Source organism: Heterodontus francisci, chromosome 5, assembly GCF_036365525.1.
Source record: "Heterodontus francisci isolate sHetFra1 chromosome 5, sHetFra1.hap1, whole genome shotgun sequence".
NCBI classification, from domain to species: Eukaryota; Metazoa; Chordata; class Chondrichthyes; order Heterodontiformes; family Heterodontidae; genus Heterodontus; species Heterodontus francisci.
Window position 1 is genome coordinate 47,050,355 of NC_090375.1, and position 576,716 is coordinate 47,627,070.

At 44.8% G+C, this 576,716-nt stretch overlaps 1 protein-coding gene, 1 long non-coding RNA gene and 1 pseudogene across 10 annotated transcripts; 1 reads left to right on the forward strand and 2 right to left on the reverse strand.

The window, feature by feature from the left end:
• The first annotated feature begins 94,506 nt into the window (after window positions 1-94,506).
• Window positions 94,507-454,316, forward strand: LOC137369819 (zinc finger protein ZFAT-like). Of its 8 annotated transcripts, none has more exons than XM_068031379.1 (16): window positions 94,507-94,860; window positions 236,137-236,307; window positions 257,202-257,465; window positions 265,366-265,530; window positions 272,276-272,429; window positions 289,816-291,194; window positions 320,831-321,063; window positions 331,906-331,993; window positions 336,247-336,396; window positions 342,109-342,282; window positions 370,543-370,631; window positions 373,203-373,341; window positions 394,245-394,366; window positions 424,546-424,675; window positions 426,551-426,678; window positions 453,210-454,316. In XM_068031379.1, exons 2-16 carry the CDS (start codon window positions 236,154-236,156, stop codon window positions 453,453-453,455), a joined length of 3,615 nt encoding a protein of 1,204 aa, XP_067887480.1. In that variant the 5' UTR covers window positions 94,507-94,860; window positions 236,137-236,153; the 3' UTR covers window positions 453,456-454,316. The 8 variants fall into 8 exon arrangements, with proteins under 8 accessions (XP_067887480.1, XP_067887482.1, XP_067887481.1 ...); XM_068031377.1 differs by lacking the exon at window positions 94,507-94,860 and adding an exon at window positions 218,028-218,243; XM_068031375.1 differs by lacking the exon at window positions 94,507-94,860 and adding an exon at window positions 218,818-219,267 and having other exon boundaries at window positions 424,549-424,675.
• LOC137369820 (uncharacterized) lies at window positions 195,942-222,568 on the reverse strand. 2 transcript variants are annotated; one of them, XR_010975022.1, is made up of 5 exons: window positions 222,458-222,568; window positions 219,006-219,220; window positions 217,396-217,528; window positions 214,369-214,409; window positions 195,942-201,131 (listed from the first exon to the last, which is right to left on the reverse strand). It is a non-coding gene; the product is annotated as an uncharacterized lncRNA (long non-coding RNA). The 2 variants fall into 2 exon arrangements; XR_010975021.1 differs by lacking the exon at window positions 214,369-214,409.
• LOC137369534 (V-type proton ATPase subunit e 1 pseudogene) lies at window positions 365,199-365,427 on the reverse strand (annotated as a pseudogene).
• Window positions 454,317-576,716: the final 122,400 nt, after the last annotated feature.

Consider the following 576,716-nt stretch of genomic DNA (forward strand, 5'->3'; position numbering starts at 1 on the left):
AGGATAAGAATAGAGCTTTTTGGGCATAGAGCCAGCAAAAACTCCGGAGATCAACCATCGTGGAAGCGGAAGACCCTGCTTGAGCGATGCGGCGACGACGTAGAAGAGCGAGAGAGAACGGAACGCCTGAGCGTTAACTCTCCCTTTTTCGGGTAATATCCTTAAGTTTTCTGTGACTAGGTCAGGGAAAGGTCAGAAGAACCTAGTGGGTGTGCTTATGAATTCTAGCTAGTTTTGTTATTAGCTGTATAACTCAGTTGGAGTTGTATGCTTTTGTCTAACTAAGTGTATAAGCCTTATTCTTACATTGTACAACAACGTGAATAAAGTAAATTGATAGTTAAAGAAAGGACTGAGTTCCTCCTCTTTGTACTAAGCCATTAACTGTAGCTGTGGATTAAGCTGGAGGGTGGCTCTCTTGAAATCCGATATCCCAAACACCCAGCCTGAGCCTGAATTAAGAGGACTTCAGTCCCACGTGATGGCCAGGATCAAGTGGGTATAGGGAATAAAGGGGACAAGGGGGAGCTGACTCCGCACCACGGTTTACACACCTCACCTCTTGAGTTCAGCTCTTTTGTTCATGTTTGAATTCCCCAGAGTCACTTTCTGTAGGATCAATACTCACTTTGTTAAAACTTTTCATTTTTAAATATCTATAGAAACTCTTACTATCTGTCTTTATATTTCTCGCCAGCTTTCTCTCGTACTCTAATTTTTCCTCTTTATTAATCTTTTAGTCATTCTTTGCTGCTTTTTATATTCTGTTTAATCTTCTGACCTGCCGCGCATCTTTGTGCAATTATATGCTTTTGCTTTAAGTTTGATACTTTCTTTAACTTTTTTGGTTAACCACGGATGGTGGGTCCTCCCCTTGGAATTTTTCTTTCTCGTTGGAATGTATCTATTCTGTGTATACTGAAATATTGCCTTAAATGCATTTCTATTGCCACTGCATCTCTATTGACCTATGCCTTAACATACTTTACCAGTTTACTTTTGCTAGCTCTGTTTTCACACCCTCATAATTGACCTTATTTAAGTTTAAAATATTAGTCTTAGACCCACTCTTCTCTCCCTCAAACTGAATGTAAAATTCAATCATATTATGATTGCTGTTGCCTAGGGATGCCTCTACAATGAGGTCATTAATTAATCCTATCTCGTTGCACAATAGCAGGTCGAGTATAGCCTGTTCTCTGGTTGGCTCCAGAACGTGCTGTTCTAAGAAATTATCCCAAAAACATTCTATGAGCTGCTCATCTAGGCTACCTTTGCCCATCTGATTTTTCCAAATATATATGTAGATTAAAATGCCTCATGATTATCGCCGTATCTTTCTGACAAGTACCAATTATTTATTTCTTTATACCCCGTCCTACCATGTGCTTACTTTTAGGGGGCTAGTACACCACTCCCACAAGTGATTTCTTGCCTTTATCATTTCTCATCTCGACCCAAAGCGCTTCTACATCCTGATTTCCTGAACTTAGGTGACTTGTGTAATACTTCCTCCAGTCCGAAAAACATCCGTTAACCTCTGCTCTCTGTTTCCTGTTCCTCAGCCAACTTGGTATCCATGCTGCTCTTTCTTTTGGGCCTCCTTATCTCGAGAGACAATGGATACGCGCCTGGAGGTGGTCAGTGGTTTGTGAAGCAGCGCCTGGAGTGGCTATAAAGGCCAATTCTGGAGTGACAGGCTCTTCCACAGGTGCTGCAGAGAAATTTGTTTGTTGGGGCTGTTGCACAGTTGGCTCTCCCCTTGCGCCTCTGTCTTTTTTCCTGCCAACTACTAAGTCTCTTCGACTCGCCACAATTTAGCCCTGTCTTTATGGCTGCCCGCCAGCTCTGGCGAATGCTGGCAACTGACTCCCACGACTTGTGATCAATGTCACACGATTTCATGTCGCGTTTGCAGACGTCTTTATAACGGAGACATGGACGGCCGGTGGGTCTGATACCAGTGGCGAGCTCGCTGTACAATGTGTCTTTGGGGATCCTGCCATCTTCCATGCGGCTCACATGGCCAAGCCATCTCAAGCGCCGCTGACTCAGTAGTGTGTATAAGCTGGGGGTGTTGGCCGCTTCAAGGACTTCTGTGTTGGAGATATAGTCCTGCCACCTGATGCCAAGTATTCTCCGAAGGCAGCGAAGATGGAATGAATTGAGACGTCGCTCTTGGCTGGCATACGTTGTCCAGGCCTCGCTGCCGTAGAGCAAGGTACTGAGGACACAGGCCTGATAAACTCGGACTTTTGTGTTCCGTGTCAGTGCGCCATTTTCCCACACTCTCTTGGCCAGTCTGGACATAGCAGTGGAAGCCTTACCCATGCGCTTGTTGATTTCTGCATCTAGAGACAGGTTACTGGTGATAGTTGAGCCTAGGTAGGTGAACTCTTGAACCACTTCCAGAGCGTGGTCGCCAATATTGATGGATGGAGCATTTCTGACATCCTGCCCCATGATGTTCGTTTTCTTGAGGCTGATGGTTAGGCCAAATTCATTGCAGGCAGACGCAAACCTGTCGATGAGACTCTGCAGGCATTCTTCAGTGTGAGATGTTAAAGCAGCATCGTCAGCAAAGAGGAGTTCTCTGATGAGGACTTTCCGTACTTTGGACTTCGCTCTTAGACGGGCAAGGTTGAACAACCTGCCCCCTGATCTTGTGTGGAGGAAAATTCCTTCTTCAGAGGATTTGAACGCATGTGAAAGCAGCAGGGAGAAGAAAATCCCAAAAAGTGTGGGTGCGAGAACACAGCCCTGTTTCACACCACTCAGGATAGGAAAGGGCTCTGATGAGGAGCCACCATGTTGAATTGTGCCTTTCATATTGTCATGGAATGAGGTGATGATACTTAGTAGCTTTGGTGGACATCCGATCTTTTCTAGTAGTCTGAAGAGACCACGTCTGCTGACGAGGTCAAAGGCTTTGGTGAGATTAATGAAAGCAATGTAGAGGGGCATCTGTTGTTCACGGCATTTCTCCTGTATCTGACGAAGGGAGAACAGCATGTCAATAGTCGATCTCTCTGCACGAAAGCCACACTGTGCCTCAGGGTAGACGCGCTCGGCCAGCTTCTGGAGCCTGTTCAGAGCGACTCGAGCAAAGACTTTCCCCACTATGCTGAGCAGGGAGATTCCACGGTAGTTGTTGCAGTCACCGCGGTCACCTTTGTTTTTATAGAGGGTGATGATGTTGGCATCGCGCATGTCCTGGGGTACTGCTCCCTCGTCCCAGCACAGGCATAGCAGTTCATGTAGTGCTGAGAGTATAGCAGGCTTGGCACTCTTGATTATTTCAGGGGTAATGCTGTCCTTCCCAGGGGCTTTTCCGCTGGCTAGGGAATCAATGGCATCACTGAGTTCCGATTTGGTTGGCTGTATGTCCAGCTCATCCATGACTGGTAGAGGCTGGGCTGCATTGAGGGCAGTCTCAGTGACAGCATTCTCCCTGGAGTACAGTTCTAGGTAGTGCTCAACCCAGCGGTCCATCTGTTTGCGTTGGTCAGTGATTATGTCCCCCGATTTAGATTTGAGGGGGGTGATCTTCTTGATGGTTGGCCCAAGAGCTCTCTTCATGCCATCATACATTCCTCTGATGTTTCCGGTGTCTGAGGCCAGCTGAATATGACTGCATCGGTGTTGCCAGTAGTCGTTTGCGCAACGCCTAGCTGTTCTTTGTGCAGTACTTCTGGCTGCTTTAAGTGCTGCGGATGTTAAATCGCTGGGAGCTTTCTTGTAGTTCAAAAGTGCAATGCGCTTAGCGGCTATGACAGGTTCCAGCTCTTCATTATGAGATTGAAACCAGTCTGCATTTCTCTTCGCACTTTTGCCGTCGGTGGTCAAAGCTGACTCATAGATGGCGTCTCTGATGTGGGCCCACTTGGTCTCAGCATCCCCTGTGGGAGTGTTTTGAAGGGCTGTTACAAGTGAATTTAGAAATTTTTGTAACAGCTGTGGGTGAGAAATTCTGCTCGTGTTGATGCGCGGGTGGCCCTTCTGCTTGGAATGATGCAACTTCTTTGGTCTGAGTCTAACCTTGCTGCACACCAGGGAGTGGTCGGTGTCGCAGTCCGCACTGTGGAAGCTGCGTGTGATTTGAACACTGTTTAAGGCGGCTCGCCTTGTGACAATGAGGTCTAGCTGGTGCCAACGACGTGATCTTGGGTGCCTCCATGAAACCTGGTGACAGGGTTTAGTGTGAAAGAACGAGTTGGTGATGCAGAGGTTATGATAGGTACACAACTCAAGCAGTCTCTGCCCGTTCTCATTCATCCTTCCAACGCCATAGCGCCCAAGGCAGGAGGGCCATGAGTCATGGTCGGCCCCAACCCTGGCATTAAAGTCCCCCAGCAGGAATAGGTGTTCGGTGTTGGGGATGCTGCTAATGATGTTATGGAGTTGTTCATAGAACTGGTCTTTAGCTTCAGGTGCGGAGCAGAGTGTTGGAGCATAGATGCTGAGTAAGTGTACTGGACCAGAGGTGGTGAGCAGTCGGATGGACAGTATGCGTTCCGAGCCATTTGAGGGAGGCTCTATCATGCTGAGCAAGGAGTTTCTGATGGCGAAGCCCACTCCATGCTGTCTTGGTTCTTCAGGATCCCTGCCCTGCCAGAAGAAGGTGTAGTCTTGCTCTGCTAGAGAGCCACTCGCGGGGAGGCGAGTCTCCTGAAGTGCTGCAATGTCCACATTGAATCTACTGAGCTCGTTGTTAATGATGGCGGTCTTCCGAGAATCGTTGATTTGTGTAAGGTCTTCCGACAGGCCAGGACACATAGTTCTGACGTTCCAGCTTGCAAAGCGAAGGGCTGGTACCTTCTTTCCTTTTTTCATGTTGTTTGGTGCGGTGTATCAGTCCACCTTTCGGGCAATGACCCTGAGCTCCAAGCACCCATTGAAGCAGGCAGACTGTGGCGGGACAGAACCTTATTGACCGGGGGCTGCCCGGTTTGAGGCGGGCGGTAGCTGTCCAGTGAGGTGCAATGACCTCTCCCACCGACAAAGGCAACCCGTGGCGCCCAGTTTCTACGCCAATTTATCTGGACTTATAACCCGTAACTGCTGCCTTCCATGTTGTTTTAGTCGCTGTGAGGCAACTATGGAGTGACCTCTCCATGGCGCATGCCTGGGCAAATTTATGGGGGTTGAGAGTTGCCCAGTCGTCAAAACCCCCCTCTCGGCCTTTCTGGTGGGGTCCAAAGGAGTGCAGGACACGACGTTTGGCACCAGTATGGCTGCAGGAACTGCCGGAAACATGCCAAAGGTGACACATGACCGCCTACGGGGTTCCGCTCCGGATTTTCTGTTAGGGTTTACTCCCTTAGCCTTGGTCTCTCCCGAGACGCCCACAAGGCAGTGGGGTTGTTGGGGCCCCTACACAGGTGTAGGATGGTGCCGGTGGGAGGAGGGGATGCAAGGGGGAGGGGTAGAGGGAGGGGGTGGGGGGGGGTGCAGGGGAAGGGGGTGCGGGGTGAAGATGGTGTGAGGTGGGGGCGGGCTGGGACGGGGTTGTGAGGGGGTGAGCTGAGAGGGTGGAGCAGGGAAGGGGACGGGGGTGGGGGGGGGGGGTGGAAGGGGTGGAATCTGGTGCAGGTAATAAGCCATTTCCTCAGTGCCCACCATCGACGTCCGGAAAGCTCATCCACGTCCTTCGGGAGGTGAAGCATCATTTGGCAGACTTAGAGGTGATTACATTTGCTAAGGGTTTTTTTTTTTTGCAGTGGTTTAAATAAAGGCATGCAGCATTGCTGACAGTGCGCTGCAGATGCTCTCCGAGCCATCTCCCGCGGGCGCTTTGAAGTTGCGGCCGGGGGGGCCGTTCGTGGATGTTTTGGGTGTTCGGGGCACCTTTTAACAGGACTTCTCTCGGGTCCCGCAGCTCCTTCTGCACCTCAATGGACTTACCGCATGCCGTGGCTGCAGACACTCTGGACTGTGAAGACAGCAGGATCGGAGATTAAAGTATCGGCAGCTGTGCTCGTCAGTTTCATCCGGATCAATTTCATTGAGAAAACAAAGAGCAGGTGTGGCTGGGGGAGGGCAGTGGGCCCAGGTAACATACACTAAACTAACTGTTAACTTTTAGATAGGGCTAAAATGAACTGAATTAAAGAGCCAGGGGAATTTAAACAGTTTAAGAGGGCAGATTGGGGGAGAAAACGTTAGGGATGGGAGCAGATGGCCATGGATAGAGTTGAACAGCAAGGGAGCTTCCGAGGGAGCTTCCAGCCCAGGAGCCATCAGTAGCCATGCTGCTACTGTCCACTTTATTCCATAAGCTTAAAATTTGCTGACAAGCCTGTTATGTGGCACTTCATCAAACGCCTTTTGGAGGTCCATGTACACGACATCAACCACATTACCCTGATCAACCCTGTTACCTCATCAAAAAACTCAATCAAGTTAGTTAAATGCAATTTGTCCTTAATAAATCTATGCTGGTTTTCCTTAATTAACCCATATTTGTCTAAGTTACTTAATTTTATCCTGAATTATCGTTTCTAAATGCCATGCCACCACCAAGCTTAAACTGACTGGCCAGTAGTTGCTGGGCTGACACTTACACCCTTTTTTGAACAAGGATGTAACATTTGCAATTATCCAGTCCTCTGGCACGACCCTGTATCTAAGGAGGATTGGAAGATTATGGCCAATGCCTCCACAATTTCCACTCTAACATCCCTCAGTATCTTGGTTGCATCTCATTCGGTCCTGTTGACTTATCAACTTTAAGTACAGTCAGCCTATCTATACTTCCTCTTTATCAATTTTTAGTGTCTCAACTAATCACCAAGTATATATTTTCCAAGATTGCTAATTGTGCTCTTAACCCTTTCCTGTCCCACTTACTAAAGCTTAGCTTCACCTTCTCAGTCCCATGAAACTGATATCATCAACCTGTCCTTCGTCTTCAGTTCAGTTTCCACATTATTTTTATTTATTTTAGAGATACAGCACTGAAACAGGCCCTTCGGCCCACCGAGTCTGTGCCGACCAAGAACCACCCATTTATACTAACCCTACAGTATTCCCTACCACCTACCTAGGGGCAATTTACAATGGCCAATTTACCTATCACCTGCAAGTCTTTGGCGGTGGGAGGAAACCAAAGCACCCGGCGAAAACCCACGCGGTCACAGGGAGAACTTGCAAACTCCACACAGGCAGTACCCAGAATCGAACCTGGGTCCCTGGAGCTGTGAGGCTGTGAGGCCCAGGTTATTTAAAACCTACTCTCAAACACTCATTCTCTCTGATGACAGCCCTGTCTCCAACCTTCCTTTTCCTTCTAAACTTCTGAACAATATTGATGGCTCACAACAATGCCCCACTTCTCACCACTGTCTTCTCTAAATCCTCAAGCTTACCAACCACTCACCACACTAAAAGGGCAATGGTTGAAGTCACATACGACTGTATCCATTCTACATTGTCTCTTCTCATTCTATTCACCTTCTCCACTGCCTTTGATGCTATTGATCACTCCATCCTGCTCAAATGTCCATCCTACACAGTCCACTGCTCTCACTTGGTTCCATTTCTACCTGCTGCACCATAAACATTACAGAACTGATTTTCCACATTAGAATTTCCCACTGACGCCTATTTCTGTGGCTTTCCAATGAAGAAAATTGGGAAGAGGCTTGTAACACCAAGAAACTAATTTCTAACATCACGGAGTGGGGCAGTAGAGAGATTCAAATCATGTCTTAATGACAGGAAATTGACATTTTAACATTACTCATATAACTTGCGCCCTGTTACATCCAGAATGTGTGGCTGGTTCATTTGTTCTCAGAATGTGGAAAATTCTGGCAAGTTCAATCAAGCATTTACTGTCTGTGGGGAGGCAGTGGCATAGTGGCATTGTCACTAGACGAATAACCCAGAGACCCAGGGTATTTCTCTCGAATCCCATGACAGCAGAAGGTGGAATTTGAATTCAATTAATAAATCTGGAATTAAAAGCTAGTCTAATGATGGCCATGAAACCATTGTCAATTGTTGTAAAAACCCATCCGGTTCACTAATGTCCTTCAGGGAAGAAAACCTGCTGTCCTTACCTCATCTGGCCGACATGTGACCCCAGACCCACAGCAATGTGGTTGACTCTTAGATGGCCTAGCATGCCACTCAGTTGTAGCTAACCACTACAAAGTTAATAATGAATGAAACCAGATGGACCAGCCAGCATTGACCTAGACACCGGAAACGACAATGGCAAACGCGGCCCTGTCAACCCTGCAAATTCCTCCTTACTAACATCTGGGGGCTTGTGCCAATGTTGGGAGAGCTGTCTCACTGACTAGTCGAGCAACAGCCTGACATAGTCATACTCACAGAATCATACCTTACAGACAATATCCCAGACACTGCCATCACCATCCCCGGGTATGACCTGTCCCACCGGAAGGACAGACCCAGAAGAGGTGGCAGCACAGTGGTATACAGTCAGGAGGGAGTTGCCCTGGGACTCCTCAACATTAATGCCAGACCCCATGATGGCATCAGGTCAAACATGGGCAAGGAAACCTCCTGCTGATTACCACCTACCGCCCTCCCTCAGCTGATGAATCAGTGCTCCACCATGTTGAACACCACTTGGAGGAAGCACTGAGGGTGGCAAGGGCGCAGAATGTACACTGGGTGGGGAACTTCAAAGAACAAAGAACAGTACAGCACAGGAACAGGCCGTTCGGCTCTCCAAGCCTGCGCCGATCTTGATGCCTGTCTAAACTAAAACATTCTGCACTTCCGGGGACCGTATCCCTCTATTCCCATCCTATTCATGTATTTGTCAAGATGCCTCTTAAACTTCGCTATAACGGTACCTGCTTCCACCACCTCCCCCGGCAGCAAGTTCCAGGCACTCACCACCCTCTGTGTAAAGAACTTGCCTCGCACATCCCCTCTAAACTTTGCCCCTCTCACCTTAAACCTATGACCCCTAGTAACTGACTCTTCCACCATGGGAAAAAGCTTCTGACGATAGCAGTTCCGATGAAGGGTCACTGACCCGAAACGTTAACTCTGCTTCTCTTTTCACAGATGCTGCCAGACCTGCTGAGTGGTTCCAGCATTTCTTGTTTATATTTCAGATTTCCAGCATCCGCAGTATTTTGCTTTTACTTCTGACTATCCACTCTGTCCATGCCGCTCATAACTTTGTAAACCTCTATCATGTCACCCCTCCACCTCCGTCGTTCCAGTGAAAACAATCCGAGTTTATCCAACCTCTCCTCATAGCTAATGCCCTCCAGACCAGGCAACATCCTGGTAAACCTCTTCTGTACCCTCTCCAAAGCCTCCACGTCCTTCTGGTAGTGTGGCGACCAGAATTGCACGCAATATTCTAAGTGTGGCCCAACTAAAGTTCTGTATAGCTGCAACATGACTTGCCAATTTTTATACTCTGTGCCCTGACCGATGAAGGCAAGCATGCCGTATGCCTTCTTGACTAACTTATCCACCTGCGTTGCCACTTTCAGTGACCTGTGGACCTGTACGCCCAGATCTCTCTGCCTGTCAATGCTCCTAAGGGTTCTGCCATTTACTGTATATTTCCCACCTGTATTAGACCTTCCAAAATGCATTACTTCACATTTGTCCGGATTAAACTCCATCTGCCATTTCTCCGCCCAAGTCTCCAACCGATCTATATCCTGCTGTATCCTCTGACAATCCTCACCACTATCCGCAACTCCACCAACCTTTGTGTCGTCCGCAAACTTACTAATCAGACCAGCTCCATTTTCCTCCAAATCATTTATATATACTACAAAGAGCAAAGGTCCCAGCACTGATCCCTGCGGAACACTACGAGTCACATCCCTTCATTCAGAAAAGCACCCTTCCACTGCTACCCTCTGTCTTCTATGACAGAGCCAGTTCTGTATAACTTCTTGCCAGCTCACCTCTGATCCTGTGTGACTTCACCTTTTGTACCAGTCTGCCGTGAGGGACCTTGTCAAAGGCTTTACTGAAGTCCATATAGATAACATCCACTACCCTTCCTTCATCAATCATCTTCGTCACTTCCTCAAAAAACTCAATCAAATTAGTGAGGCACGACCTCCCCTTCACAAAACCATGCTGCCTCTCGCTAATAAGTTTGTTTGTTTCCAAATGGGAGTAAATCCTGTCCCGAAGAATCCTCTCTAATAATTTCCCTACCACTGATGTAAGGCTCACCGGCCTATAATTTCCTGGATTATCCTTGCTACCCTTCTTAAACAAAGGAACAACATTGGCTATTTTCCAGTCCTCTGGGACCTCACCTGTAGCCAATGAGGATGCAAAGATTTCTGTCAAGGCTCCAGCAATTTCTTCCCTTGCCTCCCTTAGTATTCTGGGGTAGATCCCATCAGGCCCTGGGGACTTATCTACCTTAATGCTTTGCAAGACACTCAACACCTCCTCCTTTTTGATAATGAGATGACTGAGACTATCTACACTCCCTTCCCTTGGCTCATCATCCACCAAGTCCTTCTCTTTGATGAATACTGATGCAAAGTACTCATTTAGTACCTCGCCCATTTCCTCTGGCTCCACACATAGATTCCCTTCTCTGTCCTTGAGTGGGCCAACCCTTTCCCTAGTTACCCTCATGCTCTTTATATATGTATAAAAAGCCTTGGGATTATCCTTAATCCTGTCTGCCAATGACTTTTCATGACCCCTTTTAGCCCTCCTGACTCCTTGCTTAAGTTCCTTCCTACTGTCTTTATATTGCTCAAGGGATTCGTCTGTTCCTAGCCTTCCAGCCCTTACGAATGCTTCCTTTTTCTTTTTGTCTAGGCTCACAATATCCCGCATTATCCAAGGTTCCCGAAACTTGCCAAACGTATCCTTCTTCCTCACAGGAACATGCTGGTCCTGGATTCTAATCAACTGACATTTGAAAGACTCCCACATGTCAGATGTTGATTTACCCTCAAACAGCCGCCCCCAATCTAAATTCTTCAGTTCCTGCCTAATATTGTTATAATTAACCTTCCCCCAATTTAGCACCTTCACCCGAGGACTACTCTTATCCTTTATCCACAAGTACCTTAAAACTTACAGAATTATGGTCACTGCTCCCGAAATGCTCCCCCACTGAAACTTCGACCACCTGGCCGGGCTCATTCCCCAATACCTGGTCCAGTACGGCCCCATCCCTAGTTGGACTATCTACATATTGTCTCAAGAAGCCCTCCTGGATGCTACTTACAAATACTGCCCCATCTAAGCCCCTAGCACTAAGTGAGTCCCAGTCAATATTGGGGAAGTTAACGTCACCCACCAGTACAACCCTGTTACCTTTACATCTTTCCAAAATCTGTCTACATATCTGCTCCTCTACCTCCCGCTGGCTGTTGGGCGGCCTGTAGAAAACCCCCAACATCGTGACTGCACCCTTCCTATTCCTGAGCTCCACCCATATTGCCTTGTTGCACGACCCCTCCGAGGTGTCCTCCCGCAGTACAGCTGTGATATTCTCCTGAACAAGTAATGCAACTCCCCCACACTTTTTACATCCCCCTCTATCCCGCCTGAAGCTTCTAAATCCTGGAACATTTAGCTGCCAATCCTGTCCTTCCCTCAACCAAGTCTCTGTAATAGCAACAACATCATAGTTCCAAGTACTAATCCAAGCTCCAAGTTCATCTGCCTTACCTGTTATACTTCTCGCATTGAAACAAATGTACTTCAGACCACCAGTCCCGCTGTGCTCTGCAACATCTCCCTGCCTGCTCTTCCTCTTAGTCTTACTGGCCTTATTTACTAGTTCCCCCTCATTTATTTCACTTGCTGTCCTACTGCTCTGGTTCCCACCCTCCTGCCACACTAGTTAAAACCCTCCCGAGTGACACTGGCAAACCTCGCAGCCAGGATATTTGTGCCCCTCCAGTTTAGATGCAACTTCAATGTCCATCACCAAGAATGGCTCGGTAGCACCACTACCGACTGAGCTGGCTGAGTCCTAAAGGACATAGCTACAAGACTGGTTATGGGGCAGGTGGTGAGGGAACCAACAAGACGGAAAAATATCCTTGACCTTGTCCTCACCAATCTGCCTGCCGCAGATGCATCTGTCCATGACAGTATTAGTAGGAGTGACCACCGCACAGTCCTTTGGAGACAAAGATCCACCTTCACATTGAAGCCACCCTCCACCCTGTTGTGTGGCACTACCACCGTGCTAAATGGGATAGATTTCGAACAGATCTAGCAATGCAAAGCTGGGCAACCATGAGGCGTTGTGGGCCTTCAGCAGCAGCAGAATTGTACTCAACCACAATCTGTAACCTCATGGCCCAGCACATTCCCCACTCTACTGTTACATCAAGCCAGGAGACCAACCATGGTTCAATGAAGAGTGCAGGGGGGCATGCCAGGAGCAGCACCAGGCATATCTCAAAATGAGGTGTCAACCTGATGAAGCTACAACACAGGACTACTTGCATGACAAACTGTGTAAGCAGCATGCGATAGACAGAGCTAAGTGATCCCACAACCAACGGATCAGTTCTAAGCTCTGCAGTCCTGCCACATCCAGCTGTGAATGGTGGTGGACAATTAAACAACTAACTGGAGGAAGTGGCTCCACAAATATCCCCATCCTCAATGATAGGGGAGCCCATCATATCAGTGCGAAAGATAAGGCTGAAGCATTTGCAACAATCTGCATCCAGAATTGCTGAGTTGATGATCCATCTCAGTCTCCTCCTGAAGTCCCCAGCATCATAGATGCCAGACTTCAGCCAATTCGATTCACTCCACATCATATCAAGAAACGACTGAAGGCATTGGATACTGCAAAGGCTATGGGCCCTGACACTATTCCGGCATTAGTACTGAAGACCTGTGCTCCAGAACTTGCCAAGCCCCTAGCCAAGCTGTTCCAGTACAGCTACAACACTGGCATCTCAACGGAAAATTGCCCAGGTATGTCCTGTACACAAAAAGAAGGACAATTCCAACCCGGCCAATTACTGCCCCATCAGTCTACTCCCAATCATCACTAAAGTGATGGAAGGTGTCATCAACAGTGCTATCGAGCGGCACTTGCTTAGCAAGAACCTGCTCAACACCACTCAATTTGGGTTCCACCAGAGCCACTCAGCTCCTGACCTTATTATAACCTTGGTTCAAACATGGACAAAAGAGCTGAACTCAAGAGGTGAGGTGAGAGTGACGCCCTTGACATCAAGGCAGCATTTGACTGAGTATGGCATCAAGGAGCCCTAGCAAATCTGAGGTCAATGGGAATCAGGGGGAAAACCCTCCGCTGGCTGGAGTCATACCTAGCGCAAAGGAAAGTAGTTGTGGTTGTTGGAGGTCAATCATCTCAGCTCCAGGACATCACTGCAGGAGTTCTGCAGAGTAGTGTCCCAGGCCCAACCATCTTCAACTGCTTCATCAATGACCTTCCTTTAATCATAAGGTCAAAAGTGGGGATGTTCACTGCTGATTGCACAATTTTCAGCACCATTCGCGTCTCTTCAGAAATTGAAGCAGTTCATGTAGAGATGCAGCAAGACCTAGACACCATCTAGGCTTGGGCTGCTAAATGGCAAGTTACTTTCGTGCCACACAAGTGCCAGGCAATGACCAGCTCCAACAAGAGAAAATCTAACCATCTCCCCTTGACATTCAATGGAATATGATCGCTGAATCACCCACTATCAACATCTTAGGGGTTACCATTGACCAGAAACTGAATTGGAGTCGCCATATAAATACAGTGGCAGGTCAGAGGCTAGGAATCCCGTGGCGAGTGACTCACCTCCTGTCTCCCCAAAGCCTGTCCACCATCTACAAGGCACACGTCAGGAGTGTGATGCAATACCCTACACTTGCCTGGATGGGTGCAGCTCCAACAACACTGAAGAAGCTCGATACCATCCAGGACAAAGCAGCCCACTTGATTGACCCCCATTCACAAACATTCACTCCCTCCACCACCGATGCACAGTGGCAACATTGTGTACCATCTACAAGATGCACTGCAGCAATGCACCAATGCTCCTTTGACAGCACCTTCCAAAATCTTGGCCTCTACCAAGTAGAAGGACAAGGGCAGCAAATGCATGGGAACACCACCACCTACAAGTTCCCCTCCAAGTCATACACCATCCTGGCTTGAAACTATATCACCGTTCCTTTTCTGTCACTGGGTCAAAATCCTGGATCTCCCTTCCGAATAGCACTGTGGGTGTACCTACCTCACATGGACTGCAGTGGTTCAAGAAGGCAGCTTACCACCACCTTCTCAAGGGCAATTAATGATAGGCAATAAATGCTGGCCTAGCCAGCAATGCCCACATCCCATGAATGAATTTAAAAAAACTTCTTTTCTAGCCCTGTGAAAGTGGGGTTTGATCTCGGAATTGTTGTCCGCACTTTACAGAGAAGATATGCCTTTGCAGGTACCAATTATCTAGATTGGCTGTGACTGTGTTATGTGACTAACTTCAAGAAGACCTGGAAAAGAACAACAGGGCAGAGACGGCGCTGCCCATAGTGAAGGAAGTGGCATCCATCTCAAATTTTTCCACCTCCGGTTCTGTCCGAGAGGCAGTGAGGACGTCAGTAGCATGCACTGACTGATGCATTGTTTCCACAAGAATTTTCAGCACTTCCTGCATGGGCAAGAAGGAACAATAAAAGAGAACCCAAGGTTTTATCTCAACTGACAAGTTTCCTCAAATTCCAGGAAAACATTGATGGGCTAAATATATCGGCTGCATTTACTGACAACACAACCACTAGGTGGCGCAGTACTTGCACATGCGCAAATGCAGGCTCTTCAACTGGAACGTCAGTGTCTGTGACGTTCAGGCAGCTGCCAGGATTAAAGATGGCACTGCTCAATTTATCACAGGAAATGCTTATGGCTAGATCGTTCTCGCAAACTAACCTTACATTAAGTAGGATGGAAGCCCAGTAATATGCAACTATGTAGTTATAGGATACTAACTGTAACCCTTAGATCCATTTACTATTCCAGTAATCCTATTAAATACAAAAGGAATTTTATGATTGAATTTCCATTGGCACATAGTGAATTGTCACCCTGATTGAAAATCGGGCACAGTTTAAAATGTGCTGCCAATTCGTTATTGTGATTCATTTATATGACTGACCAGGACTGATTTCACCCGAACGCAGCTACTAGCTCCCATCCCACTGGCCGCTCTCCCCCCTCAGCTACTCGTTTTCTGCCCTCCTTCCTACTGGCTGCTTCCCCACAACCCCCCACACCCCCTCAGCCGCTCACTCCAGACCTCGCTTCTCCCCCTCACTCCCCTGGCCGATTGCTCCCCACTCGCGCCACCCTGCTCTCTGGTCGGTCGGTCACTCCCCGCTGCACCCCGCTCCCACGCCCCCCCGCCCAGCCGTTAGCTCTGGACCGCGCCACTGCTCTCCTCTCGGCCACTCGCTGCCATGTTTGATCAGTCACCACGTGCTGCCTGAAGAAGCAAGGCGGGCTGAAAGGAGTGACGTAGGAGGTGGCGGCTGAGAGGAGGGAAGCAGCGTGACCTGGAGCTGGTGGCTGGAGGGGGAGGGGGGGGTGAGGAAGCGAGGAACAATCGGCCAGGGCAGTGGGGGTGGGGGGGAGCAGCGAGGTCTGGAGCGAGCGGCTGCGGGGAAGAAGCGTCGAGGCCTGGAGCAAGTTGCCAAGGGGGGAGAGCTCCAGCCTCAAAGTCTCCCATTCAGCCGCTTCCTCCAGTCGAGTGGGGGGCTGGATACCCGATGACGCTTTATCGCGCGTGCGCAAAAATGGACCTGGCGCGGATACGCGATGACCTTGGCACTGCACGATGATGGCATCCCACGCATGTGACACTAAGTCCTGGCAAACATGTAGCTGCGCATGTGCGCATTTTGGCACATCCTGATGATGTCAGCAGGCCGGTGCATTGTCAGGAATCACTTTGATATATATCACTGTACCTGCCTCGGTGAATAGCAGTGCTCCATACATGATCAACACCCAGCTTACGTGTGACCATCAGCACATTCATGCAGGTGAATGCCCTTTCCTGGTGTCAGTTATGATGGCCTTTAAGGCAGTCGACTGTTCTCTTATTGTTTGCTTACACCAGCACTGCTTATAATGCCTTAATGAGTTGGCAGGAGCAACCTGATCAAAGTTTCAAGGATTATCTTGGTTTGCTGCATTCTGCACAACTCATTTCTAATAAGAGCACTGGAATGAATGGGTGGAGGAACTCATTCTGAAGTTTGAAGAAGCTGAGATTGCTACAAGGCAAGCACCTTATGCCTCTGGCATCACTCGGCATGATAATGGAAACCTTTTCCTAATATCGTCCTAAGTGCTTTGTACTTAGCAGCTTTCTTACATCGTTCCCTGTTCATCAATCAATAAATACCATCTCTAGGTGGTGGACAGACATCTTCTTACATTCACACATTGGGTTTTACCCTCCCAAAACAGATGGGCTGGGGAAGGGTGAGATGTAAAATTTTAAACCTCTCAAACCCAATCCCAAACCCACCGACTTCCAGTTTTAATGGAGCAGGAACAAGGGGCAAGCAGCTAACATGCTCCTAGGAGGTGAGTTGGTCATTTAAATATTAATGAAGCTGGGAGCCTCAGATTTAATTCCCCTTCTAGGTTTATCCTTGGTTAGTCAGGTTTCCAAGGCCTCAGGAATCCTAGTAGCTGAAGGGAGGCAAGAAGGTACGTGTCCTTACAGCACCACTTGTGAGCAGGAGGAACTGATTGTGCTTTTCTTGGCATCCCAAGCTTGACAACTTCCATTGAATTGGCCGTCCTCCTCCACCACTTCAGACCCACCCACCCACCCCCCATCCAAAGAAAACCCCCGCAAATCGGGGATCAGATAATGTAAGGACAGGGATTGGAACCCCCATTCCCCCTCCCCCGCCAGAATTGGACCCCCCCCGTAAAGGTTGGAGATCTGATACCATCCATTGCCCCCGACCCCCATCCCAACACTCCCACTAGATATTGCAGATTCCTTACCTGCAGCATGCTTGGGACTACGCCAAGCTTGTCAATCGGGCTGACTTCACAGAGGGGATCCTGTCGGAAAAAAAAGAGATGCACGCTGTGGAGTCAAAACTCCACAGCATGCAAGGATACCTGTCCCCACCACTCAGAAAGCCCACCCCTGCCAATATCAGGGCTATTGGTTCCAAGACAACACAAATCAAAATGGACAAGGAGGCAGCCAACATATTTAATTCACTAACATTGATTATTGTCAGTAGCTGCCACCATGGTACTTTGCCCTTTTAGTAGTCACCTACCACCTACTCTAACTTAATCTATCCTAAACCTTCAAGACTCGAAGGCACTATTACGATATATTATTAACTCCAGGCATGGAACAAGTAGCCATCAGGCAAAACCCTTGCCCATTTATGCCAACAGGAGGCCTAGTCCAATTTCAGGGCTGGGTCTCAATAGGATGCTGGCAATGAGTTTTTTAACAGTAATTTCTGAAGTGATTTGTATAAATATTTCTGGCCTCCATTAACAATTTACAGATATTGATACCATCCAAACTGAACAAGTTTCCACCACTAAAGTTGTTAAGTCTTAATAATCAAAAGCAGATATTTTTCTCTTCTGAAGGTAACATTCAGTATCCTCATGGAAAAATCTATATGCTGATACAAAAGAGCAAAACCAAGTTCATTAAGCCCCACACTGTGTAGAAAAAGACTAATAAGATCCATCTCTGCCTTTTTAGTTCATTAAAGTGCCCCAAATGGGCATTCTGTTGCTTCTCTGGGCTGGCACAATAGTAGGCGGCTCAGAAGCTGACCTTGCCAGAAGGCAGGTAGATTAGTGAAGGGGTCCGATCATGGGCTGGACAGTGGGGGAGGTTAGGTGGCAGCATTCCACAGTATTCCTGTAAGGTATTCTCCTGTTCTTCCTGATCCCCAAAAAACAGGGAGGTAAATTCACCACAGCAATTTTAAATCTGCAACTGCCTCATTTCTGCCAAGCAGGCCAAGTTAAAAAGTGCCTGGTTATCTCCTTTGGCCTTTTATATACGAACATACGAATTAGGAGCAGAAGTAGGCCATTCGGCCCCTCGAGCCTGCTCCCCCATTCAATAAGCTCATGGCTGACCTATTTGTGTCTCGAATTCTACACTCCCATCTACCCCCAATAACTTTTGATTCCCTTTTCTAACAAGAATCTATCTACTTCCACCTTAAAAATATTCAATGGCCCTGCCTACACCACCTTCTGAGGCATTGAGGTCTAAAGTCGCACAACCCTCTGAGAGAAAACGTTTCTCCTCATCCCTGTCCTAAAAGAGAAACCCCTTATTTTTAAAACAGTGCCCCCTAGTTCTGGACTCACCCACAAGAGGAAGCATCCTCTCCACATCCACCTTGGCCATCGTTCTCCGTTTAAGTAATACTCTGCTTTTTTATTCTTCCTGCCAAAGTGAACAACTTCACATTTTCCCACATTATATTCCATCTGCCAGATTTTTGCCCACTCACTCAGCTTATCTATATCGGTCTGCAACTTCCTTATGTCCTCTGCACATCATACTTTCCTACCTATCTTTGTGTCATCTGCAAATTTAGCTACCATGCCATCACTCCCCTCATCTAAGTCATTGATATAAATTGTAAAAGGTTGAGGCCCCAGTACAGACCTCCGCGGGATTCCACTGGTCACATCCTGCCAATCAGAAAAGGGCCCTTTATGCATAACCTCTGTTTTCTGCCAGCCAGCCAATCATTTATCCATGATAATATGTTACCCATCAACACCATGAGCTCCTACTTTGCCCAATAACCTTTTATGTGGCACCTTGTCAAATGCCTTCTGGAAATCCAAGTACAGTACGTCAATGGGCTCCCCTTTATCCACAGCACATGTTAGTCCTGCAAGGAACTCCAATAAATTGGTTAAACATGATTTCCCTTTCACAAAACCATGCTGACTATTCCCGATTACCTTGAGTTTTTCTAAGTGCCAAGCTATAGCCTCCTTAATGATCAATTCTAGCACATTCCCCACGACAGATGTCAAGCTAACTGGCCTATAGTTACCTGTTTTCTGTCTCCCATTTCCCCCGCCCCCATCCCTTTCTAGAATCTAGCGAATTTTGAAAAATTAACACCAACGCATCCATTACCTCATTAACCATCTGTTTTAAGACCCTAGGATGAAGCCCATCAGGACCCGGGGACTTGTCAGCCCGCAGTTCCATCAGTTTGCTCAGTACGGTTTCCCTGGTGAATGTAATTTCACCAAGTTCCTCTCTTCCTTCCACCTCCTGATTTACAGCTATTACTGGAATGTTTTTTGTATCCTCTATAGTGAAGACAGAAGCAAATATTTGTTCATTTCATCCACTATTTCCTTATTATTTACTATTAACTCCCCATTCTCACTCTCCAGAGGCCCAACACTCACTTTACTTACTCTTTTCCTTTTTCTTCCTTCCAATAACTTTTAGGCTTTAAAACACAAGATTAGTGCCACCCAATCAGTACTTCTTGAGCTATTTCTATCTCTCTCCTAATATTGTTAAATGTAGGGATGTCATGCCTTTATCCTTCATCTTGATTTTTCAACTGATAAATTTGCTAAGCTAGCTTTTAAAGAATTTGATCTTCACCATCATAGAGTCATAGAGTCATAGAATTATACAGCACAGAAACAGGCCCTTACACCCATCGTGTCCGTGCTATAAAGAAAACCTTTAACGAGATTTATAATGCCAATATTCACTGAGGATTGAGTTTTCGAGCAATAATTACAAAGAAAGCGCATTGTGTCACCTTTAGTTGCTGCTTTCGGTCTGTACAATATATTTGCCGTTTAACATGTCATCAACAGTCTATGGTTCAAGCAGAGGTGCCTTGCTAAATAAAAGCTTCAAATTTAAACCAGCTGGCATTTGGAGTGATATATTCAAGACAAATCACTGACATATTCCTGTCACATCAGAGTTTAAAGACATGCAGATCCTGTACTTTGAAGCATGGCTGTTTGATCCAGTTGTACTGACACTCTTAGTCCACCCACAGAGTTATGAATTGTCTTGTATTTAAGCTTGACAGGGCTTATTTATCTTGTATTCTGCTCTGCCAGCATCTCTTTGCTAAGTGTTGTGCATAGCATTGTCAAGGTGACTTCCTCTTTGATACTTCCTCCCATGCTGTGGTAATGCACCTGGTCTCCCACTGGTGACATGGGCAAGATTGGGAATTTGCTGTATGGAAAACCCACGGCCACCAGCCTGCATCCAACACCTCAGCGGAACTTCCCTTTCTTACATTAGATGATTTCTGTGTCAGAATTATCTCTTATCCCAGTGGATGATATTCATTCTTTGAGACAGTGACAGCAAGTGTGACATAGCCAGGAAAAAGAGCGAGAAAAAGAGCAATGTAGACAGCAGGAGGAAAAGGAACAATGCAGTTTCTTGGCCAGTGATGAGAAACAATGCCAGCATGAGGCCGACAAGGAGAAAAAGCATTTTTGAACTGCAAAAGAAGTATGCATTGGCATGAGTCCACTAAGTGAGGTCACAGAACACAGAGCACACTATTTTGTTAAATCGAATCTAATTCAAAATTTTAGAGAAGGAAATGATTATTGTGAAGTCTTATATAGCCATTTGAATTGTTAGCAAGTCATTACAAATGAATTGCCCAACCAAGCAGGGCTCAGACATCTAAAGGTAGCAAAATCAGATGTTTTAATATTCTGAAGTAAGCCACAAAGAGAACCTCTGCTGGTCTGATAGAAATCCCGCAACACAAACTGGGAGAAAGTGTGTTATCACAATCACAGAATCACAGAATCGTTACAGTGCGGAAGCAGGCCATTCGGCCCATCATGCACTGGCTCTCAGAATGAGCAATTCCCTCAGTTCCATTCCCCTGCCTTCTCCCCATAACCCTGTACGTTATTGCTTTTTATAAAACTGTCTAATTCCCTTTCGAATGCTTCAATTGAACCTGCCTCCATCACATTCTCAGGCAACGCATTCCAGACCTTAACCACTCACTGCATGGAAAAGTTTTTCCTCATATCACTTTTGCTTCTCTTACCAAATACTTTAAATCTGTGCCCTCTCGTTCTCAATCCTTTCATGACTGGGAACAGTTTCTCTCCATCTACTCTGCCCAGGCCCCTCATGATTTTGAATACCTCTATCAAATCACATCTCATTCTGCTCTTCTCCAAGGAAAACAGTCCTAACTTCTCCATTCTATCCTCATAAACTGAAGTTCCTCATCCCTGGAACCATTCTCGTGAATCTTTTCTGTACTTTCTCCAATGCCCTTATGTCTTTCCTAAAGTGCGGCACCCAGAACCGGACGCAATACTCCAACTGAGGCCGAACTAGTGTCTTATACAAGTCCAACATAACTTCCTTGCTCTTGTACTCTATGCCCCTATTAATAAACCCAAGTACACTGTAAGCTTTATAAATCGCTCTCTCAACCTGTCCTGCCACATTCAATGACTTATGCACATATACACCGAGGTCTCTCTGCTCCTGCATCCATTTTAGAACTTATTTAGAATTTACACTTTATTCTATATTGACTCTCCATGTTCTTCTTACCAAAATGAATCACTTCACATTTCTCTGCATTGAACTTCATCTGCCACCTGTCTGCCCATTCCATTAAAACTTGGTTACGCCTTTTGAAGTTCTACACTATCCTCCTCACAGTTCACAATGCTTCTGTATTCATCTGCAAAGTTTCATCAAGTTTCGTATCATCTGCAAACTTTGAAATTATGCCCTGTACACCAAGTCTAGGTCATTAATATATATCAGGAAAAGCAAGGGTCCCAACTGATTCCTGGGGAACTCCACCACAAACCTTCCTCCAGCCCAAAAAAACATCCATTAACCACTACTCTTTGTTTCCTGTCACTCAGCCAATTTCATATCCCTGTTGCTACCATCCCTTTTATTCCATGAGTTACAGATTTTCTCACAAGTCTATTGTGTGGTACTGTATCAAATTTCTCTTGAAAGTCCATGTACACCAAATCAACAGCATTGCCCTCATCAACCCTCTCTGTTACCTCCTCAAAAAACTCCAGCAAGTTAGTTAAACATGATTTTCCCTTAAGAAATCCATGTTGGCTTTCCTTAATTAACTCACATTTGTCCATGTGACTATTGATTAAATGTGACTAAACATAAGAGATCAAATTACATTGTGACCACTGATGTGGATAGGCTGACTTCTTAACTTGACCCAGTACAGTTTATGAGATGTATGCAAAATGGTTGCAAGACACTGACAGCTCTTTTTTAATAATGCATGACAGCCTTTTGTAGAACTAACTCATTCTCAACTCATTCCATCTTCGCTTCCTCCGGAAAATCCTTGGCATCAGGTGGCAGGACCATATCTCCAACGCAGAAGGCCTCGAGGCGGCCAACATCCCCAGCATATACACCCTACTGAGCCAGCGGCACTTGAGATGGCTTGGCCATGTGAGCCGCATGGAAGATGGCAGGATCCCCAAGGACACATTGCACAACGAGCTCGTCACTAGTGTCAGACCCACCGGCCATCCATGTCTCCGCTTTAAGGACGTCTACAAATGCGACATGAAGTCCTGTGACATTGACCACATGTTGTGGGAGCCAGTTGCCAGCTATCGCCAGAGCTGGCGGGCAGCCATAAAGGCGGGGCTAAAGAGTGGCGAGTGGAAGAGACTTAGCAGTTGGCAGGTAAAAAGACAGAAGCGCAAGGAGAAAACCAACTGTGTAACAGCCCCGACAACCAATTTTATCTGCAGCACCTGTGGAAGAGTCTGTCACTCTAGAAATGACCTTTATATCCAGGTGCTGCTTCACAAACCACTGACCACCTCTAGGCGCTTATCAATTGTCTCCCGAGATAAGAACAAAGAACAAAGAACAAAGAAAATTACAGCACAGGAACAGGCACTTCGGCCCTCCAAGCCTGCGCCGATCCAGATCCTCTATCTAAACATGTCGCCTATTTTCTAAGGGTCTGTATCTCTTTGCTTCCTGCCCATTCATGTATCTGTCTAGATACATCTTAAAGGACACTATCGTGCCCGCGTCTACCACCTCCGCTGGCAACGCGTTCCAGGCACCCACCACCCTCTGCGTAAAGAACTTTCCACGCATATCCCCCCTAAACTTTTCCCCTCTCACATTGAACTCGTGACCCCCAGTAATTGAATCCCCCACTCTGGGAAAAAGCTTCTTGCTATCCAACCTGTCTATACCTCTCATGATTTTGTACACCTCAATCAGGTCCCCCCTCAACCTCCGTCTTTCTAATGAAAATAATCCTAATCTACTCAACCTCTCTTCATAGCTAGCGCCCTCCATACCAGGCAACAACCTGGTGAACCTCCTCTGCACCCTCTCCAAAGCATCTACATCCTTTTGGTAATGTGGCGACCAGAACTGCATGCAGTATTCCAAATGTGGCCGAACCAAAGTCTTATACAACTGTAACATGACCTGCCAACTCTTGTACTCAATACCCCGTCCGATGAAGGAAAGCATGCCGTATGCCTTCTTGACCACTCTATTGACCTGCGTTGCCACCTTCAGGGAACAATGGACCTGAACACCCAAATCTCTCTGTACATCAATTTTCCCCAGGACTTTTCCATTTACTGTATAGTTCACTCTTGAATTGGATCTTCCAAAATGCATCACCTTGCATTTGCCCGGATTGAACTCCATCTGCCATTTCTCTGCCCAACTCTCCAATCTATCTATATTCTGCTGTATTCTCTGACAGTCCCCTTCACTATCTGCTACTCCACCAATCTTAGTGTCGTCTGCAAACTTGCTAATCAGACCACCTATACTTTCCTCCAAATCATTTATGTATATCACAAACAACAGTGGTCCCAGCACGGATCCCTGTGGAACACCACTGGTCACACGTCTCCATTTTGAGAAACTCCCTTCCACTGCTACTCTCTGTCTCCTGTTGCCCAGCCAGTTCTTTATCCATCTAGCTAGTACACCCTGGACCCCATGCGCCTTCACTTTCTCCATCAGCCTACCATGGGGAACCTTATCGAACGCCTTACTGAAGACCATGTATATGACATCTACAGCCCTTCCCTCATCAATCAACTTTGTCACTTCCTCAAAGAATTCTATTAAGTTGATAAGATATGACCTTCCCTGCACAAAACCATGTTGCCTATCACTGATAAGCCTATTTTCTTCCTAATGGGAATAGATCCTATCCCTCAGTATCTTCTCCAGCAGCTTCCCTACCACTGACGTCAGGCTCACCGGTCTATAATTACCTGGATTATCCCTGCTACCCTTCTTAAACAAGGGGACAACATTAGCAATTCTCCAGTCCTCCGGGACCTCACCCGTGTTTAAGGATGTTGCAAAGATATCTGTTAAGGCCCCAGCTATTTCCTCTCTCACTTCCCACAGTGACCTGGGATAGATCCCATCCAGACCTGGGGACTTGTCCACCTTAATGTCTTTTAGAATACCTAACACTTCCTCCCTCCTTATGCCGACTTAACCGAGAGTAATCAAACATCTGTCCCTAACCTCAACATCCGTCATGTCCCTCTCCTCGGTGAATACCGATGCAAAGTACTCGTTTAGAATCTCACCCATTTTCTCTGACTCCACACATAACTTTCCTCCTTTGTCCTTGAGTGGGCCAATCCTTTCTCTAGTTACCCTCTTGCTCCTTATATATGAATAAAAGGCTTTGGGATTTTCCTTAACCCTGTTTGCTAAAGATATTTCATGACCCCTTTTAGCCCTCTTAATTCCTCGTTTCAGATTGCGCCTACAATCCCGATATTCTTTCAAAGCTTCGTCTTTCTTCAGCCGCCTAGACCTTATGTATGCTTCCTTTTTCCTCTGAGCTAGTCTCACAATTTCACCTGTCATCCATGGTTCCCTAATCTTGCCATTTCTACCCCTCATTTTCACAGGAACATGTCTCTCCTGCACGCTAATCAACCTCTCTTTAAAAGCCTCCCACATATCAAATGTGGATTTACCTTCAAACAGCTGCTCCCAATCTACATTCCCCAGCTCCTGCCGAATTTTGGTACAGTTGGCCTTCCCCCAATTTAGCACTCTTCCTTTTGGAACACTCTCGTCTTTGTCCATGAGTATTCTAAAACTTACGGAATTGTGATCACTATTCCCAAAGTAGTCCCCTACTGAAACTTCAACCACCTGGCCGGGCTCATTCCCCAACACCAGGTCCAGTATGGCCCCTTCCCGACTTGGACTATTTACATACTACTCTAGAAAACCCTCCTGGATGCTCCTTACAAATTCTGCTCCATCTAGACCTCTAACACTAAGTGAATCCCAGTTAATATTGGGAAAATTAAAATTTCCTATCACCACCACCCTGTTGCTCCGACATCTTTCCATAATCTGTTTACATATTTGTACCTCTATCTCACGCTCGCTGTTGGGAGGCCTGTAGTACAACCCCAACATTGTTACCGCACCCTTCCTATTTCTGAGTTCTGCCCATATTGCCTCACTGCTCGAGTCCTCCATAGTGCCCTCCTTCAGCACAGCTGTGATATCCTCTTTGACCAGTAATGCAACTCCTCCACCCCTTTTACCTCCCTCTCTATCCCGCCTGAAGCATCGGTATCCTGAGATTCTTCTTTTGGGCCTCCTTATCTCGAGAGACAATGGATACGCGCCTGGAGGTGGTCAGTGGTTTGTGAAGCAGCGCCTGGAGTGGCTATAAAGGCCAATTCTGGAGTGACAGGCTCTTCCACAGGTGCTGCAGAGAAATGTGTTTGTCGGGGCTGTTGCACAGTTGGCTCTCCCCTTGCGCCTCTGTCTTTTTTCCTGCCAACTACTAAGTCTCTTCGACTCGCCACAATTTAGCCCTGTCTTTATGGCTGCCCGCCAGCTCTGGCGAATGCTGGCAACTGACTCCCACGACTTGTGATCAATGTCACACGATTTCATGTCGCGTTTGCAGACGTCTTTATAGCGGAGACATGGACGGCCGGTGGGTCTGATACCAGTGGCGAGCTCGCTGTACAATATGTCTTTGGGGATCCTGCCATCTTCCATGCGGCTCACATGGCCAAGCCATCTCAAGCGCCGCTGACTCAGTAGTGTGTATAAGCTGGGGGTGTTGGCCGCTTCAAGGACTTCTGTGTTGGAGATATAGTCCTGCCACCTGATGCCAAGTATTCTCCGAAGGCAGCGAAGATGGAATGAATTGAGACGTCGCAGTTGCCAATCGTGCCCTTCCCTCAACCAAATCTCAGTAATAGCAATAACATCATAATCCCAGGTACTAATCCAAGCCCTAAGTTCATCTGCCTTACCTACTACACTTCTTGCATTAAAACAAATGCACCTCAGAACACCAGTCCCTTTGCTTTCATCATCTGCTCCCTGCCTACTCTTCCCCCTAGTCACGCTGACTTCATTATCTAGTTCCTTCCAGGCTTTAGTTACTACCTCCTTACTGTCCACTGACCTCCTCATTTGGTTCCCATCCCCCTGCCACATTAGTTTAAACCCTCCCCAACAGCGTTAGCAAAAGCACCCCCAAGGACATTGGTTCCAGTCCGGCCCAGGTGTAGACCGTCCAATTTGTAATAGTCCCACCTCCCCCAGAACCGGTCCCAATGTCCCAAAAATCTGAACCCCTCCCTCCTGCACCATCTCTCAAGCCACGCATTCATCCTGACTATTCTTTCATTTCTACTCTGACTAGCACGTGGCACTGGTAGCAATCCTGAGATTACTACCTCTGAGGTCCTACTTTTTAACTTGGCTCCTAACTCCCTAAATTCTGCTTGTAGGACCTCATCCCGCTTTTTACCTATATCATTGGTGCCTATGTGCACAACGACAACTGGCTGTTCACCCTCCCCCTTCAGAATGTTCTGCAGCCCATCTGAGATATCCCTGACCCGTGCACCTGGGAGGCAACATACCATTCGGGAGTCTCGTTTTCGACCACAGAACCGCCTATCTACTCCCCTTACAATCGAATCCCCTATGACTATAGCCCTTCCACTCTTTTACCCTCCCTTCTGAACAGCAGAGCCAGCCATGGTGCCATGAACATGCCTGCTGCTGCCTTCCCCTGGTGAGCCATCTCCCTCAACAGTATCCAAAACGGTATATCTGTTTTGGAGGGAGATAACCGCAGGGGACACCTGCGCTGCCTTCCTGCTCTTTCTCTGCCTTTTGGTAACCCATTTCCTTTCTTCCTCAGCAATCCTAATCTGTGGTGTGACCAATTCGCTAAACGTGCTATCCACGACCTCCTCAGCATCGCGGATGCACCAAAGTGAGTCCATCCGCAGCTCCAGAGCCGTCATGCGGTCTAACAAGAGCTGCAGCTGGACACACTTCCAGCACGTGAAGGAGTCAGGGACATCAGCCGTGTCCCTAAGCTCCCACATTGAGCAAGAGGAGCATAACACGGGTCTGAGATCTCCTGCCATTTTTAATCTTAAGCTTAACTTAGTCTTGACATAGATAAATGAAAAAGGAACGAAAAGTTTTTACCAATCACACGAGAGAAAAAAAAAGAAATAGGAAAAGCCTTACCTTATCTACATACCACCGAGTCCTTTTTTTTTGGTTAGAGGAGGAGGGCGGGTGGGAGACACTACAGGTGTAGTGTCTCGGGTTCAGCCACTGCCCAAATATATAGGACTCACTTACCCAGCTGCCACCTCACTCTCCCTGTCGCCGCTGCAAAAAGAAAAGAAATAAGGAGGCCAAAGAACCACTATGTAAAGGGCAAAGTTGCTGGCATTCAGAGATTGTGGTTGACCACACAGATACCCATGGCTGGAGTTTGGTTTGACTATTTCAGTGACAGGGGTGTCTATTTGTCCACGCAGTTCAATGTTTTAATGGAAATAACCTGGATACCAGCAGTGTCCTCAAGGTACAGCTCAAGGAAGAAGGGCAACGCAGAGATCACGTCAATGCAGAGAATGGGGTGATGCAAAGATCGGGGCGATGCAGAGATCGGGACGGAGCATATTAGTCCTGCACAGGCAGCTGCAGCAGTTAGCGATTGAGTTTGCACAAGGCCACTGTCAACTGAGGAAACTCAGAGGGTCAGGGGAGGTGATTCAGGCGGAGGATTTGGCGGGTCAATACAAATGCTGCAGAAGCGTTGCATCATAGCTTCAAGTTGAGCACCAAATGATGATGACTCTCCTCCTTCTGTCACCTATCTGCCAATGCCATTAGCCTGTGTATGTCCTTCTCCAGTCTTCACAATCTTCATCACAATTTGCCATATCAGGATTGAGAGGATTAAACTATCAGGAAGCAGTGCTGGGCTCTTTTCCCGGGATATGAGGCTAAGAGGTGAACTGACAGATCTCTTCAAACTTATAAAGTTGCTCAATTGGGATGATTGTGGAGAAACTATTTCCACATGCGAGCAAGTCTGGAACAAAGAAGTATAGCCACTAACAGATTATAAAAAGGATTTATTTAGGGAATTTCTTTACACAGAGAATGGTGAGAATGTGGAACATGCTGCCACATGGACTTGTTGAAGTAAGTAATGTTGATCCATTTAAGGGGAGAAGGAATAGAGGGATATTGGGGAGGGGGAGGTAAATAATGGTATTTAGAGTGGGAAGAAGCTTGTGCTGAATATGTCCAGCATAGACCAATTTGGCAAAATGGCCTGTTTCTGTCCTGTAGATTCTATGTAATGTAATATAGAGGATGTACCATCAGCCCCAAAACAGGTCCCTTTAAAAATAAACACTCACCACACTTTCCGGCGCTGTTTTCCCCTCTTTCGGATTTCTAGGAGTAATTTTAACTCCCAAAAATGGATGGGAAGATAAAATTTAAAAAATTTGAAACCTGAACACAACCCACCTCAGTCCTGCCGATTTCCAGCTTCAATAGACGCAGATCAGGAGGGCAGATTTCCAATCCATTCTTAGGAGGAGGATCGGTCATTGAAAGTTTTAAGCATGCCTCCATTTTAACAAGTTTTCTATTTTTAACATGTCAGCCAGATTTCCCGGGCTTCAGGTAATATGACAAATAAAAGGTGAGAAGGGCTGGATCCATAAGGTAAATGACTTTACAGGACTATTTGTGGGTCAGGGAGAAGACATTTCCTCCAGGCCCAACAAGCTACTTTTGTAAACCTTTCTACAATCTGTCCCATGCCCCTCCTCCATGATCTCCCCAGAGAACCTCCCCTCAATCACCAACCACCCCATGACCACTACCTCCCCTCACCATGAGACCTACCTGCTCCTCCGCTGCATGCTTCTGCTGCAGGCTTTCATGCCCGACAGGCAGCTACGCTGTCACAAATGTAGTGTGTACAAATCCTTTCTCATTTGTAAGTAAAAAAGCATCTGTGAAAACTGAATATTTCTTGCAGTACTTCCATGGATTAGTATCAACCCCCTCAATTGCCATTGTCCTCTTGCCTTGCTTTCATATTGGCGAGTTTCAGAATCTTGAGAAACCTGTGGATGTGACATAAATTTAGGTTTGTTGAAATATTTTTCCGATTGAGTAATTAGCAGATCAAGCAACTGACCTCTCCTGAGGGGATTGTATATGTTGTGTTTCTCCTTCTTTAACCCAAACACACCAACTACACGAGGAGGATTGGTAACTAAAATAAGTGGGTTCTTTATTTGAAGATATGAAACTATGTACAACAACAACTGGGAGGTTCACTGGTCTCTCTGACTGCTCCTAACTTCTGCCCGATGATTACATGAGTATATACATCATATCCTGTTTGGTGATAGACAGCAGTTTTAGACACGCCTCATAAAGGTATATGACAAAAGTATGCAACCTGTCGACGCAGTCCAGTTCAATGCAGAAGTCAGCCAGTTGGAGCTGGCTTCCCTACCTGCATTTTTGTTGCTTTTAACCCCGACCTGTACCCAAACCCATGCGCTTCTCCAAGTTAAATCTTCCCCCCTCTTCCCCTCTATCTTGCCTTCACTCTCTCCTTATTCTTACTTTTCTGTCAATCAGAGGGGATCAAGATTCATTTCAGTACACAAAGATAATAACTATAAATAAGCAGCATAATACTGAAACCATAAAAAGAATTACACTCCCACACACTACTTTCTTTTAATTAAAGGGTGTTATCTGATTGTTGTGTCTCTACATGCAGGCACTTTCTTTGTTTGGAATCAGGAAATGAAAAGCCTTCTTACATTCTGAGCCCCTCTTTATTTGAAGGATTCACTTCTAACTGAAGCAGTTCTGCAATATGATCCTGTCAAATCACTGGGATAATTGTGGTCGTCACTGACATCGACTGAGTTGCACCGATTAAGCATCAAGCTTGGGACTTTCACAATGTGTATAGGATGCTTAAAACTTTTGAAATAAAGGAGACATTACAGAAGTGTTAAACTGAAATGTCTGTAATTTTACTAAGTTTATAAAACAAGAAATACATCATTAATACATTACACCATCACGCTACCAATTTTGTTCTTGCATTAAAATTTATCTTGGAGAAATAAAATCAGTAAAAATGTATAAAACATATCACAGTAGCTCAAGTTATTGTTGTAGATGTAACAATTACTGCAGTGCCAGTTGAGGTGGATTGAGAAGAATAGCAAGAAAGTTTCCCAAAAACCAAATCAACATTCTTAACAAATACAAAAGCAAATTAAATACCGTGGATGCTGGAAATCTGAAACAAAAGCAGAAAATGCTGGAAGTACTATAGGTCAGGCAGCATCTGTGGAGGGAAAAGCAGGGTTAACTTTTCAGGTCAATGACTGACCTGCTGAGTATTTCCAGCATTTTCTACTCTTAACAAATACTTCCTCAACTACATGGCTATTTTGAGTGGAATGGTGTACAGATGGCAGTTACATGATGGTGAAGAGTGGGCTATGAAACAAAACCTGGAGAACAGAGTGAACTGGATGAGTTGATCAATTTGTTCCCATTCCTACATCCATATGACATTGCTGTTCTTAGCTTTTAAACATGCCAAGGCTTGTTCACAATTGATAAGACTGTATCCTCGCATCACTTTACAAACCCATAGCTCTTCCTCTCTTCATGGAAGCCAGTTTCCACATCAGAACTTCCCATCTTGGAATGTTTGCATTGTTTGCCAACTAACTAGAAAACTCTGAAGGCAACAAGATTGGTATATGGCAGTGGTTGAGATCATAGTTCAAATTCTAATGTCTGTCTTGCTGATGAACTATTCAGAATTAATGCCTCCACATAATTAGGCACGGAAGTAATTGGAATTCTGTCTCAAAACACAAACTTTGGTTGCCCAGCGTCATATTTTTGGAAACTGTCATGCAGACCCCCACCTGCCAAGAATGAGGCATATTAATTTTGCCACATGGACATTAAATTTCAAATTGTTGCTGGGAAGAAGAGAAGGCCTGTTATAAGGGTTGCCAAACCTTGGCTGGAAAATATATATTTGCATATTAACAGACAGTGCTTGAAAAGGACAAAGGACAATTCCCTGACATACAATACACAAAGCCAAGACAGAGTCAGACCAGTTAGTCACATGACTAACCTGCTTGGCAACCTGGGAGTTTCTGAATTTAGAGTTTCAACTGAGAACCTGCAGAAAGCAGAATGTTCCTGGACTAAGAAGAACACACCTGGCTGGCTTGCCATAGCCTCTCCTGCCTATGTGCCTTCTCCCATCTCTTTCTCACCAGCTTCTGAATCCACTGAAGACACACGAACCCCACGAGAGAAAAGTCTCCAACAGCAAACAAGGTTTAAGAAGAATACTGGGCCCCAACGAAAAGCAAGATCTACCTACAATCAAGGACCCGACAGTGAGCTCGAAGACCTGCAACAAAAAACCTCCTCAGATATTGCCTCAAACTTTTCCATGCTATTTCTTCTGTTTTCTTTATAACTCTATCCGCATGTGTGTATCGTGTGTGCATGCTAGCTTGGGCGCAACGTGTATCCGTAGTCATTAACCGAATTAGAGTTTAAGTTTAATAAAATTTCACTTTTCTTCTTTAAACCTGAGAAAATCTGTTGTGTTGGTTTCTTTGCCTTATAATTGGAAAGTGGTGAATAAGGATTCACCAAGGGGGAGCTAAAAGCACGGTGTGTTTAAAATTAAACCCTGTTACAGTAAGACCAGGTGAAGGCTGAAAGGGAACCCTAGTACTCTTTCCCACCTGGTCGTAACAACACTCAAAATCTAGACTGACTAGAAAAAATGAGTCCGTTGGCATCCGCGATCTGCATTTTTTGTCAGTTTCATTACAACAACAATTATGTTTATATAGTTCCTTTAATGTAGTAAAAACCCCCAAGGTGCTTCACAGGAGCATTATAAAACATAAGATGCCACCGAGCCACATAAGGAGATATTAGGGCAGGTGACCAAAAGCTTAGTCAAAAAGATCATTTTTAAGGAGGAAAGTGAGGCAAAGAGGCAGAGCTGTGTAGGGGGGGGGGGGACTGCAGAGCTTAGGGCCTAGCCAACTGAAGGCACACCATCAATGGTGAAGAAATTAAAATCAGGGATGTTCAAAAGGCTAGAATTAGGTGAGGGCAGGTATCTTGGAGGATTGTGAGGCTGGAGGAGATTACAGAAATATGGAGGGGCCATGGAAGGATTTGAAAACCAAACAAAGATGAGAATTTTAAAATCAAGAAGTTGCTTGACCGGGGGCCAATGCAGGTCAGCCAGCACAGGAGTAATAGGTGAACAGACTTGGTGTAAGTTAGGGCACAGGCAGCAGAGTTTTGGATGACCTCAAATTTATGCAGGGGGTGGGTAGAATATGGGAAACTAGTTAGGAGTGCAGTGGAATAGTCTAGAAATAACAAAGGCTTGAATGAGGGTTTCAGCATGAAATGAGCTGAGGCAGGAGCAAAGTCAGGTGCTGTTACAGAGGTTGAAATAGGCAGTCTTAGTGATGACACAAATATGTGTCAGAAGCTCATCTCGGTGTCAAATATGACAGCAAGGTTGCGGATAGTCTGGTTTAGTTTCAGATAGTTGCCAGGGAGAGGGATGGAGTCGGTACTTCAGGAACGGCATTTGGAGTGGGAACCGAAGACAATGGCTTCAGCCTCCCCAATATTTAATCAGAGGAAATTTCGATTCATCCAGTACTAAATTCCGGATAAACAGATAATTTAGCAACTGTGGAGGAGTCGAGAGAGGTGGTGATAAGGTACAGCTGGATGTCATCATCATACATGTGAAAACTAACATGTTCTTTGGGATGATATCGCCAAGAGGCAGTTTGTAGATGAGAAATAGGACGGGGCCAAGGATAGATCCTTGGGGGAAACCAGAGGTAACAGTGTGGAAGCAGGAAGCGAACCCATTGCAAATGATACTCTGGCTAAGATTAGATAGATAAAAATGGAACCAGGCGAGTGTGGTCCCACCCAGCTGGACAACAGTAGAAAAGTGTTAGAGGAGGTCAACCGTGTCATAGGTTGTAGACAGGTCGAGAAGTTTGAGGAGGGATAGTTTAACTTTGTCACAGTAACAAAGGATGTCATTTGTGACTTTGATATGAGCCATTTCGGTAATGTGGCAGGGGAAGAAACCTGATTGGAGGGATTCAGACATGGAGTTCCAGGAAAGATGGCATGGATTTTGGAGGCGACAACATGTTCAAGGACTTTGGAGAGAAAGGGGAGATTGGAGATGGGGGTGACAGCTGCAAGAATGGTGGGGGTCAAATTTTTTTTGAGAGGGGTGATGACAGCAGATTTAAAGGAGAGAGGGGCAACACCTGAAGAGAGAGAACTGTTTACAATATCGGCAAATGTGGGGACTAGGAGGGGAAGTTGGATGGTCAGCAATTTAGTGGGGATCAGGTTCTAGTCTCCCCAACAAGAGAAAACATCTTCCTGGTATTCACCTATTAAGTCGCCTCTGGATTTGATATCTTTCAATAAGATCATCCCTCATTCTTCTAAACTCCAATGGGCAAAGGCCCAACTGTTCAACCTTTCTTCATGAGATAAGTCCTTCATCCCAGGAATGAGTTGAGTGAATCTTCTCTGAACTGCCTCTAATGCAATTATATCCTTTTTCAAATAAGAAGACCAAAACTGTACACAGTACTCCAGATGTGGTCTCGCCAAGGCCCCTTACAGCTGCAGTAAAACTTCCCAACTTTTATACCTGGAGGATATATATAGTGCTATCTATCTCTCCCAATACCCTGTGCACCATGGTACTCCTCTCGGGTATTTCCTCCTGGTTCCCACACCACTGTCAATTTAGTTTATTTATACCTGGACCTACGTGGAGGGAGTCAGGAGAGGCAGTAGACCTGCGAGGAACATACTACTGGGGAGCAGATAAAGCGAGAGCCAGGCTTGGGGACTTCACCTACCTGGAGGGAGTCGGAAGAGGCGACGGACCTGCAAGGAACATACAACCTCTATTCATTTATGGGATGTGGGCGTTGCTGGCTAGGCCAGCATTTATTGCCCATCCCTAATTGCCCTTGAGAAGCTGGTGGTGAGCTGCCTTCTTGAACTACTGCAGTCCACGTGGGGCAGGTGCACCCACAGTGCTGTTAAGGAGTTCCAGGATTTTGACCCAATGACAATGAAGGAATGGCGATATAGTTCCAAGTCAGGATGGTGTGTGGCTTGTAGGGGAACTTGCAGGTTGTGGTGTTCCCATGTATTTGCTGCTGTTGTCTTTCTAGGTGGTAGAGGTCACGTGTTTGGAAGGTGCTGTCTAAGGAGCCTTGCTGCATTGCCTTGCCCCCACTATAACACTTACCTTTTAAATGTGACCATCCCCCCACCCCCCAGACTGTCCAAAGTTTGAACTTCAACCCATCCCCTACACCCATTATGTGTATTTGACCCCGTTCCCCTCACCACTGCACTGAAAATCTTATCTCCTCCCCCCTCCCCACTCGCATCATGCCGCCTTTCCCTGGTCAGGACATGGAAGGTGTGGGAGTGCCGGTTGCCGCGCCGAAGATCACGGCGGGCCCTCAAGATTGCAGCTGAGTGTATTGTAATTTATTCATTCACTTGATTAACATATTTTAAGTAGTTTCCTGTTACCCAGCAGTGGTGGTGGGGCAGGGGGGTGGTGGCAGGGAGGTACACCACGGAGCCTGGAGCCTCGCCAGCACCGCCCACATCCCATAAATGAATTAAAAAAGGGCAATTAGATATCGTAATTGTTATTGGGGGTGGCAAACAGGCATAAGAAATATATTCATTTCATTTCATTTTGGGGGGATATTTCTTTAAAAATGTAAATATGCCGGCAGGGCTGGCTGCCCTTTAAAAATAGCGTCAGTGCCTGCGCACAGGCAGCTGATGGCATTACCGGGGACGGACAGCCTTCCTCCTCCTCGAGATTGGGAGTTGTGGAGGCGGGCCGCCCTGGCTATTTAATGAGCAACCGGGCTTGAGATCATGGAGGCTCTTTGGTGTACGGCCCATTTTGAGCTAGCCACCAAGATCAGTGGTGGGCTCTTAAAATATAGCCCTAGATGTTTTTCAGGCAGGAGGAATGTTTATAGTGGAGTTCCCCAGGGGTCAGTGTTGGGACCCTTGCTCTTCCTGATATATATTAATGACCTAGACCCTGGTGTACAGGGCATAATATCAAATTGGTGGATGATATGAAACTTGAAACAATTGTGAAGTGTGAATAGTGTGGAACTTCAAAATGACCTAGACAAGTTGGTGGAATGGGCGGACAACTGGTAGATGAAGTTCAATGCAGAGAACTGTGAAGTGATTCATTTTGGTAGGAAGAACATAGAGGGATAATATAACATAAAGAATACAACTCTAAAGGGGGTGCAGGAGCAGCGGGACCTTGGCGTATATATGCATGTCATTGATGGTGGCAGGACAGGTTGAGAGTGCAGTTAATAAAACATATAGTATCCTAGGCTTTATTAATAGGGGCATGGAGTACAAGAGCAAGGAGGTTATGTTGAACTTGTATAAGATGCTAGTTCACCCTCAGCTGCAGTACTGCATTCAGTTCCAGACGCCACACTTCAGGAAAGATGTGAGGGGATTGGAGAGAGTACAGAAAAGATTCACGAGAATGGTTCCAGGGATGAGGAACTTCAGTTATGAAGATAAATTGGAGAAGTTGGAACTGTTTTCCTTGGAGAAGGCTGACAGGAGATCTGATAGAGGGGTCTGGACAGAGTGGATAGGGAAAAACCGTTCCCATTCGTGAAAGCATCGAGAACAAAAGGGTACAGATGTAAAATGATTAGCAAAAGAAGCAAAAGCATGAGGAAAATCTTTATCATGCAGCGAGTGGTTAGGATCTAGAATGCACTATCTGAGAGGGTGGTGGAGGCTGGTTCAATCGAGGCATTCAAATGGGAATTAGACCGTTATCTGAAAAGCAAGAATGTTCAGGGTTATGGGGAGAAGGCAGGGCAATGGCATTAGGTGAATTGTTCATTCAGACAGCCGGTGCAGATACGATTAGCCAAATGGTCTCCTTCTGCGCTGTAACAATTCTGTGATTCTGAGATAGTCCATTCCATGTAATAAATACCAACATTCCATTTACGTTCCTAATCACTTGTTGTATCTGCATACTAACTTTTTGTGATTCAAGACACCCATATAAATGCCCAACCAAGATCCTCCCCAATTAAGAACTCAACCATGTCCATGAGGGAATTAAAATTTAAAATAAAGTTGGTAGTGCAGCAATGCCACTTCCTACATTCCTTCACTTCCTCCTCTCTTATGAATGGTCATATGTTTGTCAACAAGTGGAATGATAAAAATGCGAGCATTAATAGGCATTGTGTATTCATGGCTGTGATTGTGCTCTTCAGGATGGATTTTCGACTGCGTATCCGATTCCACACCAAGACTGACCCACCTGGTTCACTAATGTCCTTTAGGGAAGGAAATCTGCTATCCTTACCTGGTCTGGCCTACATGTGACTCCAGACGCACAACAATGTGGCTGACTCTTAAATGTCCTCTGCAATGGCCCAGCAAGCCACTCAGTTGGACCTAACCGCGATGAAGTCAATAAAACAGAATGAAACTGGACGGACCACCCGGCATCGACCTAGGCACGGGGAATGACAACGGCAAAGACAGCCCTGTTGACCCTGCAAAGTCCTCCTTACTAACATCTGGGGGCTTGTGCCAAAGTTGAGAGAGCTGTCCCACAGACTAGTCAAGCAACAGCCTGACATAGTCATACTCACAGAATCATACCTTAAAGACAATGTCCCAGACACTGCCATCACCATTCCTCGGGTATGTCCTGTCCCACCGGAAGGACAGACCCAGCACAGGTGGCAGCACAATGGTATACAGTCGGGAAGGAGTTGCCCTGGGAGTCCTCAACATTGATTCCAGACCTCATGAAGTCTCATGGCATCAAGTCAAACATGGGCAAGGAAACCTCCTGCTGATTACTACCAACTGCCCTCCCTCAGCTGATGACTCAGTACTCCTCCATGTTGATCACCACTTGGAGGAAGCACTGAGAGTGGCAAGGGCACAGAATGTACTCTGGATGGGATACTTCAATGTCCATCACCAAGAGTGGCTCAGTAGCACCACGACTGACCGAGCAGGCAGAGTCCTAAAGGACGTAGCTGCTAGACCAGGTATGCGACAGGTGGTGAAGGAACCAACAAGAGGGGAAAACATCCTTGACCTCGTCCTCACCAATCTGCCTACCGCAGATGCATCTGTCTATGACAGTATTGGTCGGAGTGACCACCGCACAGTCCTTGTGGAGATGAAGTCCCGCCTTCACATTGAGGATATCCTCCATCGTGTTGTGTGGCACTACCACCGTGCAAAATGGGATAGATTTCGAACAGATCTAGCAAGGTAAAACTGGGCATCCATGAGGCGATTTGGGCCATCAACAGGAGCAGAATTGTTTTCAACTACAAGCTGTAACCTCATGGCCCATATTCCCCACTCTACCGTTACATTCAAGCCAGGAGACCAAACCTGGTTCAATAAAATGTGCAGGAGGACATGCCAGGAACAACACCAAGCATACTTCAAAATGAGGTGTCAACCCGGTGAAGCTGCAACACAGGACTACTTGCGTGCCAAACTGCGTTAGCAGCTTATGACAGAGCTAAGCGATCCCATAACCAATAGATCAGATCTAAGTTCTGCAGTCCTGCAACATCCAGCCGTGAATTGTGGTGGACAATTAAACAACTAACTGGAGGATATGGCTCCACAAATATCCCCATCCTCAATGATGGGGGAGCCAAGCACATCAGTGCAAAAGATAAGGCTGAAGCATTTGCAACAATCTTCAGCTAGAAGTGCTGAGTTGATGATCCGGCTCGACCTCCTCCTGTAGTCTCCAGCATCACAGATGCCAGACTTCAGCCAATTCGATTCACTCCACATTATATCAAGAAATGACTGAAGGCACTGGATACTGCAATGGCTATGGGCCCTGACAATATGCAGGCAATAGTACTGAAGACCTGTGCTCCAGAACCTGCTGGGCCCCTAGCCAAGCTTTCCAATACAGCTACAACACTGCACCTACCCTGCAATGTGGAAAATTGCCCAGGTATGTCCTGTACACAAAAAGCAGGACAAGTCTAACCTGGCGAATTACCGCCCCATCAATCTACTCCCAATCATCAGTAAAGTGATGGAAGGTGTCATCGACAGTGCTATCAAGCGGCATTTGCTTAGCAATAACCTGCTCAGTGACGCTCAGTTTAGGTTCTGCCAGGGCCACACAGCTCCCGACCTCATTACAGCCTTGGTTCAAACATGGACAAAAGAACTGAACTCATGAGATGAGGTGAGAGTGACTGCCCTTGACATCAAAGCAACATTTGACTGAGTATGGCATCAAGTAGCCCTAGATAAACTGAAGTCAATGGGAATCAGGAGGAAAACTCTCCGCTAGTTAGAGACAAACCTAGTACAAAGGAAGATGGTTGTGCTTGTTGGAGGTCAATCATCTCAGCTCCATGACATCACTGCAGGAGTTCCTCAAGGTAGTGTCCTAGGCCTAACCATCTTCAGCTGCTTCATCAATGACCTTCCTTCATCATAAGGTCAGAAGTGGGGATGTTCGCTGATGTCTGCACAATGTTCAGCACCATTTGTGACTCCTCAGATACTGATGCAGCAAAACCTGGAGAATATCCAGGCTTGGGCTGATAGGTGGCAAGTAACATTCGCACCACACAAGTGCCAGGCAATGACCATCTCCAACAAGAGAGAATCTAGCCATCTCCCCTTGACATTCAATGGCATTACAATCGCTGAATCCCCCACTTTCAACATTCTGGGGGTTACCATTGACCAGAAACGGAACTGGATTAGCCACATAAATACTGTAGCTACAAGAGCAAGTCAGAGGCTAGGAATCCTGCGGCGAGTAACTCACCTCCTGACTCCCCAAAGCCTGTCCACCATCTACAAGGCACAAGTGTACAGGACTGTGATGGAATACCCTCCACTTTCCTGGATGGATGCAGCTCCAACAACACTCAAGAAGCTCGACACCATCCAGGACAAAGCAGACTGCTTTTTTGGCATCCCCATCCACAAACATTCACTCCGTCTACCACCGAAGCACAGTGGCAGCAGTGTGTACCATCTACAAGATGCACTGCAGCAATGCACAAAGGCTCCTTAGACAACACGTTCCAAACCTGTGACCTCTACCAACTAGAAGGACAAGGGCAGCAAATGCATGGGAACACCACCACCTGCAAGTTCCCCTCCAAGCCACACACCATCCTGACTTGGAACTATATCGCAGTTCCTTCACTGTCGCTGGGTCAAAATCCTGGAACTCCCTTCCTAACAGCACTTGGTGTACACAGGTGTACCTACCTCACTGAACTGCAGTGGTTCAAGAAGGCAGCTCACCACCACCTTCTCAAGGGCAATTAGGGATGGGCAATAAACACTGACCTTGCCAGTGACGCCCACATCCCATGAATGAATGAAATGCTAGCCTATTATTGATCCATGGAGGGCTCCGAGTGGGAATTCACAAATGGCCTGTCACTGGGCCTAAGAGAAATGTTTGTGGTGCTCAGAGATGACAGGAGCTGGAAACATATGGCCCTTGCAGAGGCTGAGGCCTATACAATGCCAGTTATTTGGGGAAAATGGAGGGAGAGGAGGTAACTACAAGACCTCTTCTTCCACTGAGATATTGGACCTTTTGCCACCACCCATATTGCGCCCAAGAAGAAATCACAAGGGATGGAAAGAGGAAAATCTGCTGGGACTCGAGCCTTATCCCACACCCCACCGCACCCCCCACCCCCTCCCCCACCTCACCAACTGTCAGCAGTCATGTGTGGCAGCAGTAACTAGTGATCACCATGGCGAAGGCAGGGGATTGAAAACCTTGGTTGAGGCAGAGAGGTGATGGTACCATCCAATTATGCTTTTTTCTTCCTGCACCATCCTGACCCATTTTGGACAGGATCGCAGAAGAGAATCCCAACCCCTCCCAGACAAGGAGAGATTCTGACCCATTTGTGCTCCCCAAAAGAGTGGAATTTCCTGCTGTCATTTATAATGTACTTTAACATTTGAAAAATGCTCACTTGGATGAGGTGCTGGAGGCAACTGATATTCTTGGAACAGTACTCAATTAGGATTCAGCACTTTAACTGGCAGTGGGGATGAAAATTAAAAGAGCACACACAATATAAAAAATTTAAAAGCATAAAAAAGCATTTATTTAACATTTTTAACATCCTCAGGCAGTCCCAAAGCAATTCACAACCAAGAAAGCACTTTTTCAGTTTAATCACTGTTATTTTACAGATTCGCATGTTTGTGCAAGGCAAGATCCCACACTGTTTTGTTGGTGAGATGAATGTTGATGCTGACGACTCCCTGCTCTTAGAATAATGACAAGGGATCTTTTACATTTACCTGAACAGGCAGAAGGGACCTCAGTTTAATCACCTCATGCAGAAAAAAGCAGGTAATTAAAGGATAATTCTCAGCCACATGGGAGGAGCAATTGCAAGTAACATAGTTGACTGTTTACAATGCATTTTTGTGCAATATATGAACTGCAGAACTTTTCTATGCCTTAAAGCTACTCTGCCAACAATTGCCATCCAGCATGCCCAGAGGACAAACTCTAGCTATTAAATTAGAGCATACAGTAGTGACAGCAGAAAAATCTCATGATACTAAATTAAAATCTTAATTATAAAGGAATCTCAATGACAAATTCAAGGGCCAGATTTCATACCAGAAATGAACTGGAAAGTTTTTTTCCTTAAAGCAAATGTGAGGAAATAAAATCCTGCTGTGGTTGGCATCCTGCCATCTACGAAAGATGATGAACATGCAGCAAACAAATCATTTAGATGGGGTGTTTTCTCTTGGTGCACCTTTGCTGATGGCTGTGAAGGTCATTCCTTGAGAGGTAGGTTCTGCCACAAGTGCTGCACATGAAGCTGCCAAGTGACACTGCAAGTAGTTGTTTTCAGCGTTGGTGCCTGGTGCCAAGCTGCTGTTGCTACTGGTCATCATGGTAGTGCATGCCAGTCCACAGGATATGTCGCCATTTCCATCTTTTGCCAGCAAGTGACACCCAAGTGGGATAGTCGATATTTAGGGCCTTCATGTCGCACTTGCAAGAATCCTTGAAGCGGAGCTTTTGACGCCCCACTGGTCATCTGGCCCGTTACTTCACCACACAGAAGTTCCTTGGGTAAGCGACTGTCTTCCATCATGTGGTCATGTCCAATCCACCGAAGCCACTTCTGTTTGATTAATGCCAACACACTTGGAAGCTCTGTCTTTGCAAGGATTTCCACATTTGTGATTTGTGTCCTAAGGGACAGGCTGTAGTAACCAGGATGGGGAAGGAAGCACCAGATTGGGCGGAAGAGGTGTGCCAAGCACACCGGAAGTGCGATGATACAAGAATTATGGACTAACTCTAAAGAGTTATGAAAAATGAACTTTGTCTATAAAAAAAATGAAAATTCACTTTGTGACAAATGATCCAAAATGACCACCAAAGAAAAAAAGGGGAGTGGCCTTTTGCATATTTAAACTGTCTGACAAAGACAAAGGACAAATCTTCAAAGCTAAAAGATGTTAATGGAACCATCCTCAACTATCCTAAAACATTCTAGAATGTCTTCTTTTAAAACAAAGGAGGTGTGAAGTCGCCACGTCCTGGGGCATTTTGCGACCACCATAGAGAGAAACCAGAGTGTCTCCTAACAGGAGGTGAGAGACAACAGCTTTTCCTTCGAAAAAGATACAGTGAGAGAGAGACAGAGAGACTCACCCAGGAGAGAAGCAATATCTAACAGCTTGCATCCCAGCCAGAAAGCACCTGCCCTGCTCCAGACTCCGACATCTGCAGTATACAGCAATGAGATCTAGAACAAGCCCACCATCTTCAATTGGAACCTTCAATCAAGAGAGAAATCTACAATCATATCACACCTGCATTCATCTAGAACTTGATTTTCAAGAGAATTCAACAGGTTTATCGTAACCTCCGCCCCCCCCCCAACTAAAAAAACACCTTTCTTTTCCCCTTCTCTATCTGTTTCTTGTGTATGTGTGAGTGCGCGCGTAAGTGAATGCGTGAGTGGATGCAGTTACGACAATTTCAGGATAAGGCATTTTGGTCAATAAACAATTGATTTTTCTGTTTTTTAAAACCTACAAGAAAACCTGTCGCTGTCTGGTTATTTAAAAAATGAAACACCAAGGGGCTAAACGCTAATACAAATACACTTGCTGCAATCAGGTGGGGAGCTGAACAGTGGGAACCACCCACGTCACACCACGTGTTCAAAACAGATGGTGGAGAGAGAGAGGCCATTGCAAGAGGATGAGCGGGAAGTAGAGCGAGAGTTCAGGGCATAGAGGGGATAAGAGAATCCATCGCAGGAGGAAGGGAAGCAAGAGATCAGGGCCAGGGCAGAAGAGAGGCCATTGCGGGCGGGGGAAGGCCAGAGAACGGGGCTGGAGCGGGAAAGGTCGTTGATTGAGTCGGGGGAGTGAGTGGTCACAGTCAGCCAAGGGTAGGTCAAAGACTTCCATAAAGGACCAGCGGGAGCACTCCTACTCCTTCTGCTCCACAGGGAGTGTTCTTATGCCAGCTGCTCCCACCTTCCTTTTACTGACAGATTTCCCAAAGCAATTGCACTGTAGGAGCCTCATTTAAATATGTTAACAAAGTATCTCTTATCTCGACAATATTTCATTTCCCAGATTTCTGCTCTCACCTCTTCCCCTCCCTCCCAGAACAACAATAGGATTCCCCCAGTCACCTTCCACCCCACAAGACTCCACATTCAATGAATCATCGTAGACATTTCCACCACCTCCAGCCTGCCATCACCTCCAAACATATCTCCACCCCCCACAACCGCCCCAGCAAATAAAAAGACCGTTCTCTCCGTGACACCCTGGTCCACACTTCAACCACACCCAGCACCCCTTCTCCTCTTTATACAGCAGCTTTCCATGCAAACGCAGGAGATGCAAAACCTTCCCTTTTACCTCCTCCCTTCTCACAGTCCAAGGCCTCAACACTCCTTCCAGGTGAAACAGCGATTTACTTATTCTTCTTCCAATTTAGTATACTTTACTCACTGCTCACGGATGCAGTCTCCTTGGCATTAGGAAGACCAATGCAGAGTGGGTGACCGCTTTGTGGAACACTTTTGTTCAGTCTGTAAGCATGACCCCCAGCTTCCAATCACCTATTATTATAATCACCTCGACCCACTGTGACCTCTCCGTCCTTGGTCTCCTACAGTGTTCCAATGAAGCTCAACGTAAGCTCAAGAAACAGCCCCTCATCTTCCGATTAGGCACTTTACAGCCTTCTGGACTCATCTATGAGTTCAAAAATTTCAGACTATAAACTCTGCTCCCATTTTTTTTCAGGCAGCAGCTGTTGGTCATCATTCTGTTATTTCCCATTTACAGCTCCTCTCGAGCCATTGTTTGATTCTTTATTTACCCCATTACCAGCTCATTTTGCCTTGCACCATTATCCCTTTTGTCATTTATTCTCTCCTGTCTTCCATCCTATCACAGATCTTACCATTTGTTCTTCTCCATCACCTCTTTACTTGCTTATTAACTGTTAAATCTCGAACTAGAATCATAGAATCATAGAATGATTACAGACATAGTCATACTCATGGAATCATACTTTACAGACAATGTCCCTGACACCAAGAGCACCATCTCTGGGTATGTCCTGTTCAACCGGCAGGACAGACCCACCAGAGGTGGCGGCGGAACAGTGGTATACAGTCAGGAGGGAGTTGCCCTGGGAGTCCTCAACATTGACTCTGGATCCCATGATGTCTCATGGCAGCAGGTCAAACATGGGTAAGGAAACCTCCTGCTGATTACCACCTATGCCACTCCCCCTCGGAAGATGAATCAGTGCTTACCAATGTTGAGCACCAATTGGAAGAAGCACTAGGGGTAGCAAGGGCACAGAATGTACTCTGGGTGCGATACTTCAATGTCAATCACCAAGAGTGATTCGGTAGCACCATTACTGACCAAGCTGGCCGAGTCTAAGGACACAGCTGCTAGACTGGGTCTGCGACAGGTAGTAAGGGAACCAATAAGCAGGAAAACCAACTTGACCTCGTCCTCATCAATCTACCTGTTGCAGATGCATCTGTCCATGACAATAATGGTAGGAGTGACCATCGCACAGTCCTTGTGGAGATGAAGTCCCATCTTCACATTGAGGTTACCCACCATCGTGTTGTGTGGCATTACCACCGTACTAAATAGGATAGATTTCGAACAGATCTAGCAACTCAAAACTGGGCATCCATAAGGCGCCGTGGGCCATCAGCAGAAGCAGAATTGTATTCAACCACAATCTGTAACCTCATGGCCCGGCATTTCCTCCACTCTATCATTACCATCAAGCCGGGCGACCAACCCTGGTTCAATGAAGAGTGCAAGAGAGCATGCCAGAAGCAGCACCAGGCATACCTAAAAATGAGGCGTCAGACTGATGAAGCTACAACACAGGACTACTTGCATTCCAAACAGCGGAAGCAGCGTACAATAAACAGAGCTAAGCGATCCCACAACCAATGAATCAGATCTAAGTTCTTCAGTCCTGCCACATCCAGAAGTGAATGGTGGTGGACAATTAAACAATTAACAAGAGGAGAAGGCTCCACAAACATCCCCATCCTCAACGATGGGGGAGCCCAGCACATCAGTGCAAAAGACAAGGCTGAAGCATTTGCAATAATCTTCAGCCAGAAGTGCCGAGTAGATGATCCATCTTCGCCTCCTCCTGAGGTCCCTAGCATCACAGATGCCAGTCTTCAGCCAAGCCGATTCACTCCACGTGATATCAAGAAACAGCTGATGGCACTGGATACTTCAAAGTCTATGGACTCTGACAATATTCTGGCAATAGTACTGAAGACTTGTACTCTAGAACTAGCCGCACCCTTAGCCAAGCTGTTCCAGTACAGCTACAACACTGACATTTACCTGACAATGTGGAAAATTGCCCAAGTGTGTCTTGTACACTAAAAGCAGGACAAATCCAACCCAGCCAATTACTGCCCTATCAGCCTACTCTCTATCATCATTAAAGTGATGGAAGGGATCATCGACAGTGCTATCAAGCAGCACTTGCTCAGCAATAACCTGCTCACTGACACTCAGTTTGGGTTCCACCAGGGTCACTCAGCCTTGGTTCAAGCATGGACATTTGACCGAATATGGCATCAAGGAGCCCCAGCAAAACTGGAATCAATGGGAATCGGGGGGAAACTCTCCACTGGTTGGAGTCATACTTAGCACAAAGGAAGATGGTTGTGATTGTTGGAGGTCAATCATCTCAGTCCCAGGGCATCATTGTAGGAGTTCCTCAGGGTAGTGTCCTAGGCTCAACCATCTTCAGCTGCTTCATCAATGACCTTCCCGCCATCATAAAGTCAGAAGTGGTTTCGGTGACTGCAGCTTTGATAGTAACAGAGGTGCAAGAGCGAGCTTACAGCTGCGAAGTCAATTTCAGTGTAAGTTTAAAAGTGAATTCCCTTTTGTTTTCGGAGGACCAGGGGACTGCTGGGTAAGTAAAAACTATATATTTGGGTGGTTTAAAATCTCTTTCTTTTAGTTTCGGTGACTGCAGCTTTGATAGTAACGGAGGTGCGGGAGCGGGCTTACAGCTGCGAAGTCAATGTCAGTGTAAGTTTAAAAGTGAATTCCCTTTTGTTTTCGGAGGACCAGGGGACTGCTGGGTAAGTAGAAACTATATATTTGGGTGGTTTAAAATCTCTTTCTTTTAGTTTCGGTGACTGCAGCTTTGATAGTAACGGAGGTGTGGGAGCGGGCTTACAGCTGGGAAGTCAATTTCAGTGTAAGTTTAAAAGTGAATTCCCTTTTGTTTTCGGAGGACCAGGGGACTGCTGGGTAAGTAGAAACTATATATTTGGGTGGTGGCTGTACCCGAGACACTACATGTGTAGTGTCTCCCACCCACCCTCCTCCTCTAACCAAAAAAAAGGACTCTGGTGTGTTGATAAGGTAAGCTTTTTATTTAAGAAGTTCTGTCCGTTGGATTGCTAACCTAACAAGTTTTGACTTTTTGTTTTTGGTTTTTCAGTAGATTTGTTGGGAATTTAGAATAGTGGGAATGGAGGTTAAGGCAGTTGTATGTTCCTCCTGCAGAATGTGGGAGGTAAGGGTCGACAAGAGTGTCCCTGCTGACTGCATCTGCGGGAAGTGCACCCAACTCCAGCTCCTCGAGAACCGCGTAAGGGAACTGGAGCTGGAGCTGGATGAACTTCGGATCATTCGGGAGGCGGAGGAGGTTATTGAGAGGAGTTACGGGGAGGTAGTCACACCTCAGGTAAAAGAAGTAGGTAGATGGGTTACCGTCAGGGGAAGGAGAGGGAACCAGCAGGCAGTGCAGGGATCCCCTGTGGCCGTTTCCCTCAACAACAGGTATACCGTTTTGGATACTGTTGCGGGGGACGACTTACCAGGGGTAAGCAATGGGGTACAGGTATCTGGCACAGAGTCTGTCCCTGTTGCTCAGAAGGGAAGGGGGAAGAGGTGCAGAACATTAGTCATTGGGGACTCCATAGTTAGGGGAACAGATAGGAGGTTCTGTGGGAACGAGAGAGACTCACGGTTGGTATGTTGCCTCCCAGGTGCCAGGGTTCATGATGTCTCGGATCGTGTTTTTGCGATCCTTAAGGGGGAGGGGGAGCAGCCCCAAGTCGTGGTCCACATAGGCACCAACGACATAGGTAGGAAGAGAGATGGGGATTTAAGACAGAAATTCAGGGAGCTAGAGTGGAAGCTTAGAGCGAGAACAAACAGAGTTGTTATCTCTGGGTTGTTGCCCGTGCCACGTGATAGCGAAGCGAGGAATAGGGAGAGAGAGGAGTTGAACACGTGGCTGCAGGGATGGTGCAGGAGGGAGGGTTTTGGTTTCCTGGATAATTGGGGCTCTTTCTGGGGTAGGTGGGACCTCTACAAACAGGATGGTCTTCACCTGAACCAGAGGGGTACCAATATCCTGGGGGGGAGATTTGCTAGTGCTCTTCGGGGGGGTTTAAACTAATTCAGCAGGGGAATGGGAACCTAAATTGTAGTGCCAGTGTACAGGATGTTGAGAGTAGTGAGGTCAGGGATATGGTTACAAGGACGCAAGAGGGCACTGGCAAGCAAGAACCTGGTTTAAAGTGTGTCTACTTCAACGCCAGGAGCATCCGGAATAAGGTGGGTGAGCTTGCAGCATGGGTTGGTACCTGGGATCTCGATGTAGTGGCCATTTCGGAGACATGGGTAGAGCAGGGGCAGGAATGGATGTTGCAGGTTCCGGGATTTAGATGTTTCAGTAAGAACAGAGAAGATGGTAAAAGAGGGGGGGGTGTGGCATTGTTAATCAAGGAGAGTATTACAGCGACAGAAAGGACGTTTGAGGACTCGTCTACTGAGGTAGTATGGGCCGAGGTTAGAAACAGGAGAGGTGAGGTTACCCTGTTGGGAGTCTTTTATAGACCTCCAAATAGTTCCAGAGATGTAGAGGAAAGGATAGCGAAGATGATTCTCGACAGGGGCGAGAGTAACAGGGTAGTTGTTATGGGGGACTTTAACTTTCCAAATAGCGACTGCAAATACTATAGTTCGAGTAATTTAGATGGGTCAGTTTTTGTCCAGTGTGTGCAGGAGGGTTTTCTGACACAGTATGTAGACAGGCCAACTAGGGGCGATGCCACATTGGATTTGGTACTGGGAAATGAACCCGGCCAGGTGTTAGATTTAGATGTAGGTGAGCACTTTGGTGATAGTGATCACAATTCGGTTAGGTTTACCTTAGCGATGGGCAGGGACAGGTATATACCGCAGGGCAAAAATTATAGCTGGGGGAAAGGAAATTATGATGCGATTAGGCAAGATTTAGGATGCGTAGGATGGGGAAGGAAACTGCAGGGGATGGGAACAATCGAAATGTGGAGCTTATTCAAGGAGCAGCTACTGCGTGTCCTTGATAAGTATGTACCTGTCAGGCAGGGAGGAAGTTGTCGAGCGAGGGAGCCGTGGTTTACTAAAGAAGTTGAAGAGCTTGTCAAGAGGAAGAAGAAGGCTTATGTTAGGATGAGACGTGAAGGCTCAGTTAGGGCGCTTGAGAGCTACAAGCTAGCCAGGAAGGATCTAAAGGGAGAGCTAAGAAGAGCAAGGAGAGGACACGAGAAGTCATTGGCGGATAGGATCAGGGAAAACCCTAAGGCTTTCTATAGGTATATCAGGAATAAAAGAATGACTGGAGTTAGATTAGGGCCAATCAAGGATAGTAGTGGGAAGTTGTGTGTGGAATCAGAGGAGATAGGGGAAGTGTTAAATGAATATTTTGCGTCAGTATTTACAGTAGAGAAAGAAAATGTTGTTGAGGAGAATACTTAGATTCAGGCTACTAGGCTAGATGGGATTGAGGTTCACAAGGAGGAGGTGTTAGCAATTTTGGAAAGTGTGAAAATAGATAAGTCCCCTGGGCCAGATGGGATTTACCCTAGGATTCTCTGGGAAGCTAGGGAGGAGATTGCAGAGCCTTTGTCCTTGATCTTTATGTCATCATTGTCGACAGGAATAGTGCCGGAAGACTGGAGGATAGCAAATGTTGTCCCCTTGTTCAAGAAGGGGAGTAGAGACAGCCCTGGTAATTATAGACCTGTGAGCCTTACTTCGGTTGTGGGTAAAATGTTGGAAAAGGTTATAAGAGACAGGATTTATAATCATCTTGAAAAGAATAAGTTCATTAGCGATAGTCAGCACGGTTTTGTGACGGGTAGGTCGTGCCTCACAAACCTTATTGAGTTTTTCGAGAAGGTGACCAAACAGGTGGATGAGGGTAAAGCAGTGGATGTGGTGTATATGGATTTCAGTAAGGCGTTTGATAAGGTTCCCCACGGTAGGCTATTGCAGAAAATACGGAAGTATGGGGTTGAAGGTGATTTAGAGCTTTGGATCAGAAATTGGCTAGCTGAAAGAAGACAGAGGGTGGTGGTTGATGGCAAATGTTCATCCTGGAGTTTAGTTACTAGTGGTGTACCGCAAGGATCTGTTTTGGGGCCACTGCTGTTTGTCATTTTTATAAATGACCTGGAAGAGGGTGTAGAAGGGTGGGTTAGTAAATTTGCAGATGACACGAAGGTCGGTGGAGTTGTGGATAGTGCCGAAGGATGTTGTAGGGTACAGAGGGACATAGATAGGCTGCAGAGCTGGGCTGAGAGATGGCAAATAGAGTTTAATGCGGAAAAGTGCGAGGTGATTCACTTTGGAAGGAGTAACAGGAATGCAGAGTACTGGGCTAATGGGAAGATTCTTGGTAGTGTAGATGAACAGAGAGATCTTGGTGTCCAGGTGCATAAATCCCTGAAAGTTGCTACCCAGGTTAATAGGGCTGTTAAGAAGGCATATGGTGTGTTAGCTTTTATTAGTAGGGGGATCGAGTTTCGGAGCCACAAGGTCATGCTGCAGCTGTACAGAACTCTGGTGCGGCCGCACCTGGAGTATTGCGTGCAGTTCTGGTCACCGCATTATAGGAAGGATGTGGAAGCTATGGAAAGGGTGCAGAGGAGATTTACTAGGATGTTGCCTGGTATGGAGGGAAGGTCTTATGAGGAACGGCTGAGGGACTTGAGGTTGTTTTCGTTGGAGAGAAGGAGGAGGAGAGGTGACTTAATAGAGACATATAAGATAATCAGAGGGTTAGATAGGGTGGATAGTGAGCGTCTTTTTCCTCGGATGGTGATGGCAAACACGAGGGGACATAGCTTCAAGTTGAGGGGTGATAGATATAGGACAGATGTGCTATATACTCAGAGAGTAGTAAGGGCGTGGAACGTCCTGCCTGCAGCAGTAGTAGATTCGCCAACTTTAAGGGCATTTAAGTGGTCATTGGATAGACATATGGATGAAAATGGAATAGTGTAGGTCAGATGGTTTCACAGGTCGGCGCAACATCGAGGGCCGAAGGGCCTGTACTGCACTGTAATGTTCTAATGGGGATGTTCACTGATGATTGCACAATGTTCAGCATCATTCGCAACTCCTCAGATAATGAAGCAGCCTGTGTACAGATGCAACAAGACCTGGACAACATCCAGGCTTGGGCTGATAAGTGGCAAGTAACATTCGCGCCACACAAGTGCCAGGCAATGACCATCTCAAACAAGAGAGAATCTAACCATATTCCCTTGACATGCAATGCCATTGCCATCACTGAATCCCCCACTATCAAGATACCATTGATCAGAAACTGAATTGGACCAGCCACATAAATACTGTGGCTACAAGAGCAGGTCAGAGGCTGGGAATTCTGCAGCAAGTAACTCACTTCCTGATTCCCCAATCCCTGTCCACCATCTACAAGGCACAAGTCAAGAGTGTGATGGAAAACTCCCCACTTGCCTGGATGGGTGCAGCTCCAACAACGCTCAAGAAGCTTGACACCATCCAGGACAAAGCAGCCCGCTTGATTGGCACCCCATCCACCAAATTCAACATTCACTCCCTTCAACACTGATGCACAGTGACAGTAATGTGTACCATCTACAAGATGCACTGCAGCAACTTACCAAGGCTCCTTCAACAGCACCTGCCAAGCCCTGACCTCTACCATCTAGAAAGACAAAGGCAACAAATGCATGGGAACACTACCTGCAAGTTCCCCTCCAAGCCACACACCATCCTGACTTGGAACTAGATGACTGTTCCTTCATAGTTGCTGGGTCAAAATCCTGGAACTCCCTTCCTAACAGCACTGTGGGCATACCTACACCCTTAGGACTGCAGCAGTTCAAGAAGGCAGCTCACCACCACCTTCTCAAGGGCAATTAGGAATGAGCAATAAATGCTTGCCTAGCCAGCAATGCCCACATCCCACAAGTGAATAAAAAAAGCACAGGAGGAAGCCATTCGGCCCTTTGTGTACATGCCAGCTCTCTAGCAAAGCAACTCCCCAGCCCTTTCCTGTAGCCCAAATTTTTTTCTCTTCAGATAATTTAATATACAAAATTATGGGGGGCATAGATAGGGTTGATAGGGAGAAACTTTTTCCCTTAGTGGAAGTGTCAATAACCAGGGGGCGTAGATTTAATGTAAGGGGCAGGAGGTTTACAGGGGATTTGAGGAAAAGTTTTTTCACCCAGAGGGTGGTTGGAATCTGGAATACACTGCCTGAAGGGGTGGTAAAGGCAGGAACCCTCACAACATTTAAGAAGTATTTAGATGAGCACTTGAAACGCCATAGCATACAAGGCTACGGGCCAAGTGCTGGAAAATGGGATTAGGATAGATAGACTGGATGGCCGCCTCGGACACGATGGGCTGAAGGGCCTGTTTCTGTGCTGCATAACTCTATCACTCTATAATTATACAATGCCTTTCTGAGTGCCAGCTGTGGCTCAGTTGATAGTACTCTTATCTTTACGTTATAAGGTTTTGGGTTCAAGGCACAAAAATCTCCAGTGCAGGATTGAGGAGGTGCTGTTTTTGGATGAGATGTTGAACCGAGGCAACATCTATGTGCTTGGGTGATGTAAAAGATCACATGACACCATTTTGAAAAAGAACAAGGGGGCTATCCCCTGTGTCCTGGCCAATATTTATTCTTCAATCAACATCACACTAAACAGATTATCTGGTCATTATCACATTGCAGTTTGTGGGACACTGCTATCCAGCAATATCTGTTTTTATTTGAGATACCCAGAATCCACAGTATTTTGCTTTCAGTAATAGTAAATCAATGTTTATGAAGTGCTTAGAATATCCTGAGCACAGAGTTAAAGGCTATCTTTTACAAATTAAATTTTTGGTTTCTCAAATTCCCCTAACATCCATGAAATTAATTCAATTATCCTCTGAGTAAACAATTTATTTTCGAAAATCCACTTTTCACAAACTTAAATGTATACTCTCTTGTCCTAATAAACTTATGTATTCCAATATATGCCTTCCTGGTTGTCAGGGCCATCCAGTAGTTTGCTCAAGCAGCTGTTTATGATGTGTGTGCCTAGATAATGAATGTCGACATTCTATTCAATCATTGGTGGGTGAAGGGTGGGGAAATGGGGCGATGCGGGGAAATCACACCCAAGCCCAAACCTCTCCTTACTTGAAACATAATTTCAGCAAGTGTCACGGGATGCCAATCATGAAAACTAAAACCCCCTCCACCCCCACCAAAATCCAGAGGTGCTGAAGCTCATTGTAATACTCATTGCAGCAGCTTATTCGGGAGCAGAGAGTGCGAGCGAGTGAGCAGCTGGGAAGGTCAGTTTCACCTTAAACTTAATTTCCTTTTGTTTTTGGCGGACCAAGGGACTGCTGGGTAAGTAAAACCCTATATATTTGGGCCGTTTAAAGTAACTTGCCTTTCATTGCAGCAGCTTATTCGGGAGCAGAGAGTGCGAGCGAGTGAGCAGCTGGGAAGGTCAGTTTCACCTTAAACTTAATTTCCTTTTGTTTTTGGCGGACCAAGGGACTGCTGGGTAAGTAAAACCCTATATATTTGGGCCGTTTAAAATAACTTGCCTTTCATTGCAGCAGCTTATTCGGGAGCAGAGAGTGCGAGCGAGTGAGCAGCTGGGAAGGTCAGTCTCAGCTTAAACTTAATTTCCTTTTGTTTTCGGCGGACCAAGGGGCTGCTGGGTAAGTAAAACCCTATATATTTGGGCCATTTCTGAACCCGAGACACTACACGGGTAGTGTCTCCCACCCGCCCTCCTCCTCTAACCAAAAAAAAAAGGACTCGGTGGTGTGTAGATAAGGTAAGGCTTTTTCTACTTTGTTTTTTATCGTGTGATTGGTAAAAACTTTTCGTTCCTTTTTGATTTATCTAAGTTCCACACTAAGTTAAGCTTAAGATTAAAAATGGCAGGAGATCTCAGACCCGTGTTATGCTCCTCTTGCTCAATGTGGGAGTCAGGGACACGGCTGATGTCCCTGACTCCTTCACGTGCAGGAAGTGTGTCCAGCTGCAGCTCTTGTTAGACCGCATGACGGCTCTGGAGCTGCGGATGGACTCACTTTGGAGCATCCGCGATGCTGAGGAGGTCGTGGATAGCACGTTTAGCGAATTGGTCACACCGCAGATTAGGATTGCTGAGGGAGAAAGGGAATGGGTGACCAAAAAGCAGAGAAAGAGCAGGAAGGCAGCGCAGGTGTCCCCTGCGGTCATCTCCCTCCACAACAGATATACCGTTTTGGATACTGTTGAGGGAGATGGCTCACCAGGGGAAGGCAGCAGTAGCCAGGTTCATGGCACCGTGGCTGGCTCTGCTGTTCAGAAGGGCGGGAAAAAGAGTGGAAGGGCTATAGTCATAGGGGATTCGATTGTAAGGGGAGTAGATAGGCGGTTCTGTGGTCGAAAACGAGACTCCCGAATGGTATGCTGCCTCCCAGGTGCACGGATCAGGGATGTCTCAGATCGGCTGCAGGACATTCTGAAGGGGGAGGGTGAACAGCCAGTTGTCGTTGTGCACATAGGCACCAATGATATAGGTAAAAAAACGGGATGAGGTCCTACAAGCAGAATTTAGGGAGTTAGGAGCCAAGTTAAAAAGTAGGACCTCAGAGGTAGTAATCTCAGGATTGCTACCAGTGCCACGTGATAGTCAGAGTAGATATGAAAGAATAGTCAGGATGAATGCGTGGCTTGAGAGATGGTGCAGGAGGGAGGGGTTCAGATTTTTGGGACATTGGAACCGGTTCTGGGGGAGGTGGGACTATTACAAATTGGATGGTCTACACCTGGGCCGACTGGAACCAATGTCCTTGGGGGTGCTTTTGCTAACGCTGTTGGGGAGGGTTTAAACTAATGTGGCAGGGGGATGGAACCAAATGAGGTCAGTGGACAGTAAGGAGGTAGTAACTAAAGCCTGTAAGGAACTAGATAATGAAGTCAGCGTGACTAAGGGAAAGAGTAGGCAGGGAGCAGATGATGAAAGCAAAGGGACTGGTGGTCTGAGGTGCATTTGTTTTAATGCAAGAAGTGTAGTAGGTAAGGCAGATGAACTTAGGGCTTGGATTAGTACCTGGGAGTATGATGTTATTGCTATTACTGAGACTTGGTTGAGGGATGGGCATGATTGGCAACTAAATATCCCAGGATACCGATGCTTCAGGCGGGATAGAGAGGGAGGTAAAAGGGGTGGAGGAGTTGCATTACTGGTCAAAGAGGATATCACAGCTGTGCTGAAGGAAGGCACTATAGAGGACTCGAGCTGTGAGGCAATATGGGCAGAACTCAGAAATAGGAAGGGTGTGGTAACAATGTTGGGGCTGTACGACAGGCCTCCCAACAGCTAGCGTGAGATAGAGGTACAAATATGTAAACAGATTATGGAAAGATGTAGGAGCAACAGGGTGGTGGTGATAGGAGATTTTAATTTTCCCAACATTGACTGGGATTCACTTAGTGTTGGATGTCTAGATGGAGCAGAATTTGTAAGGAGCATCCAGGAGGGTTTTCTAGAGCAGTATGTAAATAGTCCAACTCGGGAAGGGGCCATACTGGACCTGGTGTTGGGGAATGAGCCCGGCCAGGTGGTTGAAGTTTCAGTAGGGGACTACTTTGGGAATAATGATCACAATTCCGTAAGTTTTAGAATACTCATGGACAAAGACGAGAGTGGTCCTAAAGGAAGAGTGCTAAATTGGGGGAAGGCCAACTATACCAAAATTCGGCAGGAGCTGGGGAATGTAGATTGGGAGCAGCTGTTTGAAGGTAAATCCACATGTGATATGTGGGAGGCTTTTAAAGAGAGGTTGATTAGCGTGCAGGAGAGACATGTTCCTGTGAAAATGAGGGATAGAAATGGCAAGATTAGGGAACCATGGATGACAGGTGAAATTGTGAGACTAGCTAAGAGGAAAAAGGAAGCACACATAAGGTCTAGGCGGCTGAAGAAAGACGAAGCTTTGAAAGAATATCGGGATTGTAAGCGCAATCTGAAATGAGGAATTAAGAGGGCTAAAAGGGGTCATGAAATATCTTTAGCAAACAGGGTTAAGGAAAATCTCAAAGCCTTTTATTCATATATAAGGAGCAAGAGGGTAACTAGAGAAAGGATTGGCCCACTCAAGGACAAAGGAGGAAAGTTATGCGTGGAGTCAGAGAAAATGGGTGAGATTCTAAACGAGTACTTTGCATTGGTATTCACCGAGGAGAGGGACATGACGGATGTTGAGGTTAGGGACAGATGTTTGATTACTCTCGGTCAAGACGGCATAAGGAGGGAGGAAGTGTTGGGTATTCTAAAAGGCATTAAGGTGGACAAGACCCCAGGTCCGGATGGGATCTATCCCAGGTTACTGTGGGAAGCGAGAGAGGAAATAGCTGGGGCCTTAACAGATATGTTTGCAACATCCTTAAACACGGGTGAGGTCCCGGAGGACTGGAGAATTGCTAATGTTGTCCCCTTGTTTAAGAAGGATAGCAGGGATAATCCAGGTAATTATAGACCGGTGAGCCTGACATCAGTGGTCGGGAAGCTGCTGGAGAAGATACTGAGGGATAGGATCTATTCCCATTAGGAATAAAATGGGCTTATCAGTGATAGGCAACATGGTTTTGTGCAGGGAAGGTCATGTCTTACCAACTTAATAGAATTCTTTGAGGAAGTGACAACGTTGATTGATGAGGGAAGGGCTGTAGATGTCATATACATGGACTTCAGTAAGGCGTTTGATAAGGTTCCCCATGGTAGGCTGATGGAGAAAGTGAAGGCGCATGGGGTCCAAGGTGTACTAGCTAGATGGATAAAGAACTGGCTGGGCAACAGGAGACAGAGAGTAGCAGTGGAAGGGAGTTTCTCAAAATGGAGACGTGTAACCAGTGGTGTTCCACAGGGATCCACTGTTGTTTGTGATATACATAAATGATTTGGAGGAAAGTATAGGTGGTCTGATTAGCAAGTTTGCAGACGACACTAAGATTTGTGGAGTAGCAGATAGTGAAGGGGACTGTCAGAGAATACAGCAGAATATAGATAGATTGGAGAGTTGGGCAGAGAAATGGCAGATGGAGTTCAATCAGGGCAAATGCAAGGTGATGCATTTTGGAACATCCAATTCAAGAGTGAACTATACAGTAAATGGAAAAGTCCTGGGGAAAATTGATGTACAGAGAGATTTGGGTGTTCAGTTCCATTGTTCCCTGAAGGTGGCAACGCAGGTCAATAGAGTGGTCAAGAAGGCATACGGTATGCTTTCCTTCATCGGACGGGGTATTGAGTACAAGAGTTGGCAGGTCATGTTACAGTTGTATAGGACTTTGGTTCGGCCACATTTGGAATACTGCGTGCAGTTCTGGTCGCCACATTACCAAAAGGATGTGGATGCTTTGGAGAGGGTGCAGAGGATGTTCACCAGGATGTTGCCTGGTATGGAGGGTGCTAGCTATGAAGAGAGGTTGAGTGGATTAGGATTATTTTCATTAGAAAGACGGAGGTTGAGGGGGGACCTGATTGAGGTGTACAAAATCATGAGAGGTATAGACAGGTTGGATAGCAAGAAGCTTTTTCCCAGAGTGGGGGATTCAATTACTAGGGGACACGATTTCAAAGTGAAAGGGGAAAAGTTTAGGGGGGATATGCGTGGAAAGTTCTTTACGCAGAGGGTGGTGGGTGCCTGGAACGCGTTGCCAGTGGAGGTGGTAGACGCGGGCACGATAGCGTCTTTTAAGATGTATCTAGACAGATACATGAATGGGCAGGAAGTAAAGAGATACAGACCCTTAGAAAATAGGCGACAGGTTTAGATAGAGGATTTGGATCGGCGTAAGCTTGGAGGGCCGAAGGGCCTGTTCCTGTGCTGTAATTTTCTTTGTTCTTTGTTCATACATGTGGTATGAAGTCTAGTGGATCAGGATCAAGTACTGAAGATGTGAGGATCTATATATATGTTGGAAGTTTTGTTTTATACAGCGAGTTACAAATTAATTCAACCATGCAAGGTCAGGAATAGACATTATTTTTCTGTTTACAAATTTGGTAAAAACAAACAAAAAAATTGATATGTACTGTCATGCACACAAGGAGTGCGATGATTCAAATTATGGCCAAAATCTGAAGAGTTATAAAAGCCTCCTTTGTCGTTTAAAAAAAAAACCTTTCTTTTAAAAAGTGACCAATGCTCCAAAATGGCGACTGAAGAAAAAGGGGGTTGGCCTTTGGATATTCAAACTGTCTGATAGGGACAAAGGAAAATCTTCAAAGCTAAGAGGTGTTAATTGCACCCATCCTACACCCATCCTAAAACAATCCAGAATTGAATGTCTTCTTCTGAAACAGAAAAATGTGAAGCAGGCCATTGTGTGGTCACCATGGGAGAGAGACCAAAGTTTCTCTTACCCGGAGGCAAGAACTAACCCAGCTTTACCTTAAAAAGAAGCCTAGAACGGGATACAAAAGAGATGAAAAGCAGCATCCAGAAGCTTGTTTTCAGCAAACCAGAAGGCATGCGCCCTGTTGCAGAATTCTGCATCAACACTATACAGCAGTGAACTGGAAGTAATCCATTGAATTCAGCTGAACTTTCAACCGAGAGAGAAATCACCTCAGGCTTGCAACCAACGAGAACTCGATTTCAAAGAGAATTTAACAGGTTTACTGTGACCTCCTCTGAAACTTGCCCCCCACTTATGATCGCTTACTCCTTTTATCCTCTCTACCTGTCTTTTCTTGTGTTTTGTATGTGTGTGCGCGCACGCACGAGCGAATGAGTGAGTGGATGCAATTGCGACAATTTCGGGAAAAGGTGTATTGATCAAAAAACAAAATTGATTTTCTGTTTTAAACCTACAAGAAAACATGCTGCTGTCTGTTTATTTGACAAATAAAACACCAAGGGGCTAAACACTAATAACAAAACATATTTGCTGCAGTCAGGCGGAAGTTGAACAGTGGGAACCACCCAAACCTCACCATGTGGCCGTAACAGTACACTGCTAGAGCAGAACTTAGCCATGCACATCAGGAACGTCCGGGTTTGTTCCTGAGTGAGGTGATCTCAACTAAAATATCAGTGTGAAAGCTTGCTTCAGTATCATTAGGTTAGGTTGGGCAGGCCAGAGTTCCTGCTCCCAATTGTTATCCAACTACCTTTGTTAGAATTGTGTGTAGCTTGGCAACAAGTAAAGAGCTTGACTGTAATAAAAATAGAAAATGCTGGAAATACTCAGCAGGTCTGGCAGCATCTGTGGAGAGAGAGACAGAGTTAATGGGCTGAATTTTATCAGCCCTCTAGGTACAGGCAGGGAAGCGGCAGGACCCATTAAATAGCAAAGGAAAGCAGGGAATGGAGTGCGCAACACCATTCAATTGCGTCGGGGCCACTTAAGGGCCTCTTCCTGTCCCACCGGCATTTAACCGGCAGCGGGTGGCTCAGCCACCACATGGGGAGGCCGTCAAGTAACACCAAACGGCCTCCTTGTGGGCTTGGTGGTGGGGGAGGGCCCTCCAGCTTGGGCTTGAGAGACCCCAGCGGCAAAGGCCACCCCGTACCAACACCCACTCCCCTGCCCTCGAAATTCACCTCCCTGACCTGACTGGCCCTGACGAACCTGCACCCCACTTACCTCCAGTCAGGGTCTCCAGCACTGCTCCTGGTCCCAGGCCCCTGCAGTACCAACAGTGGTCAGCACTCCCGATAGTGCTGCTGGTACTGCTGAGCTGCCAGCCCTCTGATTGGCCGGCAGTTCTTGGAGTGGAATCTTGTTCCCCTCCACCGCGCCCTCCCCGCCCTGCCTTCCAACCTTTCACCCGGAATCATAGGAACAGGAGTAGGCCATTCAGCCCCACGAGCCTATCCCGCCATTCAATGAGATCATGGCTGATCCGCGGCCTAACTCCATACACCTTTGCTTAACAAAAATCTATCTATCTCAGATTTAAAATTAACAACTGTTCTAGCTTCAACTGCTGTTTGTGGGAGAGAGTTCCAAACTTCTACCACCCTTTTTTTTTTTAGATTTAGAGATACAGCACTGAAACAGGCCCTTCGGCCCACCGAATCTGTGCCGACCATTAACCACCCATTTTATACTAATCCTACAGTAATCTCATATTCCTACCACATCCGTCTCTACATTCCCCTACCTATACTAGGGGCAATTTATAATGGCCAATTTACCTATCAGCCTGCAAGTCTTTTTGGCTGTGGGAGGGAACCGGAGCACCCGGAGGAAACCCACGCAGACACAGGGAGAACTTGCAAACTCCACACAGGCAGTACCCAGAATTGAACCCGGGTCGCTGGAGCTGTGAGGCTGTGGTGCTAAACACTACGCCACTGTGCCGCCCTTTGCGTGAAGAAGTGCTTCCTAACATCTCTCCTGAATGGTCTGGTCCTAATTTTGACACTATGCCCCCTCGTTTTAGAATCTCCAACCAGTGGAAATAGTTTATCTTTATCTAGCCTGTCTTTTTCTGTTAATATCATGAAGATTTCGATCACCCCTTAACCTTAGTTAACAATCTCTTATGTGGGACTTTATCAAATGCCTTCTGGAAGTCCGTATAAATAACATCAGGTGTGATTAGTATAGACAGGCATTATGGTCGGCATGGATGCGGTGGGCCGAAGGGCCTGTTTCTATGCTGTACGACTCTATGACTCTATAACATCCATAGACATTCCCCTTTCACTACCTTAGTCACCTCTTCAAAAAATTCAATGAGATTTGTCAGGCATGACCTTCCCGTTGTGAATCCATGCTGGCTGTCCCTGATTAACTGAAATTTTTCTAGGTGTTCAGTCACCCTATCCTTTATTATAGACTCCAGCAACTTGCCCACCACAGATGTCAGGCTAACTGGTCTGTAATTTCCTTGGTTCCCCCTTTCACCCTTCTTAAAAAGTGGAGTGACATGTGCAACTTTCCAATCAGAGGGACCACTCCTAAATCTAGGGAACTCTGAAAGACTATAGTTAGGGCAGCTACAATGTGCTCCTCTACTTCCTACAACACCCTCAGATGGAAGCGGTCAGGTCATGGGGATTTCTCACTGTTTAGTTGCATTAATTTCCTTGTTACTGATGTTTTACTTACGTTAATTGCATTAAGTCCCTGTTCCCTATAGGCTTTTAATTTTTTCAGGACTTCCGGCAAGTTATCCTCCTTTTCAACTGTAAATACTGAGGCAAAGTAATTGTTCAACATGTCTGCCATTTCCCCATTATCAATGACCATATCTCCATTTTCAGCTTTTAGTGGGCCTACATTGCTCTTGACCACCCGCTTTCCCTTTATGTAACGATAAAATTTCTTCTTATTGATTTTGATGTCCCTTGCAAGTTTCCTTTCATAATCTCTTTTAGTAGCTCTTATAAGCTGCTTTGTGACCCTTTGCTGGTCTTTGTATCGATCCCATTCAGCCTGATCTGTGCTGCGTTTTGCATTTTTGTAAGCCCTTTCTTTTTGTTTTATGCTATCCCTAATCTCTTTAGTTCTCCATGGCTGTTTTTTCTGTGAAGTAGAGCTTTTTCCTCTCAGGGGTATATACTCGTTCTGTATTTCATTAAATGTTTCTTTAAATATTCTCCACTGTTCTTCAGTCGTTTGACCCATTAACAGATCTACCCAGTTTACCGTGGACAGTCTCATCCCGGTAAAGTCAACCTTACCCAAGTCTAAAATTCTAGGAACTGATTCGTGCTTTTCACTTTCAAATGCTACCTTGAATTCGATCATGTTGTGATCACTATTTGATAAATGTTCACGCACAGTTAGGCTACTCATTAAATTTGGCTCATTAGTCATAACTAAATCTAATATTGCCTGTCCCCTTGTTACATCTAGGACATATTGCTGTAGGAAACTATCCCGGACACATTCCAGAAATTCACAACCTTTCTGACAGGTGCTAGTCTGCCTCTCCCAATCTATGTGTAAGTTAAACTCCCCCATTAATACTACTCTGCCTTTGTTACACACTTGCCTAAATTGTGCATTTCTACAATCTAATACCTCAGAACTGCGAACAGGGGTTCTATGCACAACACCTATTACAGTTTTAGATCCTTTTCTGTTCCTCAATTCTACCCATAAGGTCTCCACTGGAAGCTTTCCCCTCATTATATCCTCCCTCACCAATGAGGTGATATCATTTCTAATCAGTAAGGCTACTCCACCCCCTCTGCCATTTTCCCTGTCCCTCCTGTAAACTTTATAACCAGGTATATTTATAAAGAACAAAGAACAGTACAGCACAGGAACAGGCCATGTTCCTTGATGCCTGTCTAAACTAAAACCTTCTGCACTTCCGGGGACCGTATCCCTCTATTCCCATCCGATTCATGTATTTGTCAAGATGCCTCTTAAACTTCGCTATCGTACCTGCTTCCACCACCTCCCCCGGCAGCAAGTTCCAGGCACTCACCACCCTCTGTGTCAAGAACGTGCCTTGCTCATCCCCTCTAAACTTTGCTCCTCGCACCTTAAACCTATGTCCCCTAGTAACTGACTCTTCCACCCTGGGAAAAAGCTTCTGACTATCCACTCTGTCCATGCCACTCATAACTTTGTAAACCTCTATCATGTCGCCCCTCCACCTCCGTCGTTCCAGTGAAAACAATCCGAGTTTATCCAACCTCTCCTCATAGCTAATGCCCTCCAGACCAGGCAACATCCTGGTAAACCTCCTCTGTACTCTCTCCAAAGCCTCCACGTCCTTCTGGTAGTGTGGCGACCAGAATTGCACGCAATATTCTAAGTGTGGCCTAACTAAGGTTCTGTACAGCTGCAGCATGACTTGCCAATTTTTATACTCTATGCCCCGACCAATGGAGGCAAGCATGCCGTATGCCTTCTTGACCAACTTATCCACCTGCGTTGCCACTTTCAGTGACCTGTGGACCTGTACGCCCAGATCTCTCTGCCTGTCAATACTCCTAAGGGTTCTGCCATTTACTGTATACTTCCCACCTGTATTAGATCTTCCAAAATGCATTACCTCACATTTGTCCGGATTAAACTCCATCTGCCATTTCTCTGCCCAAGTCTCCAACCGATCTATATCCTGCTGTATCCTCTGACAATCCTCATCACTGTCCGCAACTCCACCAACCTCTGTGTTGTCCGCAAACTTACTAATCAGACCAGCTACATTTTCCTCCAAATCATTGAAATAATACAAACAGCAAAGGTCCCAGCACTGATCCCTGCGGAACACCACCAGTCACAGCCCTCCATTCAGAAAAGCACCCTTCCACTGCTACGCTCGGTCTTCTTTGACCGAGCCAGTTCTGTATCCATCTTTCCAGCTCACCTCTGATCCCGTGTGACTTCACCTTTTGTACAATTCTGCCATGAGGGACCTTGTCAAAGGCTTTACTGAAGTCCATATAGATAACATCCACTGCCCTTCCTTCATCAATCATCTTCGTCACTTCCTCAAAAAACTCAATCAAGTTAGTGAGACACGACCTCCTCTTCAAAAAACCATGCTGTCTCTCGCTAATAAGTTCATTTGTTTCCAAATGGGAGTAAATCCTGTCGCGAAGAATCCTCTCTAATAATTTCCCTTCCACTGACGTAAGGCTCACCGGCATGATCCAGACTATCTACACTCCCTTCCCTGGACTCATCATCCACCAAGTCCTTCTCCTTGGTGAATACTGATGCAAAGTACTCATTTAGTACCTCGCTCATTTCCTCTGGCTCCACACATAGATTCCCTCCTCTGTCCGTGAGTGGGCCAACCCTTTCCCTGGTTACCCTCTTGCTCTTTATATACGTATAAAAAGCCTTGGGATTTTCCTTAATCCTGTTTGCCAATTACTTTTCATGACCCCTTTTAGCCCTCCTGACTCCTTGCTTAAGTTCCTTCCTACTTTCTTTATTTTCCTCAAGGGCTTCGTCTGTTCCCAGCCTTCTAGCCCTTACGAATGCTTCCTTTTTCTTTTTGTCTAGGCTCACAATATCCCGTGTTATCTAAGGTTTCCGAAACTTGCCAAACTTATCCTTCTTCCTCACAGGAACATGCCGGTCCTGGATTCTAATCAACTGACGTTTGAAAGACTCCCACATGTCAGATGTTGATTTACCCTCAAATAGCCGTCCCCAATCTCAATTCTTCAGTTCCTGCCTAATATTGTTATAATTAGCCTTCCCCCAATTTAGTACCTTCACCCGAGGACTACTCTTATCCTTTTCCACAAGTACCTTAAAACTTACAGAATTATGGTCACTGTTCCCGAAATGCTCCCCTACTGAGACTTCGACCACTTGGCCGGGCTCATTCCCCAATACCAGGTCCAGTATGGCCCCATCCCCAGTTGGACTATCTACGTATTGTTTCAAGAAGCTCTCCTGGATGCTCCTTACAAATTCTGCCCCATCCAAGCCCCTAGCACTAAGTGAATCCCAGTCAATATAGGGGAAGTTAAAATCACCCACCACTACAACCCTGTTACCTTTACATCTTTCCAAAATCTGTCTACATATCTGCTCCTCTACCTCCCGCTGGCTGTTGGGCGGCCTGTAGTAAACCCCCAACATCGTGACTGCACCCTTCCTATTCCTGAGCTCCACCCATATTGCCTCGCTGCATGACCCCTCCGAGGTGTTCTCCCGCAGTACAGCTGTGATATTCTCCTTAACCAATAATGCAACTCCCCCACCCCTTTTACATCCCCCTCTATCCTGACTGAAGCTTCTAAATCCCGGAACATTTAGCTGCCAATCCTGTCCTTCCCTCAGTCTCTGTAATAGCAACAACATCATAGTTCCAAGTACTAATCCAAGCTCTAAGTTCATCTGCCTTACCTGTTATACTTCTCGCATTGAAACAAATGCACTTCAGACCACCAGTCCCGCTGTGCTCAGCAACATCTCCCTGCCTGCTCTTCCTCTTAGTCTTACTGGCCTTATTTACTAGTTCCCCCTCAGTTATTTCACCTGCTGTCCTACTGCTCTGGTTCCCACCCCCCTGCCACACTAGTTTAAACCCTCCCGAGTGACACTAGCAAACCTTGCAACCAGGATATTTGTGCCCCTCCAGTTTAGATGCAACCCGTCCTTCTTGTACAGGTCCCACCTGTCCCTGAAGAGATCCCAATGATCCAGATATCTGAAACCCTCCCTTCTACACCAGCTGTTTAGCCACGTGTTTAGCTGCACTATCTTCCTATTTCTAGCCTCACTGGCACGTGGCACAGGGAGTAATCCTGAGATTACAACCCTGGAGGTCCTGTCTTTAACTTTCTCCGTAACTCCCTAAACTCTCCCTGCAGGACCTCGTCACTCTTCCTGCCTATGTCGTTGGTACCGATGTGTACCACAACCTCTGGCTGTTCACCCTCCCCCTTCAGAATGCCTCCTGTCCGTTCAGAGACATCCTTGACCCTGGCACCAGGGAGGCAACATACCATCCTGGAGTCTCTTTCACGTCCACAGAAGCACCTATCTGTGCCCCTGACTATAGAGTCCCCTATAACTATTGCTCTTCTGAGCTTTGTCCCTCCCTGCTGAATAACAGTGCCAACCGTGGTGCCACTGCTCTGGCTGCTGCTGTTGTTTTCCCCTGATAGGCCATCCCCCCCAACAGTATCCAAAACAGTATACTTGTTAGAGAGGGGAATAGCCACAGGGGATTCCTGCACTGACTGCCTGCCCCTTCTTGCAATCACCCATCTGTCTGCCTGCACCTTGGGTGTAACCACTTCTCTAAAACTCCTGTCTATGACGCTCTCTGCCACCTGCATGCTCCTAAGTGCATCCAATTGCTGCTCCAACCGATCCATGCAGTCTGTGAGGAGCTGCAACTGGGTACACTTCCTGCAGATGTAGACGTCCGGAACTCCCACATCTCACAGGTGAAGCACTTTACCCCTCTAACTGTCATTTCTAGCACTAATTAATAAATTAATTTAAAATAAATAAATACTTATTAAATCCTTACTAAATTATATTACAATTAACTATATGGTCCCTAGTGCTAGATTTCTACTATAAATATTAAATGCTAACTAAATACAGTAATCTCCTCCCTCTAGTTTAGTTACTCTTCTTATTAATTAATTACTTAATTTGGGTTTTAATCAATTTTTATCAATGTTTTATTTTAAAATTCAGTCCAGATTCCCTACCAGCCAATCAGGTCACAGCTTTCCTGTGACGTCACTGTTTTAGTTTTTTTAGCATATTTAAGTTTTTTATACTTACCGGTCCGGAACTCCGCCCTCCGAGTCTTCTCCCTGAATGTAGGCTGCGAATCCCCGAGGTAAGGTTTTTATACTCACCGGTCCGGAACTCCGCCCTCCGAGTCTTCTCCCTGGATGGAGGCCGCGAATCCCCGAGGTAAGGTTTTTATACTCACCGGTCCGGAACTCCGCCCTCCGAGTCTTCTCCCTGGGTGGAAGCCGCGGATCCCCGAGGTAAGTTTTTTATACTTACCAGTCCGGAACTCCGCCCTCCGAGTCTTCTCCCTGGACGGAGGTCGCGAATCCCCGAGGTAAGTTTTTTATACTTACAGGTCCGGAACACCGCCCTCCGAGTGTTCTCCCTGGATGGAGGCCGCGAATCCCCGAGGTAAGGTTTTTATACTAAACGGTCCGGAACTCCGCCCTCCAAGTCTTCTCCAGGGATGTAGCAGTTCCCAGTCCCAACCATCCTGCAGCCACGTCTTCGCAATGGCCACCACATCATAATCTTCCATTTGAATTTGCGCCTGCAGCTCATCTAGTTTATTCCTTACACTCCATGCCTTTGTATATAAAACTCTTATTTGGGCTATACCCCGTAACCTGTCCCTCAGCACTGATGCTTTATTCGCCTGTTTATTTTCTCTCTCTTCTGGTTTAACCAGTGTACTTCTTGCAGTTTGGTAACAATCAGCCTCACCACTAACCTGCACTCCTACCTTCTCCTTCAACTTCCTGTTTTTCCATGCAACTGAACCCTCCCCCCCACTATTTAGTTTAAAGCTATATCTATAGCCCTAGTTATGCGATTCGCCAGAACTCTGGTCCCAGCATGATTCAGGTGGAGTCCATCCCATTGGAACAGCTCCCTCCTTCCCCAGTACTGGTGCCAATGTCCCACAAATTTGTACCCATTTCTCCCACACTAATCTTTGAGCCATGCATTTACCTCTTTAATCTTATTGATCCTTTGCCAATTTGCTCGTGGCTCAGGTAGTAATCCGGAGATTATTACCTTTTTGGTTCTGCTTTCTAATTTGGCCCCGAGCTGCTCATATTCCCTCAACAGAACCTCTAACCTCGTTCTACCTATATCGTTGGTACCTATGTGGACCATGACAATTGGATCTTTCCCCTCCCACTCCAAGTTCCTCTGCAGCCCAGATGAGATATCCTGAACCCTAGCACCAGGTAGGCAACAGAGCCTTCGGGACTCTCGATCCTGGCCACAGAGAACAGTGTCTATGCCCTTAACTATACTATCCCCAATTACAACTACATTTCTCTTTTCTCCCCCCAGTTGAATGGCTCCCTGTGCCACAGTGCTGTGGTCAGTTTGCTGATCCTCCCTACTGTCCCTGCTCTCATCCACACAGGGAGCAAGAATCTCGAACCTGTTGGACAAGGACAATGGCTGAGGCTCCTACAGCACTACCTCCTGGATCCCTCTAACTGCCTCACTCATAGTCACACCCTCCTTCCCTGACCACTGGCCGAATTCAAGGTAGTTAATCTAAGGGGTGTGACTGCCTCCTGAAACACAGCATCCAGGTAATTCTCCCCCTCCCTGACGTGCCGCAGTGTCCGAAGCTCTGACTCCAGTTCATCAACTCTGAGCCGGAGTTCCTCGAGCAGCCAACACTTGCTACAGATGTGTTCACCAGGAACCACAATGGGGTCCACCAGCTCTCACATCATACAGGTACAACACATCACCTGGCCATTTTTGTTATTTATGTTTCCGACTGGTCTTTAGTTTTTTTTAAACCGCTTTAGTCTTTAGTTTATATACTTAAAAATTAATCAAGTCTTACTCTATGTTGATTCAATTAAATTAAGTTAAAAACTTACCTGAATACTGACCCCAGCTGCTCTCTGTTTCCCTGTTCTCACTGTTCAATGTGACGTCACTCTGATGTCACTTTTCGATTTTTTTTTCTGGCTCCTCGGGCTCCGCTCCTCTCTGACTTTCTCCCACACAACCCTCTGGTTCTGCCGCTCCTCGGGCTCCGCTCCTCTCTGCCTCTCTCCCACACAAACCTCCGGTCCTGCCGCTCCTTGGGCTCCGTTCCTCTCTGCCTCTCTCCCACACAAACCTCCGGTCCTGCCGCTCCTTGGGGTCCGCTCCTCTCTGCCTCTCTCCCTCACAAACCTCCAGTCCTGCCGCTCCTCGGGCTCCGCTCCTCCCTGCCTCTCTCCCACACAAACCTCCGGTCCTGCCGCTCCTCGGGCTCCGCTCCTCTCTGCCTCTCTCCCACACAAACCTCCGGTCCTGCCGCTCCTCGGGCTCCGCTCCTCTCTGCCTCTCTCCCACACAAACCTCCGGTCCTGCCGCTCCTCGGGCTCCGCTCCTCTCTGCCTCTCTCCCACACAAACCTCCGGTCCTGCCGCTCCTCGGGCTCCGCTCCTCTCTGCCTCTCTCCCACACAAACCTCCGGTCCTGCTGCTCCTCGGGCTCCGCTCCTCTCTGCCTCTCTCCCACACAAACCTCCGGTCCTGCTGCTCCTCGGGCTCCGATTCTCTCTGCCTCTCTCCCACACAAACCTCCGGTCCTGCTGCTCCTCGGGCTCCGATTCTCTCTATGTCTCTCCCACACAAACCTCCGGTCCTGCTGCTCCTCGGGCTCTACTCCTCTCTGTCTCTCTGTTACTGAGCTAAAATCCAGCCTAACTTTTCAAGTCAATGACCTTTCATCAGAACTTCCTTTTGTATTGGGTTAGTTATGAAGTCTTCAGCCATCAAATAACCTGCCAGTACTCACTTCCGGGTTGCTCCATCAAACATGATTACTTAGCTGAGGTACTCTCATCCCAGCAAGGAGTCAATACTTCAGGAAAGTAGGAAAAGAATGAAAATTAGCATTGAAATGGATGAGACAATTTTTATCTGCTCTGAAATAATAATTATTTATTAAACCGATATTTAATCAAAACATAATAGACCACAAAACTACCCACATATTTCATACATATGCCAACTTCTACCACAATAAAATAAAATGGCAAACGTCCTGCACTAATTAGACTGCATACATGAGATAACTCAGCAAATAAAAAAGAAATACTGAAAATGCTGAAATACTGAAATAAAAACAGAAAATACACAGTAAGCCAGTCAGTATTTGTGAAAAGACAGGTCAGAATGTTTTGGTTAACATTCATCAGACTTATAACTCCACACTTCGATGCAACATAATTAGGGCAAATGATCTGGGGCAGTACAACATCCCATTAAAAGCCCCATAAATGTCTACAGTTAGCACAAGAAATGCAATTCACTGCCTGAGATCAGCAATTTTTCAATGTTAGCTCCCAGAAGCTATGAATTCATTTCTGAATGAATTCGTGCAATAACAAACCACATATCTAAATATAAATCACATTGAAAACCAGAATAAACTGCAGAATATGTGATGATATATTTGTTTTGTTCTCACTTTCACAATAAAACGTATAATTAGAATACTTGACATTAATGGGGGATGATGTTCTGTTTAGAAAACGAGTCGAGCAAGCCATGACATACAGAGAACCATACCTGCCATTTAATTATCCTCTTTTACTGAACAACAGATTTCATTCTTCATTGAGAAGCCCAGGTGAAGCTCCATAGTGCAGGACACCACCAAGTTTGAGAAGAGTAGGAAAGAATAGAAATAGTGCTTAATTGACAGAAATCAAGAGTTTTAAAATCCAACAAACGGAAGAAAGGGAAGACCAAAGGAGGTAAAGAGTCCTCCAGTCCTGTGGAAGAATGATTTAGAGTAAGCAAGGATGCAACAAATCTGGACTTCAATGTAAGATTCTGGGAAGTGGGGAGAATGTGCAAGAATGCATTTTTGGAGTTGAAGAGAAACAGGAGATAAGAGCTTAAAGAAGCAATGATTTAAGTCATAAAGATAAATTAGAGATGAGAAACTGGTCACATGATGCAAAGAGGACTAGCCTAGAGGTGAAAGAAGATGACAAGCTTTTGCTTTTAGGAGTCTGAGAGAGAAATGCTATACTGTTCTGAATCATCTAGTTATTCAAAACAAAGTATATTGTGGAGACTGTAGCAGACTCATTCTCACAAGATATGTCATTGCCCTTCGAAACAAGCTGTTTCAGAAGAAGCAAGGCTCCTACAAAATTGACATGACCTGGATTTTCTACTAACGGACTCTTTTTCCTCCAAACTTCCTAGTTAAGTACATGATGTTGATCCTAATACTCCCCCACCTCTCTGCCGGTGGGGAGATAAGATGGCCAGGAGTGGGGGATGGAGTTCATATTACTTTTATAAAGGATTCCCACCCCTTCACCCACCACCATTTTTACTTGCCTAAATTCAGTCAAGATTATTAGGAATGAGTGGGGGGAGGGGGGGTGTTGGGGGGGCAGCTAAGTTCTCGTTTTGCTCCCTTCTCCAAACTTCTACATACAAGGAAGGAAATTAGGAGGGCGAAAAGGGGCCATGAGATTTCCCTGGCAGATAAGATAAAGGAGAATCCTAAAAGATTCTATAAGTATATTAAGAGTAAAAGGGTAGCTAGGGAGAGAGTAGGTCCCCTAAAGGATCAGTGTGGCAATCTATGTGTGGAGCCACGGGAAATGGGCGAGGTCTTAAATGAATACTTCTTGTCTGTATTTACCGTGGAGAAGGTCATGGAAGCTAGCGAGTTCAAGGGAGAGAACAGCGATATCCTGGAGTATATCAACATTACAAAGGAGGAGGTGTTGGAGGTTTTGAAGTGCATCAAGGTGGATAAATCCCCAGGGCCTGACCAGGTGTATCCTAGGTTGCTATGGGAAGCAAGGAGGAGATTGCTGGGGCCCTGGCAGAAATTTTTGTATCATCGTTAGCCACAGGTGAAGACTGGAGGATAGCTAATGTTCTGCCTTTATTTAAGAAGGGCAGCAGGGATAAGCCAGGGAACTACAGGCCAGTGAGCTTTACATCAGTGGTGGGAAAGTTATTGGAAGGGATTCTGAGAGACAGGATTTATATGCATTTGGAAAGGTAAGGTCTGATTAGGGATAGTCAGCCTGGCTTTGTGCGTGGGAAATCATGTCTCACGAATTTGATTGAGTTTTTTGAGGAGGTGACCAAGAGGATTGATGAGGGCAGGGCAGTGGACCTTGTCTACATGGACTTTCGCAAGGCCTTTGACAAGGTTCCGCATGGTAGGCTGGTCCGGAAGGTTCGAACACATGGGATCTAGGGTGAGCTAGCCATTTGGATACAAAATTGTCTTGGTGATAGGAGGCAGAGGGTGGTAGTGGAGGGTTGTTTTTCAGATTGGAGGCCGGTGGCCAGTGGTGTGCCGCAGGGATCGATGCTGGGCCCTCTGTTGTTTGTCATATATATTAATGACTTGGATGTGAATGTAGGGGGCATGATTGGTAAGTTTGTAGATGACACCAAAATTGGTGGTATAGTGGACAGTGAAGAAGGTTGTCTAAGGTTGCAACAGGATATAGATCAACTGGGAAAGTGGACAAGGGATTGGCAAATAGAATTTAACGCAGACAAGTGCTAAGTGATGCATTTTGGGAAGTTAAGCCAGGGCAGGACATATACAGTGAATGGCAGGGCCCTGGGAGTGTTGTTGAGCAGAGAGACCTTGGGGTGCAAATACATAGTTCCCTGAAAGTGGCAACACAGGTAGACAGGGTGGTGAAGAAGGCGTATGGCATGCTTGCCTTCATCGGCCGAGGCATTGAGTGCAAGAGTTGGGACGTCATGTTACAGTTGTACATAACGTTGGTTAGGCCGCATTTGGAGGACTGTGTGCAGTTCTGGTCACCGCACTACAGGAAAGATGTGATTAAGCTAGAGAGCGTGCAGAACAGATTCACAAGCATGTTTCCTGGTTTGGAGGGCTTGAGTTATATCGAGAGATTGGATTGGCTGGGTCTGTTTTCCCTGTAGCAAAGGAGGCTGAGAGGGGACATGATAGAGGTATATAAAATTATGAGAGGCATAGATAGGGTAGATAGCCAGAGTCTGTTTCCCATGGTAGGGGTGACTAAAACTAGAGGGCATAGATTTAAGGTGAGAGGGAGGAGGTTTGAAGGGGATCAAAGGGGTAAATTTTTCACACAAAGAATAGTGGGTATCTGGAATGAGCTGCCAGAGGAAGTGGTGGAAGCAGGAACAGCAGCAACATTTAAGAGGCATCTGGACAGGTACTTGAATGAGAAAGGCATAGAGAGATATGGAATTAATGCAGGCAGGTGGGATTAGTATAGATAGGCATTATGGTCGGCATGGACGGGGTGGGCCGAAGGGCCTGTTTCTATGCTGTACGACTCTATGACTCTATAAGTCAAACTACCGATGGCAGTAGATATCATTTGAAACTTCAACTACTGTCACATTTATTTAGCTCGAAGAACAAGGGGCGGCACAGTGGCGCATTGGTTAGCACCACAGCCTCACAGCTCCAGGGACTCGGGTTTGATTCTGGGTACTGCCTGTGCGGAGTTTGCAAGTTCTCCCTGTGACCACGTGGGTTTTCGCCGGGTGCTCCGGTTTCCTCCCACAGCCAAAAACCTGCAGGTTGATAGGTAAATTGGCCTTAGTATAGGTAGGTGGTGGGGAATATGGGATTACTGTAGGGTTAGTATAAATGGGTGGTTGTTGGTCGGCACAGATTCAGTGGGCCGAAGGGCCTGTTTCAGTGCTGTATCTCTAAATAAATAAACATAAAAAATAGGAGCAGGAGTAGACCATATGGCCCCTTGAGCCTGCTCTGCCATTTAATACAATCATGGCTGATGTTCTGCCTCAAATTCATTTTCTTGCCTGTTCCCTATCGTCTAAGGGTCTGAAAGGTTTAATCTTGAGAGATGTAAAGAATACTTCCCACCATGATGATGTGAGAGAGAGACTTGAGAACAGATACAGCGTGGCTTTTGAAGGAGTCACACAGGCTAGATCTTGAGAAGAGGCTCAGAGAAGCTGCACAGAATGGAAGCATGGTTGCCTACATATCAATTCCATCGATCAGCAGAGTTAAAGTGCCGAAGGTCAAGGAATCGCGTTAAAGGCCTTTGATGGGCTTCAAGTAATTTTCTGAAGTCATCGTGCAAGAGAAAAAAAGTGGGGGAAACCTAATCCTTCACTCGGGCTGAACGCGAGGGCGAAGAGCGACAAACCTCTGAAAAGCGTGCAAACCGCCAAAAAGTGTGGGAAACCCCAAAACAAAGCAGGGACACTCCATTAACACAGCCAAGCCTGAAAAAGAAAAACAAATAAACTGAAGTTATCCAAGAAAGGGGAAAACCCTAGAATAGTCGATTAAAACAGCAGGTAACTCTCAAACAGCTGTGTCAACTCCATTAAAGCAAGCTGAATAACCAAAGAAAGTGAAGTTCTGAAGCACCCTAAAACAGCCTATTAAAAACAGCAGGGGACACTCAAGAGCACCTGTGACACTCCATTAAGCAAGCTAGCCCGAAAAAAAGAGTTTCTTTAAGGGAACATTCTAAAAAAGTCTGTAAAATAAAGCAGCATGGATCAAAAATTGGGAATGTCAGAGAGTTTCAAAAGTCACGAGGGAGCTAATCAGATTCAAATCTGGGTATTACGGAGAAAAAGTCTTCTCAGATACAGAATTGCATCTAAGTCTGAAGCAGAGCAAGTGAAAACTGTTATGTAGGACCCCACCTGCCAAGAATGAGGCATACATTATTTCACCACATGAACATTAAAACTTAACATTGCTCCTGGGAAGAAAAGAGGGCCTATCACAAGGAATTGCAGGCCCCTCACCGGAAAGACCTTTTTTGCATACCAGCAGACAGTGTTGGAACAAAGGAACCAGTCCCTGCTTCCCCAATACACAGAAGATCTGGTCAGACCAGTTTAGTCACATTTGAATTTGAACTTGCAACAGAGTTTTAAAACTCAGAAAGCTGTTTGCTCATGGACTGAAAAGACCTCTCTCCTGTCTGCCCTCATCTCACTCTCACCAGCTTCAGAAACCATTGAAGATATATGAACCCCAGACAGAAAAGTCTCCTACAGTGAACAAGGTTTAAGAAGAATACTGGGCCCCAACGAAAAGCAAGATTACCTACAATCAATGACGAGCTCGAAGCACACTAAAATCCCCTCTTCAGAGATTGCCTCAAACTTCTTCACTTTATTTTTCTTCTGCTCTTTTCTGTCTCCATTTGCATCTACTTATTGCATATGCATGCTAGTGTGCAGCACGGTGTGTATCCGTAGGTGTTAACCGAATTAGAGTTTAAGTCTGAATAAATTTCACTTTTCTTCTTTAAACCTAAGAAGGTCTGTTTGTGCTCATTTCTTTGCCTTATAATTGGAAAGCAGTGAACAAGGATTTACCAAGGGGGAGCTCAAAACACGGAGTGTTTAAAAATTAACTCCTGTTACAATAAGACCAGGTGAAGGCTGAAAGCGATCCCTGGACACCTTTCTCACATGGTCGCAACAGAAATTTGAGTGCCAGTGGAATTTTACCCACGGACAAACGAGAAAAATTGCAAGTGGGAAGCCAAATTGTTCCCAATCAAAAAAGAGCAAGATTAATGCAGGTTTTCTTGGGGTGGTGTGTAATTGAATACTAACATGTCTGCAACTGAAGCGAGTGGTTCTCTAAGCCAGGGTGAAGTAACTTGGGATAAATTAAAAGCACTGTCTATGGAGGAGCTGAGAAAAATGGCTGAGCAGTGTGGGATCACTGTACATGGCAAGGCCAGGAAGTTTGAACTCCTAAGGCTCGTGGCCAACCATTTTCCCTTGAATCTGAAGAAGCAGAAGCAGTGTTAGCAGTAGATACAGAGAGGGTACTGCTAGCAAAGTTACAATTGGAACAAAGGAAACTTGAGTAAGAAGACAGGGAAAGAGAGAGAGAGAGACATGAGAGGGAGAAAGAGAGAGCCTTCCAGAAGGAATGGGAAGAAATAGAGAGAGAGGAGCGAGAGAAAGAAAGACAGGAGAAGGAAAGAGTGAGGGAGGGGAGAGAGGGAAAGAATATTCCAGAAAGAATGCGAAGAGAGTTGAAGCGGCTTGAGTTAACTCGGGTGCGACAGTGAAAACATGGCCAATATGGAGGGGCAGAATTCAGAGTTGGGTACAAAATTGCAAAAACACGCTCAATTAATTCCAGAAGTCAATGAAGAAGATGTGGAAGCGTTATTTGTGTCTTTTGAGAAACTGGCAAGGCAGTAAAAATGGCCAGCTGAGACCTGGTCTCTCTTATTGCAAAGCAAACTAACCGGAAAAGCTCATGAGATTTATTCCTTGCTGCCAGATGCGAAATCATCAAATTATGAACTGACCAAAAATGCTATCCTCGGGCTATATATAAAAATGCTATATTAATTAGTACCTGAAGCCTACCACCAAAAGTTTAGAACCCTCAAAAAGCAAGCTAAGCAAACTTATCTGGAGTTTGAAAGAAGTAAGGAGCTGGCTTTTGACCAGTGGCTGAGGGCTCTTAAAATACATCTCAGCTATAAGACTCTCAGAGAAGTAATTCTGTTAGCGGAATTTAAAAACGTTCTCCCACTCTCAATAAAGACCCATGTAGAGGAGCAGCAGGTTCAAGGAGCCCGCCACATGGTCGTTCTGGCCGATGAGTTAGTTTTAATTTATAAGTCGGTTTTCCAGAGGAGAACCTTTCCTAATCACCCCACAATTCCAAAAAGGACAAAGGCTGGGAAGGTGATCTCCGCCCAGGCAGTCCTGGGAGAGAAACCTCGGACCTCTTCAAGCGTGCCGAAGTTTTGAAAAAAAAAGAAAAATAAGCCAACGGTGACGTCACAGGAAAACTGCAAGGTGATTGATTGGTGAGTTAGGGAATAACTCTAAATAACTGGGCAAGTAACAAAAGTAAAGGGAAAGGTCTTTTTTTAGTAGGTAGTTTATTTTAGGGAATCAAGGCCCCTAGTGTAAATAACCTAATTGTTGGGTAATTTAAGGGGATAGATTAAGGGTAAGTCATGGCAGGGCAGCTCGGCAGTTTGGAGTGCTCTTCAACTTCACTAATATCAACTGGGTCCTCATCAGGGAACTCCTCTTTGCTGACGATGCTGCTTTAACATCTCACACTGAAGAGTGCCTGCAGCGTCTCATCGACAGGTTTGCGGCTGCCTGCAATGACTTTGGCCTAACCATCAGCCTCAAGAAAACGAACATCATGGGGCAGGACGTCAGAAATGCTCCATCCATCAATATTGGCGACCACGCTCTGGAAGTGGTTCAAGAGTTCACCTACCTAGGCTCAACTATCACCAGTAACCTGTCTCTCAATGCAGAAATCAACAAGCGCATGGGAAAGGCTTCCACTGCTATGTCCAGACTGACCAAGAGAGTGTGGAAAAATGGTGCACTGACACGGAACACAAAAGTCCAAGTGTATCAAGCCTGTGTCCTCAGTACCTTGCTCTACGGCAGCGAGGCCCGGACAAAGTATGTCAGCCAAGAGCGACGTCTCAATTCATTCCATCTTCGCTGCCTCCGGAGAATACTTGGCATCAGGTGGCAGGACCGTATCTCCAACACAGAAGTCCTCGAGGCGGCCAACATCTCCAGCTTATACATACTACTGAGTCAGCGGCACTTGAGATGGCTTGGCCATGTGAGCCGCATGGAAGATGGCAGGATCCCCAAGGACACATTGTACAGCGAGCTCGCCACTGGTATCAGACCCACCGGCCGTCCATGTCTCCGCTTTAAAGACGTCTGCAAACGTGACATGAAGTCCTGTGACATTGATCACAATTCGTGGGAGTCAGTTGCCAGCGTTCGCCAGAGCTGGCGGGCAGCCATAAAGGCGGGGCTAAAGTGTGGCAATTCGAAGAGACTTAGTAGTTGGCAGTAAAAAAGACAGAGGGGAGAGCCAACTGTATAACAGCCCCGACAAACAAATTTTTCTGCAGCACCTGTGGAAGAGCCTGTCACTCTAGAATTGGCCTTTATAGCCACTCCAGGCGCTGCTACACACACCACTGACAACCTCCAGGCGCGTATCCATTGTCTCTCGAGATAAGGAGGCCAAAGAAGAAAATATCAACTGGGATAGTGTTAGTGCAAAAGGCTTAAAGGGGGCGGAATTCTTAAAATGCATGCAGGAGAGCTTTTTGAGCCAGTACATAGAAAGTCCTGCAAGAGAAGGGACAGTACTGGACCTAATCCTAGGGAATGACGCCGGACAAGTGGTAGAAGTGTCAATGGAGGAGCGTTTCGGGGATAGTGGCCATAACTCTGTAAGATTTAAGGTAGTTATGGAAAAGGATAAAGACAGACCGGAAATAAAGGTACTGAATTGGGGGAAGGCCGATTTCAGTATGATAAAACAGGATCTGGCCAAAGTGGACTGGGAGCAGCTACTTTTAGGAAAGTTTACATCAGGCTAGTGGGAGTTATTCAAAGAGGAAATAGTGAGAGTTCAGAGCCAACATGTACCCGTTAAGGTGAAGGGTAGGACCAACAAGTCCAGGGAAATCTGGATGTCAAGGGATATAGAGGATTGCATCAGGAAAAAAAAGGAGGCTTATGGCAGATTCAGAACGCTGAAAACAGCGGAGGCCCTAGAGGAGTAAAGAAAGTGTTGGGGAGGGGTACTTAAAAAGTAATTAGGAGAGCGAAGAGGGGACATGAAAAAACACTGGCGGGCAAGATAAAGGAAAGTCCTAAGGCATTTTACAAGTATATTAAGGGCAAGAGGATAAGCAGGGAAAGAGTAGGGCCCATTAGGGACCAAAGTGGCAATCCGTGTGTGGAGCTGGAGGACATAGGTGAGGTTTTAAATAATTACTTTTCATCTGTGTTCACTGTGGAGAAGGACGATGTAGGTGTAGAGATCAGGGAGGGGGGATTGTGATATACTTGAACATATTAGTATTGAAAGGGAGGAAGTGTTAGCTGTTTTAGCGGGCTTCAAAGTGGATAAATCCCCAGGCCCAGATGAGATGTATCCCAGGCTGTTATGTGAGGCAAGGGAGAAGATAACAGGGGCTCTGACACAAATTTTCAAATCCTCTCTGTCCACAGGAGAGGTACCAGAGGACTGAAGGACAGCGAATGTGGTACCGTTATTCAAGAAGGGTAGCAAGGATAAACCAGGTAATTACAGGCCAGTGAGTCTAACATCAATGGTTGGGAAACTGTTGGAAAAAACTCTGAGGGACAGGATTAATCTCCCTTTGGAGAGGCAGGGATTAATCAGGGATTAATGGCTTTGCCAGGGGGATATTGTGTCTAACTAACTTGATTGAATTTTTTGAGGAGACGACTAGATGTGTAGATGAGGGTAAAGCAGTTGATGTAGTCTACATAGACTTCAATAAGGCTTTTGATAAAGTCTCGCATGGGAAATTGGTTAAGAAGGTAAGAGCCCATGGGATCCAGGGCATTTGGCAAATTGGATCCAAAATTGACTTAGTGGCAGGAGGCAGAGGGTGATGGTCGAGGGTTGTTTCTGCGAGTGGAATCCTGTGACCAGTGGTGTACCGCAGGGATCGGTGCTGGGACCCTTGCTATTTGTAGTGTACCTTAATGATTTAGACGTGACTATAGGAGGTATGATCAGTAAGTTCACAGATGACACGAAAATTGGTGCTGTTGTAAATAGTGAGGAGGAAAGCCTTAGATTACAGGATGATTTAGATGGGCTGGTAAGATGGACGGAGCAGTGGCAAATGGAATTCAATCCTGAAAAGTGTGAGGTGATGCATTTTGGACTAACAAGGCAAGGGAATATACTCTGGATGATAGGACCATAGGTAGTACAGAAGGTCAGAGGGACCTTGGTGTACTTGTCCATAGATCACTGAAGGCAGCAGCACAGGTAGATAAGGTGGTTAGGAAGGCATATGGGATACTTGCCTCTATTAACCGAGGCATAGAATATAAGAGCAGGCAGGTTATGATGGAGCTGTATAAAACGCTAGTTAGGCCACAGCTTGAATACTGTGTACAGTACTGGGCACCACACCATAGGAAGAATGTGATTGCACTGGAGAGGGTACGAGGAGGTTCACCAGGATGTTGCCTGGGCTGCAGCGTTTCAGCTATGAAGAGAGACTGAAAAGGCTAGGGTTGTTTTCCTGAAAACAGAGAAGGTTGAGGGGGGACATGATTGAGGTATACAAAATTATGAGGGGCATTGATAGATTAGATAGGAAGAAACTTTTTCCCTTAGCAGAGGGGTCAATAACCAGGGGGCATAGATTTAAGGTAAGGGGCAGGAGGGTTTAGAGGGGATTTGAGACAAAAAAAATTTCACCCAGAAGGTGGTTGGAATCTGGATTGCATTGCCTGAAGAGGTGGTAGAGGCAGGAACCATCACAACATTTAAGAAGTATTTAGATGAGCACTTGAAACGCCATCGCATACAAGGCTACGGGCCAAGTGCTGGTAAATGGGATTAGAATAGGTAGGTGCTTGATGGCTGGCACAGACACAGGGCCGAAGGGTCTGTTTCTGTGCTGTATGACTATGAGAAAGAAAAGCAGGAGACACAGGAGGCCCTCCTCCAGCCAAAAACGAAGGTGCTGTGAGCAAGAGGGAGACCCAGAGATCTGTGTACTTCCATTGTAATAAAGCAGGGCATTTAAAAAGCAGACTGCTAGAAACTAAAGGGGAAACTTGCAGGGTTAATCAGGGCACACCCACTCAGCGAAGACGGGGGCCTGATGCAAAGCACGGCAGAACAAGCTGTGGCTTTAACTGCAGTAAGAGTGCAACGCAGGAAGCTTACTACAGCCAGTGGAGGAAATGTTAATAGGATTCCTGAAGATTCTCAGGGTTTTGGGTTTGAAGGGAAAGTAACCTCATACCCCTCGAGTGGGGCAAGTAAGGCCATTGTGATTCCCAGGGAGACAGGGGCCACTAGATCCCTTTTACTGGGAGAAGGCCTGCTCTTTCACCCAGAGAGTGCAGTGAACACCAAAATGGTGGTGAATGGTATTGGAGGGCAGTGTATGCCTGTACCTGCACACCAAGCGCACCTGGAGTGTCACCTAGTTTCGGGACTGGTGACCGTAGGGATTGTCCCTAGTTTACCTGCACCTAGGTAATGATCTGGCAGGGTTGAAGGTGGTACCCTGCTTGCCAGTAGCAAAAGAAAGACCACAGGAGGTCAGAGAGACAGGGCAATGGTCCCTGCAGAGTCCCTGAATGTGTAGTGGATCAGGCCATGATCAAACCAGCTCCCCCAGAGGAGACTGCACTGGCACTGCAGGCTGCCCTCCTATACCATTCACCACCATTTTGGTGTTCACTGCACTCTCTGGGTGAAAGAGCAGGCCTTCTCCCAGTAAAAGACCATGAGGTCTGCCTGTCTAAGACTTTCTTTGGAAAGTTAGGAGACCCAGGGAATGAATTAAATGGACTTTCCCTAGCTGAGGCTCATCGAGTCGACCCAGTATTGCGACAGTTAGCACAGGCAGCCTAGTCTGAAAGTGAAGCAGATGGAGTCCCTGACTGCTACTATTTAAAGAATGAGGTACTGATGAGGAAATGGAGTTCTCCTCACAGACCTGAGGACAAGGAGTGGACAGCAGTTCACCAGTTAGTGGTGCCACAGAAGTACCGGCGACAAATATTAAGAAGGGCCCACGAGACTACAGTGGCTGTATATGCCGGTATACAAAAAAACAAATCCCACATAAGACAACAGTTTGACTGGCCAAAACTCCACAAAGATGTGGTGGAGTACTGCAGGAGTTGCCACATGTGCCAGGTTGAGGGGAAACCCCAACCTACAGTGAAACCTACACCCCTAAGTCCTGTACCGGTGTTAGGAGGACCCTCCAGCTGAGGGCTGGTAAACTGTAAGGGACCCCCGCCGAGAACAAAAGGGGATAGGCAGGTACACAGTGGCAAAAGTTTAGAAAGAGAAGGGGAAAAAGTGACCAAGAGCGCAGGTTAAAGGAAGTCCGGGAAGAATCCCAGATGAAAACCCCTACTGTCCGGTCAATCAACCCCGGAAAATTTGAAAAGTTAGACCCCTCATCCTCCTACGTAAATGCAGACTCTACAAGCATTTACAAGAACCTGCAGAGACTAAGAGAGTCCTCAAGGGGGCACAGAAACCATGAGGGTGATGCCTCACCTAGTCGAAGTGTCACAGGAGAGTGCAGTCAAGTTTGCACAAATACCTGCAAGTAGGAGTGTCCCAGAGAACAAAGGGGAGATTAACAAAGTATCCTCCCCCACAGTCAGAGGAAAAGGGATCCACCCATCCGCTGAAGACAAAAGTCTTTGCATGACTCAGAGTTCAGGATAGACCCGCCCATTACTAAAAAAAATGATCTCAACAGGAACAAAAACCTAGGCAGTCATGGCAAACTGAAGTAAAGCTTCCCCAAAGAAGCATTGGGATGGCAAAAAAGTGGAAATTAAAGCAACACTGGCACCAGGAAAGGACAATTGTAATAAGCTTTAAGATTGGTGAATGAATGGAAATGAATGAGAGAAATGTATGGTTTTTCTTTCTGTACCTTATATTTCTCTCAAACCTTGTAATGAAATGTGCCTTTTTTTTCAAATCGCATATCATTCCCCTGGGTGTGGAGGAGTAATGCAGGCCCCCACCTGCCAAGAATGAGGCACACATTTTTCATCACATGAACATTCAAACTTAAAATTGTTGCTGGGAAGAAGAGGGCCTATCACAAGGAATTGCAGGCCCCTCGCCGGAAAGACCTTTTTTGCATACTAGCAGACAGTGTTGGAACAAAGGAACCTGCTTCCCCAATACACAGAAGACCTGGTCAGACCAGTTTAGTCACATGACTAACTGGCTGTTGGAGTTTTTTGAATTTGAACTTGCCACAGAGTTTTAAAACTCAGAAAGCTGTTTGCTCCTGGACTGAAAAGACCTCTCTTCTGTCTGCCCTCATCTCACTCTCACCAGCTTCAGAAACCATTGAAGATATATCAACCCCAGACAGAAAAGTCTCCTACAGTGAACAAGGTTTAAGAAGAATACTGGGCCCCAACGAAAAGCAAGATTACCTACAATCAATTACTACAGCGAGCTCGAAGCACACTAAAAACTCCTCTTCAGAGATTGCCTCAAACTTTTTCACTTTATTTTTCTTCTGCTCTTTTCTGTCTCCATTTGCATGTATGTATCACGTATGCATGCTAGCGTGGGGCGCAGTGTGTATCCGTAGGCGTGAACTGAATTAGAGTTTAAGTTTAAGTTTTAATAAATTTCATTTTTCTGCTTTAAACCTAGGAAGGCCTGTTTGTGCTTATTTCTTTGCCTTATATTTGGAAAGCGGTGAACAAGGATTCACCAAGGGGGAGCTCAAAACACAATGTGTTTAAAAATTAACTCCTGTTACAATAAGACCAGGTGAAGGCTGAAAGCGACCCCTCGACACCTTTTTCACCTGGTCATAACAATGCACTGTTATATTCCACTGGGGCTATAGCAGATGATGTGATTGCCAGAGAAGGTTTTAGGAGGCATTTGCCAAATTCAGCGAAGTGTTAAAAGCTTTTGATTCTTATTTCAACTTGCAGAGTAATAAGATTTTAGAAAGAGCAAGATTCAGCAAAAGGGTCCAGAAACCGGGCAAAACAGTTAAGATCTTTACAGGCTTGCAGAGTATGGAGACCTTAAAGATGAATTGATAAGAGATCATATTGTTGTGGGCAATTGCCGATGAATCCATACAAAACATAGAAAATAGGAGCAGGAATAGGTCATTCAGCCCTTCGGGCCTGCTCCGCCATTCTAAAAAGAGCATGGCTTCGTCTAATTCAGTACCCTGTTCCCACTTTTTCCCTATATCCCTTGATCCCTTTGGCATTAAGAAATATATCTATCTCCTTCTTGAATATATTTAATGATCTGGCCTCCACTGCCTTCTGCAGTAGAGAATTCCACAGGTTCACCACCCTCTGAGTGAAGAAATTTCTCCTCAGCTCAGTTCTAAATGGCATACCCCGTATCCTGAGACTGTGACCCCTGATTCTGGACTCCCCAGCCATCGGAACATCCTTCCTGCATCTAGACTGTCTAGTCCTGTAGAATGTTATAGGTTTCTATGAGAGCCCCTCTCATTCTTCTAAACTCTTGTGAATATAGGCCAAGTCGACCAATCTCTCCTCATACGTCAATCATGCCATCCCAGGAATTAGCTTAGTAAATCTTCTTTGCACTCCTCCATGGCAAGAACATCCTCCCTCAGATAAAGAGACCAAAACTGCACACAATACTCCAGATGTGGTCTCACCAAGGCCCTGTATAACTACAGTAAGACATCCTTTCTCCTGTACTCAAAATATCAGATCTCTTACAGTGTCATGAAGACCCCCACCTGCCAAGAATAAGGCATATTAATTGTGTCATAGAAACATTAATTTTAAACTGTTGCAGGAGTGCAGAAATTACTTGTTTAAAAAGAGATCACCAGAAACTTGGCTGGAGGACATTTGCATACTAAAAGACAGAAGACTTGGTCACTGATTCAATTAACAGAGATTGGGCTTGGCAATGGTGATCCACATCTTGTCAGGGTAAGAGAGAGCACTACACCACCACCACCCACCACCCCCCCGCACCCCCCCCCTAACCTCACCGAGAGCTTTGGAATCCACAAAAGACGCAGGAGAGTTTGTTGAAAAAACTTAGTCGCATGACTAACCTGCTGGCCAACTTGGAGGTTTGAATTGTGTTCACAGAACAGTTTGAATTCAGACTGCAGTTTGTAACTGAACCTGGAACAAGACAGCCTCTCTCCTGGCTGGCTCTCTCTCACTTTCTCACAGGCCTCTGGACCCACTGAAGACACGTAAACCTCAAGAGGGAAAAGACTCCTACATCGAAACAAGTTAAAGTGTGCACTGAGCCCCAACAAACAGCAAGACTTACCGGCAACCAAAGACTCCACATCGAACTCAAAAGACTGTAATTACAACCCAGATGTTGCCTCAAACCTTTCCCCTTTATTCTCTCTACCTTTTCTGTCTCTATCTGAGTGTGTGTTCATCACGTATGCATGCTCGCGTGGTCGCGTCGCATACTCGTATTCGTTAACCGAATTCGAGTTTAAGATTAATAAACTTCCACCTTTCTTGTTTAAATCTAAGAAACCTGTCTGATTTGATTTCTTTGCCTTGCAATTGGAAAGCAGTGAACAAGGATTCACTGAGGGGGAGCTAAAATCACGGTGTTTTAAAATTAAAACCTGTTACTGTTAGACCATGCAAAGGCTGAGAGGGAACCCCTAGACCCCCATCTCACCTGGTCGTAACAATAGTGTAAAGAAGACCTCAAAGCTATTCAGCCAGTGAGGCAAGCTGAGGTCCGAAAGAACAACAGAGCAATCTTGCGAGGTGAAGAAAGACCTTGGTTCAGGACACCTCCTACAACACGAACAATGTCCTGACAACAGAGCAGTATGCTTTTACTGCAGAAAAATAGGGCATTTCAGTAAAATATGCCAAAATAAAATCTCAACTACCTCAAGTTCTAAACGAAAAGCATTTTAGAAGACTGGTTAATGAGGTTAAACAACCTTCTGCAATACAGCAATGGAAACATTTTCTTGGCGAGATCAATTATCCGAATCAGGCACTTTGGTCTGCAGACACATATGTCAGTGGACATAGCACTAATTTCAAACTCGATACCAGAGCCAGTGTAACAGTCTTATTAGATAAAGAGTCATGGCTTTCCATACATTTTCTGCAACCAACAGAAACTCAGTTACATGGCCCAGGAGGGGTTGAACTTGAAGTAAAGAGGAAGTTACAGGCAACATTTCAGCACAAGGGAAAGCAGATATTAGAAACACTTCATGTTCTAAGAAATCAGGAGTTCTCACTCTTAAGTAGAAGAGCTTGTATTGACCTTTATCTTATAAAGAGAGTAGAACAAGTTAAACAAGAAAAATCCAGAAGTCATTTTCAAGAGGACTTTCTGAAATTGTTCACAGGTCTAGGGAGACTGAACCGGGACAGAGGGAGAGCACCACCCCCCCCCACCCCCCCCAACTCCCACCCTGATCTGAGCACTGCAGAGAGTCTGGACTCCACCAGAGAGGTTCCCCCCAGTGGAGAGAGAATCCGCAAAACACAGCACAACCCGCCACACCACTCAAAGACTACCAGAGCGAGAAAGGGAAATGTATCAAGTTCCTGCAGGAATTCTACACGGAGAGAGAACTCGGGAAGAAGCAAGTCCAACAAATTCGTCGGGCGCAGAGGCAAGATGATGAATACATCCAGGTCTGCCAAAATTGTGAGCAAGGTTGGCCACAAAAGAGTCCCAAGGGTAAGAGGATGGAAATCTTCTTCGAACACAGAAGACACTTTATCATAGTGGATAATTTGCTGATATATGACATGAGATTGGTGATTCCAGAGTTACTCAGAGTAGAGATCTTGGAGAAAATACACCAAGTCATATGGGCATAACTAAATGTAGCGCATGGGCTCAGGCATCCGTGTGGTGGCCAAGAATCTCAAAGGATATCGAAAAACTGATTTTGAATTGTGCCGTTTGTGCAGTTCACAGACAGGATCAGAGAGAACCTCTAATTTCAATGCAAATCCCAACCATGCCGTGGGAACGGTTGGCAATGGATTTATTCTTCTTTGATGGAAGATCCTATCTAATTATATCCGATTGCGTCTCAAGATGGATCAAGGTTAGATGGATGTACACAACAACAACAAGCAGTTTTACTAGAAGTTTTCGCAATACATCGTATGCCTAATCAGATAGAATCGGATAATGGATCACAATTTTCAAATGATTACTGTGCGGAAAAATGTGGATTTGTTCATCCAACAAGTTCTCCTAAGTATCCACAATCAAATGGAGAAGCTGAGCAAGCAGTCAGAACCAGTAAAGCTATGTTGAAGAAAAATCAAGATTTTCAATTAGCACTTATGACATGTAGAACTACTCCATTATTATGCAGATTAGCACCAGATGATGCAAACTCTTAATGGGAAGAAAATTTCTAACGCAACTTCCAATTCTACCTAAGAAATTACTTCCAGGGTTACAAAGCAAGGATTATCAGAGAGTACAAGACAAAGAAAAATCGTATTGACACAAAAAGACCCATAATTATACCATACCAGAAACCTACCGAAGTTGTCAGAAGGGCAAATGGTATGGGTATGAGACCAAAACAGAAGAGTAATTCTCCAGAAAGAGGAGAATCACCAGCGATCTTATTTACTAAGAACTCAAGAAGGTACGATACAGAGAAATAGAAGGAATCTTAGCCCTTTACAGCAAAGACATTAATCGGCCATACATTTAGACAAATCAGGCGTTGAACCAGAAATTCAGAAAGCAGCGAATACTGCAAACCTCAATGATGGCCGTCCAAGTCAAGACACGAGAGAAAGACTACCAATTTTCCACATCTGACAACAACAATATCAGGGAGAGTTGTGAATCCTCCTGACAGATTGAGGGGAAATGGGGTAGTATCTAAATAAAAAAGTGAATGTATGTAAATATATATTTGGATAAAGACTTGGGGAGAGATGTAGTATAAGGGTCTGAAAGGGTAGAGTGTAAAGAATAACTCCCACCATGATCATGTGAGAGAGACCCGAGAACAGATACAGTGTGGCTTTTGGAGGAGTCGAACAGGCTGGTGTGGAGTTGTAAATAGTTGTAATGAAATAAAGATTAATGTTTAGTTACTACAGACTAAAACTCGCTCTGGCTAGACTAAATAAGGTGGCAGCGTACAGAACTAATATATAAAACTCCCATATCCTTTGATTCCCTGAGTGACCAAAATTAGAGTCATAGAGTGATACAGCACTGAAACAGGCCCTTCGGCCCACCGGGTCTCCTACCACCTACCTACACTAGGGGCAATTTACAATGGCCAATTTACCGATCAACCTGCAAGTCTTTGGCTGTGGGAGGAAACCAGAGCACCCGGTGGAAACCCACACGGTCACAGGGAGAACTTACAAACTCCGCACAGGCAGTATCCAGAACCAAACCTGGGTCACTGGAGCTGTGAGGCTGCGGTGCTAACCACTGCGCCACCCCTCGGCCTGAAATATACTCAATGATGGAGCATGCACAACTCTCTGGAGTAGAGAATTGCAAAGATTCACAAACCTTTGAGTGAAGAAGTTTCTCCTCATCTCAGTCCTAAATGATCGACCCCTTATCCTGAGACTGTGCCCACATGTCTAGATTCCCCAACCAGGGGAAACAGCTTCTCAGTGTCTACCCCGTTAAGCCCCTTCAGAATCTTAAATGTTTCATTGAGATCACCTCTCATTCTTCTGAACTCCAGAGAGTATAGGCCCAATTTACTCAGCCTCTCATCATAGGACAACTCTCATTCCAGGAACCAAACTAGTGAACTTTTGTTGTACTGCCTCCAATGCAATACATCCTTTCTTAAATATGGAGACCAAAACTGCACACATACTCCAGGTGTAGTCTCACCAAAGCCCTGTACAATTGTAACAAGACTTCCTTATTCTTCTACTCCAATCCACTTGCAATAAAGGCCAAGATGCAATTTGCCTTCCTGGTTGCTTGCTGTACTTGCATGCTAAGTTTAGTTTAATTTAGAGATACAGCACTGAAACAGGCCCTTCGGCCCACCGAGTCTGTGCCGAACATCAACCACCCATTTATACTAATCCTACACTAATCCCATTTTCCTACCACATCCCCACCTGTCCCTATATTTCCCTACCACCTACCTATACTAGGGGCAATTTATAATGGCCAATTAATCTATCAACCTGCAAGTCTTGGCATGTGGGAGGAAACCGGAGCACCCGGAGGAAACCCACGCAGACACAGGGAGAACTTGCAAACTCCACACAGGCAGTATCCAGAATTGAACCCGGGTCGCTGGAGCTGTGAGGCTGCGGTGCTAACCACTGCACCACTGTGTAACTTGCTGTGTTCCTTGTACGAGTACACCCAAGTATTTCTGAACATCAACATTTAGAAGTTTCATGCCTTTTAAAAATATTCTTCTTTTCTGTTCTTATTACCAAAGTGAATAACCTCACACTTCCCCATATTATACTCCATCCGCCACCTTATAGCCCATTCATCTGTCTATATCTCTTTGCAGCCTCTTTGTGTTCTCCTCACAGCTTGCATTCCGACCTAGCTATGTATCATCAGCAAACTTAGATCCATTACTCCCAGTCTGTCTCAGTCATTAATATAGATTGCAAATAGCTGAGGCCCCAGCACTGATCCTTGCAGCATTCCACTAGTTCCAGCCTCCCAACTTGAAACTGCCCTGCTGTCTGCTTCCTGTCCGTTAACAAATCCTCTATCCATGTTCATATATTCCCCCTGACTCCATATGCCCTTATCTTGTGTATTAGCCTTTTGTGTGGCATCTTATCGAATGTCTTTTGGAAATTCAAGTATAATACATCTACTGTTTCCCCCTTATCTAGTTGCATCCTCAAAAATCTCGAATAAATTTGTCAAACACAATTTCCTTTTCTAGACGACTGTCTCAAGGTTAAAAAGGATAACTGCACTACAATTGCTTCCATTTGTATCATTTGCCTTACTGATTGTGGTTCATTTTCAATAGATCACAAATTTAGCCCAGGAGACACGAGAGGAACAGGGGCCTAATTTAAATGACAGTGTCACGTTCCCATTTTAACAACAGACCCAACCAAGGCCCACATGGTCTTCAGCCTGCTAGCAGAAGCTGGCTGCAACAAGGATCCAGGCCACTGAATGCCAAGGAACATGTTTCTTTTTAGTCTTTAAATGTTCTTTGAAGACCAGAAGGAGCAGGAGTGCTCCACCTAGCCGCACAAAAATGCCTTGGGTCAAGCATTGTGAGTTCTGCTTGGGTGTATTCATGGAAGGTTTTATCACATGATCTTCTACCTTGAACCACCCTATCCCTAAACTCTCATCATTGGTCCATCCACCAGTCATACTGCCTTTCTACAACAATTGGAAAAGGAACAGATTCTTTCTTATCCAATTGAATTCATCTTGACTTAGTGACACAGCCTTCTTTTCCCAACTTTTATATTTTTAGAACTAATACATTTCATTGTTCAAAGAAAATAAAAAAATTGTTTAACATCCCTATCATTTGTCTCCTACTGCTGTGTCCTGGAGATTAATCTGAAATTCCTGGAGCCTCCAGGACAATCCTGGAGGGTTAACAACCCTACTTGGGCGTCTTTCTGCCCTGGGCTTTCCCCTCCCTTGCCGTGCTACCCCATATCTGTACTTATCTTGGAAGGGACCATTTCCAATGGGCCCTAACAACAGCCTGACAACCAATTTCACACATCAATGGTGATATCATTTCCATTGGCTTTGGGCAAGAGTCAGATTCAAGATGCAAATGATGCTCAGGGGTTGTAGCCAGGAATATTAAAGCTCCCAATGCACGCTTTGTTTGAGCCTGGTCTCTATTGCTCATTATATCATAACCCCATGTGGTTACTTTTACCTGCAACTCACCAGCCTTATTTACAGTGCTCTGTGCATTTATGCAAATGCACTCCAAACCTGCCTTAGTCTGTTTTACATTTCTCCCAAAATTATCCCTAAATTCATCTCTCTACCTCTTCTTCCTCCTTTAAGACACTTCTTAAAATCTATAGTGGCAGTAATAGAGACCTGCTCAAACAAAGAGAGCATTGGGAACTTAATATTTCTAGCTACAACTCCTGAGCCTCATTTGATCAAGCTTTTGTCATCTGCCCCAATATCTCCTTGGTGTCAAATTTTGCTTTATAACACTCCTTTGAAGCACTTTGAGATGTTTTATTACGTTAAAGGCAGTCGATAAATACATGTTCTCTGTTTCCAAACTACTCTGTATTCAAAGGTTATTGTCCCCCCAAATGCTCTTTGCACTTTGTCTTTCCACTCTTCATCTTGCTTTATCCTGGTGATCCTTGCCCGACCAAATTAGTTTAAACCCTATTTAATACTCCAACATAAGAATTATTTTGTGTTAAACAAAATCTGGTGATCTTAAATTTAAAAAGTTGGTTTTCAATCTGGATATCTCCACCAAATCCATTAATAACCTTGTTCCACAGATCAATATCCCAAGTTGCCTTCAATGAATTAGCATGTCCTCCTCCCTATTGTCCCTATTGTCGTCATTGCCATCTGGACCTCACTGACTCACAGCTTGAACAACTTTCATTGCACAACCATTGAAGGTTGCAGGGCAGGTGGAAAAAGCGGTTAATAAAACATACAGGATCCTTGACTTTATAAATAGGTTACAAAAGCAATGGAAGTTACAATAAATCTGTATAAAATCCTAGTTTGGCCTCAAAGGGAGTATTGTTTCCAGTTCTGGGCACCACACTTTAGGAAGGATGTTAAGGCATTAGAGAGGGTGCAGAAAAGATTTTAGATTAGAGATACAGCACTGAAACAGGCCCTTCGGCCCACCGAGTCTGTGCCGACCATCAACCACCCATTTATACTAATCCTACACTAATCCCATATTCCTACCAAACATCCCCACCTGTCCCTGTATTTCCCTACCACCTACCTATACTAGTGACAATTTATAATGGCCAATTTACCTACCAACCTGCAAGTCTTTTGGCTTGTGGCAGGAAACCGGAGCACCCGGAGAAAACCCACGCAGACACAGGGAGAACTTGCAAACTCCACACAGGCAGTACCCAGAATCGAACCCGGGTCCCTGGAGCTGTGAGGCTGCGGTGCTAACCACTGTGTCACTGTGCTGCCCCATTTCTGAGAATGGTTCCAAGCATAAGGGTTACGTGGATAAGTTGGAGAATTTGGGGCTGTTCTCCTTGGAGAAGAGAAGATTAAGAGGAGATTTGATAGAGATGTTCAAAATCATGAGGGATCTGGACAGAGTACATGGGATAAAGAGTTCACATTGGGGGAAGGATTGAGAACCAGAGGATACTGATTTAAGTTTTGATTGGCAAAAGAAGCAGCGACGACATAAGGAAAATCATTTTTATGCAGTGAGTGGTTAGTGCCTGAGAGGGTGGTGGGGGCAGCAACTCACCAAGGCACCTTCCAAATCTGCAACTTGTACCACCTAGAAGGACAAGGGCAGCAGATGCATGGGAACACCACCACCTGCAAGCTCCCCTCCAAGCCACACACCATCCTGACTTGGAACTATATCACAGTTCTTTCAATGTCACTGGGTCAAAATCCTGGAACTCCCTTCCCAACAGCTTTGCTGGTGTATCTACACCCCAGGACTGCAGCAGTTCAAGAAGGCAGCTCACCAGCACCTTCTCAAGGACAATTAGGGATGGGCAATAAATGCTGGCCGAGCCAGCGATGCCCACATCCCACAACTGAGTAAAAAAAAAGAGATTCAATCAAGGTCTTCAAAAGAGAATTGGATAATTATCTGAAGAGAAAAGAATTGCAGGGCTATGGAGAAAATGCGGGGGAGTGGAACTAGGGCAGCTGCTTTTGCAGAGAGCAGGCACTGACACAATGGGCCAAATGGCCTCCTTCTGTGTTGTAACCATTCTATGATTCTATGAAAGGTTACTAACAGTACATTCGACAGACTCTACAAACGGCTGTGGAACAACCACAGCCTCAGAACACAGACCAAACTCAAAGTGTACAAAGCCGTAGTCCTCACCGCCCTTCTGTATGGTGCCGGGACATGGGTCCTATACTGCTGTCATGTATGCCTTCCAGACTGAGCTAAGGAACAAAAAAGGGGCAATCACACAGCTGGGAGTGTACTATAGCCCCCCAAAAAGAGGGAGATAAAAGAGCAGATATGTAGGCAAATCGCTGAGAAGTACAAGAATAATTGGGCAGTAATAGTAGGGGATTTTAACTAGCCCAATATTAACTGGAATAGTTTTAGTGTGAAAGGAATTGGGGGAGCAGAATTCTTGAAATGCATTCAGAAGAACCTTTTTGCCCAGTATGTAGCAAGTCCAACGAGAGAGGACGCAGTTTTAGATTTAGTTTTAGGAAATGAAGATGGGCAGGTGGAAGGAGTGGCAGTGGGAGAGCATTTTGGTGGTCGTGATCATAATTCAGTCAGTTTTAACATAATTATGGAAAAGGACAGAGATAGAACAGGAGTTAGAGTTCTCAATTGGGGCAAGGCCAATTTTACTAAACTGAGGAGTGATTTAGTGAAAGTGGACTGGAAACAGCTACTTGAAGGTAAATCAATGTCAGAGACATTCAAAGGGGAGATTCAAGGGGTTCAGAGTAAACATGTTCCCACAAACAAAAAGGGTGAGATGGCCAAATCTAGACCCATGGATGTCAAGGAGCTTACAGGGTAAGATAAGGCAGAAGAGGAAAGCTTATGTACGACACCGAGAACTCAATACTACAGAAAGCCGAGAGGAGTATAGAAAGTGGAGGGATGAAATCAAAAGCAAATTAGAAAGCAAAGAGAGGGCATGAAAGAATATTGGCAAGCAAAATCAAGGTGAACCCAGAAATGTTTTATCAATACATTAAGAGTAAGAGGACAACTAAGGAGAGAGTAGGGGCCATAAAAGACCAAAAAGGTAATCTCTGTATATGGATGGAAGATGTTGGTATGGTTCTTAATGAATACTTTGCGTCTGTCTTCACAGAAGAGGGGGATGATGCAGATATTGTAGTTAAGGAGGAGGAGTGTGAAGTATTGGATGTGATAAATATAGGGAGAGAGTAAGTATTAATGGGATTAGCATCCTTGAATGTTGATAAATCACCAGGGCCAGATGAAATGTACCCAGGCTGTTAAAAAAAGCAAGAGAGGAAATAACAGAAAGTCTGACCATTATTTTCCAGCCCTCACTGGATACAGGTGTGGTGCTAGAGGATTGGAGAACTGCTAACATTGCACCTCTGTTTAAAAAGGGAACGAGGGATAGACCGAATAATTACAGGCCGGTCAGTCTTACCTCAGTAGTGGGGAAATTATTGGAATCTATTCTGAGAGACAGGATAAACTGTCACTTAGAAAGGCGCAGGTTAATCAAGGATAGTGAGCATGGATTTGTTAAGGGAAGATCTTGTTTGACCAACTTGATTGAATTTTTTGAAGAAGTAACAAGGAATATAGATGAGGGTAGTGCAGTTGATGTGGTCTACATGGATATTAGCAAGGCTTTTGACGAGGTCCCACGTGGCAGACTGGTGAAAAAAATAAAATCCAATGGGATCCCGGGAAATGCAGCAAGGTAGATACAAAAGTGGCTCAGCTTTTTGCGACTGGAGGGCTGTTTCCAGTGGCATTCCGCAGAGCTCAGTACTGGGCCCCCTGCTTTTTGTGGTATATAGTAATGATTTAGACGGAAATGTAGGGGGCATGATCAAGCAGTTTGCAGACGACACAAAGATTGGCTGTGTAGTAGATAGCGAGGAGGATAGCTGTGGGCTGCAAGAAGGTATTTACGATCTTGTCAGATGGGCAGAAAAGTGGCAAATGGAATTCAACCCGGAGAAATGTGAGGTGATGCCTTTGGGGAGGTCAAACAAGACAAAGGAATACATGATTAATGTGAAAATACTGAGAAGTGTAGAGGGAGTGAGGGAGCTTGGAGTGAATATCCACAGTTCCCTTAAGGTAGCAGGACAGGTCATAAAGGTGGTAAGAAGCCCTATGGAATCCTTTTCTTTATTAGCTGAGGTATAGAATATAAGAGCAGGGAGGTTATGCTGGAACAGTATAAATCATTGGTTAGGCCACAACTTGAGTACAGTTCTGGTCACCTCTTTACAGAAAGGATGTAATTGCACTAGAGAGGGTACATTGGAGATTTATGAGTATGTTGCCAGGACTGGAAAAATGCAGCTATGAGGAAAGATTGGATAGTCTGGGGCTGTTCTCCTTGAAACATAGAAGGCTGAGGGGAAATCTGATTGAAATATACAAAATTTTGAGGGGCCTGGATAGAGTGGAGGTGAAGGGCCTATTCATCTTAGCAGAGAGGTTAGTGACTAGTGACCATAGATTTAAAGTGATTGGTAGAATGATTAGAGGGGAGATGAGGAAAGTTTTTCCACCCAGAGGGTGGTGGGGGTCTTGAAATCACTGCCTGAAAGGGTAGTTGAGGCAGAAACCCTCAACTCATTCAAAAGGAGTCTGGATATGCACCTCAAGTGCTGTAATCTGCACGGCTACGGACCAAATGCTGGAAGGTGAGATTAGAGTAGGTGGATTGTTTTTCGGCTGGCACAGACACGATGGGCCAAATGGCCTCATTCTGTGCCTTAAACGTTCTATGATTCTGGAGGGCTTCCATCAGCGCTGCGTCCACAGCATCCTGAAGATCCGTTGGCAGGACAGCATTACAAACACTGAAGTCCTGGAAACATCCAACATCACCAGCATTGAGGCCATCCTCCTGCAAAGCCCAGCAGCGATTACACCTTCACTTGCACCCGCTGTGAGAGAATCTGCCGGTCATGTATAGGCCTGACTAGCCACCAGCGGGCCTGCAACCAATGAGTACAACCTTCCCAAAATCTTCATCTGTGAAGAAATGCCAAGAGAAAGACATTGATCCATCAATCCAGATATGGACCCACCCTCTTCTACCTTGATTGATGACGCTAGAGCAAGGCGTGAGTTTATTGGGTACGTCTGATGTCGATCATAAAGGTAGGCGGAACGTTTACGTCATCGGAATGCAACTGTCCAGCCAGTCAATCAAGGCTGAGAATCCGCCCCTCTTCCACACCGATTGGTGGAGAGTGAGAGCTGCTTTGCAGTCTGATTGGGCAAGAACCATATCAATCTTAAAAGCGGCGGTAATGCCACGCGGACCAAGAAAGTGATGTTCCTTCCGAATGGTTCACGGAGGTGCCAGTCTGGGAATGGGCGGGGCGTTGTGGGAGTGACGGTTTGGGCCTAGGTGATATTTTTGTTGTGAGGGGAAACAGTAGTTTGGAGAGAGAAAAAAAACACTGGAGGGAAAAGGTCAAACGAAAGACGGAGGCGAATCGGAGACAGATTGACGGGGTCGGACAACCGGGAGCGTAAAAAATAATTACAGCATTTTATTTTGTACTTAAAAAGGACACTGTTTGTTTGGTGTCGGAGCCGGTGTGCGTCTGAGAGAGGAAGGTAGTGAGCGGTTGTTTTACGCCGGGCCGGGCGGCAGCTTCAGGGAGAGGCCGCTTCTTTTGCAGGGCCCTTCGTTAGGGACCGAGTGTTTTTCGATGAGCCCTGTGGCGGTGGCGATCGCTTTGACTGACAACATTTGGGAGGTGGGATAGGGTGAAAACCTTCGCATATCTTTTGATGTTTATTAATAATTTTATGTGTTTAATTCCAACTGGATTTTAAATTAAAAGCAAAATGCTGCGGATGCTGGAAATCTGAAATAAAAACAAGAAATGCTGGAACCACTCAGCAGGTCTGGCAGCATCTGTGAAAAGAGAAGCAGAGTTAACGTTTCGGGTCAGTGACCCTTCTTCGGAACCCCGGATTTTAAATTATCCGCGCTTGAATAAACAATTAAGTTTATTTGTAAATATTTTAACACCAGTTTAATTTTTTAATTCGGATTATTCAGTCTTGTGGGGTTGTTGTCCACATTTGGTGCATCTCTTTTATGTTATGGATAAATATCAGTATTAGATTTTGTTTTTGGTATGTTTCCAGCATTTTTTGCTCCCCTGAAGTATTAAAATTTCATTGATTCAAGGGATTGTTTTTCCTTTGCGACTGCCATTAATTTGTGACCTTATTTAGCTGAGTTATGGGCGGCACAGTGGCGCAGTGGTTAGCACTGCAGCCTCACAGCTCCAGCGACCCGGGTTCAATTCCGGGTACTGCCTGTGTGGAGTTTGCAAGTTCTCCCTGTGTCTGCGTGGGTTTCCTCCGGGTGCTCCGGTTTCCTCCCACATGCCAAAGACTTGCAGGTTGATAGGTAAATTGGCCATTAGAAATTGCCCCTAGTATAGGTAGGTGGTAGGGAAAATATAGGGACAGGTGGGGATGTGGTAGGAATATGGGATTTGTGTAGGATTGCTATAAATGGGTGGTTGATGGGCACAGACTCGGTGGGCCGAAGGGCCTGTTTCAGTGCTGTATCTCTTAAAAAAAAAAGTGTCAACTGCTTGGCATTTGCAGAGATTTCGTGTGAAGTATCCTAACCCCCCCCCCCCCCAATACTTTTTAATGTATTCTGCTTTTTATCTCCTTTTTGCCCCTTCCTAATAAGGCATAGGTCAGACTGCATTTTGATTTTGGATGTCTGATTGTTCATCATTTCTGTAAATGTTGAATCTGTCTTGAGTTCCATATAATGACTTTGTCGTGTCTTGCATGGGATGATTTGAGTTTGTGTGCATATTTTTATAAAACCAAAATGATTACCCATGGCACCACTCTTGGGTGGTCTTGGGTCTAGAATGTGATTTAACTAGGTGCTGTCCCTTTAAGACTATTATTCAGCTGCTGTGTGTGGGACAGTGGTCCAAATCTTGAGGTCTGTTAGAGTCCATAGGGAGATTCTTAAGATAGCTGGTTGATTTTCTTGGGTAGGCCAGGTTGCCTGGGTATCAGAAGAACAACAGTAAGTGGTTGGCATTCTTTCCCTTTTAGACTTTAGTTATGATTTTGTTTTTTATTTGCATCTATTACTAGATGCAATACATGTATGAGTCCTGCAGCATTGCTGCTGGTAATTTGGATAATTCACTGTTTTATGAGGACAAGAATGTTTTGCTGCTGTGGTGGATCTATGTCTTTGAGGCAACAAAGTCTAATTGTTAAGTAAACAAGCTCAGGTCAATTGTTCAATCATCTTGTCTGAGAACTTTGGGGACTGGGAAGTACTCGTAATATTTAGGCTTCAGATTTGTAAGAGAGCATTAGATCACTAGAAATCTGATCTGCTTTTCCTATGTTTGGAGAAATGATGCCTTCTGGTGGGAAAGAGAATTGTCTTTGGTACAAAAAGAATTAAAATCTAAATCACAATACATAATATACACTCAGCAGTTCAAATTAAGTTTGTGAGTTGATGTATGTGTTCCCATATTCAGTATATTTTGTCATGGTAAGTCCCAACTATAGCCATGGAACTCCGAGAAGATTAAAGTGTTGTATATTGAATTCTTCACACTTCAGAAACAGTTTTTTTTTAGCTTTTACTAAAGTACCTCAATCCCTGATATTCTAGGTGTCAGCCTTGGCTCAACAATAGTGCATTCAACTGAGTTAGAAGGTTGTGGGTTCAGTCTCACTAGCGATTTAAATCCATAATCTGGGCTGACACCAGTATAGTAGTGAGTGTACTGCACTGTCAAAGATGTCATTTTTCGGATGAGACATTAAACTGAAGTTCTGTCTTGTTTCTTGGATGATCATAAGAAATCCCATCCTACCATTCAGAAATGATCAGGGGAATTATTCTGGTATCCTGGCCAACATCACTAAAAATTGTTTAGTTGGTAATGTACCTCATTGTGCTTGTGGGACTTTGCTGTGTGCAAATTGACTTCATGTTTCCCTGTATGATCACAGTGACTACTCGTCAACAGTAATGCATTGACTGAAATGCTTTGAGATGGCCTAAGATTGTGAAAGGTGTTAAGCACAAATTCTTCCTTCCTCGCTCCCTCCATTTGAAAAATGTGTATTTTTCTATCTTGCCAGTTGCCGGCTCAACCTTCAGGGAAACCTTGGAAAAATATTGTTAATGCTAAACCATCATTGTTAATGATGATGGTTGACCTTGATGTGTAATAAATCTGCCACTTTTTTAAGGAAGGGAATTTATATCCAGCCTCTGCTTTTCAATGTGTGCTATGGTTGGATTTTCCTGTGGGTGGTACCTTGACTGCATTTTTTTTCTCCACTGTTTTGTTTTCAACTTACTGTATTAATGTGTATTTTTCAGGTAGACGTTTGTAACTCATCCAGTGGCCAGTTAGGTAAAGAGCCGTGCTAAGTTTATGCGAGGATGTCTTTGTAATCTGAAGTAATGGAAGTTGTTTCCTTTTGTTTATAGCCAGGAGTCTCCTGGTTCCCAATAGCAGAGAATGCAGTTCTTTTTACCGAGGCAGTCCTGGAGGTAATGGCAAGGTGGATTGACATTTGGTGCTGTCTGGGGAACCTGCCTCAGAAAATAGCAGTTATGCACCCTAGATTATTTACCCATATCCTGAAATGGCACTTGAACCCTTAACCTTCTGACTCTGAAGAATGCTACCATATGCCAAGCTAACAATAGAAAGAAATCAAAAAAGACTCAAATACGCTGTCTCTTCAGTTACTCCAATGGTCACACTGGACATCGTTAGCATTTTATTTACAATTGCCATGAATTGGCAGGAGTGAGCACTGCAACTGGTTTTGCAGGCACTCATTGCTGATGTTATTCTAGCGATGCAACACGTTAGAATTTGTAGACCAGCAAGGACATGCCCAAATACACCAAATTAATTTCTCCCCCATGAGGAATGTTTCACAGAGCAGTGCAAGCCTCCTGCTCGCCAGCAAATACCCATAATAAAAGATGAATCAGGTGTAAGGTCGCTATCCTGTTCAGTCCCAAAGTAAGTGTGGTACCGCTGCACAGGAACAGTATTTCATCCGCCATGTGTCTAGATTTCTGGAAAACTTTTGGTAAAGTTCCACATGAAAAGGTGCTACCTGAATTCAAAGCAGTAGACATGCCTGATAATACTTGCAGGTGTATACAAGTTAACTGAAAGTAAGGAAGCAGAGGATGCTCTTTCCCTCATGAAATTGAAGTCAAGTTATTGACCTGGTTACATGGTCGAAGACCGAGAATAGGGATAATGGATTTGTGTTGATGTCTCAATTATTCGCTATATTAATGACTTAGACAATGCAATCGATAGCCATATATCCAAGCTGACGATGACAAAGGTTGGTGACAAAACTGTGGCAGATAGACGTCAACGCAGTTAGTGTGAGGCCATCAATTTTGGGCAATAAAGGGGTAGATCCGAGTACAGAAACAAAATACTGTGGATGCTGGGAATCTGGAACAAAAACAGAAAATGCTGGAAATACTCAGGTCAGGCAGCATCTGTAGAGAGAAAAACAGTTAATGTTTCAGGTCTGTGGCCTTTCATCAGAGATGATAGATTGGAGTATTTTTTTTTAAATGGTAGAAAGCTAGGAACAGCGGAAGTCCAAATACACGTCACTAAAATGTAGTGTAATGGCAACATACTGCAGATGCTGGAAATCTGAAATAAAAACAAGTACTGGAAATACTCAGACCTGCTGACCTGTTTTTATTATACTAGAATGTAGTGGTCAGGTACTAAAACTAATCATAAAGGCTAACATTCCATCAGTCTTTTCTGTTGAGAGGGCTTAGAACATAAAGGGGAGGCAGTTTTCCCACAGTCATAGGGGAGGCGGTGGCGTAGTGGTATTGTCACTGGACTAGTAACCCAGAGACCCAGGGTATTGCTCTGGGGACATAGGTTAGAATCCCGCTACAGCAGAAGGTGGATTTTGAATTCAATTAATAAAAAATTTGGAATTAAAAATTTAGAAACCATTGTCGATTGTTGTAAAAACCCATCTAGTTTGCTAATGTCCTTTAGGGAAGAAAATCTGTCCTTACCTGGTATGGCCTACATGTGACTGCAGACCTACAGCAATGTGGTTGACTCTTGTATGCCCTCTGAAATGGCCTAGCAAGCCACTCAGTTGTATCTAACCGCTACAAAGTCAATAAAAAGGAATGAAACCGGATGGACCACCCGGCATCGACCTAGGCACCAGAAATGACCGGCAAACCCAGCCCTGTCGACCCTGCAAAGTCCTCCTTACTAATATCTGGGGGCTTGTGCCAGAGTTGGGAGAGCTGTCCCACAGACTAGTCAAGCAACAGCGCACTCTGTTCCTCATCTATATAATCTGTATAATAAAATTTAGAAACAAAATTGGGCAGATTTGCAGATGCTAAACTGTGTGTGGGGGAGGACAATTGAAACTACCAAGGCAAAAATGAAGTGCAGAAGAACTTGACAGTATTTACAAGTGAACAGAACGATAGAAGATGAGCCTTCAGGGGAACATTGGGAAATCTAGTGTATGTTGATGTTAAATCCAAGGTATTACACATAGACTGAATGAAAGATGAATTAATGAATGGGATTGAACGAACTGGGGAAGAGATTATTTGGGATCTGGGAAATGACAGACCCAATACTCAGTATGTCCAGAGGTTACAAAAAGGTAAAAGGAAAGATTTGCTTTTATTTGGTGCTTTTCCTGACCACCGATATCTCAAAGCACTTTACAGCCAATGAAATCCTTTTGAAGTGCCACTGTTGTAATGTAGGAAATGCAGCAGCCGTTTTGCACACATCAAACTTCCATAAACAGCAATGTGATAATGACGAGATAATCTGTTTTTGTGATGTTGATTGAGAGATAAATTTGGCCAAGACACTGGGATAACTCTTTCCCTCTTTTTTTTTCCAAAATAGTGCTATGGGATCGTTTACGTCCACTTGAGAGGCGATTGCCCGATGAGCGAACTGACCATGGCACTGTGGTACAGGAAGCTATTCAAGTGGGGGGAGTAAATAGAAATGTAGTGGTAATAGGGGGCAGTATTGTTAGGGGCATAGATCCAGTACTCTGTAGCAATGAGCGTGAGTCCAGAAGGTTGTGTTGCCTGCCCAGTTGTTGTGGTCCATGTGGGTACCAATGCCATAGATAGAACAAGGAGAGAGGTTTTGCGTGGGGATTATGAGCAGCTAGGGGCTAAATTAGAAAGCAGCACCACAAAGGAGGTAATCTCTAGATTACTGCTTGAGCTGCGAACAAATTGGCATAGGATAAATAAGATTAGAGAGTTAGATCCGTGGCTCGAAAACTGATGTGGGGAAAAACGGGTTTCAATTCATGGGGCACTGTCACCAGTACGAGGGAAAGTGGGAGCTGTACCGTTGGGACGGTCTTCACTTGAACTGTGCTGGGACCCGTGCTCTGGTGTGTTGTTTAACTAGGGCAGTAGAGAGGGCTTTAAATTAAATTGGGGGAAGGAGGGGTTCCAATGATGGCAGATGTGGTAAATTAAAGGGAAAGGACAAGGCAGTAGTACAAGGGAGCAAAATGGATAATGATGACCAGTGTGCAACAGGAAGGGACAGTGTGTATATACTTAAGCATGCACGAGCAGATAAGACCAGAATTTGGAAAAGTGGTGAAAAGGCAAAATTAGAGGCTCTGTATCTGAATGCACGAAGCATTCATGACAAAACTGATGAATTGACAGCTCAGATAGAAATGAATAGGTATGACCTGATAACCATTACAGAGCTGTGGCTGCAAGGTGACCTGAATATTCAAGAGTACTTGACATTTTGGAAGGACAGGAAGCTAGGAAAAGGTGATGGGGTTGCTCTGTTAATTAAGGATGACGTTAGTATAGTAGTGAGCGATGACCTTAGTTCTAAAGGTCAAGATGTGGAATCATTTTGAATAGAATTAAGAAACAACAAAGGTAAGCAGTCACTCAGAGTAGTTTATAGGTCCCCGAACAGTAACTACACTGTAGGGCGGAGTATGCAGGAATAAATAATGGGGGTTTGTAAGAAAGGTACTGCAATAATCATGGGTGATTTTAATCTACATATAGGCTGGACGAAGCAGATTGGCAAAGGTAGCTTGGAAGATGAGTTCATAGTGATTTCAGAATAGTTTCTTAGAGCAGCGCATTCTAGAATCAACCAGAGAGAAGGCTATTCTAGACCTGATAATGTGCAATGAGACAGGATTTATTAATGACCTCAAAGTGAAGGAGCCTCTAGGTAGCAGTGATCAGATAACGTTAAATTTCGCACTCCGTTTGAGGGTGAGAAGAGTCAGTCCAAGACTAAGTGTTTTAAATTTAAATAAAGGCAATTAGAAAGCTATGATGATAGAGCTGGCTAAAGTGAAGTGGGAAATTAGTTTAAAGGATAGGACAGTAGAGATGCAGTGGCAGACATTTAAGGAGATATTTCATCGCACTCAGCAAAGATACATTCCAGTGAGAAAGGAGTCTAGGAGAGGGATGCACCATCCATGGCTAAGTAACGAAGTTAAAGGGAGTATGAAACTGAAAGAAAACAATGTACAATTCTGTGAAGATTAGTGGTAGGTCAGAAGATTGGACAGAATTTTAAAAACCAAAGAATGACTTTGTTAAAAAAAAAAGGGGAGAAAATTTGAGTATGTCCCTTCTCAAGGGCAATTAGGGATGCTCGCCTAGCAAGCGACGCCCACATCATGAAAGAATGAAAAAGGAGAGAAAACAAGCCAGAAATATAAAAAGAGTAAGAGTTTCTACAAGTATTTAAAAAGGCAAAGAGTAACGAAAGTGAGTGTTGGTCCCCTAGAGGGTGAGACTGGGGAATTCATAATTGAAAATAAGGAAATAGTGGAAACGTTGAACAGAGATTTTATGTCCGTCTTCAGTGTAGAAGACACAAATAACATGCCAGAAATACTTGTAAGTCATGAGGTAAAAGGGAGGGTGGAACTTAAAACAATTACAGTCACTAGGGAAAGTGTACTGAGAAAACTATTGGAACTAAAGGTTGACAAGTCCCCAGGACCTGAATGGCCTGCATCCGAGGGTCTTAAAATAAGTGGCTGCTGAGTTAGTAGTTGCATTAGTTGTAATTTTTCAAAATTCCTTAGATTCTGGAAAGGTCCCATCAGATTGGAAAAAAGTGAATGTAACTCCTCTATTCAAAAAAAAAGTATGGAGACAAAGCAGGAAACTACAGGCCAGTTAGTCTAACATCCGTCATAGGGAAAATGCTAGAATCCCATATTAAGGATGATATAGCAGGGCACTTAGAAAATCTTAAAACATGACGATTCTGCCTAATTGCATTGTGAAGGGAAATAGTGTTTGACTAATTTGTTAGAGTTCTTGGAGGAAGTAATGAGCAACATGGATAAAGGGGAACCTGTAGATCTGGTGTACTTGGATTTCCAAAAGGCATTTGATAACGTGCGCATCAAAGATTACTACACAAAATAAGAGCTCATGGTGTACAGGGTAACATATTGGCATAGATAGAGGATTGGTTAGCTAACAGGAAGGAGAGAGTAGCGATAAATGGGTCATTTTTGGGTTGCCAAGCTGTAATTAGTGGAGCGCCCAGGAATCAGTGCTGGGGCCTCAACTATTTTCATCCAATATATAGGTTGTCAGGACAGAATGCATGGTTACTAACTTTGCTGATGACACAAAGACAAGTAGTAGAGTAAGTTGTGAAAAGGACGAGAGTTTGCAAAGGGATATGGATAGGTTATGTGAGTGAGCACCAATTTGGCAGATGGAATATAATGTGGGAAAATGTGGTCTTGTCCACTTTGGGAGGAAGAATAGAAAAACAGTATATTTAAATGGCAAGAGATTTCAGAACTCTGCAGTACAAAGGGATGTTGGTGTTCTGGTACATGAATCACAAAAAGATAGTATGCAGTTACAGCAAGTGATTAAGAAGGCAAATGGTATGTTTATTGCAAGGGGAATAGAGTATAAAAGTAGGCAAGTTTTGCTACAGTTGTACAGGGTGTTGGTGAGACCAGATCTGGAGTACTGTGTAGAGCTTCGGTCTGCTTACTTAAGAAAGGATAACGTTGCATTAGAAGCAGTTCAGAGTAGGTTCACTCGACTGATTCTTGGGATGAAGGGGTTATCTTATGATTGGAATTCTTTGAGGAAGTATTTAGCAACGTGGATAAAGGAGAACCTGTAGAGTTGGTGTGCTTGAATTTCCAAAAGGAAATATTCAATGAATAGCCTGACACTGGGAAGTTCCGAGGAACAAAGGGACCTTGGCGTGTTTGTCCATCGATCTCTAAAGGCAGAAGGGCAGGTTAATAGGGTGGTGAAAAAGGCATATGGGACACTTGCCTTTATCAATCGAGGCATAGATTACAAAAGCAGGGAGGTCATGTTGGAGTTGTATAGAACTTTGGTAAGGCCACAGCTGGACTACTGTGTGCAATTCTGGTCGCCACATTATAGGAAGGATGTGATTGCACTGGAGGGGGTGCAGAGGCGATTCACCAGGATGGTGCCTGGGGTAGAACATTTAAGCTATGAAGAGGTTGTATAGGCTTGGGTTGTTTTCGCTGGAGCAGAGAAGACTGAGGGGTGACCTGATCGAGGTGTACAAGATTATGAGGGGCATGGACAGGGTGGATAAGGAGCAGCTGTTCCCCTTAGTTGAAGGGTCAGTTACTAGGGGACATGTTTAAGGTGAGGGGCAGGAGGTTTAAGGGGGATTTGAGGAAGAACTTTTTTACCCAGAGGGTGGGGACAGTCTGGAATGCACTGCCTGGGAGGGTGGTAGAGGCGGGTTGCCTCACATCCTTTAAAAAGTACCTGGATGAGCACTTGGCACGTCATAACATTCAAGGCATTGGGCCAAGTGTTGGCAAATGGGATTAGGTAGACAGGTCAGGTGTCTTTAATGCATCGGTGCAGACTCGATGGGCCGAAGGGCCTCTTCCCTGTATTATTCTGTGAAAAGGCATTTGATAAGGTGCCACAACAAAGGTTGGGCCTGTATCCATTCGAGTTTAGAAGAATGAGAGGTGATCTTATAGACATATACAATCCTGAGGGGACTTGACAGGGTGGATGCTGAGGATGTTTCCCCTTGTGGGAGAGACTAGAACTTGGGGACACAGTTTAAAAATAACGGGCTTCCCATTTGAGACAGAGATGAGGAGAAATTTTTTTCGGGTTGTTAGTCTGTGGAATTCTCTTCCCTAGGGATCACTGGAGGCTGGGTCATTGAATATTTTTAAGGCTAAGTTGATAAATTCTTGATTGACAAGGGAGTCAAAGGGTATAGGGGTAGATGGAAAGTAGAATTGAGGCTGCAATCAGATCAGCAGTGATCTTATTGAATGGCTGAGCAGGCTCAAGGGGGCCAAATGGTCTACTCCTAATTCGTATGATTGGGCAGATGGGGCATGGTTTAATATCTCATCTGAAAAACAGCACTTCTGATAGTACTGCATTGGAGTGTCAGGCTTGATTTTTGTGCTCAAGCCCTGGAGTGGGACTTGAACCCAGAACCTTGTGACTCAGAAACTAGAGTGTTACCAACTGAGCCACGCTTGACACTCAACAACAAAACAATGTCAATAAAACTTCAAAGAATTCTGAATTATACAGTATTGCCAATTATACTAGGCTTTAGAAGTTCCTTGGGGTCGTGTCCTAGGTCCAACCATCTTCAGCTGCTTCATCAATGACCTTCCTTCCATCATAAGGTCAGAAGTTAGGATGTTTGTTGATTGTACAATGTTCGGTACCATTCGCAACTCCTCAGTTACTGAAGCAGTCAGTGTCCACATGCAGCAAGACCTGGACAACATCCGGCTTGGACTGATAAGCGATAAATAACATTGGCGCCACACACGTGCAAGGAAATTACCATCTCCAACAAGAGAGAATCTAGCCATCTCCCCTTAACATTCAATGGCATTACCATCATGAATCTCTCACTATCAATATCCTGGGGGTTACCATTGATCAGAAACTTAACTGGACCAGCCATATCAATACTGTGGCTGCAAGAGCAGGTCAGAGGCTAGGAATTCTGTGGCGAGTAACTCACCACCTGACTCCCCAAAGCCTGTCCGCTATCTACAAGGCACAAGCGAAGAGTATGATGGAATATTCTCCACTTGCCTGGATGGGTGCAGCTCCAACAACACTTGAAGCTCAACACCATCCAGGATAAAGTAACCATCTTGATCGGCACCCCATCCACTACCTTAAGCATTCACTCCCTTCATCACCAACGCACAGTAGCAGCTGTGTGTACTATATACAAGATGCATTGGAGCAACTCACCAAGGCTCCTTTGACAGCACCTTCTAAACCCACGACCTCTACCACCTAGAAGGACAAGGGCAGCAGATGCATGGGAACACCACCACCTGCAAGTTCCCCTCCAATCCTGAGAAGTGTGAGGTGATGCACTTTGGGATGACTAACAAGGCAAGAGAATATACAATGTATGGTAGGACCCTAGGGAGTACAGGGTCAGAGGGATCTTGGGGTGCTTGTCCATAGATCACTGAAGGCAGCAGCACAGGTGGATAAGGTGGTTAGGAAGGCATACGGGATACTTGCCTTTATTAGCCGAGGCATAGAATATGAGCAGGGAAGTTATGATGGAGCTGTATAAAATGCTGGTTCGGCCGCAGCTGGAGTACTGTGTACAGTTCTGGGCTGCTCCAGACCATGAATGGCTAAATCAGTGGCATAATTACCAATATATTCTAGGTTATTATTGCTGACATTGTTGTACCTGAGATGTTGAGAATCGCGAGGGTAAGAAAGCTAGCATAAAGGCACTTGACCTGAATCCTCGTAGCATTCGTAACAAGGTTGATGAGTTAATGGCACAAATCATCGCGAATAAATATGATTTGGTAGCCGTTACAGAGACATGGTTACAGGTTGGTCACGACTGTGAGTTAAATATCCAGGGGTACCAGACTATTCGGAAGGACAGACAGGAAGGTGAGGGAGGTGGTGTAGCTCTGATATTCAAGGATGACATCAGGGCGCTGCTGAGAGATGATATAGGTTCTATGGAGAATGAGGTTGAATCCATTTGGGTGGAAATTAGAAACTCTAAGAAGAAAAAGTCATTGATAGGCGTAGTCTATAGGCCACCAAATAATAACATCACATTGGGACGGGCAATAAACAAAGAAATAACTAATGCCTGTAAAAATGGTACGGCAATTATCATGGGGGATTTTAATCTACATGTAGATTGGTCGAACCAGCTCAGTCAGGGTAGCCTTGAGGAGGAATTCGTTGAGTGTATCCGTGATAGTTTTCTTGAACAGTATGTAATGGAACCGACGAGGGAGCAAGCTATCCTAGATCTAGTACTGTGTAATGAGACAGGAATAATTAATGACCTCATGGTTAGGGATCCTCTTGGAAGGAGTGATCACAGTATGGTTGAATTTAGAATACAGATGGAGAATGTGAAGATAAAATCCAATACCAGGGTCCTGTGCTTGAACAAGGGGGACAACAATAGAATGAGGGAGGACTTGGCTAAAGTGGACTGGAAACAAAGATTTTACGGTGGGACAGTTGACGAGCAGTGGAGGACTTTCAAAGCAATTTTTCAAAGTGCTCAGCAAAAGTATATTCCAGTGAAAAGGAAGGACTGGAAGAAAAGGGGTAATCTGCCATGGGTGTCTAAGGAAATAAGGGAGGCTATCAAATTGAAAAAGAAGGCATACAAAGTGGCCAAAAGCAGCATGAAACTAGAAGATTGGGAAAACTTTAAAGGTCAGCAGAAAGCTACAAAAAGAGCCATAAAGAAAAGTAAGATGGAACATGAGAAAAAGCTAGCACTGAATATAAAGACAGATAGCAAAAGTTTCTATAAATATATAAAACGAAAGAGTGGCGAAAGTAAACGTTGGTCCTTTAGAGGATGAGAAGGGGAAATTAGTTATGGGATATGATGAAATGGCCGAGGCATTGAACAGGTATTTTGTATCTGTCTTCTCAGTGGAGGACATTAATAACATGCCAGTAATTGACAAAGAGACGAACGTAGGTGAGGACCTGGGAACAATCATTATTACGGAAGAGGTAGTGTTGGGCAAGCTAATGGAGCTAAGGATTGATAAGTCTTCTGGCCCTGATGGAATGCATCCCAGGGTTCTAAAAGAGATGGCGGGAGAAATAGCAGGTGCACTGATAATTTTCCAAAATTCGCTGGACTCTGGGGTAGTCCCAGCAGATTGGAAAACTGCAGATGTGACGCCACTGTTTAAAAAGGGAGGTAGACAAAAGATGGGGAATTATAGACCGATTATCTTAACCTCTGTAGTGGGGAAGATGCTTGAGTCTATCATCAAGGAAGAAATAGCCGGGCATCTCGATAGAAATTGTCCCGTTGGGCAGACGCAGCATGGGTTCATGAAGGGCAGGTCATGCTTGACAAATCTTTTGGAATTCTATGATGACGTTACGAGCAAGGTGGACAATGGGGACCCAGTGGATGTGGTGTACCTAGATTTCCAAAAGGCCTTCGACAAGGTGCCGCACAAGAGGCTGCTGCATAAGATAAGGATGCAAGGCGTCAGGGGTAAAGTATTAGCATGGATAGAGGATTGGTTGATGAACAGGAAGCAGAGAGTGGGGATAAATGAGTGCTATTCTGGTTGGCAGTCACTAGTGGTGCCTCAGGGATCGGTGTTGGGACTGCAATTATTTACAATTTATATAGATGATTTGGAGTTGGGGACCAAGTGTAGGGTGTCAAAGTTTGCAGATGACACTAAGATGAGTGGCAGAGCAAAGTGTGCAGATGACTGTGTAACTTTGCAGAGGAACATAGATACATTGAGTGAGTGGGCAAAGGTCTGGCAGATGGAATACAATGTTAGTAAATGTGAAGTCATTCATTTCGGTAGGAGTAACAGGAAAAAGGATTATTACTTGAATGGTAAAAAGTTGCAGCATGCTACTATGCAGAGGGACCTGGGTGTCCTTTTGCATGAATCGCAGAAGGTTGGTCTGCAGGTACAGCAAGTAATTAGGAAGGCAAATGGAATTTTGTCCTTCATTGCTAAAGGGATTGAGTTTAAAAGCAGAGAGGTTATGTTGCAGCTGTATAAGGTACTGGTGAGGCCGCACCTGGAGTACTGTGTGCAGTTTTGGTCTCCTTACTTGAGAAAGGATATACTGGCACTGGAGAGGGTGCAGAGGAGGTTCACTAGGTTGATTCCGGAGTTGAGGGGGTTTGCTTATGAGGAGAGACTGAGTAGATTGGGATTATATTCATTGGAGTTCAGAAGAATGAGGGGGGATCTTATAGAAACATATAAAATCATGAAGGGAATAGATAAGATACAAGTAGAGAGGATGTTTCCACTGGCAGGTGAAGCTAGGACAAGAGGGATAAGCCTCAAGATTAGAGGGAGCAGATTTAGGACTGAATTAAGAAGAAACTTCTTCACCCAGAGGGTTGTTAATCTATGGAATTCCTTGCCCAGTGAAGTAGTTGATGCTTCTTCAGTAAACATCTTTAAAGCTAAGGCAGATATCTTTTTGAACAATAAAGGAATTAAGGGATACTGTGGGAGCGCGGGTAAGTGGATCTGAGACCACGAAAAGATCAGCCATGATCTTATTGAATGGCGGAGCAGGCTCGAGGGGCCGGATGGCCTACTCCTGCTCCTAGTTCTTATGATCTTATGTATCTTTTACTCTGTAAACCATGTCCTTTCTATGCACTTGACTTGGTATAGATGTAAGATGTGTAGATCTGTAATCTAAAAATAGAACTTCTAAATTGGAAGAGGGCTAACTTCAATGGGATAAAAGAGGGATCTAGCCAGGGGGAAATGGAACCAAAAATTGACAGGAAAAACTATAACAGAACAATGGGTGATCTTTAAGGAGGAGATGTTTCAAGTACAGGCTAAGTACATTCCAACAAGGGCAAAAGGTTAAGGAACCAAAGCCAGGGCTCCTTATATAACGAGGGAGATAGAGAATATGATGAAACAAATAAAAGGTATGATACATGTCAGTTGAATTCTTCAAGCGAGAACCAGAGCAAATACAGTGAGCTGAGAAGAAGTGAAGAGGACAATAAGGCTGGCAAAGAGAGAATATGACAGTAGAGTTGGTTGGTATCCTTCCATCTACAAAAGATGCTGGACACACAGCAAACAATCCATTTAGGTGGGGTGTCTTGGTGCACCTTCGCTGATAGCTGTGAAGGCTAATCTTTGGGAGGCAGGTTCTGCCACAAGTGTTGTACGTGAAGCTGCCAAGTCATGCTGTGAGTTGTTATTTTTGACGTTGGTACCTGTTTTGCCAAGCTGCTGTAGCAACTGGTTGTCATGGTAGTGCACACCAGTTCACACGATGTGTCTCCATTTCCCTCTTTCACCAGCTAATGATTCCTAGGTGTGATAATTGACATTTAGGGCCTTCATGTCACGCTTGCAAGCATCCTTGAAGCGGAGGTTTGGGCGCCCCACTGGTTGTCTGGCCCTGGCTACCTCACTGTACAGAAGATGTAACAGTCTTCCATCCTGCAGACATGTTCAATCCACCAAAGCCACCTCTGTTTGATTAGTACCAACACACTTGGGAACGCTGCCTTTGAAAATAGAATGACAGTTAACATAAAAGGGAACCCAAAAATCTCCTACCGACATGTGAATAGTCAGTGGGTTATAAGAGGTGGGTGAGGCCAATTAGGGGGGAAAAAGGGTGATGTATGCGTAGAGATGCAGGGCAAGGCTAGATTACTTAATGAGTACTTTGTATTGGTGTTCACTAAGGAAGAGGATGTGGACAAAATATCGGTAGAAGTGGAGGTAATTGACAGGGTGAAAATTGTTAGGCAGGATGTACCTGAAAGGCTGGCTGTGCTTTGAATGGATAAGTCGCCTGGTCTGGATGGCTTGCATCCGAGGTTGCTAAAGCAAGTGGGAGTGGAAATAGCAGAAGGGCTTGTCGTGATCTTCCAATCTTCCCTAGATATGCAGGAGGTGCCAGAGGATTGGAGTGTGGCAAATGTGACACCTTTGTTCAAGAAGGATGTAAGGTAGTAACCACAGGCAGTCAGTTTAACATCAGTGGTGGGTAAGGTTTTGGAAACAATCGGGGTGGGGGGGAAATCAACAGGCACTTGGAGAGGTTTGAGTTAAGTAGGGAGAGCCAGCTCAAATTTGTAAAAGACAGATCGTGCTTCACTGATTTCATTGATTTTGTTTTGATGAAGTAACAGAGAAGTTTGATGAAGGGAAAGCAATGGTGGTTCATATGGATTTTAAGTGTTTGACAAAGTACCACATAAAAGACTGGTTAACAAAATTGAGGTTCATGGGATAGGAGAGTCAGTGTCAGTTTGGATAAAAAAATTGGCTTAAGGACAGAAAGCAGCGAGTTGTGGTCAATGGTTGTTTTTCAGACTGGAGGATGGTAGACAGTGATATTGCCCACAGTTCAGTGCCAGGACCACTGCTTTTCTGGATGTACATAAATGACTTGGATATTGAAATAGTGAAATTTCAAAATCTGCTGATACCAAACTTGGAGGTGTGGCACAGTGAGGGACTAGATGGGCTAGCAGAATGGACAGACGAGTGGCAGATGGAATTTAATACAGAGGAATGAGAGGTAATGCATTTTGGCAAAAGGGATAGGGAGAGGTAGTATAGACTAAATGGCACAGTTCTAAAGAGTGTACATGGACAGAGGGACTAGTAATCCAGAGCCCAGGCTCTGGGGACATGGGATCGAATCCCACCATGGCAGATGCTGAAATTTGAATTTAATTCAATTAATTGAATGAAAAAAAGCTAGTCTAATAAAACCATTGTCGATTGTTGTAAAAACCCATCTGGTTCACTAATGTCCTTTTTTTCTTTCTTTTGGGCCTCCTTATCTCGAGAGACAATTGATACGCGCCTGGAGGTGGTCAGTGGTTTGTGAAGCAGCGCCTGGAGTGGCTATAAAGGCCAATTCTGGAGTGACAGGCTCTTCCACAGGTGCTGCAGAGAAATTTGTTTGTTGGGGCTGTTGCACAGTTGGCTCTCCCCTTGCGCCTCTGTCTTTTTTCCTGCCAACTACTAAGTCTCTTCGACTCGCCACAATTTAGCCCTGTCTTTATGGCTGCCCGCCAGCTCTGGCGAATGCTGGCAACTGACTCCCATGACTTGTGATCAATGTCACACGATTTCATGTCGCGTTTGCAGACGTCTTTATAGCGGAGACATGGACGGCCGGTGGGTCTGATACCAGTGGCGAGCTCACTGTACAATGTGTCTTTGGGGATCCTGCCATCTTCCATGCGGCTCACATGGCCAAGCCATCTCAAGCGCCGCTGACTCAGTAGTGTGTATAAGCTGGGGGTGTTGGCTGCTTCAAGGACTTTTGTGTTGGAGATATAGTCCTGCCATCTGATGCCAAGTATTCTCCGAAGGCAGCGAAGGTGGAATGACTTGAGACGTCGCTCTTGGCTGGCATACGTTGTCCAGGCCTCGCTGCCGTAGAGCAAGGTACTGAGGACACAGGCCTGATACACTCGGACTTTTGTGTTCCGTGTTAATGCGCCATTTTCCCACACTCTCCTGGCCAGTCTGGACATAGCAGTGGAAGCCTTACCCATGCGCTTGTTGATTTCTGCATCTAGAGACAGGTTACTGGTGATAGTTGAGCCTAGGTAGGTGAACTCTTGAACCACTTCCAGAGCGTGGTCGCCAATATTGATGGATGGAGCATTTCTGACGTCCTGCCCCATGATGTTCGTTTTCTTGAGGCTGATGGTTAGGCCAAATTCATTGCAGGCAGCCGCAAACCTGTCGATGAGACTCTGCAGGCACTCTTCAGTGTGAGATGTTAAAGCAGCATCGTCAGCAAAGAGGAGTTCTCTGATGAGGGCTTTCCGTACTTTGGACTTCGCTCTTAGACGGGCAAGGTTGAACAACCTGCCCCCTGATCTTGTGTGGAGGAAAATTCCTTCTTCAGAGGATTTGAACGCATGTGAAAGCAGCAGGGAGAAGAAAATCCCAAAAAGTGTGGGTGCGAGAACACAGCCCTGTTTCACGCCACTCAGGATAGGAAAGGGCTCTGATGAGGAGCCACCATGTTGAATTGTGCCTTTCATATTGTCATGGAATGAGGTGATGATACTTAGTAGCTTTGGTGGACATCCGATCTTTTCTAGTAGTCTGAAGAGACCACGTCTGCTGATGAGGTCAAAGGCTTTGGTGAGATCAATGAAAGCAATGTAGAGGGGCATCTGTTGTTCACGGCATTTCTCCTGTATCTGACGAAGGGAGAACAGCATGTCAACAGTCGATCTCTCTGCACGAAAGCCACACTGTGCCTCAGGGTAGACGCGCTCGGCCAGCTTCTGGAGCCTGTTCAGAGCGACTCGAGCAAAGACTTTCCCCACTATGTTGAGCAGGGAGATTCCACAGTAGTTGTTGCAGTCACCGCGGTCACCTTTGTTTTTATAGAGGGTGATGATGTTGGCATCGCGCATGTCCTGGGGTACTGCTCCCTCGTCCCAGCACAGGCATAGCAGTTCATGTAGTGCTGAGAGTATAGCAGGCTTGGCACTCTTGATTATTTCAGGGGTAATGCTGTCCTTCCCAGGGGCTTTTCCGCTGGCTCGGGAATCAATGGCATCACTGAGTTCCGATTTGGTTGGCTGTATGTCCAGCTCATCCATGACTGGTAGAGGCTGGGCTGCATTGAGGGCAGTCTCAGTGACAGCATTCTCCCTGGAGTACAGTTCTAGGTAGTGCTCAACCCAGCGGTCCATCTGTTTGCGTTGGTCAGTGATTATGTCCCCCGATTTAGATTTGAGGGGGGCGATCTTCTTGATGATTGGCCCAAGAGCTCTCTTCATGCCATCATACATTCCTCTGATGTTTCCGGTGTCTGAGGCCAGCTGAATATGACTGCATAGATGTTGCCAGTAGTCGTTTGCGCAACGCCTAACTGTTCTTTGTGCAGTACTTCTGGCTGCTTTAAGTGCTGCAGATATTAAATCGCTGGGGGCTTTCTTGTAGTTCAACAGTGCAATGCGCTTAGCGGCTATGACAGGTTCCAGCTCTTCATTATGAGATTGAAACCAGTCTGCATTTCTCTTCGCACTTTTGCTGTAGGTGGTCAAAGCTGACTCATAGATGGCGTCTCTGATGTGGGCCCACTTGGTCTCAGCATCCCCTGTGGGAGTGTTTTGAAGGGCTGTTACAAGTGAATTTAGAAATTTTTGTAACAGCTGTGGGTGAGAAATTTTGCTCGTGTTGATGCGCGGGTGGCACTTCTACTTGGAATGATGCAACTTCTTTGGTCTGAGTCTAACCTTGCTGCACACCAGGGAGTGGTCGGTGTCGCAGTCCGCACTGTGGAAGCTGCGTGTGATTTGAACACTGTTTAAGGCGGCTCGCCTTGTGACAATGAGGTCTAGCTGGTGCCAACGACGTGTTCTTGGGTGCCTCCATGAAACCTGGTGACAGGGTTTAGTGTGAAAGAACGAGTTGGTGATGCAGAGGTTATGATAGGTACACAACTCAAGCAGTCTCTGCCCGTTCTCATTCATCCTTCCAACGCCATAGCGCCCAAGGCAGGAGGGCCATGAGTCATGGTCAGCCCCAACTCTGGCATTAAAGTCCCCCAGCAGGAATAGGTGTTCGGTGTTGGGGATGCTGCTAATGATATGGAGTTGTTCATAGAACTGGTCTTTAGCTTCAGGTGGGTAGCAGAGTGTTGGAGCATAGATGCTGAGTAGGTGTACTGGACCAGAGGTGGTGAGCAGTCGGATGGACAGTATGTGTTCCGAGCCATTTGAGGGAGGCTCTATCATGCTGAGCAAGGAGTTTCTGATGGCGAAGCCCACTCCATGCTGTCTTGGTTCTTCAGGATCCCTGCCCTGCCAGAAGAAGGTGTAGTCTTGCTCTGCTAGAGAGCCACTCGCGGGGAGGCGAGTCTCCTGAAGTGCTGCAATGTCCACATTGAATCTACTGAGCTCGTTGTTAATGATGGCGGTCTTCCGAGAATCGTTGATTTGTGTAAGGTCTTCCGACAGGCCAGGACACATAGTTCTGACGTTCCAGCTTGCAAAGCGAAGGGCTGGTACCTTCTTTCCTTTTTTCATGTTGTTTGGTGCGGTGTATCAGTCCACCTTTCGGGCAATGACCCTGAGTTCCAAGCACCCATTGAAGCAGGCAGACTGTGGCGGGACAGAACCTTATTGACCGGGGGCTGCCCGGTTTGAGGCGGGCGGCAGCTGTCCAGTGAGGTGCAATGACCTCTCCCACCGACAAAGGCAACCCATGGCGCCCAGTTTCTACGCCAATTTATCTGGACTTATAACCCGTAACTGCTGCCTTCCGTGTTGTTTTAGTCGCTGTGAGGCAACTATGGAGTGACCTCTCCATGGCGCATGCCTGGGCAAATTTATGGAGGTTGAGAGTTGCCCAGTCGTCAAAACCCCCCCTCTCGGCCTTTCTGGTGGGGTCCAAAGGAGTGCAGGACACGACGTTTGGCACCAGTATGGCTGCAGGAACTGCCGGAAACATGCCAAAGGTGACACATGACCGCCTACGGGGTTCCGCTCCGGATTTTCTGTTCGGGTTTACTCCCTTAGCCTTGGTCTCTCCCGAGACGCCCACAAGGCAGTGGGGTTGTTGGGGCCCCTACACAGGTGTAGGATGGTGCCGGTGGGAGGAGGGGATGCAAGGGGGAGGGGTAGTGGGGGGGGGGGTGCAGGGGGTGCGGGGTGAAGATGGTGCGAGGGGGGGTGGCGGGCTGGGACGGGGTTGTGAGGGGGTGAGCTGAGAGGGTGGAGCAGGGAAGGGGACGGGGGTGGGGGGGGTGGAAGGGGGGTAAAGGGGGGGGAGAAGCTGGTGCAGGTAATAAGCCATTTCCTCAGTGCCCACCATCGACGTCCGGAAAGCTCATCCACGTCCTTCGGGAGGTGAAGCATCATTTGGCAGACTTAGAGGTGATTACATTTGCTAAGGGTTTTTTTTTTTGCAGTGGTTTAAATAAAGGCATGCAGCATTGCCGACAGTGCGCTGCAGATGCTCTCCGAGCCATCTCCCGCGGGCGCTTTGAAGTTGCGGCTGGGGGGGCCGTTCGTGGATTTTTTGGGTGCTCGGGGCACCTTTTCTCAGGACTTCTCTCGGGTCCCGCAGCTCCTTCTTCACCTCAATGGACTTACCGCATGCCGTGGCTGCAGACACTCTGGACTGTGAAGACAGCAGGATCGGAGATTGAAGTATTGGCAGCTGTGCTAGTCAGTTTCATCCGGATCAATTTCATTGAGAAAACAAAGAGCAGGTGTGGCTGGGGGAGGGCAGTGGGCCCAGGTAACATACACTAAACTAACTGTTAGCCTTTAGATAGGGCTAAAATGAACTGATTTAAAGAGCCAGGGGAATTTAAACAGTTTAAGAGGGCAGATTGGGGGAGAAAACGTTAGGGATGGGAGCAGATGGCCATGGATAGAGTTGAACAGCAAGGGAGCTTCCAGCCCAGGAGCCATCTTGAACCATCCAGCTAATGTCCTTTAGGGAAGGAAATCTGCCATCTTTACCTGGTCTGGCCTACGTGTGACTCCAGACCCACAGCAATGTGGTTGACTCTTAAATGCCTTCTGAAATGACCTAGTAAGCCACTCAGTTCAAGGGCAATTAGGGATGGGCAATAAACGTTGGCCTAGCCAGTGATGCCCACATCCCACAAACAAAAAAAAACCTGGGGGTTCATGTGCATAAATTTTTGAAGGTGGCAGGACATATTGAGAGAGTAGTTAGCAAAGCATATGGGATCTTGGGCTTCATTAAATAGTGGTATTGAGCATAAAAGCACAAAAGATATGCTGAATCTTTATAAAGCTATGGTTAGGCTACAACTAGAGTATTGCATGCATTCTAAAGTATTACATCCAGTTCTGGTCACCATACTTTAGGAAGGATGTGAGGATTCTTGAAAGGATGCAGAGAAGATTTACCATAAGGGTTCCAGGGATTTTAGCTACATGATTAGGTTGGAGAAGCTGGGATTGTTCTTCCTGGATCAAAGGAGATTAAGGGGAGATTTGATAGAGGTGTACAAGATTATGACAGGCTTAGATAAGGTAGACTATGAAAAGCTGTTCCCATTAGCTGATGATACAAGAAAGAGGGGATACACGTTTAAGGTTTTGGGTGTTTTACACAGCGATTGGTAATCTAGAATTCCCTGCCTATGATGATGATGGAAGTGGAGACGGTGAATGATTTCAAAAGGAAATTGGATGGGCACTTGAGGGAAATAACCTTGCAGGCCTACAGGGATAGAGAGAGATACTGGGACTGATTGGACTGCTCCACAGAGAGCTAGCATGGACTCAATGGGCTGAGTAGCCTCCTGTGCTATAATGACATTGACTCTGCTTTTTTTTTTTTAAAAAGCACTGAATTTACTGCCTTGGCTATACTGCATGATTGAGTGAAGCCTAAACTTAAAATTTAAAGACGAATCCATCTAACACATACCTCCACAAGTCCCAATGCCAGCTACAGGTTTCAAATGGGAAATGAGGGTCATAGAGAGATACAGCACTGAAACAGGCCCTTCGGCCCATCAAGTCTGCACCGATGCATGAAAGACACCTGACCTGTCTACCTAATCCCATTTGCCAGCACTTGGCCCATAGCCTTGAAATGTTATGGTGTGCCAAGTGCTCATCCAGGTACTTTTTAAAGGATGTGAGGCAACCCGCCTCTACCACCCTCCCAGGCAGTGCATTCCAGACTGTCACCACCCTCTGGGTAAAAAAGTTCTTCCTCAAATCCCCCTTAAACCTCCTGCCCCTCACCTTAAACATGTCCCCTAGTAACTGACCCTTCAACTAAGGGGAACAGCTGCTCCTTATCCACCCTGTCCATGCCCCTCATAATCTTGTACACCTCGATCAGGTCACCCCTCAGTCTTCTCTGCTCCAGCGAAAACAACCCAAGCCTATCCAACCTCTCTTCATAGCTTAAATGTTCCATCCCAGGCACCATCCTAGTGAATCGCCTCTGCACCCCCTCCAGTGCAATCACATCCTTCCTACAATGTGGCAACCAGAATTGCACACAGTACTCCAGCTGTGGCCTTACCAAAGTTCTATACAACTCCAACATGACCTTCCTGCTTTTGTAATCTATGCCTCGATTGATAAAGGCAAGTGTCCCATATGCCTTTTTCACCACCCTATTAACCTGCCCTTCTGCCTTCAGAGATCTATGGACAAACACGCCAAGGTCCATTTGTTCCTCGGAACTTCCCAGTGTCAGGCCATTCACTGAATACTTCTGTGTCACATTACTCCTTCCAAGGTCTATCATCTCTCACTTTTCAGGGTTAAATCTCATCTGCCAATTTTCTGCCCATTTGACCATCCCGTCTATATCTTCCTGGAACCCAAGACACTCCACCTCACTGTTAACCACTCAGCCAATCTTTGTGTCATCCGCAAACTTACTGATCCTACCCCCCACATAGTCATCTATGTCGTTTATATAAATGACAAACAATAGGGGAACCAGCACAGATTCCTGTGGTACGCCACTGGACACTGGCTTCCAGTCACTAAAACATCCGTCTGTCATCACTCTCTGTCTCCTACAGCTAAGCCAATTTTGAATCCAGCTTATCAAGTTACCCTGTATCCCATGTGCATTTGCTTTCTTGATAAGTCTCCCATGTGGGACCTTGTCAAAGACTTTGCTGAAATCCATGTAAACTACATCAACTGCACTACCCTCATCTATGCACCTGGTCACATGCTCAAAAAATGCAATCAAATTTGTTAGGCATGACCTCCCTCTGACAAAGCTATGCTGACTATTCCTAATCAAATTTTGCCTCTCCAGGTAGAGATAGATTCTCTCCTTCAGAATTTTCTCCAACAGTTTCCCTACCACTGACGTGAGACTCACTGGTCGATAGTTCCCTGGCTTATCTCTACAACCTTTCTTAAATAGTGGGACCACATTTGCTGTTCTCCAGTCCTCTGGCACCACTCCCATGGCCAGAGAGGAATTAAAAATTTGGGTCAGAGCCCCTGCAATCTCCACCCTCTCCTCCCACAGCATCCTGGGACACAAGTCATCCGGACCTGGAGATTTGTCCACTTTTAAGCCTGCCAAAACCTCCAATATCTTGTCACTCCCTATGACAATTTGCTCAAGAACCTCACAGTCTTTCTCTCGGAGTTCCATATCTACATCCTCATTCTCTTGGGTGAAGACAGATGTGAAATATTTGTTCAACACCCTACCAATGTCCTCTGGCTCCACCCACAGATTTCCCCTTTGGTCCCTAATGGGTCCTACTCTTCCCCTGGTTATCTTCTTCCCATTGATATACTTATAGAATATCTTGGGATTTTCCCTACTTTTACCAGCCAGAACTTTCTCATATCCCCTCTTTGCTCTAATTGCTTGCTTAAGCTCCATCCTACACTTTCTGTACTCCACTAATGCTTCAGTTGATTTGCTCTCCTTGTATTTGCTAAAAAGCCTCTTTTCCTACTCATCATACCCTGAATGTTTCTGGTCATCTATGGTTTTCTGGGCTTGTTGCTCCTACCTATTACCCTGGAGAGAACATGTTGGGCCTGTACCCGCCCCATTTCCTTTTTGAATGCCCCCCACTACTCTTCTGTAGATTTCCCAACAAGTACCTCTTTCCAGTCTACCTTGGCCAGATCCTGCCTTATTTTACTAAAATTCACTCTCCCCCAATCCAAAACCTTTTTTTGCAACTTGTCTATTTCTTTCTCCATAACTAGCTTAAATTGTACCATGTTGTGGTCGCTATCACCAAAATGCACCCCCACCAACACTTCAACCACCTGTCCGGCTTCATTCCCCAGAATTAGGTCCAGCACTGCACCCTCCCTTGTTGGATCCTCTACATATTGAGCTAAAAAATTCTCCTGTATACATTTTAAGAACTCCACTCCATCTAAGCCCTTGACACAATGACTATCCCAATTAATGTTGGGAAAGTTGAAATCACTTAATAGAATTACCGTATTATTTTTACACACCTCTGTGAATTGTGCACATATTTGCTCCTCAATTTCCCACTGACTATCTGGGGGTCTATAATCAACACCTAGCAATGTGGCTGTCCCTTTTTTATTCCTAAACTCTGCCCATAAAGCTTCATTTGATGCCCCCTCCAAGATATCATCTCTTCTTACTGCAGTAACTGACTCCTTAACTAATATTGCAATGCCCCCTCCTCCTTTACTCCCTCCTCTGTCTCGCCTGAAGATTCTATATTCCGGGATATTGAGCTGCCAATCCTGCCCCTCTCGCAACCATGATGGCTACTATATCACAATTCCACGTGTCAATCCTTGCCCTTAACTCATCCGTTTTACCTGAAATACTCCTGGCATTAAAGTAGAGGCTATCCATCCTGGTCTTACTCTCTTGAAAATTACTTCCGTTGTTTTCCCTCTGACTTGTTTGCTTTCCTGTGTTTAGCTGTGTCCCTATTCTGCTAGGAGTCTGCGTCCCCTCCCCCTGCCAAATTAGTTTAAACTCCTCCCAACAGCACTAGGAAACCTGCCAGCAAGGATGTTAGTCCCCCTCTGGTTCAGATGTGGACCGTTCTGCTTGTACAGGTCCCACCTTCCCCAGAAACGGTCCCAGTGGTCCAGGAATCTAAAACCCTCCTTCCTGTACCAACTCTTAAGCCACGCATTCATCTGTGCTATTCTCCTATTTCTATACTTGCTAGCACGTGGCACTGGGAGTAATCCAGAGAATACAACCCGAGAGGTCCTGCTTTTTAGTCTGCTGCCTAACTCCCTGAATTCTTGATGCAAGACCTCATCCCTCTTTCTACCTATGTCATTGGTACCAACATGTACCATAATCTCTGCCTCATCACCCTCCCCCTTCAGGATGCCCTGCAGCTATTCAGTGACATCCCGGACCCTGGGACCAGGGAGGCAACACACCATCCTGGAGTCACGTTGACAGCCACAGTAGCGCCTATCTGTTCCCCTGACTATAGAATCCCCTATTACTATTTCTCTTCCTCTCTTTCCCCCTTCCTGTGCAGACAGGCTACTTGTGGTACCAGAAGCTTGGCTCTGTCCGAACTCCCTTGAGGAACCAGCCTCATCATCCTCCAAAATGGAATACAGATTTGCAAGCGGGACCCCAGGGGACTCCTGAACTACCTGCCTGATTCTCTTGGACTGCCTGGTGGTCACCCATTCCTTTCCTTCAAGTCCCTTCAGCTGCGGTGTGACCACCTCTCTACACATGCTATCCACGATGCTCTCAGACTCACGGATGCTCCACAGTGTTTCCAGCCGCCGTTCCAGCTCTGAAACCAGAGCTTCCAGGAGCTGCCGCTGGACACATTTCCTGCACATGTGCTGGTCCCGGGGACTGGAAATGTTCCCGGATTCCCACATGCAGCAAGAGGATCAAACCACGGCTTTTAGCACTCCTGCTGTGACTAAACCCTTTTAAATTTAAAACTTTAGAAGAGTATTATAATAAAAAAATAAATCACCTAAATCTTGCTAAAACAATGACTTACAATTCAATCCAGTTTGAAAAATACCCACCAGGACTTACCAGTCAGCTATGCTCTGTGGAAACTCTCTGCTCCCCTCACACTCTTTGAGGACAGATAGGAAATGAAAGGAGCTCCTCGCTCCCTCCTCTCCAAACTCCCTCAGTCACAAAACTCCCACTTTAGCACTCTAATACAACCCAAGTCAGTACTCCAGTGCAAACAAAGTCAGCACTGTAAGATGGCCCACTTTTATACTGTCTGACTCTAGCCCCTGAAAACTGGTTTAAGCCAATTATCTCATTAACAAGGTGCAGCTGCAAGCAGAGCCTGAGTGAACTCTGTTTAAAGCTGGTCTAAAACTCACCACCTCCAACCCAAACAGCAACTGTTAAGTTAATTTGCTACTTAAAAGAAAGTCTAGACTTTAGATACAACTAAACCTTGATTACCCTCAGTCACAAAACTCACACTTCAGCACTCTAATGCAACCCAAGTCAGCACTCCAGTGCAAACTCTCTCTCTCTCTCTTCCCCTCCCCTCCTCCCGCCCCCCCCCCCCCCCCCCGTCTCAAATTTTCTTCTCTCACCATCCCTCCTCTGTCCCACTGGTGCACAGCACTCCACCCAAAAATGTGACCTGCAACTCAAAAAGAACCTATCTGCAGCCCTGGTATGAATATTCCCAACCAGTACTCCCACTTTCCAATGACAAAGGAGAAGTCTTTGGCCTCCTTATCTCGAGAGACAATGGATAAGCGCCTGGAGGTGGTCAGTGGTTTGTGAAGCAGCGCCTGGAGTGGCTATAAAGGCCAATTCTAGAGTGACAGGCTCTTCCACAGGTGCTGCAGAGAAATTTGTTTGTCGGGGCTGTTACACAGTTGGCTCTCCCCTTGCTCCTCTGTCTTTTTTCCTGCCAACTACTAAGTCTCTCCGACTCGCCACACTTTAGCCCCGTCTTTATGGCTGCCCGCCAGCTCTGGCGAACGCTGGTAACTGACTCCCACGACTTGTGATCAATGTCACAGGATTTCATGTCGCGTTTGCAGACGTCTTTAAAGCGGAGACATGGACGGCCGGTGGGTCTGATACCAGTGGCGAGCTCTCTGTACAATGTGTCTTTGGGAGAAAGCAGTGGTTATTCTCAAAGTTCCATTTATAAAGCACTTCACAACCAATGAAGTGTCGTCATTGTTGTAAGATAGGGAAATGCGGCAGCCTGTTTGCACACAGTAAGATCCTTGCAACAGCAATGAAGTAAAAGATTAGATGATCTGTTTTGGTGGTGTTGGTTGAGGGATAAATGTTGACAAGGAAAGGGAACTCCCCTACTCTTTGGAATAGTGTCCATGTGTGAGGCCAGATCGAGCCTCCATTTAGGGTCTCATCTGAAAGATAAATATCTCCTGCAGTCAGCACTTCTTAGTGTCGGGCTAATCTAGTCCTTAAATCTCTGGAGTGAAGATAGAACCCATGACTTTTGGACTTGGAGGTAAGAGTGATACTACTGAGCCAAGGTTGACAACCTTGGCAATGCAATGCATGCAGAATAATTTTGTGAATGGGAACTTTTAAACAAAGGAGGTAGTACATCTTAAAAGTGCCACTTTTTTGAGTGAACAGATGTCAGATTTAAATCAGCTGTAAGCAATTTTTTTTCCATAAGTTGCACTTAGAATTTTGATTGTTTCTCTGCTTGTAGTATTGTTCCTCAGTGTCAAGCATATAGTACAACATTGTGGAGCAGTAAATGGAATCCAGTTGGTAGAATATGAAAGCAGTTCAAATTGGTATTATCCACTGTAAGTTCAACCTCCAGTGGGAAAACTGGTTAAATATGAATGACCTATATCACGCAATCTAACTTTGAGGACATGACCGCTCTCAACTCCAGGGTTAGAAAAGTAACTTACGTCAGTCTTAGTGCACTTCTACACTTTTTCACCCCATTCTTTTATGTGTGTTTGCATGCAGGTTCACAAAATGCCTGAGTTTGCTCTCATTCCAGAAACACAATCCAATGGAGTTCATAGACTAGTGATGTAATCCACCACATCATCCGAACATTTTTTTAAAACTTAAAACCATTATCTGTTGTAAGAGGTGACCTAGGCTTCAGTAATAACTCTTGTTACTGCAATATGGCTGTATCCTTGTGTTTTTAATAAATGCAAGTTAATAATGAATTATTTATTGAAGCTTGGGTAGTAAGATTCTAAAGTTCATTTAATGAGTGGGGCCAACTGCAGTTAGCATGTTAGAAGAATGGGGTAAACTAGCTGAGTAAATTTAAGGCAACAGGTAGCATTTGTTTTACTATATTTGTCGTATAATGTTTTATCATGTTAATGTTTTCATGACTTGCATGGCATCCTAACTGAAGGGAGAAAATATTTTCTGCTTTCCCCATCATGGTTCAAGTCAAATCCATAAATTATTTTAAAAGGGCATTAGATCTTTGTTTTGAAGAGAGGAGTACATCGAACATAGAAAAGTGTGTAATTAAGCGCTGTGGCTGATATGGGGAAAAACAAACCAGCACAGGCTTGATGGGCTGAGTGTCCTGTGTGTGCTGGAGCATTCTATAATTCTTTGTGAGCTTGGCTAGAAGCATGTTCTCTGCTTGTTGGATCAGTCATGCTGTGGTCTGTTGTTACATATGCTAGTCACTATTCAATTAGCGCTCAGAGCTATTGATGTACTAATGAGGGTCCAAAGAGCCGTCTCTCTGGATTCCTGTTGTCTGTGTGTCCTTGGATTAATCTCTGTGAAATTCAACAAAATGTACATGTTCAGTAGGTATATGAACTGACTCTGCAGTAAGCACTATTTTGGCAAGACCAAACAAATACAAATCTAGCTTATTCACAGTTGTGAATGATTTTAATGTTTTCTAGGAATGGAGCATTAGAAATTGACTTCTATTTTTACTTGTAGGAACCCACTTCTTCGTCTACACTTTGTGGGGAATTCAGAAAATTGCCAGTATGTGGTTTACGAGCGCAACTTGCCAAAAAGTGGTAGCATCTGGGTTTTTCTACATATAATTGAATTCAAGTTTTATTTTATTGATGGGTTCGCACTCTAACTCTGTTGTACGCGTACAGCAGTAATTCACAGGAGAAAGGCAGTTATAATTCTTCTTCTGAGATGGGCCAACTGGCCTCCTTCTGTGTTGTAATGACTCTGACTAATCTGGGTAGGTTGGGGTTTACCTTTGAATTTTCTGTCTGCATAACTGGACAACCGGAGGATGCCTCTGTGCTGGTGCCACTTCACTGCAATTCCATTTATGTTGTCTTGAGTCAAAACCGAAGTAGTGAACTTTTCAGAGTGATTGGACTTCAGCTGTACAAAAGCCTCTTAACTGAGGGTAATGGAGAGATTGATGCCTGTTTGCTTACACAAAGCATCATGGCACTCCTGACCTCCCAAGGTGCTCATGAGCCCTCTCAGGTCCAGTGCCATGGAAACAGTACTAACATTCTGGTATATCCATGTTCTTATTGTATTACGAGGAGGCACTTGTCTGTTGAGAATCCTGTCACCCAGAAATGAGTCCACGCGGTTGCAGAGCCAGGGCTGAGTTTTTAGTCGGTTCTCACAGTACTAAGTGCCTCTCCGTGCTTTTTTATTAAATATAAGGTACATCAGAGTAAGTATTATGGATAATAAGTTCTCTATTTTGGATAAGTTGTTGTACTAAACAATACAATGAGGACTGGAGGAGAAGCAAGTAGGCTAATGAAAACCTTTAATTGTCGACTTTTTATTGACCTGTTATCATTTTGAAATGAGTAATATTAAAGGATAAGCTTAACTAGTCCTAGTATTTATGCTAATGTATACTGCTCAAAATAGCTATTTATATTGCATTTTTGGTTCGGGATGGATTTAGTCATTCTAATGTAGTGCTAATGTGACATTGTTAAAATGGCCAGTGGCTTTTAAAACACAGCATGCCCCTTAGTGATAAATGAAGGTCAGCATTGTTTCCTAATATCTTATAATCTCATTTAACCCATGTCTTGCCCCAGTATGATGCATATATATGAGCTATAAATATCTCTCGCCCCTCTTCTTCCCCCCCCCCCCCCCCCCACCAAACTATGGCAATAGGTTGATCCTATCCAGTGATTAGAAGGCATTTTGTTCATTTTGTTTTTCATGAATCCAGATCAAAGTTAGTGCAGATTGTTTCATGTCATGGGAGGTTTTGCTCCCAATACAAGCATTCGCTTACTTGTATCACTAGTTTACATATTGCTTATTTGGTGTTCACTTTCAGCATATCTGTGCATCCTATTGATGCACTTCTCATGAATAATCATCTTATTACATACAAGCTGCTGAATTATTGTGTACTAATGTATATAATGTCCTTATTTGAATCAAAGTGGCTCCATAATTCAAATGTACTGTTTTATTGAGTTTTCTGCCCTCCCCTCTTTATAGTGCTGTACTCCAACTGGTATGCTGGTCAGCTGTAGTGTTACATAAACCTGAGGTTCCTTTTGACTACATGCCTATTGATAGCTTAAATTTCTTTTAGTGCACGAACCTTGAATCAGATTTTAAACTGGTTTAGCTAATTATTTTAAAGAAAAATATACAAGGGAAGTAATTAACACAATCTAACGGTTTGGGTAACCTTCACCCGTTAAACTCACTGGATTTAGGATGTCACCTGAATGCCTTGATCGAGTTGCACCTTTTGTAACTTGCACTGAAGTATGTTATGCTGTATTTAATAAGCAGTAGTTACATACTTAAATCAGATAAATTGGTTGACTGACACAGTAGATGTTTTTATGTTCAGTAGGGTATTGGTCTTGAAATTCTCAAAAGTCAGCTGTCAAGTTCTTTGCAAATTTTTAGTTTGTTTTAGAAGGAACATCAAGCTAGAATACTCATGATTTCAAAGTACTACCACCGCCCCAATCCAATGGTTTGATGTTTTATTTTTAAAGTTAGGAAAAACACCTAAGATCATGTCAGATTTTCAGCTCATGAAGTCACTCCATTTCAGCTGTTCCCTCTACAGCCACTCTGGTGAAGATGAAAGGCCTGAAGCATAACTCCGTTCCTCTCTCCACAGATGCTGCCTGACCTGAGTATTTCCAGCATTTTCTGTTTTTATTTCAGATTTCCAGCATCTGCAGTATTTTGCTTTTGCACTCTGCTGGTGATCCTGATTTTAACCTGGGTCCCAACATGGACTGAACTGGGAGCCAGCACAAAGCCACCTGATCCAGGTAAATATGTTGGGTGCCCAACATACTTGAAGAACTGAGTGCACTTAGGATCTGTAGCATTATTTCTGAAAGCTTTTGACAACATGTTATGCAATAGGTTACTTTTATACGCGAGTGTCCTTGGCTGCATTCTGATAGGCAGAAGACGTTTCTGAATATTAATGAATGCCTATTAAGAGAACATGTGACTTTTTTTTTTTTACACATATGACAACTGAATCTTGCATGATTGACCAATAGTTTGTTTTTCTGAGGTAGACCAGCTTTAGTTTGCTTCAGCCCAGTCGAAATTTGAGACCTCCATTGCAATCATCAGTAACATTTGAGGGCATCAGTCTCCACACAGATGTATCACTGGAACAGCCTAGAGGTAAAGAGACTTCAGAAATAGTCTGCATTGGTGTAAGTAAGCACTTCCTCCCCCCACCCCTCCAAACCTTTTGGAGTTTCAAGACCCATGCACCCCACCACTTTCTAAGAAACTGTAATTCTGCAAAGTGAGGATTTTATTTTCTGAACTATCATAACATACTGTTGAAGACAGAAAGCAACATTAATAGCACGGTACCAATATGATGGTATTGAATAAACTTGAAGATAAAAGACCACCCAAAAACTCATTTCTTTCATTAGAAAGAGCCTTTTGGCTGGATTTTGAGAGCCTGTCGCCAATCTCGACGGCGAGGCTGCAAGCCAAAGAGCTGTCAATATCTTGTGCGTGGTGGCTCATTTAAATAGCCGGGGTGGTGCCCAGCCCCTCCTTTTCCCCCGCCCCCCAATCCCGTGGAGAGGGCAGGCTGTCTGTCCCCGGCAATGACGTCAGCTGCCTATGCACAGGTGCTGGCGCCATTTTAAAGTGCAGCCAGCCCTGCCAGTCAATTTGCATTGATACACCCCCCCCCACATTTATTAAATAAATTTCTAGCACCCCTTTCTCACCCCCCCCCCCCCCCAGTAACAGTTACTTTTAAATCTGACCATCTTTTTCCCCCTCCCCCCCCCACCCCGCCCAAGACTGCACAAAGTTTAAACTTCACCCCTTCCCACCATCCCCTACACTCATTGTGTTTGCTTGCTCCCGTTTTCTCCACCCCCACCCCACACTGAAAATATTAATGCCTCCCTCCTCCCCACCAGTGTCATGCTGGCTTTTCCCAAGGCGCTGGGTGCTGGCCGCCACACCGAAGATCATGGCGGGCCCAGAAGATTGAAGGTAAGTTCATTTACATTTTATGTATGTCATTAATTTAAGTATTGAAATCCAGGTCCTTTCGCCCAGCGGTGGGGGGCTTCCACAGAGCCTCGCCTCCACCTGGGGGATCAGGCCGTGCCCTCCCGGCGTCTGCCTCCATGGCGGACTGCTGCCGGCCCCATCTTTCAGCAGCCCGCTGCCATGGAGCCAGACGTCACCCAGGGAACTCTACTTGAATTGGGAGCCAAAACTATTCAAGATGCTTGACTTTAAAATTATCTGCCACAACAGAGTTACCAGCAACATCGATCAGTTCCCCGTTTAGACACATGGCAATTTTAGCCATTACTACCAAGTCCTCTGAAAACTGATTTAGATATTAAAGATTTATATCGCACCTTTCACGACCACCAGACATCCCAAAGCACTTTAGAACCAATGCACTACTTTTTTTGAAGTGTAGTCACTGTTGTAATGTAGGAAACATGCCAGCCAATTTGCACACAGCAGGCGCCTGTTGTTCAAAATAGTGCAATGGGATCTTTTCCGCCCATTTGAGAGGGCAGATCGGGCCTCTGTTTAACGTCCCATCCAAAAGACAGCACATCTGAAAGTGTTGCATTCCTTCAGTACTGTGTGTTACTAGTGCTGGTAACCTCAGTGACAGCCTAGGTTTTGTCCTCAAGTACTGGAGTGGGACTTGAACCCAAAACCTTCTTACTCAAAGCTGAGAGTGTTACCAACTGAGCCACAGCTGACAAAATCCTGCAGTTTATTTGCCACTCTTTTTGGAGAGGAAAAAATTGTTGAATTTTGTCTAAAGTGGAGACAAATGCTCCAGAATTAGAATCATCAAAATTTACAGCATGGAAGAAGGCCATTCAGCCATCGTGTCCACGCCAGCCAACAAGCAGCCATCCAGCCTAATCCCACTTTCCAGCTTTTGGCCCATAGTCTTGTTAGTGCATATCCAAGCACTTTTTAAATTGAGAGTTTCTGCCTCTACCACCCTTTTCAGGCAGTGAGTTCCAGATCCCCACCACCCTCTAGGTGGAAAAAATGCCACCTCAAATCCCCTCTAAACCTTCTACCCTAATCTATGCCCTCTGGTTATGAACTCCTCACACAAAGGGAATAGGGCCTTCCCATCCACTCTATCTCGACCCCTCATAATTTTTTCACTTCAATTAGGTCTCCCCTCCGCCGCCTCTGCTGCAAAGATAGCAACCTTATCCAATCTTTCTAATAACAGTCCAGGCAATATGCTCGTAAATCTCCTCTGTAACCTCGCTAGTGCAATCACATTTTTCCTATAGTGCAGTGAACAGAATTGCATGTAGTACTCTAGCTGTGACCTAACTAGTGATTTATGCAGTTCTAACATAACCTCCCAGCTCTTGTATTCTGTGCTTTGACTAATAAAGGCAAGTATCTTGTATGCGTTCTTGACCACCTTATCTACCTGTCCAGCCACCTTCAGGGAACTGCCAACATGGACTGCAAGATCCCTCTGTCCCTTTGCATTTCTCAGTATCGTATCATTCATTGTGTATTCCCTTGCCTTGTTAGCCTTCCCAAATGCATTACCTCACATTTCTCTAGATTGAACTCCATTTGTCACTGTTCTGCCCACTTGACTAAGCCATTGATATCCTCCTGCAGTCTGCAGTTTTCTTTTTCATTATCAACCACACAGGCAATTTTTATATCATCTGCAAACTTCTTAATTATACCCACTACATTCAAGTTCAAATCATTGATATGTACCACAAAAAGCAAAGGACTTGGTATTGAACCCTGCAGAACCCCACTGGAAACAGCCTTCCAGTCACAAAAACGCCCATTTACCATTACCCTTTGCTTCCTGCCCCTGAACCAATTTTGGATCAAACATGCCACTTTGCCTTGAATCCCATAGGCTTTTACTGTGACCAGTCTGCCATTTGGGACCTTGTCAAAAGCCTTGCTAAAATCATATTGACTCCATCAAATGCACTACTGTCCTTGACCCTCCCTGTTAGCTACTCAAAAAATTTCAATCACATTAGTCAGACATGACCTTCCCTTAACAAATCCGTGCTGACTCTTTGACGAATCCTTGTCTTTCTAAATGAAGATTTATCCTGCCCCTCAGAATTTTTTCCAATAATTTTCCCACCACCGAGGTTAGGCTGTTTGGCCTCTAAATACTCGGTCTATCCCTTTCTCCCTTTTTAAACAATGGTACAACGTTAGCTGTCCTCCTGTCTTCTGGTGCCATGCCTGTAGCTAGAGATGATTGGAAAATGATGGTCAGAGCCTCCACTATTTCTCACTATCTCTTCCTGAAATGCCTCCCATTGATCTGGCACTTCCCTAACACCGCAGGATGCATTTCATCTGAGCCTGGGGATTCATAACTCTCAAAGACGTTAAACCCCTTAATACATCCTCTCTCATTATGTTAATTTCATCTAAAATTTCACACTCCTCCCTGATTGCAATGTCAGTACGGAAAATGTTTGTGGAAACTGAAGCAAAGTATTCATTAAGAACCATACTGACATCTTCTGCCTCTACACACTGGTTGAAATAATCAAGAGTGCCAAGCCTGCTATACTCCCAGATCTCCATGAACTGCTTTGTCTGTGCTGGGATGAGGGAGCAGTACCACAGGACATGTGCGATGCCAATATCATCACCTTCTACAAGAACAAGGGTGACTGTGGTGACTGCAACAACTACTGTGGAATATCCCCGCTCAGCAGAGCGGGGAAAGTCTTTGCTCGAGCCGTTTTAAACAGGCTCCAGACGCTGGCTGAGCGTGTCTACCCTGAGGCACAGTTTGGCTTTCGAGCAGAGAGATCCACCATTGACATGGTGTTCTCCCTTCGCCAGCCAAGGGAGAAATGCCGCGAACAACAGATGCCCCTCTACGTTGCTTTCATAGATCTCACCAAAGCCTTTGACCTCATCAGCAGACGTGGTCTCTTCAGATGACTAGCAAAGATCGGATGTCCACCAAAGCTACTAAGTATCGTCACCTCATTCCATGACAATGTGAAAGGCACAATTCAGCATAGCAGCGCCTCATCAGACCCCTTTCCTATCCTGAGTGACTTGAAACAGGGCTGTGTTCTCGCATCTACACTATTTGGGATCTTCTCCCTGCTGCTCTCACATGCATTCAAGTCTTCAGAAGAAGGAATTTTCCTCCACACCAGATGAGATGGCAGGTTGTTCAACCTTGCCTGTCTTAAGAGTGAAGACCAAAGTACGGAAAGCCCTCATCAGGGAACTCCTCTTTGCTGACGATGCTGCATTAACATCCCACACAGAAGAATGTCTGCAGAGACTCATCGACAGGATTGCGGCTGCCTGCAACGAATTTAGCCTAACCATCAGCCTCAAGAAAAAGAACATCATGGGACAGGACGTCAGAAATGCTCCATCCATCAATATCGGTGACCACGCTCTGGAAGTGGTTCAAGAGTTCACCTACCTAGGCTCAACTATCACCAGTAACCTGTCTCTCGATGCAGAAATCAACAAGTACATGGGAAAGGCGTCTGCTGCCATGTCCAGACTGGCCAAGACAGTGTGGGAAAATGGTGCATTGACACGGAACACAAGAGTCCAATGTATCAAGCCTATGTCCTCAGTGCTTTGCTCTATGGCAGCGAGGTCTGGACAAGTATGTCAGCCAAGATTGACGTCTCAATTCATTCCATCTTCGCTGCCTCCGGGGAATCCTTGGCATCAGGTGGCAGGACCATATCTCCAACACGGGAGTCCTCGAGGCGGCCAACGTACCCAGCATATACACCCTACTGAGCCAGCGGCGCTTGAGATGGCTTGGCCACGTGAGCCGCATGGAAGATGGCAGGATCCCCAAGGACACATTATACAGCGAGCCCGTCACTGGTATCAGACCCACCGGCCATCCATGTCTCCGCTTTAAAGACGTCTGCAAACGTGGCATGAAGTCCTGTGACATTGACCACAAGTCGTGGGAGTCAGTTGCCAGTGATCGCCAGAGCTGGCGGACAGCCATAAAGGCGGGGCTAAAGAGTGGCGAGTGGAAGAGACTTAGCTGTTGGCAGGAAAAAAGACAGAAGTGCAAGGAGAGCGCCAACTGTGTAACAGCCCCGACAACCAATTTTATCTGCAGCACCTGTGGAAGAGTCTGTCACTCTAGAATTGGCCTTTATAGCCACTCTGGGCGTTGCTTCACAAACCACTGACCACCTCCAGGCGCTTACCCATTGTCTCTCGAGACGAGACCAAAGAAGAAAAAAAAAGACACACTGGTTACCCGTATGGTCCCTAATAGGCCCTACTGTTTGTTTAGTTATGCTCTTGCTCTTTGTCATAATTTTTTTTTAAACTTTATTTTCCTTAATTTTGCTTCCAATATTTTTTTCATGCCCTCTCTTTTTCTTTTCCTAACTTATTTAATTTCACCCCTACACTTTTTATACTCTAGGTTTTCTGTAGTATTGAGCCCTCGGTATCTGTCATAAGCTCCCCTTTTTTTTCTGTATCCTTTTCCTTTAAGCCCCTTGACATCCAGGGGCTCTGGATTTGTTAGTCCCACCCTTTTTCTTTAAGGGCTTTTACTTACTCTGAACCCTCGCTATCTCTTCCTTACATGCCTCCCACTGATCTGGCACTAATTTACCTTCAACTAGCTGTTTCCAGTCAACTTTAGCTAAATCACATCTCCGCTTCGTAAAATTAGCTTTTCCCCAATTGAGAACTTTTATTCCTGGTATATCTTTGTCCTTTTCCATGACTACCCTAAATCTAACTGAATTATGATCACTTCCACCAAAGTGCTGATATCCCTTCCATATGCCCAGCTTCATAACCCTAAAACCAAGTCCAGAACCACACTCTCTTGTTGGGCTTGCTACATACTGGCTAAAGAATTTCTGAATGCATTTTAAGCATTCTGCTCCCTCTGTGTTTTTCATACTAATTTTATTTCAGTTAATATTGGGGTAGTTGAAATCCCTCCACTATTGCTGCCCTACTGTTTTAGCACTTCTCAGAGTTTTGCCTACATATTTGCTGTTTTTATCTTCCTCTGACCTTTTTGGGGGGTTCTATAGTACACTCCCAGTAGTGTGATTGCCCTTTTTTGTTCTTCATTTCAACCCGTATCCTCATTTGATGATTCTTCTACTATGTCATCCTTTCTTATATAGGAGTAGGTTATTCGGCTCCTAGGGCCTGCTTCACCATTCAATTAGATCATTGTAGGTCTGCTACCTCGGCACCATTTTCCCGCACTATCCCCATATCCCTTGATGCTTTTAATATCTAGAAATCTGTCTATTTCTGTGTTGAATATACTCAATGACTGAGCTTCCACAGCCCTCTGGGGTAGAGAATTCCAAAGATTCCCCAGCCTTTGAGTGAAGAAATTCCTCCTCGTCTCAATCCTAAATGGCCGACCTCTTATTCTGAGACTATCCCCTGGTTCTAGACCCCTGCCCCCGCCCCCCCCCCCCCCCCCCACCCCCAGCCAGAGGAGACATCCTTCCTGCATCTACCCTGTTGAGCCCTGTAAGAATTTGGTAACCCTCAATGAGATCAACTCTCATTCCTCTAAACTCCAGAGAATATAGACCCAGTCTCCTCAATCTCTCCTCATTGGACAATCCCGCCACCCCAGGAATCAGTCTGGTGAACCTTCATTGCATTTCCTCTATGGCAAATATATCTTTTCTTGGGTAAGGAGACCAAAACTGTGCACTACTCCAGATGCAGTCTCACCAAAGCTCTATACAGTTGCAACAAGACTTCTTTACTCCTGTACTCAAATACTCTTGAACTAAAGGCCAACATACCGTTGTCTTCCTAATTGCTTGTTGCAACTGCATGTTAGTTTGCAGTCACTTGTGAACAAAGACACCCAGGTCTCTGTGGAAATCAACACTTTCCAATCTCAAGAAATACCATGCGTTTCTGCTTTTCCTACCGAAGTGGATAACTTCACATTTTTCCACATTATATCCCATCTTCCCCACTCACTTAACATATCTAAATCCCCTTGAAGCCTCTTTGCATCCTTCACAACTCACAGTCCCACCTAGTTTTGAGAAATCAGCAAACTTGGAAATATTACATTTGGTCCCCACAGCCAAATCATTGATCTAGATTGTGAACAGCTGGGACCCATGCATCAATCCTTGCAGTACCCCACTAGTCAAAACCTGCCAACCTGAGAATGACTCGTTTATTCCTACTCTGTTTTCTGTCCGTTAACCAGTTCTCAATCCATGCCGGTCTATTACCCCCAATCTCGATGCTCTAATTTTGCTTACATAGGAGACGGATGAAATGAACAAATATTTTGCTTCCGTCTTCACTATAGAGGATACAAAAAGCATTTCAGTAATCGCTGTAAGTCAGGAGGTGGAAGGAAGAGAGGAACTTGGTGAAATTACAATTGCCAGGAAAGCTGTACTGACTAAGCTGATGTAGCTGCGGGCTGACAAACCCCTGGATCCTGATGGGCTTCTTCCTAGGATCTTGGAAGAGGTGGCTAATGAGGTAGTAGATGCATTGGTGTTAATTTTTCAAAATTCGCTAGATTCTGGAAAGGTTCCATTGGACTGGAAAGTAGCAAATCTTAACTCCTCTATTCAAGAAAGGGGCCGGTGGGAGACAGAAAACAAGTAACTGTAGGCCAGTTTGCTTGACATCTGTTGTGGGGAAGGTGTTAGAATCGATCATTAAGGAGTCTATAGCTGGGCACTTAGGAAAAACTCTAGGTAATTGGGATTAGTCAGCATGGCTTTATGAAAGGGAAATCATGTTCAACCAATTTATTGGAGTTCTTTTAAAGGAGTAACGTGTGCCATGAATAAAGGGGAGTCCGTTGACGTACTGTACTTGGATTTCCAGAAGGCATTTGACAAGGTACCACATAAAAGGTTATTGCTCAAAGTAGGAGCTCATGGTGTCGTGGGTAACATGAGCATGGATAGAAGATTGGCTGGCTGGCAGAAAACAGAGTATGCATAAATGGGTCCTTTACAGGATGTGACCAGTGGAGTCCCGCAGGTGTCTGTGCTGGGGCCTCAACGTTTTACAATTTATATCAATGTCTTCGATGAGGGGAGTGATGGCATGGTAGCTAAATTTGCAGATGACATAAAGATAGGTAGGAAAGTATGTTGTGAAGAGGACATTAGGATCTTGCAGACCCATATAGATAGGCTGAGTGAGTAAGCAAAAAATCTGGCAGATGGAGTATAATGTGGAAAAATATGAAGTTGTTCACTTTGGCAGGAAGAATAAAAAAGCAGAGTATTACTTAATCGGAGAATGACTGCAGAACTCCGAGGTGCAGTGATCTAGATGTTCTAGTGCATAAGTCACTAAAAGTTAGTATGCAGGTACAGCAAGTTATAAAGAAAGCTAATGGAATTCTATCCTTTATTACGGGAGGAATTGAAAATAAAAGTAAGGATGTTCTGCTTCAGTTATACAGGGCATTGGTGAGGCCACATCTCAAATACTGTGTGCAGTTTTGGTCTCCTTATTTAAGGAAGAATTTGGATGTGTTGGAGGCGGTTCAGAGGAGGTTTACCAGATTGATACTTGGAATGAGCGGGTTATTTTATGAGGGAAGGTTGGACAGACTGGACTTGTATTCACTGGAGTTTAGAAGAGTGAGGGGAGACTTGATTGAAGTATATAAGATCCTGAACGTTCTTGAAAAGGTGGATGTGGAAAGGATGTTTCCTCTTGTGGGGGAGTCCAGAACAAGGGGGGACTGTTTTAAAATTAGGGGTCGACCTTTTAGGACAGATTTTTTTTCTGAGGGTTGTGTGACTTTGCAACACTCTGCCTCAGAAGATGTTGGAGGTGGGGTCATTGAATATTTTTAAGGCAGGGGTAGATAGATTCTTGTTAGGCAAGGGAATCAAAGGTTATCAGGGTTAAATGGGAGTGTGGAATTCGAAACACAGCAGATCAGCAATGATCTTATTGAGTGGTGGAGCAGGCTAGAGGGGCTGAATGACCTCCTTCTGTTCCTAATTCGTATGTTCGTATGTTATTAACCTCTTGTGTGGGACCTTACGGAAAGCCTTCTGAAAATCCAAATATACCACATCCACTAGTTCCCCCTTATCTATTCTGCTAGTTATGTCCTCAAAAAACTCCCGACAGGTTTGTCAAGCATGATTTCTCTTTCATAAATCCATGTTGACTATCCAATCCGACCATTATTTGTGTCCGGTATCCTTGATAATAGATTCTCGTATTTTCCCAGTACTCACTTTAGGCTAACGAGTCTCTAGTACCCTGGTTTCTTTCTCCTTCCTTTTTTAAATAGTGGGTTACATTTGCTAACTTCCAAACTTCAGGAACTGTTCCAGAATCTGTAGAATTTTGGAAGATAATCACCAGTGCATCCACTATCTCTACAGCCACCTCTTTCAACTCTCTCTCTTGGATGTAGATCATCAGGTCCAGGGGATTTATCAAATTTCAGTCCCATTAACTTCTCCATTACTATTTTACTAGTACTAATTTCTTTCAGCTCTTCATTCTCGCTAGTGCTGTGATTCTGTAGTATTTCTGAGAGGTTTTTTTGCATCTTCCTCTGTGAAGACTGACACACAGCAGTTGTTTAATTTCTCTGCCATTTCCTTATTCCCCATTATAAATTCTCCTGTCTCTGCTTGTAATGGGCCCATATTCCATCTTTGCTAATCTTTTCCTTTTATATATCTATAGAAGCTCTTACAATCCTTTATGTTTCTCAGTAGTTTACTTTCATATTCTGTTTTCTCTGAACTATAGTTGTTTCTTTAATCAATATTGCGACCCGCCCCCTTTTTAAATCCTTTTCTCTATCTCATCTGAAAACTGTAACCAGGCATGTTGACTTGCCATTCCTGCCCTTCTTTCAGCCGTGTCTCAGTGATAACCATAATACCATATGCCCACGTGCCAATCTGTGCTCTCCACTCATCTGCCTTATTTCCTAGACTTTTGCATTGAATTACATCTTTAACTTCTAGGATGAACATTTCACAGTCCACAATGACAGAAAACCATGTCAGCAGTGTAGTTACTTTGTATTGCAGTGCATTGTTTAAAAAAAATTTGGGCAAACTTTTGTAGTTTCTTCTGTATAATGAAAATGTTTAAAGTCTGTAATGTTGCAAAGAAATGTTGCGTTTATGGAGCTCATCAAATATGACAGCCAAGTAGCGCAATAAACCTTAGCTGTGCCTTCTTCATTTATTTTAATACTTTTGCTGCATTAAGCACACCTGTTTCAACAATCACCCATCCAGAAACTTGTCCGTACTATTTAATTGCATTTTGTTAATCAGGTTTTAGCCCTACGGTTACATGCTGTTGAAAACGACTAGAAATCTGAGGTCAGAATAATGTCTAGGTAGTATTGTTTTCAGTAGATGGTTTCTGGATCCCTGACCCTAGTTTTAAGCTCAGTTCTCAACTGATGCACTGTAGCAACTTGCCTAGGCTTCACAGGTTTGTGAGGTGGTGTCGACCTCTATCATGTAGAAGGGAAAGGGCAGCAGGTGCATAGGAACACCAACTCCTCTAAGTCTCGCACCAACCTGACTTGGAAATATGCTGCCTTTCTTTCATTACGGCTGGGTCAAAATCCTGGAACTCCCAGCACTATTGAAGTACCTTTGCTGCATGGACTGCAGCAAACCTAGAAAGAGGAATAGGCTATTTAGCCCCTTGAGCCTGGTGAGCATCCAAAGAATTCAGTGACTGATTTACGACCTGCCTTTGCCCCATATCTCAATATTTTTGGTTAACAAAAATCTCAGAATTAAAATAAACGATTACATACGAATTCGGAGCAAGAGTAGGCCACTCGGCCCCTCGAGCCTGCTCCGCCATTCAATAAGTTCATGGCTGAACTGATTACTCCACATTTCCACCTATCCCCGATAACCTTTGACCCCCTTGCTTATACGAACATACGAATTAGGAGCAGGAGCAAGCCCCTCGAGCTTGCTCTGATATACCATCGGTTGTTTGCGGAAGAGAGTTTCAAACTCTACGACTTTGTGTTTCTTAATTTCATGCCTGAAAGGTCTGACTCTAATTCTTTTTTAGACTATGTTCCCTAATCCTAGACTCTCCAACCAGCTGAAGTAGGTTCTTTTTACTCTCTCTCTAGTCCCCTTAATATCTTGAAAACTTTGAAAAAATCGAAACTTAACCTTCTAAATTCCAGGGAATACAACCCAAGTTTATGTAATCTCTCTCTGAGTAATTTAAACCTTGGAGTCCAGATTTCATTCTGTTAAGTCCACACCAGTGTATACTTGCTAAGGTGTGGTGCACATAACTGCTTACGGTATTCCAGGTGTCGTCATATGAGGACTTTGCGTAGCTGTAGCATGACTCTTACACCCTTGCAGTCTAGTCTTCTAAATCTAAAGGCATTAGCCTGTTCAATTATCTTCTGTCTCTGCAGCGGTTCAAGAAGGTGGCTCATCACTGCCTTTTCAAGGGCTGGGCAGTGAATGCTGACCTTGCCAGTTACACCCACATCCTGAATGAATAAGTAAAAAGTTCCATGTAAAATATTGTTGGAAGTTAATATTTTAAACTTTTAATTTTTATTTGAGCTATTTAGCACAACAGACTAAATTTTAATTGAAAGGGAACTTGACAACATAAGATACTGACCAGATAAAATGATCAAAATCAGTTTTGGACGCTGAGGTCTGTTCAGTGTTGTGAAGGGAAAGTATTTAAAACTTGCATAGTAAAAGGACCTAACTGGTACATTGAAATAAAAAAGAGGACCAAAAAGGGATCAAGCATCCAGAAAAATCACCCTGAAAGGGTGGTGGAAGAAGTTTCAACAGTTACTTTCAAAAGAGAAATACTTGAAAAGGAAAATATTGCAGGGTTATGGAGAAGGATCATGGCTTTTTCACAGAGCTGGCACAGACTTGATGGATTGAATAGCCTCCTGTGCTGTATTATTCTATAACCATTGGATCTACGAGAATGAATTTTATAGGTTCATAGGTTTGTTTGTAGTATATATAAATGACTTGGAGGAAAATGTAGCTGGTCTGATTAGTAAGTTTGCGGACGACACAAAGGTTGGTGGAGTTGCAGATAATGATGAGGATTGTCAGAGGATACAGCAGGATATAGATCGGTTGGAGACTTGGGCGGAGAAATGGCAGATGGAGTTTAATCCGGACAAATGTGAGGTAATGCATTTTGGAAGGGCTAATGCAGGTGGGAGGTATACAGTAAATGGCGGAACCCTTAGGAGTATTGACAGGCAGAGAGATCTGGGCGTACAGGTCCACAGGTCACTGAAAGTGGCAACGCAGGTAGATAAGGTAGTCAAGAAGGCATACGGCATGCTTGCCTTCATCGGTCGGGGCATAGAGTATAAAAGTTGGCAAGTCATGTTGCAGCTGTACAGAACCTTAGTTAGGCCACACTTAGAATATTGCGCGCAATTCTGGTTGCCACACTACCAGAAGGACGTGGAGGCTTTGGAGAGGGTACAGAGGAGGTTTACCAGGATGTTGCCTGGTCTGGAGGGCATTAGCTATGAGGAGAGGTTGGAAAAACTCGGATTGTTTTCACTGGAACGACGGAGGTGGAGGGGCGACATGATAGAGGTTTACAAAGTTATGAGCGGCATGGACAGAGTGGATAGTCAGAAGCTTTTTCCCATGGTGGAAGAGTCAGTTACTAGGGGACATAGGTTTAAGGTGTGAGGGGCAAAGTTTAGAGGGGATGTGCGAAGCAAGTTTTTTACACAGAGGGTGGTGAGTGCTTGGAACTTGCTGCCAGGGGAGGTGGTGGAAGCAGATACGATAGCGATGTTTAAGAGACATCTTGACAAATACATGAATAGGAAGGGAATAGAGGGATATGGGCCCCGGAAGTGCAGAAGGTGTTAGTTTAGGCAGGCATCAAGATCGGCGCAGGCTTGGAGGGCCGAATGGCCTGTTCCTGTCCTGTACTGTTCTTTGTAAAGAAAGAGATTTGTTTTTGGAACCCTAGGCATGTATTAGTTTATACAAGTAATAGGTACAGGACAATGAGTCTTTAAGTCACTACCAAAAGAATTCCTGACATTCTTGGAGATCTTACAACTCTTAATAGTTAAAGATTATAACGCATTTTCCTCCCCTTTTCTCCATCGACTCTCGAAAGCTCTGACTAGAGTTCAGGTGCAATTCTACAGTGAGCAAAAATACTCCAGCTCCTCCCTCCCCCAAGTAATTTGGCCTGGGCAGCCAGTGTCAGTATGCTGTTCTCTATTGGTAGCCCAGTCATGTTCACGCCTGACCGTTACTTTCTCATGCGTACTCTTGCATACTGATGGTGCAGAGGAGCCATCATGCCTGTGCTGGTCAATTAACCTCACTCTCTTGCATTATCCCCAGAGCCTTGTATATTTCTTCCCTTTGAAGTATTTATCCAATTCTCTTCTGAAAGCTACTATTGAATCTGTTTCCACCACCCTATCAGGCAGTGCAAACCTAATCATTTGTTGCATAAAAACAAAGTTTTCTCTCATGTCGTCTCTGATTCCATTGCCAATTGCCTTAAACCTATGTCCTTTGGTTATCGACCCTTCGCCCATTGGAAACAGTTTCTTTTTATTTACTCTCTCAATCCGTCATGATCATAAACGCCTCCTATGAAATCTTCCCTTCTCTCTTTTAAGAAGAAGAGCCCCAGCTTCTCCAGTCTATCCATGTAACTGTGATCACTCATCCCTGGAAACATTCTGCTAAATTTCTTCTGTACTCTCTTCAGAGCCCTTGGGTCCTTCCTTAAGTCTGGTGCCCAGAATTGGACACTTTTTTTTCGGAGGATAATTTTTGAGCTATGCTTACGCTGATGCTTACAAATCTAATGGTATACTGGCATGAGCAGTTTGTGGTGATGAATTGAGATAGCAATTAAAGGCCAGAGAACTAGATAATCACATAACTACAGGAAAATGTTTCACTTCCTGATTCATGTAATTGCAGTTGTAAGCTCATTTCTACCCCCTTCCAAACTGCTGTCTGCATTATTGGTTGGTGACTTTTTTTTTCCCCCCTGCTGTTTTTTTTTTGTATAGTCTCAAAAACATCTTGTGTTACCTCAAAAGTTTTGGAAGAAATGATTTGCAGTGTGCTGTAATTTCTAGAATCTCTGCAAGGGAAAGAGTCAAAAGTATTTGAATTGTATATTTTCCTCTTAAATATAAATGTATTCTCTAGTCAAGTGATTTCCTCATAGCACAAAACTCATCCAATTTTTTTAGTTGTAAGGGAAGGCGAAGAGGTCTCATTTTTAATGTTTCAATAATATCTCTATTTGCAAGTCTGAAGCAAGGCTGCAGAGCAAAAATGTATTTATTTTGCCTCAAGAAACTATGTGGATAAAAGTCAATCAAAATAATGTAACTCCTTTTTAAAAGGGAGCTTAATTTTTTTTAAATGCTACATTGAAAAGCACAGGAAGGAGCTTGTGATATGTCAAGTAGCGGTTGTTAATCTGTTAATTGTATATCAATTGTTTGATTATATGCAGGTGGAGGGTGTTAACTGGAGTCTTAATTGAGCACTTATGAGCAGGCACTTAGTGAGACTGGGAGGAGGGTTTGAGTGAGGAACTACATATTTGTAATCCTTTTACTCTGTACAATAAATGTGAAACTGAGTAAAGATAGGCTCCAGCATTATCCTTCCACAACAAGCTTTCTGGAGTTTAACAGCAGTATTTAGGTGATGCCAAGCTTTTTTTAAAACCTGGAAAGTTACATGACGCAAGGACGGTCAGAAGGCAAAGAGCTGCACAGTTTGAGATTATGGAAAAGACTCGTTTGTATTAGGAGATGGTGCAATGTAATGAAGATCTAGGAAGTAGGAAGAATTTGATGAATATTTGATTAAGGACATGTTTGAACGCTTTCTATATAATTTTTAAAAATGTAGCTAATCAAGACACATTGCAGAGCAATATGGTGCCACTACTGGTAGACCCGTAAATTCTCAGAAAATACAACCAATTAAGTGTTGAATAACATAGTAATGTTAGATTGATACTCTGAATCTTTTTGTTTGATTTGGAAGAAATGTTAGTTTCTCCTGTAAATTATCTCTGGTTTCTTGCATTCTGTCCAATTTATTTATTTTAATTTTATCAGAAAGCTAAGTTTACAAGTGGTCTTTTGGAGCACTGGACTTGTCACCTTTTCTCATTTTGGAACTGGTTTGTATGGTTGTCTTGCATGACTAAAGATCACGACACTATAGGATTGGTTGACATATAATTAATAAGTAAGAGCTTTCATGGAGTTAGTGTGACTGCACTTCAAAAGACAGTGCCTATCTCTATATAATAAAAACAGAAAATGCTGGAAATACTCAGCAGGTCTCGCAGCATCTGTGGGCAGAGAAACAGTTAAAGTTATCTATATGCTCAACATGACTGCAACTATGTTGACAACCAATGATTATAGTGTGATTTTGCTGTTGCTAAAGGACATTGAGAAGCTCCACTGTCATTAGCATGAAACATTCACCAACCGAAGTGGTGGAGGAGAAAGAGAAAAACACATGTAATGGAGGTTGTAGGCATAATTTGGGCAGAATTAAAAATTGCACATTATGGAAGAGAAAATTAAAATCTGGAGAGGGATAAAGAATGAGCCAGACTTTTGAGTGGGAAGATTAGGGATAGGGAAATAAAACAAAGAGAAAACAAGTTTTTTTTTGTGTGGGGAGGGGTCGGTGGTGGTGTTGGCACTCTGGGTGAATATATATTACTGAAACTCTGGATTAGTCACTTTATTTGTCCTGATGGATAAAAGTTTCAGTTCGATTCTTCAATTGACTTGAATCCAGTTTTTTCTCTCATCCTGTTTTGATTTTTTTTTAACCATGCGCCAGTCTTAAACTTGTTTTTCATGCTTTTGCTTTCAGACAGAGCTGTTCATTATTCTACCATTAACACTTTGGACTAATGCTTTGTCTTTAACTACAACTATTGGCACTCCCTTTTGCCTTTTATTCCATGATATCTTTGTCATTTGGTGTCTCCCACCTCTGCTCTATCACGGGCTTTCCCTTTTGTTCTTTCTCCTGCCCCTTTTTACTTGATCAAAACATTTTTAACCTTTGCCATTTCTGATGAAAGGTCATTGATCTGGAACATTAACTGTTTCTCTTTCCACAGATGCTGCCAGACCTGCTGAGCATTTCCATCATTTTGTTTTTATTTCAGATTTCCAGTATCCACTATTTTGCTTTTATTTTTGTCTTATCCTATTGTCTTCTCAGCACAGTCATGATTCACAATTCTTACAATAAGTTACTGTTGGGAGTATAACCAAATTGCTCGTCACAACCACCCTCTAGAAAATGTTGACCTTTCCAGAGAACTTTGAATTCATGCTGAATAATGAGCATAGCATTCTGCCATGGTTAAAAGTGGTGCGTGGTGGTTAACAAGAGAAGTTATAACTCATTGCATGCCCAGGTAAATTTATGTCTGGCTAACTAGTTTTATTTTTGAATCTGTCTGTCTGTAATGCTGTATTAATAACCTTTACTGATGACCGAGAACTTGCTTGATTGCCTTTGGAGATCAGAGAGGAATTTGCCACAGTTTTTCCAATCCCAGGCATTTAAATGGCTGGTCAGGGATGGAGTGGGATGGACACTAATTGGGATCGTGACGAATGTTTCTAGCAACTGTTTTTTCACTGGATTCAAGGGTATTTTTTTGGCAACCAAAAGCCCAGACTTGAAAGATTGCCGTGGTCTCTGAAACCAGGTTGTGGCTACCAAAGGGGATCCATAGCATTGGAAATGTTAATTGGTGCAGAGCATACAAATCAATGCGGGAAAGAAGGCTCTGAGTTTAATACAAGCCAGATTTTAAAAAAAATATTTCATACTTAGAAGTCAGTATGCTGACTACCTGAGAAGTCACCTGGGAGTGGAATTGGGATTTCCTGCCCTGGCCTGAGAAATATGCTGGACAGAAGGAGAGGGCTTGGGGTGTGGGCATAACATCAGGTTTGGGGGAGGGGGTTGTCATTCCCGCTTCCTACCTGCCCCCGCTACCATTTTACAAGCACTGGGGGAGCTGCCAGTCCTCTGGCTGGCAGTGCCTGGAGGCGGAACTTCCTGCCTCTGTGGGGCATAAGCCCCAAACAAAACCAATTAAGGGCCTGGACCACACGAATCACTGCATAGCTTTCAGGCCTGGCAGAGGTGGGCTCTCCTCTAACTTTTCAACCAGTGGGTGGGGCCTCTGCCACAACATAAAATTCTGGCCAACGTTTTAAGTCTGACCTTTCTTCAGAACAGAGAAAAGTTAGAAATGTGATAGGTTTTGAGAAAGTGAAAGGAGGAAGGGCGGGAAGAAGAAAGAGGAATGTCTGTGATAAGGTAGAGAGCAGGACAGATTAAATGACAAAAGGTTTCATGGTGCAAAGCCAAATGGAGAGGTAATCGGACAAGTAAAGAAGAAAGAAAAGATGTGTCTAGATGAGGTGCGAATGGCAGGATAGCGTCATAGAGTCGTACAGCATAGAAACAGGCCCTTCGACCCACCGCGTCCATGCCGACCATAATGCCTATCTATACTAATCCCACCTGCCTGCATTAATTCCATATCCGTTTGTTTTGCTCATTCAAGTACCTGTCCAGATGCCTCTTAAATGTCGCTACTGTTCCTGCCTCCACCACCTCCTCGGGCAGCTCATTCCAGATACCCACTATTCTTTGTGTGAAAAATTTACCCCTTTGATCCTCTTTAAACCTCCTCCCTCTCACCTTAAATCTATGCCCTCTAGTTTTAGTGACCCCTACCATGGGAAACAGACTCTGGCTATCTACCCTATCTATGCCTCTCACAATTTTATATACCCCTATCATGTCCCCTCTCAGCCTCCTTTGCTCCAGGGAAAGTAGACCCAGCCTATCCAATCTTGCTCTTTATAACTCAAGCCCTCCAAACCAGGCAAAATCCTTGTGAATCTTTTCTGCACCCTCTCTAGCTTAATCACATCTTTCCTGTAGTGCGGTGACTGGAACTGCACACACAACTCCAAATGCGGCCTAACCAACGTTATGTACAACTGTAACATGACGTCCCAACCCTTGTACTCAGTGCCTCGGCCGATGAAGGCAAGCATTCCATACGCCGCCTTCACCACCCTGTCTACCCGTGTTGCCACTTTCAGGGAACTATGTACTTGCACCCCAAGATAGCAACCATCCAAACACAAATTAAAGGTATTAAGAAAGAAACGAGAAAAAACCGAACCAGCAAAAAAAGGTTGTTGAGCTCCAAGTTGAGTCCAGAAGGCTGGAATGTGCCCACTCGAAATATGAGGTGCTTTTCCTAGAGCTTGCATTGGGCTTCATTGAGAGGGGAGGGGAAGATATGTTTGGTGGTGTGATCATGCTGAAGGTGGCGGAAATGGTGGAGGATGATCCATTGAATATGTGGTTGGAAGGACCCTTTACTGTGTGCGTTCTATTTCATGTACTTCTCTTTCCTCACAGAACCATATCGGGTCCCTCTTCTCGCCTTCCAACCCAGCCTCCTGTACAAGAGAAGAAAAATCTATTTTTAATTTGTAATTTTACTTGTTTCCTTTTCTGCTTCTGGAAGCTGCTTAGATATTTGAATTTGTGTTGTAGCCAACTGTACTAATTGAGTTTAAGACCAAAGGATTTTGTACTGAGTTCAATTCCTATGCAGGATATTGAGCTACAGAGGAAAAGGTGAGTGGATTTAGACTGAATTATTGTCCTGCATTGTCGGAACTCTTGTGCGTTCTCTTGTTACTCGTGTGATTCATCATTTAGAGATGTTGCTCTGTGATGTCTACAATCTAGGAATTACTGGCTTAGATTTTTGTAAGTATGTGGGTGGGAAGTGAGGACATCAATAGTTTTTTTTAAATTGGTTCATTGATAATGCAAAAGAAATGCTCATTTAAGATTTGGTTGCAAATACATTTTTATTGCATGCTGTCGATGTTGCAGATTCCTCTACCCTTTAATTCTCACAATCTTTGCTCTGATATTTTTTTTTCTGACCTAAGAATGCTGCCTGCTGCTGGCATCTACAGAACAATGTGAAAAGATTCCCCAAGTTTGTCTTATCCATACACAAACAGGACAAATCTAACTCTGCCAATTACAGCTCTATCGAACTCTACTGAACCATCAGTAAAGGAGTCCTCAATGGTGTTATCAAGCAACATCTACTCATCAATGTACACTTTGAGTTCTGCCAGAAACATCTGCTTCCAGTCCCAATCAAGCCTTGAGACAGAAATGGACACAAGTTGAATGCTGAAGGAGAGGTGAGAGTTGCTGACCTTAACATCAAGGCAGCATTTGACCAAATGTGGCACCGAGGAGCCAAAATTAATAATTGTACAGCTGAATATTTTCCAAAGTTCAAACAGATACAGCATGAAGGTTGCAAAAATCATTGTTCTGTTTACTAAAATACGTGTGACAATACCTTTTGACATTGGATCTCCTGTAATAATACAATTGTAGTCTGTTTCTGTAAACATCCCCGACTGGAAGCTGTAAAATGATTTCTCCAGCTTTCAGTCAGATGTTTGCGACCACCGGCTACATCCAAACATAGATTCTTAAATGGTGAGAGTTGCTCGACATTCTCCATTTAACTTTTAACTCCGTTTGACATATTTGACCTCTCTGGATAACTGCCTTACAACTACTTCAAAATATATCCACGATTCTCTGCCTAGAATGTTTTTTAAAAAAAAGTTTTAAACTTTCGATTGATATTTGAACTTTTTGTGACCCAAGAAGTGAGAAAGCTAACTCCTTGCGTTGTTGTACTGTGTCACCCCTGTAATGGGCAGGGGTGAAATCAGCCAGGGTTCCTAGTCCCAGTGACCATCTGTTGTAAAGTGCTCAGCTGTGATGGCCCTCATGGTCGAATAACTTATTTATACTTGCAACATTGGTGGGATCTGTATGGCAGTGAGAGTCCAACAATCAAAATGCTGTCTAGCTTTCAATATCTTTTTCTTGTTCTTCAGTCAGATGGATTTCAAAGATCGATCACTGTTTCTCCCCACCTGTGCGGTTTTCAACAGTGGCTTATTTGATGTGAGGTTGCGATAGAGACTGGTATACTTAAAATCTGGAATTGTGTGGACCAACTTAGTTGTTGTTGCATTAGATAGTATTGTGTCTCTGTAGGTTTTGGATTCAGTTGTTCATTTTTCCATTGCATCATGTTAGACAGAAATTAAAAGGTGTTTGGTACTGGACCAAGCTGCAACAGTTTTAAATTTAAACACCGCTCTCAGCTGGCAGATCCTTTCACTCCCAGTCTGGTAGCTTGATTCAATAGTAAGCGCCCTTTAAATTTGCCTTTCCATGTGTTGTGTATGGTTTGTTTAACATAAGCATTTTTTTTTGCTTTGTTTTTTTAATTGAGAGGAGCCTGAGAAACAGAACTGTATTACAGTTTCTGAAACAGTTCTTCTGACTGGTATATGTAGCTACAACTTCTTGCAATGTCTCTGATTTGGTATGAATGCACAATGTCGTTTTCTGCCAGTAATGCTGGGAGTGATATAAGACTTTGTGGATTGACTAACTCAAAGAAGGTGAGGATTGGAAGCTTAATATTTCTGGTAGCAAGATGCTCTGGGGAAAATAGGGAAAGAAAAAAAGGATGGGTTGGTGATATTGATCAAAGAAACTATTGTAAGAACTAAAGAGAGGCATTATAATTGAGGAACCAAAGACAGAGTCTATTTGGCCAGAATTAAGGAACTATAGAGGAGCTATTACACTAGTAGGAATATACTATAGGCCACCAAATAGTGGGAAGGAGCTAGAGGAACAAATTACAGAAAGTTACAAGAATTGCAGAGTAGTGATAATAGATTGCAATTATCCTAATATAGACTTGAATAATAATAATGTAAAGTTCAAAGAGGGGGAGGAATTCCCAAAATATATACAAGAGAACTTCATTGTGTTTCCAGGCCATCAAGGAAGGAAACAGTACTGGATCTAGCTCGAGTAAATGGAGTATGTTTCAGTGGAAGAGCATTTGGGGATCAGTGGGTGGAAAGGAGAAGGTACAATCAAGCTTAAAAATACTTATCTTAAGAAGGGCTAACTTCCATAGGCTTTAATTTTGCTAACACATCTCTTATGAGGTACTCTGTCAAATGCTTTTTGAAAGTCCTTTAAACGCAAAAAAAAAAATCAACCACACTACCGTCATCAACCCTCTGTTACTTCCAAGAACTCGATCAAGTTAGTGATACAACCGGGTGAGGAAGGGGTCTCAAGCTCCCCTACTGCCCCTTTCCTGGTTTGGCCGTATCACGGTTTATCTTTTAAAACAGTGACTTTTAGCTTACTACCTCAGTGAGCCTTTGCTCACTGCACTCTAATTGTAATTGCAAATGAACCAATCAGACAGGTTTTTTTGAGTTTTAAACAAGAAAGATGTAAGTTTATTAGCTTCATCACTCTAATCTGGTTAAAATTACTAAAATAGGCGATGCAACCACGCTCGCATGCATACGAGAGAAACGCACAAATAGATACTGAGGGGGAGAAGGAATTGCGGGGAGTGGTGGTAACAAATGGAATACAGATATGGTTATTGGTGTCCTTGTGGTAGTGTCCTTGATTAAATTGAAGGTCATGGAGTTCTTGCTGGGGCCCGCTGCACAATTTGAGACTTGCTTCTCTGGTACCAGAAGGCTGAAGAGGGGCTTTGTCTGCAGTCCTGATGTTTACGTTGCCACCGTGGGGTTCCCTGAGGCTTTGCTGCAGAGAAAGGCAGATCTTCTCCTTGGTGTTCAAATTGCAGTCTTTTTCCTTTTCTGTCAGGCACAATTCAGAAAGCCCCAGTCTTACGAGTAGGCAGGTCATGTGACCATCTCTTTATGAAACAGCAACTTCTTGGAGGGTAGTTGGATTTCAGAGCCTCCCAGACACACTCGTTGCGGGAGGAGTTTTGTCTATTACAAAGTCAAATGCTGTTGGTATCTTTTGATCATCACTTGGCAAAACCAATCTTGCTAATTGAATCAGTGAGCACTCCCATTGTCTTTCTATTCACTTGTCTTTTCAGAATGCAAATGTGAAATCGTGTTTTCAGCTCTTCAGTTCTGTTTTTTAAACAAGTTCTTTACTTGAAGCTTTCTACTGGACATTGCAGCATTCCATATGGCAAAATTTAATATGTTTCCATTTGGCAGGTGTGATTTCCATCACATTAGTCAAACATGATTTGCCTTTAACAAACCTGTACTGGCTTTGTTAGCCCATACTTTTCTAAGTTAAAAAGGGATCTGGCCTAGGTGGATTAGAATCAAAAATTAGTAGACTAAACAGTGATAGAATAATGGGAGGGCTTCAAAGAGGAGATGGTTTGGTTACAGAGTAGATGCATTCCCATAAAGAGGGACGGAGGTGCATCCAAAACTAGAGCTTTCTGGACGTCGGAAGATATAGAGGTTAAAGTGATACAGAAAACGAGCTCATGAGAATTGTAAGTTTCATAATACAGTAGAGAACCAAGCTGTATATAGAAGGTACAGAGGAGATATAAAAAAATGAATGAGTATGATAGATTAATGGCTAACATAAAAGGGAATCCAAAAACCTCTTCTAAACAAAAATGGTCAAAGGAAGGATGAGCTGATTAGGGATCAAAAAGAGATGTTCTCACGGAGGCAGAAGGTGTGTTTGAGGTGAGTACTTTGCATCTGTCTTTACTAGAGAAGAGGATGCTGCCAAGGTAGCAATAAAGAAGGGGTCATATTGGATAGGATTTAAAAAATAAAGAGGTTATTACTTAAAAGATTGGCAGTTTTCAAAATAGATAAGTCATATGGTCCTGATTGGGTATACCCTAGGTTACTGAGGGAAGTAAAGGTGGAAATTTTGGAGGCTGTGGCTGCAATCTTGCAATCCTACTCAGATTTTTTTTTTGTGGGATGTGGGTGTCGCTGGCTAGACCAGCATTTATTGCACATCCCTAATTGCCCTTGGAGGGCATTTTAAGAGTCAACTACGTTGCTGTGGGTCTGGAGTCACATGTAGGCCAGACCAGGAAAGGACTAAAGATTTCCACCTCTAAAGGACATTAGTGAACCAGATAAGTTTTTACAACCATCGACAATGGTTTCATGGTCACCATTAGACTAGCTTTTTAATTCCCAGATTAATTGAATTCAGATTTCACCATATGCTAGGGTGGGATTCGAACCCATGTCCCGAAAGCAGTAGCCTGGGTCTCTGGATTAGTAGTCCAGTGACATTACCACAAAGCCACCGCCTCCCCCACTACACCACAGTCTTCCCTGGGGGTGATGCCAGAGGACTGGAGGTTTGCAAATGTTACATCCTTGTTTTTAAAAAAAGGGAGGGAAATAAATCCAGCAACTACAGGCTAGTCAGCCTAATGTTAGTGATGGAAAAACTTTGAGACAGTAATCTGAGACAAAATTAATTGGCATTTAGAAAAATATGGGCTAACAAAGCCAACACAGGATTGTTAAAGGCAAATCATGTTTGACTAACTTGAATTTTTTGAAGAATCTGATTGTAGAGGGGCTGCCAATCATTCATTCCCTCCACCATTGATGCACATCTACAAGATGCACTGTAGCAATGCACCAAGGCTTCTTAAACAGCACCTTCCAAACCAGTGACCTCTAACACCTAAAAAGACCAGGGCAGCAGATGCATGGGAACAGTACCACCTGCAAGTTCCCCTCCAAGCCCCACACACCATCCTGACTTGGAACTATATCGCCATTCCTTCACTGTCGCTGAGTCAAAATCCTGGAAATCCCCTTCCTAACAGCACTGTAGGGGTACCTACCCCATATGGACTGCAGCGGTTCAAAAAGGCAGCTCACTACCACCTTCGAGGGCAATTGGGGCAGGGCAATAAATGCTGGCCTAGCCAGCGACGTCCACATCCCAGGAATGAATAAAAAAAATAATTTCAATGTTTGCAGATAATATGAAACTTGGAAATTAGTGAACAATGAGGACAGTAACAGACTTCAGGAAGACTGGGACTGGTGAAATGGGAAGACATACCAAATTAAATTTAATAGCAATACAGATTGGTAGGAAGAATGAGAGACTATATTAACTAAATGGTGCAATTTTAAAGGGGATGCAAGAACAGGGTTACCGGGGGGTGTATGTACACAAATCTTTGAAGGTAACCGGTCAAATTGAGAGCTTTTATTTTAGTATATGGGATCATTGGCTTTATTAATAGAGCAATAGAATACAAAATGCAAAAAAGTTAGCTAAACCTTTATAAAATACTGGTTAGGCCTCAGCTGGGTTAATGCGTTTAATTCTGGCACCCACATCCTGAGAATGAATTTTTCTAAGTTTGTTCTAGAAAACACTCCCGTGCACCATTTCAAGATCTATGCACCTTCATCTTAGATTTCTGTTCATCACTGACTGACTCTTGCTATTTATGGTGTACTGCCATAGAACATAAAAAATAAGAGCAGGAGTGTACCATATGTCCCCTTGTGCCTGCTCTGCCATTCAATAAGATAATGGTCAATTTTCGACATCAATCCACTTTCCCTCCCTATCTCCATATCCCTTGGTGCCTTAAATCTATCTCAGTCTTGAATATACTCAACAATTGAGCATCCACAGCCATCTAGGTTAGAGAATTCCAAAGATTCACATCCCTGAGTGAAGAAATTTTTCAATCCTTTAATGGTCGACTCTTTATCCTGAGACTGACCCCTAAATTCTCAACTTTCCAGCCAGCGGAAATAGCCTTTTAGTAACTTTGTTTGTTCAGTGGATGTGGGCATTACTGGCAAGGCCAGCATTTATTGCCCATCCCTAATTTCCTTTGAGAAGGTGGTGGTGAGCCACCTTCTAAACTGCTGCTGTCCTTGTGGGGTAGCTACACCCATAGTGCTGTTGGCAGGGGGTTCCATGATTTTGGCCCAGCGACAGTGAAGGAATAGCAATGTGTTTCCCAGTCGGGATGGTATATGATTTGGAGGGGAACTTGCAAATGGTGATGTTCCCGTGCACCTGTTGCCCTTATTCTTCCAGGTGGCAAAGCCTCTAAGAATTTTATGTAATTCAATGAGATTGCCTTTCATTCTTCTAAACTCCGGAGAATATCGGCTCATTCTACTCAATCTACTCAAGTAGCAAGAAGTTACTTCACAAATCCATTTGGCCCATCCAATCCATGTTTACCCTCAATATATTTCTGCTTAAACCTGCATCTGCTACCTCACTGCCAGCCTGTGTCTATGTTCTTGTGCATTCTTTCTTGCAGTTTGCCATGCCAGACATTGACTAATTTCTAAATACAAATGACATCAGGGGATATTAGGATAGTGTAGGAAAAAGGCATTCAAGTGGATGGTCAGCCATGATCATATTGAATGGTGGGGCAGGCTTGAAGGGCTGAATGGCCTACTCTTTCGGTGTAGAAGGTGCCAGGTGTGATCCTGATCATTGAGTTAACTAATTTCAACTGAGATGGCAGTCGGGGTGTTAAAATTGACTTCCATGGCCTGACCAACAGGGTTGATATATTAGCCAGGGTTCCCAAGTGATCTGTGATGGCCCCTGCTGACTCAGGCTTCTCTCCACAATCAAATACTCTTCCAGCAAAGTCTGATGTGGCCCACATGTGAAGAATGTTTACTTGTTGTCAGTGTGCTGAAATGCTGCCATTGATTAAAAGGTAACTTTTGAGAAGTGTATATATTGTAGCAAATGTTTTCATCTTTTTCTCAGTTCATTAGCAAAACCATTTTATTTGGATTAAGCATTAGCTAGTATGTGTACAATGTATGATTTATCCTTGAAGTCTCACTGTAATGTGACACTATGAAAAAACTCTAGCATCTAAGACATTTTTTAGTCTTTGTTGCAAGATAGTTCAGGATTTCTATCCAGTAAGGGAACCTTTAGACTGTACCAACATAAAAACAGAAAATGCTGGAAATACTGACCATATCTATGGAGAGAGAGAAACAGCGTTAACGTTTCCGATTGATGACCTTTTTCATCAGAAGTTCTGAGTGCTGAAGAAAGATCAGTGACCTGAAACATTAACTCTGTTTTTCTTTCTCCGCAGATGCTGCCTGACCTGCTATTTGCTGCATTTTCTGATTTTATTTCCAATTTCGAGCATCCCCAGTATCTTGCTTTTTTGTTTTAGACTGTATCATTGGCATATATAAACCAGACTAGCTTTGAAATCCTGTGTGGGTTCGTGTAAGTTAGATAAGAAAACTAATTACTTCTAGTCACACAAGGCATTTGAATGATAATGTTCTGGTTCCTGTACATTTCAGTGCCAACGAGAGCTTGACCATGTGCAGCTGAGCTCCAGGCATTGTAAACATCCTACACTCAGCTGTAACAAGAAAAAGGCTGAGAGAAGGTTGTTTACTCTAACTGGCTTGGAACAGCAACTTTTTTTAAATGAAGAATGCCTTTGGAGAAGATATCTGGAGGAGGTTTGTAATGGTTGGCATGCTTTACAATTTATACAGATCTAGAGATATTAAGGGAAGAGTTTGGAAAGTAGTGAACTCTAAAAGAAAATTCTGTAATTCTATTATCTATATAGAGTTGAAAGCAATTTGTGATTGGAGAATTACATTACCGTTGAGGTGGTGATGGGCTGAGAAAATATTTTACATTAAGAAATCCTTTCGTTCTCCCACCTCTTCCTCTTTACTTCCCATCATCTAAAATATTCATTTCAGCTGTGGTGTAAGTCAATACGTTGGACCCAAAATTTGTTTTTTTCATTCTGTACATGGAGTGTGCTGTATAAAACATACTAGATTTTGTCTCAAAGAATGTAAAACCAGCTCAACTGCAATGAGTTAACAGGAAATGTTAACAGGCAAGTTCCTGGAAAATAGCAGGATTCAGTGTATTGTTTCATGCTCCTAAAAATTATTTAGTTGCCATATTAAAATACTGTTATTCCAATCCCGTGTGAGGCGAATATTAAACTATTTGGCTTTTAACTGAGCTGCAGTGCTTCTGATCATAATTTCGACAAGATTTACATTCCTATGTGCAGTGGCAAAGCTTACAAGAATTTAATTATACAGTGAGATGGAGGAACTCAATTACTCTTGAGTTAGCCAGAATATGTCCTGAGCCGGTCTTCAATTCTGCTGTAACTTACATGAACTTGGAACCTTTGTGGGATCTGAAAGTGAAAACAACCCAGTTCTTTGCATACCAGAGCATGTAGCATATACTTCAGTGACTTCAAAAAAATATTGCATTTCCAGAAAGCTGGGGGCTCATCTTTCATATATCAATTATATAATTTCTAAGAAAATGTAGCCTTTTATGTCCCTATACAAATGCCATTTGCATTGCCCTGATGACTTGGGTTATTCTGGCACCTAATTTGTTATTGAGCTGTACAGGGCAGAATGGTCCCAGGTTTAACAATGGTTTATGCTGATTTAGCTGATCTCTGCAGAAGTAAGGGTGATAGAATTGGCCTTGGAGCCTTGGGGTGGGGGGTGGCGGGGAGAGAGAAGAGAAATTGGCCAGATTCTAAATCCTGATTATCTACTGACTGAAGGAAATAAATTTGCAGGGCTACGGGGATAGAGCAGGGGAATGGGACTGACTGGATTGCTGAGAGCTAGTATTGACTCCATGGGCCAAATGGCGGCTTCCAGTTTAACAATGAGGACTTTGAGAAGGTTATTGACTGTGAAAGGCTTCAGACAGGGCTCTGACATACAAAGATCAGCTAGAGTTAGCTAGTGGAGCGCTTCTGATTCCTGTCTGCCAGCAAGTATCACCATCTTTGAGAGAGCAGAGAAAGTGGAAGCAAGGAGAAGAAGCAAAAGACAAACTTAAAACATCCAGAGTTCAACTTTCACTACTTGATGTGGTATAAATTTCCAGAACTGGAAATATCTCTAGGATAAGATTTGTATTTTTTTTTGTAAGGAATAAAAGTTTGGGCCGAACTTTCCATATTTGCAATACAAGAAAGGAACTGGATGGTCATCCTGCACTTTCCATTATTATAAGCTGTAGTGAGCAGTCACATGATATTTTAAATGTAAATTTCTGCTTAGACATGCTGACAATAATACTCACTTTACATAGATGCCAAACTTTCCTGTAATGGGACAGGTTGATTGTTAACTTCAGCACTGACAGGAAATTTGCAATGTTGAATTTCAGTACTTATGACAACAGTTGCGTTCCTAAGAATTTAAACCTTAATGCATTTAAATCCTGAACAAACTAATGACAAACGGCAGGCGATCTTTCTTAAAACACCCTATTATCACTGGTGCTTAAAAATTAGTATTTTCTCTTTTGACAGTTATACAGTGCTTCAAGTGAGTAGATCTTGCCCCTGAGTAAATGGGAAGGATACCTTGCACATATAACCACCTTGCAGAGGTTATGTAATCCAAGTCTAATAGTTAACCAATTTGTAGGAAACTGCACATTGAACTTTGCATAGGATTTCCTGCAATTCCCTGCCCTTTCCTAGACTGAATGTTACTACACAGATACAGGCTAAAATTGCTAGAGTATAATTTACAAGTTTAAAAAGAATACACTGAAGCATCATTATTGCTAAGCAAATACTTGGAGCAGAATGGACTTTCAATACAACACAGCATTGAAAATCAATTTTAAGTATCAATTTGCTTAATGCAGCTCTCTTCCAGTAGAGCCACTGTTTGTGCAAGCTGCACCATCTTTAAAAATATCACTTTTTTTCAGTGGGTTCATCGAGATAACATCCCCTCTGCAGTGAAGCCTTGAATTTTTTTTTTAAGCACAAATTTCTTTTGGCATAGGATCCTAAACAAATTCTAGTGTAATTGTTCACAAACAGCCCAACAGTCACATCTAAGACTGCTGTTTACCCAGATGAAGTTAGCACGATGCTGTTCAGCAAGTTAGCACAAAATGCAATACTAAAATGCATACTCTAAGCACTTTTTAAGATGTATCCTTGACATGTTTATCAGCTCATGGAAGGTTTCACACTGTTACAGAAAGAGTTACTCTTCCCAAAAGGATTGTGGTGATGATTTAGATTTGAGTCAACAAACCTTTGTTTTGTACCAAACTGACAAGCATCCAGCTAAGCAGCCGTAATGATGCCTGTATGCCTGCAGCTATCTTGCATGTTAATGAAATGTGATTGGACCAAGATTAACTTTGTCAGGTTATAGAAATATATATGCAACCCAATTCCAACTTTTAGTACACTTTTTTTTTTAACTCTCTCAATTGTTGACTCCCAATCACTGTGCACTGCTTAACCTGATCTACTATTGGAAGTGACAAATGCTATACTGCAGGAAATTCTTTTCCTAACACATTCTGTCCTTGTCAGTTTACATAAAGGGTCCTGAAATGTTAACTTATCTATTTCCACAGATGCTGACTGACCACCTGAGTAGTTACAGCATTTTCAGTTTTCGCTTTTAATGAATTCAGCAATTTGCCATAAAATCTTGAGTGAAATTACTGGTTTGGGCTGTCGGAATGTTCTTTGGGTTACTGTTTGTCCATATACAACCTACATGTATGACGGTCTTGTGATTTGAGTATTTTACATGTGCCCATTTAATTTGCCATTAATTTTCATACTGGAGTCCACAAATTTATCTTTAGAGCTGGGCTTGTCATGTACTGCAAGCAGCATCTCAAATGTTTCATCTGTATTCTGTTGTCATACACTAATAAACATTTTCTGAAATGATTGCCCTGTTTTCCGTTCAGTTGTTGACATTGCCTTTCAGAAGTTGGGATGAGAGCTTCCCTTGAGAATGTATGCAAGAGGGCCCCAAAACAGCAAAATTTCAAAATCATTGATGTAAATAATACCAAGTCTTGGTCCAGTGGGCACTGCCCAGTGGTTACAGTAATCACTCTGCATTTCTACATACAAAGGAAAATACTTGGAAGTTAGTAAACTGTGCCATTGTTGAAAGTGTGGAAACCATGGGGAGGGAACCCTTTAAACTGTTATAAAAATATACATTTTCTAAATTTCATTCTTATTGATCTCTGATTTATTACACCTTGATGTATCAGGAAATATATGTAAATTACCAGAGATTCTCTTTTCACAAGTGAATGGATCCCACCTTGTGCTGTGGTATAATTCAGCTGAGAGATATTTAGAATAGAGTAGCATAGCCCAGTTCTGTGGCCTGAACCACATGTTCATGTCATTCACATGTGTCCCCCATATGTGTCTCCAATCTTGTCAGAAGTAGACTGAGAAAATACCTGGTAAAACGAGGCCTGGTACAAATCATTTCACAGTTGAAAATACAGAATAACAATTATGATTGGACTCTCGAATTCAATACAACTCCATGTTTTTATACAAACAAAAGCTATGTTGCCCCACATAAATGGGATTTCTTACCTGATTTTAAAATGATTCCTAATTGCTTTCCTGTTTGCTAAACCTCTGAGCCTAGTGAAAGCTTGCTCTTACTCCTGTTTAAAAACTTAACTGATCCCACAGCCTTTTCTGAACCTGGCTGCCTGTGTGTATTTCTGCCCTGTCTTTTATCCCTCTCCATGATGCACAATTGAGGGGGAGATTGTGCCACATAGAACTAGGAATCTACCAGCACAATGGGTATGAAGTGCTTATTAATTCTTGAAACAGGTTGCTTACCTTTAATCATATTTGTTTGTGGTGCTTTTTGAAAAAAGCTTGAATATATTGCTTGGGAATCTAATTCCCTTTCTGTGGAAAATTGGTCAAACATCCAAATATGTGCACCCCTATTTTGGCAAAATGTCATTGTAACTCATCAAAAAAAGAAAAAGACATGCATTTCTATAGCGCCTTTCATGACCACTGGACATCTCTAAGCACTTTTCTGAAGTGTAGTCACTATTGTAGGAAATGTGGTGGCCAATCTATGCGCAACAACTTTCCACAAACAACAGTGTGATAATGACCAGATATTCAATTTTTATGACGTTGATTGAGGGATATATATTGGCCATAATATCAGGGATAACTCCCCTGCTCTTGAAAATAGTGCCATAAGTTTGAATTTTACATTGCCCCGCCCCAAGAGAGGGATGTGGGGCAGGGGGGCGCATATAAGGGAGTAGGAGGCTTGGGAGGACCCTTCCTGTCCCACTCCTGCCTCTGCTGCCATTTTATGCGGGGCGGCGGTGGCGAAAAATGTCTCTCCCGAGGCCAGTCAAGGCCCTTAAGTGGCCACTTAAGGGCCTTCGCCCACCGCCACGGAGATCTTACCATTGAGGCAGGAAGCCTACACACCAATGAGGTGGAAATGCTGCCTCAGACCAATTAAGGGCCTGGGGACCATAAAATGCAGTCTGGATCCCCAGGCCTGGCAGAGGCGGGATCGCCACCAACTTCGGTTGGTGGACGGCTCCGAGCATAAAATTCTGGCCATGGGATCTTTTATGTCCGTCTGGGAGGGCAGCCAGGGTCTCCATTTTCATATCTCATCTGAAAGACGGCACCTTCAGTTGTGCAACATCCCTCAGTACTGCAGTGGCCTGTCGGCCTTGATGTTTATGCTCAAGTCTTGGAAGGGAACTTGAATCCAGAGCCTTATGGGCGAGAGTGCTACCAACTGACCCACAGCTGATATAACCAGATGCAAGACAGTCCTATTGGGACAGTTGATAAGGGAAGGACTGCTGGTTGGAGACTGTTCTCGTGTTTCTCTCCTATTCCCTTTGTGGCTTCTCTGAGCTCATCTTGTCAAAGAGACCCACCTCCTATTCACGACTCTATTCTCACCGAACTGCTGACCACCCAACTTCCCTTCCTGTCTCCCATGTCAGCTGATATTGTTCTCCCTCCTCAGGTTGCTCCTGTTGGCCCTCTCTTTCAAATTTGCTATCTTTGCACCTTTGGGGATGAAGTGGCTACCTGCTGCATGTTGGGGTTCATCTCAGGGTGGTCCTGGTGCAGACAGTGGCTCCAAAGCCCCTTTGATAATGATGTCAGTGCCTCCAGCATCCCTGCCGACTGAGGTTGTCCCTGCACCTTTGCAGGAGGTCCTCAGTATGCCTGGGCCCTCCAGGCCATTGGCAGCCAGAGGACTGCCACCAAGGTCATGCCAAGGTGGGGGCTGCAAGGTCAGCAGCCTGCCTCCACCTCAGCTGACAGCGCAGGGGCAGCACCATGTAGCAGCACTCGGGAAAAGATGAAAGAAGAGCACCGAGTACACTTAGAGGATCACGGGTGACGATGCTGTAGAAAAGGGAATTGGTGCCATGGTTGTTACGCATAATAGAATTATGGTGTTCACTCACCATGTCTCCTTTCTGGTGTTGATGCCCTTTGGGAGTTCCTTTGAAACCTTCCTCCCAAGGGGTGGAAGTGAGGGAACAGGCCCCGAGCGCTCAAAGCTTCAGCCTTGCCACTATGTGTAGTGCACCTGGGTGCTGAAGGAAGGAGGCGGCAACAGGACTGCTTAAAGGCAAGGCTCGAAAGGAAATGTAGAAAGACATCTTGTATCTCCCTTGTGCACATCTCGTAGCGCCTTTCCTGTTGTGCCTGGGGCCCTTTATCTGGCACTGCCTGGGCAGCATCCTTCTCCACATCCTCATCAGAAGAGGAGGCATATCGCTCCACGATATCCTCACTGTCAAAGCCTTGCCCCTGTCTAGCACCAGGCTGTGTAGTGCACAGCAGGCCACCACAATACAGAAGAACCTTGCTCGGGCATACTGAAGGGTTCCACCACATCAAGCTAGGCACCTAAATCTCATCTTCAGGAGATCAATGGCCTGCTCGATGCTCACTCAGGTTGTTCCATGTGTGGGTTCCTCACAAGGATCAGTAGCCATGTTCTCAGTGGGTAATCCTTGTTTCTAAGGATCTATTCCTGAAGACGCTTGGGCACACAGAAAAGGTCAAGCACCTGGGACTGCCTTGGTATGTAGGCATCGTGGCTGCTTCCCAGAAATCGTGCACACACCTGTAAGATCTAATTGCACATTGAGGGAATGGAAGCCCTTCTGGTTGATGAAGGCAGCAGGCTGGTCTGTGGGAGCCTTGATGGCCAAATGCGTGCAGTCAATGACCCCCCTGCACCTGGGAGAATCCAGCGATGGCCCTGAAACCTATAGTCCTTTCAGCTTGACTCTTTGGATCAGTGCGGAAGCGCACATAGTCGCCGGCCCTCCTGGACATGGCACTGGTGACCTCCTTGATGCACTGATGCGCTGCAGACTGGGAGATACCGCACATATCTCCAGTGGATCCCGAGAATGATCCGGTGGCGTAGATGTTTAGTCGGCATAAGGAGGGAGGAAGTGTTGGGTATTCTAAAAGGCATTAAGGTGGACAAGTCCCCAGGTCCGGATGGAATCTATCCCAGGTTACTGAGGGAAGCGAGAGAGGAAATAGTTGGGGCCTTAACAGATATCTTTGCAACATCCGTAAACACGGGTGAGGTCCCGGAGGACTGGAGAATTGCTAATGTTGTCCCCTTGTTTAAGAAGGGTAGCAGGGATAATCCAGGTAATTATAGACCGGTGAGCCTGACGTCAGTGGAAGCTGCTGGAGAAGATACTGAGGGATAGGATCTATTCCCATCTGGAAGAAAATGGGCTTATCAGTGATAGGCAACATGGTTTTGTGCAGGGAAGGTCATGTCTTACCAACTTAATAGAATTCTTTGAGGAAGTGACAAAGTTGATTGATGAGGGAAGGGCTGTAGATGTCATATACATGGACTTCAGTAAGGCGTTTGATAAGGTTCCCCATGGTAGGCTGATGGAGAAAGTGAAGGCGCATGGGGTCCAAGGTGTACTAGCTAGATGGATAAAGAACTGGCTGGGCAACAGGAGACAGAGAGTAGCAGTGGAAGGGAGTTTCTCAAAATGGAGACGTGTGACCAGTGGTGCTGGGACCACTGTTGTTTGTGATATACATAAATGATTTGGAGGAAAGTATAGGTGGTCTGATTAGCAAGTTTGCAGACGACACTAAGATTGGTGGAGTAGCAGATACTGAAGGGGACTGTCAGAGAATACAGCAGAATATAGATAGACTGGAGAGTTGGGCAGAGAAATGGCAGATGGAGTTCAATCAGGGCAAATGCGAGGTGATGCATTTTGGAAGATCCAATTCAAGAGTGAACTATACAGTAAATGGAAAAGTCCTGGGGAAAATTGATGTACAGAGAGATTTGGGTGTTCAGGTCCATTGTTCCCTAAAGGTGGCAACGCAGGTCAATAGAGTGGTCAAGAAGGCATACGGCATGCTTTCCTTCATCGGACGGGGTATTGAGTATAAGAGTTGGCAGGTCATGTTACAGTTTGATAGGACTTTGGTTCGGCCACATTTGGAATACTGCGTGCAGTTCTGGTCGCCACATTACCAAAAGGATGTGGATGCTTTGGAGAGGGTGCAGAGGAGATTCACCAGGATGTTGCCTGGTATGGAGGGCGCTAGCTATGAAGAGAGGTTGAGTAGATTAGGATTATTTTCATTAGAAAGACAGAGGTTGAGGGGGGACCTGATTGAGGTGTACAAAATCATGAGAGGTATAGACAGAGTGGATAGCAAGAAGCTTTTTCCCAGAATGGGGGATTCAATTACAAGGGGACACGAGTTCAAAATGAAAGGGGAAAAGTTTAGGGGGGATATGCGTGGAAATTTCTTTACGCAGAGGGTGGTGGGTGCATGGAACGCTTTGCCAGCGGAGGTGGTAGACGCGGGCACGATAGCGTCTTTTAAGATGTATCTAGACAGATACATGAATGGGCAGGAAGTAAAGAGATACAGACCCTTAGAAAATAGGCGACAGGTTTAGATAGAGGATTTGGATCGGCGTAGGCTTGGAGGGCCGAAGGGCCTGTTCCTGTGCTGTAATTTTCTTTGTTCTTTGTTCTAGTGCCACGGTGACCTTCAGTACCATTGGCATTGGGTGCGCACCAAGTCCCATGGGCCTCAGCTGATCCTGCCTCATGGCATTATTGATTGCCTCCCTGGACAGGTGCAGTCTTTGGAAAACTGTCGCTGGAAAATCTGCAGGTAGTTGAACCTTGGCCAGTATACCCTGTCTGGAGGGTCCTTCTGTGTGCCCCCCTTTCCCATGACCTTCAATGAGGTGGCACTGCCCTGGCACCTGTTGCTAAGCTGCTGTAGCCACTGGCCGTCGTGGTAGTGCATGCCAGTCCACAGGATGTATCACTATTTCCCTCTTTTGCCAGCTAGTGACCCCGCACCCCCACCCCCAGGTGTGATACGGCCCTCATGTCACAATTGCAAGATTCCTTGAAGCAGAGCTTTGGGTGCCCAACTGGTCGTCTGGCCCCAGCTACCTCACCATACAGAAGGTCCTTGGGTATGAGACTGTCTTCCATCCTGCAGATGTGTCCGATCCACGGAAGCCACCTCTGTTTGATTAGTGCCAACACCCTTGGGAGCTCTGCCTTTGAGAGGACTGCTGCACTTGCTGATGGTTTATAAGGCCTATGTTCTCAGCACCTCGCTCTTTGGCTGTGAAATATGGGTGACTTACAGCTACCAGGAAAAGCAGCTCAATAATTTTCAACTTCACTGTCTGCAACACATTATGGGTATATCCTGGAAGTTATGGGGGCAAGCAGGAGAATCCCTCCTGATATTCACATGCACTGCATGCAGCGCCTCACCAAAAAGCTTTCAGTTTGTCTCAGGAAGGTGGGAGCTGCTCTTCTACTTAGAGTGAATGAAAATGTACTGATGGATGTTGGGAATTTCTGTTAAATGCACATGATCAGATGTGTAATTGCCTTCAGCTGTTCGAGGGAAAAAATAAGCTTGAGTGCAGCGAAGACCCTAAATCAAAAATGTTTGCAGAGGAAAGAGCTTGCATTTATATAACATCTTTCCTAAAGCACTTCACAGCTAATAAATTACTTTTAAAGTCACTTATATAGGCAAGGGTGGAAGCCAATATTCACCTAGCGAGGCCCTGCAAACAGCAAATCATCAGTTGATCTGCTTTGGCAGTGTTGATTGAGTGTTGGCCTGGGTCCTGGAGGACTGGACATAGAAAAGGGTTGATAAACCTCTTTAGGTGGCTGTCTATATAACAATGCCATGAAGTCTATCATATATATGTCATAATTCATCCATTGTTTATAAGTTACTGTGAGAGTTCAAAAGCTCAAGTTTTACCCTGTTCCTATGTTTTAATACAAAAAGAATGAACAAGCAAAATTCTGCCAGCAAATTTTTAATTTCGTAGAAATTGGATGGAGTGGGTTTACAAAATCCATATTGCATGATGTCCATTAATTTCTAAAAAAGAATCACAAAACATGTATCTCAAGTGAAGAATAACTTTTGTAATAAAAAACTGATAAAATGAGGACACAGCTTATCAAGAGCAAGTTCCCTGCTGTTAAAAAGAATCTATAGCATAGAACAGGTCATTCAGCCCAACTGATCTATGAAGGTATTTATGCTCCACAGAAGCCTCCTACCATACTTCATCTCTCACTGTTCGCATATCCTGTTGGTTAGTCTTGGTGTCATTCATAAAGGGAAACTCCGATCATTAGCCCAGAATGTCCTCAATAATTGTTTGCATTTTTAATCAGAAATGTATTCAATTTCCTCACAACCTTCTGGGTTTTTGATTGCAAAGGGTAGGATTTAGAAAGTATTGACCTATTCATTCAGCTCACAGGAAACAAACACTCACCTCCTTAGGTGACCAAAGGCTGCAGCAGCAGATTTCAGGTCATGCTGGATTTCGTCATCAATGTCAGCCTTCTGTGAAAGATAACTTCCAAGATACTGGAAGTGTTCCACATTTTCCAGGCACTCATCAAGAATCCTAATTAATGGGGATGGGGCATGTGCATTTGGAGCTTGCTGATGGAGGACTTTGGTCTTCTGAATGTTGTGTGTAACTCCCATCTTCTTATATGCCTGAGTAAAAACATTGACGATTCTCTGAAGATCCATTTCCAACACAGCACTAACTGCAGCATCATCAGCATATTGACGCAAAATGACCGAAGTCAGGGTGGTCTTAGTTTTTGTTTGGAGTCGCCTGAGATTAAATAGTTTACCATCCATTTGATAAATAAATTACACTCCAGCAGGGAGCTCGTCTCCAGTTAGACGGAGCATGGCTGCTAGGAAGATTGAAAAAAAAAGAGTTGGGGCGATGATGTAACTTCTGTCTTAAGCTCAAAAGGGTCTGTAATGGATCCGTTGCTGTGGATCACCACTCGGATATCATCATGAAGCAGGCAAAGGATGGTGTTACGATCAGGTGAGAAAGGTGGCTAGGGGTCTTAACCTTCACCTGGTCTTATTGTAACAGGGTTTAATTTTTAAACACACTATGTTTTGAACTCCCCCTTGTGAATCCTTGTTCACCGCTTTCCAATTATAAGGCAAAGGAATGATCACATACAGGCCTTCTTAGGTTTAAAGAAGAAAAATGAAATTTATTAAAACATAAACTTCAACTCTAATTCGGTTAAAGCCTACGGATACACGCCGCGCCCCACACTAGCATGCATACGCGATATGCACATGCAAATAAAACAGAAAAGAGCAAAAGGAAAAAATAGAGGTTTGAGGCAATATCAGAAGAGTTTCTTGTTACTGTGCTTCGAGCTCACTGTAGTCCTTTTGTAGATAATTCTTGATTTCCGTTGGGGCCCGGTATTCTTCTTAAATCTTGTTCACTGTCGGAGACTTTTCTCTCTTGGGATTCATGTGTCTTCAACAGATTCCAAAGCTGGTGATAACGAGATGTGAACAGACAGGAGGGAGGTCTTTTCCAGACCAGCAGCAAACAGCTTTCTGAGTTCAAATTCTCTGTGGTAAGTTCAAATTCAAAAAAACTCCAACAGTCAGTCAGTCATGTGACTAAACTGGTCTGACCACGTCTGTTTGTGTATTCGGCCATCTTAGCAGTTAACCTGCAATGCTGGCCTCTCCACCTTCAACGTCTGGGTAATCAAAAGTCCATTGTGGATTAAATTGGAGTAGGAAGTGGTCCCTTTGTCCTTTCCAAGTACTGTCTGTTAATCTGAAATTGTCTTTCCAGTCAAGGGTATGGTGTTTGTTTTTAAACAAGTTCTTTCTTTACTCCAGTAGCAGTTTAAAAATCAATGTTCATGTGGTGAAATTAATGTCTCATTCTTGGCAGGTGGGGGCCTGCAGGACACCTCCACGCCCAGGGGAATGAAATGCGATTTGAAAAGAAACCGCATTTCATTAAAAGGTTTGAGAGAAATATAAGATACAGAAAGAAAAACTATGCATTTCTCTCATCCATTTCCATTAAATTGTCTTTTCTGGGTGCCAGGGCTGCTTTAATTTTCCCTTTTTGGCATCCCAGTAACCATATGGTTCTTTGGGGAAGCTTTTCTTCAGTTTGCCTATTGCCATGACTGCCTAGGGTTTTGTTCCTGTTGAGGTAATGTTTTTTTTCCAGGAGAGTTAGTAGTTAGCGGGTCTATCCTGAACTCTCTGAGTCATGCAAGGACCTTTGATTTCAGGGGATGGGTAGTTCCATTTTTCTCTGACTGTGGGGGAGGATTCTTTGTTAATCTCCCCTTTGTTCTCTGGGACACTCCTACCTGCAGGTATTTGTGCAGACTCTACTACACTCTCCTGTGACACTTCGACTAGGTGAGGCATCACCCTCACAGTTTCTGAGCCCCCTAGAGATCTCTCTCTGTCGCTGCAGGTTCCTGTAAATGTTGTTAGCAACACTGGTGGAGTGCTTCTAGAGCCTTCATTTACATAGGAGGATGTGGGGTCTAACTTTTCAAATTTTCTGGGGTTGGTCAACTAGACAGTAGGGGTTTTCATCTGGGATTCCTCGTGGACTTCCTTTAACCTGCCCTCTTGGTCACATTTTCCCCTTCTCTTTCTAAACTTTTGCCATCCGTGTGTCTGCCTGTCCTCTTCTGTTCTTGGCAGGGTCCCTAACAGTTCATCAGCCCTCGGCTGGAGGGTCCTCCTAACACTGGTGCAGGATGTAAGGGTGCAGGTTTCACTGTTGGTTGGGGTTTCCCCTCAAACTGACACATGGCAATTCCTGTAGTACTCCACCACATCTTTGTGGTATTTTGGCCAGTCAAACTGCTGTCTTACGCGGGGTTTGGTCTTTCGTATATCGGCATGTACAGCCACTGTAGTCTCGTGGCCCTTCTTAATATTTCTTCCCGGTACCTCTGTGGCACCACTAACTGGTGAACTACTGTCCACTCCTTGCCCTCAGGTCTGTGAGGGGAACTCCATTTCCTCATCAGTACCTCATTCTTTAAATAGTAGCAGTGACTCCCTCTGCTTCAGTTTCAGACAGGGCAGCCTGTGCTAACTCTCGCAATACTGGGTCGGCTCTCAGCTTCAGTTAGGGAAAATCCATTTAATTCATTCCCTGGATCTCCTAACTTTCCAAAGAAAGTCTCGGACAGGCAAACCTCATGGTCAACTGCCTGCGGTGCCAATGCAGTCTCTTCTGGGGGAGCTGGCTTGATCATGGTTGATCCACGACACATTCAGGGACTCTGCAAGAGTCCGTCTCCTGTCACTGCCCTGTCTCTCTCACCTCCTGCAGTCTTTCTTTCACTACTGAGGGGGCTACCACCTTCACCCCTGCCAGATCATTACCTAGGAGCAGGTCAATCCCGTCCACAGGCAAACTAAGGAAAATCCCTACAGTCACCAGTCCCAAAACTAGGTCACACTCCAGGTGTACTCGGTGTACAGATACAGGCATACACTGCCCTCCAATACCATTCACCACCATTTTGGTGTTCACTGCACTCTCTGGGGGAAAGGTTAGGCCTTTTCTCAGTAAAAGGGATCGAGTGCCAAAGACTTGAGGGTTGATAGGTAAATTGACCATTGTAAAAACATTGCCCCTAGTGTAGGTAGGTGGTAGGAGAATTGAGGGAAGATGGGGATGTGAGAGGGAAAATGGGATTAATGTAGGATTAGTGTAAATGGGTGGTTGATGGTCGGCAAGGACTCGGTGGGTTGAAGGGCCTGTTTTGGTGCTGTATCTCTATGACTATGAGTGGCCCCTGTGTCCCTGAGAATCACTATCGGCTTGCTTGCCCCGAGGGATATGGGGTATGGGATTACTTTCCCTTCAGACACAAAACCCTGACAACCTTCAGGAATCCTATTAACATTTCCTGCACTGGCCGTAGTAAGCTTCCTGGATTGCACTCTTACTGCAGTTAAAGCCACAGCTTGTCTGCCATGCTTTGCATCAGGTCCCTGACTTCACTGAGCGGATGTACCCTGATTAAACCTACTGGTTTCTCCTTTAGTTTCCAGCAGTCAGATTTTAAATGCCCTGTTTTATTACAATGGAAGCACACAGGTCTCCGCATCTCACTCTTGGTCACAGCACCTTCCTTTTTGGCTGGAGAAGGGCCCCCTGTGTCTCCTGCTTTCCTTTCTCTCCCAGGACAACCTGGGCGGAGATCGCTTTCCCACCCTTTGTCCTTTTCGGATTTGTAGGGAATAAAAGGAAAGGTTCTCCCCTGGGAAATCAACTTATAAATTAAAGCAAATCATCAGCCAGACTGGCCGCTTGTCGGGCTCCCTGAATCCACTGTTCCTCTACATGGGTCTTTAATGAGAGAGAGTGTTTAAATTCCTCTAACAGATTACTTCTCTGAGAGTCTCATAGCTGAGCTGTATTTTTAGAGTCTTCAGCCACTGGTCAAAAGCCAGCTGCTTACTTCTTTCAAACTCCAGATAAATTTGATTAGCTTTTTTTGGGGGGTTCTAAACATTTGGCGATAGGCTTCGGGTACTAATTCATATGCCCCGAGGATAGCATTTTTGGTCAGTTCATAATTTGATGAACTCTCATCTGGCAACAAGGAATAAATCTCATGTGCTTTTCCACTTAGCTTCCTTTGTATTAAAAGAGACCAGGTCTCAGCTGGCCTTGCCAGTTTCTCAAAAGACACAAAAAACGCTTCCACGTCTTCCTCACTGAATTTTGGAAATAGTTGAGTGAATTTTAGCAATTTTGCACCCAGCCCTGAATTCTGCACCTCCATATTGGCTATGCTGTCATTGGGGTTACTCTGTCGCCCCCGACTTAACTCAAGCCGCCTCCACTCTCTTTCTTCGCATTCTTTCTGGAATATTCTTTACCTTTCTTGCTCCTGCCTTTCATTCTCTTCATGTTCCTTTTGGAAGGCTCTCTCTCCCTCTCCTTCCTCTCTCTCTCTTTTCCCCTTAATTCAAGTTTCCTCTGTTCCAATTGTATCTTTGCTAACAGTACCCTGTCTGGGTCTACTTCTAACACTGCTTCTGCTTCTTCAGATTCAAGGGAAAAATGGTTGACCACTAGCCTTATGGGTTCAGACTTCCTAGCCTTGCCACGTACAGTGATCCCAAACTGCTCAGCCATTTTTCTCAACTCCTCCATAGACAGAGCTGTTAACTTATCCCAAGTTACTTCACCCTGGCTTGGAGAGCTACTCGCTTCTGTTGCAGACATGTTAGAATTCAATCACACACAACCACAAGAAAACCTGTATTAATCTTGCTCATTTTTGATTGGGAACAATTTGGCTTCCCACTTCCCATTTCTCTCGTTTGTCCGTGGGTAAAATCCCAGATGCTAGCATCCAGATTTCTGTTACGACCAGGTGAGAAAGGTTTCTAGGGATCTTTTTCAGCCTTCACCTGGTCTTATTGTAACAGGGTTTACTTTTTAAACACACTGTGTTTTGAGCTCCCCCTTGGTGAATTCTTGTTCACTGCTTTCCAATTATAAGGCAAATAAATTAGCACAAACAAGCCTTCTTAGGTTTAAAGAAGAAAAGTAAAAATTTTTAAAACTTAAACTTAAACTCTAATACGGTTAAAGCCTACGGATACACGCCGTGCCCCACGATAGCATGCATACGCGATACCCACATGCAAATACAGACAGAAAAGAGTAGAAGAAAAAAATAGAGAGGTTTGAGGCAATATCAGAAGAGTTTCTTGTTAGTCTGCTTCGAGCTCACTGTAGTCCTTTTGTTGGTAGTTCTTGCTTGTAGGTAATTCTTGCTTTCTGTTGGGGCCCAGTATTCTTCTTAAACCTTGTTCACTGTAGGAGACTTTTATTTCTTGGGGTTCCTGTGTCTTCAATGGATTCCAAAGCTGGTGATAATGAGATGAGAGCAGACTGGAGAAAGATCTTTTCCAGACCAGGAGCAAACAGCTTTCTGAGTTCAAATTCTCTGTGGCAAGTTCAAATTCAAAAAATCTCCAACAGCCAATTAGTCATGTGACTAAATTGGTCTGACCACGTCTGTTTGTGTATTCAGCCATCTTAGCAGTTAACCTGGAATTATGGCCTCTCCACCTGCAATGTCTGGTAATCAAAAGTCCATTGTGGATTAAACTGGAGCAGGGAATGGCCCCGTTGTCCTTTCCAAGTACTGTCTGTTTAATGCAAATGTCTTTCCAGTCAAGGGTCCGGTAGTCTTTTTTATAACAAGTTCTTTCTTTACTCTAGTAACAGTTTAAAAATCAACGTTCATGTGGCGAAATTAACATCTCATTCTTGGCAGGTGGGGGCCTGCATGACAATGGCGATGAACTTTGGAGGACATCCATACATTCAACAGAATCTTTCAGAGTTCAAGGCTTTTTTCAAGTCAAAAAATGCTATGTAGAGAGGTTGATCTTGCTCGCAACACTTTTCTTGTGGTTGGCGAGCTGTGAAACTCATGTCAGCAGTGCCTCTTGATGGTCGAATCCCACATTGAGATTTGGGGAGTAGCTCTTCAGCAAGTGTAATGAGTCAGTTCAGAAGAGTTCTTGTCATAATCTTTCCTGCAATGGGCTTGGAAGTTGTACATGGAAAGGAAGACGCCTGTACGTGACATCTTTTAATGTGGAGAAACCACTGCACACCAGTTTCCACATGTATCTTAATAGAATGACACCTTGATGCAATGGCAAGGAAACCAAGACGATTGGGGGTTTCGTTCTACTGCAGCCTTTGTCTGCCAGAACAGCCATTGAAATATTTCAGATGGGACATCTTCCTCCACCTGTTTGACCGCTGAGGACTTTTTTGCCAGAGCCCTGTCCGCTGAGTATTTTTAGGGTTCCTAACAGGCCTTCACGCTAACCGAAGTGGCCTAGGACATAAACAGTCCCACCGTACTTCACCCTGTTTTAATCGACCCTTTCTTACTCATTGCCCAGATTTCGCGGCGAGGACGAGGGGGTGGACTTTGGAATCCACTTAATGGATATGTCCCTAAACAACAGTAGTTAATAAATTTGCATTTCAGCCAATGAACTAGAAGAAACTTGGTGGTAAGAAATGTAGAACTGAAGGAATGAAAAGAAGGTGAAGCCTTCCAAATATTAAAAAAAAAGGACTTGTGCATTTCACAACCTCAGGACATCCCAAGGTGCTTTACAGCCAATGAAAGTACACATCTTCAATATCAAAAGCACATGATATTTTATAGTTAAGTTTAATTATATCATTTTCTCTTTGTACATGTTACTCATGTCTCTGACTCTGTCTCTGTTCCAAAACATTAATATGCTTATCAAATTACTAATAGCCTACCAATACTCATTGTTATGGTTCACATATAAATAATGGTTAACTTGAGCAAGATACTGGAGAACTTGAACTCCATCCAGAAGGAGGGAAGAAAATTAACAGTGGTAAACTTCACCCAAGCAGCCATTATTCTCTTATGAGTAAATAGTGAACATCAGCAGGTTATGTGACTATGTGAGTTATTACAGCCAAGCCTATAGCTGTCTTCAAATGTTTAGGCATTCATATTTTGCACAAAGAATCACTGGGTAGCGATCAGAAGCACTATTCAATTTTCCCTTTTGTCATTATGCTGAGGGCAATTATAGGTTCCCTTCCACTCCCCAGGTAACTTGCTCAAGTTAACCATTATTTATATGTGAACCATATAGGTGAGAAGTGTTAAATCAGTACAGCCTGGGTATCAAACCTGGTGCTTTCCTAATTTGAGTTGAATTTAAATTTTGCATGGGAAAAACACACCACTTCTTTTTACTTCACTACCAAAAGTAAGCAATGTGAATGATTGCTAATTTAATACAATTATGATATGGAACATTAATATTCCCAAAATACCATTTCTGCTCCTATTTCCTATGTCCTATAAGTACAGTTGGCATTCCATCTCCTATTGTGCTTTTGTTATGTAGATTTTCAGGCCAGGGGGGCGGGTGCGGAGGGGGCATGAAAAGGCAGAGGCAGGGTTCCCCCGCCTTTTCGGCCAGGCGCTCCAGCACAAAATCCAGCCCGCAATTTGTGTACCAGTAATAATTTTAATGTGTTAATGCTATGCGACTTTGCTACTTTCCAGACCAGTAAAAGTAATGAGTCCTCCATCAGCAAGCTCCAAATACACATGCCCCAGCCCCATTGATTAGGATTCATGATGAGTGCCTGGAAAATGTGGAACACGTCCAATATCTCGGAAGTTATCTTTCACAAAAGGCTGACATTAACGAAGAAATCCAGCATCGTCTGAAATCTGCTGGTGCAGCCTTTAGCCACCTGAGCAAGTGTTTGAAGATCACAACATCAAAACTGCATGGTCTACCATACGGTCGTGATCCCTACCTTAGAGTACAGGGCCGAAACATGGACAATGTACAGGAGGCACCTCAAAGCACTGGAGTCATATCATTAACGTCGCCTGCAGAAGATCCTACATATCAAGTGGGAGGACAGGCGCATCAACATCAGTGTCCTCTCACAAGTAGACACCACAAGCATCGAGACACCACAAGACAATATGATTATCCGCCATCAGCTTTGTTGGGTTGGTCATATAGTTTGGATGTCAGATACCAGGCTCCCAAAGCAGGTCTTCTTCTCTCAGCTCAGTCAGGGCAGATGCACCAGAAGAGGACAAAAGAAACACTTTAAGGATGTGCTGAAAGCCAACATGAAGAATTGCAACATTGACATCAACTCCTGGGAGACCATCGTCCTGGACTGATCCAGATGGAGGCAGAGTCTGTGAGAAGGATCCCAGCATTTTGAGATCCAACAACGACAAAATGAAGAGGAAAAGTGAGAGCGGTGAAAAGCACAAGCCATGACCCGAGCTATTAATACACAACCAGACATCCCACATGACAACAAATTTCCTACATGCCATAAAGTCTGTAGCTCCCGAATCGGCCTCATCAGCCATCTTCGGACTCATGGAAGACAATAATCCTCGCCTACGAGGGATAGCCAATAGTAATACTGCAATTTGTGAACCAGTAATAATTTTAATACGTTAATGCTTTAAAGACATCTGCAAACGTGACATCAAGTCCTGTGACATTGATCACAAGTCGTGGGAGTCAGTTGCCAGTGATCGCCAGAGCTGGCGGGCAGCCATAAAGGCGGGGCTAAAGTGTGGCGAGTCGAAGAGACTTAGCAGTTGGCAGGAAAAAAAACAGAAGCGCAAGGGGAGAGCCAACTGTGTAACAGCTCCGACAACCAATTTTATCTGTAGCACCTATGGAAGAGTCTGTCACTCTAGAATTGGCCTTTATAGCCACTCCAGGCTCTGCTTCACAAACCACTGACAACCTCCAGGCGCTTACCCATTGTCTCTCGAGTCAAGGAGGCCAAAGAATGCTTTACGACTTTTCTACCTTTCAGACCAGTAAAGTAATGAGATTTTTACTACTTAGAGAGCAGTTACATGACCAAATTATATTTCTTTCTCTCGCTCTGAACTTTCTCCCCTCTTCTTAAAAACATTAGGGTTCCACATGCCCCAGTAGCACGCACTGTCAATATGAATTATCAAATTAAGAAGGCAAGTGGCGTTGAGGTAGTTGATCAGCCATGATCTAGTTGAATGATGGAGCAGGCTCGACAGGCTGAATGGTTTACTCCTGTTCCTAAATTCCTATGTTCCTGTGATGTATTAAATCTCTTCAACAATTTTTTTTTGGTTCAAAAATAGTGCAATAGTGGGGAACATGGAAGGTGATTAGGAAAAAAGTGTTTATCAATACAGAATATTATACGTCCTAGCCAAAATTTTCCACTTTTGATATAGTTTAAGCTGGAATAATTAGTAGTGTGATATAGACTGAGGGTAGTTTTCCATGGTAGGCTAATTAGCAGAGCGACCGATGCAGATTTGGAGGGAGTTGGAAGATTTCATTGCAGTGAAACTTAAAGGGGTGAGGACAATTAAACAGGAGTGACAAAAATTCAGAAAACATTTGGAGAGTTCAAAGGCATCTCAACTCATGGTCAGCCTTTGCTCGCGTTGAAGAAGTGAGAGGCAAAAATGAAGGGAAAGGAAACCCAAGCTGGAATATGAGGCTGCGAGAAAGTGATGGAACAATCCTGCACCTGACTTCCTGTTTGATGGCTACTGAAGTGGAGGTAGTGCTGCATTGTGCCACATCACACTATTATTCTCATAGATCAAGGAAGTGGAGCTAGGTTTCAGGCCACAACTTACCATTATTGTCACTGACTTCACCAAGCCATGCTGTGGGGCAGTTGCAGGTACCATTGGAGCAGATGGCCCTTCTCTGCATCTGCCTCACTGCTTACCCAGATCCTGAGAAGGAAGTTCCCTATGGTCATTGTTAAGTAAGTCTTTCAAGACCTGCAAAAATAGTAGGCGCTCTCTTGTAGCATGTAACCAATCAGAGTATGCCTACAATTGGTCACCTTGGCATGCCTTCTTTCATGCAGTGCTACTGAAGGAATGTATGTAATGTGATTCGGGTGTTTCTGAAGAAATATCCAAAATTCTTCACGTATTTTAGTAATACCATTGGATCTGGTGTCCCAGCATCCTTTGGGAAGAAGTGAATTCAGAACGAATTTGCATTTATACAGTGCCTTTCACAACCTCAGGAAGTTCGCATCCCAAAGCATCTCACAGGAACAGTAGCGTGTCATCATTAAAACTGTCTGCTGACACAAGTTAGGTTCACCTCTACAGATGCGATTGTGCAGATACTGGTTGGTGGTTACAAATTTTTTCTTGTGCACCAAGTGCCAGCAGAAAAAAAATAAGAAAATTGGTTAAGAAATAAGACCTTTGAGGTATACAGTGCAGTAGGAGGTCATTTTGTCCATTGTGCCACCCTCTGCTCCAAATATTTAACTTTTAATAGACGCAATGGTTTCTTCCTTAACTCACTGTGGAAAAGCATTGCATGCTTCATCAACTCTTTGTGTATGGAAATTTCAACTAATCTCTCTCCTCACTCTTGTGGTAACAATCTTAAATTAAAGACCCTTGTTAGAGGATTTTTTCACTTTCAAAACCCTTAATAACCTTAAAAACCTCTAATAAATCTAGCCTTCTTTGCTCCAGTGGATATGGCTAAAATGCACTTTAATATTACTGTGTCCTTTCCATGACCTCTATATACTTAACACTGCCTAGCAACCCTGATGATCCATTTCTTGTAAGCGTGATTAAAACCTGAAGTCCTGCATGCACCCAAATTAATATCTAAAAAATGAAGCGCACACACATCTGAGGCACTTGCACCATTGCTGACCCAGCCACTGAAAACTGCCCTGGGACATAAAGTGAGTAAAGTTCCCTGATGGCAGAAATTATGCCTATTTGTTGCTTCTAGTTACTCATTTTACACCATGAGCAGAAAATCTACGTTTTTTATGACTTATTAATTTTGGTTGCATTATAGTTGTAGGTCCCAATATAAATGCAGTGCATGTTGTGAAACTCACCGATAAAAACAAAGTTCCCAGGCTCGATCTCTACTCTGTTAAATTAGCCCAGTTCAGAGGTGCTGACCTTAACCCACTTGGACAAAAGAAAGGAAAATGATCCTGGGTTCCTAATTCTGCTGGTTATCCAGTGAACCCTGCTGGTCGTGTTTCAGTGTAGATATCTAATAAGGGCAGGATTTTGAGCTCTGCTGTGAGGCCTTCAAAATCAAACAGCCTGCCAGTGCTCATTGCTTGAAGGATGACCACTTCGATGTATTACTGGTGTGCTGCTGTCAACAACAGGGCATTATCCTAACTCAAGTCACTATCCTTTTGAGACTTGTCATATTTGGGCAAGAGGTCACTGTTCCACCTTTTACACCCAGTGTCAGTATTAGGCAGTCCCAGGTCAGGTACTGCATGGATTAGACAATCAGAAATGCCTCCACTCAATCAGTTGGTCAACTTTGATTGAATATTGTCCATTAGTGAAACATGGTTGCTAAGAGAATGTTGGATGTTAGAATTTCCCCTTTCCCAATATGCCGGTGAAAGGAAGACTACTTTTAAGAATTTAAAGAAACCCAACTGGACTATCTGGGAGGGCATTGTTTTTGAGAATCTGTGCTGTCCAATGTAGAAAAAGTCCCAGATCTGTGCTGAGTTACAGTACAGGTGCAACCACCACCTCAACACCCTTAGGTTCAAGAGCAAAGATCAGCCAAGGTTTCCACTTCTGGCTGCTGTTCAGTGACCATGATTGGTAGTTCATGTGCAAAGCTGTTCAGGACAAAATAAGTCTTAGCTGTGATGTCCTCCCATAGTGGAATTGCCTGCTGACACTCACTGTCCAGGTTCACATTTAAATGATGGCCGCTTGGGTGAAGTAGCAGACTGTGATGAATTTTTTTCATTTCATGGAATGTGGGCATCGCTGGCTAGGGCAGCATTTATTGCCCATCCCTAATTGCCAATGAGAAGGTGGTGGTGAGCTGCCATCTTGAACTATTGCAGTCCAAGTGGGGTAGGTACACCCACAGTGCTGTAAGGAAGGGAGTTCCAGGATTTTGACCAAGCAACAGTGAAGGAACGGCGATATATTTCCAAGTCAGGATGGTGTGTGACTTGGAGGGGAACCTGCAGGTGGTGGTGTTCCCACGCATCTACTGCCCTTGTTCTTCTAGGTGGTAGAGGTCACAGGTTTGGAAGGTGCTGCCTGATTAGCCTTTTTGCGTTGCTGCAGTGCATCTTGTAGATGGTACACACTGCTGCCACTGTGCGTTGGTGGTGGAGGAAATGAATGTTTGTGGATGGGGTGCCAATCAAGCGGGCTGCTTTGTCCTGGATGTTTTGAGCTTCTTGAGTGTTGTTGGAACTGCACCTATCCAGGCAAGTGGAAAGTATACCATCACACTCCTGACTTGTGCCTTGTAGATGGTGGACAGACTTTGGGGAGTCATGAGATGAGTTACTCGCCTCAGGATTCCTAGCCTCTGACCTGCTCTTGTAGCCACGGTATTTATATGGCTACTCCAGTTCAGTTTCTGGTTAATGGTAGCCCCTAGGATGTTGATAGTGGGGGATTCAGCGATGGTAATGCCATTGAATGTCAAAGGGACATGGCTAGATTTTTTTCGTGTTGGAGATGGTCATTGCCTGGCACTTGTGTGGCATGAATGTTACTTTCCACTTATCAACCCAAGCCTGGATATTGTCCAAGTCTTGCTGCATTTCTACACGGACTGCTTCAGTATTTGAAGAGTCACGAATGGTGCTGAACATTGTGCAATCATCAGTGAAAATCCCCACTTCTGACCTTATGATTGAAGGAAGGTCAGTGATGAAGCAGCTGAAGATGGTTGGGCCTAGGACACTACCCTGAGGAACTCCTGCAGTGATGTCCTGAAGCTCAGGTGATTGACCTGCAACAACCACAACCATCTTCCTTTGCGCTAGGTATGACTCCAACTAGCAGAGGGTTTTCCCCCTGATTCCCATTGACCTCAGTTTTGCTCGGGCTCCTTGATGCCATACTTGGTCAAATGCTGCCTTGATGTCAAGTGCAGTCACTCTCGCCTCACCTCTTGAGTTCAGCTCTTTTGTCCATGTTTGAACCAAGGCTGTGATGAGGTCAGGAGCTGAGTGGCCCTGGCGGAACCCAAATTGAGCATCACTGAGCAGGTTATTGCTAAGCAAGTGCCGCTTGATGGCACTGTTGATGACACCTTCCATCACTTTACTGATGATTGAGAGTAGGCTGATGGGACGGTAATTGTTCGGGTTGGACTTGTCCTTCTTTTAGTGTACAGGACATACCTGGGTAATTTTCCACATTGCAGGGTAGATGCCAGTGTTGTAGCTGTACTGGAACAGCTTGGCTAGGGGCACGGCGAGTTTTGGAGCACAGACCTTCAGTACTATTGTCGGAATATTGTCAGGGCCCAAAAGCCTTTGCAGTATCCAGTGCCTTCAGTTGTTTCTTGATATCATGCGGAGTGAATTGAATTGGCTGAAGTCTGGCATCTGTGATGCTGGGGACTTCAGGAGGTGGCCGAGATGGATCATCAACACAGCACTTCTGGCTGAAGATTGTTGCAAATGCTTCGGCCTCATCTTTCGCACTGATGTGCTGGGCTCCCCCATCATTGAGGATGGGGATATTTGTGGAGCCACCTCCTCCAGTTAGTTGTTTAATTGTCCACCACCATTCACGGCTTGATGTGGCAGGACCGCAGAGCTTAGATCTGATCCATTGGTTATGGGATCGCTTAGCTCTATCGCATGCTGCTTACGCAGTTTGGCACGCAGATAGTCCTGTGTTTTAGCTTCACCAGGATGACACCTCATTTTGAGGTATGCCTGGTGCTGCTCCTGACATGCTCTCCTGCACTCTTCATTGAACCAGTATTGGTCTCCTGGCTTGATTATAATGGTAGAGTGCCGGGCCATGAGGTTACAGAATGTGGTTGAGTACAATTCTGCTGCTGCTGATGGCCCACAGCGCCTTGTGGATGCCCAGTTTTGCATCGCTAGATCTGTTCGAAATCTATCCCATTTAGCATGGTAGTAGTGCCGCACAACACGAAGGAGGGTATTCTTAATGTGAAGGCGGGACTTCGTCTCCATAAGGACTGTGCGGTGGTCACTCCTACCAATACTGTCATGGACAGATGCATCTGCGGAAGGCAGATTGGTGAGGACGAGGTCAAGTATGTTTTCCCCTCTTGTTGGTTCCCTCACCACCTGCCGCATACCTAGTCTAGCAGATATGCCCTTTAGGACTTGTCCAGATCGGTTATTAGTGGCCGTTAAGTGGCCACTTAATGGTCTTGATTGGCCTCGGGCGGGCCGTTTCCCATGCCCCACTCCCACCCTGCCTGACCGCCATAAACTTGTCCAGAGGTGGAAGCGGGGCGGGTAGGCCTCCCGGAGCCTGCCACTCATTTTTACGCCGCCCCCATGCTACCATCTGACCCACTGGGTCGGTGAAAATTCCAGCCCCTGTGTCTCAGGGTTATCAGTTCAGTGACAATCCAACTACGTCACCGCCTCCCCATATTCTAGCAAAGAGTCAACTACTTTAGGAGAAGAGAAAAGGATTTTTAAAAATCCTTTGATAGTCAGCACTTTCTGCTTTGCCCATGTAAGGAGCTTTAGGCGGATGTTCTCATGGGGCTGTGGTACAAGATGAGATAAAGATGAAATGTTTACATTTCCCCTTGAAGGATGGCCTGACAACTCACTTTAGGGACTATATATAGTATATAGCTCCTGATAACGGTACACTGTTTTCCAGTGTAGGCATAATGGATTTTAGCCATAATAGTTACAGTCTACTGCATTAACTAGATAGCTGAATTGTGTTCAGTCGCATGCTCTCCTGGGAGCTTGAGAGAAATGTTAGCATTTCTTTTTCCCACAGAAAGTTAGTCCAAAAACAATACAGAATAAAGGAAGATAGATTAAGAAAATATCGAGGTGGTGCATATGGCTGTAACAAATTGATGCTGAATTTTGCAGTCAGGCTGCAACTGATTGTGTTTCATAGAATCATAGAAAGTTTAAAGCACTTGGCCCATCGTGTCTGTGCCGGCTGAAAAACGATCCACCTATTCTAATCCCACCTTCCAGCATTTGGTCCGTAGCCTTGCAGATTACAGAACGTGAGGTGCATATCCAGACTCCTTTTGAATGAGTTGAGGATTTCTGCCTCAACTAACCTTTCAGACAGTGAGTTCCAGACCCCCACCACCCTCTGGGTGGAAAAAGCTTTTCCTCATCTCCCCTCTAATTTTTCTACCAATCACTTTAAATCTATGCCCCCTCATCACTGACCTCTCTGCTAAGGTGAATAGACCCTTCACCTCCACTCTATCCAGGCTGCTGAAAATTTTGTACATTTCAATCAGATCTCCCCTTAGCCTTCTCTGTTCCAAGGAGAACAACCCTAACCTATCCAATCTTTCCTTATAGCTGCATTTTTCCAGTCCTGGCAACATCCTCGTAAATCTCCTCTGTACCCTCTCTAGTACAATTATATTGTTTCTGTAATGAGGTGACCAGAACTGCACAAAGTACTCAAGTTGTGGCCTTACCAATGAGTTATGCAGTTCCAGCATAACCTCCCAGCTCTTATATTCTATACCTCAGCTAATAAAGGAATGGATTCCTCTGCCTTCTTAACCACCTTATCAACCTGTCCTGAAACCTTCAAGGATCTGTGGACATTCACTCCAAGGTCCCTCACGTCCTCTACACTTCTCAGTATTTTCCCATTAATCATGTATTCCTTTGCCCTGTTTGAATTCCCCAAGTGCATCACCTCACATTTCTCTGGGTTAAATTCCATTTGTCACTTTTCTGCCCATCTGGCCAGACCAACAATATCTTCCTGCAGCCTACAGCTGTCCTCCTTGCTATCTACCACATGGCCAATCTTTCTGTCATCTGCAAACTTCTTGATCATGCCCCCTACATTTATGCCCAAATTGTTAATATATACTACAAAAAGCAGGGGACCCAGTACTGAGCCCTGCGGAACACCACTGGAAACAGCCCTCCAGTCGCCAGAACACCCGTCAAATATTACCCTTTGTTTCCTGCCACTGAGCCAATTTTGTATCCACCTTGCTGCATTTCCCTGGATCCCATGGGATTTTATTTTTTTCACCAGTCTGCCATGCAAGACCTTGTCAAAAGCCTTGCTAAAATCCATGTAGACCACATCAACTGCACTACCCTCATCTATCTTCCTTGTTACTTCTTCAAAAAATTCAATCAAGTTGGTCAAACAAGATCTTTCCTTAACAAATCCATGCTGACTATCCTTGATTAACCTGTGCCTTTCTAAGTGAAACTTTATCCTGTCTCAGAATAGATTCCAATAATTTCCCCACAACTGAGGTTAGACTGACTGGCCTGTAATTATTCAGTCTATCCCTCACTCCCTTTTTAAACAGAGGTGCAACGTTAGCAGTTTTCCTATCCTCCAGCACACCTGTATTCAGTGAGGACTGGAAAATGGCGGTCAGATCTTCTGCTATTTCCTCTCTTGCTTCTTTTAACAGCCTTGGGAACATTTCATCTGGCCCTGGTGATTTATCAATTTTCAAGGATGCTAATCCCATTAATACTTCCTCTCTCCCTATGTTTATCACATCCAATACTTCACACTCCTCCTCCTTAACTATAATATCTTTATTGCCTCCCTCTTTTGTGAAGACAGATGCAAAGTATTCATTAAGAACCATACCAACATCTTCTGCCCCTACACATAGGTTACCTTTTTGGTCTTTTATTGGCCCTACTCTCTCCTTAGTTATCCTCTTACTGTTAATGTATTGATAAAACATCTTTGGGTTCACCTTGATTTTGCTTGCCAATATTCTTTCATGCCCTCTCTTTGCTTTCCTAATTTCCTTTTTGATTTCACCACCCACCCCTCACCAACTTTCTATACTCCTCTTGGCTTTCTGTAGTATTGAGTTCTCGGTGTCGGACATAAGCTTTCCTTTTCTGCCTTATCTTACCCTGTAAGCTCCTTGGCATCCATGGGGCTCCAGATTTGGCTACTTCACCCTTTTTCTTTGTGGGAACATGTTTACTCTGAACCCCTTGAATCTTCCCTTTGAATGCCTCCCACTGCTCTGACACTGAAAAACCTTCAAGTAGCTGTTTCCAGTCCACTTTTGCTAAATCACTCCTCAGTTTAGTTAAATTGGCCTTGCCCCAATTGAGAACTCTAACTCCTGTTCTATCTGTCCTTTTCCATAATTATGTTCAAACTGAATTATGATCACTACCACCAAAATGCTCTCCCACTGCCACTCCTTCCACCTGCCTATCTTCGTTTCCTAAAACTAAGTCTAAAACTATACCCTCTCTTGTTGGTCTTGCTATATTTTCCCTGAATGCACCTCAAAAATTCTGCTCCCTCAATTCCTTTCACACTAAAACTATTCCAGTTAATTTTGGGGTAGTTAAAATCCCCGACTAATACTGCACTATTCTTCTTGCACTTCTCAGAGATTTTCCTACATATCTGCTCTTTTGTCTCCCTCTGACTGTTTGGGGGTCCAGACTACACTCCCAGCTGTGTGATTGCCCCTTTTTTGTTCCTTTGCTCAATCCATATGGTCTCATTTGATGAACCTTCCAACATATCATCCCTCCTCACAGCTGTAATAGTTTCTTTGACCAAAATGGCCACTCCCCCTCCTTTCTTATCACCCTCCCTATCGCATCTGAAAACTCTGTAACCAGGAGCATTGAGCTGCAATTCCTGTCCCTCCTTAAGCCATGTTTCTGTGTTTGACTTTACATTTTGGAAAGCTAATATTAAGGGTGAGGGATATTATTGTTGGGGAATGGCACCAGGTTAGATGTGGCAGAAACATTCCATTGTTAAGAGAACTAAAAATACTGGAAATGCAACTTAATACCGAAAAGGATACCGTTACGGTATTGGACCAGTAATGCAGAAGTTGTTAAATTCAAATTCTACCATAGTAATTTATGAAATTGTATTCAATACATTTGTTAAGAAAGAGCTCCTAGATTGTTCTAAGAATCTAACTGGTTCACTTAAAGCCGCTGAGGGAAGGGAACCTGCCACTCTCACTTCCATTTGACTCCAATTATATGTTTTTTTTATTCATTCATGGGATGTGGACATCGCTGGCTAGGCCAGCATTTATTGCCCATCCCTAATTTCCCTTGAGAAGGTGGTGTTGAGCTACCTTCTTGAACTTCTGCAGTCCATGTGAGGTAGGTACACCCACAGTGCTGTTAGGAAGGGAGTTCCCGGATTTTGACCCAGCGACAGTGAAGGAATGGCGATATTGTTCCAAGTCAGCATGATGTGTGGCTTGGAGGGGAACTTGCAGGTGGTGGTGTTCCCATGCATATGCTTCCCTTGTCCTTCTAGTTGGTAGAGGTCACGGGTTTGGAAGGTGCTGTCTAAGGAGCCTTGGTGCATTGCTGCAACGCATCTTGTACATGCTACACACTGCTGCCACTGTTTGTGGATGGGGTGCCAATCAAGCGGGCTGCTTTGTCCTGACTGGTGTCGAGGTTCTTGAGTGTTGTTGGAGCTGCACCAATCCAAGCAAGTGTAGAGTATTCCATCACACTCCTGACTTGTGCCTTGTAGATGGGAGTCAGGAGGTGATTTACTCGCCACAGGATTCCTTGCCTCTGACCTGCTCTTGTAGCCACGGTATTTATATGGCAGTTTCTGGTCAATGGTAGCCCCTAGAATGTTGATAGTGGGGGATTCAGCGATGGTAATGCCATTGAATGTCAAGAGGAGATGGCTAGATTCTCTCTTGTTGGAGATGGTCATTGCCTGGAACTTGTGTGGCGTGAATGTTACTTGCCACTTATCAGCCCAAGCCTGGATATTGTCCAGGTCTTGCTGCATTTCTACATGGACTGCTTCAGTATCTGAGGAGTCACGAATGGTGCTGAACATTGTGCAATCATCAGCAAACATCCCCACTTCTGACCCTATGATTGTAGGAAGGTCAGTGATGAAGCAGCTGAAGATGGTTGGGCCTAGGACACTACCCTGAGGAACTCCTGCAGTGATGTCCTGGAGCTCAGATGATTGACCTGCAACAACCACAACCATCTTCCTTTGTGCTAGGTATGACTCCAGCCAGCGGAGGATTTTCCCCCTGATTCCCATTGACCTCAGTTTTGCTCGGGCTCCTTGATGCCATACTCGGTCAAATACTGCCTTGATGTCAAGGGCAGTCACTCTTACCTCACCTCCTGAGTTCAGCTCTTTTGTCCATGTCTGAACCAAGGCTGTAATGAGGTCAGGAGCTGACTGGCCCTGGCGGAACCCATACTGAGCGTCACTGAGCAGGTTATTGCTAAGCATGTGCTGCATGATAGCACTGTCAACGACACCTTCCATCACTTTTCTGATGATTGAGAGTAGACTGATGGGGCAGTACTTGGCCAAGTTGGACTGGTCCTGCTTTTATTGTACAGGACATGCCTGGGCAATGTGCCACATTGCCAGGTAGATGCCAGTGTTGTAGCTGTACTGGAACAGCTTGCTTAGGGGCGCAGCCAGTTCTGGAGCACAGGTCTTCAGTACTATTGCCGGAACATCGACAGGGCCCATAGCCTTTGCAGTATCCAGTGCCTTCATTCGTTTCTTGATATCACGTGGAGTGAATCGAATTGGCTGAAGTCTGGCATCTGTGATGCTGGGGACTTCAGGAGGAGGCTGAGATGGATCATTAACTCGGCACTTCTGGCTGAAGATTGTTGCAAATGCTTCAGTCTTATCTTTCGCACTGATGGGGATGGAGATATTTGTGGAGCCGCCTCCTCCAGTTAGTTGTTTAATTGTCCACCACCATTCACGGCTGGATGTGACAGGACTGCAGAGCTTAGATCTAATTCGTTGGTTATGGGAACGCTTAGCTCTATCGCATGCTGCTTACGCAGTTTGGTATGCAAGTAGTCCTGTGTTGTAGCTTCACCAGGTTGACACCTCATTTTGAGGTATGCCTAGTGCTGCTCCTGGCATGCCCTCCCTCACTCTTCATTGAACCAGAGTTGGTCTCCTGGCTTGATGGTAATGGCAGAGTGGGGAATATGCCGGGCCATGAGGTTACAGATTGTGGTTGAGTACAATTCTGCTCCTGCTGATGGCCCACAGCGCCTCATGGATGCCCAGTTTTGCATTATTAGATCTGTTCGAATCCTATCCCATTTAGCACGATGGTAGTGCCACACAACAGAATGGAGGGTATCCTCAATGTGAAGGCGGGACTTCGTCTCCACATGAACTTTGCAGTGGTCACTCCTACCAATACTGTCATGGACAGATGCATCTGTGGCAGGCACATTGGTGAGGATGAAGTCAAGTATGTTTTTCCCTCTTGTTGGTTCCCTCACCACCTGCCGCATACCTAGTCCGGCAGTTATGTCCTTTAGGTCTCGGTCAGCTCAATCAGTAGTGGTGCTACCAAGCCACTCTTGGTGATGGACATTGAAGTCCCCCACCCAGAGTACATTTTGCGCCCTTGCCACCCTCTGTGCTTCCTCCAAGTGGTGTTCAACATGGAGGAGTACTGACTTATCAGCTGAGGGAGGGTGGTATATGGTAATCAGCATGAGGTTTCCTTACCGATGTTTGACCTGATGCCATGAGACTTCATGGGGTCCGGAGTTGATGTTGAGGACTCCCAGGGAAACTCCTTCCCGCCTTTATACCACTGTGCTGCCACCACTGCTGGGTCTGTCCTGCCAGTGGGACAGAAAATACCCGGTGATGGTGATAGCGGTGTCTGGGATATTGTCTGTCAGTTATGATTCCGTGAGTATGACTATGTCAGGCTTTTGCTTGACTAGTCTGTGGAACAGCTCTCCCAACTTTGGCACAAGCTCCCAGATGTTAGTAAGGAGGACTTTGCAGGGTCGACAGGGCTGTGTTTGCCGTTGTCGTTTCCGGTGCCTCGGTCGATGCCGAGTGGTCTGTCCAGTTTCATTCTTGTTTATTGACTTCGCAGCAGTTAGATACAACTGAGTGGCTTCCTAGGCCATTTCAGAGGGCATGTAAGAGTCAACCACATTGTTGTGGGTCTGGAGTCACATGTAGGCCAGACCAGGTCAGGACAGCAGATTTCCTTCCCTAAAGGACCTAGTGAACCAGATAGGTTTTTACAACAATCGTCAATGGTTTCATGGCCATCATTAGACTAGCTTTCTTTTTAAATTCCACATTTATGAATTGAATTCAAATTCCACTCAATTCCTTTCTGGTGACCTAACTAGCCACTATTGTTAGAACAAGGCCCATTAGTGTTTTTCTCATCTCTGTCAATAAATCTTATTCCTATTTGTCACTTGTATGTTCGATGCTGTACAAAGCTTAACTCCCGCATTCACAAGTACACTCTGTTTTCCACAGTGTGGATATAATGGATTTTAACCATAATGGTTACATCCTACTTTATTAACAATAAGGCTGAATGCTGCAGAGTTATTCCATAATTCAGTGCAATACAGAGCTACTCAGGCCACTGGGCTCAACTAGACCACTTCTGCAACAAAAGTGATATGTAGCTAGATTGGTATCTTCCACAAGGTTTCTGGTACATAAATCAGATGTCCTATTTTTTCATTATTTTTCTTCTCTCCCCTCCTTCTAAATATGTTAACTGCTTGCTTGGGGACTGGTTCAATTTGTGTCAGTTATCCTCCAATAATTTCCTAAGTGGCCATTATTCATGTGTGAGCTTTCACAGGGAATATTGACAGGCTATTCAACTATATGAGTCATCACAGCTTGATCTTGTGCTTGTTTAACATTCATATCAATGCCTCCATGCCTGCAACCTTTATTCCTTTGTCCTGCAGTTGTGGTTTAGCTTCAAGTAGTGCTAAAGTTTCTCAGTTTCAGCCTGAGGAACTCAGATCTGTACTTTACACGTTGGCAATATAACTGAGCATGCTGTTAGCTTTATGGATTGCTGTTGTGCATTGACCAGTCTTCCTGGGACTCAAATTAGTCCAAATAGGCAACAGCGACTTCGCTGGAAAAGATAATCAAATGAGGTGTAAATTTGCCTGCTGATTTTGTACTACCGTCAAGACCAATTACATCTCCCAGACCTCTTTTGGCCTTTCCCTGGCTAGTACACCACCACTCATTTTCTTCTCCCACCATCGGGAGTGGTAGTGGGTGAAAAAATGGCAGCCTGCATGCCGCCATGCCACTGCAATCTTCCTCGCGACGGCCCAGGATAATGAGCCGGTCGGGCCGACACCCTTCACAATCACATGGAGGGGGCGGGCTCTCCGATGCCGGCAATGGCGTCAACTGCCTGTGGACAGGCGCTGGCACCGTTTTCAAAGGGCAGCCGGCCCTGCCGGGTCATTAAAATTTTTAAAGGGCTACCCTCCCCCAAATGTACCACCGATACATCTATCGCCCCTTCCCCACCCCCAAATAACAATTAAATTCAACATTTGCCCTCTCCCCCACCAAACACTTACCTTCAACACTTGACCTCCCCCCTCCCAAAACCAATCAAAGTGCAGAGGTCTCCCCTTCTCACCCTCCCCTTTATTAGTAATTTGCATTGGAGCCCATTCCCCCCTCCACTGCACTAAAAATCATAAGTCCCCCACTTCCCTACTACGGTGGCACCTGCTTTCCCTGAACAGGAAAGTGAAGGTGCGTGAGTGCCGGCTGCCGCACGGGAGATCGCGGCCCGAAGGTAAGATCGCTATTGATTTTATTTAAATGTATTCATTTCATTAATTTAAATATGTTAATCTGGGTCCTGTCGCCCAGTGGTGGTGGGGCTGCTACGGAGCCTTGTCACCACCAGGAAGATTGGGCCCAGCACTCCCGGCGTCGGGCTACGTGGTGGGCCACTGCCGGAATGATCTTCTGGCACCCCTCCCCCCCCGACCCCCACCATGGAGCCCAATGTCGGGAACTGAGTAAAGTCCCGGCCATTGAGTCAATGCATCTCTCATTCTTTCTTCCAATATCTTGCTCATTTCCATATTAAGCTTCAACTACTGAGGTATCTTCTTGGGAGCATTAACTTCATGAGCTGATGCTGTCATACTTTATCAAATCAACATTTATACACTAAATACCATTACCAAAGCTTCATTCAATTCTTCTGCCAGTGAAATGCTCTGCTTGGCATTTTTGCCCAAAATCTGTCTTTTGTATTCAAAAGATTAAATAGAGTTAGAAAGAAAAGGAAGAGCTTGGATGTCTATAGTGCCTTATCACACCTCTTGGGATGCCCCAAAGCACTTCACATACAATGGATTAGTTTGAAATACTGTGACTATGTGTTAGCAGTCGAACCAGAATTGCTGGAGCTTTCAATTGTAATAGTCTGTGCGAAATCTGTGACTTCCCTTTGGTGTTAAGCACAATTTCTTCTAATCTTTTATGTAACACTACAGGCAGATTTCTGAAATGCCTGGCGTTACATTTGAGTAACAGTCAGAGGCAAAGAAAATCTAAGGACCGAGTACTGTGCCTTAATCCCAATCTTACATAATCACTTCCCTGTTGAAACAGTGTAGCACTTAAATTTCTTTTAATTTTTAATTTTTTTAAATTTTCCACAACAAATGTCACTGTGGCCTCTAAATTGATAGAAATTTGTGAACAATTTTATGCTGGGAACTAGGTTGTGCTAGGATGAGGTCAGCCGAAACATTAGAATTAGAACATTACAGCGCAGTACAGGCCCTTCGGCCCTCGATGTTGCGCCGACCTGTGAAACCATCTGACCTACACTATTCCATTTTCATTCATATGTCTATCCAATGACCACTTAAATGCCCTTAAAGTTGGCGAGTCTACTACTGTTGCAGGCAGGGCGTTCCACGCCCCTACTACTCTCTGAGTAAAGAAACTACCTCTGACATCTGTCCTATATCTTTCACCCCTCAACTTAAAGCTATGTCCCCTCGTGTTTGCCATCACCATCCGAGGAAAAAGACTCTCACTATCCACCCTATTTAACCCTCTGATTATCTTATATGTCTCTATTAAGTCACCTCTCCTCCTCCTTCTCTCCAACGAAAACAACCTCAAGTCCCTCAGCCTTTCCTCGTAAGACCTTCCCTCCATACCAGGCAACATCCTAGTAAATCTCCTCTGCACCCTTTCCATAGCTTCCACATCCTTCCTATAATGCAGTGACCAGAACTGCACGCAATACTCCAGGTGCGGTCTCACCAGAGTTTTGTACAGCTGCAGCATAACCTCGTGGCTCCGAAACTCGATCCCCCTACTAATAAAAGCTAACACACCATATGCCTTCTTAACAGCCCTATTAACCTGGGTAGCAACCTTCAGGGATTTATGCACCTGGACACCAAGATCTCTCTGTTCATCTACACTACCAAGAATCTTCCCATTAGCCCAGTACTCTGCATTCCTGTTACTCCTTCCAAAGTGAATCACCTCGCACTTTTCCGCATTAAACTCCATTTGCCATCTCTCAGCCCAGCTCTGCAGCCTATCTATGTCCCTCTGTACCCTACAACAACCTTCGGCACTATCCACAATTCCACCGACCTTCGTGTCATCCGCAAATTTACTAACCCACCCTTCTACACCCTCTTCCAGGTCATTTATAAAAATGACAAACAGCAGTGGCCCCAAAACAGATCCTTGCGGTACACCACTAGTAACTAAACTCCAGGATGAACATTTGCCATCAACCACCACCCTCTGTCTTCTTTCAGCTAGCCAATTTCTGATCCAAAGCTCTAAATCACCTTCAACCCCTTACTTCCGTATTTTCTGCAATAGCCTACCATGGGGAACCTTATCAAACGCCTTACTGAAATCCATATACACCACATCCACTGCTTTACCCTCATCCACCTGTTTGGTCACCTTCTCGAAAAACTCAATAAGGTTTGTGAGGCACGACCTACCCGTCACAAAAACGTGCTGACTATCGCTAATGAACTTATTCTTTTCAAGATGATTATAAATCCTGCCTCTTATAACCTTTTCAACATTTTACCCACAACCGAAGTAAGGCTCACAGGTCTATAATTACCAGGGCTGTCTCTACTCCCCTTCTTGAACAAGGGGACAACATTTGCTACCCTCCAGTCTTCCGGCACTATTCTTGTCGACAATGATGACATAAAGATCAAGGACAAAGGCTCTGCAATCTCCTCCCTAGCTTCCCAGAGAATCCTTGGATAAATCCCATCTGGCCCAGGGGACTTATCTATTTTCACACTTTCCAAAATTGATAACACCTCCTCCTTGTGAACCTCAATCCCATCTAGCCTAGTAGCCTGAATCTCAGTATTCTCCACGACAACATTTTCTTTCTCTACTGTAAATACTGACGCAAAATATTCATTTAACACTTCCCCTACCTCCTCTGATTCCACACACAACTTCCCACTACTATCCTTGATTGGCCCTAATCTAACTCTAGTCATTCTTTTATTCCTGATATACCTATAGAAAGCCTTAGGGTTTTCCCTGATCCTATCCGCCAATGACTTCTCGTGTCCTCTCCTTGCTCGTCTTAGCTCTCCCTTTAGATCCTTCCTGGCTAGCTTGTAACTCTCAAGCGCCCTAACTGAGCCTTCACGTCTCATCCTAACATAAGCCTTCTTCTTCCTCTTGACAAGCGCTTCAACTTCTTTAGTAAACCATGGCTCCCTCGCTCGACAACTTCCTCCCTGCCTCACAGGTACATACTTATCAAGGACACGCAGTAGCTGCTCCTTGAATAAACTCCACATTTCGATTGTTCCCATCCTGCAGTTTCCTTCCCCATCCTACGCATCCTAAATCTTGCCTAATCTCTGTTTGGGACCCTCACATCCAGGTCTTATAAGTGAGACTGTAAACTCTAATTCGGGTGCACCTCCATGCTCACTATGATATCTGCCCAACTCATTTCACATCGGAGTATTTCAAGATACAGATAGAGAAGACTCTTTAGGATGGATATGAACTGATTAAGAGACATGTATAACCATTGGTGCCTCTTTGAAGACTCAAATAGTGGCAAACTATAAATGAGATCTTTTTTCTTGTTTTGAATTAAAATCTTTTGGGCCTCCTTATCTCGAGAGACAATGGATACGCGCCTGGAGGTGGTCAGTGGTTTGTGAAGCAGCGCCTGGAGTGGCTATAAAGGCCAATTCTGGAGTAACAGGCTCTTCCACAGGTGCTGCAGAGAAATTTGTTTGTTGGGGCTGTTGCACAGTTGGCTCTCCCCTTGCGCCTCTGTCTTTTTTCCTGCCAACTACTAAGTCTCTTCGACTCGCCACAATTTAGCCCTGTCTTTATGGCTGCCCGCCAGCTCTGGCGAATTAAAATACTTAATGAGAATGGATGACTCTTGGGTTGAAGTGATTGCGACACAATCATTAATCCAGGGTGCTTTGGCAAGGGTACAATTACAGTTAATGCCAATTCAGCTCCCCCATGCTGACATGATGAAACTATTTTAACTAAGTCCTTGATGATCCGACAACCTCGCTCGTTGAAAATATTTCTCTTGATATAAAAAAAAGTCAGCAATAACAATGCTATCTTTGACTAATTTTGATTTTTTTAATTGTTCGTTGAGTAGAAAAAGCACTGTTTTGTAAATTTCTTTGTGTTTCATATAATAAATGGAATGCTATGTTTCAACTTAACAGCCTTTTTGGTTTACTTGCCAGATAGATGTGTACCCACATCAGAGAAGTCAGCCAAGGGTTCTCGCTCCTGATTCCATAGGTAGACATTTCTCCAACTACTCCTCTGTCCTCCCCAGAGCTTGAAGGGCCTGCCCACACTCACTGGGGGGAAATTTATACACAGGTGGGGAGAGCATATAATCGGGTGGGATGGTGGCGGGGGTGGGGGACATGGCTACCTTCCTGTCTCCACCCAAATTAAGTCCAGTGGAATTAAACCCTTGGATGACCTTCCCGCCCCACTGCCAATTGAGACCCTTAAGTGGGAAATTAATGTCCAATTAAGGGCCTTATCCCACCTCCATTGGTATTAGCCCAGCAGTGGGCGGGCCTGTCGCTGCACGGGGAGTACACCAAACAAACCTCTGCGGGTTATTTGCAGCTCCGGGTGGGGGGTGTCCCCTCATTCAAAGGCCCTTGCTGCCGACCCCCTTGACACACACAGGGTGATGGGTGTCTGGAATTCACTGCCGGGAACAGTGGTGGAGGCAGAAACCCTCAACTCATTTAAATGGTACCTGGACATGCACCTGAAGTGCTGTTAGCTGCAAGGCTATGGACCAGATGCTGGAAGGTGGGATTAGATTGGGCAGCTAGTTTTTTTCGGCCGGCGCAGACACAATGGGCTGATTGGCCTCCTTCTGTGCCGTAATTTTTCTATGGTACTATGCTCCTCTACAGCACACAATCCACGAAACCCCTCACGCCCTGACTCAACTGTGGCCTGGGTCTAGTACCTCTGGTGAGTCCAGTACAGACAGCAGCCCATGGTGGCACAGCTCAGTTAAAGAGCTGCCGCCCTCTGATTGGCTAGCAGGTCTCAGTAGGCAGGACTTCTGTCACAAGGGTCCTTAATCCCGGGGAAGGCCTGCTCCTGTCCACGAAGTGACTTTCTTTTTCTTTTGCGCCTCCTTATCTCGAGAGACAATGGATACGCGCCTGGAGGTGGTCAGTGGTTTGTGAAGCAGCGCCTGGAGTGGCTATGAAGGCCAATTCTAGAGTGACAGGCTCTTCCACAGCTGCTGCAGAGAAATTTGTTTGTCGGGGCTGTTGCACAGTTGGCTCTCCCCTTGCGCCTCTGTCTTTTTTCCTGCCAACTACTAAGTCTCTTCGACTCGCCACAACTTAGCCTTGTCTTTATGGCTGCACACCAGCTCTGGCGAACGCTGGCAACTGACTCCCACGACTTGTGATCAATGTCACAGGATTTCATGTCGCGTTTGCTGACGTCTTTAAAGCGGAGACATGGACGGCCGGTGGGTCTGATACCAGTGGCGTGCTCGCTGTACAATGTGTCTTTGGGGATCCTGCCATCTTCCATGCGGCTCACATGGCCAAGCCATCTCAAGCGCCGCTAACTCAGTAATGTGAACAAGCTGGGGATGTTAGCCGCTTCGAGGACTTCTGTGTTGGAGGTACGGTCCTGCCACCAGATGCCAAGTATTCTCCGGAGGCAGCAAAGATGGAATGAATTGAGACGTCGCTCTTGGCTGGCATACATTGTCCAGGCCTCGCTGCCATAGAGCAAGGTACTGAGGACACAGGCCTGATACACTCGGACTTTTGTGTTCCGTGTCAGTGCGCCATTTTCCCACACTCTCTTGGCCAGTCTGGACATAGCAGTGGAAGCCTTACCCATGCGCTTGTTGATTTCTGCATCTAGAGACAGGTTACTGGTGATAGTTGAGCCTAGGTAGGTGAACTCTTGAACCACTTCCAGAGCGTGGTCGCCAATATTGATGGATGGAGCATTTCTGACGTCCTGCCCCATGATGTTCGTTTTCTTGAGGCTGATGGTTAGGCCAAATTCATTGCAGGCAGCCGCAAACCTGTCGATGAGACTCTGCAGGCACTCTTCTGTGTGGGATGTTAAAGCAGCATCGTCAGCAAAGAGGAGTTCCCTGATGAGGACTTTCCGTACTTTGGACTTCGCTCTTAGACGGGCAAGGTTGAACAACCTGCCCCCTGATCTTGTGTGGAGGAAAATTCCTTCTTCAGAGGACTTGAACGCATGTGAAAGCAGCAGGGAGAAGAAAATCCCAAAAAGTGTGGGTGCGTAAACACAGCCCTGTTTCACACCACTCAGGATAGGAAAGGGCTCTGATAAGGAGCCACCATGTTGAATTGTGCCTTTCATATTGTCATGGAATGAGGTGATGATACTTAGTAGCTCTGGTGGGCATCCAATCTTTTCTAGTAGTCTGAAGAGACCACGTCTACACACAAGGTCAAAGGCTTTGGTGAGATCAATGAAAGCAATGTCGAGGGGCATCTGTTGTTCACGGCATTTCTCCTGTATCTGACGAAGGGAGAACAGCATGTCAACGGTCGATCTCTCTGCACGAAAGCCACACTGTGCCTCAGGGTAGACGTGCTCGGCCAGCTTCTGGAGCCTGTTCAGAGCGACTCGAGCAAAGACTTTCCCCACTATGCTGAGCAGGGAGATTCCACGGTAGTTGTTGCAGTCACCGCGGTCACCTTTGTTTTTATAGACGGTGATGATATTGGCATCGCGCATGTCCTGGGGTACTGCTCCCTCGTCCCAGCACAGGCATAGCTGTTCATGTAGTGCTGAGAGTATAGCAGGCTTGGCACTCTTGTTTATTTCAGGGGTAATGCTGTCCTTCCCAGGGGCTTTTCCGCTGGCTAGAGAATCAATGGCATCACTGAGTTCCGATTTGGTTGGCTGTATGTCCAGCTCATCCATGACTGGTAGAGGCTGGGCTGCATTGAGGGCAGTCTCAGTGACAGCATTCTCCCTGGAGTACAGTTCTAGGTAGTGCTCAACCCAGCGGTCCTTTTGTTTGTGTTGGTCAGTGATTATGTCCCCTGATTTAGATTTGAGGGGGGCGATCTTCTTGATGATTGGCCCAAGAGCTCTCTTCATGCCATCATACGTTCTTCTGATGTTTCCGGTGTCTGAGGCCAGCTGAATATGACTGCATAGGTGTTGCCAGTAGTCGTTTGCGCAGCGCCTAGCTGTTCTTTGTGCAGTGCTTCTGGCTGCTTTCAGTGCTGCGGATGTTAAATCGCTGGGGGCTTTCTTGTAGTTCAACAGTGCAATGCGCTTAGCGGCTATGACAGGTTCCAGCTCTTCATTATGAGATTGAAACCAGTCTGCATTTCTCTTCGCACTTTTGCCGTAGGTGGTCAAAGCTGACTTATAAATGGCGTCTCTGATGTGGGCCCACTTGGTCTCAGCATCCCCGTGGGAGTGTTTTGAAGGGCTGTTACAAGTGAATTTAGAAATTTTTGTAACAGCTGTGGGTGAGAAATTCTGCTCGTGTTGATGCGCGGGTGGCCCTTCTGCTTGGAATGATGCAACTTCTTTGGTCTGAGTCTAACCTTGCTGCACACCAGGGAGTAGTCGGTGTCGCAGTCCGCACTGTGGAAGCTGCGTGTGATTTGAACACTGTTTAAGGCGGCTCGCCTTGTGACAATGAGGTCTCGCTGGTGCCAACGACGCGATCTTGGGTGCCTCCATGAAATCTGGTGACAGGGTTTAGTGTGAAAGAACGAGTTGGTGATGCAGAGGTTATGATAGGTACACAACTCAAGCAGTCTCTGCCCGTTCTCATTCATCCTTCCAACGCCATAGCGCCCAAGGCTGGAGGGCCATGAGTCATGGTCGGCCCCAACCCTGGCATTAAAGTCCCCCAGCAGGAATAGGTGTTCGGTGTTGGGGATGCTGCTAATGATGTTATGGAGTTGCTCATAGAACTGGTCTTTAGCTTCAGGTGGGGAGCAGTGTGTTGGGGCATAGATGCTGAGTAGGTGTACTGGACCAGAGGTGGTGAGCAGTCGGATGGACAGTATGCGTTCCGAGCCATTTGAGGGAGGCTCTATCATGCTGAGCAAGGAGTTTCTGATGGCGAAGCCCACTCCATGCTGTCTTGGTTCTTCAGGATCCCTGCCCTGCCAGAAGAAGGTGTAGTCTTGCTCTGCTAGAGAGCCACTCGCGGGGAGGCGAGTCTCCTGAAGTGCTGCAATGTCCACATTGAATCTACTGAGCTCGTTGTTAATGATGGCGGTCTTCCGAGAATCATTGATTTGTGTAAGGTCTTCCGACAGGCCGGGACACATAGTTCTGAAGTTCCAGCTTGCAAAGCGAAGGGCTGGTACCTTCTTTCCTTTTTTCGTGTTGTTTGGTGCGGTGTATCAGTCCACCTTTCGGGCAATGACCCTGAGTTCCAAGCACCCATTGAAGCAGGTAGACTGTGGCGGGACAGAACCTTATTGACCGGGGACTGCCCGGTTTAAGGTGGGCGGTAGCTGTCCAGTGAGGTGCAATGACCTCTCCCACCGACAAAGGCAACCCGTGGCGCCCAGTTTCTACGCCAATTTATCTGGACTTATAACCCGTAACTGCTGCCTTCCGTGTTGTTTCAGTCGCTGTGAGGCAACTATGGAGTGACCTCTCCATGGCGCATGCCTGGGCAAATTTATGGAGGTTGAGAGTTGCCCAGTCGTCAAAACCCCCCTCTCGGCCTTTCTGGTGGGGTCCAAAGGAGTGCAGGGCACGACGTTTGGCACCAGTATGGCTGCAGGAACTGCCGGAAACATGCCAAAGGTGACACATGACCGCCTACGGGGTTCCGCTCCGGATTTTCTGTTAGGGTTTACTCCCTTAGCCTTGGTCTCTCCCGAGACGCCCACAAGGCAGTGGGGTTGTTGGGGCCCCTACACAGGTGTAGGATGGTGCCGGTGGGAGGAGGGGATGCAAGGGGGAGGGGTAGAGGGAGGGGGGTGCGAGGGGGAGCTGGGAAGGGGGCTGTAAGGGTGCAGGGGAAGGGGGTGCGGGGGGGAAGATGGTGCGAGGGGGGGGCGGGCTGGGACGGGGTTGTGAGGGGGTGAGCTGAGAGGGTGGAGCAGGGAAGGGGACGGGGGGTGGAAGGGGAGAAAGTGAGGGGTAAAGGTGGGGGGGGGGAGAAAGCTGGTGCAGGTAATAAGCCATTTCCTCAGTGCCCACCATCGACGTCCGGAAAGCTCATCCATGTCCTTCGGAAGGTGAAGCATCTTTTGGCAGACCTACAGAGGTGATTACATTCGCTATGGGTTTTTTTTGGCAGTGGTTTAAATAAAGGCATGCAGCATTGCCGACAGTGCGCTGCAGATGCTCTCCGAGCCATCTCCCGCGGGCGCTTTGAAGTTGCGGCCGGGGGGCCGTTCGTGGATTTTTTGGGTGATCGGGGCACCTTTTCTCAAGACTTCTCTAGGGTCCCGCTGCTCCTTCTTCACCTCAATGGACTTACCGCACGCCGTGGCTGCAGACACTCTGGGCGGTGAAGACAGCAGGATCGGAGATTAAAGTATCGACAGCTGTGCTCTTCAGTTTCATCCGGATCAATTTCATTGAGAAAACAAAGAGCAGGTATGGCTGGGGGAGGGCAGTGGGCCCAGGTAAAATACACTAAACTAACTGTTAGCTTTTAGATAGGGCTAAAATGAACTGATTTAAAGAGCCAGGGGAGTTTAAACAGTTTAAGAGGGTAGATTGGGGGAAGAAATGGGAGCAGATGGCCATGGATAGAGTTGAACAGCAAGGGAGCTTCCTAGGGAGCTTACAGCCCAGGAGCCATCTTGGCACGTAATGCGGTGGGCCTTTCCCAGAGGAGGTGACACGGGGCTCTCGCCGGTGCTTTTGCTGGTAGCCCAGACCCCCGTCGCCCAGATAAATTCCTGGCCACCATCTGGGCCCATAAGCATACATGAAGAAAGGACACTTTGGTGAGAAAATAAAGGAGTTTCCAGATCCCATGGTAACCTATGCAGCAGGAAATACTGCAAACACACAACAGATGGGTTCAACATCTGAAAAGCAAAAAAGGCGGGTTAAGGTTCCGAAAGTAAATCCTTCACCAGAACTCATCTGAGACATTGACAAAATCTGAGATGGATATTTGTTATAATTGGGAATGTACTCCCTTTATAGAGTGGAGGAAACAGATTCAATAATAACTTTCAAAAGGAACAGAATGTATTCTTGAAAAGGAAACATTTGCAGAGCTATGAGGAAAAAGCAGGAGAGTGTGACGAATTGGCTAGCTCCTTCAAAGGGCCGGTACTGGGACGATGGGCCAAAAGGCCTTCTGAGCTGTATGATTTTAAAATTACACACTTTTCTCTTTTTAGGTGCTGATTGATGTGCTATCTGTTCCTTATGGGTTCTGACCTACAGGATAAGCAAGTCGTAGTGAAAAAGATCCTGTGGTTTATTTTGAAAGATTCTTTTTAGGCTAGAAAATATATTGTGGCTGATTGAATTACAAAAATGTTTACTAATTACTCTCAGGAGGAAGAAAATGAAAAGCAACATGTACATTATGATTTTAAACAGTTTGGTAGAAGAAACATACATCAGTTACAGATCCATGTATAAGGGATATGAAAAGAAACAAATGGTTACTTATTAATACATTCACATTGGTTGAATGGTTGCTCTGCCCAGTTCCTTACAGGTTAAAGTAAATATTTGGGCCTGTTCAGACTGCTGGAGTGCTACACTATCAGAGTTGTCAACTTTTGGATATGACCATCTGCTCTCGGAGGTAGATATTTTTAAAAATCCTATGGCACTATTGAATTTTCCTGGTGCCCTGGCCAATATTTATCCCTCAACCAATGTCACTAAAAAAAAGTTTATTTAATTACACAACAATGTAAGGATCAGGAAATAAAAGGATGGTTGAAGTTTGGAACTCTCTACACACAAATCTCGCAATGCAAAGCTGGGCATCCATGAGGCACTGTGGGCCATCAGCAGCAGCAGAACTGTACTCAACCACAATCTGTAACCTCATGACCCAGCATATTCCCCACTCTGCCATTACCATCAAGCCAGGGGATCAATGCTGGTTCAATGAAGAGTGCAGGAGGGCATGCTAGGAGCAGCACCAGGCATATCTCAAAATGAGGTGTCAACCTGGTGAAGCTACAACCCAGGACTACTTGCATGCCAAACAGCATAAGTAGCATGTGAAAGACAGCGCTAAGCGATCCCACAACCAACGGATCAGATCTAAGCTCTGCAGTCCTGCCATATCCAGTTGTGAATGGTGGTGGACAATTAAACAACTAATTGGAGGAGGTGACTCCACAAATATCCCCATCCTCAATGATGGGGGAGCCCAGCACATCAGTGCAAAAGACAAGGCTGAAGCATTTGCAACAATTTTCGGCCAGAAATGCCGGGTGAATGATCTATCTCGGCCTCCTCCTGAAGTCCCCAACATCACAGCTGCCAGTCTTCGGTCAATTCAATTCACTCTACATGACGTCAAGAAACGACTGAAGGTACTGGATACGGAAAGGCAATGGGCCCTGACAACATTCTTGCAATAGTACTGAAGACCTGTGCTCCAGAACTTGCCGCATCCCTAGCCAAGCTGTTCCAGTACAGATAGAACACTGGCATCTACCCAGCAATGTGGAAAATGGCCCAATTATGTCCTGTACACAAAAAGCAGGACAAATCCAACCCGGCCAATTACTGCCCCATCAGTCTACTCTCGATCATTAGTAAAGTGATGGATGGTGTCATCGACAGTGTTATCAAGTGGCACTTACTTAGCAATAACCTGCTCAGTCACACTCAGTTTGAGTTCCACCAGGGCCACTCAGCTGCTGATCTCATTACAGTCTTGGTTCAAACATGGACAAAAGAGCTGAACTCAAGAGGTGAGGTGAGAGTGACTGCCCTTGACATCAAGGCAGCATTTGACCGAGTATGGCATCAAGGAGCCCTAGCAAAACTGGAATCAATGGGAATTGGGGGAAAGCTGGTTGGAATCGCACCTAGCGCAAAGGAAGTTGGTTGTGGTTGTTGGAGGTCAATCATCTCAGCTCCAGGACATAACTGTGGGAGTTCCTCAGGGTAGTGTCCTAGGCCCAACCATCTTCAGCTGCTTCATCACTGACCTTCCTACAATCATAGGGTCAGAAGTGGGGATGTTTGCTGATGATTGCACAATGTTCAGCACCATTCGCGACTCCTCAGATACTAAGAAGTCCGTGTAGAAATGCAGCAAGACCTGGACAGTATCCAGGCTTGGGTTGATAAATGGCAAGTAACATTCGTGCCACACAAGTACCAGGCAATGACCATCTCCAACAAGAGAGAATCTAACCATCTTCCCTTGACATTCAAAGGCATTACGATCGCTGAATCCCCCACTATCAACATCCTGGGGGGGTTATCATTGACCAGAAACTGAACTGGAGTAGCCATATAAATACCATGGCTACAAGAGCAGGTCAGAGGGTAGGACTCCTGCGGCAAGTAACTCACCTCCTGACTCCCCAGTGCTTGTCCACAATCTACAAGGCACAAATCAGGAGTGTGATGGAATACTCTCCACTTGCCTGGATGCATGCAGCTCCAATAATACTTGAGAAGCATGACACCATCCAGGACAAAGTAGCCCACTTGATTGCCACCCCATCCACAAACATTCACTGCCTTCAACACCGACACACAGTGGCAGCGGTGTGTACCATCTACAAGATGCACTGCAGCAATGCACCAAGACTCCTTCGACAACACCTTCTGAACCCGCGACCTCTACCACTTCGAAGGACAAGGGCAACAAATGCATGGGTACACCAGCACCTGCAAGTTCCCCTCCAAGCCACACACCATCCTGACTTGGAACTATATCGCCATTCCTTCACTGTCGCTGGGTCAAAATCCTGGAACTCCCTTCCTAACAGTACTGTGGGTGTACCTACTCCACATGGACTGCAGTGGTTCAAGAAGGCAGTTCACCACCCCCTTCTCATGGGCAATTAGAGATGGACAATAAATGCTGGACTCGCCAGTGACGCTCACATCCCATGAAACAAATTAAAAGATACACACAAAGGGTGGTAGAAATTTGGAGCTCTCTTCTGCAAACGGCAATTGATGCTAGATCAATTGTAAATTTTAAATGAGATTGACAGATTTCTGTTATCCAAAGGTATTAAGGGATATGGGGCAAAGGCGGATATCTGGAGTTAGGTCACAGATCAGCCATGATCTCGTTGATAGGCTAAATGGCCTACTCCTCTTTCTACGTTCCTATTTATTGTATTGCTGTTTGTGGAGCCTTGCTGAACACAAATTAGGTGCTACATTAGGTGGCTACATTTGCACCACTCAAGTGCCAGGCAATGATCATCTCAAACAAGAGAGACTCGAACCATCTCCCCTTGATAATGTGCTAATGGCATTACCATCGATGAATCCCCCACTATCAACATCCTGGGCGTTACCATTGACCAGAAACTGAACTGGACCAGCCACATAACTGCTGTGGCAACAACAGCAAGTCAGAGGCTAGGAATTCTGTGGCGAGTAACTCACCTCCTGTCATCCCAGTGCCTGTCCACCATCTGCAAGGCACAAGTCAGGAGTGTGGTGGAATACTCTCCACTTGTCTGGATGGGTACAGCTCCAACTATACTCGGGAAGCTCAACACCATCCAGGACAAAGCTGTCACTTGATTGGCACTCCATCATTCAACATTCACTCCCTCCACCACCGACGCACAGTGGCAGCAGTGTGCACCATCTGCAAGATGCACTACAGCAACGCACCAAGAGTCCTTCGACAACTCCTTCTGAACCCACGACCTCTACCACCTAGATCGACAAGGGCAGTAAATGCATGGGAACACCACTACCTGCAAGTTCCCCTCCAAGTCACACACCATCCTGACTTGTTTTTCCTTCACTGTGGCTGGGTCAAAATCCTGGTACTCCCTTCCTAACAGCACTGTTGGTGTACCTACACCCCAAGGACTGCAGCGGTTCAAGAAAGCAGCTCAGCACCTTCTCATGGGCAATTAGGGATGGGCAATAAATGCTGGCCCTGCCAGCGATGCCCACATCCCACGAACAAATAAAAAAACTTTAAAAATACTGGCTGCAAGGCACTTTGGGTGGGCTTAAGGTCTTGGAAGGCATTATATAAATGTAAGTTATTTCTTTCCTCCTTTGACCATTTTTCCATTGAAAGGCTGGAAAAGAGTTGGCACAGTGGCGCAGTGGTTAGCACCGCAGCCTCACAGCTCCAGCAACCCGGGTTCAATTCTGGGTACTGCCTGTGTGGAGTTTGCAAGTTCTCCCTGTGTCTACGTGGGTTTTCTCCGGGTGCTCCGGTTTCCTCCCACAAGCCAAAAGACTTGCAGGTTGGTAGGTAAATTGACCATTATAAATTGCCCCTAGTATAGGTAGGTGGTAGGGAAATGTAGGGACAGGTGGGGATGTGGTAGGAATATGGGATTAGTGTAGGATTAGTATAAATGGGTGGTTGATGTTCAGCACAGACTCGGTGGGCCGAAGGGCCTGTTTCAGTGCTGTATCTCTAAACTAAACTAAAGCAAATATATTCACACCAATTTAAAAAGTACAAACAAAAGATGATTAAAATGATAATGTGATAAGCATTCAAATTGGTTTCCCAAAGATTAAACGCAAGTAATATGTGTGCTTGTTTCAGTATTTGATTAATATCTTGCATCAACTGTATTGGGAAGTCCCTGATCCCAAGTATTCAACAGTCCTTCCCTGGCACAGGCCTTCCACTCTGACTTTCAACACAAGGTGATAAAATAGGGCCTGAACCACACACTGACAGTCAGGCTTTGAAATAGAAAGCTGCTAGGGCAGGCTTTGGCACAGACTCAGCAGGTTAGGATGTAGGAGGATAGCTAAAAGATATTTTAAGTCAAAGAAGATGTGTGTTTTATTACGCATAGACAAGTTGTACTATTTGAATTAATGCCAGTTTCTAACTTCTGAGCTAGCAGCAGAAACTTTGTTTTCCTCAGTGCAGGCATTGATGTTTTTAAATCTAATTTTAGAGTCCATAATCCAGTCTGACACCGCAAAGCAATAATGAGGCAGTGTTGCATTGTCAGAGGTGCTATACTTCGGATGAAATGTTAAATTGCCAGCCCAGTTATGTGTTCAGTTGAGGGGTAAAGGTAAATAAATGAGATGATGGTGGACTTAGATGAGATGAAATGCATTTGAAAGTTTTCCTTCATCCAATCTATCTATCTAGTTTGTTTAATTGTAGCAAGTTATTGTACCATTATTTTCTTTAAAAGTTATGAGAAACGATAATAATATCTCATTATTCTATTTAATGAGATTCCTCAGTGGGTCAGTGGCTAAATGCTTTGCCTAAGGACCCATCTTTGATCTTCGGCATGTCCTAAATTCACTGCTCCCAGCCGGACGGTGTTACAATTGGTGTCAGCAGCCTGTTCTTGATCCAATGCCTCCAATAAAACAGCAGAAGGAAGCATTTGATATGAGCTGGTACAGTAATATATGTTTGCAAGGTAAGATCGTCAAAAGTCATTTCTATTCCGTAATATTTGGCCGGACACATGAAGTTGAAGTAACAGAGGGTTGCTGGAACAAATGATCTGGTACCTTTAGCTGGGAGTTGGAAAAAACTGGAGGAAAGGGGAAAGATGTAATCAGAATATTGTGATGTATTGCTCATACTAATAATAGCATTAACTATTGTTAAAAGGAGTTGATAGAAAGTTAGAACCTTCGTAACCTCCACAAGGTCATTCTTGCTGCTTTTAAAACAATAAAGAAAATGTAATGGAAATTTCCATGTTTGAAATGAGTCCTGCCCCTTTTTTATGAGCCCTATAAAATGCTTCACAAGGTACACATTGTAAATCAAAACATAGATACATTTAGTGGTAGCCTGGTAATATACCTGTCACACATGAACAGGTGCCTTGTTCGCTGCTTACAGCAGTAAAGACTTTTGGCCACATTTCCAGCTTGTCTGAATATTGAGCAAGGAGAAGCACCAGAGTTTTTTCTTTCTTATATACTATGGGGGTGAAATTTGACTTGGGCAGCAATGTAAACTTATTGATACTGCATTTGCCACCCATTATACAACCCTTCCAATACTCAGTTCCCAACTTTAATACAGCACTGAATATCGGGCAGAGAAAGTAACTAGCGACAGATGCAATATTGCCCATTTAGCATCACCAAACAAGTCAAATTTCACCAGCTATGGACATCCTTCAGGAAATGAAGAAACCAAGAGTGTTGAAATGACTTGAGGGACCTGACATTTCCTTTTTGCTCCTGAGTTTTATTTCCTTTGTGAATTGTTAATGCTGAATTAGAATGATAAGCCTGTGTTTTAACCCAGTCACCCAGGCCTGTAGTTAATATGGCAGGGTTGTGGGGGTTTGCTGTGTACTCCCAATGCATTACTGCCCAATGCCACTTAGCTCAGTAAAAATATTGTTCACGGGGGCAGCCCATCCCAGGTAGGGTTTTCTTAATATTTAAAAGTCATGACCTGATCAGCACCACAAACTGAATTTAACTAGAAAAGTTCGGAGGCTTGCAAGGCGCCAAAACCAGGAGTGACCAGAAAAGGCCATGGTGAGTTATTATTATTTCTGTGAGGATTCCTTAGTGGGACATGAGAAACAGCAGTACTCCTCTGGGCCCTGCAAGGAATCCTTGAGTCTTCCTTGTCCCATCCTTCTCTGTCCCTCCAGCAAGAGCATCTGTCTGAAAATCCCCCTTCCCCAGCACTAACTTTTTGCCAGGGACCCCTCCCTTGGGTCCCCAGCTCCCTACAAATTCCCACTTCCGCCTGCAGGCCTTGACATCATTTCTGTCTGCTGCAGACGGAAGACAGTTCAGAACAATTCAAATGGCTCAGGCCTCATGCTCAACTCTCACGACTGTTTCCTGCCCATCCCCAGTTAAAATCAGGTCTACTGAATTTTACATAGAAGTAAGCACTGGGCCCTTTGCATCTATGCGGTCTCACTAAAAGCTAACTTAGTCCCATTATCTTGGAAGGGTAGATTTTTAACTTGCCGTTGTGTTGCAGTTTGGCCACCAATTAGGGAAACCGCCTGAATTTCATTTCCATAAAAGTCGATGCTTTTTATAACAACCCCCATTCTCTACACAATATTTGTTTTTCAAATATTTATCCACTTCCCTTTTTGAAGTGGTTATGAATTCTAGTTCCACCACTGTTTCCTGTAAGATACTCCACGTTCCATGTTTGCACACCAAAAATTCTCCTAACCTCTGACTTTATTTTTCTCTATCTTCCTCAACTCCAGAGATTCCCAAACTTTACTTATGGCATACCCATTACTAGATGAGCCCACGTACCTTTACCAGCATACAGTTTAATATTTTAATCCCTTTAATCCCCAAACATTATACAAATTGTACAAATTATAATACATCTATACAACTTACACAATGCCTTAATAGCACCATTCGCCATTAATGTGACAGATGAGGTTATTTGTTTGAGCATAGGCCCATAATGTTTGGAGGGATAAGTGATAGTTTGAATCTTAAGTTGTTTTCAATGCAAAGGCACTGATGATACTTTGATTTCATTACAGTGAGTGATGAAAATCCACTTTCACACAAGTAAATTGTAGCAAACCGCATCAAACCATGAAGCCCTGTTTGACAATTTGGGAACTCTGCGAGCATTTGGATCCAAAACTGCTTTTGTTGGAGCTCGATCTTGAGCTACTGTCAGTTGAGATGTCCAGAAGATTCTTTTGTTTTTTATTGACAAGTCTTGTGGCATGGTTAGACCACACCTGGAGTACTATGAGCAGTTCTGGGCAACACGCCTTATGAAGGAAATATAGGCCTTGTGGGGGGCATGCAGCGTAGATTCACCAGAATAATATCTGGACTCCAAGGGTTAAGTTACAAGGATAGATTATACAAACAAGTATTTTATTCCCTGGAATTTAAAAGATTTGATTGAAATTTTCAAGATATGAAGGAAAACGGTTAGGGTAGATAGTGAGAAACTATTTTGCTGGTTGGGGAGATCTACTAGGACTAGCATAGTCTAAAGATTTCAGGAGTGAAACTAGGAAACACCTCTGCACATAAGGGTGATAGAAGTTTAGAACTCTTCCACAAATGGCATTTGATGCTAAATCAATTGTTAACTTTAGGAGTATAGGAACAGGAGTAAGCCATTTAGCCCCTCGAATCTGAGATTTAACTCTGAGATTGACAGATTTTTGTTAACCAAAGGTATTAAAGGATATGGGAAAAAGGTGGTGTATGGAGTAAGATCACAGATCAGTCATGATCTCATTGAATTGTGGAACAGACTGTGGATATTCCAGAAAAAGTTGTGAAAGGTTAGCAGACCCAGCTGTTTGCATTTCACTGGGTAGAGAACGGACTTCTTCTGCCAGTTTCACTTAAATCTAGGAGGATAGACCCATTAGTTGAACCTGAATTTATTAATAATTAAAGCACCTCACTAATTTTGATCATTCCTTCCTATTTGACATTTCCCAGAAACATTTTGAGATACTGTAAAGTTCAATAATTTGGAGGGTTCTTTTTCCAGAAGCAAACTTATCCCATGCCAATTTTAGTAAATGCAATTCTTAGCGCTGGGAGTCACTTGGCCTTGAAACCAAAGTATCTGCAGAACGTCCACTTTTTAAGTGAACTTTTCTCTTCCTCCTTCTTATTGTACTTAACATCAACTACATCTAAAAATAGGATTGCTTACGCAGTTGCTTTGAATATTTTGTTTCCTCGAAGTATGAACATTTTAAGTTAAAGTATTTCACACTTTAATGACGCTGTATTTCTTAGTCAAGTTATGCGTTTCAGATTTAAATTGCGGTTGGTGCATATTCATCAATTTTACAAATAGACTGGATCAGTCAGTCTGTGAAGTTGGTGAAAATAAGTCAAGATTTTCTCAGTAAAATGACTTTTTTCAAAACAGAAAATAATTTGAATTGCTCCCCAAAAAACTATCATAAAAGTCAAAGCTAGCACCTTGAAAGATAGGGGAATGGGTACTACAAAGGAGGAGAAAATATTGGGCAACCACAAGCAAAGGGTTTATTTTTGAAGTTGAATAATTAACCCAAGGAATTTCAGCACATTTGCAACTTGCCTCCACCACCTTTGGTACAGTCAATATTCTTAATTGCAAGTTTTTCTTGTAATTTTAAACTATCTTAACAAAGCAAGCAGCAGCTCCACTAAGACAAAAGTTTAAAATGATCAAATACTGCCACCATACAACAAACATTTGCATTTATATAGCACCTTTAATGTAGTGAAATGTCTCAAGGTGCTTTATAAAGAAACTTTGACACCAAGACACATTAAGGAGATATTGGGACAGTTGAACAAACACTTGGTCAAAGAGGTAGGTTTTAAGGAGCGACTTAAAGGAGGAGAAAGACAGAGGTTTAGGAATGGAATTGCAGAGTCTGGGGCCTAGACAGCTGAGATTATGGCCACCAATGGTGCAGCGATTAAAATAGGGGATGCACATGGCACGTGAAAGATGGGAAGCCAGCCAGGATAGCATTGGAATAGTCAAGTCTAGAGGTAAGAAAGGCACAGTGTGGCTTTCGTTCAGAGAGATCGACCGTTGACATGCTGTTCTCCCTTCGTCAGATACAGGAGAAATGCCGTGAACAACAGATGCCCCTCTACATTTCTTTCATTGATCTCACCAAAGCCTTTGACCTCATCAGCAGACGCGGTCTCTTCAGACTACTAGAAAAGATTGGATGCCCACCAAAGCTACTAAGTATCATCACCTCATTCCATGACAATATGAAAGGCACAATTCAACATGGTGGCTCCTCATCAGAGCCCTTTCCTATCCTGAGTGGCGTGAAACAGGGCTGTGTTCTCGCACCCACACCTTTTGGGATTTTCCTCTCCTTGCTGCTTTCACATGCGTTCAAGTCCTCTGAAGAAGGAATTTTCCTCCACACAAGATCAGGGGGCAGGTTGTTCAACCTTGCCCGTCTAAGAGCGAAGTCCAAAGTACGGAAAGCCCTCATCAGAGAACTCCTCTTTGCTGACGATGCTGCTTTAACATCTCACACTGAAGAGTGCCTGCAGAGTCTCATCGACAGGTTTGTGGCTGCCTGCAATGAATTTGGCCTAACCATCAGCCTCAAGAAAACGAACATCATGGGGCAGGACGTCAGAAATGCTCCATCCATCAATATTGGCGACCACGCACTGGAAGTGGTTCAAGAGTTCACCTACCTTGGCTCAACTATCACCAGTAACCTGTCTCTCGATGCAGAAATCAACAAGCGCATGGGAAAGGCTTCCACTGCTATGTCCAGACTGGCCAAGAGAGTGTGGGAAAATGGCGCACTGACACGGAACACAAAGGTCCGAGTGTATCAGGCCTGTGTCCTCAGTACCTTGCTCTATGGCAGCGAGGCCCAGACAACGTATGTCAGCCAAGAGCGACATCTCAATTCATTCCATCTTCGCTGCCTCCGGAGAATACTTGGCATCAGGTGGCAGGACTGTATCTCCAACACAGAAGTCCTCGAGGCGGCCAACATCCCCAGCTTGTACACACTACTGAGTCAGCGGCGCTTGAGATGGCTTGGCCATGTGAGCCGCATGGAAGATGGCAGGATCCCCAAAGTCACATTGTACAGCGAGCTCGCCACTGGTATCAGACCCACCGGCCGTCCATGTCTCCGCTTTAAAGACGTCTGCAAACGCGACATGAAATCCTGTGACATCGATCACAAGTCGTGGGAGTCAGTTGCCAGCGTTCGCCAGAGCTGGCAGGCAGCCATAAAGATGGGGCTAAAATGTGGTGAGTCGAAGAGACTTAGTAGTTGGCAGGAAAAAAGACAGAGGCGCAAGGGGAGAGCCAACTGTGCAACAGCCCCGACAAACAAATTTCTCTGCAGCACCTGTGGAAGAGCCTGTCACTCTAGAATTGGCCTTTATAGCCACTCCAGGCGCTGCTTCACAAACCACTGACCACCTCCAGGCGCGTATCCATTGTCTCTCGAGATAAGGAGGCCAAAGAAGAAGAAGAAGAGGTAACAAAGGCCTCGATGAGGCTATAGACCAGTCAGTGTAACATCAATAGTGGATAAACTTCCGGAAGTCATAAGGCTGGATAAAATTTCTATTCATCCAGAAAGGCATTGGCTAATTAAGGATAACTAGCATGGATTTGAAACAATTGGCTAATTAAGAATAACTAGCATGGATTTGAAAAAAGTAAGAAGTATTTGATAAATTTATTATAATAGAGTTCTCAATGAAGAGTGTTGATAAAGAATATGCAGTGGATTTTTATTGATAAGGCATTTATTGCCCATCCCTAGTTGAGTAGGTGGTGGTGAATCTTCTTGAATTGCTGCAGTCAATGTGGTGAAGATCTTCCCACAATGCTATAGGGAGTTCCAGGATTTTGATCCAGCGACGATGACTATCACACTCTTATGTGAAAACTGTGGCAAAATATTCATGTATTATCTCTGCCATTCCATCAACCTCCATAAGGCCCTAGCCATTCATTAATGAATCTTTTACATTTTAATGGGCTTAGAAATTCCTTCACATCATTTGATTTTCTTTTGTGTTATCAGCTTTAATTTTAAGTTTCATTATAATTTGAATTTCTCTACTCAGTTAAATAACTCCAGCTTTTGCCGCATTCCCTTTTATTCTATTGGGAATATGTCCTGTTTGAATGCTTTCCATTGTTTGTCATTGTCTTATCTGATCATTCCTCTTTGCAATTTATCTGGGTAGTTCTGCTTTTTTTTCCTGTTAAATTTTTGACTTCTTTCCAGTCAAGTACCTTTATCTTTAACTCTTTCTTTTCACTTTTTATTTAAACCTACTTGTGTTATGAGTGCTGTTTCCTAGTTGTTCCCATGTTGTTACCTACTTGCCTGACTTGATTTCCTAAAAATATATCCAACATTTAACCTGCTGGACTAAAACATACTGATCTAGAAATTAGTTCTTGTCGACTTTATGAACTGCAGGAGCTAACTAACTCTATCTCATTTTCTACAAAGATTTGAATTTGTTTGACCACGTCTCACTTCCAAGGACTATTCTCAGTTCATTCCTATATATACCCCTCAACACGTGCTAGCTGTCTTTTTCATTACTGAATTGAAAATGGGCCCCAAATTTTCACAGGACTGGAAGCACATTGCTGGCATGAGTCATCCAACACTGCAGCAAACCAACAAGGAATTGTTCCCAGTCCAGGCTACAGTTGCCTGACGGAGCCAGTTTGGGTTAGAATCTTCATCCGCTGCAAATATGGTCTATGGCATCAAAGGAAGTCAGCTGGGACAATGGAATTCACAGACCAGGAATTTCTGCAGTCTATCTTCTCTGCCCTGGATGCTGGGCATTAGTGAGGCCCACTTAGGGGGTCATGCCTGGGCCATCTCAGAACACTGGCAGCCTGAGTACGATCAGCTCCCTTATAAAGGGTGCTGATTGTGCAGCAAAGAAAAGCTTTGTATGACCCAAACAGCAGCTTGCTTGTGCCACTTTACATGCTACTCACCCTTCCCCCACTCTAGTAAGCGCCCAAAATGTGCTCACAGTGGGGAGACGGTGGCGTAGTGGTAATGTCACTGGACACCCACATCCCATGAAAGAGTAAAAAAAAGAACTGCTCAATGCAAATTCAGTGAACTCACAGCCCCCAGCCACCAGTTGCCCCCCCCCCCCAATGCTATCCTGACCCTAGATACCCTAGGTCTTAAATGAATACTTCTCGTTAGTATTTACCGTGGAGAAGGTCATGGAAGCTAGTGAGTTCAAGGGAGGGAACAGTGATATCCTGGAGCATATCAACATTACAAAGGAGGTAGGTGTTGGAGGTTTTGAAGTGCATTAAGGTGGATAAATCCCCAGGGTCTGACCAGGTGTATCCTAGAATGCTATGGGAACCAGAGCAGTAGGACAGCAGGTGAAATAAATGAGGGGGAACTAGTAAATAAGGCCAGTAAGACGAAGAGGAAGAGCAGGCAGGGAGATGTTGCGGAGCACAGTGGGACTGGTGGTCTGAAGTGCATTTGTTTCAATGCAAGAAGTATAACAGGTAAGGCAGATGAACTTAGAGCTTGGATTAGTACTTGGAAATATGATGTTGTTGCTATTACAGAGACTTGGTTGAAGGAAGGACAGGATTGGCAGCTAAATGTTCCGGGATTTAGAAGCTTCAGACGGGATAGAGGGGGATGTAAAAGGGGTGGTGGAGTTGCGGATAGTGATGAGATGTCAGGGGATACAGCAGGATATAGATCAGTTGGAGACTTGGGCGGAGAAATGGCAGATGGAGCTTAATCTGGACAAATGTGAGGTAATGCATTTTGGAAGTTCTAATGCAGGTGGGAAGTATACAGTAAATGGCAGAACCCTTTGGAGTATTGACAGGCAGAGAGATCTGGGCGTACAGGTCCACAGGTTACTGAAATTGGCAACGCAGGTGGATAAGGTAGTCAAGAAGGCATACGGCATGCTTGCTTTCATCGGTCGGGGCATAGAGTATAAAAATTGGCAAGTCATGCTGCAGCTGTACAGAACTTTAGTTAGGCCACACTTAGAATATTGCATGCAATTCTGGTCGCCACACTACCAGAAGGATGTGGAGGCTTTGGAGAGGGTACAGAAGAGGTTTACTAGGATGTTGCCTGGTCTGGAGGGCATTAGCTATGAGGAGAGGTTGGATAAACTCGGATTGTTTTCACTGGAACGACGGAGGTGGAGGGGCGACATGATAGAGGTTTACAAAGTTATGAGCGGCATGGACAGAGTGGATAGTCAGAAGCTTTTTCCCAGGGTGGAAAAGTCAGTTACTAGGGGACATAGGTTTAAGGTGCGAGGGGCAAAGTTTAGAGGGGATGTGCGAGGCAAGTTATTTACACAGAGGGTGGTGAGTGCCTGGAACTTGCTGCCGGGGGAGGTGGTGGAAGCAGGTACGATAGCGATGTTTAAGAGGCATCTTGACAAAGACATCAATAGGATGGGAATAGAGGGATACGGTCCCCGGAAGTGCAGAAGGTTTTAGTTTAGGCAGGCATCAAGATCGGTGCAGGCCTTGAGGGCCGAATGGCCTGTTCCTGTGCTGTACTGTTCTTTGTTCTTTGTTTGGAAGCAAGGGAGGAGATTGCTGGGGGCCTGGCAGAGATTTTTGTAACATCATTAGCCACGGGTGAGGTACCGGAAGACTGGAGGATAGCTAAGAAGGACAGCAGGGATAAGCCAGGGAACTACAGGCCGGTGAGCCTTACATCAGTGGTGGGAAAGTTATTGGAAGGGATTCTGAGAGACAGGATTTATATACATTTGGAAAGGCAAAGTCTGATTAGGGATAGGCAGCACGGCTTTGTGCGTGGGAAATCATGTCTCACGAATTTGATTTGTGTTTTTTGAGGAGGTGACCAAGAGGATTGGCGCGGGCAGGGCAGTGGACCTTGTCTACATGGACTTTAGCAAGGCCTTTGACAAGGTCCCGCATGGTAGGCTGGTCCGGAAGGTTCGAACACATGGGATCCAGGGTGAGCTAACCAATTGGATACAAAATTGGCTTGGTAATAGGAGGCAGAGGGTGTCGTGGAGCGTTGATTTTCAGATTGGAGGCCGGTGACCAGTGGTGTGCCGCAGGGATCGGTGCTGGGTCCTCTGTTGTTTGTCATATATATTAATGACTTGGATGTGAATGTAGGGGACATCATTAGTAAGTTTGCAGATGACACCAAAATTAGTGGTACAGTGGACAGTGAAGAAGGTTGTCTAAGGTTACAAAAGAATATAGATCAACCAGGAAAGTGGACAAGGGATTGGCAAATGGAATTTAATGCAGACAAGTGCGAAGTGATGCATTTTGGGAAGTTAAACCAGTGCAGAACATATACAGTGAATGGCAGGGACCTGGGGAGTGTTGTTGAGCAGAGAGACCTTCGGGTGCAAGTACATAGTTCCCTGAAAGTGGCAACACAGGTAGCCAGGGTTGTGAAGAAGGCATATGGCATGCTGCCTTCAATGGCCGAGGCATTGAGTACAAGAGTTGGGACGTCATGTTACATAACGTTGTACATAACGTTGGTTAGGCCGCATTTGGAGTACTGTGTGCAGTTCTGGTTGCCGCACTTGGGAAAAATAGGATTAAGCTGGACAGGGTGCAGAAAAGATTCACAAGGATGTTGCTTGGTTTGGAGGGCTTGAGTTATAAAAAGAGATTGGATAGGCTGGGTCTGTTTTCCCTGGAGCGAAGGAGGCTGAGAGGCGACATGATAGAGGTATATAAAATTATGAGAGGCATAGATAGGGTAGATAGCCAGAGTCTGTTTCCCATGATAGGGGTGACTAAAACTAGAGGGCATAGATTTAAGGTGACAGGGAAGAGGTTTAAAGGGGATCAAAGGGGTAAATTTTTCACACAAAGAATAGTGGGTATCTGGAATCAGCTGCCAGAGGAGGTGGTGGAGGCAGGAACAGTAGCAACATTTAAGAGGCATCTGGACAGGTACTTGAATGAGCAAGGCATAGAGGGATATGGAATTAATGCAGGCAGGTGGGATTAGTATCGATAGGCATTATGGTGGTGGGCCAAAGGGCCTGTTTCCATGCTGTACGACTCTATGACTCAGTAGTGGTCACTTTGTGACCTTCAGTCATTTGGCAAATCAGGAAGTCATCTCACAGGTCAGGGAGATGGCAATGAGAATGCGAATGTTGTCATGTCGGCACAGTGGCGCAGTGGTTAGCACCGCAGCCTCACAGCTCCAGCGACCTGGGTTCAGTTCTGGGTACTGCCGGTGTGGAGTTTGCAAGTTCTCCCTGTGTCTGTGTGGGTTTCCTCCGGATACTCTGGTTTCCTCCCACATGCCAAAGACTTGCAGGTTGATAAGGTAAATTGGCCATTATAAATTGCCCCTAGTATAGGTAGGTGGTAGGGAAATATGTAGGAACAGGTGGGGATGTGGCAGGAATATGGGGTTAGTGTAGCATTAGTATAAATGGGTGGTTGATGGTCGGCACAGACTCGGTGGGCCAAAGGGCCTGTTTCAGTGCTGTATCTCTAAACAAAAAGACATAAACTGTTTTGTTATTTGGGCTATTTATGTTACTCTCTTGTCTGAACTTACCTTCCTGAATCATACAGCATCTGTAGCTGAGAGAGTGGAGTGGATGGATTAATTTTAGGGTCACTGCTGATATTTTGGTAAGTCAACCAGCTGGAGTCATATGCGAGCAAATCAGTGAGGGTCTGCTGGTTCCTATCAAAAAACATCAGAGGACCTCTGCCCCATGTTAGTGTCATATTTTTTCATGTTGACCTTCAGGTCTATACTGACTGATAATTTGATTGGAGGTAGTGGGGATGGAGGTTGGATGGAGAGTGAGTGTCCTTTTGGCATTCAGTGAAAAAATTGATGTGGGAGGGGTCTGTTACATTCCCCCCAGCTCATTAGCATGCCTGCTCGCACCTGTGGCAGGTATGAACATTTTGTCCTGACAAATCCATGAATAACTTAAAGGTGTCAGAGATCGCTAGGGCTGAATTTTCAATTGAAGGAGGAGGTGAACAGGGGTGCAGGCATACTTTGAAAATTGTGTTCCCGAGGGCATCACTGGATCCTGACACCTCCAGAATGCGATGCAATTTTCAAAGGGGTGTGGGGAAGCGGGAACCCGCTTGCGTTCAATTGACAGCCCATTAAGCTCGTTGAGGAGCTTGTTAACGGGCCAGGGACGGATAGGACGTGAGTTTCAAATCGGAAATTACCAAACCCAAGCAGTCTGGTGCATGTTAGTGCACAGCTGCCAGGTTCAATACGAGGAGCTGCAAAGTTTTTTTTAAACAGGAAAACATTTTTCCACCAGGGGTTTCACTGCGAGATTGGGCACAGTACTGTTTGCCTAGGCCATTTGGCTGATTCACGGAGCTCTGAGGCTTCTGGCCCTCCGAATTTCTGCCTGCTTTCTAGTGCATCATGGCTACCGTCTGCCTTTGAGGCTTCTGCTCCAACAGGTATCTCCCTCCTCCTTGCAGAGCTCGGCACCACTAGTTGCCTCCAGCCCAATTAGAGCATTAACATTTAGAAACTGTCTTGCATGAGCAATGTAGACGCAGCATGGGGTCAGGACCTGGAAATTATCCAGGTGTTGGGTTCCCGGCCCCATTTTGAAAATCAAGCCCCTCCTGGAAATTCACAGACTGTACAGCAAAAAAACAGGCCATTCAGCCAAAGTCCCTGTGCCGGCTCTTTGAAAAAGCTACCAATTAGCCCCAGTCGCTTACTCTTTCTCCACAGCCATGCAACTTTTTTTCCTTTCGAGTATATATCAAGTTCCCTTTCCAAAGCTACCATCTTCATAAGTGAACGAAGTCTGTTTGTTTCTTCACCTCCTTTAAAATTAACTGTTTCAATGACACATGGGGAGAGGAAAATCAGCCCTAAGAAGCCTTTTGCTATGCTATGCTTTTGCTGAAATTATTGACAATAGAAGCAATGAAGATGATATTAAAACAACTGAACAATGACTTAAATTTGAAACCACCATTTAAATTAGCGGCACTGAAGCAAGCAGACTAGAAAGTTCACACCCCAGTAAGTGCTGTGATAGTTGAGCTCAGCCATGTTGGTAAAGGTGTCACAGTTAACCTCAGTGTCTCTGAGGGAGGGGAAGAAAATTAGCTTGGATTCCCACTCCTGTGATTTCTGGCAGAAAATTCTTATTATGTTAAGGTCTGATGGGGCTCAGCTGATAAATACCAGTTAAATAGTGCATGCACACATGAAGCATGACCACATGGTTAAAGTACTGCAGGGTGTCAACAGTTGGAAATCTGTATCCAGAGCAAAAGTCAGCATGTTCCAGAGCGGAAATTGAGGATATGGGGAGTTGGCCTTCCTATAGTTGTGGGAAAAAAGGGTCGAGAAGAGGTCGGCTGCAACACAAAACTCTACTTAATGTATACACTGAGCAGATGACTCAGCATAAAATAAAACTAACCCTAACTTGCAGCATCTCAGGCACATAAAGTTTGATAGCTGAAAACAAAATCATTATTTTGGATAAATGGGTGTAACCTCATCTCTGCTGTTTCAACAGCCCTTTTCTTTGCAGAGGAAATGGTTTAAGATTAACAAGGGATCCATTTGATATTTGTTTACAATCCACAGGAAGCTTGATATGTGTTAAAAATAAACTCAGAGTAACCTGGAATTTCAAAAACTTTGTCTTGGCAGAGTTACAAAGACTTTCATGTTTTTCACTAAGAATCCAACATCACTATGGCAGAATGGGTATTATGCATCTGCATTTGCCTGGATGAGTGCAGTTCCAACAACACTCAAGAAGCTCGACACCATCCAGGACAAAGCAACCTGCTTGATTGGTGCCCCATCCACCAGCTTCAACATTTGCTCCCTCCACCACTGATGCACACTGGCAGCAGTGTGTACCATCTACAAGATGTACTGCAGCAACACGCCAAGGCTCCTGCGACAGCATCTTCCAACCACGCAACCTCTACCACCTAGAAGGACAAGGGCAGCTGATGCATAGGAACATCACCACCTACAAGTTCCCCTCCAAATCACACACCATCCTGATTTGAACTATGCAATGAATTTTACCAGCCCCTCAACGCCATGGGTCGTGGCGGGAGGGCCGGTAAAATTCTGCGGGGAGAGGCCCGCCTCAATCTGCGACGTTGAGATGGGCCCACTGCATATTACCGGCGGCGGTGGACCTCGGTGTGGCGCGCACCCCCTCCCCACACCGCCGCCTGGCAGTGGGTCCTTCATCTGCATATTTAAATCAACCTAAATGATATGCAAATAAACTTACCTGCAGGCGGTGGCCGTCCCACAGAGTTCCGAGGCGAGAACCTGGTGGGGAGGGGGGAAGAATAAAATTGTCATAGCGGGAGGGTTGGAGGAGCGGGGAAACATTTTTTATTAGCTGTGGGGATGGTGGGAAAGGGTTGAAGGGCAAAGAGTGCAAAGTTTGGGGTTTAAAGGTTGGGACTGTCAAAAATGGTTTTTCGGGGAGGGAGAGGGAAATAAATGTATTTTGTGATCATTGGGGGTGTGGAAGTAGCACTTTTATGTTGAATTTAATGTTTTTACTGACATTTAAAGTGCTGGTCCCTTTAAAATTTTAAATCAGCTGTCAGGGCTTGAAGCTCTTTAAAAATTGTGCCGGCACCTGTGCGGTGCCGCTCCACCCCCTCTATTTAAATCAGCCCCCGTGCGTAATATCACAGGAGTTGTTCTGAGGCCCTTCCATGTCAGAAGGCTGACGCTCTCACAGTGCGCCGCCGCAAAGGCGGCGCACCAATAAAAACCAGTCCTATATCACTGTCGCTGGGTCAAAATCCTAGAATTCCCTTTCTAACAGCACTGTGGGTGTAGCAACACCACAAGGACTGCAGCAGTTCAAGAGGGTGGCTCACCATCTTCTCAAGGGCAATTCGGGATGGGCAATAAATGCTGGCCTTGCCAGCAATGCTCACAACCCATGATCGAATAAAAACAATGCATCATGGAGTGACAGAGTGGGCATTAAATGTCGCTCAACAACAAAGTGGTTGCAAAACATCACTCAACAACAGAGTGGGTGCTAAACATCACTCAGCAACAGAGCTCGAGGGACTGTATGGCCTATTCCTGTTCTGACATTCATATTAAACATCACCCAACAATAGAGCATACGCTAAATGTCACTCAATAACAGAAAGTACAAAAAATGACACTGAGCAATGAGTGGGCATTGTACACACTGAATGTCAGAGCAGATGCTAATGGCAACAAAACTTCCACTTATACATCATTCTTAATGTAATATACATGTGGTGAGAACCAGACAGTGAACAGTAGTTAAAAAGTTAGGGAGATAGCTAGAATCATGGTCAAAAAGAAGGTTTTTGAAGGTGGGGAGAGAATTAGAAAGGCATGAGCTTTAGGGAGAGAATTTCAGAGATTATGGAGCAGCTGGCCACCAGCAGAGAGAGGGGAATGTGCAGGAAAGTAGCATCAAAAGGCATGTGTTGGGATGCAGAGTTAAAGAAAGTTACTGGGGATGGGGTGGGTGAGCTCATGGAGGGTTACATAAATGAGGATAAGTATTTTGAATCCAACTTGGAGGGACTGGGAACCAATGGAGTACAGATAGGATGAACGAGAGGCAGACTGCAGGAAGTTAAGCTGGAATTTATGTAAGGAGAGGTATGGGAGGCTGGTGGAGAGGCCATTGAAGAAACTGAGGGAGGAATTTTATGCTCTCCCCGTGGTGGGTTTGGAGGTGGAGAAAGCATAAAATTGGGTGGGATGGTGGCAGGGGGAGTTCCCGCCACCATCCTGCTGCCGCCAAAATTTAGTCCAGGCAGGAAGGCCTGTGAACAGCCTTCCTGCCCCGCTGTCAATTGAGGCCCTTAACTGGGCAATTAACCCCCAATTAAGGACCTCTTCCCACTGCAGCCGCAATTAGCCGTGCAGCAGGCTGCTTCCCGGCTCCGGGTTGGGGCGGTGGTGGGGCAGGTCCCTCATTCAAAGGCACAGTGCCTGAGAAGCCTGCTGAGGGCCATCTCCCTGCCCTTGATACCGACCCCCCCCAACCCTGCGAGACCCCTCCCGCCCTGACCTACCTAAGGTCTGGCTCCATGGCTGCTCCTTGGCTGTCAGGAAGGTCACCTCCAGCAGCAGCCACCGCCTCTGTGGTGGCACTGTAGCTGCCAGCCTCTGATTGGTCAGCAGCTGTCAAAGGGCAGGACTTCTGGCGATGAGATCCTTGATCCTATGGAAGGGCTGCTGCTGTCCACTTAAGTGCCTTATTGGCACTAAATTCGGTTGGCCTTCTGGAAAAGAGCCGACACGAGGATCTCGGCGTTGGTTTCTCCCGACGTCGAGACCCCCGCCTCCAGGATAAAATTCTCCTGAGTCTGAAGATGACCCGAAGCATGGTTTAAGGTTTCTTTAGCTTGGGGGGAGGGAGAGTAAATAAAGGCAGAGTAGTGGAGATAGAAATAACTGGTCTTGGTGATTAATAGGAGGCAAGATTTTATATTTAGCCTAACATCGAATGGACAATAAGGTTGCATGCCTAGTTCAGTTTGAGTGAGCCAGCGAGGGGGTGGTGCCGAAGGCAAGGATACTGAGATTTTTTTTAACAAGAGCCAAATAAGATGCCTTCTGTCTACCTGAAGAAACATCTAACTCATCCAAACTTGATGTTGACAAGCAGTCGCACAACAGTGGTGATCATGGAGTTGAGGATGATGGTGTAGGGATAGAACTGGGTGTCATCAGCATATACATCAAAACTGACTCCATTCCTATTGACAATACCACCAAAAGGCATGAGGAAAATAAACAGGGACACAGACAGAATCTTGAAATATTCCAAAAGTGACCCAGCTGGGGTGGGTGGATAAGCCATTGCTGTTCACACAAAGTTTATTGCAGAAAAGGAGATAAAATGATAAACAAAGAAAAGATGTGGCAGAGCATGGAACACAGACAAACAAATTTGTTGGACCCATAACCTAAGATAAAGTGGACTCTGAACCCCTCCCAAAGGTGGGATGTATTGTGGGACAGTGTAGACCTCTGCATAAATTCAATCAACAGCTTCCCTAGTAGCTTAGCTATGTTACCAGTCTAACAAACCAGAGTCCTAGAATAATAATCCAGTAGAACGTGAATTTAAATCCCACCATAGCAGTATTATGAATTTAAAATCTGTTTACAAAAAAATCTGAATAAATTCAGAACAAAAAGGTGGTATCAGCAAAAGTGACAATGAAGCTGTCAGATTGTCATAAAAACTTAAGCGGTTCACTAATATCCTTTAGAGAAGAAAGCCTGCCGTCCTTACCTGACCTAGCCTATATATGACTCCAGTCTCACAGCAAAGTGGTTGATTTTTAACTGCCCTCTTAAATGGCCGAGCAAGTCACTCAGTTGTATCAAACTGCTCCAAAAGGAAGGATTGGATGACGGACTTTGACCTACAGAATAACCATATGATAGATTTATGTTACTGTCGGCAAAGCTACTGCTTGTAACTGAGCTGTAATGTGCTTTTACTAGTCTTGCAAGAAATCGTGTTTGAAGCTAAAGTATTGGCAGTGCAAATTAACTATTAATAAGTAAACCATTTATATATAGACACATGAGTATGTGTGTTCTCCAATTTCTTTTAATTATTCAGATTCTTCTGAACATTAAAGTTTTTTTTAGGGAATATTAGTTAATGTGGCTCTGGAAATGATTAGTTTTTTTCCACAAACCACTCATGTCACATATTAGATGAATGCTCAAGAATTAATTAAAGATTATAGCATACATGGGGCATTAGTCATTACCTCAGTTTGCGACTTTAGCATGCATTTATATTGACATTTTTGGGTCAGTGCCAAGCAGTTTTGGATGCTGATTGACTCGAAAATGGTTACATAACTCAAGACTAGGATCCTGATGTGACTCTCGATAGCACAAAGTCAAGTGGTGCGAGACTGCTCTCCATTTCCACCAGTTTGAAGCAACACCAGTTTCCAGAACATCCGTGCAACTTCTAACTGCGATGCTGGAAAACTGAATTCAAAACAGAAAATGCTGGAAATACTTACCAGGGCAGGCAACGTCTTTGGAGAGAGAAGCAGAGTTAACAGGCAGGGAGGATCTGGTGGAGCACATTAGGGCAGGGAAGCCCTGGCAAGGCCGGTATTTACATCAGGGTCTTATTAGCATATTTTAGAATGGGCCTATATTCTGTGAAGTTCATGTGTATGGGAGGTGGTCTCATTGAAATGTAAAAGATCCTGAGAGGGCCTGACAGGGCTGATGCTGAGAGGCTGTTTTCCCTGGCTGGAAAGTATGAAACTAAGGGGCATAGTCTCAGGATAAGGGTCCGGCCATTTTGGACTGAGATGAGGAGAAATTTCTACACAGGGTTGGAATTCTCTACCCCAGAGAGTTGTGGATGGTCAGTCGTTGAGCATATTCAAGACTGAGATCAATAGATTTTTGGACTCTAAGAGAATCAATGGATATGGGGATCTGGCAGGAAAGTGGAGTTGAGGTCAATGATCAGCCATGATCTTATTAAATGGAAGAGCAGGCTTGAGGGGCGTTGCAATCAGGTGAGGAGTTGAAAGGCTCCCCTCTGGTCCCTCTCCTTGCTCGACCGCAACAGGCTTTACTGCTTTTTAAACAGTCGATGTGCTTATCAATTCAGTGAGTGTTTAACTCTTTATGTGCTATGATCATAAAAGAACCAACCGGATAGGTTTTCTTGAATTTAAAGAAGAAAGAAGTTAGTCTATTGTACTTAAAATCTAAACCTGATCTAAGTAAAACAATAAAACTACGCTCCAACTTTCACACACACAAACACACAAGAATCACACAGACACAAATAGGTTACAGAGTGATGAAGAATAGTTTGGATTGGATTAGAGTCCATAACAAGTAAAAATAATATACAGTCTGTGGGGTCTGGTAATTCAGTTGTGTTCTGGCTGAATTCGTAGTTCCGAAGTCTCTGGCTGGTAGAAGTGCACTTAAGCTAGTCCACCTGGTTCAGGATTTTCTTGGAGACAGTGATGTAGGTGGCCTTCTTCCCTATGGTCTCTGTCTGTAGCAATGGTCGACTTGGATGTTCCGTTGTCGCAAAGAGGTTTGGAAACTTGCGATGATACCTGGAGAGAGAGACAGAGAGAAACAGCCCCAACAGGGTCTTTCACAGGTTGGCTCTCAAAAGCTTGTCTGCTGTGTGTAACATAAACTCCAAGTTTTACAAATATTGGGGAGACTGTCACATTGTCCTCTCAGTGCCTTTTTTTTTATGTGGTCCAAAATTTTAAACCCAAAACTCTGTCAGGTTGTATTGTGTCAATGTTTACCCGCTGGAGGTACATCTCCACTAGTGAATGCTCTAAGATGGCTTTGAATGTCCTGCTAATGAGTGTGATACTGGATAATCTACTCAGCTATCCAAGCCATTGTCCTGAATCAGACCCTGGTTAGACATGTGTCTCCAATTCAATATCCTGGAATGAGGTATTTCAATGCAAATTGTGGTGGCCACCTTGGCTGCAGCTTTTTAAAAGTTTAGTATAGGTTTCCAACTCATGAATTTAAAATCGTCATTCAGCATAGCATGTTTTCTTCACAGGAGCAATATGGTCTACTGCTGCTCCTATAGCTTAGGGGCCCTGGACAGGGGTGAGGGAGAAGGTGGATGGGCAGGTGGCACATCTCCTGTACTCAGCATTAGGAAGGCGTCAGCAAAAGCAGAGCAGATGTTAGGGGTGATGGAAGAATGGATCAGGGTGTCAGGAACAGAATGCTGACAGGGGCGAGGAGGGGAAGATGTGTTTGGTAATAGCATCCTGATGTAGCTAACAAAAATGGTAGGAAGTGATCTGTCAGATACAGAGGCTGGGTGGAAGGTGAGGATAAGAAGTTTTGAGTCCTTGGTGTGAGGCAGTATGGGAAAAGGGCCCTGTCTATCATGTAGGAGGGGAATCCTCAGCTGTGGAAAACGAAGGACATTTCAAAGGCTCTGGTGTGGAAGGTGGCATCATCAGAACAGAGACTGGAAGAAAGGAATGGAGTCCTGACAGAAATCAGGATAGGAAGTTGTATAGTTTAGGAAGTTGTGGGAGTTGCTACAACCGAGGCAGGAGGAGTGAGTGCACTGTTCAGTCAGTCCCACTTCTTCACAGGTCACAACATATATTTAAATTTTACCACTTATAGTCATTTGGTAGTACAGAAATTGAGTATTGCTGAAAAGAGACATTATGTCGAAGCTTGTTCTCATCAGGACATTCCGCAGGGCTATCAATGTAAGAGAAAACAACAAATTTATACTGTATGAGAAGAGAGTGCTGATTGGTTGGCAAGTGAACTCTGATTGGTAGAGGCGTTGCCATGGAGAATACACCAGTTAACAGTGACTGACAGTTAACTGCCAAGCTTTGTTTGAAATTTAAACCAGGCAGTTTGACTCTGATTGGTCAAGGCATTACCATGAGGAATGAACCAGCAAATGGCTGTCACTTATCTTGTTTAGCTGAAACAGGCGCAATGTTTGTACATATTATTTCTGTCTGCAAAGAACAGGGCCCTGTGTATTAATATCTGTAGCTTCCAGTATGCGCAAATGTGCCACACTGCAAGCCCTACTGACAATCTTAAATTGGTTGTCAGTGGAATTATTAGCACACTGAGGATTATTTAGTAAATGATGTCCAATCGTGGAATCACATCTAATGTTGGACACTATGTTTTGAGTTTTGCAAGCATGGGCTGGTTGGGTATGGCCTGTACTTTGCCCGTTGCGAACAGCAAATGTTTTATACCATCCAGCAATCTTTGGAACGTACAGCCTATATGCCTAGCATCACACTGACATTGAAATTCATTTTGTTACTAAGGCAGAGATCACGTCTTATAAAAGGGAGGTTCTACAAAGTATTAGCATAAAAGCAAAATACTGCAGATGCTGGAAATCTGAAACAAAAACAAGAAATGCTGGAATCACTCAGCAGGTCTGGCAGCATCTGTGGAAAGAGAAGCAGAGTTAACGTTTCGGGTCAGTGACCCTTCTTCGGAACTCAGGGTCGGAAGAAGGGTCACTGACCCGAAACGTTAACTCTGCTTCTCTTTCCACAGATGCTGCCAGACCTGCTGAGTGATTCCAGCATTTCTTATTTTTGTTCTACAAAGTATTGTTTGGACCAGACTGATCTCTTGGATGAGTTTTGATGGCATAAAGGGTGGGTGGCATTGGAGAGGAATTCCCTAGATTTTGTTTAAGCCAAAATTGACCTGGGTTTTTAATCTGGATTTTAGCCTTCCCAAGGAAGTCACATGGTTTCAGGTGGCATTTATATATTGCAATTCTGTAAAGGGCTTTGAGATGTCTGGTGGTCATGAAAGGTGCTATGTAAATGCAAGTATTTTTTCCCTAGTTATCACAGCTTCTTTGCTGTACTAATTCTGAGTCTGAACTGTATGGGGTAGCCTGGATGGACCAGAGAGTTTTTATCTAATTACATCTCCGCTCAGTCCGCAAGCAGGACCCTGAGCTTCCGGTTGCTTGCCATTTCAACACTCCCCCCTGCTCTCATGCTCACATCTCTGTCCTGGGATTGCTGCAGTGTTCCAGTGAACATCAATGCAAGCTCGAGGAACAGCATCTCATCTACACTTCAGCCTGCCGGACTGAACATTGAGTTCAATAATTTCAGAGCATGACAGCCCCCCATTTTACTTTCATTTTTAGTTAGTTTTTCTTCCTTTTTTCTTTTTTTACATTCTTTTTTACAATCCTTTTTTTTTTGCATTTATTTCATTTCATCTTAGTTTGTTCACCCACTGTTTTTTTCAGGTTTGCACTTGCTGCTGTTCAATAATCAGTGTATTTACACCTAATCTGTACTAATGCTTTGTCTTTCAACACACCATTAACATATTGTTTGCCTTTGCTCCGTGACCTTTTAGTCAGCTATGTGGCCTGGTCCAATCTGCACCTTCTCCTTTGTTATCTCTTGCCCCACCCCCACCTCACTTGCTTATAACCTGTGACTTTTCTAATATTTGTCAGTTCCGAAGAAGGGTCACTGACCCGAAACGTTAACTCTGCTTCTCTTTCCACAGATGCTGCCAGACCTGCTGAGTGATTCCAGCATTTCTTGTTTTTGTTTCAGATTTCCAGCATCCGCAGTATTTTGCTTTTATTTTATCTAATTGTCTTTGTTTTGATAGCCAGTTGGGGGAGGGGGGACTCACAGTCACATCTTAACCAACCATGTCACAAGCATTTTTAAACAAATACAGCTAGGATTATTTTTAACCTCAAAATAAACTTTAAACCAAAATGATTGAAATTCCCTCCAAAGTGTAACTTGGCAGATATGACAATATACTTAGAGAGCAATATCACGCTGGTCCTCCAGCTCTGCGCAGTATCTTTGCTAGCTGGGAGGAATAGAGGGGTCCACCCGCCTGGCGTCACCTCTTGTCCCTTCCCACCCCCCACCTCCTTTCCCTTCCAATCGATAACCTCCTCAGCGCGCGTGGTGCACGCCGGGTAAGGGGAGCCGCCATATTTCTTCCGCAGATTCGTCAGAAAGTGAAATATATATATTTTAAAATTTTAATATAATGATACGTCTTCGGTTAATATCTTAATATAATTAGAATTATAACCACATGTATTTATATGGGAACTCATGGATCAGCGAACTCCAGGTGAGAATTGGCGACTGAGCCATTTTCCTTTTCTTCTCTTGTGTTTTTGAAAGGTAAAAGTAGCGCGAGCTGCCAGCTGAGGCCAGTTCAAATCAAAAACTCTCTTTCTGAGCGGTCCGTCCGATTTAAAAAAAAAAGTAGTTCTTAATTGTGCAATTTGGCTCGCGATAAATAAATATTAAAAAATGTAAAAAGTTCCGGCGAATATTAAAAAAAAGTCAATGGGCGCCTGTCAGCCGTTGGTCATAGTTTGATTGGCAGCTTTTCCTGGACGCTGATTGGCTGCAGCCACGCTGAGCCCACCCTCCTGGAGCCTGCGGCTGGGACATGTCAATATTGCTTCATTCTGACTGTATCCATCTGCCGGAAGAGCAACAGTGACAACATCAGGAATTAGTAGTGGATGTAAAGTTTGGTGACTTACACGTGTATTTGCACAGCGCCTTTAACATAGCAACAAAAGAAAAATCCCCATGCCTTTCAAGGGGGGCATAATCAGAAAAATTGACACCCAACCAGATGAGAAATTAGGACGGGTCAAAGTGGTATGAGGATCATCTTGAAAGAGGATAAAAACTTAGAGCTTTCACAGAGGGAATTGGGTATGGAGAAGTGATTAAAATTGGGGACACTCCAGTGTCTAGAATTGGAGGGTTGTAGGGCTGGAAGAGGTTACAGAGATAGGAAAGGGTAAGGTCATGGAGGAATTTGGAAATGATATTTTTAAAATTGAAGTATTGCTTGACTGGGAGCCAGAGTAGGTCAGTGAACATAGGGGTGATGGGTGAGCGGGACTTGGTGCAAGTTAGGACAGGGGCAGCAAAGTTTTGGATGACTTCAAGTTTATGGAGGGTAGAATGTGGGAGGCTGGCCAGGAGTACATTGGGATAGTCAAAACGAGAAGTAACAAAGGCATGGGTGAGGGTTTCAGTATGATTAGTGTAGGTTCAGAGGAGATTTACAAGCCATTGGAAACTGTTTTTCTTTATTTATCTAAACTCTTCATGATTTTAAACACCTCTGTCAAATCTCCCTTTAGCCTTCTCTGCTGTAAAGAGAATAAACCCAAATTCTCCAGTCTATCCATGTAATTGTGAGCCTTCATCCTAGGAACCATTCGAGTAAATCTCTTTTGTACCCTCTCCAAAGCCTTCATGTCCTTCCTAAAATGGTGCCCAGAATTGAGCACAATACTCTAACTGTCCTTGACAAACACATCTGCAGGAAGTGTCTCTGGCTGCAGAAGCTTGAGCTCCAGGTTTCGGAACTCGAGCGGTGGCTGGAGACACTGCTGCATCCGCAAGACAGAGATAAGGAAGGGTAAGGCCATGGAGGAATTTGAAAACGAGGATAGCATGTTTGGGAGGTGGTCACACCAGAGTTTAGGAGCATGCAGGCAGATAGAGAATGGGTGGCTGCCAGGAAGTCTAAGAGAACCAGGCAGATAGTGCAAGATTCCCCTGAGACGATCTCGCTCGCTAACCGGTTTTTCATTTTGGATACTAGTGAGGACGATGGTTCCTCAGAGGAGTGCAGCCGGAGCCAAGTCTGTGGCACCACTGGTGGCTCAGCTGCATGGGAGGGGATAAAGAAAAATGGAAGGGCAATAGTGATAGGGGATTTGTTAGTGTAGTGAACAGACAGGCATTTCTGCAGCAGTAGATGTGACTCCAGGATGGTATGTTGCCTCCCTGGTTCCAGGGTCAAGGCTGTCACAGAGGGGTTACAGGATATTCCTCTGGGGGAAGTTGAACAGCTACAGGTTGTGGTCCATGTTGGTACCAACGATATAGATAAGAAGAGGAATGAGGCCCTGAAAGCAGTGTTTATGGAGTTAGGAAAGAAATAAAAAAGCAGGACCTCAAAAGCAGTAATGTCAGGATTATTCCCAGTGCCACGCGCTAGTGAGCAGAGGGATGAAGAAATTGAACACGTGGCTGGAGAATTGCTGCAGGAAAAGGGAATCAGATTTCTGAGGCATTAGGACCTGTTCTGAGGTAGGTGGGACCTGTACAAGATGGACTGGTTGCATCCTAGCAGGACCAGGACTAACATCCTCGCAGGGAGATTTACTCGTGCTGTTGGGGAGGGTTTAAACTAAATTGGTGGGGATTGGAAACCTGAGGGAGTGAAGCAAAACTGGTAATTGGAAGTAGAAAAGTAGTAAGGAAAATTAGAAGACAGACGAAACGAAAGCAAACATCAAATAGGATCAGAATGAGGAGTAATGTTAAGACAAAGTTAAGGGCAATCTATTTGAATACACGCAGCATTTGCAACAAGGTATATGATTTGAAGGCACAAATAGAGGTAAATGGGTATGATTTAATTGCCATTACGGAGACGTGGTTACAGGGTGACCAAGACTGGGAACTGAATATTCAGGGATATTCATCATTTAGGAAGGATAGGCGGAGAGGAAAAGAAGGTGGGGTAGGGTTGTTAATAAGAGAAGTGATCAGTACATTGGTAAGAGAGGATCTAAATCAGGGTTAAGGTGCATGTATGTGAATGCGTGGAGTGCTGTTAATAAGATTGGTGAGTTACAGGCGCAGATTGACATGTTTAAATATGATGTTATGGCTATAACAGAGAGCTGGCTCAAAGAAGGCAAGACTGGGTATTGAATATTCTTGGATACAAGGTATTCAGCAAAGATTGGAAAGGGAATAAAGGGGGAAGGGTGGTGGTATTGATTAAGGAGAGCATTGCAGTGCTGGAGAAAAAGGATGTCCCAGTGGGGTCGAGGACAGAATCAATTTGGCGAGAGCGAAGAAACAAAAAAAGTGCAGATACTTTTGCTCAGTGTTGGCTATAGGCCACCAACTAATGGGAAGGACGTGGAGGAACAAATTTGCAAGGAAATTACAGAGACGTGCAAAAATTATAGGGTAGTTATAATGGGGGATTTTAATTATCCAAACATTGACTGGGATAGAAGTAGTGTAAAGGGCAGTGAGGGGCAAGAGTTCCTAGAGTGTGCTCAGGAAAATTTTCTACAGCAGTATGTTTCTAGCCCAATGAGAAAGGAGGCACTGCTAGACTGGTTCTTGAGAATGAAGTGGGCCAAGTGGATCAAGTTATCAGTGGGAGATCATTTAGGGGACAGTGATCATTGTATCATAAGGTTTAGGCTGACTATGGAAAAGGACAAAAAACAATCCAGAGTAAAAATAATTAACTGGGGGAAGGCCAACTTCAATGGGTTAAGAATAGAGCAGGGGCAAATAAATTGGAGTCAAAGGTTGGCAGGAAAAACGGCAAAAAAAAGGTAGAGATTAAGATGAAGAAGAAAAAGTGTGCTTATGACAGAAGCCAGGTAGAAAATACTATCGAGAATTAGGCTGAATATAGAAGGTCCAGAGAAGAAGTGAAAAAGCAAAGAGAGAGCAGATATTGTTTTATTAATTCATGGGATGTGGGCATCACTGGCTAGGCCAGCATTTATGGCCCATCCCTAATTGCCCTTGAGAAGGTGCTAGTAAGCTGCCTTCTTAAACTGCTGCAGTCCATGTGAGGTAGGTACACCCACAGTGCTGTTAGGAAGGGAGTTCCAGGATTTTGACCCAGCAACAGTGAAGGAATGGCAATATAGTTCCAAGTCAGGATGGTGTGTGACTTGGAGGGGCGCTTGCAGGTGGTGGTGTTCCCATGCATTTATTGCCCTATATTTATTTTTATTTAGAGAGACAGCACTGAAACAGGCCCTTCGGCCCACCGCGTCTGTGCCGACCAACAACCACCCTGTTTTTTTTACACTAACCCTGCAGTAATCCCATATTCCCTACCACCTACCTACACTAGGTGCAATTTATAATGGCCAATTTACCTATCAACCTGCAAGTCTTTGGTTGTGGGAGGAAACCGGAGCACCCGGCAAAAACCCACGCGGTCACAGGGAGAACTTGCAAACTCCGCACAGGCAGTACCCAGAATTGAACCCGGGTCGCTAGAGCTGCGAGGCTGCGGTGCTAACCACTGCGCCACTGTGCCGCCCTTCTCCTTCTAATTGGTAGAGGTCACGGGTTTGGAAAGTGCTGTCTAAGGAGCCTTGGTGCATTGCTGCAGTGCATCTTGTAGATGGTACACACTGCTGCCACTGTGCGTCGGTGGTGGAGGGAGTGAATGTTTGTAGATGGGGTGCCAATCAAGCAGGCTGCTATGTCCTGGATGGTGTCAAGCTTCTTGAGTGTTGTTGGAGCTGCACCCATCCAGGCAAGTGGAGAGTATTCCATCACACTCCTGACTTGTGCCTTGTAGATGGTGGACAGGCGTTGGGGAGTCAGGAGGTGAGTTACTTGCTGCAGGATTCCTAGCCTCTGACCTGCTCTTGTAGCCACAGTATTTATATGGCTACTCCAGTTCAGTTTCTGGTCAATTGTAACCCCCAAGATGTTGATAGTGGGAATTCAGCGACCATCATGCCATTGAATTTGCCAGTTCTACAAGGAACTCCATATATCATTAGTAACATTCCTAATACCGAACATTTGTTCCTGCTGGGGGACTTTAATGCCAGGGTTGGGGCCAACCATGACTCATGGCCCTCCTGCCTTGGGCACTATGGCATTGGAAGGATGAATGAGAATGGACAGAGACTGCTGGAGTTGTGTACCTATCACAACCTGTGCATCACCAACTCGTTCTTTCATACTAAATCCTATCACCAGGTTTCATGGAGATACCCAAGATCACGTCGTTGGCACCAGCTAGACCTCATCGTCACAAGGCGAGCCTCTATAAACAGTGTCCAAATCACATGCAGCTTCCACAGTGTGGACTGCGACATCGACCACTCCCTGGTGTGCAGCAAAGGTAGACTCAAACCAAAGAAGCTACATCACTTCAAACAGAAGGGCCGCCCACGCATCAACACTAACAGAATTTCTTATCCACAGCTGTTACATAAGTTTCTAAATTCACTTGAAAAAGCCCTTCAAACACTCCTGCAGGGGATGCAGAGACGAAGTGGGCCCACATCAGAGACGCCATCTAATACTCAGCAATGGCCACCTTTGGCAAACGTGAGAAGCGGAATGCAGACTGGTTTCAATCTCCCTTTGAAGAGCTGGAACCTGTCATAGCCGCTAAGCGCACTGCACTGTGGAACTACAAGAAAGCCCCCAGCGAGTTAACATCTGTTGCACTTAAAGTAGCCAGAAGCGCTGCACAAAGAACAGCCAGGTACTGTTCAAATGACGACTGGCAACACCTATGCAGTCGTATTCAGCTGGCCTCTGATACCGGAAACATTAGAGGAATGTATGATGGCATTAAGAGAGCTTTTGGGCCGAGCATCAAGAAGATCGCCCCCCTCAAGTCTAAATCAGGGGAAACGATCACTGACCAACGCAAGCAAATGGACCGCTGGGTGGAGCACTACCTCGAAATTTACTCCAGGGAAAATGTTGTCACTGATACCGCCCTCAATGCAGCCCAGTCTAAGCCAGTCATGGATGAGCTGGATGAACAGCCAACAAAATCGGAACTCAGTGATGCCATCGATTCTCTAGCCAGTGGAAAAGCCCCTGGAAAGGACAGCGTTACCCCTGAAATAATCAAGAGTGCCAAGCCTGCTATACTCTCAGAACTCCATGAACTGCTTTGCCTGTGCTAGGATGAGGGAGCAGAACCACAGGACATGCACGATGCCAATATCATCACCCTTTATAAGAACAAGGGTGACTGCGGTGACTGCAACAACTACCGTGGAATCTCCCTGCTCAGCATAGTGGGGAAAGTCTTCGCTCGAGTCATTTTAAACAGACTCCGGAAGCTGGCTGAGCATATCTACCCTGAGGCACAGTGTGACTTCCAAGTAGAGAGATCTACCCTTGACATGCTGTTCTCCCTTCGTCAGCTACAGGATAAATGCCGCTAACAACATGTGTCCCTCTACATTGCTTTCATAGATCTCACCAAAGCCTTTAACCTCGTCAGCAGATGTGGTCTCTTCAGACGACTAGCAAAGATCGGATGTCCAGCAAAGCTACTAAGTATCATCACCTCATTCCATGACAAAATGAAAGGCACAATTCAGCATAGCGGTGCCTCATCAGACCCCTTTCCTATCCTGAGTGGCGTGAAACAGGGCTGTGTCCTCGCACCTGCACTGTTTGGATCTTCTCCCTGCTGCTCTCACATGCATTCAAGTCTTCAGAAGAAGGAATTTTCCTCCACACAAGATCAGATGGCAGGTTGTTCAACCTTGCCTGTCTAAGAGTGAAGACCAAAGTACGGAAAGCCCTCATCAGGGAACTCCTCTTTGCTGACGATGCTGCATTAACATCCCACACAGAAGATAGTCTGCAGAGACTCATCGACAGGTTTGCGGCTGCCTGCAATGAATTTGGCCTAACTATCAGCCTCAAGGAAATGAACATCATGGGACAGGACATCAGAAATGCTCCATTCATCAATATCGGTGACCACGCTCTGGAAGTGGTTCAAGAGTTCACCTACCTAGGCTCAACTATCAGCAGTAACCTGTCTCTCAATGCAGAAATCAACGAGCTCATGGGAAAGGCGTCCACTGCTATGTCCAGACTGGCCAAGAGGGTGTGGGAAAATGGCGCGCTGACACGGAACACAAAAGTCCAAATGTTTTAAGCCTGTGTCCTCAGTACCTTGCTCTATGGCAGCGAGGCCTGGACAACGTATGTCAGCCAAGAGCGTCGTCTCAATTCATTCCATCTTCGCTGCCTCCGGAGTATCCTTGGCATCAGGTGGCAGGACCGTATCTCCAACGCAGAAGTCCTCGAGGCGACCAACATCCCCAGCATATACACCCTACTGAGCCAGCGGTGCTTGAGATGCCTTGGCCACGTGAGCTGCATGGAAGATGGCAGGATCTCAAAGGACGCATTGGATAGCGAGCTCGTCACTGGTATCAGACCCACCGGCCATCCATGTCTCAACGCAACATGAAGTCCTGTGACATTGACTACAAGTCATGGGAGTCAGTTGCCAGTGATCGCCAGAGCTGGCGGACAGCCATAAAGGCGGGGCTAAAGAGTGGCGAGTGGAAGAGACTTAGCAGTTGGCAGGAAAAAAGACAGAAGTGCAAGGAGAGAGCCAACTTTGTAATAGCCCCGACAACCAATTTTATCTGCAGCGCCTGTGGAAGAGTCTGTCACCCTAAAATTGGCCTTTATAGTCACTCCAGACGCTGCTCCACAAACCACTGACCACCTCTAGGCGCTTACCCATTGTCTCTCGAGACAAGGAGGCCAAAGAAGAAAGAAGATGCCATTGAATGTCAAGGGGAGATGGTGAGATTCACTCCTGTTGGAGATGGTTATTGCTTGGCACTTGTGTGGTGCAAATGTTACTTGCCACTTATCAGCCCAAGCCTGGATTTTGTCCAGGTCTTGCTGCAATTCTACACGGACTGCTTCAGTATCTGAGGAGTCACGAATGATGCTGAACGTTGTGCAATCATCAGCGAACATCCCCACTTCTGACCTTATGATTGATGGTAGACTGTTGGGGTGGTAATCCCGGGTTCGATTTGTCCTGCTTTTTGTGTACGAGACATACCTGGGCAATTTTCCACATTGCTGGGGCAGATGCCAGTGTTGTTTCTGTACTGGAACAGCTTGGCTAGGAGCGTGGCACGTTCTGGAGCATAGGTCTTGTGTACTATTGCCGGAATGTTGTCAGGGTCCATAGCCTTTGCAGTATCCAGTGCCTTCAGTCATTTCTTGATATCATGCAGAGTGAATCGAATTGGCTGAAGTCTGGTATCTGTGATGCTAGGAACTTCAGGAGGAGGCCGAAATGGATCATCCACCCGGCACTTCTGGCTGAAGATTGTTGCAAATGCTTTTCAGCTTATCTTTTGCCCTGATGTGCTGGGTTCCCCCATATTGAGGATGGGGATATTTGTGGAGCTGCCTCCTCCTGTTAGTTAAAAGCAAAATACTGCAAATGCTGGAAATCTGAAATAAAAAACAAGAAATGCTAGAAATACTCAGCAGGTCTGGCAGCATCTGTGGAGCGAGAAGCAGAGTTAACATTTTAGGTCAGTGACCCTTCTTCAGAACTGAGTTCTGCAGAAGGGTCACTGACCCGAAACATTGACTCTGCTTCTCTCTCCACAGGTGCTGCCAGACCTGCTGAGTATTTCCAGCATTTCTAGTTTTTATTCCTCCCTCCTGTTTAGTTGTTTAATTGTCCACCACAATTCACGACTGGATGTGGCAGGACTACAGAGCTTAGATCTGATCCGTTGGTTGTGAGATTGCTTAGCTCTATCACATGCTACTTGCGCTGTTTGGCCTGCAAGTAGTCCTGGGTTGTAGCTTCACCAGGTTGACACCTCATTTTGTGGTATGCATGGTGCTGTTCCTGGCATGCCCTCCTGCATTCTTCATTGAACCAGGGTTGACCACCCGGCCTGATGGTGATGGTAGAGTGGGGGATACGCTGGGCCATGAGGTTACAGATTGTGGTTAAGTACAATTCTGCTGCTACTTATGGCTCACAGCGCCTCATGAATGTTCATTTTTGCAATGCTAGATCTGTTTGAAATCTATCCCATTTTTAGCACTGTGGTAGCGCCACACAACACGATGGAGAGTATCCTCAATATAAAGACAGGACCTCGTCTCCATAAAGACTGTGCAGATGTCACTCCTACCCATACTGTCATGGGCAGATGCATCTGCGTCAAGCAGATTGGTGAGGACAAGGTCAAGTATGTTTTTTCCCTAGTTGGTTTCCTCACCACCTGCCGCAGACCCAGTCTAGCAGCTATGTCCTTTAGGACTCAGCCAGCTCGGTCAGTAGTTGTGCTACCGAGCCACTGTTGGTGATGGACATTGAAGTCCCCCACCCGGAGTACATTCTGCGCCCATGCCACCCTCAATACTTCCTCCAAGTGGTGTTCAACGTGGAGGAGTACGGATTCATCTGATGAGTTGTGTGGGGGTGCAGTGGTAGGTGATTATCAGCAGGAAGTTTCCTTGCCCATGTTTCACCTGATGGCATGAGACTTCATGGGGTCTGGAGTTGATGTTAAAGACTCCCAGGGTGACTCCCTCCCGACTGAATACCACTGTGCCGCCACCTTTGCTGGGTCTGTCCTGCCGGTGGGACAGGACACACCCAGGGATGGTATTGGTCGTGTCTGGGATATTGTAAGATATGATTTGGTGAGTATGACTATGTCAGGCTGTTACTTGATGAGTCTGTGGGACAGCTCTCCCAACTTTGGCATATGCCCCCAGATGTCAGTGAGGAGGACTTTGCAGGGTCGAAGAGGCTGGGTTTGCTGTTTTCATTTCCGGTGCCTAGGCTGATGCTGAGTGGTCCGTCCGGTTTCATTCTTTAGCGACTTTTGTAATGGTTAGGAACAACTGAGTGGCTTGCTAGGCCATTTTAGAGGGCATTTAAGAGTGAACCACATTGCTGTGAGTCTGGAGTCACGAGTAGGACAGACCAGGTAAGGACAGCAGATGTCCTTCCCTTAAGGACAAAAGAACATTAGTGAACCAGATGGGTTTTTGCGACAATCAGCAATGGTTTCATGGCCAACATTAGACTAGCTTTTATTTTAATTCAAGATTTGTTAATTGAATTCAAATTCCACCTTCTGTCCTGGTGGGATTCAAACCCGTGTCCCCAGAGCAATATCCTGGCTATCTGGGTTACTTAGTCCAGTGACAATACCACTATGCCACTGCCTCCCCAGTAATTCAGACACTTGAAAATTGATTCTGGAAGGGTTCCTGCAGACTTGAAAGTAGCAAATATAACCCCACTATTTAAGAAGGGAGCGAAAATGGAGAACTATAGACCTGTTAGTTTGACGACAGTAGTAGGGAAAATGTTAGAATCTGTTATACAGGATGAGATAACTGGACATTTGGAAAATAATGATATGACTGGGCAGAGTCAACATGGATTTATGAAGGGGAAATCATGTTTGACAAACCTGTTGGACTTTTTTGAGGATGTTACTTGTAGCATAGATGTATTTGGATTTTCAGAAGGCTTTAATAAGGTCTAACGTAAGAGGTTAGTAAACAAAATTAGAGCACATGGGATTGGAGGTAATATACTGCTATGGATTGAGAATTGGTTAACAGACAGAAAGCCGAGAGTAGGAATAATTGGGTCATTCTCAAGATGGCAGACTGTTACTAGTGGGGTACCTCAAGGATCAGTGCTTGGGCCACAGATGTTCACAATCTATATAAATGATTTGGATTTGGGGATGAAATGTAATATTTCCAAATTTGCTGATGACACAAAACGAGGTGGGAATGTAAGTTGTGAGGAGGATGTAAGGAGGCTTCAAGGGGATTTGGACAGGCTGAATGAATGGGCAACAACAAGCAGATGGAATATAATGTGAAGTGATCCACTTTGGTAGAAAAAACAGAAAGGCAGAGTATTTCTTAAATGGTGAGATGATGGGAAGTGTTGATATGCAAAGGGACCTGGGTGTCCTTGTTCATGAGTCACTAAAAGCTAGTGTGCCGGTGCAGCAAGCAATTAGGAAAGCAAATGGGATGTTGGCCTTCATTGCAAGGGGATTTGTGTACAGGAGTAAAGATGTCTTGCTGCGATTGTATAAAGCCTTGGTGAGACCGCACCTGGAGTATTGTGTACAGTTTTGGTCTCCTTATCTAAGGAAGGATAGACGTGCCATAGAGAGAGTGCAGTGGAGGTTCACCAGACTAATCCCTGGGATGGCGGGATTGTCTTATGAGGAGAGATTGCAGAAACTGGACCTGTATTCTCTAGTGTTTCGAAGAATGAGAATTGATCTCATTGAAACTTACAAAATTCTTACAGGGTGTGACAGGGCAGATGTGGATAGGATGTTTCCTCTGGCTGGTGAGTCTAGAACCAGGGGACACAGTCTCAGAATAAGGGCAGGCCATTTAAGACTGAGATGAAGAGGTTTTTCTTTATTCAGAGGGTGGTGAATCTATGGAATTCTCTACCCCAGAGGGCTGTGAAAGCTCAATCATTGAGTATGTTCAAGACAGAAATCGATAGATTTCTGGATACGAATGACATCAAGGGATATGGGGATAATGGGAAAAAATGGCATGGAGGGAGATGATCAGCCGTGATCTGTTCGAATGATGGAGCAGGTTCGATGGACCCAATGGCCTACTCCTGCTCCTATTTCCTATGTTCCTAGTATTTACCATAATTTTCTAGCTTTTGTACTCAGTGCATCTATTTATACAGACCAGGATTCCATATAGTTTATCAACTGAGATTTGTGCACAGTCTCCCCTAGGTTTCTCTCGTCTTGTATAGCCTTTAATATTGCATCGTTTGGCTTGTCTGTCTCACCTCATTCTTCCTAACAAAATGTATCACCTTACATGAGGCTCAAGTCTCATTTGAAGCAACAACAGGCAGAGAAGTAGGTGTCACCCACCCCTTGTCTGTTTTGCACCAAATGTTAAAATTGTTCGCAGCGTCTTCAGTCAAGGTGGGGAAAGCTCATCCTGAAACCTCATAATCATTGCATCTATGGCCCTGAAGTTTATGGTCCCCATGTTCAGAGCAGGATGGTTGGATTTATGGATGGGAAACCTGGAGGTATAGGATTTCCAGGCGTCCAGCAATTTTTAAGCTTTTGAATTTATTTTTACAATCTAGACTAAAAATAATTAACTGGGGGAAAGCCAACTTCAATGTGGTAAGAATGGATCTGGGCCGAGTAAATTGGAATCAAAGGTTGGAAGGAAAAACAGTAGCTGAACAATTGGCTACCTTCAAAGAAAAGATAGTTATGGCACAGTAAGGGTACATTCCTTCGAAGGGGAAAGATAGGGCAAACAAATCCAGAACTCCTTGGATGACATAAGAGATCGAGGTGAAGATGAAGAAAAAGTGTGCTTATGACAGATGTCAGGTAGATAATACAATGGGGAACCAGGCTGAATATAGCAGGTTCAGAGGGGAATTGACAAGGCAAATAAGAGAAGCAAAGAGAGTATGAAAAGAGACTGGCAGCTAACATAAAAGGGAATCCCAAAGTCTTCCATAGGCATATAAAAAGGTGGAGTCGGGCCGTTTAGGGACACAAAGGGGGATTTATGGAGGCAGGGGGAATAGCTGAGGTATTAAATGAATACTTTGCATCTGTCTTTACCAAGGAAGAAGATGCTACCCAGGCCACAGTGAAAGAGGAGGTAATAAATACACTAGAAGGATTAAAAATTGATAAGGAGGAGCTATTAGATAGGCTATCTATACTTAAAGTTGATAAAGCACCAGGGCTGGATGAGATGCATCCAAGGATACCGAGGGAAGGGCGAGTGGAAATTGCTGAGGCACTGGCCATAATTTACGAATATTCCTTAGACTCGGGGTGGTGCCAGAGGACTGGAGAATTGCCAATGTTACACCCTTGTTCAAAAAAGGATGTAAAGATAAGCCCAGCAGCTACAGGCCAGTCAGTTTAACTTTGGTGGTGGGAAAACTTCTAGAAACAACAATTTGGGATCAAATTAATAGTCACATGGACAAATGTGGGTTAATTAAGGAAAGCCAGCTTACATTCATTAAGGGAAAACCATGTTTAACTAACTTGCTGGAGTTTTTTGAAAGGTAAGAGAGGGTTGATGAGGGCAATGCTTTTGATGTGGTGTACATGGACTTCCAAAAGGCATTTGATATGCTGCTGCACAACAGACCTGTGAGCAAAATTATAGCTCATGGAATAAAAGGGACAGTAGCAATATGGATACAAAATTGGCTGAGTGACTGGAAACAGAAAGTAATGGTTAATGGATGTTCTTTGGGCTGGAGAGAGTCAGAGTCATTACGGCACAGAAGGAGGCTATGTGGAGAAGAGAAGGCTGAGAGGTGATTTGATAGAGGTATTCAAAATCACGAGGGGTCTGGACAGCATGGATAGGGAAAACCTTCCCACTTGTGAAAGGATCGAGAACGAGGGCACAGATTTAAAGTGAATGGGAAAAGAAGCAAAAGTGACATGAGGAAAAACTTCTTCACGCAGTAAGTGGTTAGGATCTGGAATGCACTGCCTGAGAGTGTGGTGGAGGCAGGTTCAATCAAGACATTCAAAAGGGAATTAGATATTTACCTGAAATGGAAGAACGTGCAGGGTGATAGGGAACAGGCGGGGGAATGGCATTAGGTGAGTTGCTCATTCGAAGAGCCGGTGCAGACATGATGGGCCGAATGGTCGCCTTCTGCGCTTTAACTGTTCTGTGATTCTGCAGGTTTCCTGTCTGCCAGCCAGCCAGTTTGGATTTCCAAATAACATGTTATTAAAGCTCAATTACTAATATGAAATCTGAGCATTTCTCCTGTAGCTAACTATTTTTGTTTTTTCCTTTGTTCTCCTGTTGTTCAGAGCTGGTTTCCATCTTCATGTGCAAACTGTGTAACCTGTTTTCCCCAAGCCGAGATGAGCTACTAACCCATGTCTCCGAGAAACATGCAGAGGAAGGTCTGGCTCCGGATGATCTCATTGTCCCATTACGGCCTCTTCCCGCACCTGAAAAGACTGAGAGAAACGAAGAAGGTAGGGGCCTACAATAATCCTGACTCACTGCACCCACTCTGTATCTACTCCTGAATAATAATTTTTCTTCCCATGAGTTAAGGCAGTGAATGGTAGCATTGCTGGATCTTAGTGGCAGTTTGATTCATCTACCAAGCCTATTTGGGGTCCAGCACTGGATTAAAGAATCAAAGTAGAGCGAAAATTAGTATTGAGCATCTGCTATGAGATGCCTCTAGCATGCTTAGTAACCATGGTATAATGAAGCACTGAAAATCTTCATATAATACTGCCCCATATAAAACCCTTCTGGCATATTTGCTTGTCGAAAATTGCGAAAATATTTGGTGTTGTCATTTTAGAGATGGGCAACAAATGCTGGCCTTTCCAGAATTTAAAAAACTGCAAGAGCTAAAGTTTGAATTATTTACAGTGAGCTGACCTGTATAGACCCAATTTGATCAGTATTGTTGTAATCAGACAGGTAGCTCAGATTTTATGGAATTGGATATTACAGGCAAGCTTTATTTGCAAGGGATTGCATTGGATCTAAAGGTTGGGGAGGGCTGCCTGGCAAGCAGCATATTTTAATGCTGAACACAATTTCCCGAAACCATGAAATTTCCGAGAAAAAGGAATTGGGTAACTATGCTCAGGAATCAGCTTGTTGATCAGTATATCAAGTGGACAATTGCATATGACAGAGAACTGCTCTGCAGAGCTGCTTAGAACATCAAAATGTCATCAATGACCAAGAAACAATGAGGGTTAAAAATTTAAATGGATACTGCAGTTCCCTTAGATTGGCATTGGGACAATAGAATATTTATACTGTACTTTCATTCAACAGAATAAAATACAAACATACGACTTAGCAGGAGGAGGCCACTCAACCCCTCTACCTTGCTCTGCCATTCAACGAGATCATGGCTGATCTGATTGTAACCTCAACACCACATTCCTGCCTACCCACATGCTTATGAAGAATTTATCTAACTCTGCCTTAAAAATATTCAAAGACTCTGCTTCCACCACCTGAGAGAAAAAAATTCTCCTCATCTCTGTCTTAAATGGGCGATCTCTTATTTTTAAACAGTGACCCCTAGTTCTAGATTCTACCACAAGGGGAAACATCCTTTCTACATTCATCCTGTCAAGACCCCTCAGGATCTTTTATGTTTCAATCAAGTCGCTTCTTACTGTTCTAAATTCCAGCGGATACGAGCCTAGCCTGTTCAATGTTTTCTCGTAAGACAGCCTGCCCATTCCAGGTATTCATCTAGTAAACCTTCTCTGCACTGCCTTCAATGCATTTACATCCTTCCTTAAATAAGGAGACCAATACTGTACACAGTACTCCAGATGTGGTCTCACCAATGCCCCGTATAGCTGAAGCATAACCTCCCTATTTTTGTATTAAATTCCCCTCGCAATAAACAATAACATTCTATTAGCTTTCCTAATTACATGCTGTACCTGCATACTAACCTATTGCGATTCATGCACGAGGACACCCGGAGCCCTCTGCATCTCCGAGCTCTGCAATCTCTCACCATTTAGATAATGTGCTTTCTTATTCTTTCTGCCAAAGTGGACAATTTCACACTTTCCCACATTATACTCCATTTAGCAACCATACCTTCGGTCCTTTCATCAAAGTCATTTATAGAAATTGTAAAAAGTTCCGGCCCCAGCACAGATCCCTTTGGCACATCACTTGTTACATCTTGCCAACCAGAAAATGACCCATTTATGCCTCTCTGTTTCCTGTTGGCTAGCCAAACTTCTATCCATGCCAATATGTTATGCTGCTACACCATGAACTTTTATTTTCTGCAATAACCTTTGATGTGGCACCTTATCAAATGCCTTCTGGAAATCTAAGTACAGTACATCCACTGGTTCCCCTTTATCCACAGCACATGTAACTCCTTCAAAGAACTCCAATAAATTGGTTAAACATGATTTGCCTTTTACAAAACCACGTTGACTCTGTCTGATTACCTTGAATTTTTCTAAATGCCCTGTTATAACATCTTTAATAATAGCTTCCAACATTTTCCCTAAGACAGATGTTAAGCTAACAGGCCTGTAGTTTCCTGCTTTCTGTCTCCCTCCCTTTTTGAATAAAGGAGTTACATTTGCTATTTTCCAATCTAATGGAACCTTCCCTGAATCTAGGGAATTTTGGTAAATTAAAACTAATGCATCAACTATCTCACTAGCCACTTCTTTTAATACCCAAGAATGAGGTACATCAGGACCCGGGGACTTGTCAGTCCTCAGCTCCAACAATTTGTTCAGTACCACACTCCTGGTGATTGTAATTTTCTTGAGTTCCTCCCTCCCTTCCATTTCCTGACTTGCCACTAATACTGGGATGTTACTTGTATCCTCAATAGTGAAGACCGATGCAAAATATCTGTTTAGTTCATCTGCCGTCTCCTCATTACCCACTATTAATTCCCAGACTCACTTTCTATAGGACCAACGCTCACTTTGTTAAGAACAAAGAACAGTACAGCACAGGAACAGGCCATTCGGCCCTCCAAGACTGCGCCGATCTTGATGCCTGCCGAAACTAACACCTTCTGCACTTCCGGGGCTCATATCCCTCTATTCCCTTCCTATTCATATATTTGTCAAGATGTCTCTTAAACGTCGCTATCGTATCTGCTTCCATCACCTCCCTTGGCAGCAAGTTCCAGGCATTCACCACCCTCTGTGTAAAAAAAACTTGCCTCACACATCCCCTCTAAACTTTGCCCCTCGCACCTTAAACCTATGTCCCCGAGTAACTGACTCTTCCACCATGGGAAAAAGCTTCTGACTATCCACTCTGTTCATGCCGCTCATAACTTTGTAAACCTCTATCATGTCGCCCCTCCACCTCCGTCGTTCCAGTAAAAAAAATCCAAGTTTTTCCAACCTCTCCTCATAGCTAATGCCCTCCAGACCAGGCAACATCCTGGTAAACCTCCTCTGTACCCTCTCCAAAGCCTCCACGTCCTTCTGGTAGTGTGGCGACCAGAATTGCACGCAATATTCTAAGTGAGGCCTAACTAAGGTTCTGTATAGCTGCAACATGACTTGCCAATTTTTATACTCTATGCCCCGACCGATGAAGGCAAGCATGCCGTATGCCTTCTTGACTACCTTATCCACCTGCGTTGCCACTTTCAGTGACCTGTGGACCTGTACGCCCAGATCTCTCTGCCTGTCAATACTCCTAAGGGTTCTGCCATTTACTGTATACCTCCCACCTGCATTAGACCTTCCAAAATGCATTACCTCACATTTGTCCGGATTAAACTCCATCTGCCATTTCTCCGCCCAAGTCTCCAACCGATCTATATCCTGCTGTATCCTCTGACAATCCTCATCATTATCTGCAACTCCACAAACCTTTGCGTCATCCGCAAACTTAGTAATCAGACCAGCTACATTTTCCTCCAAATCATTTATATATACTACAAACAGCAAAGGTCCCAGCACTGATCCCTGCGGAACACCACTCGTCGCATCCCTCCATTCAGAAAAACACCCATCCACTGTTACCCTCTGTCTTCTGTGACTGAGCCAGTTCTGTATCCATCTTGCCAGCTCACCTCTGATCCTGTGTGACTTCACCTTTTGCACCAGTCTGCCATGCGGGACCTTGTCAAAGGCTTTACTAAAGTCCATATAGACAACATCCACCGCCCTTCCCTCATCAATCATCTTCGTCACTTCCTCAAAAAACTCAATCAAATTAGTAAGACACGACCTCCCCTTCACAAAACCATGCTGTCTCTCGCTAATAAGTTTGTTTGTTTCCAAATGGGAGTAAATCCTGTCCCGCAGAATCCTCTCTAATAATTTCCCTACCACTGACCATAAGGCTGACCGGCCTATAATTTCCTGGATTATCCTTACCACCCTTCTTAAACAAAGGAACAACATTGGCTATTCTCCAATCCTCTGGGACCTCCCCTGTAGCCAATGAGGATGCAAAGATTTCTGTCAAGACCCCAGCAATTTCTTCCCTTGCCTCCCTCAGTATTCTAGGGAAGATCCCATCAGGCCCTGGGGACTTATCTACCTTAATGCTTTGCAAGACACCCAACACCTCCTCCTTTTTGATAATGAGATGACTGAGACTATCTACACTCCCTTCCCCAGGCTCATCATCCACCAAGTCCTTCTCCTTGGTGAATACTGATGCAAAGTACTCATTTAGCACCTCGCCCATTTCCTCTGGCTCCACGCATCGATTCCCATCTCTGTCCTTGAGTGGGCCAACCCTTTCCCTAGTTACCCTCTTGCTCTTTTCTATATGTATAAAAAGCCTTGGGATTTTCCTTAATCCTGTTTGTCAATGACTTTTCATGACCCCTTTTAGCCCTCCTAACTCCTTGCTTAAGTTCTTTCCTACTGTCTTTATATTCCTCAAGCGCATCATCTATTCCTAGCCTTCCAGCCCTTACAAATGCTTCCTTTTTCTTTTTGAAGGCTCACAATATCCCGTGTTATCCAAGCTTCCCGAAACTTGCCAAACTTGTCTTTCTTCCTCACAGGAACATGCTGGTCCTGGATTCTAATCAGCTGACGTTTGAAAGACTCCCACATGTCAGAAGTTGATTTACCCTCAAACAGCCGCCCCCAATCTAAATTCTTCAGTTCCTGCCTAATATTGTTATAATTAGCCTTTCCCCAATTTAGCACCTTCACCCAAGGACTACTCTTATCCTTATCCACAAGTACCTTAAAACTTATGGAATTATGGTCACTGCTCCCAAAATGCTCCCCCACTGAAACTTCGACCACCTGGCCGGGCTCTTTCCCCAATACCAGGTCCAGAATGGCCCCATCCCTAGTTGGACTATCTACATACTGTTTCAAGAAGCCCTCCTGGATGCTCTTCACAAATTCTGCCCCATCCAAGCCCCTAGCACTAAGTGAGTCCCAGTCAATATTGGGGAAGTTAAAATTACCCACCACTACACCCTGTTACCTTTACATCTTTCCAAAATCTGTCTACATATCTGCTCCTCTACCTCCCACTGGCTGTTGGGAGGCCTGTAGTAAACCCCCAACATCGTGACTGCACCCTTCCTATTCCTGAGCTCCACCCATATTGCCTCGCTGCATGACCCCTCTGAGGTGTCCTCCCGCAGTACAGCTGTGATATTCTCCTTAACCAGTAATGCAACTGCCCCACCCCTTTTACATTCCCCTCTATCCCGCCTGAAGCTTCTAAAGCCTGGAACATTTAGCTGCCAATCCTGCCCTTCCCTCAACCAAGTCTCTGTAATAGCAACAACATCATATTTCCAAGTACTAATCCAAGCTCTAAGTTCATCTGCCTTACCTGTTAACTCTTTTCTTTTTTAAATATCTACAGAAACTCTTATTATCTGTCTTTATATTTCGAACTAACTTTCTCTCTTCCCTTCCTTATCAATCCTTTAGTCATTCTTTGCTGTTTTTTTTATTCTGTCCAATCTTCTGACCTGCCTCCCATCTTTGCTCAATTATAGGCTTTTTCTTTAAGTTTGATACTATCTTTAACTGGTTTAGTTAACCACGGATGGCGGGTCCCACCCTTGGAATTTTTCTTCCTCGTTGAAATGTATCTATTCTGTGTATTCTGAAATAGCCCCTTAAATGTCTGCCACTGCATCTCTATTGACCTATCCCTTAACCTGGTTTGCCAGTTCACATTAGCTAGCTCTGCTTTCATGCCCTCATAATTGCCCTTATTTAAGTTTACAATACTAGTCTTGGACCCACTCTTCTCTCCCTCAAACTGAATGTAAAATTCAGTCATATTATGATCGTTGCTATCGAGGGGTGCCTTAACTATGAGGTCATTAATTAATTCTATGTCATTGCACAATGCCAGGTCTCGTATAGCCTTTTGGTTGACTCCAGAATGTATTGTTCCAAGAAATTATCCCAAAAACATTCTATGCACTCCTCATCTAGGCTACCTCTGCCCATCTGATTTTTCCAGTCTATATGTTGGTTAAAATCCCCCATAATTATCACAGTGCCTTTCACACAAGCTGCCATCATTTCTTCCTTTATACCCCGTCCTAAAGTGGTTAATGTTAGGTGTCCTGTACACCACTCCCACAAGTGACTTCTTGCTTTTATGATTTCTCATCTCTACCCGAACTGCTTCTACATCCTGGTCTCCTGAACTTAGGACATCCCTCTCTACTGCGCGAATACCATCATTAATTAAGAGAGCCACTCCTCCACCTTTTGCTAGCTTCCTGTTCTTCCTAAATGCCATATATCATAGAGTCATAGAGTCGTACAGTATAGAAACAGGCCCTTCGGCCCACTGCATCCATGCTGACCATAATGCCTATCTATTACTAATCCCACCTGCCTGCATTAATTCCATATCCCTCAAGCCTTGCTCATTCAAGTACCTGTCCAGATGCCTCTTAAATGTTGCTACTGTTACTGCCTCCACCTCCTCCTCTGGCAGCTCATTCCAGATACCCACTATTCTTTGTGTGAAAAACTTACCCCTTTGATCCCCTTTAAACCTCCTCCCTCTCACCTTAAATCTATGCCCTCTAGTTTTAGTGACCCCTACCATGGAAAACAGACTCTGGCTATCTACCCTATCGATGTCTCTCATAATTTTATATACCTCTATCATGTCCCCTCTCAGCCTCCTTCGCTCCAGGGAAAACAGACCCAGCCTATCTAATCTCTCTTTATAACTCAATCCCTCCAAACCAGGCAACATCCTTGTGAATCTTTTCTGCACCTGCTCTAGCTTAATCACATCTTTCCTGTAGTGCGGCGACCAGAACTGCACACTGTACTCCAAATGCAGCCTAACCAACGTTATGTACAACTGTAACATGACGTCCCAACTCTTGTACTCAATGCCTCAGTCGATGAAGGCAAGCATGCCATACACCTTCTTCACCACCCTGTCTACCTGTGTTGCCACTTTCAGGGAACTATGTACTTGCACCCCAAGGTCTCTCTGCCCAACAACACTCCCCAGGGTCCTGCCATTCACTGTATATGTCCTGCCCTGGTTTAACTTCCCAAAATACATCACGTCACACTTGTCTGCGTTAAATTCCATTTGTCACTCCCTTGCCCACTTTCCCAGTTGATCTATATCCTGTTGTAACCTTAGACAACCTTCTTCACTGTCCACTGTACCACCAATTTTGGTGTCATCTGCAAACTTACTAATCATGCCCCTTACATTCATATCCAAGTCATTAATATATATGACAAACAACAGAGGGCCCAGCACCGATCCCTGCGGCACACCACTGGTCACCGGCCTCCAATCTGAAAAACAATGCTCCACTACCACCCTCTACCTCCTATCACCAAGCCAATTTTGTATCCAATTTGCTAGCTCACCCTGGATCCCATGTGTCCGAACCTTCTGGACCAGCCGACCATGCGGGACCTTGTCAAAGGCCTTGCTAAAGTCTGTGTAGACAATGTCCATCGCCCTGCCCTCATCAATCCTCTTGGTCACTTCCTCGAAAAGCTCAAATCAAATTCATGAGACATGATTTCCCACGCACAAAGCCATGCTGAATATCCCTAATCAGAGCATGCCTTTCCAAATGCATATAAATCCTGTCTCTCAGAATCCTTTCCAATAACTTTCCCACCACTGATGTAAGGCTCACCAGCCTGTCGTTCCCTGGCTTATCCCTGCTGCCCTTCTTAAATAAAGGCACAACATTAGCTATCCTCCAGTCTTCGGTACGTCACCCGTGGCTAACGATGATACAATAATCACTGCCAGGGCCCCAGCAATCTCCTCCCTTGCTTGCCATAGCATCCTAGGATACATCTGATCAGGCCCTGGGGATTTATCCACCTTAATGCACTTCAAAACCTCCAGCACCTCCTCCTTTGTAATGTTGATATGCTCCAGGATATCGCTGTTCCCTCCCTTGAACTCACTAGCTTCCATGACCTTCTCCATGGTAAATACGGACGAAAAATATTCATTTAAGACCTCGCCCATTTCCCGTGGCTCCACACATAGATTGCCACACTGATCCTTAAGGGGACCTACTCTCTCCCTAACTACCCTTTTACTCTTAATATACTTCTAGAATCTTTTAGGATTCTCCTTTATATTATCTGCCAGGGAAATCTAATGGCCCCTTTTCGCCCTCCTAATTTCCTTTTTAAGTGTAGTCCGACATCCCCTATACTCCTCGAATGACTCGCTCGATCCCAGCTGCCTATACCTGACATATGCCTCTATCTTTGTCCTGACCAGACCCTCAATATCCCTCGTCAACCAAGGTTCCCTAAACATGCCAGCCTTGCCCTTCCATCTAACAGGAACATGCCGGCCCTGAACTCTTCCTATCTCACTTTTAAAAGCCTCCCACTTGCCAGATGTCCCTTTACCTGTAAACAGCCTCTCCCATTCAACTTTTGAGAGTTCCTGTCTGATTCTATCAAAATTAGCCTTCCCCCAATTTAGGACTTCAACCTGACGACCAGTCCTATCCTTTTCCATAACTATCTTGAAGCTAATAGAGTTATGGTCACTGGTCCCAAAGTGCTCCCCCACTGACACATCAACCACCTGCCCATCCTCATTTCCTAAGAGGAGGTCGAGTGTAGTCCCTTCTCTAGTAGGGCCATCCACATACTACTTCAGAAAACTATCCTTGACACACTTAACAAATTCTTCCCCATCTGATCCCTTAGCACTAAGGCAGTCCCAGTCAATATTCCGGAAGTTAAAATCACCTATTACAACCCTATAATTCCTACACCTATCTGTGATTTCCCTACATATATGCTCCTCCAATTCCCTCTGACTATTGGGGGGACTATAGTATAATCCCATCAAAGTGATCACCCCTTTCTTTTTTCTAAGTTCTACCCATATGGCCGCGCTGGACATTCCCCCCGGGATATCCTCTCTAAGTACTGCCGCGATGTCCTCCCTATTCAACAGTGCAACTCCCCCTCCTCTCTTACCTCCACCTCTGTCACGCCGGAAGGATCAGTACCCCGGAACATTGAGCTGCCAGTCCTGCCCATCCCTCAACCATGTTTCTGTAATAGTTATAATATCACAATCCCATGGTCCGATCCATGCTCTGAGTTCATCTGCCTTACCTGTAAGGCTTCTTGCATTAAAGTAAATGCAGTTTAGCCTACCAGACCTTCCGCGCTCCCTGTCCTGCCCCTGCCCGGCCTGCCTACTGGACGTACTTGCTTTAACCTCTACATTTGCCTCAACTATCTCATCGGAGAGACTACTGCTTTGGGTCACACCACCCTCTTGCAAGACTAATTTAAACCCTCCCAAGGAGTACTAGCAAACCTCCCCGCAAGGATATTGGTCCCCCTCCAGTTTAGATGCAACCTGTCCTCCTTGTACAGGTCACCTCTGCACCAGAAGAGATCCCAATGATCCAAGTAGCTGAAGCCCTCCCGACTACACCAGCTCTTCAGCCACGCATTCATTTGTCTAATCCTCCTATTCCTACCCTCACTAGCACATGGCACAGGGAGTAATCCTGAGATTACAACCCTAGAGATCCTGCTTTTTAACCTGCCTATATTCACTTTGCAGGACCTCATTTCTCTTCCTGCCTATGTCGTTACTACCAATATGGACCACGACCTCTGGCTGCTCACCCTCTCCTTTCAGAATGTCCTTGACCCTAGCACCAGGGAGGCAACATACCATCCTGGAGTCTTGTTTGTGGCTACAGAAATGCCTGTCTGCACCCCTTACGATAGAATCTCCTATCACTATAGCTCTTCCAACCCTTTTTCTCCCCTGCTGTGCAGCAGAGCCCTCCGTGGTGTCACGAACTTGGCTGTTGCTGCTTTCCCCTGGGAGGTCATCCCTCTCCAACAGTATCCAAAGCAGGATATCTGTTTGAGATGGGGATGGCCACAGGGGACTCCTGCACTACCTGCCTGCGCCTGCTACTCCGTCTGGTGGTCACACATCTCTTTTCTGCCTGTGCAGCCAGTACCTGCGGTGTGACCACCTCACTAAAAGTGCTATCCACGACGTCCTCAGCATCGCGGATGCTCCACAGTGAATCCACCCTCCGCTCCAGCTCCATAATGTGGGTAGCCAGTAGCTGCAGATGGATAAAGTTCCTGCACACATGGTCGTCAGGGACACTGGAAGCGTCCCTGATTTCCCACATCACGCAGGAGGAGCATATCACGGGGCTGAGCTCTCCTGCCATGACTTACCCTTAGATTAATTAATTACTACCTTCATTAAAAAATACTAATTATACTAGGGGCCTTGTTCTGACCACTTAAATCTAAAGTCCTTTAAAAAAAAAAATACTTTAGTAGTACTCACCTTATCGCCAGAGATTTTTTTCCAACAAAAAAAAACTTTCCCCTTATTTTTTTAAAATATTCTAACAGCTGCTACTCACCAACCAATTACCTTGCAGTTCTCCTCTGATGTCACTGTTTGCCTTTTTTCTGTCAAAACTCTGGCGCGCTGGAAGAGGTTCGACTGCTCTCCGCTCCCGGAAGGTAAGAGACTGGGCCTCGATCCTCGGGGTCGATTAATAGGCTCCGCTCTCGGTGTTCTCCCCACAGGTCCGCTCCACTCCTCTCTGCTCCTTCAGTATTCAGGTCCCAATCTATGTCGTCCTGCAGCCATGTCTCTAACGTCTATCAGATCTTATTTATTTCTATTTGCGCTCTCAGTTCATCTTTTTTGTTTCGAATGCTACGTACATTCAGATACAGACCCTTTAGTTTTGACCTTTTATTATTTTTGTAACCTGTAGCCTTATCTGTTGATTTATACTTAGATTTGTACGCTCTGTCCCTTCCTGTCACAGTCTGTTTATCATTTCCCATATTAATACCTTTCTTTCTCGCCTTGTCTCTATTCCTTGATTTACTATATCTTCCCAAATTTGATCCCTTTCGCCCACGATTCAGTTTAAAACCCTCTCTACATCCCTAGTTATGCGGCTCACTAGAACACAGTCCCCAGCTCAGTTCAGGGGTAGACCTTCCCAATGGTACAGGCACCACTTTCTCCAGTACTGGTGCCATTGCCCCACGAACTGGAACCCACTTCTACCACACCATTCTTTGAGCCATGCATTAATTTCTCTAATCTTATTTTCCCTATGCCAATTTGCACATGGCTCAGGTAATAATCCAGAGATTATTACCTTTGAGGTTCTGCGTCTTAATTTGGTGCCTAGTTCCTCATACTGACCATGCAGAACCTCTTTCCTTGTCCTTCCTATGTCGTTCCTATGTCGTTGGTACCTACATGGACCACGACGAATGGATCCTCCTTCTCCCACTGTAAGTTCTTCTCTAGCCCTGAGCAGATGTCCTGAACCCTGGCACCGGGCAGGCAACTCAGCCATCTGGACTCTCGTTCTTTGCTGCAGAGAACAGTGTCAATCCCCCTAACTATTCTGTCCCTTACTACCACTGCATTCCTTCTTTCTCCCTCCACTTGAGTAGCTTCCTGTATCATGGTGCCATGGGCAGTTTACTCATCCACCCTGCAGCCCCAACTCTCGTCCAAACAAACTGAAAGAACCTCAAACCTGTTGGACAATCGGAAAGGCTGAGGCTCCTGCACTGCTGCCGTCTGGGTCCCCTTATCTGCCTCAGCCGCAGCCACACTCTCCTGTCCCTGACCACTGACCAAACGGAAGACCCTATCCTAAGGGCTGTAACCACCTCCTTGTGCAAAACGTCCAGGTAACTTTCCCCCTCCCTGATGTTTTGCAGTGTTTGCAACTCGGACTCCAGTTCAATGACTGAGCTGAAGCTCTTCGAGCTGCAAACACTTATTGCAGACATTTATATCCTGGATCACACTGGCATCCAGGAGCTCCAACGTGCTGCAACCGTGACACATCACCTGTCCTGCAATCCTTAAGTGTTTTAATTAACTACTTAATTATTTTATTTTAGTTTATTTTCCTTTTATATATATTTTATGAAGCTTGCCACTCGTTCACAGAACATAGAACAGTACAGCACAGTACAGGCCCTAAAGGCCAAACCTTTAACCTACTCTAAGATCAAACTAACTACCTGCCCTTCATTCCACTATCATCCATGTACCTATCCAAGAGTCGCTTAAATATCCCTAATGTATCTGCTTCTACTACCACCGCTGGCAGCACATTCCACGCACTCACCACTCTCTGTGTAAAGAACCTACCTCTGACATCTCCCCGAAACCTTCCTCCAATCACCTTAAAATTATGCCTCCTGGTGATAGCCCTTTCCACCCTGGGAAAAAGTCTCTGACTATCCACTCTATCTATGCCTCTCATCATCTTGTACCCCTCTATCAAGTCACCTCTCATCTTTCTTCGCTCCAATGAGAAAAGTCCTAGCTCCCTCAATCTTTCTTCGTAGGACATGCCCTCCAGTCCAGGCAGCATCCTGGTAAATCTCCTCTGCACCCTCTCTAAAGCTTCCACATCCTTCCTATAATGAGGCAACCAGAACTGAACACAATATTCCAAGTGTGGTCTAACCAGGGCCTTCTAGAGCTGCAGCATAACCTCGTGGCTCTTAAACTCAATCCCCCTGTTAATGAAAGCCAACACACCATACGCCTTCTTAACAACCCTATCAACTTGGGTGGCAACTTTGAGCGATCTATGGACATGGACCCCAAGATCCCTCTGTTCCTCCACACTACCAAGAATCCTGTCTCTAAGCCTGTATTCCGCATTCAAATTTGACCTTCCAAAATGAATCACTTCACACTTTTCCAGGTTGAACTCCATCTGCCACTTCTCAGCCCAGCTCTGCATCCTGTCAATGTCCCGTTGCAACCTACAACAGCCTTCGACACTATCCACAACTCCAGCAACCTTCGTGTCATCGGCAAACTTGCTAACCCAGCCTTCCACTTCCTCATCCAAGTCATTTATAAAAATCACAAAGAGCAGAGGTCCCAGAACAGATCCTTGTGGAACACCACTGGTCACCGAGCTCCATGCTGAATACTTTCCATCTACTACCACTCTCTGACTTCTATGGGCCAGCCAATTTTGTATCCAGACAGCCAACTTTCCCTGAATCCCATGCCTCCTTACTTTCTGAATGAGCCTACCATGGGGAACCTTATCAAACGCCTTGCTAAAATCCATATACACCACATCCACTGCTCTTCCTTCATCAATGTGTTTTGTCACATCTTCAAAGAATTCAATAAGGCTTGTGAGGCATGACCTGCCCCTCACAAAGCCATGCTGACTGTCTCTAATCAAACTATGCTTTTCCAAATTATCATAAATCCTGTCTCTCAGAATCCTCTCCAATAATTTGCCCACTACCGCGTAAGACTGACTGGTCTATAATTCCCAGGGTTATCCCTATTCCCTTTCTTGAACAAGGGAACAACATTTGCCACCCTCCAATCATCCGGTCCTATTCCAGTGGACAGTGAAGACGCAAAGATCATCGCCAAAGGCGCAGCAGTCTCTTCCCTCACTTCCCTTAATATCCTTGGGTATATCCCGTCTGGCCCCGGGGACTTATCTGTCCTCATATCATTCAAAATTTCCAGCACATCCTCCCTCTTAACATCAACCTGTTCGAGCATATCAGCCTGTTACACGCTGTCCTCACAAACGACCAGGTCCCTCTCACTAGTGAATACTGAAGCAAAGTATTCATTTAGGACCTCCCCTACCTCCTCCGACTCCAGGCACAAGTTCCCTCCACTATCCCTGATCGGCCCTACCCTCACTCTGGCCATCGTCTTGTTCCTCACATAAGTGTAGAACGCCTTGGGATTTTCCTTAATCCTACCCGCCAAGACTTTTTCATGTCCCCTTCTAGCTCTCCTGAGTCCATTCTTCAGTTCCTTCCTCGCTACCTTGTAACCCTCTAGAGCCCTGCCTGATCCTTACTTCCTCAACCTTAAGTAAGCTTCCTTCTTCCTCTTGACTAGCTGTTCCACATCTCTTGTCATCCAAGGTTCCTTCACCCTACCATCCCTTCCCTGCCTCATCGGGACAAACCTATCCAGCAGTCGCAGCAAGTGCTCCCTAAACAACCTCCACATTTCTGTCGTGCATTTCCCTGAGAACATCTGTTCCCAATTTATGCTCCCCAGTTCCTGCCTAATAGCATTGTAATTCCCCCTCCCCCAATTAAATATTTTCCCATCCCATCTGCTCCTGTCCCTCTCCATGGCTATAGTAAAGGTCAGGGAGTTGTGATCACTATCACCGAAATGCTCTCCCACCGAGAGATCTGCCACCTGGCCTGGTTCGTTGCCAAGCACCAAGTCCAACATAGTCTCCCCTCTAGTCGGCCTATCCACATATTGAGTCAGGAAACCTTCCTGGACACACCTGACAAAAACTGCTCCATCCAAACTATTTGCACTAAGGAGGTTCCAATCAATATTAGGGAAGTTGAAGTCACCCATGACAACAACCCTGTTACTTCTGCACCTTTCCAAAATCTGCCTCCCAATCTGTTCCTTCATGTGTCTGTTGCTATTGGGGGGTCTATAGAAAACTCCCAACAAAGTGACTGCTCCTTTCCTGTTTCTGACTTCCACCCATAATGACTCAGTAGACAAACCCTCCTCGACGACCTCCCTTTCTGCAGCTGTGATACTATCCCTGATTAGCAATGTCACTCCTCCACCTCTTTTACCTCCCTCCCTATTCCTTTTGAAACATCTAAACCCCGGAACATCCAACATCCATTCCTGCCCCTGTGATATCCACGTCTCCGTAATGACCACAACATCGTAGCTCCAAGTACTGATCCATGCTCTAAGTTCATCACCCTTATTCCTGACACCTCTTGCGTTAAAATAGACACACTTCAACCCATCATACTGGCTGCAACTTTGCCCTGTCAACTGTCTAACCTTCCTCATAGACTCTCTGCACTCGGTATCTGCCTGTTCAACAGCTACCCCATCCACTGATCCGTGGCTCTGGTTCCCATCCCCCTGCCAAACTAGTTTAAACCCTCCCGAAGAGCTCTAGCAAACCTCCCGCCCAGGATATTGGTGCCCCTCCAGTTCAGATGCAACCCGTCCTTCTTGTTCCTTTACTATTTTTAAATGTTAGGATTAGAATGGACCGTAATCACTTATCAGATACTCACCAACAGGTAGTTTCTTCCCAAACCAATCACCTTACCTGTGACGTTTGATTTAAATTAAATTAAAAGCTTACCTGTGTACTCACCCCGGCGGCTCTCTGTTGATTGGGACGTCACTCTGCTGTCACTTGTCTTTTTTTTTTACCCCCACCCCCCGCTCTGCTTGAGGAGCACAGCTGTTCTCCTCTCTCGCCTTCGCTCTGTCCCCGGTCTCCGACTCTGGGGTTTTGGCGCGCTTTTTAAACCTCTGCTCCCGCCTTGCTCCTCTCTCTCGCTCTATCTTCGATCTTCCTAGAACAGTTCTTGTCAGGCGACATTGAAGATCAGTTTTGGCAGGCTTCCCAGGGAAAATGCAGCAATGGGTTTCTGGCAGTTTCTTACACTTGCTTCTCAAGAGATGGACAACTGGCAAGCTCTTTCAAAGAGTTGGAGTTTTGCTCCCTTGACAAGTTTTCTCCAACTGTCTTTTCAAACCATTGTCCATATCCCAATTCACTGTCCAAAGCGAAACCAAAAACAATGTCACAAGAGTCAAGCCTCCTGATCCCTATAAATCTTGACCTGCCACTTCTTTGTAAACATCTTTCCTCCAAGTTAAAAATACGCCCTGCTGGGTAATTATTTGAAGACAGGTGCCTTCCATTAACTTTTTACAATCCAGACCGCTCAGTGACAAAGAACAAAGACCCTTGTTTAAAAAAAACCTTCCATGGATTCCCGTTCGGTTTTAAAACACAGATCTTCAAAATTTAACAAAAAAATAGAAGCACTCATAACACAGGTCTTTACATTCATTGGACTGGTGGAAGTATTAAGCATTTGATTTGCTGCTGGTTATGGCCCACATGCATCTCTTTCAAAGCAGATGGAAACAAAGGTTGCAAGGAGTAACATAAGATTGTTTCCCACCACATTTTCTGGGGTATCTATTTTTGCAAACACTCGCAAACAAACTCGCTCATTGAATTTGGATCTTTTACACCGTTCCTAGAATGGCTCGAGGTTGGCAGGTGTTTGCACTGCTGCAAGCAACAAGTAAGTGCCTGTGCAATTGTCGGGGCATTTCTGCACATGAGGGGAAAGTAGGGTGTGATAATTGAACCCAAATCCATGGCTATGGAGTTCTGCAAGACGTGCTAAAGTGGAGGAGGGTGGAAGAAGGTCTGCCTCCCGGTAGTCATGGTAACAGGTAAGTGTTCAATTTGTTGATCCAGGGGGCATAGAGTTAGGTTGAGAGGTAGGAAGTTTAGAGGCGATTCGAGGGGACATTTGTTCACCTAGAGGGTGATGGAGATCTGGAACTTGCTACCTGAAAGGGCAGTAGAGGCAGAAACTCTCTCAGATCTAAAAGGTACTTGGATATGCACTTGAAGTGCCCTAACCTACAGGTCTACGGACCAAGAGCTGGAAAGTGGGATTATGCTGGATGACTACTTGTCTGATGCTACAAACACAATGGCCAAATGGCCTCCTTCAATGCTGTAAATTTCTATTCTAATTTATATGAGCACCCTTGCTAGGAAAGTCCTTGGTTTTCCAGATTGGCAGCTATAACTTCGGCAGAAGATTGCAGGAAACTCTGTTCGTGCATCTCTCTGGGGGTTCTACTAAACTTCCACCAAAGTTATGACGATCGATTGATCGATCGGTGCAACTCCCCAAGGAAATTTCCAGCATGTAGCTTTACACTAGTGGCTAGGGTGTGCCAAGATCTTGCCAAGGGCCAGATGACAGCGCTGGCCCCTGCAGGATATGCTACAAAAGGTACAGCAGAGTTCTCAACATCTGATTGTAACAATGGGTGCACTCCAAATTCTACATAAACTCTAAATAGTGTGAAGAATGTCTTATACGTATGCCAGTGGGGGATGGGATTGGAGAATATAGCAAACTGACACAGTACCTGTGTATTACATAAACTTATGGTTCTCTGTGGGTGACCAGTTTCATTTTCTAGCCCTTGGGTGCTATTGGTAAGTTTCAAGAAATCAGTGTATATTCATTTGAAAAATAAAATGCTTTCATTAATAACGGTGACTTTCATTTAAGCCAAATTATCTGAAGGTTTTTAGCTTAAAGGGAGCTGCATTGGAGAACTCTCAGACTAACTCCCACTAAAACTCCCATCCCATCTACCATTTATTTGACTGCCCTGGAAAGTTTGAAAGCTTTAATGGGTACAAATTGGGTTGATTGCATTTATAAGGGGAAAAAATATAAATGCAATTAGTAATGTGCTGATTGCAATTTCAAATATCTGTAAACTGACATGTGTACAGTGTCGTATCTGAGACTTTACTGGTGCAGCAGCATTGCTATGTGGTTGCCTCCTCTTTTTCTATTGATTTTTAATTTACCTAATGGAAATTTCACTAATTAGAGGAGGATGATCACTAGTACCTAATAAGGCTGTAGCGTCACGCTGATGTCACAATCGGTGCTAAATATCATATAAAAAAATACACCATATTTGGGCCTCAAACTTGCTGTGCGAGTGAGCTAAGCCAATGTCACAATGGAGGTGACGTGAAGAGCTTGTATTGTAAACTATATAAATATGCAGTGTACCACAAGAGAGGTACACTCCCTAGGACCATCAAGCTCAGACAGGCGATGGGTTGCGGCAAGCCACGGAAAATTCGAAAGCGGCCTAAATGTAGACGTCGCCGCAAGGTCGCGAGAAGAAAATGTGGCAGCAGACGAAGGTGATCAGATGGTTGATAGTAACAAGGCCCAGACAAGAAATATAAAGAAGAAACAGAACTGATGTTATTGTAAACATCCATTGGCCTGGAAGACAGCTAACTTGCCTCATCGCTTAATTTTTTTAACTGTACCACATCATTGTACAGCAGAATAAAATTCTCAAGTTGCTTGAGTGTTCAATGTGAATTTGAATATGCATTTTTCTTAGTGTCTTTGGTTTGCAGTAGCATATTAAGCAAATAGATCCAGTATATTGCCTCTTCATTTATGCTCATAAACTGTTGTTCATCAGTAACGTCCCCTTGATAAAGCATTGATACCATTGACAGTTTGAACCTGGGGGTAGTAGTAGCACTGTAATATAAATTGAGGTTTTGCTATCATCGAGAGGAATGTGAAACTACATCTGGAGGCAGTTTTCCAAGACTCCTCCTGAGGTGCATTTTTAAAAAATTTGTTTGATGGGATGTGGGTGTCACCGGCAAGACCAGTTGTTGCCCATCCCTAATTGAGAAGGTAGTTGTGAGCTGCCTTCTTGAACCACTGCGGTCCATCTGGTGCAGGTATTTCCACCGTGCTGTTAGGGAGTTCCAGGATTTTGATCCAGCGACAGTGAAGGAAAGGCGATATATTTCCAAGTCAGGGTGATGTGTATCTTGGAGGGAAACTTGCAGATGGTGGCATTCCCACGTTGTTGCCCTGCTGAGGTGGAGGTAGAGGTGTAGCAGGTTTGGAAGTTGCTGTCAGCGTGGTGAGTTGTTGCAGCGCATCTTGTATATGGTACACACTGCTGCCACTGTGTGTGTACTGGTGGTAGAGGGAGTGAATGCTGAAGGTAGTGGTTGGGGTGCGAATCAAGCTGGCTGCTTTGTCCTGAATGGTGTCGAGCCACTTGAGTGTTGTGAAGCCGCACTCATCCAGGCAAGTGGAGCGTATTCCATCACACTCCTGATTTGTGTGTTGTAGATGATGGACAGGGGAGTCAGGAGGTGGGTTACTCGCCGCAGAATACCCATCCTCTGATCTGTTGTAGCCACAATATTTATAAGGCTGGTCTAATGTAGTTTCTGGTCAATGGTAAGCCCTAGGATGTGGGGGATTCAGCGATGGTAATGTCTTTGAATGTCAAGGGGAGATGGTTAGATTTTCTCTTGTTGGAGATGGTCATTGCCTGACGTGAATGTTACATCATGCAGCGATGCATATACATAAAGTTGTCTCTTTCATAAGCTGCTCCAGATGTACCGACCAGTAGCAAGAGAACTGTGGAAAGTCTCTGATTAGAAAATGAGTGACGTGCCTTTTTGTTTTGCCGTTGGTTTTGCGGATTCCATCCAGCAGTGTAATATGGCGAGGATTCCAAAGCATAAGGAGCCATAGAAATTTGGCAGAACTAGTTCAAATGGAAAGAAAAGAGCTCACATTTGTCTAGATAGCATCTCATACCTTTTCGGTTTGTCCCGTTTCTTCACAGCCAATTAATTACTTTTGAAGTGTAAACTCTTAGACACTAATGTATGCAAATGTGGCAGCCAATTTACATGTGGCAAGCTCCCATAAACAAGCAGTGAGGTAAATTGCTAGTTACTGTTTTACAGGACTGTTGATTGAGGTATAAATGTTAGCCAGGACACCAGGAGGTGGTGCCTTGTAGTCCTTTGAATACTGTTGTAAGATCTTTTATATTTACCTGAACAGATGGTTTTAATGACTCCAAGAAATACAAACTGTCCTAGAGTTAGTGTGTATTAAAGTCAGATTCAATTAGGTTGATTTATGAAAAGGCATTTGCATGACCTTGGGATAGGGAGCAAAAAGAGGGCAGTGAGTGGTAGCGTTAAAGGATTCTATCGCAGTGCTAAAATGTAGCAATTACAGATCTGTCTTGATGTAATTGAATGCTGAAACGGTCTACTCTTCCTGTGTTCTTTAGGGTATTGGATTAATAAGGAATCCATATAGATCAGAGTTATTAAGGGAACTTGTCCAGTCCCTGGTATGCATGCTAGGCCACCAAATATGAGATAGAAGAAGAAATCTGCATACAGTTCAAAGGGATATGTAAGAGCAACTTGACATTACTATTGGGTGCATTTTAACTATACCAAGATAGATTAGAATCAAGGTAGTCCAGAAAATGCTGGAAATACTCAGCAGGTAAGGCAGCATCTGTGGAGAGAGAAACAAGATTCATGTTTCAGTTTGATGACCTTTCATCAGAACTGGAAAAGGCAAAATCCAGCGAGATATAAAGGGACCTGGGCTAATATTAAGGGCAGAAAAGTTAGCAAACTTAGATGGACAGGACAGCAGTGGGAAAGCTTCCAATAAGAAATGGCTAGAAGACAAAATAAATATATTTCTAAAAGACAAAAAAGGGTCAATTAATGAAGTTCTGTGGATAAATAGTGAGATTAAAACTAAGCTGAAACTTAAAAGGGAGAGCTAACAATACTGAGGATAATCATGAGGAATATAGCAAGTATAGTCGAGAGGGAATTAGAAGAGGCATAGGGGAAAATGGGGAAAAAAGCTAGCAGATAAAAGAATTGAAAGGCTTTTACAAGCATTTGGAAAGTAAAAGAATAGTTAGGAGGGAATCTAATTGTCGAGAATGGAGGTGCCTTGCTTCCGTAACTAGTGACTAGGATAAAACCAAAAACGTATTGTCATATCAACTGCGTCCAGTGCTTAGACTCCTAAAACTTTTTTTTTTACAATTTCCCTTCAGACTCAATGGGCCGAATAGCCACCTTCTATGTTGTACAATTCTTTGAAAATTGTGAAGCAGAGAAATAAGGTTTAGTGGACATAAATTTTTAGGATTGATTAAATATAAGTACATTGTGTATACAAATGAGGCCTGGGAGTTAAAATCCCTGGTGGGGAGGTCAAATAGTTCCACATTTGCATCAGCCACTGCACTCCCGATTCTCACCCTAACTTAGAATCTGGACTCGTAAGTTTAACTGTGTACTTTTCTGGTGTCACATCCCTGTCCACTAAAGTATGGAAATATCAGCCACAATCTAAATAATCCTGGGCAATTCTGACTGTGTCTGTCTTGTAACTCTATTTTAATTTAGCAACAGTAGCTGTGAAGAGGAAGAGGGGACGACCCAAGGGTTCAAAGAAAAAATTCTACGCTGAAGCAGAGGAGTCGGGAGATGCTGGCAATTGCAATCTGAGTACAGAGAATAAACTTGGCCAAGAAGAGGATGAATTGGAGGAGTCGGATAGTTTGGACTGCAGGAAGTGCAGTCGGAAATTCTCAAACAGGAGACAGCTGCAGAAACATCGCTGTTTCGTTGTACTGAAGGACGATGGGGAAGAAGAAGAAGCAGAAGATGGTAATACCTATTTATCACCAAAGATCACACTGGATTTAATGTTCTTTTAAAGTTGTGGATGCTGTTACATTTTTCTGTTGAATATGATTTGACTTTGTATGTTTTGTTTATGGGGTGTGCAAGTTGGAACATGAGACTCCACAATTTCACATAAACCTTTGAGAAACAGCTTAAATGAACCATTTGTAAGACTTTTAAAGCTATTTTGGAAATCTCCCCTTGACATGCATGAGACGGTGGGCTAGTTGGACCTCACAGCGCTGTTTAATGGGTATAAAAGAGGTGCTATGAGGCCCAATTTCGGAAACCAGCATCTCGCACCCCAAGAGTGCTTGCAAGACATCCAACTTGAAATTGGGTCAGGCCGTTGCTACAGCCTAAAACAGGCGTTCAATTTAAAATATGTTAATCGGGACCTAATACCTATTTTAGGTCCTTTCCAACTAATTTGATTTCAATGAGCAAGGCAGATTTGTGATTTCCCCCATATTCCTGTTCCTCTTTTGGGACTTACCTTTGGACTGCTGCTGGTAGGCAAGCGATCTGACGTTCGTGCTCCTCAAGTGGGCGAGCTGCCAGTGGAGGCATGACAGGTGGCAATAGCTCACGTGTGTGATCATTGCTGTGTGAGCCTACAAACTGGATATTTGACTGCAGAGGCATCAAAGATGGCCCAATGCTATCCTGGCCCCAATATTCAAGCAGAAGCACATGGAATCATTTTATAACAGTGAAGAGCGTGAGTCTGGCTGATTTTTTTTGTCTCTCCTTAAGGCAGGGGTGCTGGTGCCAATTGTACCATCTATACTTTTGCCCAACCTCAGATTAACTAATTCAGCATAGTCTATAATTGCATTTTAGATATTCTTGCACTGAGCACCTCTGTTGCAATGCATCAGTGGAGTCCTTGATGGAAATATTTGACTTTATTCAGTACTGCAGAGTTTCACACAGTTTCTAATGTGCTACTGGTAAAAATAGAAACATTAAGCAAAGCCATATAAACCCAGCATGATCCCAGTTTTGAACACGCCTGTGTTGAGTTAGTTGATTTCAGCTGGGATGGGAATAGGAAATTGGCCTGTCTTTGGGCAGGAAAAATTCCACTCTTGGGACTGAATTTTGCCATGGAGGCAGGAAACACGAGCTGGGTCTGTTTTCCCGCCTCTGGTGGGAAACTGACTAAAGTTCAGGGGTTGAGCCCTTAATTGATATGGAGACAAGTTCCCGTCCACTTGGAGCCAGTGGGGGTGGGAATGGAGGCGGGTCAGATGAAGTGTGGGTTTCATTTAGACTCCCACGGCAGTCATCACTGAGACTGCTGGTTGTCCTGAGGGAGAGATCTGCGGTTTGTGCTGAAGGCTTCCACTGTACCAGAGGGAAGCGAAATATCACAGGGGAGCCAGAGGCCTGGCACCTGGGGCAGGGCAGACTCTCACTTCATTGATGCCAACCTGGATCTAATGCTGGAAGCCATGAGGGAGAAGAGGGAGGTCCTTGCAGGGTGGCAGGAGGAAGCCAGCTCATTGTGCAGAAGGGGCACCTGTTCAGCATTACATCTGTTCACCTCTAATTCCTTCTTCTCTCTTACCTCCTGCTCCTCCTCCAATAAGCTGTCTCCTTCCAGGGCTTCACCGTCCTCAAGGTCCACACCTCTCTCCTGGAGGGCCATGTTATGGGGAATGCAGCAGACCACCACAATGACTGAGACCCTTGCTGGATGGTATTGGAGGGCACCACTCGACTGGTCCAGGCAAAGAAACCTGATGGCCTGTTCAATGATTGTCCTGCTGAGCAGTTGGCATAGATTGTATCTCCTCTGTCTGGGGCTCCCGTAGCCATCTCTTCAAGGGATTTCCCTTTTCTCCCATAAGATCCATCTACGCACTTTTGGAGTTGGAGTGAAGATCTGAGGCAGCCTGGACTGGCGGAGGCCGAAGCTGTCATGGCAGCTGCGGGGAAAACGAATGCACGCGTGGAGGAAGTTCTTACTGTGGTCACAGACATTATAGAATGGAAGTCCTCACTGGCCAGTCGCTGGGTAGCTTGATGGCCACATTAGTGCAATGGATGATGCCCTGTGATCCAGTGATGGAGGCGAAACCCAATGTTCACTGTGCCTATGAGGCTGTGTCTGCCGTTTAATGAATGTGCTGTCCAAAGAGACCAGCAAGATGCAGTGATGTGCAGCCGTTTTTAAGAAGCCATTAAGGTTCGCAGCTAATCCTTGGAAGGAGCCAGAAGCAAAGAAGTTCAATGTTACAGTGACTTTGAAGGCTACTGGCAACCAGTGCTGTGAAGTATGAGGTCTTCGGCAACGAGGGCACAGATGTCTCTCTGGAGAGTTGCCGTCCCTTGTGGCACTGGTTCTCAGTCATCTCCAGCTAGCTCTGTTTTCGGTAGTTGATCCTATGTTGAGGATATGGCCTCCTTTTATTTTTTATTTTTTTTTTTATTTAGAGATACAGCACTGAAACAGGCCCTTCGGCCCACCGAGTCTGTGCCGACCAAGAACCACCCATTTATACTAACCCTACAGTAATCCCATATTCCCTACCACCTACCTACACTAGGGACAATTTACAATGGCCAATTTACCTATCACCTGCAAGTCTTTGGCTGTGGGAGGAAACCGGAGCACCCGGCGAAAACCCACGCGGCCACAGGGAGATCTTGCAAACTCCGCACAGGCAGTACCCAGAATCGAACCCGGGTCCCTGGAGCTGTGAGGCTGCGGTGCTAACCACTGCGCCACTGTGCCTTCCTGTTCTTCTTTCCTTTCCCATGCCCTCCTGATGCTCAGGGTTCTGCCCTTCCTTTGGAGGGTGTTGCCCGTCATTGCCACTGGGCCCAAAATCTGACGATCATGCTCCCATTGCCAGCTGGAGCCCTCCTTTTGGGCAAATGACTGCCCAATTTTCCTTGGCAGCCTTACTCACCTTGCAGCTCCCATGGCAGTCCCTTACTTGCAGCTGTCAAGATCACCGTCACCCTGAATTTCTGTGCAACTGGGTTGTTCCAGGAATTGGCCGCGGACCTAGGTGGCATCTCACAGTTGGCAGCTCATCGCGCCATCAGGGAGGTTGCGGATGCTACATTCCGGAGGGTGGGGTCTACATCCACTTTGACACAGATGGCCCTGCTCAGTCAAAGAGGGCTTTGCCACCATCAATGGATTCCCTCAGGTCTGGGGGTCATCGATTGCACCCAAGTAGCCATTAAGGCACCAACAGACTAGCCAGTCAGATTCCTCAACAGAAAGGCTACCACAGACAGAATGTCTAGCTGGTCTGTGACCTCAGGTAGTGAATCTTGCAGGTCTGCGCTCGGTTGCTGGCCAGTTGTCATGACTCCTTTATCCTGCGAGAGTCTCAGGTGCTGCACCTCTTCAGGCCCACATTTAGGCTCGGTGGGTGGCTCCTGATGCCCGTCCGAAATCCAGACATGGATGGAGAGAGGCATTACAACCAAAGCCATCTTCTAATACGGACCTGCATTGAACAGACCATTGGCATCTTGAAGAGGCGCTTCTGATGCCTTGACCGATCAGGTGGCGCTGTCCAATGCGAGCCAGCCAGAGTGTCCCGTATCGTCGTCTGCTCCGTCCTGCATAACATGGCACTGGAAAGAGGCCTGGAGCTGGATGAAGAGGAGGAGCTGGAACACCACTCCACCTCACAGGAGGAAGAGGAAGGGATTTCTGCAGAGATGGCCGGCGCCCAGGCAACGGAGGATGCCTGTCAATGCTGTCGCAGACCTCAGGGTGAACTTCAGGCTGGCGTTGCAGCAAGGGCCACACGGATTCAGCAGTGCTTCATTTAATTGCCCTGGAGTCATTGCAGCTGAAGACCCCTAAACTCGTCTTCCAGCATAGAGTGCTAGTTTATCGCTATGACCCTTAACTGCAAGGTCCCATTAGCAGCCATGGCCCTTTTGTCTGCTGCTATGACCATCGTCTCCCTATCCTAATGCCCTTGATGCTGGATGCGGCCATTGACTGGGATGCAGCTGGCATCTACTTTGAGGTTCTTTGTGCCGTCATTGTACAACATCATAAGGCATGGGCGCATAACATTCCCAAGACCCCACGTCCCGCTACCTGCCCCACAATGCTACGTCCCCCTTCTGAGATGAGACATCAACTTGTCAGAGTGATGATATAAAGAAGTTATATTGAGATGCTAATGAAATAACAGACAAATCTAGACAATAGCACCCAAGTGACCCATTTAAGTGAATTTAACGGCGTGGCACCTTCTTGTTGCTACCACTTCTATGGGTGCTTCCCCTGTGGCAGAGGATGAGGTGGAGGCAGCCTGCTCCCTACTCTCTGTCTTCGGCTGAGATGCCCGTGGCTTCCGACCTCGTCTTAGAGGTGCCCATGGGAAATCCATCACAAGATGCCACACCTGCGTCATTTCAGGTGCTGCCACTACCACGGGGCCTTGGCACACAGATGTCTAATGAGCGGGAGGGGGTGAGGGGCCGAAGGGTGGCCCTTTTGTCTGCTGCTATGACCATCGTCGCCCTATCCTGATGCCCTTGATGCTGGATGCGGCCATTGACTGGGATGCAGCTGGCATCTACTTTGAGGTTCTTTGCGCCATCAGTGAAACTGAGTGGTCAATGCTACACAGAGAGTCCAACTCTTTCTGTGCATGTCAGCGTGCTGCTTCTGCACCCACTCCCTATATGGTGCTGCATATGGCTCTCCAAGAGGTTGCCCAATCTCTCAATGGAGGAGTTCATGCGATCGAATCCCTGAGTCATGACAGAGCACATGTGCTGCATGGACTCCTCAAGGCCTCAGGGAACTCTGACAAACAGGCACTTAGCTACTACTGGTTCTCAAGGAAGGCCATTCTCATCTGTGACACCCAAGGCACAGCAGAGCACCGTTGTGTCTGTCCTCCTAGGGGGGTTGCCGACAGCTGACTCTGCCTCACCCTCCTGCTGCTCACACGTTATGTGAGATTCATCTCTTTCTACGCTAATCTGTGGCCCAATTGAGGTGAGTGTGTCTGCGCTGGTGGAAGGTGGCGAAGTATGATGTGACGGTGCAGGTTCTGTGGACTCGCTCCACACCCTCACCCTCGCCGAGGATGGCAGCGCCGATTGTACTGGTTCACTTTGCAACGGCTTCACAACTGACTCTGTGGGAAACAGAAAAAAATAGAAATGAGAACTTGTCCTACTCAACAAGTGGCCCAACACAACCATCTCCTCAGATGACCGCAGTCTGAAATCCATAGCATGCATTGGGCAGGAGTCTCCTCCATCCCCTTCACCTCAAGAAAAAGCTATCCAATGACCCTATTGCTCACAGTCTCCCATCCCCCCTGGAATGTCTTGAGGGCACCCTGGCAATCTCTAGCGACCCCTCCTCCACTGCTGTCAAAATGTAAAGCTGGGCCACTCCACCACCCAATCTGGCCTTCTGTGTGTTGTGGGCTCTCTTGCAGGATGAGAGGAGAATGATTCATGAGTAGGCTGCCCTCCCTCATCTCTTCCAGCATGACACACAAGTGGGCTGATATTCCCTGTCAGTGATGTCCCCATCTGAACGTTATCCCATATGTGAAGTTGACTGTGACTCAGTGTAGCGACTGTTCACTTACTCTGACAATGTTGGGGAGAACTATGGACATTCTGTAAGATGAGGTCAGCTCGCCTGCATTCTCAAGACAGTTGGTGCTCAATGAACTGGCTACCATTGGCCACCCACCTTTACTAGACTGCAAAATGTCATTGAACCATTTTCTACATTGGGCTCAGGTCTTTTCGTGGGTCCCTGGCTGCTGACCTCCGTGGCCACTTCCACCATGCCCTCCTGGTGTATCTGGGTGGATTTCTGTTTACTGAGACTGGGAGGAACAGCTCTCTGCTCTGTGAGACTGCATCAATGAGCAGCTCCAGGGACGTATCAGAGAAATGTGCTGCCGCCTGGGGGCGCATGCCCATTCCCACACAGGCCGTCTGATCTCCCTGGTGCTGCATTGCTGAAGGCAACAGCAAGACCAGTCATGGCTGCCGCTTGCCTTTTAAAATTGCCCTCAGTGCCTGTTCCTGCCTCAAGGACGCTTCCAGCGTCTCTAATTGGGCGCTGAATTTGCCCCCAGGCCAATTAACATCTTTCAATTTCAAAGTCGAATTGTGGTGCGGGGTCAAGATCGGAAATGTTCTGAGTGTTCGGTTCCCAACCGCGTAACGAAAATTCCAGTGGGAATGTGAGCGGGCTTGACTGTGATGCCACCTTTAGTCAAATGTTACGTAGTTAGATAGAATTTGCAGTGCAGAAACAGGCCATTTGGCCCAACTGGCCTATGCTGGTGTTTAAGCTCCACACGAGCCTCCTCTCACCACTCTTCATCTCGCCTTATCATTATAACTTTCTATTCCTTTCTCCGTCATGTGTTTATCTAGCTTCTTCATAAATGCATCTATGCTATTTGCCTCAACTGCTCTCTGTGAAAGCTCACACATGAAATCTAACACCTTTTTAAAAGGTGACAGAAACACCCTAGTCACATAAACAGGATAAATATGGCACAAATAAACTTCATTCAGAATACTACTTCAAGGTGTTAGAACAAAGGATATAGGTTAAAACTGGTGCAAGGAAAATTTGGAAGTAATGTGAGGAAGAACATCTTTACGGAAAGAGGCATCAACATTTGGAAGGGTCTATTGGGTAGAGTAGTGGAGGCAAAACCCAGTCATTCAAGAATCAATTATCTGCAATGGGGAATGTAGGCCTTTTGTCTAAGTAACTGCGCTAAAGTGGCTCAATGGCTTCCCTCATCCTCATCTGTTTTGTGATCTTGTTCGCTATTTTACTGAGCACAGTACTGCAACCACGCAGAGTATTTAAAATATGTCACAGGTACAAATCACTGATATCATAACATTCCTAATCTAAAGGTGCAAGCTCCTGCTGCAATTTTCCTGCACACAGTGAGTCGGTAAAAAACAGCATGGACATCCAAATCCCAAGGCGAGTACCAGTCTCGTACGGCAAGTCAGCAGCAACATTACCGCAGTCGGTACTTGCCCTGCCCAGCAACTGTCTGCTATGCCTGCATCCCACCCATATCAACAGTATAACTGTCTTAACTCACCTGGGCACCAATTGCGTAGAATTCTAATAGCAAGAACTGGCTGCACACATCGTTAATAAATAAATCACTGGATACAGTTTATATTCATGGTGAGAAAACCTATTGAGAGGAGGTATTTAACAGACTCTAGGGTCGCACACAGTGCCGAACAAGGTTTTCTTCAAGGACAGGAGTTAGTAATCCAAGTGAAATCCTTCAAAAAAAAAAGTGTGGGCTTTTAAAAAAAATTTAACAGCCTTTTATGGGGGAGAGTGTGGGCGTTAATCTAAGAGCCAGTGGTTAATGAGCTGAGCAAAGGGCGCGAATCACACTGCTGAAATTATAAAATAATTTACAAATCCAAGGGTTCATATCTTCACATTTTAAAGGTGTTCAGTAACCCCTCCCAATAGGTTGCTCACAATTTAGGCTTATACGTTAGCAAGGAAGATGATCAGTAACTGAGCAAGTGGTCAGTACTTCCAGAAGAGGAAAAGGAGAGAAAAAAAAATCACCAAAAAGAGAGAGTATAAAAACAGATAAAAAAGATAGACAGAAAGGAAACAGCACAAAGGTAACTGGGAATGTAAAGACAAACTGTACTTGTATGCCGAGGGGGTAGTGTGAGGCAGCTTCTGATGGATTGTACCCTCTGCGGAACAATATTGTTACACTACTTCATTCTTTCCAGTACTAATTGATTTCTGAGTCACAGTCAAAACTAACTGTATTAGGATTGGAATAAGATGCGGCATAAATTATGGTGCGTCATTGCTGTGAATGATTTTTCTCTCTGTCTCTAGACAAAACGGATCCTGAAGTAGAGTTGGATGATGAAAGAGATAGGGCAGCAAAAAGACCACGCTTACTAAAGAATGAAAATTTGACATTTAAGGATGCTGATCAAAATGCTGGAGGAAAGAAGCCAATTATCAGTGTGGTTCTTGCAGCACATGAAGGTATTCCAGGTGAGCAGTAATGAACTTCCATTTATTTAGCGCCTTGTCTCACCTCAAAGCGTTTGACCTTCAATGAATGAGCTTGAAGTGCAGTCACTTTTGTTATATGACAGCTCTTTTGAGTAGCCATGCAGTAGCCAAAAAAGGAATGCTTTATCCTAATGGTGGATGTGGAAATGTTCCATTCCTTCCTGACTCCTTTCCTCCCAAACTGAGATCTCACACCTTCAGAGATGAGCAACATAAGCCATAGTTTTTTTTTAGGACAAAAATGCTAAACTTAGAACAAAAGAATTAGAGTTGTAAAAACACAGTTGACACTGTTTTGGACTGGATTGAAGTATGTTTCCACATTTACTTGTAGTTACATCACAGTTCTAAAGAAGGGAAAGAATGGTTCATTGGACCAATGTTTGGATGCCTAGAATGACAGAGCAGAAAGGCAGTGGTTTGTGACATGAGTTCCCTACATGGTAGGTTCCTCACTTTCAAGGAATGTGCAGTAAAACAGGAGTCAGAATGAGAATCAAATGGAACAAAGGCTACACAGTTAAGTACAAATGAGAAAGGCCATTCCATTTGTCTAACTTAGCATTGCATCATTGAACTACCTTTTATGATTCCAGAGTTTTTGGGCTGAATTTTAAACTACAGGAGCCTTTGGGTTTGGGTGGGGGAGTTAAAACCGGCGAAATTGACAGCGCACAGAGAAGCTGGCTCCAACCTGCTGACTTTGCATTTCACTTGGGCGCGTTAGACTGCGTGTTTGCAACTCCAGCAGGAGAGGGGTTCGTCAACTACCGTATATTAATCGCTCAATTAGGGCGATATTTCAACACACTTTTCAGTTAAACATTGGGCCCATGCTTCCCAGGCTTCTAAATCTCACCAGTAAAAGCAAGGTGAGTACACAGTGACATTCAAGAGGGCCAAATCAGTCTCGGGGATTTATCCCAATAAATGCTCGATACTCACAGCTGTTTTCTTACAGGCGAGTGGGAAAGTGTTTGTTTACAGTACTTTTGCTGGGAAGTTACTTTCTACACTTTGTAAGTTTGCTCTATCACATCAGGATAAGTGCTGCTTATGCTGCCTTAGATTGGACCTCAGATGAGGACCAAGATAACCAGCAACATCCTGCTGGTCATCGATATGTAGCTGCACAGGAGAGATGGCAGAAACAGAGGCGCAACTTGCAGGCGGCACTACCTATGAAACAGAGTCTACAGGCAGAGGCTCAATTTTCCTGACCTGTCCAAACACAGGAGGCTCAGCATGTCACGTCACTTGGTGTTGACATCTGCAGCCTCATGGAAGACAGTTTGCTGGACCTGGTTGCCACGCATTATCTGTGGCTGTCAAAGTCACCGCTGCTGTCAACTTTTTTTTATCTCCAAGTGCTTCCAGGACTTTGAACAGGTATGTGCACGATCTCCCAGTCAGCCACTCACAAATTCATTGGACAGGTCACTGATGGCTTGTTTTCCAAGGGCAACAATTATTTCAACTTTGTCACCGCAAAGTATTTGTCAACTGCAGGGACTTCTACTCCTCCATCAATGTACAACCACAAAAAGATATTTATGTAGGTGTGTGCAAGATTCCCAGATGGCTGCCGTGCACTTTTTTATTCTGTGTCAGCCCAAGCTCTCTGATCACTTTGGATCTGGAAGAAGACTTAAATGCGTGGCTGCTAGGTGACAAGGGATACCCACTGCTAATGTGGCTTATGACACTGTAAGGAGCCCCAACACTGAAGCCCAGTTGTCCCTGCCTCCACCATCTGCTCTTGTTCACTTCTGAAGCGTGAGTCACCAGCTATCTATCTTATTGGTCCCACCAAAGTGTGAGTATCTGAGCAGGTGCATGGTCTAAATCAGTCCTGTGACAGTGCACCCTCAGAAGGACTCAGCTCCTCTGGGGAGTTGTGGCCTGCCACGTCCACCAATTCCTGAATGCATGAAGACCTGTCGGTAAAGGCCTGCTCAAGTCAGGAAGAAAAACCCGACCCGAATCCAACAGAACCAAGCCCAACTTGACCACCTGAATGTTCACTTTACCTACCTTCCAATTCCAAATCCATTTCTTTTTAAACAAACTTCCAAGTTCAATTAATATTGTGTGTGTCCGACCCGACCCGAGCCCTAAAGCCGGACGTGGAAGAGCGACCCGACCCGAACCCGATACGTGTCGTCGGGTCCCATCAGGTTCGGGTCGGGTAGCAGGCCTTTACCTGTCGGAGATAGAAGATGCAAATTAATCGTGGCAAGGTAACAATTTTGCAAGTTATTATTATGAAGATGATCATATTTCACTCGCTGTTGAAATCAAATCAACGTGACTGCCATTTAATGTGTGTGTGGTTTTTATTTAATTGTGTCACTAGGTAGCTGAGAGCTCCCTGTATCCCCATCTCCGACAAGTACACTATAACTCCACTTACATCCAGTACCGTTGCCTCCGTAGTTGTGAGCAGCGTGTTCTACAGTAGGCCCTTTTCAGTTCTGTCGCTCTCCCTGGTGTTCTGTGCTCAGTTTTCCTGTAAGGAGGGTAACAGATCTGTGAGTGAGTTTAATGAATGGTATGTGCTCATCCGATGAATGGAGTGCATTTGATGAGGGTGGCGATGAGGGACAGGCATAGACTTGCATAAGGATGTGTGGGAGTGCTGGGATAGATAGATGGGGATGTGAGGAACTGCAATGAAAGAGGAAGGATAGCTAGTAAGAACCAGGCTGAATGTAGAAAGTTCAGAGGCCAAGTGAAAAAGGAAATCTGAGAGGCAAAGAGAGAGTATGAAAAGAGACTGGCAATTAACATAAAGGGGAATACAAAAGTCTTCTCAAAGCAAGTAAGTAGTGGACGGGTAGTAAGAAGAAGATGGGGCTGATTAGGGACCAAAAAGGGATCTACACATAAAGGCAGAGGGCATGGCTAAGGTACTAAATGACTTCTTTGCATCTGTTTTTACTAAGGAAGAAGATGCTGCCAAAGTCATAGTGGAAGGAGGAGGTAGTTGAGATACTGGATAGGCTAAAAATTTATAGAGGAGGTATCAGAAAGGCTGGCTGTACTTAAAAGTTGGTAAGTCACTGGGACCGGATGGGATGCGTCCAAGGAGACGGAGGGAAGTAAGGGTGGAAATTACGCAGGCACTGGCCATGATCTTCCAGTCCTCCTTAGATGCAGGGGTGGTGCCAGAGGACTAGAGAATTGCAGATGTTACACCCTTGCTCAACCCTGGGTTCAATTCTGGGTTCAATTCTGGGTACTGCCTGTGCGGAGTTTGCAAGTTCTCCCTGTGACCGCGTGGGTTTTCGCCGGGTGCTCCAGTTTCCTCCCACAGCCAAAGACTTGCAGGTGATAGGTAAATTGGCCATTGTAAATTGCCCCTAGTGTGGGTAGGTGGTGGGGAATATGGGATTACTGTAGGGTTAGTATAAAATGGGTGGTTGTTGGTCGGCACAGTCTCGGTGGGCCAAAGGGCCTGTTTCAGTGCTGTATCTCTAAATAAATAAATCAGCAATTTTAACCTTGGGAAAGGTGGGACAGTTTTTAGAGACAATAATCTAGGACAAAATTAATAGTCAATTGGCCAAATGTGGATTAATTAAGGAAAGCCAGCTTGGATTTGCTAATCGTGTGTAATTAACCTGACATTTTTGATGAGTGAACAGAGATGATTGGCGAGGGTAATGCGGTTGTTGTGGTACATATGGACTTCCAAAACGTGTGTTTGATAAAGTACCACATAACAGATTTGCCAGCAAAGTTGAAGCCCATGCAATAAAAGGGACAAAAGCAGCCTCGATATAAAGTTGGCAGAATGACTGGAAACAGTAGTAGCAAACAATTGTTTATCAGACTGGAGGAAGGTATACAGTGGGGTTCATCAGGAGTCAGTGTTAGGACCCCTGCTTTTCTTCATCTGTATTAATGATCTACACTTGGGTGTGTGGAGCACAATTTCAAAATTTACAGATGGCATAAAACTTGGATATATTGTGAACTGTGAGGAGGATAGTGATAGACTTCAAAAGGACATAGCCTGGCGGAATGGGTGGATGCGTGGCAGATGAAATTTAATGCAGAGAAGTGCAAAGTGATACAGTTTGGTAGGAAAAATGAGGTGAGGTAATATAAAAGGGCACAATTCTAAAGCAGGGTGCAGGAACCGAGAGATGTGGGGATATATGTGCACGAATCATTTGAAGGTGGCAGGGAAGGTTGAGAAAGTGGTTAAAAAGGCATGCGGGATCCTGGGCTTTATAAATAGTACAGAAGTAAGGAAGTTAGTGTGAACCTTTATAAAACACTTGTTTGGCCTGAACTGGAACATTGGGCTGGATTTTACCTTAGGCGGACGGGAATTTGCCACCAACTTTTACGTCGGTGGCGAACCTGCTTCCGCCGAGCCCGGGGATCTATCCCGCATTTTACGGGTCCCTGGGCTTTAATTGTCCCAAGGCGGGACTTCCACCTGCTTGAGGGAGGAGGTCCTGCCTCATTGAGCTGCCGACCAATCAGCGGGCTGGCAGCTCTTAGTCACAGCAGCGCCACTGGGAGCGGTGGCCACTGTTGGGACTGTAGACAGTGGCGCAGTGGTTAGCACCGCAGCCTCACAGCTCCAGGGACCCGGGTTCGATTCCGGGTACTGCCTGTGTGGAGTTTGCAAGTTCTCCCTGTGTCTGCGTGGGTTTTCTCCGGGTGCTCCGGTTTCCTCCCACAAGCCAAAAGACTTGCAGGTTGATAGGTAAATTGGCCATTATAAATTGTCACTAGTATAGGTAGGTGGTAGGGAAATATAGGGACAGGTGGGGATGTTTGATAGGAATATGGGATTAGTGTAGGATTAGTATAAATGGGTGGTTGATGTTCGGCACAGACTCGGTGGGCCGAAGGGCCTGTTTCAGTGCTGTATCTCTAATCTAATCTAATCTAATCTAATCTAGACCAGCCGACCAGATGGATCCATGAGGGAAGGTAAGTTGGGCATTCCTCACCAGGGAGATTGGTCCTTCCCTGGTGAGGCTGGAGTGGTTGTTTGGGGGGAGGGGGGGGGTGGCGTCATGGGTCCCAGGGGTGGGTTGGGAGGCGGGGGCGGCCCTCAATCAGACACCCTGTGTACGCCTGCTATGCCCCCCACCCCGGGACGCGGAAATACCGTTTCCTCTGCTATCGCTGGGCAGCCTTTTACATCCCCAGCACACCTGCTAGCCACAGGTAAAATACCTGTGGAGGCGAGCGAGGGCCCTTAAGTGGCTGTTAAGAGGCCGCTCCCCCCCCCACCCCCCACCCCCTCCCAGACCGCCGTAAAGTCGACCAGAGGCAGAACCGGGGCGGGAAGGCCTCCTGGAACCTCCCGTTCAATTTTACGCCATCCCCACGCCACCATCTGACCTGCTGGGGCGGCGTAAAGTTCAGCCCACTATGTCCAATTCTGGGCACCGTGCTTAAGGAAGGTTGTGAAGCCTTTCAAGAGGGTGCAGATAAGATTTACAAGAATGGTTCCAGGGATGAGATGTGGATCGATTGGCGAAGCTGGGTCTGTTATCCTCAGAGAAGAGGAAATTTGATAGAGGCTTTCAAAGTTATGAATGGTTTGGACACAGTAGATAGAGAGAAACTGTTTCCATTAGTGGAGGGCCGAGAACCAGAGGAAACAGATTTAAGGTGATTGCTTCTTTTACCAATGGTGCCATAAGGAAAAGCTTATTTTTACAGTGAGTGGTTAAGATCTGGAATGCACTACATGAGAGCGTGGTGGAGGCACGGGTAATCGGGACTTTCAAAAGGAGATTGGATGACCATCTGAAGAGGGAACATGTACAGGGCAATGGGAAAAAGGCAGGGGAATGGGATTAGCTGAGTTCTTTTAGCGAGCTGGCATGGCCATGATGTGCCGAAGGGTCTCTTTTTGTGCTGTAACCATTCTATGATTCTCTCGGTGCACCTGTCAAGTAAGTGGGTGTGAGAAGTGATGTGATGGAGTAGGCTTGAGAAAGCCAAATGAGGGGTTGGTGGGGTGTGCACAGAGAATATAGGTAAATGTGCTACTGTGATCACCTTTCCTGACCTGCTTAGGTCATTAAAGTGCTTTCTCCACTGAATCCAGGAGCATGTAACCATGATCCTGCTGCTGACCTTTTTCCGTTCTGTTCAGCCATGCCTTCTTGGTCTCAACTGCAGGCTTCTTGCTCATGTTGCTGGGGAATACCATCTCTCTCTGACTCCTCACAGACCCCAGCAGTATAACTAAGGAAGTGTCAGTGAAAAGGACCTTTGTCCAACTGAATTCTATTCTGACACTTCCAGTTCTTTGACGGCCAACTCTGTCAACTTGCATGTCTGAACTGTTCCTTTAAATACTAGAGTTGGGATTGAGTCATGCATGTCCAGATTATGCCCGCTGCTGCTGATTGGACGGGAAATCCAGAAGTTTAATGGTAATGGAGGGGCTGAGTTTAAAAAGTCATTATCAATGCACTGAACTTACTGCTGTCCCACTCTCTATCAAATCATGCACCGCCCCTCCCCCACCCACCTCCATCCTCCCTCCCAGCACATCTCAAATTTAAAATCAAGGCCTTTGTTTCCATTACCTCTGATCCATCCAATTTCAGGTGTTGATCGCTATGTGTATGAAGGAATGCCCCATGTTTCTTTCTAAATAAAATGTTATAGGTATTTCTTGCTAAACCTTGTACCTGCTAACTTATGTGACAACATGAAATATTGTGTTAATGTATTCCAGGCGCTACAAAGATTATTCCTATCGAGGCCACCCCAGCTGAGGAAACCCCAGCAGCTGAGCCGGAGAGTATTGGCCAAGAATCAGCTCTGCGAAAGGGTTACCAGGAATATGCTATACAGCAGGCACCTTTGGAGCTGGCCCAGAATTCTTTCAGGTGGGTCTGCATTGCAGAAAAATTAGCTTTGCATGGTACAAACCCATTTGCCTTAACTAAGTTCAATCCTTGGACACATTTCGTGTACTAACCAGGAAGGAGTACAGACGAGACAGCTGTATATCTGTAATCAGTTTGCCTGACTATTGTTGGGCATCTGGGCTTGGGGAAGAATCAGTGGGATTCTGCTGATGTTCTTGTAGTTGTTGTCAGTTTAGCAGTGCCCTGCTGAGAAGGAGACCTGAAGCAACAGGTCTTCAGAGTAGATTCCCAAAGGAGATTCTGGAAGTAGTTAGTATTGATTTAAATTAAATAAGTTTCTTTCAGAAAAGAAGGTTTTGGGCTATAGTGTATAAGTATTTTGAGACATATGTGATAAGTGTAGCATGCTTCGGAGGAACAGGTAATTTTGGACCTATGGTTCCCAAAGCTCTTTACCACTGGGGTTTTTTTGTGTCATGCCTGGGTCTGTTGTAGGCTAATTAATAAAGATCAGTTAATCAATTGATTAATCAACAACTCCATTATCTTTGTATCGTACAACTACTAGGATGTAAAAGGCATTCAGTGCTTAGATCTCTAAAGGTTCATAACCAGTCAATGAAGATATAGCTAGAGCAAATAGGGTGCTAGTGTATTTATAGGACAATAAACTATCAAACAAAGCATACAATTTTCTCCATGTACAATACCTTAATTAAGCCTCAGTTCGAATACTCTGTTCAGTTTTGGCCTGTTCACAAGGGTGATAATTGATGCTTTGAAAAAGGTGCAGAGGAGGACCACAATATTAATTTCCAGTTGAAAGCCTCTTGTGGCACAAATATCAAAGAACTGGGTCTATATACTTCAGAGAAGCTTAAATCTGGGGATGATTTGATTGAGATTTATAAGATGATAAAGTATCTGTTTTTGCAGTAGAGGAAGAGGACAAAATACCAGTGGTTTAAGAGAACTTAAAAGTACGACAATGGGAGGAACCTAGTGGATTTTATATAAGAAAATGGTAATGTAGAAAATGATGGGACTTAAGATGGCTTCTACCCTCGGGTTTGTTTTTAAGTATGGAAAGATGGAAGATGCATTATACATAATTTTATAAATTGCTGTTGATTTGGTAATAGCGATTTGGAATAATGATTGTGAATATTGCAAATGTCAATTCATTAGTTAAAAAAGGACAAGGGGGAGGGATGTGGGGAAGTTACTAGAAACTATTAAGGCCAGAGTATTTGGACAAGCATGAGCTGATCATGGAGAGTTAGCAGGGATTTATGATCAGTAAGTCATGTCTGACTAATTCAGTTAAATTTTTTGAGGATGTCACTAGCATATTAGACAGAAAAGTGACTATATGGACTTCCAGAAGGCATTTGATGAGATTACACACTGAATTGGAGGTAACCTTGTGACATGGGTCGGCAGTTGTTTGGGAGGTACGCGATAGAGAGTCGGGATAAAGAGAATGTACCCAGTTTATTTATTTAGTGCGGAATCTGATTTTCACCATGTATATAACTTGAGTTGGATGAAGCAGTAGAGTTCTATATCCAAGTTTATTGGAGACGCAGTAAGTTGTGTAGATGTGAGCAGGAAGGGAATCCCGCAGGATCGGGTGGAATGTTGATTTTTTGCACCTCACCGAACATTACTTTTTTTTTATTTGTTCATGGGATGTGGGCGTCTCTGGCAAAGCCAGCATTTATTGCTCATCCCTAATTATCCTTGAGAAGGTGTGGGTGAACCGCCTCTTTGAACTGCTGCAATCCGCTGATGTTGTTAGGGAAGGAGTTCCGTTACCTTTCAAAGGCGTAGGATTGGTAGGGTGTAAAAAGAACGTTACATGTGATCATCAGTTTCTCAGCGGGTTAGGTTAAAATTGTCCCCATTAAATCATTGGGCAAAACTGTGGCATATGGAGATCATTGGAGAAGGATGAAGTCATTTACTTTGGAACAAAGAATTAGAAATCAGAATATAGAATAATATAGTACAGAAAGAGGCCATTTGGCCCATCATGAATGTGCCAGCTCTTTGAAGAGCTATCCAGTTAGTTCCATTCTCCAGCTCTTTCCTCAGAACCCTGTAAATTTGTTCTTTTTAAGTATATAACCAGTTCTTTTCTGAAAGTTGCTATTGAATATGCTTCCAGCAACCTTTCAGGCAGCGCATTGCGTATCATAACAACTTGCTGCATAAAACAATTTCTTCTCGTGGCCTTTTCCCCCTTGCTGTCTTTTTTAATGCTTAGAGATTAGGAACTGTGGGGGAGAAAAGAGATTTGGAGTGTCCAGGTACACAAATCAGCAAAGGCTCGTACACAGTTACAAAAAGTAATCAAAAAGCCTAATGAACTGTGGAACTTGGTACCACAGGAAATAGTTAAAGCAAATAGTTTAGATGCTTTCAAAAGGAAACTAGCTGAGTGCATGAGAGCAACACGGAAGGGGGACATTAGGCCTGTTGAATCCATGCAAGAGCAAATTAGCTTGTCCCACTCCCCGCCCTTTCCTCTTAGCCCTGCAAATTGTTTCTCTTCAGTTGCTTATCCAATTCCCTTTTTGAAAGCCATGATTGAATCTGCCTCCACCACAATTTCAGGCATTGCACTCCAGATCCTAACCACTTGCCGCGTAAAATAAAATTTATCCTCATGTTTGCTTTGGTTCATTTGCCATTCACCTTAAATCTGTGGCCTTTGGTTGTCGACTTTTCCTTCAATGGGAACAATTTATATCTACTCTGCCTAGACTCCTCATGATTTTGAACATCTCTATCAAATCTCCTCTCAACCTTCTCTTTAAGGAGAACACCACCAGCTTCTCCAATCTATCCGCCTAACTGAAGGCTTTCATCCCTGCAACCATTTTTGTTATCTTTTTTGCACCCTGACGCCTTCGCATCCTTCCTAAAGTGCCACGCCCAGAGTGGACTGAATATTCCAAGTGGAGGCCGAACCAATGTTTTATTAAGGTTCATCATAACTTCCTTGCTTTTCTACTGTATGTCTCTATTTCTAAAGCCCAGAATTCCTTTTTAACCACTTTCTTAAACTCCTCTACCGCTTTCAATGATTTGTACACATATACCCCCAGGTCTTTTCATTCCAGCATCCCTTTTATAATTTTATCCTTTATTTCTTCCTACAAAAATTGGATAATTTCTATGAAGAGAAAGAATTTGCATGGCTTGGGGAAAAGGCAGGAGAGTGGAACCAGGTGAGTTACTTTTGCAGAGAGCTGACACGGACACGAGTGGCCGAATGCCCTTGTGTACTGTAACCATTCTATGATTCTAAGTAGTAGGCAGCACTCACGATATAAAATGATAATGCAAGTAAAAATAAAAGAGCAGGTAACCCGAAATTAATGAGCTACCTACAATGCAATGAATGGGCACAGGCTAACTGCATACCACGATCCCCACACCCATTTTCTGGGTTTAGCAAGTTTAACCCCCAGAGTGTATGAAAAGAGAAATGCATTGGACGTTATACGGATTTTCGAATGCAATTTATAAGATGCTGCAAAGGAAGTTTATTGCTAACACTAAAGCACATGGTAATAAATGAAGCTGGCAGCATGGATAAGAAGTTGCTTTTTAAAAAAAAATTGAAAACAGAGCCATGGCTAATAAATGGTGTGTTGGATTTAAGGGTTGAAAACAGTATTATTCTTTAGGGGTGAGCATTGGGATGATTGGCCAATATATGGGCTTGCAGATAGAAGCACAATATCAAAATAAAGAACATGGTTAGGTGAAAATGACTGTGAGCAAATTGAAGACATAGACAAGTTACTAAATTATGTAGAGATATATTGGAGGAGGTTTAATGCAGAAAAATGTAAGGTAATGTATATTAGCAGAAAGAACAAGGAGACGAACCAAACATTGAAATTTTTTTTATTCTTTCATGGAATGTGGGCATTGCTGCCAAGGCCAGCATTTGTTGCTGATCCCTAGATACTCTTGAGAAGGTGGCGGTGAGCCACCAGCTTGAACTGTTGTAGTTCATCTGGTGTAAGTACACCCACAGTGTCATTAAGGAGCGAATTCCAGGATTTTGAGCGAGAGTGAAGGAACGGCAATATAGTTTCAAGTCAGGATTGTGTGTGGCTTGGAGGGGAACTTGCAGGTGGTGGTGTTCCCATGCGTCTGCTGCCCTTGCCCTTCTCGGTTATAGAGGTCATGGGTTTGGAAGGTGCTGTCGAAGGATGCTTGGTGAGATGCTGCAATGCATCTTGTATATTGTACACACTGCTGCCACTGTGTTTTGGTGGTGAAGGAAGTAAATGTTTAAGGTGGTGGTTGGGATACCAGTCAAGTGGGCTGCTTTGTCCTGGATGGTGTTGAGCTTCCTGTGTGTTGATGGAGTTGCACTCATCCAGGCAACTAAAGGGTATTCCTTCGCACTCCTGACTTGTACCTTGTAGCTGGAGGACAGACTTTGGGGCGTCAGGAGGTGGGTTACTCGCCACCGAATTCCCGGCCTCTGACCTGCTCTTGTAGCCACAGTATTGATACTGGCTGGTCCTGTTAAATTTCTAGTCAATGGTATGCCCCAAGTTGTTGATCATGGGGTATTCAGCGATGGTAATGCTATTGAATGTCATGGGGAGATGGCTAGATTCTCTCTTGTTGGAGATGGTCATTGCCTGCACTTGTGTGGCGCAAATGTTACTTGCACTTGTCAGCCCAAGCCTGAATGTTGTCCAGGTCTTGCTGCATGTGGGCACAGACTGCTTCAGTATTTGAGGAGTCGTGACTGGTACTAAACACTGTGCAATCACCAGTGAACATCCCCACTTCTGACCTTATGATGGAGGAAAGGTCATTGATGAAGCAGCTGAAGATGGTTGGGCATAGGACACTACCCTGAGGAACTCCTGCAGTGATGTCCTGGGACTACGATGTTTAGCCTCCAATAACCACAACCATCTTCTTTTGTGCTAAGTATGACTCCAACCGGTGGAGAGTTTTCTCCTGATTCCCATTGACCAATTTAGTTTGTGGTCCTTGATGCCACACTCGGTGAAATGCTGCATTGATGTCAAGGACAGTCACTCTCGCCTCACTTCTTGAAGTCAGCTCTTCTGTCCATGTTTGGACCAAGGCTGTAATGAGATCTGGAGCTGAGCGGCCCTGGCGGAACCCAAACTGAGCATCAATGAGCGTGTCATTGTTATGTAAATTTTTAAAAATTCATTCATGGGATGTGGGCGCTGCTGGCCAGGGCAGCATTTATTGCCTATCCCTAATTGCCCTTGAAAAGGTGGCGGTGAGCTGCCTTCTTGAACCGCTGCAGTCCATGTGGAGTAGGTACACCCACAGTGCTGTTAGGAAGGGAGTTCCAGGATTTTGACCCAGCGACAGTAAAGGAACGGTGATATAGTTCCAAGTCAGGATAGTGTGTGACTTGGAGGGGAACTTGCATGTGGTGGTGTTCCCATGCATTTTCTGCCCTTGTCCTTCTAGTTGGTAGAGGTCACGGGTTTGGAAGGTGCTGTCTAAGGAGCCTTGGTGCGTTGCTGCAGTGCTGCTGCCACTGTGCGTCGGTGGTGGAGGGAGTGAATGTTTGTAGATGGGGTGCCAATCAAGCGGGCTGCTTTGTCCTGGATGGTGTCGAGCTTCTTGAGTGTTGTTGGAGCTGCACCCATGCAGGCAAGTGGAGAGTATTCCATCACACTCCTGACTTGTGCCTTGTAGATGGTGGACAGGCTTTGGGGAATCAGGAGGTGAGTTACTCGCCGCAGGATTCCGAGCCTCTGACCTGCTCTCGTAACCACAGTATTTATGTGGCTGCTCCAATTCAGTTTCTGGTCAATGGTAGCCCCTCGGATATTGATAGTGGGGGATTCAGCGATTGTAATGCCATTGAATGTCAGGGGGAGATGGTTAGATTCTCTTTTGTTGGAGATGGTCATTGCGTGGCGCTAATGTTACTTGCCACTTATCAGCCCAAGCTTGGATATTGTCCAAGTCTTGCTGCATTTCTACATGGACTGCTTCAGTATCTGAGGAGTCACGAATGGTGCTGAACATTGTGCAATCATCAGCGAACCATTTCTGACCTTATGATTGAAGGAAGGTCATTGATGAAGCAGCTGAAGATGGTTGGGCCTAGGACACTACCCTGAGGAACTCCTGCAGTGATGTCCCGGAGCTCAGATGATTGACCTGCAACAACCACAACCATCTTCCTTTGCGATAGGTATGACTCCAGCCAGCGGAGGGTTTTACAAAGAACAAAGAAAAATTACAGCACAGGAACAGGCCCTTCGGCCCTCCAAGCCTGCGCCGATCCAGATCCTCTATCTAAACATGTCGCCTATTTTCTAAGGGTCTGTATCTCTTTTCTTACTGCCCATTCACGTATCTGTCTAGATACATCTTAAAAGACGCCATCGTGCCCGCATCTACCACCTCCGCTGGCAACGCGTTCCAGGCACCCACCACCCTCTGCGTAAAGAACTTTCCACGCATATCCCCCCTAAACTTTTCCCCTTTCACTTTGAACTCGTGTCCTCTAGTAATTGAATCCCCCACTCTGGGAAAAAGCCTGTTGCTATCCACCCTGTCTATACCTCTCATGATTTTGTACACCTCAATCAGGTCCCCCCTCAACCTCCGTCTTTCTAATGAAAATAATCCTAATCTACTCAACCTCTCTTCATAGCTAGCGCCCTCCATACCAGGCAACATCCTGGTGAACCTCCTCTGCACCCTCTACAAAGCATCCACATCCTTTTGGTAATGTGGCGACCAGAAATGCACGCAGTATTCCAAATGTGGCCGAACCAAAGTCCTATACAACTGTAACATGACCTGCCAACTCTTGTACTCAATACCCCGTCCGATGAAGGAAAGCATGCCGTATGCCTTCTTGACCACTCTATTGACCTGCGTTGCCACCTTCAGGGAACAGTGGACCTGAACACCCAAATCTCTCTGGACATCAATTTTCCCCAGGACTTTTCCATTTACTGTATAATTCACTCTTGAATTGGATCTTCCAAAATGCATCACCTCGCATTTTCCCTGATTGAACTCCATCTGCCATTTCTCTGCCCAACTCTCCAATCTATCTATATTCTGCTGTATTCTCTGACAGTCCCCTTCACTATCTGCTACTCCACCAATCTTAGTGTCGTCTGCAAACTTGCTAATCAGTCCACCTATACTTTCCTCCAAATCATTAATGTATATCACAAACAACAGTGGTCCCAGCACAGATCCCTGTGGAACACCACTGGTCACACGTCTCCATTTTGAGAAACTCCCTTCTACTGCTACTCTCTGTCTCCTGTTGCCCAGCCAGTTCTTTATCCATCTAGCTAGTACACCTTGGACCCCATGCGCCTTCACTTTCTCCATCAGCCTGCCATGGGGAACCTTATCAAACGCCTTACTGAAGTCCATGTATATGACATCGACAGCCCTTCCCTCATCAATCAACTTTGTCACTTCCTCAAAGAATTCTATTAAGTTGGTAAGACATGACCTTCCCTGCACAAAACCATGTTGCCTATCACTGATAAGCCCATTTTCTTCCAAATGGGAATAGATCCTATCCCTCAGTATCTTCTCCAGCAGCTTCCCTACCACTGACGTCAGGCTCACCGGTCTATAATTACCTGGATTATCCCTGCTACCCTTCTTAAACAAGGGGACAACATTAGCAATTCTCCAGTCCTCCGGGACCTCACCCGTGTTTAAGGATGCTGCAAAGATATCTGTTAAGGCCCCAGCTATTTCCTCTCTCGCTTCCCTCAGTAACCTGGGATAGATCCCATCCGGACCTGGGGACTTGTCCACCTTAATGCCCTTTAGAATACCCAACACTTCCTCCCTCCTTATGCCGACTTGAACTAGAGTAATCAAACATCTGTTCCTAACCTCAACATCCGTCATGTCCCTCTCCTCGGTGAATGCCGATGCAAAGTACTCGTTTAGAATCTCACCCATTTTCTCTGACTCCAAGCATAACATTCCTCCTTTGTCCTTTCGTGGGCCAATCCTTTCTCTAGTTACCCTCTTTCTCCTTTTCTATGAATACAAGGCTTTGGGATTTTCTTTAACCCTGTTTGCTAAAGATATTTCATGACCCCTTTTAGCCCTCTTAATTCCTCGTTTCAGATTGGTCCTACATTCCCGATATTCTTTCAAAGCTTCGTCTTTCATCAGCCGCCTAGACCTTATGTATGCTTCCTTTTTTCCTCTTAGCTAGTCTCACAATTTCACCTGTCATCCATGGTTCCCTAATCTTGCCATTTCTACCCCTCATTTTCACAGGAACATGTCTCTCCTGCACGCTAATCAACCTCTCTTTAAAAGCCTCCCACATATCACATGTGGATTTACCTTCAAACAGATGCTCCCAATCTACATTCCCCAGCTCCTGCCGAATTTTGGTATAGTTGGCCTTCCCCCAATTTAGCACTCTTCCTTTAGGACCACTCTCGTCTTTGTCCATGAGTATTTTAAAGCTTACGGAATTGTGATCACTATTCCCAAAGTAGTCCCCTACTGAAACTTCAACCACCTGGCCGGGCTCATTCCCCAACACCAGGTCCAGTATGGCCCCTTCCCGAGTTGGACTATTTACATACTGCTCTAGAAAACCCTCCTGGATGCTCCTTACAAATTCTGCTCCATCTAGACCTCTAACACTAAGTGAATCCCAGTCAATGTTGGGAAAATTAAAATCTCCTATCACCACCACCCTGTTGCTCCTACATCTTTCCATAATCTGTTTACATATTTGTGCCTCTATCTCACACTCGCTGTTTGGAGGCCTGTAGTACAACCCCAACATTGTTACCGCACCCTTCCTATTTCTGAGTTCTAATTGTTCTGAGTTTTCCTCCTGATTCCCATTGACCTCAATTTTGCTAGGGCTCCTTGATGCCATACTCGGTCAAATGCTGCCTTGATGTCAAGCAGTCACTCTCCCCTCACCTCTTGAGTTCAGCTCTTTTGTCCATGTTTGGACCAAGGCTGTAATGAGGTCAGGCTCTGAGTGGCCCTGGCGGAACCCAACTGAGCATCACAGCAGGTTATTGCTAAGCAAGTGCCGTTTGATGGCACTGTTGATGACACCTTCCATCACTTTACTGATGATTGAGAGTAGACTGATGGGGCGGTAATTGGCCGGGTTGGACTTCTCCTGCTTTTTGTGTACAGGACATACCTGGGCAATTTTCCACATTGCAGGGTTGTAGCTGTACTGGAACAGCTTGGCTCGGGGCGCGGCAAGTTCTGGAGCACAAGTCTTCAGTACTATTGCCGAAATATTGACAGGGCCCATAGTCTTTGCAGTATCCAGTGCCTTCAGTCGTTTCTTAATATCATGCGGAGTGTATCGGATTGGCTGAAGTCTGGCATCTGTGATGCTGGGGACTTCAGGAGGAGGCTGAGATGGATCATCTGGTCAACACTTCTGGCTGAAGATTGTTGCAAATGCTTCAGCCTTGTCTTTCGCACTGATGTGCTGGACTCCCCAATCTTTGAGGATGGGGATATTTGTTGAGCCGCCTCCTCCAGTTAGTTGTTTAATTGTCCACCACCAGTCATGACTGGATGTGGCAGGACTGCAGAGCTTAGATCTGATCCGTTGGTTATGGGATCGCTGAGCTCTGTCTATCGTACGCTGCTAATGCAGTTTGCACGCAGATGGTCCTGTGTTGTAGCTTCACCGGGTTGACGCCTCATTTTGAGGTATGCCTGGTCGAGTATGTTTTCCCCTCTTGTTGGTTTCATCACCACCTGCCGCATACCCAGTCTAGAAGATATGTCCTTTCGGACTCGGCCAGCTCGGTCAGTAGTGGCGCTACCGAGCCACTCTTGGTGATGGACATTGAAATCCCCCACCCAGAGTACATTTTGTTCCCTTGCCACCCTCTGTGCTTCCTCCAAGTGCTGTTCAACATGGAGGAGTACTGACTCATCAGCTGAGGGAGGGCGGTGAGTGGTAATCAGCAGGAGGTTTCCTTGTCCATGTTCGGCCTGATGCCATGAGACTTCATGGGGTCCAGAGTCGATGTTGAGGACTCCCAGGGCAACTCCCTCCCTACTCTATACCACTGTGCCGCCACCTCTGCTGGGTCTGTCCTGCTGGTGGGACAGGACATACCCAGGGATGGTGATGGCAGTGTCTGGGACATTGTCTGTCAGGTATGATTCCATGAGTATGACTATGTCAGGCTGTTGCATGACTGGTCTGTGGGACAGCTCCCCCAACTTTGGCACAAGCCCCTGATGTTATTAAGGAGGACTTTGCAGGGTCGACAGGGCTGGGATTTGTCATTGTCCTTTCCGGTGCCGAGGTCGATGCCGGGTGGTCCGTCCGGTTTCATTCCTTTTTATTGGCTTCGTAGCGGTTAGATACAACTGAGTGTCTGGCTAGGCCATTTCGGAGGGCATGGAAGTGTCAACCACATTGCTGTGGGTCAGGAGTCACATGTCAGCCAGACCAGGTAAGGACAGCTGATTTCCTTCCCGAAAGGACATTAGTGAACAAAATGGGTTTTTACAACAATCGACAATGGTTTCATGGCCATCATTTAACTAGCTTTTTTTTATTATTTCCAGATTTATTAAGTATTGCTTGATAGCAAAGTCGACAACACCCTCCATCACTTTGCTGATGATTGAGAGTAGACTGATGGGGTGGTAATTGGTCGGATTGGATTTGTCTTGTTCTTTGTGGACAGGACATACCTGGGCAATTTTCCACATTGTCGGGTAGATGCCAGTATTGTAGCTGTACTGGAACAGCTTGGCTAGGGTCGTGGCTCGTCCTGGAGCACAAGTCATCAGTGCTACTGCTGGGATATTGCCACGGCCAATAGCCTTTGCTGTCTTCGGTGTCTTCAGCTGTTTCTTGATAAGACGTGGAGTGAATTGAATTGGCTGAAGACTGCCATCGGTGACGCTGTGGACCTTAGGAGGAGGCCAAGATGGATCATACATTCGACACTTCGGGCTGAAGATGGTTGCAAATGCTTCAGTCTTGTCTTTTGCACTGATGTACTGGGTCCCCCTATCATTGAGAATGGGGATTTTTGTGGAGCCTTCTCTGGTTAGTTGTTTCACTGTCCTTCACCATTCACGACTGGATGTGCAGGACTGCAGAGCTCTGATCTGATCTGTTGCTTGTGGGATCACTTAGCTCTGTCTATTGCATGATGTTTCCACTGTTTAGCACACATGTAATGCTGTGTTGTAGTTTCACCAGGTTGGCACCTCATTTTTAGGTGTGCCTGGTGTTTCTTCTGGCATGCTCTTCTGCGCTCTTTATTGAGCCAGGGTTGATCTCTTGGTTTGAGTGTAATTGTAGAGTGAGGGATATGCTGGGCCACAGGGTTACAGATTGTGGTTGAATGCAATTGTGCTGCTGTTGATGGCCCACAGCGCTTCATGGATGCCCAGTTTTGAGCTGCTGGATCTGTTCTGAATCTATCCAATTAAGTAGAATGGTATTTTTACCACACAACACGACTGTCTGTATCCTCAGTGTGAAGACGGGACTTTATCTCCACAAAGACTGTGTGGTGGTCACTGACACCAACATTGTCATGGACAGATGCAATTTCGACAGGTGGATTGGTCAAGCAGGTTTTTTCCTCTTGTTTGTTCCCTCGCCACCTGCTGTAGGCCCAGTCTGGCAGATATGCCCTTCAGGAGTTGGCCAGCTTAGTCAGTAGTGGTTCTACTGAGCCACTTTTGGTGCTGGGCGTTGAAGTCCTCCACTCACAGTACATTCCGTGCCCTTGCTACCCCCAGTGCTTCTTCTGATTGGTGTTCAACATGGAGGAGTACTGATTCATTAGCTGGGTGGGTGGCAGTAGGTGGTAATCAGCAGGGGGTTTCCTTGCCCATGTTTGACCTGAAGCCATGAGACTTCATGAGGTACAGGGTCACTGTTGACTGCCAGGGCATCTCCCTCCAGCCTGTGTATCATTGTGCCGCCACCTCTGGTGGTTCTGTCCTGCTGGTTGGACAGATATACCCAGGAATGGTGATGGAGGAGTCTGGGACATTGTCTGTAAGGTATGATTCGGTGAGTATGACTATGTCAGGCGATTGCTTGACTAGACTTTGGGACAGCTCTCCCAATTTTGGCATAGTCCACAGATGTTAGTTAGGAAGACTTTGCGAAGCTGTCTGGGCAGGTGTGCCATTGTCGTTTCCAGTGTCTAGGTTTATGCCAGGTGATTCTTCTGCTTTTATTCTTTGACTTTTCTGTAGCAGTTTGGCACAAGAGTAGCTTGCAATGCCATTTCAGAGGGCAGTTAAGAGTCAGTCACATTGCCATGGATCTGGAGTCACATGTAGGCCAGACTGGATAAGGATGGCAGATAGGGGGAGGTGGTGGAGTAGTGATATTGTTATGACATGGGTTCAAATCCCACCAGGGCAGAAGGTGGAATTTGAATTCGATTGATAAAAAGCTGGAATTAAAAAGCTAGTCTAATGATGGCCATGAAACCATTGTCGATTGTTGTAAAATCCCGTCTGGTTCAATAACATCCTTTAGGGAAGGAAATCTACTGTCTTTAACTGGGTCCGGCCTACATGTGACACCAGACCCACAGCAATGTGGTTGACTCTTAAATGCCCTCTGAAACAGCCTAGCAAGCCACTCAGTTGTATCTAACCGCTAGGAATAAGAAATGAAACCGGATGGACCACCCGGCATCAACTCAGGCACCGGAAATGACCACGGCAAACCCATCCCTCTTCGACCCTGCAAAGTCCTCCTTACTAACATCTGGGGGCTTATGCCAAAGTTGGGAGAGCTGTCCCACACACTGGTCAAGCAGCACCCTGACATAGTCATACTCACCGAATCATACCTTGCACTAGACACCGCCATCACCATCCCCAGGTGGCGGCACAGTGGTATATTGTCGGGAGGGAGTTGCTCTGGGAGTCCTCAACATCAACTCCAGACCCTATGAAGTCTCATGGCATCAGGTCAAACATGGGCAAGGAAACCTCCTGCTGATTACCACCTACCGTGCCCTCTCTCAGCTGATGAATCAGTACTCCTCCATGTTGAACACCACTTGGAGGAAGCACTGAGGGTGGCAAGGGCATAGAATGTACTCTGGGTGGGGGAATTCAATGTCCATCACCAAGGGTGGCTTGGTAGCACCATTACTGACTGAGCTGGCCGAGTCCTAAAGGACGTAGCTGCTAGACTGGGTCTGCGGCAGGTGTTGAGGGAAAAATATATTTGATCTCATCCTCTCCAATCTGCCTGCCACAGATGCATCTGTCCATGACAGTATTGGTAGGAGTGACCACCGCACAGTCCTTATAGAGACAAGGTTCCGTCTTCACATTGAGGATATCCTCCATCGTGTTGTGTGGCACTACGGCCGTGCTAAATGGGATAGATTTCGAACAGATCTAGCAATGCAAAACTGGGCATTCATGAGGCACTGTGGGCCACTAGCAGCAGCAGCATTGTACTCGACCCCAATCTGTAACCTCATGGCCTAGCATACCCCCCACTCTACCATCACCATCAAGCCGGGGGACCAACTCTGGCTCAGTGAAGAGTGCAGGAGGGCATGCCAGAAGCAGCACTAGGCATACCTCAAAATGAGGTGTCAACCTGGTGAAGCGACACCCAGGACTACTTGCGCGCCAAACAGTGTAAGCAACATGCAATAGACAGAACTAAGCGATCCCATAACCAAAGGATCAGATCTAAGCTCTGCAGTCCTGCCATATCCAGTCGTGAATGGTGGTGGACAATTAAACAATTAACTAGAGGAGGTGGCTCCACGAATATCCCCATCCACAATGCTGGGGAAGCCCAGCACATCAGTGCAAAAGATAAGGCTGAAGCATTTGCAACAACCTTGAGTCAGAAGTGCCGAGTTGATGATCCATCTCGGCCTCCTCCTGAAGTCCCCAGCATCAGCATCACAGATGCCAGTCTTCACCCAATTCGATTCACTCTGCCAGATATCAAGAAATGATTGAAGGCATTGGATACTGCAAAGGCTATGGGCGCTGACAACATTCTGGCAATAGTACTGAAGATCTGTGCTCCAGAACTTGTCACACCTTGAGCCAAGCTGTTCCAGTACAATTACAACACTGGCATTTACCTGGCGATGTGGAAAATTGCCTAGGGGTGTCCTGTACACAAAAAGCTGGACAAGTCCAACCTGGCCAATTACTGCCCCATCAGCCTACTCTCAATCATCAGTAAAGTGATGGAAGATGTTGTCGACAATGCTATCAAGCAGCACTTGCTTAGCAATAACCTGCTCATTGATGCTCAGTTTGGGTTCTGCCAGGGCCACTCAGCTCCCGACCTCATTACAGCCTTGGTTCAAACATGGACAAAAGAGCTGAACTCCAGAGGTGAGGTGAGAGTGACTGTCCTTGACATCAAGGCAGCATTTGACCGAGTCTGGCATCAAGGAACCCGTGCAAAACTGGAGTCAATGGAAATCGGGGAAAACTCTCCACTGCTTGGACTCATACCTTGCGCAAAGGAAGATGGTTGTGGTTGTTGGAGGTCAATCATCTAAGTTCCAGGACATCACAGTAGGAGTTCCTCAGGGTAGTGTTCTCGCCCAACCATCTTTAGCTGCTTCATCAATGACTTTCCTTCAACCATAAGGTGAGAGGTGGGGATGTTCGCTGATGATTGCACAATGTTCAGGACCATTCGCAACTCCTGAGATACTGAAGCAGTCCGTGTAGAAATGCAGCAAGACCTGGACAATAACATTAACGCGACACAAGTGCCAGGCAATGACCATCTGCAACAAGAGAGAATCTAACCATCTTCCCTTGACATTCAGTGGCATTACGATCGCTGAATCCCCCACTATTAACATCCTATTAACTGAACTGGAGTAGCCATATAAATACCATGGCTACAAGAGCAGGTCAGAGGCTAGGAATTCTGCAGTGGGTAACCCACCTTCCTGACTCCCAAATCCTGTACACCATCTACAAGGCAGGAGTGTGATGGAATACTCTCCACTTACCTGCATGGGTGCAGCTCCAACAACACTCCAGAATCTCAACACTATCCAAGACAAAGCAGCCCACTTGATTGGCACCCCATCCACAAACATTCACTCCCTCCACCACCAGCGCATAGTGGCAGCAGTGTGTACTATGTACAAGATGCACTGCAGCAACGCACCAAGGCTCCTTAGACATCACCTTCTGAACCTGCGACCTCTACCACTTAGAAGGACAAGGGCAGCAGATGCATGGGAACACCACCACCTGCAGGTTCCCCTCCAAGCCACACACCATCCTGACTTGGAACTATATTACTGTCCCTTCATTGTCGCTGGGCCAAAATCCTGGAACTCCCTTCCAGCAGCACTGTAGGTGTATCTACCCCACAGTTCAAGAAGGCAGCTCACCACCACCTTCTCGAGGGCAATTAGGGATGGGCAATAAATGTTGGCCTAGCCAGTGACGCCTACATCCCAGGAATGAATTTTAAAAAATTCCTTTCCTAAAGGACATTAGTGATCCAGTTGGATTTTTATGGCAGACAATCTGGTAGTTTCATGGTCACCATTTCAGAGCAGATTTTAATTCGAGATTTATTAATTAATTGAATTTAAATTCCACCAGCTGCTGTAGTGGGATTCAAACTCGTGACCCCAGAGCATTACCCAGGGCCTCTGGATTATTAGTTCAGTAACATTACCACCACATTACTGTACCCCCTATTTAGTCACTACTTTTAGCTTTGTGTTGTTGGGCTTGGGAGGGTCCACCTAGCCTAAATAATCATTAAAGTGCAAAGCTGGACAGGCTATTCAATCAAAGGGAGATTCTGCAGTGATTGCTGCAGTGATTCTGCTGGAATGTGCACAAGCCATGATTGGGGAGGAGGGTGGAGTACAGGATATGCCTCCTCCTCCCCTCCCCCTGACAACCCATAACCATCAAATTAACTGGCAACATTCATGTTCAAATAACAGTTTGTCTGAGTCCACACATGGAGACTGGTCACTTGGGTGAGGTGTTTCTGGAATGTACCTAGCATGAATTAGTCATAGACCTCTTTGACTTCAAGAGCAGAGAAGAATGGAGACAAAATAAAATAATATATGAGCGTTAAGTAAAACTAGGCAACAGATTATTCAGTGAACAGTTCAATGATACAGATCGTACTGGTCCTAGGATTGATTTTTAGCCACTGCTGAGTTCGCAGCTCACAGTTCAGGTATCAGCAGAGGCTGTTTTATTGTTCACTGGATTAATGAGGGGAAAATCAGCCAGCGTTCACACTGCTGATCGCTTACAAGTGTCCTTTGCTGGGATATAGAACAAAGAACAGTACAGCACAGGAACAGGCCATTCAGCCCTCCAAGCCTGCGCCGATCTTGATGCCTGCCTAAACTAAAAGCTCCTGCACTTCCAGGGTCCGTATCCCTCTATTCCCATCCTATTCATGTATTTGTCAAGATGCCTCTTAAACGTCTCTATGGTACCTGCTTCCACCACCTCCCCCAGCAGCAGGTTCCAGGCACTCTCCACCCTCTGTGTAAAGAACTTGCCTCGCACATCCCCTCTAAACTTTTCCCCTCTCACCTTAAACCTATGTCCCCTAGTAACTGACTCTTCCACCCTGGGATAAAGCTTCTGACTATCCACTTTGTCCATGCCGCTCATAACTTTGTAAACCTCTATCATGTCGCCCCTCCACCTCCGTCGTTCCAGTGAAAACAATCCGAGTTTATCCAACCTCTCCTCATGGCTGATGAGTGAGGACAGGATTGGGCTCTGATGTGATGCTCTCCCTCTGATTGAATAGATTTAGGCTAGGTGGCGGGCATCTGACACCTATGGAACTGCACTCTAGAAAGATTTGCATTATATAGTGCGCTTCATAATCTCAGGATGCCCCATGCACTTAACCTTTGAAGTGTAGTCACTGTTGTAGTGTAGGAAATGTGACAGTCAATTTGCACACAGCAAGGTCCCACAGACAGCACTGTGGTAATGAACCGATAATCTGGTTTTAGTAATATTGGTTGAAGGAGAAATATTGGCGAGGATACCGCAGCTATTCTTCGATCTTTTGCAATCTTTTAAGCCCACCTGAGAGAGCAAATAGGTCCTTAGTTTAATGTCTCACCCGAAAGATGGCATCTCCAACAGTGCAACACTCCCTCAGTCCTCTGCACTAGAGTATCAGTTTAGGATTATGTGCTCAAGTCTCTGGAGTGTGACTTGAGTCCACAAACTTCTGGAGTTGGACAAAGTAACAGACTTTAAAAAAGTCCAAAGGAGAATCATTAACAAGGTTTCTGCTGTACGCTGACAATTGAAAGGTCCTATATATAGGCTGAAAACTCACAAGAGTATCTTTCTGTTCTTTCAGACAAGGGACCACGCAGCTGAAGATTTTTACCTGTGAATATTGCAATAAAGTATTTAAATTTAAGCACTCACTTCAAGCTCACCTCAGAATTCATACCAATGAGAAGCCTTATAAATGTTTGCAGTGTGACTATGCCAGCACCATCAAGGCTAACCTTATCGTTCATATGCGCAAGCACACAGGGGAAAAGTTTAGCTGCGACTACTGTGCCTTCACCTGCCTCAGCAAAGGGCACCTGAAAGTGCACATTGAGCGCGTGCACAAAAAGATCAAGCAACATTGCCGTTTTTGTAAAAAGAAATACTCCGATGTCAAGAACCTGCTCAAGCACATCCAGGAGAGCCATGACATGGATGAGGAGAAAGTCAAAGAGGTCTACGATGAGCTGCGCCTGCTGACGAGGGAGGGCAAGCGGCAGCTGCTGTACGACTGCCACGTGTGTGAACGCAAGTTTAAAAATGAATCAGACCGTGATCGGCACATGCTGGTCCATGGTGATGATCGCCCATTTGCTTGCGAGCTCTGCGATCACGGAGCCACAAAATATCATTCACTGGAGGCGCACGTCCGGAAGCATAAATTTATCTATATTTGTTCCGTGTGCGCAAAGAAGTTTGTCAGCTCGGTCAAGTTAAAGTGTCATGTCAAGGAAGCTCATAGTGACTTAGGGGAGGATTCAGTATTTAATAACTCCATTAATCAGAGCTTCTATCTTCTGGAGTCAGGAGGCGACATTCAACCGGAGGCCTTGGAGGACTCTGCTGATGGTGCGGGCTTCAGTTCCTGTGAGCAAGATGCACATGGGCACCAGATTCTTGTAGAACTTGAAAATGAAGACGCTAACATTCCCGCAGAGAGTATTACTCAACATGAACAGGTCATGCAGGTCCACTCAGAAGTCCTCGACTATCCATCAAATGGTCCTGGGACCATCCAACACGATGCAGTTTCTTTGGATGAAAGCAACATATCTTCAAAAAATGAGCAATTATCTGTGGATGGGTGTCAGGGTGAAATCTTGCCAGCTTTGCCTGTCAGCAGTGACACTGTGATAGATTCTGAAAGCACAGAAACAAACCATCAGTCTAGTTCCACAGACCTGGATGGTGCTGATTCCCTCAAAGAGTATGAATCTTGTGAGGTCCAAAACGAAGACTCATTTGAAATGGTTCAGCTTGATGGTGCTAAAGAATTGTGCAATTCCTCTGCTACACCCTTGACTTTTGAGAAAATTCCGTCAACAACTGAAGCTCAAAAGGATGGCGTGGACCTCGGAGCTTTCCAGCAAGTTCTTGACAGCTTACAGAAGAGACAACTAAATGTCAGTCTTTTTGAGAAGATCAGGAAGGTCTATGGTGATCTGGAATGTGGATATTGTGGTAAGAAATAGTCTAAACCGACATTGTTAAATTTATCAATTTCACATGCCAAAATGAATTTTGATCTTTTGATTTTACAACTGTTGCAAAATCTTCCTTTTTCTGAGGGAGGAAATGTAACCATCTGGACTGTTATATTCTCTACACCTTTCATCCAGTGTACAAATAGACAAAAGAAGTTCTATTTTAGTATGGGGTGAACCTGTGCTGATCAAGGTCTAGGGCTGATTGCACACTGGCTTGAACGTCCTTTTTTGAGTCCCAAAAATGCAAATGGGGGCACAAAATGTCCTCAGTGTTGATTTTGACTTTTGGGCGACCGACCAGAAAAGTGCACTAAAATAAAAGCAAAATACTGCAGATGCTGGAAATCTGAAATAAAGGGTCACTGACCTGAAACGCTAACTCAGCTTCTCTCTCCACAGATGCTGCCAGACCTGCTGAGTATTTCCAGCACTTTTTGTTTTTATTTCAGAAAAGTGCACTGTCTGATTGCCCATAATTGCATGAAGAGGCAGCTGTGGGTGAGGCACCTGTCTCATTAACGTCGGGCTGATAAGTTACGGGCTGACTGATTGAGGCGTCTCAATATTGAGCTGAGCCGAGCCAGCCGCTGGCAAGATGCTTCTCTGGGCCCCACAGAAGTAATTCTAAAGTTACATTGGCTGGATTTCTTCTGCTCCATTGCTTGTATAACTGGTTGGGGGGGGGTTCTAGGATCTCTATTTGCATATTAGAAGGGGCCTAGTGCCTGAAATAGACAGTTGCTTTAGGCATCCAGCATTAGGCCCCTTTCAAAATGTCACCAGCTTTGTTGTCAGTGTTAACGGGGTGGTATGGCTGCTGACCCCATTTTGAGGCTGTTACCATCCCGTTAACATCAGACAACAAGTGAAAATTGACCTCTTTGTTTTGTCCTCACCCACTTAATAATGTGGAGGTATTGGTTATGAAGATTTCCAAAGCATTTTCAGTGGTAACAAATTAAACATTGGCACTCAAATCATGACCTTTCCCTGCCTCTTGATCCATTTTGAATTTTATAAAAAGCTGCAACCCCATCAAGGAGAGGTATTTCAGTGCTAGGTAGATATTTTTCTTTGCCTTTTGCACCCAGTGTCAGCATCAACCACTCTTGACTCAGATGCAGCTCAGGTTAGGTGCAAGCTCCTGATACCCCACCATGGAGGAGCCTTCAAGCTTGCCAACAATCCTTGATTCTTTTCCAGGGATAATCCTAAATTGAAACAAGACAACAATGCTTTGCTTAACAACTGCATACATACCTATAGAGATGCTTTTATTCTTTCATAAGATGTGGGCGTCACTGGCAGGCCAGCATTTGTTGTCCATCCTTAATTGACCATGAACTGAGTGGCTTACATAGAAACATCGAAAATAGGAGCAGGACTTGGCCATTCGGCCCTTCGGGCCTGCTCCACCATTCAAAAAGGACCATGGCTGATCGTCTAATTCACTACCCTGTTCCCGCTTTCTCCCCATATCCCTTGATCCCGTTGGCATTAAGAAATATATCTATCTCCTTCTTGAATATATTTAATGACTTGGCCTCCACTGCCTTCTGTGGTAGAGAATTCCACAGGTTCACCACCTTCTGAGTGAAGAAATCTCTCCTCGTCTCAATTCTAAATGGCATACCCCGTATCCTGAGACTGTGACTCCTGGTTCTGGACTCCCCAGCCATCGGGAATATCATCCCTGCATCTAGTCTGTCTAGTCCTGTTAGGATTTTATAGGTTTCTATGAGAGCCCCTCTCATTCTTCTAAACTCTAGTAAATATAGGCCTAGTCGACCCAATCTCACAGAATCACAGAATAATACAGTGCAGAAGAGGCCCTTCGGCCCATCGAGTCTGCATCAATGCATTAAAGACACCTGACCTGTCCCATTTGCCAGAACTTGGCCCATAGCCTTGAATGTTATGACGTGGCAGGTGCTCATCCAGGTAGTTTTTAAAGGATGTGAGGCAACCCGCCTCTACCACTCTCCCAGGCAGGGCATTCCAGACCGTCACCACACTCTGGGTAAAAAAGTTCTTCCTCAAATCCCCCTTAAACCTCCCGCCCCTCACCTTAAACTTGTGACCCTTCGTAACTGACCTTCAACTAAGGGGAACAGTTGCTCCCTATCCACCCTGTCCATGCCCCTCATAATCTTGTACACCTCGATCAGGTCACCCCTCAGTCTTCTCTGCTCCAGCAAAAACAACCCAAACCTATCCAACCTCTCTTCATAACTTAAATGTTCCATCCCAGGCAACATCCTGGTGAATCGCCTCTGCACCCCCTCCAATGCAATCACATCCTTCCTACAATGTGGCGACCAGAATTGCACACAGTACTCCAGCTGTGGCCTTACCAAAGTTCTATACAACTCCAACATGACCTCCCTGCTTTTGTAATCTATGCCCCGATTGAAAAAGGCAAGTGTCCCATATGCTTTTTTCACCACCCTATTAACCTGCCCTTCTGCCTTCAGAGATCTATGGACAAACACGCCAAGGTCCCTTTGTTCCTCGGAACTTCCCAGTGTCAGGCCATTCATTGAATACTTCCGTGTCACATTACTCCTTCCAAAGCGTATCACCTCACACTTTTCAGCATTAAGTTCCATCTGCTACTTTTCTGCCCATTTGACCATCCCGTCTATATCTTCCTGTAACCTAAGACACTCCACCTCACTGTTAACCACTCGGCCAATCTTTGTGTCATCCGCAAACTTACTGATCCTACCCCCCCACATAGTCATCTATGTCGTTTATATAAATGACAAACAATAGGGGACCCAGCACAGATCCCTGTGGTACGCCACTGGACACTGGCTTCCAGTCACTAAAACAGCCGTCTGACATCACTCTCTGTCTCCTACAGCTAAGCCAATTTTGAATCCACCTTATCAAGTTACCCTGTATCCCTTGTGCATTTGCTTTCTTGATAAGTCTCCCATGTGGGACCTTGTCAAAGGCTTTTCTGAAATCCATGTAAATCTCTCCTCATACGTCAATCCTGCCATCCCAGGAATCCGCCTAGTAAATCTTCTTTGCACTCCCTCCATGGCAAGAACATCTTCCTCAGATAAGGATGGCTTGCTAGGCCATTTCAGAGGGCAGTTAAGAGTCAGCCACATTGCTGTGGATCTGGAGTCACATGTAGGCCAGACCAGGTAAGGATGGCAGATTTCCTTCACTAAAGGACATTAGTGAACCAGATGGATTTTTACGACGACCGATGGTACTATCATAGCCCCATTACTGAGACTAGCTTTCAATTCCAGATTTTTATTAATTAGTTGAACTTTTTTTAGTAATTAATTAAATTTAAATTCCACCAACTGCTGTGGTGGCATTTGAACCCATGTCCTGCAGGTCATTACCCTGGACCTCTGGATTACTAATTCAGTGACATCACCACTACACCACCGTCTCTGGATGCTCTGTATTTGAACCCTTGGCTTTACCTAATTGGGAACATTTTAAAAATGTAAGCAGCAGTCTTGACACATTATACTGCATAAGGCAGGAATTTGGACGCAAACTAATTGATGCTTGAACAGCATCCATTTTGATTTGACTCCTTTCCTCACTATTTTCCCTTCCCCTTACAATCTATACATGCTTGCCATCACCTAACCACTGCTTCATGATTTATCTTAACCTTAGTAGTGTGCTGTTCCATGGGCCTTGGACCTTCACTGAGTTTTTATTTAATTTAAAGTAACTATGCAGACTTGTTGGAAAACATTACTGAGGAGAATCACGAATTGTTTTGAATAGTAAGTCTACAAATTATTGTTAGCAACATTAGGGGACAACGACTGACCACATTTGAAAGACGTTCTTCATTCCACTATTTTAACAGAATTATAAACCTGTTTGAAATATATGGGTTACCACCTGTTAAAAATGCTGCTAGAGGAATCTCACATGAACTTGTGATATGACCAATAATTCTATGATTTAGACTTTTATAAAGATAATTTAAATATTGTTCAGTTTACTAGAGTTGCTTTTTTAGTGTGTTGTGCTTGCTAAAGTCTTTCTCCAATGTAGCTGTTCAGGTCAAAACTATTATGAAGTCAGTAATGGCTTTGGGACTCTGGAATCATTGTCAGTGCTTGACTGACAGAAGTGAAATTCATAGAGTCATAGAGAGATACAGCACCGAAACCGGCCCTTCGGCCCAACAAGTCCGCGCCGACCATCAACCACCCATTTATACTAATCCTATGTTAATCCCATTTTCCCTCTCACATCCCCACCTTCCCTCCATTCTCCTACCATCTACCTACACTAGGGGCAATTTTTACAATGGCCAATTTACCTATCAACCTGCAAGTCTTTGGCATGTCTGTGCCGACCATCAACCACCCATTTATACTAATGCTACACTAATCCCATATTCCTACCACATCCCCAACTGTCCCTACATTTCCCTACCACCTACCTACACTAGTGGCAATTTATAATGGCCAATCTACCTACCAACCTGCAAGTCCTTTGGCTTGTGGGAGGAAACCGGAGCACCCGGAGGAAACCCACGCAGACCCAGGGAGAACTTGCAAACTCCACACAGGCAGTACCCAGAATTGAACTCTGGTCGCTGGAGCTGTGAGGCTGCGGTGCTAACCACTGCACCACTGTGCCGCCCAGACTTGCCTGCTCCTCATCTGAACTCAACCATTTTCATCAACCACAAGGGATTTCACTCTCTCAGTATATAGCTGGTGCGTGACCACAGGTAGTGTATCAATCACACAGGTGAAGGCCCAGTTTCCGAGCAGCAGTCATGATTCCTTCATTCTACGGTAGTCCTCTGTTCCACCCCTATTTGAACTACCGCAAAGGTCAAAGGTTGGCTACTGGATGACGAGGGTTTTTTTAAATTCTTTCATGGGATGCGGGCATTGCTGGCAAAGCCCATCTCTAATCGCCCTTGACAACTGAGTGGCTTGCTAGGCCATTTCAAAGGGCAGTTAAGAGTCAGCCACATTAGTGTGGGTCTGGAGTCACATGTAGGCCAGACCAGGTAAGCACAGCAGATTTCCTTCCCTAAAGGGAAGTAGTGAACCAAATGTATTTTTACAACAATCGGCAGTGGTTTCATGGTCACCAATAGACTAGCTTTTTTTTAATTCCAGATTTTATTAATTGAATTCAAATTTCACCATCTGCCGTGGTGGGATTCAAACCCAATTCCCCAGAGCATATGGATTACTAGGCCAGTGACACTATCACTATGCCACCATCTCCCCTATCATGATGTCGATCTTGACTCTGGTCAGGAACCGATGCACAACTGCACAGCAGGTCTACAATGACAGCCATGCTGCCACAAGGAACATTACAGAGCAAACCATCACCATCCTCAAGACAATGCTTCCGCTGCTTTTTTTGAATGTTTTAAAGAAGTAACAAGGACGATAGATGAGGGTAGTGCAGTTGATGTGGTCTGCATGGATTTAGCAAGGCTTTTGACAAGGTCCCACATGGCAGAGTGGTTTAAAAAAATAAAATCCCATGGGATTCAGGGAAATGCAACAAGGTGGTTACAAAATTGACTCAGTGGCAGGAAGCAACGGGTAATTGTTGACTGGTGTTTTTGCGACTGGAGGACTGCTTCCAGTGGCATTCAGCAGGGCTCAGTACTTGGTCCCCTGCTTTTTGTGGTATATATTTTAGACATAATGTAGGGGGCATGATCAAGAACTTTGCAGACGACACAAAGATTGGTTGATCGCGAGGAGGACAGCTGTAGACTGCAGGAAGATATTGATGGTCTGGTCAGATGGGCAGAAAAGTGGCACATGGAATTCAACCCGGAGAAGTGTAAAGTGATGCATTTGGAGAGGTTAAATAAGGCAAAGGAATACATGATTAATGGGAAAATACTAAGAGGTGCAGAGGAAATGAGGAACTTTGGAGTAAATGTCCACAGATCCCTGAAGGTAGCAGGACTGGTCAATAATGTGGTTAAGAAGGCATATGGGATCCTTTCCTTTATTAGCCGAGATATAGAACATAAGAGCAGGGAGCATATGCTGGAACTGTATAAATCATTGGTTAGGCCACAACTTGAGTAGTGTGTGCAGTTCTGGTCACCTCATTACAGAAAGGTTGTAATTGCACTAGAGAGGGTACAGAGGAGATTTACAAGGATGTTGCCAGGACAGTAAAAATGCAGCTATGAGGAAAGATTGGATAGGCTGGGGTTGTTCTCCTTGGAACAGAGAAAGCTGAGGGGAGATCGGATTGAAATGTACAAAATTGTGAGGGGCCTGGATAGAGTGGAGGTGAAAGGTCTATTCACCTTAGCAGAGAGATCAGTGACTAGGGGGCATAGATTTAAAGTGATTGGTAAAAAGATTAGAGGGGAGATAAGGAATTTTTTTTTTACCCAGAGGGTGGTGGGGATCTGGAACTCACTGCCTGAAAGGGTAGTTGAGGCAGAAACGCTCAACTCATTCAAAAGAAGTCTGGATATGCACCTCAAGTGCTGTAATCTGCAGGGCTACAGACCAAATGCTGGAAGTTGGGATTAGAATGGGTGGAATGTTTTTCGGTTTATGGCACAGAAAGAGGCCACTTGGTCCATTGTGTCTGTGCCAGCTTTCTATGATTCTATGCTTGACCCACTGTGGAGGAGCCCATCAGTACTCAGCTGATTGGGTATCAAGATTTGTCGTAGCATGCTGCACAACAATGACTTATGTATTTATAGTGCCTTTAACACAATAAAACATCCCAAGGCGCTATACAGGAGCATTATAAAGCAAAGTGTGACACCAAGCCAAAAGATTGAGTTATTAGGTCAGATGACCAAAAGCTTGGTCAAAGAGTTAGGTTTTGAGGAATGTCTTAAATGAGGTGGAGAGGGTAGGGAGGGTATTCCAGAGCTTGGGGCCTCGGCAACTGAAGGCACAGCCGTCAGTGGTGAAATGGTTATGAAGGAACAGCTCTTGCCACTACCTATCAGGCAAGAAGCTAAGGAGCAGGAGCATGAGGAGGAAGTGGAGAAAGAGGAAGGGAGCCTACAACATAAACAGCCTCTTTCTGCAAAGGCTCCACCTGATCTAATTATTGATGAACTATACTAGTAACTTGACCTACAACTCCATGTTCACAGTTGCACGCTCTTTACTTTTCCTCAATCACTGACCATCATTTCATTCTCTTTTTCTGAAGACAAAAATGAAAACTATCAAAATTAAATTCAAATCTAATTTTATAAATTCACTTACTAAATAAGGCATACAAAATTAAACGAATCATTAAGATCAAGAGGAGATTTAATAGAGGTGTTCAAAATCTTGAGGGGTCTGGACAGAGGAGATGGGGAGAAAGTGTTCCCATTGGCGGAAGGGTCCAGAACCAGAGGACCCCAACTTAAGGTGATTGCCAAAAGAAGCAGTGACGACATGGGGAAAAGCTTTTTTTATGCAGTGATTGGTTAGGATCTGGAATGCACATCCTGAGAGTGTGGTGGATGCAGATTCGATTGAGGCCTTCTAAAGAGAATTGGATTTCTGAAAAGAAAAAATTTGCATGGGCTCGGGGCAAAGGCAGCGAGTGGGACCAAGTGTGTTGCTTTAGCAGAGAGCTGGCAAAGACATGACAGGCCAAATGTATGCCGTAACCATTCTATGATTCTAAGTAGCGCTAAGCACTTGCGATATCAAGTGATAATGCAACCAGCCAGTGCGGGTAGTGCTGGATGCACGTAGCAATCAAGTAAAAGAGCAGGTAGCCTGAATTTAACGAGCTACCTACAATGCAATGAATGGGCACGGGCTAACCACATACCATGATCCTCTCACCCATTTTCTGGGGTTAGCCAGTTTAACCCCCAGAGTGTATTAAAAGAGAAATGCATTGAACTTTGCACAGATTTTTGATTTATAAGATGCTGCAAAGCAGGTTTCTTGACAACACTAAAGCACGTGGTAATAAAAAGAGCATGGCGGCATGGATAAGAAGTTGTTTTAAAAAAAACAGAAAACAGAGCCATGGCTAATTAATTGTGTAAATAAAAGCAAAATACTGCAGATGCTGGAAATCTGAAATAAAAACAAGAATTTAAGGGCGGCGCAGTGGTTAGCACCGCAGCCTCACAGCTCCAGTGACCCGGGTTCAATTCTGGGTACTGCCTGTGTGGAGTTTGCAAGTTCTTCCTGTGTTTGCGTGGGTTTTCTCCGGGTGCTCCGGTTTCCTCCCACATGCCAAAGACTTGCAGGTTGATAGGTAAATTGGCCATTATAAATTGCCCCTAGTATAGGTAGGTGGTAGGAGAATATAGGGACAGGTGGGGATGTGGTAGGAATATGGGATTAGTGTAGGATTAGTATAAATGGGTGGTTTATGGTTGGCACAGACTTGGTGGGCCGAAGGGCCTGTTTCAGTGCTGTATTTCTAAATAAATGCTGGAAATACTCAGCAGGTCTGGCAGCATCTGTGGAGAGAGAAGCAGAGTTAACTTTTCAGGTCAGTGACCCTTCATCAGAACTGGCAAATATTAGAAATGTAATAGGTTTTAAGCAAGTAAAGCGGGGGTGGGGCAAGAGATAACAAAAGAGGTGTTGATAGGACAGAGGGTCACAGAGAATAACTGACCAGAAGGTCATGGAGCAAAGGCAAACGGTATGTTAATGGTGTGCTGAAAGACAAAGCTTTAGTGCAGAGAGGGTGTTAATTGAAAGAAAAATGAACAGCCTGGCCCCAAGCGCAGACATGAAAAAAAAGTGGGTAGGCACAGTAGAAACAAACTAAACAAACTAAAATAAAATAAATTTTAAAAAACTAAAAATAAAAAGAGGGGCCCATCATGCTCCGAAATAATTGAACTCGGTGTTCAGTCCAGCAGGCTGCAGCATGCCTAATCGGTAAATGAGGTGCCGTTCCTCGAGCTTGTGTTGATATTCGTTGGAACACTGCAGCAATCCCAGGACAGAGATGTGGGCAAGAGAGCAGTGGGGTGTGTTGAAATGGCCAGCAACCGGAAGCTCGGGGTCATGCTTACAGACTAAGCGGAGGTGCTCCGCAAAAGCAGTCACCCAATCTGCATTTGGTCTCCCCGGTGTAGAGGAGAACACATTGTGAGCAGCAAGTACAGTATACCAAATTGAAAGAAGTACAAGTTAAATCACTGCATCACCTGAAAGGAGTGTTGGGGGTCTTGGAGAGAGAGGAGGTAAATGGGCAGGTATTACACCTCCTGCAATTGCAGGGAAAGGTGCCCTGGGAAGGGGACGAGGTGGTGGGGGTAATGGAGGAGTGGACCAGGGTGTCGCAGATGGAACGATCCCTTCGGAATGCTGACGGGAGAGGAGGGGAAGATGCGTTTGGTAGTGGCATCGCGCTGGACATGGTGGAAATGGCGCAGGATGATTCTTTGCATTTGGAGGCTGGTGGGATGTAAAGTGAGGACAAATGGAACCCTGTCGCGGTTCTGGGAGGGAGGGGAAGGGGTGAGGGTAGAGGTGCGGGAAATGGGCCCGACATGGTTGAGGGCCCTGTCAACCACAGTGGGGGAGGGGGGGGCGGAATCCTCGGTTGAGGAAAAAGGAAGACATATCGGTAGCGCTGTTGTGGAAGATTGCATCATCACAGCAGATGTGTCTGAGACGGAGAAATTGGGAGAATGGAATGGAGTCCTTACAGGAGGCAGGGTGTGAAGAAATGTAGTCGAGGTAGCTGTGGGAGTCGGTGGGCTTATAATGAATATTAGTAGACAGCCCATCCCCAGAGATGGAGACAGAGAAGTCGAGGAAGGGAAATGTCTGAGATGGACCATGTGAAGGTGAGAGAAGGGTAGAAATTAGAAGCAAAGTTGATAAAGTTTTCCAGTTCCGGGCGGGAGCAGGAAACTGCACCGATACAATCATCAATGTATCAGAAAAAGAGTTGGGGGTGGGTGCCTGAGTAGGACTGGAACAAGGAATGTCCGACATATCCCACAAAAAGACAGGCATAACTAGGACCCATGCGGGTACCCATAGCAACACCTTTTACTTGAAGGAAGTGAGTGGAGTTGAAGGAGAAGTTGTTCAATGTGAGAACAAGTTCAGCCGGGCGGAGGAGGGTGGTGGTGGTGGATGGGGACTGGTTGGGCCTCTGTTCAAGGAAGAAGCGGAGAGTCTCCAAACCATCCTGGTGGGGAATGGAGGTGTAGAGAGACTGGATGTCCATATTGAAGAGGAGGCAGCTGGGGCCAGGAAACTGGAAATTGTCAAAATGACGTAGGGTGTCAGAAGAGTCACGGATGTAGGTGGGAAGAGACTGGACCAGGGTAGAAAAGATAGAGTCGAGATAGGAAGAAATAAGTTCTGTGGGGCTTAAACAATGGGTCTACCAGGACAGTCCTGTTTGTGGATTTTGGGAAGGAGGTAGAAGCTCGGGGTTACGGGACTATGAGGTTGGAAGCTGTAGAGAGAAGATCTCCGGAGGACATGAGGTCAGTGACTGTCCTGTGGACAGTAGCTTGATGTTCGGTAGTGGGGCCATGGTCCAGGGGGAAGTAGGAAGAAGTGTCTGAGAATTCGCGATGAGCCTCTGCAAGGTAGAGGTCGGTACGCCAGACAACAACAGCACCACCCTTATCTGCAGATTTGATGACAATGTTGGGGTTAGACCTGAGAGAACGGAGTGCGGCAAGTTCAGAAGGGGACAGATTAGAGTGAGTGAGGGGAGCAGAGAAATTGACACGGCCAATGTCTCGCCAACAGTTTTCAGTGAAAAGATCGAGAGCTGGTAAGAGGCTAGAGGGAGGGGTCCAGGTCGAGGGAGAATGCTGGAGGTGGGTGAATGGGTCTGCTGGTCTGGGGGAGGACTCCTGGTCAAAGAAGTTTAGTTTGTTTCTACTGTGCCTACCCCACTTTTTCTCATGTTTGTGCTTGGGGCCAGGCTGTTCATTTTTCTGTTAGTTATCACCCTCTCTGCACTAATGCTTTGTCTTTCAGCACACAATTAACATACCGTTTGCCTTTGCTCCATGACCTTCTGGTCAATTATTCTTTGTGACCCTCTGTCCTATTAACACCTCTTTTGTTATCTCTTGCCCCACCCCCACCTTACTTGCTTAAAACCTGTTACATTTCTAATATTTGCCAGTTCTGATGAAGAGTCACTGACCTGAAACGTTAACTCTGCTTCTCTCTCCATAGATGCTGCCAGACCTGCTAATTAATAGTGTGTTGGATTGAAGGCTTGTTAGCAGTATTATTCCTTAGGGGTTAGCATTGGGATGATTGGTCAATATTTGGGCGTGTAGATAGAAGCACAATATCAAAATAAGGAACATGGTTAGGTGAAAATGACTGTGAGCAGCTTGAAGGTATAGACAAGTTAATAAATTATGCAGAGCTATATTGGATGAAATTTAATGTAGAAAAATGTGAGGAAATGTATATTAGCAGGAAGAACAAGGAGACAAACCAAACATTGCATTTTTTTACTTCTTTCATGGGATGTGGGCATTGCTGGCAAGGCCAGCATTTGTTGCTCATCCCTAGTTGCCCTTGAGAAGGTGATGGTGAGCTACCGCCTTGAACCGTTGCAGTTCATCTCGTGTAGGTACACCCACAGTGTCATAAAGGAGGGAGTTCCAGAATTTTGTGAGAGAGTGAAGGAACAGCGATATAGTTCCAAGGCAGGATTGTGCGAGGCTTGGAAGGGGACTTGTAAGTGGTGTTCCATGCATCTGCTGCCCTTGTCCTTCCAGGTGGTAGAGGTCATGAGTTTGGAAGGTGTTGTCGAAGGACGCTTGTTAAGTTGCTGCAATGCATCTGGTAGATGGTACACACAGTGCGTCGGTGCTGGAGGGAGTGAATGTTTAAGGTGGTGGATGGGGTGTGAATCAAGTGGGCTGTTTTGTCCTGGATGGTGTCAAGCTTCGTGAGTGTTGTTGGAGCTGCACCCATTCAGGCAAGTGGAGAGTAATCTATCGCACTCCTCTCCTCCCCCCCCCCCCCCCCCCCCCCGACTCCCCCGCTCCCATCCCAACTTGTGCCTTGTAGATGGTGGACAGAGTTTGGGGAGTCAGGAAGTGGGTTACTCGCTGCAGAATTACAAGCCTCTGACTTCTTTTAGCCATAGTATTTATATGGCTGGTCCTGTTCAGTTTCCAGACTATGGTAGTGGGAGACTCAGTGATGGTAATGCAGTTGAATGGCAAGGGGATATGGTTAGATTCTCTCAGGTTGGAGATGGTCATTGTCTGGCACACCAGGCAGAGTAGAAGAACTAGGCAGGTAGTACAGGAGTCCCCTGGGTCCATCTCCCTCTCTAACAAATTTTGCGCTTTGGTGGGGGAGATAGCTTCTTGGGAATGCAGCAAGAGCCAAGTCTGTGGCACCACCGGTGGCTCAGCTGCTCAGGAGGGGAGAAAAAAGAGCGGGAGAGCTATAGTGATAGGGGATTCTATCGTAAGGGGTACAGATAGGCGTTTCTGTGGTGCAAACATGACTCCAGGCTGGTATGTTGCCTCCCTGGTGCTAGGGTCAAGGATGTCATGGAGCGGATGCAGGACATTCTGAAGAGGGAGGGTGAACAGTCAGAGGTCGTGGTTCACATTGGTACCAGTGACATAGGTAGAAAGAGGGATGAGATCCTGCAACAAGAATTTAGGGAGCTAGATCGCAGATTAAAAAGCAGGTGCTCAAAGGTTGTAATCTCTGGATTACTCCCGGTGCCACGTGCTAGTGAGTATAGGAATAGGAGGATAGAGCAGATGAATGCGTGGCTGGAGAGATGGTGCAGGAGGGAGGGCTATAGTTTCCTGGATCACTGGGTCTGTTTCTGGTGAAGGTGGGACCTGTCCAGGTCAGACAGGTTACACCTGAACTGGAACGGGACCAACATCCTTGCAGGGAGGTTTGCTAGTGTTGTTGGAGGGGTGTTTAAACTAATTTGTCAGGGGGATGGAATACAGAGTGGAGGTACAGTAGGGGGTGATGCACAGCCAAATATAGAAGAGAAACTAAGTCAATCTGGAAGGCAGAGCAAATATAGACCTGTTAAGGCACAAGTGAATAATGCAGGGCTGGATGGCATCTATTTTAATGCAAGGTGGCTTACAAGTAAGGCAGATGAATTGAGGGCATTGATTAACACATGGGAATATGATATTATTGCTATCACAGAGACATGGTTGAGGGAAGGGCAGGACTGGCAGCTCAATATTTCAGGGTATAGAATCTTCAGGCATGACGGGGTGGGGAGGGGGGCGGTGTAAAAGAGGAGGTGGCATTGCACTATTGATCAAGGAGTCAATTACTTCAGTAAGGAGGAATGATATCTTAGAAAGTTCCTCAAATGAGGCCATATAGGTAGAATTTAAAAACAGGCCTCCAAACAGTCAGGGAGAGATAGAGGAGCAGATATATGGGCAAATCTCAAAGAGGTGTAAAATTAATAGGGTAATAATAGTTGGGGATTTCAACTTCCCCAATATTAAATATGATAGTCTTAGTGCAAAAGGCTTAAAGGGGGCAGAATTCTTAAAGTGCATACAGGAGAGCTTTTTGAGCTAGCACGTAGAAGGCCATACAAGAGAAGGGGCGGTACTGGACGTAATCTTAGGGAATGAGGCCGGACAAGTGTTAGAACTGTCAGATGGGGAACATTTCGGGGATAGTGACCATAACTGTAAGATTTAAGTTAGTTATGGAAAAGGACAAAGATGGACAGGAAATAAAGGGACTGAATTGGGGGAAAGCTGATATCAATATGATAAAACAGAATCTGGCCAAAGTGGACTGGGAGAAGCTACATGTAGGAAAGTCTACATCAGACCAGTGGGAGTCTTTCAAAAAGGAAATATTGAGAGTTCAGGGCCAACATGTTCCCATAAAGGTGAAGGGTAGGACCAATAAGTCCAGGGAACCCTGGATCTCAAGGGATACAGAGGATTGGATCAGGAAAAAAAGGAGGCTATGGCAGATTCAGAGGGCTGACAACAGCGGAGGCGCTAGAGGAGTATAGAAGGCGTAGGGGGGGTACTTAAAAAATTAATTAGGAGAGCAAAGGGGAGCATGAAAAAACACTGGCGGGCAAGATAAAGGAAAATCCCAAGGCGTTTTATAAGTATATTAAGGGGAAGAGGATAACCTGGGAAAGAGTAGGGCCCATTAAGGACCAAAGTGGCAATCTGTGTGTGAAGCTGGAGGACGTAGGTGAGGTTTTAAATGTTTACTTTCCATCTGTGTTCACTATGGAGAAGGACAATGTAGGTGTAGAGACAGGGAGGGGGATTGTGATATACTTGAACAAATTAGCATTGAAAGGGAGGAGATATTAGCAGGTTTTTGCGGACTTAAAAGTGGATAAATCGCAAGGCTCAGATGCGATGTATCCCAAGCTGCTATGTGAGGCAAGGGAGGAGATAGCAGGAGCTCTGACAGAAATTTTCAAATCATCTCTGGTCACAGGACAGGTTCCAGAGAACTGGAGGACAGCGAATATGTTACCATTATTCAAGAAGGGTAGTAGGGATAAACCAGGAAATTACAGGCCAGTGAGTCTAACATTAGTGGTAGGGAAACTATTGGAAAAATTTCTGAGTGACAGGATTAATCTCCACTTGGAGAGGCAGGGATTAATCAAGGATACTCAGCATGGCTTTGTCAGGGGGAGATCATGTCTAACAAATTTGATTGAGTTTTTCGAGGAGGTGACTAGGTGTGTAGGTGAGGGTAGAGCAGTTGATGTAGTCTACATGGATTTCAGTAAGGCTTTTGATAAGGTCCTGCATGGGACAAGAAGGTAAGAGCCCATGGGATCCAGGGCAATTTGGCAAATTGGATCCAAAATTGGCTTAGTGACAGAGGGTGATGGTCAAGGGATATTTTTGCGATTGGAAGCCTGTGACCAGTGGTGTACCACAGGCATCGGTGCTGCAACCCTTGCTGTTTGTAGTGTACATTAATGATTTAGACGTGAATATAGGAAGTAAGTTCACAGATGACACAAAAATTGGTGGTGTCGTAAATAGTGAGGAGGAAAGCCTTAGATTACAGGATGATTTAGATGGGCTGGTAAGATGGGCAGAGCAGTGGCAAATGGAATTTAATCCTGAGAAGTGTGAGGTGATGCATTTTGGGAGGATTAACAAGGCAAGGGAATATACAATGGATGGTAGGACCAGAGGAAGTACAGAGGATCAGAAGGACCTTGGTATACTTGTCCATAGATCACTGAAGGCAGCAGCACAGGTAGATAAGGTGGTTAGGAAGGCATATGGGATACTTGCCTTTATTAGCCGAGGCAAGGAATATAAGAGCAGGGAGGTTATGATGGAGCTGTATAAAATGCTAGTTAGGCGACAGCTGGAGTACTGTGTACCGTTCTGCCACCACATTATAGGAAGGCTGTGATTGCACTGGAGAGGGTGCAGAGGAGATTCACCAGGATGTTGCCTAGGCTGGAGTATTTCAGCTATAAAGAGAGACTGGATAGGCTAGGGTTGTTTTCCTTAGAGCAGAGAAGGATGAGGGGGACCTGATTGAGCTGTACAAAATTTTGAGGGGCATAGATAGGAAGTAACTTTTTTCCCTTAGCTGAGGTGTCAATAACCAGGGGGCATCCATTTAAGGTAAGGGGCAGGAGGTTTAGAGGGGATTTGAGGAAAAGCTTTTTCACCCAGAGGGTGATTGGAATCTGGAACACTGCCTCAATGGGTGGTAGAGGCAGGAACCCTCACAACATTTAAGAAGTATTTAGATGAGCACTTGAAACGCCATAGCATACAAGGCTACGGGCCAAGTGCTGGATAATGGGGTTAGAAACATAGAAACGATAGGTGCTTGATAGCCAGCACGGACACGATGGGCCGAAGGGCCTGTTTCTGTGCTGTCTAACTCTATGACTCTAAATGTTACTTGCCACTTATCAGCCCACGCCTGAATGTTCAGGTTTTGCTGCATGTGGACGCAGACTGCTTCTGTATCTGAGGAGTCGTGAATGGTATTGAACACAGTGTAATCATCAGCGAACATCCCCACTTATGACCTTATGATGAAGTAGCTGAAGATGGTTTGGCCTGGGACACTACCCTGAGGAACACCTGCATCAATATCCTTGGGCTTAGATGTTTTGCCTCCAACAACCACAACCATCTTTCTTTGTGCTAGCTATGACTCCAACCAGTGGAGAGGTTCAGTCATGATGAAATTTCAAAAGGATTAGAGGAACAGAGGGAGATATAATGGTTTGGATATACAGATTTTTTTAAAGTGGGAGTAAAAGTTGATTAAACAGTTTTTATATTTTAAAAATTCTTAAGTTTCAGAAATTGGGACATTGGGCTGCATTTGCTGAGCCCACTGGAAATGGGCTAGGATTGTGACAGGAAGCGGGCGGGGGGTGGTGATGCAGATGGACCATCGCCTTTCTGTCGTACCACAATTAAGTTGGGGGCGGGAAAGGCTGAAGACAGCCTTCCATCCAGAGGCCAATTGAAGCCCTTAAGTGGCAGTTATTAGCTACTTTACGGCCTCTTCCCGCTACCACTGAAATCATGCCAGCAGCGGGGGAGGGGGGGTCCTTCCCCACACGGGGAGGTTGCCCAGTGAAATAGATGATCTCCTACGGGCTTAGGTGGCGGGCTTCCTCCGTGGGAAATCTGAGGCCCACCGAGGGTCCTAGCAGCAAAGGCCACCTCTCAGTTACACTAACCCCCCCCCACCTTGGCCCTCATCACCCCTCACCCCTCTCCACATCTACAGGGCCTGCAGGACTGGCCCCGGCTATCCCGGCTCACTTACCTCTTGTCCTGGTCTCCAGTGCTGGGCCTGCTCCCAGGCCTCCTGTAGAACCGGCAATGGCCACCACGCCCAGTGACACCACCGATACTACTGAACTGGTAGCCCTCTAATTGGCCGGTAGCTCTTAGAGGCAGGATCCCCATCCTTAAAGGGACAGGGATCCTGGCGCCTGGCACTTAAGTGCCTGAGCGCTTTTGAGTCACACTGGAGGGGGCTCCGAAAGGCCGAGGCAGGATTCCCTTCGCCTTTTTGGCCCGGCGCTTCAGCCCTGCTGGTGCGACTAAATTCAGGCAATAGAATGCAAAGGTAAAGAGAGTGAGGAGTGCAGCCATAGCCAAGTCCATGGCAGCACAGGTGGTCAGCTGTACAGGATGGACAAGGAAGATTGGAGGAGTGATAGTGATAGGGGAATTGTCAGGCGCTTCTGTGCCGCAGATGTGAATCTAGGTTCGGGTGTTGCCTCCTTGGTGCCAGCGTCAAGGATGTCACTGAGTTGCTCCAGAGCCCCCTGAGGAGGGAGGGTGAACAGCCAGCAGTCATGGTCTCCTTTGGTGCTGTATCATTTCTGTGAAGTTCTTCAATGCTAAGTATATAACTATTAAAAGTGCCAGAATAAAATTAATTTCATCAGATTTTCTGTTTAGGAAAATCCCAATTAGTTTCTGGGACTTAAGAAAAAAAAGAGATCCAGTAATAGAGTCCTTATTATGCCTCTACTGGTAATGGCGGCAAGTCCACATTTCCTTCCCACCAATTAACTTATTCATTGCTCGTCCACTTCAGGGTCAACCACATTGAAGGACGTATCATTTGGGATTTATGTTTTATTCTGGTGACCAGAGTTATTGAATTCACTTTCAGAATTTGCCATGCCAGGATTTGAACCTCTAGATAGTCCAGTACCACTACCCTACGACATCATAATAGCACATTACATCAGGCATGTGATATCCTGGATACCATAACAAACAAGACAACCTCAACGAGATTACAGCAAGTCATTTATAGATTATTTATAAAGGAACTCTGCCCTGTTCTTCTTACAGAAGGAGGGAGAAAGAAAGAATGAGAAAAAGTCTGAGACTTAGAGATACAGCAATCACAATAAGAGAAAGAGAATGAGAACCTGAGAGAAATGGAGATACAAAGAGTAGAAGACAAACGAAGAAAGAATTAGTAGGAGAAAGGCAGAAATACAATTACAAGGAACAGAAAGACTTTTTTGTTTGCTTTTGACTGTGAACAACAGAAGTTCAACTAGTTTCTGAGATATGGTCAGTCGACATCTGAAGAGAAAATACAATGTTTTGGATGGAAACCGACATCAAAACTGGAAGAAGGAAAACAAGAGAGCCCCATAATATTCACCAAAATTCTTACCACTGCTCCCTACCAGGCACCATTGCACATATTCTCACAACCTCCATTATCATTGGTTCAATCAACCTCATAACTGCTCTGGGTCTCCACTTCACATCATCCTTTGTCTCATCTGTAACTTTTGTAAGTTACTTACCTGCTTCATTTCATTTATCAAGTACTGCAAGATTACATGACTTGGGTGTAAGTTAATCCTGTTCCTCTTTATTACTTTTCTGGCACCAGTACTCTACGGACATGTTTGCTGGTTTTCACCTCTATCTGCAACCTTCTCTTTCTGAATCAAACAATCTATCCTCAGTTTCAACATCATACCCCTCCACCCTAACCTCAAAAATTTCCAAGCTTGACATAATGCTGAAGTCTTCCTTTTGTCTCCATGCTTTTCTCTTTACTGAGGTGATTCTCATTCCTTCTTGGACTTAGCCGAATTAGCCCTTATGTTTCTCTACTGTCCTTTGGATACTGTTGTATTACTCGGTATGGTCATCAAAGTTTAAAGATTAGGGTAGCACTCTTGTTGTGTGAAACAAGGATCTCTTAATGGCTGAGGCCAAATGGCAAGGATCATATGCCTTTACTTTTCCCAAGATACAGTTGGACATCGGATCAAAACCGTCCATCCACACAATAAAGTCCCAAATGCTCTTTTACGTAGGAACAGGAGTAGGCCATTCAGTCCCTTGAACCTGTTCTGCCTTTTCATGTGAGACAACAATTTGCATGAACTTTCTCCGATCTAATATATTGAGGTTATTACTCAAGCATGAGACCAAAGACAGATTGAGTGCCTCTTTGTTTGGTCTGCAAGCATTATCCTAACCTGCCAGTGATTTACCACTTTAACTCTCCCCAGTCTCCTACTGTTTTTGGACCCCTCTACTGCTCCAACCAACCTAATTTTTAGACCTGTAACTTTGGAATGTCCAAACTAAGGCTCCTGAATCCTAGCAATCTGGCCTGTAAACCCACACAACTCAATCCTATTTGCTCTTATAATTTGTATCTGTTGTATTTTAATTTCAGTGAGGTTGGGGTTGGCAAGTGCCGTTTTTAGTGCTGTTGTCTCATTGGTGAATAAATTCCAAGCAGGAACACCCAAGATGTCAGGTCGCAGCACCTTGAAATATATGCAAATTAATGGCAATATAGATTTAAATTTTAAACTTTAGGAAAAGAGAAATGCAAGGCTGTTCATTCAGTTTTTGTCTTTCTCGCCTTCACTTCCCAGGGTCCTAATGTAGCCTCAAACTATGCAACAGCATACTTTGCAAATACATATATGCATTCACGGGGCATTAGCCATCACTTTTATTCATTTTGCAGTTTTGTGCAAGCCAAAGCAGCCAGTGCGGAACCATTTAAAAACAATTGTCTGGTACCTCCTTCAATGCTACTTTGTTTGCAAACCTGAGGAGTTAGATTTGTAGCAGTGAACTCATGCCATTGGATTATGAAGCTCAGTATGGTTTAACTGGAGCCCAATATCATTGGACAATCAAAGCTAAACTGGGATAGTCTGTGTTTCTTCCATGATCTTTAGGGATGTTCCCTGTTTGATCTTGGCTGGCTGTACTCCAATTTGAATGCCCAACCTACATTGCTAGGGTCATAAAACTGACTGATATGCACATTTCTATGCAACAGGGGTAAGAGAAATTATTTAAACCAACCTTCTAAGAAATGTATAATTTCCATTTTGACCATCAGGTGGCACCATTATAGCATGTTCAACTCCCCAACATTTCTTTTTGGCTGTGTTTGCTGACAATGCAACCACTAGGTGGCGCTGCACTGGCACATGTGCAAATGCAACCTGTGCCTCTAAAACGTCACAGTCTGTGACGTTCAGGCAGCTGCAAATACTAACGATGGCACCGCTTAAATAATCACACAAAGGCAACGTAAACACATGGCAGCACACGATGGCCGGACAGAGTGAGCGGGGGCAGTTGGGGGAAGGAGGACAGCACACCCGCCGCCACCAAGGTCTTTGGCCACTCTCTCCCTGCTTCCACCCCAGCCCCGGTCTCTCCCCGCTTCCGCACCCAGCTACCCCGTGTTATGTGATGACGTTATCTGTGCATGCGCCAACCAGTCCTGGCAATGCAGAATGCAGCGCATGCGCAGAGAGCAGGAGCACGTTTGCGCATGTCCGCATCTTAGCGCAGTCTGATGACATCAGCGGCTGGCTGCGTTGTCAATAAGCACTTTGTTCCTTTTTACATTTCTGTGCCTAACTTTGTCTTATTCTACTCCACCCACATGATTTTTTTATTGTCAGAATTAACAAAATTGCAATAGGATAACAATTTGTCTTTGTAAAACAATTTGATATCTGATGATGACAGATTTTTCACAAGCAAAGATCATGGGAACGCTTGTTTCTGTGGTAGTTAGTATGATTATTGGTGACTGAAGAGGCTATTTCTTGATCTATCTTTGATGTCTAGTTCATTTTTTACAACCATCATAGCTCGTGGGATTTCATGTCAGGTGGCCCTATTTTAGTGAAGACAAAAGCAGCAGTAGCAAATAAACTGGCCACCATTAACATTGCTTAATTAAAAATATTTGTGAGATTTGTAGCGAGGTATGAAGGTACAGGGCATGCAGTGCCACAGAATGCCAGTATTTGGAAACAAGCTCACAGTTGCCCATGAGGTGGAACTTCTTCACTCAGAGGCTGATGAATCTTTGGAATTCTCTGTCCCAGAGGGTGTTGGAAGCTCAGTCACCGAGTAAGCTCAAGACAGATATCAATAGATTTCTAGTTGCTAATGACATCAAGGATTATGGGGACTGTGCAGAAATATGGCGTTGAGGTAGACAAGCAGCCATGATCTAGAATGGCGGAGCAGGCTCGAAGGGCTGAATGGCTTACTCTTGCTCCTAATTCATATTTAGGGTACTTTACTACTCCTCTTGGAGTTCCATTGTCACACATGAGATAAGGTGGCAAATGGCCTCTTTCAGCATTTCCCAACCCCCCCTGCCCCCTGGCCTCCATCAATCGACCAGCCTGATCGCAGTCTTACCATTCTAGATAGACCATCAACCGAGACCTTATTTTCCCACAGAAATGGGATTAAATCAGAAGAGAGTGTCTCCTTCTGTTACTCCTGTGCTGCTCCCTGCAGCAAATTTCAGAGTGGCTAGCAATTATATCCCTTCTGTAATGAGGTGACCAGAACCGCACACACTACTCAAGTTGTGGCCTGACCAATAGTTTATACAGTTCCAGCATAACCTCCCAGCTCTTGTATTCCATACCTCGGCTAATAAAGGAAAGCATTCCATATATCTTCTTAACCACTTTATTGACAAGTGCTGCTACCTTCAGGGATCTGTAGACGTTCACTCCAAGGTTCCTCACTTCCTCTACACCTCTCAGTATTCCCCCATTAATCGTGCATCCCTTTGCCTTGTTTGACCTCCCCAAATGCATCACCTCACACTTCTCCAGGTTGAATTCCATTTGCCACTTTCTTGCCCACCTGACCAGTCCATTGATATCTTCCAGTAGCCTACAGTATCCTTCTCACTCTTAACCACACAGGTAATCTTTGTGTTGTCCGCAGACTTCTTGATCATGCCCCGCATTTATGTCCAAATTGTTAATAAATACCACAAAAAGCAGGGGACCCAGTACTGAGCCCTGCGGAACACCACTGGAAACAGCCCTTTAGTCGCAAAAACACCTGTCAACAATTACCCTTTTTTTCCCGCTACTGAGCCAATTTTGAATCCACCTTGCTACATTTCCTTGGATCCCATGGGCTTTTTTTTAACTACTATGCCATGTGGGATCTTGTCAAAAGCCTTGCTAAAATTAGAGGCAAAGACAGGAGAAATTATGCAGAATGAGGAAATAGCAGAGGCATTGAACAAATATTTTATGTCTTGTCTTCACAGTAGAAGATGCAAGTTTCATACCTAGGGGCTAAAAAGTGAGGAAATTAAGGAAATCAATATCAGCAGAGAAAAAGCATTGGAAAAACTTAAGGGACTAAAATCCGACAAACCCTGGGACCTGATGGCCTACACCCTAGGTTTCTAAAAGAGATAGCTGCAGAGATAGTGGATACACTAGCTATGATTTTCCAAAATTCCTTAGATTTGGGAATGGTCCCATCAGATTGGAAGTTGGCAAGAAAGGAGGGAGAGAGAAAACGGGGAACTATAGTCCAGTTAGCCTAACATCAGTTGTTGGGAAAATTCTGGACTCTATTATTAAGGAAGTCGTCACAATGCACTTAGAAAAGCACGGTATGATTAGAACAAGTCAACATCTGTTTGACAAATTTATAGAGTTTTTTGAGGATGTAACTAGTAGGGTAAATAAAGGAGAACCAATGGATGTAGTATACCTGGATTTCCAAAAGGCATTCGATAAGATGCCACACAAAAGGTTAATAAGCAAGATAAGGGCTCGTGTTGTTGGGGGTAAGATGTTAGCATGGATAGAGGATTGGTTAATGGACAGGAAGCAGAGAGTGGGCATAAATGGGGCATTTTCAAGTTGGCAGGCAGTGAATAGTGGAGTGCTGCAAGGATCAGTGCTGGGGCCTCAGCTATTTACTGTCTATATCAACGACTTAGATGAAGAGACAGAACGTAATGTATCTAAGTTTGCTGATGATACAAAGGTAGGTGGAAAGGTAAGCCTAGAGGCTGCAAAGAGATATAGACAGGTTAAGTGAGTGAGCCACAAGATGGCAGATGTAGGGAAGTGTGAAGTTATGCATTTTGGTATAAGAATAGAAAAGCAGAATATTTTTGAAAAGGTGTGTAACTTTTAAGTGTTGATGTTCAAATAGACTTGGGTGTGCTTGTACAAGAAGTGCAGAAAGTTAGCATACAGGTACAGCAAGCAATTAGGAAGGCAAATGATATGATGGCCTTGAATGCAAGGTGATTGGAGTACAGGAATAAAGAAATCTGCTACAGTTGTACAGGGTTTTGGTGAGACCATATCTGGAGTACTGTGTGCTGTTTTGGTCTCCACATTTAAGACAGGATATACTTGCATTGGAGGTGGTACACCAACGGTTCACTAAATTGGTCTGCGGGATGAGGGAATTGTCCTATGATGAGAGGCTGAGTAAATTGGGCCTAAATTCTCTGGAGTTTAGAAGAATGAGAGACGATCTCATTGAAACATATAAGATTCTGAAGGGGCTGGATAGGATAGACATTGAGAGATTGTTTCCACTGGTTGGAGAATCTAAAACACGGGGGCGGAGTCTCAGGATAAGGGGCCAATCATTTAAGATTGAGATGAGGAGAAATTACTTTATTCAAAGGGTTGTGAATCTTTGGAATTCTCACCGCAGAGGGTTGTGAATGCTCCATTGTTGAATACATTTAAGGCTGGGATAGATAGATTATTGGTCTCTCAGTGAATCAAGGGATATGGCGAACAGGCAGGAAAATTGAAGCCTAAGATCAGCCATGATCGTATTGAATGGCAGAGCAGGCTTGATGGGCCATATGGTCTACTGCTGCTCCTATTTCTTGTATTCTTCACTGAGTGCGATTTGAACAGAGTGCTGGGGGTTGGGTGAGTTGAGGGAATCTTACTATCTATCTAAAAATCTAATTTTGTTTGTATTTAACATTTAACTGACAGTTACTGTTTAATTTCTACATTTCATCCAGATGCCTAAGCAGGCATATCAATATACAATGTAATATACTGTATTCACTGCTCACATTGGGGAGACCACCTCTGCTCAGTCCGCAAGAAGGACCCCGAGCTTCCGGTTGCTTGCCATTTCAACACTCCCCCCTGCTCTCATGCTCACATCTCTGCCCTGGGATTGCTGCAGTTATCCAGTGAACATCAACGCAAGCTCGAGGAACAGCATCTCATTTACCGATTAGGCACACTACAGCCTGCCGGACTGAACATTGAGTTCAGTAATTTCAGAGCATGACGGGCCCCCCATTTTACTTCTATTTTTAGTTATTTTTTTCTTTTTCCTTTTTAAAATTTTCTTTTGTGTTTATTTTATTTGATCTTAGTTTATTCAGTTTGCTTACCCATTGTTTTTTCTCATGTTTGTACTTGCGGCTGTTCAATCTTCAGTCCGTTAGCACCCTATCTGTTCTAATGCTTTGTCTTTCAACACACCATTAACATATTGTTTGTCTTTGCTCCACGACCTTTTGGTCAGCTATTCTGTGACCTTGTCCTATCTACACCTTCTCCTTTGTTACCTCTTGCCCCACCCCCACTTTACTTGCTTATAACCTTTTACATTTCTAATATTTGCCAGTTCTGAAGAAGGGTCACTGACCTGAAACATTAACTCTGCTTCTTTCTCCACAGATGCTGCCAGACCTGCTGAATATTTCCAGCATTTCTTGTTTTTATATCAATATACAAGCTATCCACTGAGGAGCAGCTGTAGTTAGTTAATTAAGGAAACTAGCTTGAACTGTTTTTTCTGTACCTGGGTCTCAGCTAATCTCTTTCGTTTCAGAACATATAAATACAGACATCTGTATGACTTGAACAGAGTGCTGGGAGTTCAGTGTGTTGAGGGAGTTGGGTGAGGAAGAGAAGGAGGTGCCATCCTTAATGTGTTTTAATTAACTACTTAATTATTTCATTCAATTACATATGTTCCTTTTTTATTTATTTTATTAACCTTACCACCAGATCCTGTACTATTTTAAACCTTAGGAGTAGAATAGACCTTAACCACTTACCAGATACTCACCAAACAGCTAGCTTCTTCCCTTGTAGTAGAGTAAGAACCAAATCCTGTCGGGTGAAGAAAGTTAGAAATTATGCAAAAATGGGTGGCAGGTCAGAAGATCGGACAGAATACAAAAAACAGCAACAAATGACAAAAAGATTGATAAGGAGGGAAAAATTAGAGTACGAGAGAAAACTAGCTAGAAATATTAAATCAGATAGTAAGAGTTTCTATAGGTATTTAAAAAAGAAAAGAGTTAACAAAGTTAGCGTAGGTCCTATAGAAAGTGAGTCTGATGAATTATTAATGGAAAATAAGGAGATGGCAGATGAATTGAACATATATCAGTCTTCATGAGGATACAAGTAACATCCCAGAAATAACTGTAAATAAGGAAATGGAGGGGAGGGAGGAATTCAAGAAAATTACAATCACCAGGGAAGTGGTACTGAGCAAATTGTTGGAGCTGTAGGCTGACAAGTCCCCGTTCATCCTAGGGTCCTAAAAGAAGTGGCTAGTGAGATAGTTGATGTGTTGGTTTTAATTTTCCAAAATTCCCAAGATTCGGGGCAGGTTCCATTAGATTGGAAAATAGTCAATGCGACTCCTTTATTCAAAAAGGGAGGGAGCCAGAAAACAGGAAACAACAGGCCTTAACATCTGTCAGGGGGAAAATGAAAGACGTTGTAGCAGGGCACTTAGAAAAATTCAAGGTAATCATGTGGGAAAATGTGAAATTGTCCATTTTGGCAGGAAGAATAAAAAAGAAGCCAATTATCTAAATGGTGAGAGATTGCAGAGCTCTGAGATGCAGAGGGATCTGGGTGCCCTAGTGCATGAATTGCAAAAGACTAGTATGCAGGTACAGCAAGTAATTAGGAAAACTAGTAGAATGTTATTGTTTATTGTGAGGAGAATTGAATAAAAACGTAGGAAGGTTATGTTTCAATTATACAGGGCATTGGTGAGACCACATCTGGAGTACTGTGTACAGTATTGGTCTCCTTATTTAAGGAAGGATGTAAATGCATTGGAAGCAGCTCAGAGAAGGTTTACTAGACTTAGGTGGGTGGGTTGTCTTATGAGCAAAGATTAGATAGGCTAGGCTTGTATCTGTTGGAGTTCAGAAGAGTCAGAGGCGACTTGATTGAAACATGTAAGATCCTGAGGGATCTTGACAGGGTGGATGTGGAAAGGATGTTTCCTCTTGTGGGAGAATCTAGAACTAGGGGTCACTGTTTAAAAATAAGGGGTCGCCCATTTAATACAGAGATGAGAATTTTTTTTCTCTTGAGTGTTGTGAGTCTTTGGAACTCTTTTCCTCAAGAGGCAGTGGAAGCAGAGTCTTTAAATATTTTTAAGGCAGTGGTAGATAGATTCTTAATAAGTAAGGCGGTGAAAGGTTATCGGGGTTAGGTGGGAATGTGGCGTTGAGGTTACAATCAGATCAGCCATGAGCGGGGCTGAGGGGCCTACTCCGCCTAATTCGTATGTTCTTATGTTCAATTGACTGGTCAAGTGAGCAGAAAAGTAGCAAATGGAATTCAATCCAGAGAAGTGTGAGGGGGCAAACAAGGCAAGGGAATATCCAAATAGGATACTGAGAAGTGTAGAGAAACAGAAGGACTTTGGAGTACATGTCTGCAGATTCCTTGAAGGTACCAGGACAGGTGAGGTGATTAAGAAGGCATAAGGGATGCTTTCATTTATTAGCTGAGGCAGAAAATAGAAGAGTAGGGAGTTCCTGCCACAACTGTATAAAGCACTTGTTAGGCTGCAGCTTGAGTACTGTGTACAGTTCTGCTCACCACATTACAGGAAGGATGTGATCGCACTAGAGAGGGTACAGACGATGTTGCCAGGACTAGAGAATTTTAGCTATGAGGACAGGTTGGATAGGCTGGGGTGGTTTTCTTTTGGAGCACGTGAAGCTTAGGGGAAATTTAATTGTGGTGTATGAAATTATGAGGGGCCTGGATAGGAAGAACATATTTCCCTTTGCAGGGAGATCAATAACCAGGGGCCATAGATTTAAAGTAATTGGTAGAAGAAGTAGAGGGGAGTTGAGAAACTTTTTCACACAGAGGGTGTTGGGGGTCTCAAGCTCACGACTTGAAAGGCTGGTAGAAGCAGCAATTCACATTGCTTTTAAAAGTGCAGTAATCTACAAGGCTATGGACAAAGAGCTGGAAAGTGAATAGCAATTTTTTTAACTGCTACCTGAATGGTCCCCTTCTTTGCTGTACATTTTTATTATTCATCTGTGATGCAGAACATGGCTGCAGGATCAGACTGAACTAAGCCTACAATCTTCACTTTGTCTCTGTTTGCACTTTGTGCTTTCTCCCATCCTCCTATTCTTTCCTTTATTCTTTCCTCTCTCTTGAGAGCATTACCTTTTGCTGGGGCATGAGTTTTGCAGGCATTTAAAGCTTTCTAGGAAATTGCATAGCAATTGAGAGTAGGATGCATGGCTGATTTTTCTTTTCTCTTTTCCTAGCCTGTATTCTTCCGTCAATTGTAGTGTCATGCATGCTGCCGAGGTTGCGATCAGTTAACAGTGCATGCGGGACATCAAAACTGGAAACATCCTGTGCGACTCAGTACCACTTATTAGTTAACTGAGCAAAAATTTACAGTAGCAGAGATATTTGGTATTGCATAAGTAAACATAAAAGTTACAGCATAAAAAGAGTCATTTGGCCCAACCAGTCTATGTTGATATTTACCCTCCGTGCGAGCAAACAGTCAAATCACATGTACCTTCCCTAATCCTGTATCACTTTCCTTCATGTACCTATCCAGTCTAATCTTGAATATTGACATAATTTATCCCACAACCAGCAACCCTGGAAGTGAATCACTGCACAACACAAGTAATACTTTACTGTACATAAATTTGAGATGTTCAATTAAAAAGTCAGTTCATCTCCCAACTTTTTTTTCACTGATATTTCTTGAAATATTAATTTCCTGCCATCTCCCTATCCCAAGGAATTCATGAAAAATGTATGAGCCAGTTGCTCATCGAGATTTCTTTTATAGGATATACTGATATGTGCCACTTATACTTATACAGCTTATACTGATCTGTACCACAGTCCCATTTACCCTCCTTAACTGTGTTGAAAGAAAGGAAAAAGTAACACAGTATGAGCATAGAACATGGAGCAGTACAGCACAGTACAGGCCCTTCTGCCCATGATGTTGTGCCGAACCTTTAACCTACTCTAAGATCAAGCTACGTACCTACCCTTCATGCTACTATCATCCATGTACCTATCCAAGAGTCGCTTAAATGTCCCTAATGTATCTGCTTCTACTACCACCGCTGGCAGCGCATTCCATGCACCCACCACTCTCTGTGTAAAGAACCTACCTCTGACGTCTCCCCGAAACCTTCCTCCAATCACCTTAAAATTATGCCCCCTGGTGATAGCCCTTTCCGCCCTGGGAAAAAGTCCCTGGCTATCCACTCTATCTATGCCTCTCATCATCTTGTACCCCTCTATCAAGTCACCTCTCATCCTTCTTCGCTCCAATGAGAAAAGCCCTAGCTCCCTCAACCTTTCTTCGTAAGACATGCCCTCCAGTCCAGGCAGCATCCTGGTAAATCTCCTCTGCACCCTCTCTAAAGCTTCCACATCCTTCCTATAATGAGGCGACCAGAACTGAACACAATATTCCAAGTGTGGTCGAACCAGGGCCTTATAGAGCTGCAGCATAACCTCGCGGCTCTTAAACTCAATCCCCCTGTTAATGAAAGTCAGCAAACCATATGCCTTCTTAACAACCCTATCAACTTGGGTGGCAACTTTGAGCGATCTATGGACATGGACACCAAGATCCCTCTGTTCCTCCACACTACCAAGAATCCTGTATGTTATGTATTTGCAACAATAACAGAACCAACAGTAATTCTATTCTTGCATTAGTAGGGATGAGGAAATAGAGATAAACACTGCCCGCTTTTTAACTGGTAGTAGTAATTTTTAAATATTTTTTTAATGTCAGCTCTGGCTCAGTTGATAGCAAATTCACCTCTGAGTCAGAAGGTTGTGGGTTCAAATCCCATTCAAGAAATCAAAGCACAAAATCTAGGCTTATACTGTCAGTTGCTGTCTTTTGGATGATATGGGGAACTGAGGCCTTCTCAGGTGGACAAAAAAGATCCCATGGCGCTATTTTGAAGAAGAGCGGGGGAGTGCTCACTGATGTCCTGGCCAATATTTATCCCTTAACTAACATCACTAAAGACAGATTATTTGGTCATTATCTTGTTGCTGTTTGTGGGACCTTGCTGTGTGGAAGTGGGCTGCAGCAGTTTTTACATTACAATAGTTCAAAAGTAATTCATTAGTGTAACACTCTTTGGGGTGACCTGAAATTGTGAAAGCAAAATCTTTCTTTATATATAACAAAAATAAAACATCACAAATTTCACTATTTGTGACAAGAGCCCTCCTCTGTTGGCTTGATTACCATATACTTAGAAAGCTAGCAGTGAATTACTTAAAATGGTTACTGAAAAGAATGAATGACTGAAGAATATGAGCACTTTAAACTGATGCTTTTGAAATTACTACGTGCTTGTCTCTTGCAGTCTCCCATTTTACAAACATGATGCAGGTTCCCTCACGACTGAGAAAATTGGCCAGTGTTTTCGTCCTAATTATTTATTTTACAGTGCTGTTTCCATCCCCCTCAACCTTACCCTTCCCTTCCTTCCCCCGCCTCCTGTCTTTCCCCTCTTCCCATCCCGCTCCTTATTAAAGGAAAATTATACTGGTACCAAGTCCACTATGACATGCACATTCGGACGCACACCCGGGAGCATCTGTATTACTGCTCACAGTGCAGCTACTCCTCCATTACCAAGAACTGCCTAAAACGCCATGTCGTGCAGAAGCACAGCAACATCCAGCTGAGATGCTCATCTGAGGGATGCGGTTACACGACTGCGGACAAGTACAAGCTGCAGGCACACCAGAAGAATCACGGTGAGCTGGTAAGTTCCTCACCCCCGATATGATTCTCCATGCCTAAAGGTGACACAGCCAAGGAGTGCTACTTCCAAAATATATTGTCTCCAGGGATTTGCAACAGGCAGCCAGGTTGTTTTCAACTCTTGAGTGGGCTGTATGGAAATTTTACAGTTTAAATCAGCCATTCAACGAAACAATTTTTTCTCAACTCCAGTTACATGTGTGTCTCACAATGTGGAGATATTAAACTTTATAGAAGTGTCAGACTTGGCTTAGTAGTAGCAGCTGTATTGTTTCTGAGGTAGAAGGTTGTGGGTTCAAGCCCCACTCCAGGACTTGAGCATATAATTTAGGCTGACAGTGCAGTGTGGTACTGAGTAAATGCTGAATTGGCAGATGTGCAGTCTTTTGGATGAAGTAAAACAAAGCTGAGTATTTCCAGCACTTTGATTTTACATTCGAAAGGAGATATTGGTTTAGGAAAGAGTGCCGCACAGATTCACCAGAATATTACCAGAGCTCCTATCATTAGATTATGAGGAGAGATTACGTAAACAATACATGAGCACATAATTTAGGCTGACAATGCAGTGTGGTACTGAGTGAATGCTGAGTTGGCAGATGTGCAGTCTTGGATGAAGTAAAACAAAGCTGAATACTTCCAGCACTTTGATTTTACCTTACAACAATACTGTTGAGGTGGACGTAAAAGCTTCCACGGCACTATTCGAAGAGGAGTTCTTCCTGGTGTCATGACTAACATTTAACATTGATGCATTTGTCTATGCAACAATAATTACAATGCCTAAAGAGTGATTTGTTGGTTGTGCAAGACTGTAGAATGTCTTGAGGATATAAAAGGCAACAAACAAATGCAAGTTTTTTTCTTTACTTAGTTTTCAGCAGCAGCAAAATGCCACTTAGAATGCAGTCATGCCATCACCAATCCTAGCCCCTGACTATACAGGTTGGACTTGGGCAAAGGGGGAATTGAACACTCAGGCTAGTTGGTCTGATGATCTCTGCATCAGGAAATGCTGTCTTTGTAATTTAAGTTCTTGGTACCTAGAATTATCTTCATTGATACTATCCTTTCTGTCATTGAATTCTCTCAGAGCTACACATAATACTCTGAACTTTTAGAGCAAAAATACAATCATAGCTAATTCATGTGCCGCTGTGTTTGAGGGTACAATTCCCACTCCACCGCGAAGCAAAACTAATGATATAACTGGCTCTAATTTGTCAGACTGCTTGTCCAACCCCAGTACTCGAGCAGAAATTTCCTCCAACTAGCCATTTTCAATCCCCACCACAAACACTGTTCCCTAGCCACAGTCTCCATCCCTCTCCCTGGCAACTGTCTGAGGTTAAACCAGACTACTCACAACCTTGGTGTCATATTAGACGCTAAGATGAGCTTCCAACCACATATCTGCTCCATCGGCCTTCCTTGGTTCCATGTCCTATTTATACCTTGATCTGGCAAAAATCCGTCAATCTCTGAAATAAAATTATTCATTGCCCTATCATCGACTGTTTTTTTGTGTGAGAGATCCACACTTCCACTACCCTTTGCATGAAGAAGTGTTTCCTAACTTCTCTCCTCAGTGGCCCAGCTCTTATTTTAATGTTATGTTCCCTAGTCCTAGACAGCCTTACCAGCGGAAAAAGTTTCTCCTACAGCAGGAGACTTGGGCGGAGAAATGGCAGATGGTGTTTAATCTAGACAAATGTGAGGTAATGCATTTTGGAAGGTCTAATGCAGGTGGGAAGTATACAGTAAATGGTAGAACCCTTAGGAGTATTGACAGGCAGAGAGATCTGGGCGTACAGGTCCACAGGTCACTGAAAGTGGCAACGCAGGTGGATAAGGTAGTCAAGAAGGCATACGGCATGCTTGCTTAAGGCTGCAGAGTGCCTTATCGGAAGATAAGGTGCTGTTCCTTGAGCTTGCGTTGAAGTTCACTGGAACACTGCAGCAGGTCAAGGACAGAAATGTTGGCATGCTCCCATTCCATTAGCCTTTATGATTTTTTTTTGTACCTGACTACTACGTTTTAATGATCTATGTACATAGATCCCTAAATCTTTTTTTGGACCTGCACTTTTCACCATTTAAATAATACTCGGATCTATCCATATTGGTCCAAAATAGATGACCTCGTAGTTACTTGCATGGAAATCCATCTGTCACAGTTTCGCCCACTCACTTAATCTATCTCTTCGTAATTTTATGCTCCCTTCTACAGTACTTACTAAAACAACAATTTTTGTGTCATTGCAAACTTAGATATATGGCCCTCTTTTGTGTTATCTAAGTAATAGATGTGATGGAAAGTTGAGGCTCCAGCATAGATCCCTGTAGGACACCCCTAGTCACTACCTTCCATTGATATTTGAGTCCATACCCATTATCTCTACTCTCTTTTCTACTGCTGAACTAATCTCCTAACCAAGTTAATAATTTCCCTTCAATTCCACAAACTTTTATTTTAGCTAACAGACTCTTAAGTGGAAACTTATAGAATGCCTTCTGGAAATCCATATAAACTACATTCATAGACAATTCCATGTCCGCTACTTTAATTACTTCCTCAAAAAATTCAATTGGGTTCATTAGACATGATCTACCCTTTTCAAATCTATGTTGGTTCTCTTTCATCAGCTCAAACTTCTCTGTCCTTAAGTAGAGATTCTAATAACTTCCCTATAATCGATATTAGACTTAATAGGTCTAGAATTTCCTGGTTTCTCTCTCCCACCTTTCTTCAATGGTAGAATTGGGAATGGATCTTAAATATTGGATCAGCATTATATCAGAGTGGGAGAAATATATCATTGAACAGCCCTAGGTATCTGAATAAGGAACAAGGTGTAAACATCCTCATCATACACCCACAAGCTGCTTTTATCGGGGCCTTGTTCTTTAACTTGTATTCTGTCAGGAGACAGAGGTGGTGCCGTTCCCAGCACCTTCCCGCCCCCGTTGCAATTTTATGAGCAGCGGGGGGGAGGTGACAAATGGCCAGCCTGCCCCAGGCCAATTAAGGCCCTTAATTGGCCAATTAATTGGTACATAAGGGCATCCTTCCACCATCGCAGGTATATTACCCGCAGCAAACAATCGCCTCAGCACCTCAGGAGGCTGCCCAGTAAAACCTGGCAGCCTTCCTGCAGGGAGTGGGGGGCGGCGGGTCCTCCTGATTGGGCACCCTGTGCCCCATGGAGGCCTCTCTTTTTCCCCCCCCAACCCCACGGCACAAGCTGCTCCTGCTGGAGCACCTCCTCCCACCCACCCCCTCGATCCACCCTGCTCCTCCACCACACTTGGGCCCAGCCAATTGTCCCTGGTGAGGCCCCACACTTATTTGTATTCTGGGGCCTCCTCCATTTCTGCCCCTATCGCTGAGTGCAGTCCCAGCAGTGACCACCGTTCCCAGTGGCGCTGCTGGGACTGAAGAACTGCTGGCCGCTGATTGGCCAGCAGCTCTTGGAGACCTCTGAGGTGCTGAAGTCCTGCCCAAGGCCAGTTAAGGGTCTGGGCCATGTAAAAGTGCTGCATGGCTTCCAGGCCTGGTGGAGGTGGGCTCTCCCCTGACTTTTTTGGCTGGTGGGCATGGCCTTCACCCCAACATAAAATTACATCTCTGGATGGGCATTAAATGCAGGAAGGATAGCGACACTCATATGCAGAAAAATATTATTTTTACAAACAAGCCTAATACAGCAGCAGAGCTTTAGAGTCCCATTCTCCCCGAACACCTAGAACTGATCTATGTGTTTGCCTCGAGAGCAAGTGAGGTGCTGGTGTTTACAAATGTGTTTATGTGAAATCCAGCTGCCATTAGATATATAGAGGGAAGGCAATACAAAGAATCTTGCTGCTGGATTCAGCGCCAGTGTTAACAACTGAGACGGCAGCTGATTATCGTGTTCCAAATGGCACAACTGAATCAGAGTTTAATCCCTAACCTTGGAAAGTGGGTGAAAGATAAACATAGAGTGTAAGAGATTCGTTTCATTCTGGCACTGAAGCAGAGCATGTATTCGTATGTCCTGATACATGAATATCAAAAAGTTAGTATGCAGGTACAGCAAGTGATTAGGAAGGTAAGTGGAATGTTGGCATTTATCACAATTGGAAGCGAGTACAAAAGTAGGGAGGTGTTGCTACAGCTTTACTGGACCTTAGATCGCATCTGAAGTATTGTATACAGTTTTGGTCTTCTTAGGAAAGGATATAATTGCATTAGAAGCAGTTCAGAGAAGGTTCACTCGATTGATTCCTGGAGTGAAGGAGTTATTTTAAATGGAAAGGTTGAGCAAGTTGGGCCTACACCCATTGGAGTTTAGAAGACTGAGAGATGATCTTATTGAAACATATAGGATCCTGAGGGGACTTGACAGAGTGGAAGTTGAGAGGATGGTTCCCCTTGTGGAGTGTATAGCACTAGGGAACACGATGTAAAAATTAGGGGATTCCCATTTAAGACTGAAATGAGAATTTTTTTCTTTGAGGATCATTACTTTGTGCAATTCCCTTCCCCAGAGAGCAGTGGAGGCAGGGTCATTGAATATATTCAAGGCTGAGTTAGATAGATTTTTGATCGACAAGGGAGTCAAGTGTTATGGGGGGGGCAGACAGGAAACTGGAGTTAAGGCCACAATCAGATCAGCCATGATCTTATTAAATGGCAGAGCAGGCTTGAGGGGAAAAATGGCCTATTCCTGCTCCTAATTCTTGTGTTCCTTCTGCTTTCAGAAATTGCACTTTGCTTTGTCATGACAATTGCAGAATCATTTTTGTCCAGAACTTTTTACATTAGGACATGCAGTGGTAAGATGAACAAGAGAATAGCACAGCTGGAGCACTACCTTCGTCCACTGAATGGTTGGACAGGGAATATTAGGATGCAAGTTTCATGTCCAGGATCAGGGTCAGGATTTCCTGCGGGCTTCTGAACCCTCCCATTTGGCTGAAATGTGGGTCAGAAACCAGCATTTTGTGGGAATCAGTCACTCGTCGTGATTTTTCCTGGGGCAGCAGGTTAATGCCAGTGGGCGTGCTTGCTGTCCAATTAAGGATGGTGGTCGGGTTCTCAAAGTTGGAGGGACAATTGGAGGCCTTCCAGCTTGAAAGGAGCAGCAGGTTGAAATGGAAGGTAAGTAAGGGAAATGAAGTATCAAAATGTAGGCACGCTCTCTCCAACTTTTTTAAAGTTTAAATTAAAAAACAGATTTTGCAGCCAGGCCACCTCTGGGGGGAGCCCTTTTACAGGGCGGCCTGCAGCTGCTGCAGCACCCAGTATTGCAGGGAGGGCCTCTCGCCCTGCCTGCAGCGCTGGTCCCCTGGACAGTGTCCAAGCAGATGAACTCCCCCGCCACCCCCCCGCCACCTACCAGAACCTGGAGGCCGATGGAAAAGTCCCAGTTGGCCTCCTTTAATTGGCCTTAAGTTGCGTGGGTTACCTGTCGCATTAGGGCGGGTAGCCCTGCTGCCCCCCGCTGCCAATCCTGCCTCTGTGAAAATGGCTCAGGGCAGGATGGAGCCAGGGAACTGGCACGCAGGCTGGTGACACTATTTTTAGCGCCCGGCCACCTCCAAACCTTGCCGTGGCAGAGCCTAAAAATCAAGCCCCAGCTGGTCAGTCATCTCATTTCTATTCGCAGGACCTTCCGGTGTTGCATTTCCTACATTGCAACAGTACCAGTACTCCACTGTAAAGTGCTTTGGGATGCCTTGACTTAGTGAAAGACACAATACGCATGAAAGTCCTTTCTTTTCATTCTAAGATTATATCAAAAAACTGAGCTTCCAGTTGCAGTTGTAACTTTATATGCACCCCCAGTGGACCTCCCTGGTAATTTAGTTCACAACTCTATTCTCTTGGGCGAAAACATTTTACCTGACTCCCCGTCTTACTCTGACCTTCCATATTTTTAACATGAACTCCACCTTAGTGCATAGTTTGACTGAATAAGTAGCCAATTCCCTTCTTGATCTTGAAAATAATTAAATCACATCCAAATGTATTCCATGAGCATTTGGTGAATCTGTTGCTACAGATAGTAAAATTTCAGTCAGAAGCTGTCATTACCACACTTCCTCGGAAGCTCAATTGATCCTTTGCTGAATGATTCCCAGAATCCTCCTGGAACTCAAATAAATATCCCTCAAAGAAAAAGCAGTTGGAGAGGAGGGAGCTTAGGAAATGCAGTTGTATAAGGTCAAATCTTTAACTCCCAGTCTAAGACTAGAAAAAACCATAAGCAATCGTATGTAACAAGAATGCTTAAATCGGAGTCCCTCCGTGAACATTATTGAGAGAAATTTAACCACGGCAGGGTGTCTTTGCTCCCAACAGGGCACATTATGGTGAAATGTGGTGAAATCCTGCCTTTCTGTGCAGTGTTCTGCAGTGGGGCTTGGCTAAGCAAAGATGCTGTGGTCCCTTCTACCTATGGAGAGGCCAAGGTAACCTCTGCTTGTGAAAGTGGATGTTGACACTAAATGAGATTATAACGGAGTTGTTATTCAGAAAGGATGAATACATTCAGACAAAGAGACTTCTTCATCTGAAGCTATCTAATTAGATTCATAGAATGGTTACAGCTAAGACGGAGGCAGTTCAGGCCATTGATTCCATGGCAGCTCTCTGCAAGAGCAACTTAGCTAGTCCCACTCCTCTGCCTTTTCCCTGCAGCCCTACAAATTTTTCTCTGCATATGATTATCTAATTCTCTTTTTAAGTCCTCAATTTGAATCTGCTTCCACCACACTCAGGCAGTGCATTCCAGATCCTAACCACTCACTGCGTTTAAAAAAAGGTTTTCCTCGTGTCGCCATTTTTTTTCCAATCATCTTAAATCACTGTTCTCTGATTTCTTCCGCCAATGGGAAGTTTCTCCCTATCTACTCTGCCCAAACCCCTAATGATTTTGAACATCTCTATCAAATCTGCTCTTAATCTTCTCTTCGAGGAGAACAGCCCCAGCTTCTCCAGTCTATCCACATAACTGAAGTTCTTCATTCCTGGAACCATTCTCATGAATTGTTTTTGCATTCTCTGTAATGCCTTCACATCCTTCCTGAAGTGTGGCACCCAGAACTGGGCACAATTCTCCAGTTGAGGCCCAACCAGTGTATATACAGGTTTATCATAACTTCTTTGATTTTGTACTCTAGTTTATAAAGCCCAGGATCCTGTATGCTTTATTGACCTCGTTCTCATCCTGCCCTGCCACCTTCATTGATGTGTGCACATGTACTCTCAGGTCCTTCTGCTCCTGCACCCCCTTAAGAATTGTACCCTTTATTTTGTATTGCCTCTCCTCATTTTTCCTACCAAAATGAATCACCTTACACTTCTCTGCATTAAATTTCATCTGCCACTTATCCACCCATTCTACCATCCTGTCTGTCTCCTCTTAAAGTTTATCACTATCCTGCTCACAGTTCGCAATGCTTCCAATTTTTGTGTCATCTGCATGAAATTACATTTCAAACATCACATGACTATTAATGGTTAGGAACAATGGGGGCCTCAATTTATTTAGGTGGCATCATCAGTTACAGAATAAGGTTTAAGTGGTGGATGAATATCATACAATCTGTCATTAAATTACAGCCTGATGTTCATTATTTTCTATATAATCATTAGTTAGTCAATGATTCATTGTGTTACTAACTATTCAATTAACTTGTTCAGCAATAACCTGCTCACTGACAGTCAGTTTGGGTTCTGCCACGGCCACTCCGCTCCTAACCTCATTACAGCCTTAGTCCAAACATGGACAAAAGAGGTGAACTCCAGAGGTGAGGTGAGAGTGACTGCCCTTGACATCAAGGCAGCATTTGACCGAGTATGGCATCAAGGAGCCCTAGCAAAACTGGAGTTAGTGGGAATCGTGGGTGGGGGGAACCCTCTGCTGGTTGGAGTCATAACTATCACAAAGGAAGATGGTTGTGGTTGATGGAGGTCAATCATCTCAGCCCCAGGAATCACTGCAGGAGTTCCTCAGAGGAGTGTCCTAGGCTCAACCATCTTCAGCTGCTTCATCAATTACCTTCCCGCCATTATAAGGACAAAAGTAGGGATATTCATTGATAATTGTACAATGTTCAGCATCATTCGTGACTCCTCAGATAATGAAGCAGCCCGTGTCCAGTTGCAGCAAGACCTGGAAAACATCCAGGTTTGAGCTAATAAGTTGCAAGTAACATTCGCGCCACACAAGTGCCAAACAATGACCATCTTAAACAAGAGAGAATCTAACCATTTCCCCTTGATGTTCAATGGCATTACCATCGCTGAATCCTAGTGGTGCAGTGGTTAGCACCGCAGCCTCACAGCTCCAGGGACCTGGGTTCGATTCTGACTACTGCCTGTGCGGAGTTTGCAAGTTCTCCCTGTGACCGCATGGGTTTTCGCCGGGTGCTCCGGTTTCCTCCCACAGCCAAAGACTTGCAGGTGATAGGTAAATTGGCCATTGTAAATTGCCCCTAGTATAGGTAGGTGGTGGGGAATATGGGATTACTGTAGGGTTAGTATAAATGGGTGGTTGTTGGTTGGCACAGACTCGGTGGGCCGAAGGGCCTGTTTCAGTGCTGTATCTCTAAATAAAAATAAATAAATATCAACATCCTGGGGGTTGCCATTGACCAGAAACTGAACTGGACCAGCCACATAAATACGATGGTACAAGAGCAGGTCGGAGCCTGGGAATTCTGCGTTGTGTAACTCACCTCCTGTCTCCTCAATGCCTGTCCACCATCTGCAAGGCACAAGTCGGGAGTGTGATGGAATTGTCTCCACTTGTCTGGATGGGTGCAGCTTCAACAACACCTTCCAGGACAAAGCAGCACACTTGGTTGGCACCTCATCCACCACCTTCAATATTCACTCCCTTTACCAATGACGCACAGTGGCAACAGTGTGTACCATCTACAAGATGCACTGCTGCAACTCACCAAGGCTCCTTTGACAGCACCTGCCAAACCTGTGACCTCTACCACCTAGAAGGGCATGGGAACATCACCACCTGCAAGTTCCCCTCCAAGCCACACACCATCCTGACTTGGAACTATATCGCCGTTCCTTTACTGTTGCTGGGTCAAAATCCTGGGACTCTCTTCCTAACAGCACTGTTGGTGTACCTACACCCCAAGGGCTGCAGCGGTTTAAGAAGGCAGCCAATTAGGATGAGCAGTAAATGCTGGCCTAGCCAGTGACTTCCACATCCCCTGAACAAATAAGAAAGAAATTCAATTCGGGGCCAATTAGATGCTGACAGATTTTCATAAAGTGTTAGAGGCAACACAGCGGTATTAATGACAGATAAATGGAGGGCTTGTAGTTTCTATTGTGGGGATTTGGTCGGATCATAGCTATGTTACTGGACTTGTAATCCAGAGGCCTCGACTAATGTTCTTAAGACGAGTTCCAATTCAGTTAATTAAATAAATCTGGAATTTAACAAAGCTCATATCAGCAATGGCGGCTGTGAAACTACTGAATTGTCATTAAAAATCCAAATGTTTCACTAACTTCATTCAGAGGAGGAAATCTACTGTCGTTTCCTCATCTGACCTATATGTGACTCCAGCCCCATAGCAATGTATATGACTCTTAACTGCCCTCTGAAATGTCTTAGCAAGCCACTCAGTTATATAGGGATGGGCTATAAATGCTGGCCTTGACAGCGACATTCATATCCTGTGAATGAATTAAAAAATCTTGTATTGGAGGCTAGATTTGATCTGTAACATTGTTATTCACCCTCCACATCCCACATTTCACGTGATGTTTTTATTATTCTCAGGATGTGGGCATTGCTGGCAAGGCTGACTGGCATTTATTGCCAATCCCTAGTTGCCCTTTAGAAAGTGGGGGTGGACCTTCTCCTTAAACTGCTGCAATTGGTGTGATGAAGGTGCTCACACAATGCTGTCAGGTGGGGAGTTCCAGCATTGTGACCCAGTGACAGAGAAGGAATGGTGACATATTTCTAAGGCAGGATGGTTTGTGCCTTGCCACAGAATAATCATATGAGAGATATCTAAGTCAAGGGGTTGACATACATGAAACAGATCAGCAGGAAATCATAAAAACATTGTGAAAGGCCTCCATGTTGGAAATGGAGAGTGATTAACAAACTTACAAATCAAGTTTAGCCTCCAGCAAAAGCTGTTTCTTTTATTCATTAACGGAATATAGGTGTCAGTGGCAAGGCCAGCACTTATTGCCCATCCGTATATAACTGAATGGCTTGCTAGGTCATTTCAGAGGGCAGTTAAGAGTTAACATTGCTGTGAGATTGGGGTCACAGATAGGCCAGACCAGGCAAAGATGGCACATTTCCTTCCCTAAAGGAAGTTAGTGAAGCAAGTGGGTTTTTACGACAATTCAGTATTTTCATGGTCTTTGTTGTCAGCATCCTTCCATCTACAAAAGATGATGGTCATGCGGCAAATAATCCATTTAAGTGGGATGTCTTTCTTGGCGCACCTTTACTAATGGCTGTGAAAGCCAATCCTTGAGAGGCAGGTTCTGCCACAAGTGCCGCATGTGAAGCTGCGAAGTGACCCTGTGAGTTGTTTTTGGCACTGGGGCCTGTTGCCAAGCTGCTGTAGCCACTGGTCGTCACGGTAGTGCATTCCAATCTGCAGGTTTCATGGTCACCATGCTGATCCAAGTTTTTTTAAATTCCAGATTTATTTAATTAACTGAATTTAAAATGGCCACAGTAGACATAATACTTTAATTTATATGGATGGATATATGTGTATATGTGCACACGGAAGAAAATAATAATTGTGCTGAGAATTTTCTGCTTTCTTGTTTTGCAATGCTTCCATTCAGGAGAAGAAGACTTATACTTGCCCTGCCTGTGAAAAATCCTTTTCTGATGATCGTCTGATCAAGTCTCACATCACCACATACCATCCAGGTAAGTTATCACATTTGCATCACCACTAAGTCTTGTTATTTAAGTGATGGATAAAGTTAGCCTCTGAACTGAACTGTTTTGTCTGTTATTTTGAACGTTCAAGGTCAGGTTAATCACTCGAGAAAAGTCTTGCATTTTGAATTGAATGCATATATATCCAAGATTGAAAGTTGAAGTGACACTTGTTAAGTTCAAAGATCCATTGTTCATTTGCAATTGCCAAATTCTTCACAGGGGCACTATCATAGTTCATTAATTTCATTGGTAAGGCCCATAAGCAATAATCTGTTATTTAAAGAGGAAATTTGCTTTTGTCATGAGTTAACTGATCTCATCTGATGCAGTAGTTGAGGTGCCACATTTATCTTCAGTGCCCTAGGCTAACGGCGGGAAAATAATTCAAGTTTTCTACGCTTGATTATCATCTAATAACCTAGGAACATAGGAATAGGAGTTGATCATGCAGCCCGTCAAGCCTGCTCTGCCATTCAATTAGATCATGGCTGATCATCCACCTCAACTTTCCCACACTATCTCCATATTCCTTGATGTCAGTAGTCTCCAGAAATCTATCGATTTCTGTCTTGAATATGCTCAATGATTGAGTTTCCACAGCCCTCTGGGGTAGAGAATTCCACAGATTCACCACCCTCTGAGTGAGGAAATTCCTCCTCATCTCTGTCTTGGCAATGCATAAGTGTGGACATTGTGAGGAAAAATCAAGTTTGGCTATAAATTCAAATAGTTTGGGTCACTCATGAAGAATGGTTACTTGGGGTACCAGAGGGTTGCTAGCACCTTCAAACTATATCTTTCAAGAAAGTGTGGCGATACAGATGTTCCAGTGACTCACGAACCTGAACAGTAGCCAGCCAAAGTAAATTACAGTACTTAACATTGCATACAGAATTATAATAGAGTACACAAGCAAAAAGACAGCATCAAACAGTACATATGATATTTAACCCCAAGGAATCATTGTGAAGGCAGCAGAGTGACCACCTCTGATGTGACACTTGCCTATTCTCCTGGTGGGACGTCCTGCTCTAGGTGGAGCTTTGTTAGGCTGCTATCAACTTCAGTGCCTGAGCTGCTACACTGTCCCATTTTTATATGTTTCTTGCTATTTGAGGCCTGAGTAAAAGTTAATGGAAGCCCCATTTTGTCCAGTCACCTACTATTGCTAAGCATTAGTGATGGATGTTTATATTTAATTTGTTCTTGGGATGTGAGCATCCCTGGCAAGGCGAGCAGTTATTGCCCATACCTAATTGCCCTTGAAACTGAGTGGCTTACTAGGCCACTTCAGAGGGCAGTTAAGAGGCAACCACATTGCTACGGGTCTGGAGTACGCCAGACTGGGTAAGGACGGCAGATTTCCTCTCCTGAAGGACATTTGTGAACCATTACAACAATCCGGTAGTTTCGTGGTCATTATTATTGAGACTAGCATTTTATTCCAGATTTATTAATCAATTGAATTTAAATTCCCTCAGCTGTCGTAGTGGGATTTGAACTCATGTCTCCAGAGCATTAGTCTGAACCTCTGGATTACTAGTCCAGCAACAATACCACTATGCTGCTGTCAACTTCCCGAGAGGTTAAATCAGGTGCCATTGCCTGTTTTTCCAGACGATGGAATGTGTAGGTTTCCCTTTGTGCAGATCCTGTCAAGGCCTTGTGTATCTCCAGTGTGGCCGTCCTTTTAACAATTGTATCTACCTCAGCAGTCTTTGACTGCTTAGTTTAATTTTTCAGTCCTGTGGAATTTGCCTCCTTTGGTCCTTAACACTTGTTTTTGCCAAATGGAGGCCTGCTCAAAACTTTTCGAAGCTTCTCCAACGATTTCTGCAAATTGCTGTCTTTTCATTTTAAATTCACAATGTACGTGTTTGTTAACATCTTCCCTTCAAGAGTATAGAAAATGGGAAAAGTTTTGGAGAAAGTCATGAAAGATAAAGGAATGGTGGGTATACTAAATGAGTACTCAACCTCACTTTCTGCTGATGAACCATAGAATGATACAGCATAATGGAGGCCTACTTCAAATAAAATGATCAGTAGCATCTTTTTACTTTTAGAAACCACCAGCCTTTTATTGTAAAATATATTCCCTCAATAAATAAGCAAAGTAATTTAGCAGTAGCAAAATATTGACAAAAATTTTTTAAAAATCCAAATCTTGTGACAGTTCTCTGGCAAAGGAGAAGGTGAAATGAATTCAATTCTCACTTTATCAGTGAAGAAACTCCCAAGTGAAAAAGAATGCATTGTGTGTAGGCTGAGAATTAAGTTTGTGCCTCACTCTGGAATGATAGACTAACATATCTCCGAGCTGGTCAAACAGGGGGCTCATAAGTGGTTGAAACACTGTTGCAATCCCTGTGTTAGTCACACTATGAACCAAGCGCTTGTTTGTGGACTGTGGATGATGAGCAATTTGTCTATCTCTGAAATCTGGCTAGGAATCTTGCTGCAACGTGGGATGAGAGTGTTCTCCCCTCCATTAAAAATTAGGGCAATAAGTGAAATAAGCATGGCCACTTGGGCTCAAATCTGGGTGTGAGGAAAGAGGCATTTGCAATTTAATTTATTTCATTGCACTGCTGGCTAACCTTTTTGTCACCTTACTTTTTAAAATTTAGTCAAATTTTCTTGGTTATCTCCTCACGTGAATATAATGGCTCCTTGATGGTGCATGGATGCTAGCTGGGGGACACCCTTCAGTAACTTTGCTAGTTATCTTGAATCAGTGAGCCAATGACACTTAATTTATTAATTTTAATTCCCTTAATACTTTTGGCACACTGGCTATTGTATTTGCATTAAATTCTCACCTGTGCAATTTCAACTCACCTGTTGACCTGTTTAAAATAAAAAGGAGCTTCATGCACATTCATGAACCAGGGCACAAAAAAATAGCCGATATAGAATTAATGCTTTAAATTCCTTCAGTGCATAGAGGAAATTAAGCCACAGACATCCATCATGTCATACCAGGGTGTCAGAGCAGTGTTCGATTCTGTCCTCACCTGACGTGCAGCGCTCATTGTTTTTCCACCTCATTGAGTTCATAGAGACAATTATTGTACTGTAAATGTCACTCTTCAATCAGATTGTTACGACCTCCAGCAAATCAAGGCCTTCTGTCTAATTGTTAGCTCCTTATCACCTGACTCCATTCCTTCCAAAGAGGCCATGAAGGATTCTTTGTGTAAAAAGGGCCATTAGACAACTAGACCTAGAAATTCAAACACGCAGTGCCCATTTTTCAGATGCTAAATGACCTCCTAAGTATCTAATGTGGCAGGGAGGCAACATTTCACATTTCTGACTGGAAGTGCACTGCCCACCATATTGGGTAAGGTGGTGGTGCTGGAATCAGGAAGACACATCAAGAACATTCAATGGTCGAAATAATTTGCTCAAATTACTATCCTGCATTTTCTGTTTTCAAATTCCCAAGCATTTCACTCACTACTCATACGGCACAATATGGGTCTAATCGGCAAGAAGGACCCCATACTTGTGAATATGGAGCATGGAGAAGAACGTGGGTCACTCATCCTCACTCCTCCCCCGCCCTGCCAGCCACCAGTTGCCTTGGCCAAGCCACTATCACCCCAGCCCAGCCACTGCTTGCCGTAGCCTGGCCACCAATTTTGGTTCCTCCTCTCTCCCCCACCCCAACCTGGCCACCAATCTCCCCTCTGCTCTGCCAGCAATTCCTGCCCCACCCCACCCCACCCCCAACCGCCAATATTGAGGTTGCCTCAGGCATTTAGGTGCAGAGATTATACCCTCGTTCCCTGCACCTGAATTTCTAGGCCCTAGTGTTACAAGGTTAGCTACAATTCAAGAATTTGATGGTCTGCATAGTATTTTAATTGAAAATCTAATAGCCTTTACCTTAAAGATACATTTATATGCAACAAAGTGGATTGATCTGGTACAGTTTCATTTTAAATCTAAGTTGCTAACACTCTCCAAGTTTTTTGTTTAGGTTTTTTAAAATTCTCTACTTGATCATTCTCTCTGTCAATTTAGACTCTTCTGCTACCTCCCATCTGAAACCCTTCCTGACTGAGAGCAGGCACTCACCATAAATTTTCAGTAATTTTACATTAAATGAATCTCCCCATTTTGTATACATGTGCCCTTCGTTGTACAACATTTTAATTTGAAGGCCATTCCTGTTGCCCAGCAGGCCATAAAGTTGATCTCATTTAAATCCTCTTAACATCCATTTTCAGAGGTCCCTATGAGCACTATCTCAGAGATTCTCGGGAAGCGAGTACAACTAAAAGGGTTGATTGGAAAGCGAGCAGTGAAATGTCCTTATTGTGACTGCTATTTCCGGAAGAATGGTACTGATCTGCAGCGTCATATCTGGGCACATGAAGGTATGAATGCACTAGCACATTTGGAGCTTATTTCTCAATTTGTTTATTCTTTCTTTCTCCCAAGACACTGTGTGCTGTTGGTATGCATTTCCACAAGTTCTGACTGACCACCCCTGTCGGGGGCTAGACGTTGAAGCTGTAGAGGGGCATTTGATAACTATTAAAATATAGCAACCTCACAAAATGCCATTGCGACAGAACAAGTTAATCAGGCCCCTATTTTAAACTTCTGGCTTTTTACAAATTATTATTTGTTCTTGGGATATGGGCAAAGCTCAATTTTTTTTTTTTTAACTACCCATTCCTAGTGCCCTGTAAAGATGATGGTGGGCCTTGACCTTGAGCCAGTATAGGCCTTTTGATGATAGGTCTCCCACAGTGATGTTAGGTCAGGAATTCCAGGATTTTGTCCAACAACATTGAAAGAATGGTGGTATATCTCTAATTCAGGATATTGTGTGACTTGGAGGTGTTGGTGATCCCAAGATCCTGCTGCTCTTTTCCATTGGTACAGTTTGGAGGGCTGGGAGGTGCTGTTGAATTTACCTTGCTGAGTTATTGCAGTATATTCTGTAGATAGTGCATATTGCAGGACAGTGCCCCAGTAGTTGAGGATGTGGATGTTGAGTCCAGTGCCTAGGACATTTATCAATGCTGTGCTCTGGTTGCAAGCTTTTTGAGTGTTGTTGCAGCTAGACTCATACAGGCTAATGATGAGTATTCTAATACACTCGTGACTTGATCCTTGTAGATGATGGAGAGGTTTTGTGGTGTTCAGAACATCAGCTTGGTCATAAATTGAGTCAAAGGCTTTCCCAGGGGTTCAGGCTCTGACTATTCTGAGCTTTCAAATTAATTAAAATTTCAGCTTAAATTTTGAAATACTTAAATATTTTTAATTCTCATAACTTAAACTTTTAAGTTACAGCATACAAATGATTAAAGTTATCCTGAAATTTTCACTTTTTGCTGTCATTAGCAATCTGATTTTCAGATTTGATGGATCTATGCTAACCACATGACTGATAAAGCAGCTGGCTAGCAATTTGAGATAGGCCCACTGAGTTGCGTGAGCTAAAAAGTCATGTATTTGAGGTGTCCAGGATGAACAGATGGAAATTGAGATTTTGGCTCAATGTAATCTTGCAGATCACCATAGAGACAATAGGGATGATGAATGAGTTGCCTTTGCAGCCTGTTGCAATCAAATCTGCATCCTTAAAACCACCCTGCCAAAGATAGTGGACGTTACAGGTGGACATGCAGTGGTGCAACAAGCAATAGGTTGCTTGTTGGTACCTTCAATGAATCTTGGATCTTAGTCACGCTATCAAAAATGGAGAATGGCCAGGTGGAGGTTAGCCAGCTCATGTATTTTTTCTGACCTTTGTGCGCGGTGGGGAGACAAGGATTTGTAAAGCATAGGAAAGCAAAAAGTGTTCTGTTTTTCCTCATGGCCTGGGAATTGTGTGCATTGTGGGGAACATGTGTGAGAGAAAAGTGGTTTAAAAATTACTTTATCAAAGGGAAGACATGGATTGGGAAGTTCCTTAGAGCTGCTTTTACTTTGCTGCAAACATAAGATCTGTCATATTTATTAATTTTGCTTGGTATTTATCAGTGCTCCAGATTTAAATTCTACAGAGGGTAATTTTCACCATCGCTGGCAGAATGGATCGCCCACCTGTTGTAGAACCTGCCCGATATCGTGTTATCAATAACTGAGTGAGTTCTTTAATGGGTGGACAATCCACTCTGCCAGCTTACCACCCATGCAGTGAAGGTGAAAATAATGCTCAATAGACTACAGAGTTTCACTTCCAAATTATTTAACTTATACTAGAAGACTGTTGTACAAATTAATATGATTAAAATGAGCGTAAGGATCGGAAGAGTTTCCACTCCACTCATACCTCCCTCACAATTGGAGTAGTGAATATCTCGACTAAACAGCTAGTAAAACCACGTAATGCTGTGTCTATTGTAAGGTGTTAGTCATGGCTCAGCAGAACTCCTGCCCCTGAGTCAGAAGGTTGTGGGTTCAAGTTCTGCTCCAGAAATGAGCACATAATCAATACTGAGGGGGTGCTACACTGTTGGAGGTGCTGCCCTCCCAGGTGGATGCAAAAGATCCCATGGCACTATTTTGAAGAAGAGCAGGTGAGTTCTCCCTGATTGTCCTGCCCAATATTTGCCTCATGATCAACATCACTGAAAAAACAGATTGCTTTTTGTGGGACCTTGCTGTGTAAAAATTGGCTGTTGCATGACGACAAATCAAAGTACTTCATTGGCTGTAATGTGCTTTGGATTGTTATCTGAAAAGGAAGAATGTGCAGGGCTGTGGGGAGAAGGCAGGGGAGTGGCATTAGGGAAACTGCTGTTTTGGAAAGCCAACGCAGATACGATGGGCCAAATGGCCTCCTGTGCTGTAACAATTCTGTGATTCTGGGGCATGCTAAGGTTGGGATAGCTGCCATGTAAATGCAAGCCTTTCTTTTATTAACCCCTTTTAAAAAAAGATCTGAATCAATATAAGGTTAAGCCTGGAGCATTGGTGAATAGATTATTGCTATGTGCCACTTGATAGCACTGTCAACATCTTCCATCACTTTCTGTCACATTATCAGGTGGATGCCAGTGTTGTAGCTGTACGGGATTACCTTTTCTAGGGGTGCAGCTAGTTCTGGAGTATAAGTCGTTACCACTACAGATGGGATGTTATCAGGGCCCATAGCCTTTGCTGTGTCCAATGCACTCATCTGTTATTTGATATCACATGGAGTGAATTGAATTGGCTGAAGACTGGCATCTTCTAGGAGGAGGCGAAATGGATGATCCACTTGGCACTTCTGGCTGAAGGTGGTTGCAAACACTTTAGCCTTATCTTTTCCTTTGATGTGCGGAGCTCCTCTATTATTCAAGATGGGGATGTTCCTGGAGCTCCACCTCCCGTTAGTTGTTTTAGTTCATGACTGGATGTGGCAGGACTGCAGAGCTTTGATCTGATCTCTTGGTTTGGGATTTCTTAGCTCCGTTTGTAGCAGGCTGCTTCTGCTGGTTAGTGTGTTTGTAGTCCTGTGGCTTCACTAGGTTGGTACCTCATTTTTAGATATGCTCCTAGTATACTCTTCTGCACTCCTCATTGAACCAAGGTTGGTCCGTTGATTTGATGGTAATGGTAGAATGAGAGATAAGCAGACCATAAGGTTATAGATTGTGGTGCGGTACAGTTCTGCTGCTGGCCCAAAGTGCAGATATGTCCTTCAGGACTCAGCTAGCTTGGTCAGTAGTGGTGCTACCAAATTACTCTTGGTGTTGGACATCGAAGTCCCCCCACACAGAGTATATTCTGTGCCATTGCTACCTTCAGTGTCTCTTCCAAGTGGTATTCAATGTGGAGGAGTACTGATTCATCAGTTGAAGGTGGGTGGTAGGTGGTACCTAGCAAGAGATTTCCTTGCCCATTTTTGAGCTGATGCCATGAGACTTTAATTATCTGAAGAGAAAGGACTTGCAGGGCTACAGGGAAAAGGCAGGGGAATGGGACTAGCTGAGTTGCTTTCTCAGAGAGCTGGCATTGACATGATGGGCCAAATGGCCACCTCCAGTGCCGTAACCATTCTTTGGTTCTATGATACTTAATGGGGTCTGGAGTCAATGTTAAGGACTCCCAAGGTCACTCCATCCTGACTGTCTACCACTCTGCTGTGACCTCTGGTCGGTCATTCTTGCCAGTCGGAAAGGACATAGCTAGGGATGGTGATGGAGGAGTCTGATACATTGGCTGTAAGGTATGATTCTGAGTATGACTCTATTGGGCTGTTGCTTGACTAGTCTATGGGATAGTTGCCCCAATTTTGGCTTAAGTCCCTCGATGTTAGTGAGGAGGACCTTGCATGGTTGACTGGGCAGGGTGTGCCTTTGTTGTAGCCAATGCCTAGGTCAATGCTGGTTTGTCCTGTTTTATTCGTAGTTGACTTTTCCATAGTGGTTTGATACAACTGAATGGCTTGTTATGCCATTTCAGAGGACAGTTAAGAGTCAACCACATTGCTGTGGTCTGGAATCAGATATAGATCAAACCAGATAAGGATGGCAGATTTCCTTCCCTAAAGGACATTAGCGGACGAGGCCTCATTATTGTTCCACACCTCATTATTGCCTTAGTCTAAACATGGACAGAAGAGCTGAATTTCAGAGGTGAAGTGAGAGTGACTGGCCTTGACATCAAGCCAGAATTTGACTGAGTGTTGCATCAAGGAGCCCTAGTAAAATTGAAGTTAATGGGAGTCGGGGAAAACTCTCCACTAGCTGGAGTCATACCGAGCACAAATGAAGACGTTTGCAGTTTTTGGAGGCCAATCAAATCAGCCCTGAAAAATCAAATTAAATCACTGCAGAAGTTCCTCAGAGCATTGTCCTAGGCCCAACCATCCTTAGCTGCTTCATCAATAACTTTCTGTCCATCATAAGAACATAAGAAATAGGAGCAGGAGTAGGCCATTCAGCCCCTCAAGCCTGCCCCGCCATTCAGTAATATCATGGCTGATCTGTCCCAGGTCTCAACTCCTCTTTTGGGCCTGCTACCCTAACCCTCAACTCCCCGAGACTTCAAAAATCTATCTACCTCCTCCTTAAGTACATTTAGTGACCTAGCCTCCACAACTCTCTGAGGCAGAGAATTCCAGAGATTCACCACCCTCTGAGAGAAGAAATTCCTTTGCATCTCCGTTTTAAGGTCATAAGTGGGAATGTTTGCCTAAGTTTGCACAGTGTTCAATCCTATTTGTAACACCTCAGGTAATGAAGCAGTCTGTGTCCGTGTGCAGCAAGAACTGGACAACTTGGGCTGATAAGTGGCAAGTAACATCTTCCAAGCAATGAGCATCTCCAGCAAGAGAGAATCTAATCATCTCCTCTTGACATTCAGCGGCATTACCATCGCTGAGTTCCCCACCATCAACATCCTGGGGGATTACCATTGACCAGAGCCTTAACTGGACTAGCCATATAAATATTGTGGCTACAGAACAGGGAATTCTGTGATGAGTAACTTGTCTCATGACTCCACAAAACTTGTTCCGTCATCTAGGACAAAGCAGCCTGCTTGATTGGCACCCCATTTACCACCTTAAACACTCACTCCATCCACCACTGGCGCACAGTGGCAGTTGTGTGTATGATCTACAAGATGCACTGCAGGAACCTGCCAAGGCTTTTTCAATAGCATCTTCCAAACCCCCGACCTCTACCACCTAGAAAAACAAGGGCAGCAGACTCATGGGAACAGCACCACCTGCAAGTTCTCCTTCAAGCTGCGCGCCATCCTGACTTTGAAATATATCACCGTTCCTTCACTGTCACTGTGTGAAAATCCTGGAACTCCGTTCCCTAACACCACTGGGTGTACCTACACCGCTTGGACTGCAGCAGTTTAGAAAGTTGAGAAGGCAGCTCACCACCACCACCTCAACAGCAATTAAGGGATGGATGATAAATGTTAGTCTTGTCAGCAATGGCTGCTTTCCATGAACAAATTCTTTTGTCCATTGAAATAGGAGGAAAAATTGTGATTTTGTTGCAGAAAACATACTTTTTATGAGTAATATAATGTACAGATCAATAAATAGTGAAAATTTTAGAGTTCTATGTTTTTGTTTATGTGGCATCTGCATTAAATGCTGCTCACAGTTTTTTTTTCATTTCCAGGAGTGAAACCATTCAAGTGTTCAGTTTGTGAGTATGCCACACGCAGCAAAAGCAACCTGAGAGCCCACATGAATCGTCACAGCACTGAAAAAACACACCTCTGTGACTTGTGTGGAAAGAAGTTCAAATCGAAAGGCAGCCTCAAGAGTCATAAACTGTTGCACACTGCTGATGGTGAGTAATGTCATATAGGAGAACTTGTTGCTGCCTGTCTCTCTTTGGGTCAATGAGGGCACTTCCAAGTTGCCTTGAGAGCTCAGACATAATGTTGTTCACCAGCCAAAAACCCTTTGTTTTGGATACTGTAACCTACAACAAACTGAGAGGCTGGAGGATCGATGGAGATTGGGCTTCATCAGCATACTTGGCGGGAGCTACCAGTGATGATTGTGCCTCCATAGACAGCTCCTGCAGCTAAGACATCCATGTTGTGCCATCAATGTCCAGGGATGAGGGATTTTGTTTTAAACCTACCTGAATTTGGCACCCATGCAGGTTATGGAAGAATCTTTACGACTACCCCACTCACTGCCACTAATTTCTTGTTGGGGTCCTTCAACAGGTGTTAGGCCCTTAATTTATATGTTTAAAAAGTTTAATGTCTGTTTTCAGTGAGCATCTAGAACAACAGAACAAAACACTGGGGCAGATTAGACACAGGTCGTTGACACTGCTAGGCTGGCACTCTATGTGCTCGTTTTGATGACTTAATAATGGGTTCAGCACTTTTTACCCCTACTACTTGAGCCATATGCATGTGACCTTGAAACTGAAAATGTGTTCTCCAACATCTCTGTTGCTGCAAAGTATGGATATCCTTGTCCCTCATCCACATGGTATTTTTCGCAGCGCAATTCCTAAGGTATGTCTAATTCACTTTCTATCATCCTGTAGTTGTGTTATACAATGATAGTGGAGTGTTGACTAATAATAGGAATCAACCTCTATTAGTTATTCTTTAATAGACCAAGGAATGAAGCCAGTGAGTATACTTTACGAACATAAGGAACACAAGTAGAACATTAGCCCCCACCTGAGGCAATAGATTTTCTGTGTTTATCTTGTTCAATCCATTTAACTTTGAATATAGCTCCAGCAAATTTACTGGACTGGTTGGTATGTTTATTGTATAGAATTGTATAGAACACAGAAACAGGCCATTCAACCTAACTGGTCCATGCCTGTGTTTATGCTCCCCATGAAACTTCTCCCACCCCACATCTAACCCTATCAACATATCCTTCTATTTCTTTCTCCCTAATATTTTTATCAAGCTTCCCCTTAAATGCATCTTTGCTATTCACGTCAGCTACTTGTGGGAGTGAGTTACACACTCCAACCACTCTCTGGGTATAGACGTTTCTCCTGAATTCCTTATTGGATTTATTCTCCTTCTTCTTTCTTTCTTCTTTGGCCTCCTTGTCTCGAGAGATGATGAGTAAGCGCCTGGAGGTGGTCAGTGGTTTGTGATGCAGTGCCTGGAGTGGCCATAAAGGCCAATTCTAGAGCGACAGGCTCTTCCACAGGTGCTGCAGATAAAATTGGTTGTCGGGGCTGTTACACAGTTGGCTCTCCCCTTGTGCCTCTGTCTTTTTTCCTGCCAACAGCTAAGTCTCTTCGACTCGCCACACTTTACCCCACCTTTATGGCTGCCCACCAGCTCTGGCGATCACTGGCAACTGACTCCCACGACTTGTGATCAATGTCACAGGACTTCATGTCACGTTTGCAGACGTCTTCAAAGTGGAGACATGGACGGCCGGTGGGTCTGATACCAGTGACGAGCTCGCTGTACAATATGTCCTTGGGGATCCTGCCATCTTCCATGCGGCTCACATGGCCAAGCCATCTCAAGCGCCACTGGCTCAGTAGGGTGTATAAGCTGGGGATGTTGGCCGCCTCGAGGACTTCTTTGTTGGAGATACGGTCCTGCCTTCTGATGCCAAGGAGTCTCCTGAGGCAGCGACGATGGAATGAATTGAGACGTCGCTCTTGGCTGACATACGTTGTCCAGGCCTTGCTGCCGTAGAGCAAGGTACTGAGGACACAGGCTTGATACACTCGGACTTTTGTGTTCCATGACAGTGCGTCATTTTCCCACACTCTCTTGGCCAGTCTGGACATAGCAGTGGAAGCCATTCCCATGCGCTTGTTAATTTCTGCATCGAGAGACAGGTTACTGGTGATAGTTGAGCCTAGGTAGGTGAACTCTTGAACCACTTCCAGAGCGTGGTCGCCAATATTGATGGATGGAGCATTTCTGACGTCCTGTCCCATGATGTTCGTTTTCTTGAGGCTGATGATCAGGCCAAATTCGTTGCAGGCAGCTGCAATCCTGTCGATGAGTCTCTGCAAACACTCTTCAGTGTGAGATGTTAATGCAGCATCGTCAGCAAAGAGGAGTTCCCTGATGAGGACTTTCCGTACTTTGGTCTTCACTCTTAGACAGGCAAGGTTGAACAACCTGCCATCTGATCTTGTGTGGAGGAAAATTCCTTCTTCTGAAGACTTGAACGCATGTGAGAGCAGCAGGGAGAAGAAGATCCCAAACAGTGTAGGTGCGAGAACACAGCCCTGTTTCACGCCACTCAGGATAGGAAAGGAACGAGGATTTATTAGTGACTAACTTATATTTATGGTCCCTGCTTTTGGTATCTCCCACAATTGGAAGTATCTTCTTTATGTCGAACCTATCAAATATTTTCATAATTTTAAAGACCTGTATCGGGTCACCTTTCTAGAAAAAAAAACGCCAGCCTATCATCATAAATGTTTTATTACACCTTGTCCAGTATCTCTATTTTTTTAATAATATATAGACCATGGCCGGAATTTTATGCCATCCCAACGAGCTGGCTGGTGGCGGGGAATTGGGGTAAAATGGAGTGGGAGGCTCCGGGAGGCCTTCCCAACCTGCTCCTGCCTCCGCCCCATTGTATGTAGGGCGGGATGGGCGATAAACAGCCTGCCCACCCCAGGCCAATCAAGGCCCTTGAGTTGGCAATTAAAGGCCACTTAAGGGCCTTCGCCCGCCTCCACGTATATTTTACGCGTGGCAAGCGGGCATCCTGGAGCTGGGAAAGGCCGCCTGGTGGGCCCCCGTTCCCGCCCCACCCCCCCCCCCCCCCCCCCACCAAACGACCACCCTTGCCTCGCCGGGACCCGACTGATTACCCCTGGCGAGGCAACCCAAGTTCCATGTCCTCAGCTGGGCTGCAATCCCAGCAGTGGCCACCGCTCTTGGGCTGCTGGGACTAAGATCTGCCGCCCGCTGATTGGCCGGCAGCTCAATGAGGCGGGACTTCCTCCCTCAAGCGGGTAGAAGTCCTGCCTCGAAACGATTAGAGCCTGGAGACCCATAAAATGCGGGACGGATCCCCATAAGTTCTAAGCAAGTTTATGTAATTTCTCTGCATTTCAATTCTATCCCTCTAGAAATGAGCCCAGCTGTTTTGTTTGCTTTTTTATGGACTTATTAGCCTGTGTTACTACTTACGGTGATTTGTGTATCTGTACCCCTTAGATCGTTTTGAGCCTCTACACCAGTTAGACTTCTATTTTCCCAGGACCGCATGACCTCCTTGTTCTCTCCACCAAAATGCACCACCTCACACTTAATTGTATTGAAATTAATTTTCCAATTATGTACCATTCTGCAATGTTAGAACCAGGTGAGAAAGAGGTCTTACTGTAACAGGATTTAGTTTTAAACACACTGTGTTTTGAGCTCCCCCTTGGCGAATCCTTGATCACCGCTTTCCAATTATAAGGCAAAGAAATGAGCACAAACAGGTTTTCTTAGGTTTAAAGAAGAAAAGTGAAATTTATTAAAACTTAAACTAAACTTTAATTTGGTTAATGCCTATGGATATGTGCCGCGCCCCACGCTAGCATGCATGCGCGATATGCACATGCAAATAGAGACAGAAAAGAGCAGAATAAAAAATAAAGTGGAGAGGTTTGAGGCAATGTATGAAGAGTTTCTTGTTTCTGTGCTTCGAGCTCACTGCAGAGTCCTTCTGTAGGTTGATCTTGCTTTTCGTGGGGCCCGGTATTCTTCTTAAACCTTGTTCACTGTAGGAGACTTTTCTCTCTTGGGGTTCATGTGTCTTCAATGAATTCCAAAGCTGGTGAGAAAGAGATGAGAGCAGACAGGAGAGAGATGATCTCAATCCAGGAGTTTTCTGTCTTCAAATTCTCTGTGGCCAATTTAAAACTCTCAGTTCAAAACTCTGCAATAGTCAGTTAGTCATGTGACCAAACTGGCCTGACCACGTCTTCTGTGTATTGGGAGCAGGGACTGGTTCCTTTGGTCCAACGCTGTCTGCTAGTATGCAAAAAATGTTTTTCCCGCAAGGGACTTGACAGTTCCTTGCGGTAGGCCCTCTTTTCTTCCCAGCAACAATTTGAAGTTTAATGTCCATGTGGCAAAATTAATGTGCCTCATTCTTGGCAGGTGGGGGCCTGCATGACACCTCCACACCCAGGGGAATGAAAAGCGATTTGAAAAAAAAGTGCAATTCATTACAAGGTTTGAGAGAAATATAAGATACAGAAAGAAAAACCATGCATTTCTCTCATTCATATCCATTCATTCATAAATCTTAAAGCTTATTAAAATTGTCTTTTCTGGGTGCCAGTGCTGTTTTAATTTCCCCTTTTTGGCATCACAGTAACCATGTGTTTCTTTAGGAAAGCTTTTCTTCAGTTTGCCCATTGCCATGACTGCCCAGGGTCTTGGTGCCTGCTGAGGTAATTTTTTATCAGGAGAGTTAGTAGTGGGTGGGTCTATCCTGAACTCTCTTTCAGTGCTTTGCTGAGTCATGCAAAGGCTTTTGACTTCAGGGGGTGGGTGGTTCCCTTTTTCTCTGACTGTGGGGAAGGATTCTTTGTTAATCTCCCCTTTATTCTCTGGGACATCAATACTAATAGGTAGTTGTGGAGACTTGACTGCACGCTCCTGTGGCACTTCAACTAGGTGAGGCATCACCCTCACGGTTTCTGTGCCCCCGAGAGGTCTCTCTTGGACTCTGCAGGTTCCTGTAAATTCTGTTATCAACTCTGGTGGTGTGCTTCTAGAGTCTGCATTTACGTAGGAGGACGTGGAGTCTATCTTTTCAAAATTTTCGGGGTTGGCTGACCGGCCAGTAGGGGTTTTCATACTGAATTCCTCCGGACATCCTTTAACCTGCCCTCTTGGTCACTTTTTCCCCTTCTCTTCCTAAACTTTTGCCACCTTGTGTCTGCCTTTCCCCTTTTGTTCTCGGCAGGGGTCCATTACAGTTCACCAGCCCTCTGCTGGAGGGACCTCCTAACTTCAGTACAGGACTTAGAGGTGCAGGTTTCACTGTAGGTTGGGGTTTCCCTTCAACCTGGCACATGTGGCAACTCCTGTAGTACTCCACCACATCTTTGTGGTATTTTGGTGAGTCAAACTGCTGTCTTAACTGGGCTTTGGTCTTTCGTATACCGGCATGTACTGCTACTGTAGTCTCGTGGACCCTTCTTAATATTTGTCGCCGGTACCTCTGTGGCACCACTAACTGGTGAACTACTGCTCACTCCTTGCTCTCATGTCCGTGAGGAGAGCTCCATTTCCTCATCAGTACCACATTCTTTAAATAGTAGCAATCAGGGACTCCATCTGCCTCACTTTGGACAGGGCAGCCTGTGCTAACACTTGTAATACTGGGTCGGCTCGCTGAGCCTCAGCGAGGGAAAATCCATTTACTTCATTCCCTGGGACTCCTAACTTTTCAAAGAAAGTCTCGGAAAGGCAGACCTCATGGTCACCTGCCTGCAGTGCCAATGCAGCCTCCTCAGGGGGAGCTAGTTTGATCATGACTTGATCCACTACACATTCAGCTATTCAGCAGGGTCTTCTGCCAGTGCCCTGTCTCTCTGACCTCTTGCGGTCTTTCTTTTACTACTGGGCGGGCTACCACCTTCACCCCCACCAGATCATTATCTAGCAGCAGGTCAACCCCGTCTACAGGCAAACTAGGGACAATCCCTAAGGTCACCGGTCCCAAAACTAGGTCACACGCTAGGTACAGGCATACACTGTCCTCCAATACCATTCACCACCATTTTGGTGTTCACTGCACTCTCTGGGGGGGAAGGTCAGGTCTTTCCCAGTAAAAGGGATCTAGTGGCCCCTGTGTCTCTGAGAACTACTATGGGCTTACTGGCCCGACTCGGGGGGTATGGGGTTACTTTCCCTTCAAACACAAAACCTTGATAACGCTAAGAAATCCTGTTAAATTTTCCTGCACTGGCTTTCGAAAGCTTCCTGGGTTGCACTCTTACTGCAGTTAAAGCCACAGCTTGTTCTGCTGTGCTTTCCATCGGGATCCTGTCTTCACTGAGCAGGTGTGCCTTGATTAACCCGACTGGTTTTCCCTTTAGTTTCCAGCAGTCAGATTTTAAATGCCCTGCTTTATTACAATGGAAGCACACAGGTCTCCGGGTCTCACTCTTGCACACAGCACTTTCCTTTCTGACTGGAGGAGGGCTCCGTGTATCTCCTGCTTTCCTTTCTCTGCCAGGACTGCCAGGGCTTCGATCACCTTCCCACCCTTTGTCCTTTTCGGATTTGTAGGGGTGATTAGGAAAGGTTCTTCCCTGGGAAACCGACTTATAAATTAAAGCAAACTCATCGGCCAGAACGGCCGCTTGCCGGCCTTTCTGAACTCGCTGATCCTCTACGTGCTTCTTTATTGAGAGTGGGAGAGCGTTTTAAATTCTTCTAACAGAACTACTTCCCTGAGGTTCTCATAGCTGAGCTGTATTTTAAGAGGCGGGCAGCCATAAAGGCGGGGCTAAAGTGTGGCGAGTCGAAGAGACCTAGCAGTTGGCAGGAAAAAAGACAGAAGCGCAAGGGGAGAGCCAACTGTGTAACAGCCCCGACAAACAAATTTTTCTGCAGCACCTGTGGAAGAGCCTGTCACTCTAGAATTAGCCTTTATAGCCACTCCAGGTGCTGCTCCACACACCACTGACCACCTCCAGGCATTTACCCATTGTCTCTCGAGATAAGGAGGCCAAAAAAGAAAGATTTTAAGAGCCCTCAGCTACTGGTCAAAAGCCAGCTGCTTTACTTCTTTCAAACTCCAGATAAGTTTGATTAGCTTGCTTTTTACAGTCATAAAGTCATAGAGTTATACAGCACAGAAACGGGCCCTTCCGCCCATCGTGTCTGTGCCGTCCATTAAGCACCAAACTATTCTAATCCCATTTCTAGCACTTGGCCCGTAGCCTTGTATGCTATGGCGTTTCAAGTGCTCATTTAAATACCTCTTAAATGTTGTGAGGATTCCTGCCTCTACCACCCCTTCAGGCAGTGCGTTCCAGATTCCAACCACCCTCTGAGTGAAACATTTTTCCTCAAATCCCCTCTAAATCTCCTGCCCCTTAGATTAAATCTATGCCCCCTGGTTATTGACCCCTCCGCTAAGGAAAAAAGCTTCCTATCTAACCTATCAATGCCCCTCATAATTTTGTATACCTCAATCATGTGCCACCTCAGCCTTCTCTGCTCTAAGGAAAACAGCCCTAGCCTTTTCAGTCTCTCTTCAGAGCTGAAATGCTCCAGCCCAGGCAACATCCTGGTGAACCTCCTCTGCACCCTCTCCAGTGCAATCACGTCCTTCCTATAGTGTGGTGCCCAGAACTGTATGCAGTACTCCAGCTGTGGCTGAACTAGTGTTTTATACAGCTCCATCATAACCTCCCTGCTCTTATATTCTATGCCTCAGCTAATACAGGAAAGTATCCCATATGCCTTCCTAACCACCTTATCTACCTGTGCTGCTGCCTTCAGTGATCTATGGACAAGTACACCAAGGTCCCTCTGACCCTCTGCACTTCCTGGGGTCCTACCATCCATTGTATATTCCCCTGCCTTGTTAGTCCTCCAAAAATGCATCACCTCACACTTCTCAGGATTAAATTCCATTTGCCACTGCTCTGCCATCTTACCAGCCCATCTATATCATCTTGTAATCTAAGGCTTTCCTCCTCACTATTTACGACACCACCAATTTTCGAGTCATCTGCGAACTTACTGATCATACCTCCTATATTCATGTCTAAATCATTAATGTACACTACAAACAGCAAGGGTCCCAGCGCCGATCCCTGTGGAACACCACTGGTCACAGGCTTCTAATCGCAAAAACAACCCTCGACCATCACCCTCTGCCTCCTGCCACTAAGCCAATTTTGGATCCAAATTGCCCTGGATCCCATGGGCTTTTACCTTCTTAACCAACCTCCCATGCGGGACCTTATCAAAAGCCTTTGAGGGTTCTAAATTTTTAGGGATAGGCTTCGGGTACTAATTCATGTGCCCGGAGGATAGCATTTTTGGTCAGTTCATAATTTGATGAACTCTCATCTAGCAACAAGGAATAAACCTCATGGGCTTTTATGGTTAGCATGCTTTGTAGTAAAAGAGACTAGGTCTCAGCTGGCCATATTAGCTGCCTTGCCAGTTTCTCAAAATACACAAAAAAACTCTTCCACATCTTCCTCATTGAATCTTAGAATTAGTCGAGCGAGTTTCAGCAATTCTGTACCCAGCCCTGAATTCTGATCCTCCATATTGGTCATGCTTTCACTGGGTTTACTCTGTCACCCCCTAGTTAACTCAAGTCGCTTCAACTCTCTTTCTTCAGATTCTTTCTGGAATATTCTTTCTCTCTCTCTCTTCTCTCTCTCATTCATTCACCTGTCTTTCTATTTCTTCACGTTTCTTCTGGAAAGCTCTCTCTTTCTCCCTCTCCTGCCTCGCTCTCTTTTTCCTGTCTCTCCCTTTTTCTCTTTCCCTGTCTTCTAATTCAAGTTTCCTTTCTTCCAATTGTATCCTTGCTAGCAGTACCCTGTCTGGGTCTGCTTCTAACACTGCTTCTGCTTCTTCAGATTCACGGGAAAAATGGTTGGCCACTAGCCTTCGGAGTTCAGACTTCCTATCCTGCAACGTACAGTGATCCCACACTGCTCAACCATTTTCCTCAACTCCTCCATAGACCGTGCTTTTAACTTATCCCAAGTTACTTCACCGTGCTTGGAGAGCTGCTAGCTTCAGTTGCAGACATGTTAGTATTCAATTAATCACAACCACAAGAAAACCTGTATTAATCTTGCTCTTTTTTGATTGGGAACAACTTGGTTTCCCACTTCCAATTTCTCTCGTTTGTCTGTGGGTCAATCCCGGATGAGCCCCCAAATTTCGGTTATGACTCGGTGAGAAAGAGGTCTAGGAGTTCCCTTTCAGCCTTCACCTTACTGTAGCAGGATTTAATTTCAAACACATGTTTTGAGCTCCCCCTTGGTGAATCCTTGTTCACCGCTATCCAATTATAAGGCAAAGAAAATGGCACAAACAGGCTTTCTTAGGTTTAAAGAAGAAAAGTGAAATTTATTAAAGCTTAAACCTAACTCTAATTCGGTTAACGCCTGTAGATACACGCCGTGCCCCACACTAGCATGCGTACATGATACACACATGCAAATAGAGACAGAAAAGAGTAGAATAAAAAATAAAGTGGAGAGGTTTGAGGCAATACCTGAAGAGTTTCTTGTTACTGTGCTTCGAGCTCACTGTAGAGTCCTTTTGTAGGTTGATCTTGCTTTTTGTTGGGGCCCAGCATTCTTCTTAAACCTTGTTCACTGTAGGAGACTTTTCTCTCTTGGGGTTCATGTGTTTTCAGTGAATTCCAAATCTGGTGAGAAAGAGATGAGAGCAGACAGGACAGAGATATTCTCAATCCAGGAGCCAGGAGCTTTCTGTCTTCAAATTCTCTGTGGCCATTTTAAAACTCTCAGTTCAAAACTCTGCAACAGCCAGTTAGTTGTGTGACTAAATTGGTCTGACCATGTCTTCTGTGTATTGGGAGCAGGGACTGGTTCCTTTGTTGCAACACTATCTGCTAGTATGCAAAAAATGTCTTTCCGGCAAGGGACCTGGCAATTCCTTGTGATAGGCCCTCTTTTCTTCCCAGCAATAATTTGACGTTTAATGCCCAAGTGGAGAAATTAATGTGCCTCATTCTTGGCAGGTGGGGGCCTGCATGACAGCAAGTTTATTAATGTCATCCTGTGTTTTATTGTTGTTTTCCTCAGTATTAACTATATCCCCAATTTAGCTTCATGCGCAGATTTTTATATACTTCTCACTTTTTGCCCAACCGAATAACTGCTTTTAACTGTTACTCTCTGCTTTCTGTTTTGTATCCAGCTTGCATGTCCCCTGATTCCACATCCTTTGACCTTAGTCAGGAGTTTACCTTATCAAAAGTTTTTGAAAATCCAAATATATCTGCTTCATTGTCCTGTCCTACACTTTCTGTTACTTCAAAAAATTCACTAAGATTAATCAAGCTTAATCAAGCAATTGACCTTCCCTTTTGAAAGCTGTGCTGACATCATTGAGTGAAGATTCCATTACCTACCATGAACATTAAGCTAAATTATCTATAGTTCCCTGGCAAATGTAAAAAAAAACTGCTGCCTTTTTGGCCACTCGTTCATCCTGTCTATATCTCTTTGCAGAGTCTTTATATCCTGCTCACAGCTTAGTTTACCACCTAGCTTTGTGTTGGCAGCAAACTTTACATTCAGTCCCTTCATCTTAGTCATTAATATAGATTGTAAACAGTTCAGGTCCCAGCACTGATCCTTGTGGCACCCCATTAGTAAAAGCCTAATAACCTGAAAGTGGCACATTTGTTCCTACTCTCTATTTTTCAATTTTTAACTGACCCTCTATCCATGCTAATTTATTACCCCTAACCGTATGAACTTTTATCTTGTGTAACAGCCTTTTGTGTGGCAACTTATCAAATGCCTTTTGAAAATCCAAAGTTACTACATCTGTTGGGTCCCGTTAACTACCCTGCTAGTTACATCCTAAAAAACAACTCTAAAAGATTTGTCAAGCACAATTTCTTTTTCATAAAACCATGTTGACTTAGTCTAATCATATTATGGTTTTCTAAGTGCCCTGTTACCACTACTTTAACAATAAATTCCAGCACTTCTTTTACAACTGATGTCAGGCTAACTGGCCTGTAGTTCCTGTTTTCCCTCCCCGCTTTCTTGAATAGCGATGTTACATTTTGCTACCTTCCAATGCACTGGCATTGTTCCAGAATCTGAGGAATTCTGGAAGATCAAAACCAATGCATCCACTGTTTCTGCACCCACCTCTTTTAGAAGCCTATGATGCAGGCCGTCAGGTCTAGCAGATTTGACAGCTTTTGGTCCTATTAATTTCTCCAGTACTTCTTTACTAATATTAATTATTTAAGTTTGTCACCCTTTGACAAGGTCTCGCGTGGCAGACTGGTAAAACAGGTGAAGTCACACGGGATCAGAGGTGAGCTGGCAAGATGGATACAGAACTGGCTCGGTCATAGAAGACAGAGGGTATCAGTGGATGGGTGTTTTTCTGAATGGAGGGATGTGACTAGTGGTGTTCTGCAGGGATCAGTGCTGGGACCTTTGCTGTTTGTAGTATATATAAATGATTTGGAGGAAAATGTAGCTGGTCTGATTAGTAAGTTTGCAGACGACACAAAGGTTGGTGGAGTTGCGGATAATGATGAGGATTGTCAGAGGATACAGCAGGATATAGATCGGTTGGAGACTTGGGCGGAGAAATGGCAGATGGAGTTTAATCCGGACAAATGTGAGGTAATGCATTTTGGAAGGTCTAATGCAGGTGGGAGGTATACAGTAAATGACAGAACCCTTAGGAGTATTGACAGGCAGAGAGATCTGGGCGTACAGGTCCACAGGTCACTGAAAGTGGCAACGCAGGTGGATAAGGTAGTCAAGAAGGCATACGGCATGCTTGCCTTCATCGGCCGGGGCATAGAGTGTAAAAATTGGCAAGTCATGTTGCAGCTGTACAGAACCTTAGTTAGGCCACACTTAGAATATTGCGTGCAATTCTGGTCGCCACACTACCAGAAGGACGTGGAGGCTTTGGAGAGGGTACAGAGGAGGTTTACCAGGATGTTGCCTGGTCTGGAGGTCATTAGCTATGAGGAGAGGTTGGAAAAACTCGGATTGTTTTCACTGGAACGACGGAGGTGGAGGGGCGACATGATAGAGGTTTACAAAGTTATAAGCGGCATGGACAGAGTGGATAGTCAGAAGCTTTTTCCCAGGGTGGAAGAGTCAGTTACTAGGGGACATAGGTTTAAGGTGCGAGGGGCAAAGTTTAGAGGGGATGTGCGAGGCAAGTTTTTTACACAGAGGGTGGTGAGTGCCTGGAACTTGCTGCCAGGGGAGGTGGTGGAAGCAGATACGATAGCGACGTTTAAGAGACATCTTGACAAATACATGAATAGGAAGGAAATAGAGGGATATGGGCCCCGGAAGTGCAGAAGGTGTTAGTTTAGGCAGGCATCAAGATCGGCGCAGACTTGGAGGGCCGAATGGCCTGTTCCTGTGCTGTACTGTTCTTTGTTCTTTGTTCTGTTTCTTGTGTCTTCTACTGAGAAGTCATTTAAGAGCATAACGTAAGAAATTGGAGCAGTAGACATGCAGCGCCTCGAGCCTACTCTACTATTCAGTACGATTATGGCTAATCTTCTGCTTCGGATCCAATATCCCGACCACTCTCCATATCCCTTGATTCCCGGAGAGACCAAAATTCTGTCTATCTCAGCCTTAAATGTACTCAACGAAGAAGCATCCACAACGCTTTGGGGTAGACAATACCAAAGATTCACAATCCTCTGAGTGAAGAAATTTTTCCTCATCTCAGTCGTAAATGATCGATGCCTTATCCTGAGGCTGTGCTCCCATGTTCGAGATTCCCCAATTAGGGGAAACAACCTCTGTGTCTACCCTGCTGATCCCTTGCAGAATCTTGTACGTTTCTGTGAGATCTCTCATTTTTTTTAAACTCCAGAGAGCATAGACCCAATTTACTCTCCTCGTAGGACAATCCTCTCATCCTCGGAACCAATCTATTGAACCTTCGCTGTACCGCCTCCAAGGCAAGTATATTCTTCCTTAGATATGGAGACCAAAACTATGCAGAATGCTCTAGGTGTAGTCTCACCAAAGCCCTATACAATTGTAGAAGACTTCCTTCTTCTTGTACTCCAATCCTCTTGCAATGAAGGCCAACATACCATTTACCTTCCTAATTGCTTGCTGTACCTTCATGCTAACTTTTTGTGCTGTACACCCAAGTGTCTCTGAACATCAACATTCAGAAGTTTCACACGTTTTAAAAAATATTCTGTTCTTACTATCAAAGTGAATAACCTCACACTTTTCCACATTATATGCTACCTGCCACCTTGTTGCCAACTCAGTTAAGCTGTCTATATCACTTTGCAGCCTCTTTGTGTCCATCTCACAGCTTACATTCCCACCTAGCTTTGTATCACTAGTAAATTTGGATACGTTGCTTTCATTCTCTTCTTCCAAGTCATATCTGTTTAATGTCTCTGCCATTTCCTTATTCCTCATTATAATTTTTCCTGTGCCAGCCTCTCAGGGACTCATGTTTACTTTCACCACTTCCTTTTTAGATACTTGCAATCATTTTATATTTCTAGCCATCATGGTTTTTCATTACTGGCTAGTTTGTACTTGTTTTTTTTTCAGCAGAATACATTTCTCCAGATCTCTATTGAACATCTTTTCAAATACTTCCCACTGGTGTTCTATCTCTTTGTCAACATTTTTTGCGGTTTACCCTTCCTAGTCCCTGGTTCCATTTTAATTCCCTCAAAATTAGATTTTCTCCCCCAATCTATTACTTTTGTCTTTGCCTTGCATACATCTTTCTAAACCATTATTTTAAACCTCATTATATTGTGTTTGCTATTGCTTAGATGTTCTCCTGAGCTTATCTGTTTTGGTTCATTTCCCATTACTAGATACAACAGTGATTGCTCTATTCTTGGACTTCTTACTTACTGGGTAAGAAAGGAGTCCTGGACATACTGTAAAAACTCCATTCCATTTTCCCCTTTATCTTCCTCTTGCCAGTTTATTTAAGGGTAGTTGAAATCTCCCGTAATGATTATTCTATGTCTTTTACACATTTCATAGATTTGCTTACATATTTCTTCCTCCACTTCCCTTTCACCATTAGTTGGTCTGCACAATATCCCTATTAGTGTGACCAATCCCTTCTTAGCCCTTATCTTGATTATGAGATTCCGAGATGCACTTATATTTCGCGACAGAGGGGTGGGGGTCCAATAGCATGCGTGAAACCTGATGTAAGTGCAGCGTATCTGTCAGTGGCATTTTAACTCAGCCACTTCATTATTATTTTACTTCCGAGTTTCCCATCCAATGAGCAGCAGCAGGCATGATGTACTCACACATGCCGCAATCTGAACTCCGGTATTTGAAAAGACCCTCCAAACATGCAAGTTGAAGGAGTTTGGAGTTGGAAAGAAAAGCAAATCAAGTGGAAGAATGGATTCCAAAAGCTGTACCTCATTTCAGTGATGCCTCGTTGGATGTGCTGCTGTGAGATGTAAGGAGTCGGCGAGAGGTACTATTCCCTGCCTGCGTGAGGAAGAAACTTGCAACTGACACCGAGAGGGTGTGGTTAGAGGTAGCAGAGGAGGACAACAGCAGGAGTGTGGTTCCACACTCCTGGATTCAGTGCAGAAAGTGCTTTGATGTTCTAAGCAGGTCAGGAAATGTAAGTACAGTGGCACATTCACCTACATCCTGCTGTGTGCTTCACCCATCTCCTCACCTTGCTTTCTCAAGCCTACGCCAGCGCATCCCTCCTCACATCCACTTACCTTGCAAGTGTGCCTATCCTTCTCTTTCTGTGTATTTCTTCATGAAGAGGAGAATCAGTGAGCAGTGGCAGACAATCTGTGATGCACTGTTGGGCTCTTGAAGTGGAACCAACATGATTGCAGAGAGATTGGTGGAGTCCACCTGAGGGGGTTGATATCACAAACCACTGAAATTGACAGAGTAGCTTGCGCCATAATCCTGGAACTCCCTTCCTAACAGCACTGTGGGTGTACCTACCCCACATGGACTGCAGCGGTTCAAGAAGGCAGCTCACCACCACCTTCTCGAGGGCAATTAGGGATGGGCAATAAATACTGGCCTGGCCAGCGACGCCCACATCCCATGAATGAATAAAAAAAAAAATCAGTGTGGAACTGTAAGGCCATATTTAAGGCGACAGACATATACTCCAATCCATGCACGCCTTCAACACCACTATGCAGACTCTAGATTCCAGCAATAAAAACAAGAAATGCTGGAACCACTCAGCAGGTCTGGCAGCATCTGTGGAAAGAGAAGCAGAGTTAACGTTTCGGGTCAGCGACCCTTCATCGGAACTCTAGATTCCAGCAATTCTGTCGCCTTAAATATAGCCTTACAGTTCCACACTGATTTTTTTTTTTAATTTATTTATGGGACGTGGGCGTCACTGACCAGGCCAGCATTTATTGCCCATCCCTAATTGCCCTTGAGAAAGTGGTGGTGAGCTGCCTTCTTGAACTGCTGCAGTCCATGTGGGGTCGGTACACACACAGTGCTGTTAGGAAGGGAGTTCCAGGATTTTGACCCAACGACAGTGAAGGAACGGCGATATAGTTCCACGTCTGGATGGTGTGTGACTTGGAGGGGTTCTTGCAGGTGGTGGTGTTCCCATGCATCCTTCTAGTTGGTAGAGGCCACGGGTTTGGAAGGTGCTCTCTAAGGAGCCTTGGTACGTTGCTGCAGTGAATCTTGTAGATGGTACACACTGCTGCCACTGTGCTTCGGTGGTGGAGGAAGTGAATGTTTGTGGATGGGGTGCCAATCACGGGCTGTACAAAGTGTTCTCCAGCACAGTGGTAACAGTGAAGTGTGGCTAGGCCATGAGAGGGATGATAGCAAAAGAGGTCATGGAAGCAGGGACTCCACTTAAAGCTCTTCCATTTTTCACCCACAGCCCACCTCTCAGTCAATAGCCCACATGCTGCCTCATCTCCTGATGGCTGAGTCTTTCCCTGTGCAGGTGGAGCAATCTTTGGTGGGGTCCTCACTGGCTCCAGAACCCAGAGGACGTCAGCTAAGGGCATCTCAGCAGTCAGAGCAGGGACCTGAGCAGCCAGTGTCTATCGCTGCTGAAGCCATGCAGGTTGCACCATATAGGAGTAACAGACAAAGGAATATAAGAGCTAGGAGCAGGAGTAGGCAATTCAGCCCCTCGAGCCTGCTCCGCCATTCAATACAATCATGGCTGATCTCAACTCGGCCTCAACTCCACTTTCATGCCTGTTCTCCATAACCCTTCAACCCATTACTAATTAAAAATTACTATCTCCTCCTTAAATTTACTCAATGTCCCAGCATTCACCGCACTCTGGGGTAGTGAATTCCACAGACTCACGACCCTTTGGGAGAAGTAATTTCTCCTCATCTCTGCTTTAAATCTGCTACCCCTTATCCTAAAACTATAACCTCTTGTTCTAGATTACTCCACCGGCGGAAACATCCTCTCTACGTCTACTTTGTCAATCCCCTTAATCATCTTATGTACCTCAATTAGATCTCCTCCCATTCTTTTAAACTCTGGAGAGTAAAGGCCTAAACTGCTCAATCTCTGTTCATAAGACAAGCCCCTCATCTCTGGAATCAATCTAGTGAACCTCCTCTGAACTGCCTGAAGTGCAACTACATCCCTCCTCAAGTAAGGGGTACGCAATACTCCAGGTGCGGTCTCCCCAGTCTCATCCTCTAAGAGACCAACATTCACTTAAGCTACTCTCTTCTCTTTTAAAAACTTATAGAAGCTTTTGCTATCCGTTTTTATATTTTGTGCTAGTTTTCTTTCATAATTTACCTTTGCTCTTTGTGTTACTTTTTTAGTAACCCTTTTGTTGATCTTTAATAGTTTCCCAATCTTCCAGCCTGCCACTGGTCTTTGCAATATGGTATGCCTTAGTTTTTGACTTTGTTATCCTTAACTTCCTTGCTTAGCCATGAATGTTTTTCCTCCTCTTACAATCTTTCTTCCTCGCTGGAATATATTTTAGTTGGGAGGAATTGAATATCTCCTTAAACATCTGTCACTGCTCATCAATTGTTCTACCCTTTAGTCTACCTGCCCAGTCTGCTCGGGCCAAATCTGCCCTCGTGCTTATGTAATTACCTTTGTTTAACTCCAGTTTGAAGAGCAAGGCGTTGTAGTTTGTGCACAAGGGTATGCACATGGATGTCTGAGAAAATGTTGTCATAGAGAGATACAGCACTGAAACAGGCCCTTCGGCCCACTGAGTCTGTTCCAACCAACAACCACCCATTTAAACTAATCCTACATTAATCCCATAATCCCTACCACATCCCCACCATTCTCCTACCACCTACCTACACTATGGGCAATTTGCAATAGCCAATTTACCTATCAACCTGCAAGTCTTTGGCTGTGGGAGGAAACCGGAGCACCCGGCGGAAACCCACGCGGTCACAGGGAGAACTTGCAAACAGGCAGTACCCAGAACTGAACCTGGGTTGCTGGAGCTGTGAAGCTGCGGTGCTAACCACTGCGCCACTGTTCTTTATTTAGCTGATGCAAATGTTTTTTTACTCTCAATCTTTCCATCTTGCCCATTGTTGGGTGCTGAGTAGTAAATGGCCTTCTGACTTGTTTGATGATGAATGTTAAGACATGAATTAATGGGGAGCAATGAGGAAGTGTTCAAGGGGGTGGTTGGTTGGTTGCAGGATTGCTTTGTGTCAGTGTTGGTGACCTGGCGGGTGATGAGGGGTGTTGGGAGAGTGGAAAGAGTGGCAGTTAAATTTTCTGGTGGCATGGTTCTACTGGTGCAACTTATGTGAACATTGCATTAAAAAGGGCATCCCACACAGTATTGTGAGCAGCTGGTGTTCATTTTCCTCTGCACCATTCTCCTCTTCTTTTTCCTCTGCCACCCTCCAAATCATTGGAGGAGAATGTGAGCTCTTTGCCTTGTTCCTCCTGGGGGTGCAAGCCTTGCTGTTGTGCAGTGTTGTACAGAGCACAACAAACTATTACCATTGTGGAGACCTTGGCTGGTGCGTACTGAAAGGTGCCTTCAGATCTGTCGAAGCACCTGAAGCACGCCTTCAACATGCTAATGGCCTGTTCAATCACACATCTGGTAGTGATATGGCATTCATTGTAGTGCTGTGAGGCTTCATTTTTGGGGTTTCTGCCAGGTGTCAGGAACCAGGTTTGTAGTGGGTGTCCTTTGTCGCCTAGCAGCCACCACATAAGTCTGCTTCCAGATCTGAAGAGATCTAGGAACTTGGACTGCCGCAGGATGAAAGCAGCATGGCAGCTGCCCACAAATCTTGCACACACAAGAGTGAAAGTCAAATATTCCTAGTTGTTCTGGGAGTCTCCGAATTGCCGTTTGTGTGCAGCCTAAGGCGCCTACACCTGAAGGAAGCCAGTCAGATCCGCAGAGCTAAGTGCCTGCTCATTCTGCCTGGCATCATCAGTGGCAAAGCTGACATAATTGCTGGCCCTGGCAAACAATCCATCAGTCACCAGTCTTATTCACGCGTGGGCAGCCAACTGGGAGATCCTGTATATGTCTGTGGCAGAGGCCTGGAAGGATCCAGAGGCAAAAATGATTGTGGGAGGTGGTGACTTTGACAGTCACTGGTAACATGTAACTATCAGGTTCAGCAGAAAGCAAGTCTTCTAGGAGGCTACAGATGTCTGCCACCACCTGACATACATAGGAACATACGAATTAGGAGCAGGAGTCGCCCACTCGGCCCCTTGAGTCTTCTCCGCCATTCAACAATATCATGGCTGATGTGATTGTAATCTCGACTCCACATTCCCACCTACCTCTGCCTTAAAAATATTCAGACTCTGCTTCCACCGCCTTTTGAGGAAGAGAATTCCAAAGACTCTGGACCCTCAGAAAAAATTTCTCCTCATCTCTGTCTTAAATGGGCGACCCCTTATTTTTAAACAGTGACCCCTAGTTCTAGATTCTTCCACAAGAGGAAACATCCTTTCCACATCCACCCTGTCAAGACCCCTCAGGATCTTATATGTTCCAATCAAGTCACCTCTTACTCTTCTAAACTCCAGCGGATACAAGCCTAGCCTCATAAGACAACCTGCCCATTCCAGGTTTTTTTTTTTAACAATTAAGTTATTTGTACCCAGGATCATATTTAATTTGAGTTTTGATTTTAGTTAAAAAAAAAAGGCAAGAAATATTAAAAGAAGATGTGGTGTTTTAAGTAGATCTGCATATTCATATAACAGTATACAGTCAGGAAAGGTGGTGACGTCGTGGTATTTTTGCTGGGCTAGTAACCCAGAGATCCAGGGTATTCCCCTGGGGACATGGGTTCGATATCCCACCATGGCAGAAGGTGGAATTTGAAATCAATTAATAAAAAAAAAATCTGGAATTTTAAAAAAAGCAAGTCAATTGTTGTCGCAAAATAAACCATCTGGTTCACTCATGTCCTATAGGGAAGGAAATCTGCTGTTCCTACCTGGTCTGGCCTACATGTGACCCCACAGCAATGTGGTTGACTCTGAAAATGGGCTAGCAAGCCACTCAGTTGTACCTAACTGCTAAAAAGCCGATACAGACCACCCAGCATCAACCTTGGCACCGGAAATGACTATGGCAAACCCAGCCCTGTCGACCCTGAAAAGGTCTCCTTACTAACATCTGGGGGCTTGTGCCAAAGTTGGGAGAGCTGTCCCACAGACTAGTTAAGCGACAGCCTGACATAGTCATACCATACCGACAATGTCCCAGACACGATCATCACCATCCCTGGATATGTCCTGTCCGGTCCTGTCCTGTCCCACCGGTAGTGGTGGTGACACTGTGGTATACAGTAGGGAGGGAGTTGCCCTGGGAGTCCTCAACGTCAACTCTGGACCCCATGAGGTCTCATGGCATCAGGTCAAACATGAACAAGGGAACTTCCTACTGATTACCACCTAACGCCACCCCTGTCCCCTCATCTGATGAATCCATGTTGAACACCACTTGGAGGAAGTATTGAGGGTGGCAAAGGTGCAGAATGTACTCTGAGTGGGGGACTTCAGTGTCCATTATCAAGAGTGGCTCAGTAGCACCACTACTGGCCGAGTGCTAAAAGACATAGCTGCTGGACTGGGTCTGCAGCAGGTGGTGAGGGAAAAACATACTTGACCTGGTCCTCATCAATCTTGCCTGCCGCAGCTGCATCTGTCCATGAGAGTATTGGTAGGAGTGACCACCACACAGTCCTTGTGGAGACGAAGTCCTGTCTTCACATTCAGGATACCCTTCATCCTGTTGTGTGGCACTACCACCATGCTAAATGGGATTGATTTCGAACAGATCTAGCAATGGAAAACTGGGCATCCATGAGGTGCTGTGGACCATCACCAGCAGCAGAACTGTACTCAACCACAATCTGTAACCTCATGGCCCAGCATATCTACCACTCTACCATTACCATCAAGCCGGGGGATCAACCCTGGTTCAATGAAGAGTGCAGGAGGGCATGTCAAGAGCTGCACCAGGCATACCTCAAAATGAGGTGTCAATCTGGTGAAGCTACAAGCCAGGACTACTTGCATGCCAAACAGCAGAAGCAGCATGCGATAGACAGCGCTAAGCAATCAGACAACCAACGGATCAGATCTAAGCTCTGTAGTCCTGCCACATCCAGTCGTGAATGGTGATGGACAATTAAAAAAACTAACGGGAGGAGGTGTATGATGCATCTCGGCCCCCTCCTGAAGTCCCCAGCATCACATATGCCAGTCTTCAGCCAATTCAATTCACTCCGCATGATATCGAGAAACGACTGAAGGTACTGGATACTGCAAAGGCTATGGGCCCTGACAACAGTAATAGTACTGAAAATATGTGCTCCAGAACTTGCCGCGCCCCTAGCCAAGCTGTTCCAGTACAGCTACAACACTGGCATCTACCCGACAATGTAGAAAATTGCCCAGGTATGTCCTGTACACAAAAAGCAGGACAAATATGACCCAGCCAATTACCGTCACATCATTCTACTCTCAATCATCAGTAAATTGATGGAAGGTGTCATTGACAGTGCTATCTAGTGGCATTTACCTCACAATAACCTGTTCAGTGATGCTCAGATGGGTTCCGCCAGGGCCACTCAGCTCCCGACCTCATTACAGCCTTGGTTTAAGCATGGACAAAAGAGCTGAACTCAAGAGGTAAGGTAAGAAAGATTGTTCTTGACATCAAGGCAGCATTCAACCAAGTATGGTATCAAGGAGCCCTAGCAAAACTGGAGTTAATGGGAATCGGGGAAAACTCTCCATTGGTTGGAATCATAACTAGCACAAAGGAAGATGGTTGCGGTTATTGGAGGTCAGTCATCTCAGTTCCAGGACATCACTGCAGGAGTTCCTCAGGGTAGTGTCCTAGGCCCGACCATCTTCAGCTGCTTCATCAATGACCTTCCTTCAATCATATGGTCAGAAGTGGGGATGTTTGCTGATGATTGCTCAATGTTCAGCACCATTTGCGACTCCTCAGATACTGAAGCAGTCCGTGTAGGAATGCAGCAAGACCTGGACAACATCCAGGCTTGGGCTGATAAATGGCAAGTAACATTCGTGCCATACAAGTGCCAGGCAATGACCATCTCCAACAAAAGAGAATCTAACTATCTCCCCTTGACATTCAACAGCATTACGATTGCGGAATCCCCCACTATCAACATCCTGGGGGTCACCACTAACCAGAAACAGAACTGGCGTAGCCATATAAATACCATGGCTACAAGAGCAGGTCAGAAATCCTGTGGCGGGTAACTCACCTCCTGACTCCCCAAAGTCTGTCCATCATCTACAAGGCACAAGTCAGGAGTGTGATGGAATACTCTCCACTTGCCTGGATGGGTGCAGCTCCAACAAGGTTCAAGAAGCTCGTCACCATCCAGGACAAAGCAGCCCGCTTGATTGGCAACCTGTCCACGAGCATTCACCCCTTCTACCATGAACGCACAATGGCAGCAGTGTGTACTATCTACAAGATACACTGCAGCAATGCGCCAAGCCTACTCAGGCAGCACCTTCCAAACCCGTGACCTCTACCACCTAGAAGGACAAGGGCAGCAGATGCATGGGAACACCACCACCTGCAAGTTCCCCTCCAAGCCACACACCATCCTGACTTGGAACTATGTCACCATTCCTTCACTGTCGCTGGGTCAAAATCCTGGAACTCCCTTCCTAATAGCACTGTGGGTGTACCTACCCTACATGGACTGCCGCAGTTCAAGAAGGCAGCTCACCACCACCTTCTCGAGGGCAATTCGGGATGGGCAATAAATGCTGGCCTAGCCAGCGATGCCCACATCCCATGTAACAAATTAAAAAATGGTTTGTACAAAACTAAGACCACAGAAAATTAACATTTGTCTAACGCATAATACGTTACTTACCTTCAGTACGTTTTTAAAATTTTAATGTAAAGGTTATAAAAATTATCCAGAGTTTAAGGCACTTTTAGATTCCCAATACATTGCTGCTAAACATTCACACTTGTTAGTCTTTTTACTTCAAATACCAAGAATCAATACCGATTCACACGTTATAAATCAGAATGTTGAATTCAAAGTAATCCACCGCTGTTGAATGGTGTTTGGAAAAGTTCTCATTTTTAAGAAAGCTACTTAGATGCAAAAGAAATGAATCATTTGTGGGCGGCACTGTGGCGCAGTGGTTAGCAGCGCAGCCTCACAACTCCAGCGACCCGGGCTCAATTCTGGGTACTGCCTGTGCGGAGTTTGCAAGTTCTCCTTCTGACTGCGTGGGTTTCCACTGGGTGCTCTGGTTTCCTCCCACAGCCAAAGACTTGCAGGTTGATAGGTACATTGGCCATTGTAAATTGCCCCTAATGAGGAGAATGGTGGGGATGTGGTAGGGAATATGGAATTAATGTCGGATTAGTATAAATGGGTGGTTGTTGGTCGGCACAGACTCGGTGGGTCGAAGGGCCTGTTTCAGTGCTGTATGACTCTATTTGCAGTGATTTTAAAGATACCTTCTTTCTCTGATCGCCATAGAAAGGTATTTGCTGATGAATTCAGGGCCAGTGGTGCTGCAAGTATCAGGTTGTTTCATTTTTCAATTTTCAATCAAAAAGGGGGTTTAATTGGGACAAGATTGCAATCAGCCAGTAAAGGTAGCAGCAAACAGGACTTGTCACCAGCATAGTCCTTTAGGAATGAGCCAGGGCCAACACCAACACCGCCCACTATAACCCAGAAGACAGTAAGGGCGATGATGGGCACCGTCCGGCTATTGTAACCCATGGTCATCCAGAGGTTCTTGAGTTACCGGTGTTCAGACATGTCAGGGAATCTGAGCCTCTGCCTGTTGACCCTATTTCGTGGGTAGTGCCTCTCGAGAGCTGCACCTCTCTGCTGGTCGCCTCTTCCTCTGTAGCTATAAGGCTGTGAGCAGCAGGTTGCTGTGGGTACTGTTGTCCGTCATCTTGGGCTTCATCTGAAGTCCAATTTAAGGCAGATGTGATCGGGTAAACTGCCAAAGTGTAGGAAGTAACCTCTAAATTGTACAAAGTAACCTCTCAGCAAAGGTACCGTAAACAAACCTTTTCTCACTTGCAGATAAAAAAGCAGATGTGAGTACTGAATATTTATTGGTATCTTTGCCACAGTCATCATTGTGTACTCTGCTAGTTTTATACGAATTTTAGGAAGCTTGTAGACCTGACGTTAAGCTGAAAACAATGTACCAATATCCCACAAATTGAGCGATGAGCCTAAGAGGCAGTTGCGCATACGCAGCCTAATGCCCTCCAATCAAATGCAAAAGCCAGTAAATTAGAGCTATCTTCCCGACACGCCATCAATTTTGCCATTATTAAGACCCCACCTGCATCCAAACCCATGTTTTTTTTTATTTGCTTGTGGGCATCACTGGCGAGGCCAGCATTTATTGCTCATCCCTAATTGCCCTTGAACTGAGTGGTTTGCTAGGCCATTTCAGAGGGCTTTTTAAGAGTGGCAGATGTAGGCCAGACCAGGTAAGAATGGCAGATTTCCTACCCCAAAGGACATTAGTGAACCAGATGGGTTTTTACAACAATCGACAGTGGTTTCATGGTCACCATTAGACTAGCTTTTAATTCCAGATTTATTAATTGACTTCAGATTCCCCAGATCATTCGCCTGGGCTCTAAGTTACTAGTCTAGTGACATTACCACTGTGCCACCACTTCCCCACAAGGTTCTCTTCTACAACATTGAATTCAATCATATTATGATTGCGATTAGACAACTCACACACCATTTGGCTGCTAACTAAACTTGACTCATTACTCATTATTAATTCTAAATTGGCCTGCCCCCTTGTTGGTTCCAAGACATTTTGTTGCAGAAAAATGTTGTGAACATCCTCAAGAAAGCAATTCTGCTTAACCCAATCGTTATGAAAGTTTAGACCCCCATTAAAAATACTCTGCCTTTGCTACATAGAATAGAAAGTTTACAGCACAGAAAAAGGCCATGCTTGTCACTCTGCAATTATGCATTCTGCCACTTCATAGCTGCTACCAAGGGGGGCCTGTACACAACTCCCACTATGGTATTAAGTCCTTTTTTATTTCTTAATTCTACCCATAAAGTCTCGACTACCTTCTCACCTTTCATTAATCACTAAGGCTACATCCAACAGGCGCATGGGAACATCACCACCTTCAAGTCACGCACCATCCTGACTTGGAAATATATTGTCATTCCTTCATCGTCACTGGGTCAAAATCCTGTAGCTCCCTACCTAACAGCATTGCCAGAGTACCTTCACCACACAGACTGCAATGGCTCAAGAAGGTGGTTCATCACCACCTTGTCAAAGGCCATTAAGGGACGGGCAGTAAATGCTGGCCTTGTCAGCAACACCCACATCCCAAGAACCAATAAAACAAAACCCCCTCCTCCACTTCCCAATCCTTCCAGTAGATCTTATAATCTGGTATATTTAGTTGCCAGTTCTGATGGTCTTGTAGCCATGTCTCAGTAATGGCTATCATGTCGTACCCTCTGAGTTTACTTTGTGCCTGCAATTCATTCAGCTTGTTCCTCATCATCCATGCATGTGTATAAAGAACATTTATTTGGGCCACATACCCTAACCTGTCCTTGCACTGTAATGTCGTTTTTCTCATGCATTTCTTATTTCTCAATCCTGATTTAATGACCACAGAGTTTTCCCCGAAGCTGTAGTGCCTAAAGCACAATTTCTGACCAGTACTCTACTCTCTTCCCTTTTGTTTGTTTTAGAATTATTATTTATACTACCTTTTCCACCTGAGAATGTGGCTTGAGTAATAAACTGGAGATTATGAAAGTTATGAATGACATCCTATGTGACTGACAAAGGTAAATTTTCCCTCCTTGTCCTTCTCAACCTGTCTGCAGCCTTTGACGCAGTTGAACATATCATCCTCCTCCAATGCCTCTCCGCTGGTTGGGACTGCTCTCACCTGGTGCCATTCATATCTATCTAATCATAGCCAGAGAATCCCTTGCAATGGCTTCTCTTCCTACTGCACACTCTTGTCTCTGGTGTTCCCCAAGGATCTATGCTTGGCCCCCTCATATTCCTCATCTACATGCTGCCCCTCGGAGACATCATCCGAAAGCACAGCATTAGTTTTCACGTGTATGCTGACGACACCAGGCTGTACCTCACCACCACCCCTCTCCTCCGCTGTTGCTAAACTATCTGATTGTTTATCCGACATCCAGTACTGGATGAACAGAAATTTCCTCCATTTAAATATTGGGAAGACTGAAGCTGTTATTTTCAGTCCCCACTACAAACTCCGTTCCCTAGCTACTGCCTCCATCACTTTCCCTGGCAACAGTCTGAGATTAAACCAGACTGTTTGCAGCCTTGCTGCCACATTTGACCCTGAGATGAGTTTCCGAACTTTGATTTGCACCATCACTAAGACAGCCTATTTCTACCTCTGTCACATCGCCTGCCTCCGTCCCTGTCTCAGCTCATCTGCTACTGAAACCCTCATTCATGCCTTTGTTACCTCTAGACTTGACTACTCCAATGCATTCCTGGCTGATATCCCATATTTTACCTTCCGTAAACTTGAGGTCATCCAAAACTCTGCTACCCATGTCCTAACTCGCACCAAGTCTCATTCCCCTATCAGCCCTGTCTTTGCTGATCTTACTCCCCGTCAAGTAATTGATCTTGATTTTAAAATTTTCATCTTTGTTTTCAAATCCTTCCATGGCCTCGCCTCTCCCTATCTTTATAATCTCCTCCAAGCCCCACAACCCTGCGAGATATTTGTGCTCCTCTACTTCTGGCCTCTTGAGCATCCCCAGTTTTAATCGGTCCACCATTGGTGGCAGTACCTTCAGGTGCTTAGGCCCTAACCTCCCTGCACCTCTCCGCCTTGCTACCTTGCTTTCCTCTTTTAAGCCACTCCTTTAAAACATACCTCTTTATCCAAACTTTTGGTCATCTGGCCTAATATCTCCTTGTATAGTTGAGTGTTATATTTTGTTTTATAATGTTTCTGTGAAGCACCTTGAGACGTTTAATTATGTTAAAAGTGTGTTACGACCGAGGCGGGAGCAGTGCACTGTCAATTCAGTCCCAACACTCCACAGGTCGCAGCATATTATTAAAGTTTTCCCACCTACGGAAATTAGCAAAATAATAATTAATAACCCTGAGAATAAAACAGACCAAACCAGTTATCTTTAAACAACAGTAAATTAACTATTAATAAACTAAATCTTAAATACTATTAATATAAATTTATGTCCAAAGACTTTATAACTTATTTTTTCTTAACCCTAATGCACACTCACATACATTCAAAAATCAATGGTTAACCTGTTTTAAAAATAGTATTTCTTAGAAATAAAATAAGTAGCTGGGTTGTAAGTCCTGGTGAGTTATGTTCCTGGTTGGTGGGGTGTCCCAGATTAGAACAATCAGATGCCACTCGAAGTATCCAAACGAATTTGATGAAATAGTCTTTTAATAGATAGGCATTCGAAGCACTTTGTTTGCAGCAGGCGTCACACAGTTCTTTTAACAAGGAATATAGCCACAGGTCTATTTGGATTCTGAAATTGGTCGTTTTTCAGTAGAAACTTTACTGAGAATTCCAGCGAACACAAATAAACGACAGAGAGTCCGTCTTGAAGACAAATGTTCTTTTTTTCCAAGGTTTTTTATTCTCTCCTTAGGCAATAATACAGCCTGTAATTCAACGTAGTTTTTCTGCTAAGATAAATAGACAGCTTCTTCCTTCAGAGCACGCTTCATTGAACTTTAGTTCAGACCGGTTGAAGCCAGTCTTTATCCACAGTTAAAAGTTACAGTACACCATATGACCTCTCTCTCCTGCTGTGGCCTAGGAAACAGGTGTGGCAGCTGGGACACTGTGCTCAGTCTTTAAGACTCTGTTTGAAAACAGTGTGCCTTTAAGACTCTGTTTGGAAACGTTTTAAATAGAGGAGGAAAAAAACAGTTCTGTGAGAGGTGCTATATCAGTATAAGTTGTTATTGCGATCCTTTTTTAATTTAGCTCTTTGCTCCTGCTATTCTCTGAACAGGACTCCTAATTTGCTCTTTCCTATGTTGTTGGTCCCAACATGGACCACAATGATTGGATCATCCCCCTCCCTCTCCAGTATCCTTTAAAGCTGGTTCAAGATGTCCCTCACCCTGGCAACATGTAGGCAACATACCATGTGGGACTCTCAATTCTGCTTACAAAAGGATTCTATCTGTCCCCCTTATTAATGAATCCCATACAACCACAATATTACACTTCCCCATTTCATCCCTTTGGACAGTCTCCTGCTCCAAGGTGTCATGGTTATCATTCTTGCTGTCCTTCCAACAGTCTTTATCCTTATCCTCACGGGCAGCAAGTTTGTTGTGCCTGTTGGATTGGATCATTTGTCCAGCTCACAGTAATTGCCTGAATTGGGGGTAATCACCTACAGTTGATTCCTTAACAGTTTTTAAATTTTGAAGTTAAATTCTAAATGTTAAACTAAATTTCAATTTGGCCTACTCACCCACTATTTTCTAGAGAATCCTACTCTCACCAAATTCATAGCTTTCCACTCTGCTCATGCTGCACTCAGTTCACGTTACAATCTGGAGTTGCACCCTGTGCCTCAGATAACGTAACAATTTGCTTAAGTTAACAAATGTTATCTGCTTGACTCACATTGCCAGAGCTGCAAAGCTTTTTAAACATTCACGTTACTTGGTTTTGTGTTCATTTTAATACTTTTAAAAAAATTTTCATTCATGAGAAGACAAGCATCAATTACAAGCAATTTTCTGAGTGGCATTTTCACTACATAAGTTATTGATATTTCCTTCCTCACTCGAGTTGTTTTCTTGTCCTGCAGGTAAACAATTTAAATGTACAGTGTGTGACTACACCGCCGCACAAAAGCCAAACCTTCTTCGGCATATGGAGCAGCATGCTGCCTTCAAGGCAAGAATTGTTTGCCTAGAATAAAATCTTATGAGACATCTACTGTATGAACATTGATGGTTTGGCAGTACTTCCAGTGAAGGGACCCGAGTCAAAGTTATCAGTCAGGATTTAGAATCATTACGTCCAGTGGTTAATGGCCAGTTTTATTGGTGATTGTTAAGAATATTGTGAACAAGGCTGCATGTTATATCACCATTGAGGGTTGGGCAATCTCACCAGGTATGAAGTGTTGACTGAACTGGGATTGAGTGCTGCTCCTACTGAAAAGGAATACTTTACAGTTTCCATGAAGCAAGTTGAAGAGCCCTAGATGGTCCTGTAGTGTGCTTTGTCTTATGGGGATTGCTAACAGTAACATGATTGAAATCAGGAGCTCACTATGGCATAAACCCATGTCCCATTGCTTCTCGGTACAATATCATTCCTGACAGTAGCCCTGAAGCAAGACATTGGGTTATGGCCCTCAACTAAAGGGAAGTAACATTAGGGTGTGAAGCATACTTCCTGCGAAGATAGCACAGTACTGTCAGTAAGGTGACACTTGTTGCTGTTACCTACGATGTTGTGATTGCTGTTACGGTTGACAGAAACCGGGGGGAATTTTATCATGGCGATGGGGGTCTCGACATCCAGAGAAATGGACAGCAAGATCCCCGCGTCGCCTCTTTGGCACTAAATGCGGCGAGAATTCCATCAATCAGGCAATTAAGTGGACAGCGGTGGGCCTTCCACGGGATCAAGTACCTCATCGCCGGAAGTTCTGCTCTTGGAGAGCTGTCGGCCAATCAGAGGCCAGCAGCTACAGGGCCACTGCAGAGGCAGTGGCTGCTGCTGCATCTACCGGAGGCTGAAGTGTCGCTGGAACCAGGCCTCAGGTAGATCGGGGTGGAAGGGGGTTTCGCGGGCTGGGGGAGGAGGGGACCGACAGCATGGGGGGTGGCCCTCAGCAGGCCCCCTCCTTCCCGATGCTGGGTCCCTTGTTCAGGCAGTAAGTGCCTTTTAATGAGGGGACCCTCACCCAACACACCCCTGGAGCCGAGAAGCAGGTTTCCCGTGCAATGACCGGGTCATTGCCTGCCACACGGCTAATTGCAGCTGCAGCAGGAAGGGGCCCTTAATTGGGGATTAATTGTCCAGTTAAGGGCTCAATTGGCGGCGAGGCGGGAAGACTGTTCACAGGCCTTCCCGTCGCGGACTGAACTTTAGCGAAGTTTAGTGGTGGGCACCCCGCCGCCATCCCACCTGACTTTATGCTCTTCCCGCCTCCAAACCCACCACAGGGGAATAAAATTCAACAGCCCCCCGACTCCCAGGGATCAAGTCTCATAATGCAGGACACACCTAAGGTCGAAAAGAAGAGATAAAATATGATAAATCATGAAATAATAGGTAATGCCAAACCTCAGTTAAAATAACATTATAGGAAAAAGAAGAGACTGAAGACTGTAAGGACTTTCATGGTTTGGTTCTACTAGAAAAAAATGAATTAGAACAGGAAGCATTTGGGGATAGAAAGTGTACCTTGTTACAGGCTTAAATTGAGCACAACAAGGCCCAATTTTGGGGGCCACTTACATGTGGGCCATTGCCGATGAAGCAAGCAACCCAAAATTTGTTTTGCGAGATGGGTGAGTTGGCCTATGGAGAAGCAACACATGTAGGCAGTTCACCAAACTTATAGAAATGAGACCTAAGACCCAATTTTGAGTCAACCTCATGCCTCCCTCTTGGGGCCACCCCACCTGCGCAACATCACTTCTGGGCCCAGATAAATTTTTACCTCTTGATGTCAAGCAGTGAGGATTCTGGGAGGAATGAAAGCATGTAGCATGCCATATTTGGAATATAAAAGGAACCAAGTCCAGAAGAGCACTAGTATCAGTAAAATAGAGTTGTGAGGGAGGGAGAGGGAGAGAGAGAGAGAGAGCGCGCAAGTGAGTTTGAAGATGAGGGGCCTGATTTTCCTCCGTCCCTTGGATAGATGCAGTTTACCTGAAGTATGTTGCATCAGGCCACAGAGAACACAAATTTGATGAACCAGGTCATTTAGCTTATTCCACTTGCTGATTCTGCCACCATTGGACTGGTACAAATTGCAGTATTGCTTAGTTAGTGCACTGGTTCCTAGTCTGATGGCTTTTACCATCATATTTCTTGGTGATTTGATTGTCTCGATTGGACATTGGTGGGTGGCTATTTCTGTTATGGGTACTAGTACATTTAGCTTTGCTGAAGGTGGCCTCATAAAATTCCTTTTATAGCTATTACCATGAGGGTTGCGGTTTGTTGTGCTTGTGTTGTGATTGCTGTCTGATTGTTGCAACTTTTGGGATTCCTAATGCAGTTTTCGTTTTTTTTTCTGGTTGCAACTACTATCCCTGCTGTTGGCATAGATGTTGCTATTATCCTGTTGTTGTGTAGATGTTGGTACTACCCTGTTTTTGGTATCGATGTTGCTGCTGTCTTTGTTGTTGTAGATGCTGCTGCTGTCCCTGTTGTTGGTGCATATGTTGCTGCTATTACTGATATGGTTGTTGTTGCTGGTAATGTTCTCCTTATTCACTTCAGCCTTTCCGATGTGCGCTGTGCCACTATTCCTGTAACATGGCTGGATCACTGAAGAGACATTACCACAAGAAACATCCCAATGATGAATATGTCAATGCTGGGACTGGTGTCCTTGCTCAGGAGAGTGTGACGCAACAAGGTATCAAGAGCTTTGTTTTGAAATATGCATGCAACTTACAGTAACAAAGATTACTGAATTGCTTTTTATGGTGAAAATAAAGTTCCACTGTGCCAATTTATTCTCACATTTCTCCTATTAAAACCTCGCTCTGCTAGCATCCAAGAATTTTTCAGTTCCTGTTCGGTCCTTCTGGCCATTCCGGTCATTTTCCATTTCTCAGGGTCTCCATTTGCATTTTCTATTTTCTTGTCTCTGTATTTATCCATCTCATAGCATTCTACAACATTGAGCTAGAAATTTGACAGTGACTTGCCTTGGTAGCACAAAGTGGGCGAAGTCAATGGAACTGAGTGTCAGGTTGATGTATAACAGCAAGATGAAATTCTACCCCATATTTTCTCTTCATAATCTATTGCTGTGATCCTTGACCTGGGATCAGTTTGTAGTCTTCCAGCCTCTGAGTTAGATGGTTGTGGACTGCATTATGATATACCAGTGCAGTACTGAAGAAATGCTGTATTGGAGGATATACTGGCCTTTAGATGAGATATGCATGGATATTAAATCATATACCAATTTGTAAACAACAGGGAGTTCTCCTGGTATCCTGACCAATATTCCTTTCTCGACCAATACCTTTGAAAACATTCATCTCATTGCTGATGATGGCATCTTGTCATGCTGGAAAAGCAGCAGCCCCATTTACATTACAAATGTAATTTATTATCTGAAACATTTTCTGTGATATCTTATCAGTTCTCTCTGATGCGAGGTGCTGTATAAAGGTATGGTTCAGCTGACTAGGATGTTACATTTTGTTATAAAAACAGAAATTCCTGGAAATAATCAGCAAGTCTGGCAGTATCTGTAGAGAGAGAAACAGAGTTAACGGCTGAGATTTTACCCTAGGCGGACAGGAGCCGGCCACTGACTCTAAAGTCAGTGGCAAACCCGCTTCCGCCTCGCCTGGGGATCCATTTTGCGAGTCGCCGGGCTTCAACTGGTGTGAGGCGGGGCTTCCACCCGCTTGAGGTAGGAAGTCCCACCTAATAGGGCTATCAGCCGGCCAGCAGCTCTTAGTCCCAGCAGTGCCACCGGGAGCGGTGGCCACTGCTAGGACTACAGCCCAGCATCAAGAAAAGATGTTGGGGAGCCTGGCGCAAAGGTAGGTTTTGGTTGCTTCGCCGGGGGTAATCAGTCAGGGGAAGGGGGGTGGTTGGGGTAGCGGGGGTGACCCTCCATCGGGCACATGGTGCCTGATCATGGGGCCCCCCACCCCGGGCTGGTCGAGAGCCGCTTGGTTTTGTCAGGTGGCTTCTCTCGGTCCTCGGCTGCCCGACCAGCCACAGGTAAAATCCCCACTTAAGGGCCTTGATTGGCCTGGGGCGGACAGGCGGGCCATTTTACTTCGCTGCCCTGTGTAAAGTGGTGGTGGGAGTGGGTTGGGAAGGTCTCCCGGAGCCTCCTGCTCCATTTTACACCCCTCCGCCACCGTCCTGCTCTTTGGGGTGGCATAAAATTCCAGCTAACATTTCAGGTCTGTGACCTTTCATGAGAACTCTTTTCCCCTTCTGTTCAGTATTCACAGTTTTGTTCGCCGAATGTTAAGTGAACATGTAGAGTACCATGCAAATGCAAACTATTGATAGTAATTGGGACAGGAGGAGGTGGCTATACATGTTATATTCTAGAAAGCTAGTTAATGAAACGTATTACTGAAACCAATCTTCACTTAGTTCGACATTTGTTTGCACAGTGAAACATTGCAAACACACACCTCCTAACTCAACTACCTCTAGTTTCAGTGTCTCTTTATGTCTGCTCAAGTGGAACCTCAATTAATGCCCTCCACCTGCATAAAATTAAACACAATTTATATACAATCAATACATACCAGATATATCACTCCACCATTTGTCTCAATCCCTCCACTGCCTCTGCATTGTTTGACTGATCCTCTGACATTCAATCTTGAATGAGTCATTATGGGACAGGAGGAGGCCATTCAGCCCATTGGGGCCATGCTGGCTCCCTGTAGAGCAATCCAATCAGTCCCATTCCCTGCTCTATCCCTGTTTATTTCCCTCAAATGCCCATCCAATTTCCTTTTGAAATCATTCATTGTCTCCGCTTCCACCACTCTTGTAGGCAGCGAGATCCAGATCATTACCACTCACTGCGTAAAAGGTTCTTCCTCACATTCCCCCTGCATCTCTTAATAAAAACCTTTAAATCTGTGTCCCCCAATCCTGTACCATCAGCTAATGGAAACTGATTTTATTTGTCTACCTTATCTAAACCTATCATAATCTTATACACCTCTACCAAGTTTCACCTCAATCTCCTTTGCTCTAAGGAGAACAACCCCAGCTTCTCCAACCTAACCATGTAGCTAAAATCCCTCATCCCTGGAACTATTCTGGTAAATCTTCTCTGCACCCTCGAAAGGACCCTCACGTCCTTCCTAAATTGTGGTGACCAGAACTGGACATAATCCTCTAGTTTGGGCCTAACCAGGGCTTTATAAAGTTCAGCATAACCTTCCTGCTTTTATACTCAAATCTTGTATTTATGAAGTAAAAGCAAAATACTGCGGATGCTGGAAATCTGAAACAAAAACAAGAAATGCTGGATTCACTCAGCAGGTCTGGCAGCATCTGTGGAAAGAGAAGCAGAGTTAACGTTTCGGGTCAGTGACCCTTCTTCGGAACTGACAAATATTAGAAAAGTCACAGATTATAAACAAGTGAGGTGGGGGTTGGGCAAGAGATAACAAAGGAGAAGGTGCAGATTGGACCAGGCCACATAGCTGACCAAAAGGTCACGGAGCAAAGGCAAACAATATGTTAATGGTGTGTTGAAAGACAAAGCATTAGTACAGATTAGGTGTGAATATACTGAATATTGAACATCAGCAAGTGCAAACCTGAAGAAAAACAACCTGAAAAAAACAGTGGGTAAGCAAACTGAACAAACTAAGATGAAATGAAATAAATGCAAAAAAAGATTGTAAAAAATGTAAAAAGGAATGCAAAAAAAAAGGAAGAAAAAATAACTAAAAATGACTAAAAATGAAAGTAAAGTGGGGGGCTGTCATGCTCTGAAATTATTGAACTCAATGTTCAGTCCGGCAGGCTGTAGTGTGCCTAATCGGTAGATGAGATGCTGTTCCTCGAGCTTGCGTTGATGTTCACTGGAACACTGCAGCAATCCCAGGACAGAGATGTGAGCATGAGAGCAGGGGGGAGTGTTGAAATGGCAAGCAACCGGAAGCTCAGGGTCCTGCTTGCGGACGGAGCGGAGATGTTCCGCAAAGCGGTCACCCAGTCTGCGCTTGGTCTCCCCAATGTAGAGGAGACCACACTGTGAGCAGCGAATTTTTGCATTTATTTCATTTCATCTTAGTTTGTTCAGTTTGCTTACCCACTGTTTTTTTCAGGTTGTTTTTCTTCAGGTTTGCACTTGCTGATGTTCAATATTCAGTATATTCACACCTAATCTGTACTAATGCTTTGTCTTTCAACACACCATTAACATATTGTTTGCCTTTGCTCCGTGACCTTTTGGTCAGCTATGTGGCCTGGTCCAATCTGCACCTTCTCCTTTGTTATCTCTTGCCCAACCCCCACCTCACTTGTTTATCATCTGTGACTTTTCTAATATTTGTCAGTTCCGAAGAAGGGTCACTGACCCGAAACGTTAACTCTGCTTCTCTTTCCACAGATGCTGCCAGACCTGCTGAGTGAATCCAGCATTTCTTGTTGTTGTATTTATGAAGCCCAAGTTCCCATATGCTTGTGTTGGAGAAAATCTAGATTCTGCCCAATTGTTGAACAAATTCTCCGGACTCAGACGTTGAGAATCAAACACTTTATTGCATGATATCATAGGGGAGCACACCTTATCTAAAGGCGGTCCTGTGCTACTCCCAAGAGCTACAGATCGCCGTGGATTTATATAGTATAACAGAGGCAGAGCTAACAATTTCACAATTCGATAAACGCCCACAAGATGAACACAGCACCGCCTACGTGACTGTGCACCATGCAGAGTCCGAGGTCAGCAAAACATCAGTTTCAACAATAACAAGCTAGTTCCTTAATTCAATGCCCACTCCAGACACCATATCTGGCCGTAATGTCTGATTGTGGTTAGCTGCTCTGTCTACATTTTATGACAGTTGATTGTGGTTAGATTAGCAACAAGCTGTGTCCTGCTTTTCTGCTTCTACAAAGTTAAGTAATAATTAGCAAAGCTCAGAAAAATTTCTCCAACAGCTTGGTTAACTGCACTCTCAATATGCCCTGCCACCTTCAAAGATCTATACCCTTAGATTCCCTCTGACCATGTGCACACTTTAGAACTGTGTCATTTAGTCAATATTGCCTCTCCCTATCCCTTCTGCCAAACTGCAAGAGCCTTACATTTGTCTGTATTAAATTCCATCTGTCACTTGTCACCCATTCTGTTAGCCAATCTATGTCCTGTTGCAGACAATTGGAATCATTCTCACTGTCTGCCACACCTCCAAGTTTGGTATCATCAGCAAATTTTGTATTCCAATATCCAAGTCATTTTTATATATATCAAAAAAGCAGTGGTCCTAGCACTGGACCTTGAACACTACTGTCTACCATCCTCCAGATTGAAAAACAACAAATTACCACATCTTGCTGTTTGCTGTCCTTAAGTCAATTTTTTATCCAAGCTGACACTGACCCTCCTATTCCATAAGCCACAGTTTTGTTAACCAGCCTTTTATGTGGTACTTTGATAAATGCTCTCTTAAAATCTATATAGACAACATCCAGTACTTTTCCTTTCATCAACCCTCTCTGTGACTTCATCAAAAAATTCAATTAGATTAGTCAAGCACGATCTGCCTTTTACAAATCAGTGCTGGCTCTCCTTAATTAGCTCAAACCTCTCCAACTGCCTGTTGATCTTTTTCCCTGATTATTGTTTCTGAAACCTTATCCACTACTGATGATAAACTGACCGGCCTGTAGTTACTAGGAATGTCCTTGCACCCTTTCTTGAATAAGGGCGTCACATTTGCCACTCTACAATCCTCTGACACCTCCCCTGTTACTAGGGAAGATTGGATGATTATGGCAAGTCCTTTCGCTATCTCCAGTCCCATTTCCTTGAGCAACCTGGGATGCAAGCCATCCTGACCTGGCAACTTATTCACTCTAAGGAGAGCCAACCTTTCCAGTACATCCTGCCTATCAATTTTCATCCCATCCATTACTTCTACCATCTCCGTTTCTACTGACATTTTGTCAGCATCCTCTTAGTAAACACCTTTACAAAGTACTCATTAAGTATTCTAGCTTTTCCCAGCACTTCTGGTACCAATGACATAGGCAGGAAGAGTGATGAGGTCCTGCAGGGGGAGTTTAGGGAGTTAGGTAGTAAGTTAAAAAACAGGACCTCTAGGGTTGTAATCTCTGGATTACTCCCTGTGCCACGTGCCAGTGAGGCTAGAAATAGGAAGATAGTGCAGCTAAACACGTGGCTGAGCAGCTGGTGTAGAAGGGAGGGTTTCAGATATCTGGACCATTGGGCTCTCTTCAGGGACAGATGGGACCTGTACAAGAAGGATGGGTTGCATCTAAATTGGAAGGGCACTAATATCCTGGCTGCAAGGTTTGCTAGCGTCACTTGGGAGGGTTTAAACTAGTGTGGCAGGGGGGTGGGAACCAGAACAGTAGGACAGCTAGTGAAGTAGTGAGGAGGACATAGTAAATAAGGCCAGTAGGACTAAGAGGAAGAGCAGGCAGGGAGATGTTGCTGAGCACAGCGGGACTGGTGGTCTGAAGTGCATTTGTTTCAATGCGAGAAGTATAACAGGTAAGGCAGATGAACTTAGAGCTTGGATTAGTACTTGGAAATATGATGTTGTTGCTATTACAGAGACTTGGTTGAGGGAAGGGCAGGATTGGCAGCTAAATGTTCCAGGCTTTAGAAGCTTCAGGCGGGATAGAGGGGGATGTAAAAGGGGTGGGGCAGTTGCATTACTGGTTAAGGAGAATATCACAGTTGTACTGCGGGAGGACACCTCAGAGAGGTCATGCAGCGAGGCAATATGGGTGGAGCTCAGGAATAGGAAGGGTGCAGTCACGATGTTGGGTGTTTACTACAGGCCTCCCAACAGCCAACGGGAGGTAGAGGAGCAGATATGTAGACAGATTTTGGAAAGATGTAAAGGTAACAGGGTTGTAGTGGTGGGTGATTTTAACTTCCCCAATATTGACTGGGACTCATTTAGTGCTAGGGGCTTGGATGGGGCAGAATTTGTGAGGAGCATCCAGGAGGGCTTCTTGAAACAGTATGTAGATAGTCCAACTAGGGATGGGGCCATTCTGGACCTGGTATTGGGGAATGAGCCCGGCCAGGTGGTCGAAGTTTCAGTGGGGAAGCATTTCGGGAGCAGTGACCATAATTCCATAAGTTTTAAGGTAGTTGTGGATAAGGATAAGAGTAGTCCTCGGGTGAAGGTGCTAAATTGGGGGAAGGCTAATTATAACAATATTAGGCAGGAACTGAAGAATTTAGATTGGGGGCGGCTGTTTGAGGGTAAATCAACATCTGACATGTGGGAGTCTTTCAAACGTCAGCTGATTAGACTCCAGGACCAGCATGTTCCTGTGAGGAAGAAAGACAAGTTTGGCAAGTTTCGGGAAGCTTGGATAACATGGGATATTGTGAGCCTAGTCAAAAAGATAAAGGAAGCATTTGTAAGGGCTGGAAGGCTAGGAATAGATGAAGCACTTGAGGAATATAAAGACAGTAGGAAGGAACTTAAGCAAGGAGTTAGGAGGGCTAAAAGGGGTCATGAAAAGTCATTGGCAAACAGGGAAAGTGTTGGCCCACTCAAGGACAGAGATGGGAATCTATGTGTGGAGCCAGAGGAAATGGGCGAGGTGCTAAATGAGTACTTTGCATCAGTATTCACCAAGGAGAAGGACTTGGTGGATGATGAGCCAAGGGAAGGGAGTGCAGATAGTCTCAGTCATCTCATTATCAAAAAGGAGGAGGTGTTGGGTGTCTTGCAAAGCATTAAGGTAGATAAGTCCCCAGGGCCTGATGGGATCTACCCCAGAATACTGAGGGAGGCAAGGGAAGAAATTGCTGGGGCCTTGACAGAAATCTTTGCATCCTCATTGGCTACAGGTGAGGTCCCAGAGGACTGGAGAATAGCCAATGTTGTTCCTTTGTTTAAGAAGGGTGGTAAGGATAATCCAGGAAATTATAGGCCGGTGAGCCTTACGTCAGTGGTAGGGAAACTATTAGAGAGGATTCTTCGGGACAGGATTTACTCCCATTTGGAAACAAACGAACTTATTAGCGAGAGACAGCATGGTTTTGTGAAGGGGAGGTCGTGTCTTACTAATTTGATTGAATTTTTTGAGGAAGTGACGAAGATGATTGATGAGGGAAGGGCAGTGGATGTTGTCTATATGGACTTTAGTAAAGCCTTTGACAAGATCCTGCATGGCAGACTGGTGCAACAGGTGAAGTCACATGGGATCAGAGGTGAGCTGACAAGATGGATACAGAACTGGCTCAGTCACAGAAGACAGAGGGTAACAGTGGATGGGTGTTTTTCTGAATGGAGGGATGTGACTAGTGGTGTTCCGCAGGGATCAGTGCTGGGACCTTTGCTGTTTGTAGTATATATAAATGATTTGGAGTAAAATTTACCTGGTCTGATTAGTAAGTTTGCGGACGACACAAAGGTTGGTGGAGTTGCGGATAATGATGAGGATTGTCAGAGGATACAGCAGGATATAGATCGGTTGGAGACTTGGGTGGAGAAATGGCAGATGGAGTTTAATCCGGACAAATGTGAGGTAATGCATTTTGGAAGGTCTAATGCAGGTGGGAGGTATACAGTAAATGGCAGAACCCTTAGGAATATTGACAGGCAGAGAGATCTGGGCGTACAGGTCCACAGGTCACTGAAAGTGGCAACGCAGGTGGATCAGGTAGTCAAGAAGGCATACGGCATGCTTGCCTTCATCGGTCGGCGCATAGAGTTTAAAAATTGGCAAGTCATGTTGCAGCTGTACAGAACCTTAGTTAGGCCACACTTGGAATATTGCGTGCAATTCTGGTCGCCACACTACCAGAAGGATGTGGAGGCTTTGGAGAGGGTACAGAGGAGGTTTACCAGGATGTTGCCTGGTCTGGAGGGCATTAACTATGAGGAGAGGTTGGAAAAACTCAGATTATTTTCACTGGAACGACGGAGGTGGAGGGGCGACATGATAGAGGTTTACAAAGTTATGAGCGGCATGGACAGAGTGGATAGTCAGAAGCTTTTTCCCATGGTGGAAGAGTCAGTTACTAGGGGACATAGGTTTAAGGTGCGAGGGGCAAAGTTTAGAGGGGATGTGCGAGGCAAACTTTTTACACAGAGGGTGCTGAGTGCCTGGAACTTTCTGCCAGGGGAGGTGGTGGAAGCAGATACGATAGCGACGTTTAAGAGACATCTTGACAAATATATGAATAGGAAGGGAATAGAGGGATATGGGCTCCGGAAGTGCAGAAGGTGTTAGTTTCAGCAGGCATCAAGATTGCCGCAGGCCTGGAGGGTCGAATGGCCTGTTCCTGTGCTGTACTGTTCTTTGTTCTAAGCATACATTACCCTCTTTGTCCCAAATAGGCCCCACCCCACCTCCTACTGCCCGCTTACTATTTACATGCTGGTGGAAGATTTTGGGGTTCCTTTTATGTTAACTGCCATTCTATTCTCATATTCTCCCTTTGCCAGCCTTATTTTCCTCTTTACTTGCCCTCTCAACTTAGAGTATTTGACCTGGTTCTCGCTTGAAGAATTCACTTGGCATGCATCATCATGCACCCTCTTTTTTTGTTTCATCATCTCCCTCATCATCCAAGAAGCCCTGGCATTGCTTCGCTTGCCTTTCGCCCTGGTTGGAATGCACTTAGTCTGTACCTGAAACATCTCTTCCTTAAAGATCAGCCATTGTTCTGTTACCGATTTACCTGTCAATCTTTGGTTCCATTTTACCCTGGCTAGATCACCTCTCATCCCATTGACATTAACCTTCTTCCAATTTAGAAGTTCTACTTTAGATTGTTCCTTGCTCTTCTCCATTATGATGTGATTATCATCTTACCCACTTAGCCCACCTCATTCCCTAGCACTACTTCCAGAATGCCTCCTTCGTAGTTGGGCCGAGATCATATTGGTCAAGGAAGTTCTCCTGTACCCCTCCTTACCCTTTATTCTAACAGTATCCCAGTTAATATTTGGGTAATTAAAGTCCGCCAGTATCACCACTCTATAGTTTGTGCACATCTCTAGATTTCTCTGCAGATTTGCTTCTCTATCTCTCTCACTATTTGGAGGCCTATAAAATACCCCCAGTAGCGTGATCATACCCTTTTTGCTCCTCAACGTTAACCAAATAGATTCCGTCTTTGCCCCTACAACGATATCTTGCCTTTCCAACACTGCAATGTCTTCCCTAATCAGTACTGCCACCCCATTTACCTTTCTCCTTCCCTTTCTTTTTTGGACCCTTTGTATCCTTGAATATTAAGTGCCCAGTCCTCACCCTTTTTAAGCCACATTTCCTTTATGCCACTGCATCATATTCCCACATGGCTATTTGTAATTGTAGCCCACCAACCTTATTCACCACACTTTGTACATTTACATACATGCATTGTAAACTTATCTTTGTATTGCACGTAGTCCTTCTTAGTCTGCTTCTATCTAATATGGTACTACCTCCTTCTCTAGTACTGGACAACACTCTCATTCCTTTATGCACCTTATTCCTCTTTTTTACTTCTATTAGCTGGTGCCCATCCTCCTGGCAATTTAGTTTAAACCCTCCCCAACGACACTAATGAGCCTTCTGGCAAAGACAATGGTTAGATTAGATTTTTTAGATTAGAGATACAGCACTGAAACAGGCCCTTCGGCGCACCGAGTCTGTGCCGACCATCAACCACCCATTTATACTAATCCTACACTAATCCCATATTCCTACCAAACATCCCCACCTGTCCCTGTATTTCCCTACCACCTACCTATACTAGTGACAATTTATAATGGCCAATTTACCTACCAACCTGCAAGTCTTTTTTGGCTTGTGGGAGGAAACCGGAGCACCCGGAGAAAACCCACGCAGACACAGGGAGAACCTGCAAACTCCACACAGGCAGTACCCAGAATCGAACCCGGGTCCCTGGAGCTGTGAGGCTGCGGTGCTAACCACTGCGCCACTGTGCCGCCCAATGGTGACAGTCTTGTTGAGGTGCAACCCGTTCCTTTTGAATAGGTGCCTCCTGCCCCAGAACTGGTCCCAATATCCCAAGTATCTGAAGCCTTCCCTCCTGCACCATGCCTCAAGCCACCATGAACATATGAATTAGGAGCAGAAGTAGGCCATTTGGCCCCTCGAACCTGCTCCGCCATTCAATAAGATCATGGCTAATCTGTTTGTGTCTCGAATTCCACACTCCCATCTACCCCTGATTGATATGATTCCCTTGTCTAACAAGAATCTATCTACCTCCGCCTTAAAAATATTCAATGACCCCGCCTCCACCACCTCCTGAGGCAGAGTTCCAAAGTCGCACAACCCTCTGAGAAAAAAAATTTCTCCTCATCGCTGTCCTAAAAGGGCAACCCTTATTTTAAAAGTACCCCCTAGTTCTGGACTCACCCACAGAAGGAAACATCCTTTCCACGTCCACCTTGTCTAGACCGTTCAGGATCCTATATACTTCAATCAAGTCTCCCCTCACTCTTCTAAACTCCAGTGAAAACAAGCCCAGCTTGTCCAACATTTCCTCATAAGACAACCCGCTCATACCAGGTATCAATCTAGTAAACCTCCTCTGAACCGCCTCCAACACATTTACATCCTTCCTTAAATTAGGAGACCAGAACTGCACACAGTATTCGAGATGTGGTCTCATCAGTGCCCTGTATAACGAAAGCATAACATCCTTACTTTTATTTTCAATTCCTCTCGTAATAAAGGATAGCATTCCATTAGCCTTCTTTATTACTTGCTGTACCTGCATATTAACTTTTTATGGCTCATGCACTAGAGCACCTAGATCCCTCTGCACCTCGGAATTCTGTTGTTGTTCTCCGTTTAAGTAATACTCTGCTTTTTTATTCTTCCTGCCAAATTGAACAACTTCACATTTTCCAACATTATACTCGATCTGCCAGATTTTTGCCCACTTACTCAACCTATTGATATGGGTCTGCAAGATGCTATATCCTCTTCACAACCTACTTTCCTACCTATCTTTGTGTCATCTGCAAATTTAGCTACCATGCCATCACTCCCCTCATCTAAGTCATTGATACAAATTGCAAAACGTTGAGGCCCCAGCACAGAACCCTGCGGAACTCCGCACATCACATCCTGCCAATCAGAAGAGGACCCATTTGTGCATGCTCTCAGTTTTCTGCCAGCCAGCCATGCTAATTTATCCCCTACACCATGAACTCCGACTTTGTGCAGTAACCTTTTATGTGGCACCTTGTCAAATGCCTTCTGAAAATCCAAGTACAGTACATCAATGGGCTCCCCTTTATCCACTACTTCAAAGAACTCCAATAAATTGGTTTAACATGATTTCCCTTCAGCCATGCTGACTATTCCCGATGACCTTGAGTTTTTCTAAGTGTCCAGTTACAGTCTCCTTAATGATCGATTCTAACACCTTCCCCACGACAGACGTCCAGCTAACTGGCCTATAGTTACCAGTTTTCTGCCTCCACCCACCCCCCACCCCCCTTCTTGAATAGAGGGGTTATATTTGCTACTTTCCAGTCTGATGGAACCTTTCCAGAATCTAGCGAATTTTGAAAAGTTAACACTAATGCATCTACTACTTCATTAGCCACCTCTTTTAAGACCATAGGATGAAGCCCACCAGGACCTGGGTACTTGTCGGCCTGCAGCTCCATCAGTTTGGTCAGTACTGCTTCCTTGGTGATCGCAGTTTCACTAAGTTCCTCTCTTCCTTCCACCTCCTGATTTACAGCTATTACTGGAAGGTTTTCTGTATCCTCTTTTGCAGGGATGTCCAGTCTTTTTGGGTGGAGGGCTGCATTATGAGTTTTGCTTGGCCCAGGGGGCTGATGAGCAAATTTTGGAACGATAAAGGCAGTAAATATTTATCTTGCTAATAAAACAACAACAAATGTGCATTTTTCTGAAGATGCTTTGAATGCGAAAACTAATTTATTGACTTACTTTCTCGTCATTATATTGAAACTGATTTAGTGGCATACCCGGCGTTGTTTTTGCTTGCATAAGTAGTCAATCTGTGCCCACACACTTGCTGTAGTGATGCAGAGTACTCTGGATAGATGTCCATCTTTCAGGATAAATATTTATTGCCTTTATCTTTCCAAAATTTGCTTAACGGCCCCCTGGGCCAAGCAAAATTTGTAATGCGGCCCTCCACCCAAAAAGGTTGGACAACCCTGCGAAAGCGGACACAAAAAACCTTCCAGTAATAGCTGTAAATCAGGAGATGGAAGGAAGAGATCTCTCTCTGTCTCTGTCTTTTCCTATGTTCCCCCTCTCTCTCTGATTCCCCTCTCTCTCTGCCCCCTCTGCACTCACTCTCTCTCTCTTCTCCCCCCCCCCCCCCCCACTCTCTCTCTCTTTTCTCTTCTGTCTTCCCCCTCCTTTCTCTCCCTCTCTCTGACAGTTGCACTGAGCAGGAGCGCTCAGCACAGCAGCTTTGTGGTTTATCAGTTTGATTAAAAACATTGCATTAAGTTTCACAGATGACAGCTGCTGAAGCAGGAATGCACTTCTCAACATTGGACAGATTTGGGGTTTTCCGGTGGGCTTTTACAAAAAAAAAAGTTGGAAAACCCCGAATCTGTCCAATGTTGGGAAGCGCGTCACTGCTTCAGCAGCAGTTATCTGTGAAACTGACAGTGCCATGTTTTTAAAAAGGCCGGTCTGCAGGAAGGCAAAGGGAAATTTCCTATCTCCACTCAAGGAGACCTGGCAAGGATGAGGAATGGTCGCAGGCCAGATGGAAACGTTTGGCGGGCCGGATCCTGGCCCAAGAGCTGTATGTTGTACGGTGAAAACAGAAGCAAAATATTTGTTCATTTCATCCGCCATTTCCTTATTATCTACTATTAACACCCGATTCTCACTCTCATTCTGGGCTCTGAGCGTTTGCCGCGCTTTTTAAATCTCCACTCTTCTCCTGCCGCGTGCGCTGTCTCTCTCTCTCTCTCTTTTGGCCTCTGAGCTTTTGGCGCACTTTTTAAATCTCCGCTCTGCTCTGCTTCCTCTGCTCACTTTCTCTTTCTTTGCAGCCTCTGAGCTTTTGGCACGCTTTTTAAATCTCCACTCTGTTCCTGCCACTCGCTTGCTCTCTCTCTCCAGCCTCTGAGCTTTTGGTGTGCTTTTTAAATCACTGCTCTGATCCCGCAGCTCTTTCTCTCTCCGGCTTCTGAGCTTTTTCTGCACTTTTTAAATCTCCGCTCTGCTCCTGCCGCTCTCTTTTTCTCTCTCTCTTCCTTTCCAGTCTCTCAGCTTTTGGCGTGCTTTTTAAATCTCCGCTGTGCTCCCGCCGCTCGCACTCTCTCTCTCTCTAGCTCTGGCCTCTGAACTTTTGCGTGCTTTTAAAATCTCTGCTCTTCTCCTGCTGCTCTCTCTCTGTCTCTGTCTCTGTCTCTCTCTCCCCCCCTCGTTCTGGCCTCCAAGCTTCTGGTGCACTTTTTAAATCCATTTACTACCCTGAACTCTCACTGCCTGTGGGGTAACCACCTCTTGGAACATCCAATCCAGGAAACTCTCAGCCTCCCTGATGCTCTGCAGTGTCTCCAGCTGCTCCTTAAGCTCGGAAATCCTGAGCTTGAGTTCATACAGCTGGAGACACTTCCTACACACGTGGTCCCCCGAGACTCATGAATTGTCCTGAAGGTCCCACGTGGCGCAGGAATTGCAAGCAATCGGTTTCAGCTGCCCATCCATGATCTAAAAAAAAATCTCAATTCACTCTTTTGGAATCCAAATAATACCTCGTTTAAACTATTGATTTTAATTAATGCCTCTAGATCTGCTCTGTGCTAATGCTGTTATTAATTCCCTTACTGTTATGCTTACCCTGATTGTAATCTTATTAATGAATTTACAGTACTTTATAGTTTCCCAGGCCTAGTTTAATTCACAGCCCTAGTTTTTTTTTAAATCTAATATTCACCAGTGAATCACCTACCTCCTGCCTTCTGACGTTACTCCTTGCTTTTTTGAAATATACCAATGAGGTCCATGCTGTTCCCCCCGCGCGCTCCCTCTCTTTTATTCTCCGCCGCCATTGCTGGTATCTCTGAGCAGGACCGCATTGTTCCCCACTCTCTATCTCTTTCTTTTATCCTCTGCTGCTCCTGCTGGTGCCTCTGAAAGGTCTGTGCTGTTCCTCCGCTCTCTCCCTTTTGTCCTCTGCTGCTGCTGCTCGTGTCCAAGCTGTTTCACCGTGCGCTTTCTCTCTCTCTCTCTCTCTCTCTTTTATCCCCTTCCACCACTTCAGTGTTCTCCAACTAAACATTGGTAAAACCAAAGTCACCATCTTCGGCTGCCTGCCACAAATTCGGAACCCTTGCTCTGATTCCAACCCTCTCCCCTGCTGGTGTCTCAGGCTGAACAAAACCTGTTCACAACTTTGGCATTCTGTTCTGCTCTGAGCTAACTTTCAGACTCTACAGCTTCTTCAACAAAAAGGTATTTCCTATTTCCACCTCTGTAACATCGCCCATCATCACCCTGCATCACCTCATTTGCTGCTGAAACAATCATCCATGCTTTTGTCACATCCAGACTCAACTGTTTCAGTGCTCACCTGTCCAGTTTCCCATCCTCCACCATCCATAAGCTTAAGCTTATCGAAAACTCTGTTGAACATAGGAGCAGGAGTAGGCTACTCGGCCCATTGAGCCTGCTCCACCATTCAATATGTTCATGGCTGATCATCCACTTCAATGCCTTTTTCCCACACTATCCCCATATTCCTTTATGTCATTGGTATTAAGAAATCTGTCAATCTCTACTTTAAACAGACTCAGTGACTGAGCTTCCACAGCCCTCTGGGGGAGAGAATTCCAAAGATTCACAACTCTCTGAGTAAAGAAGTTTCTCCTCACCTCTGTCCTAAGTGGCATCCCCCTTATTTTGAAATTGTGTCCCGTGGTTCAAGACTCTCCAACCAAGGGAAACATCTTTCCTGCATCTACCCTTTCCATCCCGTTCAGCATTTTGTAGGGTTCAATAATATAACCTTTCACTCTTCGAAACTCAAGCGAATACAGGCCCAGTTTCCCCAATCTCTCTTCTTCGGACAGTCCCACCATCCTGGGAACAAGTCTGGTGAACCTTCGTTGGACCCACATTTGTCTCAGCCAGATGTTTCCTTTTTACGTACCTGTAGAAACTTTTACAGTCCATTTTTATGTTTTTTGCTAGTTTACATTCATATTCTATTCTCCCTTTCTTTATCAGTTTCTTTATCCTTTGTATGTACATAAAAAGAAAACGTTTGGCTCAGACAAATGCGGGTCTATTACTGGCAGAGTCAGGAAAATTTATAATGGGGAATAGAAAAATGGAAGAGAAGCTAAATGATTACTTTGTGTCTGTCTTCACTGAGGAAGATACAAGAAATCTCCCGGAATTTAGAGATCCAAGGGACTAGAGAGAATGAGGAATTGAAGGAAATTAGTATTAGAAAAGAGGTTGTATTGGGGAAATTAATGGGGCTAAAGATTGATAAGTCCCCAGGACCTGATATTCTACATCCCAGAGTGTTGACAGAGGTAGCTATGGAGATAGTGGATGCATTGGTGATCATCTTCCAAACTTCTCAGGTTTACTACTATTTCTGGCAACTTTATCAGCCTTTTCTTTTAATCTTATGCAATCCTCAACTTCCTTTGTTATCCACGGTTGACTGCCTTTACTTTTGGGGTTTTTGTGCCTTGAAGGAATGTATATTTGCTGTAAAAAGTATGTAATAATTCTTTGAAGACTATCCATTGTCTATGCACTGTCATACCTTTAAATTTATTTTCTCAATCCACTTCAGCCAATTGCCCCTCATACATTCATAATTTCCTTTGTCCACATTTAGCTTCAAATTGAACTACCTCACTTTCAAACATAATGTAAAATTCTATCATATAATGGTCACTCATCCGTAAAGGTTCTTTTACAACAAGATTATTAATTAGCCCTTTCTCATTACATAATACTAGATCTAAAATAGCCTGTTCTGTAGTTGGTTCCTCAACATACTGCTCTGGAACACTATCCCGCACACACTCCAGAAACCCGTCTTCCACAGCATTAGTGCTTCTTAGGTTTACCCAGTCTATGTGCAGATTGAAGTCACACATAATTACCGTATTACCCATGCTACATGCTTCTCTAATCCGATTAATACCATGCTCCACACTACCACTACTGTTTGATAGCCTATAAACAACTCCTACTAATGTTTGCTGCCCCTTGCTGTATCTTAGCTCCACCCAAGCAGATTCCACATTTTGTTCTTCTGATCTGAGATCCTTCCTTACTAATGTACTGATCCCATCCCTTATTATCAGCGCAACACCACCTGCTTTTCTTTTTTTCCCGTCCTTCCTAAATGTCGAATATATTGAATATTCAATTCCCAGTCTTGATCACTCTGTAGTCACGTTTCCGTAATGGCAATTAGATCATACCCATTTACTTCTGTTGTTCATATTCGATCCTGCACCAAGTTCACCCATTACCCCGATCTACATTTCTCACAGTTCCTCCAATGTCTCAAATTTATAATTCCCGTCATAACCACCACCCCTCCCTATCTCTACCTCCTTCGGTCCCACTGCCCCCTCCAGAACTCTCTGTTCCTCTAACTATGGCTTCTTGTGCCATTTCCCCACCATTGGTGGCCATGCCTTCTTGTACCTCTCTACCTCTCCTTGTTCTGCTCCTTTAAGATCTTCCTTAAATCCAGCTCCTTGATCAAATTTTTGGTCACGCTTTGTATTACTGCTTTCTTTGACTCTGTGAAGCTCTTTTTTCTACATTAAACGTACTGTTTCCAATTACGGATACCTATCTAGTCAAGTGCCATCTGGTCAAGGTAGCATCAGGCTCAGCTGTGATACCTTCCACCCACCAGTGGTCTAATAGCCTATGAACACTCAATTCCTAAATTCACACATGAATAACAACCACTTGGCATGGAAAACTACTGAACATACCAGCAGTAGTAAAAGTTGCTGTAGTGCTTGGATCTGATGAGCTCTGAGAAAAGAGACCTATCTGAAGTGCTAATGCTTTCTCTTGGATGCAATCATCCTGCTGTGCATTTGAAGTGCTAATAAGTTTCTCCTTCAGATGTGAGAACCCTGCTGTGCATTTCAGTCATTTTCTGTTTATATTTCAGATTGCAGCATTTGCTGTTTTGCTGGCACAAACGCAATGGGCCACCTGCCCTCCTCTTGTACTGTATGCATCTATGGTAACTCCTCAGTCCCTTTTGCAGTAAAAAAAAATGATTAAAACAACATTAAATCTTCCATTTTAAGACCTATTTTACAAATCAGATGATGTGTATTGTTCGTCAGTGCTATCAGTCCGCATCAGGAATGTAGTATGCAGTCACAATACCATGGGAAAGATGTTATTGCTCTTCAGTAGTTGCAATATAGGGATGATGTCAGAAATCCTGGTTATGAAGAATATTTAAGGAAGGTAGGGTGTTCTTGTTTGAACTGAGGACACTCCAAGGTCCTAGCACTAGAATGCTGGGACCAGTTGCATGCTTCAGTATCACACAGGATAGTCCATCTATCTACTGCTATATCGTAGGAGCTTATATAATGGTTTTAGAAAATATGCTTTGATATATAAAAGTGATTGAATTTTTTTATACCATATTTAGCTGGTTGTATTAATAGGTATGGCTCACATCAGTACTTCTCCACTAAACTCCTCCCTTTAGAAACAATGGGAGTTTGAGGGTATGCACAGAAATCAGTCTGTAGAGTTCCCTGATGTCTGAAAAACTTTATCGTGCCAATAGTGGAGCCATGCAGACTAGAAAGATCCCAGATTTGGTTCCCTGGTCTGTGTGGAATTTGAATTCAGTTAAAAATCCGGTAAATGAAAGGCAGGTATCAGTAAAAGTGACTGTGAAGCTATCAAATTGCCATAAAATCCCAACTGGTTCTTCATAAAAGAAAACTTGCCACCTTTAACAGGTCTGACCTATGTGTGACTCCTGACCCACACCAGTGTGGTTGACTCTTAACCTTCCTCTGAAGTAGACAGTCAGTTGTAAGAAGTCAGGCCATCAGCTTCTCATGGCAACTAAGGATGGGCAATAAATGGTGGCCATGCCAACAATGCCCACATTCCAAGAATGAATTTTTAAAAGATTATCTAAGTTATTAGGGGTGTCCCTGCATTACTTGTACTTGCGTAGATGTTAGGTGAGAGCAGGATCAAGCCTTTCAAAGAACAAAGAACAGTACAGCACAGGAACAGGCCATTCGGCCCTCCAAGCCTGCGCCGATCTTGATGCCTGCCTAAACTAAAACCTTCTGCACTTCTGGGGTCCATATCCCTCTATTCCCATCCTATTCATGTATTTGTCAAGATACCTCTTAAATGTCTCTATGGTACCTGCTTCCACCACCTCCCCCGGCAACAGGTTCCAGGCACTCACCACCCTCTGTGTAAAGAACTTGCCTCGCACATCCCCTCTAAACTTTGCCCCTCTCACCTTAAACCTATGTTCCCTAGTAACTGACTCTTCCACCCTGGGAAAAAGCTTCTGACTATCCACTCTGTCCATGCCGCTTATAACTTTGTAAACCTCTATCATGTTGCCCCTCCACCTCCGTCGTTCCAGTGAAAACAATCCGAGTTTATCCAACCTCTCCTCATAGCTAATGCCCTCCAGACCAGGCAACATCCTGGTAAACCTCTTCTGTACCCTCTCCAAAGCCTCCACGTCCTTCTGGTAGTGTGGCGACCAGAATTGCACGCAATATTCTAAGTGTGGCCTAACTAAAGTTCTGTACAGCTGCAGCATGACTTGCCTATTTTTATACTCTATGCCCCGACCGATGAAGACAAGCATGCCGTATGCCTTCTTGACAACCTTATCCACCTGCGTTGCCACTTTCAGTGACCTGTGGACCTGTACGCCCAGATCCCTCTGCCTGTCAATACTCCTAAGGGTTCTGCCATTTACTGTATACTTCCCACCTGCATTAGACCTTCCAAAATGCATTACCTCACATTTGTCTGTATTAAACTCCATCTGCCATTTCTACGCCCAAGTCTCCAACTGATCTATATCCTGCTGTATCCTCTGACAATCCTCATCACTTTCCGCAACTCCACCAACCTTCGTGTCGTCCGCAAACTTACTAATCAGACCAGCTACATTTTCCTCCAAATCATTTATAGATACTACAAACAGCAAAGGTCCCAGCACTGATCCCTGCAGAACACCACTAGTCACATCCCTCCATTCAGAAAAGCACCCTTCCACTGCTACCCTCTGTCTTCTATGACCGAGCCAGTTCTGTATCCATCTTGTCAGCTCACCTCTGATCCCATGTGACTTCACCTTTTGTATCAGTCTGCCATGAGGGACCTTGTCAAAGGCTTTACTGAAGTCCATATAGATAACATCCACTGCCCTTCCTTCATCAATCGTCTTTGTCACTTCCTCAAAACACTCAATCAAATTAGTGAGACACAACCTCCCCTTCACAAAACCATGCTGCCTCTTGCTAATAAGTCCATTTGTTTCCAAATGGGAGTAAATCCTGTCCCGAAGAATCCTCTCTAGTAATTTCCCTACCACTGACGTAAGGCTCACCGGCCTATAATTTCCTGGATTATCCTTGCTACCCTTCTTAAACAAAGGAACAACATTGGCTATTCTCCAGTCCTCTGGGACCTCACCTGTAGCCAATGAGGATGCAAAGATTTCTGTCAAGTCCCAAGCAATTTCTTCCCTTGCCTCCCTCAGTATTCTGGGGTAGATCCCATCAGGCCCTGGGGACTTATCTACCTTAATGCTTTGCAAGACACCCAACACCTCCTCCTTTTTGATAATGAGATGACTGAGACTATCTACACTCCCTTTCCTTTGAATAGTGTGCTTTTATTTGCTGTTAACGCTTGCATGTAAAGAATGGCTGCTTAGTAGAGATATTGGGGTGTACACAGCCTTCATGTCAACACCTTCAGGAAAGAGAATCAACATAGCAAGCATGTCACAAGTGGACCTACTGAATTAGAGCAATATAGTACAGGGTCATAATGATTTCCTTCACCATGATCATAAAAGAGCCTCACCATCTGTGGTCTTTGTGAAAACCAAATTTTGTAATGAATTTTCAGAAGTGGTTTTTATTCCTGAGGTCAGCAGGTGAGCTCAGACTTAAACTGTTAACGATCAAAACATTTCATAAGTTGAAAAATAGACAACATCAAATGCGGATGCTGCAGCATGCTAGTTGAGAGAAAATCCCATGGGAATGATAAAGATGTTTCACTTTTCCTTCCATCTTAATAACTCTACCTCATGGTAATTGTGGGAAATCAGCAGTGAAACAGATTGTTATGACTTAATAAAGCATTAGAAACCATTTTGCTGGTTCAAAAGTGGTTTCATTCTGAGTGTGATATTGAAAGTAATGGAAAACGAGCACTGAGTTCAGGGTACATAAAGCTAGTTAATGTCATTTCACAGTATCATCATTATCTGCCTATCATGCTATATTATGAAATGTAACTGTACAATCAAAAAGCCATCAGGTTATTAGCACGACTTACAAAAGGTATTATATTTTCCTTTTTATTTTAAAGGTGGTGTAAAGTGTCCAGTGTGCAGTTTTGTGTATGGTACCAAGTGGGAGCTGAACAGACACCTGAAAAACAAGCATGGACTGAAGATTGTGGGCAGTATAGAAGGGGAAGCTGTAGAGCAGGTAATTATTTCCTCTTCTAAAGGTGCTAATATCTTACTAGGCTGCAGTTCTGGAGGATACCAGCTGAACTGTGCACCTAACACGTGGTCATTCTTCACATGTATTTTGACAGCAAGGGATGTTACACGAGTAAACTGGTCATCAGAGGTCAAAGTCCACTTCTCCTATCATCCACAAATGTGTTTGATCCAGCAGGGGTCGCAGGATGGCGATCAGCAGAGGGCACCTGTAGCCAGTTGTAGCACTCCTACTATTGACCTTGCTGAGATTAACTAACTCAGCACTGATTGGGAATCGAACATGAAATGTATAACTCTACCACACCGTCCATTCAATTTAACAATTGAGCCATTACAGGTGCAGCAGGTACTCTTTTAATGAACTTATTGCAAGACACCCATGTTATCTATATTGTATTTAGAATTGTCAATTTCTTCTCCATGAATTTGCCACAATTACACCACATATTGCCAGTCATTCTGTATAAATTGCCGGTCACATCAAAGATATACACCTCACAGATAGCTAGTTTTGTTTTCCATTAGGGACATCTCAGGTTTAATACTGTCATTTTGTTTGTACTTTCCCTTCCATAAAATGTGCTTTGTCTCTAGTTTATCCATTCTGTTAAAGAAAGGAAGACTTGCATTTATATAGCACTTTTCATGACCACTGGACATCTCAAAGCGCTTTACAGCCAATGAAGTACTTTTGAAGTGTAGTCACTGTTGTAATGTAGGAAATGTGGCAGCCAATTTGCACACAGAAAACTCCCAAAAACAGCAATGTGATAATGACCAGATAATCTGTTTTTGTGATGTTGATTGAGAGATAAATATTGGCCAGGACACCAGGGATAATTCCCCTGCTCGTCTTCAAAATAGTGCCTTGGAATCTTTTATATCCACTCAAACCGAGGCCCCATTTGCCTTCTCAATATCTCACCCGAGAGACTGCGCCTCCAGTATTTCAGCATTCCCGCAGTATTGCACTGGTGCGTCAGCCTTGATTTTTGTGCTCAAGCCCTGGCATGGGACTTGAACCAAGCAAGTCAGAGGCAAGAGTGCTACCAACTGATCCACAGCTGACACCACATTTTATGACTCAAAATGCAAACTACTGAAGTATTTATACTAAAATCTTCTGAAGTTTAGGAGCATCATGTGATATAAGTGGTAATCTGAAGTATAGTGACTGGGGTTTTCTGTTCAGTCCCCGAGGTCCGTACAAGTTAGCTCTTGAACAGATAAAGACAAATTGCTCTGTGGTGAGCAAGGATGTGCTCTGAATGGTGTGAAGCACTGAACATGAGAAAAATAGCTGAAATTAAAACCTTGAAACATAATACATATCTCTGAGGTTGAGTGGATTGCAGCTTTTCATTTCAGTATTGATTTAATGATATCAAAATAATTGAAATAGTGCAAATCTGAAATGAACAATAGAATATAAGAATGGTAGGGTTGGTCTACACAATCCAAACACTGGCCCTTACTGTCTCCAAAGTGTTGGTGAATTTTGGACAGTAACTTTAGAAAAGCACGACACAAGTAAATTGTTTTCAGGTGAAACACTTTATTTAAATAGTTGGCATAAGTTCATACAATGATTCTGAAGTAAAGAGTGATATCATGGCTGATCTTCTACCTCAACGCCATTTTCCTGCACTATCCCCATATCCCTTGATATTTATAATATCTAGATATCTATTAATCTCTGTCTTGAACATGCTTAATTATTGAGCCTCCACAGCCCTCTAGGGTAGAGAATTCCAAAGATTCGCCACCCTCTGTGTGAAGAAATTCCTCCTTGTCTCAATCCTAAATGGCCTCCCTCTTATTCTGAGATTGTGTCCCCTGGTTCTAGAACCTCCCCCCCAACCCCCAGCCAGGCAAAGCATCCTTCCTGCATCTACCCTGTCGAGCCCTGTAAGAAATTTGTATGCTTCAATGAGATCACCTCTCATTCTTCTGAACTCTAGAGAATACAGGCCCAGTCTCTTCGATCTTTCCTCATGGGACAATCCCACCATCCCAGGAATCAAGTCTGGTGAACAGTTGTTGCACTCCCTCAATGGCAAGTAAATCCTTCCTTATATAAGAAGACCAAAACTGTACACAATAGTCCAGATGCGGTCTCACCAAGGCTCTGCAATTGCAGCAAGACTTCTTTACTCCTACATTCAAATCCTCTTGCAATAGAGGCCAACATACCATTTGCCCTCCTAATTGCTTGCTGCAACTGCATATTAGCTTTTAGTGACTTCCGAACAAGGACACTGAGATCCATTTGGACATCATCACTTCCCAATCTTTCACCATTTAGGAAATGCCATCACCATCCCTGGGTATGTCCTGTCCCACCAGCAGGACAGACTTACCAGAGGTGGTGGCACAGTCGTATACAGTAGGGAGGGAGTTGCCCTGGGAGTCCTCAACATCGACTCCGGACCCCATGAAGTCTCATGGCATCAGGTCAAACATGGGCAAGGTAACCTCCTACTGATTACCACCTACTGCCCTCCCTCAGCTGATGACTCAGTACTCCTCCATGTTGAACACCACTTGGAGGAAGTACTGAGGGTGGCAAGAGCACAAAATGTACTCTGGGTGGGGGACTTCAATGTCCATCACCAAGTGTGGCTCGGTAGCACCACTACTGAGCGAGCTGGCCGAGCTCCTAAAGGACATAGCTGCTAGACTGGGTCTGCGGCATGTGGTGAGGGAAAAACATACTTGACCTCGTCCTCACCAATCTGCCTGCCGCAGATGCTTCTGTCCATCACAGCATTGGTAGGAATGACCACCGCACAGTACTTGTGGATTCGAAGTCCCACCTTCACATTGAGGATACTGTCCATCGTGCTGTGTGGCACTATCACCGTGCTAAATGGGATAGATTTCGAACAGAACAAGCAATGCAAAACTGGGAATCCATGAGGCACTGTGGGCCATCAGCAGCAGCAGAATTGTACTCATCCACAATCTGTAACCTCATGGCCCGGCATATCCCCCACTCTACCATTACCATCAAGCCAGGAGACTAACCCTGGTTCAATGAAGAGTGCAGGAGGGCATGCCAGGAGCAGCAGCAGGCATACCTCAAAATGAGGTGTCAACCTGGTGAAGCTACAACCCAGGACTACTTGCATGCCAAACTGTGTAAGCAGCATGTGATAGACAGAGCTAAGCGATCCCATAACCAATGGATCAGATCTAAGCTCTGCAGTCCTGCCACATCCAGCCGTGAATGGTGGTGGACAATTAAACAACTAACTGGAGGAGGTGGCTCCACAAATATCCCCATCCTCAATGATGGGGGAGCCCAGCACATCATTGCGAAAGATAAGGCTGCAGCATTTGCCAAAATCTTCAGCCAGAAGTGCCGAGTTGATGATCCATCGCGTCCGCCTCCTGAAGTCCCCAGCATCACAGATGCCAGACTTCAGCCAATTCGATTCACTCCGCGTGTTATCAAGAAACGACTGAAGGCACTGGATACTGAAAAAGCTATGGGCCCTGACAATATTCCTGCAATAGTACTGAAGACCTGTACTCCAGAACTTGTCACGCCCCTAGCCAAGCTGTTCCAGTACAGCTACAACACAGGCATCTACCCTGCAATGTGGAAAATTGCCCAGGTATGTCCTGTACACAAAAAGCAGGACAAGTCCCACCCGGCCCATTACCGCCCCATCAGCCTACTCTCAATCATCAGTAAAGTGATGGAAGGTGTCATCAACAGTGCCATCAAGCGGCACTTGCTTAGCAATAACCTGCTCAGTGACGCTCAGTTTGGGTTCTGCCACGCCCACTCAGCTCCTGACCTTATTACAGCCTTGGTTCAAACATGGACAAAAGAGCTGAACTCGAGGTGAGGTGAGAGTGACTGCCCTTGACATCAAGGCAGCATTTCACCGAGTATGGCATCAAGGATCCCTAGCAAAACTGAGGTCAATGGGAATCAGGGGGAAACCCTCCGCTGTCTGGAGTCATACCAAGTGCAAAGGAAGATGGTTGTGATTGTTAGAGGTCAATCATCTAAGCTCCAGGACATCACTGCAGGAGTTCCTCAGAGTAGTGTCCTGGGCCCAACCATCTTCAGCTGCTTCATCAATGACCTTTCTTCAATCATAAGGTCAGAAGTGGGGATGTTCGCTGATGATTGCACAATGTTCAGCACCATTCGTGACTCCTCAGATACTGAAGCAGTCCGTGTAGAAATGCAGCAAGACCTGGACAATATCTAGGCTTGGGCTGATAAGTGGCAAGTAACATTCGCACCACACAAGTGCCAGGCAATGACCATCTCCAACAAGAGAGAATCTAACCATCTCCCCATGACATTCAATGGCATTACCATCGCTGAGTCCCCCACTATCAACATCCTAGGGGCTACCATTGACCAGAAACTGAGCTGGAGTAGCCATATAAATACCGTGGCTACAACAGCAGGTCAGAGGCTAGGAATCCTGAGGCGAGTAAATCACCTCCTGACTCCCCAAAGCCTGTCCACCATCTACAAGGCACAAGTCAGGAGTGTGATGGAATACTCTCCACTTGCCTGGATGGGTGCAGCTCCAACAGCACTCAAGAAGCTCGACACCATCCAGCACAAAGCAGCCCACTTGATTGGCACACCATCTACAAACATTCACTCCCTGCACCACCGACGCACAGTGGCAGCAGTGTGTACCATCTACAAGATGCACTGCAGCAATGCACCAAGGCTCCTTAGACAGCACCTTCCAAACCCGCGACCTTTACCACCTAGAAGGACAAGGGCAGCAAATACATGGAACACCACCACCTGCAGGTTCCCCTGCAAGTCACACACCATCCTGACTTGGAACTATATCGCCGTTCCTTCACTGTCGCTGGGTCAAAATCCTGGAACTCCCTTCCTAACAGCACTGTGGGTCTACCTACCCCAAATGGACTGCAGCAGTTCAAGAAGGCAGCTCACCACCACCTTCTCTAGGGCAATTAGGGATGGGCAATAATTGCTGGCATAACCAGTGATGCCCACATCCCATGAATGAATTTAAAAAAATGCTCTGCATTTCTGTTTTTCTTTCACATTTTTCCACCTCATCTTCCATCTGTCATGTTCTTGCCTACTCACATAGCCTGTGTAAATTTCCTTGAAGCCTCTTGCATCCTACTCACCACTCACATTCCCACTTAGTTTTGTGTCATCAGCAAACTTGGAAATATTACATTTGGTCCCCACATCCAAATCATTGATATAGATTATGAATAGCTGGGGCCCAAGCACTGATTCTTGTGGTACCCCACTAGACACAGCCTGCCAACCGAGAATGACCCATTTATTCCTACTTTTCTGTCCATTAACCAATTCTCAATCCATGCCAGTATATTACCCCCAATACCATGTGCTCTAATTTTGATTACTAACCTCTTGTGTGAGACCTTTAGCGAAAGCCTTCTGAAAATCCAATACGTCACATCCACTGGTTCCCCTTGTCTGTTCTGCTAGTTACATCCTGAAGAAACTCCAACAGATTTGTCAAACATGATTTCCCTTTCAAAAATCCATGTTGACTCTGCCCAATCCTACCATTATTTTATAAGTGTCCAGTTATCACATCCTTTATTATAGATTCTAGCATTTTCCTTACTGTGCATGTCAGGCTAACAGGTCTGTAATTCCCCGTTTTCTCTCCCTCCTTTTTTAAATAATACGGTTACATCTGCTACCTTCCAATCTTCAGAAACCATTCCAGAATCTATAGAATTTTGGAAGATGATCACCAATGCATCCACTATCTTCCAGCCACCTCTTTCAACACTCTCAGATGTTGATCATCAGGTCCATCAACTTTCAGTCCCATTAATTTCCCCAATTACCTTTTTAGCAATACTAATTTCTTTCAGTTCCTCCTTCTCGCTAGTCCCTTGGTTCTCTTGTATTTCTGGAGATTTTTTGTATCTTCCTCCATGAAAACAGATGCAAAGTATTTAGTTTCTCTGCCGTTTTCTTATTCCCCATTATACGTTCCCTTGTCTCTGCCTGTACTTGGCCCATATTTGTCTTTGATAATTTTATCCTTTTTACATATCTATATAATCTTTACAGTCCTTTTTTGCTAGTTTACCTACATGTTCTATTTCCTCTTTATCAGTTTCTTGATCCTCCTTTGCTGAATTCTAAAATGCTCAAAATAGAGACGTGTGACCAGTGGTGTTCCACAGGGATCCGTGCTGGGACCACTGTTGTTTGTGATATACATAAATGATTTGGAGGAAAGTATAGATGGTCTGATTAGCAAGTTTGTAGACAACACTAAGATTGGTGGAGTAGCAGATAGTGAAGGGGACTGTCAGAGAATACAGCAGAATATAGATAGATTGGAGAGTTGGGCAGAGAAATGGCAGATGGAGTTCAATCCGGGCAAATGCGAGGTGATGCATTTTGGAAGATCCAATTCAAGAGTGGACTATACAATAAATGGAAAAGTCCTGGGGAAAATTGATGTACAGAGAGATTTGGGTGTTCAGGTCCATTGTTCCCTGAAGGTGGCAACGCAGGTCAATAGAGTGGTCAAGAAGGCATACGGCATGCTTTCCTTCATCGGACGGGGTATTGAGTACAAGAGTTGGCAGGTCATGTTACAGTTGTATAAGACTTTGGTTCGGCCACATTTGGAATACTGCGTGCAGTTTTGGTCGCCACATTACCAAAAGGATGTGGATGCTTTGGAGAGGGTGCAGAGGAGGTTCACCAGGATGTTGCCTGGTATGGAGGGTGCTAGCTGTGAAGAGAGGTTGAGTAGATTAGGATTATTTTCATTAGAAAGACGGAGGTTGAGGGGGGGACCTGATTGAGGTGTACAAAATTATGAGAGGTATAGACAGGGTGGATAGCAAGAAGCATTTTCCCAGAGTGGGGGATTCAATTACTAGGGGTCACGAGTTCAAAGTGAGAGGGGAAAAGTTTAGGGGGATATGCGTGGAAAGTTCTTTATGCAGAGGGTGGTGGGTGCCTGGAACGCGTTGCCAGCGGAGGTGGTAGACGCGGGCACGATAGCATCTTTTAAGATGTATCTAGACAGATACATAAATGGGCAGGAAGCAAAGAGATACAGACCCTTAGAAAATAGGCGACAGGTTTAGATAGAGGATCTGGATCGGCGCAGGCTTGGAGAGCCGAAGGGCCTGTTCCTGTGCTGTAATTTTCTTTGTTCTTTGCTCCCAATCCTCTGGCCTAGTAATTTTTTTGGCAATTTTATAAGCCTCTTCCTTTGATCTAATACAATCGATAACTTCTCTTGTTAGCCAGGGTTGAATCACTTTCCCTGCTGAGTTTTGTGCCTCAAAGGAATGTAAATTTGTTGTAAACCATGTATTAATTCTTTAAATGCTCGTCATTGCCTGTCTACCATCATACCTTCTAATGTAGTTTCTCAATATACCAAAGTCAACTTGCTCCTCATACCTTCGTAGTTTCCTTTGTTTAGATTTAAGATCCTAGTCTCAGATTGAACTACATTACTTTCAAACTTGAAGTAAAATTCTATCATACTATGGTCACTTTTCCCTGAAGCTGGTTCCTTTACAACCAGCTTATTAATTAGCCCTTTCTCATTGCACAATACCCATTCTCTAGCTGGTTCCTCAACCTTTTTTTCTAGAAAACCATCTCGTATACATTACTCTGTCGCACTCAAGGTTGTCGTGTCTTTTCGATGTTGAGCCCCTGTTGCTCTGACCTTCCTGAGGCGTGAGTACCATTTTGTTCAGCCTCAATGCTTAGTAGTTTAGACTTGAATGACAGGTATGTCAATTGAGGCTAGGTGCATCAATCTCATGTGACTCATCAGACCAATATGTCCTGCTATTATTTCTCAATTCTATTGTCCAGTTATTCTTTTTGACCATGTCATGCAGTTCCCTACCTGCTAAGAATGAGGCACATTAATTTTGCCACATGGACATTAAATTTCAAATTGTTGCTGGGAAGAAGAAAAGGCCTGTTACAAGGGGTTACCAGGCCCCTGGTTGGAAAAACATTTTTGCATATTAACAGACAGTACTTGTAGACAAAGGAGCTACTCCCTGCTCCAATTCAATCCACAAGCAGACATAGTCAGACCAGTTTGTCACATGACTAACTGACTGTTGCAGAGTTTGAACTGAGAGTTTTAAATTGGAGAGACATTGTTTGAACTGGCAGAAAGCAGAATGCTCCTGGACTGAAGCAGACCTCCTCTCCTGTTCTGTCTGCTCCCATCTCTTTTTCATGGAACTCCATAAACCGACTGAAGACACATGAACCCCAAGAGAGAAAAGTCTCCGACAGTGAAAGGTTTAAGAAGAATACTGGGCCCCAACGAAAAGCAAGATCCAACTACAAACAAGGACTCTACAATGAGCTCGAAGACCCGTAACAAAAACTCTTTCCACTTTATTTTTATTTTTTATTTTTCTTCTGCTCTTTTCTGCCTCTATTTGCATGTAAGGATCGCTTGTGCATGCTAGCGTGGGCACGTCGTGTATCCATAGGCATCAACCAAATTAGAGTTTAAGTTTAATAAAATTTCACCTTTCTTCTTTAAACCTAAGAGCCTATTTGTGCTCGTTTCTTTGCCTTATCATTGGAAAGCGGTGAACTAGGATTCACCAAGGGGTAACTAAAAACACTGTGTCTAAAAATAAAACCTGTTACAGTAAGACCAGGTGAAGGCTGAAAGGGAACCCGAGACTTCTTTCTCACCTGGTCGTAACAACTGACTTTCACTACTTCCCTGGCCTCTTAATTATCACTTTGTCTGATGTCAGACTCAACAGCAATAACAATTTCTATTTCAATAGTGCCTTTAACATAATAAAATGTCCTAGGCGCTTCACAGGAGCATTTTAAAACAAAGTATAATACTGAGCCACAAAAGGAGATATTGATCGGGATTTCACGTTGGGCAGATGGGAGTCGGCCACTGACTGAAAAGTCGGCAAACCCGCTTCCACCTCGGCTTGGGATCCGACCCGCATTTACGGGTCCCCAGACTTTAAATGTTTCGAAGTGGGACTTCCACCCGCTTGAGGGAGGAAGTCCCGCCTCAGTTAGCTGCCCGCCAATCAGCGGGCTGGCAGCTCTTAGTCCCAGCAGCGCCACCTGGAACGGTGTCCACTGCTGGGACTGCAGCCCAGCCGAAGACATGGAGTCGCGAAGACAGGTAGGTTTTGGTTGCCCCGCCAGGGGTAATCGGTCGGGCCCTGGCGAGGCAAAGGGTGGTCTGCTGGGGGGAAGGGAGGGCGTGTTGGGTGCTGGGGGTGGTTGGGGTTGCGGGGGCGGCCCTCCATCGGGCACCCTGTGCCCGATGAGCAGGGCCCACCCCCTGGGACGATCGCGAGTGCCTGGTTTTCACAGGCGGCTTTTCCTGGCTCCAGGACGCCCGCTTGCCACGCGTAAAATGCGCATGGAGGCGGGTGAAGACCCTTAAATGGCCATTAAGCAGTGAAGGGCGGAGGCGGGAGCCTCCCGCTCCATTTTACGCCATCCCCCCACCACCATACAGCTTGTTGGGCTGGCGTAAAATTCTGGCCATGAGGTCAGACGACCAAACGCTTGGTCAAAGAGGTAGGTGTTAAGGATTGTCATAAAGGAAGAAAGCGAGGCGGAGAGGTATAGGGAGAGTATTCCAGAGCTTAGGGCCTAAGCAACTAAAGGTGCGGCCACCAATGTTAGAGCGATTAAAATCAGGGATGCACAAGCAGCCAGAATTAGAGGACTGTAGATATCTAGGAGGGTTGTGGGGCTGGAGGAGATTATAGACATAGGAAAGGGTGAGGCCATCTAGGGATTTGAAAACTAGGATGAGAATTTTAAAATTAAGGCATTGCTTGACTGGGAGCCGGTGAAGGTCAGTGAGCACAGTGATAGGGGAACGGAAATAGATACGGGTTAAGACACGAGCAGTAGAGTTTTGGATTTCCTCAAGTTTTCAAGAACTCAACTCGCCTTGAACCCACCCACTCTGGTTTTAACAGATGCGGAACAGGGTGAGGCGCATGGCTCACTCATTTAAATATTTTAATGAAACTGCGTGCCTCAAATTATGGCCTGAATCTAGTGAAGACGTTTGGAGTGGGAATTGAGGTGCGGTGGGCCGGAGAATAGCATCAGATGCATCCATCCGGAAATCCGGCGTTGTGACGTCAGTTCTGGATTTAGTCAGCGACAGGAAAGGTCCAAGGCGGCATTGCCTCCCTGACATGATGCGAGTGTAATTTAAATAGCTGAACAGATAGTTATACTACATATGAATGGAAGTGAAAGTGATTTGGTGGGGGGGTGGGTGGGGCTTGGAATTTTTTTTCTTCTTTCATGGGATTTGGGTGTTGCTGAGGCAAGCATTTGTTGCCATCCCTAATTGTCCTCATGCCCTAGACAACTGAGTGGCTTGCTAAGCCATTTCAGAGGGCAGTTAAGAGTCAACCACATTGCTGTGGGTATGGAGTCACATGTAGGCCACACCAAGTAAGGACAGCAGATTTCCTTCCCTAAAAGACATTAGTGAACCAAATGGGTTTTTAAGACAATCGATGATAGTTTCTTGGTACCATTACTGGGACGAGCTTTCAATTCCAGATTTTTGTTAATTTTTTGAATTTAAATTACATCGGCTGCCATGCTGGGATTTGAATCAGTGTCCCCAGGACATTAGCCTGTGTCTCTGGATTACTGGTTCTGTGACATTACCACTACGTCACTGTCTCCCCCTAATTAAGTGGACGACGGGCAGCCCCCACGTACCTTTTAGATTCCAAGCGGCACCGAGGTGAGGCAACCGTAACCGGCACTGGATAGGGGAACGGGGGGAGCGGAGGCCATTGTCGGCCTACAATGCTGTACGCTCTGCAAAGGTAGGCAGGTTGCCGGGTGGCATTACCGGGTGTGCATACTGCTGGGTGATCTGCACGGATGGCCATACTATTGGTTGAGAGTGTTGACTTTCAGCAATCGTGGGCACTGAGGGCCATTAGCAAGGAAGCGGAGAGGAGTAGCAAAGGCAAAGCTGCCAAGGAAACCATCTCTGCAAGGACAGCACTCTGGAGTCCTACTGATCACCTGGCATGGGTATAATACACCATTACTTTGTGGACCCCCGTGGTGTGATGCAACATCTCCGACGAGAGCAGCAAGAAGGGCCCACCTGTGCCAGACAGTGTACTGAACTCAAATCAGCTATCTCCAAATATCCAAGCGGCATTGTCAGTAAAGACTGCAGCTCTCCAGGGATGCTACCAGCTTATGTACCAAACTGCAAGATGAGTTGCGACCTATGGCATTCGATGGTCACCTTCTGCCCGCAGCCTTGACAATCACTGTGGCACTTAACTTTTATGCATCTGGATCAATCCAAGGATCCACTTGGGACATGTGTGGGGTCTCCCAGGCAGCAGCCCACCGCTGTATCAAGGAGGTGACCATGTGAACATACGAATTAGGAGCAAGAGTAGGCCACTCAGCTCTTCGCGCCTGCTGCGCCTTTCAATAAGATCATGGCTGATCTGATGGTAACCTCGATTCCACATTCCTGCCTACCCCGCTTTCATCCCCTTGCTTATCAGGAATCTATCTATCTCTGCCTGAAAAATATTCAAAGACTCTGCTTTCACTGCCTTTTGAGGAAGAGAATTCCAAAGACTCACGACCCTCTGAGAGAAAAAATTTCTCTTCTCTGTCTTAAATGGGTGACCCCTTATTTTAAGTAGTGACCCCTAGTTCTAGATTCTCCCACAAGCAGAAACATCCTTTCCACATCCACCCTGTCAAGACCCCTCAGGATCTTGTATGTTTCAATCAAGTCGCCGCTTACTCTTCTAAACTCCAGGGGATTATAAGCCTAGTCTGTCTGACCTTTCCATATGAAACAACCTGCCCATTCCAGGTATTAGTCTTGTAAACCTCCTCTGAACTGCTTCCAACACATCCTTCCTTCAAATAAGGAGACCAGTACTGTACACAGTACTCCAGATGTGGTCTCACTAATGCCCTGTAAACTGAAGCATAACCTCCCTACTTTTGTATTCAATTCCCTCGCAATAAACAATATTAGCTTTCTTAATTACTTGCTGTACCTGCAAACTAATCTTTTGTGATTCATGCACTAGGACACCCATTTCCTTTGCATCTCAGAGTTCTGCAGTCTCTTACCATTGAGATAATATGCTGCTTCTTTATCCCTCCGGCCAAAATCCGGGGCGGCACAGTGGCGCAGTGGTTAGCACCGCAGCCTCACAGCTCCAGCGACCCGGGTTCAATTCTGGGTACTGCCTGTGTGGAGTTTGCAAGTTCTCCCTGTGTCTGCGTGGGTTTCCTCCGGGTGCTCCGGTTTCCTCCCACATGACAAAGACTTGCAGGTTGATAGGTAAATTGGCCATTATAAATTGTCCCTAGTATAGGTTATTGATAGGGAAGTATAGGGATAGGTGGGGATGTGGTCGGAATCTGGGATTACTGTAGGATTAGTATAAATGGGTGGTTGATGGTCGGCACAGACTCGGTGGGCCGAAGGGCCTGTTTCAGTGCTGTATCTCTAAATAAAATAAATAAAAATAAAATAAAATGGACAATTTCACATTTTCCCGCATTATACTGCGTTTGCCAGATCTTTGCCCACTCTCCTAACCTATCTATATCTCTTTGTAGCCTCCTTATGTCCTCTTCACAGCTTACTTTCCCATCTATCTTTCTGTCATCAGCAAAGTTAGCAACCATACCTTTGGTCCCTTCATCCACGTCATTTATATAAATTGTAAAAAGTTGAGGCCCCAACACTGATCCCTGCGGCACACCACTCGTTACATCTTGCCAATCAGGAAATGACCCATTTATGCCTACTCTCTGTTTCCTATTAGCTAGAAAGTCTTCTATACAAGCCAATATGTTACCCCCGACACCATGAGTTTTTATTTTCCGCAATAACCTTTGAAGGTAACTTATCAAATGCCTTCTGGAAATGAACGGTTCAAGAGGGCCAACGAATATGTGCACTGCTAGACGGACCCTGGCAGTCAGGCTGAGAGGGCCATTGGATTCAGGGCCATTGCTGGATTCCCCCAGATGCAAGGTGTCATCGATTGCACACATGTGGCCAATAAGGCTCCAACGGACAAGCCAGCCGACTTCACCAACAGGAAGGGCTTTCATTCCATCAATGTTCAACAGGACTGCTGCCACCAAAAGTGTTTCTTTCAGGTGTGTGCCCGCTTCCTGGGAAGCAGCCATAATGCCTACGTACTTTGACAGTCTCAGGTGCCACAGCTTTTTAGCCCCCACTCGCCTTCAGGGATGGATTCTCGGTGACAAGGCCTACCCATTGAAGACATGGCTACTGACATCTGTGAGGAACACTCACACTGTAGCAGAGGAGAGGTACAATAGTTGCCACAGCTCTACCCAACCAACCATCAAGCAGGCCATTGGGCTGCTGAAGATGTGATTCCGGTGCGTAGATTGATCCACTGGAGCCCTGCATTATACTCCACCGAGGGTCTCGAGTATCATGGTGGTCTGCTGTTCTTTGCACAATCTAACCCTAGGAGGTCTTGCATTACGAGGGCATGATTGATCACCCATCCTCAACCAACGAGGAGGATACAGAGGAGGCTAATGAGCAGGCAGCACTGCATGTTGAAGCCCTTGCACTAGAGTTCACACACATTAAGCGATGGGCCAAGGAGTCAAGAGACAGTCTCATACTTACCACTTCCAGCCACCATGATGGCCCCTCATAGTGAAAGCAATGAAGTCTCACTTAAATGCATTCACTCTGTCACCTATTTTCTATTTGGATTCCGTGCTTTGCGCCCAGCTTATCTACGCACAATGGGCCATGTGAGATGCTTACCAAAAGAGGGCTATACCTACACTGGCAGCCCACTAAGGGAGAAGGGCGAAGTCAGCATCTCACAATTAAGGCATAAAGGAATGAACATCTTCCAGAATGAATGTTGACTTCAAAAGCGAAAAAACTTTGTAACACAAAACAAATGTCAAATATCAAACACCTGTGAAACCCCAGGTGCATCTAGGTGGGGTTTTTTAGGCTTTCAAGTGCTTCAATGAGGTGTGACCCCTGCGCTTGCTGTTGGGCTAGCCTGAGGCCTAGAGGGGCCAGGTTGCCTGAGGCCTTCCTGCACAGGTGCAGGATACTCTTCAGGTGTCATGGCTACTGGAGCTGGGCTCACTGGTGGAGGGGCTCAGGAGCCACTGACCACACTCAGAGCACCCTGAGGGGAGCCCCAGCTGTGGAGGACAGCCTCTCCTCCCTTTCAAGGTTCACTTAAACCTCCCTGCTGGCCAGAGAAGGATGAGGAGCCTGAGAAGACTCCAGGCGCAACGTTCTTCTCTTTCTTTGCCACTGCTGCGTTGAGCTTGTTCCCCAGGCGATGGTGTGCGGGTCTACATGCTTTTGTGGGATGTGGCTCTCCATGAGAGTTGCCAACTTCTCGATGGAGGCAGCCATGCGCTCACACGCCTGAGACATGGCAACACTCATGGTATGCATGGACTCCTCCATCGTCCGCTCATGGCCATGCCTGGCCTCTGGCATCTCCATCAGATGTTGACTTACTCTCCAACTGCAACTTCAGCATGCCCTACGCTGTTGAAACCATAGGCTCGTCATCAGCCTGGAGCTTAGCATAGACCGGGCCACCCATAGTCCTCCGACTATCAGAGGACTCGGCTGTCTCAGCTTTAGCCAGCTGCTCGATGCATGTGCGGTGCTCTCACCAGCTTGTGACCCTAATTTTAAAGCCAAATGTAAAGCCACCGAGGTGAAAGTATCTGCACTGGTGGAAGGTGCAGGAGAGTCATGTGACGATGCATCCTCTGACTGCGGTTCCTCCTCAGAGGTTGATGGCTGTCCCCCTTCTGCTGGGATCTCCTGTGGACGCCGACCTGCATAAGAGAACACAAACATGCGTGTGCAGATCTCGTCATGTAATCTATGTGTGATGAAGTTCTCCAGAATTGTTGGTTAATGGCAATCCTCACTCTCTTGCGCGGAGACTCTCGTCTCACCATCCGCTATTGAGCGGCCGCCCTAGGTCCCTGCTAACTCCAGTGCTTCATTCTCAGCTGTCAAGAGAGGCAGTATGTCTGCAATTCCTCCAGCAGTCCTTGAGATCTCCCTGTTGTTATGGGCCTGCTTGTCCTGCAAGTGGAAAGTGGGGGATAATATTTTTCAGGAAGAGCAACAGGACGGTTGTGCTAGTGGCAGCCTCTCATCCCATGCTGGGGTTTCCTATATGGCTCATCCCACGTCAGCTCTTGGGAGGTAATGGGGGTAAGCTTCATAAGATAGTGACCTGTAACCAAGATGGAGCTATACATTTGGCAGGATGTCCTCACAGCTGCTTACCTTATATGCTTGTTTGGTCAAGCAAGAGGACCTCTTCTTGCCATCACTGGGAAGAGGACCTCCTGCCTTTCCCATGCAGCCTGGAGGAGAATCTCCAGGGAAGCATCGCTAACTCGGTGTCTTGCCTCTGCCATACTGTGGCGTCCTTCTCCGGGGGGGTGGAGGTCCAGGAGTCACTCCAGCACCAGTTTCAACAGTGAACAGCAAATAACAAAGGTAGCAATGAAAGCAGGGCTGGCAGGCTTTAAACATGGTGCCAGCACCTGCTCTGGAGTCCTCTAATGCCACATTCAGCACCTCGAAGCCCGCCCCGTCACATGATTGGACTGGCCCCTACCCCTCTATTATAATTGACCACCCACTGCATGAATAGGGCGGGCCCGCCACATGGGTGATGAGCGACGTCGGCGCCCATTTCCAGGTCTGCTGCCAGACGCTGTGACAGGAACACTAAATCCAGCCTGATATCTGCATTTCAGGTTTAACACTGGCTGGCTAGGTTTCCCGGGCCTCATAAAAACATGACAGCTAGAGGGAGATGACGACTCTGCAGGGAAGAAGTGCCTTTCCAGCACTACCCAGAAGAAGCAGGAGTGCTTTCCCCCCAGCTCCCAAAGCTAACTTCCTTCCCTCCCCACGTTCAGACCAGCCCCCTTCTCCACCCTTCCCCCCCTCACCCCACCCAACCACCATCCATCACTCCTATTGCACAGCATTGCTTGTCCAACAGGGAGCCAAGCCTGTCAATCAGGCTGGCAAGGCACACACTGTCGAGTCAAAACTCCAGGCGCTCAGGGAAACCTGGACAATGCTCTTTCCTCTGCTCCCCCACGCGCCCCCCCCTGACTTGAAAATTCTGCCTAGTTAGTATCAGGGCCATTAACTCTATTTCTCTGTCCACACATCAGAAGCTGCTGAGTATTTCCAGAATTTTCTGTTTATATTTCTCATAGTTTCTGTTGCTAGTTTTGAATTGACCGTAGGCTTTAAGCATGTTCTGTTATCGACGGCATTGTTTCAAGTTGGATGTTCCTTTTTTCAATCTCCACCAATCAGTCTTCGTTGTCTATTGTGATTGTTGGCTAATTCTTAATCACCTGGTAAATAGCAGCAGCATGCACTTTGGATTGATGTTGCATAATTTGTAATGGCATCAGTTTTTTGCAATGGTGTCCAAAAGATTTAACTTTTCAAATCTCTCAGTCTACACTATTTATGTTCTGGTCACCATATCACAAAAAAGATATGCTTGTATTAAAAAGTGTGCAGGATAGAAGAACAAGACTGATCCCAATCAGAGGGAATGAACTATGAAAGATCATAGTTTGTCTACAAGCACTTTTATGCATTTGTATGGCATTAATCTGCTTGTTGTTTTCATGGAGGAGTTTATTTTAATTCTGTTGACGACCCCATTAAAATAGCACACAGAAGATTATTAGATCAACAACAACGACATTTATATAGCACCTTTGACGTAGTAAAGTTTAACATTGGATACAAAATTGGCTAAGGGATAGAGAAGACAGAATTGTGGTGAACAGCTGTTTTTCAGACTGGAGGGAGGTATACAGTGGTTTTCCCCAGAGTTCTGTACTGGGATGTCGGTGGGCTGAATTTTACCAACCCCTTGACGCAATGGGAGAGGCCCGCCTCGACCCCCAACGTAGAAAAGGGTCCACCCCATATTATCGGCAGCAGGGGGACCCCGGTGCAGCCCCCCTGCCACTTCGCAGTGGAGCTTTCATCTAAATATTTAAATGAACATTAATAAGATGCACATGATCTTACCTGGTGGTGGCAGTCGTCCCACGCCAATTTTACAGCCACCGATCACAACTTGTGCGCAAGGAGTTCTGAGGTAAGAAACTAGTGGGGAGGGGGAAGCAATAAAATTATTGGTGGTGGGAGCGGGGAAAATGTTTTTTATTGGCTGTGGGGATGGTGGGAAGGGGTTGAAGGGCAAAACTGATGGGGGGGTGGTTGAAAGGGCCTCTAGGTTCCAATAAAATTTTAAAACAAGTTTTAACCAATTTCCCCTTTAAATATTAAAATTTCATCGAAGACCTTTAAAAATGGTGGCTACACCGGATGCTGTTGCTGGGGACATGGCAACCGCCCCCTCTATGTCATCGGGAGCTGCCGCTCCGCCCCCTCTATTTAAATGAGCACCTGCGCGTAATATCACAGGGAATCGGCGGCAGCACTTCCGTGTTGGATAAAATGATAAAATTCAGCCATATGTTTTTGATGTATATTAATGACTTGGGGATACAGAGAACAATTTTGAAATTTTCAGATGATTTGAAATTTGAAAGTGTAGTAAACAGTGACAATGAACAGAGTAAATGGAGATAAACTGTTGCCACTCATGAAAGATCAAGAACAAGAGGGCACAGATTTAAGGAAATTAGCAAAAGAAGCGATGCTGACATGAGGTAAAGCTTTTTTACGCAGTGAGTGGTTAGGATCTGGAATGCACTTGCAGAGAGTGTGGTGGAGGCAGATTCAATCGAAGCATTCCAGAGGATATTTGATAGTTATCTGAAAAGGAAGGATGTGCAGAGTTATGGGGATAAGGCAGGGCATGGCACTAACTGAATTGCTCACTCAGAGAGCCTTTGCAAATAAGATGGGCCAATTGGCCTCCTTCTGTACTGTAAGAATTCTGTGAGGAAGATAGTAATGGACTTCAAAAGGACGTAGGTATGCTGGTGGAATGGGAGGACACATGACAGATGAAAAATGTGAGGTGATACATTTTGGTACAAATGATGAGGACTGACAATAAAAGCTAAATGGTACGATATTAAAGGGGATGCAAGAACAAAGAGACTTGGGGGTGGGAGGAATGTGTGCACAAATCTTTGAAGATGGCAGGGCAGGTTAACAAAGCAGTTACCAAAGCATATGGGATTCTGGACTTTATGACTAGAGACATAGAGTACAAAAGCCAGGAAGTTACGCTAAACCTATATAAAACACTAAAATAAAAACAGAAAGTGTTGGAATTACTCAGCAGGTCAGGCAGCATCTGTGGAGAGAGAAACAGAGTTAATGTTTCAGGTCTGTGACCTTTCATCAGAACTGTTCTGTCACAGACCTGAAATGTTGGCCAGAATTTTACGCCGCTGCAGCGGGTCAGATGGGGGCAGGGTAAAATTGAGCGGCAGGCTCCGGGAGGCCTACACTTCTGCCTCCGGGCGTTTACGGCGTCGGGTGGGGGGGTGGGAAATGGCCCGCCTGCTGGGGGCTAATCAAGGCCCTTATGTGGCCACTTAACAGCCACATAAGGGCCCTCGCCTGCCTCCACAGGTATTTTACCCATGGCAAGCGGGTGTGCTGGGGACGTGAAAGGCCGCCCAGCGATAGCTTCCGGGGGGGCATGGCAGTCGGGCACAGGGTGCCCGATTGAGGGCCGCCCCCACCTCCCAACCCACCCCTGGGACCCAAGACATCCCCCTCCCCCGAAACGACCACTCCAGCCTCACCAGGGAAGGACCAATCCCCCTGGTGAGGCATGCCCCTACTTACCTTCCCTCCTCGATCCATGGCGTCGGCTGGGCTGCCATGAGGCGGGACCTCCTCCCTCAAGTGGGTTGAAGTCCCGCCTTGGGACAATTAAAGCCTGGGGACCCATAAAATATGGGACGGATTCCTGGGCTTGACGGAAGCGGTTCCCCACCGACTTTCACGTCGGAGTCTGGCTCCCGTCTATCCACTGTAAAATTCCGGCAGTTAACTCTGTTTCTCTCTCCACAGATGCTGCCTGACCAGCTGAGTAATGCCAGCACTTTCTGTTTTTATTTCAGATTTCCATCATCTGTAGTATTTTCCTTTTATCTATATAAAGCACCAGTTTGGCCGCAGCTGAAGAATTGTGTTCAATTCTGGACACCATACTTTAGGAAGGACATGAAGGCTTTGGAATAAGTACAGAAGAATGGTTCCAAGGATGAGGAAATACAATTCCGTGGATAAACTGGAGAAGCTAGAGCAGAGAAGGCGAAGAGGAAATTTGATGGAGATGTTTAAAATCATGAAGAATTTAGATAGAGTAAATAAAGGAAAACTGTTTCCAATGCTTGAAAGATCATTAACCAGAGGGCACAGATTTAAAGTGATTGGCAAAGAAACCAAAGCCAACATGAGGGAAATTCTGTTTTAGATTTTGGAAGGCACTGCCTGAGAGGGTGGTGGAAACAGTTTCATTCGGAGCTTTCAAAAGGGAATTGGATAAATACTTGAAGGTGAAAACATTTCAGTGATATGGGCAAAGAGTGGAGCAGTGGGAGTAACTAGATTGATCTTCGAAAGAGCTGGTGTAGACTTGATGCAGGGCTTCCTTCTGTGCAATACTATTCTATGACCCCATGTAAACGTTCCTCACAGGAGCGTTATCAAACAAAATTTGACACTGAACCACATAGGGAGATTTTAGGATGTTTGAAAAGAGGTAGGTTTTAAGGGGAGAAGTAGAGAGCCATAGAGGTTTAGGGAGGGAATTCTAGAGCTTAGGACCTAGGCAGCCGAAGGCATGGCCACCAATGGCAGAGCAATTAAATTGGAGATGTAGAAGAGACAAGAATTGGAGGTGTGCCGAGATCACGAAGGGTTGTGGGACTGGAGATTACCACGATAGAATAAGGCGAGAACCAAAGACAGTGGCTTTGGTCTTCTCAGTGTTTAGTTGGAGTAAATTTCTGCTCATCCAGTAGTGGATGTCAAATAAGCTGTGTGACAAATCAGACACTGGAGGGGTAGAGCTGGGTGTTGTCAGCATGCATGTGGAATCTGACGTGTTTTCATATGATGTCACCAATGGCAGTATGTAGATGAGAAATAGGAGGGCTCCAAGGATAGATTCTTAGGGGACTCCAGAAGTAACTTGGTAGGAGCAGGAAGGTTCTCACATTGCAGGTGATTCTGTGTCTGGATAGATAAGAATGGAACCTGGCAAGGGTAGTCACACCCAGCTGGATGTCGGAGGAGAAGCATTGGAGGAGGATGGTATGGGCAACCTTGTCAAAGGCTGTAGATAGGTTGACAAGGACTAGGAGGGATAATTTACCGTGATCACATTTGTAACTTTGATAAGGACCATTTCATACTTGAGCAAGAGAGAAACCTGATTGGAGGGGTTCAAGCATGGAGTCCTGGAAAAGATGGGTACAGATTTGGGAGGTGAAAACACATACAAGAATTTTGGAGAGGTAAGGGAGGTTAGAGATGGAGTGGTAGTTTTCAAGGGCAGTGGAGTCGAGGGTATTTTTATAAGGAGAGGGTTGATGACAGATTTGAAGGGGAAATGGATAGTACCTGAGTAAAGGGACCCATTAACATCATCAGCTATCTTGGGGACCACGAAGGAAGTTGGGTGGTCAGCAGTTTAGTGGGAATAGGTTCGAGAGAGTAGGAGGCAGATCTCATGACAAGATAAACTTGAGGGCATGATGGGAAGTAGGAGAGAAACTAAAGAAAGATGTGAGTTCAGGGCTTGGGCGGGAGAATCACATTAGCTAATAATGCAAACAGTAATTTCTAGCCAGCAGCTACGAAAGCTTTATAGTCTGGTCAAAAGTCATGGTAAATTTTCTTAAAAGGAAAGAGGAGTGTGCAGTCTAAGTGGTTCCTGCCCATGCTGTGTAAAAAGGAAGAAGGTTTTGGTTGTTATGACCGAGGCAGGAGGAGTGCACTGTTTTTCTAGTTCCACTTCTCTACAGGTCACAACATATATTTAATTTTTTTCTAGTTACCAATACGGTCAATCATAGATTCTATTTTTATCCCAGAATAAAATACACCAACAAACAACAAAATTAGCAGTTTATTATAAAACAGGTCTTTATCAGTAATGATGCAAATAATTAACACACAGATTGAAATATAAAAGTTCCCTTTTTACCTTAGCCCCTCACACACAAACACACATATGCCGTTAACTGAAAAAAGAGATTTTCGTTTTCGAACTCTATTACAAAGTAAACAGACAAAAAGAATACTTTGGCCAAATACTTGCTAATTCTTAAAGAAAGAAAGAGAAGATATGGAAAGATGTCAGATGCCGTTTGTTTTGGTTTGGTGTCCCAAATACGCATAGACGGCTGTCACTGGGATCTTCCTAGAACAGTTTTTGTCAGGCGATGTTGAAGATCAGTTTGGGCAGGCTTTCCAGAAAAAATGCAGCATCAGGGGTTTCAGGCAGTTTCTTGCTTCTCAGCGCTTCTTAGAGAGATGGAAAAGTTGGCAGGCTTTTTTAAAGAGATGGAACAAGCTGAGTTTGGGTTTTCTCCCTTGGCAAATTTTCTCCCACTGTCCATATCCCAACTCTCTGTCCAAAGTGAAACCAAAAACAATGTCACAGGAGTCAAGCCTATCCCTTAGAATCAATTCTGAGAGACAGGATAAACTGCCACTTAGAAAGGCACAGGGATAGTCTATCAGGGATAGTCAGCATGGATTTGTTAAGGGAAGGTCATGTCTTACTAACTTGATTGAGTTTTTTAAGGTAGTAACAAGGAGGATTATTGAGGGCAGTGCAGTGGATGTGGTCTACATGGATTTTAGTAAGGCATTTGACAAGGTCCCGCATGGCAGATTGGTCAGAAAAGTGAAAGCCCATGGGATACAGGGGAATGCGGCAGGTTGGATCAAAATTGGCTCAGTGACAGAAAACAAAGGGTAGTCGACAGATGTTTTTGCGAATGGAAAGCTGTTTCCAGTGGCATTCCACAGGGCTCATTGTTGGGTACCTTGCTGTTTGTGGTATATATTAATGATTTGGACTTAAATGTGGGAAGCATGAGTGGGAAATTTGCTGATGACACAAAAATTGTCCGTGTAGTTAATAGTGAAGAGGATAGTGTTATGACCAGGTGAGAAAGGTGTCGAGAGATCCCTCTCGGCCTTCACCTGGTCTTACCGTAACAGGGTTTAATTTTAAACACACCGTGTTTTTAGCTTCCCCTTGGTGAATCAACGCTTTCCAATTATAAGGCAAAGAAACCAGCACAAACAGGTTTCTTAGGTTTAAAGAAGAAAAGTTGAAATTTATTAAACTTAAGCTCTAATTCGGTTAACGCGTAGGGACACACGATGTGCCCACGCCAGCATTCATATGCAATACACACATGCAAATAGAAACAGAAAAGAGCAGAAGAAAAATAAAGTGGAAAAGTTTGAGACAATATCTGAAGAGTTTTTGTTACGGTTCTTTGAGCTCACTTCATTGGAGTCCTTCATTGTAGGGGCCCAGTATTCTTCTTAAACCTTGTTCGCTGTAGGAGACTTTTCTCTCTTGGGGTTCATGTGTCTTCAGTGGATTCAGAGGCTTGTGAGAAAGAAATGGGAGCAGACAAGAGATATCGTCTCAGTCCAGGAGCAAACAGACACTCTGCCTTCAAACTCTCTGTGTGGCCAGTTCAAAAGAACAGCCAGGTAGTCATGGCCCTTGTGGTTTTTATCCTCCTTAGCAGGCCCTGGAATGCGCTTCCTCACCTTTGATGTCTGTTCGTATGTAAATGTTTTTTTCCAGCCACGGCTGATCTGTTTAACAAGTCATTTCCTCTCTCCAACAACAATTAAAAATCAATGTTCATGACAGAATTGATGTGCCTCATTCTTGGCAGGTAGGGGCCTAGCATGACAATATCTGTAGACTCCAGAATAATATCAATAGTTTGGTTGAGTGGGTAGAAAAGTGAAAAATGGAATTCAATCCGGAGAAGTGTGAGGTAATGCATTTGGGAAGGGCAAACAAAGCAAGACAAACAGAGTAAACAGGAGGATATTGAGAGGGGTAGAAGAAGTGAAAGACCTTGGAGTACATGTCCATAGGTCCCTGAGGCGGCAGGACAGGTAGATAGAGTGGTGAGGAAGGCATATTAAATACTTTCCTTTATTGACCGAGGTATAGAATACAAAAGCCGGGATGTAATGCTGGAAGTGTATAAAACACAGGTTGGGCCACAGCTGTAGTCTTGCGTACAGTTCTAGTCATCACATTACAGAAGGACATAATTGCTCTGGAAAGAGTACAGAGAAGATTTACAAGAATGTTGCCAGGCCTTGAAAAGTTGTATCTATGTGGAAAGATTGGATCGGCTAGGGTTGTTTTCCTTAGAACAGAGGAGGCTGAGGGGGTGACTTAATCGAGGTGTACAAAATTATGAGGGGCCTAGATAGAGTAGCCAGGAAGGACCTGTTTCCCCTAACGGAGAGGTCAGTTACCAGGGGGCACAAATTTAAGGTGGTTGGTAGAAGGATTAGAGGGGACATGAGGAAAATTATTTTCACCCAGAGAGTGGTGAGTAGCACTGCCAGCAACAGTGGTGGAGGTAGAAACCCTCAACTCTTTTAAAAGGTACCTGGACATACACCTGAAGTGCTGTAACCTGCAAGACTATGGATTAGGTGCTGGAAGGTGGGATTAGATTGGGCGGCTAGTTTTTTCGGACGGTGCAGGCATGATGGGCTGAATGGCCTCCTCTGCCTTAATTTTTCTATGGTTCTATGGTCCTGCCCCCTGTAAATCTTCACCTGTCACTTCTTTATAAACATCCTTCCCCAAGTCAAGAAACTCCTGCTGGGTAATTATTGGAAGACAGGTGCCTTCCAGTAAGGGCTTGTTTTTAGCACTCCTTGATTCTTCCAGTATTTGTTTGTTTAAACCAAGCTCAGTCCAAAAGGCCTTCTGATGACCTCTTAAAAAAAAACACAAAGTTCCAGCATCTGTGGAATCCTTGTCAGTTTTAAAAATCCAAGTCCTCAAAAACAAAATTTAACAAAAAAATGGAAGCACTCATAACATGGTCAAATAAAATTGAACATTGACAAGACCTGTCAGTCCAACAGTACAGCTGTTTGCATTTGGGATCATTTGGAAATAATAAAATTAGTTTGGGCACAATATGGCAGGTTATTTTGGGGGAATTATAGGTCCAAGAAGAGGTTTGGTTAAGTAAACCAAACAAAATTTGTTAATAACTTGTACTAAGTGGAAACTTTTAGTCTATGGTTTCTATTTATAATATTGAATTGAACTGTAAAGTTCCTCCAGGGCTTGCAGATTAGTTGAAATGGGAATTACTCAAAAGTTGTATAAGAGGAAATGATTGGGGATGGAAGATAGAACACCATCAAATGGGAAGTTTTCTGAAATAATTTTACTGTAAAATAGTACTATTTTATAGGGGGTGCAAGAGCAGAGCGACCTGAGGATGTATATTCATGGAGTGTAAACGGGATGGTTTTCTGGACCAAATGTTGAGGAACCAACTAGAGAACAGGCCATCCTAGACTGGGTATTGTGTAATGAGAGAGTAATAATTGACAATCGAGTGGTGCGAGACCCCTTGGGGATGAGCGACCGTAATATGATACAATTCTTCATTAAGATGGTGAGTGACATTGTTGATAATGAGACTGGGGTCCTGAATCTTAATAAAGGAAACTATGAAGGTATGAGGCGCGAGTTGGCTATGATGGATTGGGAAACGTTACATAAAGGGATGACGGATAGGCAATGGCAAACATTCAAAGAGCGCATGGATGAACTGCAACAATTGTTTATTCCTGTCTGCCGCAAAAGTAAAACGGGGAAGGTAGCCAAACCATGGCTTACAAGGGAAATTAGAGATAGCATTAGATCCAAGGAAGAGGCATACAAATTCGCCAGAAAAAACAACAGAGCTGAGGATTGGGAGCAGTTTAGAATTCAGCAAAGGAGGACCTCGGGATTGATTAAGAAGGGGAAAATAGTGTACGAGAGTAAGCTTGCGGGGAACATAAAAACTGACTGTAAACATTTCTATAGGTATGTGAAGAGAAAAAGATTGGTGAAGACAACTGTAGGTCCCTTACAGCCAGAAACAGGGGAATTTATTATGGGGAACAAAGAAATGGCTGACCAGCTAAATGCATACTTTGGTTTTGTCTTCACAAAGGAGGACACAAATATCATACCAGAAATGTTGGGGAACACAGGGCTTAGTGAGAGAGAGGAACTGAAGGAAATCAGTATTAGTAGAGAAATGGTGTTGGGGAAATTGATGGGATTGAAGGCTGATAAATCCCCAAGGCCTGATAATGTACATCCCAGAGTACTTAAGGAAGTGGCCCTAGAAATAGTGGGTGCATTGGTGGTCATCGTCCAAGATTCTATAGACTCTGGAACAGTTCCCACAGATTGGAGGGTAGCTAATGTAACCCCACTATTGAAAAAGGGAGGTGGAGAGAAAACGGAATTATAGACCAGTCAGTCTGACGTTGGTAGTGGGGAAAATTCTAGAGTCCATTATAAAAGATTTTATAGCAGAGCACTTGGAAAACAGTGGTAGAATCGGATAGAGTCAGCATGGATTTACGAAAGGGAAATCATGCTTGACAAATCTACTAGAATTCTTCAAAGATGTAACTAGCAGAGTTGTTGAGGAGGAGCCAGTGGATGTGGTTTATTTGGACTTTCAGAAGGCTTTCGACAAAGTCCTACGTAAGAGATTAGCGTGTAAAATTAAAGCGCACGGGATTGTGGGTAGTGCATTGCGATGGATAGAAAATTGGTTGGCAGACAGGAAACAAAGTGTAGGAATAAACGGGTCTTTTCCTGAATGGCAGGCAGTGGCTAGTGGGGAACTGCAGGGATTGGTGCTGGGACCCCAGCTATTCGCAATATATATTAATGATTTAGATGAGGAAACTAAGTGTAATATTTCCAAATTTGCAGATGACACAAAACTGGGTGGGAGGGTGAGTTGTGAGAAGGATGCAGAGAGGCTTCAGGTGATTTGGACAAGTTAAGTGAATGGGCAAATGCATGGCAGGTGCAGTATAATGTGGATAAATGTTATGCGCTTCGGTAGCAAAAACAGGAAGGCAGATTATTATCTGAACGGCTATAAACTGAGAGAGGGGAATATGCAACGAGACCTGGGTGCTCTCGTACACCAGTCGCTGAAGGTAAGCATGCAGGTGCAACAGGCGGTAAAAAAGGCAAATGGTATATTGGCCTTCATAGCGAGAGGATTCGAGTACAGGAGCAGGGATGTCTTGCTGCAATTATACAGGGCCTTGGTGAGGCCACACCTGGAATATTGTGTGCAGTTTTGGTCTCCTTATCTGAGGAAGGATGCTCTTGCTATAGAGGGAGTGTAGCGAAGGTTTACCAGACTGATTCCTGGGATGGCGGGACTGACGTATGAGGAGAGATTGAATTGGTTCGGAATATATTCGCTGGAGTTCAGAAGAGTGAGGGGGGGATCTCATAGAAATCTATAAAATTCAAACAGGACTTGACAGGGTAGATGCAGGAAGGATGTTCCCGATGGTGGGGGAGTCCAGAACCAGAGGTCATAGTCTAAGAATACCGGGTAAACTTTTCAGAACTGAGGTGAGGAGAAATTTCTTCACCCAGAGAGTGTTGAACCTGTGGAATTCGCTATCACAGAAACATTGTATGTTTTCAAGAAGGAGTTAGATTTTCGCTCTTGGGGCGAAAGGGATCAAAGGATAATGGGGGGAAAGGGGGAACAGGTTACTGAGTTGAATGATCAGCCATGATCATAATAAATGGCGGCGCAGGCTCGAAGGGCCAAATGGCCTACTCCTCCTATTTTCTATGTTTCTATGACAGGCCAATTGCATGTGATGGATATCAGCTGTGGCAGGCTGGGGAACCTGCTTGAGAGTGCCACACTCCCAGAGCATTTGCACTGCCTGCCTCTTACATGTTCTCTTATAGAATATAGCAATCAACATACCTGGGCCATAAGTACCAAAATAGTCATCCCATAAAAGGTTTTGTATGATATCCTTCTGCTTATGATGCCAGTTGAGTGGATTAACTTCTTGCAATCCCCAGATAAGAGCGTAAGAAATGGGATCAGGAGAAGACCATACCGCCCCTTGAGCCTACTCCGCCATTCATTACGATCATGGTTGATCTTCTGCCTTAACGCCACTTCCCTGCCTGCTCCCCATATTACCCTGATTCCCTGAGATACCAAAAAAGCTGTGTATCTCAGCACTAAATATACTCAATGGTGGATCATCTACAACCTTCTGGGGTAGAGAATTCCAAAGATTCACAACTCTTTGAGTGAAGAGGTTTCTCCTCATCTCAGTCCGAAATGATCGATCCCTTATCCTGAGACTGTGCCCCCACGTTCTCGATACTCCAGTTAGGGGAAGCAACCTCTCGGTTTCTACCCTGTCAAGCCCCTTCAGATGTTTCAATGAGATCACCCTCATTCTTCTAAATGCCAGAGAATATAGGCCAAATTTACTCAGCCTCTCATCCCAGGAAAAATGACAGTGAACCTTTGCTGCACTGCCTCGAAGGCAACTTTATCCTTCCTTTGATATGGAGACCAAAACTGCACACAGTACTCCCGGTGTGGTCTCACTAAAGCTCTTTACAATTGTAGCAAGACTTCCTTGTTCTTATTCTCCATTCCCTTTGCAATAAAGGCCAGTATGCCATTTGCCTTCATAATTGCTTTCTGTACCTGTAAGCTAACTTTCTGTGTTCCTGGTACGTGTAAACCCAAGTCTCTCTGAACATCAACGTCTCTTACTATCAAAGTGAATAGCCTCACACTTCCCCACATTATACTCCATCTGCCACCTTGCTTTCCACTCGCTTAATCTCTTTGCGGCCTTTTTGTGTCCTCCTCATAGCTTATTCCCACTTAGCTTTGTATCGTCAGCAAACTTAGATACATTACTGTCAGTCTCTTTGTCTAAGTCTTTAATATAGATTTAGATCCTGCGGCACTCCACTAGTTACAGTCTGCCAACTTGAAAATGCCCCTACTCTTTGCCTCCTGTCTGTTAATCAATTCTCTATCCATGCTAACATATTACACCTAACTTCATTCACCCTTACCTTGTGTATTTTCCTTCTATGCACCATCTTATTGAATGCCTTTTGGAAATCCAAATATACTACATCTAATGGTCCCCCCTTATTTACCCTACTAGTTAAATCTTCAAAAAACTCTATTAAATTTGTCAAACACCATTTCCCTTTCATAGAAGCAGATGGTTTGTCTCGGAGAAGAACTGTCCCTAAGCCGATCTTGAAAGAAATGCTACAGGGTGCACTGTTAAACCCTCTTGCAGGCAGCAATTTTCTTTTGTAGCCTTCCTATTTCCTTTGTGAGCGTTTCCATCCTTCTGCCATTTCTGAGTTAGGGAAATTGAAATCTGGCCTGAATTCCTCTGTGGACCTGATAAAAGAATCCAAACCTTTGCTAGGGAAAGATAGTCGATCCCAAACAGGATCGACTGCATTCCCTGTGAGGCCCACTTACTGACTGCAAAAGAAAACACTTCAGTTTATTACCACGTATAATTAACTTTAGATCAATTTTTAGGGAAAAAAAGGCATATTTGGAAAATTACGGTAGCAGGATTATCCTCAAGATGGATAAGGGTAAAAGAAAAGCTGGAGAATCTTTTAAGTCCATGATTTCTTGATGATATCTCTGTAGCTTTCAGCAAAATATATTATGATTTTCTCGCTGAATGGCGTATAGTATTGGCCAAAGGAATCTTACATTCGTTATCATGTCCATATTGCTTAGATGAGCCCTTAGAAATTTAAAGAAGAAAATAAGGAATGGGGTCAGCAGAGAGCTCTCCGAAGTGTGGAACTCATGGATAATTATCAACAAATAAAATAAGGGCAAAGAAACTGTTGGAGCAATACATATATGTCTATATATTTTTATAAAACTTAATGTTAACAAACTGTATACCCAAGGTGATCTAGGACAGGACCAGAAAGAAAGTTAAGGGATAAGGTGAAAATTGACCTCTATTGGTTCAACTCGGCTTCTTCATTTTTGATAATGTGGCTGATGGGCGAGAGAATACCGGAAAAACTAGATAGTCAGACAGCATGAGGAGTTGTTTAAAATGTTATTCTTTAACCTCTGGGACCTGGATTCATATCTGTCACGTATTGGTGTGCTGGGCCTCCACTCAACCCAGTCCCTAGTGGTTGCAAGAACAGAGTAGAAAACTTCCTGTAACTTTGCACAAGTTGGCAGTTTGATAAGGAAGATATCACAAGGATGATAGGAATTGTGAATGGAAGCATCAAATTGAGCCAATAAAGGAAAGCATTATTGTCTGAGGTGTATTATTGTAATAGTGGAGGAGGATGTCACCATATGGTACCTGATTTGATGGTGTTTGATGCCAACAAGAAGAACTTGCAGAGTGCCCTTCATGGATTCAGTGGGTGATGTTTGAAAGTGGAAATGGGCTGTATAGGTGGTGAAGTAGTTGTGGAGTTTGAAGCTCAGCCTGAAAGAAAAGCCAGATAGAGGGATAACACTGTTTAATATGGTGAAAAGTTTCAGCCAGTAGCCAAACAGTATGAAAGGATTATTGTTGAAAAAGAAATGAGTGGCATCTTACTCGGCAACTGTCCTTTTGAGTGTTTGACGCTAATACTGCCTAATAAAATGTGCAAAGAGTGGTTCCTTCATTGTCACTGGGTCTTAATCCTGTAACTCCCTTCCTAACAGCACTGTCTGTGTACCTACACCACAGGGACTCCCAACAGTTCAAGAAGGCAGCTCACCACCACCTTCTCGGGGCAGTTTGGGACGGGCAATAAATGCTCGCCTTGCCAGTGACACTCACATTCCATGAACGAATAATTAAAAAAAAAATCATTTGCCCTAATAGTCTCAAGAAATTCACATATATTTTATTTGGGAAAAAGAGCAATATATTTTGAAGTAAGTGATTTTGGATATATTGTGTTTGTGTGCAGCAGGTTCTTGAAGCTTCCCCAGAGCAGACTCAGACACAGTACTTTCACATAACAGAGAGTGAAGAGGATGTCCAGGGCACTCAGGCAGCTGTGGCAGCTCTTCAGGACCTGCGATACAACACAGAGAATGGTAAGTGAAGGAGTCCAACTGAGGTCACTTTCTGTAATGACGTTAACTCCATTTATATAAGAGAAGCAGAGTGGCGAGTTGTTGGTGAATTAGCTTGCTTTGCTTCAAATCTGAGCACACTCAGGTATTAGGATAATGCATAACTAGGAGCATGCTAGTAAAGTAACTATATAGTGATGGATTCAGAGCATATTGTTAAAGTAAAGCTGGAGCAGTTTAATAGTGGCACCTGGGTCTTTTTTATGACTTTGCCCTACCTGTGCATGCACTTTTGGGAAATTATGTATTTCAGTTCACAAATCTAATTTACTGGTCATGTTTTTCTGTCAAAAAAAAAAAAAAAAAAACTCACCATTGCAAATTGCAATGTCAATATTTCTCATTCAGTTTTTGTATAATTGCAGATCATAGTGTGGATTGGTATCTAAAGTCTCTGTCTAAGATCATCATCTTGTTAGAAAAAGTTGTACTCACTGTGTGTGCAAGACTATAGGCAGTTTATGAGTTTTATATAAATCATAAAATGCTGGAAATGCACCGCATTTAGCAACTTGTGTTTTTGGTATATTCCAACATTACTGAAGTTGGCTTATAAGGTGCTGGTGGCTATGTAATGTGCTGATTCTGTAAATAAAATCCTCCCAGGTATCACATTTGGCAATTAAGAAGTGTTAATTCAGACTCCTGGGCCTGAATTTTATAGAGCCCTCGATGTCGGGAACGGATGAAGCCCACCACCGACCCGGCGGTCGGGCCCGGCCCGATCTCAACGGAGGCGGAGAGGCCTCGTGGCAGCCCCCCACCGCTCAGCAATGGGACCACGATTTCCACATGTAAATAAATTAGCCTACCTGCTTAATGAAGGTCCCATTGCCTCCTGATTTGCCGCACCAATCTTCATTATGGCGGCCGGCACTGCCACACCTTTGAATCCCCGTCTGGGGAAACAAGAGGAGGTAATGTTCTCAGTGCGGGAGGGGGGAGCGGGGTCAAACTTACCTGATTGGTCGAGGGGGTGATGGGAAGGGGTAAAAGGCAAAGGTTCTGAACTCTGTGGGGGCCGGGGGGTGGTGGGGGAAGGTCATATATTCATGGTAGGTATTCCAGGGTTGGGGGAAAGGGCAGGAATGATGTGTCATGCCATTGGGGGGCAGTGGAGAGGGCATGGAAAGATGTTTTTATCCATTTTTATTAATTGTAAAATAACTGGCTCTTTAAAAATTTTGCTAGTCAATTAGGGCTCTAAGCCCTTTAAAAATGGCGCTGGCATCTGCACAGTGGCGCCGGACGCCATTGCCGGGAAGGTTCGCCCAGTCCCTCCACATCATCGGGGTGGGGTGGTGGAGGGTGGCTGTCCTGGCCATGCTAATGAGCCGCATTTGGAATCGCGATGTGAACCCCATGTGTGCGGGCTGCCATTTTTTTCCACCTGCCGCCTGTTTCAGTGGCTGACCTATAGAATCCAGGCTCTGGTGCCTCAGTGACACAGACCAGAAGGTCCCAAGTTCGATTGCTTATTTCGGCTGCAGGCAACAGCTGGGCTGCTATTATTGGTCTGAGTGCCGTAGAGCTAGTGAAGAAAGTCTGAGCCAGAGCTCCAGCTCCTGATCGCTATCTAATGCACATTTGCTCTCATGGCAGTACATGTGTGGATGTTGGGTGAAAACAGAGTCTGGCTTAGCCGTTATGCCTTCTATGACTAAGTGGCCAAGGTGCATTCGGTGTCTGGGTTCACACACATACACAATAGTATTGGAGCACTGTTGAAATCTGTGGAATTGTGCTCAGCAATGAATCCATGCTGCCTGGAGTCGAAGGGGAAGTAATTAGGAAAAAAAAATTACTGATTTTATATCTGTTGTTCCTCATTCCTAGGGGATAGGATAGATTCAACAGCTGTGAACATTCTTCAGCAAATCATTGGTTTAGCTCCAGAGCACCATGATGGTGCTGTTGCATCTGTGGTTGCCATGGCACCTGGCACGTTAACAGTTGTGGAACAAGTAAGATTTCCATTCTCTTTTATCTGGAATTAACTCTTGCAGTACTATAATGTCAAGTATAAAGTAAAACTCAGAAGTCTATTTATTTATTTAGAGATACAGCACTGAAACAGGCCCTTCAGTCCACCGAGTCTGTGCTGACCAACAACCACCTATTTATACTAATCCTACATTAATCCCATATTCTCTACCACATCCCCACCATTCTCCTACCACCTACACTAGGGGCAATTTACAATGGCCAATTTACCTATCAACTTGCAAGTCTTTGGCTGTGGGAGGAAACCAGAGCACCTGGCGGAAACCCACACGGTCACAGGGAGAACCTGCAAACTCCGCACAGGCACTACCCAGAACTGAACCCAGGGCGCTGGAGCTGTGAGGCTGCAGTGCTAACCACTGCACCACTGTCTAATTCCTACTACATGAATGTGGCATTTCTATTTGCGTGCTAATGATTCTAATTATTCTTCACTTAGTCCTGTAGCTTTACATTGTGGACATGTACCCCCTGGGATCTGAGATGCAACTGTACCAGCTCAGTTAGCTGACAGAGAGAGGAGACTTGTCTTTTCATGTTTATGTTTTATCATGTTTAACCAATTTGTTGGAGTTCTTTGAAGGAGTGACATGTGCTGTGGATAAAGGGGAGCCTGTTGACGTACTGTACTTGGATTTCCAGAAGGCATTTGACATGGTGCCACATAAAAGGTTATTGCACAAAGTAGGAGCTCATGGTGTGGGGGTAACATATTAACATGGATAGAAGATTGGCTGGCTGGCAGAAAACAGAGAGTATGCATAAAATGGGTCCTTTTTTGATTGGCAGGCTGTGACGAGTGGAGTCCCGCAGGGCTCTGTGCTGTGGCCTCAACTTTTTTTACAATTTATATCAATGACTTAGATGAGGGGAGCGATGGCATGGTAGCTAAATTTGCAGATGACACAAAGGTAGGTAGGAAAGTATGTTGCGAAGAGGACATAGAATGTTGCAGACTGATATAGATGGGTTGAGTGAGTGGACAAAAATCTGGCAGATCGAGTATAATGTGGGAAAATGTGAAGTTGTTCACTTTGACAGAAAGAATAAAAAAGTAGAGTATTAAACGGAGAACGACTGCAGAATTCCGAAGTGCAGAGGGATCTAGGTGTTCTAGTGCAGGAGTCACAAAAAGTTAGTATGCAGGTATAGCATGAAATAAAGAAGGCTATCCTTTATTGTGAGAGGAATTGAAAGTAAAAGTAAGAATGTTAGATATAGGACAGATGTCAGAGGTAGTTTCTTTACTCAGAGAGTAGTAGGGGCGTGGAACGCCCTGCCTGCAACAGTAGTAGACTCGCCAACTTTAAGGGCATTTAAGTGGTCATTGGATAGACATATGGATGAAAATGGAATAGTGTAGGTCAGATGGTTTCACAGGTCAGCGCAACATCGAGGGCCGAAGGGCCTGTACTGCGCTGTAATGTTCTAATTCTAATGTTATACTTCAGTTATACAAGGCATAAGTGAGGCCACATCTCGAATACTGTGTGCAGTTTTCGTCTCCTTATTTAAGGAAGGATGTAAATGTATTGGAGGCAGTTCAGAAGAGGTTTACTAGATTGATACTTGGAATGAGTGGGTTGTCTTATGAGGAAAGGTTGGACTGACTGGGCTTGTTTTCACTGGAGTTTAGAAGAGTGAGGGAAGACTTAATTGAAGTTTATAAAATCCTGAACGGTCTAGACAAGGTGGATGTGGAGAGGATGTTTCCTTTTGTGGGTGAGTCCAGAACTAGGGGGCACTGTTTTAAAATTAGGTGTCGCCCTTTTAGGACAGAGATGAAGAGAATTTTTTTCTCTGAGGGTTGTGTGACTTTGGAACTTTGTGCTTCAGAAAGTGGTGGAGGTGGGATCATTGGATATTTTTAAGGCGGAGGTAGATAGATTCTTGTTAGGCAAGGGAATCAAGGGTTATTGGTGGTAGATGGGAGTGTAGATTTCGAAACACAAACAGATCAGCCATGATCTTATTGAATGGCCTACTTCTGCTCCTAATTCATATGTTCATATGTATGTTCGTATGTTCATCACTTCTAGACTGGGTTGAAGCCCAGCTTTCAGAAATGAATGTTCTCCCTCACTGTGCCATAGTTTCCAAAGTTAAGGTATTATGTATCTTCAAGCTGTAATCTCCCTCTCCCACTCCAACACACGTGTGTATATATGCACACACAAACACACATATGCATTGCTGTATGGCAAGGAGGTTATATAGTGGTGATGAGATGTTTCCCTTTTGAACCTTCAGTGGTTGCCTCTGAGTCAGTTGGTCAGGGGTTCAAGTCACACTTCAGAGACATGAGCATTTAATCTCTGCTGCCACTCCAATGCTGCACTGTTGAGGTGCTTGCCCTTTGGGTGAGATGTTAAACTGAGGTAATGTCTTCCCTCTTAGCTGGATGTGAAAGATTCCATGGTACTATTCTAAGACGAGCAAGAAGGTTCTCCGGGTGTTCTGGCCAACATTTATCCCTCATGCAACACCATCAAAACAGATTATCTGGTCATTTTCCTCATTGTTGTTTGTAGGGGCTTGCTATGTGCAAATTGGCTGCCAAGGCTGCCAGCACTTGACTACACTTTAAAAGTGGCTGTGAAGAGTTTAGGGACATTTTGAGATTGTGAAAGGTGCTGTATAAGTGAAAATTCTTTCTTTAACAAGACGAATCTTGGAATTTTAAAAGTAGTAATTTCTATTTTTGAAAAAGACACTCGGCTTTTCAAGGAATAGGAGTTGGAGACTTCCTTATGGTGCATAGTTTCTTAAATTGGACTGAATCTGCACCCATCTGGCTCACTTCTGCTGCCAGTTCCTTCTTGTCACTTTAATTCTCCATATGGATGGTGGGTTGCTCCCAAGTCCCCAGCTGCTTGCAGAGTCTCACTGCAGATTTAAAGGCAGAAGCAATTTTATACCAAGCCCAATGCAGGGAAGCACTATTGAATGTAAAAGACACTATTCTGCTGTTGCTGCAGCTTTGTATTACTTACCATAAGTAACATCTTATCACATTGGGTCAGAAACATTGCAGACTGGGCTCATGCCATTAGAGACTTTTTCACAATCTCTGGTATTGTGCACCTGCTTACCCCTTGATTGTAACAGGCCAGCATTTGTTGTCCATCTCTAATTGCCCTTGAGAATGAGTAGTGAATTACCTTTTTTTTAAATTCAGTCTTGGGATGTGAGTGTTGCTGGCAAGGCCAGCATTTATTGCCCATCCCTAACTGTCCCAGAGAAGGTGGTGATGAGCTGCCTTCTTGAACCGTTGGAATCCATGTGGTGTAGGTACACCCACAAGTGCTGTTAGGAAGTTAGTTCCAGGATTAAGACCCAGCGACAGTGAAGGAAATATTTTTTGCATATTACGCAATGTTAGCATGCCACAAATGACAACCTATTACATTGGGTCAGGAACATTGCAGACTGGACTCATGCCATTAGATGCTTTCTAATATTGTTGTACCTGCTTATCCTTTGCTTATAAAGTACAAATAAAATGATTGTAGAATGGTACATAACAGAAACAAGCTATTAGGTTCATCGAGACTGTGCCGTTTTCTTCCACATGAGCCATATTGTTTAATCCCACTCTCCTACATGCTGCCCACGCCTTTTAATAATCCTATTTTTGCAGCAAATATCTTATTTATTTGTATATCCTTATAGGCTCTGCTACTTCCATGGTTTGTGACATAATTCCACATTCTAGCCACGCTCTAAACAATTTTTTTCTAACTTGCTTTTAAGTTTTTTTGTGATTATCTTAAATTTCCAACCTCATTACTATCTTGCTGACCAATTGAACCAATGGGGGGTATTTCCCCAGTCAAGGTGAGTTAAATCCCCTAAATGTGATGCTGGGTTGGAAGCCTGACATCATTCTGCCCTCCTCCAGATTTCACCCATGCGGGTTTGAAGGCAATCGGGGAACCCACCCCACCCCCTCCCCCCTCCCATGCAGTTGTTGGATAAGTAATTAAAATATTCAAATAGCTCATTAAATTGTGTTTTAAGCAAGGATTTTGGCTTTTATAGTAAGCAGACTTCTATTTCCCGAGCTGTGTAGAACTCACCAGGGCCACTGAGGCAAATGCGCAGCTACTTCAGTGCAACTGACAGGCTGGGACACTTTGATCAGTGAAACTGAAGGACTGCAGCATGGTCAGGTGAGAGGCTGCTGCTCACAGCATCCGACACAGAGAGGGCTTTTACTGCTCGACAGGTGATTTCCAACTTCTTGGAAGGCACATCACCTTTCTTGCACTTGACTCACCTTCAGCTGCACTTCCCTGCTGTCGGCCTTCACCAAGGCAGCTCTACCTTGCACCTCTGACAAAGAGGAAGAGGTGCAGAAACACCAAAAGCACCAGCAGCAGCAGGAACAACACCAGCACTAGTTGCCTTCTCGTCAGCCATATACAATTCCACAGGGCAGAGAGGATAGATGCAGAGATTCAGCTCCAAGGAAGTGAGACTCTCAACACAGGGTCTACAGCAGAGGTTCAGCTCTCTTGGTTCAGCAAGTAATTAGGAAAGCTAATAGAATGTTATCGTTTATGGGAGGGGAATTGAATACAAAAGTAGGGAGGTTATGCTTCAGTTATACAGGGCATTGGTAAGACCACATCTGGAGTACTGTGTGCAGTATTGCTCTCCTTATTTAAGGAAGGATATAAATGTGTTGGAAGCAGTTCAGAGAAGGTTTACTAGACTAATATCTGGAATGGGTGGGTTGTCTTATGAGGAAAGGTTGGACAGGCCAGGCTTGTATACACTGGAGTTTAGAAGAGTAAGAGGCGACTTGATTGAAACATATATAAGATCTTGAGGGGTCTTGACAGGGTGGATGTGGAAAGGATGTTTCCCCTTGTGGGAGAATCTAGAACTAGGGGTCACTATTTAAAAATAAGGGGTTGCCCACTTAAGACAGAGATGAGGAGAATTTTTTTTCCCTCAGAGGGTTGTGAGTCTTTGGAACTCTCTTCCTCAAAAGGCAGTGGAAACAGAGCCTTTGAATATTTTTAAGGCAGAGGTAGATAGATTCTTGATAAAGAAGGAGGTGAAAGGTTATTGGGGGTAAGCGGGAATGTGGAGTCGAAGTTACAATCGGATCAGCCATGATCTTATTAAATGGTGGAGCAGGCTCGAGGGGCCAAGTAGCCTCCTCCTGCTCCTAATTTGTATGTATGTATGTATGTTTGATATGTGTGAGCCTCAGCGCCTCAGGAAGCTCAGATTCTCAAGCAGCTCATTGCTGACATCTGCAGCCTCCTGGAACAAGAGCTCCTTCCCAGCTGGCCAGGTGGGCATGCATTGCCAGTAACCATCAAGATACCTGTCAGTGGAGGGCCACAATACACAGGCGCTACACAACCCACCCCTGCCCCCCCCCCCCCTAAACCCTGGGTCTGTCTCCCTGAGGTTGTGTGCTCTTTTCTCTTGCAAGGAGAGAAAATAGAATGTTATGAGTGTTAGTAATGGCTTGTGTGGGTAGCAAGGAGGGAAAATATTTGTGGAGGGCGACAGTGAGGCTTGGGTGTGAGAGGGTAGTTGGATCAGTGCGAACGTTGACTGATCAGATGGAGATGTGAAGAGATGCCTGAAGAGAGTGGAATGAGTGCAGCTGCAAAGTTTGTTGTTCTGAGGGGTGCTGTGCCAGAAAATACTGCGGAAGTCAAGGTGTGGGGCTTGGCACTAGAAAGTGTTACATCATTTATCTTATCCACCCTGCTGAGGTCCTGGAGCTCAGGTTGGAGAGACCGCACTCCTGTTGCCGACATCCTCGGCCACTTCCATGTACGCCTGCTTGGTGCTGATGTCTTCTTCCTCTCATTCTTGGGAAAGATCACATCACTTCAATCCCTCAGATCCCACAACAGAACTCCAGCTAAGAATGGGAGCAGCCTAAGGAGCTGATCTCCCTTCCATTCCATTGGTTACTACAGTCTCAAAAATCCATGTCCAGTTGAGCTGTTGTCACCCATGCTGTGGTCCCTTTAATTAGAAATCCTTCCTTTGACAGATCCAGCATGTCATCTCGCTCACCCTCCCTGATTGGTCGGGGAACTGGGAGGCAGGATGCTAAAGCCATATCTCGGTTAAAGAGCCTCAGAAAAACTCGCTCCAGCTTAACCATATTCCCAACTTGCTAATGATCCCGTTGTTTTGCCAGAGACTGTTTAGAAAATTCTGTCTAATCACTAATTATTTATCATATCGCAACCATTCAAGGTCTTGAAGATCTCTATCAGGTCACTCCTTAACCCTCATCACTGGTAGCATCCTGGTAGATCGATGCTGCATCTTTTCAATTGCTTTTACATCTTTTCTATAATGGAATGCTCAAAACTGCACACTGTACTTCAACTATGGCCTAACAAAGGATTCAGGTTGCCTTTCTTTACGGATTTTTCCACCTTGCTAACATTATTGACTTATATATTTGCACATCAAGAACTCTTTGCACCCCATCTTCCATTTAAGATCTCGCCATTCATGGTACATTTCCTTTCCCTATTATTACTTCCAAACTGAATGCATTTGTCAACAGTCAGTTGACCATCATGCTAGCTTATCTATAGCCTCCTCAGTCTTTCACAGTTCTTATCACAATTTACCATACCCCAATTTGGTATCAAGAGCCAATTTTGAAGTTATTTTCTTAATTCCTAAATCAAGATCATATTTGCTCTCTCTTAAATTCACTTATATTTTCTCATTAGTACTAGTCCTCTCCTTCCCACCCCCAAGGAAAACCACTCATCTACATATTTCCATTCAAGAAACTTCCTTTTGTCCATACTCTTTGCTTTATGCCTCCAACCTTCTCTCAATTTATGTGATCCATTTCCATTAATTTCACCTGTCACCATCTTTGCCCTAAGTCTCTTGTGTATGTTTTTTTTAATCAAATGTTTTTTGAAAATCCATATAAATCACATCCATAAACCATATTTATCTGCAAATATTTTAAAAGGTTATCAAGTATGCTTACTCGCCCTGGCCAACTCATATTTCCCAAAAGCTTAGTAATTTCATCTTGTATTTAATAAACTCTAGATGGACAAATTTCCTCCCATCTCTTGAGGAATGGCAAATTATGATAAGAATTGTAATAGACTGAGGAAGCTATAGACAGGATAGCATGATTGGGGAGGGAAACTAACAGGCTGCAGGTCTGAAGTATTAAAATGGGAAATAAAAACAAGAAATGCTGGAACCACTCAGCAGGTCTGGCAGCATCTGTGGAAAGAGAAGCAGAGTTAACGTTTCGGGTCAGTGACCCTTCTTTGGAACTGACAAATATTAAAAATGTCACAGGTTATAAGCAAGTGAGGTGGGGGTGGGGCAAGAGATAACAAAGGAGAAGGTGTAGATTGGACAAGGCCACATAGCTGACCAAAAGGTCATGGAGCAAAGGCAATTAAAATGGGAAATTGGGCAGGAATGAAACAGGAAAAGGAGCTGCTCCATTTAAACTACTTCCATCCTCCTTTACCGACAATTAAAGTCCCTGAAAGGAGGTGGGCAGCACAGAATTTACTTACGTCAGACTTTCAGACGTTAGGCCACTGTAGATGTTGAAAAGCTAGTTGGAGTTTGTACAGTGCAAGCTCTACCGAGTATTTTATAAATTTCAGATTGAGGCCCAAAAACAGGCTAATGCCTCTTTCAGGCAGGCTCCTATGTTGCCTAAATACTGCTCAATCCAATTTTGCATTTAGCGAGCACCCCTCAGGGTAAATCAAGGGCATACGATATGCCTCAAAATTGGTAGTGTTTGCACCTGTTTTATGCCCAGAAAATGGGCACATTGTATTCCAGTTTCTTCTCCATTGTCTCTAATTAATACCAATATCCTTCCTTCCGCCCTTCCTTTTTTTCTTTCTCTGTCCCACCTGAAAGATCGTGTTTGACACATTACTTGGTTGTTCAATTTTAGGGAAATAGGTACTTATTACAGTATTTTTGCTCAACTGTAGCTACTCCCAGATCAATGCAAGGAGTCCAGTTGTTCTGGGAATCTTGTTCTTCATGCTGCTGCCTGGGGGTAGTTTCATGTTGCTTATGTAACTATTGTTAGTCAGAAGGTTAAAAAAAATCTTCATTGAATTACTTCAGTTTTACAGCATAGAAACAAGCATTTGGCTAACTGGTCTATGGCAGTGTTTATGTTCCACATGTGCCTCCTCCTACTGACCTCCATCAAACCGTATCAGTGTATCCTTCTATTCCCCCTCGTGCTTATCTAGCTTCACCTTAAATGCATTTATACTATTCGCCTCAAATACTCCTTGTGGTAACGCGTTCCACATGCTTACCACTCTTTGGGTAAAGACGTTTCTCCTGAATTCCTTAGTGGATTTATTAGTAATTGTCGTATATTTATGGCCCATAATTTTTGAATTTCCTACAAATGGAAACATCTCTATGTCTACCCGATCAAACTCCTACGTCATGTTAAAGATCTCTATCAGGTCACCTTTCAGCAGTCTCTTTTCGAGATAAAAGAGCCCCAGCCTGTTCGGTCTTTCCTGATAGTTGTACCTCTCAGTTCTGGTATCATCCTTATAAATCCTTTTCACACCTAGCCCAATGCCTCTTTATCCTATTATAATTTTGGAGACCAGAACTGTGCACATTACTCATAAGTGTCAAATCAACCTTCTATACAGGTTTAACACAATTTCTTGCTTTTCAATTGTTTTTCTAGAAATAAACCCCAGTGCTTGGTTTGTTTTTTATTCTGGCCTTATTAATCTGCTTCGCTGCTTTTAGTGATTTGTCTCTCTGTAATCCAAATTTCTTTGCTCCTCCACCCAATTTAGACCTTTTACTAAGCAGTATGTGGCCTCCTTATTCTTCTGACCAAAATGCACTGCCTTACTCTTGCCTGTATTGAACTTCATTTGCCAATTAAACGACCACTCTGAAAGTTTATTAATATATTGTATTTTTCCGTAATCTTAATTTGTATTAACCACACCTTCCAATTTGGTGTACGTTAATACAAATGATGAACAATAGAGGTCCCAGGACTGATCAAGTGTGGCAGTCTGAGTAGCTGCCCTTACCCCTACTCTATGTTTCCTGTTTTGTAGCCAGCTTGCTATCCTTTTTTTATTCTTTCATGGGATGTGGGCATCGCTGGCAAAGCCAGCATTGGTCACTCATCCCTAATTGTTTTTGAGAAGGTGGTGGTGAGCTGCATTTTTGAATCGCTGAGATCCATCTGGTGTAGGTACGCCCACAGTGCTGTTACGAAGGGATTTCCAGGTTTTTGACGCAGCGGCAGTGAAACAACAGCGATATAGTTCCAAGTCAGGACGGTGTGTGACTTGGAGGGGAACTTGCAGGTGGTGGTGTTCCCATGCATCAATTGCCCTTGTCATTCTAGGTGGTAGAGATTGCAGGTTTGGAAGGTGCTGTTGAGGGAGACTTGGCGAGCTGCTGCTGTGCATCTTGTAGATGGTACACACTGCTGCCACTATGTGCGGTGGTGGGGGGAGTGAATGTTTAAGGTGGTGGATGGAGTGCCGATCAAGTGAGCTTGTTGGAGCTGCACTCATCCAGGCAAGTGGGAGTTTTCCATCACACTCCTAACTTGCACCTTGTAGATGGTGGGCAGGCTGTGGGGAGTCAGGAGGTGAGTTACTCTCCACAGAATTTCCAGCCTCTGACCTGCTCTTGTAGCTGCAGTATTTATGTAGCTGGTCCAATTCAGTTTCTGCTCAATGGTAACCCCCAAGATGTTGATGCCGTTGAATGTCATGGGGAGATGATTAGGTTTTCTTTCGTTGGAGATAGTCATTGCCTGGCACTTGTGTAGTGCGAATGTCACTTGCCACTTATCAGTCCAGGCCTGAACGTTATCCAAGTTTTGCTGCATGTGGACATAGATTGCTTCAGTATCTGAGGAGCCGTGAATGGTACTGCACCCTGAAAACATCAGCGAACATCCCCACTTCTGATCTTATGATGGAGAGAGGGTCATTGATGAAGCACAGAAGAAGGCAATTCGTCCCATCATGTCCATGTCCCATCTTCGTTGGGCCTCAGCTGGAGTATTGTGGACAAATCTAGACACCGCACCAAGTAAGGTACAAAGGCCTTAGAAAGGGTGCAGAAATAGGTCTACAAGGATGTTACCAGGAATGAGGGATCTCAGTTATGTGAGTGATTGGAAAAGTTAGGACTGTTCTCCTTGGAATAGAGAAGATGTGACCTAAAAGAGGTTTTCAACAATATGAAGTTTTTTAACAAAGTAGATAAGGGTAAAATTGTTCCTACTGGTGAGTGGATCAATACCCAGTGGTCATCGATTTAAAATCATTGGCAAATGATCTAGAGGGGAGATGAGATTTCTGTTCAGTCAGGCAGTTGGTGGAAGCGGATTCCATAAGTAATTTTAAATGGGAATTGGACAGGTACTTGAGGATGACGAACTTACAAGGTTATGACATAAGGTGTGAAACTAAGGAAACAGCACAGGCATGATGCACTGAATGGCCTCCTTCTGTGCTGTAAGTTTCTGATACTATGAAAATTAGTAGTTGGAGGAAAGGAACAAAATAAAAATAAACTTTTGAAGAAAGATTAATGACTATAGTTTTAAAATGGAGAAGGATAGTACCTGAACAAAGGGAGCTATTAAATCATTGAGTATCAGGAATGGTAGTTGAGTAGTCAGGTTTTAGGTGTAGAGTGGGTGTCTTGAAAGAGGGGTTTGGAATGGGCAGCCAAGAGAAGGGAGAGAAACTCAGGTTTGTAGGAGTCTTAAGCTAGAATGAGTCAAAGGCTGGGTTGGTTAGGGCGTTTGATGGGGAGAGAAGTGGGGAGTGGCAGCTGAGGCAAATATGTTAATCTACAAATTATGAAAATTTCAGCTTTTAGGTGACAAAACACCACTTCTTGATTTACTTTGTGAGTGATTTACTTTGGATTCTGTTCTTGAACAGTGCGAGGAAAGACCATTTGCTCCATTCAGAATCCCTCTCACAACAGAGGCTGAAGTTTGACATTTTTACCATATGATCTTTGGGTGGTATTCCAGCACACTAGAAATGGTAAATGGTGCAGCGATCTGTAGGAATGGGTCCCTGTCAATTTTTTCACCTGCCCAATTTTTGCCGTTATTTTCAGCTAGCACTGGAATACACACCCTAAAATCAGTGGTGTATTTAGCTAGGGCAGGAGTGGCATCACACATCCCAATTAGTCATTATTGCATCATTAATATAGAGCATCTGTCACTTCCATAAAAAAACAAACATCCAATGTTGCTAGATGGAAATGTATCTATAGAGCACCTTTCACGTCATTGGCTGCTTCACAGCCAATAGATTACATTTGAAGTGCTGTTTTGTGCTGGCAGAAGCAGCAGCCAATTTACGCACAGCAAGGTCCTACATACAGCAGACCAGGACAAAATTCACCAATCCATCTTTGAATAGCGCCATGGGATCTACAACATCCACCTGAACAGGCAAGTTGGTTTAACGTCTCCCTGAAGTGTCATCCTTGATTATATGCTTAAGTCCTGCAATGGGACTTGAAGCATCACCTTTTGAGAAATGTGTGCTATGACTGAGCTAAACTGGTACCTCAATAGATTTAAAGGGCCCACCACTTGAGAAATCGTGAAAATCTTGTTCTGCAGCCAATTTTTATTTTACTTCTGTATTTATACTACTGACAGCTGCTTAACCTTTGTGCCTTTGGCTGTTGTGCCCCTATTTCACTCCCTCTCCCATTCCAAGTTGCCACAACAGGAATGTTTATTTAAAAATCCATATATTAAATAATTGGTCTTATTTGTTCCCTTGATTATTCCATCACTTACGTCAATGGGAAAGGATTCAATTCTCTTAATGTCCTGTATATTTATAACAAAGTGAGATTTGACATTACAGTGTGTTATGAACGTGCTTCCAATGTTAATATTTTTGGAGGACTGGTGTGCAAAGACTGTGGAGAATTTTTGAGGAGATGCTGGACTTTTTTTTAAATAGGGTCATTGGAAGGACACTTGGGACTTTGTTTAAAAACAAACACTTACTGGAAGTCGCATGTCTTAAGCTAAGTAAACAGCAGGAGCTTTGCTAACTACGGATATGTTTACAGAGAAGTGACATGTCTAGATTTATGGTGGTCAAGAGTTGGTTTCGTTTTTGGATATTGTTTGGAGTTCAGTTGGGGTGTAAGCCTGCTAAGAGAGATAGGCCACCAGCCATTCCTATTCCAACTCTTTGAGAAACCATGAGAATCCAGTGTGAGAAGTGGAGAAACTGATGCAGCATTTCTCCTGAGAAGCTTCTGCAAGTCTTTCTCTCAATATCTCCTGAATGAACTGCTTCTGAAAAGATCCCAGTGACCACTGCATGTGTCTAGTGACAGCCACATGTACCTGGACGCCAAACCAAAGATCCTTCTGTACAATCCATATCTTATTCTTTTTCTTCAAGTATTAACAAGTATTTGGCCAGAGTATTATTTTGTTGTTTTGTAAAGTTGATCTCTGCAAAGAAAGCTTTTTTTTCCTTTAACCGGTATGTGTGAGTGTACATGTGTGTTGGGTTATTTAGAAGGAAATATATTTATACTTCCGTATTTCAACCAGTGTTTTATTAAGCTTTGCATCTTTATTGAATGAGTCTTGTTTTATAATAAATTAATAATTTTTGTAGTTTATTAAAGAAACCAGGTTGGCGGATTTTATTCTGAAACTAGAATAAAGTATATAATTGGCCATATCGGTAACTGGGTAAAACGTTTAAATATATGAGGTGACCCATGGAGAAATGGAACTAGAGAAAGACAGTGCATTCTCCATCCTCGGACATATCATATGATTCGGGGTTCATCTGGGATAACCCAAAGCCGACGAAGTGCAGTTGTAAGCGGGGTAATAATTGAAAAGGGGGTAAAGAAAAACGCCATGTTTCTTGTATATTAGAGTAAAGCTTACACTACCGGAGTGGTTACTTTTGATGCAAGTGCATTTGTGCAGCAGTCTGAAATAGATTATGATTCTTTAAAAACATTATCCACTCATAACCTGTCAAGTGTGGTGGCGCACTTGAAGTTAGCTATGAGACTGAAAGCTAGGTAGGCTGAAATTCAGAGACTAGTGGCCAGACAGCTGAAAGTCAAAGTGAAAGAGCCAGAGGGATGAGTGGAGTCAGAAGAAGACATGGTAACAGTGGTGCAGATTCAGTTAGACATTAAGAGGTTAGTGCTAGAATTTCAGGACAGAGAAAGGAAGTGAAAAAAGGAAGAAAGAGAGGAAAGGGCAAGAGAAAAAGAAATAGAGGGAAAGGAGAGAAAAAGGGAATACCAGATTAGAAGGTTGGAATGAAATAAAAATGGATACCCTTGACCCTGATGAAAATTCAGGTGGGGAAAGACTTGACTCCAACCCAGGACCCAGTGGAGAGCTATTTAAATTTGTGCAATCCTGAAGTTTGAGGAAAGGGACATAGAGGCATTTTTCATTTCTTTTGAAAAGCTAGCTAAACAGATGAGGTGGCCCAAAGAAAACTGGACACTGCTCATGTAAAGCAGGTTGATAGGCAGAGCCCTTGAAGTTTATGCCATGCTTTCTGAGGAGGCTTCTGCAGATTATGAGATGGCAAAAAAAGGCTATTCTCGCTGCTTATGAGTTGGTCCCTGAAGCTTACAGACAGAAATTTCAGAATCTCCGGAAACGGCCTGGGAAGACTTGTATAGAATTTGAGAGGGGAAAGCAAATTAACTTTGATCGTTGGATGCGGGCACTAAAGGTAGAGGCCACGTATGAGACCCTTAGGGAAATAAATCTCCTGGAAGAATTTAAAAATTCACTCTTTCGGTTAGTAATAATCCATGTAGAGAGCCAGAAGATTTCAACAGCCAGACAGGCAGCTGAGATCACTGATGATTACAAGCTTGTCAAAGAAACATCCGAATTAGGAGCAGGAGTAGGCCAATCGGCCCTTCGAGCCTGCTCTGCCATTCAATAAGTTCATGGCTGAACTGATTACTCCACCCCTTTGCATATCAAGCATCTATCTACCTCTGCCTTAAAAATATTCAAAGACTCTGCTTCCACCGCCTTTTGAGGAAAAGAATTCCAAAGACTCACGACTCTCTGAGAGAAAAAAATTCTCCTTATCTCTGTCTTAAATGGGTGACCCCTTATTTGTAAATAGTGACCCCTAGTTCTAGATTTTCCCACACGGGGAAACATCCTTTCCACATCCATCCTGTCAGAACCCCTCAGGATCTTATATGTTTCAATCAAGTCGCCTCTTACTCTTCCAAATTCCAGAGGATACAAGCCTAGCCTGTCTAATCTTTCCTCGTAAGACAGCCTGCCCATTCCAGATATTAGTCTGGTAAACCTTCTCTGTACTGCTTCCAACACATTTACATCCTTCCTTAAATAAGGAGACCAGTACTGTACACAGTACTCCAGATGTGGGATCACTAATGCCCTGTATAGCTGAAGCATAACCTCCCTACTTTTGTATTCAATTCCCCTCGCGATAAATAATAACATTCTATTAGCTTTCCTAATTACGTACTGTACCTGCATACTAACCTTTTGCGATTCATGTACTAGGACACCCAGATCCCTCTGCACCTCAGAGCTCTGCCATCTGTCACCATTTAGATAATATGCTTCTTTTTTCATTCTGCTTGCCAAAGTGGACACTTTCCCACATTATACTCCATTTGCCAGATCTTTTCCCACTCACTTAACCTATCTATATCACTTTGTAGCCTTCTTATGTCCTCTTCACAACTTATTTCCTACCTATCTTTGTGTCATCAGCAAATTTAGCAGCCATACCTTTGGTCCCTTCATCTAAGACATATATATAAATTGTAAAAAGTTGAGGCCCCAGTACAGATCCCTGTGGAACATCATTCGTTACATCTTGCCAGCCAGAAAATGATCCATTTATGCCTACTCTCTGTTTCCTGTTAACTAGCCAATCTTCTATCCATGCCAATATGTTACCCCAAACACCATGAGTTTTATTTTCTGCAATAACCTTTGATGTGGCACCTTATCAAATGCCTTCTGGAAATCTAAGTTCAATACATCTACTGATTCCACAGCACATGTAACTCCTTCAAAGAACTCCAATAAATTAGTTAAACGTGATTTCCCTTTCACAAAACCATGTTGACTCTGCCTGATTACCTTGAATTTTTCTAAATGCCCTGCTATAACATCTTTAATAATAACTTCTAACATTTTCCCTAAGCTAACTGGTCTGTTGTTTCCTGCTTTCTGTCTCTCCCTTTTTGAATTACATTCGCTATTTTCCAATCTAACGGAACCCTCCCCGAATTTTGGAAAATTAAAACTAACACATCAACTATCTCACTAGCCACTTCATTTAGCACCCTAGGATGAAGTCCATCAGGACCCGGGGACTTGTCAGCCCGCAACTCCAACAATTGGTTCAGTGCCATTTCCCTGGTGATTGTAATTTTCTTGAGTTCCTCCCTCCCTTCCATTTCCTGACATACAGCTAATACTGGGATGTTACTTGTAACCTCAGTAGTGAGGACCAATGCAAAATATCTGCTCACTTCATCTGCCATCTCATTATCCATAATTAATTCCCCAGACTCACTTTCTATAGGACCAACGCTCACTTTGTTAAATCTCTTTTTTAAATATCTATAGAAACTCGTACTATCTGTCTTTATATTTCTAGCTAGCTTTCTCTCATACTCTAATTTTACCTTCTTTATCTAACTTTTAGTCATTCTTTGCTGTTTTTTTATATTCTGTCCGATCTTCTGATCTGCCTCCCATCTTTGTGCAATTGTACATGTACATTTTGCCTGCATATGTACCCTCCCACATGATCTCTTACATCATCATGGTGGGCGGTAATCTTCACAGTCTCTCGATTAACCCTTTAATACCCTTATACTAAACCCACAACTGTCTGCTTAAAGATACCACACTTGTGCAGCCATGCAAAAAAATGTAAAGGTACCGCACACCGAAATGAACAGGCAGAGCACAGTGAGAAAAATTTAGAGGGGCCACTGCTTGAGAACACCAGAAATGTGGCCTAGCCAGTCTCGGCCACAATCTGAGGGCAAATTTTCAAAAATGTGGGTGAGGCAATGGAATGTTGCAGTAATCTACATCACTGTGCTCCAGCAAAAAAAAGTGCAAGTGAACAATGGAGAAAACAGAAAAGGGAAAAGTCAGAAAAGAAAGACCCTACTCCACAAACTCTCACAAATCTATGTATCAGTAAAATCAGAGTGAATGTCAGTAGAATAGATAAATTGTCTTATAGTAATACAGAATGACAGGGGGAATGAGAGAGGAACATGTTTATAATTTTAACTCTTCAGTACTTGTAGCCAAGGATAATATTGCACTGAAATGACAGATTTTACTGTCGCTATGAGTAACCAGACTGTCAGCACTATCTGAATGTGGCACTATTTTCACAGGCTGTATGATTAAGTTTGATACTATCTTTAACTGTTTTAGTGAATCATGGATGGCGGGTCCCAGCCTTGGAATTTTTCTTTCTCATTGAAATATATCTATTCTGTGTATTCTGAAATGTCCCCTTAAATGTCTGCCACTGCAGCTCTATTAATCTATCCCTTAACCTGATTTGCCAGTTCACTTTAACTAGCTCTGCTTTCATGCCCTAGCCAAGCTGTTCCAGTACAGCTACAACACTGGCATCTACCCTGCAATGTGGAAAATTGCCCAGGTATGTCCTGTACACAAAAAGCAGGACAAGTCCAACCCGGCCAATTATGGCCCCATCAGCCTACTCTCAATCATCAGTAAAGTGATGGAAGGTGTCATCAACAGTGCCATCAAGCGGCACTTGCTTAGCAATAACCTGCTCAGTGACGCACAGTTTGGATTCTGCCAGGGCCACTCAGCTCCTGACCTCATTAGAGCCTTGGTTCAAATATGGACAAAAGAGCTGAACTCAAGAGGTGAGATGACAGTGACTGCCCTTGACATCAAGGCAGCATTTGACCGAGTATGGCATCAAGGAGCCCTAGCAAAACCGAGGTCATGGGAATCAGGGGGAGAACCCTCCGCTGGCTGGAGTCATACCTAGCGCAAAGAAAGATGGTTGTGGTTGTTGGAGGTCAATCAGCTGAGCTCCAGGACATCACTGCAGGAGTTCCTCAGGATAGTGTCCTAGGCCCAACCATCTTCAGCTGCTTCATCAATGACCTTCCTTCAATCAAAAGGTCAGAAGTGGGGATGTTCGCTGATGATTGCACAATGTTCAGTACCATTCGTGACTCCTCAGATACTGAAGCAGTCCGTGTAGAAATGCAGCAAGACTCGGACAATATCCAGGCTTGGGCTGATAAGTGGCAAGTAACATTTGCGCCACACAAGTGCCAGGCAATGACCATCTCCAACAAGAGAGAATCTAACCATCTCCCCTTGACATTCAATGGCATTACCATCGCTGAATCCCCCACTATCAACATCCTAGGGGCTAACATTGACCAGAAACTGAACTGGAGTAGCCATATAAATACCGTGGCTACAAGAGCAGGTCAGAGGCTAGGAATCCTGCTGCGAGTAACTCACCTCCTGACTCCCCAAAGCCTGTCCACCATCTACAAGGCACAAATCAGCAGTGTGATGGAATACTCTCCACTTGCCTGAATGGGTGCAGCTCCAACAACACTCAAGAAACTCAACACCATCCAGGACAAATCAGCCCACTTGATTGGCACCCCATCTACAAACATTCACTCCCTCCACCACCAACGCACAGTGGTAGCAGTGTGTACCATCTACAAGATGCACTGCAGCAATGCACCAAGGCTCCTTAGACAGCACCTTACAAACCTGCAACCTCTACCAACTAGAAGGACAAGGGCAGCAAATGCATGGGAACACCACCACCTGCAGGTTCCCCTCCAAGTCACACACCATCCTCCCTCGGAACTATATCGCCGTTCCTTCACTGAGGCTGGGTCAAAATCCTGGAACTCCCTTCCCAACAACACTGTGGGTGTACCTACTCCACATGGACTGCAGCAGTTCAAGAAGGCAGGTCACCACCACTTTCTCAAGGGCAATTAGGGATAGGCAATAAATGCTGGCCTGGCCAGCGACGCCCACATTCCATGAATGAATTAAAATAAATGCCCCCATAATTGCCCTTATTTAAGTTTAAAATACTAGTCTTGGATCCACTCTTCTCTCCCTCACACTGAATGTAAAATTCAACCATATTGTGATTGCTGCTACCTGGGGCCGCCTTAACTATGAGGTCATTAATTAATCCTATCTCGTTGCACAATAGCAGGTCCAGTATAGCTTGCTCTCTGGTTAGCTCCAGAACGTATTGTTCCAAGAAATTATCCTGAAAATATTCTATGTACTCCTCATCTAGGCTACCTCTGCCCATCTGATTTTTCCAGTCTATATGTAGGTTAAAATCCCCCATAATTATTGCTGTATCTTTCTGACCAGCTGCCATTATTTCTTCCTTTACACCCCGTCCTACAGTGTGGTTACTGTTAGGTGTCCTGTACACCACTCCCACAAGTGACTTCTTGCCTTTATGATTTCTCATCTCTACCCAAGCTGCTTCTACATCCTGGTCTCCTGAACTTGGGTCCATCCCTCTCTATTGCGCTAATACCATCATTAATTAACAGAGCTATCCCTCCACTTTTTCCTAGCTTCCTGTCCTTCCTAAGTGCCATATACCTTCAATATTCAGGTCCCAATCTATGTCGTCCTGCAACCATGTTTCTGTAATGGCCATCCGATCGTACTTATTTATTTCTATTTGCTCTCTCAGCTCATCTGTTTTGTTTCTAATGCTCCGTGCATTCAGATACAGAACCTTTAGTTTTGTCCTTTTATTATTTTTGTAACTTGTAGCCTTATCTGTTGATTTACTCTTAGATGTGTACCTTTCTGTCACAGTCTGTTTATCATTACCCATATTAGTACCATTCTCTCTTGCCTTGCCTCTACTCCTTGATTTACCATATCTTCCCAAATTTGATCCCTTGCCCCTACTATTCAGTTTAAAATCATCTCTACTTCCCTAGTTATGCGGCTCGCTAGAACACAGGCCCCAGCACGGTTCAGGTGTAGACTGGCCCAACGGTACAGGCACCACTTTCCCCAGTACTGGTGCCCGTGCCCCATGAACTGGAACCCACTTCTACCACACCAGACTTTGAGCCACGCGTTAATTTCTCCAATCTTATTTGCCCTATGCCAATTTGCTGGTTCTGATGAAAGGTCACTGACCTGAAGCATTAACTCTGCTTCTCTCTCCACAGATGCTGCCAGATCTGCTGAGTATTTCCAGCATTTCTTGTTTTTATTTCAGATTTCCAGCATCTGCAGTATATTGTTTAGAGATACAGCACTGAAACAGGCCCTTCGGCCCACCGAGTCTGTGCCGACCATCAATCACCCATTTATACTAATCCTACGCTAATTCCATATCCCTGCCACATCCCCACCTGTCCCTATACTTCCCTACCACCTACCTATTACTAGGGGCAATTGCTATTGGCCAATTTACCTATCAGCCTGCAAGTCTTTGGTATGTGGGAGGAAACCGGAGCACCCGGAGGAAACCCACGCAGACACAGGGAGAACTTGCAAACTCCACACAGGCAGTACCCAGGATTTAACCCGGGTCGCTGGAGCTATGAGGCTGCGGTGCTAACCACTGCGCCACTGTGCCGCCCTTTGCTTTTATTATATTAGAATGGACCTTAATCACTTACCAGATACTCACCAAACAGGTAGCTTCTTCCCAGACTAATCACCTACGTGCTTGACTGTGATGTTTGATGCTATGTGGCACAGTGGTTAGCACCGCAGCCTCACAGCTCCAGCGACCCGGGTTCGATTCTGGGTACTGCCTGTGCGGAGTTTGCAAGTTTTCCCTGTGACCATGTGGGTTTTTGCCGGGTGTTCCGGTTTCCTCCCACAGCCAAAGACTTGCAGGTTGATAGGTAAATTGGCCATTATAAATTGCTCCTAGTATAGGTAGGTGGTAGGGGAATTGAGGGAAGGTGGAGATGGGGTAGGAATATGGGATTAATGTTGGAATAGTATAAATGGGTGGTTGATGGTCGGCACAGACTCGGTGGGCCGAAGAGCCTGTCTCAGTGCTGTATCTCTAAATAAATAAAGAAAAATTAAATTAAATTAAAAGCTTACCTGTATACTCACCCCAGCGACTCTGTTTCACTCCTCTCACTGTTGATTGTGACGTCACTCTGATGTCACATTTTGATTTCTCCCTGCTCTGCTCCTGCTGCTCCTGCCATGCTCCTCTCTCGCTCGCTCTGTCTCCATCTCCGGTCTCTGACTCTAGACTTTTGCCGTGCTTTTTAAACCTCCGCTCCTTCCGTGCTCTTCTCTCTCGTTCTGTCTCCGGTCTCTGACTCTGGGCTTTTGCCGCACTTTTTAAACCTCCGCTCCCTCCGTGCTCCTCTCTCTCGCTCTGTCTCCGGTCTCCGACTCAAGTCCACAAGCCCAAACTCTTTTTCCGTCATCCCCACAAACCCGTGAAGGATAGAAGGTGGGAGGGTGAAAGGAAGGCAAGTAGCTAGGGTCGAGAAGGGATAGCTGGGAACGTACCGGGATCTCCTCTTCAGACCAAAAAGGAAAGTGCTGAGGGTGGAAGTGAGGCCCGAAAGCCTAAGTGTTTCCATTGCCACAAGGTGGGAAACCTTCGTGCAGAATGCTGGATGTTATGGGGTAAACCCATGGGACTTATTTGGGTACACAAGGCCAATGCAGAGAAAGGGGCCCTGACCGAGCATAAAACAGATCAAGCTGTAGTTCTGACTGCAGCCGTAAGGTCAAATATAAACTGTGAGTGCGGGTAAGGTGGACAAAATACCTGAGAGCTGCAGAAAATTCTTGTCCAAAGGAAACGTAACTCCCTATCCCTCAAGTGATGCAGATAAAGCTATAGTTTACTTAGAGAGCCACTCAAACTCTTTAGCTGGGGAAAGATATGACTTTTCCACCAGAAAGCGCATTAAATGCCAAGGTTTTAGTGAATGAGGTGCACCTGGAGTGTGACCTAATGTCTGGAACGGTAACTGTAGGAGTTGTCCATAGTTTGCCTGTAGACGGAGTTGACCTACTCCTGGGGTATGATTTGGCCAGAGAGAAGGTAGTAGCTTCTCCATTAGTTACGGAAAGATCAAGTGAAATGAAAGAGACAGAGCAGTTGCAGAAAAAGGTTCCAGGAATTTTTCCTTCATTGTAGTAACCCGAGCAATGGCTAAACAAGTTCCGTTGTCAGAGGTCAAATTGGCATCACAGACAGATATTCGGCTATCTGAAACTTTCTTTGGGGATTTGAATAATCTGAAGGAAATGTTCAGTAAGTTTTCTCTGATCAAGGCTCAGCAAGCTGATCCAGAGTTGAGTAAAGTGGTACTGTCGGCTCTAACTGAAGCTGAAGCACAGGGAGTTCTGGAAGGCTACTATATTAAAAATGGGATTCTGATGAGGGAGTGGAGACCTCCTCACAGACCTGTGGACGAAGAATGGCCGGTAGTTCACCAGATAGTGGTACCGCCCAAGTATCACTGGGAAATATTAAGGGTATCCCATGAACTTCCCATGGCGGGACATGTGGGGATCCAGAATACCCAATCAAGTATCGATCGGCATTTTTACTGGCTAGGTCTTTCTGAGGACGTGGTGCAGTTTTGTAAAACGTGCTATAAGTGCCAGATTGTGGGAAAACCGCAACCTGCAATAAAACAGGCACCTCTAATTTCCATACCAGTTTTTGGGGAACTATTTAGTAGGGTGTTGGTAGACTGTGTAGGACCTTTACCCAAAACAAAAGAGGGACATCAATATATACTCACGATTATGGATATGGCTACTCGGTTCCCAGAGGCCATTCCCTTGAGAACACTTTCTGCTAAGGTAGTGGTAGAAAAGTTATCTCAGTTTTTCACTCGATATGGATTACCGATTGAGATCCAGTCGGATCACAGAATTGTTACAGAGCTGAAGGAGGCCATTCGGCCCATCGTGTCTGCACCGTCTCTCCGAATGAGCAACTCACCTAATGCCATTCCCCTGCCTTCTCCCTGTAACCCGGCATATTATTCCTCTTCAGGTAACTATCCAATTCCTTTTTGACTGCTTTGATTGAACCTGCCTCCACCACACTCTCAGACAGTGCATTCCAGGTCCTAACCATTCACTGCATGAAGAGCTTTCTCCTCATGTCGTTTTTGCTTCTTTTCCCAATCACTTTAAATCTGTGCCCTCTTGTTCTCAATCCTTTCATGAGTGGGAAAAGTTTTTCCCTATCCACTCTGTCCAGACCCCTCATGATTTTGAATACCTCTATCAAATCTCCATTCAGCCTTCTCCTCCACATAGCCTCATTCTGTGCCATAATGATTCTAACTCTGACTTCCTCCAGCCCAACGAACATCCACTAACCACTACTTTCTGTTTCCTGTCACCCAGCCAACTTTGTATCCATGTTGCTTCCGTCCCTTTTATTCCATGAGCCATAATTTTGCTCACAAGTCTGTTGTGCCTTTTGGAAGTCCATGTACGCCATATCAGCAGCATTGCCCTCATCAACTCTCTGTTACCTCTTCAATAAGCTCCAGCAAGTTACTTAAACATACTTTTCCCTAGCTTTCCTTAATTAACCCACATCTGTCCAAGTGACTATTTATTTGGTCCCAAATGATTGTTTCTAGAGGTTTCCCAACCACCAAAGTTAAACTGACTGGCCTGTAGTTGCTGGGCTTATCTTTACATCCTTTTTTGAACAAGGGTGTAACATTTGCAATTCTCCAGTCCTTTGGCACCACCCTGAGTCTAAGGAAGACTGGAAAATTATGGCCAGTGTTTCCACAATTTCCACTCTCACTTCCCTCAGTATCCTTGGATGCATTTCACCCAGCCCTGGTGCTTTATCAACTTTAAGTATAGACAGCCTATCTAATACCTTCTCACTATCAATTTTAAATCCTTTTAGTGTATTAATTACCTCCTCTTTCGCTGTGGCCTGGATATCATCTTCTTCCTTGGTAAAGATAGTTGCAAAGTATTTATTTAATACCTCCAGCTATTCCCCCTTTTGTTCCGTTAATCGACCCTACTGCACCTTTTACCATCCTTTTACTATTTATATGCCAATAGAAGACTTTTGGATTCCCTTTTCTGTTAGCTGCCACTCTCTTTTCATGCTCTGTTTGCTTCTTTTATTTGCCTTTTCTCTTCCTCTCTGAACCTTCTATATTCAGCCTGGTTCCCCAATGTATTAGCTACCTGATGACATGTGTCATAAGCACACTTTTTCTTCTTCTTCTTCATCTCTCTCTCTCTTTTGTAATCCAGGGAGCTCTGAATTTGTTTGCCCTACCTTTCCCCTTTGAGGAAATATACCTTGACTGTGCCCGAACTATTTCTTCTCTGTTTTTCCTTCCAACCTCTGATTCCAATTTATTCAGCCCAGATCCGTTCTTAATTGTCTTGCTGCAATTATACAGGGCCTTGGTGAGGCCACACCTGGAATATTGTGTGCAGTTTTGGTCTCCTTATCTGAGGAAGGATGTTCTGGCTATAGAGGGAGTGCAGCGAAGGTTTACCAGACTGATTCCTGGCATGGCCGGACTTACGTATGAGGAGAGATTGAGTCGGTTAGGATTATATCCCTTGATTGGCACCCATCTACAAACATTCACTCCCTCCACCACCAACGCACAGTGGCAGCAGTGTGTACCATGTACAAGATGCACTGCAGCAATGCACCAAGGCTCCTTAGACAGCACCTTACGAACCTGCAACCTCTACCAACTAGAAGGACAAGGGCAGCAAATGCATGGGAACACCACCACCTGCAGGTTCCCCTCCAAGTCACACACCATCCTCCCTCGGAACTATATCGGCGTTCCTTCACTGAGGCTGGGTCAAAATCCTGGAACTCCCTTCCCAACAACACTGTGGGTGTACCTACTCCACATGGACTGCAGCGGTTCAAGAAGGCAGCTCACCACCACCTTCTCAAGGGCAATTAGGGATGGGCAATAAATGCTGTCCTGGCCAGCGACGCCCACATCCCATGAATGAATTTTTAAAAAAATATTCGCTGAAGTTCAGAAGAGTGAGGGGGGATCTCATAGAAACCTGTAAAATTCTAACAGGACTTAACAGGGTAGATGCAGGAAGGATGTTCCCGATGGTGGCGGAGTCCAGATCCAGGGGTCATAGTCGAAGGATACGGGGTAAACCTTTCAGGACTGAGATGAGGAGAAATTACCTCACCCAGAGTGGTGAGCCTGTGGAATTCGCTACCACAGAAAGCAGTTGAGGCCAAAACATTGTATGTTTTCAAGAAGGAGTTAGATATAGCTCTTGGGGCGAAATGAATCAAAGGATATGGGGAGAAAGTGGGAACAGGCTACTGAGTTGGATGATCAGCCATGATCATAATGAATGGCGGAGCAGGCTCGAAGGGCCGAATGGCCTACTCCTGCTCCTATTTTCTATGTTTACCACATTGAAGTTGGCTTTCTCCTAGTTAATTATTCTTTCTTTAGATTGTAAAAAAAAAAATTAAAAGCTTAAAAATTGCAGGATGCCTGGGAATCCCACATTTCCAGGTTTCCCGTCCATAAATCCGACTGTCCTGCTCCGAACATGGCATATGATTCACAAAACGTTGGTCTGTAAATACAGCAAGTGATTAGGAAGGCACATGGAATACTGTCGTTTATTGCAAGGAGATTGCAAGTATCAAAGTAGGGATGTTTTGCCACTGTTGTATATTGTATAGGGTATTGGTGAGACTAAATCTGGAGTACTGTGTACACTTTTGGTCTCCTTATTTAAGAAAGGATATAAATGCATTAGAGCAATTCAGAGAAGGTTCACTTGACTGATACCTGGGACGGAACGAGCGTTATCTTATGAAGAAAGGTTGGGTCTGTATCCATTGGAGTTTAGAAGAATGAGAGATGATCTTATTGAAACATATAAGATCCTGAGGGGACTTGACAGGGTGGATGCTGAAAGGATGTTTCCCCTTGTGCAAGAGACTAGAACTAGGGGACACAGTTTAAAAATAAGGGGTCACCCAAGATGGAGATGAAGAGAAATTGTTTCTCTGAGGGTTGTGAGTCTTTGGAACTCTCTTCCCAGAGAGTGGAGGAGGCAGGGTCATTGAATATTTTTACGGCAGAGGTAGATAAATTCTTGACTAACAAGGGAGTCAAAGGGTATTGGGGGTAGGCGGGAGAGTGGAGTTGAGGCCACACTCAGATCAGCCATGATCTTATTAAATGACAGAGCAGGCTAGAAGGAGCCGAATGGCCTATTCCTACTCCTAATTCGTATGTTTGTATCAGGAGGAAGGTGAAGGGAACATTACAACTCCATTTTTCTCCTGCCATAAGATATATTTCAAGCACTGTGCACAGCCTTTGCAGTTGATGTGCTGTCCCATGACTGTTGCATGTAAGGCCCCACCAGTAGCAGCTGCTGTTGGAAATTTACCCTTTACTCACTCAGGAAGAATAGCCACTTGGGTGAAATACCTGAGGGCTTCTGCTACCTATTATTGTAGTTGTCTAGAAAGAGCCAGCATCTTTTGGAGAGAAAGAAAGTTGGGGAAGATACAAGAAATACAACATTCTCTCGTGGGTGTCCTTGTACACCAATCGCTGAAAGCAAGCATTCAGGTGCAGCAAGCAGTTAGGAAGGTAAATGGTATGTTGGCCTTCATTGCAAGAGGATTTGAGTACAGGAGCAAGGTTGTCTTACTGCAGTTACACAGGGCCTTGGTGAGACCACATCTGGAGTATTGTGTGCAGTTTTGGTCTCCTTATCTGAGGAAGGATGTTCTTGCCATGGAGGGAGTGCAAAGAAGATTTACTAGGCTAATTCCTGGGATGGCAGGATTGACGTATGAGGAGAGATTGGGTCGACTAGGTCTATATTTACTTGAGTTTCGAAGAATGAGAGTGGATCTCAGAAACTTATAAAACTCTAACAGGACTAGACAGGCTAGATGCAGGGAGGTTGTTCCCGATGGCTGGGAGTCCAGAACCAGGGGTCACAGTCTCACGATATGGGGTATGCCATTTAGAACCAAGACCAGGAGAAATTTCTTCACTCAGAGGGTGGTGAACCTGTGGAATTCTCTACCGCAGAAGGCAGTGGAGGCCAAGTCATTAAATATATTCAAGAAGGAGATAAATAAATTTCTTAATGCCAAAGAGATCAAGGGATATGGGGAGAAAGCGGGAACAGGGTGCTGAATTAGATGATCAGCCATGGTCTTTTTTGAATGGTGGAGCAGGCCCAAAGGGCCAAATGGCCTAGTCCTGCTCCTATTTTCCTATATTTCTATGTAAGATCTCGCTGAGGTTGGAGATTGAGTAGATAAATTGCACTGATCCTTTCCTTTTTGATTATTTTTTCTTAAACCTTCAGGCTGAGGATGAAACAGCAGGAAATCACACAGTGATGATCCAGCAGGCCTTGGAGCAGGCCTCAGTGGAGCTCGGAGAGGGGCATCATCTTGTCGAGCAAGTCGTAGTCTCCTCTGATGATGTGGAAGGGATTGAGACAGTGACTGTTTACACTCAGGGTGAAGAGACATCTGAATTCATCGTTTATGTGCAAGAGGCCGTGCAAGCCGAGGAGCAAACGACAGAGCAGCAAGTTGATGAACTGTAACTGCTTCCATCATTTTTAACCAGGACTTCAGCTGGTTGGAACAAGAAGGCAATGTCACCCCCGTTTCTGGTTTGCATAACATAAAGGCAATAGCAGTACAATCAGAGAACTCTGTTCATGTCAGAGTGCCAGTAAATAACCAAACAGGATTTCTCTAGAAAAAGGAATGGTTGGGAACAGATTTCCTTCTGTTACTTCACTTTTCTAATTTGTAATTACCTTTTTCCCAGTCTATACACCATCTCCATCCCGCGCTGCACCACACTGACCTCCCACTGCCCCATTACCCCAAGTTACCTTCCCAGATCCAAGCTTCTCTTTGAGGTGATCAGGAACAAGATGGCCGAATCATGGGACATTGCCATGGTAAGCCATCCAGGAAAATCCATTTAGTCAGTCGTGGGGGTTGAAGGGCTTTACAATTTTCCCGAACACCATCTCATCTGTGGATTGTTTAGGAAGGGGTGGGAGGTGGGGTGCTGGTGGGGAAAATCCAGACTGGAGAAACTCAGGAAGCCCAAAGTCACAGACGCCTGACAGTTGAGTTTGATTTTTCTTTCTGATTTTTATTTTGCTTAAACAACAGTTTCAGCCTGACATTGTTGTGAAGTACAAGTCTGTTTGGATTACAGTTTAAAAAAAAGAATTTGTGTGCAGGGTGAGGAACTTTTAATTTATTCGATGTTAGTAGTGACTCGGAGCTATTTTCAGAACCTCGTACATCCTGAAAACCAGTCAAACTAATGTTGGAATATCATCAGGTCACAGGTGGGAGCATATTAAACTGGTTTTCTTCTGTGCCGTAGGCTGTGAATAAAGTATCAGTGTGACAAACACATTGAATAAAGAATCAAAGCAGAACCTTATTTGTGTAATAACTTCTATTTGTGAATTTTATGAAAAAGGTGGCAGTGCAAGTGCAGAAACCTAAGAATGCATGAGTAAGAAGAGAAAACCTACAAATACTGGAATTCTGAAATAAAAACAGAAAATGCTCAAAACACAGAGCAAATCTGTCTGTATGTAAAGTTAATAGTTCAGATATAGACTGTTAAGGATGAGAAAGTTATTTTATAGGACTGAACAAAATAAAGATGGGCTGTGGGGTGAATAAGAAACAAATGGCAAGTAAAGGAACATTTATCTAATAGTGATTATAATTTGATCGAGTTCAACGTAGGGCTAGAACAGGAGAAACGTGAAAGCGCTACTAAGATTCTGGATTTAGATAAGGCTGACAGAGACTGTCCACAGTAAACTGGGAATATCTGTTAATGGGTAAAACAACTGAAGATCAGTGGCAGGTGTTCAAAAATAATTTAATGTGATACAGAACCAATTTGTAATCCTTAAGGGCAAGAGCTCAACTTGTCAAAAAAAAAACAGCCATGGGCAACTAAATAGGTAAGAGACAACATAAAACTGAAAGAAACAGCATACAAAAATGCAAAACAAAAGCACAGGTCTTGTTGACTGGGAAAGATGTAAAGAACAGCAAAGGATAACAAAACAGATAGTAAGAGCCACAATGAGATTATGTAAAGAAGCTTGCAAGGGATATCAAAATCAAAACAAAAAAAAATTACAAATAGGAAAAAGAGAGTGGTCAGGAGTGCTTCCTACATTACAACAGTGACCACACTTCCAAAGTACCTCATTGGCTGTAAAGTGCTTTGAGACGTCCGATGGTTGTGAAAATCGTTGTATAAATGCAAGTCTTTTTTTCAATGCGGGCCCCTTGAAAACTGACAACAGTGTTGTTATCAATGAAATTAAGGAAATGGCAGACATGCTGAATAATCAACCAGGGAATTATAGACCAGTTAGTCTAATGTTTATGTTACCTCTATGAGCACACCAATGAATCTGCTTTATCGCATTACATATGGCAGCATGTGTGTATGAGTTGTGCATTGGAGTCATCAGCTATGTGACAAAATTGGGCCCATTGATACCAATTTATATTCCTTTTTTTTAAACTAAATTCAAGTTCTCAAACTATCATGGTGAGGTTTGAACTCTGAATTATTAGTGCAGTAACATAATCACTGCGCTACCTCACACCTGAGAATAACTCCAAAATACTTATACATCTCCAGTAATCAAACCTGAACATTTACATCGGTTCAATACAGTCGATCATCTTAAAAATCAGCTGGTTAGTTTCTGGGAGCTCTGTCTGTTTCGGGCCCCCAAGACATCAATCCGCCTGAGTTAAAATTAACCCGAAACAGCCTGATTCACTTAAGAATCACATCTGAATCATTCTTGCTTGCATAAGGTACTGGATGACCACCCACGGTAAACTGTATCCAAACTGGGAATTTATGTCATCCGGAAAAGTGAATGGAGCAGCATAGAATGGCTAGTGTGGGAAACGGAAGGCACAAGGAGATGGATTTTCAAAGCCCGCTATGTGTGGGCATGGAGGCGAGCGCATTTTGAATATTGCCTTCACGCAGGTCGGCACTAGGACTCTCCGCCTCGGAACACGATGCCAATTTTAAATGGATGCCAGTAGCGAGGGAACGGGATGGGTGCACGCCTCCAATTATGTGCTTGAAGAGCTCATTAATAGACTTGTCAGCATCAGTGTTTAATTTTTAAAGGCTGGCTGGGAACATGGAGGACGTCATGGGGGGGAACAGGACAGGATGTTCAAAACGTGAACACAGCAGGGTGAGGGGTGGCCATGAGGGCTGTGGGAAGAGATGATTAAAAGACTGCAGAGGCCCATAAGAAGACTCAGCTGCTTCTAAAGTGCCACAGAGCAGCCATTGTTGCAGCTGTAAGACTTGCTTTTCTCTGTGATGAGTGGCAGGAATCTGGAGAGGGATGTGAGGTTGCTGGTATCACTTGGGCACCTGGGGTTGCCAGGGGAAGGCCTGGTGAACACACAAAGCCCAATTGAGGGAGTTTGAATGGGAACAGGCATCTTAATTGGCTGCCTCCAGGAGGATTACAACCAACCTCCCACCATGGCCACTTCTGGGTTCTTGGCCCTGAATTTGAGGCTGGTGTTGGGATCACAACCCAATTGAAAAAATCCAGCCCATCGTATCAAATGGCTTCTGAAAATCTATATACACTGCAACTACTGACTGCCCTTATTCTGACCAATCAGTCATCTATTCAAAAAGTTTGATTACCTTTGTCAGACTCAACTCATCTTTAACAAATCTGTGCTGACTGTCTTTGATCAACTCATTATAAATGTTCATAATCTTGATTAACACATTTTAAGAATTTATCCACAGCTGACAGAATAATTCGTCTGTAGTTCGAAGTTATGTTTCTCTCCCTTTTTGAATTAAAGTGTCTCCTCTCCAGTCCCACAGACAAACTGCACACTTAAGAGGTTTTAAAGCTAGTGGCCAAAACCTCTGCTATCTTTTCTCTGACTTCTATTGATAGGGCAACTGGGTAGAAGATCTGCCCATGGCACCCACTTTCTCCATCAGAAAATGGCTGCACCAAACATATGGAGTGGAATCCAAGCTCAGCTGGGTTTACCCTTTTTTCTGATCTGTGGTTCAGCGATCTCCCGCCATCGTCCAGGACTCAATAATGGCTCCTTGTATATAAAGTGGAACCTCCATTATCTGTACTCCAGTTTCCCATTAATTACTCACCTGAACTTTTGTAAGACAAGCTCCTCTACAAGATGTATAATCTACACAATGTTTCTCTTGTGACAAGAAGTGTGTGCTTGTCTTCATTCCTATGCCAGGGCATTAGATTATATTGATCTCAATTCGGCACTGATTTCCATTATCTACCAGGAGGTACCTCTAATTTGTTTGCTAATGAAGATTTCATTGTACATATCATACAAAATAACAGATGGTAGAGATGAATTTAGAATTATCCATGGAGTTTCTCATTATTTTTGGTCCTATGTGTGCATGAGAGGCACACCAATCAGGAACACAGCCCCATTTGAAATTCATCCCTGAACATCTGTTACTCTGCTGACAGCACTGCTGCCAGATTGTAACAATATCTAGGACTCACCCATCTTCTTGTTTTGGTCTAAAAGAAGCTATAATAAACTTCTTAAATGCAAGGTCACAAAAAAATCTAGACAGAACTGACTAAAAGTGGAATTTATATGCTTTTTCATTTCAAACTGCAGTTACCTCAGGCTGAATTTTGAGGTCTCGCCGCGGACTTTCACCAGGGCTGGGGGTCGGTCGGCCCTGAGAACCTGCCTGATCCAACAATTATGTGAATTAAGATTATTAAAGAGCTCATTGAGAACTCAGTTAGGGCCATCTGCAGATTTTGATGTGGGTGCACAGTCTGCACGTGCTGTCTGGGGCAGACTAGGTGCATGGAGGCAGTAATACAGAGGGAAACCAGTCATGGCCAGCCCAGCAAATTGGGTGGTGTCATGACCAGGTGAGAAAAAGGTCTAGGGTTCCCTTTAGCCTTCACCTGGTCTTATTGTAACAGGGATTAATTTTAAACACACTGTTTTCAACTCCCCCTTGGTGAATCCTTGTTCACCACTTTCCAATTATAAGGCAAAGAAATAAGCACAAACAGTCTTTCTTAGATTTAAAGAGGAAAGGTGAAATTTTATTAAACTTAAACTCTAATTCGGTTGACGCTTACGGATACACAATGCGCCCACGCTAGCATGCATACGTGATACATGCAGATAGGGACAGAAAGAGCAGAAGAAGAATAAAGTGGAAAAGTTTGTGGCAATCTCTGAAACGGGTTTTTTTGTTACTGTGCTTCGAGCTCGCTGTCGTCCTTGATTGTAGGTAGATCTTGCTTTTTGTTGGGGCCCAGTATTCTTTTTAAACCTTGTAAACTGTAGGAGAATTCTCTCTCCTGGGGTTTATGTGTCTTCAGGGGGCTTGGAGTTCCATGAGAAAGAGATGGGAGCAGACAGGCAGACAGGAGGTCTTCTTCAGTCCAGAGCAAAAAGCTTCCTGCCAGTTCAAACACTGTCTCTACAATTTAAAATAAATCCAACATCCGCAGTATTTTGCTTTTACTGTACAATTTAAAGTTGGCGAGCAGGGTGGTCACGTGACCGACTGGTATGACCAGGTCTGTTTTGTGTATTGTATGGGAGCAGGGGATCTGTGCCCTTGTTGCGGAAGACCTCACACCTTTGTTCCAACACTGTCTGTTAATATGCAAAAATGTCTTTCTGGCCAGGGGCCTGGCAATTCCTTATAACAGGCCTTGTCTTCTTCCCAGCAACAATTTGAAATTTAATGTCCATTTGATGAAATTAATGTGCCTCATTCTTGGCAGGTGGGAGCCTGCATGACAGGTGGACTCCAATAAAGAGAGAACGGTGCAGAGGGGGACTCGGCTATTGGCACATAAGTGCCATTCGGTCAGCGGATGTTGCGGGGAGTGTGGTCAGTAAGCGCACGGGCAGTGCAGGTGTTTGTCACCCTCCTGGCATCGTGGGGGCATGAGAGGAGGGGGTAGAGCCTTCCAAACATAATTGGGATTTCACCTGAGCACAAGGAAAGCAGCAGCTGGCAATGGGGGCACGACTTTCAGATTTTGGGTCCAGTGGCAATGAGGAGCAACATCCTCCACAGAAAGGGCAGAGCCCTGCATATCAGGAGGGTAAAGGAGGGAGTGAGTGTCAGGAACGCAATGGAGGCCATACCCTCAGCATTGGATCTACCGCTGAAGGTGGAGATGATGAGAACCTGTGCCGGAGGAGGCAAATGGTCACAGAGATCTGTGCCCTTGTTGCGGAAAACCTCACACCTTGCAGCACTGCTCACCATGCTCTGCCAGTAGCCATCAAAGTCACTGTGGCCTTTAACTCCTTTGCCTCTGGCTCCTTCCAGTGATCAGCTGCAAACCTCCGTGGCAGTTCGCAGGCGACTGCATACCATTGCATCTCGCATGTTTCATAGAATCGTAAAGAGTTACAGCACAGGAGGAGGCCATTTGGCCTGTTGTGTCTGTGTTGGCTCTCCACAAAAGCAACTCACTTAGTCCTTTTCCCCATAGCCCTGCAATTTTTTTTCATCAGATAATTATCCAATTCTCTTTTGAAGGCCTTGATTTAATCTGGCCCCACCACCCTCCCATGCAGTGCATTCCAGATCCTGCCCACTCGCTGCATAAAAATTTTTTCCTCATGTTGCTGTTGCTTCTCTTGCCAAATACCTTAAATTGGTGTCCTCTGTTTCTGGATCCTTCCGCCAATGGGAACAGTTTCTCCCTATCTACTCTGTCCAGACCCCTCATGATTTTGAACATCTCTATCAAATCTCCTCTTAATCTCCTCTGTTCCAAGGAGAAAAGCCCCAGCTTGTCCAACCGATCCACCTAACTGAAGTTCCTCATCCCTGGAACCATTCTCATGAATCTTTTCTACACCCTCTCTAATGCCTTAACATCCTTTCTAAGGTGTGGTCCCCAGAACTGGACACAATGCACCAGTTGAGGCCGAACCAGTGTTTTATACAGGTTTATCATAACTTTCTTATTCTTGTATTCTTTGCACCTATTTATAAACTCCAGGATCCTGTGAACTTTATTAACCACTTTCTCAACCTGCCCTGCAACTTTCAATGATTGCACATCTACCCTCAGGTTCCTCTGCTCCTGCACCCCCTTTAGAATTGTACCATTTAATTTATATTGTCTCTCCTCATTCATCATATCAAAATGAATCACTTCTCGCTTTACTGCATTAAATTTCATTTTCCACTTGTCTGCCCATTCCACCAGCCTGTGTCCTCTTGAAGTTTATCGCTATCCTCCTCACAGTTCACAATACTTCCAAGTTTTGTGTCATCTGCAAATTTTTAAATTGTGCTCTGTGCAGCTAAGTCCAGGTCATTAATATATATCAAGAAAAGCAGTGGTCCTAACAATAACCCCTGGGGAACCCCACTATATACCTTTTTCCAGTCCAAAAAGCATCCATTCACAGCTACTCTCTGCTTCCAGTCACTCAGCCAATTTCATATCCATGCTGCTACTGTCCCTTTTATTCCACAGACTCTTAACATTGCTGAGAAGCCTGTTATGTGGCACTTTATCAAATGCCTTTTGGAAGTCCATGTATACCACATGAACCACATAGCCCTCATCAACCCTCCCTGTTACCTCATCAAAAAAGTTAAGTAAGTTAATTAAACATGATTTGCCTTTAATAAATCCATGCTGGCTTTCCTTAAATAATTCATTCACTCCCTCAACGTTCAGCTGATCTGTGACCACAACAAGTGCTTCTTCCATATGTGCGCTTGCTTACCCAACAGCTGCCATGACTCCTTCATCCTCTGCAGTCCAGGCTGCCTCAACTCTTTTTTTCCACCCTCCAAAGTACATGGTTGTATTGTAGTGCAGAAAGGATATCCCCTCAAGAGATCGCTACTCACCCCTTTATGTGACTCTGAGATGGAGGCAGAGAGGTAATCCAATCGCCCCCATCTGCTCACTAGGACAACCATTGAGTAGCCATCGGGCTTCTGAAGATGCGGTTCCAGTGCCTGGACCAGTCAGGAGGGTGCCTTGCAGAATACTCCTGCAAGGGTCTAGCGTATTGTGTTGGTCTGCTGCGCAATCTATAAAATGGCCCTCCAGAGAGGTGTGAACTTTGAAGATGGTGAAGTGCCGGATGGATACAGATCATCGGAGGACAAGGAGGAGCAGGACATGGAAGAGGAGGAGGAAGAGGACGAGGAGGTGGAAGATGCAGAACACAGAGGTGCCCTGGCTAAACAGGGAGGCGGCAGGAACCGGCAAGGGACTTGAGGGCCTCCTCAGGATACCACCAATGTTGTTCCAGTTGAACTCATATGACCCAGGAACGACATGTTATGCAACTCACTTTCGCAGCCCGAGAACACTTCCATTTGAAGATGCAGCCTGGATCAGCTTAACTCTTACCATCATTGAAGGAAGGACATCTGCCCAAAGGTTTCACTGTCACCATTCATGTCCTTTTCTCCCCACCATTTCATCCATCTTCTCCTGTACCACTATTAATAAAAGGAGGCTCACATGGTCTGGCTTCTTATGTCAATATTTAGAGGGTGTTCCAACAGACAAAAGTGCACATTTACAAGTGAAAGACACCCCAGTGACCCACTCAGTGCTCTGCCAGACATGCTGGCCTCTGCTCTCGACCACTCCTAATTTGGTGGTGGAGGCAGAAACCCTCAACTCTTTTAAAAGGTACCTGGGCATGCATCTGAAGTGCTGTAACCTGCAAGGCTACGGACCAGGTGCTGGAAGGTGGGATTTAGATTGGGCGGCAAGATATTTCAGCTGGCGCAGACACGATGGGCTGAATGGCCTCCTTCTGTGCCGTAACTCTTCTGTGGTTCTATGCGGTGCTCCCCTTGTGGCCTTGGAGGAGGTGGAGGCAGCTTGCTCACTTGTCACTGCCTGCTGCTGAGACGCATGTAGCAGTCCTCCTCATTGTGGAGGTCCCAGTAGGGGTACCTGCAGAGGCTACTGCACCGGTGTTATTGCAGGAGCACCCTCTGCCACAGTGCCCTGAGAAGGGTGGCACCCTCATCCTCCTCCGTGATTGCTTCAGTAGTTCCTACATGCACTCTGTGTGCTACTGCATATGGCTCTCCATGACGGTGGCCACTCTCACAATGGAGGAACTCATTCATGCGTTGGCTCCTCCATTCTCTTCCCATGACCCCTCACTGCCTCAGGAACTCCAACATGTGAGAGAACGTCTGTTGCTGCTGTTCTAGGTAGAGCCTCCTTACCAGTGATTCCTGAGAACCTGCATCTGTGCCCAGTTGAGCAGGGCTGTGTCTGTCTCCATCCTCCGAGAGGGACTGTCCACAGCTGCCTCTGTCTCTGGCACCTCCTGCTGTGCTCATCACCTGGTGCCACCCTGTCTAACCGCAAATGACCCACAGAGGTAACTGTATCTGTGCTGGTGGAGGGTGCACTTGTAAGATGTGACAGTGCTTGGTCTGAGCTCTGCTCTGGGTCCACTTGGCCTGGTAATGGTGAGGGAGTCAGTCTTATTGCCTCGATGTCTGCACCTGTGGAAGACACAAAAGACCACGAGAACTTGCCTTGGAGAGCAAAAGCTTCTGCATGTGCTCAGGCTTCTGAATGCAGTTGAGTCTTTGGTATGCTGTCGGATGGGGTCGAGTTCAATGCACCCCCTTAATGAAAGCATTGCACTCCCTAATCACCATCTCCACCACGGATGCTCATCTTGCCTTGCTGGACTTCCTCATGGTAAGCGACCCTACAGATGTTCATGGCTCCCTCGTCCATGGTGGTGATGACTTGCAGGTATGGAATCCCTCCTCCAGTCTGGGCCCTCTCCTGGGCATTATGTGCCCGTTTCTCCAGCAAAGACAAAAGAGAGAGAGATAAGGCACAGCTGGCCTCTGTGGCCAATGCGAATAGTTCCTATTCATTAGAAGTTCCATGTCTCAGTTCTGGCAGGCACTATGGCTCTGAGCTTTGCTGCAGTATCAGCAAGTGCTTTGGGCACACAATCCTCCCATGTTCAGAAGCAGCATGCGCCCTGTGTCTTCTCAGCTGGTTTGTATGTTGGAGGGCGTTCAGGCCTGTCCTAAAGGTTTGACATTTCACTCACCTTGCCAGAGTTTATGAGGTAATTGAACCTCTGCCTACACTGGACCCAGTTTCTGTGCATCACACTTCGTCTGCTCACAGTGTCAGCGACTTCCATCCAGGCCTACTTGTTCTGGATGGGTGGCCTTCTCCTGCCACCCTCCGGGCAGAGGACCTTTCTTCTCTCCCTCAAGGCCTCAGGCTGGACCTCCAGGTCTGCATCCGTGACTCAAGTTGCTGCCCTGCCCCAGGTTCCAGATCTCTGCCTCTCCTGAGACATCTTTTCAGCAGCAGCTAATGCAATGAAGCAGCAGCCACAGTTTTTAAATTGGGCCCGCATTTGCACAGTCCTGCCTCCATTCCCGCTCCAATGGCTGCTAATTGGGTGCCCAACCCACCCTCCAACCAATTAGCAGTCTGCCTACCCTGAAAATCAGGGGTTCTGACTGCTTGCCCCTGAGGGACCCAGAAACAATCCCAACATCTGTTTCCTAGCTGCCCCCAGAAGGAAAATCCTGTCCCTCAAATCAGAAGGATATTGCATTGAAAAAAAGAAGTGCTTCACTTCGAAAGATCACGTTTTAAGACTTTTACTATAACAACTAAACTAAAAATCACCATTAACTAAACAGTACTTAGTAGGTAGCTAATACACTAAATTACAAAGTATTTTCCATTAACTAATTAACACACTCAAAAACCCCACACCTCATTTATATGTTACACAGTGTTCTCAGCAAAATAGTATCCTTGCAGTTAAAAGTCCCAATCTCCTCCCAGTTACAATGGGTTGGATCTCCTTGTAAAGGCGGCTCGGGTCTGCAAATGAAACCCGACCTGAGCCCGACAGAACCACATCCGACCCAAGCCCGACCTGGCCCGAGTCCTTTCATTTTTTCCCGCGCCCGACCCGACCCGACCCGACCATCAGTTAACCTAGCTTCCGTTTTTCATGTTTTTAAGCTTGTGCAGATAAGCAACATAAACTGTAACTGGACTTGAAAGGTTGTTTAAAACGTGCATTAAGATTGGAGCCAAGTACCAGAGGTGGTGATAGATTGTGTCCGACCCAGCCCGACCTGACCCGAGCCCGAATGCCAGACCGGGAAGAGCGACCCAACCCAACCTGAACCCGACACGTCGTCAGGTCCCGTTGGGCTCGGGTCAGGTAGCCATGCTCTATCTCCCAATGTTCTTAGCAAAGCTAATACTGTCTTCGCTCACTTGTTCTGAGCAAACTCGACTGGTCTTCCATTAATAAGACAATCTTTGGCGACCCTGTTGTTCTTTTTTTCTCCATAAACCTTGAGTCTTCGAATTGAATTCAAATCTTAGCAGCCCTTCGCTGTATCAGTGTTCTGATAACAGTTGTTTTCTCTCTCTCTTCCGATGCTGCAGCTGCTGGGGGTCTTGGTGTCTTCCTTTCTTCCTTACAGCCTGTCCAACTTAGGAAAGCCTGTTGAATTTATCCAGAACAAAAGTCAATAGTTGTTTGCCTTTTACAATATTCAGAGTCCATAAGTATGGCCATAGCAAAACAACCTGGGCCTTCCTTTGTTTCCAGGTATTAGCAATTGCAACTCAAATTTCCACTTTTAAAGTCCCTGGCTCCCTGTTTATGATCTGAGAGTCTGGGAGAGCAAAGCCCATTGTCCATCAGCTGTTCCAACCTTGCACTCTGCTTTCAAAAGGGTCTGGATTCCTTGTGTTCATGGTAATCAAGACCCCTGGCTTGTTTCTGGGCAAGACTTGTTATGAGGTCACATGTCTCTTCCAAATCCTTTTTATTCTGTATTAAAGTTTACAGTTCTTTTAAAACATAATTACACTACAGAATACATTTATAACAGCGATATGCAGCACCAATACAACTAACCACCATTGTGCAGCGTTACAGTCACCTGTCACAGACCTGGAACGTTAACTCTGTTTCTCTCTCCACAGATGCTGCCAGACCTGCTGAGTATTTCCAGACCTTTCTGTTTTTATTAAGGAAAATAACTCTCAGGAGCTGAATAAAATGCATCCAATGATCCTTAACAGAAAACCGATTCATTTATGATACTCTAATACCCTAATACAGGAATGAAGACAAGTACATTCTTCCTGTCAAGAGAAACTTTATGGAATTTACACACCTTGTACAAGACCTCGTTTTACAAAAAATCAGTTGAGTAATTAATGGGTTTTCGGAGTACAGATAATAGATTCAATTTTTTATACAAGGAGCCAAAAATTGTTATTGAGTTGTGGAACATTCCACCAGGGAACAGAAAAAAAAGAACAAAATTGCAGGAATTCTGCACAACACTTCCAGAAGTGCCTGGGGACTAGGGAAAGGTGGATGTTACTCCTGTTCTTTTTAAAAAGGTAGCAAAAGTGATCCAAGTAGCTACAGAAGACTGAGTTTGATTATTAACCTGAAGATCATGGAGTATCTGGAAAGAAATAAACTCATAAAAGATAGCCAATAAGGGCTCATGAAGGGGAGGGAGTTCTTTTTAACCTAACTTACTGGTTTTCTTTGAGGGTGTTACAAATAAACTTGATAGGGCTAAGTCAGCAGTGTGGTGTGGTTGGTTTTCAGTAAGGCATTTACACAATTAGAATCGTAATAAAAACATACAACACAGGAGACCATTTAGCCCATCGTGCACATTCTATTTATGTAGCGCCTATTACAATCGCAGGATATCCCAAAGTGATTTGTAGTTAATGAAGTAGTTTTTCAAGTGTAGTCACTGTCTTAATGTAGGAAACACGGCAGCCAATTTGTACACAGCGAGGGTCTCACAAACAACAATATGACTGCAATACTGGTTTTTTGGATATATATATGTGTGTATATATATATATATAAATGACTTGGATTTTGGAATGCAGAGTAAAATTTCAGAATTTGATGATGATACCAAATTTGGAGGTAGGGAAAACAGTAAGGATGGTACAAATGGTACAGGACATAGATAGGCTCGTAGAATAGGCAGACAAGTGGCAGACGGAATTTAATACAGGGAAGTGTGAAGTGATGCATTTTGGCAGGAGGGATAGGGAGAGGTAATATAGACTAAATGGTACAATTCTAAAGAGTGTACAGGGACTGATGTGAATATTCTCCTGAACACACTTAAGAAACTCTTCGCACCCCCCCCCCACCCCCGCCCCCGCTCTTTTCACATTACTATCCCAGTTTATATTAGTATAATTAAATTTCCCCATTATAATTACTCCACAGTTTTTGCACTGTTCTGTAATTTCCTTGCAAATTTGTTCCTTTGTACACCAGTTGGTGGTCTATGGAATACACCTAGTAGTGTAATGATATTTCTATTGTTTCCTAGCTCTAACCAAATTGATTCTGTCCTTGACCCCTCTCACACATCCCCTCTCTCCAGCACTGTAATGTTATCCTTAATCAAAACTGCCACCCCTCCTCCTTTCTTTCCTGCCCTATCTTTCCTGAACACCTTGTATCCAAGAGTATTTAGTACCCAGTCCTGCCCTTTTTTGAGCCAGGTCTCCATATTGCCACAACATCATATTCCCACATGGCTACCTGTGCCTGCAGCTCAACCAAACCTATTTACCACACTTTGTGCGTTCACATACATGCACAGTAAACCCAATTTAAGCTTTATTTTGTTCTCTCTTATTCTGACACCACCTAATTCCTTACTATTTCTTACTCTAGTGCTATCTGTCTTTCCCAAATCTTTGAGCACCTTGTTTTTTTCTCTCTAATGTTACCTCCTGGTTCCCATCCAACTGCCAAGTTAGCTTAAACCCCAACAGCACAGGCAAACCACGCTGCAAGAACATTGCTCTGGCTCTGTTCAGGTGCAATCTCCAGGGTCTGTACAGATCCCATCTCCCATACAAATGGTCCCAATGTCCCAGTAATCTAAAGCTCTACTTCCTGCACTATCTCTCCATACCCTCCTATTTCTATATTCACTAGCATGTGGCACAGGGAGTAATCTGGCAATTACTACCTTTGAGTTCCTGCCTGCTAGTTTCTTTCCTAGCTCCCTAAAATCTGCCTGCAGGAAATCACACTTCTTTCTACCTATTTTGTTGGTTCCGATATGGACCACAACAGCTGGCTGTTCACCCTTCCCACTCAGAGCGCTCTGTAGCTGCTCAGTGAAATCCTTGACCCTGGCTGTAGGGAGACAACATGCCATCCTGGATTCACGTCTCTAGCCACAGAAATACCTGTCTGTTCCCCTAGCTATATATAGAATCACATATCACTATTGCTTTCCCAATCTTTCTCCTGCCCCCTGTACAGCTGAGACAGCTGTGGTGTTGTAGACTTAGCTCTGGCTGTACTCCCCAGAGGAACCATCACCATCATCATAATTCAGAACTGAATATTGATTGGACAGTGAGATGCATTCCGGGGACTCCTGCGTTACCTGCCTGGTCCTCCCTGACTGCCTGGTGGTCGCCCATTCCCTCTCTGCCTGCATACTGTTAAGCTGCAGGGTGACCACCTCAAGAAACATGCTATCCACGTAGCTGTCTGCCTCACAGATGCATGGCAGTGACGCCAGCTGTGCTCAAGTTCCAAAACCCGCAGCTCAAGCTCCTCCAGCTGATGATGTTTCCTGCACATGTTGTTGTCCAGGACATGAGAAGTGTCCAGGACACGAGAAGAGTCCTGGAGTTCCCACAAGGAGCAGGATGCGTACTGCATAGCACTGAGGATCCCTGCCATGACTATATTTATTAGACTAATTAAACTTAACAGAAATAAACTAAAGATTTACGAAAGACTTATACAGAAAAAACTCACCAGTCAGCATACTCCCTTGTGCTGATGACATTTTAGTTCTTTTTACCTTGCTCCTTGATGCTCATGTTCATTCCAATCTGCTGCTCTGTCCCTGAACTCCTTCAGCTACATGCTGCTCACCTTTCGGCTCTCTGAACAACCAATCACCTACCTGCTGTCCTGTGACATCACTGCTTGATTTTTTTTTCATTGATTTGCTCTCCCTAACTCCCCGCTACCACTTTTATCTGTGGGTCCTCAGCACTGTTTCCCCTCAGGCTCGCTTTGTCTCTGACTCCTGCTGATTCCCTGCCACCACATTTACCTGTGCATCTCTAGCATTGCTTTCCCTTAGGCTTGCTCTCTCTGATAGGGTAGAAAACTCCTCTGACCTCCTTGTCAGGATTCAGCACCACTCCCTGGAAAATCCAAAAAGTTAGCAAAACTCCTCCAATCAAAGAAAACAGTACTTCCACTAACTCTGCACCTGCAAAAGTAAGTCAAAAGCACATAATCTGAAAGTTGGATGGTTATTCCTTTAAATAGTGCTAGTGCAGTGGAGTGGGGGGGGTGGTGCGGGGTGGGTCCCCTCATGCAGCTGAATACACATTCAGCTGGGGTTGATTATGAAAGTGTATTAACTGGACCTGCATGGTCCAAAATGGTAGATTGTGCGCTAAATCAGCAATACTGCTGATTGACATCACATTCTGCAAACCCTGCATGCCTCCGGCACATGCCAGGCAGACCGTACTCGTGCTGTGTCAGTCAGAGCACACCGTGCTGTAAATGGGCATTCTGGTCACCATTGTTTCACTTTGGGGCATCGGTAGTATAGACAGCAGCTGCACTACGGTGCTGAATTTTGGGGCCATGGTGATGTTGTGAGAGTGTGGATGTGATTTTTCAAAGTATATTCATTTTAATTTAGATTATGCCCTCACTGTGAGAGATTTAACGGAAACGTTTGTGCTTTCATATATAAGTATTATACCTTATACTTTTTTATGTTAAAGACATGTGTTATAGATTTATTTTAATTGTAATTTACATTATACTACCCTGAGGGACAGTGTGACTTTCGAGCAGAGAGGTCCACCATTGACATGGTGTTCTCCCTTCGCCAGCTGCAGGAGAAATGCCATGAACAACTATGCCCCTCTACATTGCTTTCATAGATCTCACCAAAGCCTTTGACCTCATCAGCAGACGTGGTCTCTTCACACTACTAGCAAAGATCGGATGTCCACCAAAGCTACTAAGTATCATCACCTCATTCCATGACAATGTCAAAGGCACAATTCAGCATAGCGGTGCCTCATCAGCCCCGTTTCCTATCCTGAGTGGCAAGAAACAGGGCTGTGTTCTTGCACATACACTGTTTGGGATCTTCTTCTCACTGTTGCTCTCACATGCGTTCAAGTCTTCAGAAGAAAGAATTTTCCTCCACACAAGATCAGATGGCAGGTTGTTCAACCTTGCCCATCTTAGAGCCAAGACCAAAGTACGGAAAGTCCTCATCAGGGAACTCCTCTTTGTTGACGATGCTGCATTAACATCTCACACAGAAGAGTGTCTGCAGAGACACATCGACAGGATTGCGGCTGCCTGCAATGAATTTGGCCTAACCATCAGCCTCAAGAAAATGAACATCATGGGACAGGACGTCAGAAATACTCCCTCCATCAATATCGGCGACCACGCTCTGGAAGTGGTTCAAGAGTTCACCTACCTAGGCTCAACTATCACCAGTAACCAGTCTCTCGATGCAGATATCAACAAGCGCATGGGAAAGGCTTCCTCTGCTATGTTCAGACTGGCCAAGAGGGTGTGGAAAAATGGCGCACTGTCACGGGACACAAAAGTCCGAGTGTTTCAAGCCAGTGTCCTCAGTACCTTGCTCTACGGCAGCAAGGCCTGGACAACGTATGTCAACCAAGAGTGACATCTCAACTCATTCCATCTTCGCTGCCTCCGGAGAATCTTTGGCATCAGGTGGCAGGATCGTATCGCCAACACAGAAGTCCTCAAGGCGGCCAACATCCCCAGCATTTACACCCGACTGAGCCAGCGGTGCTTGAGATGGCTTGGCCATGTGAGCCGCATGGAAGATGGCAGGATCCCCAAGGACACATTGTACAGCGAGCTCGTCACTGGTATCAGACCCACCAGCCGTCCATATCTCCGCTTTAAAGACGTCTGTAACCGTGACATGAAGTCCTGTGACATTGACCACAAGTCGTGGGCGTCAGTTGCCAGTGATCATCAGAGCTGGCGGGCAGCCATAAAGGCAGGGCTAAAGAGTGGTGAGTCGAAGAGACTTAGCAGTTGGCAGGAAAAAAGACAGAGGCGCAAGGGGAGAGCCAACTGTGTAACAGCCCCGACAACCAATTTTATCTGCAGCGCCTGTGGAAGAGTCTGTCACTCTAGAATTGGCCTTTATAGCTACTCCAGGCGCTGCTCCACAAACCACTGACCACTTCTAGGTGCTTACCTATTGTCTCTTGAGGCCAAAGAAGAAGATTGTTAAAAGACAAAAAAGGTATTACTTAAAAGAGGTAAAAGCAGCTTTGGAGAATTACGAAATTAGTTTCAACTTTTTATAGCACTTTTTTATTTATTGGTTTATCAGTTCCTCTGAAACCACTATTGTGCTGGCTGACTCCCCTTCACCCAAAGGGCTTTTTTCACAGTGAACAAATATTTAACCCTTTACCTGTATTTGCCAAAAGGGAGTGGGACTGACTGGATTGCTCCACAGAGAGCCAGCATGGACTCCATGGGCCGAATGGTCTCCTTCTATACCACAAATGACACTATGGGCTGAGTTTTGCCAGCCCTCCGACTTTGGGGGTCATGACCGGGGAGACCAGAAAATTCCTCTGGGAGAGGCTCGCCAAAGGCCTCGACGTTGGGAAGGCCCCACCCTATGGCCCCTCATGGTGGCCTCCCCCCACCCCTCGGCGACGAGGGCAGGAATTAAATATGTTAATTAATGCATTCATTACTTACCTGCTTCAGTTGGCTGTCTTGCTGCCATATTCCGAACAGTTGCCGGGACTCCCGCGCCTTTGGATCTCCAAGTGGAGATCCGATGTGGGACACTGGTGGGGAGCGGGGAGGGGGTAGGTTTTCAGGCGGGAGTGGGAGGGAAGCGGGGTGCAACAATTTTCATTGGTCTATGGGGTGGTGGTAAGGGGTAAGGTTCAAAGTGTATAAACTTTGGCGGGGGAAGGTAAGTTTGTTTTGGTGGAGGGAGGGCAAGTAATAATCTGTTTTTTTATTGGGGTGGTGGGAGAGGGTATCAAAACTTTTATTAAATTTTTAATTTTCAATGCACATTCCCTATTACTTTAAAAATGTTAATGAATTGGAGGGGCTCGAAGCCCTCTAAAAATGGCGCCAGATTTCATTGCCAGGGACGGAGCACCCGTCCTCTCCACGTCATCGGGGTGGATGGTGGGCCGCCCCGGCCATTTCGGCTCCGCGGTGCATCTCGTGGGCGCACCACACCATTTTTGGAAAACTTCAGCCCTATGACTCTATGAAATTGCTGAAGGTAAAGACATGGGAGTAGAGTTTTTGTTTTGGGTGCAATCGGCAATGTGGGCCCAAATTCCACACAAATTTTTGATGGTTCTGATATGCGTTATTTTCTCAAGTTTCTGCTCAAACTTATTTGCATATTGTTGAACTGAAAATCTGCCATGAGCCAGTGCAATCTGGTAGCATTTTAAAGCTGAATTTGAAAAAAATGCTTCAAAAAATAGTCTGTGATAACTTTAACAGTTTGATTAATGCAGCTATTATGTTGAGGTACAGTAGTCCGTTTCTTAGCAATTAAAAAAAATTACTCTCCAAAGTTTTTTAAATGTTCCTGTTAGTGCCTTCGTGGCCAAAAGAACCAGTATTTATTTTTGAACCCTCTCTGAGGCCCACTAACACAATCAGCGGAAACTCCCAATAGTGATTCATTCAATCTGAGGGTTTGACCAGTTTTGTGGGTGGGGCCAGTTTTTAGCACAGTGATTTTTAAACAAGCATGTAAGATCACAGAAACTTGATTTGTGTTGAACGTAAAATTTGCGCAAAAAATTTCACGATCTTTTGAGCTCACTGCGCCAATTTTGGGCAAATTGTGCTGAGAAAACCAGTACAGTTGAGTAGAAACTCTTGGTCATGTTGTATTAGTTTTGTTAAATACCAGCTCAAAGCCAGAACAGCACACTCACTAGTATGACAGTTCTTGCGGAACAAGTTCTTTTGAGATAGAGAGATCGAGCTGATAGTGATAATGTGACATAATTTTTTGGCCAGGCTGTGAACAGGGGTAGAATAGAAATTCCACATTCCATTGCAGCTGCAAATGTCAGGCTTGGTGAGAATAAGAACAAATAGAATGGTTAAAACTATGGTAAAGTAGTCAGTGAGACTGAGATCTTAAAATAACCCTGATTTTGATCGTAATTAGAGGAACTAAGTCTAAGGAACTATAATGTCTTTTGACCTTTGAAGTTATGAAAGAGCATCTCTTTCAGTCCTGATGACTGATGTGTTAAAACAAGCTGTTGCAACTGAACCCTTTCAGCAGCACTGACTGTGGAAAGACCTTCCTTTTCAGTTCATAAATTTGGTTAATTTCTGCTTAATTTCTAACCTCTATGGAGAGTTACTTTTTTAAAAAGGGATGGTCTCTATGTTCCTTGATGCTGTGATGAAGGAGATTTATTGCCTGCGTTTTGTTGATTGAGAACACAAATCTTCTAATTAGTGCCAGCTGTGAGACACAGGAGAGAGAGAGAGAGAGAGAGAGAGAGACATTCAGGAACCAATCACAAAGCATCAAGTTTACTATTAACACAGATCTCTTAAAAATTTACAAACCATCGGCGCCAAACCCAGGACTTCTCCTCCCTTGCCAGTCCTTCCCTTACTGTTGACAAAACCCAGGAATCAACAGTGAGCCAATATCAACATTCCATCCTAATTCTGTCAAACACTGGGGCAGGATTTTCCATCCAGGGACAGGAAACGGAGGCTGGGACCGTTTCTGGGTCTATAACCCCCTGCCCCCCAGAGAAATCAGTCACCAGCCCTGATTTTGATGCAGGTGCCCCTTTAATTGCACTGGAGAAGGGTTGGCGGCCAATTAGCGGCTGCAGGGGTGGGAACGGAAGCGGAACTATGCAAATGCAGACCTGATTTAAACAGCCCACGGCAGCCATTACTATGGCTGCCATTTCACTGTTTTACCTCCAGTTTGGAAGATGTCTCAGGACAGCCAGAGGCCCGGAAAAAAAAAAAACGGATGCAGACCTGCAGGTGCTCCTTGAAGCCTGAAGGGAGAAGAAAGAGATCCTCTTTCTGGAGGTTGGCTGGATGAGTCCACACAGATAAGCAGGCTTGGAGCTGACACAGTCAGCAGAACGAGTGTGGTGCATAGAAATTGGATTCAGTGTAGGGAAAGGTTAAACGACCCGATGCATTCTGGCAAGGTAACTGCATTCCAACCCTCAGGAGAGGCCTCTGGTATTCACCCTCCAGCAGACACACCAGCTCAGGAGATTCATGCTGCTCCTGACTGACCCCTCAGAATGTCTCAGAGCCATAGTGTTGCTGAGGACCTGTCAACACTGAAACATGTAGCTTCTAATGACTACGAGCCGCTGCCATTGGCCATAGAGGCCAGCAGTGCCTACATAAGAAACAGGCTTATCATGCCCACGAGAGGGCCCAGACCAGTGGAGGGGTTCCCTACCTACATGTTATAACCATCATGGATGAGGGAGTCCTGGACATCGCCAGGGTTGCATACCAAGCTACAGTTGGGCAAGGTGAAATGGGCATCCATGGTGGAGATGGTAATTAGAGAGTGTATTGCATTCATTAAGGGGGTGCATTGCAATTCACTCCATCTGACAGCATACCAAACACTGTGTTATATTGGAAAACGTCAGCACTGCAGGGGTTTCTGCTCTTCAAGGCTAGTTCTCATGATCTTTTGTTGGTGCAGACATTGGGGAAAAGAGACCAACTTCCTCACCATCACCAGGCCAAGCACAGCAACATTAGAGCTCAGGAGAGAGACCGTCACACCTTACAAGCGCATCCTCCACGTTGGTGGATCCTGTCGCACAGTTAGATAGGGTGGCACTGGGTGATGAGCATGGCACTGGTGTGCAAGAGGAGGTGCCAGAGGTGGAGGCAGCTGTGGGCAGTCCCCCTCGGAGGTTGGAGGATGGATAAGCTGGGCACAGATGCAGGGTCTCAGGAGCCACAGGAAATGAGGCTTTAACTAAATCAGCAGCAACAGATGTGCTCCCATATGTTGGAGTTCCTTGACCGCCACGTGCATCTCGGCCGCAGGCAGAGACAAGTGAGCAGGCTGCCTCTAACTTCTCCAAGGTCACAAAGGGGAGCAGCACATAGAAATGCACAAGCACGGAGGCCATTGTGTCAGGCTGAGCACTGAGTGGGTCACTGGGGTACACTGTTTTCCCTTATGAGTTGGGTCCTATCAAATTCACAGCTGTGAAAAATGCGTCACGGGCCGTGAAATCTCGGGTCCTCCATGAAATAAGCCATTTTGCGAACTTCGCACATTTTATTCATTGACACAAGGCTCACCTCGCTGATTGCTGGGGATGTGCCAAACATTGCACATTTTAGTGATTTACACAAGGTTAAACTTGCTGATTGGTAGATGAGGGAGGGCTTACGGTGCAGTTTTGAGAGAAGCAGTCTCAAGAATTAGCATACAAGTGAAAAAGTCAGAAAGAGTAAATCAAAACAACCGCAACCATAACTGCAGCACATTGTGTAAAAGAATTTGGAAACCAAACTCTGCACACTGCTGCTGGAATACTGTTTTGTACAAGCTGTAGTGTTTTGCTGGATCACACATGGTGGGCAATGGTTCACTGCCACTTAGAGTCCGAAAGCCATCGCAACAGAAAGAGAGCATCCAATGTAGTGTATTTTAGTGAACTGGCTAAGCGAATGTATTGTGACAGCTAAGCATTTGACTCTCTGCTGCCCTTTCTTTTGGAGAGGTGTAAATAAAAGTTCCACAATGCCGACAGTAAGACTCATATTAGATTTACTCACATCTGACACTGCACTGAAAATGAACCACACCAAAAAAAGGCAACGATTTCATCTTTTTTTAAGAAGTCAATAGAGAGCTCAGAAAATTGTCAGTTGGTTACAATGGAATTTGTCAATACTTTTTTTTTTATTTAGAGATACAGCACTGAAACAGGCCCTTCGGCCCACCGAGTCTGTGCCGACCATCAACGACCCATTTATACTAATCCTACACTAATCCCATATTCCTACCATATCCCCACCTGTCCCTATATTTCCCTACCACCTACCTACACTAGGGGCAATTTATAATGGCCAACTTACCTACCAACCTGCAAGTCTTTTGGCTGTGGGAGGAAACCGGAGCACCCAGAGAAAACCCACGCAGACACAGGGAGAACTTGCAAACTCCACACAGGCAGTACCCAGAATTGAACCCGGGTCGCTGGAGCTGTGAGGCTGCGGTGCTAACCACTGCGCCACTGTGCCGCATCAACTTACCTTTGGAAAATATTGATCACCCAAAGCTGCGAGTATTTATTCAACATAATGTGCGAAATGGTGGTTGCTTGCCAAGTGCAAATAAACTACAACAGGACTACCTACCGAAGGACTTTGCTATACATTGTGAGATGAAGTCTCAGATTAACGCATGTGAGTCTTTTGCAATTATTTGTTATGAGTCCACCGATGAACAAGACAACTATTTGCTGCATGTTTTGTTTGATTTTATGGTGAGGCCGAAGATATATAGTCAGGAAAGCTAGCAGCAGTGCTCGTAGACTGTGCCCACTTAAGCTGTTACATCAGAAGCTGTTACACCACAATTTACCAAGCGACAATCAAAACCATTTCAAAATATGGTGCAGATCTCAACAAAATGACTGATTTCACTAGTGACATTGCAACTTACATGACAAAATCTTTCAAATCTGTGCTCTAAGGTGTAAAGCCTAATGCTGTCCATATTTCGTGTAATGCACATATAATTTCTTGTCAGTGAGGTATGGAAAAGTGAGTTTGGTAAAGTCGACAAACTGGTCAGCTACATTGAAAAGATCTTCAAACACTGCCCTAGCTGCAAGCTTCGGTAATGGCAACACATTGCAAATATGGCTGAAATGGCTGAAATTGGGGAACAAAACATCACCCTTCCTCCAGAGCCAGGAATTACACATTAGAATTCTTGGTTTTTGGCAGTACAGAATCATGCAACTCACCTGAAATATTACTCAGACTTCGTCTCAGAAGGGCTCACACTGACACCGAAAACACAGGTTTTATCGGACATTATAACCCTTCTAAATGATGCTTAGCTTAATGAGGGGGTTCAGTTTGTAGCCAAGAATGCTACACGACTGATGGTTTAATCACTTGGTTTGAATCTTGACACATCACAATCCACGAAGCTTACAATAAAGTAATGGATGTACTGTGCTGAAGCATAGTCAATATTCCAATGATGCTGAATTAAATGTGCTCAACAAGTATTTTTTTGCATGACAAAGCAGCTCAAACACTATTGCTACTATGGGAAAGAGTCAAGCGATGAAGAAAAAGTGGTTCAAAGGTTTCAACAACCTTCTGCAGCTTTCCTATATGAACATACAAACTAGAAGCAGGAGTAGGCCATTCAGCCTATCGAACTCAGCCTTGAATATATTCAATGACCCAGCCTCTAATGCTGTCTGAGGAAACAAATTCAACAGACGAACGACCCTCTGACAGAAATAATTTCTCCTCATCTCTGTCTTATTTTTAAACTGTACCATTTAGTTATAGTCTTGACTATAAGTGGAAACATCCTTCCAACATCCACCCTGTCAAGTCCCCTCAGGATCTTACATGTTTCAATAAGAACACCTCTCATTCTTCTAAACTCCTAAAAGCTGTGTGTATCTTTGACCCTGCACAAATGCACCTGTTGATGGTGGATTTAAACTCATTTGATGCAATTCCTGGCTTTGACAAGAACTGTGGGCTGGAGATTCCTGCTTATAAAGGCACTGCAAAAGAAGCAGATTTTACTTTGCTATGTGCCACAGTTTTAGAACTCTGAGGAATGCAGAATCCCTCACTTTGCAAGGCTAGCAGGGCACTGTCTGACAATTCCAACAAACTTTATGGATGTGGAGAGAGCTATGTCTAAGCATAGACTGGTGTTCACAGCGCAGAGACCGGGAACTAAGAAAGAGACAGTTGGAGGTTGCTCCATGCTCACATTCAACCACTGATTTCAGTGAGTAAAGAATGTGAAACAAAGATAGAAAGCACTGAAATACTCAGCAGGTCAGACAGCAGCTGAGGAGAAAGAAACAGAGTTAACGTTTCAGGTCTGTGACCTTTCTGCAGTCTTCGACTCGCCACTCTTTAGCCCTGCCTTTATGGCTGTCTGCCGGCTCTGGCGATCACTGGCAACTGACTCCCGCGACTTGTGGTCAATGTCACAGGACTTCATGTCACGTTTTTAAAGCGAAGACATGGACGGCCGGTGGATCTGATACCAGTGACGAGCTCGCTGTACAATGTGTCCTTGGGGATCCTGCCATCTTCCATGCGGCTCACATGACCAAGCCATCTCAAGCGCCGCTGGCTCAGTAGGGTGTAAATTCTGGGGATGTTGGCCGCCTCGAGGACTCCTGCGTTGGAGATTCGGTCCTGCCACCTGATGCCAAGGATTCTCCGGAGGCAGCGAAGATGGAATGAGTTGAGATGTCGCTCTTGGCTGACTGATGTTGTCCAGGCCTTGCTGCCATAGAGCAAGGTACTGAGGACACAGGCTTGAAACGCTCGGACTTTTGTGTTCCGTGACAGTGTGCCATTTTCCCACACTCTCTTGGCCAGTCTGGACATAGCAGCGGATGCCTTTCCCATGCACTTGCTGATTTCTGCAACGGGAGACAGGTTACTGGTGAGAGTTGAGCCTAGTTAGGTGAACTCTTGAACCACTTCCAGAGCGTGGACGCCGATATTGATGGATGGAGCATTTCTGACATCCTGTTCATTTTCTTGAGGCTGTTGGTTCGGCCAAATTCGTTGCAGGCAGCCGCAATCCTGTCAATGAGTCTCTGCAGACACTCTTCTGTGTGAGATGTTAATGCAGCATCGTCAGCAAAGAGGAGTTCCCTGATGAGGACTTTCCATACTTTGGTCTTCGATCTTAGATGGGCAAGGTTGAACAACCCGCTACCTGATCTTGTGTGGAGGAAAATTCCTTCTTCTGAAGACTTGAACGCATGTGAGAGCAGCAGTGACAAGAAGATCCCAAACAGTGTAGGTGCGAGAACACAGCCCTGTTTCACGCCACTCAGGATAGGAAAGGGGGCTGATGAGGCACCTCTATGCTGATTTGTGCCTTTCATATTGTCATGGAATAAGGTGATGATACTTAGTAGCTTTGGTGGACATCCGATCTTTGCTAGTAGTCTGAAGCGACCACGTCTGCTGATGAGGTCAAAGGCTTTGGTGAGATCTATGAAAGCAATGTAGAGGGGCATCTGTTGTTCACGGCATTTCTCCTGTATCTGACAAAGGGAGAACAGCATGTCAATGGTGGATCTCTCTGCTCGAAAGCCACACTGTGCCTCAGGGTAGACATGCTCAGCCAGCTTCTGGAGCCTGTTTAAAGCGACTAGACTTTCCCCACTATGCTGAGCAGGGAGAAAGAAGAACAAAGAGAACAAAGAAAATTACAGCACAGGAACAGGCCCTTTGGCCCTCCAAGCCTGCGCCGATCCAGATCCTCTATCTAAACATGTTGCCTATTTTCTAAGGGTCTGTATCTCTTTGCTTCCTGCCCATTCATGTATCTGTCCAGATACATCTTAAAAGACGCTATCGTGCCCGTGTCTACCACCTCCGCTGGCAACGCGTTCCAGGCACCCACCACCCTCTGCGTAAAGAACTTTCCACGCATATCCCCCCCTAAACTTTTCTCCTCTCACTTTGAACTCGTGACCCCTAGTAATTGAATCCCCCACTCTGGGAAAAAGCTTCTTACTATCCACCCTGTCTATACCTCTCATGATTTTGTACACCTCAATCAGGTCCCCCCTCAACCTCCGTCTTTCTAATGAAAATAATCCTAATCTACTCAACCTCTCTTCATAGCTAGTGCCCTCCATACCAGGCAACATCCTGGTGAACCTCCTCTGCACACTCTCCAAAGCATCTACATCCTTTTGGTAATGTGGCGACCAGAACTGCACGCAGTATTCCAAATGTTGCCGAACCAAAGTCTTATACAACTGTAACATGACCTGCCAACCCTTGTACTCAATACCCCGTCTGATGAAGGAAAGCATGCCGTATGCCTTCTTGACCACTCTATTGACCTGCGTTGCCACCTTCAGGGAACAATGGACCTGAACACCCAAATCTCTCTGTACATCAATTTTCCCCAGGACTTTTCCATTTACTGTATAGTTCACTCTTGAATTGGATCTTCCAAAATGCATCACCTCGGATTTGCCCTGATTGAACTCCATCTGCCATTTCTCTGCCCAACTCTCCAATCTATCTATATTCTGCTGTATTCTCTGACAGTCCCCTTCACTATCTGCTACTCCAACAATCTTAGTGTCGTCTGCAAACTTGCTAATCAAGTTACTACTTTCCTCCAAATCATTTATGTATATCACAAACAACAGTGGTCCCAGCACGGATCCCTGTGGAACACCACTGGTCACACGTCTCCATTTTGAGAAACTCCCTTCTACTGCTACTCTCTGTCTCCTGTTGCCCAGCCAGTTCTTTATCCATCTAGCTAGTACACCTTGGACCCCATGCGCCTTCACTTTCTCCATCAGCCTGCCATGGGGAACCTTATCAAACGCCTGACTGAAGTCCATGTATATGACATCTACAGCCCTTCCCTCATCAATCAACTTTGTCACTTCCTCAAAGAATTCTATTAAGTTGGTAAGACATGACCTTCCCTGCACAAAACCATGTTGCCTATCACTGATCAGCCCATTTTCTTCCAAATGGGAATAGATCCTGTCCCTCAGTATCTTCTCCAGCAGCTTCCCTACCACTGACGCCAGGCTCACCGGTCTATAATTACATGGATTTTCCCTGCTACCCTTCTTAAACAAGGGTATCTGTTAAGGCCCCAGCTATTTCCTCTCTCGCTTCCCACAGTAACCTGGGATAGATCCCATCCGGACCTGGGGACTTGTCCGCCTTAATTCCTTTTAGAATACCCAACACTTCCTCCCTCCTTATGCCGACTTGACCTAGAGTAATCAAACATCTGTCCCTAACCTCAACATTCGTCATGTCCCTCTCCTCGGTGAATACCGATGCAAAGTACTCATTTAGAATCTCACCCATTTTCCCTGACTCCACGCATAACTTTCCTCCTTTGTCCTTGAGTGGGCCAATCCTTTCTCTAGTTACCCTCTTGCTATTTATATATGAATAAAAGGCTTTGGGATTCTCCTTAACCCTGTTTGCTAAAGATATTTCATGGCCCTTTTTAGCCCTCTTAATTCCTCGTTACAGATTGGTCCTACATTCCCGATATTCTTTCAAAGCTTCGTCTTTCTTCAGCCTCCTAGACCTTATGTATGCTTCCTTTTTCCTCTTCGCTGGTCTCACAATTTCACGTGTCATCCATGGTTCCCTAATCTTGCCATTTCTATCCCTCATTTTCACAGGAACATGTCTCTCCTGCACGCTAATCAGCCTCCCACATAACTCTGCTTCTCTTTCCACAGATGCTGCCAGACCTGCTGAGTGATTCCAGCATTTCTTGTTTTTGTTTCAGATTTCCAGCATCCGCAGTATTTTGCTTTTATTATCCCACATATCAAATGTGGATTTACCTTCAAACAGCTGCTCCCAATCTACATTCCCCAGCTCCTGCCGAATTTTGGTATAGTTGGCCTTCCCCCAATTTAGCACTCTTCCTTTCGGACCACTCTCGTCTTTGTCCATGAGTATTCTAAAACTTACGGAATTGTGATCACTATTCCCAAAGTAGTCCCCTACTGAAACTTCAACCACCTGGCCGGGCTCATTCCCCAACACCAGGTCCAGTATGGCCCCTTCCCGAGTTGGACTATTTACATACTGCTCTAGAAAACCCTCCTGGATGCTCCTTACAAATTCTGCTCCATCTAGACCTCTAACACTAAGTGAATCACAGTCAATGTTGGGAAAATTAAAATCTCCTATCACCACCACCCTGTTGCTCCTACATCTTTCCATAATCTGTTTACATATTTGTACCTCTATTTCACGCTCGCTGTTGGGAGGCCTGTAGTACAGCCCCAACATTGTTACTGCACCCTTCCTATTTCTGAGTTCTGCCCATATTGCCTCACTGCTCGAGTCCTCCATAGTGCCCTCCTTCAGCACAGCTGTGATATCCTCTTTGACCAGTAATGCAACTCCTCCACCCCTTTTACTTCCCTCTCTATCCCGCCTGAAGCATCGATACCCTGGGATATTTAGTTGCCAATCATGCCCGGTAGTTGTTGCAATCACCGCGGTCAACCTTGTTCTTATAGAGGGTGATGATATTGGCATCGCGCGTGTCCTGTGGTACTGCTCCCTCATCCCAGAACAAGCAAAGCAGTTCATGGAGTGCAGACAGTATAACAGACTTGGCACTCTTGATTATTTCAGGGGTAATGCCCTCCTTTCCAGGGGCTTTTCAACTGGCTAGAGAATCAATGGCATCACTGAGTTCCGATTTTTTTGGCTGTTCGTCCAGCTCATCCATGACTGGCAGAGACTGGGCTGCATTGAGGTCAGTATCAGAGACATCATTTTCCCTGGAGTACAGTTCTAGGTAGTGCTCCACCCAGTGGTCCATTTGCTTGCATTGGTCAGTGATCATTTCCCCTGGTTTCAACTTGAGAGGGGCGATCTTCTTGATGGTTGGCCCAAAAGCTCTCTTAATGCCATCATACATTCCGCTGAATACAGCTGCATAAGTGTTGCCAGTCGTCATTTGCACAGCGCCTGGCTGTTCTTTGTGCAGCGCTTCTGGCTACTTTAAGTGCTACGGATGTTAACTCGCTGGGGGCTTTCTTGTAGTTCGCTTAGTGGCTATGATAGGTTCCAGCTCTTCAAAGTGAGATTGAAACCAGTCTGCATTCTGCTTCTCACGTTTGCCAAAGGTGGTTATTGCTGAGTCATAGATGGTGTCTCTGATGTGGGCCCACTTCATCTCTGCATCCCCTGCAGGAGTGTTTTGAAGAGCTTTTCCAAGTGGATAAGAAATTCTGTTAGTGTTGATGCGTGGGTGGCCCTTCTGCTTGGAGTGGTGTAGCTTCTTTGGTTTGAGTCTAACTTTGCTGCACACCAGGGAGTGGTCGGTGTCGCAGTCCGCACTGTGGAAGCTGCGTGTGATTTGGACACTGTTTATAGAGGTTCACCTTGTGGCGATGACGTCCAGCCAGCCAACCTCATAGTACATAACTACCTATAGAAATATATTTGTTTATACTACTATGACTTAAGCTATAGAAAATGTTCCAGCATTGGATACAAAATTACCAGATATGTCACAAGCATCAAGCTGACTGTAATACAGACAAAAACCTCATTCAAGAAATGAATTGAGCATTTTTCTTTTGACCACATTGAAAACTTTAATGGTTATCGAAATTAAACGCTGGACTTAATGAGATAAAATAATTACGCTGTCCCTTTATGAAGCTCAGTCACTTGGTCAGAAAACCCATGCAAAATGATTTACCCCTTTTTATTTCACTGATGAACTGGCTTGAGATTCTTTTTTGGCTATCTCTTTGGCTCAAATGACTGTACAGAACAGATATGGCATTGTGCTGCTGCCTCTATTCCCTGGCTCACTTTAGGGCAGATCAAATAGTATTCATTATGTGGAATGTAACCTCATGCCAAAGACTTCTGGAGAATGTCAGCTCACATTCTTGATTTGTTTTGGGAGGGAGGAGGAGGGGAGAACTGAGAAACGTGATGATGTTTGGTAATCTTTGCAAGGGGAAAAGTCCTTTGTAGAGTTCTTGATATTATTATTATACTCTGACAAAACAATGTTCCTGCCCACTGTGAAGAACCAAAATGGCAATTTACATTCGACTGAAATGGAACTGAACATATTAGGACTGATTTTCTGAGGCACTGCCAGCAACTCAGGGCAATAAATAGAGACCTACAAGATTGTGTGCCCAATTCATTGCCAACTTTAATTTGTGATGTATGATTGGAGGAAAAAGTTAGGTCACATGACTTGTTTTTTTTTAGTCTAGTTCGGAGAAATTGTTGAGTTATCGGTAAGTTTTAACAATTTATTGTAAGTTTATTGCATATTAAAGAACTATATACAGCTTTACAGAAGTATGTCTAACTACACTGAAACCACGCTGCTTCTCCTCTCTCACTCTTGCTCACACTGTCCCAGACATTAACCCTTTCAAATCCTTATACTAAATCTCCCTCCAAGTCTTTGTTCATATATTTTTTGTACATTCAGTTTTACTTTTACATACTGCCCCTTCTCTCCCCAAGCCTTTGACATCACAGACTCAATCTGTCAGGAGGCTTCACAACTCTCCCTGATCGTGTTGTTGTCGGACTCGGAAGATCAGTAGTCTTCTCTGAACTCGTGATTCTTGACTTGGATGTCCTTCATTGAGGTTTGTCGTATCCGGTACTTTCTAAATTTCAGGATCAACATCTAGTTCACCCAAATGTATGACCGAGTGACATCTTTGATGAATAGAAATAAGATTTCTCCTCCTGTTTTTTCTTAAAGTACCTTCTGATGTATGTACTAAATAAGATCTCTGTTGATCATCATCTCTCTGGGTGATTACTCCTTCTCTGCCTTGGTCTCATACCCATACCTTTTCTCATTCCATCAACTTGGGTAGGATCCTGGTACGATATCTCCTCTTATAGTTATAAGCTTGTTGTTTTCAGGTAAGACGTCTTTTGGGCCTCCTTATCTCGAGAGACAATGGATACGCGCCTGGAGGTGGTCAGTGGTTTGTGAAGCAGCGCCTGGAGTGGCTATAAAGGCCAATTCTAGAGTGACAGGCTCTTCCACAGGTGCTGCAGAGAAATTTGTTTGTCGGGGCTGTTGCACAGTTGGCTCTCCCCCTGCGCCTCTGTCTTTTTTCCTGCCAACTACTAAGTCTCTTCGACTCGCCACAATTTAGCCCCGTCTTTATGGCTGCTGCCAGCTCTGGCGAACGCTGGCAACTGACTCCCACGACTTGTGATCAATGTCACAGGATTTCATGTCGCGTTTACAGACGTCTTTATAGCGGAGACATGGACGGCCGGTGGGTCTGAGACCAGTGGCGAGCTCGCTGTACAATGTGTCTTTGGGGATCCTGCCATCTTCCATGTGGCTCACATGGCCAAGTCATCTCAAGCGCCGCTGACTCAATGTGTACAAGCTGGGCAAGTAATTCCATATTCCGTCTGAAGTCTTCCTAGACCAGTAAATAATTTCAGAAAGTCTTTATGGAAGTGACTCCTGGATTCTTGCTGCTTAACTTCTTCCACTTTCCTGATAATATTAAGGTCTATACAAGCTCTTCTATTTAAAAGACAAAATTCTTGATTCTGTGGAGCATACAGTGTTTCCAATATCTGCTTTCCCTTGTTTAAAAACAAAATATTACGGATGCTTTTTGGGATTTTCTTCTCCCTGCTGCTTTCACATGCGTTCAAGTCCTCTGAAGAAGGAATTTTCCTCCACACAGGATCAGATGGCAGGTTGTTCAAACTTGCCCGTCTAAGAGCAAAGTCCAAAGTACGGAAAGTCCTCATCAGGGAACTCCTCTTTGCTGATGATGCTGCTTTAACATCTCACACTGAAGAGTGCCTGCAGAGTCTCATCGACAGGTTTGCGTCTGCCTGCAATGAATTTGGCCTAACCATCAGCCTCAAGAAAACGAACATCATGGGGCAGGACGTCAGAAATGCTCCACCCATCAATATTGGCGACCACGCTCTGGAAGTGGTTCAAGAGTTCACCTACCTCGGCTCAACTATCACCAGTAACCTGTCTCTAGATGCAGAAATCAACAAGCGCATGGGAAAGGCTTCCACTGCTATGTCCAGATTGGCCTAGAGAGTGTGGGAAAATGGCGCATTAACACGGAACACAAAAGTCCGAGTGTATCAGGCCTGTGTCCTCAGTACCTTGCTCTATGGCAGCGAGGCCTGGACAACGTATGTCAGCCAAGAGCGACGTCTCAATTCATTCCATCTTCGCTGCCTCCGGAGAATACTTGGCATCTGGTGGCAGGACCGTATCTCCAACACAGAAGTCCTCGAGGCGGCCAGTATCCCCAGCTTGTACACACTACTGAGTCAGCGGCGCTTGAGATGGCTTGGCCATGTGAGCCGCATGGAAGATGGCAGGATCCCCAAAGACACATTGTACAGCGAGCTCGCCACTGGTATCAGACCCACCGGCCGTCCATGTCTCCGCTTTAAAGACGTCTGCAAATGCGACATGAAATCCTGTGACATTGATCACAAGTCGTGGGAGTCAGTTGCCAGCGTTCGCCAGAGCTGGCGGGCAGCCATAAAGACGGGGCTAAAATGTGGCGAGTTGAAGAGACTTAGTAGTTGGCAGGAAAAATGACAGAGGTGAAAGGGGAGAGCCAACTGTGCAACAGCCCCGACAAACAAATTTCTCTGCAGCACCTGTGGAAGAGCCTGTCACTCTAGAATTGGCCTTTATAGCCACTCCAGGCGCTGCTTCACAAACCACTGACCACCTCCAGGCGCTTATCCATTGTCTCTCGAGATAAGGAGGCCAAAGAAGACTACGGATGCTGGAAATCTGAAATAAAAACAAGAAATTCTGGAAGCACTCAGGAGGTCTGGCAGCATCTGTGGAGAGAGAAGCAGAGTTAACGGAAACAGGGTCAGTGACCCTTCTTCAGAACTCAGAACCTGAAATGTTAACTCTGCTTCTCTCTCCACATATGCTGCCAGACCTGCTGAGTGTATGCAGCATTTCTTGTTTTTATTTCTGCTTTCCCTTGTGTTGCCTGTAGCTTTTCCTTGCCTTTCAGTTCAATCCCTCCTGAACCATGTAACTGAGTGTCTGTTGGTTGCAGGCAATGCGTTGATAACCACAGTTCGTTGTCTGATAATACCGTTATACTTGCTTCAGTCTAGTTTAAAATTGGTGATATGTCCATTGACATATATATCTGCAGTCCAGAATGTATGATTAGGGTCATTGATCTTACCAAGGAAGTTTTCTGATTTCTCTTCTGATGGAGACTGTTCAACTTCATGAATAGCTCTATGTGTGAAGACTTTTCTTTTAGAGCTTGTGAAAGTAATGGTTTTACTTTGGCACATCTTCCCAAAATGGCCAACCTTCTTACTGTGAAAGCATTCTGCTTTGTTTGCAGGACACTGTTCACCCTCTGGGTCTTTTGGGCGTTTTATGGCGTCTTGCACTTTCCCTCCCAAGTATTGTCACTGGAGGTTTCCTGAACCAAGGTTTTTCTTCACTTCTCAGGATTGCTCTGTTCTACTTATGGACCTCTGTTTGTCTCACCAGTTGTATTGCTTTGTCTAGGGTGAGGTCTTCCTTTGACTGCAATAAATCTGATAGAGATTCATCAGCAATGCCTACTGCAATGCGGTCTCATATTAATCTGCTTTTAGGTCTCCATATTTGCATCCTTCAACAAGCCTGCAAAGGTCATTAATAAAAGCATCTACTAGTTCACCTGGTTTCTGTACCCTTCAGTTGAATTTGGCCATTTTTAGAATCTTGTTGCTCCTCATGTTGAAATAATTATCAAAGGCTTTTAAGACTTCATCAGATTTATCTGATATCTCATTAATGTCTTGTTTTGCAATAACATTGTCTGCTATTGCAATAAAGTATTGTGTTGACTTGTTCTCCTTCAGACTTGCTGTCTAATTTTGAAGTAATTCTGTACCTCAAAAATCTTTTTCTCCAAAGTGACCAGTTTTGAGTTTGCTTTGATCATTCCCTGTGTCCAAATCTCTCTGATAGTGTAAATTTAAGATCCATGTCTTTTCTAAGCTTTCTAGGTAGTTCACTTGCTGTTTTAAATTTGTCTTTCAGTATTGGAAGTTTTCCTGTGCTGCACAGCCTCACACTGACTCCTGCTGCAGTCACTGTCTTTCCCTGGTAAATCTCTCTGCTAGCCTAGGTATTTATTTCTTGAATGCAGTTTTGCAGCATTATTTCAATAATGCTTCACTCCCTTCCCCTGGAGTGTCGAGTTTTAGCGTCAGCTTTTTTTCTTTTTTTTCTCTGCCTCATGGTCGCCATGTGTAATGGCACTGACCTTGGATCTACCCTTACCCTTATCTATCCTTACTGGGTTTCCCAGTGCTGCCTGCCCAGTGCGCTGTTAAAAACAATTCTCTACCCTTTTTAAAGGTTGCTCACCAGATCCCTGACCATTGCTTGGTTCTCCGACTTGAAGCCTGCGATCGCCAGACCAGGGCTTTTTTTCACAGATCACCATATTTCTGTGGTGCAGCCTGAATGCCTCTGCAAGCCGACTCCCCAACTGTCCGTGTCTCCACTTTGTTCATGGAACAGCCCTATCTAACTCCACTGAAGCCATGCTGCTTCTCCTCTCTTCAAGTCTCTCTCCCATGTCATCTCTTCCATCATCACAGTGGGAGGTGTTACTCACACTGTCCCAGACATTAACCTTTTATATCCTGATACTACAATGACCAGCAAATGTGAGCCTTATTTAAATGGGTCTGTGCTGAATCTTGCGACTTTAAACAAGCTCTGCCCCCATCATGCAATTTGCCCATAAAATATGAATACAGGGCAGTCCTGGAATCTAGTTTGCCCAAGTCAGTTTCTTAAAGGAAGTTGGCAAATTCAGTCATGTCCTATTATCACCCCCTTTGGCTGTGCACCACCAGCTGTTTTGCCATCATATCCCTTCTGTCTCCCAATGTATCACAGACCTTCCTTTCTCCTACCCTTAAAACCTATTACATTTGGCATGGATTGACTATTGGTTAACGGACAGATAACAAAGAGTATAAATAAATGGGCCATTCTTAGATTGACAGGCTGTGACTAGTGGGTATCACAAGGATCAGTGCTTGGGTCCCAGCTATTCACAATCTATATCAATGATTTGGATGTGGGGACCAAATGTAATACTTTCAAGTTTGCTGATGACACAAAACTTGGTGGGAATGTGAGTTGTGAGGAGGATGCAGAGAGACTTTAAGGGGATTTAGACAGGCTAAGTGAATAGGCAAGAACATGGCAGATGGTATATAATGTAGAAAAATGTGAAGTTATCCACTTTGGTAGGAAAAACATAATATTTCTTATATGGTGAGAGATTGTGAAGTGTCCAAAGGGACCTGGGTGTCCTTGCTCATTAGTCACGAAAAGCTAGCAAGTAGATGCAACAAGCTATTAGGAAGGCAAGTGGTATGTCAGAGAGTCACAGAGTCATTTCCAGCACAGCAGGAGGCCATTTGGCCCATCAAGTCCATACCGGCTCTCCACGGAGCTATACAGCCAGTCCCACTCCTCGGTTCGATCCCTGTAGCCCTGCAAGTCTATTTCTCTCAGGTGGCCAACAAACTTCCTTTTGAAGGCCTCTGGAACTCATTGATCATCTCTGCTTCCACCACCCTTGTAGGCAGCAGGTCCCACCAGGTTCTGGTATCAAGACCACCTGCGAATTCCAGCTGTCCTGACTATGTTCAACTAAGCTGCCCTTCAGCATACATTGTACCTCTGCTTCCAATTGGGCCTGTCTGTCTGGACCTAAGCGGCAACGATGTTGTTGTAAAGGAATGGTTCCCCCGATACCCACATCATGTGTGGCTAAGGTTGTACATTCCGACCTATCCCTACAAACATTTTGAAACATTGTGAAAAACCTGGTTAGGATTTCAAGCTGTTTTGCCTCTAAGATAAAAGCCTGTTGTTTAATTTTCCTAGCCATTCTGTATTTGCTAATTGGATAGTTAGAGATTCAATCTGAGAATGTCCTAGACTTGCTTCTGCCTCATCCTCACTATCCTTTTCCTTCTCAACAGTCCTGATTACCTGACATACCTGTACTGGCTTATCCTGCTCCCTGGGGTAATATTGTTTGAGTATATTAATGTGACACAACCAGTTCTTCTTCTGGTGATCAGGGGTGTCAATCATGTAATCTACCTTACCCACTCTTTTGATCACTCTATATGGGCCACTGAACCGTGCTTTCACTGGTTCTCCCTGTAATGGTAACAACACTAATCCCCTGGTTTTATGGTAGGTTGTGGTTTTCCCACCATTTGACAGGTATGGCATGTCCTACAAAATTGAATCACATCCTTTGTAAGACCTGGCCAGTAATAATGTTGGCTTATGCGTGATTTGGTCTTACGAATTCTCCTATGTCCTGCGAAAGGAATGCCGTGTGATAACCTTAATAATCCTTGTCGATATTTAGGTGGTACCACTATCTATTCAACAACTGTCCAGTCTTCATGGGCAAATCAATGAGGCATTCTCCATTTCCTCCTCAAAACCCCATTTGCCATTTAATAGCCTTCCAGGACTCCTTTTGCCTTAGTTTCTGACAGAGCCATCTGTGCTATTCGGTATATCTCTGGATCAGCTTGCTGTGCTGCAATGATAGACGATCTGTGAAACATTTCATTTGGATTATTTAAATCCCCAAATAAGGTTTTACAAAAAATGTAAAAAATAAGAAGGAAGAGGAAGAGGGGAATAGAGCTCTCAGCAGGAATTAAGGGATATGGGGATAGTGCAGGAAGGTAGAGTTTAGGTAGAAGATCAGCCATGATTTTCATTAGGCCATTTCCGCAGACAGTCTTGAGGGAGAATTTCTGTTGGAGAATAGATTGATGCAGTATTGTGACTCCCTGGAAGCTGCTTTGCATACTAGTATCCAGAGCTATGATGGCTTCAGCCTTAGCTTCCATGACAACAAGCTGAGATTGCATGACAGCAGTCTGAGCTTAAAAATAGAAAATGCTGCAAATATTTAGCAGGTCTGGCAGCATTTGTGGAGAGAGAAATAGCATTAATGTTTCAGCATGATGATCGTCCATTAGAACGGCAGTTCCCATTCCTGGTCTCCACTTCTCTGGCACAAGCTTTCGGAATCCTTTCTCCCTTCAGTCTATCTGATTTGATTTCTGCTATTTAAGCTCCACAATCTGGATTTCCCTCTCTAAAATCTTCTCTTTCTCTACTTCCCTCTCCTCCTTTAAGACCTTAAAGCCCACCTCTAAAACCAGCATCCCTTCTTTGGCTCGGTGCCTTTTCTCTTTACACCTCTCTGAAGCGTTTTGGCATGTTTCTCTACATTAAATGTGCTGTATAAATGTTTGTTGTTAGCAGTTGGAAGCCTAAGTCTTGTTAGTCTTCCATGTCTGCCACCTCCACTGACAAGGCCAGCTTTGGCACAATGAAACAGTGGCTCGAATTTTCTAGGGTGGCGCGGGCCCCAACAACGGGCCTGAACACTGGGGGCAACCCTGCCTTGGCCGTTTATAGGACTACCAGCTACATTTTTCGGCCTTCCAACAACTAATTAGTTGCTGTTGGGGCTCCTGGCCCTTTAAAGCACGGGTGCCAGCCAATCAGAGGAAGCGGTGGCCACTGCTGGGATGCCATAGTAGCAGGCTGCCCTCCCAACCATGTAAGTGGAGTCTGGGGACACTGGGGCCAGTCAGGCAGCCCTGCCAAAGGTGGGAAGGGTGTTTGGGGGTTGGTGAAGGCTGGGGCGTTTGTCGCGGCAGGACAGACCCAGCAGAGGTGGCAGCACAGTGGTATACAGTCGGGAGGGAGTTTCCCTTAGAGTCCTCAACATTGACTCCGGACTCCATGGAGTCTCATGACATCAGCTCAAACATGGGAAAGGAAACCTCCTGCTGATTACCACCTACCACCCTCCCTCAGCTGATAAGTCAGTCCTCCTCCATGTTGAACACCACTTGGAGGAAGCACTGATGGTGGCAAGGGCGCAGAATGTACTCTGGATGGGGGACTTCAATGTCCATCAACAAGAGTGGTTCGGTAACACCACTACTGACCAAGCTGGCTGAGTCCTAATGGACATAGCTGCGAGACTGGGTTTGCGACAGGTGGTGAGGGAACCAACAAGAGGGTAAAACATACTTGACCTCATCCTCACCAATTTGACTGCCGCAGATACATCTGACCATGATAGTATTAGGAGGAGTGACCACTGCACAGTCCCTTGTGGAGACGAAGACCTGTCTTCACATTGAGGATACCCTCCATTTTGTTGTGTGGCACTACCACTGTGCTAAATGGGATAGATTTCGAACAGATCTAGCAATGCAAAATTGGGCATCCATGAGGCACTGTGGACCATCAGCAGCAGCAGAATTGTACTCAGCCATAATCTGTAACCTCATGACCTGGCATATCCCCCACTCTACTATTACCATCAAGCCAAGAGACCAACCCTGGTTCAATGAAGAGTGCAGGAGGGCATGCCAGGAGCAGCACCAGACATACCTCAAAATGAGGTATCAACCTAGTGAAGCTACAACACAGGACTACTTGCATTCCAAACTGCGTAAGCAGCATGCGATAGTCAGAGCTAAGCAATCCCATAACCACCGGATCAGATCTAAGCTCTGCAGTCCTGCCACATCCAGTCGTGAATGGCGGTGGACAATTAAACAACTAACTGACGGACGTGGCTCCATAAATATCCCTATCCTCAATGATGGTGGAACCCAGCACATCAGTGCAAAAGATAAGGCTGAAGCATTTGCAACAATCTTCAGCCAGCAGTGCCAAGTTGATGATCCATCTCAGCCTCCTCCTGAAGTCCCCAGCATCACAGATGCCAGACTTCAGCCAATTCGATTCACTCCGCGTGATATCAAGAAGCAATTGAAGGCACTAGATACTGCAAAGGCTATGGGTTCTGACAACATTCCAGCAATAGTTGTTGCTAGGCAGACTGTTGCTAGGTCAAGATCCTGGAACTCCCTTCCGAACAGCACTGTTGGTGTACCTACACCCCAAGGGCTGCAGCAGTTCAAGAAGGCAGCTCACCATCACCTTCTCAAGGGAATTAGGGATGGGCAATAAATGCTGGCCTAGCCAGTGACGCCCACATTCCCCCGAACAAGTAAAAAAAAAATTCAAAACAAGAGGACATAATCTTAAAATTAGTGTTAGACATTTCGGAGTGAGATTTGGAAGCACTTTTTCATGCAAAGGGTAGTGGAACTCTGGAACTCTTTCACCTAAAAGGCTGCAGGTGCCGAGCCAATTAAAATTTTCAAGACTAAAATTGATAGATTTTTGCTAGCCAAGGGTATCAAGACACAGGAAGCAAAGGCAGCTAAATGGAGTTGAGGTACAGATCAACCATGATTGATATGAATGGCAGGACAAGCTGAAGGGTTGAAACACCTACCCCTGTTCTTATGGAAGCCTGTGAATGAGCAATATTGCAGCATGTTTAGATCGTGTTTCCTTCAATAAGGAAGGGAAGAGTAAACTGGGAAAGAGAAAAATCTAGTTTCTCAGTAATTGAAGATGACCATTAATTTCTGTTGGAAACAAATCATCTTCTGTTACTCAACAATAAGAAGCATTGAAAGCGGTGACCATGATCTGAACTTTACAACTGAAGTGATTATTATAATTCAGTCTTTGTGGAGCAAAGGTGATGATGAGTTATGAACAGGCTATGTAAATCAAGAGCTCTGGTGAACTTCTCTTCTTTGCTCTGTGTAGACATAGAGACAACCGCTGTCATCATCAAGTCTTGAGGTTGCTACCTTGGTGCAAGATATTAACCATTGGATTACAACATATGTGGATAGGAGGGGAGTGGCAAAACATATTAGGTGATCTGTGCTGTTGCTCACAAGTAGTTGTGTCTAGTAAGGGATGATTTTCTTGCCTAAAAAAAAGGCAGGGTGGTGTGGGTGCATAAAACTTCCCTGTAATTGTCTGCTGTGGTTCAGTTGGTAGCAAGCCTGCCTCTGAGTCAAAAGTTATGCGTTCAAGTTCCATTCCTAGACTTGAGCACAACAATCAATGCTGACACTCCACTGAGTCAATATTAGCAGTGCTGTCTGATACCATCTTCAGATGGGACTGTAAATAAACAAACAGCACACTCAAAACGGATGGGGCATTTCTTACATTAGTGAATCAGTGTCTGACACCGTTTGCAATGTTTTGGTATAAATGGTTGTGGAGTGCACAACATACACTCCATCCAGTTATAACAGGCAGTGAGCAGCCTAACCAGCGGTCATTGATTGCTGAAGGTCATTCCAGAAACAGCCTAGAACTGTTTTGAGTGGAAATTATATTGCATTCGGCAGGGTCCCACAGTATGCCTCCCCATTTTTTTACTGGTGATTTCTGGATTGGCTTTCCCATTTCCTGACAGCCATACCCTCCCTGCCCCGCAACCACCTGCAGCTACATTCTGGCTTCCATCTGTGAATGTTAGGTGAGAGAACTGTAATCTAAATAGAGAGAAAGTAATTGTAAATGCTGGGAATCTGAAACAAAAACAAAATTCTTGAAACACAGCAGGTCGGTCATCATCATTGTAGAGAACTAATATTTCAGGAACTGGAACAAACTTGATAAATAGCGTATAAAAAGGGGAGAGGGAAAAAAATGCACTCACACGCACACACACACATAAGAGGAAATATGAGAACAATAGCGATTGGCATCCTTTCATCTACAAAAGATGATGGACAGGCAGCAAACAATCCATTTAGGTGGGGTGTCTTCTCTTGGTGCACCTTTGCTGATGGCTGTGAAGGCCAATCCTTTAGAGGCAGGTTCTGCCACGTGCTGCACGTGAAGCTGCCAAGTGACTCTGTGAATTGTTGGGATGTGTCACCATTTCCCTCTTTCGCCAGTTAGTGACTCCCAGGCATAATAGTCAACATTTAGGGCCTTCATATCACACTTGCAAACATCCTTAAAGTGGTCGTCTGGCCCCGGCTACCTCACCATACAGAAGGTCCTTGCGTACGCGACCGTCTTCCATCCTGCGGACATGTCCGATCCACCAAAGCTGCCTCTGTTTCATTAGTGCCAATTCTTGGGAGCTCTGCCTTTGACAAGACTGCTGCATTTGTGATTTTGTCCTGCAGGATATACCCATAATGCACCGCAGACAGCAAAGATGAAAATTATTGAGCTTCTTTTCCTGGTAGCTGCAAGTTGCCCATGTTTCACAGCCATACAGCAAGGTGCTGAGAACACAGGCCTGATAAACCATCGGCATGAGAACAATGGCCTATAAAGCATTTAAAAGGAAAATCGGAGATGAAAATGGCTCAAATTGATACTAGTATGAAAAGATAGAGAAAGAACTTTCATATAAGTGCTTTCACACCTGACATTCCACAGTGCTTCATAGCCAATGAAGTAGCTTTGAAGTGTAGTCACTGCTGTAATGTAGGGAAATGATGGAAAGAAGCGTAAAAGAAAAAAGGAAGAGATAATCTGTGAAAGGCTGGGGTAGTGAAGGATAAGGCAGTTGTCATTTTCTACTAAGGACCAGTTATGAAAATAAAGTGACCTGGAGCAATTATAAATTATAAAAAATGAACTGGTGAATTAAACCACAAAAAATGGACACATTTTGCTGCAGACAAGATAGAGAAGAGGCCAGGTGTACTGTAAATATACATCAGGGCTGTTGGAGATTAAACTATCATCGCATCTTGCCTAGTTCTGGGGAAGGCACATTAAGATGCTAAACAGGTCACTCAATGCTAAATGGCTTCTATCTTCAAAAATTGGACTGAAAAAGACCTTTGCAGATGGGGTGACTCCGGATTCAAAGCTACGGGCCAGGTGCGAGGAAGTGGGATTAGTTTTGGATGGGTGCTTGATGGTTGGCACAGGCGCGTTGGGCCAAAGGGCCTGTTTCTGTGCTGTAAAACTCTATGAATATAAGCCACATTCAAACCCCATTGTGGCCATGCATTAAAAGACATTGTATGAAAGCACATGGGGAGACCATCCATGGTCACCTGACCAAAACCCAAACCTTATAAGGGGTTTTCTTATAAAATAGAGATTTATCTGAAAGATAGTCAGAGAGAGAGAGAGAGAGAGGAGCTGAGAGATTCCATTCCAGCCAAGAAGAGGACCCTGCTCACAACATCTTTAAACAACTAAGGCAGAGACTGGAGAGGTGACCTTGAAAAATCCCCAACTGAGAAATTTTAACAAGATTGTCCATCGACTTTGACTGCGTCTTAATCAAAAGAGTCTGCAATACTTAGCAAGCCAAGAAAAGGAGTATCAGGCCTGCAACACTGTTAAAAATCCTTCCTGGAGCACCAAAAATGGTTCAAAGTGAACTCTTTTTCCAACAATTGGACGTAAATGCATGCTATCCTCTATCTCTATCTTTTCTTCTGTGTGTGTATGTGTGTGCATGAGCAAGTGGGTGAGGAAGAGAATTTAGTCTGTTTATTTATTATTAGCCCTCAAAATTCTAAAAAAGGTCAAGCCAAAACAAAATCTCTGATAACTTAAACTGAAGGAAGGGAAGTTAGACTGTGACAATCCCTCAAAAATTCTGAAGCCAAATTGATTCATTTAAAAAGTGTTTTCAAGTCGTTAATTATTGAAATTCATCATTGGAGAAGGAAAGCATCACTTTCTGCTGGAATGAGACTATGGACTGTTCTGCTGTTGAACCTTTTCTCTCCCCATCGGCTGTGAGGACTTCAAGCAACCTTGAACTTTTTTACCTGCGGCAGGAGCGTAAATTTGCAAGGACTCTAATTTTTTTAGTTTAAATGTTGTTTATATCTTCATAGTGTTTAAGAATTTAGTTTTTCTAATTAAACAGTTAATTTGTTGATCTAAAGACACCTGGTTTGGTTAGTATCATTCTGGGGTTAATAGATGGTACAATTTGGCTGGGTCTTTCTTTAATTTGGGAAGTTTAACATGATATGTTAGGCAATCTGTGGAGGACGGGATTGAATTAACAGTGTGTTTCTTCCACCACAATCAGAATCGTATATTTTGATTGAGGGCTTTGGTTGGAGTGGTTGGGAATAACATATTAATTGGGGGCTCATCTGCGATTTTAATAACATATTTAATTGGGGGCTCACTCGCAGTTGAATCATATCTTATTTGGGGGCTCACTCGAGATTTGAATCATATATGAATTGGGTTTCTGATTTGAATCATATCTTAATTCGATGGCTCATGTCTGGGATCAGAATCAGACTAATCTGGAAGGCTCACATTTGCAATCATATTAATTACTCATTTCTGAGATAACATACTTAAATTGGGATCTTCCGTTTGGCATCATATTAATTGCTCTTGAGTCTAGGATAATATCAATTGGAAATTCAATTGTTGGGATCTAAATCTGACACCAATTACAAAGAAATTAAAAGAACCAGGTCTCTTGTATAATAAGTTACAGTCACATTGTTATGGCATTAGTGGTTGTAGCAGAATTTTGGGGAAAGCAGAATGTTTCCCTGAGTGACGTGATAACTTTAACTAAGAACAAATTAAAAGAATTGGCAGCGAAATTGGAGTTGGAATTGAAATTAGCATCCCAAAAAGCAGGGATATTTGGCGTGATAGCTGAGCATCTGGAATTAGTAGAAGATGCTGATACAGATGAAGGGCAATATGAGGAACAAGAAAGGGAATATGAAACGCATGAAGGTAGTAGGTCTGAGAGTGATGCAGTGGAATTGGCTAGGATTCAGTTAGAAATGAAGAAAACTGGAGCTTCAACAGGAAAAAAGAATTAAGAAAACTTGAATTGGAAAAAGAGGAAAGGGAGAAAGAGAGAGCATTTCGGAGAGAAAGTGAAAGAGAAGAGAGGAAATTTAAGTTAAAAGAGATGGAACTAAGACAAATGGTAGTCTTGAATCCAGGGAAAATTCGGGTCAGGAAGAATCTGAGCTTAGATCAGGATGCAGAGAGAAGTTGTTTAAATTTAGACATGCACTTCCTAAGTTCGAGCAAAGGGACGTAGAGGTATTTTTCATATCTTTGAAAAAATAGCCAAACAGATGAAATGGCCGAGAGAAAGCTGGACATTGCTCATGCAGGGCAGGCTGGTAGGCAGAGCTCATGAAGTTTATGTCATGCTTTCTGAAGAGGCTTCTGCAGATTATGAGATGGCAAAAAAGGCTATTCTCTCTGCGTATGAGTTAGTCCCTTACTGTCAGATGTTTAGGAACTTATGGAGATTGGCAGGGCAGACATATTTAGAATTTGAGAGGGTGAAGCAAATGAATTTTGACCATTGGATACGGGCATTAAAGATAGAAACCACATATGAGAACCTTCGAGAATTGATTCTCTTAGAAGAGTTTAAAAGCTCCATTCCTTCAGTAGTGAGAACTCGTATAGATAACCTGAAAGTTTTGAAAGCTAGGCAAGCAGCAGAAATTGCTGATGATTTTGAGCTGGTCAATAAGCCAACCTATTTTGTCCGTCACCCCCATAAACCCGAGAAGGATAGAAAAAGTGGGACAGTGAAAGGAAGGCAAGTAGCCAGGGTCAAGAAGGAACAGCTGGGAATGCCCCAGGATCACCTCCTCAGGTCAGAAAGGAAGGTGCTGAGGGTAGAAGTGAGGTTCGCAAGCCAAAGTGTTATCATTACAACAAAACGGGTCATCTTCGTTCAGAGTGCTGGAAATTGCGAGGTAAACCCATAAGACTTGTTGGGGTACACAAAGTTAGTGCAAAGGTAAAGACTCTGACAGAGAGTATGGCAGACCAGGCTATAGCTTTAACAACAGCTGTGAATGTGAAGCCAGATACTAAAACTAAAAGGAGTGCAGAGGTTAAGAATAAAATACCTGAGAGTTATAATGAATTTCTGCCAAAGGGGAGAGTAACTCCACATCCTGTAAATGAGGCAGGAAAACCTATCATTATACCTCAGGGACACAGGAGCAACCCAAACACTCTTGCTGCGGAAAGATATAAGGTTTCCACCAGAGAGCGCCTTGAACGCTTAAGTTTTAGTTAATGGAATTGGCAGGGAGTGTCTCCCTGTACCTTTGTATAAAGGTATCTTGACAAATACATGAATAGGATGGGAATAGAGAGATACGGTCCCGGAAGTGCAGAAGGTTTTAGTTTAGACAGGCATCAAGATCAGTGCAGGCTTGGAGGGCCGAATGGCCTGTTCCTGTGCTGTTTTGTTCTTTGTTCTTTGTTCTATACCTAGAGAGTGACTTAATATCTGGGATAGTAACTGTAGGTGTTGTCCACAGTTTACCAGTAAAGGAAATTGATCTACTCCTAGGAAATGATTTGGGTGGATCAAAAATATCAGTTTCTCCTATAGTTACACAGGAACCGTGTGAAATTAATGAAACGAAGCAATTACAGGAACAAGTTCTGGGAATATTTCCTGTGTGTGTAGTTACCTGAGCAATGGCTAAACAGGATTCATTGTCGGAGGTTAAAGGAGCACCACAAATAGATAGCCAAGTATCTGAAACCATATTTGGGGATTTCGATAATCCAAATGAGTTGTTTAACAGATTTTATCATTGCAGCACAGCAAGCTGATCCAGAGATGTACCGAATAGCACAGATGGCTCTGTCAGAAACTGAAGTAAAAGGAGTTCCGGAAGTCCATTAAATGGCAAATGGGGTTTTGAGGAGGAAAAGGAGACTGCCTCATAGACCTGCCGACAAAGACTGGACAGTTGTTGAGCAGATAGTAGTACCACCTAAATATCGACATGGGTTATCAAGGTTTGCACATGACATTCCTTTTGCAGGACATAGGAGAATTCGTAAGACCAAATCACACATAAGTAAACATTATTACTGGCCAGGTCTTACAAAGGATGTGAGACAATCTTGTAGGGCATGCCATACCTGTCAAATGGTGGGAAAACCACAACCTACCATAAAACCCAGGGTTGTTACAGTCACAGGGAGAACCATTAAAAGCACGGTTCAGTGGCCCATATAGAGTGATTAGAAGAGTGGGTAAAGTAAATTACTTGATTGACGCCCCTGATCGCCAGAAGAAGAACCGGTTGTGTCGCATTAATATACTCAAACCATATTACCGTAGGGAGGAGGATAAGCCAGTAGAGGTATATCAAGTAATCAGGACTATTGAGAAGGAAAAGGATAGTGAGGCTGAGGCAGAAGTAGGCCTAGAAAATTCTCAGATTGAACCTCCAACTATCTAATTAGTGAATACAGTATGGCTAGGAAAATTAAACAATAGGCTTTTACACTTAGAGGCAAAACACCGTGAAGTCCTAACCAGGGTTTTCACAATGTTTCAAAAAGTTTGTAGGGATAAGTCAGGATGCACAACTTTAACCACACATGATGTGGGTATAGGGGAACCATTCCTTTAAAACAGCATCCTTGCCGCTTAGGTCCAGACAGACAGGCCCAAATGGAAGCAGAGGTATAATGTATGCTGAAGGGCAGCCTTAGTTGAACCTAGTCAGGACAGCTGGAATTTGTAGATGGTCTTGATGACTAAACCTGGTGGGTCAGCTCAAATTTGCATAGACTCTAGAAAAGTCACTGTGATAAAGAAGGGAGACTCCTATCCAAATTCTTATTTAAAGGACTGTAAGGACAGAGTGGGCAACACAATGTGTCTTAAAGAGACAGATGTGTTGGAGGGATACTGTCAAATTCCTTTGACACCCCAGGGTAAGGAAAAATCAGCTTCTGTTAACCCGGACAGGGTTTTCCAGTGTCAAGTGATGCCACATAGGTTAAGGGGTACTCGAGAAACTTCTCAGAGAATGGTGAACCCTGTAGTGTTCAGTGTTCCTAGCTGTGCAGTTCACCTGGCTGAGGTGATGGACAATAGGGACACTTGGAAGGAAAACATGAAACAAATGGGTTAATTGGAACAACCGTTTGAAAATTTAAAGCTGAAATGTTCTGATGGAACTAGTTGCTATAGTCTTAACATTTTAGAAAAGTGTATGCCAGTAAATGCGTAGAAAATATGTTAGCATTTTATCAATTTGTATTTTTTTTACCCTTGGTAATAAAATGCATTTCAGGAATGACATTTCATTCCACTAGGGGTGGAGGTGTCATGGTCCTGTAGTTTTTATGGTATGTCTTTAAGGCTGGAAAAGGAGCCAAACTGCTTTAAGAACCAGCAAGCCTCAGGACTTAGAGAAAGTGCATTTTGGTTGCCATTGGATACAACCATATGGAGAGGGAACCAACCACCTTCAGAGAATGGGCCACTGAACCATGCTTTTACCCGGCAGCAGCCATTCAGGGACCTAGGAGCGGATATATAACGTCGCAAATCTCTTTTGAACTGGCTTTTTAGTTGAAAACAGACTGTTCTAGCTGGAGAAACAGACAGACCAGCGGTGTGGTAGCACCTGAAAGGAGAAACAGACCATTTAAACTGAAGGAAGAAAATTAAGTCTGTTTATTTATTATTATCTCTCAAAATTCTAAAAAAAAGTCAAGCCAAAACAGAGGTCTCTGATAATTTAAACTGGAGGAAGGGAAGTTAGACTGTGACAATTGTTTATCCCTCAAAAATTCTAAAGCTAAATTCATTCATTTAAAAAGTTTTGCAAGTCGTTAATTATTGAAATTCATCGTTGGAGAAGGAAAACAGCACTTTGTGCTGGAATGAGACTACGGACTGTTCTCCTGTTGAAGAACCTTTTTTCCCATCAGATGGCTGTGAGGACTTCAGGAAACCTTGGACTTTTTCTCCTGCGGCAGGAGCGTAAATTTGCAAGGATTCTAATTTTTTCTGTTTTAAATGCTGTTTATATCTTCATAGTGTTTAAGAATTTAGTTTTTCTAATTAAACAGTTAATTTGTTGATCTAAAGACACCTGGTTTGGTTAGCCTCATTTGGGGGTTAATAGATGGTACAATTTGGCTGGGACTTTCTTTAATTTGGAAAGTTTAAAATGATATGTTAGGCAATCTGTGGAGGGACGGGATTGAATTAACAGTGCGTTTCTCCCATCACTATCAGAATCATATATTTTGATTGAGGGCTTTGACTGGAGCGGTCGGTCATAACACAATTACCACCTCATTAGTCTACTCTCAATCATCAGCAAAGTGATGGAAGGTGTCGTCAACAGAGCTATCAAGCACCACTTAAACAGCAACAACCTGCTCACTGATGCCCAGTTTGGGTTCCACCAGGGCCACTCGGCTCCTGACTTCATTACAGCCTTGCTCCAAGCATGAACAAAAGAGCTGAACTCAAGAGGTGAGGTGAGAATGACTGCCCTTGACATCAAGGCAGCATTTGGCCAAGTATGGCATCAAGGAACCCAAGCTAAATTGAAGTCAATGGCAATCAGGGGGAAAATTCTCCACTGGTTGGAGTCATACCTAGCACAAAGGAAAATGGTTGTGGTTGTTGGAGGCCAATCATCTCAGCCCAGGACATTGTTGCAGGAATTCCTCGGAGGCGTGTCCTAGGCCCAACCAGCTTCAGCTGCTTCATCGATGACCTTCCCTTCATCATAAGGTCAGAAGTGGGGATGCTCGCTGATAATTGTACAATGTTCAGCACCATTCACAACTCCTCAAATAATGAAGCAGTCAGTGTCATTATGCAGCAAGACCCTGACATCTTTCAGGCTTGGGCTGATATGTGGCAAGCAGCATTCATGCCACACAAGTGCCAGGCAATGATGATCTCCAACAAGAGATAATCTCACCATCTCCCCTTGACATGCAACAGCATTACCATCACCGATTCCCCCACTATCAACATCCTGGGGGGTTACCATTGGCCAGAAACTGAACTGGAGCAGCCACATATATACTGTTGCTACAAGCGCAGGTCAGAGGCTGGGAATTCGCCAGCAAGCAATTCATCTCCTGACTCCCCAGAGACTGTCCAACCCACAAGGCACGAGTTTTTAAAAAATTTTATTTATTTATTTTTATTTAGAGATACAGCACTGAAACAGGCCCATTCGGCCAACCGAGTCTGTGCCGACCAACAACCACCCATTTCTACTAATCCTACATTCATGGGATGTGGGCTTCGCCGGCCAGGCCAGCATTTATTGCCCATCCCTAATTGCCCTTGAGAAGGTGGTGGTGAGCTGCCTTCTTGAACCGCTGCAGTCCATTTGGGGTAGGTACACCCACAGTGCTGTTAGGAAGGGAGTTCCAGGATTTTGACTCAGCGACAGTGAAGGAACGGCAATATAGTTCCAAGTCAGGATGGTGTGTGACTTGGAGGGGAACTTGCAGGTGGTGGTGTTCCCATGCATTTGCTGCCCTTGTCCTTCCAGTTGATAGAGATCGCGGGTTTGGAAGGTGCTGTCTAAGGAGCCTTGGTGCATTGCTGCAGTGCATCTTGTAGGTGGTACACACTGCTGCCACTGTGCGTCGGTGGTGGAGGAAGTGAATGTTTGTTGATGGGGTGCCAATCAAGCGGGCTGCTTTGTCCTGGATGGTGTCGAGCTTCTTGAGTGTTGTTGGAGCTGCACCCATCCAGACAAGTGGAGAGTATTCCATCACACTCCTGACTTGTGCCTTGCAGATGGTGGACAGGCTTTGGGGAGTCAGGAAGTGAGTTACTCGCCTCAGGATTCCTAGCCTCTGACCTGCTCTTGTAGCCACGGTATTTATATGGCTACTCCAGTTCAGTTTCTGGTCAATGGTAGCCCCTAGGATGTTGATAGTGGGGGATTCAGCAATTGTAATGCCGTTGAATGTCTAGGGGAGATGGTTAGATTCTCTCTTGTTGGAGATAGTCATTGCCTGGCACTTGTGTGGCGCGAATGTTACTTGCCACTTATCAGCCCAAGCCTGGATATTGTCCAGGTCTTGCTGCATTTCTACACGGACTACTTCAGTATCTGAGGAGTCACGAATGGTGCTGAATGGTGATGGAATACTCTCCACCTGCCTGGATGAGTGCAGCTCCAACAACACTCAGGAAGCTCGACACCATCCAAGACAAAGCAGGCCACTTGATCGGCACCCCAACCACTACTGGAAGCATTCACTCCCTCCACCACTGACATACGCTGGCAGCAGTATGTACCATCTACAACGGGGTTGTCCACCTTTTCGGGCAGAGGGCCACATTCCGATTTTTGCTCAGCCCGGATGGTGGGTGAGCAATTTTTGATACATAAAGACATGAAAAATTTATCTTGCTAATAAAAACAACAACAAATGTGCATTTTTGTGAAGAAGCTATAAATGAGAAGACTAATTTATTGACTTACTATCTTGTCACTATATTGAAAACTGATTTAGTAACATACCTGGTGTTGTTTTTGCTTGCATAAGTAGTCAATTTCTGTCCACACACTTGATGCAGTGATTCAGATTATTCTGTATAGATGTCCATCTGTCAGGAGAGAGCGTGATCTCTCTCCCCACTCTCCCTGCACTCTGTGAGTGTGTCTCTGTCCCCCTCTCTCTCTGTCCCCCTTTTCCCCTCTCTCTGTCCCTCTTTCCCTTCTCTCTCTCTCCCCCTTTCCCCTCTCTGGCCCCCCCTCTCTCTCTGCCCCGGTCTCTCCTTCTGCCCCCTCACTCTCTCTTTGCCCCCCTCTCTCTCTCTAACTCCTCTCTCTCATTCCCCCCTCTCTCTGCCCCCTCCCTTTCTCTGTCCCTCCTCTCTCTCCTTCTCTTTCCCCCCCTCTCTCTCTGTACTCCCTCTCTCTCCCTCTGTCCCCCCTCTCTATCTCTCTCTCTGTCCCCCGTCTCTCTCTGTCCCTCCCTCTATCTCTCTCTCTGTACTCCCTCTCTTTCCCTCTGTCCCCCCTCTCTCTCTCCCTCTCTGTCCCCCGTCTCTCTCTGTCCCCCCCTCTATCTCTCTCTCTGTCCCCCCTCTCTTTCTCTCTGTCCCACTTTCCCTCTCTCTGACAGTTGCATACAGCGGGAACGTTCAGCAGATAGTTGATCAGATTTTTTAAAATCACAAGTCAGTTTCACAGCTGACAGATCCTAACATTGGGAACAGCAGTTTCTGAACTTAGGACAGATTCAGGATTTCCCGGTGGGTTTTTAAAACCCCCCCGAATCTGTCCGAAATTGCTGTTCCCGTTGTTAGGATCTGTCAGTTGTGAAACCAACTTGGGATCTTTTTTTAAAAACGGTCAGACAATGCAAATTTCTCATCTCCAGTTATGGAACCTGGCGAGGATGAGGAACAGCACGGGTACAGTTTACATCCGTGGGCTGGATGGAAACCTTTGACAGGCCGGTTGCTGGCCCGCAGGCTGTATGTTGGACAACCTTGATCTAAAAGATGCACTGCAGCAACTCATCATGTTTTATTCCACAGCACTGTCTAAATGTGTGATTTCTTTCACCTGGAAGGACAAGGGCAGCAGACTCATGGAAACACCACCACCTGCAAGCTCCCCTCCAAGTCACACACCATCCTGACTTGGAACTATATTGCCACTCCTTCACTTTTTCTGGGTCAACAGAACTGGGGTGTACCTGCCCCACATGGACTGCAGAAGCTGAAGAAGGCAGCTCACCACTACAGCATGGCTACCCGACCCGAACCCGATGGGACCCAATAACATGTGTTGGGTTCGGGCCAGGTCGGGTCGCTCTTCCGGGTCCGGCATACGGGCTCGGGTCGGGTCCGACACACTCTATCACCACTTCCGGTACGTGGCTCCAATGCTAATGCACATTTTGGACTTGAAAGGTTGTTTAGTTACAGTTTTTTAAATCTTGTGCAGATAAGCAACAAAGTGAAAAACGGAAGCTATGTTAATTGATGGTCGAGTTGGGTTGCGTCGGGTGTGGGGAGAAATGAAAGGACACGAGCCGGGTCGGGCTTGGGTCGGGTTTCATTTGCAGACCTGAGCCGGCCTTTACTCACCACCACTTTCTCCAGGACAATTAGGGATGGGCAATAAATACCGCCCTTGCCAGTGGAGCCCACATCCCAAGGAAACGAATAAAAAACTAGCAACAATAGTGAAGACTGAGGTCACCATGAGAAAAAGTCAAAATTACTGGATCAACATGTGCCTACTTGATACAACTGCCAAGCAGAAAACATTTCAAAGAACAGGAGCCAACATATTCAAACAAGTTAACAACCCAGCATTCATTTAATATGGGTGTTCATCGATCATGTTATACACAGGCCTAAGGTTTCTGCGTCAGGCTACCTGCATCAGATTTGCAGCAACACTAAAGGGTACCATCCATGTCTTATCAGCCCCAGGATGTCTCAATACTTCTGCTACCACAATGGTCAATTCAAATCAGTGCACATGGGAACACTTTTTTAAGTAAGATGTGTGAGGACACCATGGGCAGAATTTTCACTTTGGGGATGGGAAACAGGAGCCGGGACTGTTTCTGGGTCCCTCCCCCCCCACCACCATGGGGAACAGTAACTCATTGGGATTTTGACCGGGGGTCCCATTAATTGGCATGGAGACAGGGTGCCTGTCCAATCAAGGGCAGCAGGCTGGCTATCGAAACTGAAGGGCCAATCAGGGGCCTTCCAGCTTGAGAGGAGCAGCCGAATATAATACAAGGTAAGTAACTGAGAGGGTGCTTCAGCACGAAGATGCCCTCTCACGAATGTTTTTTAAAAATCAAATAAAAATAGAAAAAGCAGCCAAATCATCACTGTGTGTGTTGGGGGGGGGGGGGGTGGGGGGGGGGGGCGGGATTGGTGGGGGGAGGGGTGGTGACGGTCGGAACCCTCTACAGGTCGTCTTTGGCTGCACTCCAACCCAGGCAGGGAGGGAGGGACTGTAACCCACCTGGAGCACTGGCCCCAGCCTGCCGCTGGGTGTCGGCCTCCAGGCAGTTGCCCTCCAATGAACTGGGAAACTGGAGGAGAACTGGAAAATCCCAGTTGGCTTCCTTTAACTATCGTGTGGGTGGGCAGCCTTGCAGGACCCAGAACACGTTCCCTCCCCCCAAAATGGCTGGCACTGGGACTGATGTTGGGAAACCAGCACATCGGCCAGAGCTGGTACTTTCAGGTCCTGTAAACCTGTTTTCAACCTCAGCGGGCACCAAAAATCCTGCCCCATATCTGTAGAATTACACTGACTATTTGGTGTAGACATGCAAGTTTATGACACCCAGGTCTACCTCACTGCCACGTCTCTCAGTCCTTTCATTGTCTCTAAATGATCAGACTGCTTGTCTGACATCCAGTACTGGATTATAGAAAATTCCTCCAATTAAATATTGGGAATACTAAAACCACTGTCTCCAGACCCCTGCACAAACTCTATTTCCGATGAAGGGTCACTGACCCGAAACGTTAACTCTGCTTCTCTTTCCACAGATGCTGCCAGACCTGCTGAGTGGTTCCAGCATTTCTTGTTTTTATTTCTATTTCCTAGCTACTGACTCCATTTCTCTCCCTGGCAATTGCATGAGGTTGAGCCAGACTGTTTGCAATCTTGGTGTCATATTTCACCCCGAGGTAAACTTTTGAACACAAATCTGTAGTATCAGTAAGATAGTCTATTTCCACATCAGTAATATCGCCTGACTTCACCCCTATCTCAGCTCATCTGCTGCTGAAACCCTCATTCATGCCTTTGTTACCTCTAGACCTGACTATTTCAACGCACTCCTGGCTGATCTCCCACATTCTACCCTCCGTAAATTTGAGATCATCCAAAACTTTGCTGCCTATGTTCTTACTCACATCAAGTCCTGTTCAGCTATCACCCCTGTGCTCACTGACCTACATTGGCTCCTAGTTAACAGCACATGTTACTTAGTTTAGTGATACAGCACTGAAACAGGCCCTTCGGCCCACCGAGTCTGTGCCGACCATCAACCACCCATTTATACTAATCCTACACTAATCCCATATTCCTACCACATCCCCACCTGTCCCTATATTTCCCTACCACCTACCTATACTCGGGGCAATTTATAATGGCCAATTTACCTATCAACCTGAAAGTCTTTTGGCTTGTGGGAAGAAACCGGAGCACCCGGAGAAAACCCACGCAGACACAGGGAGAACTTGCAAACTCCACACAGGCAGTACCCAGAATTGAACCCGGGTCGCTGGAGCTGTGAGGCTGCAGTGCTAACCACTGCGCCACTGTGCCGCCCCACCTAAATTTTAAGTAACACCTCAATTTTAAAATTCTCATCCTGGTTTTCAAATACCTCCATGGCCTCACCACTCCCTATCTCTTTAATCTCCTCCAGCAATTCTCTAATTCTGGATTCGTTCCTCCTTTACAACACTTCTTAAAAGCTGCCTCTTAGTCATCAGTGGTTCAGTTGGCAGCACCTCAAGCGCTCTCATCTGAGTCAGAAAGTTGTAGGTTCGATATCACATGCAGAAACTTGAGCACAAAAGTCAAGGTTGGCACTCCCAATGCAGTACTGAGGAAGTGCTGCACAATTGTAATGTCCTTCATGCAGGTCGGTTTTTAAATGGAGGCCCTAACTTCTCTCTAAGATAAATGTAAAAAGATCCCATGGTGCTATTTTGAAGACAATAGGGGAGTTGTTGTGCTTATTGCAATACAATAGTGCTGACAGTTCAAAAGTACTTTTTGCTGCAAAGTGCTTTGGATGATTGTGCTCACGAAAGAAGCTATTTTTAGAATCTGCCCTTATATTTCTGTATGTGGCTGTTGCCACATTTTGAATGCCTCTGTGAAGCGCCTTGGGATTTTTTGTGATGGTAGATGTGCTATGTAAATATTTTTGTGGCTTGAGGAGCTTTGACTCAGAGTCATTGAACTGGAGTCCGAGCTGCAGACACTGCGACACATCAGGGAAGGGGAAAGTTACCTGGACATTTTGTACCAGGAGGTCATCACACCCCTTAGGATAGCTTCTTCTGATTAGGTCAGTGGTCAGGGACAGGAGAGTGTGGCTGCTGCTGAGGCAGGTAAGGGGACCCAGAGGGCAGGAGTGCAGGAGCCTCAGCCTTTCCGGTTGTCCAACAGGTTCTTTCAGCTTGTTTGGATGAGAGTGGGAGCTGCAGGGTGGATGAGCAAACTTTCCATGGCACCATGGTACAGGAAGCCATTCAAGTGGAGGGAGAAAAAAGGAAAGCTGTGGTAGTAGGGGACAGTATAGTGAGGCGGATTGACACTGTTGTCTGCAGCAAAGAGCGAGAGTCCAGAAGTCTGTGTTGCCTGTCCGGTGCCAGGGTTCAGGACATCTGCTCAGGGCTGGAGAGGAACTTACAGTGGGAGGGGGAGGATCCAGTCGTTGTAGTCCATGTAGGCCAACGACATAGGCAGGACAAGGAAAGAGGTTCTGCATAGTCAGTCTGAGGAACTAGGCACCAAATTAAGAAGCAGAACCTCAAAGGTAATAATCTCTGGGTTATTCACTGAGCCACGTGCAAATTGGAGTAGGCAAATAAGATTAGAGGAATGAATGCGTGATTCAAAGACTGGTGTGTTCGAAGTGGGTTCCGGTTTGTGGGGCACTGGCATCAGTACTGGGGAAAATGGGGCTGTACTGTTGGGACGGTCTACAACTGAACCGTGCTGGGGCTGGTGTTCTAGCGAGCTGCATAACTAGGGAAGTAGAGAAGGTTTTAAACTAAATAGTGGGGGCAAGGGATCCAATTTGAGAAGATGTGGTAAATCAAAGAATAGAGACAAGGCAAGAGAGAAAGATATTAATGTGGGAAATGATAAACAGACCATGACAGGAAGGGAGAGAGGGTACAAATCTAAGAGCAAATCAGCACTCAAGGCTAAATGTTACAAAAATAATAAAAGGACAAAATTAAAGGCTCTGTATCTGAATGCACATATCATTCGAAACAAAACAGATGAATTGATAGTATAAATAGAAATAAATAATTATGACCTGATAGCCATTACAGAGACATGGCTGCAGGATGATATAGGTTGGGACCTGAATATTGAATATGGCATTTAGGAAGGACAGGAAGCTAGGAAAAGGTGTTAATTAATGATGGTATTAGCACAATAGAGAGGGATGACCTAAGTTCAGAAAATCAGGATGTAGAAGCAGTTTGGGTAGAGATGAAAAATGATAAAGGAAAGAAGTCACTCATGTGAGTGGTGTACAGGCCCCCTAACAGTAACCATATGGTAGGGCGGGGTGTAAAGGAAGAAATAACGGCAGATGTCAGAAAGGTACCGCAATAATCATGGGGGATTTTATTCTACATATGGACTGGAAAAATCAGATGGGCAAAGGTAGCCTAGTGAGGAGTTCATAGAATTATTTTGGGATAGTTTCTTAGAACAGCATGTTCTGGAGCCAACCAGAGAGCAGGCTAGACTAGACCTGGTATCGTGCAACGAGATAGGATTAATTGATGAGCTCATAGTGAAGGCACCCCTTTGATGGAGAAAAGAATGGGTCCTAGACTAGTATTTTAAACTTAAATAAGGGCAATTATGAGGGCATGAAAGCAGAGCTAGCTAAAGTGAACTGGCAAATTTGGTTGAGAGATAGGTCAATAGAGATGCAATGGCAGACATTTAAGGAGATATTTCAGAATACACAGAAAGATACATTCCAACAAGAAAGAAAAATTCCAAGGGGAGGACCCACTATCCGTGGTTAACTAAAAAAGTTAAAGACAGTATCAAACTTAAACAGAAAGTATCTAATTGCGCAAAGATGGGTGGCTGGTCAGACGATTGCACAGAATATGAAAAAAACAGCAAAAAATGACTAAAAGATTGATGAGGTAAAAATTAGAAATGAGAGAAAGCTATTTATAAATATTAAAAACAAATAATAAGAGTTTTTATGTTTAGTTTAGTGATAGAGCACTGAAACAGGCCCTTCGGCCCACCGAGTCTGTGCCGACCATCAACCACCCATTTATACTAATCCTACACTAATTCCATATTCCTACCACATCCCCACCTGTCCCTATGTTTCCCTACCACCTACCTATACTAGGAGAAATTTTATAATGACCAATTAACCTATCAACCTGCAAGTCTTTTGGCACGTGGGAGGAAACCCACACAGACACAGGGAGAACTTGCAAACTCCACACAGGCAGTACCCAGAATTGAACCCGGGTCGCTGGAGCTGTGAGGCTGCGGTGCTAACCACTGCGCCACTGTGCCGCCCATAAATATAGCTATTTAAAAAAGAAAAGAGTTAACAAAGTGAGTGTTGATCCTATAGAAAGTGAGTCTGGAGAATTAATAATGGAAAATAAGGAGATGGCAGATGAATTGGACAGGTATTTTGCATCGGTCTGTCCAATAGAGGATACAAGTAACATCCCAGAAATAGCTGTAAATCTGGAAATGGAAGGGAGGGAAGAACTCAAGAAAATTACAATCAGTAGGGAAGTGGTACTGAGCAAATTGTTGGAGCTGTGGGCTGACAAGTCCCTGGGTCCTGATGGACTTCATCCTAGGGTCGTAAAAGAAGTGGCTAGTGAGATAGTTGATGCGTTGGTTTTAATTTTCCAAAATTCCCTGCGTTCAGGGAACGTTCCATTAGATTGGAAAATAGCGAATGTAACTCCTTTATTCAAAAATTTTTGGTACGTTGGAGTATCAAAGGATAGAGAGCAAAGGCGGGCAAGTGGAGTTAAAGTACAGATCAGCTATGATCAAATAGAATTGCAGAACAGGCATGAGGTGCTGCATAGGCTACTCCTGTTCCTATGTTACTAGTATGACATTGTGCTCTTTTCCCCCCACTAGCATTCCTCCGTTGTCTCCTAATATCCCTCCTCTACCTTTTGCCACTTATATCCCTCTTTTGCTCACTCCCTAATATTGGCCTCCACCTCAGCTCACTAACAGCTGCACTGCTGCACTTTCTACCATATTCCTTCCTACCGCTCATAATAGAGTGCACATTTATTCCATACATATAATTTTCTGAAGGTCATTCTGAATCAGGTGCTTCGAACTCTTCAGAGAGGACAACATGGAGTTGGAGGGAGGAGGAGGCAGTGGTGGCAGGGAATAGGGCCAAAAGAATTTCCTGGCACTATAGAAAGGTCAGGGTGGGGGTTGTGGTAGGTGGGAGCAGCAGAAAGGTCATACAAGCAGCTCAGAACAATGTGCCAGGAATTTTAAAAATGGGACTGCAAGTGAAACTTGGACAAAAACAAATAGCCAAGGAATGAGGAGTGTGCAAAGGCGCTAACTTGCCAATGGGGCCTAAATGGCCATAATTGAGGGCAGAACGATGCAGAAAACAGGATGAGGGTGGGATAACATTTTTGTAAAAACTGAGGAAAAATAAAGCTGGATTAAAAAACCTTTAAAAATAAACATAAAGGTACAAATAAAGTTAAGCTTAAACAGAAACCAATATGGTACTGAAGCTAGAAGACAAAGGTGAGACATTTTTGTTCCACAATGACCAGAGCATGGAACTGAAACCTTTAATAGGGAATTGGACAGTCACAGAAGGGTGAAGGGCCACCACTAATTTACAAAAACCAAAACTTTTAATGGAAACTTAACAATTTAAATTAAAATAACATTCCCAGGGGTAATGATACACTCTAGTTCTCAGGGTGCCCACCGATCAGGGAAAGCCTCAAGCGTACTGGTGGATACTGCGTACTCCTTCGTGGACATAGTCGTGGAAGAGAGGTAGGCAGTCGGGCCGAACAATTCCCTCGACCGCCTGCTGCCTGAACATGTTGATGGCCACCTTGGCCAGGCTCAGGAGCAATCCTACGAGGATGTCCTCTGATCTGCCTGCTCCCCTCTGCACCGAGTGGCCAAAGATCAGGAGCTTGGGACTGAAGTGCAGCCAGAACTTGAGAAGCAGCCCTCTCAGATATTCAAACAGGGACTGCAACTTTGCGCATTCAATATAAACATGGAACATGGGCTCCTCCAGGCCACAGAAATTACAGGAGGCCTGAGAGTCTGTGAATTGACTTAATAATCCTTTGCACGGGCCAGCTGCATGCAACCAGCACATATAGGCAGAACAGGTAATTACAAATGTAATGGGTACAATTTACAAGTACAATTGAAATTTCCAAAAGAAATGTCGACAGGTGACAGAACAAATATCACATCTTGAATCCATCTACACTCTGTCAGGCTGTGACTGGAGGGAAAGGCGATTCAAATGCTGACCAAAATTAAACAACAATTGAACTCAGTTCCTGTAGTAAGATCCTTCAACAGTCACTTGATAAACACTGGAAGACCAACATAAGAGTTTGATCTTCTTCCTCAGATGACCTGGAAAGTTTGCCAATTGCTGAGATAATGGCCCTGATATTTACTGGGGCATGATTTCTAAGCTGGAGGGGAGGAGTTCTGTTCGGAATGCGATGGAGTTTTAACTCTATGGCATGTGTTTTTTTTAGCAGGTTCCCAGGCTGGAGGCTGATTGGCCGGCTTGGCCTCTTGTAGGGTGAGGAATTCTGCAGAAGAGGCCGCAGCCCTGGCACAGGTAGGTTTTCTGCTGCTTCTGGTAGATGTTGTGCACAGGACAGGGAGGGTGCAAGGTCAGAGGCGGGAGTGATGGTTTTGGGGGTGGGGGGGTGGGGGGTGGTGGCATGGTATAGCACAGTGTTAGGGCGTGACAGTGGGGTCTTAGAAAGAGATCAGGAGCAGCGAGTGGGGGATCAGGGAGAGATAGGAGTGACAGATTGAGATCAGAGAATAATTGGAGCGAGAGATAGGGGGTCGGAGACAGTTTGGAGGGAGACGGGGAGTTGGGGCAGAGACAATAATTGGGAGGGAATTCGTATTCATACAGCAGTCGGTGATTGCGTGGGCTGTTGGTTGATGATCACAGCTGTGGGAGTCTGATCACTGGTGAGGTTTGTTTGGGGAGTTGGGGGGAAGCACTCCTGCTCCCCTTAGCCTACAAGCAGTGCTGGTAAAACATTTGCCTGTTCCATGCAGCAGCCCTTGCCTCCCTTTAACATGGGAACCTTGCTGGCTGATATTAAGCCTGAAACACAGATAAAATCTCAGGATCGCATTCTCATTACAATAGATAAATGAGCGCTCCACCTCCTGAAGCTGGGTTGGTTGCCCACCAGCCCCCTCTCCACCCGTCCCACCTCCCTTAAAACAGTAAGTGGAGAGATTCAAGTCGGTTTGGTTGGGGGGTTCAGACTTTTTACATTTTAGCATCCCATTTGAGCCAAAAAAAACAACTGTTCTTGGGGGTTAAAATTGCCCCCAAAGATGTAGAAGATCTCTGCAGTCAGAAAGCTAGAGGGGATGAACAAAATCTCTTACACTCTGTCAGCTCTTTATCTTTCACCTAGTAGCTCCAAGACCAGGCATTTTCCACAGATTCCGTTATTCCAGCTGGAAGCTGACAGTGAATCTTGCAACAAAATTGTTTATATTACTCACCGTCTATTCAGCTCAATGCACAAACATGCCTGCTCATTAACAATCACATAGCACTCTCCATTTTGAGTTTGATAAGGGCATTCATACCATAGTTTAAATCTATAGGCACTGTTCCAATACCTCACATGATCATGTAATTCTACAATTCAGTTAAATGACAGAAATTACGGATAATTTTGTGGGTAAGCTATAGTTATGGTGTTGCCTTGTTCAGACCACATCTGTATTATAGCATGGAATTCTGATCACCTACTTTTAGGAAATATCTTTTTGCCCTTGGAAGGATACAAAAGCAAGCATTGAATATGATTCCCGGTATCAGGAATTTCTCTTTAAAGGAAACCTTAAGACAGTTGACCTGAAGTAAGGTGATTGAAATTTTTATGGTTAGGAGGAGATATCATAAAAATGTTACCTTTGTTGTGTTCTCACAATCCCCTCTGAGCTTCCCCTTTGAGCCCTCAGCAAAGGCCTTAGCTTCACACCCTCCACCTCTCTACTCCCTCCCCCACTACAGTCCCACTTTAGTGAATATCGAGCTTGGCACAATGCTGAGCGCTTTTCATTGCTTTCACCTGATCGCCCAGTTCCATGGCCAGGACTCTTCACCCCAGTTCCCCGCAGACTCTTTCTCCATCTTCAGAATTCTCATTCCATCTGGACCTCTCACTCTGGCGTCACCCTTTCTAGATATTTTCATTGAGAACTGTCGATGTGACATCAGCAGTCTCCATTTTTCTTTTCCCTTCACTCACTCTAATCTACCTCCTTTTAGAGTCATAGAGTTATACAGCACAAAAACAGGCCCTTCAGCCCATTGTGTCAGTGCATCAAGCACCTAACTATTCTAATCCCATTTTCCAGCACTTGGCCCGTAGCCTTGTATGCTATGACATTTCAAGTGCTCATCTAAATACTTCTTTTAAACTTGCAGTATTCCATCCTCTCAGGTCTGACCCTGACATTGTCATTAAATATGCTGTTATTGTTTGGTGAATGGACCTTTACCTTGTGGATGCTGAATGCCAACTCTTCAACACCTCCTCCTACCTCCCCCGGACCATGACCTCACAACCATTGTTGCTCAGACCGTCACTAACCTCATCTCCTCAGGAGATCTTCCTTCCACGGCTTCAAACCTCACAGTCCCTCAGCCTTGCATAGACCGCTCTACCTTTTTCCCATGATCCACAAGCAGGACCATCCAGGTAGACACATTGCTTCAGTCTGTTCTTTCCCCACAGAACTGATTTTTTCTGATCTCGACTATTTTTTCTCCTCTAGTGCTGCCTTTTCCCACCTATATCCACAAATCCTCTGATGCCCTATGCCACTTTAACAGTTTCCAGTTTCCTGGCTGTAACCGTTACCATCTCACCATGGACATCCAATCCCTCTACACCTCTGTCCCCCACCAGAATGGTCTGAGGACTCTCTGCTTCTTTCTTGAACAGTGGCCCAACCAGTCTCCATCCATCACCACCTTCCTCCATGTGGCTGAGCTTGTTCTCACTTTGAACAACTTCACTCACTTTCTCCAAATAAAAGGTGTTGCTATGGGAACCCACATAGGTCCTGGCTATGCCTGCCTTTTTGTGGGATATGTGGAACATTCTATGTTCCAGTCCTACTCACTCACATCTTTTTCTGGTACATCGATAACTGTAATAATGCTGTTTCCTGCTCTCACATTGAACTGCAAACTTTCATCAACTTTGCTTCCAATTTCCACCCTTACCTTGCCTTCCCATGATCCATCTCCGACTCTTCCTCGACTTCCCTATTTCCATATCTGGGGATAGGTTGCCAGCCAATATCTGATTAAGCCCACTCACTCCCACAGCTGCCGTGATTACATTTCTTCTACTCCATTTCCTGTATCGTCTTTATTTCATTCTCCCAGTTTCTCCGTCTACGTCACATCTGCTCTGACGATGCCATGTTCCATACCAGTTCTTCTACTATGCCTTCCTTTTCCTCAACCGATGATTCCCTTACACTGTGGTTAACAAGACCCTGGACAGTATCCATTCCATTCCATTTCACACACTTCTGCTCTAACCCCTTCTGTTAAAGGATGAAACTAGAGCCAATCTTTACTCAGTTTTACATTTATTCACAGAGTGAAAGATTACAAATTGGTAGCTCCTAACTCAAACACAGTTTCTATAAGTATTTCTGTATATGTGCTCAGGTAAGACCCCAATTAATACCCTCCACCTGCATATAATTAAACACAATTGTTATACAATTAACCATCCCTCCCAGAACCAACAACTGCTACATTCAACAAATCATTGTCCAATATTTCTGATACAGATTCAGGTTTTGGGCAAGAGATGTGGGAAGTATGTGAGGAAGAACTTTTTTTACGCAGCGAGTGGCAGTGACCTGGAACTCGCTGCCTACGAGGGTGGTGGAAACAAAGATGATCAATGATTTCAAAAGGAAATTGGATGGTCATTTGAAGGAAATAAACTTGCAGGGCTACAGGGATAGAGTGGAGAAATGGGACTGACTGGATTTCTCTACAGAAAGCCTGCATGTACTTGATTGGCCAAATGGCCTCCTTCTGTGCTGGCCCTTAGGCTGGAATTTTACCAGGGCTTTGAGGATGGGCTGAGAGGCAGGTGGAGTGGTAAAATGACACGGGAAGGGAGGGAAGCCCAATGTCTTCCCACCTCCAGGTGACAATAGCAGAGGCGGGAATGGCAACAGCTCAGTCGCCTGCCAACCGGAGACAGGAGAGCAATTAATACCAATTAACAGGCCAGTTGACGGCCATTTTATGACCCCATCAGCATTTTAGCATTGGCAGGATGGCTCCACCCCACTGTCTGGTGCTGCTAGATATATCAAGACAACCTCTTAGTGGTTTCCTGGTGGCGGGCCTTCATTTTTGATGTTCCATAGACCATAGAGGTGCCCACTGTTGGCACTGGCCTCCCCTGTTCATAGATCATAGAAATCATAGGAAGTTTAAGGCACAGAAAGAGGCCACTTGGCCCATTGTGTCTGTGCCAGCCAAAAAATGATCCACCCATTCCAATCCCACCTTCCAGCATTTGGTCCGTAGCCCTGCAGATTACAGCACTTAAGGTGCATATCCAGACTTCTTTCCATTGATTCGCGCTGACCTGCAAACCCTCGCCAAGGCCATGCGATCCACGCAGCAGTGGCAAGGCAGGAGAGGGACGAAGAGCATGGAGACTGTCCCTGTCCCTGGTCTTTCCCAGGAGAGCAGAGAGGTTCAAACGAGCCTTGAACTGGAGGAGGTGAGCCTGCATGCCATATCTGGAGTTCCCCCTCAAGGTGATTCCAATGTGGACACCTGCCCCTCGGCCCCTCTGCCGGTGAGTCAAGCTCCAACAGCAACGACGTATGAGGAGAGTTCTGAGCTGACGCAGGACTCCCACAGTCAACCGGGGCTCTCCAGGCCTCGTGTGCACAGATGACGACCGCCGAAGTCATCCACAGCCAAAGGGCATTCTGATCAGCAGCCTTCCTCCAGTCAGGCTGCTAGCACAAAGGTGGCACCATGAAGGAGCACCCACAGACCTTTCAAAAAAACACTGACACAAATGGGTCTGCACAGGTGACACTGCGCTGTAAAAGGTTAAATCACTAAATGTTCTTCACAAACTTGTGTGCCCTTTTTACTGTGTGAACGTCGTGTGCCAGCATGTACCGATCATGTCTCCTCCCATTACATCATTGGCCTTTCAGAACTGCCAATGTCTGGAAAAACATCATTACCATGCCAGCATTACTCATGTGCGTCTCCACGGATACAGCAACATGGACATTGGCTCAGTCTGCTGCTGCAAGTAATGGTGGAGACAAAGATATTGCAGATGCGGACTGCTGCACAATAGGTGAATGAGGGTGCTGTGTGGCTTGCAGAGCACATGGTGGACTTTATGGCGTGGAGAACTATTGATCCAAAAGGCATTGTTGTGCATCCTTTGCTCGCTGCTCGACCTACATGCTCCTCCTGGATGCTCTCCGTTCTCTCATGCACCTTTCCTGCTTCAAGCTCTCTGCGTCCTCATCGTCCGAGGAGGAGTCCTGCTCACGTCTCACCTCATCCTGCAAGGCCTGCCCCCTATTTAGTGTGTAGTTGTACAGAGCACAGCAAACAGCAACTATACGAGCTGCCCTTTCCAGTTCATACTGCAAGGCACCAGCCAATCTATCCAGGCAGCAGAAGCACATTTTCAGCATGACTATTGCCTGCTCGATGGTAGCTCTTGTCGCACCATAGCAGGCATTGTATCTCTCCTCTCATCACTGGTGGGGTTTCTCACCAGCGTTGGGAGCCCTGTCTGCAAGGGGTAGCCCTTGTCTCCAAGAAGCCATCCCTCAATGTGAGCCAGTTCAGTGAACAGCAGCGGCACCTGGGACTGGTGCTGGATGAAGGCATCATGGCAGCTGCCTGGAAAGTGGGCACAGATTTGCATAAAGCACTTACAGTGATCAGATACAAGCTGCGCATTCAGCAAGTGGAAGTCTTTTCAGTTGGGGTATGCAGCTGGTCACCCAATGGGAGGGTTGATGGCTGCATGGGTGCAGTTCATGACTCCTTACACTTGTGGGAATCCCGTGATGGGGCCAAATCCGATGGCCATCTGGGCCTGGCTGTCAGGGTCCATCCTGAAACAGACATAGCCACCTGCCCTCTGGTACAGGGCATCGGTGACCTCCCTGATGCAGCGGTGCACTGCTGACTGTGTCACCCTACTTAGGTCACCGGTGGGTCCCTGAAATGATGCAGAGGCATAGAAGTTAAGAGCCGCTGTCACTTTGAGGGCCACAGGCTTGGAAAGTCCACCAATGTCCATCAGCTGCAGGCCATCGTTTAGCAGGTGCACAGAGATGTGTCCCCATCTCTCTCGACACCGCCTCTGACACTGACGCTCAGACATTTGCAGGTATGTCATGTGGGACGTGTAGATGTGGGGCGTCCTATAGTGGCGAGTCTGCCTTGGGGGCTGCTACTGCTCATGACCAAGGGCTTCAACGTGGACTGCACCTGCCTCTTGGTTGTGCCTGTGGTGCATATGGCTCCTCACGACAAGCAGCTCAATAAATACAGGGTGTACCATCCCCATCTCCAAGTTGCAATTAAATTCAGTTCCTTCACTACTTCAAAGGCAGCGAACAGGGAAAAGAAAGAAAGCAAAATACTGCGGATGCTGGAAATCTGTAATAAAAAGAAACGCTGGAAATACTCAGCAGGTCTGGCAGCCTCTGTGGAGAGAGAAGCAGAGTTAACATTTCAGGTCAGTGACCCTTCTTCAGAACTGGCAGATATAAGAAATGTAAAAGATTTTAAACAGATAAAGCAGGGGTGGGCAAGATATAGCAAAAGAGGTGTCGATAGGACAAAGGCACAGAATAGCTGACCAGAAGGTCATGCAGCAAAGGCAAACAATATGTTAATGGTGTGCTGAAAGACAATGCATTAGTACAGATTAGTACAGATAGTTAATGGACTGAAAACTGAACAGCCATAAGCACAAACATGAAAAAAAACACAGTGGGTAGGCACAGTAGAAACAAACTGAAGAAACTAAAATAAAATAAATACAAAAAAGAAAAAAGATAAAAGAACGAAAAATAAAAGTAAAATGGGGGGCCCGTCATGCTCTGAAATTATTGAACTCAATGTTCAGTCCGGCAGGCTGTAGTGTGCCTAATCGGTAAATGAGATGCTGTTCCTCGAGCTTGCGTTGATGTTCACTGGAAAACTGCTGCAATCCCTGGACAGAGATGTGAGCGTGAGAGCAGGGAGCAGTGTTGAAATGGCAAGCAACTGGAAGCTCGGGGTCCTGCTTGCGGACCGAGCGGAGGTGTTCCACAAAGCGGCCACCCAGTCTGTGTTTGGTCTGCCCAGTGTAGAGGAGATCACATTGTGAGCAGCGAATACAGTATACTACATTGAAAGAAGTACAAGTAAATCCTGAAAGGAGTGATTGGGGCCTGGGATAGTGAGCAGAGAGGAGGTAAACGGGCAGGTATTGCACCTCCTGCGATTGCAGGGGAAGGTGCCGTGGGAAGGGGACGAGATGGTGGGGGTAATGGAGGAGTGGACCAGGGTGTCACGGAGGGAACGATCCCGTTGAAATGCTGACGGGGAAGAGAGAGGAAATGTCTTTGGTAGTGGCATCATGCTGGAGGTGGCAGAAATGGCAGAGGATGATCTTTTGGATATGGAGGCTGATGGGGTGGAAATTGAGGACAAGGGGAACCCTGTTGCAGTTCTGGGAGGGAGGGGAAGGGGTGAGGGTAGAGGTGCGGGAAATGGGCCGGACACATTTGAGGGCCCAGTCAACCACAGTGGTTGAGGAAAAAGGAAGACATATCAGAAGCGCTGTCATGGAAGGTAGCATCATCAGAGCAGATGCGTCAGAGACGGATAAACTGGGAGAATGGAATGGAGTCCTTACAAGAGGCAGGGTGTGAAGAAGTATAGTAGAGGTAGCTGTGGGAGTTGATGGGCTTATAATGAATATTAGTAGACAGCCTATCTCTAGAGATGGAGACAGATAAGTTGAGGAAGGGGAGGGAAGTGTCGGAAATGGACCATGTAAAGGTGAGAGAAGGGTAGAAATTGGAAGCAAAGTTGATTAAGTTTTCCAGTTCGGGGCGGGAGCAGGAAACGGCACTGATACAATCATCAATGTACTAGAAAAAAAGTTGGGGGAGGAGGCCTGAGTAGGACTGGAACAAAGAATGTTCGACATATCCCACAAAAAGACAGGCATAACTAGGATCCATGAGGGTACCCATAGCAACACCTTTGACTTGAAGGAAGTAAGTGGAGTTGAAGGAGAAGTTGTTCAATGTGAGAACAAGTTCAGCAAGGCGGAGGAGGGTGGTGGTGGATGGGGATTGGTTGGGCCTCTGTTCAAGGAAGAAGCAGAGAGCACTCAAACTGTCCTGGTGGGGGAATGAGGTGTAGAGAGATTGGACGTCCATAGTGAAGAGGAGGCGGTTGGGGCCAGGAAACTGGAAATTGTCAAAATGACATAGGGCGTCAGAAGAGTCACGGATGTAGGTGGGAAAAGACTGGACCAGTGGAGAAAAGATAGAGTCAAGATAGGAAGAAATAAGTTCAGTGGGACAGGAGCAGGCTGACACAATGGGTCTGCCGGGACAGTCCTGTTTGTGGATTTTGGGAAGGAGGTAGAAGCGGGCTGTCCGGGGTTGTGGGACTATGAGGTTGGGAGCTATAGAGGGAAGACCTCCAGAGGAGATGAGGTCAGTGACAGTCCTGTGGACAGTAGCTTGATGTTTGGTGGTGGGGTCATGGTCCAGGTGGAAGTAGGAAGAAGGTCTGAGAGTTGGCGCTGAGCCTCTAAAAGGTAGAGGTCGGTCCAACAGACAACAACAGCACCACCACTGTCTGCAGGTTTATTTAGGTAGAGGATCTGGATCGGCGCAGGCTTGGAGGGCCGAAGGGCCTGTTCCTGTGCTGTAATTTTCTTTGTTCTTTGTTCTTTGACAATGTCGGGGTTAGACCTGAGAGCACGAAGTGCGCCAAGTTTAGATGGGGACAGGTTAGAGTGAGTGAGGGGGGCAGAGAAATTGAGATGGCCAATGTCTCACCGATAGTTTTCATTGAAAAGATCAAGAGTGGGTAAGAGGCCAGAGGGAAGGGTCCAGGTAGAGGGAGAATGCTGGAGGCGGGTGAATGGGTCTGCTGATCAGGGGGAGGACTCATGGTCAAAGAAGTGAGCCCGGAGGTGGAGGCGACGGAAGAAGAGCTCAACGTCATGCCGAGCACGAAATTCATTGAGGTGGGGGCGTAAGGAGATAAAACTGAGATGTTGACTGGTACATCAGGTGCTTTCATGCATCAACTATGTGACATGGCATGGCATTGCCCGTCTTAGCTTTCATTAAGAGTGGCACAGCTTGACCACATTCAGATTGTAGCAATTGCATCAATTGGCCCACCAGTGACATTGCCTTTAATCGCCTACCATTTGTGGTCCCCACCCCACACAAAGGGTTTACTGGAGTGCCATTGTTCCTTCACTCCCAGAAACATTCAAGTGCGCAGAGTGCCCCACTTTACGGAGAGAGGGTATCTCCCTTCATCCCTGCAGAGTTATGCCCCTGGTAATACCGTCCCCCTTCCCATCTCCCTTCATGCCTACAGAGTTGTGCCCCAAGTAATACCGTCCCCCTCCCATCTCCCTTCATGCTTGCACATTTGTGCCCCAAGTAATACCATCCCCCTCCCATCTCCCTTCATGCTTGCACATTTGTGCCCCAAGTAATACCGTCCCCCTCCCATCTCCCTTCATGCTTGCACATTTGTGCCCCAAGTAATACCATCCCCCTCCCACCTCTGTACACATGCATGCAGAGTTGAGACCCGTCCTGCAACTCTAACCTTCACAGGCTCTGAACACTACAACTTCTGTCCCACTGGCTTTTATCAGTCAGGAACAGGAAGGCACAAGAGAGACGCCCGTTCACCGTGTTTCCGCAGTGGCAGCGGGTTGCATAATGCGGCAAGTTAAGTAGTGCTTTTATATTCAAATATGGCTCCTGTTGCCAAATGGCATGGAGGCCGCCACAAGGCCTTGCCACCGCCGGCCATATGGGGCTGGGCCTTTCCGGCATCAGGAAGCGTGGCGGATCTCTCCCGGAGTCATTTTCTGGTTCCCGCCCCCCCCCCCCCACCGCCATGACCCCCAACATCGAGCGGTCAATAAAATTCAGCCCACTATTTCAAGGAAGAGCAGAGGAGTTATTCCCGGTGTCCTAGCCAAAATTTATCTCTCAATCAACATCACAAACACAGATTGTGTGGTCATCATCACAGTGCTGTTTATGGGAGCTTTGCTGTGTGCATATTGGCTGCCACATATCCTTTGGTACAACGGTGCAAAAGTACTTCATTGGTTGTAAAGCGCTATCTTAAGGTCCTGAAAGGTGCTATATAAATGCAAGTCTTTCTTTGTCATGCTCTCTCTGAGTTCATTTTGTTCATGAGAACCACCTCCTCCTGCCTCAAACCTATCCCCACAAAACTTCCTCAATGTAGAGCAGACTGCATTGTGAGCAGTGATTACAGTATACTAAATTGAGACAAGTACACGTAAATCGCTGTTTCATCCAGTGAGACCATTGATATTGGGGAAACAAAATGCAGACTGGGTGACCACTTTGCGGAACACATCCATTCAGTCAGCAAGCATGACCCTGAGCTTCTGGCGGCCTACCATTTTCATTCGCCACCTTGCTCTCACGCTGGCATCACAGACCTCGGCCTCCTGCAGCGTTCCAATAAAGCTCAACGCAAGATCAAGGAACAGCAACTCAGTTTTTGATGAGGCACTTTACAGCTTCGTAGACTCAACATTAAGTTCAACAATTTCCGACTGTAATCTTTGATCCCCATTTTGTTTCCTTTTTTTATGTTTCGGTCTTAATCTTATTTTCTCTTGTTTTGCTTTGAGGCAGCAGCTATTCATTATTCTTTTATTCACACCTCCTCTGGACATATCTTATGTCTCTTTACTTGTTCCATTATTACTCCCTTTGGCTCTGTCCCACTAACTCTATTGTCATTTAATCTGTCCCGTTTTCTGCCCTATCACAGACTTTTCCTTTTGTTCTTTTTCCACTCTCCCCCTTTTGATCACTTTAAACCTATTACATTTTTTAACTTTTCCCAGTTCTGATGAAGGGTCATCGACCTGAAACGTTAACTCTGTTTCTCTCGCCAGCATTTTCTGTTTTTATTTCAGTGTAGGTCAATATTAGATGAATGGGACTTCGTGCAGAACAGGGTATAGGTTGACGTGTTTTGGACATGTGAGAGTTGGTGGAGGGTGAAAGGGCATTGGAATAATCGAGGCTAGAGGTGACAAAGAATGGATAAGGATTTCAGTGGCAGAGGGACGGCATTGTTGCACACGTGCTGAAAGGTGGTGTTGGTGATGGTTAGGATATGGAGATTAAAACTCAGCTCTTTATCAAATAGAATGCCAAGGATCCACACAATTTGTTTTGGTCTGAGGGAGTGGCTGGGAAAGGCACTGAAACCAGTGCTTGGAGAAGCTTGTATCAATAAGGGACAGCCAGCACGGACTCGTTAAAGGCAAATTATGTGTGACTAACCTGATTGAGTTCTTTGGTGAAATAACAATGACATAAATGGATTTGGAGATAGTGTGGGAAAAAGACATTGAAGTGGATGATCAGCCATGATTGTGTTGAATGGTGGAGCAAGCTCGATGGGCTGAATGGCTTACTCCTGCTCATATGTTCCTATGTCCCTAACAGTGAGGGTTGATGAAGGTAGTGCAAGGGAATGTTAAAGGAAATTTCCAAACCTCAAAAGTAGAATGAGGGAGTTCTGATTTAAGATCCACAAACCGTGATCAAGAGTTTGCTGTCTCTAGATTCTTAAATCAGGGTCTTAACACCACGGACAGGAAACATTCCTTCCGTACTTACAAATCTAAAATATACATTAAAAACTAACATATAAGTACAGGATTCTGTTAACAACAAGACCGCGTTTTTGTGTGCCAGCTGAAGTGATTTATGACTTTAACCCCTTACAGGGACTAAACCAAATCAGTATGAATTCTCTTTAATCAAGTTCAAACCAGAAAAATTCTCAGACACTTATTTGGGTCCAAAGAAATGTACCAGCTTTCCCTCAAAGAAAGAAAACCAACAGAAAATCTTACCATCTTTTGGATAGCCTATTTTTAATAATTATGGCTAAGTCATAAATATGCATAAATATAAGTCTGGGAACTCTCTTCAATATGTATCTCTCCACTTAAAGAGACACAGAAAGGGGGTTCTTTGTAGTTGTATATAGAATGCTACGAGATGATTTATTAACTTTTATAAATCTATTAAAGAATTTAATATTCAATACACTTCTAAGTGGATAAAAATATCACAATATCAAATATTACTAAAAGCTGTAACACATAATTTTATTTCTAACTCAGGCTGGAATTTTACACCACCCCAACGAGCTGGATGGTAGCGGGGGGAGGGGTGGTTGTAAAATTGAGTGGGAGGCTCCAGGAGGCCCTTCCGACCCGCTCCCGCCTCCACCCCACTTTACATGGGCCGGGGCGATGGGGGTGGCGGGGGGGTGGGGTGGGGAACACAAGAAACGGGTTGCCCGTCCCAGGTCAATCAATCGCCCACCTCCACGGGGATTTTACCCATGGCAAGCAGGCCTGATTGAGGGCCACCCCTGCTTTCCCAATCACCCCCAGGACCCGAGACGCACCCCCCCCCTTTCCCCCAAATGACCAACTTTGCCACGCCAGGGCGCGACCAATAACCACAGTGAGACAACCCTAACTTACCTGCAGTCCTGCTCCATGTCCCCAGCTGGGCTGCAGTCCCAGCAGTGGCCACTGTTCCTGGTGGCACTGCTAGGACTAAGAGTTGCGGATTGGAAGTCCCACCTCGGAACAATTAAAGCCTGGGGACCCGTAAAATGTAGGACAGATCCCCGGGCTAGGCAGAAGCGTGTTTACTACCGACTTTTACGTTGGTGGCCAGCTCCCATACGCCCGACGTAAACTCCAGCCCATAGAATCCAAAGGTTTAACCTTGCTAATGTTACAGCAATAATATCTTAGCATATTCAGAATGGCCATCAAAATTTAAAGTAAACTTTTTACCTTAAATTCCCCTTAGTTGAGAAGCATTGTTTGAGGATTCAACACTTCTAATCTTTGCTTCAAAAGTCTCTCTTATCTATACTGTTTCTGAAGTGTCATCTGACTTTTAGCATATAGATGTGACCTTCCTGTGTGTGTTTATCTTCCTTTTAAAATCCATACCTTTAATTACCATCTCCACTTAATGTTTTACTGGAATTCCTTTGCTTTTGAAGTTGTGAGCATTTATCTAGTCAAAATGTTTATAATTGTGTTTACTTAACCTCTTTTTCCTGTTAGTCCATTCCGTTTATTGTTTCATTATCTATTATTGCCCTTTTCATGGCACCCCAAAACAACCTCCGGAGCCGATCTGTCTGCACAAACCAATTAAGTGTATTGCTACCTCTTACTGACAGGCTATTTCAATGTGTGTGTTTATCTTCCAAGCCCCTCACAACAGGGACACAAATGGAATTCCCAACTTGTTTCTGGTTCATAACAGGGGCCTTGAATTTTTTTAACTCTACCTTCTTAAAGGGGAATGTCAGTGAGTTTTGAAAACTTGACCATTTATTGGGGTTGTATATTAGCATGGCTAGAGAATTGGTTAATGGACAGGAAGCTAGAAGTGAGCATACACTGGGCATTTTCAAGTTGGCAGGCAGTGAATAATGGCGTGCCACAATGTTCAGTGCTGGGGTCTCAGCTATTTGCAATCTATATCAATGACTTAGATTAAAAGACAGAAAGTAATGTATCTAAGTTTGATGATGATACAAAGGTAGGTGGAAAGGTAAGTTGTGGGGAGGACACAGAGAGGCTGCAAAGGGATATAGACAGGTTAAGTGAGTGGGCAACAAGTTGGCAGATGGAGTATAATGTAGAGAAGTGTGAAGTTATTCACTTGGTCGCAAGAATAGAAAGGCAAAACATTTTTAAACAGGTGTGAAACTTGTAAGTGTTGCTGTTCAACGAAGTCTTGGGTGTGCTTGTACAAGGAAGGCAAAGGTTAGCATGCAGGTACAGCAAGCAATTAGGAAGGCAAATGGCATGTTGGTCTTTTTATAGAATTTTCTGTTTGTGGGACAATGCTGTGTGCAAATTGGCTTCTGCAATGACCTACAATATAACAATGACTGCACATTTTTTATTCATTCATGGGATGAGGGCAAAGCCAGCATTTGGTCCCCATCCCTAATTGTCCTTGAGATGCTTTGGTGAGGAACCTTCTTCAACCACTGCTGGCCTTGTGGTGAAGGTACTTCCATAGTGCTGATCGAGAGGGAATTCCAGGATTTTGACCCAACGCCAATGAAAAAACAGCGATATATTTAGAAGTCAGGATGGTGTGTGATTGCAGCTGAACTTGGAGTAGGTGGTGTTCCCGCACATCTGCTCCCCCTGTCCTTCTAGATGGTATAGGTTATAGGTTTTGGAGGTGCTGCCAAAAAAGCCATGGCAAGCTTCTGCAGTGCACCTTGTAGATGAAAGAAAAAGAAAGACCTGCATTTATATAATATGTTTCATGACCTCAGACATACCTAGAATGTCTTTACAGCCAATTAAGTACTTTTGAAGTTCAATCACTGTCGTAATGGCACACATTGCAGCACAGGGAGTGAATTCTTAATGTTTTAGATGGGGTGCCAATCAAGTGGGCTGCTTCGTCCTGCTTGGGGCTGAGCTTTGAGTGTAGTTGGAACTGCACTTATCCAGGGAAGTAGACTGTATTCCATCACATTTCTGGCTTGTGCCTTGGAAATGGTGGAAAGACTTTGGGGTGTCAGGGACTGGCTACTCACTATAGAATACCCAACCTCTGACCTGCTTTTGTAGCCACAGTATTTATGTGGCAGATCCAGTTAGGTTTCTGGTCAATGGTCGCCTTAGGATGTTGATGGTGGGGATTAGGCAATGGTAATGTGTCAAGAAAACACTATATTTCAAATGAGAAATATTAATTCACTGGTTAGAAAGTTACATTAGACTTTGAATGGAGAAAATCCTACAGTTGACTTTTTAAAAAGTTGTCAGCCATGATGGCCACAGCAATTTGCATCTGAAACACCTTTGCACATTCCAAGGTCCAAATCTGAGAAGCCCTGAACCCAGAACAATGGCTTGCTCTAAGTAATTGAATTACCTAGCATTACCTAGGATTGCTTCATTAGCAGGACAGTCAAAGCAATCCTGATACATTGACTTTGAAAGAGCAAACCCCTCTGAGTGTAAATACTGGCATCCTGGGGCCTGTGCAGCTAATTCTGAACCTTGTATCTCATGAGAAGGTTCCAGAGAAGACCCTGAGGTAACCATGTGACTATCTCCACAGGCTGTGTAAAACTAGGAGTTTTGTTACACACAAAAAGACAAGGAGAAACTGAGCGTGCAGCAGCAGCAGAGAAGGCTGTGTGCCTACCTTTCCCTCTTTCTCTGCAGAAAACATAAAGTTTGAAACCTGTCTGCAACTATGGACCCTCCAAGCTGACTGACTGCTACAGCCAGACACCAGGGGAAGAGAGCCACCCACACTTCTGCCTCCAAGAAAACCCTGAGCAAAGCAGGCCAGCCAAAAAGTGCACTTCGACCAGCCAGGACTTCAAGAATACAACTCCAGCTGGAAGACCACTGAATCATCCAACCTCAGACTGTGTATCTAAATTTTATTTATTCTGGACTTTAATCCAACCAAAAAAACCTCCTTTCCACTGAATAATCTATTTGTTGTGCCAGATCCTCATGTGAATGTGTGCATGAATGTATAGCGTATTTTTTATTATTTTGGATTGGGTCTAGCTTGTTGAGTATAATAAACTTACCACTTTCTTGTTTAAACTCAAGAAAACCTGTCCAATTGGTTCTTTCACAATCACGTTAAAGGTAAAAGTTAAACACTCACTGAGGTGGTAAGCACAGCCACTGTTTAATGCGGGTAAATCCTGTTGCGGTCAAATAAGAGGAAGGGCAAAAGGGGCGATTGTGACCCCCTCCTCATCTTGACTGGAACAAATGTCATTAGAAGTCAACAGGAGATGGTTAGGCTCACTCTTGTTGGATATGGTCATTGCCTGATACTTGTGTTGCATGGATGTTACTTACCACTTATCAGCCTAAGGCTGGTGTCCAGGTCTTGCTGATGGAATATAGGCATGATAGGCTGAATTAGGTAGAATTTAGATATAGTTAATATATATCACCTTTTAGAATCAAAGATTGAATAAATGGTCAGTTTTCAAGATTCACTGACATTCCCCTTTAAGAAGGCAGAGTTTAAAAATTTCAAGGGTTTTCCAGGTCCCTGTTACAATAGTATATGAATCAGAAACAACTTTTAAGTTCGAAAGTCCATTTCAGCATCTCTGCTGCCAGGGACTTGGAGGATAAACACACACATTGAAATATCCTGTGTGACATCAGTAAAAGGTAGCCATAAATTTAATTAATTCATGGTGTTGGTAAATGCAGGCAGATTCAGCCTACTATAAAACACAATTATAGATAATAAAACGATAAAATGGAACAGCACTTACAGGAACAAGAGCTCAAGTAAACATAATTATAAATATTCTGACCAGATAAATGTATTGCGTATTATTTACAATTTATATAGATGATTTGGAGTCGGGGACCACGTGTAGGGTGTCAAAGTTTGCAGATGACACTATGATGAGTGGCAGAGCAAAGTGTGCAGATGACTGTGAAACGTTGCAGAGGAACATTGATACATTGAGTGAGTGGGCAAAGGTCTGGCAGTTGGAATACAATGTTAATAAATGTGAAGTCATTCATTTCGGGAGGAGTAACAGTAAAAAGGATTATTACTTGAATGGTAAAAAGTTGCAGCATGCTGCTATGCAGAGGGACCAAGGTGTCCTTGTGCATGAATCGCAGAAGGTTGGTCTGCAGGTACAGCAAGTAATTAGGAAGGCAAATGGAATTTTGTCCTTCATTGCTAAAGGGATTGAGTTTAAAAGCAGAGAGGTTATGTTGCAGCTGCAAAAGGCCGCACCTGGAGTACTGTGTGCAGTTTTGGTCTCCTTACTTGAGAAAGGATATACTGGCACTGGAGAGGGTGCAGAGGAGGTTCACTAGGTTGATTCCGGAGTTGAGGGGGTTGGCTTATGAGGAGAGACTGAGTAGATTGGGATTATATTCATTGGAATTCAGAAGAATGAGGGGGGATCTTATAGAAACATATAAAATCATGAAGGGAATAGATAAGATACAAGTAGAGAGGATGTTTCCACTGGCAGGTGAAGCTAGGACAAGAGGGATAAGCCTCAAGATTAGAGGGAGCAGATTTAGGACTGAATTAAGAAGGAACTTCTTCACCCAGAGGGTTGTTAATCTATGGAATTCCTTGCCCAGTGAAGTAGTTGACGCTTCTTCAGTAAGCGTTTTTAAAGCTAAGGCAGATATCTTTTTGAACAATAAAGGAATTAAGGGATAAGGTGAGAGCGCGGGTAAGTGGATCTGAGTCCACGAAAAGATCAGCCATGACCTTATTGAATGGCGGAGCAGGCTCGAGGGGCCAGACGGCCTATTCCTGCTCCTAGTTCTTATGATCTTATGATCTTATAAATGCTCACAACCTCCAGTAAAACATTAAGTGGAGATGTTAGTTATTGATACTACCGAATATGAATCTTGAAAACAAGAATTTCTTTTGGGCCTCCTTATCTCGAGAGACAATGGATACGCGCCTGGAGTTGGTCAGTGGTTTGTGAAGCAGCGCCTGGAGTGGCGAGAAAGGCCAATTCTAGAGTGACAGGCTCTTCCACAGGTGCTGCAGAGAAATTTGTTTGTCGGGGCTGTTGCACAGTTGGCTCTCCCCTTGCGCCTCTGTCTTTTTTCCTGCCAACTACTAAGTCTCTTCGACTCGCCACATTTTAGCCCTGTCTTTATGGCTGCCTGCCAGCTCTGGCGAATGCTGGCAGCTGACTCCCACGACTTGTGATCAATGTCACAGGATTTCATGTCGCGTTTGCAGACGTCTTTAAAGCGGAGACATGGACGGCCGGTGGGTCTGATACCAGTGGCGAGCTCGCTGCACAATGTGTCTTTGGGGATCCTGCCATCTTCCATGCGGCTCACATGGCCAAGCCATCTCAAGCGCCGCTGACTCAGTAGTGTGTACAAGCTGGGGATGTTAGCCACCTCGAGGACTTCTGTGTTGGAGATACAGTCCTGCCACCAGATGCCAAGTATTCTCCGGAGGCAGCGAAGATGGAATGAATTGAGACGTCGCTCTTGGCTGACATATGTTGTCCAGGCCTCGCTGCCATAGAGCAAGGTACTGAGGACACAGGCCTGATACACTCGGACCTTTGTGTTCCGTGTCAGTGTGCCATATTCCCACACTGTCTTGGCCAGTCTGGACATAGCAGTGGAAGCCTCCCATGCGCTTGTTGATTTCTGCATCGAGAGACAGGTTACTGGTGATAGTTGAGCCCAGGTAGGTGAACTCTTGAACCACTTCCAGAGCGTGGTCGCCAATATTGATGGATGGAGCATTTCTGACGTCCTGCCCCATGATGTTCGTTTTCTTGAGGCTGATGGTTAGGCCAAATTCATTGCAGGCAGCCGCAAACCTGTCGATGAGAATCTGCAGGCACTCTTCAGTGTGGGATGTTAAAGCAGCATCGTCAGCAAAGAGGAGTTCCCTGATGAGGACTTTCCGTACTTTGGACTTCACTCTTAGACGGGCAAGGTTGAACAACCTGCCATCTGATCTTGTGTGGAGGAAAATTCCTTCTTCAGAGGACTTGAACGCATGTGAAAGCAGCAGGGAGAAGAAAATCCCAAAAAGTGTGGGTGCGAGAACACAGCCCTGTTTCACACCACTCAGGATAGGAAAGGGCTCTGATGAGGAGCCATGTTGAATTGTGCCTTTCATCTTGTCATGGAATGAGGTGATGATACTTAGTAGCTTTGGTGGGCATCCGATCTTTTCTAGTAGTCTGAAGAGACCACGTCTGCTGACGAGGTCAAAGGCTTTGGTGAGATCAATGAAAGCAATGTAGAGGGGCATCTGTTGTTCACGGCATTTCTCCTGTATCTGACGAAGGGAGAACAGCATGTCAACGGTCGATCTCTCTGCACGAAAGCCACACTGTGCCTCAGGGTAGACGCGCTCGGCCAGCTTCTGGAGCCTGTTCAGAGCGACTCGAGCAAAGACTTTCCCCACTATGGTGAGCAGACAGATTCCACGGTAGTTGTTGCAGTCACCGCGGTCACCTTTGTTTTTATAGAGGGTGATGATATTGGCATCGCGCATGTCCTGGGGTACTGCTCCCTCGTCTCAGCACAGGCATAGCAGTTCATGTAGTGCTGAGAGTATAGCAGGCTTGGCACTCTTGATTATTTCAGGGGTAATGCTGTCCTTCCCAGGGGCTTTTCCGCTGGCTGGAGAATCAATGGCATCACTGAGTTCCGATTTGGTTGGCTGTATGTCCAGCTCATCCATGACTGGTAGAGGCTGGGCTGCATTGAGGGCAGTCTCAGTGACAGCATTCTCCCTGGAGTACAGTTCTAGGTAGTGCTCAACCCAGCGGTCCTTTTGTTTGTGTTGGTCAGTGATTATGTCCCCTGATTTAGATTTGAGGGGGGCGATCTTCTTGATGGTTGGCCCAAGAGCTCTCTTCATGCCATCATACATTCCTCTGATGTTTCCGGTGTCTGAGGCCACCTGAATATGACTGCATAGGTGTTGCCAGTAGTCGTTTGTGCAGCGCCTGGCAGTTCTTTGTGCAGTGCTTCTGGCTGCTTTAAGTGCTGCGGATGTTAAATCGCTGGGGGCTTTCTTGTAGTTCAACAGTGCAATGCGCTTAGCGGCTATGACAGGTTCCAGCTCTTCATTATGAGATTGAAACCAGTCTGCATTTCTCTTCGCACTTTTGCCGTAGGTGGTCAAAGCTAACTCATCGATGGCGTCTCTGATGTGGGCCCACGTGGTCTCAGCATTCTCTGTGGGAGTGTTTTGAAGGGCTGTTACAAGTGAATTTAGAAATTTTTGTAACAGCTGTGGGTGAGAAATTTTGCTTGTGTTGATGCGCGGGTGGCCCTTCTGCTTGGAATGATGCAACTTCTTTGGTCTGAGTCTAACCTTGCTGCACACCAGGGAGTGGTCGTTGTCGCAGTCCGCACTGTGGAAGCTGCGTGTGATTTGAACACTGTTTAAGGCGGCTCGCCTTGTGACAATGAAGTCTAGCTGGTGCCAACGACGCGATCTTGGGTGCCTCCATGAAACCTGGTGACAGGGTTTAGTGTGAAAGAACGAGTTGGTGATGCAGAGGTTATGATAGGTACACAGAATACACAGAAAGATAACACATATATGCTAAAAGGTCATATGACACCTTAGAAACAGTATAAAATGATGCTATCTGAAGCAAAAATTAGAAGTGTTGAATTCTTCAAACAATACTTCTCACCACATGGCTTACTCAGGGAATTTAAGGTAAATGTTTACTTTAAATTTTGATGGATATTCTAAGATATTTTGCTGTAACGTTAGCAAGGTTACCCTTTGGATTCTATATTAGAAATAAGATTGTGTGTTACACCTGTTAGCAATATTTGATATTGTGATATACTTATCCACTTAAAAGTGTGTTGCATGCTAAATTATTTAATAAATATATAAAAGTTAATAAATCGTCTCATGCAGCATTCTATATACAACTACAAGAACCACCTCTTTGTGTCTCTTTAGGTGGAGAGATATGTATTGAAGAGAGTTTCCCAGCCCCTTATAATATCTGGGATATTTATGACTTAGCCATAATTATTAAAAATAGACTATCCGAAAGATGGTAATATTCTCTGTTAGTTTTCTTTTTTTGAGGGAATGCTAGTTCAATTCTTTGGACCCAAATAAGTGTCTATAAGATATTGTCTGGTTTGAACTTAAATAAAGGAGGTTCATAGGGATGTACTCCTGATTTGGTTTTGTCCCCATAAGGGGTTAAAGTCACAAATCACGTCAGCTGGATGCGAGCATTAATTGCTTCATTATCTGACGAATTGCGAATGGAACTGAACATTGTGCAATCAATGAATTTCCTTCGCTCTGTCTATAGCATTCTGCTTTCATGTTTTAGCAGGAATGTGGCCAAGTCCTAAAGGACATAGCTGCTAGACTGGGCCTGTGGCAGGTGGTGAGAGAACCAACAAGAGGGAAAAACATACTTGATCACAAACTCAACCATCTGCCTGTTGCAGCTGCATCTGTCTATGACAGTATTGGTAGGAGTGACCAACGCACAATCCTTGTGGAGATGAAGTCCCATTTTCACATTGAGGATATTCTCAATCGTGTTGTGTGGCACTACCAACATGCTAAATGCGATAGATTGCAAACATATCTTAACTGGACATCCATGAGGCACTATGGGCCATCAACAGGAGCAAAATTGTGCTCAATCCGTAACCTCATTGTCCAGCATATCCCCCACTACCATCAAGCCAGGGGATCAACCCTGCTTCAATGAAGAGTGCAGGAGGGTGTACCAGGAGCAGCACCAGACATACCTCAAAATGAGATGTCAACCTGGTGAAGTTACAACCCAGGGCTACCTGCTTGCCAAACAGCGTAAGCAGCATGTGTTAGACAGAGCTAAGTGATCTCACAACCAACGGATCAGTTCTAAGCTATGCAGTCCTGCCACATCCAGTCATGAATGGTGGCGGACAATTAAACAACTGGAGGAGGCGGCTCCACCAACATCCCCACCCTCAACAATGGAAGAGCCCAGCACATCAGTGCAAAAGATAAGGCGGAAGCATTTGCAACAATCTTCAGCCAGGAGTGTCAAGTGGGTGATCCATCTCGGCCTCCTCTTGAAGTCCCCAGCATCACAGAAGTCAGTCTTCAGCCAATTCGATTAACTCCATTAGATATCAAGAAACAACTGAAGGCATTGGATACTGCAAAGTCTATGGACCCAACAACATTGCAGCAATAGTACTAAAGACCTGTGCTCCAGAAATTACCGCGTCCCTAGCCAATCTGTTCCAGTGCAGCTACTTCACTGGCATCTACCCGGCAATGTGGAAAATTGCGCAGGTATGTCCTGTACACAAAAAGCAGGACAAATCCAACCCAGCCAATTACCGTCCCATCAGTCTTCTCTTGATCATCAGTAAAGTGATGGAAGGTGTTGTCGACAGTGCTATCAAGCAGCACTTGCTTAGCAATAACCTGCTCACTGTCACCCAGTTTGGGCTCCACCAGGGCCACTCAGCTCCTCATTACAGCCTTGGTTTAAACATGGACAAAAGAGCTGAACTCAAGAGGTGAGGTGAGAGTGACTGCCCTTGACATCTAAGCAGAATTTGACCGAGTATCGCATCAAGGAGCCCTTGAGGTCAATGGGAATCAGGGGGAAAATTCTCCACTACCTGGAGTCATACCTAGCGCAAAGGAAGATGGTTGTGGTTGTTGGAGGTCAATCATCTGAGCTCCAGGACATCACTGCAGGAGTTCCTCAAGGTAGTGTCCTAGGCCCAACCATCTTCAGCTGCTTCATCAATGACCTTCCTTCAATCATAAGGTCAGAAGTGGGGATGATTGCTGATGATAGCACAATGTTCAGCACCACTTGCGACTCCTCAGATACTGAAGCCACCCATGGCCAGATGCAGCAAGACCTGGACAATATCCAGGCAACATCAAGTGGCAAGTAACATTCACGACACACAAGTGCCAGGCAATGGCCATCTCCAACAAGTGAATCTAACCATCTCCCCTTGACATTCAACAGCATTACCATTGCTGAATCCCCCACTATCAACATCCTAGGGGTTACCATTGACCAGAAATTGAACTGGAGAAGCCATACAAATACCATGGCTATAAAAGAATGTCTGAGGCTGGGAATCCTGTGGCGAGTAACTCACCTCCTGACTCCCCACAGCCTGCCCACCATCTACAAGGCATAAGTCAGGAGTGTGATGGAATACTCTCCACTTGCCTGGATGGGTGCAGCTCCAACAACACTCAGCTATAAATCAGAAGGTGGAAGGAAGAGAGAACCTGGTGAAATTACAATTACCAGGAAAGCAGTACTGACCAAACTGATGGAGCTGCGGGCTGACAAGTCCTCAGGTCCTGATGGGCTTCATCCTAGGGTCTTAAAAGAGATGGCTAATGAGATAGTAGATACATTGGTGTTAATTTTTCAAAATTCACCATATTATTGAAAGGCTCTATCAGACTGGAAAATAGCAAATATAACCCTTCTATTCAAGAAGGGGGGAGGCAGGAAACAGTTAACTATAGGCCAGTTAGCTTGACCTTTTTCATGGGAAGGTGTTAGAATCGATTATTAAGGAGGCTATAGCTGTGCACTTAGAAAACTCAAGGTAATTGGGAACAGTCAGCATGGCTTTGTGAAAGGGAAATCATCTTTAACCAATTTATTGGAGTTCTTTGAAGGAATGACATGTGCCGTGGATAAAGGGGAGCCTGTGAACATACTGTACTTGGATTTCCAGAAGGCATTTGACAAGGTGACACATAAAAGGTTATTGTGCAAAGTAGGAGCTCATGGTGTAGTGGGTAACATATTAGCATGGATTGGTTGACTGGCAGAAAACAGAGACAATGCATAAATGGGTCCTTTCCTGATTGGCAGGATGTGACGAGTGGAGTCCCACAGGGGTCTGTGCTGGGGCCTCAACTTTTTACAATTTATATCAATGATTTAGATGAGTGGAATAATGGTATGGTAGCTAAATTTGCAGATGACACAAGATAGGTAGGAAAGTATGTTGTGAAGAGGACATAAGGAGCTTGCAGACCGACATAGATAGGTTGAGTGAGTGAGCAAAAATCTGGCAGATGTAATGTGGGAAAATGTGAAGTTCTTCACATTGGCAGAAAGAATAAAAAAGCAGAGTATTACTTAAATGGAGGACGACTGCAGAACTCCGAGGTGCAGAGGGATTTAGGTGTTCGAGTGCATGAGTCACAAAAAGTTAGTATGCAAGTCCAGCAAGTAATTAAGAAGGCTAATGGAATACTATACTTTATTACAAGAGGAATTAAAAATAAAAGTAATGATGTTATGCTTCAGTTACCTGAAGTCCGGGGCAGCGGCGGACCTGGAAGGGACTGGGACTGGAGAAGAGCTATAATAGAAAGAGCGGAGCTCGAGGCCCTTCACCTACCTGACGTCTGGGGCAGGGGCAGGCTCTCTGACTGTGACAGCAGGTGCTCTGTTTTGATAAGTAGAAAAAAATTAATAGTGTCATCACTGAAATTCTGTGGGCTGATTGGTGGCAGCTGTTATTGCCTGTGGATAACTGAGACAGACCAGAGTAAAAAAAAAGGTTCCTTTTAAAATAAAGCCCTAGGATAGCTACCTGTAATTTATTAGTAATTACTAACTGTACTAGTGCTGTTTGTACAGAGTGAGGCTGTAAGTTGAGTGTGGGTATTTTCGCTGGCTGGGGGCGGGGGGCGGTGGGTCAGTGGAAGGTGCTCTTTGGTCTCTTTCTTTTCTGCCTTCTCAGCCTCAAACAGGATCAAGCTGATTGTAAATAGCTGGTATGTTATCACACGAGCAAAATTTCATTGTAAAGTTAAGTAAAGGCAGGGCAGCTCAGCCAAGTGGAATGTGCCTCCTATGCACTGTGGGAAGTTGTGGACGTGACCTTGGCGAACATGTCTGCAGAAAGTGTCTCCGGTTGCAGAAGGTGGATCTTCGGGTTTCGGAACTCAAACAGCAGCTGGAGTCACTGTGGCGCATCTGCGAGGTGGATGACATGTTTCAGCAAGTGGTCAACCCGGTGCCAAGGCGAGCATAGTCGGGGGGCACTGGGTGGCTGCTGGATGGACAAAATGGTCAGGGCAGGTAGTACAGGAGTTCCCAGAGGACATCCCACTTTCTAACCGGTACTTAGTTCTGAGTACCGATGGGAAAGAGGATTCCTCTGGAGAGTGAACCGAGAGTCATGACTGGAACATCATGAGTGACTCAGCTGTGCTGGGATGGAGAAAAACGGACAAGAGGGCAATGGTGGTAGGGGATTCTCTGGTTAGAGGAACAGATAGGCGTTTTTGTGGTCGCAGACATGATTCCAGGATGGTATGTTGCCTCCCTGGTGCAAGGATCTGGAGGGTGAGGGTGCACAGCCGGAGGTCGTGGTCCACATTGATACCAGTGACATAGGTAGAAAGAGGGATGAGGTCCTGCAACAAGAATTTAGGGAGCTAGGTAGCAGATTAACAAGCGGGACTGCAAAGGTTATAATCTCTGGATTATTCCCAGTGCCACATGCAAGTGAGTATAGGAAGAGGAGGATAGGGCAAATGAATGCGTGGCTGAAGGGATGGTGCAGGAGGGAGGGCTTTAGTTTCCTGGTTCACTGGGTCTGTTTCTGGCGAAGGTGGGATCTGTACAAGTTGGATGGGTTGCACCTGAACTGGAATGGGACCAACATCCTTGCCGGGAGGTTTGCTAGTGATGCTGGGGGGGGGTTTTAAACTAATTTGGCAGGAGGTTGGGATACAGAGTGAAGGTACGGTAGGAGGTGATGCACAAATCAAATATAGAAGAGAAACTAAGTCAGTCTGGAAGGCAGAGCAAATATAGACCTGTTAAGGCACAAGCGAATGATGCAAGGCTGGATTGTATTGATTTTAAAGCAAGCAGTCTTACCAGTAAGGCAGATGAATTGAGGGCATTGATTAACACATGGGAATATGATATTATTGCTGTCACAGAGACATGGTTGAGGGAAAGGCAGGACTGGCAGCTCAATATCCCAGGGTATTAAATCTTCAGGCGTGATAGGGGAGGGTGTAAAAGAGGAGGTGGCATTGCACTGTTGATCAAGGAATCAATTACTGCAGTAAGGAGGGATGATATCTTAGAAGGTTCCTCAAATGAGGCCAAATGGGTAGAACGTAAAAACAAAAAGGGTGCAATCACTTGGCTGGGAGTGTACTACAGGCTCCAAACAGTCAGGGAGAGATAGAGGAGCAGATATGTAGGCAAATGTCAGAGAGGCGTAAAAATGATAGGGTAATAATAGTAGGGGATTTCAACTTCCCCAGTATTAGAGGGGATAGTCTTAGTGCAAAAGGCTTAAAAGGGGCAGAATTCTTAAAGTGCATTCAGGAGAGCTTTTTGAGCCAGCACTAGGAGGGGCAGTACTAATCCTAATCCTAGGGAATGAAGCGGACAAGTGGTAAAAGTCAGTGGGGGAGTATTTCAGGGATAGTGACCATAACTCTAAGATTTGAGGTAGTTATGGAAAAGGACAAAGAGGGACCTGAAACAAAGGTACTGAATTGGGGGAAGACAGATTTCAATATGATAAAACAGGATCTGGCCAAAGTGGACTGGGAGCAGCTACTTGTAGGAAAGTCTACATCAGACCAGTGGGAGTCATTCAGAAAGGAAATATTGAGAGTTCAGGGCCAACATGTTCCCATAAAGGTGAATAGTAGGACCAACAAGTCCAGGGAACCCTGGATATCAAGGGATATAGAAGATTAGATAAGGAAAAGAAAGGAGGCTTGTGGCAGATTCAGAGCGCTGAAAACAATGGAGGCATTAGAGGAGTTTATGAAGTGTAGGGGGTACTCAAAAAAGTAATTAGGAGAGTGAAGCAGGCAAGATAAAGGAAAATCCTAAGGTGTTTTATAAGTATATTAAGGGCAAGAGTATAACCAGGGAAAGAGTAGGGCTCATTAAGGAGCAAAGTGGCAATGTGTGTGTGGAGACAGAGGACATAGGTGAGGTTTTAAATGATTACTTTTCACCTGTGTTCACTACGGAAAAGGGTGATGTAGGTGTAGTGATCAAGGAGGGGGATTGTGAAAAACTTGAACAAATTAGCATTGAAAGGGAGGAAGTATAGCTGTTTTAGCAGGCTTAAAAGGTGGATAAATCCCCAGGCCCAGATGAGATGTAACCCAGCTGTTATCTGAGGCAAGCGAGGAGATAGCAGGGGCTCTGACACAAATTTTCAAATCCTCTCTGGCCACAGGAGAGGTACCAGAGGACTGGAGGACAGCAAATGTGGTACCATTATTCAGGAAGGGTAGCAGGGATAAACCAGGTAATTATAGGCCAGTGAGTCTAACGCCAGTGGTAGGGAAACTATTGGAAAAAATTCTGAGAGACAGGATTAATCTCCATTTGGAGAGGCAGGGATTAATCAGAGAGAGTCAGCATGGCTTTGTCAGGGGGAGATCGTGTCTAAATAACTTGATTGAATTTTTCCAGGAGGTGACTAGATGTGTCATTGTTGAGACCACATCTCGAATACTGTGTGCATTTTGGTCTCCTTATTTAAGGATGGATGTGAATTCGTTGGAGACATTTCAGAGGAGATATACTAGATTGTCTTATCAGGAAAGGTTGGACAGACTGGGCTTGTTTTCACTGGAGTTTAGAAGAGTGAGGAGAGACTTGATTCAAGTAGCTAAAATCCTGAACAGTCTTGACAAGGTGGATGTGGAGAGGAAGTTTCCTGTTGTAGGGGAGTTCAGAACTAGGGGGCACTGTTTGAAAATTAGGGGTCGCCCTTTTAGGACAGAGATGAGGAGAAATATTTTCTCTCAGAGGGTTGTGCGATTTTGGAACTCTGTCTTAGAAGGTGGTGGAGGCGGGGTCATTGAATAATTTTAAGGAGGAGGTAGATAGATTCTTGTTAGGCAAGGGAATCAAAGGCTATCAGGAATAGATGGGAGTGTGGAATTCCAGACACAAACAGATCAACCATGATCTTATGGTGGAGCAGGCTAGAGGGCCTGAATGGCCTACTTCTGCTCTAATTTGTATGTTCGTAAGAAGCTCAGCATGATCCAGGGCAAAGGAGCCCACTTGACTGGCACCACATCCACCACCTTCAACATTCACTCCCTCCACCACCGACGCACAGTGGCGGTTGTGTGTACCATCGACAAGATGCACTGCAGCAATGCACCAAGGCTCCTTAGACAGCATCTTCCAAACCCGTGACCTCTACCACCTAGGAGGACAAGGGCAGTAGATGCATGGGAACACCACCACCTGCATGTTCCCCTCCCAGCCACACACCATTCTGACTTGAAACTATATCGCTGTTCCTGCACTATCGCTGGGTTATAATCCTGGAAGTTCCTTCCTAACAGCACTGTGGGTGTACCTACCTGACACAGACTGCAGCGGTTCAAGAAGGCGGCTTCTCAATGGCAATTAGGGATGGGGAATAAATGCTGGCCTTGCCAGTGACACCCACATCCCATGAACGAATAAAAAAAAGTGTAGTTCTGTGTTGTAGAACCACCAGGTTGGCACCTCATGTTTAGCTATGCCTGGTGCTTCCTGGCATGTTCTTCTACACTCCTCATTGAACCAAGTTTGATCTCCTGGCTTCATAGTTATGGTAAAGTGAGTGATATGCCAGGCAATGAGGTTACAGATTGTGGTGATCATTGCTCCTTGTAAAATTTTGTTGTTGTGCGTGGCCAGTTCTCTCAACGCACGGTACCTTTAAGGTTTTTTTGCATGGCTGCACACAGTGTTTAATCCAGAACAAGGCCTGCGCATTACCTTTTGGGCTGCTTAGTAAGATTGCTTAGCTCAGTCTATAGCATGCTGCTTCCGCTGTTTAGGATGCATGTAATGCTGTGCTGTAGCTTCAAAAGTATCAATTATTTGTGAAACATTTTGGGACATGCTAAGTATTATATAAATGAAAGTCTTTCTTTTGCAAATCTGGATTACTGTCTTCTGGGGGCAAAGAATTATAAAACTATACAGTTACTTAATTGGATCTGTCCTCAACGACTGCTTCAATTTAAAACTGATTGCAGCTGTGAACTAAAAGCTGTCATTTAATACTGTGCATATCCTGTATCAGAATGTTAAGTGTGACCTGAATAACTACCCGGAGTGATAATTAAATGGTAAAATTACCAACACTTTTGAGTACTTATCCCGGATTAGTAGCTTCACAAAAAGAACTTAATGGTGAGTGTGCACATACTGGCACTTCCACAAGACTCATTCATCTCTTGTCCTCATGCTCATTGACCTATATTGCCTTCTGGTCTGGCAACACCCCGATTTTAAAATTCTCATCCTTGTTTTTAAATCCCTCCATCTATTTAGTAACCTCCTCTGTAAACTGAAAGCCAAACAACCCTTTGAGATCTCTGCCCTCCTCCAATTCTGGACTGTTGTGCAGCACCGATTTTAACTTCTCCATCATTGGCCGCGGTGCCTTCAGATGCCTGGACCCTAGACTCGGGAATTCCTTCCTTAAACTTATCTCCACATCTCTATCTGTCTCTCCCCCTTTAGGATGCTTCATAAAACCTCACCTGTCTTAATATCCCCTTATGTGGCTCGGTGACATATTTTGTTTGGTAACACTCCTGTGAAGTGCCTTAGGACATTTTATATTGTTAAAGGTGCTACATAAATGCAAGTTGCTGTTGGTGTTGTTTATAGTAGTCTGTCAATTAAATGGTGACTTTTCACAAAGAATTGTACTGTATGATTTGTACTCCAAATCGAACTGTATTGCTGGTCTCAAAAAACATTTGCCACTTGATTCATTTGAAGTGATCAATATGGTATTGGCAGTTATGTTATTGTTAAGTAAGGGTGGTTCCTCTTTTAGTTAATTCTAGTTACCTGGCTCTCCGGTCAGTCTGAACTTCATTTAGTTGAGCTAAAGTTAGAGTGCAGAAGTTGTTCCCTGAACGACATTGGTAAACAAATTGGAATTTATGATAATCCAAGAGCTTTTGTTTGTGTTGTTATGCGCAAATCCCAAGATTAAATGAATTCAGTATCATGTTTCATGAATGCTAATCATAGGGTTTGAACTCACAACCACTGGCCTATGAGTCGACGCTATAACCACTAAAGGACTTCAATTGATACTACACTTTGTTGTTTTTTTTGCCTGATTTAATATCTAAGGTATAATGCCTTGACTCTTACCTCTGAGTCATAAGGTTGTGGGATCAAGACTCATTCCTGAGACTTGGCTGGGAGTTCATTACAGTACTGAGGAAGTGCTATCCTGTCAGAGGTGCTGGGCTGAATTTTATTTGCGCGTCGCACATCGAGGGGGCTCATTTTAATGGAGGGGGCGGAACGGCCGCCCCCAATGACGTAGAGGAGGCGGCCACCACTTCCCCAGCACCGGCGTCTGGTGCCACCCCGCAGGCGTCAGCACCATTTTTAAAGGGCTTCAAGCCCTTAACAGAAACTTGAATTTTTAAAGGGAAATTACTTTGTTAAATTTTTTAACTAAAAATAAAATGCAGGAGGCCCTTTCCCAACCCCCCGCCCACAAATGGTTGTTTTATATGCCAATCTGACAGACATTAATGTTATTCCCACGGTGAACTTCCCCCTGCCCCAACCTCGTCACTTTTTCCCTGATAATTTTTGTCCTCCCCCTCCCCAACAGTTTCTCGCCTCGGAACTCCATATGGAATTCCAAAGGTGCACGAGTTGCGGCCAACGGCCAGGGACAGCTGCTGTCAGCAGATAAGTTCACCTACATTTTAATGAAATGCATTTCAATATTTTAATGAAGGCCCCACTGCCAAGCAGCAGGGGGGCCGCACCGAGGCCTCGCTGCCACCGCTGATATCCGGCAGGGCCTTCTCAGCGTCATGGGTCATGATGACCCACTCCTGCAAGCATTTTGTGGGCCTCCCTGCCATGATCCACGATGCCGAAGGGCTGGTAAAATCCAGCTCGCTATCTTTTGGATGACATGATAGACTGAGGCCCTGTCAGCCTCTCAGGCATACGTGAAAGAAGACGGGAGTTGTCTCGGTGGAAACAGTAATGGTAAAGTTGGGCACAACATAAATAAGGAAATTAGAGGTGCATGTAACATGGGTAATACAGTAATAATGGGCAATTTCAATTTACATATAGACTGCACTAATGCTGTGGGGGATGAATTCCTGGAGTGTGTATGAGATGGCTTTCTGGAGCAGTACATGGATAACCAACCAGGGATTGGGTTATTTTAGATTTAGTATTATGTAATGAGATAGGGATAATTAATAACCTTGCTGTAAAGGAGCCTTTGGGAAATAGTGAGCAAAATATGATAGAATTTTACATTAAGTTTGAAAGGGATATAGTTCATTCTGAAACTAGGGTCTTAAATCTGAACAAAGGAAACGATGAAAGTATGAGGAGCAAGTTGGCTATGGTGGATTGGGAAAATACACTAAAAGATTTGACAGTATACAGGCAATGGCTACTATTTAAAGAAGGAGTAAATGTTCTGCAACACATATACATTCTTCTAAGACATAAAAACCCAACAGAAAAGATGAATCAACTGTGGCTAACAAAAGAAGTTAAAGATGCATTAGATCAAAGGAGCTGGCTTATAAGGTTGCCAGAAAAAGTGGTAAGCCCGAGGACTGGGAGCAATTTAGAATCCAGCAAAGGATGATCAAGAAACTGATGAAGAAAGGGAAAAGAGAATATAAATGCAAGCTAGAGAAACATAAAGGTGGACTGTAAAACCGTTAGGTATGTGAAAAGATTAGCAAAGGCGAATGTGGGTCCATTACAAGTGGAGAGAGGAGAATTTATAATGGAGAATAGGGAAATGATGGAGAAACTAAACAATTACTGTGTGTCTGTCTTCACGGCGGAAGATGCAGAAAATCTTCTAGAAATATTCAGGAACCAAAGGACTTATGAAAATGAAGAACTGAAAGAAATTAGTATCAATAGAGAGGTCTTCTTTCTTTTGGGCCTCCTTATCTCGAGAGACAACCACCTGGAGGTGGTCAGTGGTTTGTGAAGCAGCACCTGGAGTGGCTATAAAGGCCAATTCTAGAGTGACAGGCTCTTCCACAGGTGCTGCAGAGAAATTTGTTTGTCGGGGCTGTTGCACAGTTGGCTCTCCCCCTGCGCCTCTGTCTTTTTTCCTGCCAACTACTAAGTCTCTTCGACTCGCCACAACTTAGCCCTGTCTTTATGGCTGCCCGCCAGCTCTGGCGAACACTGTCAACTGACTCCCACGACTTGTGATCAATGTCACAGGATTTCATGTCGCGTTTGCAGACGTCTTTATAGCGGAGACATGGACGGCCGGTGGGTCTGATACCAGTGGCGAGCTCGCTGTACAATGTATCTTTGGGGATCCTGCCATCTTCCATGCGGCTCACATGGCCAAGCCATCTCAAGCGCCGCTGACTCAGTAGTGTGTACAAGCTGGGGATGTTAGCCGCTTCGAGGACTTCTGTGTTGGAGATACGGTCCTGCCACCTGATGCCAAGTATTCCCCGGAGGCAGCGAAGATGGAATGAATTGAGACGTCGCTCTTGGCTGGCATACGTTGTCCAGGCCTCGCTGCCATAGAGCAAGGTACTGAGGACACAGGCCTGATACACTCGGACTTTTGTGTTCTGTGTCAGTGCGCCATTTTCCCACACTCTCTTGGCCAGTCTGGACATAGCAGTGGAAGCCTTTCCCATGCGCTTGTTGATTTCTGCATCTAGAGACAGGTTACTGGTGATAGTTGAGCCCAGGTAGGTGAACTCTTGAACCACTTCCAGAGCGTGGTCGCCAATATTGATGGATGGAGCATTTCTGACATCCTGCCCCATGATGTTCGTTTACCTCGTTTAGAGAGGTAGTACTTGAAAAATTATCTGGATTTAAATTTGATAAATCCCCTGGACCAGATAAGCTACATCCCAGAGTGTTGAAGGATGTGGCTATAGAGAGAATGGATGCATAGGTGGTTATCTTTCAAAATGCTATATATTCAGGAAAGTAGCAAAGATAACCCCACTATTTAAGAAAGGAGGGAGAGAGAAAACGGGGAACTACAGACCTGTTAGTTTGACATCAGTAGTAGGGAAAATTTTAGAATCTGTTATAAAGGATGTGATAACTAGACACTTAGAAAATAATGATATGGTTGGAGTCAATATGGATTTATAAAAGGGAAATCATGTTTGACAAACCTGTTGGAGTTTTTTTGAGATGTTACTTGCACCATAGATGAAGGAGAACCAGTGGATGTGGTTATTTGGATTTTCAGAAGGCTTTTGATAAGGTCCCACACAGGAGGTTAGTAAACAAAATTAGTGCATAAGGGATTGGGGGTAATATACTGGTATAGATTGAGAATTGGTTAACAGACTGAAAATAGAGAGTCGGAATAAACAGGTTATTCTCAGGATGGCAGGCTGTTACTAGTGGGATACTGCAAGGATCAGTGCTAGAGCGCCTGCTGTCATAATCTATATAAATGATTTGGATGTGGGAACCAAATGTAATATTTCCAAATTTGCTGATGACATAAAACTAGGTGGGACTGTAAGTTGTGAGGAGAATGCAAGGCATCAAGGGGACTTGGACAGGCTAAGTGAATGGGAAAGAATATGGCAGATGGAATAGAACCATAGAACCCTAGAAAAGTTAGTTAGAACAGAAGGCCATTCAGCCCATTGTGTCTGCTCTGGCTGAAAAACTAGCCACCCAATCTAATCCCACCTTCCACCTCCTGGTCCATAGCTTGCAGGTTACAACACTTCAGGTGCATGTCCAGGTACCTTTAAAAGAGTTGAGGGTTTCTGCCTCCACGCCTGATCCACGCAGTGAATTCCAGACACCCACCACCCTCTGGGTGAAAAAGATTTTCCTCATGCCACCTCTAATCCTTCCACCAATCACCTTAAATCTGTGCCCCCTGGTAATTGACCTCTCCGCTAGGAGAAACAGGTCCTTCCTGTCTACTCTATCGATGCCCTTCATAATTTTGTACACATCAATTAAGCCGCCCCTCAGCCTCCTCTGTCCTCAGGAAAACAACCCTAGCCGATCCAATCTTTCCACATAGCTGCAACTTTCAAGCTCTGGCAACATTCTTGTAAATCTCCTCTGTACTCTCTCCAGAGCAATTATGTTGTAATCATATAATAATAAATATAATGTGAATAAGTGTGAAGTGATCCACTTTGGTAGACAAAACAGAAAGACAGAGTATTTCTTAAATGGTGAGAGGTTGGAAAGTGTTGATGTCCAAAGGGAGCTGAGTGTCCTTGTTATTGAAAGCAATTAGGAAGGCAATAGTATGATGGCTTTCATCGCAAGGGATTTTAGTACAGGAGTAAAGATGTTTTAGTGCAATTGTATAGAGTCTTGGTGAGACTGCACCTGGAGTATTGTGTGCAGTTTCGGTCTCATCACCTAAGGAAGGATATACTTGTCATAGAGGGAATGCAACAGAGGTTCACCAGACTAACCCCGAGAATGATGGGATTGTCTTTTGAGGAGAGATTGAGGAAACTGGGACTGTATTCTCTAGAGTTTAGAAGAATGAGTTTAGAAGAATTGAAACTTACAAAATTCTTACAGAGCGTGACAGTTTTAAAAAATTCATTCATGGGATGTGGGTGTCACTGGCTGTGCCAGCATTTATTGCCCATCCCTAATTGCCCTTGAGAAGGTGGTGGTGGGCTGCCTTCTTGAACCGTTGCAGTCCATATGAGGTAGGTACACCCACAGTGCTGTTAGGAAGGGAGTTCCAGGATTTTGACCCAGCGACAGTGAAGGAACAGCGATATAGTTCCAAGTCAGGATAGAGTGTGACTTGGACGGGAACTTGCAGGTGGTGATGTTCCCGTACATCTGCTGCTCTTGTCCTTCGAGGTGGTAGAGGTCGCGGGTGAATGGAGATAGAATGTTTCCCCTGGTTGATGAGTATAGAATCAGGGGACACAGTCTCAGAATAAGGGGCAGGCCATTTAAGACTGAGATGAGGAGGAATTTTGTCACTCAGAGGGTGGTGAATCTTTGGAATTCTCTACCCCAGAGGGCTGTGGAAGCTCAATCATTGAGCATGTTCAAGACAGAAATTGATAGATATCCGGATGCAAATGACATCAAGGGATATGGACAGAGTGTGGGAAAGTGGCGTTGAGGTAGATGATCAACCATGATCTAATTGAATGGTGAAGGAGGCTTGATGGGCTGAATGGCCTACTCCTGCCCCTATGTTCCTATGTTCCTATGGACTGGTCAACATTCATCCCTGAAACCAACATTTAAAAACAAATGATCTGGTCATTTACTTCATTATTATTTGAGGGACCTTGTTCTGTGTAAATTGGCTGCTGCATTTCCTACATTGCAATAGTGACTACACTTCAAAATGGTACTTCATTAGCAGTTAAGCACTTTGGGATATCCTGAAGTCATGAAAGGTGCTATATAAATGTCAATTTCCACAATAGCAGTTGAAAATATACTTAAGAATTTTTGTAGAAATAAGTAATCCATAGAACTACAGATACACAACAGTGCCTCAAACCTGTGTTTCATTCTTGTAATTTAGAAAATTATATTTTACAGCTAAGTATTGATTAACGAGACGTTGCAAGTGAAATTAGTCACTATAATTTCTTACTCCCTGCTCAAGTATACTTTCCAAAGGCTGAGAGGACATTGTAAGGATGATTTTTCACTTCCATGCTGCCAGTGGGGAGCCACGCTCACAATTTGGATTATCAACATGCTCCTCGAGAAAACACTTTTGTCCTCTCTGTCCTTTCCAAATTATCGCTCATCTCCAACCTCCCTTTCCTTTCCAAAGTCCTGGAACATGTTGTCCAAATCCATGTCCATCTTTCCTACAACTTCCCATTTAAATCAGCCAATCAGGTTTTCGCCCTGCCACAACATTGAAAAAATCTTTATCAAAGTAGCAAATGAAATGTGCCTGTCACATTTGTTCACCAATGGTTCACTAATGACCTTTAGGGAAGGAAATCTGCTGTGCTTACCTGGTCTGGCATACATGTGACTCCAGACCCACAGCAATGTGGTTGACTCTTAACTGCCCTCTGAAATGGCCTAGCAAGCCACTCAGTTGTATCTAACCACTACAAAGTCAATAAAGAATTAAACCAGACGGGCCACCAGGCATCGGCCTGGGCACCGGAAACAACAATGGCACACCCAGCCCTGTTGATCCTGCAAAGTCCTCCTTACAAACATCTGGGAGCTTGTGTCAAAGTTGGGAGAGCTATCCTACAGACTAGTTAAGCAACAGCCTGACATAGTCGTACTCACGGAATCATACCTTGCAGACAATGTCCCAGACATCACCATCCCTGGGTATGTCCTGTCCCACCGGCAGGACAGACCTACCAGAGGTGGTGGCACAGTGATATATAGTCGGGAGGGAATTGCCCTGGGAATCCTCAACATTGACTCCAGACCCTATGAGGTCTCATGGCATTAGGTCAAAAATGAGTAAGAAAACCTCCTGCCATCACTACCTACCATCCTCCCTCAGCTGATGAATCAGTACTCCTCCATGTTGAAAACCACTTGGAGGAAGCACTGAGGGTGGCAACGACACAGAATGTACTCTGGGTGGGGGACTTCAATGTCCATCACCGAGTGGCTCTGCAACACCACTACTGACCGAGCTGGCCGAGTCCTAAAGAATATAACTGCTAGACTGGGTATGTGGCAGGTGGTGATGGAACCAACAAGAGGGAAAAACATACTTTATCTCGTCCTCTCCAATCTACCTGTCGGAGTGACCACTGTACAGTCCTTGTGGAAACAAGGTCCTGCCTTCACATTGAGGATACCCGCCATCGTGTTGTGTGGCACTACCACTGTGCTAAATGGGATAGATTTTGAACATATCTAGCAATGCAAAACTGGGCATCCATGAGGCGCTGTGGGCCATCAGCAGCAACAGAATTGTTCTCAACCACAATCTGTAACCTCATGGCCCAGCATATCCCCCACTCTACCATTACCATCAAGCCAGGAGACCAACCCTGGCTCAATGAAGAGTGCAGGAGGGCATGCCAGGAGCAGCACCAGGCATACCTCAAAAGGAGGTGTCGACCTGGTGAAGCTACAGCCCAGGACTACTTGCTTGCCAAACTGCGTAAGCAACGTGCAATAGACAGAGCTAAACGATCCCAGAAGCAAAGGATCAGATCTGCAGTCCTGCCACGTCCAGTTGTGAATGGTGGTGGACAATTAAACAATTAACTGGAGGAGGTGGCTCCACAAATATCCCCATCCTCAATGATGGGGTCTCCAGCACATCAGTGCAGAAGATAAAGCTGAAGCATTTGCAGCAATCTTCAGACAGAAGTGTCGAATTGATGATCCATCTTGGCCTCCTCCTGAAGTCCCCGACAGATGCTAGACTTCAACCAATTTGATTCACTCCACGTGATATCAAGAAACAACTGAAGGCACTGGATACTGGAAAGGCTATGCGCTCTGACAATATTCCGGCAATAGTACTGAAGACCCGTGTTCCAGAACTGCCGCACCCCGAGCCAAGCCGTTCCGCTACAGCTACAACACTGGCATCTACCTGGCATTGTGGGGGAAAATTGCCCAGGCATGTCCTGCACACAAAAAGCAAGACAAATCCAACCCGGCCAGTTACAGCCCCATCAGTCTACTCTCATTCATCAGTAAAGTGAGGGAAGGTGTCATCAACAGTGCTATCAAGCGGCACTTGCTTAGCAATAGCCTGCTCAGTGACGCTCAGTTTGGGTTCCACCAGAGTCACTCAGCTCCTGACCTCATTACAGCCTTGATTCAAACATGGACAAAAGAGCTGAACTCAAGAGGTGAGGTGAGAGTGAATGCCCTTGATATCAAGGCAGCATTTGACCGAGTATGGCATCAAGGTGCCCTAGCAAAACTGGAGTCAATGGGAATCAGGGGGGAAACTCTCCATTGGTTGGAGTCATACCTAGCACAAAGGAAGATGATTGTGGTTTTTGGAGGTCAATCATCTGAGCTCCAGGACATCACTGCAGGAGTTCCTCAGGGTAGTACCCTAGGCCCAACCATCTTCAGCTGCTTCATCAATGACCTTCCTTCAATCATAAGGTCAGAAGTGGGGATGTTCGCTGATGATTGCACAATGTTCAGCACCATTCACACATCCTCAGATATTGAAGTAGTCCATGTCAAAATGCAGCAAGACCTGGACAATATCCAGGCTTGGGCTGATAAGTTGCAAGTAACATGCATGCCACACAAGTGCCAGGCAATGACCATCTCCAACAAGAGAGAATCTAAACATCTCCCCTTGACATTCAATGGCATTACCATCGCTGAGTCCCCCACTATCAACATTCTGGGGGTTACCATTGACCAGAAACTGAACTGGAGTAGCCATATAAATTCCATGGCTACAAGAGCAGGTCAGAGGCTAGGAATCCTGCGGCGAGTAACTCACCTCCTGACTCCCCAAAGCCTGTCCACCATCTACAAGACACAAGTCAGGAGTGTGATGGAATACTCTCCACTTGCCTGGATGGGTGCAGCTCCAACAACACTCGAGAAGCTCAACACCATCCAGGACAAAGCAGCCTGCTTGACCAGCACCCCATCCACAAACATTCACTCCCTCTACCACTGACGCACAGTGGCAGCAGTGTGTACCATCTACAAGATGCACTGCAGCAATGCACCAAGGCTCCATAGACAGCACCTTCCAAACCTGCGACCTCTACCACCTGGAAGGACAAGGGCAGCAAATGCATGGGAACACCACCACCTGCAAGTTCCCCTCCAAGACACACACCATCCTGCTGCGTCAAAATCCTGGAACTCCCTTCCTAACAACACTGTGAGTGTACCTACCTCGCATAGACTGCAGCCATTCAAGAAGGCAGCTCATCACCACCTTCTCAAGGGCAATTAGGGGTGGGCAATAAATGTTGTCCCAGCCAGTGACGCCCACGTCCCATGAATGAATAAAAAAATATCTTAAATTGGTGTTCCCTGGTCCTCGGGACCTTCCAACAATGGGAACAGATTCTTTCTATCTACTCTGCCTAGACCTCTCATGGTTTTGAACTCCTCGAGCAAATCTCCTCTTGAGCAAATCTCCTCTCGACCTTCTCTTTTCTCCGGAGAACAGTCCCCGCTTCTCCAATTTATCCTTGTAACTGAAGGGCCTAACCCCAGGAACCATTCTCATAAATCCTTTATACATCCTCTTTAAAGCTTTCACATCCATCCTAAAGTGTGGTGCCCAGAATTGGACACAATACTCCAGTCGAGGCTGCACCAGTGTTTTCTAAAGGTTCACCATAACTTTCTTGCTTTTGTACTCTAAATCCTTTTGTCAGGAAAAGCTCCATATGCCAAATGGGAAATATTAATTTCATCGGTTGAAAACGTACCTTAGACTTTTAAAGGGAAAAAACCCTACAGGTAACTTTTAAAAAGGTAGCAGCCAAGATGGCCACTGCCATTTACATCTGAAATGCCAGGAGATTAGACTGGAGACAACAAGTCGAACAAAAAGCCCAGCCAGAACAATGGCTTGTTCTAAGTGATTGAATTACCTAGAATGGCTTCATTAACAGAGCCGTCAAGGCCATCCCTATCCATTGACTTTGAAAGAGCCAACCACTTCCAAGTGTGAATGGACATCCTGAGCCATGTCAAATCTTGAATTTCATTAGAAGATTCCAGAAAAACCTCATTAGAAACAAAGGGGATTGAGAAGAACCATGGAACTGCCTGTTCATCTCTGAAGAAACAAGTTTGTTCCACAGACAAGCAGGCAGGCAGTAACCGAGTGGACAGTAGCTGAGAAGGCTGCTGCTCCCCTGTCTCTCTCTATCTCCCTCTCTCTCCCCCGGAAAACATCAAGTGAAAACTGTCTGTGACTGGGGGATCCTCCAAGCTTACACACTGCTACAGAAAATGACCAGGGGAAGAGAACCAACTGCAATCTTGCCTTCAAGCAACCCTGAGCAAAGCAGGCCAACCAAAGTGCACTTTGACCAGCGATAACTTCAAGAATACAGCTTCAGCAAGGACTTCTGGATTTACTGACTGTATTTAAGTTCCACTTATTTTGGACTTTAATCCAACCACCTAATTTATATTTTCCCTCCTGTAATCTATGTGTATGCGGTGTGTATGTGTGTGTGTGTACGCGGGAGAGATTCTTGTGTGACTGTGTGCATGAATATGTAACGTATTTTTAAAGCGGGTTAGGGTGTTAAGTATAATAAACTTACTTGTTGTTTAAACTCAAGAAAACCTGTCCGATTGGTTCTTTTGCAATCACAGTAAACGTAAAAGGTAAAACACTCACGGAGGTGGTAAGCACAATCACTGCTTAGAAGGAATAAACCCTGTTGTGGTCAAATAAGAGGAAGGGGCAAGAGGGGAGCCTGAGACCCCTCCTCACCTGGCCATAACACTCTATTTATATTTATGTATCATTTAGCACTTCTCTGCATTAAATTTCATCTGCCATGTGCCTGCCCATTCCACCAACCTGTTTATGTCCTCTTGAAGTCTATCACCATCCTTCTGCCTGTTCAATATACTTCCAAGTTGTACACCCAAATCTAGGTCATAGAGTCATAGAGTCATGGAGCCGTACAGCATAGAAACAGGCCCTTTGGCCCACCGCATCCATGCCGAACATAATGCCTATTTATACTAATCCCACCTGCCTGCATTAATTCCATATCCCTCTATGCCTTGCTCATTCAAGTACCTGTTCAGATGCCTCTTAAATTTAGTTTAGTTTAGTTTAGAGATACAGCACTGAAACAGGCCCTTCGGCCCACCGAGTCTGTGCCGACCATCAACCACCCATTTATACTAATCCTACACTAATCCCATATTCCTACCACATCCCCACCTGTCCCTATATATTTCCCTACCACCTACCTATATTAGGGGCAATTTATAATGGCCAATTTACCTACCAACCTGCAAGTCTTTTGGTTGTGGGAGGAAACCGGAGCACCCGGAGAAAACCCACACAGACACAAGAAGAAATTGCAAACTCCACACAGGCAGTACCCAGAATTGAACCCGGGTCGCTGGAGCTGTGAGGCTGCGGTGCTAACCACTGCGCCACTGTGCCGCCCATAATGTTGCTACTTTTCCTGCCTCCACCACCTCCTCAGGCAGCTCATTCCAGATACCCACTATTCTTTGTGTGAAAAATTTACTCCTTTAATCCCCTTTAAACCTCCTCCCTCTCACCTTAAATCTATGCACTCTAGTTTTAGTCACCCCTACCATGGGAAACAGACTCTGGCTATCTACCCTATCTATGCCTCCCATAATTTTACATACCTCTATCATGTCCCCTCTCAACCTCCTTCACTCCAGGGAAAACAGACCCAGCCTATCCAATCTCTCATTATAACTCAAGCCCTCCAAACCAGGCAACATCCTTGTGAATCTTTGCTGCACCCTCTCTAGCTTAATCACATCTTTCCTGTAGTGCGGCGACCAGAACTGCACACAGTACTCCAAATGCGGCCTAACCAACGTTATGTACAACTGTAACATGATGTCCCAACTCTTGTGCTCAATGCCTTGACCGATGAAGGCAAGCATGCCATATGCCTTCTTCACCACCCTGTCTACCTGTGTTGCCACTTTCAAGGAACTATGTACTTGCACCCCAAGGTCTCTCTGGTCAACAACACTCCCCAGGGCCCTGCCATTCACTGTTTTTATCCTGCCCTGGTTTAGATTCCCAAAATGCATCACTTCATACTTGTATGTGTTAAATTCCATTTGCCACTCCCTTGCCCACTTTCCCAGTTGATCTATATCCTGTTGTAACCTTAGACAACCTTCTTCACTGTCCACTATACCACCAATTTTGGTGTCATCTGCAAACTTACTAATCATGCCCCTTACATTCACATCCAAGTCATTAATATATATGACAAACAACAGAGGGCCCAGCAACAATCCCTGTGGCACACCACTGGTCACCGGCCTCCAATCTGAAAAACAATGCTGCACTACCACTCTCTACCTCCTATCACCAAGCCAATTTTGTATCCAATTTGCTAGCTCACCCTGGACCCCACGTGTTCAAACCTTCTGGACCAGCCTATCATGCGGGACCTTGTCAAAGACCTTGCTAAAGTCCATGTAGACAACGTCCATCGCCCTGCCCTCGTCAATCCTCTTGGTCACCTTGTCAAAGGCCTTGCTAAAGTCCATGTAGACAACGTCCATCGCCCTGCCCTCGTCAATCCTCTTGGTCACCTCCTCGAAAAATTCAATCAAATTTGTGAGACATGATTTCCCATGCACAAAGCCATGCCGACTATCCCTAATCAGACCATGCCTTTCCAGATGCATATAAATCCTGTCTCTCAGAATCTCTTCCAATAACTTTCCCACCACTGATGTAAGGCTAACGGGCCTGTAGTTCCCTGGTTTATCATTAATATTTTCATTAATATATATCAAGAAAAGCAGTGGTCCCAGTAGCGACCTCTGGGGAACCCCACTGTATAACCTTCCTTCAGTCTGAAAAAGAACAGTTTACCACTACTCTCTGTTTCCTGTCGCTCTGCCAACTTCTTATCCATGTTGCTACTGCCTCCTTTATTCCACGGGCTTCAACATTGCTGGCAAGCCTTTTACGTGGCACTATATCAAACGTCTTTTGGAAGTCCACATACATCACATCAAACTCCCAGGCTCACAGCTCATCAGCCTTCAATATAAGAAGCATTCTCCCCATGACACTAGAATATCCAAAAAAGTCATCAGATTAATGGAGGGTAAAGTGGATTATCCTGAAATATGAACATGTGTAAAGGGCTTGATTGTGAAATAATCTCTTGTAGAGCTCTATTATAGAAACTGTAATAAGAACTGAGGCTGTGTGCATGCATGAATGAAAGATCATGATGGATGGATGACATATCAGAGATTGGATCTAATTTGCCGAGTTGTTTTCAAGCTTCACTGAACAGAAAGTTGAATTGCATGCAGAATGTTTTATGATGCAGCAGTTCCCTAAAGATGTTGCAATCAGTGTTGTCTTAACTTTCCACTACTTACACTGGCAGTATGAGATATGGTTTCATTTCTTGTTTGGTATCCATCAAACCTTTTAGTTTGTTTAATTTTATTCTGAATACTCCAAGTTCCACTGTTGACTGACACTGGTATAGTTGCCTTTGTATTGCTAGTGATCCTTTCATTGAAGGAGTTGGTAAATATAGTAGTATAATGATTATGTTACTGATCTGGTAAACCAGAGAGAGTAGCCCCAGTTTTAACCCCCCACACCTGGTGGAAACCAGATGGTGGGGGTAGGGCGGAGGGGAGCAGGTATAATGAGGGTCTGTTACTTACCCCTCTGATCATGCCAACTTCTTGCTGTGTCCAATCTTAACCTGTTCTTTTGAGCAGGTGAGCAGGACACCCGCAGGAAAGCAGCGACGTCCTTCTTTAACTATGCAGCTTGGATTTGATACTGTTGTTGGGGCCCAATCTGCAATTTTAGTCAGAGGCTTGAGTGGGAGAGGCCTGAACTTTCCCATGAGGTCAGACCTGTGGGAAATGGATCATGGGCCACAAGACACCCAGCAGATCAGTTTTTTAAATTTTATTTTAGGTTTTCTAGTTGTCCAGGAGGGGCAGATGAGCTCCACATCCCAGTCTTCCCGGGTTCATTGTCCACATTGGGGTTCATACCCATTGTAGCCGCGTCCGTTAAAATCCTACCATAGCAGTATGAGAATTTCAATTCAACGAAAGAAAATTTTTAATAAGGTACTATCAGTAATAGGGACCATAAAACTCTCAGATTGTCATTAAAAAACCCACTGAAGGTTCATGAATGTCCATTAGGAAAGCAAACTTGCTGCTCTTATCTGGTTTGGCCCCACATGTGACTCAAATCCCACATCAACGTGGTTGATTCTTAACTGCCCTCTGAAGTGGCTTAGCAAGCCATTCAGTTGGATCAAACTGTTACAAAGATTGTGGGACACCTTCACCGCACAGAATGCAGTGGTTCAAGAGGCCCACCACCATCTTCTTTGGGTAAATAGGGATGAGCAATAAAAGGAGTAAGTAGCGACAGGGAATGCGAGCTTCTGGTTGGTGAGATTTTCATTATCACGCATACACGGGCTGCCAATCTTTGTGCTGGGCCCTCCCTGTTGCCATTCACCAGAAGCATGGCCCTGAAGCCAAGCCCAAAACACAGCTGATGCAGGTAGCCATGAGGGGTGGAGGAGGAGAACAGAGCATGAGGACTAAATGCATCAGAGCCCAGAGGGAGCAGAGCACTGGGGGTATGGTGGAGGGGGAGCAGGAGCCTAGAGCGAGCAGAGCATGGGAGTGGGGTGGGGAGTATGAGGAAACCAGGAGCATGGAGGGAGAAGAGCCCTGAGGGATGAAAAACAGAAGCAGAAAAGCAAGGTGTGGAGGGGAGAATGTGACACAATTCTAAGGTGGGCGGTGGGAGGTGGGCGGCCCGAGACGAAAAACATGATCCAGACAAAGAGATGGATCAAATTTTCCCCCATCAACCCTGCCCACCCCGTTAGACTTGAATTATGTTCTCTTCCTCCTCAGTAAGAAGTATATCACATTATTCCTCTTCCCCCCACCAGTGTCACTGTGTAATCAACAGTCTCCCCCCCCACCATCAGCCCCCAGAGCCATAAGACCCTATCAGCCACCTTAACTCTCTCTGAGAGTGTTTGATGCCTCCAGAAGAACCCTTCCGTCACATGATCCACCCATTCTGTTATGCCATCTTGCTTCAGCCCCATTCGCAATTCCTCAGATCCTGAAGCAGTCCATGTCCACATGCAGCAAGATCAGGACAACAGTCAGGCATGGGCTGATAAGTGGAAAGTTACAGTAGCTCCACACAAGTGCCAGGCAATGACCATCTTCAACAAGAGAGAATCCAACCCCATCTCCCCTTGACGGTCAATGGCATTACCATAGCTGAATCCCCCACTATCAACATAATAGGGGTTACCATTGACCAGAAACTGAACTGGACCAGCCATATATGTACTGTGGCTACAAGAGCAGGTCAGCGGCTGGGAATTCTGCAGGGAGTAACTCACCTCCTGACTCCCCAAAGCCTGTTCACCATCTACAAGGCACAAGTCAGGAGTTGTGATGGAATACTCTCCAGTTGCCTGGATGAGTGCAGCTCCAACAACACTCAAGAAGCTTGACACCATCCAGACAAAGCAGCCCACTTAATTGGCACCCCATCCACCAACTTCAACATTCACTCCCTCCACCACCGACACACAGTGGCAGCAGTGTGTACCATCAGCAAGATGCACTGCAGCAACTTACCAACGCTGCTTCGACAGCACCTTCCAAACCTGCGACCTCTACCACTTAGAAAACCAAGTGAAAGAGGTGCATGGGAACATGACCACCTGCAAGTTCCTCTCCAAGCCACACACCATCCTGACTTGGAACTATATCGCTGTTCCTTCACTCCCGCTGTGTCAAAATCCTGGAACTCCCTTCCTAACAGCTCTGTGGGTGTACCTACACCACATGGACTGCAGTGGTTCACAAAGGCAGCTCACCACTACCTCCTCAAGGGCAATTAGGGATGGGCAATAAATGCAGTCCTAGCCAGCGATGCCCACATCCTGTGAAAGAATATTTTTTTTAAACTCAAGCAAGTGTTCCGATGCACCCGTAAAGGACAACATAAAACTAAACAAAAAAGCATACAAAAATGTAAAAATATGTTTTGGATAAGGCCTCAGGGAATGAGACAGAGGCTGTCCATAGTAAATTGCACAAATCTTTTAATGGGTAAAACAACAGAGGATCAGTGGGAAGTGTTCAAAGAAGAGTTTAACTTGATGTAGTACCAGTTACAGGAACAAGCACAATACTTCCCAAAAAACAGAAGTATGAACCAACATAAAACTAGAAGAAAAAGTATACAAAAATGCAAAAAGTAGCATAGATCCTGATGAATGAGAGAGATACAAAGAACAGCAAAGCATAACAACGCAGAAAGTAAGAGCCAAGAAAAGGAAGTATGAAAAGAAATTTGCAAGCGATATCAAAATTAACACAATTTTTTTTACAATTAATAGTAGGTAAAAGATGGTACTCAAGAGCCCTTAAAATCTGACAATCGTAATATTGAAGAGGAAAATAAAAAATGGTAGACATGTTAAAGTTAGTACTTGCAGTTGAGGCCATCCCAAGGAAACTACTTTTAAATCAAGGACTCACCATAACTAACATAAGTAAATTAACAGAAATGAAGAAAATAATCGCACTAAAGAGTGACAAATCCCATGGTCCAGATGTTTTCCATCCTGGGGTTTTAATGGAAGCAGGGAGAACATCGCAGATGCCCTAATTATAATCTTCCAAAATTCTCTCGATTCGGGAACTATTCCTGTAGATTGGAAAACTGCACATATCACTCTGCTATTTAAGAAAGGTGAGAGAGTGAAACCATGGAATTATGACCAGTTAGCCTAACGTCTGTTGTCAGGAAATTACCATAGTCCATAATTAAAGATAGAGTGACTGAACATCTTGAAAATGTTCAGCCTATTAGAGGGAGCCAGCAATGATTTGTAAAGGGTTGATCATGAATGACAAACCTGATTGATTTTTTTTGAAGAGATGACTAATGTAGTGAACAGGGGAATGTCGATGGATGTTATTTATATTTATTTCCAGAAGGCAGTTGACAAAGTTCCTCATAAGAAATTGTTAACTAAAGATGAAGCTCATGGAATTGAGGATAAATTATTGACCTGGCTAGGAAATCAGCTGAGCAACAGGAAATGTAGTTAGGATAATGTGCAGGTGCTCAAATTGACTAGTGGTGTCCCACAGGGATGTGTGTTGGGGCCTCAACTAGTCACAGTATTTATTAATGGCTTAGATAATGGGATAGAGAGTCATATATCGAAGTTTGGCCGATGATATTGTAAGCAGTGTAGATGGAAGCATAAAATTAGAAAGATATTAATAGATTAAGTGACAGGGCAGCACTGTGGCAAATTAATTTTGTAGTGTTTGATTGATCTGGGGTTGATTTTATTAGATTGTGTCAGTGTTCACCATGTTTGATTGCTTAAACCTATGGGTGGAGCTTAAGAGTTTGAAAGTGAAACTAAAAGGGCAGGAATGGAATGTTCTAGAGAAGAAATTGTACTGAGATCTAGTAAGAACTGAGATATTTTAAAGTGCTGTAAATACAAGTTTTAATACAAGTGCGATATCTGCTCTAAGATAAATCTAGTTGGTGATTTAATGGAAGTGTGATATCTGCATTGCTCTAAGATAAGTCAGATATATGTAATATATCCAACAACTCTATGAAAACATAATAGATTTCAATGTAGGCAAGTGTGAGGTCATCCACTTTGAAGTACTTCTGAAATGTCTAATTGGTGAAAAGCTAGAAAGAGTGGAGGTCCAAAGAGACTTAGGGATTCATGTAATAGATAATGAAAATGTCTTGAAATGGTACAGAAAATAATTACAAAGGTTAATTGAATGTTGGCCTTTATATCTCAAGGACTAGAGGAGAAGGGGGTAAAAGTTATGCTTTAGCTATACAAAACCCTGGTTAGACTACACCTAGAGTAATATGAGCAGTTCTGAGCGTTACACCTTAGGAAGAATATATTGGCCTTGCAGGGAGTGCAGCATAGGTTTACCAAAATAAGGCTTGTAAAACTTGCATTTATAGAGCACTTTTCATGACCACTGAACATCTGAAAGCACTTTACAGCTAATGAGGCACTTTTAAAGTGCAGTAACTGTTGCAATGTAGGAAACATGACAGCCATTTTGCACATGGCAATCTCCCACAAACAGCAATGTGAAAATTACCAGATTATCAGTCTTTGTGAGATTGATTGAGGGATATATATTGGTCAGGATACTGAGGATAAACCCCCTGCTTTTCTTTGAAATAGTGCCACGAGACCTTTTATGGACGGCACCTTGGTTTAACATCTCATCTGAAAGACAGCACCCCCTCAGAACTGCAGTAGAGTGTCAGCATTTATTTTTGTGCTGTAGTCCCAGATTGGGACTTAAATCCAAAACATTGTGACTCAAAGGCAAGAATGCTACCAACTGAACCACAGCTGACACTGGAATCTGAGGGTTATATTATTAAAAGATTACAGAAACTAATGTTGCATTCTCTGGAATTTAGAACATTAAGGGGTGATTTTATTGAGGTTTTCAAGATATTAAGGGGAACTGATAGGGTAGATAGAGAAAAACTAATTCTGGCGGTTAGGGAGTCGAGGAATAGGGAACATAACCTAAATCCAAGAGCCAGGCCTTCAGGAATGAAATTGGGAAACAATTTTACACACAATGGTAGAAGTGTGGAACTCTCTTTCACAAAGACAGTTGATGCTAGGTCAATTGTTAATTTTAAATCTGGGATTGATAGATTTTTCTTAACCAAAAGTATTAAGGAATATGGGGCAAAGGTGGGCATATGGAGTTAGGTTGCAGATCAACCATGATCTCACGAAATGGCAGGACAGGTTGGAGGGGCAAAATGGTCTATTCCTGTTTCTATGCCCCTATGTCTTTATTCAGGGAGGCTATATTACTGACACACAGCACAACTGGGTGGATCCCAGAGCAGCAGAGAGCAGGAGGCGCTGTTAGGTAACTTTGAGGTGACATCTGTCACTATCCAGAAGTGGTGTAAGGTAGAGTTCTCAGCTGAAGTTTCCAAAATCAAGATCTCAGGAACTTAGGGTATTAAAAATCAATGATTCAGGAGCATAAGTCTCACTTGCAGGCAGTGGAAAAACTTTTCTTCTCCCATGAGCTGATGATGGGAAGTAAGTAAGATCCTGGTGACTGTGGCAGTCCAGGAAATCAGTGTAGCCACCAACCAAACCTTAGGAGGATGGTATTAGAGCTGTTGTCATTTCTGCATAGACAGCAGTTATAGCTTCCATCAGCCTTCAAAGTAGCCAAGACTGCCCAGAAATTAGTTTCCAACATAGCAGATGTGACTCCAAGTCAAATCTGTGTTCCAAAGTTACACCCATGTACATTTAGACAGTCCCTGTTTGATTCCAGTGGGCGTACCGCCAACAGAATGACCAGAGCTACAGAGGGGGTCATGGGAGGGAAATCATGGCAGAAATTGAGGTGGCCAGTTCTGATGCGGACGTTTAGTGAGGTAATGTAGAAATTATGTCATAAATTCATTCTTCACTTAATAAGTGTCAATATGATTCAAGGTGAGTCAAATGTCCTTGTTCATCCATCATTATCTTCTGATCTTTGTTTAATGAATGAAGAAGTGCAGAAGCATGGAAGAAAAACGAGCAGCATGCATAGATACACAAACAAACTGCTGTAATAATGAAGAAGCGGCACTCTGCAGTTTGTGTTGCCTGCAATTCCCAAGAGTTATCGTCTGTATTCCAAAAGACATTGTGTTCTCTGCAGCTATAGAGTACATAGCAATGTTGTTGTTCTTTGGTCCCAGTTCTAGCTGCTATCTTTCCAGCAACTACATATTTGAACCTCTCTGACAAAGTTTAAGCCCTAACCAAAGTCAAAAGTGACATGCTCTGTAACTGTGGCATCTTTATTTTGATACTTTTTAAACAGGGTTCACCACATCATCCTTCTCCAATGCCTTGCATCCTTTGTTCAGCTGAGTGGGAACATACAGTGCTAACACTACTGAGTCTACAGAATGTACAGCACTAGCTCTATCAAGTTAGAATGCACAGGACTGAGACCACCGGGGCCAAAGAATGTACAGGGTGAACGAGACGTTGGTGTGGCTTAGGACATGGACAGCAGAGTTGCCAACGCCTCTCCTCCTTTGTCTGGATGAGTGGGATTTTGTGCATTCTCTGAACTCAATACTGTCAGTGTTTTGCTTTCTCTGGCCTTGGTAGAGTTAGCAATGTATATTTTCTGAACTCAACAGTGGTGGTGTTCCCATACACCTGTTGCCCTTGTCCTTCTAGGTAGTAGAGATAACAGTGCTGTTATTCTCTGAATTCCAAAGTTGTTTTTTTCTCTTTATTCTTGGGATGTGAGCTTTTCTGGCCAGGCCAGCATTTATTGCCCATACATAATTGCCTTTGAGAAGGTGGTGATGAGCTGCCTTCTTGAACTTCTGCAGTCCATCTTGTGTAGGTACATCCACTGTGCTGTCAGGGAGGGAGTTCCAGGATTTTGGCCCAGCAACAATGAAGGAATGGCGATATAATTCCAAGTCAGGATGGTGTGTGACTTGGAGGGGAAATTGCAGGTGGTGGTGTTCCCATACACTTGTTGCCCTTGTCCTTCTAGGTAGTAGAGATCACAGGTTTGGAAGGTGTTATTGAAGGAGCCTTGATGAGTTGCTGCAGTGCATCTTGTAGATGATACACACTGCTGCCACTGTGGAGGGAGTGAATGTTTAAGATAGTGGATGGGTTGCCGATCAAGCAGGCTGCTTTGTCTTGGATGGTGTTGAGCTTCATGAGTGTTGTTAGACTGCAGAGGTTTAAGAAGGCAGCTGACCACCACCTTTTCAAGGGCAATTAGGTATGGGCACTTATCCAGGCAAGTGGAGAGTATTCCAACACACTCTTGACTTGTGCCTTGCAGATGGTGGACAGGAATTGGGGAATCAGGAGTTGAGTCACTCACCACAAAATTCCCAGCCGCTGACCAGCTCTTGTAGCCACAGTATTTATATGGCTGGTCCAGTTAAATCTTTGATCAACGTTGATGCTGGGGGATTCAGCAACAGTAATGCCATTGAATAACAAGGGGAGATGGTTAGATTCTATGGGCAATGCCTAGCATTTGTGTAGCAAGAATGTTATTTGTCACTTATCAACCCAAGCCTGAATGTTGTCCAGGTCTTGCTGCTTGTGGGCACGGACTGCTTCAGTATATGAGGAATTACAAATGGTGCTGAACATTATACAATCATCAGCAAACATCCCCACTGCTGACTTTATGATGGAGGGAAGATCATTGATGAAGCAGCTGAAGATGGATGGGCCTAGGACACTGAAAAAGTCCACCAGTGATGTCCTGGGCTGAAATGATTGGCCTGCAACAACCGTAACCATCTTTCTCTCTGCTAAATTGGTTTTAGATGCTGTTCAACTAAGAAATTCTTTTTAAATAAAAATGCTTATATATGTGGTAGCTGATAAAATTTGTAAAACAAAGTACAACCTCTACGGTATTACTGAAGTAATCTTTGAAATCAGAAGTTGAGGAACCTGCTAGCCATGCAAAAGGTATGGAAATTTAATTTGCCTCTTGTATTCACGGTAGGTGAGATAATCAGCTGTAGAAACAACAGCTGCTAGTGTTTATATAGTGCCTTTAAAATAGAAAAAGGTCCCACTGTGCTTCACAGGGACCATTATCAAACAAAATGTGACACTGAGACACATAAGGAGGTTATTGGAGCAGATGATCAGTAAAAGAGTAATATTTTAAGGAGCATCTTAAAGGAGAAAAGTGAGGAAGGGAGGAGAGAGGCTTTGATTTTGATTTAGAGATACAGCACTGAAACAGGCCCTTCAGCCCACCGAGTCTGTGCCAACCATTAACCACCTATTTATACTAATCCTACACTAATCCCATATTCCTACCACATCCTCACCTGTCCCTATATTCCCCTACCACCTACCTATACTTGGGGCAATTTATAATGGCCAATTTACCTATCAACCTGCAAGTCTTTTGGCTGTGGGAGGAAACTGGAGCACCCAGAGGAAACCCACGCAGACACAGGGAGAACTTGCAAACTCCACACAGGCAGTACCCAGAATTGAACCTGGGTCGCTGGAGCTGTGAGGCTGCGGTGCTAACCACTGCGCCACTGTGCCACTTTAGAGAAGGAATTCCACAGCTTAGGTCCTTGGCAGTCGAAGGGCCACCACGGAGATGCTCAAGAGGCCTGAGTTGAAGGAGCGCAGATATCTCGCAGGGTTTTTGGGCTGGAGGAGATTACAGAAATAGGGAGGGGTGAGGCTGTGGAGTTATATGAAAACAATAATGAGAATGTTAAAGTCGAGGTATTATTAAACGGTAGCCAAAGTAGGTCAGTCAGCACAAGGGTGATGGGTCAATTGTGTGAGTTAAGACACAGATAGCAGAGTTGCCAATGCCTTTCCTACTTTTTCCAGCTCAGTGGGAATACTATTGCTTTGCTCCACCATAATATATGCAGTCATAGCCCGACAATCTCCTGCAATGGTTTCTCTCCGCACCGTGTACCATTGCCTCTGGAGATCCCACGGATCTATCCTTGGTCCCACCCTATTTCTCATATAGATGCCATTCCTTAGCGACTTCATCAAAGAACAAGATGTCAGGTTCCAAATGTTTGCAGATGACACCCAACTGAACCTCACCAATACCCTGTCCATCGACCCATCTACTGTCCCTGCTCTGTCAGTCTATTTGCCTAACATCTTGTTGAACTCTGATTCCTCCAATTAATCGTTGGGAAGACATTGTGGCTCCTGCACAAACTCTGCTCCCTTGCTATTGATTCCATTCCCTTCCCTGGCCACTGTCTCAGTCTGGAACAGACTGTTCACAACTTAGGCATCCTCTTTGATCCTAAACTGATCTTCCAATCCCATATCCTCTCCATCACCAAGAGCTTCCACTTCCACCTTCACAAAATTGCCTGTCTCAGTCTATCTGCTGCTGAAAGCCTTATGAATTCCTCTGTTATCTCCGGACTCAACTATTCCAATACTTTCCAGTCCAGCCTTCACTAAACTTGAGCTCATCCAAAACCGCTGCACATATCCGAACTTGCTGCAAGTTTCGTTCACCATTACCACTATGCTTGCTGACCTACATTGGCTCCCAGTCCACCAACACCTTTATTTTAAAATTCTTATCCTCCAGTTGAAATCACTTCATGGCCTCCCCTTTCCTATCTATAATTAGTATTGCCAGAGGTGTGCAATCTCTGAACTCGATAGTGTTAGAGTGTTGGCGCTGTGTGATCTCTGAACTCCATAGATTTAGCACTGTGCATTCTGCGAACTCGGCAGTGTCAGTGCTGTCTGTTCTCTGAACTCGGTAGTGTCAGCACTATGATGGGTATGGAGTGAAGAAGACCCTGGTAACTGTGGCAAAATGCACAGTGCTAGCACTACTGAGTTCACAGAATGCACTATTAACACTATCAAATCTAATATGAGAAGCTTTTTATTTTGTCTGATGCAACATAAATGAGATGTATGGGGTTCAGTTGATTGAAGATCTCAAACAGGTTTATTAACAGCTAACAAGTATGTACAGTATAGAGCTAACAATGAACAGAACTTGCCTCTTGCTGTTACAGTTACAGAGTGAGACTGGCATGTAGTCACATGACTGCATCCTGGTACTCAGCTCATTAGCATACTTAAGGTACATTACTCTTAAAGGCAATCACACAGCATGCCCCTTCTTTCCAAAGATAATTCTCGTAGGTTAAAAGTAAGAAAAAAATAAAATTAGATAACATCAAAATTATTTACACATGGATCGAGATTGTGAAATTTTACAAATATAGAGGCTTAGGAGTCCATATATCATTTCGTTAGTTTGACAACTCTTCCAGATCTGCTTATGGTATAACCTTTTGGGGATATGGATTGTACCCTCGGTTTGCAGCCATGTTGTTAGTATGTTGGCTGTCTTCCTGTTGATCTGTCACAACCCTACCATTGGAGCGTGCTCCTTCGAGTCCGCCATGCACAATTGGAATACTACACACCTCTCTCAGTTGGCTTTGGTTCCTTCTCAACACTGTTCCGCTAGATGTTGTAATCTTGCAGGATCTAGGCTCACGGCACATTCTGGACACGTCTGCAGGCGACCATGTTTTCATTGTGGGGCATATGACCCTGACCTTTTGTCTTACATGTAGCTGAGGTAGTTCTTGCGTGTCGGTCATACACCATCTTCATTCTCCCTTGTTTTTCGAGCGGTGTCTCCTGCATCTCAGAGAATTTGGACAGATGATGGCTTGGCAGAGTCGTCCGCACTTGTCTGCCAAACATGATCTCTGCTGGTGACGACAAATCCATATCCATAGGTGTAGCTCTGAGGTGGAGCATGGCAACACGAAGATCTTGTTTTGTTGCCCTACACTTTAGGATAAGTGCTTTAACTGTGCGGACCATTTGCTCGACAAGACCTAGGGTAATGTGGTGAGGACGTCACATGATTTATGCCTCATTTGGCGCACATATCCCTGAAAGGTTTGCCCGTATACTGTGGCCCATTGTCAGAAATGATTCAGATGCACTGAATAGACTGAATATAGCACTTAACGTGTCTGCAATGACCGCACATGAAGTATCTTTACCTGTCTGACAATTGGAAATTTGGAGAAATAGTCAGTGACTACGATAAGGTCTTCTCCATTAACGGAAAACAGGTCAGTGGCGATTTTGGAACAAGGGACTGACGGAATCTCGTGAGGGTGTAGAGGTTCTTTGTGTTGTTGTGTCTGGTGGCTCTGGCATGCCTCACACATCCTCACTAACCTGTCGATATCATTATTTATCCCTGGCCAATAAATAGTGTGTCGCGCCAGTCGTCTTGTTCACTCTATGCCCATATGTCCTTGGTGAAGTTGTGACAAGGTGTCCTCTCAGAGAGCTTTGGGCACAATCATTTGTTTTCCCTTGAAGGTGACACCTCTCGAGATACTGAGTTCATCTCTATAACGCCAAAAGCATCTGAGGATTTCTGGCACCTCTTTTACCGTGTAAGGCCAGCCTTCTATGATGACTCTCGACAGTGCCTTCAGCTGTGTGTCATTTGCTATTTCTAATTGTAGTTGGTCACATTTGTGCTGACCAAAATGTAATAAGTCAATTTTGAGCACATCTTCCACCTTACTGTCCATGCTGTCAACCTGTAGATCCAGTGGAACTTCTTCATTCTTGTTCGGGTTTGGCAATCTGCTCAGGGTACCCTCAGATACTGAAGCAGTCCATGTAGAAGTGCAGCAAGACCAGGACAATATCCAGGCTTGGGTTGGGCTGATAAGTGGCAAGTAACATTCGTGCCACACAAGTGCCAGGCAATGACCATCTCCAACAAGAGAGAATCTAACCATCTTCCCTTGACATTCAATGGCATTACCATAACTGAATCCCCCACTATCAACATCTTAGGGACTACCATTGACCAGAAACTGAACTGGAGTAGCCATATAAATACCGTGGCTACAAGAGCAGGTCAGAAGCCAGGAATCGTGTGATGAATAACTCACTTCCTGACTCCCCAAAGCCTGTCCACCATCTACAAGGCACAAGTCAGGAGTGTGATGGAATACTCTCTACTTGCCTGCATGGTGCAGCTCCAACAACACTCAAGAAGCTCGACACCATCCAAGACAAAGCAGCCAGCTTGATCGGCACCCCACAAACAGTCACTCCCTTCATCACCAACACACAGTGGCAACAGTGTGTACCATCTACAAGGTGCACTGCAGCAACGCACCAAGGCTCCGGAGACAGCACCTTCCAAACCCGTGACCTCTACCAACTAGAAGGACAAGGGCAGCAAATGCCACCACCTGCACGTTGCCCTCCAAGTCACACACCATCCTGACATGGAACTATATCGCCGTTCCTTCACTGTTGCTGGGTCAAAATCCTGGAACTCCCTAACAGCACAGTGGGTGTCCCTACCACACCTTGACTGCAGCGGTTCAAAAAGGCAGCTCACCACCACCTTCTCAAGGGCAATTAGGGATGGGCAATAAATGCAGTCCCAGCCAGCGATGCCCACATCCCATGAATGAATAAAAAAAAATTGACCATTCTATTACCCGGTTTGTAGCAGACGTCGAAGTCGTACCCCCTGTAGTTTCACTAAGAGGCGCTGTAGTCGAGGTGGTGCGCTTGTCAGTGGTTTGTACCAGATCATCTCCAGTGGTTTGTGGTCAATTTCCACCATGAACTGCCTGCCAAATAGGTAGGTGTGGAACTTTGTGATCCCAAACACCAGAGCACCAGTTTCACGCTCTATATTTGAGTAATTGGACAGTGCTGAGGATAAACATTTGGTCCTCAACGCAATCAGTTTGCCATCCTGTAGGATGCACACTCCTAGCCCTAAGAGCTCGCTCAGCGATGATGCTCTGACCAAAAAATTTGGAATGTATGTTGCCAAAAAGTTGAAAAATCCAAGACATCTCTGGAGGTCTTCCTTGTTTTCCTCACATCTTCGATTTTGCCTGTGTCAGGCCGGATTCCACAAACGGAGTAGATGGAGCCAAAGAAATTGTACTGACCTACATTCACCTGGTACTTCTTGCTTTTAAAAATGGGCCCTTTGCGGTGAGCTACTGCCATCAGGGAATGGACATTTTGATCATATTTTTCTTTGGTTTTGCCCATTACTGCAATGTCATCGGCAATGCATAGGCAGCCAGGTATGTTTTCTATCATTCTTTCCATATGTTAATGAAACAATTCCTGACTAACAGATAAGCCAAAGGATAGTCTCTGGAAGAAGTATATTCCAAATGGTGTCCAGAATGTGGTGATTTCTTGAGATTCCTTAGCAAGGTGTAGCGATGAATATCCATGTTTGGCATCCAACTTAGAGAAGAATTTGGCTCCTGTAAAATTGGGGCTCAATTCCTCTAATGTCAGAATCTTGTGGGGGCATCACTTTAGTGAGAGTTTTAGACACCTCAGTTCTAGACATACCCTGATTGCTCCATCCTTTTTCAGTATGCATGTGATTGAGCTGTAGCAGCCTGTGTGATGATACACTCAATGAATGATGCCATTGCGTTCTAACTCGTGCTTAAGTTTTTCTTGTATGTGCACGCTGCACTATCTGGGAGAGTCGATTGATGGAATTGTTTCCTCTCTGAGGTGCAATACGGCATCGCCTTTGAAATCTCCTGTGGCATCGAACCTGTCCAGTTACATTTGTTGTAGATCGTGGACTGACTCAATGCGGGTACCTTGGTACCTTCTGTTGCAATGGGTACCTTGGTGACCTCATGGAGGTTATGATGCTGAGGTCCTTACATGCTGGTTGTCCTGCCACTGCTGGTCCACTCGTGTCTATTAGGTAGAACGTTTGTGGTTTCCATGCCAACTTGCTATATCTGCATTGTATTGTTAATGTGCTACTGCAAGGGATGGGTGACCCGATGTTTGCAGATAACTTTGCAGTTGTCAGTTGTATCATTGATCTCCAACGCGTTCAGTACATAGCTTTGAGGATTTGGACTGGTAGGATATTTGCATTAGCACTGGTGTCAGTCTTGACCTTGAGTGTATGCTTGCCAGCTTTCTTTGGCACATGATGTTAATAGTGGCGAAAGCTTCCAATTAATTTACTTCATCAATGTGATGTGTCAGGTTCACTATGTGAAATGCCTGTTCGTCTTCTGTCTGTCAACTACTTTTCTCTGAGTCTTGTCCCAGGTCTGTTTTGCTGTGGACCTCATGTATCGGCTTGTGTTTATGCAGGTCTTTGGTGCTTTCCTTGCTGCTGTTGCCCTGTTTTTTATTTCTTTTTCTTTTTCTTTTCTCTTTTTCTTTTGGGGCAGTGTAGAGGGAGCTTTACTCTGTATCTAACCCTGTTTTTTTTTTCTTTTTTTTTCTTTTTTTATAAGGTGGCCTTTATACCCCAGGCCCCTTTTATATATTTTATGTCGAGGGGTCCTTTATTGCTCAGGCCCCCTTTATATACATACTTATATTTTTAAAATAACTTTATTAAAAACAGAAATAAACAAAAACTCAAATTAAAATGCCATTCTCGGCGTCGACGCTGTTGCCCTGTTGCTGCACCTGTCTTCTGTTTGTTTGCACCCTACTGTGACTTCTGGCTGTGTCTTTGGAGCCAGATTTTCGGCATAGGTGGGTCCAGTGCCCTTCTGCACCATACACCTTGCAAAGGTCACAAAATACAGGGCAATTTCACCGTGAGTGGGACAGACTGCACTTACCACACAGCTTGCTTGCTCTTTTTGATCTGTTTATGGTGCTGTTGGCTGCACCTAGTGCTTACAAGGGCTGCTGTCCAGCTACAATGGCTCCATAGTTCCTGCCATCTTCCAGCAGTGCATCAATGCTGTGACCTTTCTTTTTCCCTAAGAGGTCTTTCTGAAATGCTTCAATGGGTGTTGATATAATCACCAGCTCCATTATTCAGTCTGTCAGCTCAGCTTCTGAGAAATCATATTTGTTGCCCTTGCCAAGGCATCCACTGATTAACTGGTCTATTGATCCTGTGGCTGTTGCTTGTAGGACATCAGTTCCCAGTGGTGAATTTGAAAATTCACTCATAATTGGAGCTGATATTTCAGCACTTTCCATATCTTTGCAGGATCTTTCAGGTCCTTGTTAGATATACCTGAGGTATTGATTCTGTGTCATCCCTCAATTCTAATCGCTATCATTATTTTTATAGCCTGTTTTCTGGGTTCTACAATTACTTGGTCTGTAAAATATAAATGCATTCTTTGTTGGAACAGTTTGAACTCGGATAGGATATCCAAGGCTTTCCCCTTCATGCTGGGAAAATTGGTATCCAACTTTCTGCTGTTCTTTTGCTTTAAAACTTGCTTTAAGCACTTGCTTTAAGACCTGGTTCTGTGACTCCGCACTGCTTTCCCTTACAATCTTCTTTAGACTAGCTAGTTCGATTGTCAGAAGTAGCTTGTCTGTTTATCTAGCTTCCAACACTAGTCTATTTATACAGTTGTGCAATAAGCATTTCAAATGCTTTTTTGCTACAGCTTGATTATTTGCTGTTCAATCAGTAATTCTTCATGGTTGAGTAGTTTTATGAGTTTTTTTAAAACTCAGGCTGGGTGAATGAATGCTCTTCAGCCTTTGAGTTATTTAATGGATTTCTTTTTATAGCTTTAGCTGCAAGCTGCATGAATTGTGGATTCCCGTGCCTTTTGCTGTCGGACACCTCCTGTAATGGCACGGACCTGAGCAGCCTGGGAGGCGAGCCTTTGAAAACAATCGATCAACCTGAATTAGGGATTGAGTTTTCCCTGTTTTTTTCTTTCACTGAGCCTTTTAAAAATATCAACTTTGCAAGCACCTCAACGCTTTTGTTTTAAACTGGGGATTCTTGTACCGACAGCACACTGACTCACCCGCTCACAGTGATTGACTTGCAGCCTGTCATTCAGCTCTGTCTTCTACAACTGGAGGTGAGTTTGTTTTCTTCTTTACACTGTTTAGGCCAGTGTTTATTTTAACTTTCTCTCTTTTAGCTGTAGGTAGTTTTTAAGGCTATTTTCCTGCGGTCTTCAATCTTGGATTCTGTCTTCTCACCACAGGTGCAACCATGTAATGATGCAACATAAATGAGATGCATGGAGTTCAGTTGATTGAAGATCTCAAACAGGTTTATTAACAGCTAACAAGTATATAGAGTATAGCGCTAACTATTAACAGAACTTGCCTCTTGGTGTTACAGTTACAGAGTAAGACTGGCATGTAGTCACATGACTGCATCCTGGTATTCAGCTCATTAGCATACTAAGATTTTAAAGGTACATTATTCTTAAAGGCAATCACACAACAGTGAACACACAGCAATTACACTGTTGAGTTTACAGAATACACAAAACTGACACAGCTAAGATCAGAAAATGTACAGAGCTAACTCTACCAAGCCCAGAGAAAGTACAGTGCTGGCACTGTCGAGTTCAGAGAATGCACAGTGATAACACCTAGGTCAGAGAACACGCAACACCGACAAAATCCAGTTCACAGAATGCACAGCACTGACACTATTGAATTCGGAGTGTGCACAGCACTGACACTTGCAAAAAGGCGATGGCATAGTGGTAATGTCACTAGATTAGTAATCCAGAGGTCCAGGCTAATTCCCTGGGAGATGGGTCCAAATCCCACAATGGCTGCAAGAAGAATTTACATTCAATTAATTAATGAAACTAGTCTCAGTAATTGTGCCATGAAACTATCATTGATTTGTTGTAAAAACCCATCTGGTTCACTAATGCCCTTTAGGGAAGGAAATTTGCTGTGCTTACCTGGTCTGACCTACATGTGACTCCAGTCCCACAGCAATGTGGTTGTTGCTTAACTGCCCTCTGAACTGGCCTAGCAAACCAATCAGTTGTCAAAGGCCATTAGGGATGGGCAACAAATGCTAGCCTTGCCAATGATGCCCATATCCCATGAAAGAATGAAAAAAAACTTTGTAGCTTAGAGAACAGGCAACACTGACACTACCAAATTTATAGAATGCGCAGAATAAAAGCAAAATACTGTAGATGCTGGAAATCTGAAATAAAAACAGGGAATGCTGGAAATCACAGCAGGTGTGGCAGCATCTGTGGAGGGAGAAACAGAGTTAACGTATCAGGTCTGTGACCTTTCATCAGAACTGGCAAAGGTTAGAAATGTAATAGGTTTTGAACAAGTTAAAGGGGGAGGTGGGGGGAAAGAACAAAAGGGAAGGTTTGTGATAGGGCAGAGATCAGGAGAGATTAAATGATGAAGATGTCATGTATCAAAAGGCAAAGGGAATAGTAATAGCCGTAGTAAATTACAAAGCATTTGTTTATGGCAGAATAATGAACGGCTGTGCCTGAACACAAAGGCATGAAAAACCAGTTTAAGACTGGTACATGTCCAACCCATTTTCCTGCACTCCTGCCCTCACCCCTTCCCTTCCCGTCCCTCCCAGAACTGACACTACCCAGCCTCTACATCCAAGGGATAATCCTCGGCCATTTCCAGCACCTTCAGAGTGATGCCACCACCAAATACATTTCCCCTCCCCTCCCCTGTCAGCATTGCTGTGTATTTCTAGCACTTTCTGTTTTAATTAGAGAACGCGTAGCATTGACACTATCAAGCCAGAGAATGCACAGCACTGACACTGCTGAGTTCAGATACCATGTAACACAAACTTGAAGGACATTCCTGTCAGACGGGTTTTGCATGTTGAGTGTTCAAAAAACAATCCTAATGGGTTGTTACTTTTTACTACATCCAAAGCAGCACAGGTAACAGGACAGAAGCGATGGCAGGGAATGGCTGAGAAGTGGGAAACATTAGGTGATATAGAAATAGATGATGAATCTTTGTGAATTTTGTGTCAGGCATGGTTCATTTGATAGAACTCTCACTTGTGAGCCAGAAGGATGTCTCCCATTCAGCAATTTGAGTAAACAATTATAGTCTGACACTCCAAAGCAGTGCTGAGGGAATGCTGCCATGCTGGAGGTGCCATCTTTTGAATGACATTAGACTGAGGCCCCATCTATTCTTTCAGATGTAAAAGATGCCATAGCACTATTTTGAAGAAGATCCCCAGTGTTCTGGCCATTATTTATCCCTCAATCAACATTACTAAAAAAACACATTACCTGGTCATAGTCATAGAGAGATATAGCACTGAAACAGGCCCTTCAGCCCACCGAGTCTGTGCCGACCATCAACCACCCATTTATACTAATCCTACATTAATCCCATATTCCCTACCACATCCCCACAATTCTCCTACCACCTACCTACACTAGGGGCAATTTACAATGCCCAATCTACCTATCAACCTGCGAGTCTTTTGCTGTGGGAGGAAACCAGAGCATCCGACAGAAACCCCACATGGTCACAGGGAGAACTTGCAAACTCTGCACAGGCAGTACCGAGAATTTGAATTGAGGTCGCTGGAGCTGTGAGACTGTGGTGCTAACCACTGCACCATTAATCCACTGGTCATTAGGGATAGGCACCAACATGTTGTACCACAGATATTTGACAAAATTATTGTCTCCGCCATGTATATGGGGGCAATTAATCTTTATATAAAGTGTATAGTCAATCTAATGCCAGAGATGGGTCAAGAAGGCATACGGCATGCTTTCCTTCATCGGACGGGGTATTGAGTACAAGGGTTGGCAGGTCATGTTACAGTTGTATAAGACTTTGGTTCGGCCACATTTGGAATACTGCGTGCAGTTCTGGTCGCCACATTAACAAAAGGATGTAGATGCTTTGGAGAGGGTGCAGAGGAGGTTCACCAGGATGTTGCCTGGTATGGAGGGCGCTAGCTATGAAGAGAGGTTGAGTAGATTAGGATTATTTTCATTAGAAAGACGGAGGTTGAGGGGGGACCTGATTGAGGTGTACAAAATCATGAGAGGTATAGACAGGGTGGATAGCAAGAAGCTTTTTCCCAGAGTGGGGGATTCAATTACTAGGGTTCACGAGTTCAAAGTGAGAGGGGAAAAGTTTAGGGGGGATATGCGTGGAAAGTTCTTTACGCAGAGGGTGGTGGGTGCCTGGAACGCGTTGCCAGCGGAGGTGGTAGACGCGGGCACGATAGCGTCTTTTAAGATGTATCTAGACAGATACATGAATGGGCAGGAAGCAAAGAGATACAGACCCTTAGAAAATAGGCGACATGTTTAGATAGAGGATCTGGATCGGCGCAGGCTTGGAGAGCCGAAGGGCCTTTCCTGTGCTGTAATTTTCTTTGTTCTATAACACAGCCTGATTTAAAATACATCTTTCCCTACAAATAAAGTAGCTAAGCATACTAAGGCAGAAAACAGAGAGTAGGAATAAACGGCTCATTCTCGCGTTGGTAGGCTGTGACTAGTGAGGTACTGCAGGGATCAGTGCATGTGCCCCAGCTGTTTACAATGTATATCAATGATTTGGATGTGAGGACCAAATGCAGTATTTTCAAGTTAGCGGATGACACAAAAGTAGGTGGGAATGTGTGTTGTGAGGAAGATGCAAAGTGGCTTCAAGGGGATTTGGAAAGACTTAGTGAGTGGGCAAGAATGTGGCAGATGGAATATAATGTGGAAAAATGCAAGGTTATCCACTTTGGTAGGAGGAATAGATGTGCAGAGTATTTCTGAAATGGTAAGAGATTAGAAAGTATAGATGCACAAAGGGACCTGGATGTCCTTATCAATAAGTCACTGAAAGCTAACATGTAGGTTCAACAAGCAATTAAGAAGGTTAATGGTATGTTAGCCTTTATCGCAAGAGGATTTGAGTACAGGAGTAGTGATAACTTGCTTCAATTGAGTTTTGAAAAAAAAAGGCAAATAGTGATGTCAGAGGACAGCTGCATAGTGATTGGTTGGTGCAGCAGCTGTTAGAATATCTTTTTGAAAAAAAGGGGAAAGTTGTTTTTTTTTGTTGGAAAAAAGTCTCTGGTGATAAGCTAAGCTGAGTACTATTAAAGTGTTTTTTTTAAAGGACTTTTGATTGTAGTGGCTAGAACAAGGCCCCTAGTATAATTAGTATTTTTTTAATTAAGGAAGTAACTAATTAATCTAAGGGTAAGTCACGGCAGGAGAGCTCAGCCCCGTGATATGCTCCTCCTGCGCTATGTGGGAAATCAGGGACGCTTCCAGTGTCCCTGGTGACCATGTGTGCAGGAAGTGTATCCAACTGCAGCTACTGGCTACCCGCATTATGGAGCTGGAGCTGCGGGTGGATTCACTGTGGAGCATCCGCGATGCTGAGGAAGTCGTGGATAGCACGTTTAGTGAGGTGGTCACACCGCAGGTAATGGCTGCACAGGCAGAAAAGAGATGGGTGACCACCAGACGGAGTAGTAGGCGCAGGCAGGTAGTTCAGGAGTCCCCTGTGGTCATCCCCCTCTCAAATAGATATACCGCTTTGGATACTGTTGGGGGGTGACCTCCCAGGGGAAAGCAGCAACAGCCAAGTTTGTAGCACCACGGAGGGCTCTGCTGCACAGCAGGGGAGGAAAAAGGTTGGAAGAGCTATAGTGATAGGGGATTCTATCGTAAAGGGTGCAGATAGGCGTTTCTGTGGCCACAAACGAGACTCCCAGATGGTATGTTGCCTCTCTGGTGCTAGGGTCAAGGATGTCTCGGAGTGGCTGCAGGACATTCTGAAAGGGGATGGTGAGCAGCCCGAGGTCGTGGTCCATATTGGTACTAATGACATAGGCAAGAAGAGAGATGAGGTCCTGCAAAGTGAATATAGGGAGTTAGGCAGAAGGTTAAAAAGCAGGACCTCTAGGGTTGTAATCTCAGGATTGCTCCCTGTGCCATGTGCTAGTGAGGGTAGGAATAAGAGGATAAGGCAAATGAACGCGTGGCTGAAGAGCTGGTGTAGGCGGGAGAGCTTCAGCTGGTTGGATCATTGGGATCTCTTCTGGTGCAGAGGTGACCTGTACAAGAAGGACGGGTTGCATCTAACCTGGAGGGGGACCAATATCCTTGCGGGGAGGTTTGCTAGTACGACTCGGGAGGTTTTAAACTAGTCTTGCAGGGAGGTGTGACCCAAAGTAGTAGTCTCTCAGATGAGATAGTTGAGGCAAATGTAGAGGTTAAAACAAGCAAGTCCAGTAGGCAGGCTGTGCAGGGGCAGGACAGGGAGCGTGGAAGGTTTGGTAGGCTAAACTGCATTTACTTTAATGCAAGAAGCCTTACAGGTAAGGCAGATGAACTCAGAGCATGGATCGGTACATGGAATTGTGATATTATAGCTATTACGGAAACGTGGTTGAGGGATGGGCAGGACTGGCAGCTCAATGTTCCGGGGTACCAATCCTTCCAACAGAGGTGGAGGTAAGAGAGGAGGGGGAGTTGCACTATTGATTAGGAAGGACATCACGGCAGTACTTAGAGAGGATATCCCGGGCGAAATGTCCAGCGAGGCCATATGGATAGAACTTAGAAATAAGAAAAGGGTGATCACTTTGATGGGATTATACTATAGGCCCCCCATAGTCGGAGGGAACTGGAGGAGCATATACGTAGGGAAATCACAGATAGGTGTAGGAATTATAGGGTTGATATAGTAGGTGATTTTAACTTCTCTAATATTGACTGGGACTGCCTTAGTGCTAAGGGATCAGATGGGGGAGAATTTGTTAAGTGTGTCCAGGATAGTTTTCTGAAGCAGTATGTGGATGGCCCTACTAGAGAAGGGGGCTACACTCGACCTCCTCTTAGGAAATAAGGATGGGCAGGTGGTTGATGTGTCAGTGGGGGAGCACTTTGGGACCAGTGACCATAACTCTATTAGCTTCAAGATAGTAATGGAAAAGGATAGGACTGGTCCTC

Bases quoted from the DNA above. Each gene is read 5' to 3' on its own strand.
- LOC137369819 (XM_068031374.1), top strand. From the start codon at position 219,165: ATGGTCGACTTGGATGTTCCGTTGTCGCAAAGAGGTTTGGAAACTTGC. The intron at 265,531-272,275 runs GTGAGCAGTAAT...AATGTATTCCAG, and splicing joins AGCACATGAAGGTATTCCAG to GCGCTACAAAGATTATTCCT. The intron at 321,064-331,905 runs GTAAGTTCCTCA...GCTTCCATTCAG, and splicing joins AGAAGAATCACGGTGAGCTG to GAGAAGAAGACTTATACTTG.